Source organism: Dysidea avara, chromosome 8 (genome assembly GCF_963678975.1).
Source record: "Dysidea avara chromosome 8, odDysAvar1.4, whole genome shotgun sequence".
Taxonomy (NCBI): domain Eukaryota; kingdom Metazoa; phylum Porifera; class Demospongiae; order Dictyoceratida; family Dysideidae; genus Dysidea; species Dysidea avara.
The window spans coordinates 23,942,207-24,434,024 of record NC_089279.1 but is presented as its reverse complement, the minus strand read 5'-3'; the positions used below and the strand labels follow the sequence as shown (position 1 = coordinate 24,434,024).

General features: G+C 38.2%; 17 protein-coding genes, 10 long non-coding RNA genes and 1 pseudogene across 60 annotated transcripts; 14 read left to right on the top strand and 14 right to left on the bottom strand.

The window, feature by feature from the left end:
- The first annotated feature begins 4,974 nt into the window (after positions 1-4,974).
- On the top strand, positions 4,975-8,017 carry LOC136263248 (uncharacterized). The gene is made up of 3 exons (XR_010704517.1): positions 4,975-4,993; positions 7,283-7,332; positions 7,388-8,017. It is a non-coding gene; the product is annotated as an uncharacterized lncRNA (long non-coding RNA).
- Positions 7,321-10,864, bottom strand: LOC136263247 (uncharacterized). The gene is made up of 3 exons (XR_010704515.1): positions 10,731-10,864; positions 9,819-9,925; positions 7,321-7,599 (listed from the first exon to the last, which is right to left on the bottom strand). It is a non-coding gene; the product is annotated as an uncharacterized lncRNA (long non-coding RNA).
- Positions 10,865-10,926: 62 nt separating this feature from the next.
- LOC136263244 (uncharacterized) lies at positions 10,927-21,309 on the top strand. Its single transcript, XM_066057752.1, has 7 exons — positions 10,927-10,996; positions 12,969-13,430; positions 14,999-15,163; positions 16,565-16,967; positions 17,020-17,171; positions 18,090-18,225; positions 19,829-21,309. The coding sequence occupies exons 2-7, from the start codon at positions 12,981-12,983 to the stop codon at positions 20,992-20,994; spliced, it is 2,472 nt and encodes an 823-aa protein (XP_065913824.1). The 5' UTR covers positions 10,927-10,996; positions 12,969-12,980; the 3' UTR covers positions 20,995-21,309.
- A 2,200-nt stretch (positions 21,310-23,509) lies between these two features.
- LOC136264297 (uncharacterized) lies at positions 23,510-37,733 on the top strand. Of its 2 annotated transcripts, none has more exons than XM_066059011.1 (6): positions 23,510-23,650; positions 28,567-29,036; positions 29,210-29,380; positions 35,032-35,601; positions 35,719-35,830; positions 36,220-37,733. In XM_066059011.1, the coding sequence occupies exons 2-6, from the start codon at positions 28,569-28,571 to the stop codon at positions 37,278-37,280; spliced, it is 2,382 nt and encodes a 793-aa protein (XP_065915083.1). In that variant the 5' UTR covers positions 23,510-23,650; positions 28,567-28,568; the 3' UTR covers positions 37,281-37,733. The 2 variants fall into 2 exon arrangements, with proteins under 2 accessions (XP_065915083.1, XP_065915082.1); XM_066059010.1 differs by having other exon boundaries at positions 36,166-37,732.
- Positions 37,734-46,571: 8,838 nt separating this feature from the next.
- LOC136263273 (uncharacterized) lies at positions 46,572-51,970 on the top strand. The gene is made up of 3 exons (XM_066057782.1): positions 46,572-46,617; positions 50,832-51,289; positions 51,872-51,970. The coding sequence occupies exons 2-3, from the start codon at positions 50,840-50,842 to the stop codon at positions 51,896-51,898; spliced, it is 477 nt and encodes a 158-aa protein (XP_065913854.1). The 5' UTR covers positions 46,572-46,617; positions 50,832-50,839; the 3' UTR covers positions 51,899-51,970.
- A 551-nt stretch (positions 51,971-52,521) lies between these two features.
- LOC136262951 (uncharacterized) lies at positions 52,522-298,021 on the top strand. The gene is made up of 3 exons (XM_066057370.1): positions 52,522-53,062; positions 295,397-295,523; positions 296,686-298,021. The coding sequence occupies exons 1-3, from the start codon at positions 52,550-52,552 to the stop codon at positions 297,849-297,851; spliced, it is 1,806 nt and encodes a 601-aa protein (XP_065913442.1). The 5' UTR covers positions 52,522-52,549; the 3' UTR covers positions 297,852-298,021.
- LOC136263658 (uncharacterized protein MCAP_0864-like) lies at positions 114,799-186,517 on the top strand. The gene is made up of 3 exons (XM_066058298.1): positions 114,799-114,906; positions 155,178-155,802; positions 185,991-186,517. The coding sequence occupies exons 2-3, from the start codon at positions 155,229-155,231 to the stop codon at positions 186,515-186,517; spliced, it is 1,101 nt and encodes a 366-aa protein (XP_065914370.1). The 5' UTR covers positions 114,799-114,906; positions 155,178-155,228.
- LOC136263659 (uncharacterized) lies at positions 162,498-164,329 on the top strand (annotated as a pseudogene).
- LOC136263560 (uncharacterized) lies at positions 167,193-170,645 on the bottom strand. Of its 7 annotated transcripts, none has more exons than XR_010704697.1 (9): positions 169,223-170,589; positions 168,988-169,168; positions 168,777-168,939; positions 168,524-168,650; positions 168,206-168,473; positions 168,117-168,145; positions 167,940-168,032; positions 167,405-167,469; positions 167,193-167,345 (listed from the first exon to the last, which is right to left on the bottom strand). XR_010704697.1 is itself a non-coding variant. In XM_066058169.1 (9 exons), the coding sequence occupies exons 4-9, from the start codon at positions 168,565-168,567 to the stop codon at positions 167,270-167,272; spliced, it is 372 nt and encodes a 123-aa protein (XP_065914241.1). In that variant the 5' UTR covers positions 168,568-168,650; positions 168,777-168,939; positions 168,988-169,168; positions 169,223-170,645; the 3' UTR covers positions 167,193-167,269. The 7 variants fall into 7 exon arrangements, 6 of the variants coding, with proteins under 6 accessions (XP_065914241.1, XP_065914242.1, XP_065914245.1 ...); XM_066058169.1 differs by having other exon boundaries at positions 168,206-168,270; positions 169,223-170,645; XM_066058170.1 differs by having other exon boundaries at positions 168,206-168,270; positions 169,294-170,645.
- LOC136263332 (uncharacterized) lies at positions 190,228-193,270 on the bottom strand. Its single transcript, XR_010704567.1, has 2 exons — positions 193,027-193,270; positions 190,228-190,411 (listed from the first exon to the last, which is right to left on the bottom strand). It is a non-coding gene; the product is annotated as an uncharacterized lncRNA (long non-coding RNA).
- Positions 193,285-284,768, top strand: LOC136263330 (ubiquitin carboxyl-terminal hydrolase CYLD-like). Of its 2 annotated transcripts, none has more exons than XM_066057848.1 (6): positions 193,285-193,427; positions 248,758-249,214; positions 251,671-251,961; positions 252,547-253,263; positions 272,632-272,761; positions 283,357-284,768. In XM_066057848.1, exons 2-6 carry the CDS (start codon positions 248,768-248,770, stop codon positions 284,535-284,537), a joined length of 2,766 nt encoding a protein of 921 aa, XP_065913920.1. In that variant the 5' UTR covers positions 193,285-193,427; positions 248,758-248,767; the 3' UTR covers positions 284,538-284,768. The 2 variants fall into 2 exon arrangements, with proteins under 2 accessions (XP_065913920.1, XP_065913919.1); XM_066057847.1 differs by lacking the exon at positions 193,285-193,427 and adding an exon at positions 239,458-239,553.
- On the top strand, positions 196,083-197,472 carry LOC136263573 (uncharacterized). Of its 4 annotated transcripts, XR_010704709.1 has the most exons (7): positions 196,083-196,389; positions 196,436-196,517; positions 196,564-196,692; positions 196,749-197,097; positions 197,152-197,223; positions 197,280-197,308; positions 197,357-197,472. It is a non-coding gene; the product is annotated as an uncharacterized lncRNA (long non-coding RNA). The 4 variants fall into 4 exon arrangements; XR_010704707.1 differs by having other exon boundaries at positions 196,084-196,389; positions 197,280-197,462; XR_010704708.1 differs by having other exon boundaries at positions 196,084-196,389; positions 197,141-197,223; positions 197,280-197,462.
- On the bottom strand, positions 216,031-224,060 carry LOC136263331 (uncharacterized). The gene is made up of 11 exons (XM_066057849.1): positions 222,630-224,060; positions 222,246-222,573; positions 221,824-221,893; positions 221,699-221,776; positions 221,596-221,650; positions 221,447-221,524; positions 221,332-221,398; positions 220,145-220,309; positions 217,765-217,807; positions 217,531-217,713; positions 216,031-217,112 (listed from the first exon to the last, which is right to left on the bottom strand). Exons 1-10 carry the CDS (start codon positions 222,665-222,667, stop codon positions 217,700-217,702), a joined length of 936 nt encoding a protein of 311 aa, XP_065913921.1. The 5' UTR covers positions 222,668-224,060; the 3' UTR covers positions 216,031-217,112; positions 217,531-217,699.
- LOC136263168 (uncharacterized) lies at positions 225,973-227,433 on the bottom strand. 6 transcript variants are annotated; one of them, XR_010704480.1, is made up of 4 exons: positions 227,022-227,426; positions 226,894-226,975; positions 226,712-226,847; positions 225,975-226,592 (listed from the first exon to the last, which is right to left on the bottom strand). It is a non-coding gene; the product is annotated as an uncharacterized lncRNA (long non-coding RNA). The 6 variants fall into 6 exon arrangements; XR_010704483.1 differs by having other exon boundaries at positions 226,712-226,842; XR_010704482.1 differs by having other exon boundaries at positions 225,998-226,016; positions 226,065-226,592; positions 226,894-227,425.
- On the top strand, positions 292,373-294,381 carry LOC136263657 (uncharacterized). The gene is made up of 3 exons (XM_066058297.1): positions 292,373-292,822; positions 293,589-293,744; positions 294,221-294,381. The coding sequence occupies exons 1-3, from the start codon at positions 292,373-292,375 to the stop codon at positions 294,329-294,331; spliced, it is 717 nt and encodes a 238-aa protein (XP_065914369.1). The 3' UTR covers positions 294,332-294,381.
- Positions 298,022-302,987: 4,966 nt separating the features above from the next.
- LOC136264152 (uncharacterized) lies at positions 302,988-303,545 on the bottom strand. Its single transcript, XR_010704982.1, has 3 exons — positions 303,433-303,545; positions 303,283-303,356; positions 302,988-303,233 (listed from the first exon to the last, which is right to left on the bottom strand). It is a non-coding gene; the product is annotated as an uncharacterized lncRNA (long non-coding RNA).
- Positions 303,546-303,583: 38 nt separating this feature from the next.
- Positions 303,584-308,001, bottom strand: LOC136264871 (uncharacterized). The gene is made up of 17 exons (XM_066059633.1): positions 307,191-308,001; positions 306,963-307,124; positions 306,756-306,897; positions 306,432-306,535; positions 306,239-306,370; positions 305,769-306,141; positions 305,494-305,720; positions 305,345-305,432; positions 305,110-305,220; positions 304,886-305,047; positions 304,686-304,834; positions 304,533-304,628; positions 304,288-304,410; positions 304,109-304,234; positions 303,941-304,009; positions 303,803-303,888; positions 303,584-303,716 (listed from the first exon to the last, which is right to left on the bottom strand). The coding sequence occupies exons 1-17, from the start codon at positions 307,398-307,400 to the stop codon at positions 303,584-303,586; spliced, it is 2,493 nt and encodes an 830-aa protein (XP_065915705.1). The 5' UTR covers positions 307,401-308,001.
- Positions 308,002-318,189: 10,188 nt separating this feature from the next.
- On the bottom strand, positions 318,190-321,731 carry LOC136263994 (uncharacterized). Of its 2 annotated transcripts, XR_010704914.1 has the most exons (4): positions 321,656-321,731; positions 321,472-321,606; positions 318,468-318,589; positions 318,190-318,412 (listed from the first exon to the last, which is right to left on the bottom strand). It is a non-coding gene; the product is annotated as an uncharacterized lncRNA (long non-coding RNA). The 2 variants fall into 2 exon arrangements; XR_010704913.1 differs by having other exon boundaries at positions 321,472-321,705.
- LOC136263993 (uncharacterized) lies at positions 321,725-329,280 on the top strand. Of its 4 annotated transcripts, XR_010704912.1 has the most exons (6): positions 321,725-321,797; positions 322,471-322,669; positions 328,224-328,612; positions 328,669-328,911; positions 329,030-329,095; positions 329,148-329,280. It is a non-coding gene; the product is annotated as an uncharacterized lncRNA (long non-coding RNA). The 4 variants fall into 4 exon arrangements; XR_010704910.1 differs by having other exon boundaries at positions 329,030-329,280; XR_010704911.1 differs by having other exon boundaries at positions 328,669-329,095.
- A 2,286-nt stretch (positions 329,281-331,566) lies between these two features.
- LOC136263312 (uncharacterized) lies at positions 331,567-336,811 on the bottom strand. The gene is made up of 3 exons (XR_010704554.1): positions 336,692-336,811; positions 333,097-333,171; positions 331,567-331,698 (listed from the first exon to the last, which is right to left on the bottom strand). It is a non-coding gene; the product is annotated as an uncharacterized lncRNA (long non-coding RNA).
- A 2,707-nt stretch (positions 336,812-339,518) lies between these two features.
- On the bottom strand, positions 339,519-342,747 carry LOC136262954 (uncharacterized). Of its 3 annotated transcripts, none has more exons than XR_010704409.1 (7): positions 342,441-342,747; positions 342,135-342,270; positions 342,043-342,085; positions 341,803-341,917; positions 340,692-340,780; positions 340,437-340,644; positions 339,519-340,384 (listed from the first exon to the last, which is right to left on the bottom strand). It is a non-coding gene; the product is annotated as an uncharacterized lncRNA (long non-coding RNA). The 3 variants fall into 3 exon arrangements; XR_010704408.1 differs by having other exon boundaries at positions 342,135-342,229; positions 342,441-342,743; XR_010704410.1 differs by lacking the exon at positions 342,043-342,085 and having other exon boundaries at positions 342,135-342,229; positions 342,441-342,744.
- Positions 342,748-347,430: 4,683 nt separating this feature from the next.
- LOC136262950 (uncharacterized) lies at positions 347,431-355,589 on the bottom strand. Of its 2 annotated transcripts, none has more exons than XM_066057368.1 (8): positions 354,404-355,589; positions 350,719-350,844; positions 350,544-350,671; positions 350,271-350,501; positions 349,730-349,963; positions 349,089-349,196; positions 348,114-348,300; positions 347,431-347,969 (listed from the first exon to the last, which is right to left on the bottom strand). In XM_066057368.1, the coding sequence occupies exons 1-8, from the start codon at positions 354,778-354,780 to the stop codon at positions 347,504-347,506; spliced, it is 1,857 nt and encodes a 618-aa protein (XP_065913440.1). In that variant the 5' UTR covers positions 354,781-355,589; the 3' UTR covers positions 347,431-347,503. The 2 variants fall into 2 exon arrangements, with proteins under 2 accessions (XP_065913440.1, XP_065913441.1); XM_066057369.1 differs by having other exon boundaries at positions 350,271-350,492.
- A 3,508-nt stretch (positions 355,590-359,097) lies between these two features.
- On the bottom strand, positions 359,098-362,488 carry LOC136262952 (uncharacterized). 7 transcript variants are annotated; one of them, XM_066057372.1, is made up of 12 exons: positions 361,967-362,129; positions 361,375-361,489; positions 361,039-361,095; positions 360,807-360,892; positions 360,696-360,752; positions 360,588-360,644; positions 359,878-359,951; positions 359,720-359,822; positions 359,600-359,668; positions 359,444-359,536; positions 359,289-359,390; positions 359,098-359,221 (listed from the first exon to the last, which is right to left on the bottom strand). In XM_066057372.1, the coding sequence occupies exons 1-5, from the start codon at positions 362,051-362,053 to the stop codon at positions 360,720-360,722; spliced, it is 378 nt and encodes a 125-aa protein (XP_065913444.1). In that variant the 5' UTR covers positions 362,054-362,129; the 3' UTR covers positions 359,098-359,221; positions 359,289-359,390; positions 359,444-359,536; positions 359,600-359,668; positions 359,720-359,822; positions 359,878-359,951; positions 360,588-360,644; positions 360,696-360,719. The 7 variants fall into 7 exon arrangements, 3 of the variants coding, with proteins under 3 accessions (XP_065913444.1, XP_065913445.1, XP_065913443.1); XR_010704405.1 differs by lacking the exon at positions 361,967-362,129 and adding an exon at positions 362,136-362,488 and having other exon boundaries at positions 359,444-359,668; positions 360,807-360,990; positions 361,424-361,489; XR_010704407.1 differs by lacking the exon at positions 361,967-362,129 and adding an exon at positions 362,136-362,487 and having other exon boundaries at positions 359,444-359,668; positions 361,424-361,489.
- A 17,559-nt stretch (positions 362,489-380,047) lies between these two features.
- Positions 380,048-380,663, top strand: LOC136264870 (uncharacterized). Its single transcript, XM_066059632.1, has 4 exons — positions 380,048-380,163; positions 380,267-380,329; positions 380,379-380,423; positions 380,475-380,663. The coding sequence occupies exons 1-4, from the start codon at positions 380,122-380,124 to the stop codon at positions 380,661-380,663; spliced, it is 339 nt and encodes a 112-aa protein (XP_065915704.1). The 5' UTR covers positions 380,048-380,121.
- A 1,824-nt stretch (positions 380,664-382,487) lies between these two features.
- LOC136262652 (uncharacterized) lies at positions 382,488-386,592 on the top strand. 3 transcript variants are annotated; one of them, XM_066057011.1, is made up of 3 exons: positions 382,589-382,675; positions 382,727-382,822; positions 383,108-386,592. In XM_066057011.1, exons 2-3 carry the CDS (start codon positions 382,808-382,810, stop codon positions 386,225-386,227), a joined length of 3,135 nt encoding a protein of 1,044 aa, XP_065913083.1. In that variant the 5' UTR covers positions 382,589-382,675; positions 382,727-382,807; the 3' UTR covers positions 386,228-386,592. The 3 variants fall into 3 exon arrangements, with proteins under 3 accessions (XP_065913082.1, XP_065913083.1, XP_065913084.1); XM_066057010.1 differs by lacking the exon at positions 382,727-382,822 and having other exon boundaries at positions 382,488-382,675; XM_066057012.1 differs by lacking the exon at positions 382,589-382,675 and having other exon boundaries at positions 382,744-382,994.
- Positions 386,593-387,152: 560 nt separating this feature from the next.
- LOC136262655 (uncharacterized) lies at positions 387,153-482,834 on the top strand. Its single transcript, XM_066057015.1, has 7 exons — positions 387,153-387,243; positions 428,793-429,255; positions 431,108-431,266; positions 459,223-459,475; positions 459,536-459,702; positions 468,971-469,091; positions 481,480-482,834. Exons 2-7 carry the CDS (start codon positions 428,806-428,808, stop codon positions 482,598-482,600), a joined length of 2,271 nt encoding a protein of 756 aa, XP_065913087.1. The 5' UTR covers positions 387,153-387,243; positions 428,793-428,805; the 3' UTR covers positions 482,601-482,834.
- Positions 390,019-392,466, bottom strand: LOC136263462 (uncharacterized). 3 transcript variants are annotated; one of them, XR_010704650.1, is made up of 9 exons: positions 391,688-392,465; positions 391,359-391,478; positions 391,252-391,308; positions 391,113-391,190; positions 391,010-391,068; positions 390,648-390,699; positions 390,415-390,587; positions 390,320-390,360; positions 390,019-390,238 (listed from the first exon to the last, which is right to left on the bottom strand). XR_010704650.1 is itself a non-coding variant. In XM_066057992.1 (8 exons), exons 3-7 carry the CDS (start codon positions 391,261-391,263, stop codon positions 390,356-390,358), a joined length of 327 nt encoding a protein of 108 aa, XP_065914064.1. In that variant the 5' UTR covers positions 391,264-391,308; positions 391,359-391,478; positions 391,688-392,466; the 3' UTR covers positions 390,019-390,238; positions 390,320-390,355. The 3 variants fall into 3 exon arrangements, 2 of the variants coding, with proteins under 2 accessions (XP_065914064.1, XP_065914065.1); XM_066057992.1 differs by lacking the exon at positions 390,648-390,699 and having other exon boundaries at positions 391,688-392,466; XM_066057993.1 differs by lacking the exon at positions 390,648-390,699 and having other exon boundaries at positions 391,252-391,478; positions 391,688-392,466.
- On the bottom strand, positions 447,869-449,946 carry LOC136264631 (uncharacterized). Its single transcript, XM_066059411.1, has 3 exons — positions 449,849-449,946; positions 449,551-449,756; positions 447,869-449,505 (listed from the first exon to the last, which is right to left on the bottom strand). Exons 2-3 carry the CDS (start codon positions 449,739-449,741, stop codon positions 448,647-448,649), a joined length of 1,050 nt encoding a protein of 349 aa, XP_065915483.1. The 5' UTR covers positions 449,742-449,756; positions 449,849-449,946; the 3' UTR covers positions 447,869-448,646.
- Positions 482,835-491,818: the final 8,984 nt, after the last annotated feature.

The window sequence follows — 491,818 nt, the reverse complement described above, 5'->3', positions numbered from 1 at the left end:
GGTGATGGGATTATCTCAAACACTAACTAAAGCTATTAAATTGGTATTCTGTTGGTTTCATCTTAACATCCATGTCTCTCTATAAAAATGATGATAAGGTCTATACTTACCTTTGTCACATATCCTTTCTCAAGATATTTACCAATTATCTTCTTGTACTCTTCAGCAATTTCTGGTTCTCTATTAGTAAACAATTGTTTTTCCAGGTGGCATAGTCTCTTCTCTGCCATCTCATATAGTTGTTTGGTAAGTTAATAAATTCTTCCTTCCAAGGAATAGTAACTCTATAACAACCATTGTTGTAGGCTATAGATGTTTCCATCATATTTAAAACCATAATTATTATCTTCAGCTTTCAATATTGAAAATTCTTCTGTCACACTATATCAACTTCCCAAAACTTTTGTAACATCAAATTGACCTTTTCAGTATCTGTCTGATGTACAGAAAAGAAGGTACAAGCAAAGCTACTACTCAGTTTTGTTTGTTTATTGTCATCCATGGCACTGATACATGTCCAACCTAATGGGGTAAGACATGCCACTGGCTGGCCAGGTGCTCCACAAATATCTTTAAATGAAAAGTGGAGGTCTGCACAATCAAGGCCAATCAACATATCCACTGTTGGTCGTGGTCCTATTATTTAGGAAACTTCAAATGTCGTAAATGAGCCCATTTTGCAGCACATTATTTCCAATCAATGGCCTTCAACTCCAGAGAAACTCTGTCTGCTGTAAGGGCAGTAATTGTCACAGCAGCTCTTCCATCCAAACCTTCAATAGTACATTCCACGGGAGATGTTTTATAGGTTTAAACATGACCATTTAATATACTTACATTAACCTTTTGCAACTGTCCTTGCAGACCAAGTTCTGCTGCAACATCATCTGAGTTGATGTAAGTTTTTGTACTCTCATCATCCAATAATGCGTTCCAGTGGCTGATCTAGGATTTTTAAAAGGGGGTTTCTGAAAGTTGGTATAACTGAATAAGACATTTTAAAGCTATTTTTAGTTACCAATTACAATAAATCCATGCCTTAAACTGTAAATCCTATAGCTAACAATAGGGAAAATATGGTGACTACATTTAAGCTGTAGCTTTGATTGCTCTATTAGAGTAGTTACTTGACTGCTCTATTAGAGTATCTCCATCGTTTTTAATGCAGTGGGAGATGAAAAATGAAGTGTTGCTGAGGGTTTAAGAACTATAATGGTGTTAGTTAAGTGCAACTGCATGCATGCTACTGAAATACAGTGGTATATAGTTGTTTGCTATGACAAATTGTCAGTACAACAATGTTTATGTTTAGACTGCCACTGAGCTAAATTTAAAAGGGGATTCCTATAGTCGAAACCCCAGAAACCCATCTAGATCCGCCACTGCATTCACCTTAATCTTCCTATTACCATTTCTCAAATACACTGGAATTGTCCTCAGAGTGATGATACCTGGGTCTGTTGTAATTGTGGTGTACAATTCATTTTGACTTGGGTCACTAGTAGCTTTTGGCTCCTCTTATTTGGAGCACAAATCGTCTTCCCACTGGTAGGCTTGAGCCAATTACCGTAATTAGCTTTTTTTCGTTGTAAAATAATTTTCGCATGCTAAATTTGTGCGGAAATTTTTATAAAAGATCGAACTACTCTAATAGAGCAGTCATTGACGTAAATTATACGAAAATATTTTAACGGGAAGTTTTTTGGACGAAAATAAAGCTAATCACGGTACGCTTTGAAAATAGCCTATTATGCTTTTGAGCAGCGTTGCCAGCCTTTCAAAATCAAGCTAAGCTTAGGCTCCTATTCGGTGATTATTAGTTTCTCATCCAGCCTTTCTAATTATTATGATGCGGGCGGGAGGGCATTACCATTATGCCATTATTTTATAATATTAACACACTGATGTACAGACCTTGTCCAAATTGTCTTTCTTTCTTACTACAAACATTTCCTTCACCAGCTGATTCTAATTTTTGTGATCGCCAACTGTTTTTCGACAGTCAACTGAAAGCCTGCTTTGATGAAGTCGATAGAGCACGATTGCAACTTGCACTGCAGCAATTTGCTAAGGAAAACAACAGCTCTTCTGGTGATATATAGTGCATTGTAGCGTTCATCAACAAAATTATAGCAGTTTGATATCACGTGTTCTTCTGAGCATGCGCAGAGTAAATAATGGCTTACCATGCGGTAGCTTAAGAGGGATGCGGGCGGTGGATGAGAAACTAATAATCATCAAATAGGGGCCTTATGTTCTAGAGTTGGCTGTTTTATTAGAGTATGTCAGTCTTTTCTGACTGTTGTTAGAGTAAGTGACTGCTCTATTAGAGTATTTAAATTTTTCCCTTGAAGTTTAAATAATGAGCCAAGAAACATTACACATTTTCTTGATTTGAAATGCAGTATTAAGTAGGGCTGTACCGATACCGAATTTAATCGATATTGGTACCGATATTACGAGTATCGGTCAATTGCAAGTCTATAGTACAGATACTTCACTGGAGTAGTGTAAGTACTAGTACAAGTACTAGAAGTACTATTAAAAGTTCCCAACTTGTACAAGTCACTTTGTAGACAAGTAGTAAGATCCTGCATGGACTATACTGTGAGTTGTCCTGGGTTCAATTCTCCAAGTGGCTATGTGTTTTTTTGTTGTTTTTTTTTAGCGTGTTTTGTACCACTTTTTTGGTAATGCATTATTGTTGTATGATACTACTCTGTCATTATACTGAACAAAAACAGACAAATTTGGATGAAAACACTTTGTGAACAATGAATTTCAGTAAATTCAACACAGTCATAGTGATTATGCTATGCAATCTTATTATGCTAAGTCTCACAATAATACATATCGGTTACAAGTATTAAGTATCGGCTGAATATTTAATATCGGTTTATTAGAAAACCTGTATCAGAAATAGACAATAAATATCGGATATCGGTATCAGCTGTAAAATGTGGTATTGGTACAGCCTTAGTATTAAGGTGTAGTGTGTTCATATTTTGCTGTACTTTTGGCATGCGCATTTAATTAAAAAAATCTTGAATTGTCCTATTATGCTGGCATAATGCTTGAAACTTTTACTAGCCTATTATACTCGAAATTATGCCGGCATAATTGGCGCAAGCCTACTCACTGGCCACATCATGTTTACTCAGTAACTGTTACTGTGGTTCTTCCTTCCCGGGTACCACTCCTTTATTTTGACTACTGGAACAAGGACCTTGTTCATTGTGTAGTAGTCTATGATGAATTTCATTGCAGTTGTCAATTCCACATACTCTTGTTTGATTACAATACTGTCCCAAGTGACTAACGGAAGCACAGTTTAGCACAGTTCCACACCTGTTCTGTAAATCCATCTGTTTAAAGTCAGGACATGCCCACACTCCATGGAGTTTACTGCATGCCCTACAGACTCTTGAACTCTGTCTGTCTTCATTAGTAGTCTCAAGCCTGTTTACATTAAACTATACAGTACATCTTAAATTTCTCAACTTCATGTATACCTACCTGATTTAACAGTGGAGAATCCATGGACTACTTCCAGGGCTTTGTTTGAAACTCTACTTCCTGGATAACTCAATTTCTCAAACTTTCAACTGACTAGGTACCAGCTTATTATGCTTTTAATTTTGCCTATTATGCTATGCTGCGGTACTCAAATATTTTGCCTATTATGTGCTCAATTATTTTGACACAGTTCCAATGTTTTCAGTGTTACTTTCTATGAATAATGATAATCTTTGGCTTATGAACAACTGGTTAAATGTAACTTGAAAAGTACTTGTTGTGCATTAAGAATTTGGCTGCATTGTAAACTATAATAACAGTTGTGTGACTTGTGTATAGGGTAGATTGATAATTCATTAGATCTTGGCTCCTGTGAAACTTAAGTAATGTACCATTGTGGCAAAATAGAAAACTGTATTTGTCTTGCAAATAAACTGGGGCAAGCTGACAGGTCATAGTATGCATCATACATGCATAATTACATATAGGTTGACTAGTTTGATTTATATGTATTGACTACATGTAACAGGAAGAACTAATCTGTAGAATAGATCTGGCCCCAGTGACCTGTTCCCATAACAACTTTCCCCAAGCACGTCAGTATTTGTAACTCAAGGAATTAACTAAAATGTTCTAGTGTACATACATTCATACACATTACTCCTCACAGTAAATGGTGTGCATGGTTGCTGATTATGGCCATGTAGAATTATGTGGCTAGTGAATGTCTATTAAAGCAAGTCAAAATAGATGGGATTGGATGAGTAGAGTACGTGAATGTGCTGCACATGCCGTACATTCAGCCTTATTGATAGCTATTTAAACATACCTCTGCTATAAATTTTTAGGTACAAAAGCAGGGTGGGCCTTGACCACAGATTGTTCCTTGCATAGTGTTCATGTAATAATGTTTTGTATGGTTGTTTGCCTTTTTACAATCAGCCATTTATTGCTGATTTAGGGCAAAGGACTGTCCAGAATTAGGTTCATCTGAGGATTACCATGTGTGTATTGTATGCTAGCATCTTTTACTCTGATGTGTGTTTAGGTCAATTGTTATTATGGTACAAAATGACCTAATGGTCACACAGAAGCTAGACTAGTAATCATGCTGATACTGTATTATATATGTATATAGCTATGTGCCATCTGGAAAGGAGAATCCATGCATTGTTGGGCCATTACAGGGATTGGGGAGGAATCACAAGCTCAAATTAGATTCTACCCCTCCTATAATGATTGGATTTTGTGGTTTTGACAGAAACTTCTTTTTAAATTTATCTCAGTGGTGTATAGTCCAACTAGTTTTATTATTGCTGTATTGACAATTAATTATCCGGCATAGCAAAAAGTGTATACACTTAAGTAGTATGCATGCTACTGCACTAAGGAACATACATTATAGCTATTAAACCCTCAGCAACACTTTACTTTTTCACCTCCCACTGCATTAAAACAGTCTGCCAGGATAACAGAAGTGAGTTATGTATGCATGAGTATGTATCACATCACCACCAAGATCACCACTGTTTGCCTGGTTGTAATGTTTTATGCTACAATGCTATGAACAGAATTCTTAACATAGACATGGTGATAGTTCCTTTAGTCCAGATATATTTAACTTGCCTTGGTCAATTATAGTAGAGGGGCAGAGGCTTAGATTGTCCCATGCAGTTGCAGTGGTGTTGATGGTTTTGCAGTGTTGGTAGTTGAACTAGACCTACAGAATCCCCCTTTCCCCTTAGAATTGCCTGTGAGCATAACTACGTAGCTAATGGATAATACTATAGTACAATTTCTGAAACAATATTAACTGTAAATTTACAACAGGAAAAATTCTACAAAAGTAAAATTTGACAAATTGGTTAATTTGTCCATTAAGCACCTCAAAAGTCAGTGTTTAGACCTGTTATTTTTTGCTTTTCGTCAAATTTTATTTCGTCAAAGCTGATTAATAATATTGTGAATTCTTCAAATTTTTCTTTCGTCAGTACTTCCTGTTGTATCTGTAAAACTTTGTTAAATATCTGCATACCTAATCATCTGTGCAGCGCTGTCTGCCTTTCATTTGTGACAGTTAGCTATAGTGTGTGGGTCATGCCATTCTACAAGTGTATGTTATATATTACTCCACCATTACTGAAGCTCAAAGCAGCCACTGAAATCAATTTATTGTCATGCACAGTGCTGTATAGGTTGAGTAGCTGTATTGCTTGATCAAACACCTTAAATTAATTTTTAATATTTCATTGAATTAGTTAATACAGAAATATTGGCATTAAATTACATTTGCAATCTTTGCTGATAGTACAGTCTCGTGCAAGGTTTTGTATCCTGCCCCATGTTGTGCGTGCAGATAACCTTTGTTATTTTATACAATTAAGCACGAGCAGCTGTTACTTCATAACATAAACACAATGGACTGCTTATGTTGGGACTGGTGGGATAGAGAGAATTTGGGGATTCACCCATTCACCATAGGGACCTGCAATATATCAGTACAGACTGTCCCAATATTAAGTAAACTCAAGAGGGTTATCATTTCTGCCATTTGTTATCCAGCGTGTGCAAGTTCAACTCTTGCTCGTGATTAGATATAATTGAATCACTCCAGTCTAACAGTTAAATTTCAAGTACATTTACTGCAAAATGGTGTTACACTGCACACAATCAGTAGAGTCTGAGTTAAAAGACAAACCAAGTGAATCGCCTCAGTTGGTAGTCATCAAATCATCCTCCATAATCAGTAGCAAACAAATTAAGGTACAGCAACATGCATGTGTGTGCCTTCAAAATACCAGCTATGCTGTTACAGTGTGTAGTAAATTGAAATTGTTTACAAGAACTTTGTCCTGTACACTGTCATTGTAAGGCATACCCACAGAATGTGGACCATGTCAGCGTGTCCAAGTGTGAAGTAATTTATTTAGCTGGTCTGCACTATATTGAACAGCGACAATTCAGCACGTGCACTATTCTCTTTCCCTACATCAGGACCCTTTCCCCCTTCACTAAGGCTTGAAACATGCTATTACTATGTAAAGCTGCTCCTGTACAACTGTAACTACTGTATTTATTAGACTGAAATGTTGTTTAAAAATCCATTGCTTTCATATCATGTACAGCACAGCGTGTTTTGCACTGCTAGGGACATTAAGTACGTATAGGCTTCAGATGAAGTGATCCAATTCATGTATGGTAACCCAGGGGTTTAAATCAAAGGTAAAGTGCAGTTGTGATTCTGTGTACAGTGAATATGTATGGGGTTTGTTGGAGAGTCAACTACGGAAAGGTTGTGAATAATACTTAATGGTGAAATCGTACTTAGAACAAGTAATGTCCCCTCTGTTGGAGAAGTGACAAGTTCCTGGTGATAATAACAATCTGACTGAGTGTACAAATGATAATTATGAAGTTGTAGATAATGACACTCTTGAACTGTCTAAACTTACATGAACATTATTGTTAGTGTCTCTGTTGATTATGCATTCCCCCTCCCCCCACTGGATGCATCAATAATTACAGACTGTCCAGTATAATAAATAAAGACAATGGTTTGGTTCCAAATTCAGAAAAGAAGACCAAATGGTGTGTTTCCTAGTACATATGAAACAGTGACATTGTCAGACCACATAGGACATTTGAAATAAAAGCTTCAGGGTGTTTTAGCAGGTCAAGCATAACTACGAATAAGCCACATTCCATTCATAAATTATTAGGGCTACCATCTGAATGTAATAGAGGTAACATACATGTTCTGTTACAGAAAGAAGTTACGGTAATATTGGATCTACTATAAAGATGTGATAACAAAGGGTTAGTTATTTGTAAATAAAAAGATGTGATATTTAAACAACAATAATATGATCAGTTACAGCATGTACATAAAACTTGGAACAAAAAGTTATTGAGCGATGTACCACAGTCTAGCATCACACTATTGCAAATGCTGCAGCTCTTCAGCAAAAAAAGTCACCCTTGATGATAGAGTTCTATGTACAATATGAGGAGATACTGGCCAATTTCACCTGCTGTGCTAGTAGTCATGACTGACCCACAATTAGACGATGACATCATTGCTACCTGCATTAACAAAAACAAACAAAACAACTACTATTGTATTTCATTTTACAGAGTATGTCTAAAAAAAACTTTGCAAAATGACATTTGTATTAGGAGAACGGCAGAATTCTACATGGAAAGTCACTACTGTCATCAAAATGAAGAAGTGAACACATACATAGCTACAGAAAGAAACTCAGTCATTACTGATGTGCGTAACATGCGTATGTGGGTAAAACCCAGTGGGTTTTTCCCTGAATCATCTTGGTGCTGGATGGTTCAAAATTTTTACGTTTTGATTTCTTGTTGCTAGCCCTCACTCTCCATTGTTGTATTTAGTCTTTCATTATATTCTATTCACTTATGAATGTAAGTTTTCAGGTAGTCGTGCTCCTGGACTTACGTATGGTTATTGTCTTGTATCTATGATTACTAAGTATGTTGTAGGTTGTTTGGTAACAATGATAGATAGCCTGCTACAGTTGCTAGTGGTGCAAAACCCAGATGTTATAGATTACAATGGGCAAACAGGGTGTGGGTTATTTGGAGTATGGTGGAGGGGGTTAGACTGTGACTTCAGAATCACCTGTTTAATTGTAGTGCTAGGCTTATAAAACAAAACACTAGGGGTATCACGCATCACTTACTAAGTCAATCTCAATCTGTGATTGTGGTCAAACTCACAGTCAATAGTCAAGACTACAAAATATCACTACAGTGGGAGATGGGAAGAAGTGTTAAAACTCAGAGTTACCTATAAATAAATATTAAAACTTACGAGATAGAAAAACTTAAAATGTTTCAAAGCTCTGTAACAATTTCACTGTGATTTCAATGATGTATCTTTTACAGTTGTAGATCAGAGTGGTAAGACAAGATCACGTGCACTACAAAGCACTAACAAAAATATTTTATTAAATCATAGTCATACTACCTGTTGAAAGTAATAGATCATACAACAACGATTGTATTGTAATCATTGATGCCTACTGTTACTGTTGACATGAAAGTCATGAGACAAAGTGGCAGTAAAGAGGGATTTCTAGGGGTCTGGGCATACTCCCCAAGAATTTTGAAACATAAGTGTGCCATGATTGAACCTGGAAATGATTTTAGAGAATGAGTGAGATCTGGAAATAATTAGCAAGCTGAAGGGACAAAATAACTATGTATATAATTATGTGTATGAAAGCATTGATTTGATGAATGTGTTGATTTTCAGTTTATAGTGAACTGTAAGAAAGAAATTAAAACTAGTAAGGTAATTTTTAATCAGAGTAGTAAAATTTTTGAAAATGGCTATCTCAAGATGTATCTTTAGACTTTTAGTCAAATCCCTGTGGTAAATTATAAAAGAGTTAAGAGGTACAATACGTAAGTATACTTTCCTTTGGTAAACCTGGCTATTTTGTCTAAATTTTAGAACTAGCCCAATCACCATTTGCAACTAACCAAAAGTCATTTACAACTAGCTTTTTGGCCACAACTAGCCCCCTTTTTAGCCCTTGCCATAACAGCAGCATCTTTCCAATCATGAATCACACCATTGCAAGCAACAAACTAAATAGAGCAAAATATGTATCAAGCCCCTTCCTCTACTTTTTGTACAGGGTCTATTCAGTTCACATGAAATACTTTAAGTACTTGTGCAACATTATTACGCATTCACGTGGCCTTGTCCTACTCCCCTGGTTATATAGATAGGATGTATTAAGAAATTTTAAAGCACAGGACTGGTGTGTTTGGTAAGTGGATATAATAAACCTAAATAGCTTCAACACTTAAAGTAACAATGAAGGTGTACGGATTTATATCTAGCTGGCTCACATGGCCCAGACAGCAGCTTTCTTGGTTTACTATAGCTAGTTATACTAACTTTTAAAAATACTAAATGGCCACATTGGATGTGGCCAGGGATGAAAACCTAACAATTAAGCCTAAAACAGCAGACAAAATTTCAGGAAGATGCATTCAAGTCAGGTCAAAAGCTGTAAGCCAAAGGCTAAGGTAAATTTTGTCTTTGACGCAGATCATCCAATAGTGAGTGCTTGTGTGACACCCCAGTGAAACAAATGTACACTAGGTCCCTATTAAAAGATGGTCACCAGTAGGTTGAAATATCCCTAAAGTAAATTATCACCATGCTTGTGCTAAGAATTTTGTTCATAGCATTTTTAAAACAGTACACTCAAGGATAATGGAAGGTAACAGAGGTGATGTGATACATAATGCATACATACCTCTGTTATCCTGGCAGACCAATTAGTCGCACATCATCTTCAGTCATCACAATACTGGCTGCTGTCACCTATTGAGTTTGACGTGTCTCAGTGCTTTATCAATGTGCCTATAATGTAGTGTTGTTACATAATGGTATGTAGAGGTGCATCAAACAATGTGAAAGTAACAAAAACTGTTTCAGAAATTGTAAGATTATGTGAGTTTCAGACCCTTGGGAAAGAGGCTACAGTATTATCCATTAGCTACAGTTATGCTATTCCTCTAGTAAAGAATACTTCAACTACGAACACTGCTGCAAAACCATCAACACCACTGCAACTGCATGGGACAATCTGAGCCTCTGGTCTTACTATAATTGACCAAGGCAGGTTGAAATATATCTGGAGTGAAGGAAATTGTTACCAGGTCTGTGCTAAGAGTTCTGTTCATAGCATTAAGGCCACTCCAAATAAATTCTCTGTTTCCCGTCCACCGCCCGCATCTGGTTACTGCCAGTTCTAAATGTTCCATTATTCCATATTCTTCCATTATTCTTGCATACTGATAGGCTCAGTAAAAGCTATCTTGAAACAGTGTCAGTTCACGTGTCAGCAGTGCTATCAAGTCAACACAAACTTCACGTTTGAGTTATTTTTGCAACTTACAAAGGAAGTAACAAGCTTAAGCATGCTTTTATGCAGCCTTTTTAGCTGTGCCAGGCAAATAATGGCTTGAAAAGCTAGCCAATCTTATAATGAAATAATGGAAATGGACCGCCCGCCCGCATGCAAATATGCCTTAGTCCAGGACGGGAAACAGAAAATTTATTTGGAGTGGCCTAATAGCGGTATTGCAGCATAAAACATTACAACCAGGCATATTAAAGTGATCTTGGTGGTGATGTGATACATACTGCTGCATACATTACTTACCTCTGTTATTCTGGCAGACCCCTTAGTCACAGAACACTAGCTGGCTGCTGTTACCTCTCCCGATTAGATTCTATGTATCTGGTTTGATAAAGCGTGTCCTCGCGTGTCTCAGTCAGTGCTTAATAATTATTTTATTAAAGCGCCTCTAACGCAATGTTGTTACGTAATTTTACGTAGGGCATCAAAAGATATGAAAGTAACGAAACCCTTCCGTAAATCAGAGGGCGGTGCTGATTTTTTTTTCTCGGAACTGAAGCAGAACTAAGGTACGTATAAATCACTATGATCATCAGAGTTGTGTATGTATAAATAGTGTGCGTGTGTTTGAAAGCTAGCCTGTAGAGTCTACTGTACGTTGTCATTGGGTTTCAGCTCGGATCAAGTTCAGTCATTTCAGTCCTGCCGGTCAACATGTGCTGCATATCATCAAACTTCGATCGAGCCTACGCAAGCTTTTGCCGGGTTCTCGCGCAAGCCTTTTATTACTTATCAGTGTTACCAGTATGATGAGCATAGAAAGCAGAATCTGTAAACCTTACGATGTAGTGTTTACCACGAACAAAGGATAGATCATGGGTAGATTAGCTACAGGGGCGGATCCAGAATTTTAATTCAGAGAACTTTTGAGGGTGGTTCCACATATGGATGGTACTTGTAACTTCAGTCTACAATACCTTGCCGTAAAATTCTATAGAAAATAAGTGCTTTTTCACTGTTAAATCGTGCCTTTAGAAATGCAACTGAAGTTGCATATATATATATGACTGAAATGCTGGCAAGTGATTTTGTGATAAAATGAGTGTTTTGCATTTACAATGAGTACTTATTTGACTGAAAAACTTATTTCGGCGCACTGAATTAGAGAAAAGCTTGGCATCAGCTCATCAAGTAAAAAAAGCCTTAACAAAGTCCACGGAATCCTCTAGATCCTCCCCTGGATTACGCCGACCAGGGTATCTTGTATGCTACCTAGTTACACTGCAGAAAATAATCAATTATTGGTATCAGTAAGTGCAGCAGAGGCAGATCCAGGAGTTGAGGGGCATTCTTTATAGCTATGTATAGCCTTTTGATTGTTATCAAGGAGGCAGGCAGACAAACAGACTACAAAAATAATTGTGTTTTAGCAACTTTAAAAAAAAAAAAATTATATTTATGTGTTTCTAGTCTAAGGCTTTTCCATAATGGTGATTTTCATTGTGTATGATATTTCTAGGGTGGTTTTTAACAGCAGCTAGCAGTAGGCACCATTCATTTTAAGGGGAGAACCCTACTAAACAATATACTGTAATATACCACCGTACTGTTTGAAATACTTTATAAATACTTAAATAGTGGGGATCTCATACAGAAAAATTTGGGTCATTGGCCACTACTCATGGTGTCACATAGTATACTTTGAATCTATATAATATTTAAAACACAAATTTATAGACACTTAGGTTTAGACCGTAAACCTAGGAGCCTAAGAAGTAAATGTTTTATCGGCTGAAAAACATGACAAGCCACCCAGATTCCAATGGCATCACAAGTAGTCTTCCAGCTACATACTAGGTGTTATTGAGTTAGTTCCTACTCTATCTTCAAAGCTGTGAGTGTTGCTATCATTAACTTTAAACCTGACTAGTTTGCAAGATACAGATACAAATAATGCTGCTTCTTTAAGTTCAGAAATGCAAAAAGGTTCTAGATTTCAGTTGTTGTACTGGTTCTTTTCAATGAAAACCCCATGAATAATAAGTTTTCATTGATAACTTTCACCGGTGGTAAATACTGTATGTACAGAGTTCCTACCATAAAACCAATGATAAAGGTTTGAAAATTATCAATGAAAAACTGATGAATATTAATTAATAATTTTCATCGGATGGTAGGTATCCTGTGAATATTCAATACTGTTAATATCCAATATCAGTATATTTTAACCACCAATTAAAACTAAACTTGACTGGAATTATTGTTTCCCAAGTGCCTATAGATTTCATAGATTGCATGCTATACTATAATTATCGGATCATAGATAATAAATACTAGCCCTTATGTTAACGAAAGTAATAAGTGCCACCTGGTTTTGTGCCCCCTGTGAAATGTCCATTAATTTTTTGTTCATGTTCTTTGTGAGGGACGTGTTATTCATTGCAGTATGTCATGAACCCATTTGTTTTATGATGAAATGTTTGGGACGTTTCTTATATAGGCAAGTGATAAAATTGGTGTATATATGTATACACATACTAGGTTTGAATCAAAATGGAGGATCTACCATATGGCCTGCTATTAGAAGAAATATATGAGCATCATCAGAGACATACAGCACCACCAAGGCAGTTCAGTCAGAGCTTGGGTTACAAGGAAACTAGGCAGTTTGCTCCAAAGGGTTCTCTAGTGATTGCCATAACACACATGCCGTCTTCATCTGGGGCAAATTATAAGTCAATGTCAAAGCCCACTATTCCTTTACACTGTAAATCAGAGCAGGTGTACAAACTCACTGAACAGCAGAAGGATCTACTAGAAGGGGTAAAACATTTGCAGGATCGTATTGAAGTCCTACACAAACTGGATTGGGTGGAGAATTTGAAAGTTGGCCATCTTGTTAATGTGGTTATCCCAACCATTCCCTATCCAGTCCAAAGTGTTATTCGGTACATTGGAAAACTACCCGAAGAGGAAGGAATCAAATTTGGGGTGGAGCTAAAAGTATGTACCTATATATTTACAGTAAAGCTAGAAAAGCATTTTGAATAGTAAAAAACAGTACAGTTCAAGTTTAACAATACCTCTGATTTTCCAATCATGCAGTATGATAACTGCTATACCAGCATTCTAAAGGCATTATCAGGCATAAGCACTGTAAAGCAGTGAAAATCAAGCCCACAACATTCAGTATTCGTGCTTGTCTGAAGACCCCAGTCAATAAGTTAGGTGATCAATTTAATATCATATTATTAGCACCTTATTGGAAACATTTCAGGTCCCAGACTCCCACTGAAGGCACAAATACTGCCAAGGTGACATGTTGTGAAGGTATTATGAGACTGGTTGTGGTCGATACATACGTATATTTTGCAGGATGGTACAATCTTTCATAGGCGGATCTGAGGGGGGGGGGGGGGGGGGGGGGGGGGCAAGGGGTGCTGCACCCCCCTTGGACCTACAGTACTACATTGATACCAGAAACTGGAATCATACATTCACACTGTATTCAGAAGTACAATGGGCAAATAGAAGACAGCAGTTATAAATGTACTTTACAGTTATACTGTACACTGTAAAGAAAGCGAGGCAAATAAGTTTGAATTTTGTGCAAAGATCGAGATACTCTAATAGAGCAGTCATTACCCTAATAGAACAGTTGCAATCCTAATATTCTAATGTCATCAATTTACAAAACTAGCTGCACCCTATTTTGATTTAGTACACTTTACCATCAAACAGGTTATATTTCAGATAGGCTAACTAATCTTTATATGCATTGCAAACTGCAAAGCATACACTTCGTTAGCTAAATGCTATCAAAAATGCTCCCAAATTCAAGCCTAGGAGGTCTAATTTTAAAATGTTCGGTATTAAAAACTGCATGTCCATCATTCATCCAGCTATATGAATAGAATTCCTCTTAGTGGAATAAACACTGTTGTACACTAAAACTTCTTGCCCTCCTTGGCCCCCCTGACAGTGTCTCCTAGATCCGCCTATGCAATCTTTCATGATCCCAGTCATAAAATAAGTGCCTTTTTACTTGTACATATAAAGTTTCTTTAATTACAAAAAAGTGGCAAGGCTTAAAGGGGTTCTACAAAACTCCTCTATGATCAGTCTTTTGATATGAAGCACTTATACAGGTATTGCAACTGCTGCCATGTGTTGTGTGTCTTTCTGATTCTGCATAATATATATATATATATATATATTATAGTTAATTGAAAATTAGCTTGCTATTAAGTTCATTATTATATAATCATAGATAATCTATGATATAATATTAAAACTTCATCAAATGCGTGTGAAATCTAATGCAACTCCTCCTAGCTATTTGGCATTCAGTAAAGAGCTTTTGATTATTGGTGTTCAGGTCACTTTAGTTTAGTTTCACTGTACAGATGCTAATGAATTCGAAGTCATGTGCAGTAAATCAATAGTTCTTAACTGTGAAATGAGTGGTGACATGAACACTAAAACTTTTATTGTCACCAATAATTGTCACAGTAAAACATCACCTTTTGTTTTGCATTACTACAAATTATTATTGTTGCACACCGTAATAGGAGAGGAATGGAGAAGGTAAAAGTGATGGCAAGTATAGAGGTGTTCAACTCTTTCACTGTGATCCTTACTGTGCTGTTTTCATATCAATGGATCAGTTGACCCAAAGGTCATACGGTAATGCAGCTGAAACAACAAGTGTGACACGTGATCGACTACCCTCAGTGGTAAGTTAGATAGTATTACATATATGTGTTTCTGTTTAGGCAAATATAATATATGCCTGGTACAAAACTAGACCACAATGTACATCTGTATAGTATTCAACATAAATGTACTATTAGTGGCAGCAAAATTTAAAGATACTGTAGTATAAGCAGTTGCACAATTATCATCCCAGCATTAGCGCTTGACATTAAACCTCAAAAACTAGCCATGTTACAAGAATGCTACATGAGTAGGGAAAAACAAACTGGGTTAGACAGATAAGATACATAGCTTATTATATTTAGTTACAAGTGGCCATGATGTATGTTTATGTTACTTAAGCTGGTAAAGCCACTCTAGCATCTGTAATGAATTAGTTATTTAGAATACAATGGTAAAATATGCCTTGTGATGGTTTATAGGCTGTGATTTGAACCAGGGTGTAAATATTTATATACCACTTTCACACCTCACTTCAAAATGTGCCCTCGTGCTCATGCATATATTTCAGGCAAATCACTCGTGCCCATGTTACAACTACTACATATATCTCAGTACTCCATGGCAACATAATTATTATCTTAGTTATCACCCTTGTCCTCAATGCTTAAAGACTCATAAAACATGTTGGGTTTTGCTTAGCAAACCTTATGCAATTTATGTGCTAGGTGGTGTATGTAATGTATGTTTATTAAAATAGAGGTGAAGAACACTGTAATTTGCTGTGTTCTTTTACAAGTGTAAACCTCCTCCCACTAAAGACAATATTAGTAGACTGTAAGCTGGGAGTTGGGAAACCTGTGTTTCATGCCTGGCTTCAGTAAATAGTTAGGGAGTTAATCAAGCTGACCTCCTTGTTGATAGCTTTCACTGATTGTCTTGAATAAGTTATGTATATTTTATCAAACACAAAATCTCCTAAATCATATATTTAAAACAAAACATCAAATATCTAAACTTGCATTATTATGTTGTGACTACACAGATTAGAAAATCACCAATAGTACTAATGATTAGAGTTAAATTTTACAACATTGAAGCTACAATTGCCTTGTTTTAATACAGTATGTACACTAAACTCATGATCAACCCTGAAATGAACTCAAGTGGCAAGATATAAACAATGTTACGGAGGTGCTTTTTGATTTTGTGTTGTATCTCTAATATTGGTTAGAGTCCAAATATTGCCTCCAAATAGCACCTCAAATTGGCTCAAAATGTACAATTTCTAGGCATGCCCTTCAGATCCCCTATATACTGGCTACCTTTTGTAGCATTTGATACATCCCCTACACTCTGAGACTGCCATCTTTTACTAGACAACTTATTAATTTTATCACCCTCTCTCCAGTACTTTTAGTTTCCAGCACTTTTAGTTTCTCAATTACTACTGGATATGTACTTGTTTCACATTACTTTAGCAAGAGGATCTCTGTACCAGTGGAATATTTTCTTCAACAAGGCTGAATTCATACGTCATCATCAGTGATACAGATACTGTGCAAACAAAAGTTTATCAAGATTTATCCCTTCCTGTTGGCACAAGCGAGTACTTAAGAAAAGATGAGAAAAGCTCAACTAATACTGATACTGAAGCATTTGGCATTACTGATAAGAAAACAATAGTTAAACAACAAACTGCATTACAGAAATTTGAAAGGAGACAAAATATAACCATGAGACAAACAGGACAACATCAGCGAATACAACAATCCAAAGAAGAATTGCAGCTTGTGGACTCAGGATCTTTTGATTCATTCATGTTGGATAGTGAAAAACAGAAAAAAATATATGAAGATGCTGTTACGGAGAACAGAAAGCAAGGTACGTATTTGAGAATTTATTCTGTAATATTCAATTATTAGCTTCTATTAAGGGCCACCATTAGGATCATCTCCGCCCAATGAAAATCCTGATAACTTGGTAGTGGGATCCATGGTACAATTTTGTAATCCACCATTTTATGGGATTATAAAGTGGATAGGACAATTCCCTCCAGCTTCCTGTATGATGGCAGGAGTGGAGCTGGTGAGTTGCACATTCAGTGCTGTCTGTACTATTATGTTCAATAGTGAAGTAGGCCACTATGGAAGGTTCTTGTTAATGTGATACATCCTGTGGCTATCAAGAACAACTCCTTTTGGTCGCAGCATAGTTTGTTTAGTCCATATTGCTTTGACTGTGACAACGTTTTCAGGTAGTCCAATCCAAAACTATAGTTCCCAAATTTTCATTGAAAAGTTTGGTAACGCAGGGACAATCAGTAATATTGCATTAATTTTAGATTTGAGGTCAAGTGTAATTAAATTATTCCATGACCACAAAGGTACTACTAGTTGTGAAAGGTGATTTCATGGTGATATATAATATGGATTTTAGTAATATTAGATGCTTTTTCATTGTGATGAGTTTCGACCATCCATCATGCATTAGCATGAATCTCCTAATTTGTACTATGTATGTAGTACTAATCCAAACTCGCAAGTGGGCTACGCAACAGATGAAGACTAACTAATGACCTATTGAGCTGCAATAACCAGCAATACAAATGACATTAATTTTACAATAGTTTTCTTCTGTAGTGTAAAGTGCTCCAGAGGCTTTATTGAATATGCTGTCGCAGAAAGTTATTTTTAAAAATGCTTATAACTTCTTACCACAACAATTCATGCACTTCCAGTTTGGACCATTCAACAGAATAATTTTTGTTCTCCCTGAGTCATAAGTTTAAGTTGTAATTAAATTGAGAAGTTGCAGCTTTGTGCTGAGTAATTTTTGGAGTTGTGAAGTGATTTATGGAGTTGAGATTTATAGTACTATCGTCTCACTTCCTCTGCGATTGCCCCACTTAGCCTAAATAATATCATTCTAATAATGGGACATAACTTTTCCTTTTAACCTTGTTTATGGTTTATGTTGTATGTGGTCTTGCTACTCTGCATGCAGGAAAAGCCAGAGGAAGATTTTGCAGGGAAGTACACTGATGGCTGGCTTGGTGGCATTGAGTTATTTCAATCAAAACCTAACCGAGGGGTCTTCTTAGCATTATCTGGACTGCATCCTGATAAAAGGCAGTGCAGCTGTGAGTGGTAGTACATATACATATACTATATATTATGGGTAGTTTGTTTGGGAATGAATCATGTATATAAAGTTATTGGTTTAGTTAAACTTGTTTATCTGAATCCATGGGGACCACACCTGTGTTCAGATACGTGAAAGTTTACATCTGTGATAAATTGCCATAATTTAGTAATAAATCACATATTTACAAACACCTCCCTGTAGTATTGCCAAAAATCTTTTGAAGATGATACCCTTAAATATGAAACAGTGATACAAGTAGTGAAGTCATTGGATATTATGTGTACGTATAACTCCTGCTTTTGGCTTTGTTAATGCTATTTATACAGTAGCTTTACCGTGATCTCAATATTTTGATAATGGCATTATCTTTAGTGATATACAAAGCCACAGTATATAAGTGCTTTATCATCATCATTATTATTGCACAGCCATTCTACTAACACTTTATTCCTATCTAGTATATTAAAATTTAATTTAAAAATCCAAGTGATAAAAAATAGTGAAACAAGAGATGAATGATGGTATTAAGACATAGCTCGGTGGAAAATCCCTAGGCCTACATTGGCTTATTATAACAATTATTTGTTCAATGCAAAAGTACAGATTTCCTACCAAGCTATGCTGTAATACCATCATTGATCTCATAATGCTAGCACAGTGAAAATATGAAATAGTGACATGCCCCCCTAGCTAGTAGGTGAAAGGCTGGCTAGTGATACTTTCATACAGCAATCACCCTAATAGAGCAGTCACATGTATGTTGTAACAAAAATCAAACAAACTAGTATATTAATTTTAAAATGAAGTAGGGATCCAAGTGATAAAAAGTAGAATATAGTTAGATCAATTATAAGGGGTGTGGTCATTGTGATCGAGTAAATAGATTGTTAAGGGGTATGTCTCCATGCTCGATCGTTATTAATCAATCAAGATCATTAATAGGCAGGGTCTTGAACTTATCGTGTGGTTACAGGTATCCACCAAGGGTAAGTGCTACTACTCAAGGAAAGCGTTGAAGGAAAATTAACACCTCTATATAGTTTCATTGCATGAAAAGACAACGACCAGCTTGATTGAAGGTAAAAGAAAAGACAAGGCACAAACTCATTGGAACCCCAAAAAGGCACATGCAGTATGTTGTTGTGGCATAAAATGGTGGATGTGCACTGCTTGATTTGGCCTCCAGCCTTGCAACTGTGGTCAGGCAGGCTGGCAGACGAAAATTTGACTTTTGATGATTTAAAAAAAATTCCATGTCCAGTTGCCTGTAAATGTTTTCACGTTTTTAATGTTGTATTTGTGTCATGTAAGAGATCTCTAGTATGCGGTGGCATTATAAAAAGCTCACTGTAATAGACAGTACTAAAGTATTGTTTAATGTAACAAACGTTTACAGGTAACACTCTATAAGGAATAATTGAAATTGATAATTCTGTATAGTCAATATAGTTGTGGTATATTGCAGATATTATTTACGACAAGGTTGATGTGCATGCAGTAATTCTAAAGCTTCCTGTAATAATTAAGTACAACACATTTTCCAATTCTCATTAAGTGGTGTTTAAAATTAAATCATTTCCATTTTATGTTATTTTTAGTGCTGTCACCTGATTATGGTAACATGGCAACATCAAATTCAACTGAGTCTACCAATGCCAGCAAAATAATTCTGCAAGCCGCAGATGCTGAAATGCAGGCTAGTACCCTTGATACTAGCATGCAAACTGACCAGTTTCAAGTGTACGATGCTGTGGGTGCAGGTGTACAGACTAACCAGTACACTACTGTGGATTCTAGTGCACAGATTAACAGATACAGCACTGTGGATACTACTGACCAGTTACAAACTGACAGTTCCATGGTCGAAAAGTTGCGCTTTGATCTAGAGAACATGAAAGCACAGTTTGAAGAACAATTGAAGAATGTCAAAACAAGCTTACAAGAGCAAATTCTCCTCACTCAGCAACAGTTGGTGGGCCTACAGTCTATGATTACTCTTAGTAAGTTATGGGTTGTTCCACGTAATGAAGTTAAAATTAATGAAAAAATTGATCAAGGAGCTTGGGCTGCTGTCAACAAGGCTATGTTCCGAGGAACTGATATTGCTGTTAAACGCCTTCACCGCTCTATCATTTCAAGTAAAACTAAAGCTCTATTTCAGCGTGAGATGGAAATGGCTCTCAGTTGTCAGCACCAACACATTGTTACCTTTATAGGAGCTACTCTGGATGATAAACCTCCAATGATATTAATGGAATTGATGCACCTCAATCTTAAAAGTGCTTACGAGCAAGGGGGAGTCACAAGTACTAAAATGCTCAAGGTTGCACACGAAATTGCCATGGCACTTCATTTCTTACACACCAGACCAGATCCAGTAATCCATCGCGATGTAAGTAGTGCCAATGTGTTACTGAAGGTACTCTATAATGGTGATTGGCTGGCCAAACTGGGAGACTTGGGTACTGTTAACATACAACATCAAACAAACACTCCAGGTCCTGGGGCTTTAGCATATGGTGCCCCTGAAGTATCTAACCCTGAAGAGCATTCTCCCAAGATGGATGTGTATAGTTTTGGTGTTGTTGTCATAGAAACTCTCACTAAAACTCATCCATTTCAAATGGTGGACACCCTTAGAGACCAAGTCAAGAAACAGTATCCAAAGTATTATCATTTAGTCACTAGTTGTACCCAACAACAGCCAAGTGGCAGGCCAACAATGCATGATGTTCTTCTGCAGTTGGATGGTATTGGCACTTAGTTACTAAATAAGCCATAACAGTTGTACATGAGTGCATTCTAGCTATACACTTGTACGTAATTACAATCAGACACTTATATAAACACACATCACATTGTGACTGTTACTTTGTGTAGTTTTTCACTGTAGAATGCATATACTTGCCAGTTGTTGCACATAGGAAATGAACTGTATGTTGGTATACTTTTGCAACTATATACAAAAACAGAACACTTTGATCATTGAAATTTGAGTTGTTGAACCTGCACTTAAATACTGTGTTTTGAAGTATGCACTTTATGTACACACATACTGTACCTATACAGGTCATGACAATAAAATGAGAAGTATCAATCTCACTTAATATAATTGTGTGTCACCCTATACATGCTAACATTCAAAGGCCTCCTCTGTCTCCACTGATACTGTAAAATATTCAGAAGACAACTGTGCAAATGCAATATCTCATGCAGTAGTTATAATCACATACGAGTCTGTTGTAAAACTGAGGATTAGTTGATGACTATATATCCAACTTAAACCCCTCCTCTCTATTCTTGTATATGGCTACAATATCATCCATTCAATGAGATCTGGTTAAGAGATTTAGGGATTGTGGCAGAAAGGTTTGTGAGTTATTCTAGTTCTTCACATTCATACGAAGAGTCCAATAACAAAAAAACTGTTTGCAGTGAATGCTATACACTGCTACCTAAACACATAACTGACAACTCTGAGAACTACAATCAGTGTTTCCCTGCCCAAGGAGTCACATGGGATATGCACGCATGTACTTGTGTCAACTGTCAAATCAATAAGGATTTTAGGGTCATGTCATACTCTAAGACTAATTTTGTTGAAGCGTGGTGTGTTTGTAGTACATGTGGTGCAGTGGCACTCATAGAAATTCATGAAAAAGCATATGCACTGTTTTAAATTCTTTGAATTCGTTTGTAAGTACTGATATTATTGATAAATTGACACACTAGTGAGACCACATACACAATGAGCTAGAGATATATATGCTGTGGTATTCAGTGGAATTTTGCAGTCAAATAAGACAATTATTGCTGTATGGGAGTGTACACCTCCAATAATCACTCCCAACAAATATGTATAGGTAATCAACACCACTATAAATTGTGATATTTTCAGTTGCTGAGATTGAATGGTATGTATGCAGGGACAGGAAATATAAAATTCCTGTAACCATTCACTTGATGTGGAGGACTGACCATCACATTCTATCTCAGGACTGTAACTGTGATGGTTAAGAGATCCTACACTCCAACTTTGTAACTCCTGTCATGTGCCTGCATTCTTTGTAAAGGATAGAGTTGCTACTGGTCTATACATTTAAATTTAGGTTTGACTAAAGACTTGTCTCTCTGAAGCTATTAGCTAATAACTTCTCACATTTCCTCACTGGGATAGTACTTATAATGGAAATAACAATAGCATGTACATATAATACATTATACATCATTATTCAGATGCATGTAGGGGCAAACCAGTAGTTGCATTAGGCATAAGTATACAAGAAAGAACACCATGGTTACATTTGGATTGCTTAATTATTTGTCATGTAATCTATGCACAGCCATTAAATGGGAAAATTTGCATCTAGCTAGGTGCATGTACCGTACGTAGAGTATATGTAGAGTATAATTGGGTGCAAAATCTCTGGAGGCAAACATTGTAGCTAACTCGCTAATCTAATGGAATCAGTGTTGCGCATGTATAGTTTTAATGGAAGCAGTTCAACCTGAACATCATGCAAATAAATCTGAAGGTTTAGCTAAATATTTAATCACATAGTAATTTTTTTTTCAAAAAGCACTGTTCCTGTGGTCTATTTTTGTCAGCAGATATTTAATGAAATGGTCATGATGTTCTATAGTGCAGTGGACTGTTCAATACAATTATAGTCATGCATCCTTTTTCCTGTCTTCTCATTGCCTTTAATTACACCTGTGGCCTTTCACCTTGTAGCTAGCTATGGTTTGAGGATGTATTGATATAACATCATAAACTCTGTAATGCTATCCCACTAGGGACCTGTGAGAAGGCTTAACGCCTGTGAATACAGAAGAGAGTCAGAAACATGTAACTAAAACGTGAAGAATCCAGAAAAGATCCCAGACCAAGTGGTGACTTGATTCCGCATTCTATATAGGCATGTGCCAAAGGAGCCACAACAACTGGGAAACACACCATAAATAGCTATATATACCTCTGACATGTATAGCAAATACTCTACAATAGAGTCTACACAAAACTAGTAACACACAAAACAAGTCGAGCACAGAATAAACATATATTAAATAGAAATAATTACACAATGCAAAATAAATAAATAAAATATTATTACGTAGCTATGTAGAGTCTATACTCTATAGCAGGTAGCAATTTAGTCTCGCGCAGCCAGACCACTACCTGTATTTCTCCCCACGGCGCTTATCGATTAGAGATTATAAGCGCCTATTTCGAGCAGGCGCTTATAATCTCTAATCGATAAGCGCCGTGGGGAGAAATAGTGGTCTGGCTGCGCGAGACTAGTAGCAATTGTGGGTGCGAGTTTTTAACACAAGTTGCTGTTTACTTGCATTTTAGTTCATTCAGTTCCGTCACGAATATTCTACTTCTTGTGGAGTGCCCTGTGGATTAAAAGTTAAAGGTACACTCAGAATGTGTAGGTGCACGTTTACGATAAGTTGAAATTCTGGCGTATGTCGTAGTTTAATATGTCTTAAATAGATGCAGCTAATGTTACAGGACGTATGGATTCTTCTTTCTGGTTGAAACAATTGCAAACAGGCTTACTGTAGTAGTGTAGATCAGTAAACTGACAATACAGAATTTACATGGGCATGCAATATATGGGCGTGGCATCCAAAGCTGCTGCTCGGATTGTTAGCTAAACCGGATAAGGAACTCGTTGTGCAGAGATGCCAACCTCTGAACAATTTTAGGAGTGAGACTTCAAACACTACTGGCAATGTGGAACAGATTCAAGTGCAGCTCCAGGATTTTTGGTAGTGAAGACCAAAAAAAAAAAAAGGTCGTCACATGTTCTAAGTACAAAAATAAGCACAGGGCTAATTACGAAGTAGATCAGGCGTGAGAAATGCGTGAGAACTAAGCTGAAAGAGTGAGAAACAGAGGGTTAGGCGTGAGAGCGTGAGATTACTAGCCAAAGAGTGAGACTCACGCCTAATGCGTGAGAGTTGGCATGTCTGATTGTGTTAATTGCGCACCCTTATATATAACTTTCAAAACGATAGCTATCAGTAAGGATTATGAGATAGCTTTCTCATGCTAGTACAGCAAGTGTTCTGCTTTTAATAATACACTTTGAATCAGATTTTTGCACCAGGAGGCATTTACATTCATTACTTGGTAAAAGAATGCAGACTAGCTGTTGTGCAATAGCTATAACAGTTGTGGTGGCCAATGGTGAAAACATGGTTTGTAATGCTGCACTGTTATTACTTATTACTTTTGATTTGGTCTACAAAATTCAAATTTTATGCCTCATACAGTAGCTGGTGCTGCCTTCCAGCATGGTTATAATAAGGTAAGTGGGGTAACTTCATGACTGGGATAATCATATAATTTCATGAATTTCAATGCTGATAGGCTACAATTCAAATTGTTTACACAAATTGTGGTGATTACTTGTATACCAAAGTGGTAGTTTCTAGCTACTCCAGTTGTTATGACAACGAAGTTAGATTGAAGTAGTGTCATGCAATTTGCTTGAAAAACTTTGCTAAAGCCAAACTTTTAGTCATTTCATTCGAGTACAGCCCTGCATGACACTACTTCAATCTAACTTGGTTGTCATAACAACTGGAGTTGGGACAGTTACTTTTTATAAGTAACTAGTTACATATTACTTGCAACTGAACTATTTAGTTACAGTTACATATTACCCAAAAAGTAAAGTAACTATAACAATATTACATATTATATTATTTTGTGTTCACAGCCTTAAGCTGTCACATGTGAAACTACCACCCTATCACGTGGCATGATTGCATTGGGAAATGTGCAAATCTTGGTTATAAATAAGAAGCTGGTAAATAAACTTCATTCAGTAGGCTTCGTTGTGGCTAGGCGTTACACAGTGGATTACTAACAAGATTAGTAACTTCATTACTTGTAGTAATAATATTATGTAATATTAGACTCATTACAGTAACTATATTACTTAGGTAATGCATTACATTTGTAAGTAAAGTAACTTGAGTTATATTACCTGTTTTTAAAGCGTATTTTGTTATATTACTTAGTTACCACAAAAGTAATAATATTACATAACGCACTACTTATGTAACATGTTACTCCCAACACTGAGTACAGCTGCACCTTGCTTAGTTCATATACATAGTTAATGGCTAACAAGCACATAAATCAGTATAGCATTCCTTGAAGCCCAATCAACACTACTGAATGATTGCATGCATATTGAAATTGCCTTGAAACTGCTTGAGATAGTTAATGCAGTGCTACAAGATGTTTACAGCTGAGTTAAGGACTGATCTGTATCCCTAGCATGTTGCGTAGACCAGATTTGGTACCATATCTCAACTCAAAAGTCTCAAATCACAATTTGGCATGCACAGACTACATTAACCCTCATTGTATGTTTTTACATGATCGTTTATAATTTATTTACACCTATGTATTATATATAACTTCACAAAAATTACCTATATGCTGCTATAAGGCCTCTTCGTAATGCATAAGTGCACTTTGTACTTATACAGTACTGCTTATGAACAACATCGCATGTGGTTGCTGTGACACGCACGTGAGGCATGCGTGCTTGTACAGTATAGCTACATACTTGTTGTTTATTGTGTATATGTCTTCGTATTTTTTTCTACAGGTTTGTTTCTAATGACATCCACCTTGAATCAAAAGCCTGATCAACTTATTACTGGCGGACAATAGCTAGTTAGCTACAGTAGCTAGCTACGTATGTGTGTGCTCTTTTTGTAGCATGCAGTTCACTGGTTTCAATGAATGATTGTACAACTAGGGAATTCCTGACTTTGCATAGGATTATATACAACCACCCTTACTGATTGGGAGGAAGTATAGTATATAGGGTGTACATACGCTCATAATAACAATAACTATAGTAGTGCCAATGCTTGCAAAGTGGCAAAGAAGACAGTAAGATTCCTGTTTGAGCAAGCTGCTCACGCTGCTATCTCTTGCTCAAACAGGGTTTTTAATTCTAGAGCCTCTCTGGTCTGGGATCTATCGGTTTGCCTAAACTAAACTTTTCTAAATGCTATAGATTTAATTATTATTTTTGTGTTGTAATTTAATAGTATATTAAGTCTTGCCAGGGCTCCTTTACTGTCCACCCAGTGCATAGTACCCCTGAGTCTAGACCCCTGTACTTATGTTATATTGTATTATTGTCTTAACAAAATAAGACGTTTCTCTCATAGAGTTAAATATTGTACTTATTACTGTATAATAATCTCTTGCATAACTAAAAGTATGTAATGCTTTCCAGAAGATGTGAATTCAGTAGCTGTAGTGTGACAACCTGTTAAAGAAACACCATACATACAGCTTCAGTGTGCATCTCGTACTTTTCTGAAGTTAGTAACCAGCTGCTGCAGTGTGTTGACATGTTAAACAGAAAAAGCACATAAATTAGGCACGTAGCAGCTATACAGTACATGAAGTAAAAATTGATAGCTAGCTAGGTAGCTAGCTACAGTAACTACAGTACGTACAATGATACACAACAGACAAAAACATGATTTATCTTGGTGCTGTCTGCGAACATGCATAATACCTAGTTTAAAATGTTCATACAGAATCAGTATGCTTTCACACGTGGCTTACGCGTAGTCGTGTGACATGCATTTTACGAGCAAGGCAAGTACGTACATGCACTCATGACATTGCTCATGAGCGGTACTGTACTGTATTCCATTTTGGGCATTAAGTTTTTATAAAATTACTGTACATGTATTACTTAAACATCTCTTACATTTAAGGGGGAGAAGTGTGTAGTTTATCTTAACAACCACATTGGTTTTCCTGTGAATTGATTAGTGGTCATGATATGCAAACCATGTAATTAGTGACTAATTGTGAGTCACAAGGTGTTTTTGGTGAATAAATGAGAGACTGACTTAATTTGCTTGCTACCTTGTCAGTCAGAAACTTTTGTGAAATAGAAAACCTACAAATTAGTAACTATGGTATTATCTGGGAGTAAGGCAACTAGCCATGTGGGCATCTAGATAATATGTATGTATATAGGCAACTTGACACACATTATATTTAAAATTAATATGTTAGCCAATCGTCTGGGTCTACATTTTACATCTTATCTACCTTTAATTGCTTTATTTGTCGCTGAGATGATATGGTGCAAATTGAGAAAAACCATACTTGCAATAGCCTGGCATAATCATGAGCTCAGCATACATGCATACAGTAAACTCCTCCTGGCACCCGAAAGTTGGAACTTTGATAATCAGGATACTTGTTCTTAGTCCGATTTGTATAGCATGCACACATTAACACTTCTGATATCTAATAAGGACACTTACTGTAAGCCATGATTTGATATAGAGGGATTCCACTGTAAATGACTCTTTGCATCTCATGTACACTGATTATTCAATGCCTGTATGTAAGTATAATTTATTATAATTTGACAATTTTTATACTTGATCATGAACCACAACAGTGGGTTCATAGTAGACATCCTTCATGTATTTTTACAACAGTCCTAATAAAATTCTCACCACAAAGCCACCTTTGAAAGCATCCTTCATCTCACAATAACCCTCTGGAGGTGAGCGTAGGTTCACTAGTGAGTATCAAGTGAAAGGAAACAGTAGCTCTGTGTATTTGTAACAAAACCAAATTCATTGTTTTCTTCATGAATGTACAGCAAAACTTGTAATTTTAGAACACTAGAATAAGATAGATTCAAATGCAGTTGGCTGGCTACAGCTGTGGATATTTGGAATAGCCTTCCAGCTGACATGACTTTGCATAGGCTAGCATGCTCACTGTGCTATGAATTAAGTATTCTATTCCACCTTCCATACTGTCCCCAACATTACAAAACTGGTGATTTTACTTACACTCTTGACTGTGATGGTCATTTATAGTAGTGGAAGACACTGCATGGATGACTTGTGTATATATGTTATCAGAAGTACATGTCTAGCCAATTTGTATATTGTCATTAGTAATTCGTAAATGGATTGTTAAAAAGCATGTTAACCAGACGAAGAATTGAAAATTTTAAAAATATGGAATAGGGATTGCTGAAAAATCCATGATTGGTGATTTTACTGGAGTAAATCCACAAGGATTGTGGTTACATTGAGTAAACCACAGATCCCTTTTTAACTTACTTGTTAGCATCAAGCTTGTAGGAATTTGTGGTTCTCAATGTAACCATGATCCTTGCTGTTCTTTCTTGTTTTATTGATTTTTCAGCAATCTCTATTCCAAATTTATTATTTTATGTCTACCGTAGCTATATGTACTACTGTATTTTATGGTAATCATACTTAAAACCTTCTTTTATGGTACTAGACATGGAAGATCCGCAGTTGACACACAGTATGCTACACGGTATGCTATTGGAAGACGTAACTGAATACAAGAAAGGTGACACAAAGCAAGATAAGTATACATTTTTCTCTAGCCGCTCAAAGAACGTAGTCCACAAACAGTTAGCTTATAAAGGATCATTAGTTGTGGCTGTATCATCTAGAGACTCTCCAGTAAACTATAAGACAATATCTGGATTTAGCATCAATTTAAACTGCAAATCTTCGCAAGTATACAAACTCAATGTTCTGCAAAAGGACCTGTTAGAAGGAGTGAAGCATCTACATGATCGAACTGAGGTTCTGCACAAACTGGAATGGGTGCAAGAACTAAAAATCGGGTCTCTTGTGTTTGTGATTGTCCCAACCATACCTCTGCCAGTACAAGGAGTTATTCGCTTCATTGGGGAGCTACCTGGACAATCTGGAACAAAGTTTGGTGTGGAATTAATGGTAAATTAATGATAATAATTATTAAATGTGTGAGGAAATAAATAATATACAGCAGCATCTTGAAAACTTAACAATGTGTCTCTCTAATTCATTGTACGGTATTTTCCATATGTATGTCTGAGTCCACCACAAAGTAATTGCAATGCTAAGGTAATGTTCCCTATCATCATTAGGAAAGAAGAGGAGAAGGGACCAATGATGGTAGTTTTAAGGATGTCACGTACTTTGAGTGTGAGCCTTGCTGTGCAGTATTTGTGTCCATGGATCAGTTAACACAAAGATCATTTTCTACCAACGATGCGTCATTTTCTCAGTCAATAGAAAGCCATCCCCCCTCAAGTCCAGTAAGCATTTCAATAATTGTAACTATACTCATTAAATCATCACTCAAACATATAATATGCATGGCGGTAAATCTTTCACAGGAAAAGTTTATCAGTCTGCTTACGTATGTGCAGTTATAAAAGATTTGCATAGTCATAACTGTTTTTACTGCAAAAAAATTGTATATAATTGTAGCTATAGATAATTGTTAGCCAAGTGTGGTATAACAAGCTTGCTTCTTGGAAAATAATTGAGCTGTTTACATATTTATTGGCAAGCTTAAGGTTGTAGTATTGTTGTGTACATATCAAAACACTTGCAGAGTATATATACAAGTTTAAGTATTATTTTTAAACATAGATGAATGATTCATTGTTGATTGGTTTAATGACCAAACTCTTTTTAAAAGTAACATGTAGTTTCTTGTTGTTAAAGATATAATATTAAGAAGTAGACACCACATAGTATTGTAATTCATCCTCATTCAAGAGCATGCACTGGTTTGCCTATGGTAGCTATAAGGCATCTGGATTCATTGGAATGGAATGGTGGACTGGAATGGTGGAATGGACTGGAATGGTTGAATAAAATGGTGGACTGGAATAGAACTGTAATTAGGTAATTTCACTTAGTGCTCACCTCTTTATAAGACCACCTTCTAACAAAGACCACCTCTATAAAGACTGTTGTATTTTAATGTCTAAATCGTTGTTTTAGAGTGTATCCCCATAGGACAGTCTTATCGATGAATTGTACACCATATGTTATGCCTAGAAAGCCAGAGTGAGTGATTTACCTATGATACAACAATATCCCCGTACAACTGTGCAAAAAAGATTTGTCCACCAAACTAAGCAACTAAAGGAGCTAATATCTGGTGAGGTCAAGCAATGAATGTTATTACTGGCAACTAGCTATAATTTACAAAAATCTATATAACATTGATCCTTTATCATTGAATCATGCAGTCTGACTGCATTCCTAATTAATTCCCTTTTAACTCTAATTGGCTAGTAAATTAGTACCTTTTTCAATAGCCAGTGTAGAAGAGAAAAAATGTGGCCAAACTACTAGCCAATTAGAGTTACAGGGAATTAAGTAGAAAGTAGGAACTGCACGAAAGACTATTTTTTTGTAAATTGCAGTTAGTTGCCGGTATTAACATTCATTACTTGGCCTCACCAGATATTAGCTCCTTTAGTCGTCAGTTACTTTTAGTTTTATGGACATGTCATTTTTGTACAGCCAAGTTGTTTGCACATGGAGGTATTGCTGATATCACTCTAGGCATGTGGCACACAACTGATCAATAAGACCATCCTATGGGGATACCAATGACAGATGGAGCATTTGGGACAAATTCCCCCCCCCCCCCCATCTTGTAGAGGAGCCAACCATACACTTCTGATTAAATTACTAAGCTATGTCAGGCCAAGATCAGTTTATAAATCTCATGAAAATATGCATTTTAGTATGAATTCACCTGAAACCAAAGCAAACCGAAGTCAAACTAGCTGTGATGTTGACACCCAGCACCTTTGTGTGTAATAAGCACCTCAAAAATAATTATTGTGTTGCTGTTGTTTAAGACATTCAGAGCCTTTTAAACAGTTACAACCGTCTGCAAAGGCCAAAAATACAAAATCAACAGTGAAACACTACTAAGAGGTGATTACCGTATAGCGGGTATAATGTGCGAGGCGCAATTTCTGCGAAGAAACTACCTTTTCATCCAGCAGTAATATCTGCGATTATAATATCTGCGAACCCTTCCAATCATCAAAACACGTGGTCTCGATTAAAATCGTGGTATGCTACACGTGCAATGGCATCTGAGCTCATGTCTGAAGTAGAATCCTTTGCGATAGATTCTATGATTAGAGGATATCACATTTACAAGGATATTTGGTCCAGTTTTATAGGAGAAGTGCTGTACTGTCGCCGTGATGTACGAAACCACCACGATCCTTTTGCTGTTGTGGTATGTAAGGGGACCACTGTAGTGGGACACGTGCCTAGGAAAATTTCTGCAGTTTGTTACGTTTTTCTGGGGAAGACAGGAGCAATGATAACTGGCACAGTTACAGGTTTGAGGCAGTACTCTCATGACTTGCCACAAGGTGGCATGGAGATTCCATGGGTAATGAAATTTGCTGGTTGTAAGGTGATGGTGAATAAGGCGAAGTCTATACTACTTGATATGAAAAGGCCAGTGCTGCTTTCTATGTCCGTGCCAGTTAGAGTCTGTGGTGCTGGTACTGGTGGCAGTGATGTGAGCAGTAGCTCTGGTAGTAATCCAGAGCAACCCGAGGGTGCAAAATTTACTGTGGAAGTAAAATACATTCTACCAGACACACAAGGAGAAGACATGACCCAGGAATCTATAAGAGACATCACTGATCCCACGACAAGCATGAAAGTGTTAGAATATGAACCGCCATGTCAAGATGAGCCCCCAGACGTTGCTGACAGGAGAAATTCTACCTCAAAAGAGAGTCAGAAATATGATGCTGAGGCCTGTTTATCTATGGTTTTACTAGATCCAGTTGAAAGTACTAGTGGTAGCTAAGATTCCGTGAAGCATCAAAGTACTAGTCTTCAGTTCAACATGGGTGAAATTTGGAAGAGTGTCTCTTACTCTTTCAGACAGAGATGAAATTGCAGGTGGTTTTCAACTAAATGACAAGCACATTAACTATGCCCAAACCATACTAAAGTACCAGTTTTCGATTAAAGGTTTGCAATCCACTTTACTGCAGGCAAGTTCAACTCCCCGAGTCAATGAGCTGCAAATTGTCCATGTCAGGGGTAATCATTGGATAACTGCCAGCACAATATTGTCAAAACTTAATGCAGTAAGTAAACATCTATGATTCCCTCTACGATTCTGTAGATGAAAAAAGCCTGAAGATCATACAGCAGCTTTTTGATGTTAAGGAGGTTCATGTAATACCAGTACAGAAACAACAAGGTTTCAGTGACTGTGGACTATTTGCAATTGAATATGCAGTATATTTGGCAAAGAAACTAATCCAGAAAAAGCTTACTTTCACCAATCACAGATGAGGTCACATTTAATCAACTGCCTGAGTCAAGGAAAATTGTCACCCTTCCCATCTCACCGGGCCAAGCCTCAGAAGTGAACTACATATACAACTGATACTAGAATGTGATTTAATGTATATAACATAAAATATTGTGATTTAGCTCTACAATTTCACTAATCAAATGATTATTTTAATGCAATTAACACAATTGTTACACAAGTTCTTGACAGTTGCTACTACAGTGATCGCTGTTCCTTCAGGCCATCTGCTATTCCTGCAGCCTTGAATCCATTCTGAATGATTTCTTTGTTGACCATTAAATGTCTGTAAGCCTTTAATAGCCATTGAGCACCAAGAGGTTTCATCACTGCCATTTGTAAATCAGCTGGTGTTGGATTTTCTGCATCAAGTGTCTCGTACACTACCAAGGAATACCATTCATTAAATTCCTTCTTCATGAAATCTTTCAGAGTTTTGTTGATGCTTAAGTCCATTGGCTGAAGCTTATCGGTACAATTTGCTGGTACACTTATCGTGTACACATTGTTAGCTTCCAGCAATTGGTAAATTCTCTCGGTTGTCTGACCTTTAAACGCATCAAACAACACAACAGCCGGAAAAGTGTTAGAAAGCCCTAATTCTGCTCTTTTCTTCTCCAAGTAAGGTAAGAGTACTGAATGAATATACTCCTCAGTTTTGTATTCATTGGACCAATGGTTTGGTGTGAAGTTCAGTAGCCAATCTTTAGGAAGCTTTACTTTAGGCAAGCATGCAGACGTTTTCCCTTGGTAGATTAATTGAAATGGCAAAATCTCACCACTTAGTGCTCCACAAATGATGACAGTGATCTGCCGTTTATCATCCAAGCCAACTATTTCAACTCGCTTTTCTCCTTTCTGGTTCATCGTCCACGAAGACACAGGCACAATGTTTATAGCTGTGTGGTCCCAATTCAGTATCAAATCATCTGGGATATCCTCCATATTGGCCACAGTAACAATATCGTTGAGACATTGCTCTTTTAGCTCCTCAAAATTATGAACCATTAGCTTCTTGGTAGAGCACCCTTTTCATTTGGCAAAACCCATTCTGTATAAAAGCGATTTAGCCCAGTTAGATGTCAACTCTAAAGCAGGGCCATTCGTTTCATCAAATAAAGTCGGGTTAAACTTACGGACAATAGCCTTACCAGCTGCAATTGTTATGCCTGTTGTAATCATACTACTAGCCTCACGAACAGCTCGTATGTACGCTTGAGTTTTCCCATCCAGCTTCTCTCCAAGTAAAAATGGACGCCCTCTTTTCGCTGTTGGCAGAACTTGCACGTCTGGCTCAATATCACCAGCCTTTCTCTTGTGCTCTAATTCGAGCTTGTAATTCTTTACCCATAAACGAACAGTGCTCTCGTTCAACTTCTTGCCTAAAATTTTAGTGTACTTCCTGGTAATGACGCTATTTCCATTAATAGAAGCAAACTTGGCAACCTGTGCTTTGCATTCTGGAGTGACTTTTATGTATGGGCCCTTATTTCGCGGCTCCTTAGCTTCAACTGCTGCTTTCAAAACCTCTCTGTTTGCTTCTGCAATTGACGCTGTAGGTAAGTGATCTGACAAAGAACCTTTCGGATCAGGCAGCGAGGCTGAAATGTCCACTCTTTTGAAGTACTTAAAAAGAGACATAGGTCAACAGTTCACACTGCAACACGTGGAGATTTCACTGACTTAATAAAAACGAAAGCATAAGAGGCTGTAGAATTAAATTCTGCGAGCCTGTAGCTTCTCGCATAATTTGCACAAATTAGGACCTCGCAGATAAAACCCGCTATACGGTATTTGCTGCTTCAAAAATGCAGCAGCTAACAAGAGAATCTGACTCCCCAACCATTTACAACTTAGCCTGTTTGTGCCCCTCCCCTTGCCAGCTCCTGGATCCGCCCCTGATATCACTCTATTTAAACATTAAAGTGAAACGGTCTTTATAAAGAGGTGGTCTTTGTTAGAAGGTGATCTTATAAAGAGGTGATCTCTAAGTGAAATTACCATTCCATTCCAGTCCACTATTCCATTCCACCATTCCATTCCACCATTCTAGTCCATTCCACCATTACATTCCACTCAATCCAAATACCCTACTATGTCAAAGTGGCTTAATGTATCTATGAAAATACAAGCAAAAACATTGGTGACGGTCCAAAAGTATCCATAAAATATTGAAAAGGTAGTGATTGAGTTTTAGTAACAAGTATTCTTCATTCAAAGTCTTGGACTGTGTAATTTATGCATTTAAAGGTTAGAAATTTTAATTTGCTATCTGGTTGTCCTGAAGAAATGTCTCTGGATATCCTACGGATAGTGACATCATCACTTACTATAAAACATTGTACATTTCATTTTATTTAAGCTTGTTTTACTAGTATTTTACAATAGAAAACATTCATATGAGGAGTAATGTTAAATGTGGAAGCTATAATATCAATGAAAAGAACTATTATGATGGTCTCAAATACCATCTGTATAGTAAATTGTTATCTGGATATCCGGACAATATATTTAGTCCTAATTTCAACTATAATCCATTTTCTATATTCGTACAATCATGTTATACTTTTGTACTTTATTATATAGGATGATTTCAGTACCACTTGGAAGTCTAACAATCCAACACAATACAAGTTAGCTTCAGCAAGAAGCGAATATCGACGTACAGAATCATTAGACAGCAAGAGTTATTCCCCAAGGAAAACAGATCTAACACTGAGTTATGCTGACATTAAAAACATCAAAGCAGCTGGGATCACTGACATGGAGGCTCTAGCTAAACAACAAACTGTACTTCAACGGTATGAAAAGGAGTCAGGATTATCAGAGCATTTGCAGCAAGCTAAGGAAGAACTAGGAATAGAAGACTCATTGGGAATGGATATGTTAATGTTGGATAGGGATAAACAAAGGGAGTTGCTAGAAGCTGCTGGTCGCCAGAAGAGCGAAGAAGAAACAACTCTTGTTGTTAATTCAAAGTATGATGTTCAATCACCAAATGCTTTTAACATTCCTGCTAAAGAATTGCCAAAAAATAGGCCAGATGATTTGCAAGTGGGTTCCATGGTGCAGTTTGGTACCCCTCCTCACTATGGGGTGATCAAATGGATTGGACATACTCCCAGTAATTCTTCTGCTATGGCACGTGTAGAAATGGTAATGTTTTGCTGTAGCAGTAAATCATTCACTCCATGTTTCTTACATGTGTAGCTAAATGTTGTTTGTGGAAGTGCATAAAATAGTGTATGTATAATTCCACCAATTTTGTATTAGGAACGACCGTTCGAAGATTTTAGCCACCATGGTAAAAGCTGGCAACAAGAAAGTCATCAGGGATTACTCTTGCCACTGATGGAGCTATATCCTGACAAACGATTTAGTGATAGTGAGTGGCATGCTAGACAGCATGTGTTTGTGTTGTGTCCCATGGAAATCCAATGTAAAAATTTTATAATAATTCAAAATCATAAGCTTCTGTCCTTTTTAGCAACAACATGCACAACTGTAAAACTAGTCCTTTGAAGGCAGAGGTTACATTATATGATATGCTCCTATTACTGTAGTTGATTAGTTTGTTTCTTGTAAACAAAATTATTGTTGAATTTTTCAAAGTTTGAAATAAATTCAAAGTCATGTAAGTAGCTTTGGTAATAAAGGGTTAATTGTACTTATTGCTGAAATTATGAGATTTCTTTACATAATTGCTTGTCTTCTTAATAGCACCCCAAAGTTTTTCCAGTGAACAATTTCATTGTGATGACCTCCAAACTATAGGCAGTGATGTGAGTGCCAGCCAGCCAACATTTGATAGTGTTTTTGTGGAAAGGGTACATCAAAATTTAGATGATAAGAGTGGATCATTTGAGCAACAAATGAATAATTTTATGGTGAAAACAGAAGAAAGTATCCGGTTGCTGCAGAATAACAACAACCTTTTACAGAATCAGCTGTTAGATGTTCAGAGAAATAATAACCAGTTAAACGCACGTGTTGTTTATCTTCAGAACCAGCTAACTGTTAATCAGCAACAACTATTAGGTCTGCAGTCAATGATGAGTTCCAGTAGACTATGGGTGGTCTCACATGATCAGTTTGTGATTGGGAAAGAAATTGGTAGAGGAGCTTATGCTACTGTCCATGAGGCTACATTCCGAGGGATCACTGTTGCTGCTAAACGTCTTCATGATGCTATTGCATCCTCTGAAACAAGGGAAATGTTTCAACGTGAGATGGATATAGCCCTCAGCTGTCAGCATCAGAATATTGTAACTTTCCTTGGAGCTACTTTGAGTGGCCAACCTGTACTTTTAATGGAAATAATGGACCTCAACATGAAGGTTGCGTATGCCAAAAGCAGTATTACTTGTACTCAGGCACATAAAATTCTTCATGATATAACCATGGCACTTCATTTCTTACACACCAGACCAGATCCGGTAATCCATCGTGATGTGAGTAGTGCCAATGTGTTACTGAAGGTACTCTACAATGGTGAGTGGCTGGCCAAACTGGGAGACTTGGGTACTGCTAAGATACAACAACAAACTAAAACTCCTCTTCCTGGTACAATAGCATATGCAGCTCCTGAAGCACTTGAACCTAAAAAGCATACCACTAAGATGGATGTACACAGTTTTGGCATCCTTATCATTGAAGCCCTCACAAATACTTTTCCATACATTGAAAAAGTGGACACCCTTAAAACACGAGTCCAACAGAAATTTCCACAGTATTATCAACTGGTCACCAGTTGTACCAACCAACATTCAAGTGACAGACCAACAATGTATGATGTTCTTGTACGGTTGGATGAGATTGCTGCTGCTAGACACTAATTTTAGAAAAGTATGTAGTACACAGTGCTCTCTGTTGTGAATGTTAAAAAAAATTAATATTTTATGGCATATATAAGTTAATGTATTTTATTTTGCATTATCTTTGTACCGAATTGGTATTGGTACTAATTATACACAGCTACTTAATACTGTGCAATAATTATTGCCAGAAAAGCACGCAGCCTACGAATGCGTGCAGTCCCAATTAAAAAACAATTTTAGGTAATCAAATACAGCTATGTAGTGTACGTTGAAATAAATAGATTAATAATAATTTTGCACAGAGATTATACTTGTCTACTTAAACAGCATCAGGCCAAAGCCTATCATCCATTACTGCCAATGTGCAATGGGCCTAGACAGGGCCAAATGTGACAGTTTTGCTGCAAAACTGTCACATGTGGCCCTGTCCAGGTCCATTTGCTGCAGTATATACTGCCCCAGAAGTGACTGGTCCACCTCATTAGTAAACAATAAACATTGGTGGAATTTGTTACCAGATATTCTGAATCAAACCAATTTACTGTGTTGTTTTTGTATCGTTGTGTTGCTATTGTTATTGTACTGGTATTGTTCTGTTTATTTTTGTTTTTGCACTCTAACAAGGAGTAACAGATACAGCCGATTGTTTAATAGTGAATCAATCAATCAAAAAATGGCCACTTGAACATTATGACCTTGTAGATGAAACAGTATAATGAAGTGTAATGGGTGATAGATATAGTCTCATTGTTGGTGAATACTATGATGGGATGGAGATTGCAAGTTGATGATACAGTGCCTTGTGTAGAATATGTAGTCTGGATATCTCATGATAAGTCTAGGTTAATTGACTTAACATTGCCAAAACCAAGCTAAATCTACTGTAGTCATTATACATCCATCAAGCTGTACATACCTTTCTAGTTGTTGAATGCCTTTATTGTAGTATGGGAGTGCACATAGCTGATACATATTCCATTTTTGGTCAAACCATTGTAAGGTATGCAGCTTCCTTGACTTCTCTTGAGCAATTACTGAGGTTGTATTTTTTTAGAGTTTTGTTGCTACACACGGTGGATAAGTGTGGTGGCCAATTGCAAGATTAAGATTTGTTAATCAAAATACCTAGCACTGTTCAGATATTTCTGCTGTGTGGTCATTCAACATGTATAAATCTTATGTGATTGGTGAAGAGGTGCTTGTGCATTGAACCACAACACATGTACATTTGGCATGGACTGTCATCAAAAAAGTGCAGTGGACCAACGTTAGAAGTATTTCAGCAGTGAGTTGAAGGAACCTTTCTGTTAGTGCCACTAAATTACAAATCAAAGTTAGGCCACATAATCGAAACAGCAATGCAGACAGGTGAATTTAATTTTTACTTTTTATTAACTACTATTTATAGTCTGTTTTCCTTCACCTGAGCCCTTGTTTCTTGTCAATGAGAGCCGGCTGCCCAAAGCACTAGTGAATCCCTAAATGCAGAAAGTTTTTATCAAAGCAGTACTTTGATACAAGCAAGAACAAGCTATAATAAAATTATAGTGATTATGATGTTGTTAAACTATCCCATAGATTTAGTTTGGATGCTTCAGGCATACAGTCCTTTATAATGTATGATTCAAGCATGCAACCATGTTTATAACATGCTTGTTCCAGTACAAAATCATTTGGAGTGAGCATATGTTCACCTCTTTGATTTAACCACTGTTTTGGTAGGGGCTCAGGTGAACATGAACTGACTATGGTAAGTCATGCAGCAGCAGCTAGCTATATACAGAACAGTATACTGCATATAGCTACACATGCATGTAGCATGATGCTTCTGTATGAAAAACCTAATATTTTATGATACCTATGTAGGGACTTGACCAGCCTATTAAAGTATTAATGCTTTTTCACCTATTATGCACTGCTCAAATTTTCCCCTCTTTATTTCATCATGTTGTTGTATGTTATACAGTAACTTACTAAAAGGTGTCATTATAACAATTTTTTTTTAGTTCTAAAACCCAGTAATAGCAGTTACAGTTATACAGGTTGCACAATTTGCAAAGTTGGTTTATGCACTCAATTGAAAATTAAGTAAGTCTAGATCTGTGGAAGGTGCTTGGTTGCTTTATTAGAATGTATCAAGGGCAGATTTAGGGGTGCACCCCCCAAATTTTTACTATCTGCTAGCTATAGAGTCAGTGGAAGTTACAATACAGGTGCAATTGTATCTTAAGCATACATGAGCATGGAAGGAACAAGAGGGGAAAAGCTAATTTCTTCTAGGAATCAACAAGAGAGATAAAAGTTATATTTCAGAGATATATTATAACCACTTAGAGCTGCTAAAGTTCAAATTACTCTAATAAAACAGTCACCCATACTCTAATAGAACATTCTTCTAAACTATACAGAACAAAGACTGTTCTTCTTTACCTGTGCACCAGGCTTGTTGTAATTGTAATCGTATTTGTAATTAATTACTAATCATTAGCAATTTTCAAGTAATTGTAATTGTAATTGTAATTAGCTGTCCAGTCAATAATCATTATGTAATTAACTGTATAAGGAATCAAAGTTATATGCTATATAAAAGTACTACTCCATAACTTGACTATATAATATGTACACAATCCCATGTGTATGACAAGTGGCCCATGCAGCTGCAGTAAATTATTGAAATTATAGATGTGTATTTGTTGACCACATAGTTAAACATTTTATGTACAGTATGGGATACCCATGGGGTACATAATGTTCAATAGCAGAGGAAGAATTTAAATGTATCTAGATGACACAGAGTTTACAAAGGATGAAAGCCCTTTAAAATTTTGGAAGATAAAAGCAAATAAATACCCCATTTAAATACAATAGCAAAGAATAGCTGGGAGTTCCAGCAACATTAATTCTGTACCATTTGAGTGTGTATTCAGCCATAGTGGCAATGTTCTCAGACCAAATAGATGTAGACTATAACCAAAAAAGTTTGAACAATTTAAGATTGATGCTGGAGAATTGTAAGTTATTGTTGTACCCCAGTGTACAGTAGTAATTGAAAAGTAATTGTAGTTATTAATCATTACAAACTGAAGTAATTTTAATTGTAATCATTTCAAAAAGTAATTGTAATTGTACCGATCATTTTCAGTGGGTAATTACAATAAGCCTGCTGTGCACTGCTATGTCACCATTGCGCCAAACATCCTGCCATGCAAAAGTTAACCTTTTATGTGCCTTGAATCATATGGCATCAATTCTTCTTGAAAGGCTATTCAGCTGAAAATAACTTTTTAGTTGAATGTATAGTTTCAGTTGTAGTTAACTTACAAACTAGATACTTGGGTTGATATACTTCTTTTGCAGTTGAAACAATAACACTAGTGAAATTTAAGCATCTATAAAGCTAACAAAGCTACAGCACTGCAGTATTACTGTACTTGATCAAGCTTCACATATTTCTATTGGCGGGCTATATAGTGCTGGTAGTCATGTGCATTATAAAAACTTAGACAAAAAACCTAAGAAAGTGAAAAAAGTTGTCTCAGCTGGGACAAGAACTCAGGCACAAACTACCGTACTATTTGATACCAAAACCCACAATTGGATGAAAATTAGATAAGTACATTTTGCAAACGGTAAGTTAGAGACAATTGTGTGGTGAGTATAATGTGTCAAAGAGTTATTGATAGGGCTTTGACTGCTGATATGCTTTATCATTGGTAATCACTAGCTGAGTGTAAATAGAAATCAAAATGTAGGTGATGCTTTAACTTGAACCTATAAAGAAAACGTGAATTTCTTTTCAACAAAATGCTACCCTGGAGTGGACTAGAACACTATTAAAGTGTACCATGACACCTTTTAAGTAGTCTAGAACACCAGTATTACAACACATTTCCAGTAGAACACCCATAGGGAGTACTATGACACCCGCTGTTTAAAGATTCTTTGTATACTGCACTGTTTTACTGTAACTATACCCATGCAGTTATACTTTATACTGATAGTAAAATATCAGTATAGTACGGAACATATTATTTCACTAAGTTTAAACTTTCAGTAAAACATCAGTGAATGTGGGTTTACCAAAAAACTACTAAAAGAGTAAACTATGAACTGTTCCTTATACTGGGGATATATCATTCTATTAAACTAAGAAACTTCAAGCAGTGACCTTTCAAAGGAGTTTAATTTAAACCGCAGTTAGAACACCTCTAAAGGTGTCTGGGATACTCCCTATTTGTAACAGTGTGATAGGCTTCTTGTAGTTTATCTACAAAAGTACAAAATGTGGAAAACACTGTGATTAACACTTGATGCCTGGATTATAGATATTATAGAGACAATTGCAACATACAAATAGATACCTACACATACAAAACAAACAAGTCAATTAAACAAAGACTAATAACTAGCTAGTTTGCAAGTGGCTAGTATTTAATTACAATTTAAATGCATCGTCAATTTTTATGGTTAAAACTGTTTGTACAGTCTTTTCTAGCCTAGTCCAGGAGTGACAATACCTTTTAATACAGTGAAAAAAGGTGGATGTTGACAAACTAATACTGATTATTAAAGAGACTAAAGTTGAGGGGATAATTCCAGTAACAAAGCCATCAATGAAGTGATTAATAATAAATATACAAACTTCCGTCACATGCAACTTCATATGAGGTAAAAATCAAATCACTACGCCTGTGTCAAATATGCCAGCATAATAGGCTCTGGAGTACTATGCCAGCACAATGCTAGCATAATAGGTGGATATTTCAAACTATATGGAGCTTAATTCCATGAAAATAGATTGATACTCCCCAATAGAGCAGTCAGTGGAAACTGCAAAGTGCATAAATGCATTGTACATAGCTCTTTAGATCAATACTCTCTAATAGAACAGTTACTGTATAGTGAAATACTCTAATAGAGCATTCACTGATTAATATGTTCCAAGATAATTGTGGCAAATGTTACTAACTTAGGAGCATAATGCAAGCATAATAGGAACACTGAAAGAGCATATTGGGTGAAAATTTTTGGTAATTCCTGGAAGCATTTTTAGCAAAATTTTGAGCATATTTGACTCAGGCCAGAAAGCAGGCATGGCAAGGAAATATACAAAAATAATGCAAGTACAAAAATTAATTAATTCGATGGAAATTGCTGCTAAGCTTTATGGGCAATGAGAGAATGATTGCAATTGGTTCATAACCTTCTGTGTAGTAGTGATGCTCTTATTTAAGATAGTGCCCGAGGCAGCTGATCTTGATTGTGAGGACAAGCAAACCCAAACAGGACAGGACAAACCCAAAAAGTTACAACTACTGTATTTGCTCTGATTTAACTGCTTTGCAGTTTCACACAGCCACAAGATTGTCATGTGAATTGAATGGGCAGATTAGCTCCGATGCAATGTCTGGTCAATATGTACATACTAGAGGAGCTGGTGGAGTGGAGGGAGGAGAATTTGATGTACGCTGGCCATCCAAATCAGCAAACACTTTGAGACCATGGATGCAAGTTTGAAGTTCAGTTGTGTGAGGAATAGCAGTACAGGATAACAGCAATAGGTATATATACCTATCAGCAAGGCAACTGGGAAACCATGGTGGCAGGCACTGTAGGATGTGGTGGCTGACAAAGAGGACAAATTGCTATTTGTATGCACCAGTGATGCAAATTCAGCAGAGTTGGAAGTGTATCAAATGAAACATTCTATAAAAATGACATCTGGTCCGGGTGATATAAATTTGGGCAAGTGCTTATAACAGGGAAGCCACTCAACAGTTTCAAACAAAAGAGATTCACAAACAACATTACAAGATGACTCATCCTAAACCACTTTGCATGAGCCATCCAGATTATAATCATGAAACTTAGCCTTGTACTGTACCATCCTGGAGGTTCATCATCTGGTTCCAACCACTTGATGTAAACATATACGTATCCCAACAGGAGGGAGCTTGGCAGAGTTATAGGAATTGTTAGCTGATAACAAAAAACTGGAGCCTTTGTTTAGTTATTCTGCTAAATTTAGCAGGGGTTAAACGTAAGTCAAAATAATCATTATTGGAGACATGGTGTCACGAAAACTCTGGAATAGGGATTGTCCATTGATGTCAATTTGATGACATTTGATAACAGCAGAGAGGTGTAAATGAACAAAACAGGAAGGCAGTAGAAGGCACCTGTATTTTCTCTAGCATATAAAATATGTATTGGTGAGGAATGGATCCAAATGCATTTTGAAGGTCAATAAATGTCATCATTAGAGGTGATTTGGCTGAGATGGTTTTCTCTAGGATGTTAGAAACAGAATAAATATGTACCATACTATGCTTTTACTTATTCATTAGCTACTCAGTCAAAATTTTGACAACTACAAGTTTTTTTATGTAATGTCTTTTCAAGGGGTGAAATCTTATTAAGGCACAACATGAGAACTCATATAGCTAATGTTCAACTGTTGACAAACTGTTTTATAGTAAAGATATTAATTTGGCTCTTTTCTAATACAGCACCAGTGACCGTTACAAGACTTAGCAATGTGTGCCATCTACCGAAGAGTACAATACATTGTATATTTCAGTAGGCAGCTCGTGTTGCCATCTCCTATTCATACAGGATAATAAATGCTTGCATCATGGGATGTAGTCGATCTGTTGAACTGTTGATATAATTATTTAGTCGTACAAGTAGCTACAATTATCTTTCCAGGGCTCCAGTTAGCTATTATTACTTTTATGATAACTTGGTAACCCTGAAACTAGACTCCTGACCCCTTGTAATTATTATGTACATATAATCTAATCAAAAACAGCCAAGCTGTAAAAAAAAGGTGCGGCCCCTAAAAAGGCCATGGTGAAAAAAGATGTGAAATCCAAGGTGGCAGCCAAGAAATGGCTGTGATGGTAGGTTAATGGCAAAAATTTTAATTACGACAATTCAGGTGAATTTGCGTTGCCTCCTCCACTAGGATTTGGCACCAAATTCACCTGAATTGTCATAATTAAAATTTTTGCCATTAACCTACCATCACAGCCATTTCTTGGCCGCCACCTTGGATTTCACATGTTTTTCACCATGGCCTTTTTAGGGGCCGCACCTTTTTTTACAGCTTGGCTGTTTTTGATAAGATATCACTTCTTTTTGTATTTGTATATTGCAAAGCCGGCCTATAGCTGGCTTTGGGGCTTTCTTAACCCATCTGTTTTTTTTTTATTTACCACAGGAAGAAGAAAAGAACTTAAAGACGATTTTTAATACTTCAACTAATTTTGATTCTATTATATAGTAATTATACAAATTATATACATATATTTATTAAATGTCAATTATTCCCCACAGGATAATTTCTTTGCACCTGATCTCTCTACTGGGTGACTTGAAATGTAGCTGAACTACAGGATGGTTTCTTTGTAGCTGACCTCTCTACAAGGTGACTTGTTTCTAGTTCATCTCTCTATAAAGTGGTTTGTTTGTAACTGAACTCTCTGCAAGATAATTTGATTGTAGCCGAGCTTTCTACAGGCTTCTTTCTAGCTAATCTCTATATAGGGTAACTTGTTTGTACCATGAACTTTCTACAGAGTGGGTTCTTTGGAGCTGAACTCTCTACAAGGTGACTTGTTTTAGCTTATCTCTCTACAAGATGACTTCCTCTAGCTGATCTCTCTACAATGTGACTTGTATCTAGCTGGACTATCTACAGGATGATCTGTTTGTAACTGAAATCTCTACAGGGTGACTTGTTTCTAGCTGAACTCTCTACAGAGTGTGTTCTTTGTAGCTGAACTCTCTACAAGGTGACTTCTTCTAGCTGATCTCTCTATAGGGTGACCTGATCTCTCTGTATACAGTGACTTTTATCTAGCTGAACACTCTACAGGGTGATTTGTTTGTAGCTGAACTCTCTACAGAATGGTTTCTTTGTAGCTGAACTCCCTACAGAATAACTTGCAATGTAATATAATTCTATAATGGAATAAGTTATAAACGTAGCTGAATGCTTTATTAGGGTGACTGTTCTATTAGAGTATCTCGATCTCGCATATGCTACACGTAGTTGGCTTTGGAATCATAACTCAGCATAGGCGGCTGAAGCCCCCCTCAGAATGATCTTGGAGTGGGGCTGAAAACCGTGATAAAGATCGAGATACTCTAATAGAGCAGTCACTCTAATAAAGTAGTCAGTGTGTAGCGAGCTATGTAAGGATTTTTATGTAGTTTATCAGTTAGAAATGGTAGCTGGTGAGGTGGAAAGCTCTAGTCAGTTGGTTGTGACCTTTTTTTTTTTTTTGGTCTCACCTTACCAAACTATAGAAATAAGTGTGGGTCAGCCCAGCCCCCCTCATATCAACTACTTGCTCCGCCGCTGTAACTCAGTGGTTTGTAATCCGATTCTTCTGTACTACTGCATGGACTTTCTATGATAATTATTCCAGCCACACAACGATTTTCAGCTCACTACTCTAAGCGGTTTGCCTGGTAGGCGTGAAAACTATTAGTTTTTTTATTCATAAAAATCGATCGCGTAATTGTGACACAGGTTGGGTTTTGTGTTATATCTCGATGGCCTTTAACTGGATTCCTTTCAAACCACTCCTACGATAGTTACTCCATCTACATAGCAATTTTCAGCTCATTCCTTCAAGCAGTTTACCCTGTGGGCGTGACAGACCTTCGACCTTATTTTACGCAAATAATTGGTCATAACTCCGTGAATGTTCATCGGATTCCTAACAAACTTGGTACTGAGATTCGCCTTAATGAGCCCTTTAAGTGTGCCAAATTTCAGCCCGATTGGAGTACGAATTCGTGTTTTATTTCGGATTTTGCAAAGTGTGCGAAAAAAAGAAAAAAACGAAGAAAAAAAACCCAAACTTTGGCCGCTCGTATCTCGGAAATGGCTGGAGCGATTTTCTTCAAATTTGGAATGTGGACTCCCCTACCTAGCCGGCACTTCTGTAGCAACTTTGGTTTCAATCGGATGAGGAATCACGGAGCTACAAAGGTGTGAAAATCTCGTTTACTTTCTTCCTGTAAATATACTCACGGTGTGGCGCGCCGGCTTCTTGGGCCGCACGACACACGGTATTGCTACCTGCCTACTTTAAAGAGCTTATAATGACTCTTTTTTAAGAGCATGTCAATCCTTGTCAGTTTCAGATTACAAATTTTATGCATTAATATAAGCTTAATGCACACTGGTGGTTTCCGTATACTAGTCTAATTAAACACCAATAAACTAGCCGCTAACGGGCGCCGCCTGACAAAGGATTGTGAGTTGAGTTCTTAAATCACTCAGGGAGTCAGCATCATTTCCGTAACAACGAAAATTGTGGAGTACCGTGTGGACTGAAAGGTACAGTAGAGTTTAAATTCTACCGGTATATAATTGTAGCTACTACACTACAGTAAAACTACTGTATAGCTATGTGTGATTTGTGTCCGTCTACCAACCCGTAGTACAATGCCGGGTTATATAACGGTACAGAAATGTATTGCAGAAACCGTAAGGCATCACTGTAGAGCAGTGAAAGGTTTTCCGTTAATTTTCTGTGCTAAAGTTTACTATTTTGTGCCTATATTACCATGCGTAACAAATATGGGCGTGGCTCTTCAACTAAATCTGAGTACTTTTTAAAAGCATTAGGCGCATTACCTATTCGTGAGGTAAATAGTAGAAACCTACAAGAGTGAGAAAGTGTCATATTCACATACAGCTTTTTAAGTGCGCTCCAAGTCCAAGCCCCAAATTTCTGCCCAGCCTGTGGTAAATGGGCCACGAACTTGTATGAATGTAGCTATATCTACAGCAGAATACTGTTGTGGAGTATGTGATGGTCCATGACAAATATAGCCTTGAATTGTTTGTTCATTGCCATTGCTAGAGCCCTCAATGAAAGACATCGACTTTCACTCAAATTCTTTTACTACTGCAATGATAATTGAACCACTGCAAAACAGGAGATACAAGTGTTTAGATTTAAAAAAAAAACCAGCACATCATATTTTCACTTATTGCATGATTTGCAGTAAAAAGGTGGAATTTTAAGCGTAGGGCCAAAATTTTACAATGCTGTTTTGAAGAAATCAGTTGTCACAGTACAAGCAATATAGCCAGTGATCATTATGTTTGTAGAGCATAGCAATCCTAGATAACAACATCTAGCAAATAAAAAAAACTCAAACCATACTTTGACAATAGCTAGAAATTGAGCTAAAATTCTGCTATTATCAGTGCTGTCACGCTATCATGTACTGAATGCACCAAACAATTTCTTTACCAGTGCAGGATGTTTATCTTATCTTTGAGTCATGCACCACATAACTGGAGGTGTGATGGTTTTAGTTAGAGAAATAAACATATTAGAAATTTTGCATGGAGCATCAAAGATGTGGTGACATCAATGTGCATAGGTGCTTGCAAGGGACTAGCTTGACATTTCTTATAAGCAGAATACTACCCAGGGTTGTTGTAAGTACTCAAAATTTGTGCATAGCTAGTAATCTAAAATGGCAATGGCTAGATAACCGGCACAGACTCGATTACTTTCTTTTTTTGAAGCAGCACCATAATCTATATTTCGACTGCTTCAGCATTGACAACAAAGTGTTAATAATTCTGAAAGGGCACTAAAAGCTATTGTTTTCATGCAGATTGTAATTATCCATATAGGATTGACTGAGTAAGCATTGCTATGCTATGTGGAGGAACTATATAGCATAATGTCCTGTTGTAGGCATATACTAGAACTATTCAAAAGTATTTTCCATGATGCCACTTCATAGAAAGCAACCTCATACAAACTATCGGTCTTTATAAATTCTAGGAACCCAGTCTCCCCGGGCTTGAAGTCCCTAAAATTGCACTAAATGTCACTGACCTCTGCCAGATAGCAAACCACCAAATTAACAGAATTGACTCACAGGACAATTGGCTGTATTTCCATGCTGTGAGGAAAATGGGTGTGTGCACATCAAGGCAAAATAAAAGCGTGTTTTGTTGATCTCATTAGTTATGCTTGATGGCACAATAATGCAATTATTATTAGCTCATTTGGATTACAGTAGTAGCTACCCTAGATAACAAGCTAAATATAATTTTGGGCCACTCCTTGCAGCTTACATAACAATATTTTAATGTAAATTATGCAATAATCAAAAATACGATGTGATCAACTCTCAAACTAGAACTACATTTTGAGTTGGATAATACCAGCACAACAAGCTAAATATCTTGCAGTGGTGCGTAGACAATTTCATTGGAGACCCTACCTTTGTTGAATAGTTATATGAATATCTGGTCTACAAAATCATTTGAATTCCATGCTTCAATACCACATCTTATACAGCAACCATGTATCTTAAATGTTTGGCATGTAATTGCTGCTTTAATGTTGCACCACAATGCTGCTTGCACAAACTACAGCATTACTGTTGGTTGCAGGGAAGAGATTTCATAGTTTGTTTAACAACCACAGTGGTTTTTCTGTGAATTAGACAGGTGGTCAAATATGTAAAATATGCAATTAGCAATCCACAATGTTTTTACAACAAATTGATGAAATAAATAAACACTTAACCAACATTGCTTTATTAAATGTATGGTCACACAAAACAGAGATGTGTTCAATAATCAGATCGGCTACCAATATGGAAAATTTTGCCAGTGGTGTAAAACACTTTAAGAACCAATATTGCTACTGATGGTTTGTAAGGAAAGTATCAACACCATTATTTGTTATCAACCATTGAAATTCCTTCTTACTTACTCAACCACAGCTAACTATTATCTCATTAGGGATGAGCCTATTTTGCTTTTTTTTCCACCTATTTTTCTTTCCTGCAATTCTTTCATTTCTTACCCATTTTGCTCAATATTTTGCTCGAAATTTTTCTATTTTGCTGAGCATCAGTAAAAATTAATTGCAGTATCTCTAGCTTACATGCATGTGTGACTGCTCTATTAGAATATTTCGTACATAGTGACTGCTCTATTAGAGTATCTCGATCTTTAGTCATCATTCCTATGAGCATAATGTTGTCCTAATACTATTCCTGACTGTTCTATTAGAGTATCTCGATCTTTATCATACAAAATGTGCCAAGTTGCCATTCCTTGGTGCCCATTTTTCCAATTTTTCCACCTATTTTTCAGCATTTTGCTCTTTGCTTTTACCAACGTATTTTCCCAAAAATTTTGCCGGCAAAATCGGCGCATCCCTATATCTCATGCTATCTAAGCTTGCATGTGAGAAAACTTTAGTAATGACTTCTGAATTGATTCATAGGCATAGCCACTGGGGGAGAAGCCCCTCTATTGATTTTCTGGTTTTAGCTTGCAAAAAGATTGAAACACTCCAATAGAACAGTCAGTTGTCTTTTTATTTATTAATTTATTAAGACTTTACAACACAAATATTGAAGGTCTGTAGGACTCCTGGTCCTACAGCCTGTTTAAAGCTGTTACAAAAAGTATGTTTGAAAAGGTGGAGAAAGGAGAAAAATTCCATGACTGGACCTGGGTAGCCTTGAACCTGCAGCCGTCTTAATAGAGCTGCCATTATGTAAGATTGCCCTCATAATTGATCTTCTAAAATTTCCCATTGGGAAATTCCCCAGACTCCCCTAGAGAGATCATGCTAGTGTGCTTTGCACACTGTTGTACCTACAGTGGTGGCAGAAGGTGGGGGCTAGAGGGGCTGGAGCCCACCCCCTCCCCCCAACTTTCAGGTGAGAGGGGCAGAGCTCCTCTAAAATTACTTTGTGTGACGTCACGAGTGTATCACGTATTGTTGTGGTTTCAAACTGGCAGCTATATATCATATAGTGGAAGGAGTCATTTGTATGTATGTCATATCTAAAAGATTTTAATTGACAATACCTTTGCAAAAAGTACCACCAGATTCAATCTCGTAGCACCTATTTTTCAAAACTTTCTCAGAAAGCATGCCATCAGACCCCCTAAAAGGAGCATGCTTTGCATACTGAAAGCACACTGTTTTAAACACTGCAACTATGAACAAGCCTCCAGCTCTATACAAGTGTCACCTCAAATAATTTTCAGCCCACCCAACTTTTTCACCTTCCTCCGCCTCTGATCTAGCTTTGGAACAGAGCCCATGCACCTATCTAGAAATATCTTGCTATGCCCATGTTCATTGCCAGTTACTAGTGTTATGTAGGCACTGCCCAGCTGTCCTGGAGGCTATTGCAAACAAACTGTTGTTGCCTATCATTTTAACTGCTGTCATAACTGTAGTTTATTGAGCTTAGAAGTTTATGTCAACATGTACAATATGTGGACTGACCTTTTTACTCCTTGGCAAATTGCTTAACAGCTACAATAACATTAGTGAGAAGACAATGTATCCCTATGAACCATTTCCATAAGTGCAATTTAACTATATATGTACTCATGAGTTCACAACTCTAAGATTTTCTTTTTGCAGATGGCAAGGTACAGTACCATGTGTATTTCATAACCAGGTGCAATAATAATAATCACTTGTGAATTAAATTGTGTAGATTTTTGTTTTAAAATGCATTTTACTTTCTTTTATTGCTACTAAGGGTTTATAATGGAAGATTTGAGATTTGGTGTACTATTAGAGGATGTAGTTGAATATAAGAGTGAAGTTCGACAACAGAGAACCACGTTATTTCCAGGCCGTCAAAAGAAGCCATCAATTACTAAACAGTTGGCTCCTAAAGGTACCCTAGTGGAGGCTGTGTCATCAAGGGAAACTGAAGTGAATTATAAGACGATGCTTGGATCTAGCTTTTGTTTAAGTTGCAAATCTAGACAAGTACACAAGATCACTCTACAACAGAAGAACCTGTTAGAAGGAGTGAAGCGTTTACATGATCGAACTGAGGTTCTACAAAAACTTAACTGGGTGCAGAAGCTACAAGTTGGTTCTCTTGTGTTTGTGACTGTCCCAACAATCCCTCTGCCAGTCCAAGGAGTTGTACGATACATTGGAGAACTACCTGGAGAAACAGGAACAAACTTTGGAGTGGAATTCTTGGTAGGCAGTGTTATTATATGTAGTCATAGAGTACTTGCTATATCAAATGTAATTCAATATTAGGTGACAATGAGGCTTTACGTCTACAGAGCTACAAATGTTTCTAGCCAATCAGAACATTAGTAATCATTATTTTAAAGAACTGAAAAATATTACCGGAAAAATTTTCTACATTTTGCAACAAGAATGCAATCACAAATAATTACTTTGGCTATTTAATAAAATTGTTTTAGTTAATCTTATGCAAGTTACATCAAGTAGTCTTATGTTACAGCTGCTGAATTGCTATGAAAGTTATGCAAACTTTGTGTGTGTGTCCATGCGTGTGTGTGTGTGTGTGTGTGTGTGTGTGTGTGTGTGTGTGTGTGTGTGTGTGTGTGTGTGTGTGTGTGTGTGTGTGTGTGTGTGTGTGTGTGCATGCATGTGTGTGCTTGTGTGAGTATGCGTGTGTGTGTGTGTGCATGTGTGTGTGCGTGTGTGTGTGCATGCATGCATGTGTGTGTGTGTGTGTGTGTGTATGTGTATGTGTGTGTGTGTGTGTGTAACTGTACTACAACTGTACATGCATTGCTGTATGTGTAGGAAAAAAAGAGGAGAAGGGACAAGTGATGGTAAATTTAAGGATGTTACATACTTCGAGTCCGATCGTTGCAGTGCAGTGTTTGTGTCTATGGATCAGTTGTCATCAAAATCATATTCCAGTGTGCGTAAATCAAAGGATATACATCCATGTAGTCCAGTAAGTACCAATAACACACCCACAAGATGTTTGTATATAATGTTATGCACTTTTTAAAACATACTTTATATGACATCTTTGAAAAGGCTGTATGTCCTATAGACCTTCAGCACATGTGTTGTAAAGCCTTTATAAATACATAAATCATAAAATTGAAGGATAGGGAAGAGTGTTTAATTGTGAATGGGTGTGTTTAAACTTATTAGTGTGTATTTAATACGAAGCACTGGTTTTTCCATTAATGATTTACTCAACTATATGCTGAATTTATGCTGTTAGTGCAGGCCAATGGAACTTTTGACAGCATTCATGTTTGTATTACTCTTCATTTTGTTAATATTCCACACTGGCTGCTTAAGCCACATCATGTGGTATATCAGTGTGTTATATTTATAATCCTCACTATGTGTGCATCTACATGCACAGTATACATTATGCGTGTGTACATACAGTGATGTTTCTCACAGGATTCTAGTGCAACATTGGAGTTTAACACAAAAGTACAACACAGTAGTGCTTCCATGAAGAGTGATCAACATAGAAGGTCACCAGAGAGTAAAGCTTACTCCACAAAGCGAAAGGAACAAGCTTTAAATTATGCTGACATTGAAAGTATTAAAGCAGCTGGCATTACTGACATGGACAGCTTAGTTAAGCAGCAAACCGTACAACAGCAATTTGAAAAGGAAAAAAAGAACTCAGAGCATCACAGAAAGCGTCAGCAAGTTCAGAAAGAGTTGGGAATGGAAGACTCTCAAGCCTTAGATTCATTGATATTAGATAGTGAAGTGCAACAACAATTGATAGATGCAGCTTCATATCCCAAAAGGGAAGGGGATGTACCTGATAATAAGCATTATGACGTCCATTCTGCATATGCATCCGACTCTCCTGCCATTACATCGCCAAATGATAATTCTGACTGTTTACAAGTGGGCGCATTGGTACAATTTGGTACCCCTCCTCATTACGGAGTCATCAGATGGATAGGACGTCTTCCTACAAATTATCGTGTAATGGCAGGTGTAGAGATGGTAGGTTATGAACATGCATGATGATTCAATAAGTACTGCATTGGAAATGACATGATCAATGTATACATAAATATAATAAATCATCCTTCACTAGGCATGATCCTTTTGAATTTAATTTAGCCATTATACATGCTTACAATAGATGGTAATATTTTGTAGACAGATGTCTCCAATATCTATGCAGATTATTATTTTTTTGCTGTGGAAGTTTGTTAAACACAAATATCCCAAAAGCTATAGCTCTAGCAAAAGTTGTTTCCAAATCATACCACAGCAATTTCAAAGGTAATAAATTACCCTTTGATTACATAAGAGTTAACAAGGGTGGGAAGTACTTTACTATTATTTTGTATAGAAGGCAAAAAAAAACTGGCTACATTGGAGTTAAATTCGGTGCTAAAGATTTAAGGCTTTTATACATCAAAATTCCTACTTTAGAGGGTGAGTAATGTTTTTGGTAATATTCTTTGAAATATTCCGAATACCAGTTAGCAGCTTGCTATGTTATTATACTTGTTCAGTATTGATGTATATATTATGATTATGATATGTACGTACGTACGTACGTACATATGTAACACTCTTTTTCTTCATTATCGCAGGAACAGCCAATTGATCATGAGGACTTAGCTCATTATGCCACAGGTTGGCAACAAGGATATACACCAGAATCTAGTAGGGGATTGCTCTTACCACTAGCAGATTTGCATCTTAATGAAAGATATGACTGTAAGTGTCATAAATTATTATACTGTGTATATCTCAAGTAATTCACTTATTTGAAAATTCCACAATATTGTATACCTCAATGAATTGACAGTACTGGTTAGGTGCAATCAAGCCCTACTGCTTTCAGAGCCACCTGAAATGCTTTTGACAAGTTTCTCAAAAATAAACGTATTGAATTTTTACTGACTAACTGACTGACTGACTGATATCCTAGCTAATGCTACAGGCTTAGTTGTTTCACTGTTAGATACTACTTAGGCCTGAGATGTGCAACCATAACAGCTACAATGGACACATTATGGACTTGCTATTGTCCTTCTTTGTGTCTCACTTTCTTTCTGCTAGCAAGTAAGTGTTGGTAATGAATCAATGACTACTATCATGTCTCTGACACAATTCTTCTTTGAAGCAGCATTTTTTGGGTTTTCACCAGTTATAGATTATTAAACACAAACAAAAAGAAATTTGAATTGTCATGAGTAGTGATATAATTGTAGCTGCAGGCGTAGGCAACCTCTCTTAGTTCAGCCTCTTATTCATTATATTTTTATTCCTACAATATTATTTTGGAATTCCAAATATTCCAAATATTGGCACAATTCAGATGTTGAATAGAAATCCATAAAATGTGATTAGATATAGAGTCTTGGTACAAGGGTTTCAAGGTGCGCACAGTGGAATCTACTAATGTAGACACTTAATTGTTAATGTGAACACCAGCATAATCTGGGCACTTACAGGTATTAGTGGTCCCGATTATCTTTTAGGACATAAACTGACCTGGAAAACCAGGACACCAAGACACTTGTGCAGTTTTCATAATATATAAGCACACTTAATTACAGGTCATCGTGTGTAATTTACCAGTGCAGCCTACCTCGCATTTGAAACTTACAATAGAATTATTGTGTACATTATCTTTAAATTTTCCACAGAGATTCAGGAACCTAGAGCCCTTTAGATATACCAGTGTCTTATTATAGGGAATTTAGTATCAATGATGTTTCATGTTTATTGCTGCAGTGAAGAGAATAGCAACAAAATTTCATGCAGCTCACTTGTCAATATATAGCTATACACAAAAAATAGTTTGTTCTAATCATACTTAGTTAACCACGTCTGCAATACAATGGTTTGTAATTACATACTTACCTTCTTAGCACTTGTAGCTGGGTATGATCTTGTGACTTCTCTCAGCCCATTAGAAGTAACTAAAGACATCGCACATGTTAGTCATGACACTCTCCAGTCAACAAGGAATAATGCCAACACCAGTCAGCCAACTACTGATAGTGCTTATGTAGAAGAGGTGCATCAAAATTTGGGCAATATGGGCAATAACATTACGCCATTTGAAAAACAAATAAAGAGTTTTGTACTAGAAACAGAAAAAAGAATCCAATTGATGGAACACAGCATTGAATATCTGAAAACAAGCAACTCTTATTTACAGAAAAGGCTTTCAGATGTTGAGAGAAAAAATGAAGAGCTAAGAGTGCAACTATCTCTAAGTCAACAACAGCTGTTGGGTCTACAATCCATGATCACTTTTAGCAAGTTATGGGTCATCACACCAGATCAATTTATAATTGGAAAAGAAATTGGTAGAGGAGCTTGGGCTACTGTCCATAAAGCCACATACCGAGGAGCAACCGTTGCTGCAAAAAAACTTCACGATATCATTCATTCTATTGAAACTAAAAAAATGTTTCAACATGAGATGGATATCACCCTCAGTTGTCAACATCAAAATGTTGTTACTTTCCTTGGAGCTACTTCAGAGGATCCTTTAGTACTGTTAATGGAATTGATGGACTTCAACATGAAAGATGCTTATACTAAGCATGCCGCCATCACACATACCCAAGCACATAAAATTCTTCATGAAATTGCCATGGCACTTCATTTCTTACACACCAGACCAGATCCAGTAATCCATCGTGATGTGAGTAGTGCCAATGTGTTACTGAAGGTACTCTACAATGGTGAGTGGCTGGCCAAACTGGGAGACTTGGGTACTGCTAAGATACAGCAACAAACTAAGTCTCCACTTCCAGGTACCATAGCATATGCAGCTTCTGAAGCAAGCGAACCTAAGAAACACTCTACTAAGATGGATGTGCATAGTTTTGGCATCCTTATCATTGAAGCCCTCACCAGTTCCTTTCCATACATTGAAATAGTGGACACCCTAAAAGACCAGGTCCAGAAGAAATATCCACAGTATTATCATCTGGTTACCAGTTGTACCAAACAACAGTTAAGTGACAGACCAACAATGTATGATGTTCTTGTACAATTAGATGGGATTGGTGCTTCTAAGTAACTAATACAATTCACAATGTGTCGTATTATGTTTGCAGGACAGTTACAAATAATTTATTATTTTCAAATTATACATACATCTACAATTGAATTCAATACCTTTATGTTATGTGTTTGTGGTATGTTTAATCTAGAAATGTAAATTTGCTGAATTTGTAATTTAGATATAATACGTAGCTATATAGCTATGGTACATGACTATTAGCTTGTTCAACAAGTATTATATAGTTTATTATAGAGTAAAATTTATCAGTGAATACAGCATACATTACAAGCCTGCAGCATGTACAGTGACTATGTATTCTCAATTTTGCATACAGATAAGCTATTGTCACTGCTAAAAACTTGAAGACGGTGTTACAATTAAAGTATGGTGGTACTATAGAATTATATATAAAGTACAACTTAACTGGTGATATATAACTTTCTATCATCATCATCTTGTTAGTTATTTTATCTGCAATTAATTGTTTTTTCCTTTATTTATAAGTTCGATTTTTATACAATCCAATTAGTTAGCTTATGAAGACTTGCATGGCAGGATACAGTCAAACATAGAACAGTCATCACATGTAATAGAGAGAATGAGAATCCTTGAAGTGTGTATTCCCAGGAGGGCAAAATATTACATGTTCATGGCATGGTGCTGCATTTAAGTTACATAACTGAACATGAATACCAATTGCTACAACTCATGTTTAACAAAGATGGGTCAGAAACAATGCATAATTATTTTACATACTGTATGTTCACAAGCAAAAATAATAAGATAATTAGTATTAAACTATAACTTCAGGGGGTTATATATGCCTTCAGAGCTAGCCCTGCTCTAATAATCTAATAACTCTGGACCACATCCCCTTTTCAAATCATTTCTATTATTGGTATGTTGCAGTTGATGTAACACTTCTTTGTTCAAATTTATTATTGGAGAAAATTTCTGAAAACAAAACACACACACAAAATAAAAGCACAATGCATTTCTGAAAAGCATAATAGGCAGAAAATTGGGGCAATTCCAAAAAAGCATAGCAGGAAAATTTAGAGCACAATCAACTCAAACCTAGTCAAAATCTCAATGCCAGAAAAACCTACATAGATTAGACCATGTAGTGAAACAGTAACATACAACAGTATGTGTTTAAAGCCTTGTTAATGTGTCTTACCCACAGTATTACAGGTTTTTGCAATTGAATTCGGCGACTTTGCAATTGAATTTGTCCCGTTTGCAATTGAGTTCGTCGCTTTTGCAATTGAATTCGTCCCGTTTGCAATTGAATTCGTCCCGTTTGCAATTGATTTCGTCGGTTTTGCAATTGAATTCGTCCCGTTTGCAATTGAATTCGTCGCTTTTGCAATTGAATTCGTCGCTTTTGCAGTTAAATTCGTCCATAACAAGAATGGCAGCTGGAGCAAACATGAAAACATGATGTAGCAGCTGCTACAAGAACTTGTTCAAGTACAACAGTAGTAAACAACTCTTTATAAGGCAATAATTCTTCCTCTACAGCCTCTCCAACAACATTCCAAACTCTACTACGCCATTCGCGATGGGTGTGGTCACTCGCGAGCAAGCTAATTAACTTGTCAGACAGCTATCAACTTCGCGTACTACCAGCTTCAATTACCTTCTAGTGTCTCAAGTGTAACTCTCCAAGGCATAAATAGTTCATCTCTTAATGAACGGGTTGGTTTCTTGGAGCCGTTTTGTTTATGACGAATTGTAATGCAAACGCGACGAATTCTATTGCAAAACCGACGAATTCAACTGCAAAACCGACGAATTCAACTGCAAAACCGACGAATTCAATTGCAAAACCGACGAATTCAATTGCAAACGGGACGAATTCAATTGCAATACCGACGAATTCAATTGCAATACCGACGAATTCAATTGCAAACGGGACGAATTCAATTGCAAAGGCGACGAATTCAATTGCAAAAACCTGTAAAGGCAATAAGCCACACATGCAGTTAAAATTGGCTCTTATCTCAAAGATACAGTTTCAGTTGATAGCTATGCAAAACATTCTGCAAAAGTTATTTTGTATACACAAATATCTACAGTGAACACAAAGCTAGAATCTTGACATCAAACAATGCTGAAAACAATACAGAGATTTGATCCTACAACATGCGATCTAAGAAAATAGTCAAAACCTATATACTTGATTATGGTTTTTTGGATATTAGGGACCCATGAGAAAGCCTCACAGAAGACTAAAGCCTGGTTAACTAAAACTTCTAAAAATTCTCAAGATTTAGATTTAGTTTTAGTTTTTGAACCAAAATTCTATTGGTTAAAACACCTCATAATTTTGATTTAGTTTTAGTATACTAGAGCTAAAACTAAATTACTGACACTGTACTAAAGTTCTAGTCAAGTACCTTAGAACCAATACAGCACTACAGTATGAAGTACATAAAAATTTAGTGCATTTGTACTATGGCCTGCAAAAACAGGGCATGTGGGCACAAACTACACCCTGTCACACTAGAGGTCATATCAGTATTGGAACAGTATATGTGCATTCTGTAACTTGCATCATAAAGCCAATTAAATCCTTACTAGGTACAAAAAATTGCATAGTTATAGCACAATGGCATAAAAAGTTATGAGTGATGAAAGTTTGAAAAAGTAGGCAAAAATCATGTGCCCACATGCCCTATATTCGCAGGCCCAGTCACATATACTCGTGAACACATTTGGACGTATGCAGTTGGATTAAGCGATGATCACAACTATCCTCATTATAACTATCCATGTGCCTTTGTTCCAGGACCACATCCCCCCTCTTTTGTTGGTTAACAACTACTACTAGGGACCCGCCGATTATGCTGGCATAATAATGAGCATAATAGGTGCCTGAAAGCATTGAGCATATTATTATTATTATTATTATTACTAGGACCGGGTCACACATAACCAAGTAAATTTGTTAGCGTATTAAACAACCTGTGGCTGCTTTGTTTAACTGTGATGCATAATAAGTAATAGTTATACCATGGCTGCGAGGGATTTTGCTGATATATACACCCAAAGCACGAGGGCCGCAGGCCCGAGGGCTGCGGGTGTATATGTCAGCAAAATCCCAAGCAGCTATGGTACAAGTGATATATATCACTTGGGGCGCACTCACCTAATAGGTGAAAGAACTAACGAGAACTCATCCCATTTGTTTTATACAGTAGCATCTGAAGATCGATTGTGGTTTTAATAGCGTGGGCTAATAGCCATCAAAACGTTGTCCATACGTTAAAACGTCATTAATACGTTACTATACTTCAACACGCAATGTTAGAAAACTTGCGATTGTGGGATGGAGTTTATATTGTTATCATTTTTGTACTAAGTTAAGCCAACTAACTTCGCTATTGGGACAGTAAGTAAGTTATTATATTAGGTTAAGTACTTAGAACTGTAAGGTACTAACCTATTTCAATGTAGCAGTAGTAGCTTTGCTGTTCCGTGGTCTGTTCAAAGGCTGATACGCGGTGGGTAGAAATACGCATCCACAATCGCCCAAACAATTATTTTGTGCCTTCATTATCCTTTAGTAACAACCAACTACTCTATCTTAGCCTATGTACTAAGCTTAGCAACCTCTTCAAAACCGAGTCCCACAATACAAAGCTCTATGTCGCTCAATATAACGAGTCAAAGCGCATCGATTCTTTGAACTGGCTGGGTATCAAAGTCATTGGCAAACCGCTTTCCCATGATATTGCCCGGGCAATATGCGAGTTAAACACCGAGCGGCGCCTTTGAACTCCCACGCTAAAGTGGTATATGTACAGTAGGACCTCCATTATCCAAACACCTGTGTGCCAGTTTAAATATACACAGAGTTCTGTTCAACTACTCTAATGGAACATACACTTACTCTAATAGAACGTTCACCTAATGAAGAAATACTCTAATAGAGCAGCCACTAATAAAGAATGAATAATCAAGGTTTGGATAGTCAAGGTCCTATTGCATCAGCTGCTTGTATCACAATTGATAGTGGCCTCTCTACCTTGCCCCCATGGCCCTGATTATGCCACAAGAATGTAGATGTAGTGTCAGTTTGCAACACCATAAGAGCAAATTTTAGCTTGCAAGTAGGGCAGATTTTTTCAAGACCAAAAAATATGAAGAAAACCACCCACTTAACTAGAGTTGCACCGATAATCGGTTGAATTATCGGTAACAACCGATATTAGCTAATTTTACAAGTATCGGTATCGGCTACGAAGCGGAATAACTTGCCGGTTAACCGAAACCCACAATCAATCGTTAAGTTGACGACAATGAACAGGTGAAAGTAAAGAAGGTGGTGAATGTAGCAGTAAGTGGTTTGTTGTAACTGTTTTGTAACTATTTGAGTTTGTTTGTTTGCACAAATGTGGTTGCAAGGCTATAGTAGGCTGTGTATATTTATCGGCCGCCCACGCAATTAGTTGATCACTCTTCACAAAGAGTCTGTAGTCCCACTAAAACACTGTTTGATTAGCTGTTTTATAACTACTTGGCTTCCTTTTCCATGAAAGGAGATAGTAGCAAAACTGTGTAAAACATTGTAAAAGTCGGCCGCCCACGTAATTAATTACATTGATTACATTATCATTACAAATGCAGTTTATACGCATAAACTTTAGGTGATTTTCTGCTCCTCCTCCTCTGTTCTGAAGAAATGAAGAATATCGGTAAATATCGGCATATCGGTTACAGGAATAGGCAAATAATCGGTATCGGAAAATGTGAAAAAATGCATATCGGTGCAACTCTACACTTAACGACCTAACATTAATCGACATTAGTTTAAGTGGAATTCTGATGCTACACACTACAAATATGGTATGATAACAACATAAAAGCACGTAACAGTTGACAACATACAAAAATAATTTTTCAAGTGTTTATCTTTATCCATTAATAGCAAATTGAGACAGGTATTCAATTTATTTATCTTGCTACAAAACAAGAATACATGAAACTGCTTATTCCCACATCTGATATTCAACAAATACAGTTACATGTATAGTATAGGGAACCTCACAGGGACATATTATTCTGAATAAAAAGTCTGACTGACTGATGAAATTACTCAACTACTGTACAAGAATGAGTAGCACAACTTAAACAACACTACATCATTTTTGCCAATGGATTTTATTCTAGCTAGTGAATGGATAGAAGTACGGCTATTCAAGGGCTGTTTCACGCTACCATTTCACATAAACAAAGTAACTGTGTATTCCACATGATCATTAATCACAGGGTAATACAGTGTTATCCAATCCCTCGGGACCAAGACATGTTCAGATAATCAAACCCCATACATTTGTATACAAAGCTCAAATACTCTAATAGAACATACGTCATAAACAAAAGAGAACTCAATTCTGCTGTTTGGATAACCAAGTGTTCAGATAATCAAGGGAGCTAGCACTGTACATCATTTCACCACAGGAAGAAGACTGATATACCATTTTACCCTGTAAGAAATGTAACAGTAAACTAACGGGTGGGACACTACATATATAGCGTAGTTTACCGCGAGATTTAAACTAAGGTTTATTTGTTGGTCTAAGTTTTACATCAGAGTAACTATCAGTTATTAGTAATTGGTTTACTCTGAATTAATCACAAGCGGAGCTTATAATAAGAATTCCCTGTTCCCTGTACCATTAGAAAAAGACTACTGACACCACACAATCATCACCACTCACTACACCACATGCGCATATGCATGCAGACACACACAGAGTAGAAGAGTAGTTATTCTGATAAATATTTTTTTCAAATTCCGTAGCAACTTGTTGGAAACATGTTCGGTCAATCTGAAGGCTTGTTTGGGCTTAGTTTTACCTAACCAATACTGCCACATCATCATTTGGAAAAAGTGAGGATGGTTTTTGGATGGGCCACACCCACGCCTTTGTGGTCCCTACTACACAGTACGATAACAGTACTATCGTACTGCACAATAAGTGAGCTGACAATCACTTCTCCAGTGTACGCACCTTTTCATTACTGCTAATTCCAATGCAAGTAAAATTCAGTAGAAGAACTGATAGACTTTAGGGCCTAGCTACATAAATACTAAAGTTTGGTAATATTCGGAAGGCATACCTTAGTGTGGTTCCTAGTAGGCCATGCACCCCACCCCTATCCCTAAGAAAATTAGACCATTGCGGTTGAGTCTCAGGGTGATTTCAGCAGTTTACTGTATACAGTACTTATTTTACTGTTGTACAAGAGTGACTGCTCTATTAGGGAAACTTTACAGAAAAGCAGGAAACATACTTTTCAGAAATTTTTTAACACTAGACCCAACATGAGGCTGACTATTAGCAAGTAGCAACTACTTCTGTCTCCCTGCTGTATTAGAGTGACTGTTCTGTTCAATGTAAAAGAAACTGCACATGCTGCAATTCAGCAATCACGGAATATTTAGTTGTTAAAACAAATACTACATTTGACCAGTTATAGCTGAGGCTACTACAACTTTTCAACTTTTCTTTTCTGATTAATAGCTGATTCAGAAGATGGATCAACTTTTCTGTCACTGTAATCTGGGGTTTCTGTCAAAAGCCCGCTTCTGCACTGGTGCCAGTAGGCCTACCTATTTTTTTGTTAAGCACGTATCCACATTTACACAACTTTTTTCTTGCCAGCACTTTTTCATCACAATTTGGACATGTCCTTAAAAAGTTTGGGCCTGGGTTACTTTCAACATCACCTGCTTGTAGCAGCAGTAGCATAGTAATAAAAACATGCATAGTAATGAATACCTTAACCGATACCGTAATGAAGAACATTAATCTGTCTACATGGTACTCACCTAAAGTTGTTAACCCGTAATTAGAATTACGCCTCCACCGGAGGTGATGAGTACCTATCGCTATTCTCCATTGCGTTATGTCTATCATTGCCCTGCTTGTTTCTTCGCACTACAACAAAAAAATGTACGACAAGTAACAGGAAACAACTAAGGTAAATGCGGGTATTTCCGGACAGCGCACAATTCCGGACACTTTATGTATAGCACCCAAGAATGAATCAACTAGAACACACTTTTCGATTTTTATAATCCCTATAAGAATAGCTATTCACACCAGAAATTTCAAGGCAATCCGTTGTTTCGTTCCTGGGCTAGCTTGGTAAAGGTGCCAAAGTGTCCGGAATTGTGCACTGTCCGGAAATACCCGCATTTACCTTAGTTATTTTATTGTAAAATAACGTAAAAATAACTTCTGTAATTGTACAACAACTGTGAAACGTTTAGCCCATCCGAAGAAAGCAGTACAGTGCCTGGTAACACCAGTAACACACTTTATTCAGACTAGTACTTCGACAGAAATTTATTCCAACAATGGCATTCCATGCGGTAAACAAACTAGTTAGGACTAACCTTCAAACACCTGTAAGTGTAAGTAATGCAGTTCAAGGCAGGAAGACAACGTTATCAGTTTTAACTTAATAGACCTTATTCATTTAGAACAGTGAGCGCCCTCTGATGTCACGCAAAGCCATACAAGGGTCCACATTCACCATGACGATAGTGTTTTGGACGCCATTTTGAGTTCTAAAACTGGGCGAGCACGACCGTTGCTATCATGTTACCATAGTTATGGTACTGCAAATGGCGAATTTGGCGGAGAATTGTGATGTTACCATGGTTTAGGTACTGCAAATGGCGAACATTGGCGGACAACTCCTTCGCAACGGGTTATAAGCGCTACGAAATTGATTCAGTGAATAAGGTCTATAAACAAAAATATTTTAATGGCGCGCGTACGGCTGGTTGCTATGTATTCAGACAGGTTTTACGTGTTTGGCGACCTGTTTAACGCGCAGTGTGTACAGCTTGTTTTGCGGGTTGAACGTGGATTTTGAGTGAATTGCGCTGGAAAGTGGTTGTTAAGGAGTTCAATGTTTGTTAGAAGAAAGGCACTATTTAGAAAAGTGTCCTGCTTAACGAAGGCACCGGAGAAAAAACGCTCACTTCAATTTGACGTTCGGGTTTCGTCTAACTCAATTCCGGTGAGTGTTCTTGTGAACTACGCAGTTTCGTCTGGACATGTTAGGCGCAATCTGTGAATTTGCGCAGTTTATAAATTGCGCTGCGCATTTTGTGAATTCATAAAATGCGCAACAATTTATAAATTGTTGCGCAGTTTGTGAACTACCGTAAGAGCTGCGCATTTTATGAACTTGGTACCGCCGTTACGTTCTTGGCCGATTCAAGTACGTATCACAGGGAGGAATGACAGGCTTCTCTTTTACCCCCTTTTACTAGCTGAAGGGACATGGATAAACTGAACTGAAGACGCATTCTATACCCGACTATCTCTCCCTCCAAGGTTCCTTTGCGTACTCTGCAGCTGGCCTGGATAAGGTGCACTGTCTTTCTCTCTCAGTGTTGCGCTACGTATACTACAGCATTTGTGGTAGGCTAAGCCATTCGTTTTGATCAGCTGATATTGATTGGCACAGTCCAGCCTGCATGTTTTACTTTTCCTAGCAGTTGTCCAGCACATGCAAGCACTGCACAAGTAATGAAATGAATATCAGCACATAATGTTTGGTACATTGTAACTCAAGTCCAACATCATATATTTAATGTCCAGCCTTAAATGGTACACGTAGTTAGTTTTACTCTCACATTATCCCATGCATCCAGATGTAACACAACACGTGGTTAGCTACATAATGTCACCTCTGTGTGATACAGTTATTAGTGCAAACATATAATGTTTGGAATCAGGTATGCTGTGTTACACATATAGCTAAGTATGCTCCAATACATGAGTTACAAAGGTACAGCTCCATTTGATGAACAGCAAGACCCAGAAAAGTTGTATCCATTTTCATCTTGCCTGGCTATAACCACATGTCTTCCTAAACACCGTTCATGGTGCCCCCATGAGCAACTATTGCACCTGACCTATGGAATCCATACATTAATTTGTATGCATAACTAGACCTCACTATGTCAGTTGTATCATCATCCAAACTAATCATTCCACAAGATTGACAATAGTCATCCAATGATTCTAAATAAACAAACATTATAATTCATGTGACACATCATAACTCATCGGTACAATACAACAGACGATGAAAAGAAATTTGCTGGTTCACAAAGAAATCCAACTATTCATCAAGAAGGTTATTTAAGCTAATACAGATACATTTTACAACAACATGAACAAACACGTACAGTTTACTTAATGGTACAAATGACACAATGTGATGATGTATATCGAACTGATTGCTGAAGCAATTAATAGGTGCATAATTATAATAATTTTTGAGGGAAGCCATTACATGGTGCTAGCTACCACAAATCAACACCTTCCGCTGTCAGCAAAGATACATAAAGGAGGACTCAAGTAGGTCCAAGGTGTTCTCATTATACGTACTGCAGTATGCCAAATTAAGGTACCAAGCAACGTTGAACAGTGAAGACATCAAAGCCCGTAGCAGGGGGTCTGTTCCAGGTAGTTGTAAAGCTGAGTACCGTGTGCAAAATACACACATGGTCTTACTAGGGGGTCTGGAGGCATGCCCCTACAGATTCCTTCTGAGATCACTTACTGACTGCTCTATTAGAACAAATGACTGTTCTATTAGAATGTCGTAATCTTTTTGCAAACTAATATATCAGAAAATTGATAGGTAGGCTCCATAAATTGATAGGTCGATGGGGACCACAAAGGTTTGGTCTCTTGCAAAAATATCAGCTAAAATCCAGCCTGACTTGTCCTTCACAACTTGGCATTATTACAAACTTGGGAACCAGACTACTTGTTCAGTACAGAATATTGGTATCACCCATCTCCACAACGTATGATTAGTGGCTATAAACTTTAGTGATGCTTGAGAATATAATAGCATACATAATTCACTATACTTCCATATCTCTGCAAGTATTTTCTTGTAGTCTACATGTCCATTTTCAGTTGAATGCACAACGGCGCTCTACTATGTCATAAAATTTCTCAATTGTTGCAACTAAATGATGGTCATTCTCATTCTGTAATTACAAAATTTTGTGAAAGGCAGGCACAAAGTTTCTTACCCAACTTCAGCTCTGGGTAGTTTAACAAAACAAACTTCTTTGTTGTAGTAATGAAAGGCAGGGCTAATTAGAGCATAACTTCTTTCCACTCCATTCAAAACGGTCTGATATCAACATGATCTTCTGCACCTTCTCCTCCGTTACTGTTTTGTTTTGCTTTTTGGAGGTGTGATTGGGACCAAGATATTTTCCTCTACAGAACCTTTCGAATAGCCGGCTCTCTGTAACCCTCTTTTGACGTACCTCACAAACTCATACTGGTGAAATCCACACCTCGCATACACTGCCACGAGGAAATCTCGTGATCCAACACTTGGAATGACAGAAGGTCGGCAACCGATACAACAGGCTGTACGTGTCGCATCTCGCCTTACCATATGGCAGCGCGACACCTGCGCAATTTATAAATTGTTGCGCATTTTATGAATTCACAAAATGCGCAGCGCAATTTACAAACTGCGCAAATTCACAGATTGCGCCTAACAGACATTAATTAATTATTTAATTATTTATGACGTCACGTTAATTAGCAAAGCCCACTAGGGGCAACACGCTAATGAGCATTACAATCACGCATTATATTATATTACTTACAGCATAGGCGGCGGAAAGGGGGGGGGGCTAGGGGGCTAAAGCCCCCCTTCGGTCTGCTGAGGGGGGGCTTAGCCCCCCCCCCCCCCCCCTCAGAATGATATCACACCGAAATTATCTTTCTTGGAGTGGGGCTGAAAACCGTGATAAAGATCGAGATACTCTAATAGAGCAGTCACTCTAATAAAGTAGTCAGTGTGTAGCGAGCTATGTAAGGATTTTTATGTAGTTTATCAGCTAGAAATGGTAGCTGGTGCGGTGGAAAGCTCTTGTCAGTTGGTTGTGACTTTTTTTTTTTTTTTTTTTTTTTTGGTCTCACCTTACCAAACTATAGAAATAAGTCTGGGTCAGCCCAGCCCCCTCATATCAACTACTTCCTCCGCCGCTGACTTACAGCGTTCTTAAATGTTAATGTTAGCATAATACAACGGAATCTAGCAAAGTGTCCTGCAACAGTTAAATGCTACTGCTATAATACATTTGTTCGCCCCATTCTAGAATATGCCAGTACAGTGTGGTCCCCATACCATGAACATAACATCTATAAATTAGAAATGGTACAGAGAAGAGCAGCAAGGTTTGTGATGAATAACTATAATAGAACAGCTAGTGTGACAGAAATGTTGAACAGTTTACAATGGCACACATTGGAGAAGTGAAGAAATAATTTGAGAGCCTCACTAATGTATAAAATAATTAATGACATGGTAGATATTAATGTGCACCAACAGTTTAGACCAAGCAACACCACAACTAGAGGTCACCATCAAAGATTTCTGCAGTTGCCAACAAGGGTAGATGCTTATATGAACTCCTTCTTTCCTTTTACAATAAAATTATGGAACAAACTAGATTATCATATTATCCAAGCTCCATCTCTTGATTTATTTAACAATTATATAAATTTGTAAATAAGTAGCTAACTACATACGTACGAATATACTCATGATTGAGTTTGTACATTAACAAATATATATATATAATAGGCAGAACACTTACGCATTACCATAAATTCTTGGTTAGCAAAATACATATCACAGAAAAAGATCGATATACTCTAATAGAACAATCAGAGAATAATCAGACAGCTGACTGTTCTATTAGAGTATATCGATCTTTTCTGTGACATGCATTTTGACAAGCAAGGATTTAGAATCTGTGCTTCAGCAACTTGCTATTTACCATAAAGTGCAAATTTACTAGGAAAACATGGGAATTGAGGTATAAATGTCGAGCATAATTTGAGCATAATAGGTAAACATTGAGCATTAATTTAAGCATAATAGGCAAAATTTTGAGCAGTGCAGCATAGCATAATAGGTAAAATAATGAGCATAATCGGCGGGTCCTTAACTACTACTGTGAATCTGGAGATACTGGTACATGGAAGTCATCTCGTTACTACACAAATGATGCACTCTGGGATGGATCCAGATGCTTCAAAAGTCATTGTTGCAATAATACTGTGCAGCCATGGTTCATCCGTTCCTTTAAAAAGCCATCTTCTGATGATATAGAAGTCAGAATATGTGGTGCGTGGAAATACTCCACAGCTGCTACCATAATTGATTACTTGGAGCTCAATGTTCTTTAAATCAAGAACTAGTACGCTTTTCTTTACTCCAAGATGTGTATGTGTGTTACAGTCTTTTATTGAACATTATAAGCCTAGCTATGGTTTTCATTTTCACACATGACAGATGCTATAAAATATAGCAAGCCTGATTCTATTATTATACTAAACCACCATCATGTAAACCCAGTTGTATTTTATTTCACTCTATATTTGTTTTGAAGCATATACACTTCACAGTGAAATCTCACTCTTGCAAACAGAGTCCAAGCATATTAATAGAGTAGCTGATAATTATTGGGTACACTGTATACACACACTGAAACTCACACACACACATGAAAATCTTATTGGCATCTAAGCATGTGAACTTTTAAAGTGAGTAAAGGTGCTACTTATCTTCTGCAACCTTACCAATTTGTGTGGTCCAACCAGAAGGTTTGAGTTTTTTTGTAATGGGGATGCCATGTACGGTACATATACACATACGAATGTAAACAATTTGATAATTAGCTATACTTGTTTCTTAGATTGAGCATCCCTTTGCTTATACCTTTTATTTCTCTGCTTATCAGTTTCTAATTGTTTTGCTGCATCCTCTTTCTTTGTACAGTGGGGGATTGGTATTTGTGTCTGCCTCTCTTTGTAGAACAATGGGTGATGATTTGATTTATTATTATCCTCCTCTTGGTAATGAGCATGAGCCGTTCTTCCTTACCAGAGCTAAAACATAATGCAGCACAGACAGATACAAAAACAAAACAAAGTAATAGTTGTAACATGGGCACGAGGACTTTGCCTGATATGTATGCCCGACTGCCCGACGGTTAAGAGTAATTGTAAATTTGTTGAAAAATGTCTTAGTCAGTTGTGTCAAGGATACATGCATGGTGGTAAGGTTCCATTCATTAATCATTCTTGTAACAATGTTAACCCACCACAGGTACTAGCCTGTAACTATAATGAATAAAGTCCTGCTACAGAACCTATTCCAAAGTGTGTGTGTGTGTGTGTGTGTGTGTGTGTGTGTGTGTGTGTGTGTGTGTGTGTGTGTGTGTGTGTGTGTGTGTGTGTGTGTGTGTGTGTGTGTATGTGTGTGTGTGTGTGTGAATGAGGGTAATTTACTACTAGTTGGTGAGATTTCTTGTTACAGAAAGTTGACAGTATCTAGGCCTGAGTCAAATATGCTCAAAATTTTTCCCAAAGTGCTTTCAGAAGTTTCTCAAAATTTTCACCTATTATGCTCTTTCAGTGTTCCCATTATGCTTACATTATGCTCCTAGGTTAGCGGCATTTCTTGGAACATTTAATCTCTATTAGAGTATTTCACTACAAAGTGACTGTTCTAATAAAGAGTATCGATAGAAGGAGCTAATGTACAATGCATTTAAGTGCTCTATTGTAGTTTGCATTTTCCACTGACTGCTCTATTAGGGAGTGTCAATCTATTTCAAAGGAATTAAGCTCCACAGTTTGAAATAACCACCTAATATGCTAGCATCATGCTGGTATAATACTCTAGTTAGCCTATTATGCTTTTTATTATGCTGGTACATTTGATGCAGGCCTAATGTCAAGTATGAATTTACATGGCATCATTAGTTTCTTCTGGAAGGGAACTATAAGAGTAAAGCCTGCAATATAACATTTTTCCTAGAAAGCATCCCAGTTACAGCATTGGTGACTTGATCCTCCAGTAACATGCAGTTAGGATTATCATCTAATCAAAAACACCCAAGCTGTAAAACAAGGTGCGGCCCTTAAAAAGGCCAATGGTGAAAAAGATGTAAAATCCAAGGTGGCGGGTGGGCCAAGAAATGGCTGTGATGGTAGGTTAATGGTAAATATTTTAATAATGAGATGAGCAACTCAGCAATAGCGGCAGAGTGGTAAGGGCTTGGTTTATAGGTGTGGAGGTCACTGGTTTGAAATCTGTGGAGAACTTTTTCTGATGTTTAATAAGACTTGCAAGCTCAAGAGAAGAGTGTTTGGGTGTATTTGAACTCAATAGTGTATATTTCTACAGATCAAAGCTACATTTGTAATGCTATGAAGTACTGGTTTTACCATCAATAATGCACTCAACTACAGTATATACTTAATTTATGCTGGTAGTGCAGGCATTGGGTTTACAATGAAACGTAGTTAAATTTGACAGTATTCATGCATGTTCATTCTGGTGTAGTATTGATGCTACACCCTGTATATGTTTTATAGTAGCCATTGTTATAGAGACATGAAACACTACTGTAATTTGCTTTATTTTTGTGCAAATATTTTCATGATAAAATTTTCAGGTCAAAATATTTTCATGATTTATGTGAATGACTACTCTATTAGAGTATTTCAATCTTTTGCTAATTTTTGTATACTTCTTGTATCATGCATTTGAAGAATGAACGACTCTAATAGAACAATCACTCTAATAGAACAGTCACAATTACATTTTCTTTTAAAAACTACTTAATTTACATGTAGACTGTCTAAACCGAGCTTTCATTAAAATATAAAATTTTGGTGGACAAGCCCCTCCATGCAGAGCCCACAAATAGCATCCATGCTTCAACTCCATGCAATGTGTAAATTTCATTGTTTAAGACACTCTTTGTTCTGCTCCACTGCCCCTGGTGATCATGGTAGAGTGCTCAATCTTCCCCATTGTTATTCACTGTGACATTCCAATATATTATATTTAGACACATACATGTGCAGATGGTATAATTACAGTAGCAGTAGGGATATTTTTCCAGATATCATCCATACAGCTGGTCTTCAGCTTACCTAAAAAATCGTTATTTTCATTGACTAAAATGCCACTAAATTCAACCTTTTAGTATCTATTTTCAAAAAATTTCCTGGGGGGACATGCTCCCAGATCTCCCTAGTTTCAGCATGCTGGTGCACACACCATAATATAATCTGAAACATGTCATATAAAAAGGTCTTTTCTTCTAAAAGAACCTACCCAGATAAAAGTCTGGCTACTGCCCTGTATCATTAAGATACACATCATGAGTACATGAAGTGTGTATCACAAGTGTATCATTAAGGTACACATCATGAGTATATGAAGTATGTATCATTAAGGTACACATCATGATACATGAAGTGTGTATTATGTGTATCATTAATATACACATCATGAGTACATGAAGTATATATATGTGTATCATTATGGTACACATCATGAATACATGAAGTGTGTATCATATGTGTATCATTAAGGTACACATCATGAGTACATGAAGTATGTAATGCGTATCATTAAGGTACACATCATGAAGTGTGTATCATATGTGTATCATTAAGGTACACATCATGAGTACATGAAGTATATAATGTGTATCATTACAGTACACATCATGAATACATGAAGTGTGTATCATATGTGTATCATTAAGGTACACATCATGAGTACATGAAGTGTGTATCACATGTGTATCATTAAGGTACACATCATGAGTACATGAAGTGTGTATCACATGTGTATCATTAAGGTACACATCATGAGTACATGAAGTGTGTATCACATGTGTATCATTACGGTACACATCATGAGTACATGAAGTGTGTATCACATGTGTATCATTACGGTACACATCATGAGTACATGAAGTGTGTATCACAAGTGTATCATTAAGGTACACATCATGAGTCCATGAAGTGTGTATCACATGTGTATCATTAAGGTACACATCATGAGTACATGAAGTGTGTATCACATGTGTATCATTAAGGTACACATCATGAGTACACGAAGTATGTAATGTGTAACATTACGGTACACATCATGAGTCCATGAAGTGTGCATCATATGTGTATCATTATGGTACACATCATGGTACACATCATGAGTACATGATATGTGTATCATTAAGGTACACATCATGAGTACATGAAGTGTGTATCATATGTGTATCATTAAGCTACACATCATGAGTACATGAAGTATGTATCACATGCATCAAAAGTCCACGAAAGAAAAGAGAATGTCTACTCTGTACTGTATGACCACATTTTATCTATATTCATTAAAGAAGCCTAGTGAGTTTGACAGAAGCCCTTTACCCTTTGACTCCCTTTATAGCAAGGCTTCTTGAGATGAATATGTCACAGCGGGACTAGCTCTGTCACGCTGGACTTTACTCGTAGATAGTTCAATGAGCTTTGACTAACAAAAACTAAAACATTATTCATTGATTCAAAGTATTTATAGGTACAAAACTATACACAAAATTCTATCGTATATTACAAAACATGCATGCAAAAAAAAACAACAAAAATTCCTAACCTTACAGTACACAACAACAAAATTAAAATTCCTAAAGTAGCATTACAACACCTACAAAAATCTGCCTACTCTACAAGTTACGCAACTACAAAAACCACCATTACAAAAATCACACTAACCAACAAAACAGTTCAATCTCTTACAGAATAAAAATAAAATGTGGTCATACAAGGCTTCTTGTTGATGGACAAATGTTGTACTCTATTATGGGCTCTTGGTATCATTAAGGTGCATCTCAGGGGTACGTGAAGTGTGAATCTCATGTGCATCAGTAAGATGCACCTCATGAGTACATGAAAATATATCACATGTGTATCAATAAGGTACATCTCATGTGTCTATCACATGTGTATCATCAAGGTACACCTCATGCATGAGTACATAAAGTGTATATGTGATAAGATCTGCAAAAAGGGGTCTTATATTCCTAAGTTTGACTGATCATAACTTTTTATGTAATTGACCCCAAACCCAAATGGAACCAAATGGATATTACTAACTTCATATGTTAAGGCTTTACAGCAAAAGTGCTGAAGGTGCTGTTGATTCACGATGGTGTAATGCAGCTTCCCTCTGCTATACACAATGGCTAAAAAAACTTCTTATTTTTCGCAACTAGTTGTAACCTGAGACCGGGTAATAATTATGGGTCATAACATTAGACCCGCATTACCCATATTACCTATAATGCCTGTATTACCCATATTACAAGCATTACACATATTACCAATACCCCGCTGTATTATCCATATTACCAGTATTACCTATATTACCAGTATTACTCATATTACCTACATTACCAATATTACCTACATTACCCATATTACCAGTATTACCCATAAAATCGGCATTACCCATATTACCAGTACTACCCATATTACTAATAATACTACAGATTACTATAGGATACTAGTATGACATCATAATGATGTAATATAAGGACATCATACACATAGACAGACCCATGATACCTGTGCTACCAGTGATACCTGTGCTACCAGTGATACCAATGCTACCAGTGTTCCAGTGATATCTGTGATACCGGTGCTACCTGTGATACCAATGCTACCAGTGATACAGTGTTCCAGTGATACCTGTGATACTTGTGCTACCAGTGATACCAGTGATACCAGTGATACCTGTGCATGCTACCAGTGATACCAGTGCTACCAGGGATACCAGTATTACCAGTGATACTGGTGATACCAGTGCTACCGGTGATACCTGTGCTACCAGTGATACCAGTGCTACCAGTGATACTGGTGATACCAGTGCTACTGGTGATACCTGTGCTACCAGTGATACCGGTGCTACCTGTGATACCAGTGCTACCAGTGATACTTATGATACCAGTGATACCTGTGATACTAGTGCTACTAGTGTTACCAGTGCTACCGGTCATACCAGTGCTACCAGTGTCACCAGTGATACCAGTGCTACCAGTGATACTTATGATACCAGTGATACCTGTGATACTAGTGCTACTAGTGTTACCAGTGATACCAGTGCTACCAGTGATACTTATGATACCAGTGATACCTGTGATACTAGTGCTACTAGTGTTACCAGTGCTACCGGTCATACCAGTGCTACCAGTGTCACCAGTGATACCAGTGCTACCAGTGATACTTATGATACCAGTGATACCTGTGATACTAGTGCTACTAGTGTTACCAGTGATACCAGTGCTACCGGTGATACCAGTGTTACCAGTGATACCAGTGCTACCAGTGATACCTGTGCTACCAGTGATACCAGGGATACCAGTGATACAGTGCTACCAGTGTTACCTGTGATACCAGTGCTACCAGTGTTACCTGTGATAGCAGTGTTACCTGTGATAGCAGTGTTACCAGTGATACCTGTGATACCAGTGATACCTGTGCTACCGGTGATACCAGTGATACCAGTGCTACCAGTGATACCTGTGCTACCGGTGATACCAGTGCTACCAGTGTTACCAGTGATACCAGTGCTACCAGTGATACTCATGATACCAGTGATACCTGTGATACCAGTGATACTCAATGACATGATACCAGAGACACATGTATGCACTGTTATAACTGTAGAACAACATGTATTGTAAGGACAAGATATACATAGAACCACCCTATAAAATTCACCAGATACTTTACTTGCACATGACTTTGAGACCAGTAGCTTTTAATTCAACATTTCAAGTCCCTTGGTTTTGGCAGGTGAAAATGTATGAGTTTCAAAACTTTTGGTAGTTTAAAGTAACTACTAATGATACCTACATTTCTAAAAATCCTTTTCCATGGGCAATGAAAAGTTAATTATATGTTTCTGGTCCCCTTCCTGGTCAATTGTTGGCTGAATAAATTGCACAATCACCATACAATAATTTATAATATTTTATATCTTTTGAAAGGTTTTCATGCCTTGTAAATACTTTTTTCTTATAACGATGCACTAACTTTATACGCTGACCTTGTTTTTTCCTATAATTCCATGTACTGCTACATCAAATGTAGTGTATCACATCAAAAAGTTGTTGTAAAAAAAGAAAAAAAAAAAAGCCTGCATGGTCATTTGGTCAATTATGGGGAATTGGTAGGACTAGACACATATAATTAACTCTGCATGGCCTTGCAAAAAATCTTTACAAGGAAACAAAGGCTAAAATTAAAGTTAGAATGCATAGGATACAAAACAGATCTTTGAATTTCTAAGAAAAAGGACTTTGTTTGTTGCCAACTCCATTTGCAAAAATACTGATGCACAACAAAATTCATGGTATCTTAATCATTTTCCATGTATGGGCCCTCTCTAAATAATTTAACTGTATAATAATATTATGTACATTTACCTATAGATTAGTTATCTTAAGCTGAAAAACTATACATTAAAATGATGATGCAGCTTGGAAACTTTTAATACCTTGCACTCTCTATTGACCAATTCAGAAGCCTCATCAACCCTGAGGAGGAAGTTGCTTCCACTACGTCTTTAGTCTAAGTGCATGTAGTTGTAATATTAGTTCATAGCAAGTAATCATTACTATTTAATAATTGTTCCATAGCAATGTTCAGTGTAAAATCTTACCATTCAGGCTTTTTGAAATACAATTGAAGTCTTTAGAAGTATTCAGTGGCTTTAAGTGAGGCTTTATTAATGTCACTCTTTATTTACACATTGTCTCCCCATGGTTGTGCTCCCTCCACGAAGCTTTTAGAACCTCACACAATCTGTTGGTTGCGGTAAATATACAAAGCATTGACCACAACAGAAAGTGATTTCATTTTCAGTATACCTTAAGGTGACTATCTACTAAATTTAGTGATTTTAACGAGTTAGGTTTTTTTGCTAAATTTAGTACACATTAAACCTGCAAAAAGTTTGGTTAATTAATTACATCATTTCACAAATTCATAAAATCGCTAAATTTAGTATGCGCTAATTTCACCAATATACAAAATCACTAAGTTTAGTGTATCGCTAAATTTAGTCACCTTAAGGTAGTAAGAATGACTGTGGGATATCTGTATGACAAGGAAAACAATTGGGTCAGGGCTAGCTGTGTCCTTTTAAAAATTCAAATTAGGCAAAACCTAAAGGCAGTCATCTATTTGAGACCTTGTACATCCATCAGTAATGGAAATTTTACCAAAGCAGAAGATGCAAATAAGATTTTTAATTGAGAAAGCTGCATGCTAGTGCTTACATTACTGTACCGATAGTGGTGTTTACACCTGTAGTGGTAGCACTAGTCCACAGCAGCAGAAGCAGCACAGGTCTACAGTGGTATATACCCATGCACAGCAGTGGATGCAGTATTAATAAGATCCAGCAGTGGAAGCAGAAATGATTTACAGTGGCAGAGCAGCCCACATGAATGCAGAAGCAGAAACAAAATTCAGGAAGTTTATTTGTTATAATTTTTGTCAACAGACAAGGGTTTCACAAAAAGCATAAGCCTGTATAGGGTACTTCCCCAAAGATCACAACTACAAAAACAAATAACACATATGGTACATACAATAGAATTGTATAAATTAATTTAAAAACAAACAAAAAAAGTTTCAGTTTTTTTACTTAATAAAGTACTTAACACATCAAAAGGAATCAAGTTACAGAATTTACAGAATATTGAATACCAAAAAGCTTTAATAGAGAAGGGCAGTCAAAGAATGAGACCAGATTATTCACTTGAAAATAATCAGAAAACTTGATAGCTATAGGAGTAGGATAGCATATAGCATCACAACATAATTATGTCTCTGCTCCAAAAAAGGGCATCCTATAGATAGCTAGTTTCCAAGTTCCTTTAAATTAGCATTTATCACTGAACTTCTATAAATAGTGGTAGCTGTAGGGGGTATCAGTGGTGGATCTAGGATTTTTAAAAGGGGGTTCCTGAAAATTGGTATATATAGCTAAATAAGGAATCTGATGACAATTCTCTGGAAATTTTGAGATTTTAGAAGCTCTGAGATCAGATTTTAGGGTATTTTTAGTTAGCAATTACAATAAATTCAATGCTTTCAACTGTAAATAGTTACTAAATACTATAGCTAACTATATATACAGGGCAAATATGGTGACTACAAGCTGTAGCTTTGATTGTTCTATTCGAGTAGTTACTTAACTGCTCTATAGAGTATCTGGATCATTTTTAAGGCAGTGGGAGACGAAAAGTGAAGTGTTTCTGAGAGTTTAATAGCTATAAATGGTGTTAGTTAAGTACAACTGCATGCATGCTACTGGTATATAGTTGTTTGCTATGACAAATAATACAACAATGTTTATACATTGAGAATGATACTAAACTAAATTTAAAAGGGAGTTTCTGTCGAAACCCCAGAAACCCATCTAGATCTGCCACTGAGTATAGTGCATCGAAGTATCTGTACTTCCAAAAGATTAAGTTACCTCAGTGCTCACATGTATTTCTTATTATGTGACGTGACTTGCACTGTAAATTAAATTTTGTCATGTTGAAGTGAGTTCAAGGATATAAACAAGCGCATAGTTCTTTGCAAAGTATTCTTTCCTTAATATAATGGCAAATGCTATTTTCCTGCATAATAATTACTGGTATACCCAGGCACGTATCCAGAGGGGGTTCGAGTGGTTTGGACGAACCCCCTCCAGGATTACCAATTTAAAAAAAAAATGTTTTAAGCTGGCATATAAGACATAGGCGGCTGAAAGGTAGAGAGGGACTATAGATATGTAGGGCACTGAAGGCCGCTGGTGCTCTGAGATGTTAACTAAAGTGCATGGAGCTAAGCCCCACCTCTACACAGCTAAGATCTGGGTGAGGATGAAAATTCGCTAAAAAGATTGACATACTCTAATAGAACAGTCATTAAAATACTCTAATACAACAGTCATTCAAATGCTCTAACAAAACAGTCACTCAAATACTCTAATCATTCATGGTTAAAGCTTTCAAACAAATAAGACCAAGCTGAACCTCTTCTATAATGTGCTTATCTGAACACTGTTCTATACCTATTTTTCAGATATGTAGTCATGGCTAAAACCATCAGCTACTATTATTAGTAAAGTGTAGACAACCCAAACTATTAATTTGTGGCTCCTTAATGAGTTGTACTGATGTACAGTAGCTGAAGAGGTCTGTGTTTTATATAGCTGCTAGGTAACAAATAGTAATAAATGCTTAGTATACCTTGTGCGCATGTAATGCTCTTGATGTTCAGTTAAATGTAGTTATTGGGATAGTGCTGGCCAGCTAACTATATAGCAAGGAAGTTCACAATAAAAACTATCTGCATGAGTATATTTGCGAAGTCCTAGCTCTTTCACTGATGTGCAGGGGTGTATATGGGCGAGCAGGCATGCATGGGGTTCTGGAAACCCCCTCTCTGAAAATTCAAACTGAAATAGCTGTAATAATATTGATAAAGACTAACCATACAATAAGAAATCATGAATCAATGTAATTTTGAAGTATTTTAATGTTTAAAATGTGTCAGTGGTGGGGGCTATGCCCAAAGACCCCTACACTTATGAATCACCACCAAATATGTGAACCACCTTGGAAAAATGCTTTGTGTATTTAGCTATGTACTTGCATGTGCGCTGTAAACCTACTTAGTCTCTGTCCTAAGAAACCGCAACATTGTACAGTACAGCTAAGAAGTCACATGTGACCTAGATAGCTCATGTCAAGTGTGACACAAAGGAATAATAGCTATTGAATGAGTAGAGTAGTACTGAGCAAAACAATGATAAGTAGATAGTAAGTGGATAATTTCATGTGTCGATTATTTCAATGTATATAAGACATGTATCTATTAAAATTAACCCAAGCATGTGTAGTTGCTGCACATGCTGAAGTTGAGATCAAATTCAAATATACAGTATGTCAGATTTGAAGAGATTACTCAGAATTATACACTTACAACTGTTCTTAGGATTTATATATGTGACTGGATTTTGGAAAATCACCCTTATGGGTGCATTGTTGATTCAGAGAAAAGCATATTTTAATAATTTAAAGCTTTTTTACTCACCAGCCTTGGCAGCCACACGTTCAGCAAAGATGGAGCAATTCACAACCTTTAAGAGCAGCTAGTGGCCAAGGTAATCCCTGTAGAGTTTCCCGCCATTTTAGATAGGTTTTTTCACCAGTGTTGCTGTATCACGAGTCCTCAAAAAGGGTGGAGGATGGTGGGTGGCGGGGAGGGCAAGAGATAGACTACAAAATGGACGAGAATGGTAAATGAAGGCACCAGACCACAAAACAGCCTGTCAGAGGCAGGAAATAGACTGAAATCTCACAAAACAGACATACATCACACATTCAGTTCCCTGCTTGTCTGTCCAGAGTGCATGAACCCCCCAAAGCACTTCCCTGTTGTTCACAGACCTGTACAGACGCCTGGGGTGGTTATACAGGCCGCCAGAGAATGGTCCACCAAAAGCAGACCCGACAGGTTGAAGGCGAGTTTGATATGGAAATTTTTAGCCTGATAGTGCAGCAACTTCATGCTGGTGTTATCTCACTTTTGCCTTTTGCGCCCATATGGTTGATTTTGCAAAATCTGGTCACATATTAAGTGCATACTAGGACAGTTAGGAGAACTGAAGTCAAATATTAAAGTGTTGTCAGCGGCTGGGGGCACAGCCCCCAGACCCCCCACTGCCATAAACACCTAAACATGTCAAAGTTGAGCCCCCCTTTGACAAATCCTGGTTACAGGCCTGATACCAGTAGCTATGTATGCAGTAAATGACTAGGTTTTGTTTCTAATTACTGTCACAATAAATTCAGCTATGCACAAAGTGTTATGATTCCATATAGCTATAGCATGGTCATGTCAAGTTGAAATAATTGTTATGTAGAGACTAATAGCTAGCTAGGTTGCTTTCCAGCAACTCATTAGGCCATCCCAAGTGGTATTCCTGTTTCTGGTTCTGGCTGAGTGCAAAATTGGATGAGGGCGGGCGGGTTTGGCTATTATACCATTATTATCATACAAGTTATAAACCGGCATGGAAGCCTGAACCTTGATTTAGCACTCAAAATCTATTCACTGAACCACAGAGCCTCTGAGATTCTATACTATTATATTCATACATGTAGATATAAAACACAACATTGGCATGGTTTTACAAACATTAAACAAACCTGCACAGCTTCTAACAGCAACTTCCCGCTTACGTAATGTGCATTAAATAGAATCGTGCATCCGCAATACCAATAATGACCTGACCAATAATTGGTGCGGGCGGGGACCAGAAACAGGATTACCACTTGTAAGTATTAGAAGTAAAATTAAGTTAGAGTACAGTACATAGAAACAAGGGAGGTTGCAAGGCCTACACCCTTGTGCAATTAGCGCGAGCCCGAATGGGCACGAGACTATAAAGAAGGCGGAACCAGTTGATTGAAGGATTAAAGTCCACTCTTATGTGAGGTTTTTTCATCTGTGTGTCTTCGGTCTGAAGGTACGTCACTTGTAAGTCCTACGGTATCAAACTGTACCTGGTAGTTGTCTCAGTATAAGTTCGATCAACTGTCACAGCGGTGTGGCAAGTGAGATGTAGTCTCGCGCGCCCGACCCATAAAGGGTCTGGTAGCACTCAATAGAACGCTAGTCTCGCGTGGCCAGACCGCTTGTTTCTCTTTGTCATTGGGTAGGGAGAAAAAAAGGGTCTGGAACAGTTCGAATCCCACAATCGTCTTGACACGTCAAGAGGCTACGTCATAAGTATGCAACCCATGCGCTTAAACTCCATTGTAACAAGAATGACACAGCACAATAAACAAAGACTTAACTTACCTAAACAACTAACAATCGATTCAATCTATTATCGCCTCAAAGGCAGCTTTAGATGCTGATAGATTTATAAAGACGCACTTGCAACGAGTGATATCCGCAATGACGTTTTTTGACGTTGCGATTGCAAAATTTGATATCATAATTGACAAAATGGCCGTGTTAGTGTGGGGGCTTTAGAGACTTTCGCACACAGTATTCGAAATGAATGTTGTCTGTATATTTTTACACATGGAACCACGAGATAATAAAGGTAAGAAGTAGTACACGCACCGTGACATTGCAAAACGAGCTCCAACAAGGAAAGCAGACCGAAATTTTTAAAATCGCCCACAAATAGGCTTATTTGTATTGCCTTATATACTATAAGCCTCACCTTCGCCCTTATTCGAATTTATAAACGTTATCATAGAGAAACACCATCTCGCCCAATACCTCTGTCCATGTACAAAGTCCCCACACTACGGCGGCCATTTTGTTTTGTGACATCACAGATAATGCACGCTACGTCAAGAAACGTAATTGCGGATATCACTCATTGATTGACGCAAGTGGCTACTATTTTGAAAACGCAGCATGTTTCTTTGGTTAGCACCTCCAATTATCCGGTAAGTGCCAAGACGAGTGTGGGATTCGAACTGTTCCAGACCCTTTTTCTCCCTACCCAATGACAAAGACAAAAAAGCAGTCTGGCCACGCGAGATTAATAGAACGCCGAGTCGAGTGGAAGCCGTTTAAGATCGAGACTTCCAAAATCGTGATGCACCTATCAATGTCAAGCCCCACCTACCCCAAGTTGGGCAGAGGTGGGGATTATTGGGGATTTGCAAATGCGAGAATGCAAATTCCCCACCCCCGGGGACAACTTTGAGTTACGAATCCCCTACTAATTATCGCGGGAATCACAACAGTATGGAAAAGTACAGATATTCGTGTTGCAAATGCCCCTACCCTGGGGACGAGCTTGGGTGACAAATCCCCACCTGCTGCCCGACCTGGGGTAGGTGGGGCGTGACATTGATAGGTGCATAAGTCACCAATGGGATTCGAGCGTCATGGACTTGGTTAAACGTTGTAGTATATCGGTAAGATCGAGTAGTCGATGAGCACAGATTGTACTTGCTCAGTAGCTAAACGAAGGTCTAAACGCATAGTAATTGCTGTAGCAGTGAAGCGGACACGAAGCATCATAGTGATGCTAAAAGTGAAGTAAAGGATGGATAATTGGAATTATTGAGAGATGTTTTCTGTAATAGAGTAACATTTTTGCGGCTTGTCATGATTTCATTACTGACGTAGCCACAAGTAATTGCCTGTACAAACAGTCTTGAAAGGCTTCTAATGGACTCGGTGTTGTATTGAGTGCTACCAGACCTTTATGGGTCGGGCACGCGAGACTATAAGTGATGTACTCTATTTAGACGCGAGTTTTTAAATTTACAGGCCACAAAACTGAGTAGCAAACACTAGCTACTGATGTGTAAAGCAAAATATGGTTTCATGAAGCCATGCATTGTGGAAAGCTGCCCCAATCTAGCAGCCATATGCATGTCACGTTTTATTGCTCTTGTGTTGTTTCCCTTAACACTAGATCGGATTACTTGATGATAAACGCCTTATTGATTATTAAGACAACATATACAAGTATAAGAAAAAAATTGGAATTTTAAATTAGATTAGGGACAGTGCATACACAGTAGGGATATTCACTTCTTATTGTTTTACAGTGTTTGGACATTACGTACTACTCCGATCCAGCTTGTTTCAGTGCTTTTTATTGCAGCATTATGCACTGTCCCTAATCTAATTTAAAATTCCAAATTTTTTCTTATACTTGTTTGTGAAGTTTTTTTGCAAGCTTATGACCACTAAATATCTGCTGAGTTACTCACAGCGGTAGATTTAAGGTTGGACCTGGAAAAAATTTGAAGAAAGCTGAGTTTGGTATCATTAGAAAGCAAAGTTTTCATAGAATAACATATCCAAAATCCTCTAAAATCCACCTTGGGGAAACATTTTTATGGCCAATTTAGTTAGTATTGAGGCATATGTGACAGGATTCGGGAGAGTGGATCTTCCACACATATCCAATTTACCAACTTTGACAACTCATAACTTCAGATTGGAAAATGGTATTGACTTGAAATTTGATCAGTAGTGAGCACCAGCATCACTTATAAGTTGCAGAAAATTTCAGGTTGATATTCACCCTGTAGACTAGTTGTGGTTTCTTTATTAAATGCATTTGGTAGACCTATTTTTTGCAAATCTGGTCATTTGTGACTAACAAAAATGCATATTATCCTTAAATATTTTCTCATAAGAAATTCATTGCAATCAATATTAGCTGTATGAAATAAATAAATAAAAGGTGCCTATCATGTAAGTTCTGAACAAATATATTTGTCACGATTATTGTAAATAGTTTCCTCAGCACTTCTGCAACTCTCTCCCCTGCAACTGCCACATGCTGCAACATACTTTAAGCTACCACATGGATTTGCAGTAGAAAGCTTGCATTTATTTTGTACAAATTTAAGTTAAGACTTCTGGTGCTAGTCCCATGTCTGTTATCATCAGTTGCATACAGCCTCGATCCTTCTAGTTTCCAGCTCCATTATGGTAATGGATCAAGTTAGTCATTAAGTTCCTTCTAATGAATAACTTGTAGATGCACATACAAGTTGTGAAAGTGTGTTGCTCTTGCAATCATTTTCGTCTTGATTAGGCCAACTTTATACCCTGTTCAAATTTTGCAGATGTTGTATCACAGCCACTCCATGCAAGCGTGCGAAAAGAGAAGATGTAATTATGACGTTACAATAGGACCTATGTGCCCAATAATGTCATCAATTTTCCATTGCTCAAATGTTTCCCAACCTCTGAAAGAAAATATATACTTGCTATGTTCTGGTGCACCATGCAGGAGGACAAGAACATCAGTGCCATCAGCTACAACACACTTTACTTCCTAATATAATTGAAGTGCACATTGAACAATCAGTGTATCAGCATCCAAATTACTCTGATGTACAACCTGGACATCATCTCTCAGATATTGGACAATCAATTGATGTTTGCTCTTTTCATTTGCAAGAAAACTTCCTGACTTTTGTATGCTTCCATAGATTCACTTGACTGAATATCTACACCAGCACATACGTACCATAACATACCTGGGGATGCTGACAGCCCTACACACTGATTGCACACATGGAGATTCTGACATACTGATGGTCCAATGCGCACTTCAATTTTGTAATTGAAGGAAGTAGAGTGAATGTTGTAGCTGATGACAACAATGAAGTTCTTGTGCTACTGGTGCATGCTGGAAGCAGAACATGACAAGTACGTATCTCTTTTCATTCAGAGGTTGTAAAACATATGAAGATTTGGAAAAATGATGACGTTATTGGGCACATGTGTAGGTCCTCTTTTCACATACCTGGGGTGGTTGTGATACAACGTCCGCAACATTTGAATAGGTAAAGTCGACCTAATCAGCAATCAAATGATGTGCAAACGATTGAAAAGTTAATGATGGATTGTATAATGCAACAATTGCACATGTTGAAAAAGTTGGAGTTTGATGGGAATCAGTCTGATTCATTGAGGAGTCTCAGGTATACAAAACAAAGTACATGAAAATGGTGGCATCAGAAAGTTATTACACATGCGAGCTGTGAAAGTGTGCTAACCCTTGCAGTTGGATGGAGTTTTGAGGATCAATGGTTTTAGCTGATGCAAGAAGTTATTCATTGGAGGGAACTTAATATGGGGCTGGAAACTAGAAGGATTAAGGCTGCAATCGATGATGATAGACATGAGACCAGTTCCAGATCATACATATTAATTTTGTACAATATAAATGCCAGCTTTCCACTGCAAATCCATGTGGTAGCAATGTTATGCTCTTGTTGCAAACATGGATTATTAGTGTGTTGCAAAATGTGGAGGAGAGAGTTGCAGAAGTGCTAAGGAAACTGTTTCTTATGAAAAATGATTTAAGGATAACACATGTTTGTTGGTCAAAAATGATCAGATTTGCAAAAATGGGTTTGCAAATGCATCCGAGAAACCACAACTTAGTGTTCAAGTATCAATCTGAAATTTTCTCCACCTAATAAGTGATGCTTGCGCTTACTACTGATCAAATGTCAAGTCAATACCATTTTCCAATCTGAAGTTATGAGTTGTCAAAGTTGGAAAATTGGATATGTTTGGAAGATCCACTTTCCTGAATCCAGTCACATATGCCTCAATACCAAAGTGGCCATAAAAACTTTTCCCCAAGGTGGATTTTAGAGGATTTAGGATATGTTATTCTATGAAACAATTACTTTCTAATGATACCACAATCAGCTTTCTTTGAATTTTTTCCAGGTTCACCCCTTTTTTCAGTTATATCTACCGCATTATATTATAACTATAACAACTGATCAGTGGGCGTGGCTCTACATAAGCCTGCAGGCAATAATGGACGTGGGTTCATGCATACCTACACACTGATGAATGGACGTGGTTGCCATATGTCTACAGACTGTAATTTACGTAAGTGGGCATTGCTCACGAAAGAAGCAGAGCTACGCTATGACGGCACATTTAATTTAGCACGTGGGGTCAGACTCGAATAATCTGTAAAGCAGGACCTGGATGACCTGACTCGGTTTAACATTGTTACTAAATAAACTATATTTATTGACTTACACATTGCTATATAGTTTGCCGTGAGTTGCTCTCTCTGATTGATATCAACAGTGAGTGACGTACGTGTGTTTTTGGTGCAACCGGCGACCACGTGTATTCGAATAGTTTGATGCAATATACACTGGTATGGAAGCCGTACTGTAGTCTATTAACACTCAGCGGTAGAACCTTGACTGATGGCCATGGTAAAGAAGGATAAAAGGTAAGACAATAGCACAAGCATTGTATGCTTATCAATATACCAAAGGTTTTTTCTTAAGCAAACTAGAAACGTTTCTGCGAAAAAATTAGGGCTGTAGCTATAGCCACTTTTCTGCTACGAAGGCATCAGGCAGGCAGGCAGGCAGGCAGGCAGTAGAAAATTCTGTTGAATAATTTTTTTCTAAATTCTGTAGCAACTTGACGCAAACGTTTCGGGTCGATCTGAAGACACTTTTGGGCTTGGGTTTACCCAACCAATACTGTCATGTCATTGTGAGGAAAAATCGTGGCAGGTTTTTGGGTTATATTATATCACGGATCGCCCCCACACCTTCGATGTCCCTAATATACAGTACTATTGTACTGTATGATAGTATACAAACAGGGGCCTAGACTCAGGGTTACCATACACTGATAGCCAGAGTGATCAGGGGCAGAGGAAGCATCTACAAGTTGGGTAGGCAACTGTGAGATCATACTTCTATGACCACCACCAGCATCATAGTTGTGCAAGCATAATCAGCATTTGCAGCATGCTTAGGCTAGCCCCAGAAATTTTTTGAAAATTGCTTTCTGAGATTGCATCTGGAGACAATTTCGCATCTATGAAAACAATATTATATCTACTCTAATGAAATGAATAGTCACTGACTGCTCTATTATGGTATCGCTAACTGTTCTATAGAGTATCTCGAGTGACAATATCCAAAAGTGATCCTGGAAAACCAGAGCAACCAGACTGCTTTCTGTGGACTTGGAACATGGCTCAATAGCTGCCACTAAAAGTTGGGTAGGCATTTGCCTACCCTACCTACCCAGTTCCGCCGCCCCTGGTGATCAGTGCAGGAGCCTTGGCAAGACTTACAGTACTTAACTTACAGTACAAAATTACAACTACAAAGTAGCAAGGTTCAGGTCAAGAGGTCCAATAGATCCCACTCCTGGGAAGCTCTAGAATTGAAAATTCTGTAAGAGCAGGAGATGACAATACAAGCAGCCTGCTCAAACAGTGACCGGACAGTTTTCTGTGACACACAACAAGCAGTAGCCACTTGAGCAAGTGTTTCTGGCATAAAGTGACCCAGACATCCTATCTCGATAGAACTGAGATCAACAACTAATCCAGTGCGTTGAAGATCATACAGTAAAGAACCATATCTATCTTCCTTCCGAGATCTTGCAGCCAATAAGTGTTGCTGGGTATTAGTGGGAACGGTCAGCTCAAACAGGTAGATGGAATCCTTAGAAACCAAGACCAAGTCAGGTCTGCTAAGGGAGGTAGAAAGTTCGGTGGGGATAGTGCTAGGAGGGCTGACACTGGCAAGATAACCTGGAAGGTCAGCGTGAAGTTTAAAAATTTCTTTTGAAGCCCATGAACGAAAACCTGCAAGACTGAATCATGTCTCCAGGTATACCTACCCTACCAATTCAACTCGTTTCTGTTTGCTAGTAATGAGAATTCTATTTAATGCCATTGACCTTGGTACTGCAAGACAAAGCTCGCTTACGTTGCCAGATTGTTAAACTGTGGCCATCTATATGCCATCAAAAAATGAAAGTTTCACAATTTGGCCTGTCTAGAATGTTCATCATATGTGTATCATTGGTAATCCACTGAAACTGGAGCCATGATTGTTGTCTTCACAGAAATATCACTTAGAGTCTCGCGAGGCTCATATTTCTTAGTCCACAAGAACATCAACACAGAGCTAAACATGGATCTCTGGTATAGAACTAAAAATTAGGGTTGAAATGAATATCAAATGTTAAGAATCTAAATATTCTTTAAATTAACGAATTATTCTTTAAGAATTTTCTTTATAACTAGGTTCTTGAAATGGTAAAATCACATATTATGCTACTACAACTTTGAAATTAAAGTCCTTTTAGTATAAATAATCGAGAATTTTCTTTATAACTAGGTTCTTGAAAGGGATAAAAATTTAGAGTTGTACCAATTCCCACTTTTTAGGGAAAACCAATATCCAATATATTTCCTGTTTTACCAATATTTAACCAATACCCGATTGTAGGTCTTTACAGGTTATACTTGTGCATACTCCACTAAAAGTAGAGCTAGTAAAGCCAATATTGTGAACTTGTACACTTACCTCTGCTAGTGAGACAAGTGGGCTAGGGCCTAAACCATCACCGTTTATCTTTGTGGTTACCACAAAACATAAACAAATTACCTAAGTACATATACCAGAGCCTTTGATACCAGCCCTCCAATGGTGCTTGAATCAACTAATAATATGCTGGCCACAGCCCATTACAACTGATTTCTCATTATGGCAAAAAAATTAAAAGCTAATTATCAATTATGGTAAAAACAGCTAATTATCAGCTACTACTGATTACCGATCCAATTATTGGTACAACTCTAGATAAAATCACAGATTATACTACGAAATTTAAATTATGTAAAGTCCTTTTAGTATAAATAATCAATTATTGTCAATATTTCATCATAACTTTGTAAGTAAACAAACCTATGAGTATCCAGTCTTCGCTGTTCGATAGAGCACTCCTCACTTTCCATAGAAAAATTTTAAGCATTAATGTCAAAGAAGTGTAAAATCGCAAATTAATCAATTATCATCGTCATTAATCTATTATTGTCCACCCAATTTGTTACCGTAGATCTATTATCGACAGGCTCAGAAACATTTCCCTACAAATGCTTGGATATACTTTTGTTTGTTGCTTACCCAGATGCATTGGCTTCCCTTGACCACATGACACACTATTGTGTGTCTTGATATATTGCTGATATTTAAATTTTGTGGTCTTTGGTATAATTTTGTCCTATTAATATTAAGAATGTGAGGAATTTTAAAGGAATTTGAGTGACAGTTGGTTACGTGAACTTTGAGTTGTATACAAATTTGTTATTTTGATAATATTCATAATCTTGTACACACTATATTCAGTATCATGATAGTAAAAATTACACTATCACTCAGCCTTAGTTAACTTAGTAAGAAAAGGCTTTGCATGAGAATACTGGAAGCACTGCAGTAAGACACCAGGCCTAACCAACCAATTCTATAATGAGGGTTGGATCCAAGGATCATTTGTCCTGCTTTCAGCAGTTTATGGTATGTACTCCCTTATGGTAAGATTCTATTCAGAATTGCAACAATAAGCAATTCAAATTCTTAATTAAGAGCTAAATAAACGTATTAATTTTGTGATCTATTGATGGTATATAGCATATAGCCATAGATACCCTGTTAACAAACTAATCAACATGTTGGTATAATCTAGCAAGCTTGTTTTCAGTAAACTGTGGCAGTTCTGACAAATTTCATTTTTATTAGGCACAAATAAAGGCATGAGCCAGTGGTCATATGGTCTACTACTTAAGGATCGTAGAGGTTACAAAGAGACAAGTCTATTAAAGAATTTTACCAAATGGGCTGCTGGTAAGACACATAGTGAGAAGATGGTGCTAGCTGGAAGTTTGCTACAAGTACTCACGGATACAGAAGTAGCTACAACTGCTGATCAGTTTATTCCACCACTGAATTACAAGGTTCTTACTGATTTCACAGTAAAACTGATGTGCATACCAGCATGGGTACATCCTTTGACAGACAGACAAAAAGAGTTATTGTTGGCAGTAACCAGTTATAACATCCGTGTTGAAGTGTATCATAAAGTGGAGTGAGTTGACAAGCTTAAGAAAGGCTCACATGTATTGGTAGAAGGTTTTCACTTTTACCAACCTGTTATGTCCATCATTCACTACATTGGAATTCTATCTGGAGAAGATGGCATTTGGTTTGGTGTAGAGTTACTTGTAAGTAGTATTCTGTATAAATGATTATAATTACCTTAAGCCTACAAGATTAGATTTTAGCTATATACCGTATAAGCATAAATTTTGGCGTGGAATTAAATTTGGCGATTTGGTGAATGGTTACAAATTAAAATTTCGCCATTTGTGTTTCTGTAATAATAATAATTATAGTAGGTAAGCAATAGAATTGCACACGTGTCGAGACCTGCTGAAAATCTAAGGTGTGTCCACTTTTGCTATTGTCATTTTCTACTTGGCTGGTGGTTTGTGTGGCAAGTCTAGATTTCTTTTCAATGGCTCCGTCTGTTCGGCCTCTATGGGAGGGCCAGTCTTTACTAGCCGTTTAATTTTGTACATGTCGCGACTTTTAAATATAAGTTAGGGTATCCACTCAAAACAGGAAAGTGCTTCATTTTGTTGTTTCTGGAGATTTTCACACAAATTTACCTTTAGATAAAGCAAACAAGTGCTAATTTGTTATTGGACTGTTTGCAGCAGTTGCTATCAGCACAATTTTAATATATGTAAATATCCAAAAAGTTGTCACGTGACCAAAAATCCTTTCATATAGGATTTCCACTGTAAAATAAGATGATGCCTCAGCCTTTTCATTGTTTTTGATGGTTTTCATGCAGGCTGACCTTAAGATAAAACAAACAAGTGTTAATATATATTAAACTGTTTATTACTTTCAATATCAGTGTAGTTTTAACTGTAAATACCCAAAAAGTGATCATGTGGCCAACAATCCCATTACTGCTATAAAGGATGTGCTATAGCGCTACAAGATGTAGAAGTCTTCATTATAAGGCAAGAAAATACACTAATTGTGACTTCAGTCACCCTAAAATACAGTGATTTTTTAATAAGCTGCCCAATTTAACTATTATGATATTTTTGGTCACATGACCACTTTTTGTATGTTTTTTGTGAGTTAAACTTATGGTGATACTCAATGCTACAAGCAATCCAATAATAAATTAGCACTTGTTTTCTTTATCTTAAAGATCAGTCTGTATGAAAATCACCAGAAACAGCAAAAGAAAGCACCTTCCTATTTTGAGTTGGAAACCCTATATAAGTAATTGTAATCCAACTTGTGAAATGGAGGATGAATATTTATTCAATCCATAAGCAGTAGCCATCACTGAGAAAGGAAGCAACATGATTGGGCATAATATTCCATGCAAGATCTCTGCTGCGTGCTGGAAAGATGAGTGGCCCTCGAAATAATCGACTCCGATCTTCAGTTTTCTTTCGCCTGATTTTATACCACAGCCGGTAGCCATGTACACACTTTTTCACCACATGTAACTCCAGCTGGAATTCCATGTCGCTGAAAGGCTTGCTGACACGCACATTTACACATAATACATTTCACCAAATTAATTTTTCGCCAAATGCAATTTATTGAGGAATCGCCAAATATTCAGCTCGCCAAAATTTCTGCTTATATGGTATATCCATGCAAAAACAGCCAAGCTTTTTAAAAAGGGTGCGGCCTTCAAAAAGCCTGGGTAACAAGTTGATGTTGTGCTAATTCTAAAAACCAGGCACCTTGCAGCAAACTAACCTAACTGGAATTAATTAACAGTGTCCTGATACCAATATTTGTTTTGGGTTTTGCTTTGTTGCTACATACAATATTGAATCATCATAGTTAATCTAGTTATTTGTAATTCTGTAATTACATTGCTAAGCAGCACACTGCTAAGGAAGGCATACCTCAAACAAACCACTTTAAAGGGGCAGTGCGGCAATAGCAAAGCCGTTTAAGGTGATATAAACAAATGACATTATTGCTATAATACGTATTCTATTATCACATAATTTATTCATATTATCGTGTAATTAAATCAATGGCAGAAGTAGTCAGCCACGTTGCCAGTGTATCTGCATCAACATCTGCTCAACAGGAGGTGGGATACGTTGTTTCTAAGTGCTGCATTAATTTACCTAACTCCGTAGTGCAAAAGTCCAAGCAACAATGCACCACTCATGTCATGTGCACATAAATCGACTTGCCAATGACGAGGTAGCTTCCCTTGCAAAGTGGCTGGAGTTCACTGCTCAGCTGAGCGATGCCGGTGTGGATCACAACAAAAACCTTGCCATAACCGTGCTCTGGTAAGATTTGTGTCTTCCGTTATCATACAATCTATGGTAAAATTCTAGCCAGCACGTGCAGAATCCCAAGTGCAAAAGTCTCCACCAGTGATACCAAGTGCATCAAGCACTCGTGATTCTCGGAAGAAGGAGATACAAGTATGAATTCATACATGCAACACATAATCACATACAAATTAATCTTCTAAATAATTTAGACATCATTTATTATATTATTATAGGAATATTTACGCGACTTGGACGTGGAGACTTGTCACAAAGTTATTGTTGAGGCATACTGCAGATCTGGTGGTTTCCAGAGGCTACGACAATTAGACCAGCCGCCATCGCATCCTTTTCAGCCTCAGCCACAGGATGAGGAAGTGCCTTGGTGTGTTTGTGGTAAATGCTGCTACATGGATCAGCCAGTTGAGCAAGTGCTGTCGCAGGAGGGATTTTTGTGTTACAGACCTCGAAGCATTTGAGGTCATTGTTCTAGACTCCAGTGTCCTTTTGGTGGCTATATTGAACCAATGTAAAGTGACTGGAGACGATCCAGAATATCTGCCTGCAAGTTACCATAAAGCTGCTTACAGACAATTCACTGTCTGGCAAAATGGATATCTTGTACCAGGAAATAAATGTCCAGTTCCAGCATGTGTAGCGTGGGCTATCAGGACAGGTTTCCTGAAGCTAGCGGAGTGTATCTAGTGTTTCGTGGATATGCAATTTGGTTATTAGGGGTTACTAGGAACTTTAATTTAATTAGTGTAATTGAATACTGTTAAAATCTTGATTGTTTGTTTGATAATATTAGTAATGTTTCTATTGGTGCATCTTGCCCAATGGTTGATTGAATATTATGAGGATGGTTTAAAGCCAGTGGTAATTTACTTCTTGTTGTCATGTCACTTTCTTCCCTCATCTTCAGAATAGTGAGTACAAGCTCATTCATGTAAGGGTACTCCTTACAACAATGAACTGGAGTAACATCCCACTTCTTTGTTTGCTTTCGGTATTTTCTGTGATATATTATCTCTCCTTCTCTGTTTCTGGCAACCTCTCTCTCAACATGTGCATTGTAATTAATCACAGCAAAACGTATACAAGCAATGTAAGATTCATTCCTGAAAAAATTAACTTCATTTATATACTATGAATATTACACTTACTTGAATGCAAACTGTTTAGGTGTGTAGACAAGAACTACATTGTGAAAAGCTTCAAGAGTTCCTGTGTGCCTACAAATAAATTGCCCTGTAGAAAGATCAGCTAGAAGAAATTACCTTGTAGAGAGTTCAGCTACAAAGAAACCATCATGTAGAAAGTTCGACTACAAACAAGTCATCCTGTAGAGAGATCAGTTAGAAGAAGTTACCTTGTAGAGAATGCAGCTACAAAGAAACCATCATGTAGAGAGTTCAGCTACAAACAAGTCTCCCTGTAGAAAGATCAGCTAGAAGAAGCTACCTTGTAGAGAGTTCAGCTACAAAGAAACCATCAAGTAGAAAGTTCAGCTACAAACAAGTCACCCTGTAGAGAGATCAACTAGAAGAAGTTACTTTGTAGAGAGTTCAGCTACAAAGAAACCATCATGTAGAGAGTTCAGCTACAAACAAATCACCCTGTAGAGAGATCAGCTACAAACAAGTCACCCTGTAGAAATATCAGCTAGATACAAGTTACCCTATAGGGATCAACTACAAACAAATCACCCTGTAGAAATATGTGTTGGAAACAAATCACCATGTAGAGAGTTCAGCTAGAAACAAGTCACTCTGAAAAGAGTTCAGCTACAAACAATGGGAATTTTAGCTACAGTTCAGATATGTATAAGAAGTCGTTTTATTACCTACAGTATGATTATCTTTCATTGTTAAATATACAAATATTTTTATAATCAGACAAAAAATTGTACACAACATTTCTTCCTTTGTTCCACAATTCCTGCAGAAAAGAAAAAAAAAGTTAAAAGGAAGCCAGTTTATGGCCGGCTTTGGGGCTTGCAATACAAAAAGAAGTGATATCTAAACCAAAACAGCCAAGCTGTAAAAAGAGTGCAGCCCTCAAAAAGGCCAGGATGAAAAAAGATGTGAAATCCAAGGTGGCGGCCAAGAAATGGCTGTGATGGTAGGTTTATGGCAAAAATTTTAATTACGACAATTCAGGTGAATTTGGTGCCGAATCCTAGTGGAGGAGGCAACGCAAATTCACCTGAATTGTCGTAATTAAAATTTTTGCCATTAACCTACCATCACAGCCATTTCTTGGCCGCCACCTTGGATTTCACATCTTTTTTCATCCTGGCCTTTTTGGGGGCCGCACTCTTTTTTTACAGCTTGGCTGTTTTGGTTTAGATTATCATTGACATCACTGTATCCGTTTCATGGCTACCGCCTTTGATTTCACAACTTTTTTTTTACCCAGGCTTTTTGAAGGCCGCATCCTTTTTATACAGCTTGGTTGTTTTTGCTTGAATTTCATTTTTAAATGTATACCCAAAGCCAAATATAAACTGGATTGTTTTTACACAAATCACTGTTCTTATCTACAGCTGATGTAAGGAAATTGTATAGTGCTCTACCAATACAGAAAAGTACTTACTGATCTGATACCAAAGCCAATTTAGACTGATGTAATTCTGTGCTTGCTTGTTCATGGCTATAATATATATGTAGTGCCTATGGTTATTTGCAACAGTGTTTTATAACAAAGTAAATTCCTTCCAAGTTAGGTATATACTATTTGTTTATTAAGATTTTGCAGTGATTGAGTATCTTGATTTTTCATACAAAATGTGATAAGTTGCAGTTGCTCATTTTTACAAAACAAATCCTGCACCTTTTATACTAGAATACAATTTACAGCCTGTTGTCACAAGTTTTATTAGCATAGTATTTATTGTGATCATTATGATGATGACCATTGGCATGAGTAGATCTCAATAGTAGTATTTTGTACCAAAATGGTTATAATGTCAGTGTTGATTCAATGAACACTAGAGCAAGTTGTAATAGTATTGTATTACAGAGTTTATTGTAATACTCTAATATAGTACACATTTTTTGAAGATTTCTATGCAACACACATAGAATGTTCTAGAACAATCTAGATTTTCCATATCTATGAAATTATAAACTGTTTACTATTGAGTAGCTAGAATTTTCATTTATAAAGTAGATATTAAATGAGGTGATCAGCCGTGAAAGCAGCAGTTAAGGATTTGGGTTTTCAGTATGGAGATCCCTGGTTCAAACGCTGGTAAGTTTTTTTCCAAACATTTTCATGCACCATGTTTGCGGTGACTGTTCTATTAGAGTATTTCGACCCCACGATTTACAGTTGTTTGGTTTTACCTTGTAACTCTAAAGCTGTCAATGCGATTTCTTTTCAACCACAAAAGGTTTGAGCTATGATGGTTAATCTATACGCATACTCGATTTTTAAGTTATTCCCATTAGTGTTTTACCCTGTAGGTGTAACAAGTCGGCCTTTTTAAATGCAAATAATCGTCCATAATTCTATGAGATTTTCACCAAACTCGGTATGTGATTGTGCTGCAATACTTTCTTCAAGCGTACCAAATCTAAAGAAAATCAAGGTACACATTTGCATTTTATAATGGTTTTTATAAAAAGTGCTAAAGAAATAATCTAAGCCCTAAACAAAGAGAAAAAAACAACAACAAAGTAATTAATCCGATTTTTTGAAGGCTAATATTTCATGGTTGCAGTAGGCAGTCTTGCTCAAATTTGGTATGTGTGGTACTGAAGGTGGAGGGAATTTGCAATAAAAATTATTCCAATTCGAGAAGTGAGCACAGAGCTACGTATGCATGAAAATCGCATTTTGTTTCTTCCGGGGGTCTGCAACTCCTTTGGAATCTCATACAGCATCTTTGAAATCTTGCAGAAATCTCAAATCCTAGCTGATTTTGAAATCTGGAATCTTGAAAAATTGTTGCAAAATTCTGTTTATTTTTTGTATATACAACATTATGTGTATGCCCTACATTGGTCTACAATTTTTGTAGATTAAAATCTTTGCTCACAGAAGTTATCATACACTTCTGGATACTAAACATCTCGTGATCTAATTATTTCAGATACCACAATTTTTTTTGCTTTGAAACCTTGAGATCTTGCCATAAAATCTTTAAAATCGTGGAAAAAAATGAAGATTTTAAAATCTCGTACTGGGTTTTTACAAGCTGTGGACCCCTCAGTGTCTTCCTGTAAATATACTTACAGTGTGGCGTGCTGGCTTTCTGGCTATACTAGTATAATATGTAATAGTTGTAACACAAGCATGAGGACTTTGCCTGATATGTATGCCCGACTGCCCGAGGGCAGAGGGCATACATACGAGACAAAGCCCGAATGCCTCATGTTACAGCTAATATGTAACACTTATTAGGCTGTTAGCCTGTACAGGACGATCAACCACCCAAGTCAATACAACTGCAGCCACTGGATGTGTTATATATGCATACCTAAAATGTTCGATTATGGGTCAACATCTAGTACGTTCTGGTTACGTTCAGTTATGATAAATGGACATATCCTAGAGATATCACGGAGAATTTCCGTTACGCAAGTTTAATGTTTTAATCAATGCTATTTAATCATTTATGGAAAAACTATGCAGTTCACTAAAGGCCTAGACAAGTAAGCTTGCTTGTAGAGTGGTTACTCCATACAGAGTAGTAGCTTTGTGATGGGGGTGTGTCCATATTCGAAAACGTGCGGAAACGTTGATGAATAAGCTATAGCACTAGTTTTCACCTTAGCCCAACATTTTTCAACTCGTAGGATGGCGATGATAATAAAACGTTCTCCATCTGAGTGGTTTTCATAGCGAAATCCAAGTTGTGCATCCTAATCACGTGAGTGTTGATCAATCCCCACAATCAATTTCAGCATCAACGTCTATATAATCACTGCCCAGTTGTAGACCGGCTACATTTTGTATGTAGCCTGGCTACCTGTGCTACTGTACATACAAAATGTAGTCCGGGCAGCTCCTTTTATCTGAGGTATGAAAGTGTCACATGTAATAGTTATACCATGGGCACGAGTGTGCATATGTCAGGCAAAGCATGAGTGCTCGTGGTATAACTAATATGTACCGGTTAATCACCTACACGTATGGGATACTGCTGGCATGCTTCACGAGTGTATTTATATTGGGATATGTGAATTTTGATAGTGGGTGACAAAGTGTTGCTGTGCAGTGCCTGTGCTAAGGGTTCAAATGTATACGCAATGACATAAGCATACAAAAAGTTTGATTGTGGATTTATACAGTGAGCAAGGAGACACAAGACATTGAAACATACCTTGATAGTGGGTATTTACTATAATAATCATGAATAAATTGTATTCATGAATGAAATTACAGGCGCACATGAATACCATTTCACCTATAATAACTACATGAATATGTCGAGACCAACGTTGAAACCGGGGTCACTACTGCTGACCCGGATGACCCACTGACCCGGATAGCAATCCGGGTCAGACCCGGATTTGACCCGGATTAATTAAAGCCAAGGCGTGCGATAAGAGCTATGTTTCGGCTAGTCTCGAGCGAGCGAGACTACCTTTTTGAGCGTTCAATTCGTGTTGAGTAAACAGGGGTGGATCCAGACGCAACTTCAGCCTAGCTGTAGGTTGAAGACCAAAAAAAAAACAAAAAAAAACGTCATCACCTACTAACAATAGCTACCCCTCACCATAGATACCCTCAGTTTCGTGCTACATACTACACTTACTAATGCATGGGCGTGGCTGAATGTATGTTTGTAATGCGATAAGTGGGCGTGGCTCACGAAAGAGCTACGTGATAGCGTTTATAAGTTTCCACGTCGTCAAACGAACAATTTCCTTTCTCACGTGATCCAATCCGGGTCAGACCCGGATAATTTGTAAACCGGGTCAGACCCGGATGACCCGGAGAAAATGTGACCCGGTTGACCCGACTCGGTTTCAACGCTGGTCGAGACAGCTGTCTAGAACTCATCAAAACGGTAGTATAGAACTCACCTGTATTAAAAACAGATCCATTTCAGCAAAAAAACTCCTCAGCATGCTTTGAGAATTGGACTAAGAAACTTAAATAATGACACAAAGAGATAGCAAAGACATCAAAGAAATGTGAGGATTTCTTGGAATGGGCTAACAGGGCCGGCCTTAGCATTCTGGAGGCCCTAGGCAAAGCCAAAGCTAGAGGCCCCTCCCAACAGTCAAAGTATTTCCCATTTGTAGGGCCTTCATATACATTTATAAGCTTGTTGTGCAAAACAGCATGGACTGCACGGCTCTATATGTAATTACGCTAGCTATACATGTATGTATGGCTGCTGTTTTTGCAGCTTTATTTCTATCCTAGAAGTGTTTGTGTAACTTATTATCTAATCAAAAACAGCCAAGCTGTAAAAAAAGGTGCGGCCCCCAAAAAGGCCATGGTGAAAAAAGATGTGAAATCCAAGGTGGCGGCCAAGAAATGGCTGTGATGGTAGGTTAATGGTAAAAATTTTAATAGCGACAATTCAGGTGAATTTGATGCCAAGACCAAGTGGCACAAAATTCACCTGAATTGTCGTTATTAAAATTTTTACCATTAACCTACCATCGCAGCCATTTCTTGGCCGCCACCTTGGATTTCACATCTTTTTTCACCATGGCCTTTTTGGGGGCCGCACCTTTTTTTACAGCTTGGCTGTTTTTGATTAGATATCACTTCTTTTTGTATTTGTATACTGCAAAGCCAGCCTATGGCTGGCTTTGGGGCTTTTTTAACCCATGTGTTTTTTTATTTACCACAGGAAGAAGAAAAGAACTTATAGAAGATTTTTAATACTTCAATTATTTTTGATTTTATTAGTAATTATACAAATTATATACATATATTTATTACATGCCCATTATTCCCCACAGGATATTTTTTAGCAGCTAATCTCTCTACTGGGTGACTTAAAATATAGCTGAACTATATACAGGATAGTTTTTTTGTAGCTGAACTCTCTACAAGATAAATTCTTCTAGCTGATTTCTCTACAGGGTGATTTGTTTCTAGCTGAACTCTCTACAGGTGATTTGTTTGCAGCTAAACTTTCTACATCCATGGTGGTTTCTTTGTAGCTGAACTCTCTACATGATGGTTTCTTTGTAGCTGAACTCTCTACAAGGTGACCTCTTCTAGCTGATCTCTCTACAGGGTGATTTGTTTCTAGCTGAACTCTCTACAGGTGATTTGTTTGCAGCTAAACTCTCTACATGGTGCTTTCTTTGTAGCTGAACTCTCTACATAACAGTTTCTTTGTAGCTGAACTCTCTACAAGGTGACCTCTTCTAACTGATTTCTCTACAGGGTGATTTGTTTCTAGCTGAACTCTCTACAGGTGATTTGTTTGCAGCTAAACTCTTTACATCCATGGTGGTTTCTTTGTAGCTGAACTCTCTACATGATGGTTTCTTTGTAGCTGAACTCTCTACTAGGTGACTTCTTCTAGCTGAACTCTCTACAGGGTGATTTGTTTGTAGCTGAACTCTCCACCTGATGGTTTCTTTGTAGCTGAACTCTCTACATGGTGCTTTCTTTGTAGCTGAACTCTCTACATGATGGTTTCTTTGTAGCTGAACTCTCTACAAAGTGACCTCTTCTAGCTGATTTCTCTACAGGGTGATTTGTTTCTAGCTGAACTCTCTACAGGTTATTTGTTTGCAGCTAAACTCTCTACATCCATGGTGGTTTCTTTGTAACTGAACTCTCTACATGATGGTTTCTTTGTAGCTGAACTCTCTACAAGGTGACTTCTTCTAGCTGAACTCTCTACAGGGTGATTTCTAGGTAGCTGAACTCTCTACATGATGGTTTCTTTGTAGCTGAACTCTGTACAAGGTGACCTCTTCTAGCTGATTTCTCTACAGGGTGATTTGTTTCTAGCTGAACTCTCTACAGGTTATTTGTTTGCAGCTAAACTCTCTACATGGTGCTTTCTTTGTAGCTGAACTCTCTACATAACAGTTTCTTTGTAGCTGAACTCTCTACAAGGTGACCTCTTCTAACTGATTTCTCTACAGGGTGATTTGTTTCTAGCTGAACTCTCTACAGGTTATTTGTTTGCAGCTAAACTCTCTACATCCATGGTGGTTTCTTTGTAACTGAACTCTCTACATGATGGTTTCTTTGTAGCTGAACTCTCTACAAGGTGACTTCATCTAGCTGAACTCTCTACAGGGTGATTTCTTTGTAGCTGAACTCTCTACATGATGGTTTCTTTGTAGCTGAACTCTCTACAAGGTAACTTCTTCTAGCTGATCCCTCTACAGGGCGATTTGTTTGTTGTTGAATTCTCTACACAGTAATTTGTTTGAGGCTAAACTCTCTACATGGCGGTTTCTTTGTAGCTGAACTCTCTACAAGGTGACTTTTTCTGGCTGAACTCTATACAGAGTGATTTGTTTGCAGCTGAACTCTCTACATGATGGTTCCTTTGTAGCCGAACTCTCTACAAGGTGACTTCATCTAGCTGAACTCTCTACAGGGTGATTTCTTTGTAGCTGAACTCTCTACATGATGGTTTCTTTGTAGCTGAACTCTCTACAAGGTAACTTCTTCTAGCTGATCCCTCTACAGGGCGATTTGTTTGTTGTTGAATTCTCTACACGGTAATTTGTTTGAGGCTGAACTCTCTACATGGCGGTTTCTTTGTAGCTGAACTCTCTACAAGGTGACTTTTTCTAGCTGAGCTCTATACAGAGTGATTTGTTTGCAGCTGAACTCTATACATGATGGTTTCTTTGTAGCTGAACTCTCTACAAGGTGACTTGTTCTAGCTGAACTTTCTACAGGGTGATTTCTTTGTAGCTGAACTCTTTAGGCGGTGATTTCTTTGTAGCTGAACTCTCTCCAAGGTGACCTCTTCTAGCTGATCTCTCTACAGGGTGATTTTTTGTAGCTGATCTCTCTGCAAGTTGATTTGTTTGTAGTCGATCTCTCTACAGGGTAATCTGTTTGTAGCTGAACTGTCTATAAGGTGATTTGTTTGTAGCTGATCTCTCTGCAGGTTGATTTGTTTTAGCTGAACTCTCTACAGGGTGATTTTTTTGTAGCTGATCTCTCTGCAGGTTGATTTGTTTGTAGCTGAAGTCTCTACAGGGTGATTTGTTTCTAGCTGATCTCTCTACCGGGTGATTTTTTGTAGCTGACCTCTCTTCAGGGTGATTTGTTTCTAGCTGATCGCTCTACAGATTGATTTGTTTGTAGCTGAAATCTCAACAGGGTGTATTGCTTGTAGCTGAACTCCTTACATTGTGTCTAGTTCCTAGATGATCTCTCTACAGGGTGATTTGTTTGTAGTTGATCTCTCTGCACATTGATTTGTTTGTCGCTGAACTCTCTACAGGGTGATTTGTTTGTAGCTGATCTCTCTACAAGTTGATTTGTGTGTAGCTGATCTCTCTGCAAGTTGATTTATTTGTAGTCGATCTCTACAGGGTAATTTGTTTGTAGCTGAACTGTCTATAAGGTGATATGTTTGTAGCTGATCTCTCTGCAGGTTGATTTGTTTTAGCTGAACTCTCTACAGGGTGATTTGTTTCTAGCTGATCTCTCTACAAGTTGATCTGTGTGTAGCTGATCTTTCTGCAAGTTGATTTGTTTGTAGTCGATCTCTCTACAGGGTAATTTGTTTGTAGCTGAACTGTCTATATGGTGATATGTTTGTAGCTGAGCTCTCTGCAGGTTGAATTGTTTGTTGCTGATCACTCTAAAGATTGATTTGTTTGTAGCTGAACTCTCTGCAAAGTGTTTTGTTTGCAGCTAATCTCTCTACAGGATAATTTGTTTGTAGCTGAACTCTCTGCACAGTGATTTGTGTGTAGCTGAATTCTCTAGAGAGTGATTTAATTGTAGGTAAACTCGGTACAGGGTGCATGACTTGTTTATAGCTGAACTCTCTACAAGTTGATTTGTTTGTTGCTGATCATTCTAAAGATTGATTTGTTTGTAGCTGAATTCTCTGCAAAGTGTTTTGTTTGTAGCTGATCTCTCTACAGGATAATTTGTTTGTAGCTGAACTCTCTGCACAGTGATTTGTGTGTAGCTGAATTCTCTAGAGAGTGATTTAATTGTAGGTGAACTCTCTACAGGGTGCATGACTTGTTTATAGCTGAACTCTCTTCAGTGTGACTTGTAATGTTCTGAATCTCTACAGTGATATAATTGTAGCTTAATTCTCCACAGGGTGACTTGCTTCTTGCTGAACTGTCTATAAGATTAACTGTTTGCAGCTGAAGTCCCTACAGAATAACTTGTAATGTAATAGAATTCTATAATGGAGTAAATAAATTAGCTGAATGCTCTATTAGGGTGACTGTTCTATTAGAGTATCTCGATCTCGCATTTGCTACACAGAGTTGGCTTTCGAATCATAACTCAGTGGTTTGTAATCCAATTCTTCTATACTACTGCAAGGACTTTCTATGAAGATTATTCCAGCTATACACTGATTTTCAGCTCATTGCTCTTAGCGGTTTGCCTAGTAGGCATAAAAACTAATACTTTTTTATTACTAAAAATCGATCGCGTAATTGTGACACAGGTTGGGTTTTGTGTCATATCTCCGTGGTCTTAATCTCGATTCCTTTCAAACCACCAAAAGGCACTCCTACGATGGTTACTCAATCTACATAGCAATTTTCAGCTCATTCCATGAAGCGGTTTACCCTGTAGGCGTGACAACAAATCGATCTTGTTTTACGCGAATAATCGGTCATAACGCCTGAACCATTCATCGGATTTGCACCAAGTTTGATGCTAGGATTCGCCTTTGGACTCCCTTTCTGTGTGCCAAAGTTCAAGGCGATCGGAGCACGCGTTTGCATTTTATAGCAATTTTTGCAAGTGTGCGAAAAGACGAAGAAGAAAAAAAAAATAACGAAGAAAAAAAACACGAAACTTTGGCCGCTCATATCTCGGAAATGGCTTGCGTGATTTCCTTCACATTTGGAATGTAGACTCCCCTAGCTGGCAGGCAACTCTGCAGCAAATTTGGTTTCAATCGGATAAGCTATCACCGAGATAAAAATGTGTGAAAATGACGTTTTCTTTCTTCCTGTCGATATACTCACGGTGTGGCGCTCCGGCTTCTTGGGCCGCACGACACACTACCGTGTGTCTTGATAATATACAGATATCTTTCCAGCTCTATAGCACTGTACGGCAATCTTCCACCTCTTCAACTAGCTGATCTTGAGACCTTTGCGATCAAAGAACCAGTGCTACCCCTGAGTCTCACCCGCTCAATCACCTTTATCATGAACAATACTTTTACTGTAATCTTAGTGCCAATTTCCATCCAGTGTAGCGACTACAGAACCACTCAGTTGCACCAAATCAGAGGTGCGAAACGAAGGATGCGCCAAAGCAGCGCAGTCAAGGAGCAGCAAATGGCAAACAGCCAAACTACAACAAACCACAGCTAATACACTATACACTTTTCCTAAGTAATGTACAACTCACATGAATTGGTCGCAATACAAACAGATACTATAAGAAATTAATGTCTCTCCTATACTCCAAACCGTCACAGCACTCTCCCTCCATATTTGTTTTTAAATACTTACTATCACGTGAATCAGCTCTGCACGTGAGTAGAACAATAGAGAATGTTCCTGCGTGCTTTTGTTATGACGACGTATGTGCTTGTTCTGTAATGATAAGTTGATAGAAGCTATTCATAGCCTGGGAATACCTAGAACTGTTCACCAGTGTATGGCTGCGTAAGGGAAATGTGAATGTAATTGGCTGTATGAATAGCATTTTATTATAGATGTACATGCGATCTGTAAGCCTGAGGCCCCTTTTTTGGTGCTCGGAGGTCCCCTCAGCCCCTCAGCCCTAGGCAGGCTGCCTACCCTGCCTAAGGTTAAGGCCAGCTCTGTGGGCTAACGTGATATCTGCACACCTAACTGTGCAATAACTTAAGATGTTGCTGAACCGATTAAGGACAGCCATACAAAGATAATTGGACAGCATGTTTGTGGTAATGTGTAAACAAACGCGGAAATCCATGGACCACAGCAAAGCATCTTAGTGGACTAACAGAACAAGCTCTGTCAGACCGCCCAGCTACTGTTGTTGATAGAACTAACATTATTCACGTTTTAAGACTATTAGCTTGTCACAACTCTGATTAATTCACTGGCAAACAGCACCAGCTGCCATCGCGTGATTACTGTTATGCGGAGCGGGCCCTACTAGTTACATGGTCTCCTTTCTCGCTAAATAACTTCAAAATTATGCTCCACAGACCATTAAATTTGGTATAGGCATTGGTAATCTACAATAGTACGCTTCGAATTTTCGTGATTCGGGCTTGATAGAGTTGTTGGCCAATATTGTAGTCCATAGGTATGCGTTTTCACTACTTTCCATGTTGTTAGCAGTAAAAAGGAAAGCGTACAGTTCCACAAGGTGAGAAATGTTTGGAACCGAAGTGGCTTAGCACTAGGTTGTTAATTGGCTAGGTTATTTAAAAAATCGGCTTGAAATTTCTGAGTTATATAGGCGTATAATGAAGGTATGTTATTTCATGAAACTTTGTATGCTAAACTAAAGCATCACAGGCTATCACAACAGCTTTTTAGGCATACATTAAGTTGTACACTAGCAAAGTTTTGGGCCACCCTAAAATGGCTCATTAAGTGCGTGGGTTGAAACAAATTGTTTTGTGCAGCTGGACTTAATCGGTTCAGCACCACCTTCAGTTAATGAGATATACATACTGCTTAATGAGATATACAGACTATTTAAAGTGCATATATCTTATTAACTTCCCTGAACCAGTGCAATATCATGACCCACAGTAGTGGTTCATAATAGAGATCGCCTATTTTTTTCCAAAATCCTAATAGAACACTCAACTGAACACCACCTTAGAATACTCTTCCAACCTCAACAGAAGCCTTAGAAGTTATTTTGAAAGAAGTTTAGGTACACTAGCAAATTTTACGTCAGATACGTACTTTTTAAGAATTGAAAACTGCCATTTTGAGCCATTTTTGTCATCATGAACCACAGTAGTGCTTCATAATAGAGATAGCCCATGTTTTTTTGCCAAAATCCTAATAGAACACACACCTAAACTAAACACCAGCTTAAAAGTTCCCCCAACTACAAAAGAAGCTTTAGAAGTTAATTTGGAAGAAGTGTAGGTCCACTAGAAAATATGAAGTCAAGAGGACCCAATAAAAGTACATTTGAAATATGTCATTTTGTTCATCTTCTTATTATTTTTCTCCACAGGGCTAGAGTGGAAGGGGGGGGGGGGGGGGGGTAGGACAAGCCCACGTCAATTCATAATGGAATTACGTAAGTCCCTTAGCGCTACTAAAATATATTCAAAAGAAACGGATTCTTCTACCTCTCTATAGGGATATATCCAACACAGACGATTGTTTGTGGTTGTTTGATATGCGGAGACCGTTAGTGGTGAATTAGTGATTGCCATGTGTTGTCATTTCAGAATGCTGATTTCTTCGTAACAGTTTTGTATTGCTTCACGAAAATTACACCTTCGTAAAGTGCAAACACGGTAGAAATCAGATATCTATCGAACCTTGTTGAACCTCTTCATCGATATTTTGTACAGTAACCATTCGCTCACATGAAATATTTTCAAGATTCACTTAAGTGCATTGCGTATTGTACATCAGTACACGTGGGCTTGTCCTACCTCCTCTGGGGCTACAGCAAAGTGTGAGTACTTTTTTGGTAATAAAAACTACATATCTTTCCTTCCTATGTCTTTCTTCACATCCATGACCTAGCTAGCACATTGCAATGTTAACATTCACTTTCAAGCAAATTTGTGACCGAATCTGCGAAAACCCGACATACAGTAGTGAACAAAAAAGTTTCCGTTCCGTTGACATTCCATTTCCGTTACGTGCAATAAAAGGCTAAGAAAATGCTTACAGAACAGAATAAAAATGCTAGCATCAGTCTTACCGTTTTTGAAGCATTTGTGAAATTTGCAAACAGTTGTACAAGCCATTGCCAAGTTATTCAAGATGATGAATAATACTGTGCACCATTGGCCAGCAAAATCGTTGCTATGATGCTCCAAGAGTCTGGGATGGAAGCTAGTTGGCAGTTTAACATTCGCGTCAGCTTAAACAAGCCAATATAACACTAAGTGGAATAAATGAACTGTGATATCACCTACAGAAGGTTAGAGCAATTGTTAAACAATTAGTTTTATTCTTTTTTAATCACAGGTTTGTTGGAATGAAGCCACCATGTGCCAGAAAGCAAAACCAGCCAGGATGCTGCCATCTCAACTAATGTCTCCTTTTCTAAAAGTTATATTTTAATGTATGATATATTTCTATATACTTTAACACACTTTTGTCGACCAATTACTGTAAGTAACAAAAATTTTTTCTGTGCAGATAAATATGTAGTGAGCATTAATTAAGGAGAAAGTATGATATTGCAGGTGCTAGTATTTTAGGCAAAGTTTGCTCGAATACTTGTTGCTATACACAAATATGATTTAATACACAATAAAACAGTTGGTTACAAGTCTTCTTCGCTGTTTGTCACAGTCAGCTACTTTCCATGAGCCTCACCTCTTGTAACAGTAAGCAGTAGTGTTCTACATAGAGAAAGACATGCAGTACACATACATTAGTGTGTTAGCATTAGTTATATTCACTTACTTATTAGCAACTCTTCATTCACTCCACTTCCTCTGCAAATAAAACACGCATTCTCAGCAATAATTTAAGAATGACTCAGGGCATGCAGTGCCTGCAAGCTATTTATAATTACATGAGGAAGGTGAAGTTGAAATATCAACATGTACTTGACTAATTACAGTGAGCCATTTTGAAGTACACGTGATAAAAATAATAGTCATTATGCATCGTCATCCTGTTCAAGTATATAAATGCCACGTGTCTCCACTTTGTTGATGCTGACTCCGTGAATATATGAACCATGTAAGTATGAGGAGTGGTCACTACTACATCAGTGTGAATAAGCAGCAGCCGCAATCTACACTTGAGGAAAAAGAAACAAATACATACAAGTTATGATATATGTGCAGGGGGGCCTAGGGTGAGACATGTTGATATTTCAACTTCACCTTCCTCATGTAATTATAAATAGCTTGCAGGCACTGCATGCCTTGAGCCATTCTTAAATTACATTTCGGAAGGCTCAGTTTCCATATCAACATGTAAGTTTGAAGTGCTAGCAGATGACAGGATGGTTGACCCAAATGTTGTTTTGTCCTGTATTTCTCGGTGGTAGAATCGTTGGAAAGTGGTTTCATTGAACCAATCTGCCACATTGAGGATGTCTGCTAATGTGACACCCAACCAAGCAGCTGTTGAACATGCTGCTCCTCTAACTGAGTGAGCTTTAAAAGTATTAATATCAATGCCTGCTTCTTGGAGGCAGGTTCGTAACCACCTAGCAATGGTGCTACTAGTAACTGGTTCGTGTTTTCCAATCCATGACAAAAACAGATAGTTGGATTTTTCAGATCTGAAAGAAGCTGTACATTCCTCATATGTTTGCAGAGCCCTCACTAGGCACAATAATTTATCCATTACATAGTAAGGGAAGAAAAACTCCTTTACTGGCTTCGCTGAGCAACTCTGCTTTGCCAAGTGTACAGGTTGGAATATTGCTCCTTTAGATGTGTATGTCTGGGATTGGATATCCGATTTGGACAGATCAGCTGATCTAGAAGGGCGAGTGAGAGCCATAAGTATGGCTGTCTTAATTGACATCCACTTTAGAGACAGTGTGTTATTTTCACCCAACTGTTTACTGAAGCACAATACTGACCCAACATCCCAAAACTGAGAATACCTTGGCATATGTGGTTTTTCATTAAATGCTCCTTTCATTACCCTGCAAACCAGCGGGTGTTGTCCTATACTCTGCCCTTCCACTCTCTCATGGACTGATGATATAGCTGAACGGTATGCATTCAGAGACCTATATTGGTATCCCTGGGTTTTAAAAGCTCTGCTAGAAAATTAACTACGTCTTCTACTGGTCCAGCAATGGGATTTCTATTCCTTTGCTCACACCAACTAGCCCACTTTGCAAACTGTGAGTTGTAACTACTGTTGGTTTTGTCTCTCCATGAGGAGAGCAACAAGTCTGAAGCCTGTGTAGAAATTTCTCATGAAGCAAAGGATTCCCTGAGAAAGGCCATGCGACCAGTTTTGGCGCTCCCTGTTTCATTATGAACTCCTGGTTGGTTGGGTTCAAGATTAGATCTGGGATACTTGGAAGTTGGCAGGGAGAGTCCTCCAGCATTTCGAGAAATAGAGGAAACCATGGTTGGTATGGCCAGAGTGGTGTCACCAGAACTACTTTAGCTTGTTGTCTCTTTATCTGACTCAGACAACAAGAAATCAGGCACCATAGGGGATTGGCATAACCCCTCGCCTGAGTCCAGATTTGTGTGAAGGAATCTATCGCTTCTGCTTCCGGTTCTGGCCTCCAGCTGTAGAAGTGGGGTAGCTATTTGGTTAGCCATGACACAAATAAATCTATTTGGAGAGGACCCATTGATTGTTGAATTTGTTGGAATACAGATGGATTGATCATCCAGTTGCACCGGTCCTTCATTACTCTGGTTTCTGTATCTGCCACCTTGTTGAGAATGCCATACTCTGCTTGTAATGATATCTGTCTCTGGAGACACCATTCCCATAGTTCCAGAGCTAAGTTGCACAGTTGAACTGAGTGTGTACCTCCCTTCTGGTTGATATAACTCAATACAGAGATGTTGTCCATTTTCAGAAGGACCATGTCCGTTTAGTTTGTGGTAAAGGTTTTGAGGGCCAGAAAGGCAGCTGAAAGCTCCAGGAAGTTGATGTGCTGGGTTGCTTCCTGTATTGACCAGCTCCGCCCTGTACTGGTGTCCCCGCACCTTGCTCCCCACCCCTGGTGTGAAACATCTGATTCTATGATTATCACAGGTTGTGAGGAACAGATTGGTGCTTCCATTGTCTGTCTGTCTAGAATTGACCACCAATTCAGATCCCTGATCATCTCGCTGATCAGAGTTATCTGAGAATCGTACTTGTCTGAGTACCCCAGGGAGTTGTTCTCGGGAATCACTGAGTTGAGTGCCCTCTGTAGAGCTCTGTATTGTAGTGGAGCATGTTTGACAGCTCTGGAGGTTGCTACAGCTTTATGAACATTGCAAGTTTCCTTGCTGAGATTGGTGATGATTTCAGAAGTTTTATTGCCTCCTGTTGTACCTTTCTGCCCTTCTCTGATGGAAAGATAATTGTCAATGTGTTGGAATTGACTTGAAACCCCAGAAATTCTATTAGCTGGGTTGGGGTTAGCAGGGATTTCTGTGTGTTCACCATCAGCTCCAAGGACTCGAACAACCTGCGTAGTAGTGCTGCCATTACCTCTAGTTGGTTCTTGTTGGCATGCATGAATAACATGTCGTCCAGATATACTATCAGGCGCAAGCCCATCTGTCTTAACAGGCCTACCACTGGTTTCAAGGTTTTGGTAAACACTCACGGTGCAGATGACAGGCCAAAGGGGAAACTATGAAACTTGTAGTGTTCCCTTCCCAGACAAACTGGACGTAGCGCTAGTGGCTTGGGTGTATGGAGATTTGGAAATAGGCATCTTTTAGATCCATTTTGATCATCCAATCCCCTTGTTGTAATAGATCTGGTAGGAGGTGTAGATCCTCCATCTTGAAGTGCTCCACCTGCACAAACTGATTGAGAGCCTTCAGATTTATTACTGGACGTTGTCCCCCTCCCTTCTTTTTGACCAGAAATATTTGGGAGACAAAACTCTCTGTGCATGTGGAGGATTCCACTACTGCTCCTTTCAATAGGAGTTCTTGTACTTCCCGAGTCACCAGGGCATATTTGTCCTGAGGTAGGACTTTTGGGGGTGGCTGATATGACTGGTGTGGGCTTTGGGTAAAGTCTATTAAATACCCTTGTACTGTTTGCAGGACCCAGTTGTCCTGTGTCAAGATTGCCCAATTCTGTCTGTGGAAGAATTCCCCCCTTGAGAGAGAGTGACAGACTATATTACTCATGCTGTTCACTAACACCCCAAGGTGTTGATCAGGAAGGACCCTGAAGTGTTGACACTGGTGTAGGGGTAATTGTATTTTGCACATTTAAAAAATTGCCTACTACATGAGTTTCTAGTCATTTCTTTCCAGCTCCTGCAGCTTTTGAACCCCCAGCCTGCCAGCTTTCCTTTCTGCTGGGACCACTGCTTCCTTTGCTGCCACCCCAACGGCCCCACTAGTTCTGTTTCTGGGGGTGGCGCTTTTGAAAAGTTTGGGTTGTCTTGGTCTGGGCAGGGGCGTAGCTAGCCAGAAGGTGATGGAGGGGCAGGCATGCCCCCACGAAACACTCAAAATCATTCATGATTGCAAAAAAGGCTAATGACCCAATGGTGGGCTAGCCAACATACGGTGTTGTATTATTACAGCTGAAATAACTAGCTACGTAACTATTTCAGTACTGACTGCTTCCAATCAAGGTAGCTATATTCGTCGAGCATCATCGCACGTGCCACAACTGTACTCCAACAAATTCATCCACAGTCCCGTAGAGCTAATACTTTAGTGCAAATACAGGTTACTTTACGTTAGCCACAGCCTGTGCTGCAGTCCTAGCACACTGCTGACAGGATTACGTATTCACTCACTTCACTCGGCAAAATTCAAATGCCATGTATTGCACCAAATCCCACCTGTCTTGCTAGCAGAACTTGTAAGCTTGACTGATCCACCTGACTGACTGACTGACTGACTGACAAAGTAAAAACAGACTGCACTGCTGTACGTACAAAGGTTCAGTGTGATCGACTCGATAAAATAAACTTGGTACATTTATTTAGCTAACACTTTATCATCTCGTAGGCAGTAGGTTCGTAGCGTCATTTGGTCTCCTTTGTCACTTGTGAGTTGTGACTCCTGCCGAGGAGAAGCGGGTCACTCTTTTTAGATTCAAAAATGTTCTATCACGCGAGTAATCTAGGCTAAATATAGAAGTATGTCTCTAATATTTTCGTTCGATGGATTCACGAGCGAGTTGAATGTTGTGTGTGCGCATTCACTAGCAACCCCTGGTGATACCGCGTAGTAGTGTACATAATTTACAGTCATTTGCGTGTCAGTTTAATTTTGTCTATGTATCCTTAGTTGTGTATGTATGTTTGTTTGTTTTTTTTGTATATTATTAGTTATTGTATGTGTCTATTGTATGTTTGTTCAGGACTCCACTGAAAATCAGTTTTACTGAGTGGACTCCCTGCTTAAAAATTACAATTACATTACATTACAGTTTAATACTGGTAAACTTGTGACGAAGGTTTAAAAAAAAATCATTTAGTGATGGGGGGGCAAATGCCCCCCCTTGCCCCCCCTTAGCTACGCCTCTGGGTCTGGGTCTTCTATATCAGGGTTGAAGCTTCCAGTCGTTCTTTAGCAATCTCACCAAATTTCGGTCCAAACAGGAAGGGGGCTGTGGTAGCAGTCCTCATCTTTCACTAGCGACTTTAGTTGAGGATTGAGGTGTTGTAGCACTGCTTTCCTCCTTTGAATGGCATGATGTTGGGAAGCATTTCCCAACAATACCAAGGCAGCTCTTATTCCCTGGATGGCCTCAGCCTGGTCTATATCACCTGCATCCACTTTCTCAATAATTGCTGTCAGTGGAGCAGTTACCTCCAGCCAGAGTTTGTGAGTCTTCTGAGTGGCGGCATCAACTCTGATAACATCCTTGGGAATGGTGGAGGCGATGAAACTGTCTAGCTAAGGTACTTTCAGCCACTTACAGTCGGGAAGCCCAAGCTTCGCCTTTTTCTTAGTCCTGGTAGTGTCATCCAGTCTAGTCTTAAACGCTGCCTCAATAAAGGCATCGCCCTCTTCAGAAAGTTTGAAGGTGTCATCACTATCATCATCGCCACCAGGGTTTTCATCGTCAGACAAGTCTGACTCATACCCAGATCATTGCCTCTTACGAGAATTGCCACCTGTTTCATTACTATTCTCTGGTAGAGTGGCATAACCGGATTTGTCGGTCGGTGGGTTGTTGCCACCAATGGCCCCGCTGCTTTTCAATGCCGCCACATCGACCTGAAGTGTCTTCACGCTAGTCAGCAATTCTTTAAATAGTCCTTCAGTAATTGCATTAGTCTCAGTCATGTTGTCGATGTCGGTCAATCCGCGGAGAAATAACTTGCTGTCAAAGCCAAAGAAAAAGCCGGTCAAGTGTAGACACATGGCATTTATATACTTGAACAGGATGATGACGTATTATGACTACTATTTTGTCACGTGTACTTCAAAATGGCTGCCATATGTCACTGTAATTAGTCAATTACATGTTGGTATGGAAACTGGACCTTCCGAAATGTAATTAAAACGCTAGCAAAACGGAAGCGCCTCACCAAAAACATAAAACGCAAATGGAACGGGAACTTTTTTTTGTCCGCTACTGTAATAGCGCATTTTTCAAATTCTTTATTATTGAATATTTATAATCTACTTAGCCAAGTGCATGCTCTGGCCAAGTTTCAGCCTTGTATGCCAACAACGTTTGGAGTTACAGCCCTACAAAGTAGCAACAACAGAAAGATTGATTTGTACAGCAAGTATTGGGAAAATAAATTACAAGTGCTTACAAAAATGACTGTAACTTACAAATGCAATGCAGTCCAGAGTTGCAACTTACACCATCGTGTTCGCCATGAATAGGGGAGTCAATTACATGGTGAGTTTTTCCTCCCACCATCTTTCTTCACCACATACAGAGATGAAATCAGTGAAGAATAATCGATCACTATGAAACAAAGATTTTCGAACTCCTCTTGAGTAGACGAATAAGATGGTACCCATGTTTTTAACATTGCACCCTTTCTTCATCAAGAACAAAGCATTAAACAAAATTTACGAACTACTTTTCAATTACGCAAATATTTTATGCATTGCAATCAATAGCCTATACTGATAATTTAGGCTTGCACCATTATGCCGGGTTTTTGCAGATCCGGTCACATTTGCTTCTTGTAGGTTCACTTTGCCATTGATCTTCAGACTTAGTCTCTGCAATAGTAACCATCGTGTTAATATATGTTAACAAGTATCCAATGTATTCATGTTAACATGAAATCCTATATCATTACCTATATTTAACCACAGTATAATACCAGAGAAACAATGTTGTTGTGTACCACTGTGTACTTGACTTATTGTGAATGCACAAGTGTGCATGTGTATACCATGGAACCTCTCTATTACGGACATTTTGGGATCCAGAATTTTTGGCTACTTATAGCTGTAATATAGAGGTTTTCCTCTTTCAGAGGTAAAAAAATTAATTAACCAGACCTGCTGGGACCAAAATTTTTGTCCTTATTATGGAGGTTTTTCTATTGTGTCCTTAGTTCGAGGAGTTTGTTAAGAGAGGTTCCACTGTATGATGAATAAGAAGCTATGAGGACAGCATGCTATACATGCAGCATGCTATACACTGCCTATATAATAGTTAGATATCTAGAACCAGGGTTCTACAGGATTTAGAAAACTTGAAGGCCCTGAGCTGTAGTGCCTAAGTGCAGCGAGGGTGCTACTAAAGGCTTGAGGATTTTCTAAGTCCCATAGAACCCAGTGGTTCTTGACGTATAACTTATTTAGACTACAACTCGTTATTGTACTTTGAGTTGACTGCTGCTTGTAAACGAGAAATGTATCACAAATTACTAGAAACAAGCCCTCTACACCTCCCTACATGGTGGGACCTCAGCATGGCTGATGCTACCCGTTTAAATGCCCAGGCATTGCCAATGTTACAGACGTGTGCTATATTTCGAATTACTGGACTACAATTCATTATTGCTGTTGTTTTGCCTTGACAGTTGCTTGTAAACAAGAAATGTAGTATTAATTAGTACAAACAAGCCCATTGCACCTCCCTCTATTACAATCACTTTCTATCACCATATCGCTGTGATAATCCTTTCAGAAAGGGCATCTATTTCTTAGTAAAGTTATTCATACGAAGCCACAAAGCTGTTTGTGGTTATTTGTAGGCTTCTTGGTAGTGGTCACCTTAATTACTGACTCATTGCAATGAAACCTTACACCGATTATTCAACTAATTTTGTTAAGAGCTGAGCGAATATTCGAATACAGTAGACCAGTATTCATTTGAGCCTTATCCATTACACTTTGTTGTCAGCTATGTTCAACCCGTTACACACCGTTATGAATCAAGAACTGTTTAAAAAGCATCTCTGCAATCAAAGTAGTCACTGTGAAAAATACAAACAATTTCCATTACAAAGGGAAGCCATCACATGCTACCACCAAATCAACACTTTTCGCTGTCAGCAAAGATGAATGGGACACAAAGGAGGACACTGGTAAGTCCATGAAGAATGCATTGTACGTATATACTGCGGTATGCCAAAAGGCACATCTCAGGCCAAAGCGATGTCGAACAGTGAAAAAATCAAGCCCTTTACCTTAGCCGTTATCGAGTTACACTTGTTTGAATGAATCAGCCATTCATTCAGTTACTGGGTCAGTCAGTAGAAAATTCCATTAATTTTTTTTTTTAAATTCAGTAGCAACTTGTTGAAAGCATTTCGGGCCAATCTGAAGGCTTAGTTTTACCTAACCAATACTGCTTCATTGTCATCTTGGAAAAGTGAGGCTAGTTTTTGGGTGATGTTTTTTGTGGGCCATGCCCACACCTTTGTGGTCCCTACTATATAGTACTATGATATGCATGCATATGTATGTATCTCACAGTAATACTTTAATTGTCTACTTTGAAAATAGAATAATAGAGGTAAGGGAACAACAGATGGATATTTCAAAGGAGACCAGTATTTTTGTTGTCAGCAAGACTGTGGAATGTTTGTATCAATGGACAAGCTATTTGAAGCCAAGGAAACAAAGGTTGAGCACAAGGAAACAAGAGACAAATTGGTTGAACTGCCACTTATTAAAGGTGACATTGTTGTAACATTTGATTGCCAGGGTATTACAGTGAAAGGAAAGGTGCAGTGGGTGGGGAAGAATAAATCTGCTGTGCCTGATGGAACATACATTGTTGGAATTTACACTGTAAGTACATGCTTATATACCAAGACTCACGGTAGTGAGTCGCACGGCCAGTAAAGCAGAAATGCATGCTACAGACAATAAATGACGCGACCCCTACACGTGAGGATTTTACAGGAACAAACTTTGTCAAATTCGGCCTTCCTGTAACTCACCCGTCACATACACTATCCCTCTGAAACTCTAGAGTTGAGCTCATCGTGTCACTAGTAACTACCACACAAACAGTGAAGCAAATCCATGCCAATTGTTTTGTGATCGAGATTGCCGACATCATAGGGTATGTTTCGTTTTTTTTTTTTTGTTTTTTTTGTATGTGGTTAGACGCAACCGCAGGTGTATGCCTTGCGTTCCTTTGTGCATTCTGAACATTGATTGCCCTGCTATCGCTTCAGTACTATCTCGATCGCTTCAAGATTCACATCATCAATTTCACCATACATCATTACCCTACAGTCGTAAGTTCAGCACCAAATGAAGTTTTAGTCATCCTCAGTAGACCTAGAGGCCAAATACAAAACCCATATTGTTGTTTTCCGCAATACTCGCTTGGCATGTAGGGCAATGTGTCTTTAAACTGTTCTAAAAGTTTCGTTGAGATTGAAACATGTTTTCGAGAATGGCTAGTTTGAAATTTGAATTTAGTCACCCCCACGTAATTTGCTCTGTGTAAGAATTTAACTTGGAGTTTAAAGAATGACGCAGAGCACAACTGCAGTCACTGGTTATTGATGAACTGGCACTGTGTGTAGTTAATCAGTGTATGTAGCCACAAAGAAGTGTGCTGCTATAGGCTATAGTCTATAATCTATGGTGCTGCATACCATTGTTCGATTTGAAATTTGAATTTAGTTGCCCCCCACGTAATTTGCTCTCTAAGGGCGCGGCTTTAAGAATGACACAGAGCACAACTGCAGTTACCAGTTGTTGACACAAGCTGTGAGTAATTAGCATATGTAGCTAGCCTAAAAGGAAGTTTGCAAAACCACTTGGTAATTTACAATTGTCACCATGCATTTTATAGCACCCCCACACAAAATTACACATGTAATTACAACATACAGAGGACACGTGAATACCAAACAGTTTTCACAACAATAATGTAAGAATTATACAATAATGTAAGAATTGTACAATAATGACTGTGATATAACTGCTATGAAAATCTTCTCCAGTGGCCCGCCACGGTAGCAAGTCTCACACGACAGCATGTATATTCATCCAAACATAATGGGAGTAACGAGTACGTGCAATGACAACAAGTTGGTATGACTCCATTTGTAGAATCCAGATGAGTGGGTGTGGCTCCAGTATGTCTAAATAGTTAACAAACATTCCTGTTATAAATATCTAATTAAAAACAGCCAAGCTGTAAAAAAAGGAGTGAGGCCCTTGAAAAGGCTACGGTGAAAAAGATGTGAAATCCAAGGTGGCGGCCAAGAAATGGCTGTGATGGTAGTAAAAATTTTAATAATGACAATTCAGGTGAATTTTGGTGCCGCTTGGTCTTGGCACAAAATTCACCTGAATTGTCATTATTAAAATTTTTACCATTAACCCAGAGGAGGTACGACACGAATTAAGCGCTATTGAAAAGAATTCGCAGTGATTGCATTCTTCAAATAATTAAATCACGAAAAATCAATCCATAGACAAGATTTGATGAACTGCAAAGCTACTTAGACACTTGTGCAGTTGATTTTCACTGGTTTTCTCCTCCCAACTTGCTGCTGGGCTTTATTTCGTATGGTTAGTTATTCATCACGTGACGGTTCCTCCAATAGGCTGTGTATATCGAAACTGAACCACTGGGGTTGAATGGGGTAGACTGCACCGTTGGATTAAGCATAAGAAAAGAGTTTGATCGGCACGTATTTTTCGTTGATAACCCCACGAAATAGCTTCCCTGTACAAAACATATGCGCTCACGTGTGCGTGTCGTACCTCCTCTGCCATTAACCTACCATCACAGCCATTTCTTGGCCGCCATCTTGGATTTCACATCTTTTTTCACCGTAGCCTTTTCAAGGGCCGCACTCCTTTTTTTACAGCTTGGTTGTTTTTGATTAGATTTCACTTCTTTTTGTATTTGTATACCCCAAAGCCGGCCTATGGCCAGCTTTGGTGCTTTTTAACCTATATTTTTTTCTTTACTACGGGAAAAAGAAAAAGATGAAGCAGATTTTATAAATACTTTAACTCATTCTGATTTTATCAGTAAATGTACAAATTATGTATATAATGCATATCAAGACACACGGTAGTGTGTCGTGCGGCCCAAGAAGCCGGCGCGCCACACCGTGAGTATATTGACAGGAAGAACGAAAACGTCATTTTCACACCTTTGTATCTAGGTGATCACTTATCTGATTGGAACCAAAATTGCTACACAGTTGCCCGCCAGCCAAGGGAGTCTACATTCCATATTTGAAGGAAATCGCTCCAGCCATTTCCGAGATACGAGTTGCCAAAGTTTCGTTTTTTTTTCTTCGTTTTTTTTTTCTTCTTCTTCGTCTTTTCGCACACTTGCAAAAATTGCTATAACAAGCAAACGCGCACTCCGATCGCCTTGAAATTTGGCACACAGAAAGGGAGTCCAAAGGCGAATCCTAGCATCAAATTTGGTACAAATCCGATGAATGGTTCAGGAGTTATGACCGATTATTCGCGTAAAACAAGATCGATTTGTTGTCACGCCTACAGGGTAAACCGCTTCATGGAATGAGTTGAAAATTGCTATGTAGATGGAGTAACCATCGTAGGAGTGCCTTTTGGTGGTTTGAAAGGAATCGAGATAAAGACCACGGAGATATGACATAAAACCCAACCTGTGTCACAATTACGCAATCGATTTTTATGAATAAAAAAGTATTAGTTTTCACGCCTACTAGGCAAACCGCTTAGAGCAATGAGCTGAAAATCGGTGTATAGCTGGAATAATCTTCATAGAAAGTCCTTGCAGTAGTACAGAAGAATCGGATTACAAACCACTGAGTTATGATTCGAAAGCCAACTCCGTGTAGCAAATGCGAGATCGAGATACTCTAATAGAACAGTCACCCTAATAGAGCATTCGGCTAATTTATTTACTCCATTATAGAATTTTATTACATCACAAGTTATTCTGTAGGGAGTTCAGCTGCAAACAGTTAATCTTATAGACAGTTCAGCAAGAAGACAGTCACCATGTGGAGAGTTAAGCAAATATACCACTATAGAGATTCAGAACATTACAAGTCACACTGAAGAAAGTTCAGCTATAAACAAGTCATGCACTGTGTAGAGAATTCAGCTACAATTAAGTCACTCTCTAGAGAATTCAGTTACACAGAATTCAGCTACACACACGTCACTGTGGAGAGAGTTCAGCTACAAACAAATTACCCTTTAGAGTGATCAGCTACAAACAAAACACTTTGCAGGGTGTTCAACTGCAACAAATCAATTACCTTTAAAGCGATCAGCAATGAACAAATCAACACAAATCTACCTGTAGAGAGATCAGCTAGAAACAAATCACCCTGAAGAGAGTTCAGCTACAAAAAATCACCCTGTAGAGACATCAGCTAGAAACTAGACACAGTGTAAGGAGTTCAGCTACAAGCAATCACCCTGTAGAGAGTTCAGCTAAAACAAATCAACCTGCAGAGAGATCAGCTACAAATAAATCACCTTATAGAGGGTTCAGCTACAAACAGATTACCTGTAGAGAGATCGGCTACAAACAAATCAACCTGCAGAGAGATCAGCTATATACACACAAATCAACTTGTAGAGAGATCAGCTACAAACAAATCACCCTGTAGGGAGATCAGCTAGAAACTACACACAATGTAAGGAGTTCAGCTACAAGCAAATCACCCTGAAGAGAGGTCAGCTACAAAAAATCACCCTGTAGAGATATCAGCTAGAAACAAATCACCCTGAAGAGAGATCAGCTAAAAGAAGTTACCTTGTAGAGAGTTCAGTTGCAAAGAAACCATCGTGTAGAGAGTTCAGCTGCAAACAAATCTCCCACTAGAAAGTTCCACTATGAACATATCACCCTGTAGAGAGTTCAGTTAGAAACAAGTCATCCTGTAGAGAGATCACCTACACTGTTAAAAATAAAGAGTAACCAACACTCTGAGAGTTCCCAGTGTAGAGAGGATTTAACACTCCATGGAGAGTAACCAACACTCTGAAGAGAATAACCATTACTCTGAAGAGTAAGTGGCACCACCTTCAGAGCATGTGTTACTCCCCAGTTACTCCTTTAGAGTAATGGTTACTCTCCAGGGGTGTTAAATCCTCCCTACACTGGGAACTCCTTGAGAGTTGTGGTTACTCTTCATTTTAACAGTGTAGAAGAAGTCCCCTTGTAGAGAGTTCAGCTACAAAGAATTACATTGTAGAGAGTTCAGCTACAAAGAAACTACCATGTAGAGAGTTCAGCTGCAAACAAATCACTTTGTAGAGAGATCAGCTACAAACAAATCACCCTGTAAAGAGATCAGCTAGAAACTAGACACAATGTAAGGAGTTCAGCTACAAGCAAATCACCCTGTAGAGAGTTCAGCTAAAACAAATCAACCTGCAGAGAGATCAGCTACAAACAAATCACCTTATAGAGAGTTCAGCTACAAACAGATTACCTGTAGAGAGATCGGCTACAAACAAATCACCCTGTAGAGAGATCAGCTAGAAACTACACACAATGTAAGGTATTCAGCTACAAACAAATCACCCTGTAGAGAGATCAGCTACAAACTAGACACAAAGTAAGGAGTTCAGCTACAAGCAAATTACCCTGTAGAGAGTTCATCTACAAACAAATCAACCTGTAGAGCAATCAGCTAGAAACAAATCACCCTGAAGAGAGGTCAGCTACAAAAAATCACCCTGTAGAGAGATCAGCTAGAAACAAATCACCCTGAAGAGAGGTCAGCTACAAAAAATTACCCTGTAGAGAGATCAGCTAGAAACAAATCACCCTGAAGAGGGGTCAGCTACAAAAAAATCACACTGTAGAGAGATCGGCTACAAACAAATCAACCTGCAGAGAGATCAGCTACACACAAATCAACTTGTGGAGAGTTCAGCTACAAACAAATTACCCTGTAGAGAGATCGGCTACAAACAAATCAGCCTGTAGAGAGTTCAGCTAAAACAAATCAACCTGCAGAGAGATCAACTACAAACAAATCACCTTATAGAGAGTTCAGCTACAAACAAATTACCCTATAGAGAGATCGGCTACAAACAAATCAACCTGCAGAGAGATCCGCTACACACAAATCAACTTGTAGAGAGATCAATTACAAACAAATCACCCTGTAGAGAGATCAGCTAGAAACTACACACAATGTAAGGAGTTCAGCTACAAATAAATCACCTTATAGAGAGTTCAGCTACAAACAAATCACTCTGTAGAGAGATTAGCTAGAAACTGGACACAATGCAAGGAGTTCAGCTACAAGCAAATCACTCTTTAGTGAGTTCAGCTAAAAACAAATCAACCTGCAGTGAGATCACCTACAAAAAAGCACCTTGTACAGAGTTCAGCTACAAACAAATTACCCTGTAGAGAGATCGGCTACAAACAAATCAACCAGTAGAAAGATCAGCTACACACAAATCAACTTGTAGAGAGATCAGCTACAAACAAATTACCCTGTAGAGAGATCGGCTGCAAATTAATCAACCTGCAGAGAGATCAGCTACACACAAATCAACTTGTAGAGAGATCAGCTACAAACAAATCACCCTGTAGAGAGATCAGCTAGAAACTAGATACAATGCAAGGAGTTCAGCTACAAGCAAAATCACCCTTTAGTGAGTTCAGCTACAAACAAATCAACCTGCAGTGAGATCACCCACAAAAACGCACTTGTACAGAGTTCAGTTACAAGCAAATCACCCTGTAGAGAGATCAGGTAGAAGAATTCACCTTGTAGATAGTTCATTTACAAAGAAACCATCATATAGAGAGTTCAGCTACAAAGAAATTACCCCGTAGAGAGTTCAGCTAGAAGAAGTCACCTTGTAAAGAGTTTAGCTACAAAGAAACCATCATGTACACAGCTACAAAGAAACCACCTGTACAGAATTCAACTACAAACAAATCACCCTGTATAGAGATCAGCTAGAAGAAGTCACCTTGTAGAGTGTTCAGTTACAAAGAAACCATCATGTAGAGAGTTCAGCTGCAAACAAATCACTCTGTAGAGAGTTCAGCAACAAAGAAACCGCCATGTAGAGAGTTCAGCCTCATACAAACCACCTTGTAGAGAATTCAACTACAACAAATCACCCTGTAGAGAAGAAGTTACCTTGTAGAGAGTTCAGCTACAAAGAAACCACCATGTAGAGAGTTTAACTGCAAACAATTCACCTGTAGAGAGTTCAGCTAGAAACAAATCACCCCGTAGAGAGATCAACTGGACGAAGTCACCTTGTAGAGAGTTCAGCTACAAAGAAACCATCATGTAGAGAGTTCAGCTGCAAACAAATCACCCTGCAGAGAGTTCAGCTACAAAAAAATCAAAATGGAGAGAGTTCAGCTAGACGAAGTCACCTTATAGAGAGTTCAGCTACAAAGAAACCATCATGTAGAGAGTTCGGCTATAAAGACACCACCATGTAGAGAGTTTACCTGCAAACAAATCACCTGTTACAGAGAGTTCAGCTACAAAAAAACCATCCTGTATATAGTTCAGCTACATTTCAAGTCACCCAGTAGAGAGATCAGCTGCAAAAAAAATCCTGTGGGGAATAATGAGCATGTAATAAATATATGTATATAATTTGTATAATTACTAATAAAATCAAAAATAATTGAAGTACTAAAATTCTTCTTTAAGTTCTTTTCTTCTTCCTGTGGTAAAGAAAAAAAACACATGGGTTAAAAAAGCCCCCAAAGCCAGCCATAGGCCGGCTTTGCAGTATACAAATACAAAAAGAAGTGATATCTAATCAAAAACAGCCAAGCTGTAAAAAAAGGTGCGGCCCCCATAAAGGCCATGGTGAAAAAAGATGTGAAATCCAAGGTGGCGGCCAAGAAATGGCTGTGATGGTAGGTTAATGGTTACATTTTAATAACGGCAATTCAGGTGAATTTTGTGCCGCTTGGTCTTGGCACCAAATTCACCTGAATTGTTGTTATTAAAATGTAACCATTAACCTACCATCACAGCCATTTCTTGGCCGCCACCTTGGATTTCACATCTTTTTTCACCATGGCCTTTATGGGGGCCGCACCTTTTTTTACAGCTTGGCTGTTTTTGATTAGATATTTATTACATGTCAATTAATCCCCACAGAATAATTTGCAGCTGATCTCTCTACTGGGTGACTTGAAATGTAGCTGAACTCCCTACAGGGTGATTTGTTTGTACGTAGATGAACTCTTTACAGGATTCTCTCTACAGGATGACTTGACTCTAGCTGAACTCTCTGCAGGGTTATCTGTTTGTAGTTGAACTCTCTACAGGGTGATTTGTTTGCAGCTGAACTTTCCGCAAGGTAACTTCTTCTAACTGATCTGTCTACAGGGTGACTTGTTTCTAGCTGGTCTCTCTACAGGGCGATTTGTTTGTAGCTGATGAATTCTCTACAGGGTGATTTGTTTGCAGCTGAACTCTCTACATGGTGGTTTCTTTGTAGCTGAACTCTCTAAAAGGTGACTTCTTCTAGCTGAACTCTCTACAGGGTGATCTTTTCATAGCTGAACTCTCTACAGGATGATTTGTTTGCAGCTGAACTCTCTACATGATTATTTCTTTGTAGCTGAACTCTCTACATGGTGAATTGCTTGTAGCTGAACTCTCTATAGGGTGATCTATTCATAGCTGATCTCTCTACAGAGTGATCTGTTTGTAGCTGAACTTTCTACAAGGTACAGTATCTTCTTCGAGGTGATCTCTCTACAGTGTGAATTGTTTGTATCTGAACTCTCTACAAGGTAATCCTTCTAGCTGATCTCTCTACAGGATGACTTGTTTCTAGCTGAACTCTCTAAAGGGTGATTTATTTGCAGCTGAACTCTCTACAAGGTAACTTCTTCTAGCTGATCTCTGTACAGGATGACTTATTTCTAACTGAACTCTCTACGGGGTGATCTGTTTGTAGCTGAACTCTGTACAGGGTGATTTGTTTGCAGCTGAACTCTTTACATGATGGTTTCTTTGTAGCTGAATTCTCTACAAGGTAACTTCTTCTAGCTGGTCTCTCTACAGGATGACTTGTTTGTAGCTGATCTCTCTACAGCGTGAATTGTTTGTATCTGAACTCTCTACAAGGTGATCCTTCTAGCTGATCTCTCTACAGGATGACTTGTTTCTAGCTGAACTCTCTAAAGGGTGATTTATTTGCAGCTGAACTCTCTACATGATGGTTTCTTTGTAGCTGAACTCTCTACAAGGTAACTTCTTCTAGCTGATCTCTGTACAGGGTGACTTGTTTTTAACTGAACTCTCTACAGGGTTATCTGTTCGTAGCTGAACTCTCTACAGGGTGATATGTTTGCAGCTGAACTCTCTACATGATGGTTTCTTTGTAGCTGGACTCTCTACAAGCTAACGTCTTCTAGCTGATCTGTCTACAGGGTGATTTGTTTCTAGCTGATCTCTCTACAGGGTGATTTGTTTGTACCTGAACTCTCTACAGAATGATTTGTTTGCAACTGAACTCTCTACATGGTGGTTTCTTTGTAGCTGAACTCTCTACAAGGTGACTTCTTCTAGCTGAACTCTCTACAGGGTGATCTTTTCGTAGCTGAACTCTCCACAGGGTGATTTGTCTGCAGCTGAACTCTCTACATTTGTAGCTGAACTCTCTACAAGGTAAATTCTTTTTTCTAGCTAATCTCTCTACAGGGTGAATTGTTTGCAGCTGAACTCTCTGCTGGGTATTTCTTTGTAGCTGAACTCTCTACAAGGTGACTTCTTCTAGCTGATCTCTCTATAGGATGACTTGTTTCTAGCTGAACTCTCTAAAGGGTGATTTATTTGAGGCTGAACTCTCTACAAGGTAACTTCTTCTAGCTGATCTCTGTACAGGGTAACTTGTTTCTAACTGAACTCTCTACAGGGTTATCTGTTCGTAGCTGAACTCTCTACAGGGTGATATGTTTGCAGCTGAACTCTCTACATGATGGTTTCTTTGTAGCTGGACTCTCTGCAAGGTAACTTCTTCTAGCTGATCTGCCTACAGGGTGATTTGTTTCTAGCTGATCTCTATACAGGGTGATTTGTTTGCAGCTGAACTCTCTACATGGTGGTTTCTTTGTAGCTGAACTCTCTACAAGGTGACTTCTTCTAGCTGAACTCTCTACAGGGTGATATTTCGTAGCTGAACTCTCTACAGGGTGATTTGTCTGCAGCTGAGCTCTCTACATTTGTAGCTGAACTGTCTACAAGGTAAATTCTTTTCCTAGCTGATCTCTCTACAGGGTGAATTGTTTGCAGCTGAACTCTAGTTCTTTGTAGCTGAACTCTCTACAAGGTGACTTCTTCTAGCTGGTCTCTCTACAGGGTGACTTGTTTCTAGCTGAATTGTCTATAAAATTAACTGTTTGTAGCTGAAATTCCTACAGAATAACTTGCAATGTAATATAATTCTTTAATGGAGTAAGTTATAAATGTAGCCAAATGCTCTATTAGGGTGACTGTTCTATTAGAGTATCTCGATCTTGCATTTACTACACTTAGTTGGGTTTCGAATCATAACTCAGTGGTTTGTAATCCGATTCATCTGTACTACTGCAAGGACTTTCTATGATGATTATTCCAGCTACACACCGATTTTCAGCTCATTGCTCTTAGCGGTTTGCCTGGTAGGCGTGAAAACTAATAGTTTTTTTATTCATAAAAATCGATTGTATAATTGTGCCACAGGTTGGGTTTTGTGTCATATCTCCATGGTCTTTATCTCGATTCTTTTCAAACCACAAAAAGGCACTCCTACGATAGTTACTCCATCTACATAGCAATTTTCAGCTCATTCCTTCAAGGGGTTTACCCTGTGGGCGTGACAGACCTTCGACCTTATTTTACGCGAATAATCGATCATAATTCCGTGAATGTTCATCGGATTCCTACCACACTTGGTACTGAGATCCGCCTTAATGAGCCCTTCAAGTGTGCCAAAGTTCAGCCCGATTGGAGCACGAATTCGTGTTTTATGGCGGATTTTGCGAAGTGTGTGAAATGAAGAAGTAGAAGAAAAAAACGAAGAAATTAAAACAAAATTTTGTTCGCTCGTATCTCGGAAATGGCTAGAGCGATTTTCTTCTAATTTGGTATGTAGACTCCCCTAACTGGCCGGCACTTCTCTAGCAAATGTGGTTCCAATAGGATTAGGGATCACAGAGCTACATAGGTGTGAAAATTGCGTTTTCTTTCTTCCTGTAAATATACTCACGGTGTGGCGCGCCGACTTCTTGGGCCGCACGTTGGGCCGCACGACACACTATCGTGTGTCTTGATGTGCTAGAGTTGCATTACAATAGTATAGTATTTAAATACAACAATACATAGTCTCCATTGCATCACTATCAAACGACACTAAGTGGAGGATATTGTTACATCTCTTGTATGTACACTCCATCAGTACAACCTGTCTTAATGGCCACCAGTATAGAAAGACAACCTCTCTTGAAAAGCCAATTCCAAATTGAGAATTTATACACTGCTAACTGCTTATTGAGTGAAGGTGGCAATAAACAAGTTCCACCATGATTTATACACATGATCTGATCCTGTATATTCTGTCAGTGGATGAGATCCACTTGGCCAGGACAAAATGTGACCAATATCCTGGATGATACATACTCAACCCACTAATGACCCAGTGGCACAATGGAACTGAGTATTTATAGAGAATACAATTTTATTTCTAAGATGTGTGGACACATTACAACACATTACAACACATTACAACACATTACAACATGTGCATACAAGACATGCTACGTACCGTTTTAGCATTTCAAATCACCACATTATGCACAGACTAGTCAACAATGCTTCATAGTGCCCATCAGTAAACCTGAAGAAGATAAGTTACAAAAATAAAAATGCACATAAGTACAGCGAAACCTCATTAATAGGGCCAGCTCTGGGACCAACAAATTTGGCCTGAATAACAAGGTGGCCTTATTAGTGAGGTCATAAAGTACTGCTTAGCTATATTTGGGACCTACTAGAGGTGGACAATATAACAAGGTGGTCTTATTGAAGAGGTGGCTGCTAAGTGAGATTTCACTGTACATACGGTTAACAATGGTGAACAATATTAATGGTTAACAATATACACTGAAACCTTACTCAGGTCACTTCTTGTGGCAGATTGCTCTGTACACAAAATGACACATTCAGGGATTGTATTTAGATGGATAATAAAGTAATGCATTGTGATTTAAATACTCATGATGTGTCACTACTAGGCAGTATCTGATATGGCTACCATATACACAACACTGCCAAAGCACAACATCACACTCGCTCGCACAGACAATTTTGCTCAAGATTTTAAAAATTGATAATTAAGGGGTGTGGCAACTGTTTCACTTGCAAGACTGTATGGCAGCTGTTTCTCTTCTGTACAAGTGGCCACCAAGACAGGTCCACTGTGGATGAAAGCCAGGCATTAGATATTTGATATTTCATGTATTGAAGGCATTCCAGGGCTTCTGGTAGTCTCAAATCTCACCACAGTTTAACTCAGGCAGTGTTGTGGTCACCACTAAACCCCTGGAATGCTGTGGTATGTTCATCTTATGCTTGGCTACTGTATAGTAGAACTGAAACGGATACTCCATATCACCAAACCAACATAAATCAAGTAGAGATGGTCCAACATAGAGCTGCTCGTTTTGTCACAGGTCAACCATGGAGACGAAATAATAGAGACAGCATCACTAACATCCTTGAAAACTTGCAATGGCCTACACTACAAGAACGTCGCAAATCAGCTAGACTAGTTTTACTATATAAAGTACTACATGATTTATTAATTATACCAAACTGTTATCTCCCATTTAAATCTACTGTATTACAGACCCGACACTCACACAACTTTAAACTAGTACCTTACCAACCAAGAATTGATGTATATAAATATTCCTTCCTCCCAAGAACTGTACCAGAATGGAATAGATTAGATGCTGAGATTATTGAGACTGACTGTGTTGAAGAATTTAAGAAAAATTAGTCCCTTTTATGTATATGGTTAAGTAACTTATCGTAATTGTATATATTTTTATAGTTTATTATTGTAATTGTACATATGTATATAATTAAGTAACTTGTCGTAATTGTACATACTTATATAGTTAAGTAACTAATTGAAATTGTACACATGTAATTGCACATCAGCATTATACCCCTGGAGAGGTCCTGCTGATTAACAATAAATAATAATAAAAACTCTGAAAAATATATATCCTATGGATAATGACTTCATCACTTTCTTCATCAGGAGCTTATAAGGACCGAAAGTGAACATTGTTACACTTTGGGGCTGACAGCCAACTGTCTATGTCTGAAGCAGTGCCTTTGGTGCTCTAACAGATTGGCTTCCCCCTTGCTGCCAGCACTCGCTGTCCCATACGCTGTCACACGCTAAATCCATCTCTATAGCCAGTTAGAACAGCATGCTTCTTACCATTTTAAGGCAGCCACCTCCTTAATAAGCTAGGTCGGAAAATTTTGAATAATGACCAGTTTTCACTGTACTATTAGTGATTAGTGATCATGGAGGATTATTTGATAAGATACTAAGATATACTACAACCTCTAAATATAGTAGTAAAATTTTTACCCTGGTCCAATTTCTAATAATCGTCAGAGATTCTACTGTACAAATACATGTTTTATCATGGTATGTACTAATCACCTTTTTACAATTGAGTTTTACAACACAAATACATGTGTAGTTAAACTCACCAATTGTGTCTCGGTGGCACTAAATCCCTTCAACATGAAAAGACAAGCAATGAGATAACAGCCTCACAAAGATCATATCTGGTGCGCTTAAATATTTAGTAGTAATATAAATTTTAAAGGTGTTTATTTACAACAGGACATAATTACACGCCCCTCTATTGTCTCTGCACATACTTGCCATTTCTCTACTATTCCCATTTCATTTCACAAGAGCTCCTATTGATATGAGTAGGGGCGTGGCTTCTCCGCTTGAATTAGTCAATGCTTGAAGTAGATCGAGATACTCTAATAGAGCAGTCAATCACTCTAATAGAACAGTCCCGTTTCTACAAGTGCTGTATTTATATATTGTAAAGTCTGTAAGTAGCTAGTAATTTAAACTATCTAGGCAGAAGTTGTAACTATGTTGTAAAATTGATTGCTGTGTTACAGCTGTTTTGTGACTGCTCTACTAGAGTATCTCAGTTGATTGTTTTAATGCAGTACAAGATGAAAGGCAAAGTGTTACTAAGGGTTTACTAGTTAAAATGGGTGTTAGTTGACTACAGTTGCATGCCACTAAAATTACAGTTGTATTTTAATATTCTGTCACTGTAATCTGGGGTTTCTGTCAAAACCATGGAAACTCATCTACTGTTATCAACAGTGTATGCTTATATTCTAACAAAAAGTATTGAAATCCCATCCAAAAACAGCTTATAGCTGTAAAAAAGTGTGTCCAAGTAAAGCAGAGTTAACTGCGACAAAAGTAATGATATCATACTGCGGCCATGTGCGAGGTGTGCAAGTTGTAAAATTAATATTAGCAAATAAGATATACAATATTATTGTTAAAGTGTTAATGAGAACTATGTGATGCTGCTAGTTCTTAAGTGTGTGAGCATCTTCATAAATGCCACACAAATTTGATTCTCAATAAAGCAATGTGTTTAGATTCTCTGATAGCAATAAATAGTTTTGAGTTTGGCTGCCTTTCCTTTGTTCATAGCATTGCCGTATACAGAAAAGGCGGCCAAACTCAAACTGTTTATTGCTATCAGAGAATCTATACACATTGCTTTATTGATAATCAAATTTGTGTGGCATTTATGAAGATGCTCACACACTTAAGAACTAGCAGCATCACATAGTTCTCATTAACACTTTAACAATAGTATTGTATTATCTGATTAGCTAATATTAATTTTACAACTTGCACACCTCGCACATGGCTGCATTATGATATCATTACTTTTTGTTGCAGTTAACTCTGCTTTACTTGGACGCACACTTTGTTTACAGCTATAAGCTGTTTTTGGATGGGATATATATTTTTGTCATATCGTGTTGTAACTGTTATATTCTACATCCCAGTAGATGAAACGATTATAGATAGCAAGGTATAGTGAAACAGCACCTGTTGAGTAGACATCCTTGATGGATCAGACGTTTTAGATTCTGTAGTGGTGCCACGCCCATCTACTCGTGATTAGTGAAGGAGACAAGAGCTCATCGAAAATCCTCCTTGCTAATTCTAGGCTCTTGTCAGTATTAGAGACTTGAAATCCTTGATGGATCAGGCGTTTTAGACTCTATGGTGGTGCCACGCCCATCTACTCATGATTATTGGCGTTAGTGAAGGAGACAAGAGTTAGTGAAGGAGACAAGAGTTCATCGAAAATTGCTCAGGTGAATAATTGTTGGTTGATTTAGGCGCTTGTTATTAGAGAATTATTTACCGTTTAGATAAGGATTTCACGGAATGTGTGAAGTTACACCATATATGGTAAGCGTAGCCACAAAGTGTGGTATATCAGTTATACATACCACAGGTATATCAGTTATACATACCACAGGTATATCAGTTATATACCACAGCGTGGCGCTTTTGATCTCAACCACAGGTGTGGTATATGTAATATATAAACCATGGCTACGAGGTGTATTGCACTTATCAACAGTAAACTTCCGATGACTGAGGAGGAGGGGTGTATATAAGTGCGATACACCGAAGTGAGCCATGGTTCATAGGATATATACCATGTTTCTAAATTAATCCGCACTATATTACTTACTAACAACCCATATGCATACAAACCAACTTAAAGTATATACTTTCACTTAATTTGCCATAGTTTGGCATGGTAGACACACTGGTAGCGTTCCTCTTGCAATTCAGCACACAATGAAGAATCGAATTGATTGTGGGACTTAGTAAACATATCTCCGTATATTCCCAGGACTTGTCCGTTCATATCAACAAACGTAGGAGCAACGTTACTTGCTGCAAGCCATCATTGAAGTCGCGAGGTATGGTTATAAAATAAATCCAGTGGTTGGACTCTTACTGGCTGGGGTGATTGATCACCTAGCGTGACAAAGACTATTAGCCTGAGTCATCTGGGTGATTAGTCATGCTAGTGTGGGCGTCGTTCGTCCGCCCACGTTGGGCTATCAGCCCGTAATCATGACACAGTAATGTATCACATGACTTCCCAGGTGGGTATATATATACTTACCTGGGTGATTATATATATACTCACCTCAGGTAGGTATATATATATACTCACCTGTGGGGTTGGGGTGTAAATGTCCTATATGCAACCAGCGGCACCTTTGAAATTTCACGTGATCATGATAGTTATACCACGTGCACAAGTGCTTTGCCTGATATATACGCACAAGCACGAGGGCCGCAGGCCCGAGTGCGTATATATAGGCAAAGCATGAGTGCCCATAGGGGTGGGCGGTATACCAGTATTTAGTTGCTGTGCAATATATTTTTAAAACCGATTAACTAAATATTTAACATTTATAAATACCGCATACCGATATACCTAGAATACTGGAAATAACCGGTTCTCGAACGGTATACGTATTATTCCAGCTGGTGCTAGTTGCTTGTATGGTATGGCAGAACTTGTTAATAAAACCAGAACGAAGAGTGTAGCATGGGATTATTTCGGTTTAGAGAAAGGTGCTGATGGGAGAGTGGTTGACGATGGAAGTGCCGTTTGTCGTCTTTGTCGTAAACGCATGTTGGCTAAACATGGAAACATCTCGAATTTGTTTTCACATTTAAAGAATAATCACTCAACAGTGTACAAAGAGGCTATGGACGCAGTGAAAGCTAAGGAGGACTCCACTGAACGACGAGCAAGATGCGTTCCACCGGTTAATCAACCTACTTATCAAGAAGCGATGGTCCGCTCACAGCCATACGATCGGAAGGGAAAGAAATGGAAGGAACTAAGCAATTCTATTACTTATTTCATAGCCAAAGACTGCTTACCTATTAACACCGTCGAAGGTGCTGGCTTTAGAAAAATGGTTAAAACTTTTGATTCACGCTACGACATTCCAAGTCGCAATCATATTTCAAGAATAGCTTTACCAAGCCTCCATGCCACCGTGAAGCAGCAAGTTAAGCAAGAAATTAGCTCGATAAGCCATTTTTCATCAACGACAGATATGTGGTCAAGTGTGGGGATGGTACCTTATATCAGATACACCATACACTACATCAGTGATGAATGGCAGCTGTGTAATAAGTGCTTACAGACCCAATACTTACCTGAGGATCACACAGGAGCTAATTTGGCAGAAGCAATGAAAGCAGCATTGGAGACTTGGAACTTGGATGTTGTTAACCAAATTTGCCTTACAACAGACAATGGTAGCAACATCATTTCTGCTGCGAGGATCTTGGACTGGCTAAGGCTTCCCTGTTTTGGCCACAACTTACACCTTGCTGTCACTAAAGCTGTGCAAGATGACAGTCGATGCAGTCGGGCACTTGGTGTGTGTAGGAAAATTGTCAGTTCTTTTTCAATGAGCTGGAAGAGGAAAAGGGAACTGATAAAAGCTCAGATTAACATGGATGTCAAGCAGCATTCCTTAGTTGCAATAAGTAAGGCAAACATGTGAAGTATGTTTCAATGTTTGTACAAACATGTTTGTACAAATTAAAAATGAAATATTTCTTTTACCTGTAGGACTGCCCTACCAGGTGGGGTTCAATGTCAAAAATGGTATCAAGAATTTTGGGACAGAAGGAGCCTATCAGATTAGTGCTGAGCAGTGACCGCACTACTAGCCATCTGGTACCTACTTGGCAGGACCTTGATGTTTTGGAGTCAATTGATAGTGCAGTCGCACCACTGTCTGGCTTGACAGACATCTTATCAGGGGAGCAGTATGCTACAGTGTCAGCTGTCATCCCAATGCTGTATTTGTTGGAAACTGACTCGCTGAAGGAAGGTGCTGAAGATACAGTGTTAACTAGGGATATCAAGCATCGTATTGTTGATGACATCAAAGGCCGCTATAGCAGATTAAATGACACCGTGAATGAAAGTTTTCAAGTAGCTACATTCTTAGATCCTCGCTTCAAGGTAAAATACTTTGAACATGTGCAAGAAGTTGAGTTGATGTCCATTAAGCAGAAAGTGACTGATGATGCTTTAGAAGTTTGCCACAAACTACAAGAAGTACAGCAGAATAGTTCTAGAGCAGAATCATTTAGAACACAAGAAGTTGCACACTCTTCTCTCCAGCCATCAGCCCCAAAGAAGAAACGTAACCTTGGAACTTTGTTCAAGGACTTTGAGTCTAGGATTAGAGAACAAGAACAAGAGCACGCTTCCCCTGTCAATCAAGAGGAGCAGCATAGACAGATTGTGATGAAGGAAATAGATGGATATCTGTCAGGACACAGGCTAGAGTTTGAAGAGGATCCACTGATGTGGTGGAAAAGGCAGCAGTTTAACTTTCCAGTACTTGCAAAGCTTGCACAAAAGTATTTGTGTGTTTGTGCCACCAGTTCGGCATCAGAGAGGCTGTTTAGTACAGCAGGAAATGTTGTCTCACCGTTCAGAGCTACTATGAAGCCTGACAAGGTTGATATGCTAGTATTTTTATCAAAAAACTTGTAAGTTAATGATCTATTAAAGTATTAGCTTTTTGTTGTACAACTTTTTGATGATGAAAGACTAGCTTATCAACCTTATAGAACTCAGCAAGACAAATAATATTGTTAATTGTGATTGTATACAGTTTACAGTATGACATTATAATTGTGAATAATTAAAACTTGTTCAACTGCATTCCAAATCCTAAAAAGAAAAAGAAACACAGTTAAGCATTAATTGTGGATAATAGTCAGTATCTGGTTTGTACATATTTAGTAGGTATTTAGTAATGCCACAATATTTATAATCAAAATACCGTGGTATGATATTGATCAATACCGTCCACCCCTAAGTGCCCATGGTATAACTAATATGTTCTACTTTAGCATGTAGACCCACCTAATTGGCAAAATCTTTAGTTGCTATACCCTTCTCTTATATAGGGAACCAAGTAAGCTGTGATTGTGGGATTGAATTTTACCAAACAAACTGTGATTGTGGGATTCAATTTTAATACATCAAAGAGTAGTTTGATTTTATTTTTGCTAATATAGCAATTTTAAGAGACTAGTGTTAATTATGTTGCTTTAATTGCTACATTTACAAAAGTAAAAAACATACTGTTGATGTATTAAAATTGAATCTCACAATCACAGGTTGTTTGGCAGAATTCAATCCCACAATCACAGCTTACTTGATTCCCTATATAAGAGAAGAGGATAACAGCATAACATCAAAGAAATCTGATGATTTCTGGATATAGTGTGCACTCCTATTAGGTGTGCAATGTCTCAAGTTAACAAGATATACGCACTGGTGGCAGTGCGTATATCTCATTAACATTTTGAGTCAGTGCGATATGTAATAGTTGTATCATGTACCTGAGTGATTTGCCAGATATGTACACCCAAGCTTGAGGGCCGTTAGGCCCGAGAGTGTGGGTGTACATATCAGGCAAATCACGAGGACACGTGATACAACTAATATGTACCATGTAGGCTAATAGCCTACTGTGGTGGGCGACTAATCACCCAAGCCAATACGAGTCAACCCGCTGGATTTATTATATAGAGAGTCTTGTAAAATTCGATTATGGGTCAGCAGCAAGTAACGTTGCAGTTACGTTGTTAACATAAACAGTCAAATCCTATGAATATCACGGAAACACTCAATTTTGCGATTTAACAAGTGTTTCAAAGTTGCTACATCGTTTAACCACTGTTTACAATGTTTTCTAAACATCCAGAGGGGTAAGCTTCGCTGTAGAGTAGTTACCTCGTGATATACGAAAAGTGGGCGTGGTACGTAATCAAACACGCGGACACACAATTGTAAATTAACCATGACACTAGTTCTCATCTTAAACTTCCGTTTGTCAACTCATAGGGTGGTAAGGATGTCGAATCGCCTTCGTATGAGTGCTGTAGAATGCAAAATCGGGTTCATGGTTTTCATCACATGAGTAATAATAAACTCCCACAATCGAATACTGCCAGGATTCTTATAAAACAAACAACGTTACCTCATCAGATATCAAGGCCATGGTACATGTAAATGTACCATGGCCAGCCATGGTTTATTTTAAATGTACCATAGCCAGCCATAGTTTAACTTAAATGTACCATGGCCAGCCAGGGTTTGTAAGATATGTACCCTGGAATTTGCCTTTGAGGTTAGGTGGTTTCATGGTACATGTGATATATATACACTGGCTTTCCTTTGATCTGAGGTGTGAAAGTGGTACATATATATCTCGTTAACATTTTGAAAGTGGTACCACTTTCACACCTTAGATCAAAGGAAAACCAGTGCATATATATCACATATCACATTAACTCAAAATGTTAACGAGATATATGCACTGCTACTAGTGCGTATATCTCGTTACACACTGCCTTAATGAGATATACGTACTGCCACCAGTGCATATATCTTGTTAACTTGAGACATTGCACACCTAATAGGAGTGCACACTATATCCAGAAATCATCAGATTTCTTTTGATGTTATACTGTTATCCTCTTCTCTTATATAAGGAATCAAGCAAGCTGTGATTGTGGGATTGAATTCTGCCAAACAACCTGTGATTGTGGGATTCAATTTTAATACATCAACAGTAGTTTGTTTTTAGTTTTGTAAATGTAGCAATTAAAGTAACGTAATTAACACTAGTCTCTATATTAGCAAAAATAAAATCAAACTATTCTTTGATGTATTAAAATTGAATTCCACAATCACAGTTTGTTTGGCAAAATTCAATCCCACAATCACAGCTTACTTGGTTCCCTATATAAGAGAAGGGTATAGCAACTAAAAGTTTTGACAGTTAGGTGGGTCTACATGCTAAAGTAGAACATATTAGTTATACCACGGGCACTTGTGCTTTGCCTGTACATACGCACTCGTGCCTATGGTATAACCATTACCAAGAGTCCATAATAAGAGAGAGTGTCTTACTTCAATATGCCTTATCAAAAATGAACCCGTTAAGTATAATAGGGCGAACTGGCTTCCTTCAAAGAATTGTTGATTACTTTTCTATTATGGCCACTTGGTGTTAATCTGCAATGCGCACGCCCTAGCTAATTGATAGGGCGGTATGCGCTGTCACGTGCATCAGTTTTAACAAGTGTCAGTATAAGGCATGGCGTCGTTGGAAAGTATGAAAAGAATTACGAGAAGTAAAGCGAGAAGTAAAGGTACAGATAAGGCAAATACTTCGAGTAATAATGAGAAGTAAGTTTAGTTGCAACGAAAAATTGGTTTGCACTTAACAACTCTGTTCAACTTGATATAGCGTGGCGAACGGCGATATCGATGCAGCAGAGTCACAGTCTAGATCCATTGAATGCCTAGTAGACACTGCTACAGCAAGGAGGAAAACTCGTAAAAGGACGATAGATAAATCGAAAAATCCAAGTAACAACACTGGGTAAGTACAGTATAAATGTTTCATGATAAGCGTGTACATGAATTTTATTGCTACCTTTAGAACGGTGAAAAGTGTAGCAAAACAGACTACAGGGAAGCAGACACAGGGTCCAAGAAAAGGTGCACAAGCTGGTAATGAGCCAGCCCTTATGTCAGAAAGTTCCTTACCTCCAACAAAGAAGAGAAAATCAAAAGCGATGAACCACACAGAGAGAGAGGAGTTATTGGCATCTTTGAATTCTATAGATTTCTCTGTGTTTCAAAGCGAGATTTGTGTCAAGTTCGATGAACAATTTTTTCCTGAAAAGCTAAAAGAATTTACCAGTATACTTCGTGATACAGAGCAACCCCTTAAGGACATCATTATGAGCCACCAACTGTGTTTTGTTGGTTTATATAAAGAATGTAAAAAGGGGCCAGACCCATTCTTGCAGTTTCAGTTTCAGTGGCAAAAGTACTGCAGTGCTTTCTTACTAGGCAGCCAATATGCCATGTCAGAAATTGGGTTGAATGATTCTGCTAGTTATCAGATTGGTGAATCTCGAGCAATTTGGCTGAGATTCTGTGAAGAGAACGAAGTGCCTGTCCCAGCGAGTAATCCTGTAATGATGACAATATCATCAGCATTGTATCACTGTTTACTTGATCATGTTAACTGTTTTCAGTGTAACAGTTTTAGTACCACAAGTTCTACAACACAGGAAGCTGATGGAGATGATGTGTATTTTCGTTTCGGTGATACTGCTATATCAGACATGCTGCATCTTCATTACAAACATATCAAGACTTGCAAAGATAGTCAAAGGGAGATCTTATCCCAGGAAATATCAATTCTACACTGTATGAATTCCAAGGATAAAGTCAACATACCAAGTTACCTGAAGTATCGTGATCAAGGATACATGTATTCACCTGATCCTATTTTGATACAATTTTTGAGAGAACTGGATACTGCAGTTAAGGAGACTGTAAATCTTGATGGGCTACACCAGGAAGGGGACAATTTAGTTTGGAATTAGACGTAAATAATTGTCAATGACCATTTCCATCTAGGTAGCACATGAAAGAATACATGGACAGCCAAAATTTTTTGATACTTTTACAGAGGCATTGTCCTCCAGATCACCTAACTTGACAACTGTGTATTCCGAAGATGCATTAAGAAGTGTTTTCGACACATTTACAAGGAAGATTTGTAATACAAGAATTCAAGAATTCTTGTCAGCAACTAAACAACAACTGGCAACAAAGAAAGGCTTGGCTTCAACAGTTGATGTAAATTTGAGAGCTAAACTACTAGCACATCATATCCAATTAGAAACTAAGCTAGGAAGTAACAATTGATAGTTTTAAAACTCTATTATGCAAATAATGTAATGTAATAATGCTTTATTATGTAAACAATGTAATTAAAAAACTATACAGATTTTTTATTATATGCCTTTCTCTCCAAAAGGGTTTCTACTATAGTCAACTTTTCATCCCTGTAGCTTACACCACTATGGTGTGAAACAGCACACTGCTTGATGAGATGAGCAGCATGAGTAGTGGTATAATTTACAGAGTCCAGTTTCCCACCAGCCGTAAACTTGTACTGGCTAAATAAACTTTCCACTGCTGATCCTGACAAGCGCAAGGGAGAGACGAAATAAGTGGGGTATGTTGCTAAAAACCACCTGCAGAATGCTCGGAATCCATACACATCAATTCTTAGTAGGTCCCATGCTGTGAAAAAAAACAAAATACAAACAGTGAATAAGTGACAAACGACCTTGACACAAAATTATCTGGCTAATAAAAAGTACACAATCACTTAGGTTGACTGCTGCATTTTTTTTCTGATGCTATACAGTAAACGTACTTTTCCAAGAGAGGAATGATCGTTGGGTTGATGATGTATGGGGATATTTTGGATCTAAAAACCAACAGTTCAATATCATAATTGCAAAATACCGAATCAATACTGTACCTTCCTTCAGTACAGAAGTTAGCCACCCAGAAAAGTAGTCATACCCCTTTGTAATGTTCTGCAGTATCTTGCTGCCCAAGTTTCTGATACGATCATGGGACAGGAACCCCCGTTCAAAAATCAAGCTACATACTTCCAAGTAAGCCAAAGTCTCCTGCACTTCAGAAGCATTGTCTGGTGGAGGATACTGGTTCACATACCAAAAGAGCTCCCCCAGGACTTGCTCTTGCTGTGTATATATAAAATAAGTTACATTTGGTGTGTTTGCATGAAGCATGCATTTCATGAAATAATACATGCAGTCATAAAATATACATGAAATCTCAGATTTATAATGTTTACCTGCATGATCTTTGTTGGCAGCACATTAAGTTTGGTCCACGAGTCTCGTAAACAGTGAGCCTCTCTTAATCGTGGAACCATTCTTGCCTGATTGTTGTGGACCCGTACCAGCTCTCTCTTATACAAGTCAATAATGGCTTTCCACCCAAACTCTGTGCCTTTTTCCTGTTTAAACTGCTTTGTCCCTCCTTGTTTTGAAGAAAACAATGCATTAACCATGTGTTTCAGCTACAAAAGAAAGGATCCCACAAAATCAACCCAATCAATTAATATTTTACTGTTACCTGGTGGATGGGCAAATCAACCAAAAAATCTTGTTTGGAGGATTATATGGATTAACCATCCAAGGCTCCACTTCGTATCTGTCAACTCCTTGTTTTATTGAATATGCCCCATGATGGTCATGATTTGCTTTGATTGCAGAAATATTTGAAGATCCACCATCGCATACCAACACACTAGTTTTCAGACCATGATGCTGAAAAAGCCTAATGGTCTCAAAAGCACAAGCCACTACAAAATTTAATTTGGCTTCCACTGAGGCAGTAGACGTATAGTATGGACCCACTATGTCATAGCTGCTGGTAAGGTCCCTCCAAATAAATTGCAAGATATAAGATGTTTGGTTAGCTTCAGGATTTTTAAGAATTCGGTAGATGTCACTTAAAGATACCATATCCTTGGATGTCATTGCTAACCCCATCAGTTGGTGATTCCGGGAGTTCCACATTAACTGACAGGCCACTTTCACCTCATCGAATATCAAGGCTCCATCAGATTTAGGTTCCTGCTGTCCATTCTTTCGACACTCTTCTTTGAACAAAACATACTGAGATACTTGCTCAACAATGCAGACATTACTTGCTCTCGGAGCATGCATGAAAGCTCCAGTGTATGCTTGCATGGTGGACTTGGATGGTAATTTTAAGATTTCAAAACTTTATAGAGCTTTGTAAGCTGCAGGGCTGCGTGTATAAATTGCTAAAGCTACAGGAGAAAAGAAACATCTAAATTTACTAATACAGTGTACATTCACTTACCCATAAGGATGGTAATCATGTTCCACCGGTTCCCACGCCCTCCAACAGCTGAGAATAGACATGATAAATACAAAACATGAATTTTGTACTCACAATTCTCCTCCTGATTCAAGAAAAACTGTTTATCTTTATCTGTCATCCACAGTGTCTTCATTATACTCCCTACTCCATGCCGGTCTCCCTCTTGGTACAGCTTATCCAAATCCTCGGCTTTCACAGCTTCCATCACTTCACACATCTCGCTCTGTTCATCACTGAGTACTACTTCACTATCCTCCAGCTTACTCAGTTTCCGGATATTGCTAGATCGCTGGTACTGAGCATACCGTTTACATGCTTGCTGGCTGGCAGGTGACATGTGCTGCAGCCGTGATCTAGAAGAGGGCTGTTTCCTTTTTATCTTTTTGCTTGGGCTTTCTTCCAGGGTGCGTTTTCTTTGTAAGTTTACATCATGCACCAAGCGCTTGCAAGGTGGGCACTTCACTTCACTTGCAGCCTTTTCTGCTAAGCTTATATTTGATGCAGGCAAAAACCAAAGCTTGCAATTCACAGAATCAACTCGTGAAAATGGAAACTCAGACAGCCGAACACTTCTAATATGAAATTGAATAGCTCTGTGGTATTCATCTTCATAATGCACAGGATCAATTCCAGGACAGAATTTGTAACTCGATATTTTGCCAAACATACCACAAAGCTCCATTACATCATCAATTAATTCAATTTCTCCTTCACTCCACAGTATCATCAGAACATGAACTTTGTAGTGTTTGTATTGTATGGTAACACAAACTCGAGAAGTCAATCCATGTAGGGGGTGATTAAACACTGCTCTTTGTGATATTGTTAGCACAGGGTTACTGCTATCCAAGCCATCGCATCTCAGTGTAAATGCTAGTTCTGGAAATTTACTTGCAACATTGTCAACAGTATTTTGCAAAACTTCTTGCTGCTCCATTGGCGTAGCAACCGCACGTGAACTCACAGTAGGCGGCTCGCTGACGAAATTCGATCTTGAAGGTTGCTCAGGTATTGTAACTACCTGAAGTTTACTGTCACGCTCAGCAGCAATGATACTTGATGGAATAACTTGTTCCATTAATCCTTCCTGCTCATTGTCAGTGCCACTGATGATACTTGATGGAATCACTTCTGGCTTGATAGGTACCGAGAATAACTCCCCTTCCATTAATCCCACATTGGATTCCTGCTCATTGTCTGCTGTTGAAAAAGGTGATACATCGTCTGGGGTGTTGTAATCAGACAATTCGTCAAATAACCAACGAATTCCTCAGTTAGTTCGCTTCCCAGGTCGGGAGGTAGGGGTCGAAGTAGGATCTTGAATAATACTATCCATTCCATGCGAACGCCATGCGTTATAATTAAAAATCCCACAATCGAAACAGTGCTGTCCAGTTAAATGCACGTGACTCAATGCGGCTCTATAGAAGACTTCGAAGGGAAGGTGTTGATACGCCTGATTTAACACGTTGGTATTATGCGTGAGTACACTAGAATATACGGATCCACTAAACGTGTTCATTTTTGATAAGGCATATTGAAGTTAGACACTCTCTCTCTTATGGACTCTTGCTATTACATATATATATATATCTAATCCAAAATAGCCAAGCTGTAAAAAAGTGTGCGGCCCTCAAAAAGGCTATAGTGAAAAAAGATGTGAAATCCAAGGTGGTGGCCAAGAAATGGAAATGGGCTTAATGGTAGGTTAATAGTAAAAATTTTTAATAACAACAATTCAGGTGAATTTTGTGCCAAGACCAAGCGGCACAAAATTCACCTGAATTCTCATTATTGAAATTATTACCATTAACCTACCATCACAGCCATTTCTTGGCCACCACCTTGGATTTTACATCTTTTTTCACCATAGCCTTTTTGAGGACCACACTCTTTTTTTACAGCTTGGCTGTTTTGGATTAGATTATTTATTACATGTCAAGTATTCCTTACAGGATACTTGTTTGCAGCTGATCTCTCTATAGGGTGACTTGAAATGTAGCTGAATTCTCTACAGGGTGATTTACTTGTAGATGAACTCTCTACAGGATTCTCTCTACAGGGTGACTTGATTCAAGCTGAACTCTCTGCAAGGTTATCTGTTTGTAGTTGAACCCTCTACAGGGTGATGTGTTTGTAGATGAAGTCTCTACAGGATGGGTGATTAGTTTGTAACTAAACTCTCTACAGGGTGATTTTTTTTGTAGCTGAACTCTCTACAAGGTGATTTGTTTCTAGCTGATCTCTCTACAAGGTGACTTGTTTCTAGCCGATCTCTCTACAGGGTAACTTGTTTACACAGTGGCTGAACTCTCTACATGATGGTTTCTTTGTAGCTGAACTCTCTACAAGGTAACTTCTTCTAGCTGATCTCTCTACAGGGTGACTTGTTTCTAGCTGAACTCTCCACAGGGAGATCTGTTCGTAGCTAATCTTTCTACAGGGTGATTTGTTTGCAGCTGAACTCTCTACATGATGGTTTCTTTGTAGCTGAACTCTGTACAAGGTAACTTCTTCTAGCTGATCTCTCTACAGGGTGACTTGTTTCTAGCTGAACTCTCCACAGGGAGATCTGTTCGTAGCTAAACTTTCTACAGGGTGATTTGTTTGCAGCTGAACTCTCTACATGATGGTTTCTTTGTAGCTGAACTCTCTACAAGGTAACTTCTTCTAGCTGATCTCTCTACAGGTTGAATTGTTTGTAGCTGAACTCTCCACAGGGTGATTTTTTTATAGCTGATCTCTCTACAGGATGACTTGTTTGTAGCTGAACTATCTGCAGGGTGATATGTTTGTAGCTGACTTCTCTACAAGGCGATCCTTCTAGCTGATTTCTCTAAAGGATGCCTTGTTTCTAGCTGAACTCTCTACAGGGTGATCTGTTCATAGTTGAACTCTCTAAAGGGTGATTTATTTGCAGCTGAACTCTCTATATAATGGTTTCTTTGTAGCTGAACTCTCTACAAAATAACTTCTTCTAGCAGATTTCTCTACAAGGTGACTTGTTTCTAGCTGATCAGTGATTTGTTTTTAGCTGAACTCTCTCTCTCTACAGGGTGATTTGTTTGCAGCTGAACTCTCTACATGATGGTTTCTTTGTAGCTGAATTCTCTACAAGGTAACTTCTTCTAGCTGATCTGTCTACAGGATGACTTGTTTTTAGCTGATCTCTGCAAGGTGATTTGTTTGTAGCTGAACTCTCTACAGGATGATTTGTTTACAGCTGAACTCTATACATGGTGGTTTCTTTGTAGCTGAACTCTCTACTAGGTGACTTCTTCTAGCTGAACTCTCTACAGGGTGATCTTTTCATAGCTGAACTCTCTACAAGATGATTTGTTTGCAGTTGAACTCTATACATGGTGGTTTCTTTGTAGCTGAACTTTCTACAAGGTGATTTCTTCTAGCTGAACTCTCTACAGGGTGATTTGTTTGCAGCTGAATTCTCTTTATGATGGTTTCTTTTTAACTGAACTCTCTACAAGGTAAATTCTGTTTTCTAGCTTATCTCTCTACAGGGTGAATTTTTTTGTAGCTGATCTCTCTACAGGGTGAATTTTTTGTAGCTGAAGTCTCTACAGGGTGATCTTTTCTTAGCTGAACTCTCTACAGGGTGATTTGTTTGCTGCTGAACTCTCTACATAATGGTTTCTTTGTAGCTGAACTCTCCATAAGGTTTCTTTTTCTAGCTGATCTCTTTACAGGGTGAATTTTTTGTAGCTGAACTCTCTACAGGGTGATCTGTTCGTAGCTGAATTCTCTACAGGGTAATTTGTTTGCAGCTGAACTCTCTACAGGGTGGTTTCTTTGTAGCTGAACCCTCTACAAGGTGACTTCTTCTAGCTGATCTCTCTACAAGGTGACTTGTTTCTAGCTGAATTGTCTATAAGATTAACTGTTTGTAGCTGAACTCCCAACGAATAACTTGCAAAGTAATATAAGTCTATAATGGAGTAAATTATAAACATAGCCAAATGCTCTATTTGTGCGATTGTTCTATTAGAGTATATTGATCTCGCATTTGCTACACGTAGTTGGTTTTCGAATCATAACTCAGCGGTTTGTAATCCGATTCTTCTGTTCTACTGGAAGTACTTTCTATGACAACTTCACATCAATTTTCAGCTCATTGCTCTAAGCGGTTTACCTGGTAGGCGAGAAAACTAATAGTTTTTTTTTATTAATAAAAATCGATTGCATGATTGTGACACAGGTTGGATTTTGTGTCATATCTCCATGGTTTTTATCTCAATTCTTCTAAAACCACAAAAAGGCACTCCTACGATGGTTACTCCATCTACATAGCAATTTTCAGCTCATTCCTTCAAGGGGTTTACCCTGTGGGCGTGACAGACCTTTGACCTTATTTAACACAAATAATCAGTCATAACTCCATGAATGTTTATCAAATTCCTACCAAACTTGGTACTGAGATCCACTGTAATGAGCCCATTAAGGGTGCCAAATTACAGCACAATTAGAGTACACGTACATGGATTTTGCAAAGTGTGTGAAATGAAGAAGTAAAAGACAAAGAAATTAAAATGAAATTTTGATCGCTCGTATCTTGGAAATGTCTGGAGTAAATTTCTTCAAATGTGGTATGTAGACTCGCACTTCTGTAGCAAATTTGGTTCCAATTGGATAGGGGATCACAGAGCTACATAGGTGTGAAATTTGCGTTTTCTTTCTTGCTGTTATTATACTCACGGTGTGGTGCGCTGGCTTCTTGGGCTACACAACAGACTACCGTATGTCTTGATATGTGTGTGTGTATGTGTCTGTGTCTGTGCGTGTGCGTGCGTGTGTGTACGTGCGTGTGTGTGCGTGCGTGCGTGTGTGTGTGTGTCTGTGTGTGTGTGTGTGTGTGTGTGACTGAATTTTGGAAAATCGCCCTTATGATCACGCCTGAAACAAATAGAATTTTTGATGCTATGCAAGCTCTGTAAACAGTCAAAAGCATGGGTGAAAAAATAAAGGTGGCAGCCATGAAATGGCTGTAATGATGTTAATGATAATAAATTTTATGCATCCAGTGGAACCTCTTTTAACAAACTCCCCAAAGTAAAAGCACAACAAAAGAAAAAAACACCATAATAAGGATAAAACTTTTGGTCCTGATGGGTCGGGTTAATACATTTTTACCTTTGAAAGAGGAAAACCTCTATATTACAGCAAAAAGTGGCCAAAAAGTTTTGGACCCAAAATGTCCATAATAGAGAGTTTCCACATTTTGCAAGTTTTTCACCCAGGATTTTGAAGGCCGCACCCTTTTATTCATCTCGGCTGTTTTTTGCATAGGCTTCTTGCATTTTGAATATAACCCCAAATTCCGATCATAAACTGGGTAACCAGTTTGAGGCTTGTTGTTACACCAATCATTGTTCTTTTTATCTACAGTCAAATGTGACCTTATCTGCAAAAGGGGGCCTTCCATACACATCAAATTCTATGAACTTGGAAGGCTGTAACTTAGACTTCAAAAATGTGCAAACCTGATTTTTTTTCCATCCATTAAGTTTAATGTTATTGCTCACTACTGACTAAATTTCAATCTATTGGTATTTCTAATTTAAAGTTATGAATTGTCAAAGTTGGTAAATTGGATGCATGTGGAAGACTTCTTTTTTAAAATCCGGTCATTGTCAGTCCGTGAGTTCAGTCTGCGAGTCCAGCCCATGAAATATATTAGGCTTTTTCAAACATACTTACTATAACATCATTAAACAGACTATAAGATTATCCTACAGACCTTCAGTACTTGTGCTGTATAGCCTTAAAATAAATAAATACAACATGAGTGCACAAAAAAAATGGAATTTCAACTAGAGTAGGGACCCACATCGATAAAAATTACCGAAACAAGTTGGAGTAGTCCATGTTATTAAATCACAGTAAAACAATAAGAAGTATTATATCCCTACTGTGCTTATTGACAAGATACCATAACAGTAAGGATATAACACTTCTTAATGTTTTACTGTGATTTAATATCATGGACTACTCCAACTTGTTTCAGTACTTTTTATCGATGTACTATGGTCCCTAATTGAAAATTTCAAACTTTCGTGTATTTGTTTGTTAACTTATTTTGTAAATAAGTTTGTTATGATTGGTGAACCCACGCATACCGCATCTGAAATGGTGCCGCGTGCCCCAGCCATATCAATTATTGTCTGAAACGTGAAGTATCCATTACGCTTTGTTGTCAGCTATGTTCAACCCGTTACACAGCATTTCAAATCAAGAACTGTTCTAAAAGCACCTCTGCAATCCATGAATACTGAAAGAAAGAAATGGTGTCGTGTGCCCCAATTATATTAATTATCGTCTGAAAAGTGAAGTATCCATTGCAGCTATCTTCAACCCATTACACAGCAGTATGAAACAAGAACTGTTCGAAAAATACCTCTGCAATAATAGCCACTATAAAAAATACGGACGATTTCCGTTACAAAGCGAAGCCATCACGTGCTACCGCCAAATCGACACCTTTCGCTGTCAGAAAAGATGAATGGGACACAAAGGAAGGACACTGATAAGTCCATGAAGAATGCATTGTATGTACTGTGGTATACCAAAAGGCATCTGTCGGGCCGAAGCGATGTTGAACGGTGAAAAAATCAAGCCTGTAGCCTTAGCCCTAATCAAGTTACGCTTGTCTGAAGACATCAATCAGTACTCAGTCAGTAGAAAATTCTCTTGAATAAAAAATAATAAAATTCCTTAGCAACTTGTTGAAAGCATTTTGGGTCGATCTGAAAGCTTGTTTGGGCTTAGTTTTACCTAACCATGCGCATACACAGCATACTGAGCTATAGATGACATACTGGAGATACACATTAAAGCTGTAGTGTATGCAGCAATGTATTATTGGCAACACTGATGGTGGAAAATCATTCTATTAGCAAGCCAGATAAAGGATGAAACTGTCATGCAGCAACATGGGACTCACTGTGCCACCTAAAAACAAGACTAAACGCTTGTAAAACAAAGAGACACCTCACATATGATCTGTAGTCTGAATCAAAATCAGTGTGGTTCTTAATTATCTACTTTACAATGTAAGTGCGACATGTCTATGAAGGTCATGAAGTGAGGCTATGCACAACAAGTGTATACATTAATGCGACGTCACCACATCACTGATGTACCGGCACTTACAGTAGCTACAAGTGGCCTTTAGTCTGTGCCATATTGCCTTGATTTGGGATCATATGCTGATTGTGCTGGCCTTCGCCACCTTGTCATGCATACACTCACTTCTTGACTGAGTCACTGCACCTTCAGAGACATGTCACACCTACAATATAAACAAATCAATTAATACCACTATGGCTTAATTGTTTTGTTTTTTGTGTGTGTAAGTCACATTTTATTTGTTTTAGTATTACTAAAGACAAAAGTATAAGGTTTAGAGTAGAACAGTATTAAGTGAAATAATATCCAAACATGAAAAATGATGAGGCATTGGTGTCTGCGACTCATCATCACAAAGTAAGTTTTCTATATACGTAGCACTATCCATAGTACCTTCAGTACCTGGCAACCAGTTCAAACGTAATATGTGTTAGTTACAATGCATTGTACTTGCATATCCGGTTTGAGTGTATAGCAACCAGTTTACATATATGCCATATGCAAAGCACTAAACATGGAACTTGTCGAATTGGTTTGTAGTTAAAAGCAACCAGTTCATATGTGCTGCACATTTAACTAGGCACTAGATACTTCCAACTTTATCAAGAGAAGCCTAGCAGATTAGAATAAACAATTTGCTAGAGTACCATACACTATAGAAAGATTTAGAATTGGTGGCAAGAAAACCCAAGGCATTATGATAGTACTACCGTACTGTATGATAAACTGCTGAAATCACTGTCAGGATAGATCTCAGAAGCGTAATAGTATTAGCTCTATCACTATAACTTGATTCTTACAAAATAACTAGAGAGCACAAACTATACAACAACTCGTACAAGCCTACTACAACAACTGCTAAGTATACATCATACGTACATTATGTGGTTACATCACACCAATTACCATAGAAATCTAATGTGCGTGTACATCTCCCTCCTTAAATATGATGCATGCTACAAAATGTTTGTCATTTTTCACCCTCAACAAACTGTATATACGTATAGGAGGTCTAGAAATTCTTCCACTTCTAGTCTGAACTACAAAACGGAATTCATCTAAAATAGTAATAAACTTTCATCAGGGATTTTTATTGGTGTTGGTATTGGATTGTCAATACTTGAAGCTGTTCTTGATTGGCTGGAGGTATCAAATCTCTTCTGTTTCGTCTAAAAATTGTAAGGCGTTTGGACCATGTACGTTAGTTTTTCTGCGATTACACCTTCTGCTTCAGTATCAATTATCCAAACTGACTCTCCTTTTTGCAAGGGCATTAAATCTTTCTCACGACGTCGCTGATCGTTTTGTCTCTTTCTCATGGACTTCTCCTTTTGTCTCGGTTAGTTGACATCTGGTAACTTTGGCTTTAATTGCTTTGGGAGGACTGAAATAGTAGTATGTAGCTGTCTCCCCATCAGTAGCTCAGCTGGGCTATAACCATTCTCTAAAGGAGTAGAACGGTAAGCAAGCGTTGCAAAGTATGGGTCATCACTTTTATTTAACAGACCCTTTACTGTTCTGACAGCTCTTTCTGCTGCACCTGAGAGTACTTTGGGCTGCTTGTAACATGTGTAAAGCCGTATTGCTCAGAAAATGATGTGAACAATGCTGCTGAGTATTGTGGACTATTACCTGAAACAACAGTGCAACAATGCCGTGACAACTGACAAGCAAATATTGACTTGAGATGTTGTACTATGTTTTGTGATGTTGTGTAAGACAACTTGACAACCTCAATGTAACAAGAGTAATAATCTATGACTAGTAAATAGCCAGAATTTTTCCATTCGAAAATGTCAGTCCTTGATTTTCCCATGGTTGATTTGGAAAACAATGGCTCCACATGGTTCAACCAACATTGAAACCGGGTCACTACTGCTGACCCGGATGACCCACTGACCCAGATTGACCCGGATTAATTAAAGCCGAGATGTGTTTCGGCTAGTCTCGAGTGAGCTACATTTTGAGCGTTCGATTTGTGTTGAGTAAATATTGCAACTTCAGCCTAGCTGTAGGTTGAAGACCAAAAAAAAAAAAAAAAAAAAGAAAAAAGGTCTTCACCTACTGACTATGCTGACAATAGCTACCCCTCACCATAGATACCCTCAATTTCGTGTTACATACTACACTTATTAACAAATGAGCGTGGCTGAGCGTATGTTGGTAATGCGATAAGTGGGCGTGGCTCACGAAAGACCTACACGATAGCATTTATAAGTTCCACGTCGTCAAACGAACAATTTTGTTTCTCACGTGATCCAATTCGGGTCAGACCCGGATAAATTGTAAACCGGGTCAGACCCGGATGACCCGGAGAAAATGTGACCCGGATGACCCGGATGACCCGACCCGGTTTCAACGCTGGGTTCAACCTATGCTTAGAGCTAACAATACATTTTGAAACTTTTCTTTGATGTTCTTCTTTATGCCTGGCCACCACAATCAATATTTACAGTAGTTCACTCTTGAATTTGTAAAGCCTTGATGACCAGAATTTAATTTTTCAATGATCTCAGGATGGAGAGAGGGAAGAATAATCGGTCCATTGCCACTTAGGAGAATACAATTGAACTCATTTTTAACAGGAATGTAGTACTTCAGCATACCACTTAAGTCTTTCTTGGCTGGCTGTCCATTTTTTGACAGTATAGTTTAAGTTTGGTTTCATTCTGTTCTTGGAAACATTTGATCTCCTGTAGCTGCTTTGTAGTAGCTGGAAGATGACCAATAACAAGATTAACATAAGCATTTGCCTCTTTATGAAAGGCTTCTGCAGTGTGATCTTCAGTCAGAACTGGTGCTCTGGAAAGAGTGTCTGCTGTGCAAATATCTTTTTCAAGGACATGATAAATTAAGTAACCAAATCTCATCAGACATAGTCTAAAATGTACTCTTATTGGCATTTCATCAAGGCTCTTTGTAGATAGCAGTGGAACAAGAGGTTTATGGTCTGTTTCCAATTTGAAGTGCATATCCAACAAATGCTGTTGAAATCTTTCACAATCCCAGGTTGCAGCAAGGGCTTCTTTTTCAATTTGGGTACAGTTCTGTTCAACTGCACTTAATGCTCAAGAAATATATGCAACTGGATGAAGGCTGCAATTTTTCTGCTTCTGGTATAGGTCTAATTTTAAAAAAAAAAACTACCTGGAGGCATGCCCTCAAACCCCCTAGATAGTTTGTAGCTACACCCTGGCCCCACCAAAAGTCTTGCTACACCCTTGGCACCAGGAAGATGTCAAACACATCAAGATACTCTAATAGAACAGTCAAAAGTTACTTCCTTTGTTTATCACCACACAGTATAAAGTGAACAGTTTTGAGTGTCGTTTTCCAGTAGTGTTAAGTTGCACCAACTATAGTTCTTAGATCGATCTGTTTTGAATTTTAGCCTGCTAAGTGTGTGACCCTTCATAATGAACCACAGCAGTGGGTTCATTATATGGATTTCCCTTGTTTTTTCCTAATAGAATGCACACTTATATACTACCTTGAAAAGCATCCTTCAATTCAAAACAACCCTTTGGTGGTTCTTTGCAATAAGTATAGGTCCACTAGCATAGGTGGTGGAAATTGGGCTAGGGCGCTGAAGCCCCCCTCGGTCTGCTGTAAGCCCCCCTCAGTATATCACGCCAAAATTATCCGTCTTGGAGTGGGGCTGAAAACCATGATAAAGATTGAGATACTCTAATAGAGCAGTCACTCTAATGAAGCAGTCACAGTATTAGAGTAGTGTGTAGCGAGCTATGTAAGGATTTTTATGTAGTTTATCAGCTATAAATGTGTATTGTTAGCTGGCTGTGACCTTTTTTTTAATCTCACCTTACGAAACCAGACACAATGTGGTGCCTCAGTTCATTTTGACCCCCCTTTCCATAAGTCTGTACCCTGGTCAGCCCCCCTTCATATCAACTACTTCCTCCGCCATGCACTGTCCACTAGTGAGTATCAATTTAAAAGGAAACAGTATTTCTGATAAAACTGTAATTTTCCATCTTGTTCATCATCATCATATTGTTATTATTTTGTTTTACGTATGTACAGCAAAAGTTATTTGCACTAAAAACTATATAGCTATACTTACTGAGTCCTTCTGTGTGTCCATGACCTATTAGTAAGCCTGTATTCCATCCATAGATCACCAACAAACTTTGATAAATTTCTTTCCATTACACTATTGGCAGCATTTCCGTATACTAAAGAAACCATATATGTAATTAAAAATAACAGGATTCCGCTGTGTGAGCTTGTTGTCGCATCATACAAAGCTGAAGCAGTACTTCTTATGCATAATAATATTTTAGGTTATGCAGAGTTTGTATCCATTGGGTATACCACAGGGAAGAAGTCTATGCTCTGTACATTAGCTATGAAAGCATATGGCTTCCCACAAACAATATATGACCCGCTGAGTGAAAACTCGACTTGTTTGCATTATTCTGTTTTTGGATATATGTAGTTATGGAATGTTTCAACCAACGGTCATCTTTTTTTTTCTTGCAACAGAATTGATTTTTTAATCCAATAATGTCAGGAAATTGGCTGTCAAAAGCCTTTGTGCAGTGTTAATTTCCAAGTCAGTAAATTTATCTTCCATGACTATGCACTCAAAATCAATTGAGATAAATGATATCTAAACCAAAACAGCCCAGCTGTAAAAAAGAGTGCGGCCAGGTGAAAAAAGATGTGAAATCCAAGGTGACAGCCAAGAAATCGCTGTGATGGTAGGTTAATGGTAAAATTTTTAATAACGGCAATTCAGGTGAAATTGGTGCCAAAGAGCAAAAATTTTAATAGCAACAATTCAGGTGAAATTGGTGCCAAAGAGAAGAAGTGGCACCTATTTCACCTGAATTGTCGTTATTAACCCCTAAACCCGCAGCTGTTTTATAAAACGCAAGCACTGAAAACGCATAATCCAGTAAACTGTATCACATGCATGCCTTGTAAAACTAAACTCTATAACACCAAAACTGTTAAAGCTATCTAAAAATGACACAAATGCCATCTTACTCACCGTTAAATTTTGGTTTGAATGGTATCATACTTCGTTGTGTCCCTCCAACCCAGAGATACTTGCTTCACTTTGAAAGAGTAAAAGAACTATCCCTCTGTCTTCCTTCTTCACATAACGATGTACAAAAGGCCATAACTCGGCCGTATTTTGTCATATCGACTTTTGCTTGGTGTTATGTTACTCCTCACGTGATGGCGATTCAGATGATATATAGATATCATGTGATAACGTCACTGTTGGACGAGCACAATGACAATACAAAAGTGGAAGAACACAAAATGACTCAGCACGTTGTAGTGGGTGAGTTCCTTGTTTGTATGTTGAACATTTATATACAGGCAGATAGCTTACTCTTTGCCAATTACTAAAATCTGTTTTTCGAAGCGATCAGATGAATGCTTCATGAGATATGCTTATTTGTAACCGCCTATGTAAATTAGCAAAATTATTGTGCATTTTCAATTCGTTTTTTATCAAATCCAGTTTTCTGAATTGTGCGGGTTTTAAGGGTTACCATTATCTTACCATCACAGCCATTTCTTGGCTGCCACCTTGGATTTCACATCTTTTTTCACCTGGATGTTTTGGGGGCCACACTCTCTTTTTACAACTTAGCTGTATGATATCACTTCTTTTTGTATTTGTATACCAAAGCTTGTTTGTATCTGATCTCTCTACTGGGTGACTTGTTTCTAGCTGATCTCTCTTTAGGGTAACTTGTTTGTAGCTGAACTCTCTACAGGGTGATTTGCTTGTAGCTGAACTCTCTACATTGTGTCTAGTTTCTATCTGGTCTCTCTATAGGGTAACACGTTTGTAGCTGATCTCTGTACAAGGTGACTTGTTTGTAGCTAAACTCTCTACAGGGTGGTTTCTTTACAGCTGAACTCTCTACTGGGTGACTTGTTTCTAGCTGATCTCTCTACAGGGTTACTTTGCCTGGCTGATCTCTACCACAGGGTGATTTGTTTTTGCAGATGAACTCTCTAGGTTACTGGTTTCTGGCTGATCTCTCTACAGAGTAACTTATTTGTAGCTGAACTCTCTACAGGGTGGTTTCTTTGTAGCTGAACTCTCTACAGGGTGACTTCTTTCTAGCTGAACTCTTTCAGGGTGAGTTATTCGTGGCTGAACTATCTACAAGGTGACTTGTTTCTATCTGAACTTCCTGCAGAGTGGTTTCTTTGTAGCTGAAATCTCTACAAGGTGACTACTTCTAGATGATCTCTCTACAGGGCGACTTGTTTCTAGCTGAACTCTCTACGGGGTGATCTGTTTGTAGCTAAAATCTCTACAGGGTGATTTGTTTGTAGCTAAATTCTCTACAGGATGGTTTCTTTGTAGCTGAACTCTCTACAAGGTGACTCTTCTAGCTGATCTCTCTACAGGGTGACTTGTTTCTAGCTGATCTCTCTACAGGGTGACTTGTTTCTAGCTGAACTCTCTACAGGTTGATCTGTTCGTAACTGAACTTTCTACAAGGTGATTTGTTTGTAGCTGAACTCTCTGCAGTGTACCTTTTTGTAGCTGAACTCTCTACAGGGTGATTTGCTTGTAGCTGAACTCTCTATATTGTAGTTTCTAGCATATCTCTTGACAGGGTGACTTGATCTCTCTACAGAGCAGCTTGTTTCTATCCTAGCAGGTGATCTCTCTGCAAGGTAACTTGTTTCTAATTGAACTCTTTACAGGGTGACTTGAAATCTAGTTGATGGGTTACTTGTTTCTAGCTGATCTCTCTTCAGGATGGTTGCTCTATTAGAGTATTTTGATCTTGCACTTCATACACGGAGTTAGATGTTATGTTATAACTCGGTGGCTTTAAATCTGATTCTTCTTAACTATTGAAGGGCCTTTCTAAGGTGATTAATCCATCTGTACACCGATTTTCAAATCATTCCACTTAGCGGTTTGTGTGGTAGGCATAGCAAGTATTCATTTGTTTTTATTAGTTAATCTTGATTGCATAATTATTATATAATACTGTTGGTTTTCTTGTAGTATCTTCATGGTCTTTAACTTGATTTCTTTCAAACCAAAAAAGGTTTGAGGTTCAATAGTTAACCTATCCACGTACCGATTTTAGCTTCTTCCCTTAAGTGGTTTACCCTGTAGGTATGACAGTATATTAGTGTTATTTTTTGTAAATGATTGCTAATAACTCCTTGACTTCTTATCATATTCCAACCAAACCTGGTACCACGATGTGCCTTTATACCCCCTTTCTGTGTACCCAATTTCAAGGCAATCAGATATTGCTTTCACGTTTTATGGCAGTTTTGTAAGTGTGCAAAAACAAAGAAAAAGAAGGGAAAAAACTGAAGAAACTAAGCCAATTTTTGATATCTCATATCTGGGAATGCTTGAAGCGATTTTGCTGAAGTTTGGTTTGTGGGATACTAACATTGGTGGGCATGTCCACAACAAAATCATAGTGTTTCGTAAAGGAAGCATGGAAGTTACAAATGCGTGAAAATCACATTTTCTTTCTTCCTGTCAATATACTCACGGTGTTGCACGCCAGCTTCTTAGGCCGCACGACACACTACCATGTATCTTGTTGAAATGCATTGGGTAATATTTACGTTTTCATTGAGACTAAAAATATCTTTGTTGTACCATGAAGCAAACGTGAGTTACATGTGTTTGGTTATGTTGTGGTAAAATGTAATTTATTGTCACCATTTCTAAGTTTGAACAATGTTCTTGCTAAATAGCATGGGTGTATTTAAGCCAAAAACTATACCTTGATGAATGCCCCAGTTCATGGTGAATAGAGTGTCACAATTCCCAACTCTGTAGCCCATTGCATTCAAAACATAAGGTTGATTAAACCAGGGTTTGTAATTCTTTCCTGTATAGGCATTGTACAAATAAATTGTTTTCTCTTCTTTTGCCTATTGTTATAACTCCAAAACCACTTACCAGATAAGGCTGAAGCTTTAACAACGCATTGGGTTTTCCCTCTAGATAACAAAAAAAGTCATAAAATGAAGTTCAAGGAAAACTCAAACAAGTCAGGTTTTTGCTCAGTGGGTCACATATGTGGCACCCACAAATTAATTATTTCACACCACATCATATATAGCTAGTCTGTAGAGTAGCTAATCTTGTATGCACACATCATTCATAACAACAAAGTCAGGTAATTGTAATGTGTATTGGAAACCATGGGTTGTCAGCAGTGGGGAGCCATGTTGTTTACACGATGTGGTCAGACAATTATGGCACTCACAAATAGTTTTAAACATTTTATTAGCTATATATAACCACTGAACCACTACTACCAGTTGTCAACTTGCTTTATTTCAATGAAATTCCACCTTGAATTTATCCAATTTGGACAATCTATGGAAAGTTTTTATAGCTCAACAGTTCTAGTAAAGAGAGTTCTAGAACTTTCTTCTAAGACTAGGTGCTGTATTACACTGTATGTTCTATTAGAATGATACAAATTTAATACATATAAATAATGCCGTATATGATTTTCTTTCTTCATAGAATAATAACTTTGGTCTTCTATACAAAAAGAAGTGATATCCATGTCAGCTGTAGAAAAGGGTACAGCTCTAATAACCAACGTTTTAAAAAGTTGTGTGATATCAATGGTAGCAACAAAAAACTGGCTGCAATGTTCTTGGTCTCTTCTTTTGATATCACAACTTCTTGAACCCTGGTTATTTCAAAGGCAGCACCCTTGTTTTACAGCTTGGATGTTCTGATCTGTAATCTTGAACAGCAAATCATGAAAAGTTAGACTGTAGTAAATCGCATAACACAAGACGTAACTTGAATCATGATTGATCAAGCTGGGTAAAAATGAGGTCTTGTACAACAGCGAACAAAGAATGTGTAATATGTTGTGTTTCTAAGAGGTATCACAATTTTACAGGCTATGTACATAATAGTAGTTTGCAGGTTTAAATTACTAGTAATGATATAGTTTCTACAGAGCTAATTCATGTGAGTAAATAGGCTTTGTGATTTTGTTTTATGTAGCATAATATTCTGTTTGATATCAACGGAAGGTTTCCCAGAAGGATAGCAAACATGGATGATATGATTATGCCAGCTCATGGGCGCAGCAGGTTGTTTCTACCAATAGGATGTTTTCGTAAAGATGACAGTCAAGAAAGAAGCAGTTTTAGTCATGCATACAACACAAGACACTCAAATCCATCTTACCATCCAAGGTCAGATGCAACATCAAAGCCTCAAGATAGGAGTGTCTCAAATAAGCTTAGAGAGGAGAAAGCTACAAGTGATGAGCAAAGACATAAACAGTTGCAATTCAGAGATGAATTGCAGATTGGAGAAATGGAAGGCTTTGATGATACCATGTTGGATCCAGTTAAACAGCAAGAAATTATGGTAAAGATACAGAAAGAAAACTCTGATCTGAGAAAAAGTTACCAACCTGATCAAAAACAGATACAAGGCCCAGCACAAATACGAACTGACACATATTCATCCAAACAGTCTCATATCAACTTCCTAACACTGACACAAACAGAGCCATCTAAGCAGACACAGTATTCTGATTCTGGTCAACACACTGTGGTGGACAAAGCACAGATGAAAGCTGAAGATACTATTCTGCGGGAAACTTTTATTCATCAAACAGGTAAATAATTATTTACATGTATATAGAGTGCAGCAGAGCTTTCAAACTTTAGACATGTATGTTTTACCAACTAGAGTCCATCTGTGGGGAATACGTACACCGGCTTTCTTGGTCATGTGTAAATACACTATTTGCATCACACTGCTCTCATGTAACCTGTTTTTAAAGCTTCTTGTGGAGAAAGAAAGTTGGTGTAACAAATAATAGTCTTTGTGCCCTTAGATTAGAAATTCTAGTTAGAGCTGGGTGATAATGAAATTGTCAGAAATTATTTGCGATAAAAAATGTATTACTGTATGATAATACTTGAAAAATAGGTAGTTGCATGATACCACATTGTAAAGTACGTAGCAATGTGTATCACTTACTGCTCCTTTTCTTGTAAAGAAGTAGGTTGTGGTACAAGAATAGAAGTGGTTAGTAGTAATTTACAGATTGTTTATTAGTATCTAAATTTAAAGCATTTTGTCTTAGATGAGTTTACCACACTTCCTAAAGCCACCCTGGGTTTTCAAATCAAGCACAAGCCAATAAAATCCTAACAAAAGTTATCATATGAGTAAAAGTTGACCATACAAGACATATTATCATGTGTTGTGTAGCCAAGAAAAAACTGGTGTGGCACAAAACAGACAAGTGTGTATTATACAGGAACCTAAAATGCAATTTTCATGCATCAGTAGCTTATAGAAACATTGAATGTGGGATATCTCCCATACCAAAGTTTGGTCGCTCAAACTTTTTATTGTTGATCTATTCTAAGACGTTAACATGCTTTAATTATTCACACAATATATGCATTATTCTCCACTCTTTGTGACACTATATTACAGCGACTGCTCTATTTGAGTAATATCCAATTTTCTTACTTATCAATGAAAGTTGTACAGGTTTTTGCTATTAAATTCATCACTTTTGCAGTAGAATTTGTCGCTTTTGCAATAGAATTCATCGCCTTGGCAATTAAATTTGACATGCTTGCAGTAGAATTAGGTGTTATTGCATTAGAAATAGTTGAAAGTTTGTCACGACTGATTGTTTGTTCTACAGGTCAAGATAGAAGTGATTTCTTTCAGTAAGTTATTGTTGGCATATATCCATGTTTATATGAAGCCGTTTCTAAGGAATTACTGGATATCTAAAGTGTAAAATTTGGTACGTATCTGGTGGCATAATGTCCATCAATAGTGAACTACAGTGGTTGGAATCCTTATCAAGCATATACTGTAGATAGATTAAATAGTGAATGCAACTAGTTACTACAAGTTCTTGTAACAGCTACTCAGCAATCATTTCAGCTGTTTTGTATAGTTTTCTTGGTTAGCCAGGTGCTCAATGATAAAATTTCCTGCAAACATGACAAACTCTAATGCAATAGCGCCTAATTCTACTGTAAGTGCATCGAATTCAAATTTCCAAGGTGATAAATTCTACTGTACAAGCAACAAATTCTACTGCAAAAGTGATGAATTCAATTGAAAATGAGCACAAAGTCAATGCAAGATGACAAATTCAGTAGCAAAGACTGTATGGTCTAAAATTGTTTCAAAGTGTAAAAAAATAACTCTTAATTTTTTTTACAGTAGGATCTCGATTATCCAAATCTCGATTATCCGAACAGTATAAATGACTGCTCTATTAGAGTATTTTGTCATTAGGTGAACGTTCTATTAGAGTAAGTGTATGTTCTATTAGAGTAGTTGAACATAACTCTATATAAATGAATGGGCTTCATTTATCCGAAAAAATTCAATTATCTGAACACTTTTATGATTGAACTGGTACACAGGTGTTCGGGATAATGGAGGTCCTACTGTACCCTATAATTACACTCAAAAGTATTTGGAACATACCCAAGACCTCTAGCACACAGTGTCTTATTTTCCTTACTTACGTATTTATATAATCACTCTTAGGAAATGGTATCCATAATATTCTTTGCTCTTTTTTGGAGTATAATGAGGTCTTTAAAATCCACTAAGAGACCTGCTAGCAGGTTCTTAAAATGGTTAGAAACCTGCTAGCAGAAAGACCTCAACCATCACAAATCTCACTTTTAATCATTGATTTGCAATGCTCCCTCCAAGCATTTTCAGGCTGATAGCCTGCAGTGGGCAACCAGTCATCCAGGCCAACATGTGGTTAACCACTCTATTTTATAGGCATCCCTAAAAGAATTCAATTATGGGAGGTACAATCTAACGCTGTTCGAACATTTGTTACGATGAACGGAGAAGTCCAGAAATATCACGGAAAATTCTAATTAGTTCCCATCTGTTTCTAGAGTGTTTTAAGGCTGTTTTCATTTTATATCAAATTGTGGATGGACTTCACTAAGATCTACGGTACAGCTCAACTATAACTTCATCATGTCACGCGTGAACTTGCATGATTCCACGTCACATTAGTATGTGGCTCAGGTCTGTGTACTCACCTCACTTCTAGTGGAAGCATGCGCGTGGTCTCATGGAGTATACAGTGGAAAACCATGCAGTGAAATGTAAGATACGCATACAACATGGCTGCATTTTATCGCAGATATTTGACCAACTTCACAGCGCTGTATCTCTGGAACACAGTGTTGTACCAACTTGTAATCACCACCAACCTGTTGGAAATTTAATTATTGTTCAAATGGCACCTAGTATAAGGGCATAGGCTGTTCGGTTTACATACTGTGCGTAATATTAAAACTCACATATTTTACAAGTCAATATGACCCACCCTCATACTTAATAATCAAATAATCTTTGTAAGTATGTACATGTCAATAAACACATTGTTCTCTACAGCGATGTCAAACACTCACAAATCAGTATACATATTTGGGAACCGTGACCACCTAAATAAACCACAATCATAATGTGATAGGCAGCTTTAGACTCACAGCACTCAACAGGCCTAGGCATACAGGGTTTATACCACCCAGCATCACCTTGATAAGTGAGGTACATACGTAGCTATCTGAGATGAGTTTTTTTTTACGGACATGATGGCTTGATAACAACGTCAGCTATTACCGAAGTTACTGAATCCAGATTTACATAGCAGAATGAATGCCTGATGCTTCATGAACATGACCCTGCAACAGAACATTCAAGTAAGCACAAGAAATATAATATCTAATCCAAAACAGCCAAGCTGAAAAAAAAGAGTGAGGCCCTGAGAAAGGCTATGGTGAAAGAAGATGTGAAATCCAAGGTGGTGGCCAAGAAATGGCTGTGATGGTAGGTTAATGGTAAAAATTTTAATAACAACAATTCAGGTGAATTTTGTGCCGCTTGGTCTTGGCACAAAATTCACCTGAATTATCGTTATTAAAATTTTTACCATTAACCTACCATCACAGTCATTTCTTGGCCGCCACCTTGGATTTCACATCTTTTTTCACCATAGCCTTTCTCAGGGCCGCACTCTTTTTTTACAGCTTGGCTGTTTTGGATTAGATTTCACTTCTTTTTGTATTTGTATACCCCAAAGCCAGCCTATGGCCGGCTTTAGGGCTTTTTAACCTATCATTTTTTTCTTTACTACAGGAAGAAGAAAAGATGAAGCAGGGTGATTTCTTTGTAGCTGACCTCTCTGCAAGGTGATCCTTCTAGTTGATCTCTCTACCGGATGACTTGTTTGTAGCTGAACTCTCTACAGGGTGATTTGTTTGTAGCTGAACTCTCTACAAGGTAGCTTCTTCTAGCTGATTTTTCTACAGGGTGATTTGTTTGTAGCTGAATTCTCTACAGGGCGATTTGTTTGCAGCTAAACTGCTGAACTCTCTACAATGTAACTTCTTCTAGCTGAACTCTCTACGGGTGACTTGTTTCTAGCTGATCTCTCTACAGGATGACTTGTTTCTAACTGAACTCTCTACAGGGTGATTTCTTTGTAGCTGACCTCTCTGCAAGGTGATCCTTCTAGCTGATCTCTCTACCGGATGACTTGTTTGTAGCTGAACTCTCTACAGGGTGATTTGTTTGTAGCTGAACTCTCTACAAGGTAACTTCTTCTAGCTGATCTTTCTACAGGGTAATTTGTTTGTAGCTGAATTCTCTACAGGACGATTTGTTTGCAGCTGAACTCTCTACATGGTAGTTTCTTTGTAGCTGAACTCTCTACAATGTAACTTCTTCTAGCTGAACTCTCTATGGGTGGCTTGTTTCTAGCTGATCTCTCTACAAGGTGACTTGTTTCTAGCTGAACTCTCTACAGGTGATTTGTTTGCAGCTGAACTCTCTTACATGGTGGTTTCTTTGTAGCTGAACTCTCTACAAAGTGACTTCTTCTAGCTGATCTATCTACAGGATGACTTGTTTCTAACTGAACTCTCTACAGTGTGATCTGTTCATAGCGGAACTTTCTACTGGGTGATTTGTTTGCATCTAAACTCTTTTCATGATTGTTTCTTTGTAACTGAACTCTCTACAAGGTAACTTCTTCTAGCTGATCTCTCTACAGGGTAATTTGTTTGTAGCTGAATTCTCTACAGGGTAATTTATTTGAGCTGAACTCTCTACATGATGGCTTCTTTGTAGCTGAACTCTCTATTAGGTACCTTCTTCTAGCTGATCTGACTACAGGGTGACTTGTTTGTAGCTGAATTCCCTACAGAATAACTTGCAATGTAATATAACTGAGTAAATTATACATGCAACTGAATGCTTTATTAGGGTGACTGTTCTATTAGAGTATCTCGATCTCGCATTTGCTGCACGTAGTTGCCTTTCGAATCATAACTCAGTGATTTGTAATCCGATTCTTCTGTACTACTGCAAGAACTTTCTATGATGATTATTCCAGCTACATACTGATTTTCAGCTCGTTGCTCTAAGCGGTTTGCCTGGTAGACACGAAAACTAATAGTTTTTTTATTCATAAAAATCGATCGCGTAATTTTGACACAGGTTGGATTTTGTGTCATATCTCCATGGTCTTTATCCTGATTCATTTCAAACCACAAAAAGGCACTCCTACGATGGTTTCTCCATCTACGTATCAATTTTCAACTGGTTCCTCCAAGGGGTTTACCCTGTAGCCGTGACAGACCTTATTTTACGCAAATAATCGGTCATAACTCCGTGAATATCATGGCTACATGGCTACTCCGTGAATATCATGGCTACTCCGTGAATATCATGGCTACTCCGTGAATATCATGGCTACTCCGTGAATATCATGGCTTCTTCACGGTAACCTTCATGGCTACAGAAGCTACCTCGAACTCGGCCTTGACAGTGGATATAGCCTGTGGAACTTTGCGAGCGAAGTTGCTTACCAGAGACTTATTTTGTGGGTCTAGCCGTTGCATCGAGCTTGGCTCTCGAACCCTGACACCCTGTGAGTTTCAGCGCGAAGCGGGTAAAGCCTCTGCTAAAAACTGGAAGAATACCATCCGCTATCAAGATCAACCCCTCTCCCGAAACTTGGACTCTTTCGTGGATTGCTCGGGTAAACGTTGTTGCCGGTTTATTGGTGTGCCGTACCCTCCAAGTGTTCAATTGCAAGCTGGCGCAAACTCTCAGCCCAACTTTCCACCTTCTACTGCTAGTGCTTTAGCCGATACGACTCAAGCGTCAGTACCAGCGGACTTAAATAATGCTATTGATATCAAGTCGACTGACGTTTCTTCGCTACCTATTTCAATATCTGATAACATTGGTAGTTCTACTCAAGACCAACGCTGTTCCCTACCGGACTTTGAGCCTTCATCTATTCCTGTATTTAACTGGGGATCTGTTGACTCAGACACTTTCTGTCATTCGCTTGAAGCAAGTTATAGTGAAGTTGTTCACTGGAGAAACAACAGTTTTAAAATACCTTCTGGAAACGTTGGTAAGAAATTTGTGCTGGAGCTGGCCAGACTCTTTCGTTCAGCTGGGGAAGGATCCAGTTTGGAGTCCATTGCTTTGAAGGCTGCTTTCACATTTTGCACCTTAGTGACTCAGAAGCCAACACGTACTTCAAAATCAAAAGACCACATATCTTGTCTTGAACGACGGATGCTTTTGTGGAGTGATGGCAATCTGAATGAGCTGATTCTAGAAGGCAGAGCTATTCAAAATCGTCTTAAGACCAGCAATCGTGCTTCTAGTAATAATTCATTATCACAGTCCTTTATTAAATTGATGTTCTCAAGTAAGATTGCAGCTGCTATGCAGCTGTTAGCCTCTGAACCTGGGAGAGGAGGAGTTCTGCGTTTAGATGATACCATACCTGGATCTGGTAAAGTATATGATATTCTCAAGTCAAAACATCCTGCTGCTGCCCCATTACATTATGAAGCTTTACTACCTGACAGTGTTACTACAAATCCTGTGCATCCTGTTATCTTTGATGCATTGGATGGTCCAGCTATAAAAGCTGCTGCCCTACGAACTTCAGGTGTTGCCGGACTTTCTGGAATTGATGCTCACAGTTGGCGAAGACTGTGTTCCTCCTTCCGCTCTGCTTCGGATGAACTTTGTTCTTCCATCGCTTTATTAGCCCATCGTTTGTGTACCATGTTTGTTGATCCTGTGATGATTTCCCCCTGATGGCTTGTCGGCTGATAGCTTTAGACAAGAGACCAGGTGTCCGACCTATTGGCAATGGTGAAACAGTTAGACGTATTATTGCTAAAGCTGTTTTGTGTGTGATTGGTGAAGATGTTCAGTTTGCTGCGGGCTCTTTGCAACTGTGTGCAGGACAACCATCAGGAGGGGAAGCCGCTGTTCATGCTATGAGGGAAGCTTTTAATGATGATGATACTGAGGGTATGCTACTAATTGACGCTACTAATGCTTTCAACTCTCTTAATAGAGCCGTGGCTTTGTACAACATCCAGCGTCTCTGTCCATCATTTTCCACCATTCTAATAAATACTTACCGACACCCTGCTTGCCTCTTTGTTGATGATGATGTTCTCTACTCTGAGGAAGGGACAACTCAAGGTTACCCACTTGCAATGCCATTTTATGCTCTAGCCACTGTACCCTTAATTCAGAAACTCACTGTACCTGTCACTCAGGTGTGCTATGCAGATGATGCTGCTGCCTGTGGTAAAATTTCTGCTCTTCGTATGTGGTGGGACCAAGTTTCCTCACTGGGCCCTAGCTTTGGTTACTTACCTAATGCAAAGGAGACATGGCTTGTTACTAAGACTCAGTTTTGCTCTGTTGGTAAGGAATTGTTTCATGACACACTGTAAATGTTACATCTGATGGCAGGCCTCACCTTGGTGCCCCAGTTGGCACCTCTGAGTATGTGGAAAGATTTACTTTTGATAAGATTAGCCAGTGGGTTTCTGAAGTTAATACACTCTCCTCCATCGCTATCTCCCAACCTCATGCTGCTTATACATGTTTTACTCATGGACTATTTAGCCGTTGGCTGTATGTAACACGTACAGTCCCTGATACATCTTCTAGTTTCCAGTCACTCGAGAAAGCCTTATTGACAAAGTTTATTCCAGCCTTGACTGCCCTTGACTCTCCTGGTGCTCTTCAACGTTCACTCTTTGCCCTTCCAACTAGATTTGGTGGTCTAGGCATTGTTGCACCTGATTCTTTATCATCTATTGAGTTTTCTGCTTCAATGTATGTCACAGCACCCTTACGATCACTCACAGAATTTTGGCTATACTGCCGATACTCGTTGTAGTCTGTACTCCCGTAAGCTTGAAATTAAACAATCCAAGACTATCAATTTGTCCACTCTTTCTAAGAAACTTTTCTCTAAGCTTACTCCCACTCTTCAGAGGGCTGTTACTTTAGCACAGGAAAAGGGTGCTTCTAGCTGGCTTACTGCCCTACCTGTGCAGGAACATGGTTTCTCCCTACACAAGACTGCCTTTCAAGATGCCCTTGCTTTGAGGTATGGCTGGATGCCCTCTCGTACACCTTCCCACTGTGCGTGTGGTACCAACTTTTCTGTTGATCATGCCCTATCTTGTCCAAAGGGTGGATTCCCTTCAATACGCCACAACGAAGTGAGGGATATCACAGCTGAATTGTTATCTGAAGTGTGCCATGATGTGGAGGTTGAGCCTCATCTGCAGCCTCTAAGTGATGAAAGATTTCAACAGAAGACAGCCAACACTCAGGATGGCGCACGTTTGGACATTGCCATGAATGGATTTTGGGGTGGTCGTTATGAAAAATGTTATACGGACGTCAGAGTTTTTAACCCACTTGCACCATCCAACAGTGGAACCACCCTTCAGTCATGTTACAGGAAACACGAAATAACAAAGAAGAGAGCTTATGAGTTGCAAATCCGTGAAGTGGAACACAGTTCTTTTACCCCTCTAGTGTTCTCTGCTTCCGGGGGAATGGGCCATGAAGCCAGTGTTTTTTACAAGCGATTGGCGAGTTTATTGTCTGACAAATGGAATAACCCTTATGCCACAGTACTAGGATGGATTAGATGTAGATTGTCATTTTGTTTACTGCGTTCAGCAATCCAATGCATTAGAGGAGCACGATCTTCACAAGGTCATTACATCAATAGTGCTCCTGTGGCCTTGGTGCAATCAGAGACCCAGTTTTTGATTTAATTGTTTAACTGTTATTTGTATGTTCTAATCTTAAAAAAAATAATAAATAAAACAAACTCCGTGAATGTTCATCGGATTCCTACCAAAGTTGGTGCAGAGATCCGTCTTAATGAGCTCTTTAAGTGTGCCAAATTTCAGCCCAATCCGAGCACACATTCGTGTTTTATGGCGAATTTTGCGAAGTGTGCGAAATGAAGAAGATGAAGAAGAAAAAAAATGAAGAAATTAAAACAACATTTTGTTCGCTCGTATCTCGGAAATGGCTGGAGCGATTGTCTTCAAATTTGGTATGTAGACTCCCCTAACTGGGCGGCACGTCTCTAGCAAATTTGGTTCCAATTGGATAAGGGATCACAGAGCTACATAGGTGTGAAAAGTGCGTTTTCTTTCTTCCTGTTAATATACCCACGGTGTGGCGCGCCGACACACTACCGTGTGTCTTGATATTACACTGTATACAGCTATACATGTATAACTACAGTAGGGATAACTCACGAAATACGTAGCTAGCCACACAAATGTATCAGCTGTGGATGGTTTCTCACGAGTTGACAGCATACAATTTAATATCACTGACGTTCGCGTGGATATATTTTATGGAAATGATATTTTAATAAGTGGTTAGCTGCAGTTCCATGAGAAATCACGCGTGCTATCATGCATGGGTACCATGTGTGTGTAAAGTTATAGTTGAGCAGTACCATAAATGGGTAAATTTCTTTGTAGAAATGTTATTTTACAATACATGTAATGTGGGTGTGGTCCATATTCAAAGCCGTGCCTGTTTTCATGCTACTGTGGCACCACTCAAGATACAACTTGTGACAACTCATTCCCATCATATAAATCCACACAAGCTGCTTCTTCACCACATGTGTTCTTGACACTGCTGTGATGCCATAAGTACTGGCTACCGCTAACCCAGCTTGACATCGATCACTACCATTTCCCCAGCTGTGTCAGATCCAAGTCTGCTAACTTGAGGAAGGAAGCAGCGCGAGCTTCGATTTTTTCAGCACTTCAACAACAAAAGCACTCTGTGATTATTTTAAAATATGTGACGATTTCAGTACAACATATAACCCAATCCCACAATGACTCCACCTATATGCCCATATAAAATACATACATTTTCTAAGTCGGTTAGAGACCATGCCCTTGGATCTTCGTGGATTTTTAAAACCTCACGAAACCTACACTTATTTTGCATTGTTTCTTGTTTGTCCCACTTCAGAAAAGTCATGCATGCTCTATTTTCTAAATTTGAAGGGTATAGTGCTGCCACAATATGTGACTGGATCTGCGAAAACCCAACACAATCGCACAAGCCTAAATTTACAGTATAAAGCATTGAATACATTGGGTGAATTACTTGCATATTATTGAAAAGATTCCATAAATTTTTGAACGCCTCTTCCTTATTGAAAGGAGGGACCAACAATAAAACCCTGGATATCATCTTATTCACCGTCTCAAGTGGAGTTTGTTTCGTTACAGTAGACCCAAGGATATGCTTGCGTTGAATGGTCAGCAATGTGGCTGTTGTCTTTCGACATTTCTAAATGTAAAATACTACATATAGGCCAGTTTAATCCAAGATATTGTTATAAGATGGATGGGATAGACATTGTTAAGGTAAATGAGGAAAGGATTTGGAGGTGTTGGTTGATTGCAATCTCAAGTTTCATAGGCAGTGTTCGGCAGTGGTTAACAAAGCTAATAGACTTCTTGGCCTTATTAAACAGACCTTTTTGAATATTTCTGCAGATTCATTTACATGTCTATACAAATCATTAGTACATCCTATTTTAGAATATGGTAGCTTGGTTTGGGGACCTTACTATAAAACATACATTCAAAAATTATAAAAAATCCAGCAGAAAGCCACTAGAATGATCAAATCTATAAGAAATCTTGACTATGAGGAACGATTGAAAGTACTTAACTTGCCATCATTGATTTATCAAGACTCACGGTAGTGAGTCGCGCGGCCAAGAAACTACAAAGCGCACGCCCAATTAAAAGACGCGCGGCCACTACTGTGAGTTATTTACGTGTAGGGCCGGTTTCGCAATATTAGTCCTAAATTATGCAACATCTCTCAATAGATTTGTATTGCGTTACGTGATAAAAAATCTTTAGGAGTCGTTATAGTTTTCTTGCGACCTCGTTAAAATAAAAAAGTAACCATCGCAAAATAAAAAATAGGCGTATTTCACTTTATTTCTCTACCTTATGTTACAACTACTGTCACGTTATACCAGTCAACATAGTCGTGTTTATATAGTCCATCTAGCACTGACATTATCCAATCCTGGTTTGCCTATACGCGTATTTTCTTCAATCAATCTCTAATCCCTACAATAACTTTTAAAGACACGACGTGGACACAAACTCTAATGCCTGATAAACAAGTTGTGACAGCGTGCTGAACCGTAAGTTCCCTAGGGATGGCGTTTTAAGCAGAAATCTTTTAAATTCCATTTAGTACCACACCCCATGCGAGCGTTTATAAATCGCCAGTTGTCTTATGGTTTGAAGAACAAAATCACTAGCGAAGGTGCTTTAAGCATCTGATACTCTTCAATTCTCTATTTACATGTAATTTTTAATAGATTAACCACAAAGGCCGGTAAGGTGAATACAAAAGGTAACAAGCCTTTAGGGGTTACCACCTCTATGTAGTATGTACCATGTAGCTTGTGTTGTGGCTTTCATTAAGTATTATGCACACACAAATGGTGCAACAAAATTTTGTAATGGATTGCTCGAATGTGGTTGGTGGTGTTGTGGCTCGAATGTGGTTCGTGGTTTGCCAGTGACCATGTATGAGTTGGGGTTGGTCCACACAACTTACACAATATTCAAATTTCATGATGGCCATGATAATTTCTTGCCATATGGTAAACATACAACAATGTGTAACAACATTAATTAACATCACATCAAGACTTGACTAAAAATAGTTCCAACAATAGTGATGATTTCTTGTATGTCAGCATGACGATACTGAGACCTGTAAAAGAATAAGCAGGCACTGAAGTTAACCTTAAATTAAACACTCATGCAACTGACCTGGAACATCGGTCGCAACACCAAAAACACTTGTTTCGATATCTGATGACACAATCTAGCAGGCACTGAATTAAAAGAGAATGTACAAAAAATCAATATGCCGGGCTGTGTCAATAATAGCATGGATAATCAAAATGAACAAAAATTATATCCCAGGCTAAGTGAATGAATAACATAACTGTTGGGTAAGCATGTTAAACCAGAACATTAGGACATTAGTCAAACCAGAACATTAGGACATTAGTCAAACCAGAACATTAGGACATTAGTCAAACAAAAGTACGCTATCACAACTTGGTCATAATACAATGTTTGTACCACTGGACTTCACACTGGTTGCCCAAAAATTGTGCCATTCTGGGACAACAGCATAATATTATGAAACAAATAGTTACTACAACACAGAAGGCTTACTGTTGCACTGTCTACACTGATATACCATAATTTAAAAACATAACAGGTGGGCATTAAATACAATACACTTAATATCTGGGTACTAGGAAAAAATCACTAACATCACAACATGTAAACTGACCTGGAAATTAACACCCTTGATGCCACTACAGTCTACACTGGATACTTGTTCGAACCCATCAACACTATGCCTGATACATCTGAGTAGATTGACCTGCAAATTCACATCACTAGTATACAGTGATAATTGATAACTGCAAAAACAACAATAATACAATTCTTCTGCACGTCAACTGACCTGAAATTCATGACACTCAATACCGAGACCTGTAAAAGAATAAGCAGGCACTGAAGTCAACCTTAAATTAAACACACATACAAACTGACCTGGAACATCGGTCGCAACACCAAAGACATCTGTTTCGATATCTGACAAAACAATCCAGCAGGCACTGAATTAAAAAGAGAATGTGCAAAAAATCAATATGCCGGGCTGTACCAATAAAGGATGAATAATCAAAATGAACTAAAAATATATATCCCATATGCAGGTTAAGTGAGTAACATAACTGTTGGGTAAGCATGTAAACCAGAACATTTGGTCATTAGTCAAACAAAAGTACGCTATCACAAACTGGTCACTGATAATTGATAACTACAAAAAGAACAATTGCAATAATACAATTCCTCTGAATGTCAACTGACCTGAAATTCATGACACCTGTATCTTTGTTCCTGCATGGTCTCATCTTTGTTCCTGCATGGTCTCAACTTACATATGTACCATGATCACATTCAACTGCTAGTGGATAAACCAGTATGACCAGATGGCCTGCAAAAACCAACAAGCAGGTGTTAAATACAATACACATACCTAAAGCCTGGAATATGAAAAATATTATATAAGCATTATTCCACACTGATATAGTAATAGATTATAGGATGTTGTGGAACTTGCCTAAACGTGTAAACTTGAACATGAGGACAACCGCATAATCTGGACACTTGGAATTGTCCAATACCTGATGAACCGCAAGTAGGTACTAATGACATTCACTTCAACATTTTATCCCAGCTGGGTGAATCTCTTGTAACTGAGTAAAAAGGTGTTTATTTTCCACCTGCAACCAAAGTTCTACATTTCTGTGGTTGGGTGTACATAAACTGACCTGGAAAATCAGTATGCCATAGGGGTATGGAAATGGTTCCTTTCCTTCTGTTGTGACATTACTTACAGCTGACTGGTAAATGATCATCGATGTCCCCATGGACCCCAACAATGAGTATACCAACAACTTCACAAGTTGGAATGAATTTCCTTTCAACATCTGGTGGACAGGTCCAAAAACCCTATCGCACAAACATGGTGAATCAGTGTGTGGCGATGTGACACATTGCACAAACTTCACTCCTCGTTTCGTTAGCATTCAAGACCGGCATATATCATAGAGTCCCTCAGTATTCTTGACTCTTACTTTTTCAAGCGTTGCTCAAGCGATGTAGTTTCTCACGAGGGGCTCGAGTTTCTCAGTAAAGTCGAGCCGATTAAAGTACGCCTCACCATCCAGTTACATTCTTAAACCATTCAATTTAAAACCACTTATCATGAGTGTCCGCTTAAGGTAATTAGGGACTTTCCACGAGATTTCCCCTAAATAGATCACGTGTTAGTTGTCAATCTGGTGGATTCTGGTGGTATACATGGTTCAACAATGCGGTAAGTGTAGTATAAGCTGTCAATGAATAATTGTTTGTACACTACTAAACTAAGTTATTTTTGTGTGATAAGCATGCTTGAGGAAGGGTCTGGGGGACGAGACTAATGTTTTGACAGCAGTTGATGGACAGCAGTTGATGATGGCCAGGCAAAGAACTGCGAGAAGAACTACTATGATAGTATGATAGTAGGGAAAAATTCCCACCCCTATAGCTCTGCCTAGGGGCATTAACTAGCATTATCTACAGCTACTGTATTATGTTGCTGTCTACAGCTACTGTATTATGTTGCTGATATGTACATTCAGGCCAAGAATAAAGGTGAAAGTGGTAGTAAGGCTCAATCCTATTATTCTGCTGAACAGGCAAGGGAGTCTGGGACTCTGGGGACATGTTCCCTCAGGAAAGTATAAGTACTACAACTTTTTTGTTTTAATTGCTTCATCAAGTATAAAAATTTCAGTCAAAAGGTGATGATCGAGCTCTGGTCTTATGCACTGGTTGGAGTGGTTGTATCGATACTGCACTGTGACATCCTTGAGGGGTTAGTGCTGGCATTGTCCATGGCAATACTATTCCATCTCCCCGAGTCTTGATGATTGAGTCCTTCATTCCTTTCTCTGCTGCTCCAATCCTGAAGTTGTGACCACAGTCAAAAGGTGACGATCGAGGCTCTGGTCTTGCATCTATACTGTACTGCAACACCCTTGAGGGGTTAGTACCGGCATTGTCCATCGCAATACTGTTCCATCTCCCATATACAAGTCTTGATGGTTGAGTCCTCTATTCCTTTCTTTGCTGCTCTAATCCTGAAGTTGCGACCAAAATATTAAAAAATGGTTAAATGATTATGATGATAACAATTACAAATGTATTTATAGCTGTGTAGCAACTGTGAACTAATTAGGCACTTGCAAGTTTAATTAGGTGTCTGAAGCATTTAACATGCACAGATATGAGATATATTCATCACGTGCAGGCAGTAAAGATAAATTTACTCTAATAGAACAGTCATACTACACCGTAAATTCATACTTCCGAATTTACGGTGTTATGAAACAATCATTATTATGTATGGATTTTACTGACTCTCCAAGATAATATTCTGCATTAATGTTAATTGCTCATTTCCAAAAAAATTACCTTTTAAACCAAATATAGAGTCTATCACTGACAAAAATGAGTGATATCCACCTCAAAAACACCTTCGCTGTAAAAAAGGCGCGCCCAAGAAACTACAAGTACCTGGAACCCAATGTAAAAAACAAAAAGAAAAATCAGCTTAGCTGAAGTGAAAAGTAACTGGTAACTTAAAGAGCTGATATCTGAAGCGGCCAAGAATACAATTACTAAAGTTTAATCCATGCAAGAACACCTTGGCTATAAAACAGGTGTATACATGAAAGTAACTGGCAACTGAAATGGCTGATATCTGAAGCGGCCAAGAATGAATGGTCATATACAACTAATTCAAAAATTTAACACTGAACCTTTATAATTCAGCTGTGTTCTATATTCACTCTTGCTGCATCGTAAAGTAATTTCTTTTAACTCTAATTGGCTGGTAATTTGGCCGCCTTTTTTTGCTCTATTATACTGACTATTAAAAAAGGTGGCCAAATTACCAGCCAATTAGAGTTAAAAGAAATTACTTTACGATGCAGCAAGAGTGAATATAGAACACAGCTGAATTATAAAGGTTCAGTGTTAAATTTTTGAATTAGTTGTATATGACCATTCATTCTTGGCCGCTTCAGATATCAGCCATTTCAGTTGCCAGTTACTTTCATGTATACACCTGTTTTATAGCCAAGGTGTTCTTGCATGGATTAAACTTTAGTAATTGTATTCTTGGCCGCTTCAGATATCAGCTCTTTAAGTTACCAGTTACTTTTCACTTCAGCTAAGCTGATTTTTCTTTTTGTTTTTTACATTGGGTTCCAGGTACTTGTAGTTTCTTGGGCGCGCCTTTTTTACAGCGAAGGTGTTTTTGGGGTGGATAGACATTACAGAGGTGACATGATTGCTGTCTACAATATGCCACATGATAAATATGATATAGACTATTCTGACTTTTTTACTTTTTCACCCATTACCCATACCAGAGGTCACACATTTAAGCTATTCAAATCTGTTTCAAGAACAGATGCCAAGAATTTTTTTTTTTTACAAGAAGAGTTGTTGAACTATGGAAAAACTAACCCCACGAAGTAGTTTGTGCAGCACCAGTTGATGATTTTAAGAAATTGATTGATCACTATTCATCTAACACTACGTATTATGTGTAGTTTACTTGTACTTTTTTCCTGTTGATCAGGTGTAACAGGCTTTTTAGCCTTACAAACTTACCTGTAATAAATAATTATACAACCAAGTACTAAGAATAATACAAAATGCGGTTAAATTACGTCATAAATAAATAATAATGAATAAATAATTAATGTTTGAGAAAACTATGAGGCCTAGAGACATAAACTAACCGGGGATCGATTCGCCTGTGAACGAAGGCACAAACGTATAATCGTTGCGTCCATTCATGCTAATGACTTGACCATATGTGTGATTCTATATAATGCCCAGTACCACACCCTTGCTTAATTACAGATTGCACGAAGGAGAAGATTGGTGAATGTCCGTGGAATGACTGCAGGAGAGCCAGAGGCCACTTTACGCGTAAACAAGAAGATTACAAGTAAGTTTTTATGTTTGTAACGTCTCAAGTCTCCATGCCAGCTGCCAGTCACATATAATATGTAATTAATTAACAATACAAGAAAACATTAAAACACATGCCACGCTCTTTACAATACAGTTACATATAAAATACAAGTAAACAATCTTGTCTTGTGCGCTGGCATGGCGAACTTCCTTTGTGTTGGTGTCAGGCAATTCAATACATGCTTAATCTTTTTTGCCTTCACCTGGCTTAGCTACTAGGGCTTGGCTGTCTTCCTTTATCTGGTCTAGTTGATGTTGATACTATACTGTATATTGGCTAATAATTTTTATCCAGTGGCAGATACAGGGGGGTTGCAATGGTTTCAGCTGAAACCCCCTCTGAAAATAGCACACGTCCCAAATTTATTGACGAGTTGTCGTGTGAGTGATAAAGTCGCCACGTGTGTTATAGAAGGACTCTGGACTGGCGAAAAGCTTCATACTTTAGCCTTTGAAATCACAATTACAGCATGGAATCTGAAACCCCCTCTGAAAATTTCTAGATCCGCCACTATTATCTGTTGATGTTGCCTATAATGTATTGCTGCATACAATACTGCAATAATGTATAATTCTCTCCTGTATGTTTTGTATACATAATTACATATACTGTGTACACATCACTGTGCCATTACCACACCAATGATGTACTGGCACTTAGCTACTGGTGGCCTTTAATTGCGATGCCACTATTGTGTTGTATCTGTCACTACTGTGACATATTGAGTTGATTTGGGGATCATGCCTTCACCACCTAATAGCCTCACCAGGGGGCTGTCACGTTGGTGTATGTACTTGGTTGTATGTGACGCAGTCCTAGTTATATAATTATATAACCAAGTACTACAAATAATAAGAAGTTGCATCACGATACGTCATAAATAATTTATGACTAAACGGTAAGGTATAGAAACATACACTCACCAGTATTGAATTCAACGATAGCAAAAGGGAAAAATAAAAGAAGGAATTAACTCTACGTGCTGTACTTTAAAAAGATGGTTTCCATATAATGCCTTCCTAGTTGTACTAGCAACCCAGTTCGAGTGCTTAGTAACGACTACGAGGTGCTTGTGATGATAAATTTTAATACTCGGGAAAGTTAGACAGAGCTGCCCGCTGTTTACAATGTACACTTTTTTGTTGAGATTGTTAAGTTAGCATTCTATACACGGTTTTGTTAATCGTGTTTACTTTAGGAGGGTGTGGCCCGTCATTGAAACCGCCTAATGGAGGCCTGTGTATGTGCGAAACAGTCATTTAACTACTGAAATCAACGTAAGAGACATTGTAAGACACTAGGAATAGTGTATCTTTCATGCATCCTTTCGAGAGTAAAAAGTGGGTGTGTCCATTTGTACACAAACGAAAATTAATAGCTGCCTTGAGGCTTTGTCTAGGGAATTTTTGTAAAAAAAAACACTATAAACAAACTATGAAATAGTTAAGAAAATACTTCTGTGTGTAATTTGTGGTTTAAAGTGTTTTTTCGAGATACGCTTCCTTAGCAATGCATAGCAGCCGTCAATAACAATGTATTTGTGACTATATATTGGAAAACCGTACATTTGGGTGCATGAAAAATTTGTGGAAATGCTCAATTGAAAATTTCAGCGAATTTTTTTAAGTTAACTTTTTTTTGCATATTCTGATAAAGCAACTATTAAGCCTTCTTGCTGTGAAATTTCACACTCATAGCTTCTTTATTCTAGGAGATATACTCAATTATATCAGTCCATGTAGTAGTTTCACAATGCATGGGACAGCAATTAACTTACAAATTGGGTTTTTTGTTCATTCCCAAAATCAAACATTTTCTTGTCTTTAGACAATAATACAAGTGATTTAATTGAAAAAAAGCACAAAGAACACATGATTAAACTCTCAACGATCTCTTTTCATCCATTTTAGGTTGTAAAAATGGAGATCTTTATCAACAAAGTGATTTGTCATCAATTTGTCACACTTTATCACTATGCAGTGCTATAAACTATCTAACTCCAGCTGAGAAAGAGCCAACTGCGTATGAATAGCACTACAGGAAAATAGTACAGAAGAGACTAGTGAAAATTAAAATTAAAGTGTCAGGGGAGGATCTAGGATTTCCCAAGGGAGGTGCTAAGGCCTAGCTGTATAGCAAGACCATATAAAAGGAAAGTACCTACCTGCTCACAATAGCTGCCCTCCACCAGCTATATCCCCTTATTTATAGCTATATCCCCTTATTTATAGCTATATCCCCTTATTTATAGCTATATCCCCTTATTTATAGCTATATCCCCTTATTTACAGCTATAGGTACATAACTTGCCACAGTGTTTCTCTAAATACTGTGACTGCTCTATTAGAGTATCTGGATCATGACTACTCTATTAGAGTATTTTGATGTTTAGCAGCTTTATAGCAGTTTTACCTGCATGTTGATTCCTAGAAGAGATTAGCACTTCTGCTATCTTTTTAGCTAGCACATGTATAGTAAATTTTAGAGGGGTGCTTTAGCCCCCATGCACCCCCCTAAATCCGCCTTTGAGTGTAGCTATAGTTCTCAAAGTCCATAGCCACACCACTGATGAACTGTATTTAGCTACCGGTGACCTCTATATAGTTGATACTGATACTGTGCTGTATATTGACTACATAGCTGAATAATTTTCATCTTTGGTGATGTTGCCAATACTGTATTGCTGCATACAATACTGTAACAATGTATAGTTCTCTCCTGCAGGTTTTGTATGCATGTACTGTGTACTCATCATTGTGCCATTGCCACACCAATGATGTACGGGCACTTGGCTACTGGTGGCCTCTAGTTAAGATGCCACTATTGTGTTATATCTGTCACTATTGTGACATATTGAGATCATAATTATTTTTGATTGTGCCTTCACCACCTAGTCGCATGTACAGCCTCACTAGGGGGTTGTCGCATTGGTGCATGTACTTGGTTGTATGTGAACCGGTCCTAGTATAATTATACAACCAAGTACTAAAGATGATAAGAAATGCGGTTAAAATTATATCATAAATAAATAAATCAAAAATAATGTTTGAGAAAACTACAAGACCTAAAGACACAAACTAACCAGGGATTGATTCACCTATGAATGAAGACACAACCACATAATAATTACGCCTGTTTGTGCTGATGACTAAACATACATGTAATTCTATATAATGCCCAGTACCACACCCATGCTTTAATTTCAGATTGCGGACGGAGAAGATTAGCGAACTGCTGTGAGTGATTGCAGGAGAGCCAGAGGCCACTTTACTCGAGATTACAAGTATGTTTTAATGTTTCTAAGCTGTTTTCATGTGGCACAGTGAGTTCCAAGTCGCCATGCCAGGTGCCAGTGGACATGCTCTGTGTGATGAACAAGGTTAAGAGTATATTTTCATGTTAGCATGATTGTTGGTTTGCTTGTTGTGTATTTGTATCATTTTGTATACTTATGTTCATCCTTTACCTGGCTTCAGCTAGCTGAATTATTTCCATCTCCAGTGTTCAGTGCTAATAATACATTGTTGCATACAGTTCTACAGTATAAAGTGCATCTCCTGTATGTTGTACAGTATTGCGTTACACATCATTATGCCATTGCCACACCATCGATGTACCGGCACAGTAGTTTTGCATTGGGCCTGGCAGGGCATTGTGTGGAGAACGCCAACGCAGCTTTCAGCTGATAAGTTTGTGTGATAATGCATAGCTCTCAACCTGAAGCCTTTCAGTGCCAGGATTAGATCACTTTGAGACGGAAACTATATAAACACTACCGTAATCACATCCCTTACAACCTGATTGAGATAACAAATGCTACATACACAAAATGTACCCTTAGGCTGATAATTGCTGCTGTTTATTTACCCACATACTGTAAACTATATTATTGTGTCTATACATAGTTACAGTTTGCAATGCTACCGCACAATGGAATTGTACTTTTTCCTGGTGGCTATCTTTTATATTCTCGTATTGGATTTTTACCCTATTGAAGGTACTGCTATCTTTCACAGTGATCAGCCGCATATAGTCATTTGTTCTCCAAAATTTAATTTCACCTTGCAGTACATTCATGGCATCATGTTATCAATTTACCCAACCACGAAAGACCCTATCACATCATGATTTGTCACTGCCCCTACTACATGATTCTCACAAGTTAAGGTGCAAGTGCATGCTCTTATATCGATGGTATTGAATCTCACGCCTACAAGCAATGAAGCTTTAAAATCAAGTAAAATTCAGCATCAAGAGTAGCAGTCCCTCACGATTATTATTGCACAATTTATGTTTACTGTATGTGCTACTGTGTATGTGCATCTTTTCCATTTGTAGATTGTCACATTGGTGGTTGTACTTGGTTGTATGTGCCCCGGGCCTAGTAATAATAATAATAATAATATGGAAGTTATGAGCGTTTGTTTATGTCACGTCAAAGCAATCGTACACAATCGATTTTTCTTCACAGATTTTGCCTTTGTATGCAGTGATGAAGGATGAGTAAAGGAAAAACTTACCCAGTAATTAATTCCCCTGTCTTTCACGAACACAATGGTGAAAATTCACTTCGTTGGTAAGTTACAACCGTTTTTGTAGGCGCCTGTAATTTATTTTCCTTATATTTGCTGTACAAATCGATTTTGTTGTTGTTGCTACTTTGTAGGGCTGTAACTCCTAAAGTTATTGGCATATGAGGCTGAAATGTTGCCAGAGGGTACAGTTGGCTAAGTACACTATAAATATTTAATAAACAGGAATTTGAAAAATGTGCGATTGTGTCAGGTTTTCACAGATCCAGTCACATATATCAATACATCGATAGTATCAATATAACAAGGTGGTGATATGACATGATATACCTGCCGCTTAGTATAGTGATGTGGCCAGACATATGGTATTTGGCATTTAATTAAGATATGTTTTGATGGTTTAGTAGTGGTCACAAGCCAACCTCAAAGTAAACTGAGAGGTTTTAAGGTTTCTATGTAGTGCCAGCCACTTTTCTCAACCATGCCAACCGTAGTAAAATGTACTTTATGTAGCAGTCAAGTGGCAAACAAGCGCTATTACTGTTAGAAGCCTTGCAATGTTTAAAACCACATTATGCAATCTGTTACATAATAATAAACCCACAAGTACAATTAGCTACTACGCGGGCAATGAAAGCTACCTGTCATGAAGAAAAGCTAGAGCGAATAGACAGCCAAAGGTAAGGGGAGGTCTTACATATGCATTGAATGCAAAGCTTTGGTGATAAATTTTATTTCTGACATGGGTAGTACATCTAGAAGACAAAAACAAATGAAGAGCTATTGCAGGTCAACTCTTACAGCCAAGAGAAAAGCTACAAACAAATGGTGGAACAGCGACATGAGCCCTCAGTATGACGAATCAACAACTACTGTTGATCGTGATGGTAAGTCTTGTTAAAGTTTAGATGTATCACAGAAAATAATTCACAACTATAGATAGTAGCAGTAGTGCCACCTCCTCCAGTACTGACACGAATACTGACACTACTCGATACCACCTCCTCCAGCACTGACACCACCTCCTCCAGTACTGAAACTACTTCAATTGGTATCACCTCCTCCAGTACTGACACCACTCCAGGTAGCACCACTTCCAACATCAGCACTGGCCTTGATACCAGTACCTTAAGCAATGTTCCTCGTGCCAAGTTACATCTGAAAGGTAGCCGAGTCAGTATAGCCTCAAAGGTTTGCAGGAGGCAATTCACAAAATTACCATCACAATGTAGTATGTCAAACTCCTGTAGAGTTGATCGGAGAAGTAAATCGGGATGGCCTTAGCAGCACCTTTTAGCTAAACGTGAAAAATGTCATGAAGATTCAAATTCACTTCAAGTGATAAAATAATGGTTACAAGGAAAGATGGCACATTTAGGTCAACACATGAAAGTAACGTCGCCGCTGTGATGGGTCAAATGGTCACATGTGGTGGATTCAGCAACTTGGAACATTCTCTCAGCATTATTGGCATTCTTCCACTATCAAAGCCTGTGTTCACAGACATTGAATGATGCTTAGGTCACTTATTTGAGCAGTACCTCACTGAACAGATGTTAGAAGCTGGTAGAGAAGAAAAACAAATTGCAATTGACAATAATCATTGACAATAAACAAGACCATTAAGGCATACCTGCTATCACAGTAATCGTCGATGCTGGTTAGAGCAAGAGATCACACCAGCCTTCTTACAATGCAAATTCAGGTGTTGGCATGATTTTTGGGGCTGCTACAAACAAGCTCCTGTACATGGGAGTCAGAAATAAATACTGTGCAGTTGCTCTATTGCACATAAAAACAAGGTTGACCCATGTGCTTTAAGAACTGGACAGGATCATCAACTTCAATGGAAGCTGACATCATTGCTACTGGATTCAGAATAATGGAAATGCATGGTGTCAGATACACTGAAGTAATAGGAGATGGTGATAGTTCAGTTCTCCACAACATTCGCACCACAGTACTGTCCTACAGCAGAGATGTCGATAAAGTTGAATGTTTGAATCACGCTGTGAAAGGGTAAGGTCAAAATTAGAAAAATTAGCAAAAGACTTCCCTGCATTTTGTGGACGTGGTGGCCTTACCAAATCAGTTATTGTAAAAATAACACGTGGTGCATGCTGTGTAATCTGGAAGTACTCTGAGACAAATAATGTGATGCAGCTTCAACAGCACTTAAGGGCAGGTCCAAAACATTATTTGGGCTACCATGAGTCCTGTATATTGGGACCAAAATTTTTGTCCTTATTATGGAGGTTTTTTTTATTGTGTCCTTAATTCAGGGAATTTGTTTAGAGAGGTTCCACTGTAATCTCTCTTTGTGTCTAGCTGATCTTTCCACAGTGTGACTTATTTCTAGCTCTACAAGATGATTTGTGTCCAGCTGAACTCTTACAGGATGATGTGACTCAGTAGTTCAACACTTTGCAGGGCTAGCTGATCTCTCTACAAGATGACTTTATTGTAGTTGAGAGTTGCTTATAACTGAGTTAAATTCTCTACAGGACATAGTTATGTAATTCACGGCTGCTTTATTATAGTCCGGTAGATATAACTGAAAAAAGGGGTGTACCCAGAAAAAATTCGAAGAAAGCTGATTTTGGTATCATTAGAAAGAAAAATTTTCATAGAATAACATATCCAAAATCCTCTAAAATCCACCTTAGGGAAAAAATTTTATGGCTAATTTAGTATTGAGGCATATGTGACTGGATTCAGGAAAGTGGATCTTCCACACATATTCAATTTACCAGCTTTGACAACTCATAACTTCAGATTGGAAAATGGTATTGACTTGCAATTTGATCAGTAGTGAGCACCAACATCATTTATTAGCTGGAGAAAATTTCAGATTGATATTCAACTTGAACACTAAGTTGTGGTTTCTCAATCGGATGCATTTGCAAGCCCATTTTTGCAAATCGACCAACAAAAATGTGTTATCCTTAAGGTATTTTTCACAAGAAACAGTTTCCTTAGCACTTCTGCAACTCTCTCCCCCACATTTTGCAACACACTAATAATCCATGTTTGCAACAAGAGCATAATATTGCTACCAGATGGATTTGCAGTGGAAAGCTTGCATTTATATTGTATACAAATATATAAGATCTCTGGGACTGGTCCCATGTCTATCATCGTCGGTTGTAGCCTTAATCCTTCTAGTTCCCAGCCCCATATTAAGTTCCTTCCAATGAATAACTTCTGGCATCAGCTAAAATCATTGATCCTTGAAACTCCACCCAACTGCAAGGGTCAGCACACTTTCGCAGCTCGCATGTGTGATAACTTTCTGATGCCACCATTTCCATGTACTTTGTTTTGTATACCTGAGACTCCTCAATGAATCCCCATCAAACTCCAACTTTTCAACATGTGCAATTGTTGCATTATACAATCCATCATTAACTTTTCAATTGTTTGCACATCATTTGATTGCTGATTAGGCCAACTTTACCTATTCAAATGTTGCGGATGTTGTATCACAGCCACCCCAGGCATGTGAAAAGAAGACCTATGTATGTGCCCAATAATGTCATCATTTTCCAAATCTTCAAATGTTTACAACCTCTGAATGAAAAGAGATACGTACTTGTCATGTTCTGCTTCCAGCGTGCACCAGAACACGCAAGAACTTCACTGTTGTCATCAGCTACAACATTCACTCTACTTCCTTCATTTACAAAATTGAAGTGCGCATTGGACCATCAGTATGTCAGAATCTCCATGTGTGCAATCAGTGTGTAGGGCTGTCGGCATCCCCTGGTATGTTAAAATGGTATGTGCAGGTGCAGATATTCAGTCAAGTGAATCTATGGAAGCATACAAAAGTCAGGAAGTTTTCTTGCAAATGAAAAGAACAAACACCAATTGATTGTCCAATATCTGAGATGAAGGCCAGATTGTGCATCAGAGTAATTTGGATGCTGACACACTGATTGTTCAATGTGCACTTCAATTTGAAGGAAGTAAAGTGTGTTGTAGCTGATGACACTGATGTTTTTGTTCTCCTGCATGATGCACCAGAACATAGCAAGTATGTATTTTCTTTCAGAGGTTTGAAACATTTGAGTATTGGAAAATTGATGACATTATTGGGCACATGGGTCCTATTGTAACATCATAATTACATCTTCTCTTTCGCATGCCTGCATGGAGTGGCTGTGATACAATATCTGCAACATTTGAACAGGGTAAAGTTGGCCTAATCAAGAAGAAATTGATGTGCAAATGATTGCAAGAGCAGCACACTTTCACAACTTGCATGTGCATCTACAAGTTATTCACTAGAAGGAACTTAATGACTAACTTGATCCATTACCATATAATTATGGAGCTGGAAACTAAAAGGATCAAGGCTGTATGCAACTGATGATGACAGACATGGGACTAGCACCAGAGATCTTACTTAAATTTGTACAATATAAATGCAAGCTTTCTACTGCAAATCCATGTGGTAGCAACATTATGCTCTCATCATAATCATGGATTAAAGTATGTTGCAGCATGTAGCAGTTACAGGGGAGAGAGTTCCAGAAGTGCGAAGAAACTGTTTACAATAATTGTGACAAATATATTTGTTCAGAATTTACATGATAGGCACCTTTTTATTTCTATAACCAGTCTTATTCTTATTTCATACAGCTAATATTATTTGCAATGAATTTCTTATGAGAAAACATTTTAAGGAAAATATGCATTTTTTAGTCACAAATGACCAGATTTGCAAAAATGGGTCTACCAAATACATTTAATTAAGAAACCACAACTTAGTGTACAAGGTGAATATCAACCTGAAATTTTCTGCAACTACTGCGTGATGCTGGTGCTCACTACTGTTCAAACTGCAAGTCAATACCATTTTCCAATCTGAAGTTATGAGTTGTCAAAGTTGGTAGATTGAATATGTGTGATCCACTTTCCCAATCCAGTCACATACATGTACAGTATGCCTCAATACTAAATTGGCCATAAAACGTTTTCCCCAAGGTGGATTTTAGAGGATTTTGGATATGTTATTCTATGAAAAATTTGCTTTCTAATGATACCAAAATCAGCTTTCTTCGAATTTTTTCTGGGTCCAACCTTAATTCTACCGAACTATTAGGGTGACTGCCCTATTAGAATATTTCTATCTCGCACTTGCTACCCCGGTCCTTTCTAAGATGATTATTCCATCTGTACACCAATTTTCAATGGTTCTGCTAAACGGTTTTTCTAGTAGGCATGGCAAATGATCATGTTTTTTTTGCTAGATCTCGATTGCATAATTGTTGCGCACTGTTGGTTTTTGTTGTATCTTTGTGGTCTTTAACTCAATTACTTTCAAACCACAAAAGGTTTGAGGTTCAATAGTTATCCTATTCACGTACCGATTTTCAGCTTCTTCCCAAAAGCAGTTTACCCTGTGGGCGTGACAACATATTGGTATTTTATTTGTGAATAATTGCTAATAAATTCTTGAATGTTTGTCGTATTTCAGCCAAAGTTGGTACCAAGATGTGCCTTTATACCCCCTTCTGTGTGCCAAATTTTAAGGAAATCGGATATAGGAGTTCGCATTTATGGCAGTTTTTGTAAGTATGCAAAAAGAGGAAGAAAAATACAGTAAGAAGAAAAACCAAAGAAACTAAGCCAATTTTTGAAGTCTCATATCCCGGGAATGCTTGAAGCGATTTTGCTCAAATTTGGTATGTGGAGTACTGCCGTTGGCAGGTGTGTCCACAGCAAAATCATCTTGTTTCATAAGGTAGCACAGAGCTAGGGAGGTGCGAAAATCAAGTTTTCTTTCTTCCTGTAATATAGCTACTCACGGGTGTTGCGTACTGGCTTCTTGGCTGCACGACACACTACCGTGTGTCTTGATAGCACCTCCATTATCTGAACACCTGCATGCCAGTTCAATCATAAAAGTGTTCAGATAAGTGAATTTGTTTGGATAAATGAAGCCCATGCATTTACATACAGAACTACTCTAAAGCAGTGGACCTAGGGACCTGCAGGGATCCAACTGTGGAATTTTATACGCTTCACAACATTCTATACTTGCAATAGGCAGTCCTGCCAACCCTCACAGATTTACCATGTGTCTCACAATTTCACTATCAAGCTCAAGGTCTCACAAGTAGTAGCTCTAAACTCACGGTTTTTCAGTTAGGCCTTCTAATTCTCACAGATCATCACCGCCCAGTTAGTTAAACTAAAGTCTGCAGCAATGCAACGAACCACAAAAGTACCTCCAAAGTAGCTAGTGCTATACATGACACCCACGAACAGACATCTAACTTACACAAAGCTGCTGCCACCTTTTCTTTCCAAGGGAAACCCGGGGCTCACCCCTGGGTAAATTGATTGTGGTACAACTATAAATGTTAGGCAATAAATAGAGATGCAATCACGTGATTACATGCAGAAAAATGGCAGGAATTGAGACAAAGTAGTGAAAGTTGGCCTTGAACCTAAATGAAATGGCTATGGACATGGGTTTACAAGGTCAGAACTGAGGTCGGAACTCAAGAGGCGAGCTTGCTTCACTGAAGTTGAAAGTGCTAGAGCAACATCATGAGCACCTGCACATGTTTTAGGTATGTAGCATGTATTTGGTGATAATTTCATTTAGTTTCAGCCTCTAGGTAGAAATTAATGCTTCTCAACTCCGTGTCATCATGTGATATTGTAAGTGCCATGTGCTTTCAAGTAGAGAATCTTCCAAGTGAAGTATTATATAGTCACTGGAGTAATGACTTGTAGTTGGCGGCATTCAAGTAAGAATATAGCTATTTCAGTATCTGTAGAAGTGCGAAGACCCTGCACACACTTGCTGTAGGTCTAGAAAGCCATGCATTTGTAGCTTAGTGATACACTTGTTTTGAATTCTATATTGATGTCCATATGAAGATGGACATATGTATGTGTGTTGCTGGCCTTGTGACAGTTCCAGGCACAGCTTGGGGCTATGTCACCTGCTGTGTTTGCCTAAGCTGTACAGATACAGCATTCTATTCTAGACATCAAGACAGAGTCTCAAGGTTTTTCTATTTCCTAGGTTGGCAGGCCTGAATAGGTATACCTTTGCAAGTAGATAGTCTTGCATGGCCAATCCACTTTTTCCCCACTATCGTGTCTCGCGTGTACACATTGTTTAAGCCAATTAGAAATTATAAGCACCTCTGAAGCTGACTGCATTTATATGCCACTCTGCCTGGTGCACAATATGCATACTATAATTATATTGCCTAGCTATTAAAGTTTAGAAACATTTTGCAAACAAATATTCTGGGGGAATAGTAATTAATAGCTAAACAAGTTTTAGTCCAGCAGCTTGACGTACATCATGATGCATTTGCACAATGTTTCTAAACTTTTGTAGCTAGGCAACATAGTACACATTGTGCAGTAGGTGAGTGGCCTATCAATGCAGTGAACTTCAAATACTTTTTCAGAGGTGCTTATAATTTCTAATTGGTTTAAAATTTGTGTGCATGTGAGATACCATAAAGGGAAAAACGTGGATTGGCCATGCAAGACTACTACTTACAAAGGTAGAATATTGTGAAATGTATAAAAATTCCCAGAAGAGTTGTATCCCCATAGGTCCTTGGTCACCAGATCCACTGTTTTTACCTTCGCCTGTTGGGTGGCTTGTCACTGTGCAAAAAGTGGGATATAAGATGGTATTTCCAGTGGCTTATTGAATACAAATAAGCCTTAATATAAATCCTGTATTATACTAATTTTATACTTTAGTATAATCCATACTATACTATTGCATATATGGTTTCAGTTTATTTACCACATTACCTAAAATAGCTTATATCTAATATAATGTCCACACTATACCATCACATATATGGTTTCAGTATATTTAACACATTAACTGAAGTCTTACAAGAGATTGTTAGTATAATACAGGTTATACCAAGCTTTTTTGTATTCAATAAGCCACTGGAAATACCATCTTATATCCCTCTTTTTTCACAGTGTGTTTATTCTACTAGTAATAACTACCATTCGGTTGCTAGGCGACAGTATGTTTTTACAGCAGAGGGGAGTGACCATGGCTGCTTTGTAATGACTTCCTCCTCTGCCCATCAAACTTTATATCACTAACTGATAGCAATACCAACATCACTTGTATTTAAGTCAGTTACTTTAGTGTATTATCATTTATATCTTAGCTATGGATATTTATGAGATGCAGAAAGTACCAATCACTACAATTTATGTTTAACAAAGATAGATCAGAATTATTTTACAAAACTAATAAGATGTTTAGTATAGGTTAGGAACCCAGCCCAGGAGAAGAAACTGAGGAGAAGCTGAGGTTTCTAATTATGAAGAACCAAGGACGTTGTTCCTAACCGACTTAGAACATGGCTCAGTGTTTAATATTAACTGCAATATTTTTTTGAAACCCACAATCAAAAAGTTTTCATAACTAGTACATTTTGTTAAATACTATGCAGTGAATGTGCTTGAAGTCTGAATAAATTACCCAGCAGGTTTATAAGGAGGCTTATAATATTCCAGGAGGTTTCTTAGTGATATTAGAGGCCTCATTAAATATCAGATCAAAGCATACTATGCATGACTTGTTCTTACATCACAGCCATATTATTGTGTAAATCTAGTCACGTAGCAACTAAACTAAATGAATTATTAAACTACATTATTGCTTCTTTTATGCCTTCCTTTGAACAGATTTCTGGTACACTGCCACCATTGAAAGATTATGAAACAAACGTGATGTCAATGTTGAATGAAATGGCTGCAGTGATACTAATGTCTATCAAATTATGCAATTGTCATCAATTGTAACCAATTCTTAGCCACCAACTAAAGTTTGCATCCTGTTTAGCAACCATAGATGTACAGTGGAATCTCAATTATCCGAACCCCTTGGAACCAGGGGTGGTCCATAAGTCTGAAAAGTCCATATCTCTGAAGCTGTGTAGAAATAGCCTTAAAATAGCATAAAGAACATTTTTTTAAATATTATCAACTACCCTAATAGAACAGTCACTACTCTAATAGAGCAGTCATTTCCGTAGTTTGGTTAACCGAGAATCCGGATAAGTGGGGTCCGGATAACTGAGGTTCCACTGTAAATTTAAACCTGCTCAATAATTCTGATCAGCTGTATACGCCAGTGTGCACATGATACAATAGAAATGAACTGTTAAACCACTTTATATTTTAACAATAGGAGCAAATCAAGAGAATTCCATTTCACAGTTACGTCAAGATCTTACTGTATTAGATAAGCAAATCAAGCAATTACAAACTGGCCATAATATCAGTAGTGAACAGATAACCACCATTAACACCACTGTCAGCAAACTTTATGAGGATGTTAATGAGACAGAGAAAAAGATCACAACAGTTGAAGAAATGGCAAAATCAAATAAGGAGGCCATTCAAAGGATGGATACCAATGTATGTAGTGCATTCCAAAAAGCATTAGAGGTACAGAATCAATTATCCCATGTGCAGAAAAACAATGAGCATCTCCAGCACCAATTGTCATTCACACGAAACCAACTAACTCTCACTCAACAACAGTTGCTGGGTATGCAGTCAATGATGACCTCTAGTAGGTTATGGGTTGTCTCACATGATCAGTTCACTATTGGAAGAGAAATTGGTAGAGGAGCTTGGGCTACTGTCCGGGTAGTTATAAAAACCGGAATCGAAACGGGAAACGAAACGAAACGAAATCAGCCTACACTCTAGTATTATGCACAGTTACACTATAATATATGCACGCAGTACCTGTTTATGCATCAAGCAAGACTCCAGGTGGCAGATTTCTCTGCACGGTGCTTATCGATTAGAGATATTAAACGCCTGCTCCTATCCGAGGGTCTGGGGACTATACAATAGAAAAGTTCTGTGCTTGGGTAGGTGAGCCGTTGATTGTCCCTTAACCACTTTCATAAGAAGCGTGCCATAATAGCCACAGATGGATCCCTATGGCTTCAGACTCGTCAACCCACTGCTTTTTTTTACCGTAAACGGTTTGTAATGATCAAGTAGTTATTCCTAGTCACTCCTCTTATAAAAGTGGTCAAGGGACAATCAACGCTCACCTACCCAAGCACAGAACTTTTCTATTATAGAGTCCCAGACCCTCGGATAGGAGCAGGCGTTTACTATCTAATCGATAAGCGCCGTGCAGAGAAATCTGCCACCTGGAGTCTTGCTTGATGCATAAACAGGTAGTGCGTGCATATTATACTATAATATGCACGCACTACCTGTTTATGCATTAAGCAAGACTCCAGGTGGCACAATATTATACATAGTTACACTATAATTTATAGTGTAACTATGTATAATATTGTGATTGTCCTCCACTATAAAGTAGGCTGATTTCGTTTCGTTTCGTTTCGTTTCGTTTCCCATTTCGATTCCGGTTTTTATAACTATCCCTACTGTCCATGAGGCTACATTCCGAGGAGCCACTGTTGCTGCTAAGTGTCTTCATGATGTTATCACATCCCATGAAACAAAGGAGTTATTCCAAAGAGAGATGGAAATGGCACTCATATGTCAACATGAGAATATTGTCACTTTCTTGGGAGCTACAATGGAAGGTGCTCCAGTAATCTTGATGGAATTGATGGATGTTAACTTGAGAAAAGCTTATGAGCAAAGACGTATCCTTGATTGCCAAGTGCTGGGTATTCTCTATGATGTTGCTAAAGCACTGCATTTCTTACACACCAGACCAGATCCAGTAATCCATCGTGATGTGAGCAGTGCCAATGTGTTGCTGAAGGTACTCTACAATGGTGAGTGGCTGACCAAACTGGGAGATTTTGGTACTGCTAAGATACAACAACAAGCAGCGACTGCAGGTCCTGGAGCTATAGCTTATGGAGCCCCTGAGACTGGTAATCCTGACATGCATTCCCCTAAAATGGATGTGTACAGTTTTGGTATCCTTATCCTAGAAACTCTGACCAGAACCCATCCATTTCAAAAAGTGAATATCCTGAAAGGGCAGGTCCAACAACAATATCCACAGTATCATCAACTGGTCACCAGTTGTACCAAACAACAATTAAGTGACAGACCTACGATGTATGATGTTCTGGTACAGTTGGATGAAATTGCTGCTATTACTAAGTAAAACATAAAACATATTTTTAAATATTTTTTCACTGTTAGTGTATACATTATCACATACATTTACTGAATGTTGTACTTAAAGTTTAGGTTTAGGTTTACTGTTTTCTATAATTATGCTTTTAGTTTTCTCTATAATGCAACCTAGCATACAGCCTACTTTTGTACTATAACATGTATGATGCATATAGATGTTTGTAGTTGCATTAGTTATCAAACAATTGCAAGTTACTTAAACACTACTCTGAGATTCCTGGTCAGCATGAATGGATTACTGTGCTAGTCAAAACAAGGAGCTGGAATAATCACTGCAGGAGTCAAGTGGTCTGGGAGTTTTTCTGTATTTAATGTACTATGTTGCTGACTCTCTGCTTCACAGGCTTTAGCCTTTTTGCTATAGGGATAGCAAATAATAATAATAAAGATAGCATAATAAATATATGTACATTTGTCTTTCACATATTCATTGGCACACCCTTCTATAGTAGTTTACCTTTAAGCTTTTTGATAAAAACAACAGCATCACACTGATAGTCAGAAACATCTTGTAAACATGCTATGTACAGGAGGTTATGATCACTTTCAGTACCTAATTAAATAAAGATTACCACCAACAGCAGTGGCGGATCCAGGATGGGGCATTTGGGGCAAATGCCCCCCCCCCCCCCTTCAAGAAATTGCATACAAGATCGATATACTCTAATAGAGCAGTCAATTACTCTAATAAAGCAGTCACAATGTTCATGAGGCAGTGTAGCTTACCTATGAAGCTACAAATAGGATTTTATTTTACATAACAGACGTGATATAGTAGGTAAGGATAACTAGCTATTATTGTTGTGACCTTTTTTTTTTTTTTTTTTTTTTTTGGTCTTCAACTGGTTTTCAGCAAGTTTTTTTGGTCTTCAACTGTTTTTCAGAAAGGTGCCCCCCCTCTTTCGAAACTCTGGATCCGCCCCTGAACAGATAGTACTGGTGGGCAGATAGTGCAGCTTCTCTCTGCTAACACTTTTCCTTACAGTAAGAGATTTCAGACCATGCAGCAGTGGAAAACATTTGAATTGCAAAAAGACTTGCACAGGAGATACTAGCACTGTATACGGAATGGACGCTGTCCGCGAATCATTTCACTTGGCGGACTGTATACGGGTGTAAACCCGTGCGGTGCCCGCCTAATGGCTTCCTACACTACGCGGATACAACGCCTATACCCGCAAAGCAACTTATTCTACAACGCGGACAAGACGGAAGTAACGGGTAGATAATTATAGTAGCTACAGGCTCCCACAATAATGTATCTATAGGGCTAAAACCACAGATTCAGAATTATAGCCCATGCGCGTTATAGCTTGAGGCCTGCACTCACTACTGTCCACTTTACCAGTCAGGTACTGGAAGGTGAACATTGGAGGCAAAACCTGTACGAGGTGCTTATCACGAGCCTGGACACATAGAGGCCAATGAACGACTGATAAGAAAAATCGGGAGTATCGATGCCGGAGTTTAGGTATTAATGGTGAAACTGGCGCCTGGACACTTGAAAGCAGGCGACCACTGTGTCTCGGTGCTGGAAACACTTTGCACATGATGCATCAGCTAGCATGAGACCCCTCCTCGCCACAGATTATACCCCAGCACTCGTGTTTAGTGGCAAGTACCGCGGGTGCGGTTACCATTAGCTGCAAGAATCCAGACCTGCAGTTCTGTGGCATATTATGGCACAATATACCTACATCAACTTTTTAAGCTAGCCTCACCCCCGGAATCCCGATACACCTACTGGGGATTTGACCATCTACATCCTGGGGCTTTTGATGGTGGCGGTCAAAAATCATTTTGATAAATTAATTCCCCTCAGAAACCCCCTTTTGAGGTGGGAATATGGTGGGGTTTTAGCTTCAGTACTGGGAAATTTGACACTATACCTTGTCAAATCTGCTATATTCCCCACCCTACCTGGAGTGGGACATGAATAGTGCATTGAAGTTTGGTAGAACTCACCATAAAAGCTGTCATATTAACAAATACTTGAATTGGAGCTATGACATCATGGGAAGTGTGGCTTCATGGACCAAGTAACTAAACTAACTTCGTAACAGTATACTACATCCCCCTTCTTCAATAAGACACTCAGAACATTGTTTGTCATGCATTAATCAATTATAAATTATTATACTTCTTTCATTCGTGTTTCCCATTTATGGTATGTACTGTCCAACTTGACAGCAGCTCATGGTTATAGGCTAGCTTCAATCACATGGCAAAGTTGTTAGCCCAGTTGCATACCTTTACCACGTCCAGTATGTGCATAGACAGGTGACATATATAATTATTACGATGATAATTTCACTGTGACAGTTCATTTAACCTGCAAACAGAAACAAACAACTCAATATGTAGTAGTTTCAATAGCCGTATGTGTCCAACTCAGCAAAATCCTCGTATGTGTCCAACTCAGCAAAATCCTCGGCATATCACAAAGCACCACTGCTGGACCTGTATAAGTGTTGTATATGTACAATTCATTAATTATCGAACCTGACAAACACATAATGGACAAATCACATGCTGGAAGGAATGATGTGGCGGACACGGCTTTACAATACAATCATTGTTATACAATTGCTTTACTTTCAGCAGGTAGTACATATGAATAATAGTTAGCATATTATATAGTTACTGTGGGCTTGTCCCACCACCCTTGCATACCATCCCACAATTCAGCTCCATTTCACAGTTTTAACTATGCCCTAATACAAGCTTGGAGTTCCACATGCCAGACAAGTGGGCAGTTTAAATCTTGCGCTACACAGTCACAACATTAAAGAATACTTATAAGCATTTGATCTGATTAATGCACAGTAAAGAGGAAATTGTTCACTATCAATATCAGTGGATATATAATTAACATCTTGCAGAGGAGGCTGGTCATGCTACATCAAACATCTTATGGTCTCCAAAAATTGTTCAAACCATTCAACTGTGATGCTAAAAATTATTGAATTTAATTATATTAAAAGGACTCTGGGAACCATAGATTATGGTTCCCAGAACCCTACTCAACACTTGTTTGGCTTTCGTAACTAATAAACAAATGCTACGAACATTATGCATACCCACTTAAAAGTGTCAAAGGACTCCATATGGATGATGATATTTTCAGTGCCCCGTTTGGTTCTGCAGGCAATGTCGTAGAGCTATGACACATGGCGAACCATGACCTCCTCTGGTTTAGGGTAGTAAAGATCAATCACCCTATCTCATACACACTTATGTTAATCCAGTTTGGTAAATCAACTAAGTACTTACACACACACACACACAGACGCACATCCACACACCAGGAATATGGCAGGAAACACCAACAAAATAGTTATGAGAAATTTTGATAGCTGAGATTTCTGAAAACTTTCATGTTTTCAAAGCTGCAAACAGTGAGCTGCGTACCCACTGATTTTTCCTGTCTAAAGATGGGACATCTTGACAGGACATGCCAACAAAAGATGGGACATCTTGACAGGACATGCCAACAAAAGATGGGACATCTTGATGGCTGAAAATCATGAGTACAGAGCTATAGCTTGTACCGTTTTGCAACTGCGAACATTGTAATAACATTGATAATGATAAACAGCTACGTACCCACTGATTTTTCCTGACTAAAGATGGGACATCTTGACAGGACTTGCCAACAAAAGATGGGACATCTTGATGGCTGAAAATCATGAGTACAGAGCTATATATAGCTTGTACCGTTTTGCAACTGCGAACATTGTAATAACATTGATATTGATAAACAGCTATGTACCCACTGATTTTTCCTGCCTAAAGATGGGACATCTTGACAAGACTTGCCAACAAAAGATGGGACATCTTGATGGCTGAAAATCATGAGTACAGAGCTAAAGCTTGTACGGCTTTGAAACTGCGAACACCGTAATAACATTGATATTGATAAACAGCTACGTACCCACTGATTTTTCCTGCCTAAAGATGGGACATCTTGACAAGACTTGCCAACAAAAGATGGGACATCTTGATGGCTGAAAATCATGAGTACACAGCCAAAGCTTGTACGGATTTGAAACTGAAAACACCGTAATAACACTGATATTGATAAACAGCTACGTGCTCACTGATTTTTCCTGCCTAAAGATGGGACATCTTGACAGGACTTGCCAACAAAAGATGGGACATCTTGATGGCTGAAAATCATGAGTACAGAGCTAAAGCTTGTACGGCTTTGAAACTGCGAACACCGTAATAACACTGATATTGATAAACAGCTATGTACCCACTGATTTTTCCTGACTAAAGATGGGACATCTTGACAGGACTTGCCAACAAAAGATGGGACATCTTGATGGCTGAAAATCATGAGTACAGAGCTATAGCTTGTACCGTTTTGCAACTGCGAACATTGTAATAACATTGATATTGATAAACAGCTACGTACCCACTGATTTTTCCTGCCTAAAGATGGGACATCTTGACAGGACTTGCCAACAAAAGATGGGACATCTTGATGGCTGAAAATCATGAGTACAGAGCTAAAGCTTGTACGGCTTTTAAACTGTGAACATCGTAATGCATTGACATTGATAAACAGCTACGTACCCACTGATTTTTCCTGCCTAAAGATGGGACATCTTGACAGGACTTGCCAACAAAAAGATGGGACATCCTGATGGCTGAAAATCATGAGTACAGCGCTAAAACTTGTACGGCTTTGAAACTGCGAACACCGTAATAACACTGATATTGATAAACAGCTACGTACCCACTTATTTTTCCTGTCTAAAGATGGGACATCTTGACAGGACTTGCCAACAAAAGATGGGACATCTTGATGGCTGAAAATCATGAGTACAGAGCTAAAGCTTGCAGTTTATAAAACTGTGAACATTGTAATAACATAAAATGAGATATCTTGAAAGCTAAAAACCATGAGTACAAAGTTAATTTGTATATTGACAGCGATTATCAAACATAGAACGTCTTTGAAGTGGCCTATTTTCTTCATTGCTTTACAGATACATATATGAAATTACGATGTGGGTTAGGTTTACACCTCTTGAGTTCACCAAAGACTTAATTACAGGTCGGCTCACCATTTTTTTGTTCTAGTGAGGGTACGGAGAGTATACTATCTAACAGGATATCTCGTCGGATGTGTCAGTCACTCTGAGGATAGCTACATGTTAGCCGCTAGCTCAGTACGTCGGTAACGAAGAGACGGTTGTTTCTTCCGTTTATCGTCCAATACTTGAACACAATACAGTAGCAGAATGATAGGTACCACACGAGGTCTAAAGATTGTTCTGAAATTATTTTAACAGATGCGCACCTTTTAACTGGTGGAGGCGTGCGCACAACCATAGATTATATAGTCGTTACCCGGGATATGAAACGGAGTACTTCGCTTTTGACACTCCGTGTTGTTGAGGCGCTTAACTACAATGCACAGGTGATGGCAAACTCCTAAATGACTCGCTAAAAAAACTATTTGAAGGTGAGCTAAGATAAAAATAAGGTAGTTATTACCAAGCTACATTCTTTATCCTCGTTTTTTTTATCCAATTTATAGCACAGCTACCAGTCATAGGCGGCGGAAAGGGGGGGGGCTAGGGTGCTAAAGCCCCCCCTCGGTCTGCTGAGGGGGGGCTTAGCCCCCCCTCAGAATGATATCACACCGAAATTATCTTTCTTGGAGTGGGGCTGAAAACCGTGATAAAGATCGAGATACTCTAATAGAGCAGTCACTCTAATAAAGTAGTCAGTGTGTAGCGAGCTATGTAAGGATTTTTATGTAGTTTATCAGCTAGAAATGATAGCTGGTGAGGTGGAAAGCTCTTGTCAGTTGGTTGTGACCTATTTTTTTTTTTTTTTTTTGTCTCACCTTACCAAACTATAGAAATAAGTCTGGGTCAGCTCAGCGGAGCCCCCCCTCATATCAACTACTTCCTCCGCCGCTGCTACCAGTGGTCAAACGTTAATAGCCGCTAGACCTTACAGAAAACTAGGAGAACTGCAGTGTGTACATATTCTGGTGGCTCAGTCACCGGAACTCATGGCACTTATAAGCACCTTCCCGAGCAGATGTATAACAGCATGAGAGGAGCATGATCTGGCTACTGTAGTTGCTGTATGAAAGCATATGGCACTATCTATGCCGGCACGCATTCCGGACTAACTGGTCTTCGCACTTCAGTGACTGCTCCTGGGGCTGATGGGTTTTGTGTCGTACAAGACATAGACGACATTCGAATCTGTGACATTACAAGAACAGATCTAAGGAACAGTAAGATGATGCCTTATGCTACATGCGATGCTACACCCATATCATGTGAATGAACACCTGAAAAGTGGAAGAGGTAGTTACAGTAGTTTATACAAATGGAGTGTGCGATAATCGAGATGGTACTGTTTCATATCCCTGATAAAAGATATAGTCTGTGTCACTGTGTAATCACCATTAACTAAGACAATGCAACCAGATTTGCCTGAACAACAGGCATGAATGTAACATCTGCTAAAGAATTGGTGTAGCTGTGTGAAACCGTAGAGTGGGGGTGTTTATTATCTATGGTGAAGCATATGGTGACATCATTTGTCGCTTGCTTCATCTAGAGTGTACTGGATTGCATTCATTTCCAACCAACCTCTGCAATTAAGCCTTTTCACAAGGTACTGGTGGAAAATGTATTGTACCAGAGATGCGATTAATGACATGATCAAACGATCGATGCCGCATGGTCATGGATGCAACCTCATAAATGGAATACCTCTGAGATTCACTAGTGGTAGATAGACATGCAAAGTTTCTTGAATGAATGACTGAACTCCAAGTGGCCGATGTAAAAATAATTTGAAGGACAGTCATATTTTATTACATTTTTCTACATACAGTGTGTTATATCACAATTATTGTGCTACAATTACATATACAACATGAGTACTTCCATTTTACTGCTAGATGTGCATGTGGTCAACTGACTACTGATTTACAAGTTGTGTTTCACAGTAAACGTTGGTATATGATGTACATGCAGATTTGAACAGCATATATATATTATCACGTGGCCAGGTTGTACATGATGGCACTCTGTAGATAGCAGTGGAGACTACCATTAGCCTGACCATTAAAAAGTACAACATCACCACTGACAACATATAGTGCTATTGTATTATGATGTCAGGTAAGTGTCATCTAATGTGCCGTCTAGGGAAGTCTAATCAAAAAATTTCATCACTTGCTGAAGTCAGATATATATGATGAGATCCATTAAAACTGTTGAATAGCTCTCAAAAATGCAACTAGACAATTTAAAGTTTAGAAGACAAAGGCAACCTGGCTGCTCTATTAAAAGCAGCTGAATTGATGTTTCACATCTTTTGTAGTGCTAAATCACCTTCAGTAGTTACCGGCCAAAGCAGGCAGCTACCTCCATTGCTTCAGTGGTAGCTACACAACCTTCCTTTATTGGAATGGCAGGTTGTTTTCTACTAAATTTATCTGTATAACAAGTTAGTGTAATAAATACAACACATATAGAAGTGTAAAATACATCACACATAATGAGTGAATTCTGTGAGTCATAGAAACAATCACCAGTAACACAACACTTTATTATATGGCTCATCTCAAACTATAACAACAGTAGATAACTTTCAATGTAAAAATTATTGAATCAGTACCAGCAGTTCAGCTTGGCAGGTCCACAAAAATTTCTTGTTGCTATTAACAACTCTTACAAACAGCAGTCCACAACCAGACGTACCAGGATGAAATCAATAATATAACCAGTTATTATTAATCTTGGGTGAGTTCTTTACTGTAGAAAAGCATCGGACTGTCTAAATAGAAGCGTTATTGCAATGAATTTGGTACACAAAAATAGGCATGATCCACTTCGCCCCAATTTCTCATAAATTCCATAGAAACGTCAAAACACGGCCGAATTTACCGCTTCTTTTTAGCAGCATGGTCTTTCAGTTACTTAAACTCACTTTTAAACGAACAAACAATGGAGTAGAGTCGGTAGTTTTGCTTCACCATCAAGCAAGAACGAGGAGCGCATAGAAATAATTAACAACACGGATGCGGAATTTGGAATGTATTGTTGCTATTGGAGTGCGCGGTTACGTTTCATATCCCGGGTAACGACTATATAATCTATGGCACAACAAACCATCTTTGATCATCAAAATCACGTGCGGTTTCTTTTTGACGGAAGTGATTGGATACTGACGCTAAGCAGTCTAACGCAGCCGGATTGTTGAAGAAAACTAGGGTTAAACATGGCGCAACATTGGCGCTACTCAATACCAATGATTGCGACGATACTTTCATGGAATTTGGGGGGTTTTCGGGTGCTTGGCAGCTGAGACGTAATGGCGCTTGACTGAGCAGATCTAGATGTGAAGGATACCATCGTGTCAAACACCTCAGATTGTTTTCGCCAATCGATACGGTGAAATACGTATTGTTTTTAATAACTGTTTTATGTATTATAACAGACATTCCGGGTAGAGAGAACTACCGTCCTAGTCTGCTTTCTTCTGTTAGAACACTAAGCTGTGTGATGGTATGTACTCTTTGGTAAGTATAGTTGTGTTTTGGTTGGTAAGCCATGGCTGTTTTGTAGTGTAGTTTATTGGACCGTGCCCTTAGTGGATGATTTCAACCCAATATCTGCTATGTTGCTGGGATGCAATCGTACCATGGGCTGTTTGGCTGTCGTAAGGATTTTAGTTACCTACTATTCAAATTCATGGTAAGACTTGTTTTAGTGTAGCTTGATATAATTTAATGTGTTTCTCTGTGTACCAGTTGTCTAGCCAGCTTTCCAACAGTAGTTCAGTGCTATCAAATGATTTTACAGCATTAGCATTTCAATGGAATTTCCTTGCCACTATATACTTGCAATAAGCTGTCAAGTACTCAATAACTGAAACACCAGAGACTGTTAACAGAATCCTATGGCATTAAGCCAGTCTTTGGAAGCCAGATTGTTGCAAGCTGATCGTAGCAGTATGATGACCCCTCTGGCACGTGATGGCAGACATCAACCACAAAACAAACTCTTTACCTTACCCAGAAACTTCTAATGGATATTCCACTTTCTGCTAACGCCAAAGTCAACTTGTAAACAGTGGTAGCTGATGGACACGTGACTATGGTACGTGCTGATAGTGTAACTATTTTCTTTCCATTATGTATAGGCTTTTTCCAGGTGTTGTCGTGTTTGCAACAAAGAACTATTCACACAAGTAGTGTTCACATCTGCTACTTTGGCATGTGCTAGGTTAGTGTATAGTAATGTGCAGTTTGTGATACACTGTAATGTATGTTTTTCTTCAGGTTTGCTTTGCTTCGAACAGTTATTCAAGGTACATGTGTAGTGTGTAGCTGCATCATCTTACTTTTGTTATTGACAGAACTGGAACGTTGGAATGCATGGAGCTAAGAATGTTGTGTAAAAGAATGAACAAGACATTTTTATTTTTATTGTGGAATTTTATGTATTTTAAATTATGCTCTCACGTGACAAAAACTGAATTCATGATCGGACACAGCGGTAGGATCCTGCGTGACCCTTTAGGCTCATTGGCGGACACCGGATAGGTGCTTACGGAGAACTAGGCGGTTTATTGATGGCACCGTACGGATTTCTTCGCGGGTGAGACGCGTACATCCGCGTACAAGTGGTCCCAAACGGGGTACTAACAGTAGTCCGCGTACGCCTACGCGGATAACCGCATCTCAACCGTCTGCTCCCACTACGCGGTGTCTAATCCCCTTGGTACGTTGTCCGCAATCAAGGTGCGTTATTCCTGTGTTGGCCAAAAACAGTTTCAAGCTTTTGTTAAAGAACACTTAGCACATATTTATCGAATCACGTATTGTGGTTGGTGGTAATAAGTATTCATCGAATTACATTTAGTAGATGCTGGTAGTATCACTATTAACTATATTTTTGGCAGGTGGTCAGGTTGTTTAATCACGTGATCCCCTCTCAACGCAGGTCGGTGACAAGCACGTAGCTGCTATTGCGTTTTCGAGCTTTGTTGTAATCTGTATGGCTCGATGTAGGATTTTTGGCCCCTGCAGCTAACTCGAGCCTATCTGGACGAGAGTTCCATAGCCCGTGCTGTGGAGAAGGATCTGACCTTTCACCTTATTCCTTGTTTATTAGGAGTAAGGGAGTATGTGGTGGAATTCGTAGAACGGGGTTGGGAGTGGTGGGGCACTTTTACGCACGACGAGTTGAAGTTCGATCACACGAGCCAGCAAATGGCGCCTTCTGCATCACGTGCGTAACTGGCTGGAGGCGTGCGTGATTCTTTTTGTGCTAACCACAGTTAAGCTATTAACCTTCATTTAGCACATATTTATCGAATCACGTATTGTGGTTGGTGGTAATAAGTATTCATCGAATTACATTTAGTAGATGCTGGTAGTATCACTATTAACTATATTTTTTGGCAGGTGGTCAGGTTGTTTAATCACGTGATCAGGTGCACGTGATCCCCTCTCAACGCAGGTCGGTGACAAGCACGTAGCTGCTATTGCGTTTTCGAGCTTTGTTGTAATCTGTATGGCTCGATGTAGGATTTTTGGCCCCTGCAGCTAACTCGAGCCTATCTGGACGAGAGTTCCATAGCCCAAAGAAAGCCCATGATGGGGTAGCAGGGGGTTCTAAGTGGCTAGTTGGAGTAGTTTAAACCTTGTAAAAAATCAGTGATCATCTTGTTTGAGCTTGGTTTTCCTATCGCCCAGATGAGGTCTTGTCGCCTTTGATAGGCACTGTTAAGCGTTAGCGCCATAGGGTTAGCACGTGTGTCTGCCTATTCATGGCTACCTGGCCACCTCTATGTAAACCGTGCCAGCAGCGCAGTTTAGGAGCTGCAAGTTGCTATTGGTTGTTGATACTGGCCGGTATAGAGAGGAATATATTTCAAAACGTTAAGTGAGTGATGTTGTACCAGTGCCATGCCCTGGTCTGGTCTGGCGAGCAATCCACTGTCAGCGGACTACCCCAGCTTCATCGATACTTAGCTGCGTGACACTACAGCCTTTGTTTGATTGAAGTTTTATGGTCATAGTTATGACTTATGCTAAGACTGCTTGCTATAGGTGTGTCACCAGCGTGGTGCAAAGTTGGCAGTAGCCGTAGCTATAGCTTGTTATTAATCTATAATGTACTTGTGTATGCAAGTGCGTTTTAGTGACTGCATGGCCTGTTGGATTTTTGCACTGTAGTCATGTGATGACCTAGCTGATGTGCAGTTGCGCTCTGTCCCCAGCTCGCAGTGCAGTCATAGTGAGTAATATTGGCTCGCCTATTTGTGCACTCTTGACACAATCATAATTGACGTGTTCCCCGTATCCGGAGAATTGAGGCACAGCCCAGTCTGATGTGTCTATGTGTCACTAATCTGATACTGCTTAGGGCAATCTCACATCTCTATTTATAGTGTAGGTATGTGTGCTAACCATGCCTGGTGTGATTTCAATAAACTAGTGCATGATACCGCTGGCATGTGGTAATGATCAACTACCTTAGTACAACTTTGTCTTGTTGTCTGAAGTAGTGCTACTAGATCTAGACTCACTCGGTTGCTTTGTTCAGTGGTCACCATAGCTGTTATAGTGTGCTGCTTATCTGTCACATCCTGACTAGCTGGATATAGAATATTCTAGTCTGTTTTTTTTTGTTATGTTTTTTTCTTTTTTGATTGCTAGGAGTTCTAGTCAAGGTGTTCCCAGCAAGTGAGCTGTACTAGTCGCAGCTGGTCATCTTGATTATTGGTTATTGATTTAGCTGATATGTGTGTACTGTACATGTGCTACTGAACATCGCTGCCACATCTAGCTACAGCAAATAATATAGTCTGGTGCTAACGCTCAAGTTGATGACTGACTACACTGTGCTGGTCACTTAGCAGGTATAGTCATATGCTCTCGGTGTAGCTGAAGTGTGCTTAAACTGTGGCCACAGCTGCTGCAAGTCCTGCCATTTAGTGGTAGTGATCAGCTGATGTGTCACTGTACCATGCTACAAATGTAGCTGTCCTGTCATTCAGTTAAGTGCAGTAACTGATATGCTACTGTATAGGCAACTGAGTAGCCATTTTGTTTACTGCCATCGATGTTGTCATGTATAGCTGATACATATCTGTAGTGAACTGTGCTATACCACTGTATAACTGTCAAATATACTGCAAATGACACTGTCAGGTGCTATTGTTATAGCTGAAGCAGGAACTAGGCCTTTATGATTAGTGTGGGTGAGGAGGAGTCTTTAGAGCACATGGTTGGACATGCTAAGTATGTAAGATTTTGCAGAGACCAAAGCCCAACCTCATGTGATTGCTATGGCCACTGTACTGCATTACTGACATAGTTGTCTCACCCACTGTGACTGATACTGAGTGATAGTGATGCAGTCAGGTGAGAAAGCTCATAGCTGCCCTGTGCTGTTACTATCTGTAAGATCTGTCAATGGTGCAGGTACAAATAACGCAACTAATGTGTAGCCGCAATTGTGATGTGGTCAGGATTATCTATCCTGGCATGGCTGTTACGTCTGCAACTAATGCGTCAGGTGTTTTCAGTATGCAGTTGAAATTCCTGACACTTCTGCTGTACATTATTCGTAGCAATCTATCTGATGTGTGGATGTAGGATCATGACAAAGCCAGATGTCACATCTACTACAATTGATGTAGTCAGATGTAACAATATACCTGATATATGTGACTGCACAGTGCTACTGATGTAGCTGTCATGTCCACTGAAGCTGCAATTGATGTAGTGAGAGTGTGTGGCTACGCTGGTGATGTTTCTGCTACCTCCATTGTAATTGATATAGTCTGATGCTAACAGTATAGACTGTACAGTGCTACTGGTGTAGCTGTCCTGATCATGAAGCTGATATGTAGCTGCCCTGCTGAAGTTTCTACCACCTCCGCTGTGACATGTTCCTATGTAACAATATAGCTGATGTGTGGCTGTTGCTACAGTGCATGGTAATAATGTATAGCAGTACTATGGCTGTCCCATTTTTCATTTTTTTTACCACTGATGTAGTCAGAAGCTAGCAATATAATGACTGTACAGTGTTGTTGACGTAGCAACTACAGCTGATGCATGCAGTATAGCTGTCATGTAAATGTGTGATGACAAGAGGTCACGTTCACTGTGATTGATAGTCAGGTAGCTGATGTATGCATGATTGTACTGTGATACCAACATAGTTATCACATTAATTTTACTAGAATTGATGTTGCATCATTCATGTTTGAGAGCTACCAATGTAGCCCATGTTTGAGTACTATGGATGCAGCCCACGTTTACTGATGTAGCTCATGGTTGAGTGCTATCAACATAGCTCATGTTTGAGTGTTACTGGCGTAGCTCATGTGTGATTGCTACTGACATCACTCATGTTTGAGAGCTGCCAACTTACCTCATCTGAGTACTACTGACATAGCTCATGTATGGCTGCAACTAATGTAGTTCATGTCTGGTGCAGCTCGTGTTTGAGTGCTACCAGCTTACCTCATTTGAGTGCTACAAACTTACATAGCTCATGTCAGGGTACTGTCAATATAGCTCATGTCTGAGTGTTACCAATGTAGTTTATGTTTGAGCATCGGCGATGTAGCTCATGTAGGCATGTTTGAGTACTACCAACATGGCTCATGATCATGTCCACATAATGCTAATGATATAGCTCATGTTTGAGTGTTACTGACATAGCCCATGTTTGAGTGTTACATGGACGTAGATCATGTTTGAGTGCTACCAACACCGCTCATGTCTGAGTGCTACTGATGTAGCTCGTGTTACCAGCTTACGTCTTTGAGTGCTATGTACCAAGTAGCTCATGTATGAGTGCTACTAATATAGCTCATGTTTGAGTGCTACCAAACATAGCTCATGTCTGAAATTTAGTGCTACTGATGTTCGTAGCTCATGTTTGCATGCTACTGATGTAGCTCATGTTTGAGTACTGCTGATGTAGCTCATGTTTGAGTTTGAGTGCTACCAACATAGCTCATGTCTGAGTGTAGTAGCCCGTGTTACCGACTTGTATAATTACCTCTTTTGAGTGCTACTGACATAGCTCCTGTCTGAGTGCTATTGATATAGCTAATGTTTGAGTGCTACTGACTGCTCATGTTTATGTGCTACCGAGATAGCTCATGTCTGATACTGAGTGCTACTGATGTTTGAAACTCATGTTTGCTTGCTACTAACATAGCTCGTGTTTGAATGCTACCAGCGTACCTCTTTTGAATACTACTGATGTAGCTCATGTTTGAGTGCTACTCACTCTTGAGTGTTTGCAATGTAGCTCATGTTTTGAGTGCTACTGATGTAGTTCATGCTTGAGTGCTACCAATATGTTTATGGTGGAGTTCTACTGTTGTAACTCATGTTTGAGTGCTACCAACATAGCTCATGTGTGAAAGCTTTTAACTTACCACATTAATTATGGGTGCTACCGATGTAGCTCGTGTATGGGTGCTACCGATGTAGCTCATGTCTGGGCACTACCAATGTAGCTCATGCCTGAGTGCTACCGACGTATAGTAGTTCGTGTTTACGTGCTACCAACATAGCTCGTATTATGAGATGTAGACTCATGTTTGAGTACCAACTTACCTCATTTGGGTGCTAGCAACATAGCTCATTTCTGGGTGCTATAGCCGCTCATGTCTGGCTACTGGTGATGTAGCTCATGTCTGAGTGCAACTGACAGCTCGTTTTGGGTGTTACCAACATATTGAGTGCTACTGATGTAACTCAGATTTGGGTACTACCAATGTAGCTCATGATCATGTTTGAGAACTGCTGACATAGCTTGTTTGAGTGCTATACCGTCTTAACTCATGTTTCAGTCCTGCTGACATAGCTTATGTGTGAGTGCTACCAATGTAGCTCATGTTTGAGTGCTACCGGCGTAGCTTATGCTGTGTGAGTGCTACCGACACAGCTCATGTTGTGAGATGTAGCTCATGTTTGAGTACCAACTTGAGTGCTACCAACATAGTTCATGTCTGGCTACAGCTACTGATGTAGCTCATGTCTGGGTGCTACTGACAGCTCATGTCTGGGTGTTGCTGACATATTGGGTGCTACCGATGTCACTCAGGTTACTACCGACGTACCTCATGTTTGAGTGCTACCGATGTAGTTCATATGTGACTGCTACCAATGTATTTTTCTACAGTTGTGACTCATGTTTGAGTGCTACCGACATAGCTCATGTGTAAGTGCTTTTAACTTACCACATTTGAGTGCTACCGATGTAGCTCATGTATGGGTGCTACCGACGTAGCTTATGTCTGGGTATTACCAATGTAGCTTATGTCTGAGTGCTACTGATGTATAGTAGTTCAGTTTGAGTGCTACTGACATAGCACATGTTTAAGTGCTACTGACATAAAACATGTTTAAGTGCTACTGACATAGCTCATACTGTGAGATGTAGCTCATGTTTCAGTACCAACTTACCTCATTAGAGTGCTACCAACATAGCTCATCTCTGGGTGCTATACGTGTCTGGCTACTAATGATTTAGTTCATGTCTGGGTGTTACTGACATATTGAGTGCTGCTGATGTAACTCAGGTCTGGGTACTACCGACGTAGCTCACGTTTGACTGCTACTGACATAGCTCATGTCTGCAACATAGCTAGTGTTTGACTGAGTGCTACCAATGTAGCTCATGTTTGAGTGCTACCGTTGTAGCTCATGTGAGTGCTACCAACATGGCTCACCTTGTGAGATGTAGCTGATGTTTGAGTACCAACTTGCCTCATTTGAGCGCTACCAAGTCTGAGTGCTACTGACAGATCGTGTCTGGGTGTTATATTAATAACAAATTGAATGCTACTGACAGCTCAAGTCTAGGTGTTAATGACATATTGAGTACTACTGATGTAGCTCAGGTTTGAGTACTACTGATGTAGCTCATGTTCGAGTCCTATTGACATAGCTCATGCGTGAGTCCTACTGATGTAGCTCATGTGTGAGTGCTGCCAACGTAGCTGATGTTTGAGTGCTACTACTGATGTAGCTGATATTTGAGTGCTACTACCAATTAATGTAGCTGATGTTTGAGTGCTACCAACGTAGCTGATGTGAGTGCTACTGACGTAGCTGATGTTTGAGTGCTACCGACGTAGCTGGTGTTTGAGTGCTGCCAACGTAGCTGATGTTTGAGTGCTACTGATGTAGCTGATGTGAGTACTACTGAAGTAGCTGATGTTTGTGTGCTACCGACGTAGCTGATGTGAGTGCTACTGACGTAGCTGATGTTTGAGTGCCACTGACGTAGCTGGTGTTTGAGTGCTACCGACGTAGCTGATGTTTGAGTGCTCCGGACATAGCTGATGTTTGAGTGCCACCGACGTAGCTGGTGTTTGAGTGTTACCGACGTAGCTGATGTTTGAGTGCTACCGACGTAGCTGGTGTTTGAGTGCTACCGACGTAGCTGTGTTTGAGTGCTACCGACGTAGCTGATGTTTGAGTGCTCCTGACGTAGCTGTTTGAGTGCTCCTGACGTAGCTGATGTTTGAGTGCCACCGACGTAGCTGGTGTTTGAGTGCTACCGACGTAGCTGATGTTTGAGTGCTACCGACGTAGCTGGTGTTTGAGTGTTACCGACGTAGCTGATGTTTGAGTGCTACCGACGTAGCTGGTGTTTGAGTGCTACCGACGTAGCTGTGTTTGAGTGCTACCGACGTAGCTGATGTTTGAGTGCTCCTGACGTAGCTGTTTGAGTGCTCCTGACGTAGCTGATGTTTGAGTGCCACCGACGTAGCTGGTGTTTGAGTGCTACCGACGTAGCTGATGTTTGAGTGCTACCGACGTAGCTGGTGTTTGAGTGCTACCGACGTAGCTGGTGTTTGAGTGCTACCGACGTAGCTGGTGTTTGAGTGCTACCGACGTAGCTGATGTTTGAGTGCTACCGACGTAGCTGATGTGAGTGCTACCGACGTAGCTGATGTGAGTGCTACCGACGTAGCTGATGTGAGTGCTACCGACGTAGCTGATGTGAGTGCTACCGACGTAGCTGATGTGACTGCTACCGACGTAGCTGATGTTTGAGTGCTACTGATGTAGCTGCCAATCCACCTGTCCCCAACTGAACCAGGCCTAGCTATCATTCCCCTTTTCCCTCCCTCCTAGGGGCTATACTTTAAAATGTGGAATCCAGCCAGCTTAATTTGCGGTCAACCAATCCATAAATTCCTTTCAAAAGAAAATTCCAGCAACCTTACACTAAAAGGCCAGGTACCCTCTACGCCTACCTCCAGGATGTACTATATTTCACTCCCTTCCTGTGTAAAGGGAGGAGAATGATCGATGACTGGTTAGTGGGGACTTCCGGTGGTAGGTGATAACTGACTCGGCGAGACGATACAGGAGCATCTACCGATAGAATCAGTTGTGATCTGCGTGTGCCACCGCGGCTAGAGCACTATTGATCAAACTAGTGCCGGAAACTTTCTTGAGAATCTTCCTGGTCACATTCTGACGGTTATCACCGTGGTTCGCGGGGTAAAAGTAGAAGTTGATATCCTATTCATCACGATATCATTCCGTTTGAGGTAGAGATGAAATATCATTGCTCTCCGTCTCGCACTTTTACGCACGACGAGTTGAAGTTCGATCACACGAGCCAGCAAATGGCGCCTTCTGCATCACGTGCGTAACTGGCTGGAGGCGTGCGTGATTCTTTTTGTGCTAACCACAGTTAAGCTATTAACCTCCATCTATTGAAAGTAAGAAGGCAATAGATGATGTCATTCACCTCAACAAGTTCAAGCAGTTCAAACATATCACTAAACTAGCAGATTGGCACTATATTTGTCAAAATCTTTTTTCATCACAGAGAGAGAACAATAGAACATCTTTACCAAAGTTTGAACTATTGGTATTTGGTCATGTTGATGTATCACTGTGAAAAAAGAGGGATATAAGATGGTATTTCCGGTGGCTTATTGAATACAAAAAAGCTTGGTATAACCTTTATTATACTAACAATCTCTTGTAAGACTTCAGTTAATGTGTTAAATATACTGAAACCATATATGCGATGGTATAGTGTGGACATTATATTAGATATAAGCTATTTCAGGTAATGTGATAAGTAAACTGAAACCATATATGCAATAGTATAGTATGGATTATACTAAAGTATAAAATTAGTATAATACAGGATTTATATTAAGGCTTATTTGTATTCAATAAGCCACTGGATATACCATATTATATCCCACTTTTTGCACAGTGTATGCTAATCTCACTAGCACATGATCATTAAGTGTTTTGTGAAATTCTTCAAATAAATGAGACACTTCTGGGCTCTGGCCTTGCAACCATCCAACATTGTAGAGCATGTGTATTATTGTTTGTGAGACCAACAGCTCCATCTCTTTTGATAAGAGCTTAATAGTCTGCTTGTATACTGAGACACTCAACCAGTCTTGTAAACAACAAATTTGCCATCATTGCACTATCAGGTTGCTTGTTTGGAGGTTCAGCCAGTCTTTGAAGTCAATAGGAATCCACCAATCATATTTAATTTTGTGCGATTGAAGGAAAAGCACCACAGAGTTAAAGCATTAAGGTACATTTGCAGGATGATGTAGCTATGTATATAGAAATCACACAAAATAAAGGTCAGTATATACAGCTCTAGCTCCATAACAGATGCCCATACTGAATATGTGGGACAGGAATTTTTCCTTGAAGTCAGATCACTGTTGAAATTATAATAAGACACTGAATATGTTATACAGTAATGATCATAAGTATGACACTTTAAAATGTGCAATGCAGCAACTGTGACTTGGTAAGCTCTCCTAGTGTGAAAAAACTGATCTTCAAAGCTGCCATTTCAATGTATAAAGGCCACCAAACATTACCACTAAGCTTCAGCATACTCACATGGCAAAATCCATTGGATTTGTTTAGCTAAGGAATATATATAGTGGCTGATCAAATGTGATTAGCTACTGGTATCTGCCCATAACACAAGTGGTGAACAGCATGCTTAATAGAATGTTTAATCATTGCCAATGTGTAGCGGGTTCATGGAACTATGGATATATGGAATTAGGGCAGATAACATGGTCATGTTGTGCCTGACTGCTGGCATATATGGTATACAGTCCAAGATACATTATAATTATGAATATTATAATCACAGGTACACAGGAACCAAGAAAATGCTGTTTTCATGCATCGTGATAGTGCCTCAATGGAAATTGACCAGTTTTGCAGTTGAAACTTAGGGTATCTCCTACTATGAAACCTCTCTTATCTGGGAAGTATAATTATACTACAGTGAATTGATGGATACCTTCAACAATTGAATAGTCTCTCAATCACTAGATTGTACATGCCATGATTAATTAGTAGTAGTTAAGATACAAGTAAGTACATGTAGCTGTAAGTATAGTTTAGTTTGGTAGTTAAGTAATGTTACAGTAGTTGTAATTACCGTACATGTAATCGGGCAGTTTGCCCACAGACCTTTAATGCACTCGTCTGCATTAAAAAGCCTTTAAATAAAACACTGGCTGTATCTCAATAATGTCCACTCTCCTTGTGCTTTCATCTAAACCAAACTTCATTATGGTCAATAACCTACAAGCCACATGACTAATTTGGCATGTCCAGACTGTTGATGTGTCCGGATAATAGAGGTCTGGATAAGAGAGGTTCAATCCACATAGCCTTCACTGAGATATGCATTTGTCTTACTTTCTTCATATTATCTTCATCATTGATGTTAAGCTTCTCTTTCTTTCACACACTTTACATTGACACATTCACTGTGAAAAAAGCTCAGAATAATGTCTATAACAGTCTTATTACGTTAGTATTGGAATGAAATAGTACAGCATATACTATTAGATTAGGACTTTACTATAACAAGCCTATTGAATACATTCATATATTAGAGATTAAATCACTAGTATAGTGTGGTAATTATCAGACTATACTAAGCCTATTTCAACCATATATTGGCTACTATACTACTGTACTTTTTTACTTTCCTACAAATCTGTGGCTACCTTAATCAAATAATTTCTATAATTATATTTGTAATGAATTTAATTCTGTAAAATTAATATGTTAAAACCACAATCAATGTCTCCTTGGCCACAACAGTATCAAATCAATTTCGTCATTTATCAGTCTTTATCCAACTGCAGCAGGTAAGACAGTAAATGTTATTCACAAGTTCCATTACTAATTACCTGTATTTTCATCACCATGTTCATCACCATGTAGAACTCTGTGATAATCTGTTAGTTGTCTGGTAGAACTGTCCCACAACTCTAATACAAAGATGGTAAATATGTGACCCAGTCTGAGAAAACCGGTCTTATCGCCCATGTCAGCAGATTCGACTTTTCACCCAGGACACACAGCTACATGAATAAATTATCTAATTCCACACTTAAAATCAGCTAGACTTGAGTGGTCTGGTTTTGCTGGCTGCTTTTCCTGAGCCCAGTGGCGATCCGTACGTGTATTGTGGGACCTTAATGGAACTCTGGTCAGCCTGGGAATGACTGTATGTGGCTGTACAGCTCTGTGGTGTTGAATAAGTACCTCTGCTGTGAATTTCCTTTCATTTTAGCCAGTTTTGAGACCTCAATGGCTCAAAACTTGGCCTAATTCATCCCTTGGCCTTCCTTTTCAATTTTTGAACACCATCTTTCCCGCTTTCCAGGGCCCCCACCTCCCACCCAATTTGCAGCTCGCCTGATACAGTCAACCTTGGTTTTAAAACTATCTAAAATGGTGGGAAACCTAGTTGTTGGCTACTTGCACAGTGGATGCTCTGGAAGGTAAGGAATTGGTGTAAAACGTGTGAAAATTTGGTACACATAGCTTCAACTATTGGCGAGCTACAACACACTAAATACTTAAAGGCCAGCTCTATAGCCACCTGTATACCGGTGGCGCTTAGAGCCACGAAAGGCTATTGCCACCGGTGGACGGTGACAGTCGGGCTACTGTCACCAAAGCGATAGCCAATCGCTGGTGGCATTGTAGCCCTGCAAGCGTTGCTCGTAGTCATTAGCGCTAAGTTGCGCCAAGCCTCCGAACAATAATAGCGCGGTATGGAAAAATTACACCGCTTGCACGTTAGTACAATTGAACCATCCGTACCTTTTTATAGTAAAGTATTAACTTCGATTGTGCAATTGAGATAGATACGTTTTGATGACGATCACCATCCCAACGAGGTATCTGATTAGTACGCGCCACCGGTGTACAGGTGCGTTAGAGCTAACCTTATGATTGTGGGTTTGAATTTATTATCAGAACTCTGGTCGTGTTGATTACTGGTATTGCAGGACTTGGTTCTGTTGTTGTAGGTAGACTATTTAAGTGAGTTGAGGCATAATTTTTACATCACTGTAACAGAAATGTGGCTCCCTATGTCAAACCACTGATAGATTTAAATCTATGAACCTGGGGTTTATAATGCACCTATCAATTTTAACCCCATACCCCCTGTAACAACGTGCTAAGAATGTTCTAGAATGATTTCACAACACTCACGTGCCTTGTACAATCACGTGCTAATCTATATATTACATCTCCATCATTACAAAAAGGAGTGTGTTACAGGGTACAAGGATGAAAAACCCTTACAGTGCTCTAATCAAATAAGTGAAAGTAGTGCAGTGTGTGCGTATGTTATAGTCACGAAAACTGGTCGGCATATCGAACTGGTGCTCTTATGGTTCTTTGGGAGCGTCTCAGGGCTGGAGCTGATACAACAGAATTAGTGCCACAACTTTCCTCAACTGGTTCATTTGTGTCACTGTCATATGCTTGATCATCTAGGAACTCATCAGTGCTTGTGTTAACCTCTGTTTTACCCATCACCTTTCTTAAGTCCTTTCGGTTTCTACGATAGTATTGCCCTTGTGGTGTCACAATGTTATAGGAGCGTGGAGCTCTTTGACTAATGCTGGTTACTTTGGCTGGCTTCCACGTGCCATCCTTTGATGTCATCAACACTGAGTCACCTATTTTGAGGCTTTTCAATGGTTTTGCCTGGCGGTCGTAAAACATCTTTTGTTGTTTTCTGTGTTTTTGAAGTTCCTCCTGTACTGCAGTTGGGTTAATTGTTGCTGGCTTTAGTAAAGTATTTGCTGTAGGTATGAGAGTCTTTGTCCGCCTCCCCATAAGTCGCTGGGCTGGTGACCCAAGGGTGTCTGACCATGGTGTGTTCCGATACTCTAGCAGTGCTAGGTAGTGGTCATTTCCATCATGTGCTGCCTTCTTCATCAATCGTTTGATGGTTTGTACTGCCTTTTCAGCCATGCCGTTGGACTGTGGATGGTATGGGCTGGATGTACGGTGGTCAATCTGGTATTGCTTGATAAACTGTTGGAACTCGTGGCTGGAAAATTGGGGGCCATTGTCGGATATCAAGACATCCGGTATTCCATGACGGGAGAACTGAGATTTGCAATGCTTAATTACTTGCTTTGCTGTGGTGTGAATGAGCAGGTCTAGTTCAACAAATCCTGAGTAATAGTCCACTATCACAAGGTACTGCTTTTGCTGCAGCTCAAAAAGATCAACACCAACTTTGGACCATGGACGGTCTGGGATAGAATGTGGGATGAGAGGCTCCTTCTGTTTTTTTCTTTGGTATGTATTGCAAGTGCCACAAGCTGAAACGGTATCTTGGATTTGGGATGACATCCCTGGCCAGTACATTATATCTCGGGCTCGCCGTTTGCATTTCTCTATACCTAAATGGGAACAATGTATCAATTTCAACATCTCTGGCTGCATGGCCTTAGGAATTATGAGCTTTTCCCCTTTTAGAAGAACTCCGTCGCTGGAGGATATTTGATCTCGGAATGACCAATACGGTAAACACTCAGTTGGCACTTGTGACTTGTGATCTGGCCAACCATCCAGTGTTAGTTTCATTAATTGCTTTAGAGCTGAATCAGATTGGGTCATTGATTGAAATTGCTCTAACTTGGTTTTTGATATTGGCAGTGATGCTACTACATTCACTTCAAATTCAAATGATGTGGAGTCATCTGGCTGTTTTGTTAGATACGCTCTGGACAGAGTGTCTGCAATCACTAGCTGTTTACCAGGGCGGTAAATAAGATTGATTTGATACTTTTGTATGGACATAATCATCTTCTGGAGTCGCAGTGGTGCTTGATGTAGTGGCTTCTTGAGTATGGCTTCTAAGGGTTTATGGTCAGTCTCTACTTCAACAGACGGCATGCCAAAAATGTACTCATGAAATCTGGTGCATCCAAAAACCACAGCAAGCATTTCTTTCTCAATCTGGGCGTAGTTCTGCTGGCACATAGTGAGGGCTCTGGATGCATAGGCAATGGGGTGATTATCTTGTAGAAGTACAGCTCCCAATCCTTTAGAACTGGCATCGACGGATAGCTTGGTAGGTTTACTAGGGTTGAAATACTTGAGCACAGGGACAGTGGTGATTAATTTCTTCAAAGATAGAAAACTGTTGGCTTGTTCAGTGTGCCAATGCCATTCCACATTCTTTTCCAATAGGGTTCGTAGAGGCGAAGCTACAGTGGATAAATTTGGTATAAACTTGCCCAGATAAGTTAACATACCTAAGAATCTCTGAAGATCATCTTTGTTCTCTGGACATGGCATTTTAAGAATGGCATCGGTCTTTCTTGGATCAGGTTTGAGACCATCTTTGCTAAGTATGTGACCGATATAGGTAATGGCATCCTTTCTGATTTGGCACTTGGTTCTATTGAGCTTGAGATTTCTGTGCCGTGCTCTTTCTAAGACTTGTATTAAGCGGGTGTCGTGTTGCTCTTCATTTTCGCCCCATATGAGCAGGTTGTCCACAACAACTTCGACTCCTGGTATATCTTGAAACATCTCTGACATTATTTTCTGGAAAATGTCTTGGGAAGACGAGAGCCCGAAAGGAAGACGTTTGAACATGTAGCGTCCAAAGGGTGTGTTAAACGTGCAAAGCTTTGCACTTGGTGTGTCTAATTGGACTTGCCAGAATCCAGAACTGGCATCCAGGACAGAGAAAACCTTGGCATTTGGCATTCTTGTAACGATGTCATCAATTGTGCTCATTGGATAGTAATCACGTTTGACTGCCTTGTTTAAATCGCGTGGGTCTATGCAGATTCTGAGGTTACCATTTGGTTTAACAATTGTTACCATACTATTTACCCAGTCTGTGGGTTCATCAACTTTCTGGATTACATTGAGCTTTTCCATGCGACTGAGTTCCTGTTGAATTTTGGGTCTCAAAGTGACTGGAACTTTTCTCGGTGGGTGTACAACAGGCTGGGCATTTTTGTCAATTTTGATGTGGTACAAGGCGTCTGTGATACATCCCAATCCGTCAAAGACATCACTGTAGGCATTGAGAATATCATCAGGTTGATTGTTGATAGCGTCTAATCGTTGCACTAGATTCAGTTCCATACAAGTCGTCAAGCCTACTATGTTGGGAACATTCTGGTCAATCACTTCAAAAACCACAGGGTAACATTTTCCTTTGTGCTGGCAGTTTAGTGTGACCTTACCACATGTGTCGAGTCGTTGGCCACCAAAGGCAACTAGCCTTGCATGAGATTTTTGCAGTGGGGTTGAGCTTAGTTGGAGGTATTTCTGTCTGGAGATGACATTACATTGTGCACCTGTATCAATCTTAAAACTCATTTTCTGGCGATTTACGAGGATTGTTACTTTCCAATCGGGTGACTTTGAAGTAGCACATTGTATCATACCAATAAACATGTCGTCAGGGGAATCGGAGTCTTCATGTGTAACACTGTGCACTTTCTTTTGGTACTTTGTAGCAGTGCGACTTCGACAAACCTTTGCAAAATGGTTTCTACGACCACAATTGTAGCATTCTACGCCTTGTGCTGGACAGGGCTGGTGACGATAGTGTTGATTTCCGCATCGGTCACATCGAGGTTTGGGGTTTGCTTCTTGACTTTGACGTCGTGCTGTAACAGCAAGGACTTCCTGATAGTGTGTTTCTTTACCGGTAGTACTGGAACTAATGGTTTTCAATTGGGTAGATGTAGCTTCGTTCGTTCTACATATGTCGAGGGCCTTCTGAAGAGTTAAGTCGCTTTCTTTTAATAGACGCGCACGGGTCTTATCGCAAATAATGCCACACACAATCCGATCACGAATCAGACCATCCTTCAATTCGGCAAATTCACAAGATTGAGCTTTTGTTTTTAAATCTGTTACATACTGATCAATGGTTTCTCCTGGTTGCTGGTTTCGCGTGTTGAACTTGTGTCTTTCCCACGTAATATTTTTGCGAGGGTTGCAATACTCATCAAACTTTTCTATTATTTTATCCACCTTGTTCTTGTCGTCGGCATTTTGCCATGAGAAAGTATTATAAACTTCCAGTGCCTCCGGTCCGGCCACGTGAAGAAATGCTGCGGCTTGAATTCCCGCGTCTTTTGTAGATAGTCCACTAGCAAGGGAAAATATCCCGAAACGTTGTTTCCATCGTCTCCAGTTGTCAGCAATAGTTCCGTCTAAGTTCAATGCCTCTGGTGGCGAAAGCTGATCCATTTTCGCAAGAAACTTCTGACACCATGTAACAACGTGCTAAGAATGTTCTAGAATGATTTCACAACACTCACGTGCCTTGTACAATCACGTGCTAATCTATATATTACACCCCCAGGGTGGGAATTTGACAATTCCTTGAACCCACTATATTAGACCCCATGTTGGAATTCTACTATCATCTGTAAACTGAAATGAAACATTAGGTTCAAAATGAAAAACTTTTCAGTGGAAAACGTTTTACACCTGGGGATACTTATTCTCCTCCCCAGACCATGTTGGTCTGGTGACACACAATAGAAAAAAATTGATTATAACTGACCAAATTAGTCACCATCAGAATCAAGAATGCGTTTAATGTATTCTATATATTTCATGTGACTAAAACTCATGTTTTTATCATTTCCTGTGGACAATAGTTTTTGATGGTATTCACATTACCACTTGCAGCTTAAGCAGAAACCGCCTATCCCCAATGGAGTAGGTCATGGGCCTTGATTATGTAACATGTGATGTCATAGTAATGTTATATGGCTTTGTGTAACCCAGTCAAGTGTTTCTATTGTGTGGCAACTAGACCCTTGTCTGGGCACAAGACTAGAGGATATTTTGTGGGCAAAGATCTCCCCTACATATCCTGTACTGGGGGTTATGAATGACAGGTGCATAAATGTACGGTTAAACATGAATGCAGATAAATTGTGCTCCAGTTACCAGCAGGGGGGGTAGGACAGGACCACGTGTACTACGAAGTGCTAAACGAAAGGCTAACAAAAATATTTTACTTTAGTTTTTACGTAGTAATACCAACTGTTGAAAGTAACAAATCATACAACAACTATTGTATTATGATCATTGATGATCATGGTACTGCTTCTGTTGACGTGAAAGTCATGACCACCACTAATCACCATCACTGTGTGTCTAATTACTTTGTAACAGCTGTGTTTTTCTGACTGAATCACACCATTGCAAACAACAAGCTACTGTAAGTAGAACTGAAATATGCATCGAGCCCTGTTGAGCCCCTTGCCCTACTTTTTCAACAGAGACTATTCAGCTCACGTGAATATTTTCACTACTTACACGATTTTATTATGCGTGGATTTGGCCTTGTCCTACCCCCCCCTCCAAATTACCAGGGCTTAGACTGTGCTAATATACCTGTCAATACTACCACTTACGGGCAGTGGGGATTTGACTTTAATTCTCAATAATTTCAAGATACTTTTGAAAACAGGTTTCCTTACAGAAGGCAACCAGTTAATATTATTATTACTCAGCTTTACAGTGTCCAGCACCAAAATAAATTTGTGGTAGTCAAATGCCCTACCAGTGAGAGAAATTTTAGGTTCAAACCGGATCAAAGCACCTGCTATTACCCCACGTTTACCTGAAAAGAAGGGAGTGTGGCTGGCTCAATAATATTGATAGGTGTATTAGCTATGCTGCCTTATCTATATTGCATGAATTTTTTTGATCCCAAAGTGGACATTAATTACAGTAGGTATTTAGTTTACCTCTAACATATTTGATGTCCTTGTGGGTATCAGTTTTTAAACTCTGCATCTTAAAACATGTCTAAAATCAGTCTAGCCTGTTCTAAGGTTGTCTTGACTCTCTGGTGGGCTTGAGTGAACCTACAACCATCATTTCACTGTAATTGTTGATATTAATTAAAAGTAGCTGAAATATGCATATTTTTTAATTTTATATCAAAATGCAAACAGTCACCCCAGTGCAACTAAACTAAACGTCTTCTGGCTTACAAAAATACCATGTTTGTCTTGTGTAGTTTGCAAGTTTCCATGTACCACAACACTTCCATTCGTCAAATGATATGTGACCAACTTCCTATATCACAACAACACTACAGTGGAACCTGTTTGTTACAGTAACCTTGGGACCAAATATCAATGGCATTTATATGTATAGGTGGCTAGAGAAACCTGCACAGAACGGTCAGCAGCATTTTAGTGATTACGACCATCATAAAAAAGGTAATTAATATTAAGAGACATCCGCTAACCACAACATTCCATAGAACAGTACTTAGCGTCAGTGGTACGGTTACAAAAGAGGTCAGCTGGTTTCCAATGGCTAATAAATATGTTAAGCCTGACAGGTATGAAGTGTTCATTAAAGTATAACAATTGCGTGTAAATTAAAACAGTATACCAATGGTACATTAAGTGTTTACTGAACAAACTACCACTAGCTGATCATTATAAGGCAGTGACTGCTAAACATGGAGTCGAAGTTACATGTATGTATAGTGTATACAGAGATTCAGAGAATTTGTGACTGGCTGGTATACACATTAGACAGTTGACCGATCAATACAGACCACAACGCATGCATTTGTATGGGAAGATATTCGGGACTTTTGTCCCTTGACTGCTATATGAGGACGACCACTTAATTCAGGTGACCAGTAACACAGGCTCCACTGTACTAATAAATCGTTCAAAGTAAATATTTTGATGACCAAACATAACATTTCAATAAGCAAAGGAAATACAAGGAAGTTACTTAGTTTCTCTGCATTGCTGCTGTATTATACGTATAACTTAATCAATCACAACAGCATCACAGTGTTGCTCTAAGATAGTAGGTGGTGGCACCTCATCCTGAGTGGGAACAACGCTGTTGTAGTGGCTGTTGCTAAAAGACGGTTCAATGTGTCTACATCTTGTAGTTGTACATAGATTGTGGGGAATCTGATTCATCCAATTTTTGGGAGTAGCCTTCTTTTCCGATCGGACAATACCATAAGCATTGTATGAACAAACATATACATCCAGATTAATAAAATCACTACACGCTTGAAGTTCTACTTGAGTCCCCCAAATTCCAGGTTTTCCAATGTCTTCTACATGTTGGTCAAATAAAACAACTCCCAAGACATATCATCAATCCAGTACTTGCTGTAAATATCACTGTTACCCTTGACCACTTGCAGTAACAAACTATGTAGATAAAAAATGATTTTCTTCACTGCCACACAATTGATGAGACAAAGCACGGTACATGCAGTTGCCATCAGCAGCCACAGTGTGGACTTCATGATTTTGATTTTTCAAGAAATCTGTAATGTTTGTTAGCATTGATGATGGTGGCTTAGACTCGGAGACCAAACTAGCTAGATTACTGGATTCTGGTGCAAGTGACAACTTTGTTGTGCCTACAGGTTTCTAAACATCATTGAATACATTTGTGACCCAATTTTACAAAACCGTCAATGTACGCACACTTTAAAAATTTTATTTTATTGGTTTTATGTTATCTATAGGAACAGATGAATGGGCTTGCCAAGTTTTAGCCTCATTAGTGGAGTAGAGTGTTAATTCACTAACTAGTAAGGCGATAAATACTTGTGTAAGTTGTTTTTGTAGAACTTGTGTTTTTTTACCGATTGTTTTTAAATGCTGTTTATTACATAAGTAATGTAGTGCGTACATTGACAGTTTTGTAAAAAATTCAGTCACATTTGTTATTAATATTATTTTATCTACACACTTATTTCTAACAATTTCTTATTGTCTTTTTGAGAGATGTCTGTTAATTGGAATAAAATGAATTGGGTGGGGTAAAGTAAAAGTCAGAGAGGATGGACACTATTATAAGCACAACGATTTTTTACAGTTAATTACATATTACTAACGGGAACATAAAGATGACATAATAAGAAGTCATGGCAATAGCCATGATATTACATTTAGTTGTGAAAAACTATAGAATCCAAATAAAAACAAGTGAAAAGGCTTCTCGTTTCTGTGAAGATGTGTTGGCGGTGTCCACTTCTTTTAACCGCAGATTGTAGCATTATATATGTACCACTTTCTTCAATCATTGTTAGGCTGAACTATGGGATGCTGTACAAGGACTTTGGGAATGATTTCAATACAAATGTTTGTGCTCTCATGCACATGCCCATCCTTTCTGAGTAAAAACATAAACCTACATATGTATGTACCTGTGCCATGAACTGCAGAGGTCATGGTTTCAACTGACTGGGCTGAGCATTTTCTTATGCTACAAGCCTTCTTTTTTTGCCCTTGTCCCCCAAACTGCTTCATAACCAAACATTCAGGGCACGTTCCACAGTTTGGGTGCTTGCAACCACTGCACTTGCCACAGCGAGTTCATTTTCGATTCGCTGTCAGTACATAATAGTGTCAAGTATTTCATACAGAATGTACTTCCTTACATGTTGTCTTATTTTCTATTGGGGGGTGTCTTCCCAGGGTGTTCTGTAAAAAAAAATCAATAAGACTAATTTTACACATACCTTGCTGACATGGTGCTTAAATGATGAAAATTACCAGGTGAAGATAGTAACCACAACTGACCAATACCTATACTAAAATTTATGGAGCAAACTAATGTCCCTTATCTTTGTTGAAAGTTTGTAAACTTATTTTAAATTTTGGTCAGGGAGATTTCTTTTAAATTCCTTTTGTAAGTATCTTCTGGTCGATTTAATGCTAGATGCACTAGGATTATTCCATAGAGGTTATTTTCATTGCGGAAAACATTCTAAGGTTGGGTGGATGCCATGCCGTGGATGCCATATAGACTTAGGATATACCCTAAGCAAGCGCTTCAAACAGCTAAGAAACAAATGTGGGTTTGCTACAACCACTGTATGAAATAGTACAGTAGTACTGTTCAAGTAGGTCTTGCCCTTAAAATGGTGCATACCTGAAAAAAAAAAAGACCATGAAAAACCAGCATAGAAATACCATACGTGACGAAAATCACTCTTTTGGAATAGTCCTAGTGCATCTCACACTATATTCAAACTACAAATTATGCACAGGAGTGTTTTATAATCTGCCTATTGTGTTTCCCGATACAAATTCTTTAGAGAAATTGAGAAAGCCACAAGGCTGCCCTTCATTTCCGTTTGCATAAGTACAGGACACGCCCCCTTTCATCACAAATAAATTTGTTATTCCTTGTAGTCTACTAGGCTAGATATTCCTTTTCCGGTTGTTTTACTCCTGTACAGCTCATTGTGAAAGGCTTTCACAATGCATTCAAGAACTTGCTTCACCCATATTTTAAGCTGGCACGAACAACCCACCTAGAAGCAAATCTTGCTTACCCAGAAAGTAATTACAGGTCTTATACAGCCTTCATATCTCTTACACAGGCTGCTTTTTTGCTAACATGGGTTCTGGACAAACACCGTCCTAGATGGTTGCTAAGCAAAAACATTTAAAAACAATCATTTCAAAAGACAACCACACTTAGCAACCATTGCTATAGCCCAAAAGTACATTTATTTTGGCAACAGTTACCTAGTAAGTATCGTTAAGCAACCAGTTACTACATGTATGCCATGTGGTGTTCATCACCTATGGTAAAAGTAGTGAAAATTTTAATCCAAGTCCCGTCTGTCCAGCTGGTTGTCTGTGAGTTATGATTAAGTGAGCGCTTGTAAATTATTTCCCATATTGTTGCTGTGAAAATCAAATTTCTAGCTTTTTCATAAGTGCACTCCTAAATTATTCATCATACAAGACTGAAGAAACATTTGGATTCACTCTTTCATAATTACAATAGATAACAGGGATTCTATAACATGGAGTTTGAGGAACGTGCAAACGGGTCTGGTTTCTTTGCTCAGCTGGTTACATTTCTACAGACCAGTTTTACCATTGTTGACACAAAATAGATGCTTCCAAGCAATACTGGGTTGGTATAAACAGTGGACCCGGGGACCCGCGGGGACCCAACTTTTCGCGAAATCTTTTATACTTCACAATGTTTATACACTCTATACTTGTACCAGATACTTCTGCAAGTCTCAGCATGTAGTATTGCACTGCCAATCCACTTTTCTTCGTCACACAGAGTGCCTAACATGATAGAAATTATAAGCTCCTCTGAAAAAGAGTCTATTACGTCAAGTTTAGAAACTGTGAGCAAACAAAACAGCATCTAGCGATCACTGTAAGTCACCAGCAGCTCAATAAGCACTGAGATTTCATGTGTCATGTGATGCACAAAATCAAAGCCTTGTAAGAATTTAAAGCCCTCGATTAATACCCCAGGTGTGAAGAAGTGGTCTATGCAAGCAGTACATGACACATGAAATCTCAGTGCTTGTTGAGCTGCTATAACTTGCAGCAATCGCTTGAAGATGTTTTGCTTGCTCACAGTTTCTAAACTTGATGTAATAGACTCTTTTTCAGTGGTGCTTATAATTTCTGTCACATTAGGTACTCAGTGTGACGAAGAAAAAGTGGATTGGCTGTGCAAGACTACATGTTGAGATATGCAAAGATATCTAGTACAAATATAGAGTGTATAAACATTGTAAAGTATAAAAATTCCATGAAAACTTGGGTTCCCGCGGGTCCCCTGGTCCCAGGTACTCGGTCCCCAGGTCCACTGTTTATACCAACCCTTCACCTGACTGTTAAGTTTACTCCAGAGTTTATGGAGGGAGTACTTACTCTTGCTGCTTTTACTATTAAAACATTTGGCTAACTTGGTTGGGTGTGTACACACTTAAATACTCCCAAAATAATTACAACAACTGAGAGCACATGCTGTTAATAAATATAATTAACACTTACGTCTTCTGTGCTAGATTTCACCCTTTTTATAGGTGGGATATTTTCAGAATTTATAACTTTCCTCTTCTTACACCAAACTGTACCACTGTGTTTTGGTCTCCCGCACGTCTTAATACATGGCTTTACCTTCATCGATGTTGCCAGCATTGATAAAGACAGTCCATGTTGAAATTGAAATAATAGGAGTGTCTAAAGTATAGCATTGTGGTACTGGTTTTTAGGTTCATATGCTTATTGAGCACACATGATGCATATACTTGTGGTAGACACCTGTTTGTTAAGTGCATGTGATGAAGTAAATGTTAAGATATTTGGGAGCAGCAAAACAAACTAAAAACATCCAAGTACACGTGACACGTTGTCTACCACCTAACTCACTGCCATCACCTTTTAGTTATCAAGACAGACTATTACAATAAGTCAGCTATTCAAAAAGCTAGCAGAACAATGTGGATGCAAATACTGCTCTACTAACAGAAACTCTGGGCAAGGTAATGCATAAGAACGTGTTAAACATACAAAAAGCTCCTCTGAAAATGATAACTACACGCACCTTATGACCAGACTGGTGTCTACAATTTTCATATGGAAAAAATCCATGTGTGCATTCAGAGGAAGTTGGACGCGCATTAAGCGCTACTTAAATATATTGCTCTTAATTGCATTCTTTGCACTAGTATTTCACGTGATCCTCAATAGTCGCAATACTAAACTGAAAAACGATGGGGTTCATTAGATAATCAGATCATCCTTCAATTAGGCTTCAAGGCTATGTACTTTGTTTTCATAAAGCACTCGAGATTTTGGGTGAAATTAATAAATTGCAATATAATCCATACAATTTTCACCAGACTTGTCACGTACGTTTTTCTATAATGAAACAATGACCCTTCACTGCATTACACTGAGGTCACTGTATTACCCTGCTCATAAAAACAGATTTTGCGCAATTCTTTATATTGGCGCTTCAAACTTTGGCTTTGTTACCAGCCAAATCAGCGGGGTTCACCATGCTGTTAGATTTAGGAATACATAAACTTTCTATTGCACTATAGTTTTAATACAAATTGTCTTGAAACAAAGGTTTTCCAATGAAAATGTACAGCTCACATGAACGCGTCCAACCTCCTCTGGTGTGCATTCAATGTACACTGAGAACTGAGGGTGTGCTACACTAACTGACTTACATTAGTACTTTGGCATGTATTAGCACTGCTATGGTTGTTGCATGTAGGATGAGAGCTTAGTTCATTCCTATAAGGGTCAATTTATAATGATCAAGTTCTGTTAACATTACCATACCTAGGTCCATTAGCTGTACTAACACATTCCAGTGTAGTGATGTCACCACTAAATGCAGGACGAGAGCTTGGTTCATTCCTATAAGGGACAATTTATAATGATTAAGTTCTGTTAACATTACAATACTTAGGTCCATTAGCTATACTAACACATTCCAGTGTAGTGGTGTCACCACTAAATGCAGGACGAGAGCTTCGTTCATTCCTATAAGGGACAATTTATAATGATCAAGTTCTGTTAACATTACCATACCTAGGTCCATTAGCTGTACTAACACATTCCAGTGTAGTGATGTCACCACTAAATGCAGGACGAGAGCTTGGTTCATTCCTGTAAGGGACAATTTATAATGATCAAGTTCTGTTATATAACATTACCAGGCAGTACAGTGGCATTCCATGACCATTTACATTGTAGGTGCCATCGATGAACATGATTTCCGGGAACCTATCAAACAGTTTAGTCATGTGATTTGTCTGCAAATTTCAAGGATATTATTCTCATTCAGAGGTGGCGGAGACACCTATATTTAGGGGGGGCTGGGGGTCTAGCATGATGATGCCATTGCCTCGTTGTATATCGAAGACCAAAAAAAAGTCATTATTTTCAGCTTACTACACTGCTCCTCAAAGAATACTGTGACTGCTCTATTAGAGTATCTCGATCTTGACTGCTCTATTAGAGTATCTCGAATAATGCTATTGAATAATTTTAGGGGGGCTAAGCCCCTCCAAAATTTTTTTCACAGGGGCTGCAGCCCCCTTTGCCCCCCTTCTCCGCCACCCCTGTTCTCATTTACCACAATTCCTGCTTGGGCATCCTGGGTAGTGGTAATATTTTGGAGTGTACTGAGTAGCAGCTGTGGTTCCTCAAGACCTTTCCGGGTTTGCTCTTTTACCTTTGTCTTTAGGTTACTGATGTCTATGAGGGTCACACATTTTCCAAACTTCTTCTCAACTAATTCTTTCACTCGTTTGGTATTGGGTTTCACAGTCGGCATCTCAGAAATTGTGGCTTCTTCTGCTGCAGTCAACCTTCTATTGACTGGATAATGTGCAAATATTGCAGGACCCACTTGATGAGTATGCTCAAGGTGACAATGACGTACGCACAACTTTTTATAAAGACTGCAGTAATGATTACATAAATGACAGCATTGTGTGCGAATTAATGTAGTGCTTACCTGTCATAAGATACAGTTATCTTCGTCTTGCAGTTCATAGCAAAAGTGCGATGGTAACCATTTCGCTTTAAATCGTCCAATGCCGTATGAAACTGTTCAAGTGTCGAATTGGGTGCCAACTTCCATTACAAGTTCTCAGTACAGCTCTGAAAAGTGTCCGATTGGGCGCCAACCACCATGACACGTGCGGAGCACTGCTGAGAAGTGTCAAATTGGGCGCCATGATACGTGAAAATCGACACGTGGTGAGTCTGCGACCAGCATGGTTTAATCACGTGATCACGTGACAGGCGCAGGCCCATCAGCAGATGATTATATGAGACACCGGTGGAAATAAGATGTACGTGGCTCTAAGAATAACCGGTACACCGGTGGACATAGACACTCCGAAATGATTATTAGATCGCACCCTCGTGGTTCGGGGTTCTGAGAGCACGATAGAAGCGTTGTTTTTCCATGTAAATGGTACTGATTGAAAGCTAAGACGTTAATGCACCTATCAATGTATTGCCCCACTACCCCCCCTCGGGCATATATGGGGCTATAGTGGGGATTTGACACAGCCGAATGTCAAATGCCCCATAGTAGGGCAAACCTATCGTGTCAAATCCCCACCGTTGGCCCCAGTTGCAACGCGGGATTTACTCGGGATTTGACATAGCGAAGGAAGTTACAACAAAAAAATATTTGGGTGCTTACTGAACGATCGTCAAATGCCCCATAGTGGGGCAGCAGTTTCGTGTCAATTCCCCCTGTAAAGCCCCACTTACGCCCGAGGGGGGGGGGGGGGCAATACATTGATAGGTGCATAACATATCCATCCATGTAAGCCAAAACCTTTAGTTCCGCCGTTCTGTGGTGAAATGACAGCATGAACTGCGAAGTAAGAATTTTTGCAGTACTACAGTTCGGGGTTCACAAGCCTTTTTATAGACGTTTTCAGCTAATTTTCTGACGTATTTCCAACAATTCATACATATACAAATCAATGAGAATGCCTTTGAAAGCTATTTTCCTGTACTATTGTAGTGAAATATTCGATTCTTTGAAGCACATGCAAGTATTTCAATTTAGCTACAACTACACATGATTTTACAATGATTACTATTCCCACTCTACAAATGACAGGAGTGGTCATAGAAAGCTTAGGCTTAGCTGTAAAAGCACTTTCAGCTTAAACCCAAGGGTTTGCCAGTGTCCATCCCACTGAGAGGTGTGTCAATATACTGAAGGACGGTGTCTGCTGCTGTCGCCTATACCTATGTCTTCCTTCACTGACACTGCACCTGATATTGAGTCTTTAGAAAGGTTGCTGTGTAGAGTGAAGCGATGTACTGTGTCATCCCTTAAGGTATTATATAATGTGTATGCATATACTTTGTTTCCTACAGGGTAGATTGTGGATTGATACGATCCAAAAAAACCACTAGAGAATTTTCTATATTTATTTTTGAAGTTAAGATGATGGACCATTGAGGAACACTTTTGTGGATGTACATTATATGCAAAACAGAAATTCTGAAACACAAACTGTACTGCAGGAGTTGCTCCTGCAGAAACATTCCCTTTGTGTGAATATAGTTACTAGACTTCAATTTTTATTTGCACCAGTGTTTATATCAATGTATTGCTGTAATCACAAAGTAATATAGCATTGTGAACAATTAAATATGGATGTTTCGTATTTTCTTACATTATACATGCTATTGAACAAGTCTCTGGCTTATGTAAGCTTTTTAGTGCTGTTTTGGTTGATTTCAACCCAGAAGCTTGCAGTGAAAATCCGAGTCCATGAATTGATATGCATGGTTAGACCATTTCTTTGAGCAGTGTTTCATGTACGTTCTCTCTCACATTCTAATTTCTTACATAGATGTCTACAAACATAGCCAGCAGCATAACAAAGAGCATTGCCCTCACAATGTGGCATGACTGGCTTGGCAATTTTAAATCAAAACCTGTTTTCAGCAGCAAAACACCAGCCGTCTAGCAAACAGGCTCTGTGTCACTTCGTTTTGTTTCTATTGCCTCTGTGGACTTAATAATAAAAGCATCATCCTCAAAGTGCTTTCTGCCTTGGCACCTGTAATGAAAAGAACCAGAGACAGTATTTCATTCCGGAAGTCACTGATATCACACAAAACACTTAATGATGGTTTACAAACGAGTATTAAGCTACCTAACTGTAGTACGTATCCCTATCATTTATTTTAACAACGACAACGGACCGTCACTGTCATTCCCACGCGCCGCAGGTTGGTTTATTCATTTCTAGCGCGAGTTCTTTTCGTTCCATCTTAAATAACACGGAGTAATGTAACGGAGGTACGTTATACGAAGTTAGCTCTTTGCAATGCTGAGTGAATCTGTTGATTGGTGTTAATTGCCTGTTTCCAATCCCGGGCAAGGTATATATTATCTATGCTTTTACAAAGTCCTAAACAAAATCATCACCGTTTGTTCAATAAAACCACCTTCATATACCTATGCGCAAGTGACTGCAAGGCTAAAACTATACCTTGGCTGATCTGCCAATCCATGGTGAACACTGTAAGGCAAATCCCAACTTTGTAGAATAATCCAAACGGAAGGTACGTATGGCTGCTAATGTAAGCGCCTGTAGTTTATTTTTAGTATAGCCATCGTACAAACCAGTATATTGTGTGCTATTTTGTTCAGGGCACAGCTGAAAAGCAGTTTGGCTGATGCTGTCTCCCTTTGAAGAACTATTGTAAAAAAAAACAAAAACAGCTAATGATTCAATGGATTTAACAACTCAAGCAACTATTCAAGCAATAAGCAAATGATTCAAAGCACAGGACTAAAAATTAAACTGTAACTGCCTATGGCCTTTGCACAAGCCGCAATGCCACACCTACTTACAGGAAGCATATCTTGTTAAACTAACGTGAAACCATACCCATCATCCTTACCTGTTTAGTTTTTCATATAGCTACTCCCTTTCTTACCTACATTCACAGGAATAACGCACCTTGATTGCGGACAACGTACCAAGGGGATTAGACACCGCGTAGTGGGAGCAGACGGTTGAGATGCGGTTATCCGCGTAGGCGTACGCGGACTACTGTTAGTACCCCGTTTGGGACCACTTGTACGCGGATGTACGCGTCTCACCCGCGAAGAAATCCGTACGGTGCCATCAATAAACCGCCTAGTTCTCCGTAAGCACCTATCCGGTGTCCGCCAATGAGCCTAAAGGGTCACGCAGGATCTTACGCGCGGGCCGCTGTGTCCGATAATGAATTCAGTTTTTGTCACGTGAGAGCATAATTTAAAATGCATAAAATTCCACAATAAAAATAAAAAAATGTCTTGTTCATTCTTTTACACAACATTCTTAGCTCCATGCACTCCAACGGTCCAGTTCTGTCAATAACAAAAGTAAGATGATGCAGCTACACACTACACATGTACCTTGAATAACTGTTCGAAGCAAAGCAAGTTCAACCTGAAGAAAAACATACATTACAGTGTATCACAAACTGCACATTACTATACACTAACCTAGCACATGCCAAAGTACCAGATGTGAACACTACTTGTGTGAATAGTTCTTTGTTGCAAACACGACAACACCTGGAAAAAGCCTATACATAATGGAAAGAAAATAGTTACACACTATCAGCACGTACCATAGTCACGTGTCCATCAGCTACCACTGTTTACAAGTTGACTTTGACGTTAGTGGAATATCCATTAGAAGTTTCTGGGTAAGGTAAAGAGTTTGTTTTGTGGTTGATGTCTGCCATCACGTGCCAGAGGGGTCATCATACTGCTACGATCAGCTTGCAACAATCTGGCTTCCAAAGACTGGCTTAATGCCATAGGATTCTGTTAACAGTCTCTGGTGTTTCAGTTATTGAGTACTTGACAGCTTATTGCAAGTAGTGGCAAGGAAATTCCATTGAGATGCTAATGCTGTAAAATATCTTGTAGGAAATCCTAAAAGATAAAGGCAAAATCATTTGATAGCACTGAACTACTGTTGGAAAGCTGGCTAGACAACTGGTACACAGAGAAACACATTAAATTATATCAAGCTACACTAAAACAAGTCTTACCATGAATTTGAATAGTAGGTAACTAAAATCCTTACGACAGCCAAACAGCCCATGGTACAATTGCATCCCAGCAACATAGCAGATATTGGGTTGAAATCATCCAACTAAGGGCACGGTCCAATAAACTGCGACTACACTACAAAACAGCCATGGCTTACCAACCAAAACACAACTATACTTACCAAAGAGTACATACCATCACACAGCTTAGTGTTCTAACAGAAGAAAGCAGACTAGGACGGTAGTTCTCTCTACCCGGAATGTCTGTTATAATACATAAAACAGTTATTAAAAACAATACGTATTTCACCGTATCGATTGGCAAAAACAATCTGAGGTGTTTGACACGATGGTATCCTTCACATCTAGATCTGCTCAGTCAAGCGCCATTACGTCTCAGCTGCCAAGCACCCGAAAACCCCCCAAATTCCATGAAAGTATCGTCGCAATCATTGGTATTGAGTAGCGCCAATGTTGCGCCATGTTTAACCCTAGTTTTCTTCAACAATCCGGCTGCGTTAGACTGCTTAGCGTCAGTATCCAATCACTTCCGTCAAAAAGAAACCGCACGTGATTTTGATGATCAAAGATGATTTGTTGTGCGCACGCCTCCACCAGTTAAAAGGTGCGCATCTGTTACAATAATTCCAGAACAATCTTTAGACCTCGTGTGGTACCTATCATTCTGCTACTGTATTGTGTTCAAGTATTGGACGATAAACGGAAGAAACAACCGTCTCTTCGTTACCGACGTAATGAGCTAGCGGCTAACATGTAAGGTAGGGGCGGGCATTTCCGGACAAAGTTTGCACATGTATTAAAAATTTGTTCAATTCTCCTCGAGAGAAAAACGGATTCTAAAATGCTTAGTGCCGAATTGTAGCTAATGAACTAGGCTATCGGTGGTATAAATTGTGGATGGTAAAGTATAGGGTGCTAGGAGAAAGAGCAGTTTAAATTTGCAGTTTGAGAAAATGCCAAAAATTTATGTGGCTGGGGTTTCCGGACACCACTTAAAAAAGGCGTACCTGCCATTGTTATGGGAAATGCTGCACTCTATTGAGTGTCATGGCCCAGCAGAGACTCAAAGCATTCTATTTGTCCTGTTACTTTGTTGGTGACAGCGATTTTTAAGAAGCAGAACTGCTACCAGCCTTGCTCGGACCATGCGAGTGTCTTGCAGCGCTTTCGAAGATGCGACATTTGATCTACTGCCTGGAAATCTGTATCAGTCCTTGCCTTAACACTGAAACAGCATAGTTAAGTAGTGTGGCCCCGCGGATCCTTGCTTGGGGCTTCTCCGGGATGCTGGTTGTGCTGATTGCGCGTGCCAGTCTGAGTTAACACGTCGCAGCTTGCGTCGCAGGTAATGGGCTTGGATTCCAGTTGTACTATCTCTAAATCATATATCCGTTCACTGAGTAGTGTGACTGATCATTTGTGATGCCTATGGTGGCTTAGAATTACAAATGGTGCCCTCAATCTCCTGGTAACATGCGTAGTGAAAGTTTTTACACAAAAATATTTTACACGCGCAAGCAAATTGTGATGTATCTCGGTAATCCTTAAAGCTATCGAAACAAAACTGTAGTATTTTATAGTACACAAGTAGGGTACTTAGGTACATAAACCATAGCCTGATCGGTTTCTATTCCATCCTTCAGTAGCGGATTAAAAGTGAAGTGTCCGGAATACCCAGCTGTCCGGAAACCCCCTTACTTACCTTAGCTATCCTCAGAGTGACTGACACATCCGGCGAGATATCCTGTTAGATAGTATACTCTCCGTACCCTCACTAGAACAAAAAAATGGTGAGCCGACCTGTATTTAAGTCTTTGGTGAACTCAAGAGGTGTAAACCTAACCCACATCGTAATTCCATATATGTATCTGTAAAGCAATGAAGAAAATAGGCCACTTCAAAGACGTTCTATGTTTGATAATCGCTGTCAATATACAAATTAACTTTGTACTCATGGTTTTTAGCTTTCAAGATATCTCATTTTATGTTATTACAATGCTCACAGTTTTATAAACTGCAAGCTTTAGCTCTGTACTCATGATTTTCAGCCATCAAGATGTCCCATCTTTTGTTGACAAGTCCTGTCAAGATGTCCCATCTTTAGACAGGAAAAATAAGTGGGTACGTAGCTGTTTATCAATATCAGTGTTATTACGGTGTTCACAGTTTCAAAGCCGTACAAGCTTTAGCTCTGTACTCATGATTTTCAGCCATCAAGATGTCCCATCTTTTGTTGGCAAGTCCTGTCAAGATGTCCCATCTTTAGGCAGGAAAAATCAGTGGGTACGTAGCTGTTTATCAATATCAATGTTATTACAATGTTTGCAGTTGCAAAATGGTACAAGCTATAGCTCTGTACTCATGATTTTCAGCCATCAAGATGTCCCATCTTTAGTCAGGAAAAATCAGTGGGTACATAGCTGTTTATCAATATCAGTGTTATTACGGTGTTCGCAGTTTCAAAGCCGTACAAGCTTTAGCTCTGTACTCATGATTTTCAGCCATCAAGATGTCCCATCTTTTGTTGGCAAGTCCTGTCAAGATGTCCCATCTTTAGGCAGGAAAAATCAGTGAGCACGTAGCTGTTTATCAATATCAGTGTTATTACAGTGTTTTCAGTTTCAAAGCCGTACAAGCTTTGGCTGTGTACTCATGATTTTCAGCCATCAAGATGTCCCATCTTTTGTTGGCAAGTCTTGTCAAGATGTCCCATCTTTAGGCAGGAAAAATCAGTGGGTACGTAGCTGTTTATCAATATCAATGTTATTACAATGTTCGCAGTTGCAAAACGGTACAAGCTATCAGACATGGGGCCAAGTACATGAGTACTTATACTTAAGTACACTTAAGTACAGATTTGAAAGTACTTGTACTTTACTTAAATACTTCCTTAATTTCCCCAGTGTACTTGTACTTATACTCAAGTACTTTGCTAAGTACTTGTATGTACTTGAGTACTTAAGTACTTGTAAGTACTGCAAACATTGTACGTAGTTTGTACACAGTGGGTACTTAACAAAATTGCATGAAGGTGCATTGTACAATTCTTCTAGTGCCTTCACTAACCTTACTATGTATCACGTAGCCACGATTAATGATGTCATAAAATTCTGGCAAATAAAAACAATGTTGCTGCTAAAGTTAGTGCATTTAAATGTTTAAGAGAGTGAATAGTTGACAAAAACCTGAAAGTACCAATCCCACTAGGTATACTTACATACTACAATACACTGAATAAGTGTATATTTTGCTACAGCAAAATGTACTTGTACTTTACTTGAGTACTTCCAGCATGTACTTGTACTTTACTTAAATACTCTCTTGATTGTCGCCAGAGTACTTGTACTTATACTTGGAAAATTCAAAAGTACTTGTACTTTACTTAAGTACTTTCAAATGTACTTGGCCCCATGTCTGCAAGCTATAGCTCTGTACTCATGATTTTCAGCCATCAAGATGTCCCATCTTTTGTTGGCAAGTCCTGTCAAGATGTCCCATCTTTAGTCAGGAAAAATCAGTGGGTACGTAGCTGTTTATCAATATCAGTGTTATTACGGTGTTCGCAGTTTCAAAGCCGTACAAGCTTTAGCTCTGTACTCATGATTTTCAGCCATCAAGATGTCCCATCTTTTGTTGGCAAGTCCTGTCAAGATGTCCCATCTTTAGGCAGGAAAAATCAGTGGGTACGTAACTGTTTATTAATATCAATGTTATTACGATGTTCGCAGTTGCAAAACGGTACAAGCTTTAGCTCTGTACTCATGATTTTCAGCCATCAAGATGTCCCATCTTTTGTTGGCATGTCCTGTCAAGATGTCCCATCTTTAGACAGGAAAAATCAGTGGGTACGCAGCTCACTGTTTGCAGCTTTGAAAACATGAAAGTTTTCAGAAATCTCAGCTATCAAGATTTCTCATAACTATTTTGTTGGTGTTTCCTGCCATATTCCTGGTGTGTGGGTGTGCGTCTGTGTGTGTGTGTGTAAGTACTTAGTTGATTTACCAAACTGGATTAACATAAGTGTGTATGAGATAGGGTGATTGATCTTTACTACCCTAAACCAGAGGAGCTCATGGTTCGCCGTGTGTCATAGCTCTACGACATTGCCTGCAGAACCAAACGGGGCACTGAAAATATCATCGTCCATTATGGAGTCCTTTGACACTTTTAAGTGGGTATGCATAATGTTCGTAGCATTTGTTTATTAGTTACGAAAGCCAAACAAGTGTTGAGTAGGGTTCTGGGAACCATAATCTATGGTTCCCAAAGTCCTTTTAAAATAATTAAATTCAATAATTTTTAGCATCACAGTTGAATGGTTTGAACAATTTTGGAGACCATAAGATGTTTGATGTAGCATGACCAGCCTCCTCTGCAAGATGTTAATTATATATCCACTGATATTGATAATGAACAATTTCCTCTTTACTGTGCATTAATAAGATCAAATGCTTATAAGTATTCTTTAATGTTGTGACTGTGTAGCAAGATTTAAACTGCCCACTTGTCTGGCATGTGGAACTCCAAGCTTGTATTAGTGGCATAGTTAAAACTGTGAAATGGAGCTGAATTGTGGGATGGTATGCAGGGGTGGTGGGACAAGCCCACAGTAACTATATAATATGCTAACTATTATTCATATGTACTACCTGCTGAAAGTAAAGCAATTGTATAACAATGATTGTATTGTAAAGCCGTGTCCGCCACATCATTCCTTCCAGCATGTGATTTGTCCATTATGTGTTTGTCAGGTTCGATAATTAATGAATTGTACATATACAACACTTATACAGGTCCAGCAGTGGTGCTTTGTGATATGCCGAGGATTTTGCTGAGTTGGACACATTCGAGGATTTTGCTGAGTTGGACACATACGAGGATTTTGCTGAGTTGGACACATACAGCTATTGAAACCAGCGTTGAAACCGGGTCGGGTCAACCGGGTCACATTTTCTCCGGGTCATCCGGGTCTGACCCGGTTTACAAATTATCCGGGTCTGACCCGGATTGGATCACGTGAGATTCGAAATTGATCGTTTGGCGACGTGGAACCTATAAACGCTAGTCGCGTAGCTCTTTCATGAGCCACGCCCACTTATCGCGTTACAAACATACGCTCAGCCACGCCAATTTATTAGTAAGTGCAGTCTGTAGCATGAAACTGTGTCCGTTTCTGTCTGCAAGCTTACGTGGAGCCACGCCCACTAATCTATTACTGTATGAGTTGTATATAGTCTAGGTCTAGTCTTGCAGCAGGATATTAAGTACTTTTGTGAGCCACACCCATTTTAATATATTGGGAAATTGCAATACTAAGTATGTATGAAGCCACACCCAATTGCTGTCTGTAAACTCACAGTAGCTACGTGGAACCAAACCCACTGACTGATTTTAAATTATAAACTTACCGGCTTAGTTATCACATAACTACTCGTTTACTCAACACGAATTGAACGCTCAAAACGTAGTCTCGCTCACTCGAGAATACCCGAAGCATAGCTCTTATCGCGCGCCTCGGCTTAATTTAATCCGGGTCAAATCCGGGTCAGTGGGTCATCCGGGTCAGCAGTAGTGACCCAGTTTCAACGCTGATTGAAACTACTACATATTGAGTTGTTTGTTTCTGTTTGCAGGCTAAATGAACTGTCACAGTGAAATTATCATCGTAATAATTATATGTCACCTGTCTATGCACATACTGGACGTGGTAAAGGTATGCAACTGGGCTAACAACTTTGCCATATGATTGAAGCTAGCCTATAACCATGAGCTGCTGTCAAGTTGGACAGTACATACCATAAACGGGAAACACGAATGAAAGAAGTATAATAATTTATAATTGATTAATGCATGACAAACAATGTTCTGAGTGTCTTATTGAAGAAGGGGGGATGTAGTATACTGTTACGAAGTTAGTTTAGTTACTTGGTCCATGAAGCCACACTTCCCATGATGTCATAGCTCCAATTCAAGTATTTGTTAATATGACAGCTTTTATGGTGAGTTCTACCAAACTTCAATGCACTATTCATGTCCCACTCCAGGTAGGGTGGGGAATACAGCAGATTTGACAAGGTCTAGTGTCAAATTTCCCAGTACTGAGGCTAAAACCCCACTATATTCCCACTTCAAAAGGGGGTTTCTGAGGGGAATTAATTTACCAAAATGATTTTTGACTGCCACCATCAAAAGCCCCAGGATGTAGATGGTCAGATCCCCAGTAGGTGTATCGGGATTCCGGGGGTGGGGCTAGCTTAAAAAGTTGATGTAGGTATGTTGTGCCATAATATGCCACAAAACTGCAGGTCTGGCACTCTTGCAGCTAATGGTAACCGCACCCGCCACTAAACACGAGTGCTGGGGTATAATCTGTGGCGAGGAGGGGTCTCACGCTAGCTGATGCATCATGTGCAAAGTGTTTCCAGCACCGTGACACAGTGTTCGCCTGCTTTCAAGAGCCCAGGCGTTTCACCACTATTTTATTATTATTATTATTATAATGCTTTACAGTGTACGATACAAATAGGGATATGATTACAAAGACGGAAATTAGTTAGGAATACACTGAAGGTCTACTAGCATAGCTAGTAGCCTAAAAAGTTTAAAACTAAAAGTAGGTGTAATTACAATTAATTATATAGGGGTGTGTGCGGTGTATGCATACATTTACAGCAAGGACATGAGTAATGATATGTACAAGGGTTAGAAGAATCAAAATTTTCTAAGAAGTGATTATAAAAGATTGATTTTAGTTGACGTTTGAGAGAAGCAACTGAAGATTCAATGTTTAACGGGGGAAGAGAATTCCACAAACGAGGTAGTCTACAAAAATAAAAATGTCTGTCACGGTTGTTAAATTGTCTAACATGTTGTAATTTATTATGGGTAGAAGATCTGGTTGAACTGCAGGAGAAAATCACAAAGTCAGTAATGTTGAAATTTGCAGTAGGATTCTTGAGACTTTTAATAAAAAATAAAATATCAGCTAGTTCATATCTCATCATCAATGGAAGTACATTTAAGGTAATTAAACGAGACTTATAATCAGAATCGTAATCATTTAGAATAAACTTTGTAGCGCGTCTTTGAACCCTTTCAAAGGAAGTAATATCTTTAGTTAACTGTGGTCTCCAGAGTTGTGAACAGTAGGTTAACTGAGAGCAAACAAGCGTCAAATATAGTTGTTTCTTAGTTGTAATGGAGTGAAAGGCACCAAATGTGCGCCTCAGGAGTCCTAACATCTTGTAGGCCTTAGCGACTATAGTATTGTGATGGTGAGTCCATGAAAGGTCACTACTGATGTAAATACCTAGATCTTTCTGAGAAGTGACAATGTTTATGGATGAGCTGTTGGGGGATTCATAGGTGAATTCATGAACCAAATACGATGAGAATAATCGGAGTAAAAATGTTTTATCATAATTAATGAAAAGGTTCCAATGTGAGCTCCAGGTAATAAATGAGCAGAGGTCTTCTTGGAGGGATTTATTGTCCTGAAGAGAGTTAATAATTTTGGTAAGCTTGGCGTCGTCTGCAAATAAGAATAACTTTGAGAAAGATATATATTGAGATATGTCATTAATATAAGCAATGAAGAACAATGGTCCCAAAATGCTTCCCTGCGGTACCCCAGATGTGACAGGAAGGTAGCCAGATAAGTTGTTATTTATGGATACACATTGCTTCCTCCCAGTAAGATATTCCTCAATCCACTTCCAAATATTACCAGTAATTCCCAGACTATAAAGTTTAAAAAGCAGTTCTTTGTGTGGAACACTGTCGAACGCTTTACGGAAATCTAAATAAATGACATCAACACATGCTTTAGGAGTGGAGGTAATAAAATTGAGAAATAGCAGGAGTTGTTGAAGACAAGAACGGTTAGGAAGAAAGCCAAATTGAGCCGGAGAGATTGACGAAACAACAAAATCACTGATCTTATCATACACAAGTCGTTCTAGTACTTTGGACACACAACATAATAAGGAAATCGGTCGGTAATTTCGGATACATTGTTTGTCGCCACTCTTGTAAGTAGGTACAATTTGATGTATTTTCCATTCTTGTGGAATACTGTGATTCCCCAAACTTTTGGTGAAAAGATGATGTAGAGGGATATACAATGAGTGAGCACATTCTCTGAGAATCTTTGGACCTATTCCATCAAAGCCTTTGGCTTTAGAGGGGTTTAAACCAGTTAATGATTGCAGCACATCTGTAGGTGAGATGGTAATATCACTGATACATGTTGCTGGATGAGTTAGGTCCTCATTTGGAGGAAGAATAAAATCTGACGTTGTATAAACTGAGAAGAAATATGAATTGAAGGCTTCTGCTTTTTCAGGGTCAGTTGCAACAGACAAATCTTTATGATACATTATAGTTGGAAGAGAAGAATGATTAAGTAAACTGTTCATATACTTATAAATTTTGCCATTCTTACAGCCTGCAAATTGTTGAACTAGCTTAAATTCATACTCTTGCTTAGCTGAAAGAAGTTTTTCTCTAAGGTGAGATTCATATAGAGTAAGTTTAGATTGGTTGGCGTCAGTAGGATGGGTTTTAACCCTTCTGCGTAAGGTTCGTGTACAGTTAGAGAGGTGTCTGGTTTCAGATGTGGACCACTTAGGATATTCCTTAGAACGAAGCTTGACCCTTGGAGTAGATAAATCAATAGCAGTTGTGATTGCAGCTTTGATATAAGTCCATATGAATTCGATATCATCAGTGCTAAGGCAGGGGTAAAAGTCACAACTCCATAAATAAGACCGAGCTTGGTCAAAGTCAGTTTTAGAATAGTCAAATATATAGGATGGATAGTTATCTTTAGGTGCTTCGATGTCAATGCTAATAGCAAATGATATGAGAAAGTGATCACTAAGATCTGCCAACACGTGGTTTTCAACTGATAGGTGGTGTACAATATGAGGGGTATCAGTGAATACTAAGTCCAGGATATTACCTTTGTCGTGAGTAGGTACAGCAACAAGTTGGTCTAGATTATTGTCAAAAACAAATTCACAGAATGAAGATGATGTGCAAGTACCTAAATAACTCCAAAGCATCGATATTCCCGATTTTTCTTATCAGTCGTTCATTGGCCTTTATGTGTCCAGGCTCGTGATAAGCACTTCGTACAGGTTTTGCCTCCAATGTTCACCTTCCAGTACCTGACTGGTAAAGTGGACAGTAGTGAGTGCAGGCCTCAAGCTATAACGCGCATGGGCTATAATTCTGAATCTGTGGTTTTAGCCCTATGGATACATCATTGTGGGAGCCTGTAGCTACTATAATTATCTACCGGGCTTCCGTCTTGTCCGCGTTGTAGAATAAGTTGCTTTGCGGGTATAGGCGTTGTATCCGCGTAGTGGAGGAAGCCATTAGGCGGGCACCGCACGGTTTTACACCCGTATACAGTCCGCCAAGTGAAATGATTCGCGGACAGCGTCCATTCCGTATACAGTGCTAGTATCTCCTGTGATTGTTCCATCGACTAGAGGCTGTTCACTTTGGAGACCTGCTGCAGTTTGAGTATGGCGGGCCGACTTTGGGGCTCTTCTCCCCTCGTCAGACAACTTACTCAGAATACCTTGGGCTTGCACTCCTATTCTTATTCATCTACAATCTGTACTAGCACCAAAATGTAGGTCTTAGTGCACACCTCAGTTTAATGGGTTACATCAGAGTCAGCAAGTCATCCTGGTCAGCAAGTCATCCTGGTCAGCACTATACACAGTAGTGACCCAGTTTTCAATGCTGATTTGTGACCTGCTGAGCAAAAAAACCTAACTAGTTTACACAGTTTTGTTTTGGAATACACCATACATAGAAATAAATACTGTATAGCAGATTTTTTAGGAGGAAATTTTTCATGTATTACCATCATCCAGGTGGAAATTTTTGCTTCTTGAGGTTCTTTTATGCCAATTTCCAGGAGAAAATTTTCATGGATAGCAGCCAATCTGTGAAACAGAAAAAAAGTTCTTCCTCAAAAGAAACAAAAACAAAAGAAAAACAGCTATACGATAGGGTACAAGATGCATGCTACAAAATAATTTAATCAATTTAGTAAACAGTGAAAAGACTCTAATTGATATATCATTTTATTCACCTCTTCATGAAGTACATAGCTAGTTTGTTTCTGTGCTATGAAGCTAAATATGAATTATAGATGTTTGTATATGTTGTGGTACAATAGAACTGTAACATTGCCATTTCTAAGCCTTAACAGCCTTCTTGCTTGAAAGCATGTACCTTGGTGAATTTTCCAGTTTGTGGTAAACATAGCGAGACAAGTCCCAACTTCACAGCCCATTACACTCTTGACTTATGGTTGATTAGAATGAGTGCCTGTAAAATATACATACAGGTAGTTGCTATACAAATCAGTTGTTTTGCTCTTCCTGCTGTCTGTTGTTATAACTCTTGACAATACTGTATTCTCCACATGGGGCTTAAACTTTTAACAGCCCTAATTCCTTCTAGACAACAAAGAAGTTCAAGAAAAATGCAATGAGTTTTTTTTTTAGTAAATCACATTTTGTGATAAGCAAACTTGAATAGCTCTAGCAAGTTTCTGAGCGCATTTATGAACATGTTTACAATCAGCTCTATGGATGCTTCCTTTTGGATCACCAAAAAAGCCTTATCCATGTGCCTCTTTGCATCTTAATATGAATAGCATCCTTTTTGGGGCTTTGTCTGAGTAAAATACAGGTAACAGCATTGAAACCAGGTCAGGGTCATCTGGGTTAACTGGGTCACATTTTGTCCAGGTCAGACTCATATTGGATCACATGTGAAATGAATTAATTTGTTTTATGATGTAGAAGTGTGTTAACACATCATAGTCCATTTATGCTGCAATTAAGCTTCCTTTTTTGTGAGCTGCACCCGCTTATCAGGATTAGTGTGTGTAGGCATACATGCAGCCCGTAGCACCACCATTTATTGGCAACATTGCAGTCTGTAGGTATGCACGAATTTATGTCCGTTGCTGTCTACATGTAGGCTTATACAGTAGCCCACTAATTGATCGTTATTTTACAAGGCATAGTCTAGTCTTGTGGTAAGCCAGCTTCTTGTGAGCCATGCCCACTTCAATATTGGTAATATGTGATACGTTTGTGAGCATACATTAGCCATGCTAATTTATCAGTATGATAAGTTGAAGTTTCTTGTTGAAACTAAGTTGAAACTTATGCATGAAGCTACACCCACTTGCAGAAATTGTATTTTGTTTGTTGTCCGTAAAAACTAGTGTTGCACCGATATGAGATTTTGCCGATAACCGATGTTGGATAATATTTTCGATCCGATATAGCACAGCATGTCTATTTTATAATAATTGTTACTAGAAATCTGATTGCGAAGGACCAATTTAAATTGTTTATAGCAGCAGTATTGCTACAACAACAGTTGACAGTACACTGAAGTAGTAATAACAACATTGTAGTGCTGGAAAATGCAACTCGATGCATTTGTAACATTGTTTGGTGCACATGAGCTAGTATTTCTAAATATGTACATATATCTGTATCTGCTGTTTTTTTCATTGTGGTGCTGATCCGATACCGATATACAAAAAACACAGCCAACATATGGTTTTTCCGATAGCCGATCCGATTATCGGTGCAATACTAGTAAAAACTAGTGATGCACTGATACCACTTTTTTACTACCGATCCGATACTGATACATATGAGGCTGGAAATGGCCAATACCGATACTAGTATCGGTATCAGTGCATCACTAGTAAAACACACACACACACACACCCACACACGCACTACACACACACACACACACACACATACAATCTAATTAAGTTTCAGTCTGACCCGGATTGGTATGCAGATCAGCAGGTCAACTGGATCAGCAACAGTGACCAGTTTGCTGACAGGTGGAACCCAGAGGAGGTTGGTCACACGTCATCATTCATCTTGTGATCTCAAAGAAAGGGTTGAACTAATTCAACCTTCACACCTCCTAGTATTCTAAAAGACAGATTTTATATCCATACCAGAGCGTCCCAGCACCCTTACAAATCTTCTCAGTACAATGTGCTGCTTTCCTAGCTGCTAAACAAGTCTTAACATCTAGAACAATGTTTGGTTGCATAATTTTACATCATAGGCTTATGATGCATGACCAACTTCCTCTGGGTGGACCCGGTCTAAGCCAGTCACCTTATGCCTATAATTGTAGATATTGTACAGTGCTGGACATCATAACTTTCCAAAAACGTAACGCGCTATAATTATAATTTGGTTGACCACTATGCATGGATATAAACAAAGCACTGTAGTTTTTATAGTGTTTGTCCTATGACTACGCAATCAATGTCATTTTACTCGTGATGTAATAAGGATTAAAATAATACCTAGGGATTTACCCTACAATTATTATTTTTTATTATTATTATTATTGTGATTTTGCTGCTGAAAGACATGGATACAAACTGGGGGGTTGGTACAAAACTAAGCTAGACTATAAAATACAGCAGCTGGTGTGTTGATAAGAGCTATCAGCACCCAATTATAACTTAAGATTACAATGAAAGTATGAAGACCAAAACATGCTGTGAAAATACATTTCAGTTTATAAGCATGCAATTCCCCTACACACCTTTAGAAAATCATCCATAACTCATTGCCAGTTGATCCTATTCATCCCAAATCACCGTTGGCTGATTCGCCATTCAATGGTGAGTAAGGCCATATACAGCTCATGTGACTGAAATGTTAATTAACATGGCGGACGAAGCATGGAATGTAGCGTTGCAATAAAACCAGTCACCTCTCTTCATCGCTCTATAACAAGTAAGCCTCTGTTGTTACAGTGTGTATTTAGCCTTCCCTTAATAGCCCAATGAATAAGCTTTCTTTTGATATCTCAGTGGTATTTAGCTAATGGAGTTAGACCTCGAGTTAGACAGGCCAAGTTACTTGGCCATATACTTAAACCCGTTTGAATAAACACACATTCATCAAACATTTTTGTGTGGCTTTAAAGGTTAAGGCCAGTTCCTCTGTGTTTTGAAAGCTATAACCCCTGAACAAATTTGTTTTTAAAAAAATCTGTGTTACAGTTTTTTTTACATATGCTGCATTGTATATGTGTACCAAATTTCATGAGTAATGTTGGCTGTTTCACTGAGAAAAGTTGTCCTGTGTGTTATGCTTCAATTCACAATAGCATCAAAATAAATGAAGATATCAAAAATCTGTCTTACGAAAAGTTGGAGCTATAACTGTTCTCCTATCCCACCAAGATTTAGCTTTGAGGCTTACAGCTACAAGGAGAAAAGTTGAAATATGTAAAATGTTGAAACCACTTGGTTATTACATCATTGTGTGAACAATTCACATTGGTATGGCTTCAACTTCTGGTTGTGTAACCACAATGGTTACGTGCTCCACCTGTCCAAATATCAATGACATAGACCAAACCCACATAAAGTTATGACATCGCAAACTCAGAATACAAGTTTTGGAAACGTATGATGTCCAGCACTATATCATACAGTACGATAGTACTGTATAGTAGGGGTTGGTAAGAAATCATATGGTTTTGTGGATTTTTGTACCTTAAAAAAAAAAACGGACTTGCAATAAGTTTTACCCGAAAAAAACACCTGGAATTATAATGATGCTGTACCTTGGGTAAACGAAGCGAAAAGTCAAATGTTTCAATGTACAGTGAGTTTTAAAAATTTCAAAATTCACCTACATTTCATCTGCCAGCCTGCCTGCTGTAAGACCCGGTAGCGCTAGGTGTACGGCTCCAGAAATTTCAGATAGTCAAGGTAATGACGTTGGATTCACAAATCTGTTGTTCCGATTACGTTCAATCCACTGCACCATGCTTGTTTGCTTTAATCATTCATCCGCTTATTTGTTCTTCTTGAACGATAATTAATAATCGAGGCGCTTAATGGTTCTGGCGCGTGCCACAACCCAAACACGTGATTTTAATAATGTGAATATGTGTGCGTAAGATGAGGGTGAACTGGTGTAGTACCCAAGGAGTTATCTATAGCATTTGTTAATGCTGGATAGTCGTCTTTTTGTGAGGTAGCTAGCTTAATAATGTTTTTGAGGGTCGGATCTACGTTCGGATCCAGACTTCTAAAAGCGAGGGTTCCATTCTTATAATGGTGGACTCTCCAGCGATGTTTTACTGTAAAATCATCCAACATTTAGGCCATTAGAAATGCAACTGAAGCCTTAAACAGTTGCTGTAATAGCCTTGTAAGACAAGACGATAATTATTTTTTTAGAGGCACTTATTGCGTACAAAGGTAAAAGATAGTTGCTTCAAGTGGTATTTATACTATGTGGAAAACAAAAAGTATAATATATCTAGCTAGCTAGACAAAAAAAGTAAACAAACTAGCTATTTAAAAAATTAAAAATTTCAAATTTCAAAAAGAAATAGGGGTTCATGCAGCTAATATGCATACTACAAAAAGTAAGGAACAAGTTCAAAAATGTTACAGCTGAAACTAGAAATGATCCAGCAGTAAAAAGTAAGGAAGCAAGATTAGATGACTGCTTGCTACAATGAGACACACTTTAATTCCTACTTTTGGCTAATTAGATGCTAGCCAAAATTAGGCATTAAAATGTGTCTCATTTTAGCAAGTAAATCGTCTAATCTTGTTTCCTTACTTTTTACTGCTGGATCTTTTCTCATTTCAGCTGCAACATTTTTGAACTTGTTTCCTTACTTTTTGTAGTATGTATATTAGCTACATTAACCCCTATTTCTTTTTGGAATTTTAAATAGCTATGAATTTATCACTTGAGGGAATTTAAAATTGGCATTTTAAGACATGTGGCCTTTCTGTACAGGTAGCAAAGGCAGGTTTCACTATATGATTCAGTGGAACCTGCATTACTGGTCACCTCATAGAAAGGCCATATCTCTAAAAATGCCAATTTAAATTCCCTCAAGTGATGAATTTATACAAAATCCACCTGTATATATAAGGATGAAATATTGTGGCTTGAGATGATCAGTGTAAACAGGCTCTACTGTATAGTTGAGAAGATACGTACATGTACATAGCATTTGCAGATAAAAGCAGGTAATTTATGTTATGCTTCCTGAATAGTGAAATGAATGACAATTGATGAATTACAAAATAATTGTTAGTTACAAAATGCATAAAATTACATTAATTGATAATGTTATATATGTATTGGTACATAAGAAATTAATAGCGTTATGTGTATTATCAAGACACACGGTAGTGCGTCATGCGACCCAAGAAGCCGGCATGCAACACAATGAGTATATATTGACAGGAAGAAAGAAAACATAATTTTCACACATGTAGTTCTGATCCCTTATCCAATTGGAACCAAATTTGCTACAGAAGTGCCTGCCAGGAAGGGGAGTCTACATACCAAATTTGAAGAAACTTGCCCCAGCCATTTCTGAGATACGAGCTGCCAAAGTTTTGTTTTAATTTCTTTGTTTTTTCTTCTTTATTTAGCACACTTTGCAAAATCTGCCATAAAGCACCAATGTGTACTCCAATCAGGCTGAAATTTGGCACACTTAAGGAGCTCATTAAAGCGAATCTCAGTATCAAGCTTGGTAAGAATCCAGTGAACATTCACAGAGTTATGACCGATTATTCATATCAAAATTCTGTCACGCCCACGGGGTAAACTTCTTGGAGGAATAAGTTGAAAATTGCTATGTAGATGGAGTAGGAATGCCTTTTTGTGGTTTGCAAGAAATCAAGATATAAAGACCATGGAGATATGACACAAAACCCAACCTGTGTCACAATTATGTGATCAAGTTTTGTGAATAAAAAAAACTATTAATTTTCACACCTACCAGATAAACCTCTTAGAAGAGTGAGCTGAAAACTAGTAATCAGATGGAGTAATCTTCATAGAAAGCCCATGGAGTAGTATAGTAGAATTAGAGTAGAAGCCACTGAGTTACAATACAAAATCCAACACTGTAAAGCAAGTGTGCGATGGAGATACTCTAATAGTTGTTTTGCTCCTCCTGGTGTCTATTGTTATAACTCTTGACAATGCTATATTCATCAGATGGGGCTTAAACGTTTAACAGCCCGTCCTTCTAGACAACAAAGAAGTTCAAAAATGCAACGGGTTTTTGTTTAGCAAGTCACATTTCATGATATGCATATTTGTTGGTAATGAATAGCTCTAGCAAGTTTCTGAACACATTTATGAACGTGTTTACAATTGGCTCTATGGGTGCTTCCTTTTAGGTCACCAAAAAAGCCTTATCCATGTGCTTCTTTGCGTCTTAGTATAGGTTAGGAACCTAGACTGAGGCTCTTTGTGGCTTTAGAAATCGAGCGAAGTGAGGTTTCTAAAACACGAAGAGCCGAGGGTTCAATTCCTAACCAACTTAGAAAGTGCAAGCGTTATATATCACTATGTAGGTGGAACCATTGTGGGATTGAGTTATATGTCGTTTCAAAATGATCACAGTGTTAAAACAAGTCATGCGACCAGTAGAGAAGATTGAACGTGTTTTTGAATTAAAGCTAGCTATATTATCACTGCTTCTGTTAGCTGGTGGATCAAACAAAAAGTGATAGCTACTGTGACAATAAATTTAAAGCCAGCACTACTAAGGGTTTAAAGTAAGTGGTAACATTGTTGTCAATGGTTAATAATACTTGGTCTGGTGCTAGGCCTTCTGTGACTAAGCCAGTATCTACACGATATCACACCTACATAACTTTTTTTACAAGAAACAAATAAATATTAAGCTTACCTATTTAGTTCTTTTAATAGGGAAAGTACAGTAAAAGCATATTAAACAGGCTTGAAACACTGACGGGCATTAAATAGAACTCTGTTATATTTCTGGAATTCTTCGTTTATGATAGCAAACATACCTACAATGTTATAGTCTAGCTCCCATAATCGAATTGACGTAGGTGTGCTTATAAAAGGAATGGAGCAGGTCAAGCTCTGTTGGTCTATGGGCTATTAGCCTATATATGCTTTGCAGAGCATGCATAGCAAATCAATGATCGAAAGTGAGATTTGTAATGCTGAAGTCTATCTGCTAGCAGGTTTCTAACTAAGTTAGTTAGAGACCTGGGGTTACTGTACATTTGGGCAGGGCCGCCCATGGGGGGGACAACTGGGGCATTTTGCCCCGGGCCCCAGCCTGAAAGGGGCCCCAGGAGGTCCCATGAAGGCCTCTTGAATACCTGTTTAAAAGATCGATATACTCTAATAGAGCAGTCAGACCTAAATACTCTAATAGAGCAGTCACAGTATTCTTCAGAGAAGCAGTGTAGTAAGCTTAGATACGGTTGGTGAGGGGTAGCTATTGTCATTGTTAGCAGGTCATGACCTTTTTTTTTTTCTTTTTTTTTGGTCTTCAACTTACAGTTTGGGTAAAGTTGTGACAGAATGGAAACCTCCTTGCCTCTTGGGCCCCACTTTAACTCTTTTGCCCTGGGCCCCTTAATTTCTATGGGCGGCCCTGCATTTGGGTGACTTGTGACAACATTTCAGCACTGAGTGGTAAATATGATCCTAAAAAGTAACTGTGATAAGCCAAACGGATTAAATTAAATGTATTCTATTAACCGCTTGACATTATCTACTCTACTGTATAGCAGATACTGACATGTAGGGTATACCTAAAAATGTTTCTCTCACTCTTAGGCACACATGATTATTGTGATATAACTTTCTATAACACACACCCTGTATGAATTGGTGACTAGTCACTGGAGTCCATGATATGTAACTGTGTGTAATGGGGGCACATTACTTTTAAAACTTGTACACACTGTATGCCGTTGTGCTATGGCCATGTAATTGTCTACTTCTACAAACAGCTAAATGGCATTGTAATACAATTAACAGAATGCAGACATTTCATTCCAGTAATGAAATATAACCAGTTATGCAATGGGATCCAGCTTGTGTGTTCATATGAATAGAATACATTTAACTGAATCCATTTGGCTTATCACAGCTACTTTGTAGGACCATATTCACCACTCAGTGCTGAATTGGTGTCACAAGTTACCCAAATGTACAGTAGCCCACCCTTAAAAATGTGTAAAATCAAAAAAAAATGTCAGTCCAGTAGTATTCCAGTCCAATAGTCCAGTCCAGTGATTAGACACTACCTCACATTTTGTCTAGGTCAGATGGTTGTATATAATCATGGACTATACTAGTAGACTGCATTGGTGGACTGGAATGGTGGAGTCAAGTATTTTCCCTTTTTAAACCAAATATTTGGGCAATTAGTTTTGTAAGTATGCTAGTCTCATGTAGTTAGACCACTCCTCCACACATAAAGAAACCCACACACAAACAAAAGAAAGGTGTGATCATGTCAGACTTGTCAAAATTATCCAGCTTCAGCTATGTACAGAGGTTCTAATAGTTATTGCATATCAACAAATCTAAAACAGAAGTCACATGCGGTAATTATAGTTTAAAGTTCAAAATGAATCAATTTGATTGGTTGAAATCTTGTGCACGTGTACTTTATGCAACAACTTTAAACAAGCTGTAAGTAGGACCAGGTGTCCTACAGACCTTCAGCATTTGTGCTATAAAGTCTTAATAAATAAAAAATAAATTAAAATTTCACTTGTTATTGCCGTCGTGCAAAAACTATAGAATCTTTGTATCAGCTATGGAAGACAGTTAACTGTCACCACTTAATTTAGCTGACTACCAGGGCTGACCAGGGCTCTATAGAGCTCTAGTATTCACAGCCAAAGCCCTGGTAATTTGAGCTCAACCTGTCAGTTTAAAGTACTGTTAGCCCTAGTATTGACAGCTAAAAGCCCTGGTAATCATGAAATGCTGGCTATGCCTCTGTCCATGACTATAACTAGTAGGATACATGGTTACTGCAACACTACATACACATGTACTGCATGGTTTGTACTTCATGATAAGACAAATGGTAGAATGGTAGTCGTACAATAGAGTTATGCTAAGAGAGAGAAATGCACACAATCCTAAGATAACAGAGAGTGCCAAGTAGACAGGTTCACCTGCATATTTTACATTCACTGTAGCAATAGCTACAACCAGTTGCCCAAGTATGTGCTAAAATGAAAAACAAAAACAAAACAAACAAAAAAAAAAACTGAGTCCACTAGTCCAGTCCAGTGATTGTATACAACCTGGTCATACCCATAATTATTAGTTTTGTGATGTGGAAGTATGTTAATGCATCATATAGTCCAGTCCTGCTGCAGCCCAGCTTCTTTTGTAAGCTGCACCCGCTTATCAGGATTAGTGTGTGTATAGGCATACATGTAGCCATCCCAATTTATTGGCAGTGTTGCAGTCTGTAGGTAAGCATGAATTTATGTCTGTTGCTGTCTACAAGCTTATGTGGACCCAAGCCCACTAAATGATTGTTATTTTACAAGGTATAGTCTAGTCTTGCGGTAAGCCAGTTTTTTTTTTTGTAAGCCACGCCCACTTTAGTATCAGGAATGTGTGATATGTTTGTACATGAGCCATGTTAATTTATCAGTGCCATGAGCTGAAGTTTCTAGGTAACTTATGCATGAAGCCACACCCACTTACAGGAAACGTATTTTGTTGTCTGTAAAAAACTTATATGGAACTACACCCACTGACTGATTGTTAATTATAAACCTTACCTGGTTAGTTTTCTTGAGCACATACCTAATTAAGTTTCAATCATCTGACCCAGATTGGTATCCAGATCAGCAGATCATCTGGGTCAGCAACAGTGACCAGTTTGTTGACAGGTAACTACAGTGGAACCTAGTCACCTTATGTAGGGTCCGCAACGCGAAAAATCGATATCCTCCAATCAACTACCTAACTATTGTCATGTGTTAGGCTAAGTGTAACTTAAATAACACCAGCGTGGCAGCCAAGTTTGTCACTTTCTTCTGGTAGAAAACGATACAAATGTCTTAAAATCACGTGATTTTTCGTTGCAGTGGTTCGTAGGGTTCTTCGTATGCCACAATATTCACTCTCAACATTGTTCAAGTAGTCTATCATCAACTCAAAGTATCGGTGGTTTGATTTTATTGGTCAGTTTCTGGTGGCAGCACGATCTGTGCGGATTTTTGGCGACAAACAAAATGTTTCTTCCTCTGGAGCACAGGACAAGCAGAGCAGCAACTGCGCCGTGGGTCAGCAATGACCAGTACTAGGTAAAGTACCTGCATGCGGAGTATGGTTATAATTGAAGCTTGTTAGCCATCTGGCTGAGCCATCTATATGCTGACATTCGGCCAAAACGATGCGATTTTTGCAAACAAATACCAGAATGGTTGGTACATCAGTGAGACAGTCTCCAACAGCAAGGATACGAAGCTTATAAACACCTAACAATATGGCTATCTCGCCCAGTAAACGCATAGAGCAATCCAATGCATGAAATAGGTACTCACGTGATCAAAATTTGAATCACGGAAAATACAACCATAATCTGTTCTAATGACCTTAAAACCTCTTGAAATCAAATGACAATCAGTTTGTGTGCGTTAGGTTCAACATCTCGATTAGCCCAGCAGTCCAAGACTCTCCCTATGATGTAATCACACACCTGCACTAGCCTAGACCACGCCTGAGTGAACAATTAACACAAATCTTTACAAAAGGAGCTCACTGCATGGTTCTTGTAAAGCAATTTCATGGGCATTTCCGTGATTTGAATTTTGATCACGCGAGTGCCTATTTCATGCATTGGATTGCTCTATGCGTTTACTGGGCGAGATAGCCATATTGTTAGGTGTTTATAAGCTTCGTATCCTTGCTGTTGGAGACTGTCTCACTGATGTATCAACCATTCTGGTATTTGTTTGCAAAAATCGCATCGTTTTGGCCGAATTTCAACATATAGATGGCTCAGCCAGATGGCTAACAAGCTTCAATTATAACCATACTCCACATGCAGGTACTTTACCTAGTACTGGTCATTGCTGACCCACGGCGCAGTTGCTTCTCTGCTTGTCCTGTGCTCCAGAGGAAGAAACATTTTGTTTGTCTCCAAAAATCCGCACAGATTGTGCTGCCACCAGAAACTGACCAATAAAATCAAACCACCGATACTTTGAGTTGATGATAGACTACTTGAACAATGTTGAGAGTGAATATCGTGGCATACGAAGAACCCTACGAACCACTGCAACGAAAAATCACGTAATTTTAAGACATTTGTATCATTTTCTACCAGAAGAAAGTGACAAACTTGGCTGCCACGCTGGTGTTATTTAAGTTACATTTAGCCTAACACATGACAATAGTTAGGTAGTTGATTGGAGGATATCGATTTTCCGCGTTGCGGACCCTACCTTATGCCTACAGTTTTGGATTAGTGTATAAATTCATCACTTAGGGAATTTAAAATCGGCCTTATTAGAGAGGTGGTCTTTCTATACAGGTAGCTGCAAAGGCAAGTTTCATTCTACACGATGCAGTGAAACCTGTATTGCTGGCCACATGTATAGAAAGGCCATGCCTCTAGAAATTTCAATTTTAAATATTCTCAAGTGATGAGTTTACAACCACCTGTCTATTAAGGACAAAATATTGTGGTCCGAGGGTGATAGACTTAGACAGGTTCCATTGTAGTTGAGAAGATACTGTACGTACTTGTGCATACCATTTACAGATAAAAGCAGGTAGTTTATGTTATGCTTCGGCCTCCTGTATAGTGAAATGAATGGTGATTAAATAATTATTGGGTAGCAAAATGCATAAAATTACTTTGTTGATAAATGTTTGCGTATTGGTACAAAAGAATTTTTTTTAATCAATAGCATAATGCGTATTGTTTACATATTAAGTTGATCATTTCCCTACTTAGCAAAACATCAATTTAACACAACATCATTATTGAGAAGTAGTACAATATCAACTTGTTTCTTATACATGTAGATCATGGTTTGCTTATACAGGACAGGTTATATGTTGCTACCTTTGTTGCTTACAAAGTTGTTGTTTCTTCAGTTTGATCATTATATTTTCATTTTACATATGTAGATTCATCAAAATGACTGATTATTACATTTTACTTAAAGACAAAGATGCACACAAACGGGCCAAGAGTTGGAATCCACTAGCACATACTTACACTGATGATCATATTCTCAAAGGGTCTCTACTCGTAGCACTAACTGATAGTGAGTCCAGGGACACATATTCATATTTTCCTCACCCCTTAAACTACAAGAATTATTTAGATCATTCACTTAAATTACACTGTGAGCCAGAAGATGTCCAACAAATGACTGATAAGCAGTTCAACTTGTTGTTGGGAGTAAAACGTTCTTCAGATCGTTATCAACTATTGCGTACTCTGGACTGGGCTGAGGGACTGGAAATAGGAGGTGGAGTAGCCTTAAATATCTCTACCATTCCTACTCCTGTAAAAGGAGTCATAAAATATATCGGTCTTCTACCTGGTGAAGATGGTACCAAATTTGGTGTGGAATTAATGGTATGTATGTATGTACATATGGTAGGAATATGCAAACAAAGACAAATTTAAAATGTCAATTTAATTATACACTTACCTAGAACAAAGAACAACATTTGCATAGTAATTTTTGGTATGTACAATAATTTGTTGTGCTTCAGGTCAAAAGATCAAAGTGAAAACTTTCCATGTTGTACAGTGGAACCTCAATTATCCAGACCCCACTTATACAGATTCTCGCTTAACCAAACTATGGAAATGACTACTCTATTAGGGTTGTTATTCATACACACGCACATGATGTTTCATCTACAATCCTAAATACTGGTTCTGAATACTGACATGGGCAAAGCCTGAACAAACCCCATTTGATGTTAGCTAGTTACCTGATTCGTAGGAAGATTAAATCTCGAGAAGGCCAATTAAAGCTTATACATTTGTAAGTAAAGTACATAGTTTCAGTCATATTACTCGTTTATAGCATATTTCGTTATAACTTATTAGTTATGCCTTATGCTCACTCTTCACACGTATAAGCAGTTGCACTCTCGAACATGCAAGTTGCAAGTGTATTTTTACTTGTGAGTTTTGTCACTTATCATTATTGCATCTGTGGGTCACACACAAGAGACTACAAGTACTCTAGCAAGTGCTATGGCAACTAATTACAGTTAAATGCCACTTGTCACATCACAGCAATGCAGCCCATTTAATTGTAGGAAAGTAGGCCACCAATACCACTTGTATAGGGTGGTGAAGAACACTAGCTAGCTACTGGTTGTTTGTGCTATTGTTTCATTGACAATATTTTGGCAGTTAATAATAAATTCTTGTTTGCATAGTGTAACTAATTAACTGGTGTGGTTAACCATGAGTCTCTTAGTACTAAGAGACCTCTGTTGGAGTTTCTTTGTGAATAAAATACTTCTATTTTAATCTGGTAGATTCAACTGAATACCGTATATTGTGTTCTTGCAAAATGGTATGTGAGCAGTGCTTTAAAGTTTGACTAAATAATAATTTCTTATTCACAAAGAAATTTCAACAGAAGTGTCTTAGTACTAAGAGACTCCTGGTTAGCCATACCAGTTAACTAGTTATCACTATGCACGTAAGAATTTAATATTAACCACTGAAATATTGTCAATGAAATAATAGCACAACCAACCAGTAGCTAGCTAGTGTTCTTCGCCACCCTATACTAGTAGTGTTGGCATCCTGCTTTCCTAGAATTAAATGAGCTGCATTGCCGTGATGTGACAAGTAGCATTTTAATGTTGCTAGTTTTGTAACACCCACTTTACTACTTTTACAAGAGCAGGGCGAAGCAATCCATTAAATAATGGAGTCTCACTCGTGATAGCTGTGAGAATACTTTTTTGGACTTACTTTTGCCAATTTTGATGTATTTCCCAAACTAATGGATGCCACCAAAGTAACTAGCATATATTATCACCAGTGCTCAGTATTCAGAAGGCAGGTACATTTTTTAGTAATTTTCCTGTACAATCGTAAACTCTTCACTAACTTGGAAAAACCAAGTGGAGCAAGACATAACTACTGTACATTAAGTTGTCCTTTTAACTGCTGTGGCCTGACCATTTCCTAAAGCAGTTAGACACCAATACCAGTAACTTTGAGGCATAAATTCTTTGTAGGAGGTGTTGGAATTGTGCAATAGAAACTTGGTTTTACATTGGTTTCTATCAGTATGTTGCATTATTCTATTTTTGCCTCAAAGATGCTGGCACGGAGAAGACTTGTCAGTGTATGTCTTGTGAGTTCAAATGCACTCACAACTATTTGTGCCACAAATCCTCACAAATTCTATAAGTCTATTCACATATTTCTAAATGTTGCCTGCAATATTGTACATATGCGGCATTATGTTTTGGTACATCTACTGTATACTACAGCATTTATATATATACCCATCAGCCTGACTTTCAATCATAAAACTTCCACTGAACACTGGTTCAAGTAACAATACAAAGCAAGGATTAGCAGTTTGTACTTACTTTTCCATGGTATTCTTTGGACTTGTCCATTGATTATGACTAATGTAGAAACAACGTTTAGCCATAATTGAATCCTGTGGTTACACTAATATTGGCATGGGTGTTTGCTTACCCAGAACAGGCTATTAGCTTGAAATAGAAGTTTTACGTAGTAACTGTAAGTGTAACATGAGCACTTGGGATTTGCCTGATATGCCCACAGCCCTCTGGCTTTGGTCATATATATAGGAAAATCCCTTGTACCCGTCTATTGCCTTGACTTTTCATTCTTATACATAGTTCACTCATTACTCTGCTGAAAAATCTATTGCTTCTGGTAGTGGCTGCTAACACTGTTTTGATATATAAATTGGAAGCCTTGGTTTGTAATTTAAATTTGGTACTTAACTTTTATACCCCTAAATACTTTACATAGTTGTTTGTACTGTAGACTTAATGAAAATTTGTACACACCAATAGGAGAGGAGAGGAATGGGAACTACAGATGGCACATTCAAACACATCAAATATTTTCACTGTGATTATGATTGTGGAGTGTTTGTTAGTGCAGATAAATTGTGCTTTGATGACACTGGCTTGTCTCAGTTTAGAAGTAGTCCACAAAAACCTGCAGGGAGTGACACCCTCAAAATAGGTGATAAAGTCATATTATATGATGATGAAGATCAACCAATAAGAGGAACTGTGAGATGGATTGGTTGGAGCACACGCGTAATGCAAAGTGGTGCCAAAATTGCAGGCATTGAAACAGTAAGCTGCTTTGAACCTTCTGTATACTTACATTGTTTTATTTCATGCAAGTTTGTTTAAATTTGAATAAGAGATAAAAAGTAGTGACACAAGGGAGGTCATGTACACCTGAAGATATACTAGTGAGCACTTTATCAGTCATACTGAAGTGGGGATTTTTACTAAAAGTGGACCAATACCAATACCAGTATCGGTAATACAAGGTACAGATACCGCCAGTAGACACTTACCACTTTTATTAAACCATCTCTATCTAAGTTTCCAGTAGCTAATAACTTAGTTGAGTTAATCGGTAACTTAGTTGAGCAAACAAAGTAGCGAAACAAAGCCTTTGTTACTCTTTACCAAGTTAAAAAAAGTATTGCTGCAATTGCTCTGTGTGTATTCTAATATATTAGTTGGGAAATAGCTTTGGCAGACCTCTACAATCCCTATAATTAAGCTATTTACTTTACTTAATGATGCACTGTATTTGAGTACATGCAATACTGAATAGACAACTGTTAGATATGTGATTAGTAACTTGGATAACTTTTATTGTTAATTAAGCATTTGGTTATTATCAACTTGTTTTTGTGATATTAGAAAACCCAGCGGACTAATCCTAACAGGGTGCCTGGTGCTATGTTAGGAATGAACCATTATTTTACTGCAAGGGACCATCAAACTGTCAAGTTGTTTGTTCCAGTTAGTTGTGTTCTAAAAGAGGATGATGCTTCACCTGTAGCTAAAGAATATGTTCATCCCTATGAGACCAGATCTAAAGCTAGACCACAAAATGTTCATGATAGTAATCAACCAGGGAACTTGACTAATTATCCACTAGAATTGACGACACAAATTAATGATGATTTTATCAATTATAAAAGGAGTAATCCTTACCCATCTCAGCCTGGCTTCCAGTCATCTGAAGATTGGCATAAGTATAGCCATGGATATATCTCTCATCACCAACCTTTGTCTCAACATATGGCACATATACCCAGAGCTTCTTCAACTGATCAAGAAGTACATACTCACAGAGTTTCTTCAGATGAGCTGATACCCATACTCAGAGCTGGACAGTTTGACAACTCTCTTTACAATCCATCTTACCATGATGCCTACAATCAACAGTTATTGGAAAGACCTGCTGTAGGCTACAGTCAACCATATCCAGAGCCAGAACCTAATGGAGACTATAATCCACTTAACCTAGAAGTTGGGTCTCTGGTAGAATATGGCAATCCACCAATATCTGGTGTGATCAAATGGATTGGTCATATCCCTGGTATGAATTCATTGGTAGCTGGAATAGAAATGGTAAGGTCACCATGCAAGATTAGTGTGTGTCTATGTATAGATTATGAATCATTAAGGAAATTATTTACGTGTACCTAGAATCCGATGCTACGTACATATATGTAGCAGGTAAATAAGTTCATTAATGATTCATAAATTTGACTGGATTTGCATATACCTGTAAAATGCTTTAAAACACAATTAGCATAATGAGTTCCATGGCTACACTTTTCTACAGAGAAACCTACGTATGTGCTTTAATCAGGTTAATGTGTTCTAATAACCAAGATGTTTAGGTGAGTGTATCATACAGTACAATAGTACTGAAGGATCATGACGGTTTGGACCCGGCCAAAAAATCGCCCTAAAGGCAACTTTACAATACCTTCATGGCATCTTGACAGTATTAGTTAGGTATAATCAAGCCCAAAAGTGCTTTCAGTATGACTAGAAATATTTCTAATAAGTTGCTACAAGTTTTTAAAACTTATCAGTAGAATTTTCTATTGACTTCCTGACTGACTGATACCTTCATGCAGACAATATACATAAGGCTACAGGCTTGATTTTTTTACTCCTCGATGTTGCTTTAGCAGTTTAGCCTGACAGGTGCCTTTTGGCATACCGCAGTATGTACAATGCAGACTTACCTGTGTCCTTCTTTGTGTCCCATTTATATTTATCTTTGCTGACAATGCAAAGTGTTGATTCATGAAGTTGCCATGTGGTGGCTTCCCTACATTTGTAATGGATTGTCCACGTTTTCCATTGTGACTAGATTGATTACAGATGTGCTTCTCATGGTGTTCTTTGCTTGTAATGCGGACTGAACATAGCTGAATACAAGTTGTAATGGCCACTATGCTATTAATTGATAGTTGTGTTGTGCATTCAGACAGAATCAATTAGCCTGGTTCCGTTCTTCTAATATGGTATGCATGGGTTCACCAGTCATAATGTTACAAAAAGGAACAAACAACAACAAGTAAAAAATTTAATAAGTTTGATTAGGGTTCAAAGAAATAAAAAGTAGTGAAACAAGGGAGATCACCTATAATATACTAGTGGATGTTTAATCCCTAATTTAGTCTATAGGTTTTAGAGATCAAAGAAATAAAAAGCAAGGGGTTAAATCCCATTACAACAGCTGTAGTTACAGTTCAAAGTATATTGTACCCTGGGTATGTTCAATTCTCTGTATACAGAACAAAACTACATTCTACATTAATTGCTCTATATTGTGGTTGCCTGCTGTGCATAGCACATGAACTTTAAGGATGAGTGAGTTATGGAGCCTAAGATTCTGTTGAACAGCACTTTCCATTGCTGATATTTGTGAGTTTGGACTTGAGAACCACTTACCGTAGAACTGGTAAGCTTAGTAGTAAAACTTTCTGCAAAGATGACTCAACGATAGGCTGCAATAAACACCATGTTTAGCAAGTCAGCAAATTCTATCTGTCGCAAGTGATTCAAATGCTTGTTTCAGTGTTGTTATTTGAAATTAACATGTTTGTTCTTAGAAACAAGCACCTGTTTGCTCCATGACAAATGTATGTGGTTGTATCTGGAAAAGCTGGTCTTATCACCTATTTTCAAGTACCAATTAAAAATTGCCACTTTCAAGTTCCCGTAGAGTTAGAGCTTGCCAAAAGATGGAACTGTGTGTTCCACATTTTTACACATTTTATACCAATTCCTTACCTTCCAGATGACCCACTGTTCAACTGAAGTAGCCATGCACCGCACAGATTTAAGAAGATAGATTTCCTCCAGGTTGACTGTATTAGCCAAACTCTAGTAGGGGTAGCAGGCAGGAAGAGCAAAGAATTGTTTCCAAAATGAAAGAGAGATGAGTTTTGGCTCTTCAGAATTCCAAGAGCCCTATCAAGGCCTCAGACTGCTTGTACAGCTTGCCACTGGACTCGGAAAAAAACATAGTACCAGATTCTAAATCTTCTTAACTTTGGCAGCGGATTTTATTTAGTTTAGTAGTTGTGATAAACTAAACCTGATGTCATCAACAATAAACCGGTTTTCCCAGACTCAGTCATTCATTTTCATAAGTGATCATGCTTATGTAAACATTATTTTAATAAAAATTTTACTACATTTTCAGTGATGGCAGGTGATGGTACATGTCTACATTTATGTACAATCATAATGAGATTTTGTAAAATGTGGAATACCAAAATAGCAGAAAAACGGAATAAGCAAAACTTATCTTCTGGAGATTATGCAAACCAAGACTCACAGTAGTGAGTCGTGCTACCAGTAAAGCAGAAACGCGTGCCGCAGACAATAAATGACGTGACCACTACACGTGAGGATTTTACAGGAACGAAAGTTGTCAAATTTGGCTTGTCTATAACTCACCCGTCATTTATGCTATTGCTCTGAAACTCTAGAGTTAAACTCATCGTGTCACTAGTAACTACCACACAAGCGGTGAAGCAAATCCATGCTGATTGTTTTGAGATCGAGATTGCCGACATGAAAGGGGATGTTTCATTTTTGTGTTTTTTTCGCATGTGGTTAGACGCAACCGCAGGTGCATGCCTTCCATTCCTTTGTCCATTCCGAACATTGATTGCCCTACTGTCGCTTCAGTACTATCATGATCACCTCAAGATTCACATCATTGATTCACCATACATCATTACCCTACAGTCATGATTTCAGCACCAAACGAAGTTTCAGTCATTCTCAGTCGACCTAGAGGCCAAATACAAACCCCATATTGTTGTTTTCCGCAATACTCGCTTGGCATGTAGGGCAATGTGTCTTTAAACTGTTCTAAAAATTTCGTTGAGATTGAAACATATGTTTTTGAGAATGGCTTTGAAATTTGAATTTAGTTTCCCCCACGTAATTTGCTCTCTAAGAATTTAACTTGGAATTTAAAGAATGACGCAGAGCACAACTGCGGTCACTGGTTATTGATGAACTGGCGCTGTGTGTAGTTAATCAGTGCATGTAGCCACAAATAAGTGTTCTGCCATACATTAGTCTATAATCTATGGTGCTGCATACCATTGTTCGATTTTGAAATTAGTCGCCCCACGTAATTTGCTCTCTAAGGGTGCGGTTTAAAGAATGACACAGAGCACAACTACGGTTACCATAAGCTATGAGTAATTAGCACATGTAGCTGAAGGAAGTGTGCAAAACCACATGAAAAATTTACAAACAATTGTCACCATGCATTTTATAGCACTCCCACACAAAATTACACATGTAATTACAACATACAGAGGACACATGATTACCAAATAGTTTTCACAACAATGTAAGAATTGTACAACAATGACTGTGATATAACTACTATGAAAATCTTCTCCAGTGGCCTGCCATGGTAGCAAGTCTCACACGACGGCATGTGGATTCATCTAAACACAATGGGAGTAACGAGTAAGTGCAGTCACAAGTTGGTATGACTCCATTTGTAGAATCCAGATGAGTGGGTGTGGCTCCAGTATGTCTAAACAGTTAACAAACATTCCTGTTATAAATATGTGCTAGAGTTGCAATATAATAGTATAGTATTTAAATACAACAATACATAGTCTCCATTGTATCACTATCAAACGACACTAAGTGGAGGATATTGTTGTATCTCTAGTATGTACACTCCATCAGTACAACCTGTCTTAATGGCCACCAGTATAGAAAGACAACCTCTCTTGAAAAGCCAATTCCAAATTAAGAATTTATACACTGTTACCTGCTTATTGAGTGAAGGTGGCAATAAACAAGTTCCACCGTAATTTATGCAAGCGATCTGATCTTGTATATTCTGTCAGTGGATGAGATCCACTTGGCCAGGACAAAATGTGACCCAAATTGTCCTGGATGATCCATACTCAACCCACGTATGACCCAGTGGAGATTTGTGGACACATTACAACACATTACAACACATTACAACATGTGCATACAAGACATGCTACGTACCGTTTTAACATTTCAAGTCACCACATTATGTACGGACCATTCAACAATGCTTCATAGTGCCCATCAGTAAACCTCAAGAAGAAAAGTTACAAAAAATAAAAATGCACATAAATACAGTGAAACCTCATTTACATAGGGCCAGCTCTGGGACCAATAAAAATTAGGCCTGAATATCAAGGTGGCCTTATTAATGTGGTCATAAAGTACTGTTTATCTATATTTTGAACCTTCTATAGGTGGCCAATATAATGAGGTGGTCTTATTAAAGAGGTGGCCACTAAGTGAGGTTTCACTATACATATGGTTAACAATGGTGAACAATATTAATGGTTAACAATAATACGGTGAAACCTTACTCAGGTCACTTCTTGTGGCAGATTGCTCTGTACAAAAAAATGACACAATCAGGGATTGTATTTAGATGGATGATAAAGTAACGCATTATGACTTAAATACTCATAATGTGTCACTGCTAGGCAGTATCTGATATGGCTACCATATACACGGCACTGCCGAAGCACAACATCGCACTCGCTTGCACACACAGTTTTGTTTAAAATTTTAAAAATTGGTAATTAAGCGGTATGGCAACTGTTCGCTCGCAAGACTTGTGTGGCAGCTGTTCCCCTTCTGTACAAGTGGCCACCAAGACAGGTCCACTGTGGATGAAAGCCAGGCATTAGATATTTGGTATTTCATGTGTTGAAGGCATTCCAGGACTTCTGGTAGTCTCAAATCTCACCACAGTTTAACTCAGGCAGTGTTGTGGTCACCACTAAACTACTGGAATGCTGTGTTATGTTCATCTTATGCTTGGCTACTATATAGTAGAACTGAAGGGATACTCTGAAAAATATAATATAATATCCTATGGATAATGACTTCATTACTTTCGCTTATAAGGACCAAAAGTGAAAATTTTTACACATTGGGCTGACAGCCAACTGCCAATGTCTGAAGCAGTGTCTTTGGTGCTCTAACAGATTGGCTGCCACCTTGCTGCCGGTACTCACTGTCTTATACGCTGTTCACACTAAATCCATCTCTATAGCCAGTTAGAACAGCATGCTTCTTACCATTTTAAGGCCACAAAATGCAGCCACCTCCTTAATAAGCTAGGTCAGAAGAGTTTGTCCGTACCTGAATAATGACCAGTTTTCACTGTACTGTTAGTGATTAGTGATCGTGGAGGATTATTTATTAAGATACTAAGATATACAAATGCTACAACCTCTAAACATAGCAGTAAAAATTTTACCCTGATCCAATAGAGCAATAACTTTACGTCACAAAATTACGTTGAATTGTGTAACCACAACTTCCGCGGGGCAAAAGGTGGGGCAAATTCAATGGCGGAGCACCTTCAAGAGGCTGCAACTTGGCTTCTGGTGCTCCATTCGGCATGAAACTTACTCAGAACATAGATCAGAAGTTGGGAAACATGATGAAAAACATCACTTGAGCATCAGATTGGTTTAAAAGGTAGCTAGTAGCTTTGATAATATAAATCAATAACAAATGCTCAAACAGTGGGCACAGAGGCAAGCTCTGCCCAATCTTGTGATGAAGGAATTGTCAGGTTGGGTCAAAAGGATAAAACGGCTGCTAGTTTGGGCTCAACTCAAGAAAGCTATTGTCACTAAACAACACTTCAATAAGAAAGAATGAACAATAATGAACCATTGTATGTCAATTTGTCAAATATAAACGTTGTGGGAATCTTCTATCGCACTTTTCAGAAGTGTCATAATCCTTGTTCCCACGCAATGATCAGCCATAACTCGCCCAGCACGGATCAAACTAACCTGCACTACTTACGTATCTATTATACTACTCTCTTCCTTGTTCCTGACAACATGGTTTCATTTAGAAAGACAGTCTCAACAAACCTCAGGCAAAGTAAACTCGTGCCTCAATGGCATGCGTACAATTTCGGCCCCGGGGAAGTGATTATGTAATGACTGTGACATCAGGTGTTACCACTCTATCTCTAATAATCGTGAGAGACTCTACTGTACAAACCGAGGTAGCTACAAACACATGTTTTATCATGGTATGCGCTGATTGCCTTTTTACAATTAAGTTTTATAACACAAATACATGTATAGTTAGACTCATCAATTATGTCTCAGTAGCACTAAATCCCTTCTACACGAAAAGACAAGCAATGAGACAACAGCCTCTCAAAGACCACAGCCTATTCTGGTGCGCCTATTTAGTAGTAATATAAATTTTAATGGTGTTTATTTACAACAGGACATAATTACGCGCCCCTCTATTGTCTCTGTGCATACTTGCCATTTCTCTACTATTCTTATTTCATTTCACAAGAGCAGTGGCGTAGCCAAGGGGGGGCAAGGGGAGGCATTTGCCCCCCCGTCACTAAGTGATGTTTTTTAAATCTTCCGTCACAAGCTTTCCGGTAACTGACACGCATCCCAAATTACTGTTTGTGCGCTACTACGCGAGTGCACACAACATTTAACTCGTTTGTGAATGGTGATAATAATACGATGATTTCTTGCGCGTTACAAGCAATTAATAAAACGATGCGCTAAAAATAAGGTATTCCCGAATCACCAGGGGTTCCCCGTATAGACTTCACCAAACGAAAATATTATCATAGACACAATTCTACATTTAGCCTACACTACTCACGTGATAGTACATTTTTCGTCTAAAGACATATGACCCGCTCAAAGTGACTTCGCAAGAGTCGCAACTTAGAAGTGACAAGTGATATGCAATGATGCTACAAACTATGGGGTGCCGTTTGTACCAAAATTGTACAAAAATGCCTTATTTATAAACTATAACCATACTTTATAAATCAATGCACTACTTTATAAATCATGAACATATACTTTATAAATCATATGCATGATTTATAAACCATATACCTGATTTATAAACCATATACCTGATTTATAAATCATTGACATACTTTATAAACTATAACATTGATTTATATAAATTATACATGTGATTTGTAAACTATAACACTTATTTGTAAAGTATGAACACTGATTTATAAATTATAACATTAATTTATATATCAATGTACTACTTTATAAGTCATGTGTATAGATTATAAATCATGTGTATAGTTTATAAATCATACACATGATTTATAAATCAATAACATACTTTATGAACCATACATGCATAATTTATAAATCATCATTATGATTTATAAATTGCACATGTCAGATTAATAAATCATAAGTATATTTTACAAACCATCATCACGAGTGACTTAGTTTGGTTATTGTTGTATTTTATAAATCATTGTCGTGCTTTATAAATTTAACACATACTTTATAAATCACGTGTACAATTTACTTTTGTAAACTAATACCAAGAGTTAATAATAGTGGAGGGGAGAGTGTCTAACGCTCCATAGGGCTGTGTAAAATGAGCGCGTGTGAGCTAAAGGGCTTCAGCAATCTTAACAAGCGACGTGTTAACGCATTCAATTATGGTTACGCGGCCGTTTCAGAGCTAGCATAATGACCAGAAGTTGAAACGTTGCTTAACCTCGACCGTCGTTCGAAGACGCGATGCGATGTTACCTGGTCTGCCATGTTGGAACCAAATACCACTATCAGCACTTCCCAAATATCGATTCTAGTGTTCATGAACTTGTGCAGCATCGTTGATGTGACCTGACAAAAGTGACGATTGGTTCTAGTTGTCAAGTGTAGAGAATGCGACTAAACACGAGATTATCCGTGGTGAAGCCCTTTAGCTCCCACGCGCTCATTTTATGCAGCCGTATACAGCGTTAGACACTCTCCCCTCCACTATTATTAACTCTTGCTAATACTATGATAAATCAATAATGTAATTAAGTAGCCATATGTTGTTGTTTAGTATCGATAGTTAGAATTCATATCAATATTGCTTAGATGTGCATCAAATGGAAAGCATTTGTGGCATGTGATCCAGCACAGGATTCAGCACACTTAGTACAAGCTTTGGCAGCTGTTGTGAGCACTTGCACTAATGAGAGCAACCTGGCAAAGTGGAGTATATCACCATTACTAATGCCCCTGCCAGTGGTCCCACCGACTATGCCACTGTTGTCACTGACTGGCTTGAGCCCAAATCCTACACCGTGTAAGAGTAGCCAGCAAGAGTGGCATAATTAGTGGAATTACTGGCAGGGGAGTTACCCATGATAATGACAGGGGCATTGGTAATGGTGATACTCCACTTTGCTGGATTGCTCTCATTAGTGCAAGTGCTCACAACAGCTGCCAAAGCTTGTACTAAGTTTGCTGAATCCTGTGCTGGATCACATGCCACAAATGCTTTCCATTTGATACACATCTAAGCAATATTGATATGAATTCTAACTATCGATACTAAACAACAACATATGGCTACTAAATTACACTATTGATTTATATATGGGTCATTCCATGTCAAATCAACAAGGAATTTAGGGTAACCTCTCGGATTTTGACGAAACTTGGTGTGTTTGTAGTACCTATGGTGCTTATCACTCATGCAAATTTTTAGCTCCATACATTCCATAGTTTCTGATTTATGACCACAAATATTTTGAATATTTCATGAAAATTTGGTCCATCTCTAGTTACAAAATCAACTGCAACTTTGTACTGTGTACATATTTTTAAACACACTTTTCAGTGATGGAAGACTGTTGATTGACCTTTCCAGTGATCCCTAAATTATGGGATATCTACTTAATTATGGTCCAAAAGTACTTCATTGAAAACTTTAATCCTTTATATTTTGAAAAATGCTGCTTGAAATTTTTCGAATTCTTTTGTGAATAATGATTGGGTCATAGTCTATGTTTGATAAAATTTTTGTGGTGGGACCACAATGGGCTCAAGAGATATAATGAATTATGTTGTGGTATGCGGTGGAATTTGCAGTCTATTATTACTGTATTGGAGTGTACACCTCCAATAAACCACTTACAACAAGGCCATGCCAAGTTTGTCTTACAGAGTGAAGGTGTCTAGGTGCATTGAAACCTGTATTAATGACCACCTGTATTGAAAGACCATCATTCTATAAGCTGTAGCTAATTTATACTTTAATTGGATATTAATGTATAGCACCAAAGCATCAACCCTTTCTAACAAATCCAAAAATGGTCCTTATTAGACAGGTTGACTATAAATGAGATTATCATGCGTCCATAAACACATTAATGTTGTACCATCTCTTCAGTTATACCTTATTTATTAAGTAAAATCTCGCTGTAGTGCACTCACATACATACCCCCACTCTACACTATTCAAGTTACGCACATGGCTACATAGGTACAATAGACCTCCTCAAAAAGGATACCTGGGCACCTTAATAGCCTCATGATCTTACTTTATAATTGTACGTACATTTTGTGCCCAATACAAGTCTGTGATTTCTCAAAAATGAACACTTCATCAATGGTCCAGGGAATAGAATAGTTACACTATATACAGTAGATGCATTACTTGTACCAAGAGTTTTTATATTATTAATACTTGCTTGCACCTCAATGTGTGATTTATAGTACTGTAATTACTAAAATGGTTTTTCAAAGTATTTTGGGTTGACGCTTTGAAAATCAGTACAGGCAAAATGTTAAGTATGTGGTCAGCATGTCCTATGTGAGTATGTGCATGAGTTTATGACTTGATCTTTAAAGTGGTCATGAATGTAAAGTAATGTAGTAATTAATTTCACATATTGAGGTACAATTAATGCATGTATGGTATAACCCCTTCATTGCTATGAACATAATAAAGTGTTCATATTACAGAAGCCACAGAAGTATCTTGGTCTAAATGTATGTGCACCACTAGAGTGGGAGTACAGTGTATAAACAGGTGTCCTGGTTATCAAGATATCCAGGTATCCCTTCTGAGGAGTTCTGTTGTATGTATCTATGTAGCCACATACGCAACTTAAATATGGCTAAGTCCACTACAGTGGTATTCAACTTAATAAAGAAAGTATTTGTGAAGAGATAGTACATTTACATGATGTTCATGGACACATGGTGGTCAGATCTGTAATTTATAGTCAACCTGTCTAATAAGGACCATTTTTGGATTTGCTAGAAAGGGTTGATGCTTTGGTGCTATACATTAAAGAAGTATAACTTAAATGCAGCACATAGATGGCCTTTCAATACAGGTGGTCACTAATACAGATTGCAATGCACCTAGACACCTTCACTCTGTAAGACAAACTTGGCATGGCCTTGTTGCGAGTGGTTATTGGAGGTGTACACTCCAATACAGCAATAATAGACGGCAAATTCCACCGCATACCACAACATAATTCATTATATCTCTTGAGCCCCATTGTGGTCCCACCACAAAAATTTTATCAAACATAGACTATGACCCAATCATTATTCACAAAAGAATTCGAAAAATTTCAAGCAGCATATTTCAAAATATAAAGGATTAAAGTTTTCAATGAAGTACTTTTGAACCATAATTAAGTAGACATCCCGTAATTTAGGGATCACTGGAAAGGTCAATCAACAGTCTTCCATCACTGAAAATTGTGTTTACAAATATTTACACAGTGCAAGGTTGCAATTGATTTTGTAACAAGAGATGGACCAAATTTTCACGAAATATTCAAAATATTTGTGGTCATAAATCAGAAACTATGGAATGTATGGAGCTAAAAATTTGCATGAGTGATAAGCACCATAGGTACTACAAACACACCAAGTTTCGTCAAAATCTGAGAGGTTACCCTAAATTCCTTGTTGATTTGACACGGAATGACCCATATCATAGTATTAGTTTACAAAAGTAAATTGTACATGTGATTTGTAAAGTATGTGTTAAATTTATAAAGCACGACAATGATTTATAAAATACAACAATAACCAAACTAAGTCACTCATGATGATGGTTTGTAAAATATACCTATGATTTATTAATCTGACATGTGCAATTTATAAATCATAATAATGATTTATAAATTATGCATGTATGGTTCATAAAGTATGTTATTGATTTATAAATCATGTGTATGATTTATAAACTATACACATGATTTATAATCTATACACATGACTTATAAAGTAGTACATTGATATATAAATTAATATTATAATTTATAAATCAGTGTTTATACTTTACAAATAAGTGTTATAGTTTACAAATCACATGTATAATTTATATAAATCAATGTTATAGTTTATAAAGTATGTCAATGATTTATAAATCAGGTATATGGTTTATAAATCAGGTATATGGTTTATAAATCAGGTATATGGTTTATAAATCATGCATATGATTTATAAAGTATATGTTCATGATTTATAAAGTAGTGCATTGATTTATAAAGTATGGTTATAGTTTATAAATAAGGCATTTTTGTACAATTTTGGTACAAACGGCACCCCATAACAAACCTACGAGGTAATAAAGTGTTAAATGAACCAACTTTATTTTCCCGAGTTAATCACACTGGATCTTTGTACAGCGTATAGTGGCATGCCAGTTTAATTTTTTTCACTTTGTCAGCCAGTCAGATGATCCGTCACAAGCTTACAAATTCTGCTAACAGGAAAGGTATAGAGTTGGGATTTCATGCCAATACATGGCATTTGAATTTCGCCGGCTGAAGTGAGCCGTGAGCTCGTCATACTATGCCAGTGTGCTAGGACTGCAGCACAGACTGTGGCTGACGTAAGTAACTGTGAAACATTGTATTTGTACTAAAATATTCACGATATAGTTCTACTGGATTGTGGGCAAATTTGTTGGAGTACAGTTGTGGCACGTGCGATGATGCTCGACAAAAATATTTCCATTGATAAGTGATAACTGGTAGCAATCAGTAATGAAGTAGTTATGTAGCTAGTTACATAAGCTGTAATAATACAACACTGTATGTTGGCTAGTCCATCATTGGGTCATTAGCCTTTTGTGCAATTACGAACAATGTCGAGTGTTTTGTGGGGGGTGCCCCCCACCACCGTCTGGCTAGCTACGCCCCTGCACAAGAGTTCCTATTGATATGGGCAAGGGTGTGGTTTCTCTGCTTGAATTAGTCAATGCCTGAAATAGATCGAGTTACTCTAATAGAGCAGTCAATCACTCTAATAGAACAGTCACGTTTCTACAAGTGCTGTATTTTTATATTGTAAAGTCTGTAAGTAGCTAGTGTTAGGCAGAAGTTGTAAATATGCTGTAATATTGATTGCTGTATTATAGCTATTTTCTGACTGCTCTATTAAAGTATCTTGATGCAGTACAAGATGAAAGGCAAAGTGTTGCTAAGGGTTTACTAGTTAAAATGGGTGTTAGTTGACTGCAGTTGCATGCCACTAAAATTACAGTTGTATTTTAATAGTTGTATTTTAATATTGTATCACTGTAATCTGGAGTTTCTGTCAAAACCATGGAAACTCACCTATTGTTTCAACAGTGTATGCTTATTCTAACAAAAAGTATTGAAATCCCATCCAAAAACAGCTTGTAGCTGTAAAAAAAGTGCGTATCCAAGTAAAACAGAGTTAACTGCAACAAAAAGTAATGATATCATAATGCGGCCAAGTGGGAGGTGTGCAAGTTGTAAAATTAATATTAGCTAACGAGATAATACAATATTATTGTTACAGTGTTAATGAGAACTATGTGATGCTGCTAGTTTTTAAGTGTGTGAGCATCTTCATAAATGCCACACAAATTTGATTCTCAATAAAGCAATGTGTATAGATTCTCTGATAGCAATAAATAGTTTGAGTTTGGCCGCCTTTCCTGTGTACAGCAATGCTATAAACAAAGGAAAGGTGGCCAAACTCAAACTATTTATTGCTATCAGAGAATCTATACACATTGAGAATTTAATTTGTGTGGCATTTATGAAGATGCTCACACACTTAAAAACTAGCAGCATCACATAGTTCTCATTAACACTTTAACAATAATATTGTATTATCTTATTAGCTAATATTAATTTTACAACTTGCACACCTCACACATGGCCGCATTATGATATCATTACTTTTTGTTGCAGTTAACTCTGCTTTACTTGGATGCGCACCTTTTTTACAGCTACAAGCTGTTTTTGGATGGGATAGTTATATACAGCTGTACCTACTCTATAGTAATTATTTACCTTGTAACAGCTTTACAGCAATGGTTAAACAGCAGCTGCATGGATGGGCATTAAATAAGAAAAGCACATGACGAATCATCCTTACCTTCACTAAACTTACTTACCTACACTCCTTTTATTCAAACCTGAAACATCTTGAAATCCATTTAAGGGCAAGCACAACCACTGGACTCCACTAACGATTTCATGCCATACACTTGTGACCAGGATCAATAATTTTGATTGTTGAAATTTGCCTTGCTCGCTTGATTTCACTAAGAAAAGAGCCCTGATTCTTGATCGTCTACTGTGAAATCCTAGCAAATTCTCATGTTTGTTAAAGTTATCTTTCAAAAGTGCTTGATCGTCACTTTTGCGGACATCTTGATCACTTGATTCACTGTACAAAAGCCCCTAGATTATTTGATTTAATCTTGATCCCGTTCGTAAGTGTTTCAACAGACAGTATTGAAATGACTACCCCTTGACTTACTCGGTGGTGTGACTCTAATAAATTAATCGATTGGATGAACGTGAAGGGCTGCTAGTTTGTCTAAGGAATAGAACTAGGCCTTAGTTTTGCAGCAATATCAATTAAGGAGTGTAGGTGTGTACACTTAGCAAAAAAAATAGTAGATCATTCTGGGAGGATTGGTTGTGTGCCCATTCTTACCCAGCTGCTGTTTATCCATTGCCGTAGCGTACCATGCAGAGCTAGAGTATAATAACTATTTGCATAATCTGCAGAAGATAAGTAAGCTTAGCAAAGGTAAATTGTTCTAGGATGATTCGTTGTGTGCTTGTCCTATTTAAATACTTGCCTATCCATTGCCATGGCATGCCATGTAAAGCTGTTACAAGGTAAACAAAGTATAATAATATTACTATAGAGTATATACTGTAACTATTTGTAGGTGATAATAGGGCCACCCAATTTTTGATTCAGAAGGTCCCTATCGATTGACAATGCTGCATCTGTGAATGCAACGATTCCATCGACACAGAATTGGGCAGAGTTCACCTCTCTGCCCACAGTTTGAGCATTAAGACTTTTATTTATTTGAAATGCTGTATTGTATACTTGTTCACATGTGCATTTACATAATAGTTATAGTATAAATTAACTATTTGCATAATCTCCAGAAGGTAAGTTTTGCTTATTGTGTTATTCCGCTATTCCGTATTCCGCGTTTTACAAAATCCCTTAACCACTTTAGTTACAAATGTTTCTTACTTTGTAGAACAATGTGACAGAGTCATTTTATGTATAGGTGCAAAAAATATATATATTTGTGGCTTTGGTGCAGGATAAAATATCCTGGAAACAAAGGTCTTGAAAAATCTCTCTCTGTAGAGACATGTTTTCCCAATGCATGTACCAAATTTTGACAATCTGTGGCACAATTTTGAAGAAATTAGCTGAATAGTGATACTATTAGGCTGTCAAGGCTGTATAGCACTACATATGATATATCAGTGCACCCTGCTCACTAGTGAATATACTAAAGTTTTGACAAATTAAACTAGCCTCCTAGACATGAATTATCATTACATAACAACATTAGTAGCCCAGCAGTCTGATGGAGTTACAGTAGTTCTGTCAAGCGTTCTAATCAAGTTTGAAACATTTACATTTTTTTTGGGTTTAGACAAACATCCCATTCAATTTACTGTGTAAGGCATCACCTTAAAATCAATAGCTGCTATCATACAGTACGATAGTACTGTATAGTAGGACCACAAAGGAGTAGGCGTTGCCCACAAAATAACATCACCCAAAAACCAGCTTCAATTTTCTCAGACAATAATGAGGCAGTATTGGTTAGGTAAAACTAAGCCCAAACAAACTTTCAGATTGACCCAAAATGCTTTCAACAAATTGCTACGGAATTTTAAATTTTTTTATTCAAAGGAATTTTCTACTGACTGAGTAACTGACTGACTGATGCCTTCAGACAAGCGTAACTCGATAACGGCTAAGGCTACAGGCTTGTTTGTTTCACTGTTCGACATCACTTCGTCTCGAGAGTTGCTTTTTGGCATACTGCAGTACGTACAATACATTCTTCATGGACTTACCAGTGTCCTCCTTTGTGTTCCAGTCATTTTTGCTGACAGCAAAAGGTGTCAATTTGGCAGTAGCACGTTATGGCTTCCCTTCGTAACAGAAATCGTCCATATTTTTCATAGTGGCTATTTTGATTACAGAGGTGCTTTTTGAACAGTTCTTGATTCGTACTGCTGTGTAACAGGTTGAAGTTAGCTGACAACGAAGCATAATGGATAGTTTGTTTTTCAAACGATAATTGATATACGTAGTTGGGGCGCATGGTACCATGTCAGATGTAGTATGCGTGGATTCACCAGTCATAATAAAATTATTTACAAAAAAAGTTAACAAACAAATACACGAAAAAATTTGGAATTTTCAACTAGAGTAGGGGCCATAGCACATTGATAAAAAGTACTGAAACAAGTTGGAGTAGTCCATGATATTAAATCACAGTAAAACAATAAGAAGTGTTATATCCCTACTGTGCATTTCCGGTATGGCATCTTGAGTACAGTAGGGATATAACACTTATTGTTTTACTGTGATTTAATATCGTGGACTACTCCAACTTGTTTCAATACTATTTATCAATGTACTATGGTCCCTACTCTAGTTGAAAGTTCCAAATTTTTTCATGTACTTATACACTATTAATGACAGTAAGTCTCATATGAAACTTCCTTTAATTAAACAAAGATTGATTGGTTCAATAATGATTTTTACCACTCAATGATTGGCAGAGCTGCTGTTCCTCATTGAAGGGACACTAAACACACATACATACAAACACAGTAGAACAGGCATACAGGGAAGTACACATAACAATTACTGTACCTACAATAATATACATACAAAATCATTCAATTAAGTTTAATTAGTTACATCGTGAAAGTTAGTATAAGATATCAGGTTCTTTATTTCCTAAGGTAGATGATTGCATGTTATGGTGCTTTGTAGCATATTCCTGGGTTTGAGTTCGATTAGAATTTGCAAGTACAGTAAGGTGGAGTTCTAGTGTTGTAGGGTGTATGGTTTCCAAACTGAATAAGTGGCATAAACATGATGCATGATATTGATGGAACATTACATAAGCTAGTAGAAAGTGAATAAGTCGGGTAACTTTGAGCCATTGCAGATCTCAATAATAGTCACAGACATAATCAGTCTTGTTCACTGCACAGTTTGAAGTCATTGTTAATGCAGCAACTGACTAATTCAATGATGGATCCAAAACTATAATGCATACTGCATGTGTGACAAAGCAAAGAAACCCATGAAAAGCTAAAACAACATGTCTGTTGTGATTGATCAAATAAACGTACAGTGGTAAGCTATCTTCTGACAGGTATGAGAAATATGATCAAACCAGCCCAATGTAGCATAAAAAAAGACACAGGTATTTTCTGTTTATTAGTAGTTTGCTATTTAGTGTTGTTCACCACAGTATCAGGATAAAACTGATACTTTTACGACAGATGGCTGTAATAGCTATACAGTTGCATTAAACAATGTCTTACAATTTTTTGCATACAAAAGTTATTTACAATTAAAACACCCTCTCACTGCCACAACCGCCATACGTACATGTGGTTTTGATTTATAAATGCTCACGGCATCATATTCTCAGCACTCTGTAACTTCATTCAAGTGTTTTAGTACCCTTACACTTATCCTGTAGCGGTCATGCCCTTACAGAAAGTGAATGGGAACCAGGATAACCGATCCCTTGCACACTATTGCAGGTAGAATGATGTCATCACACAGTTTCAGAAGGTCAACAGCAACCATTGTAGATGGTTCTTTGAAGTGATAATGGCACTACTAATGCACAGAAACAAGGATTATATAGGTTGGAGTGGTACTTTCAGACCAGTGACCTCGTGCCAATATACACATGCACACTTACTTAAATGCCTGAAAACTATAGGGTGCCATTTGTGTCAAAACCCCCTTTTATTAGACATTGTGTTTTTCATGGTTGTTTACATACATATCACGGTTATTTACAAATAACTGTAAAATATGCATGGTTATTTACGAAAGCATGGTTATTTACAAAAGCATAGCTATAGTTACTAAAGCATGGTTAGTTTTTGTGCAATATTGCTGGATACTACAAACACTATTACTACACTGGAGGCTGTATATATTGATAACTTAGTCAGTAATACCCAGTGTGTATAAAACAGTCTATAATTATCCTTCCCCTGGCCGGTGGGTGCTAAATCATTCAGCCTGTAATTTTGTTAGTTTCAGCCGGACTGGTGCAAATACATACGTCAAAACTAATCATGCTTTTGTAAATAACCATGTTTTTCATAAAATAAAAAATAACCATGTTTTTCATAAATAACCATACTTTTCGTAAATAAGCATGCATATTCTACAGTTATTTGTAAATAACCGTGAAATGTGTGTAAATTAGTGTTGCACCATTTTGCTGATATTCCGATAACTGATATTGAACACTGTTTTCAAGCCGATAAATGTAGCCGATCCGATATAGCAGATCATATCTATTTTGTAGCAATTTTTACTAGAAATTCGATTGTGAAGTACCAATTTAGCTTGTTTATAGCAGCAGTATTGCTACAACAACAGCTGACAGTACACTGAAGCAGTAATAACAACATTTGTGATGTAAGAAATACAACTAAATACATTTATAAACATCATTTGGTGTGCATGATCATGTATTTCTAAACAAATATACATATCTGTATCTGCTGCTTTTTTCAGTGTGGTGCCGATCTGATACTGATATACAAAAAACAAGCCGATATATGGTTTTTCCGATAACCGATCCGATTATCGGTGCAACACTAGTATAAATAGCCATAAAAATCACATAGAAAACCAGACCTGGAGATAATCGCTTCAACTGTAAACAGGCAAGCATTGTTTATAAGGTTAAAATAAAAAGTGCTAACCTCTTAAGTAATGAAATTTTACTTTTGCTTTTGCTGAGGCAGATTACTGAACTTTAAACAACAGCTTGATAATTCCTTAGTAATTTGATATATGTTTTATGTTATAGTTAAAGCGTGTGTGTGTACGGAAAATACAGCACGAGAGGGAATGTCGAGAGGCTAATTTGGCACGAAGCAAAGCTGAGTGCTGTATTTGCCTCAAGACACCCCTGAGTGCTATATTTTATGTACACACAAGCATAGGTGGTGCTTAAGTGTTATACTGTACTTCCTGGTCATCTGGCTTGGAGCAATTTCCTCTAGTACTCAAACCGCTGCAATTTTCAGTGATCAGGATATCAGTTAGTGTTTATATAATCTATTTCTAGTCGTAGAATGAGCTAATAGGATTAGTTAGGCTAGTTTTAGCGATTTACAATGTCACGCACGCGATCAATCATGCTGTCTTAGTGAATTCGTGTTTAAATAGCTTCATGATCAGGTGATCTGTAAGTGTTTATACAATCCATTTCTAGCCATAAAACGAACTAGTAAGTTTAGTTTGGCTGGTTTTAGTGTTTTACAGTGTCACGCATGTGGAGTTGTTTTTGTAACATTCCTTAAGTAAATTCTCTGCATAACTGTACTGTATTTGCCCAATTAGCTGCAAAGCTGTTCTGTATGACTCATGCAGTACAGTTATGCAGCTAATTAGTACTGTATGGACAATGCAGTATGCGGCATCACTTTGACCCTCCCACGCATACAATATAGGATTATATGGTATGGTTCGTAAGTCAAGTTATAGCAGTGTAAAAGCAGTAGATTGGAGCCTCTACAAATTTGGCATTGAGAGGGTTTTAATTAAAACAAAGTGAATTGTGGTGTATATGATGCACCTAATATTTAAAATACAGATAAGCTGATTGATGGTCAACTGTTGGTTGTGTAGAAAAATATGTGTGTAGATGTTTAGCATGTTTGAAAGCATGTACACTACACTATCAAGTAAAAGAAATTCATATAGCTGTAGTGAGTGTTTTATAGACTCTATACATGTCATCGACTAATGTTAACCCCTCAATACTCAATAGCAATGCTGTCATAAAGTTGAAAAGGGTATGTTATGCATGTCGAGTGCATCTAACAGCAGAGAGTATCCTTGTGCAAGAGACTATGCGTTGAACCATGAAATCTTCTGTCATGCACATAGACATCCATAGTATAGCATTTTATATAATGAAGGAAATTTCATTATTCAAGAATTTAAACATCAAAAGTATGCACAACATCAAATTGTCTAATCTATTCTTCATGATAACGCATAACAGCTGTATTAATTTACTAGTATCTCAATATGTGTTCTTAACTTACTATAGGGTGATGTTGTCGCTGGTTCCTCTGATGGATCATGGCAAGGCACAAAGTACTTTAATGCTCAACCTGGAAAAGGGATATTTCAACCTGTTGCTTTGTTAAAACATCACACTGTTTCTCAATTTTCAAATGGTAAGAAATACATAGCATACAGTACAGCAGGTTTATAAGATAATAAAAGTTGGCACCATAGTACCAGAGCTCATAATACGTATTTGTATTTGTGCTGTCATGATATAGAAAAACTCTCTATCATATATCACCAAAGTTTATGTCACAATAGGAACGTATATCACAATATAGAACTATTTCAAGACAAACATATACATACACCTCATTGTAAGTTAAAACTTTAGTTGAATGTACGCCACAAGTAAAAGCTACTCAGGGTAACTAGGTATTAAGTACATTTTACTACTGCTACTTTAAAACCTCACAGTTTACTTTGAGGTTGGCTTGTGACCACTACTAATGTCTGGCCTCTCCCACATCATTGTACTAAGTGGCACACTGATTGGCTATATCATATCATATCGCCACCTTGTTATATCTATTAAACTGCCAATATAACCTTACAAATGTGCTGCTCTAAGTAGAGTATATCTCTTAGTATATTCCCTTCATTCTGTTTTATCATACAGTACAGGGGATAGGAATCATATTATCTTGATCTAGCTTCAACCATAGTTGAACAAAAGTGCAGTACAAGTGCATTAAAATAATAGAATACAAATCCATTCATCAAAGACTGAGATACTCTTTAAAAAGTCATATACTCTAATAAAACAATCAAGAGTATTATAAGTGTCTACTAGACTGTAGTAGACCTTTCTCTGTCAGCTAACCTAATACTATTATGTATTTGAACAGCCAGTGTAATAACTTGACACCATATAATTTGGCACCAACAATTTCAATATGTCTACATACAAACATATCATGTTGTAAGATTGACAAGATCATCCAACAACCTCACCAGTCAGGCACATAGAAAATTACTGAGCAACAGATTATAAGGACCATTTATGGGTAGACTACCCATGAATATCATGTAATCAATTTCTTTATGTAACTATATATAGCCTAATCGTTCTACACTAACTACTAATCACAGTGTTCTATATGTACTAGATAAAGCACTGCCGCGAGTGCTATACGGGAAATATAGCACGAAAAGAGTGGGCGAGAGACAAATATAGCATGAGGCAAAGCCGAGTGCTACATTTTGTCTCGAGACCACTCTTTGAGTGCTATATTTCCCGTATAGCACGAGCGAAAGGCAGTGCTTTATCTGGTATAGAGAACTGTCAACTTGAGGTACACACAAGACACACGAAACAATTAGAAACTCACGGAGAAGTGTTATGATCGCTAGAATAGGCATTGCGCCTGTGTTTCACCTGTGTTGCACTGTGCTGCGCCTTCATTAGTCGTTTTGTGAGACTAATCCGTCTTCTCAATACGAAAAATTTTTGATTGTGGTACTTTAATAAGGATATTTCCATGATATTCTTAGGACTCGTCCGTTCATGTGAGCAAAACTTACTAAGAACGCTCACTGCTGCTGACCACAAGCAACCATCATCGAAATCTTTAAGTGTGTCTATAAATAAATTCCAGTGGTTTTCCTCTTACCGGTTGGGTTGACTGGTCAGCCAGCACGGTCAGGCTATCAGCCTACACTGGCTTGGTTGATTGGTTGTACTGACCAAAATGAGTGATTACTCACTCAAAGTAGGCTATCAGCCTACAAAATAGACCTGGCAGTTCTATAGCTACCTGATATAGAACTGTGGTCTATTAAAGTGTTCTATAACTGCCCAGTATAGAACACTTGTGCCTTTATGGTGAATATAGAACACTTTTTTGCTTTGATACTCCCACGCAAAGTTCTTTATATATATATATCTAATCCAAAACAGCCAAGCTGTAAAAAAAGTGTGCGGCCCTCAAAAAGGCTATGGTGAAAAAAGATGTGAAATCCAAGGTGGCAGCCAAGAAATGGCTGTGATGGTAGGTTAATGGTAAAAATTTTAATAACGACAATTCAGGTGAATTTTTGTGCTGCTTGGTCTTGGCAAAAAATTCACCTAAATTGCTGTTATTAAAATTTTTACCATTAATCTACCATCACAGCCATTTCTTGGCCGCCACCTTGGATTTCACATCTTTTTCACCATAGCCTTTTTGAGGGCCGCACTGTTTTTTTACAGCTTGGCTGTTTTGGATTAGATTTCATTTCTTTTTGTGTTTCTATACCCCAAAGCCGGCCATAGCGGCTTTGGGACTTTTTTAACCTGTCTTTTTTTCTTTACCACAGGAAGAAGAAAAGATGAAGCAGATGTACCTTAAATATTTCTGATTTTATCAGTAAATGTACAAATTATATATATATAATACATATATTTATTACAGAACTGTCCATGGTGGTTTCTTTGTAACTGAACACTCTTCAAAGTAACTTCTTCTAGCTGATCTCTCTACAGGGTGATTTGTTTGTAGCTGAACTATCACCAAAGTAACTTCTTCTAGCTGTTCTCTCTACAGGGTGATTTATTTGTAGCTGAATTCTGTACAGGTGATTTTTTTGCTGCTGAGCTCTTTACAGAATGGTTTCTTTGTAGCTGAACTCTCTACAAGGTAATTTCTTCTAGCTGAACTCTCTACATGGTGGTTTCTTTGTAGCTGAACTCTCTACAAGATAACTTCTTCTAACTGATCTTTCTACAGGGCAATTTGTTTGTGGCAGAATTTTCTACAGGGTGATTTCTTTGCAGCTGAACTCTCTACATGGTGGTTTCTTTGTACTGTAGCTGAACTCTCTACAAGGTAATTTCTTCTAGCTGATCTCTCTACAGGGTGATTTGTTTGTAGCTGAATTATATACAGGTAATTTGTTTGCAGCTGAGCTCTTTACAGAATGGTTTCTTTGTAGCTGAACTCTCTACAAGGTAACTTCTTCTAATTGAACTCTCTACAGGGAGATTTGTTTGCAGCTGAACTCTCTTCATGATGGTTTCTCTGTAGCTGAACTCTCTACAAGGTAACTTCTTCTAGCTGAACTCCCTACATGGTGGTTTCTTTGTAGCTGAACTCTCTACAAGGTGACTTCTTCTAGCTGATCTTTCTACAGGGTGATTTGTTTGTACCTGATTTTTTTACAGGGTGATTTGTTTGCAGCTAAACTCTCTATATGGTGGTTTCTTTGTAGCTAAACTCTCTACAAGGTGACTTCTTCTAGCTGATCTCTCTACAGGGTGATTTGTATGTAGCTGAACTCTCTTCATGATGGTTTCTTTGTAGCTGAACTCTCTACAAGGTAACTTCTTCTAGCTGAACTCCCTACATGGTGATTTCTTTGTAGCTGAACTCTCTACAAGGTGACTTCTTCTAGCTGATCTTTCTACAGGGTGATTTGTTTGTAGCTGATTTTTTTACAGGGTGATTTGTTTGCAGCTGAACTCTCTATATGGTGGTTTCTTTGTAGCTGAACTCTCTACAGGGAGATTTGTATGTAGCTGAACTCTCTTCATGATGGTTTCTTTGTAGCTGAACTCTCTACAAGGTAACTTCTTCTAACTGAACTCTCTACAGGGAGATTTGTTTGCAGCTGAACTCTCTTCATGATGGTTTCTTTGTAGCTAAACTCTCTACAAGGTAACTTCTTCTAGCTGAACTCCCTACATGGTGGTTTCTTTGTAGCTGAACTCTCTACAGGTGATTTGTTTGCAGCTGAACTCTCCACATGATGGTTTCTTTAAATTTGTAGCTGAACTCTCTACAAGATAACTTTTTCTAGCTGATCTCTCTACAGGGTGATTTGTTTGTAGCTGAACTATCTACAAGATAACTTCTTCTAGCTGATCTCTCTACAGGGTGATTTGTTTGTAGCTGAATTCTGTAAAGGTGATTTGTTTGCAGCTGAGCTCTTTACAGAATGGTTTATTTGTAGCTGAACTCTCTACAGGATAACTTCTTCTAACTGAACTCTCTACAGGAAGATTTGTTTGCAGCTGAACTCTCTTCATGATGGTTTCTGTGTAGCTGAACTCTCTACAAGGTAACTTCTTCTAGCTTAACTCCCTACATGGTGGTTTCTTTGTAGCTGAACTCTCTACAAGGTGACTTCTTCTATCTGATCTTTCTACAGGGTGATTTGTTTGTAGCTAAATTCTGTACAGGTAATTTGTTTGCAGCTGAGCTCTTTACAGAATGGTTTCTTTGTAGCTGAATTCTCTACAAGGTAGCTTCTTCTAGCTGATGTCTCCACAAGGTCACTAGTTTGTAGCTGAACTTTCTACATGGTGGTTTCTTTATAACTGAATTCTCTACAAGGTAACTTCTAGCTGATCTCTCTACAGGGTGATTTGTTTGTAGCTGAATTCTGTACAGATGATTTGTTTGCAGCTGAGCTCTTTACAGAATGGTTTCTTTGTAGCTGAACTCTCTACAAGGTAGCTTCTTCTAGCTGATATCTCCACAAGGTCACTAGTTTGTAGCTGAACTTTCTACATGAACTTTCTACATGGTGGTTTCTTTATAACTGAACTCTCTACAAGGTAACTTCTTCTAGCTGATCTTTCTACAGGGTGATTTGTTTGTGGCTGAACTCTCTACAAGGAAACTTCTTCTAGCTGATCTCCCTACAGGGAGATTGGTTTGTAGCTGAACTCTCTACAGGTGATTTGTTTGCAGCTGAACTCTCCACATGATGGTTTCTTTGTAGCTGAACTCTCTACAAGGTAACTTCTTCTAGCTGATCTCTCTGCAGGGTGATTTGTTTGTAGCTGAACTATCAACAAGGTAACTTCTTCTAGCTGATCTTTCTATAGGTTGATTTGTTTGTAGTGGAATTCTGTACAGGTGATTTTTTTGCAGCTGAGCTCTTTACAGAATGGTTTCTTTGTAGCTGAACTCTTTACAAGGTAACTTCTTCTAGCTGATGTCTCTACAGGGTCACTAGTTTGTAAACGAATTCTCTACATGGTGGTTTCTTTGTAACTGAACTCTCTACAAGGAAACTTCTCCTAGCTGATCTCTCTACAGGGAGATTTGTTTGTAGCTGAACTCTCTACAAGGTAACTTCTTCTAGCTGATCTCTCTATAGGGCGATTTGTTTGTAGCTGAACTCTCTACATTGTGGTTTCTTTGTAGCTGAACTCTACAAGGTGATTTCTTCTAGCTGAATTATCTCTTTCTATAGTTGCATGAATTCCCTACAAGGTAACTTCTTCTAGCTGATCTCTCTACAGGGTGAATTGTTTGTGGCTGATCTCTCTACAGGGTGACTTGTTTGTAGCTGATCTCTATACAGGTTACTTGTTTCTAGCTGATCTCTTGAATTCTCTTCGGGTGACTGCTCTATTAGGATGACTGCTCTATTAGGATGACTGCTCTATTAGAGTATCTCGATCTCGCACTTGCTACACCAAGTTGGATTTCGTGTTATAACTCCATGGCTTTAAGTCTGATTCTTCTACACCATTGAAGAGCCTTTCTAAGATGATAACTCCATCTGTACAGCGATTTTCAAAGAATTACCCCAAGCAGTTTATCTGGTAGGCGTGGCAAGCAGTCGTTTTTTTATTAGCTAATCTCGATTGCGTAATTGTTACACACTGTTGGTTTTTTCGTTGTATCTTCCTGGTTTTTAGCTCGATTTCTTTCAAACCACAAAAGGTTTGAGGTTCAATAGTTAACCTATTCACCCACCGATTTTCAGCTTCTTCCCATACGCGGTTTACCCTGTAGGCGTGACAACATATTGGTGTTATTTTTCGTGAATAATCGCTCATAACTCTTTGCCTGTTTATCGTATTCCAGCCAAAGTTGGTACAGAGATGCGCCGTTATACCCCCCTTCTGTGTGCCAAATTTCAAGGCGATCGGATATGACGTTCGCGTTTTATAGCAGTTTTTGTAAGTGTGCGAAAAGAGGAAGAAAAATAAGAAGAAAAAAAAAATGAAGAAACTAAGCCAATTTTTGAAGTCGCATATCTCGGGAACGCTTGAAGCGATTTCGCTCAAATTTGGAATGTGGGGTGCTGAAGTTGGAGGGAATGTCCACAGCAAAAATCGTCTTGTTTCATCAAGGCAGCACAGAGCTACGGAGGTGCGAAAATTGCGTTTTCTTTCTTCCTGTCAATATACTCACGGGTGTTACACGCCGGCTTCTTGGGCCGCACGACACACTACCGTGTGTCTTGATATATATATATATATATAGACGACCAATGTTTATTGGGAACCGCAAAAAATCATGAAAGGGTGATTGACAACACTAGGGATGTGGTGATAGTTGTAACATATGATATATCCATAAAATCCCATGACATGGTATGTTGTGGCCCATTTATGTCTTACTAGCATTGGTACCTGCCCTACGTCTCCACATTAAACATTTTAATGCCAGGAAGAGGGACCAAGCATTAAACACCAGAATTGCTCATGTACGTAGCTATGTAGTGTGCATAGTGATGTAACATTTTTTAAAGAGCATGAGGTTTCCTTATGCCATCCTGCTGAAATTAATGATACAAAACACTAAAGTTTATTGTTTTAGGTTTTGACAGGAATGTAGTTCAATTATTCAATACGTCTTCCCTACCAGTGACTTCAACGTGCTATAAAGAACAAACAAAACCTTCATGCAGGTCAACTAATTCGACAATAATTAATATATTGGGAACCAAGCATAAATATTAGTGTCCTATACTTGCTGTGTAGTATGCATGTTGATAGTGCTTTAAAGTACATGGTCCTTATGTAGTACATATAGTGAAATAATGAGCACGCAAGGTTAATTAGCTAAAATGCATGCAAGCTAAGGCAATTGTATATGCAGTATACCTACATTACAGGTGGTGTACACATGGTACAGTTTCAGTTTCTACATGATGTTTACCTTACCAACTGTCACAAAGAGAAATGAACTTGGGCATAAAGCCAACATACAATTTGCAATTATAGTTACTGCATGGCAAGCAAAATTGTCCTATGCTATGCACTTTCAGTTCTGATGTTGCAGTGACACATACATATACCTCTTGCTATACAAAAACTCAGTTTTTATTAAGGTAATGTATGATCCTTTAGAGCGAAAGCACGTAAGCAGGATTATAGTGAAACAGTTGTGCCAGGTCAGAGGCAGTTCCTCAGTGTAAACTACAGTATCTACATGGTTCCAGTATTATAATTTTTCAGATGCACAGTAGTATGTGTCCAATCATGCAAGCTGCCTATTTACTACAGCAGTAATGAGGTAAATCTGCAGCTGAACAAACAGTTTTGCATGTCAGTGCACACGTATGTGCTTAAAACAAAGATGTAGATATTCTGGATACTGGTGAAAGATGCTTTTACCTACTCTAATACAACACACTGGACCAACCAGGGGTTAATCTAGGGGGGGGAGGGGGGGGGCACAGGCCCCCTCTGGGTTAGTTATTGCCCCCCCTAGGTTTATACCTAAAGCCTTGAGAAATGGAAAGGTTTAATTGATCCCAAAGTTGTTTAATCCAATGGTCAATATTCAATGGCATCACAGTAAAATTTCACCAAAATTGAGTATATTTACACCTAAATTTTCAAAATTTTCCTGGGGGAGCATGCCCCCAGACCCCCCTAGAATCCGAAGTGACTTACTTCGCCCCCTCTAGGTTTATATTCTGGGTTGAGCCCTGCCAACAGTAGTGTATAATCACTGGACTGGAATACTGCAATGGACTACTGGACTAACATGTTTTGGTTTTACACATTTTTAAGGGTGGGTTACTGTACATTTGGGTGACTAGTGACAATAGTTCATAACTGAGTGGTGAATTATGATACTTTAATCCTCAAATGTAGTAGTGATAAGCCAAATGGGTGGTTCAATTTAATGTATTCTAATCACTGGTTGACAGTATCCACTCTACTGTATAGCAGATACTGACATGTGTGTATACCCAAAAATGTTTCTCTCACAGTTAGGCACATGTGATTATTGTGATACAACTTTCTATAGCATATATGGTGTGTGTGAACACACAAACTAGATCCCATCACATAACTGGTTATATTTCATTACTGGAATGAAATGTCTGCATTCTGTTAATTGTATTACAATGCCATTTACCTGTTAATAGAAGTAAAAAAATTGCATGGTCATAGCACAATGGCACACAGTACGTGCAAGTTTTAAAAGTAGGTAAATTTAATGTGCCCCCATTACAGACAGTTACATATCATGGACTCCAGTGACTAATCACCAATTCACAATAATTATACGTATGTTATAGAAAGTAGTACAATAATCATGTGTGCCTAAGAGTAAGAGAAAGGTATCCCTACATGTCAGTATCTGCTATACAGTAGAGTGGATACTGTCAAGTAGTGAATAGAATACATTTAATTGAACCCATTTGGCTTATCACAGCTACTTTTTAGGATCATATTCACCACTCAGTGATGAAATGTTGTCACAAGTCACCCAAATGTACAGTAAACCCACCCTTTAAAATGTGTAAAACCAAAAAAATGTCAGTCCAGTAGTCCAGTCCAGTGATTAGACACTACCTTGGACAAACACACAGATGGACAAATATGTTGGCAATTCGCCTGCCCTATTCCAAAAGTGCAATAAGAGTCCCTATGATGTGAGGCAGTTAAGTGCTGAAAAGCTAAGCATAAGAGTTTGTAGATGAAGACTTGCATGGAACAGATAGAGCAAAAAGGTGCATCAAAAATGTCCCAAAGTGAAAAAGAAAGTTATGACCTAGGAGGGATTGAACCCAGGTTGGTTATAATAACTTGGTTAAGGGAGGTGCACAAATCGGGGCTAGCAGGGCCATTGGAAGCAGTGGAAACAGAAAGTGGAAATGGAAAACGGAAATGGTCAAATTGTTATATATGTGTGAAAGCCTCACTTAGTGGTCACCTCTTAAAGACCACCTTTTTACAAAGACCACCTCTGTACAAAGACCACTTTGTAATTAGGTTCTAAAAGATAGTTAAGGCATGCTTGATGATCTAATTGATTAAACCACTTCATGGTCACCTTTTATAAAGACCACCTCTTTGCATGGTAATGCTCAAACATGTATTTCGTGACTCACAGAAAGGTCACCCCATATTTTGGTCCACACTTCATTCAAATCATCGCTTAGTTTGTACCAGAATGTCTCATAACAAAAATAGCCATGATAGTGAAATGTAGCTAGTCAGTACAACCTACTGATAATGAAAAAAGTCTCGTAAGGAGATGATGACTTTTAGAGCCGAGCTTAATTTAGCTAACCTAGCTGTTTTGATAGTCATAAAATTGGTTTGGAACTTATTACAATGTGAAAAGGTGGTCTTTGTAAAGAGGGTGGTCTTTATAAAAGGTGACCATGAAGTGATCTTATAATAAGATCACTATGCCTTAGCCATCTTTGAGATCCTATTACGATGTGGTCTTTGTACGGAGGTGGTCTTTGTAAGAAGGTGGTCTTTAAGGGGTGGCCGCTAAATAAGAATTTTACTCTAGGATATACATGATGATTTGACCATTTCTGTTTTCCATTTCCACTTTCTGTTTCCGGTTTCCATTTCCACTGTTTCCAATTGCCCCACAAATCACCATCTGTGGTTTTGACAGGAATGTCGCTCAACTTTTCAGTGATCCTTCCGTACACCAGTGCCTTCATCGCCCTATAAAGAACAAACAAAAGCACATATTGATTTGCTACAACAACTCTTGGGTTGCCAGATGATGGGCGTTTAATTTCGCTAAAGTCCAGTGTCAATACGTGGTTTGCATGCCAAGATACAATGGGCTGAAAGTCGTGTTTTAAAAAGGTGTACACAAAAAGGTACTGAATAGAAAGGAAAAAAAATCTTCCAGCACGTGGATTCGAACCCACGACCTCTTGCACGCTAATCAGGCATTCTACCACTTGAACAGTATGTGCTGTGGTTTTCAAAGGAATGTTGCTCAAGTTTTTCTCTACACTTTGGCCTTCTACGCGCTGTAGAGAACGAACGGAAGCACACGTGAACTCGTGATAACAATCTTAGAGTAGCCGGATGATGAGTGCTTCGTTATCAGTACAGATTGTGCCGATTCTCGCTGAGCTTGGTGAGTAAACAGCATGACGGTCAGACGGACAGACAGCTTTTCAGCTTTATATATAGATATTCTAAACAGTAAACAGGGCTGCTGATCTTCATTACCATTTTAGAAATTCTTTGGAGCTGGAGGGCACCCATATAATATATAAGTTACATATCTTCCTACTCCCCTGCAGTACAGTAGTACATATTAGGATCATGAAAAAATGGGCTTTTCCAACCAAAATCATTACCCTAAAACCATCCTTAATTTCCCTTCATGACAGTTTGGCAGCATTGTTAAGCCAAAATATGTCTTCAGACCAACCCCAAACTGGACATTTAATCCAAAATTAAGTCATGGTTATAGACTGAAGTTTATAGAGATTAAATGTCCACCAGTATAATGATTATGTCAAGAGATACCTCTGATGAATTATTCTTATACTTATTGTGACGTGATTAATTCTTTTGATGTTTTAGTACTTCTGTGTTTGTTTTGTGTGTGTGTTTTGTAGTTGTTTTTATACAATGTCTTATACTGTATATTGTGTATGTATGTCTATAATATGTGTGTTGTACATGTGCTTAACCAGGGAAGAAAGGCTGGTGCCAAATTAAACTATAAATCAATTAACACTGTCTTTATTTATTTAGTGCAACCACCTGATACAAATAAGGTGGAATCAGTAAAGGCTGCTACCCTGCAAACTCCATCAACTTCTGAAAAAGAGCAGCTCACAGTCATGAATGAAAAATTAGCAAAATCTGAAACTATGTACCAAGACCTAAGCAGCAAGTACCATCAACTATATATTAGATGCCAGGAGCTTAATTCCACGTGTCAAAGGTTTGATATTGAGCAAAAGAAGTGTGAATCTGAGCGCCATCAACTCTATATTAGATGTCAGGAGCTTGATTCTAAGTGTCAAAAGGGTGAATCTGAGCGCCAGGAACTTGCAAGAAAATGTGTAGGGCTTTCAAATAAGTGCTCATATTTAGAGACTGGTGTAATTCCTGCACTCCTAGAGAGGTTGGATACTTTAGAGGCTGCCATGTATGCAGTAGAACGACTGTGGGTAATCTCTCGTAATGACATACAGCTTAGCAGTGAAATATTGGGATTTGGAGGATGGGGTGTAGTAAAGGAAGCAATTTACAAGGGTCAAAAAGTTGCTGCCAAAACCATCCATGAAGAAATAATAAGCGAGCACAACCAAGGTCTCTTTCTGAAAGAGATTCAGATGATGGCCAAGTGTCACCACAAAAATCTTGTGGAGTTTATCGGTGCTGTTCCTGATGAGCCAGCAATTATTGTAATAGAGTTAATGCAGTCCACCCTAAGAAAAGCACTCAAAAAAGGAATGATTTTAGTTCACCAAATACAGCCAGTATGTGTTGATGTTGCACAGGGACTACGTTACTTACACAACATCAGACCAAAGTCTATCATCCATCGTGATGTCAGTGCTGCCAATGTGCTACTTAAAGCTACTGAAGGAGGAGGATGGATAGCTAAACTATCAGATTTTGGCTCTGCTCAGTTTGCCCATCTTGCCCAGACCCCAGGCCCAGGTGCTGCAGTATATGCTGCCCCAGAAGTTACTGGTCCACCACGTCAGCAAACGGTGAAGATCGATGTTTACAGTTATGGGGTACTACTAGTAGAGATATTGACTAAAAAGATACCCACTGGAAGCATTGTTGGTGACTTGAGGTCTCTTGAAGCACAATGGCCCCAGTATGTGATTATAAGCAGAAGCTGTGTTAATGTTGACCCTGACCGGAGACCAGCTATGACCAAGATTCTCACTGACCTGAATGAAATTAAAATATAACAAGCTGTGCGAAACTGTTATACATGCAACTACATGTGACAGCTATATTTAGTTTCGTTTTTAGTGGTTTATTGCACTGCACACACTATCGTTTTGCATTTAGTGTTTTAAAAGGCATACTTTGTACTTTTAGCATACCAATTTTTGTACATTTTAGAGTGTTAGCTATAATAGTATGCTTACATAGTGTGAAGAAGTGAAAACTGTTTCAGAAGTTGGATTTGTTCAGGTGATGGAGTGGCTAAAACTAAAGCAAGTCTTTAGACATTAAAATATAAATGTTATTTAATTGAAGAAAAGTAGCTACCAAGAACAGTTGATTTAACTATGAGAAATCTCTTTTACAGGGTACATGTATTTTAATTGGTAGGAGCAGAATTATTTGTCAACATTTGCCACACTTAAATCATTCAATGCAATACTATTAAAGGACACATAATTTGTATCAGCACATAGGCCATATATTTAATGTTCAAAATATCAAGCTAAATTTTTAACACAAGAAAGGTAAACACTCAGCTCCTCATGTTAGCTATTAAAATTAAATTGACTAATAATAATTATAGTCAGATCCCAAAACAAAACACTGTGAGCAAATGAACTGCCTAGGTGATAGTTAGCTACATAAGGGTGGCTTCACTGGCATCATAGGTGCATGATGGGCTGCTTGTATGCAGTTTATCTATAAAAGTACAAAATGGGTGAAACAGTGATTAGGCCACTCCAAATAAATTCTCTGTTTCCCGTCCACCGCCCGCATCTAGTTACTGCCAGCTCTAAATATTCCATTATTCCGTATTCTCCCATTATTTTCCGGTTATTCTTGCATACTGACAGGCTCAGATAAAGCTATCTTGAAACAGTGACAGCTCACGTGTCAGCAGTGCTATCAAGTCGGCACAACTTCACGTTTGTGTTATTTTTGCAACTTGCGAAGGAAGGAACAAGCTTATAAGCTTGATTTTATGCAGCCTTTTTGGCTGTGCCAGGCAAATAATGGCTTGAAAAGTTAGCAATCTTATAATGAAATAATGGAAATGGACCGCCCGCCCGCATGCAAATACTCCAGAGTCCAGGACGGGAAACAGAGAATTTATTTGGAGTGGCCTTAACACTTGCAATTGATGTCTGGATTATAGATTATTAGAAACAATTGCAACATGAATTGCTAATAGATACCTGCATGCACATATAAAACAAACAAGTCAACTAAACAACGACTAATAGCTAGCTAGTTTGCAAGTGGCTAGTATAATTAATTACAATTTAAATGTATCGTCAGTTTTTATGGTACACACTGTTGTACAGTCTTTTCTAGCCTAGTCCAGGAGTGACCATCCCTTAAAACAAAGTTTAAAAAAGCGGATGCTGACAAATTAATTTCAAACCACCTGAGACTAAAATTGAGGGGACAATTTCATTAACAAAACCATCAATGAAGTGATTAATGTAAATATACAAAACTTCTGTCACATGCAACTTCATATGAGGCAAAAGTCAAAGCAGGCATGGCAAGGAAATATACAAAAAATGCAAATACAAAGACTAATTAATTTGATGGAAATTGCTGCTGCTAATATAAGCTTATGGGCATTCAGAGAATGATTGCAATTGGTTCATAACTTTCTGTATAGTAGTGGTGCTTTCCTTTAAGATAGTTCCCAAGTCAGCTGATCTCAATTGTGAAGTATTGGCAGGACAAACCAAACAGTGCAACTACTGTATTTGCTAATGATTTAACTGCTTTGCAGTATCATGCAGCCACAAGATTGTCATATGAATTAAATGGGCAGATTAGCTAATAGCTCCAATACAATGTCTGGTCAATATGAACATACTAGAGGAGCTGGTGGAGTGGAGGGAGGAGAATCTGATGTACACTTAACTTGCCATCCAAATCAGCAAACACTTTGACACCATGGATGCAAGTTTGAAGTTTAGTTGTTTGAAGAATAGCAATACAGGATAACGGCAATAGGTATATATACCCACCAGCAAGGCAACTGGGAAACCATGGTGGCAGGCACTGTAGGATGTGGTGGCTGGAAAAGAGGACAAATTGCTCAAATTTGTATGTGCCAGCGATGCAAATTCAGCAGAGTTGGAAGTTTATCAGATGAAATTTTCTATAAAAATGACATCTGGCCCGGGTGAAATAAATTTGGGCAAATGCTTATAACAGGGAAGCCACTCGACCGTTTCAAACAAAAGAGATTCGCAAGCAACATTACAAGATAACTCTGTTGACTCATCATAAACCACTTTGCATGAGCCATCCAGATTATAATCAGAAACTTTGCCTTGTATCATCCTGGAGGTTCATCACCTGGCTTGATGTAAACATATACATGGATTATACGTACCCCAACAGGAGGGAGCTTGTCAGAGTTATAGGAATTGTTAGCTGATAACAAAAAACCAGAGCTTTTGTTTAGTTATTCAGCTAAATTTAGCAGGGGTTAAATGTAAGTCAAAATAATCATTATTGGAGACATGGTGTCACAAAAACTCTGGAATAGGAATTGTCCATTGATGTAAATTTGATGGCATTTGATAACAGCAGAGAGGTGTAAATGAACAAAACAGGAAGGCAGTAGAAGGCACCTGTATTTTCTCTAGTATGTAAAATATGTATTGGTGATGGAAATAGATCCAAATGCATTTTGAAGGTCAATAAAATTAATGTCATCATTATAATTAGATGTGATTTGGCTGAGATGGTTTTCTCTAGGATGTTAGAAACAGAATAAGTACCCTACTATGCTCTTACCTATTCAATACTCAAAATTGACAAGTAAAATTTTTATGTAATGTCTTTTCAAGGGGTGAAAACTTATTAAGGCACAACATGGGAACTGGGATACAATTCATATGGCTAATGTTCACCTGTTGACAAACTGTTTAATAGTAAAGATATTAAAATTTGGCTCTTTTCTAATACAGCACCATTTCATGCCAGTGACCATTACAAGACTTAGCAATGTGTGCCATCTACCGAAGATACTTCAGCAGGCAGCTCGTGTTGCCATCTCCTGTTCATACAGGATAATAAATGCTTGCATCATTGGATGTAGTCGATCTGTTGAACTGTTGATATAATTATTTAGTCATATAAGTAGCTACATTTGTCTTGCCAGCGCTCCAGTTATTACTTTTATGGTAACTTGGTAACCCTGAAACTAGACTCCTGACCGTAGTGACCCCTTGTAATTATTATGTACATGTAATTGCTACCTGCCTGCTTTAATAGAGCTTATACTGACTCTTTTTTAAAGAGCATGTCAATCCTTGTCTGTTTCAGATCACAAATTTTATGCATTAATATAAGCTTAATGCACACTGGTGGTTTCCGTATAATAATTAAACATCAGTAAACTAGCCGCTAACGGGCGCCGCCTGACAAAGCGATTGTGGGAGTCAGCATCATTTCCGTAACAACGAAAATTGTAGAGTACCGTGTGGACTGAAAGGTACAGTAGAGTAAGTTCTACCGGTATATTATTTTCAAGTTAGCTACTGTACTACAGTAAAACTACTGTATAGCTAGTTATGTGTGATTTGTGTCCGACTATCACTGAACCCGTAATACAATGCCGGGTTATATAACGGTACAGAAATGTATTACAGAAACCGTAAGGCATCACTGTCGAGCAGTGAAAGGTTTTCCGTTAGTTTTCTGTGCTAAAGTTTACTATTTTGTGCCTATATTAGTACTTATTACCATGCGTAACAAAGATGGGCGTGGCTCTTTAACTAAATCTGAGTAATTTTTAAAGCATTAGGCACATTACCTATTTGTATGGTAAATAGTAGAAACCTACAAGAGTGAAAAGTGTCATCATACAGCTTTTTAAGTATGCTCCAAGCCTCAAATTCTGCCCAGCCTGCGGTAAGTGGGCAATGAACTTGTATGAATGTATATCTACAGCAGAATACTGTTGTGGAGTATGTGATGATCCATGACAAAATTAATATAGCCTTGAATTGTTCGTTCATTGCCACTGCTAGAGCATTCAATGAAGACATCGACTTTTACTCAATTTTTTACTACTGCAATGATAATTGAACCACTGCAAAACAGGAGATGTAAATGTTTAGATTTTTAAAAAAACTGGCACACCATATTTTCACTTATTGCATAATTTGCAGTAAAAAGGTGAAATTGTAAGTGTAGGGCCAAAATTTTGCAATGCTGTTTTGAAGAAATCAGTTGTCACAGTACAAGCAATATAGCCAGTAATCATATATGTTTGCAGAGCATAGCAATCCTAGATAACATCTAGCAAATAAAAAAAGCTCAACCATATTTTGAAAGTAGCTAGAAACTAAGCTAAAATTCTGCTATTATCAGTGCTGTCACGCTATCATGTACTGAATGCATCAAACAATTTCTTTACCAGTGCAGAGTTTTATCTTATCTTTGAGCCATGCACCACATAACTGGAGGTATGATGGTTTTAGTTAGAGAAACATATTAGATGGAGCATCAAAGATGTGGTGACATCAGTGTGCATAGATGCTTGCAAGGGACTAGCTTGACATTTCTTATAAGCAGAATACTACCTAGGGTTGTTGTAAGACTCAAAATTTGTGCACAGTAATCTAAAATAACAATAGCTAGATAACTGGCACAGACCAACGTTGAAACCGGGTCACTACTGCTGACCCGGATGACCCACTGACCCGGATAGCAATCCGGGTCAGACCCGGATGTGACCCGGATTAATAAAGCCGAGACGTGTTTCGGCTAGTCTCGAGCGAGCAAACGAGTCTACATTTTCAGCGTTCGATTCGTGTTGAGTAAATATTGCAACTTCAGCCTAGGTTGAAGACCAAAAAAAAACAAAAAAAAAAAAAAAAAAAAAAAAAAAGGTCTTCACCTACTGACAATAGCTACCCCTCACCATAGATACCTTCAATTTCGTGCTACATACTACACTTACTAACAAATGAGCGTGGCTGAGCGTATGTTGGTAATGCGATAAGTGGGCGTGGCTCACGAAAGAGCTACGCTATAGCGTTTATAAGTTTCCACGTCGTCAAACGAAGAATTTCGTTTCTCACGTGATCCAATCCGGGTCAGACCCGGATAAATTGTAAACCGGGTCAGACCCGGATAAATTGTAAACCGGGTCAGACCCGGATGACCGGAGAAAATGTGACCCGAATGACCGGGATGACCCGGATGACCCGACCCGGTTTCAACGCTGGCACAGACTCAATAGATTTCTATTTTTGAAGCAGCACCATAATCTATATTTCGACTGCTTCAGCATTGACAACAAAGTGTTAATAATTCTGAAAGGGCTATTGTTTTCATGCAGATTGCAATTATCCATATAGGATTGACTGAGTAGGCATTGCTATGCTATACAAAGGAACTATATAGCATATCTTGTTGTAGGCATATACTAGAACTATTCAAAGGTATTTTCCGTGATGCCACTTCATAGAAAGCAACCTCATGCAAATTATTGGTCTTTATATATCCTGGGAACCCAGTCCTCCCTGGGCTTGAAGTCCCTAAAATTGCACTGACCTCTGCCAGATAGCAAACCACTAAACTAACAGAATGGACTCACTGGACAATTGGTTGTATTTCCATGCTGTGAGGAAGATGGGTGTGCGCACATCAAGGAAAAATAAAAGCGTGTTTTGTTGATCTCATTAGTTATGCTTGATGGCACAATAATGCAATTATTAGCTCATTTGGATTACAGTATTTAGCTACCCTAGATAACATTCGGCTATAAATTTTGGCCACTCCTTGCAGCTTACATAACAATATTTTAAATTATACAATAATCAAAAATACGATGTAATCATGCAACTCTCAAACTAGAACTACTGCTCCTAACATTTTGTGTTGGCAAATACCAGCGCAACAAGCTAAACACCTTGCCATGGTATACATAAACAATTTCATTGGAGACCCTACGTTTTTTGTCGTTGAATAGTTATTATGTATATCTGGCCATGGTCTACAAAATCATTTGAATTCTATCTTCAATACCACATCTTATAATATTATAGCAACTGTACATCTTAAATGTTTAACATGTAATTTCTGCTGTAATGTTGTACCAAAATGCTGCTTACACAAACTACACAGCATTAGTGTCGGTTGCAGGGAAGAGATTTCATAGTTTGTTTAACAACCACAGTGGTTTTTCTGTGAATTAAACAGGTGGTCAAATATGTAAGATATGCAATTTGCAATCCACAATGTTTTTAGAACAAATTGATGAAATGAATAAACATTTAACCAACATTGCTTTAATGTATGGTCACACAAAAATAGAGATGTACTTAATAATCAGATCATTAATCGGATCAGCTACCAATATGGAAAAATTTTCTAGTGGTGTAAAACACTCCAAGAACCAATATTGCTACTGATGGTTTGCATGGATAGTATCAACACCAATATTTGTAAGTTACAGTATCAACCATCGAAATTCCTTCTTACCTACTACAACCACAGCTAACTATTATCCTATACTATCTAAGCTTGCATGTGAGGAAACTTCAGTAATGACTTCTGGATCAATTCATAGGTATAGTAACTGGGGGACAAGGGTGGCTCCAGCCCCTCTATTGATTTTCTGGTTTTAGCTTGGGTTTTAGCTTGCAAAAAGATTGAAACACTCCAATAGAACAGTCAGTTTTCTTTTATCTATTTATTTATTAAGACTTTACAGCACAAGTGCTGAAGGCCTGTAGGACTCCTGTTCCTACAGCCTGTTTAAAGCTGTTACAGAAAGTATGTTTGAAAGGTGGAGAAAGGAGAAAAATCCATAACTGGACCTGGGCAGCCTCGAACCTGCAGCCGTCTGCCATTATGTAAGATTGCCCTCATAATTGATCTTCTAAAATTTCCCATTGGGGCATGCTCCAGGCTTCCCTAGAGAGATCATGCTATACCTACAGTGGCGGTGGAAGGTGGGGGCTAGAGGGGCTGAACCCCCTCCCCCCACCCCTCAACTTTCAGATGAGAGGGGCAGAGCTCCTCAAAATTACTTTATGTGACATCATGAGTCAGTGTATCATGTATTGTTGTGGTTTCAAACTGGCAGCTCTATATCATATAGTGGAAGGAGTCATTTGTGCGTATGTCATATCTGAAAGATTTTAATTGACAATACCTTTGCAAAAAGTACCACCAGATTCTTAGCATCTATTTTTCAAAAATTTCTCAGAAAGCATGCCACCAGACCCCATGCTTTGCATACTGAAAGCACACTGTGTGTGTTTTAAACACTGCAACATGAACAAGCCTCCAGCTCTATACAAGTGTCACCTCAAATAATTTTTCAGTCTGCCCAACTTTTTCACCTTCCTCTGCCTCTGACCTAGCTTTGGAACAGAGCCCATGCACCTATCTAGAAATATCTTGCTATGCCAACGTTCATTGCTAATTACTAGTATTATGTAGGCACCGCCCAGCTATCCTGGAGGCTATTGCAAACAAACTGTTGTTCCTTACATTTTAATTGCTGTCATAACTGTATAGTTTTTTGAGCTTTGAAGTTTTTGTCAACAGGTGCAATATGTGGACTGACCTTTTGCTTCTTGGCAAATAGCTTAACAGTTGCAATAACATTAGTAAGAACACAATATATCCCCTATGTACCATTTCCATAAGTGAAATTTAACTATGTACTCATGAGTTCACAACTCTTTAAGATTTTCTTTTTGCAGATGGAAAGGTGCAGACAGTAACACGTGTATTTTATGACCAGGGGCAATAATAATAAACACTTCTGAATTAAATTGTGTAGATTTTTGTTTATAAATGCATTTTTGCTTTCTTTTATTGCTACTAAAGGTTTGTAATGGAAGATTTGAGATTTGGTGTACTACTAGAGGATGTAGTTGAATATAAGAGTGAAGTTCGACAACAGAGAACCATTTTATTTCCAGGCCGTCCAAAGAAGCCATCAATTACCAAACAGTTGGCTCCTAAAGGTACCCTAGTGGAGGCTGTATCATCAAGGGAAATTGAAGTGAATTATAAGACGATACTAGGATCTAGCTTTTATTTAAGTTGCAAACCTAGACAAGTACACAAGATCACTCTACAACAGAAGAACCTGTTAGAAGGAGTGAAGCATTTACATGATCGAACTGAGGTTCTACAAAAACTTAACTGGGTGCAGAAGCTACAAGTGGGTTCTTTTGTGTTTGTGACTGTCCCAACAATCCCTCTGCCAGTCCAAGGAGTTGTACGATACATTGGAGAGCTACCTGGAGAAACAGGAACAAACTTTGGAGTGGAATTCTTGGTAGGCATTACAGGGGGTGTATATGTAGTCATAGAGTACTTGCTATATCACATGTAAATCAATATTAAGTGACAATGAGGCTTTACGTCTGCAGAGCTACAAATGTTTCTAGCCAATCAGAACTTTAGTAATCGTTATTTTAAAGAACTGAAAAATGTTACCGGAAAAATTTTCTACATTTTGCAACAAGAATGCAATCACAAATAATTACTTTGGCTATTCAATAAAATTGTTTTAGTTAAACTTATGCAAGTTACATCAAGTAGTCTTATGTTACAGCTGCTGAATTGCTATGAAAGTTATGCAAACTTTGTGTGTGTGTCCATGCATGTGTGTGTGTGTGTGTGTGTGTGTGTGTGTGTGTGTGTGTGTGTGTGTGTGTGTGTGTGTGTGTGTGTGTGTGTGTGTGTGTGCGTGCGTGCATGTGTGTGCGTGTGTCCATGCGTTTGTGTGAGCATGCATGTGTGTGTGTGTCCATGCGTTTGTGTGAGCATGCATGTGTGTGTGTCCATGCGTTTGTGTGAGCATGCATGTGTGTGTGTGTCCATGCGTTTGTGTGAGCATGCATGTGCGTGCGTGCGTGTGTGTGTGTATGTGTGTGTGTGTGTGTGTGTGTGTGTGTGTGTGTGTGCATGCGTGCGTGTGTGTGTGTGTGTGTGCATGCATGTGTGTGCATGTGTGTGTGTGCGTGCACTGTGTGTGCGTGCGTGCGTGCGTGCGTGTGTGTGTGTAACTGTACTACAACTGTACATTGCTGTATGTGTAGGAAAAAAGAGGAGAAGGGACAAGTGGTGGTAAATTTAAGGATGTTACGTACTTCGAGTGCGATCGTTGCAGTGCAGTGTTTGTGTCTATGGATCAGTTGTCATCAAAATCATATTCCAGTGTGCGTAAATCAAAGGATATACATCCATGTAGTCCAGTAAGTACCAATAACACACCCACAAGATGTTTGTATATATAATATGTTATGCACGTTTTAAAACATACTTAATATGACATCTTTGAAAAGGCTGTATGTCCTACAGACCTTCAGCACGTGTGTTGTAAAGCCTTTATAAATACATAAATCATAAAATTGAAGGATAGGGAAGAGTGTTTAATTGTGAATGGGTGTGTTTAAACTTATTAGTGTGTATTTAATATGAATTGAAGCACTGGTTTTGCCATCAATGATTTACTCAACTATATGCTGAATTTATGTTGTTAGTGCAGGCCAATGCAACTTTTGACAGCATTCATGTTTGTATTACTCTTCATTTTGTTAATATTCCACACTGGCTGCTTTAGCCACATCATGTGGTATATCAGTGTGTTATATTTATAGTCCTCACTATGCGTGCATCTACATGCACAGTACACATTATGCGTGTGTACATATAGTGATGTTTCTCACAGGATTCTAGTGCCACATTGGAGTCTAACACAAAAGTACAACACAGTAGTGCTTCCATGAAAGGTGATCAACATAGAAGGTCACCAGAGAGTAAAGCTTACTCCACAAAATGAAAGGAACGAGCTTTAAATTATGCTGACATTGAAAGTATTAAAGCAGCTGGCATTACCGACATGGACAGCTTATAGTTAAGCAGCAAACCGTACAACAGCAATTTGAAAAGGAGAAAAAGAACTCAGAGCATCACAGAAAGCGTCAACAAGTTCAGGAAGAGTTGGGAATGGAAGACTCTCAAGCCTTAGATTCATTGATATTAGATAGTGAAGTGCAACAACAATTGATAGATGCAGCTTCATATCCCAAAGGGATGGGGATGTACCTGATAATAAGCATTATGACGTCCATTCTGCATATGCATCCAACTCTCTTGCCATTACATCACCAAATGATAATTCTGACTGTTTACAAGTGGGCACATTGGTACAATTTGGTACCCCTCCTCATTACGGAGTCATCAGATGGATAGGACGTCTTCCTACAAATTATCGTGTAATGGCAGGTGTAGAGATGATAGGTTATGAACATGCATAATGATTCAAAATTAAAGTACTGCATTGGAAATGACATGATCAATGTATACATAAATATAATAAATCATCCTTCACTAGGCATGATCCTTTTGAATTTAATTTAGCCATTATACATGCTTACAATAGATGGTAATATTTTGTAGACAGATGTCTCCAATATCTATGCATATCTTTTTTTTTTTTGCTGTGGAAGTTTGTTAAACACAAATATCCCAATAGCTATAGCTCTAGCAAAAGTTTCTTCGAAATCATACCACAGCAATTTCAAAGGTAATAAATTACCCTTTGATTACATAAGAGTTAACAAGGGTGGGAAGTACTTTACTATTACTTTTGTATAGAAGGCAAACAAAACCTGGCTACATTGGAGTTAAATTCTGTGCTAAAGATTTAAGGCTTTTATACATCAAAATTCCTACTTTAGAGGGTGAGTAATGTTTTTGGTAATATTCTTTGAAATATGCTGAATACCAGTTAGCAGCTTGCTATGTTATTATACTTGTTCAGTACTGATGTATATATTATGATTATGATATGTACGTACGTATGTACGTACGTATGTAACACTCTTTTTCTTCATTATCGCAGGAACAGCCAATTGATCACGAGGACATAGCTCATTACGCCACAGGTTGGCAACAAGGATATACACCAGAATCTAGTAGGGGATTGCTCTTACCACTAGCAGATTTGCATCTTGATGAAAGATGTGACAGTGAGTGTCATAAATTATTATACTGTCAGTGTATATCTCAAGTAATTCACTTATTTGAAAATTCCACAATATTGTATACCTCAATGAATTGACAGTATTGGTTAGGTGCAATCAAGCCCTAACTGCTTTCAGAGCCACCTGAAATGCTTTTGACAAGTTTCTCAAAAAAAATTTATTGAATTTTACTGACTAACTGACTGACTGACTGATGTCCTAGCTAATGCTACAGGCTTAGTTGTTTCACTGTTAGATACTACTTAGGCCTGAGATGTGCAACCATAACAGCTACAATGGACACATTATGGACTTGCTATTGTCCTTCTTTGTGTCTCCCTTTCTTTCTGCTAGCAAGTAATTGTTGGTATTGAATCAATGACTACTATCATGTCTCTGACACAATTCTTCTTTGAAGCAGCATTTTTGGGTTTTCACCAGTTATAGATTATTAAACACAAACAAAAAGAAATTTGAATTGTCATGAGTAGTGATATAATTGTAGCTGCAGACGTAGGCAACCTCTCTTAGTTCAGCCTCTTATTCATTACATTTTTATTCCTACAATATTATTTTGGAATTCCAAATATTCCATATATTGGCACAATTCAGATGTTGAATAGAAATCCATTAAATTTGATTAGATATAGAGTCTTGGTACAAGGGTTTCAAGGTACGCACAGTGGAATCTACTAATGTAGACACTTAATTGTTAATGTGAACACCAGCATAATCTGGGCACTTACAGGTATTAGTGGTCCCGATTATCTTTTAGGACATAAACTGACCTGGAAAACCAGGACACCAAGACACTTGTGGTTGGTCCCAAGGTGTCCATAATACACAGTTTTCATAATATATAAGCACACTTAATTACAGGTCATCGTGTGTAATTGCATTTGAAACTTACAATAGAATTATTGTGTACATTATCTTTAAATTTTCCAGAGATTCAGGAACCTAGAGCCCTTTAGATATACCAGTGTCTTATTATAGGGAATTTAGTATCAATGATGTTTCATGTTTATTGCTGCAGTGAAGAGAATAGCAACAAAATTTCATGCAGCTTACTTGTCAATAGCTATACACAAAAAGTATTTTGTTCTAATCATACTTAGTTAACCACGTCTGCAATACAATGGTTTGTAATTAAATACTTACTTCTTAGCGCTTGTAGCTGGGTATGATCTTGTGGCTTCTGTGAGCCCATTAGAAGTAACTAAAGGCATCGCACATGTTAGTCATGACACTCTCCAGTCAACAAGGAAAAATGCCAACACCAGTCAGCCAACTACTGATAGTGCTTATGTAGAAGAGGTGCATCAAAATTTGGGCAATATGGGCAATAATATTATGCCATTTGAAAAACAAATAAAGAGTTTTATGCTAGAAACAGAAAAAAGAATCCGATTGATGGAGCACAGCAATGAATATCTGAAAACAAGCAACTCTTATTTACAGAAAAGGCTTTCAGATGTCGAGAGAAAAAATGAAGAGCTAAGAGTACAACTATCTCTAAGTCAACAACAGTTGTTGGGTCTACAATCCATGATCACTTTTAGCAAGTTATGGGTCATCTCACCAAATCAATTTACAATTGGAAAAGAAATTGGTAGAGGAGCTTGGGCTACTGTCCATGAAGCCACATTCCGAGGAGCAACCGTTGCTGCAAAAAAAATTCACAATATCATTGATTCTATTAAAACTAAAAAAATGTTCCAACATGAGATGGATATCACCCTCAGTTGTCAACATCAAAATGTTGTTACTTTCCTTGGAGCTACTTCAGAGGATCCTTTAGTACTGTTAATGGAATTGATGGACTTCAACATGAAAGATGCTTATACTAAGCATGCCGCCATCACACATACCCAAGCACATAAAATTCTTCATGAAATTGCCATGGCACTTCATTTCTTACACACCAGACCAGATCCAGTAATCCATCGTGATGTGAGTAGTGCCAATGTGTTACTGAAGGTACTGTACAATGGTGAGTGGCTGGCCAAACTGGGAGACTTGGGTACTGCTAAGATACAACAACAAACTAAGTCTCCACTTCCTGGTAACATAGCATATGCAGCTTCTGAAGCAAGCGAACCTAAGAAACACTCTACTAAGATGGATGTGCATAGTTTTGGCATCCTTATCATTGAAGCCCTCACCAGTTCCTTTCCATACATTGAAATAGTGGATACCCTAAAAGACCAGGTCCAGAAAAAATATCCACAGTATTATCATCTGGTTACCAGTTGTACCAAACAACAGTTAAGTGACAGACCAACAATGTATGATGTTCTTGTACAATTAGATGGGATTGGTGCTTCTAAGTAACTAATACAATTCACAATGTGTCATATTATGTTTGCAGGACAGTTACAAAATATTCTTTTCAAATTATACATACATCTACAGTTGAATTCAATAACTTTATGTGCACGTGTTTGTGGTATGTTTAATCTAGAAATGTAAATTAATTTTGCTGAATTTGTAATTTAGATATAGTAGCTATATAGCTATGGTGCATGACTATTAGCTTGTTCAACAAGTATTATATAGTTTATTATTGAGTAAAATTTATCAGTGAATGCAGCATACATTACAAGCCTGCAGCATGTACAGTGACTGTGTATTCTCAATTTTGCATACAGATATGCTATTGTCACTGCTAAGAACTTGAAGACAGTGTTACAATTTAAGTATGGTGGTATTATAGGATTATAAATAAAGTACAACTTAACTGGTGATATATCACTTTCTATCATCATCATCTTGTTAGTTATTTTATCTGCATTTAATTGCTTGTTCCTTTATTTATAAGTTCGATTTTTATACAATCCAATTAGTTAGCTTATGAAGACTTGCATGGCAGGATACAGTCAAACATAGAACAGTCATCACATGCAATAGAGAGAATAAGAATCCTTGAAGTGTGTATTCCCAGGAGGGCAAAATATTATATGTTCATGGCATGGTGCTGCATTTAAGGTACATAACTGAACATGAATACCAATTGCTACAACTCATGTTTAACAAAGATGGGTCAGAAACAATGCATAATTATTTTACATACTGTATGTTCACAAGCAAAAATAATAAGATAATTAGTATTAAACTATAACTTCAGGGGGTTATATATGCCTTCAGAGCTAGCCCTGCTCTAATAATCTAATAACTCTGGACCACATCCCCTTTTCAAATCATTTCTATTATTGGTATGTTGCAGTTGATGTAACACTTCTTTGTTCAAATTTATTATTGGAGAAAATTTCTGAAAACAAAACACAAACACAAAATAAAAACACAATGCATTTCTGAAAAGCATAATAGGCAGAAAATTGGGGCAATTCCAAAAAAGCATAGTAGGCAAATTTAGAGCACAATCAACTCAAGCCTAGTCAAAATCTCAATGCCAGAAAAACCTACATAGATTAGACCATGTAGTGAAACAGTGACATACAGTATGTGTTTAAAGCTTTGTTTAAACAAACTTCCTTCAGTGAATTATGGCTGTATAAATTATAGCTATAGTTACCTGTTAACCCATTACATACCTGCAAGAAGACTACCATAGGCCAATTAATTCCTTTATATTTGTACAAAAACTTTCATGATAAAAAAATTTGCGTAAAAAATATATTACAGATACACAAGTGTCCATACATGCATAGCTACTTTATTATAGAGTATTTTATCTCAAACTTTATTAGCATGCACAGTATGGGGTTACTATATACACAGCAGAAACCAGATTAAGCAACGTTCTCCATGCTTAATGTGTCTTATCCACAGTATTAAAGGCAATAAGCCACACATGCAGTTAAAATTGGCTCTTATCTCAAAGATACAGTTTCAGTTGCTACACTGTAGTTATGCAAAACATTCTGCAAAAGTTATTTTGTATACAAAAATATCTACAGTGAACATAAAGCTAGAATCTTGATATCAAACAATGCGGAAAACAATATCAGAGATTTGATCCTACAACATGCGATCTAGGAAAATAGTCAAAACCTATATACTTGATTATGGTTTTTTGGATATTAGGGACCCGTAAGAAGGTCTCAGAGAAGACTAAAGCCTGGTTAACTAAAACTTCCAAAAATTCTCAAGGTTTTATTTGATTTAGTTTTAATTTTTGAACCAAAAATTGTATTGGTTAAAACACCTCATAATTTTGATTTAGTTTTAGTATACTAGAGCTAAAAATAAATCACTGACACGGTACTAAAGTTCTAGTAAAGTACCTTAGAACCAAAACAACACTATAAGGTACATAAAAATTTAGTGCATTTGTGCTATACTTGTATTTTAAATCTGTATATATGTTATTACCAAGTGTTGATACCTGTATGTTCTGAAAGGGAGAGGTAGTGGGAGCAGATCTAGCATTTCAGGTCTAACAGACGTATAGCGACAAATTTATAATGGGGGCTTAAAGTGGTAACTGGTTAATACAACTATAGTGAAGCATATACTTTACAGCTAGAGGAGGGGCTGGGGAGCATGAATTTTGTAACAATTTCCACTGAACTCAGTGCTAAAGACACTAAAACATGTACTGACTGCAGCCAGCAATATAAATGTACCAGTTTCAACAACTGTACATGTTCTCAACTAATTTCAGCAGGGAATGGCAATGTCCCCTTTGCAAGGAATTCTGCACTACCTCATTTATACTATGATTATTTTAGAACCTCATTTATATTATGGTTATTTTAGAACACCTTGCTGTTTTGGAAGTTTGAAATTTATAGGGATGGTGTATCAGGTGTTTATGTTGATAACTCCATTTGTAGCAAAGAGACCGGATATACTAAGTATATAGTCACATTTTGTTTGACTAAAGTTTACGTGTGAAACTTGTGTGTATGGAATCCCTGTCATAAAACCTTACTTACATTATGAACTCTTGTTGTTAGTTAGCATGCTGTACTTGCATAAATTTTGACAATGCTTAAAAGTTTACTTGAATTCAGACATGTTTGTTATTGCCACAACGGTTGCACTAACAAACGATTGATTTTTTTATGGTTCAGTGCACAAAATTTCAACTTTAAATAACAGTCACAATCATGAGCACAGGTCAAGAAGTAGAGCTTCAATTTCAGCTCAATTTAATTTTTAATTTAATTTACTTTACAGAATTGAGGTACAGCTACACATACAAAAAACTTGTGCTTGTAGGGGACATACAATTCTGAGTGTCTACCAGGGACCTACCCTGGTAGCCTGTATAATAAATTAACTTATCAATTAGAACACTAATTACAAACTACAGTACACTTATCTACCATATAATTATAATTGCATGGTGCAAGAGTCTTGGAGCAGCGAATATACAAGGACACAGGTAATAAAAATTTCATAAGATGAGGGTGCCAAACTGGAGGGAAATACATGATTTGATATCTAACAAGTGCTATGCAAGTGCAATTATGTGAACTCATGCACATTTGTAGTACTCTTTACCAGTAAATAATCTGTCTCAGTAATTAGATTGAACAACTACAACATAGAGCCACCAACTACATCCTGAATGACTATACCAGAAGCCCATAAACGCCGCAAGGTGCAAATAGCACTTTGTGGTACTTATGGGCTCCTCACTATACATCTGACTACAAAACACGCCTAATAAAACTTCAACTCCCTTTAATGTATGTTCTGGAAATATCTGATAATATGTTTTACATTTTTCATTACCAGCACTAAGAAGTCTACCTCAAGTTTAAATATCAACTCGCACGTCTCATTTTCTAACAGCTGCACCAGTTCTAACAGACTCCATAATCCATTTTCAATAACAAACAACGTCATCTCTACCAATTATCAGCACAGACCTATCTACAGTTATCATCTAAAATCAAATTAAATCATTTTTCTGGAAACATTTTATGGCTAATTTCATTCCAACCGACTCTCATAAACTCCGCTATCTCTGTCCATGTATAGTAGTTCCTGTATCAACCACACTTCTCCATGAACTTTGATCATATCTAGTCTTGCACAACTTATCATATTAATTTCTCTTATTTCTTAACCATTCTAATTTATTACAACCTTTTGTCTGTCATTGCATTTTACACTGTAAAGTCTTTAAATAAAAAATAGGGTTACTGTGGGCTGTGGGGCAAGCAGATCTCATAGTACCATGCGGTCCGTGTATTTTCTCGCCACTCGAAATTCAAAACGTTTGGAAATAGGATTTTTGATCTTTCTCCTGTGTAATTCGAATTTCATACATTTGGAAATAGGATTTTTGATCTTTCTCTCTGTATAATTCGAATTTCATACATTTGGAAATAGGATTTTAAAGTTGAACTTTCTCTCGTGTAATTTCGAACTATTGGAAATAGACTTCTCCCCGTGATCCAGAGATACTAGTGGAGAATCTATGACTATCGGCTACTATTTGTCTATTTACCATGCAGCCTTTCACTGAATGTAGCTACACGGCGGCGGAGTTCAGCGGGGCACGTGCGAGTCTGGTCAGCTCACTGAGTAGTGATGTGGGTCTCGTTATAACGACGTTACTGGCTCTGGGCTAGACACTACGCAGCGGTTGTGAGTGAGGCTGGCCTTCTGGTGAAGTGATATTATGGTATGATTCTTAAACTCGTGTCCTGTCACTGAGCTCAGGGCGAAGTCTCGATTCAGTGAGGCACAGTGAGCGTGCATTTGATTATGGCTGCTGCTAACTCAGTGGTGGTTGAGAACATCATGGCGACAGTACAAAACTTCTCCAATAAAACTGGACTAGATGTCCTTGTAAACATGATATCCTCTGATCATAGAGTCTAAAAGATTCCACTTTATACAAGAGCTCAGGGACCTGTCAACGCACCGATGGTCCGGGCAAAAACGGTCCGGCCGGACCATTTATGCTGTCATAAATGGTCCGGCCGGACCATTTGTGCATGCATAACTGGTCCCCCCGGACCATACATGTCTGTGCAAAAATGGTCCGGCCTGAACATAAATGGTCCGCCTCCAGTCTTTCATTAGCCGGCCATAACGGCACTCCCTACCTCAAGTATTCCGCCACTGTGCCACCAGGGATCCCTCTGCCACCGTAACTAAGCGTCCACAAACGCATGCCTGATGCCGTGGCTTTGCTACAAGAAAGCTATATCAATACCAGTACCTGGACTGAGCATAATATAGCCGACCCTATAGTAGAACGTCTCTTTGCTAGCATAAACAACTATGGTGTACTATACTGTAGTTTCTATTCCAGAACAATTCGTGATTAGAATAATTACACTGTTAATTCGAGTGGATGACTCCTGTGCCAACTTGCATGAAGATCATACAAATCATAGCTACATGTATGAGATTCATACAAGTTGCCACAGGTGTTATCTACAGTGTATGAAGTTCATATTTTCGAATTAACATGCAGTGTAGCTATATTCTGGCACAGCTAATAATAATTAACTGTAGCTATGTTAGGTATAGTTACTCATATCTTGCTACGTAGCTAATTCTGTTACAATTTTCCACAGGTGAATTTTGCTATTAAAATAAGATTATAATGCTAAAGCACTGTAGCTATAAAGATACATGGCATGGTTGCAATTATTCAAAGTCATTAATCTGGTGAATGTCCTGGGAGCATTCGTGGCATGAAAAAGTTTTTACATTCTTGGCCTCTTCAGGCTTCAGGTTGGTACAGATGATGTGTGACCATTGCTTACATTTATCACATCGTACCTGTAAAAATACATTAAAATGTGCATATATTATTGTGTATTAGTCTTACCCAATCAACATATTGTGGATGACTTATACTTTGTTCCCCTGCACCACACATTATACACCTTTCGGTCATATCAACTATAGAATGTGTATATCAAATACCATAATGCAGGCACATTCGTTTGTAGCTAGAGGTCATTATGTACTATAGTACCTGAGTATGAAAGCAATGCAACACCTATATCAATCCGTGCTTGTGTAGTATTCATTCTGCACAGGCTATTTTCTTCAATGCTTCCTGATAGAAACAGCTGCTCAGCCATCTAACAAAAAACTATAATGCTATACTTATAATGATTGTATGATTATACCCTCATGCAGTATACACCACAGTTGGAGGTATCATACTGAATCTTTCTCTTCAGCTGCTTCAACTCAAACTTAGTGATGTCTAAATGGTCCTTTCCTAATATTTCACTCCTTCTCTTGAAGTAATTCCTGTATAAACAGGTGTTCAGCAATTGAAGTCACATTTTCAAGTAACATGTATGCCAAAAAACTTATTTGCCATGTAACTAACTAACTTTACAGCAGCAAATGCACCACGGCTTGACCGTGAAGGTCCATAGGGATCAAGATAATAAAAGCTTTTCTGCTCCAAGTCCATAGCCTAAAAACATAATAGCGTAACAGATGACAATGTTACTGATGAGCAGACTTACAATGAGAATCCAATGGTTACTACCTTGGTTGTAGCATCCTCCAATGTACTTATACGTGCTCAATGATTCCTAGCAACCAAGGGAACAACTCTCATTGCAATAATTATACATAGCTTAATTACTTTGTTATTGTGTGCAAAATGTTACTAACCGTCATTGTAACTGTACCTTAGACAATAGGTGTGAATGCTTCCCAGCAGAGGTATGGCTGAGTATGCAAGATAGTGTCTGAGAAATCATGGCAAAAGTATTTCCTTGGATATTTGATAACAGTTCAAGGTATGTATGGATTATCTTTGGAATTTAATACATTTAAATAAGCACATACATGTCAGACATTAATGAACCTCATCATTTACATCTTGATTTGGTTTTAGGCTGTGGAAACTTCCGTGGTGAACTGCATTTCTACCTATCCTTCCTTTAACAACATGACATGGTTTTCCATTCCAAATCTTAGTAAGCTGTTTCTTGAGAAATAAAACACATGATAATATTTTGTGCATACATACATAACATATATTCATTATACATGTGCTCCATGTAGCATAATGTATAGCTGTATAACTACTGTATAGCATTGTTATTATACTTCTGCATTATTAGTGGATCCTGTATCCATCTCACAGTCATTCTTATGAATCTCCTTCACTGGATCACTCTTTACCTTCTTGCAAGCACTCTCATTCTGTACAATGTGCCACATGTAGCAGCACCATTATGCAGATGATTATGCCAAACTTACAGTTTTAAAAACATCTTTCAGCAATTTGCGCTTCCTCTGTGGTTTCACAAGATCAGGACAATTCTTATCAGGACTAGAAAACTGCAGTAATCTTTTACATTTAGTAACTCCTTTAGGCGAATCAAAAATTGCATCTACAATTCTATTCTCTGTAATTTGTGATGAATCAAAATAATACAGAAATTTGTTGAAACACCTACCAGGTGATTTAGGTGTAGCACTAAGCTGTGTATCTCCTTTCTTAGTCCCACAAATTGGTGAAATTCGAGTGCCACTTGGAAGTAGTTCAGGAACAAACTCTTCCATACAAAGAGGTGTGCTAGCTTGAATTATACTGTTAACTTCCTGGCTATCCTGTACAACTAAATGAAATAAGTACGATGTGCACACCTTGAAGTATAATTCAATAAATATACACATATACCATCAGAGTGCTCCTTGCTTATTCCTTGGCTTAATGAAGGAAGTGGCACAGGTGAATTAGAATTTCTTGCAGTACTGTCAGATTCCATTTGTTGATCTTGCAGTCGGTTTACTACAAACAAATAACTTATAAATTTATCTATACACATAATTTATGCAGATACACACAATTATGCATACAGTATTAGTAAGACAGGGTGTACATCCTTAACTGAATGTATTATATAAATAAATACCTTCACAATCCTTAAATTTTTGATTTTTGCTTGATGAATCGGAATATGATGTACCAGAACTGGTAGATGCATCTACTGCAGTTGGACTCTAAACATAAACAGAAGAGGTAACCAAGGTAGAAGTAATGTCAAATATTCAGTTAACTTACTTTAGGAGGTATTGGCTGTATTGGAGACATATAAGGCTTGAGACGAGTGCCATGCACTCTTTCAATGACCTTTTCAGGATTTTCAACTCCTTTTAAACTGTAGAGACCTTTTCCTAGTGATTTTACAATTTCATAAGGACCAAGCCATCTGTAATCTAGTTTTCCTCCCTTCCTTTTCTTCCTTTTATTATCTCTAATAAGCATTTTGGCTCCTACAGCATAAGCTCCTACATAAAGAAATTGAACTGGCGTATCTTTAGATATATATTACATACCTGGCTTATAGTTTCTCTTATCATACTGTTCTTTTTGTCTTTGTTGTGCTTTCAGAATGTTAGCCTTTGCAGCATTAAGTGTTGCTTGCTTAGCATGATGAAGCTCATTAAGTAGAGAAGGATCTTCTGCTTTGCAAAAATCCGTTAACAATACATCAGGATCTTTCTTTTCGGTATTAATGTCAACCGGTAGCACTGGCTTTCGTGCAAACATGAGTTCAAATGGTGAGTATTGTGTAGATTCTTGTTTGGAGGTATTATAGCTATAAACACATGTATCCAAAAAGTCTTCCCATTGCTCTTTCTTATGATCAATAAATTTCACAATCATGTTCTGTAGTGTCTGGTTAAATCGTTCAACCAAGCCATTGGCCTAAGGGAAATATATATACTTAATCGACAATCTGTATATGATATAATAACAATGTAGTTGTATAATTGCTACGGACACCAATGCAAGAAAATTATACCTGCGGATGATAAGCAGTTGTTAATCTGTGATCAATCTGGAGCAATGACATCATTCGTTTATCAAGGTGGTTGTTAAATTCTGTTCCCTGATCTGTTGTGATGACTCTAGGAATTCCCATCCTTATGAAAATCTATAATAAAACACAGATCTATAAATAGATATCATTTACATAAAGCTACGTATATAGATACCTTAAAGAGAGAATTAGCTACTTGAAATGCACTTTTGTCCGGGGTAGCTATGGCCTCTGCCCACTTTGTGAAGTAGTCAATAACTGTTAAAATATAGCGATTTCCTGCAAAAAATGTGTGCAATTTTTACAGAATAAATAATAATAATTGATGCTGATTCATGCATGCACTGTGAAAAGTAAGTGCATGGTGATACCTGTGACAAGTGAATGCCAATAGCTATATTATATTTTAGTGATGGTCACTATATTAATATAATATGTTTGCCACAGATCTCACCATTAATCTTTACAGAGCCATTGCATGCTTTTACTGTATACATACCTGCTGGAGACTGATATGCAATTGGGCCAACAAAATCTACGCCTAGATGATACCAGGGAGCCTTGACTGGTACAGGATTCAGTGCAGGGGCAATAGTTTCTAGCTTTCTGTTCACATGCTGGCAAATATCACATCGTTGCACCTATGCATTCCGTACAAGATATGGCATCACATTTGTATTACATGCTCATGCAGAGTGCATCTTACAATTTCTTTAGCATCCTTAGATACCCCTTTCCACATAAACCTCTCAGTAATTCTTGCCAGTGTCTTCCTGTATCCAAGATGGCCAGAGGTCTGATCTCCATGACAAGCTTGTACAATCCTAAGCTGTTCCTTTCTTTCTCTAATGTATCGAACTTGTTGCACCTGAACATGCAAATTAAGAAATGATATGGCTACATATACATGCATGTATGTGCACTATAGCCACACCTCATCCTTTCCTTTATGTTTTTTTCTAAACACCAATTCTCCATCAACCACACAAAAGTTTGCTGCCTTTCTTCTTACAATTCGCTTCTGATTTTGAGTAAGGCCTTCTCTATACTGCTTCCTTGTCACATAAACATAAACATCTTCTAGTGTGTCAGTTTCCAATTCGTCCTCGAAATGGTTATCCTCCTTATCAGTATTATGAGCCATCACTGGAAGCAAGCAACTTGCGCCACTTCAAGTTGCAGATTATTCACTCTAAACTTGATCTCTGAGCCTTTCGTGTTCGTTAGAGCTAGTATATAGTCCTGCTGTAGCTGCAGTATAGCCGCGGATCCTCAGTCAGTAAATTGAACGCCGGCACGCGACTGCGTCGTATCGAATCTTGCTCCTTAGCCGGATATGCTGTATAAGCTAACTACCAGACTCCCTATACCAACAAGATACGGCCGCAACAACCAGTTATACAGTCTATACACTCCAACTCTGTCTGCTATTTGAGCTAACTAAGCAGTACTGAGATATCTATTGGATTTAGTTTATGTCAGCATGCTGAGAGATTTTGCGAGATTTCTTTGAAGGCACCGCTTCAAAGAGATGATGCTAACCTATATTTGGTGTATATAGCTATTCTTGTCGACTGTACGGTGGCAAATAGTCGTTGCAGTTTAGTTTGGTAACCCGGACCATTTATGTTCGGGTAGGACCATTTATGTCGTCATAGATGGTCCGGCCGGACCATTTATGTCGAACATATTTGGTCCGGCCGGACCGTTTATGCACCTGGACCAAATATTTTGTTACAGACCATTGCACATCTAGCAAACCACGAGGGTGTAGGTAAAAGAGCTAGAAACATCTCATAGTGGTGGTGGTGCAAGAAAGTCAAACCTACAGAAGACACAGACCTACAAGGAAGTTTTTTTTTCAATTCTCCAAATGATTACAATAGTGTAAACTGTGGACATGTCATGTGCTGCCACGTAAGGCTACTCCAAAAATTGTAGTTTCCCATCTGGATGTTTTCAATTTTGGTACAGGCCGGAGGCTTTATTGATTATCAATGTTATCAGTGTGACTGCTCTATTAGAGTATCTCGATCCTGAGTGGATTTCAAGGCAAGGAAACTAGTGAGTTAACCATAGGTATCAACTACCAAAAAATATTTTAGTGTTGTGGTTTTTGGCAATGCAAAATGGGAGGCTCCATAGGTAATTTTCATGTAGCTAACTTCTGCTGGGCAGAATATGTACGCATGCTATTGGAACACAAATTTATTTTCTCAGGAGCAAGGAGCAGAGTAGTATAAGATGTAAGTAGTACAGTATATCCATGCTGGACAAGTAATGGCTAAAAGTTGCATTGACATGTGGCTGGATTTTGACACTGATAAGTGTGACAGAAGAGTCCCACAACATTTATATCATACAATCGACGTATATACAACAATACATAATTGTTTATTGAAGTGTTTGGTGACAATCACTTTCTTGAATTGAGCCCAAAACATTGTTATGTCCTTGCAACCTTGTTAAAACCAACCTGATTCCCAAATAACATTTGCCATCATCTTACCCAACTTCTGTTCTATATCCTGTGTAAATTCCAAGCAGAATACATGTAAATCCTCAGAAGCCAAGTTGTAGCCTCCTGAAAGACCCCCACCATTGAATTTGCCCCACTTCTTTCCCTGCAGAAATTACGGTTATGCATTTAAATGCAATTTTGTGACCCATATCTTGTCCTGCAGAAGTTACTGTTATGAATTTTAAATGTATTTTGTGACACAGTAATATACTCTAATAGAGCAGTCACCCTAATAAAACAGTCAACCAACAGTAATGGTAAACTGCATGTTAGAAAATATTGGGAAATATGCCCCCTAATTTAGTAAATGCCTCGAGATCAAGATGTACCCTAATAGAGAAGTCACCCTAGTACTACAGTCAAGCTGCTATTAATAGTATCAATAAACTGCTAAAATCACTCTTAGATTCAGAGAATCTGATTTTCTGGGACATGTCTTAGGGCTTTTAAAAAGGCATGGAGTAGCTATGTGTCCTACTCTGGAACATTGTTGGTGCAGTTGCAGTGTATGTAGGTACCTATTCCATAGCAAACAATTGCTTCCCAGCAATGTTTCACTGTAGAAGTATACACTACTGGAGATTTTGTCCATGAAAATCCAATGAAAAAAATGTTCACCCTGTGAAAAGAAAAAAAGTATTCATTGGGTGGCATCAATGAAATTTTATTTTCATAGCATTTTCATAGGAAAATTTAATGAAAACCCAATGAAAAAAATTCCATGAAAAGCAGTTTCAAAGTATTTTCAGTGGTAATTTTTCATTGGGTTTTCATTAAATTTTCCTATGAAAATGCTATGAAAATAAAATTTCATTGGGGCCACCCAATGAATACTTCACTTTTCACAGGGTGAACATTTTTTTCATTGGATTTTCATGGACAAAATCTCCAGTAGTGATAGTTCAAGACCTTATAAACTTCCAAAACTTCAAAATTCTAGGGAAGTTTCAAGATTTTTTCAAAATATATTAAGACTATGATGTACTCATAGGGTGTTGCATTAAAACACTTTTGGTTGCTTCAAATATGGAAAGGCTTTTAGATATTAATAAATTTATAATTGTGTGGGCAGCATTTTATAGTCTAGTTTTTGGTTTAGTACTGTTGACTTAGGAATTTTAAAATTCTGTTGCAGTGCATGAGGTGTTCTCAATTTATAACACAAAATATTTGAAAACACCAAGCCATCAAATACCACTAGCCAACAAAGAAGAGACAAATGACTGCCACACCAAACCACAGACAAATGATTTCTCTTTAACTTATACCAGAAATCATTACACCAGAACAACACTTGTGTACTCACTGATAGTCACATTTCCCACAGCTGAATCAGTAAATGGTACTTAAGTCAACTTTTGCATGCATGCATGCAATTTGAGTAGTCTTCTTTATGGGTCTAATGTTAACAGTCATTACCAAACTGCATGGTGTACATGAGCTATAGCTTGAGCCAAAATTTGTGTGTTATTAACCTAATGCCTGATGATGCGTTAACCAAAGTGCATCACAGTTGTGAATGTGTATCTTAAGCGTTGGTAGTAACTGCCACTAATTGGTCTAAGAAGACTGCTCAAATTGCACATGCATGCAAAAATTAACTTACAGTGCCTTTAACTAATTCATTTGACAAGTCTGTACATACTGAATGTCAAATATAGTTCAATTAAAATAGGAAGACCAACCACTATTATTATTTTTTCAAGCAGAAAATTAATGATTGTTTAATTAGAGTGTTTTGAGTGTGTGCTTTATTAAACTTCTTAAACTCCATTAATTCATTGTTATGGCATTCAAGTCCCCAAATAAGCATCAGATTAATCATAAAATAATTGGGTTATATTATTATTATTATCATTATTGTTTACTTGTGCAAAACATCTTACAAACAGTATGCACAGCTAATGGTACAATTAATCAACAAATTATATAATTAATAATTGTCCAGTTAGCTTTGCTTTAAATTGTTCTAAACTTGAGCAGGTGATGAAGTCATCAGGTATGTTGTTCCAGATCTTTATAGCTGATGGGAAGAATGAGTGAAGATATGAATCTATTCTAGTGTTTGGTTGTAGTAGCCTCATAATAGTACTTACGTAGTTCAGTAAACATTAACTATTATAATAGATGAAATGGTAGATAGACAACGACAGCATATAATATTATCACCACGTAGAAAATAATGATACCCTTATAAAACTATTTGTGCTGTCTGGTGACTTTTACATGATCGATCTGTACTCTTTATGTGTCATTAGCCTGACGTGATGATCACTCATTACAATGTGTATGCATGCTGACTCCTTCTTAGTTATGCATATATGCTTTGCATGTTAACATTTCCCAGTCACAGTTTGCATGCTGACTTGTCCTATAGGCTATAGCTAGCAACATTGATTTGTCCCTACTAAACTTTGCATTTTGACTTGCACTGACTTAATTGTCCTAGCTATTGCTATACAACTTTGAATGTTGACTTACTCTAGCTGCACTGACTCACAGCTTAGCTAAATATTACACATTGATCTGTCCTAGCTGACATGTTCTAGGTACACTGACTGACTTGTCCTAGCTAACTTCAAATATCTACACCAACTTGAACTTCGCATGTTAACTAGCCCTACATTGACTTGCAATTGTCCAAAGTAAACTTCAAATGTTGGCTAGTGCTATAATAGCTATAATGTTATGTTCTAGCTAAACATTCAAGGCTGACTGTGATGGCTACACTGACTTAACTTTGCATGTTAGCCTGTGATATATAGCTACTATGATTTGTCTTAGCTAAATTTTGCATGTTGATGTTGACTTGTGCTACATAGCTACAATAACTTGTCCTATGTACATGTTGACATGTTCTACACTGATATATCCCAGCTAAAGTTTTTGTGTTGACCTGTCCTATAAAACTACATTAACTGTGACTTGTCCCCACTAAACTTTTATTTTAATTGGCATGCTGATCTGTCCTATATAGCTACAGTGACTAAACTTTGCATGTTGAGTACAATGACTTGTCCTAACTAAATTTTGCATGTTGGCTATAATGACTTGTCCTAGCTAAACTTTGCATATTGATTTGCAATGACTAAACTTGCATGTTGACTAACGCTAGCTACGTCCTAGCTAACCTTTGCATGCTGACTAATGCTAGCTAGTCTAGCTATGCAATAACTTGTCCTAACTAAACTTTGCATGTTGACTTGTGCTAGCTACAATGACCTAAACTTTGCAAGTCTGGCTACAATGACTTGTCCTAGCTAAGCTTTACATGTCACTTTTCCAGTAAAAAGCTACATGCAATGTGTTTAATGAACATGTAAAGTGAAGCAAATACGCAACATCACTGAAAGGTGTAAACTGTGTGGTAAGTAATGCATGCATGTACATGCTATTGTGCAGATTACAGTTGCATGTTAACTGTTTCACTAGCCCTGTTCACTCCTTTGACTTTACTTTGATGGTATAATATTGCCCTAAACTTGATTGTATAGTTTAGGCCATGAAAATGGTACTGAAACACATTTGAAGAAAACAAAGGGCATTGTTTTAGTGTTTAATAGTACTTGTACTTACCCTAGTACAATCACCTCTCCTGGAATCAAAACATTTTCTAACATTTAATTCAAACAAGGCCAATTCAATCGGAGGTTTCTCTAATGAAATGTGAGCTCATGCCCAATACCAGTCAAAGAAGCTTAAGTACACCTCACCTGTATGATCTCCATCTAACATGGAGACTATACAGGTGAGGCATATTCAAGAATAGATCCTACCATTGTCTTACAACATGCATGCTTCTTTGACTGGTATTGGGCATGAACTTACATTTCATTGGAGAAACCTCCAATTGAATTGGCTTTGTTTGCATCGTGTTGATTCCAGGAGAAATTCCAGGAGAGGTGAAATGCAAGATTTGTATTGAATCATTTTTAAGATACTCATCAATCTCAAGAATGATAGTGCAATAGAATGGCCAACGCTTAAACAGCAAGACCTGAAGTTATTTTAAAAGCTGTGATGATGCAAGATACTGAACAACTCTGTATTTAAACTAGACACATTATCAACCAGGATAAATGGCTACCATGATTTGTTTTTCCCTTCAACTATCACTTTTATCCATAACTGTTGCAATTCTTTTTTACGTTTCTAAATTACTAGAAGTGACAGCCTTCTCTGGTAGATTGTACTGAACTAAAAGTCGGTTCAACAAACCATACTGGTTATTGACCCAACAGTAAAACTTAGACAAAACAAGGTCACTAAACGGAAAAAAAACCCCACAAAATTCAGCTGGGGCTCGAATTCTGGACTACTGCAGCTTTAGGTAAGCGTGCTAACCACTGTGCTACTGCTGCTAGCTACCCACCTCCCCTACCTTTCTATCTTATAAATGCTATATACTCACGTAGTAGTCAGTGGCGTAGCTACCATTGAGGCAGCTGCCTCGGTAAAAACAATGCTCAACAATTCAGGCTGAGCACTGAGCAGGCCTGAGTTTTGGCACCTTGAATATTCTACTCAAATGTTACTATACAGCATTACTGTACCACACACAATAGAATCTATGGCTGTAGTACTAAGCAGGCGGAGCCCATGGTGACACAGTCCTGGACCACTTTTCAGCTACTTGAATTTGTATGCGGAAAAAGATCGAGATACTCTAATAGAGCAGTCATCGTAATATACTCTAATAGAGCATTCAGTATAAATTATAGCCAGTACTCCTACACTGCTTGGTCTAAATCATTTACATTGTTAATTGTCTTTAAATTACATTTCAAAAGTGTTCCAATGAATTAACTGCATGGCATTGCATAAAGCCCATTGATCATGCATGTATATCATGAAAATAGCTTCCACATGCCATTTCAAAGCATGTATTTTCAAAAATTTCCTTGAGGGAGCATGCCTCCAGACTCCCTAGCTTGACATACTTAGCACATGTAGTTGATTATATCATGGAAGAGATATCTCTGACTTAAATATCATATATCGGATCAATAAAAGTATAGTGTGCATGACTATGACCTCTGTTGGATGGCCTGACCACTCAAAATATCTCCAGTTTTTTTGTGTTGAGTACAATTAAACTAGTCATGGTATACTGTTGCATTAACTAAACTGGAGCATGACAAGTAGAAAAGTACTCAGAGTCTTCTGAAACAATTTCTTCCATCCAACCAGAGAATCAACCTGAAAATGCTATACCACCCATGCTTGAAAGTGTTTGTGAATCAGTTGAGTCACAAGCAGACCCTCTCAATTACGTCAATGTATAACTTACTTTGCCTCAGTAAAAATTTTTTCTGGCTACGCCACTGGTAGTTTCTAATCAATATATAGTAAGAATAATGTAACATAATAATTATTATTCCTTGCTGTCACCATCAGCACCACAAACTTTATTGATCATGTGCATATGCACTACTTTAGTTGCACTAAACTCTGCACTGAATGTCTGAGTGTCATGGTAAATCCATTGGCTATGCAGAGGTGGAAAAGTAACAAAGGGGTTGCACCTCCCCCTTGGTTCATACAATAAGGAAATATATCTTGCCATTGTGTATTTTCCTGTTCCTTTTTGCATGATTCTGACTGCTCCCACCAATACAGGACACTGAGAATAATGCATAGTCCTTCCACCTTTAAGATTGTGATACTCTAATAAAGCAGTCACATGCATATAAAAGTACATGTACAGTTGACTTATAATTAATCATCAATAATTACTTTCCACCCCATCTCTGTTCTTACTGCTTTTGGGGATGGGAAACAAGCAGTGCAATAATGATGACTAATTATATAATTTTCAATTGGTAAAATTACAACAATTATTGTTCCATAAAAATGGTTGCTTTAATTGCGTCTATTAAAAGTTTTAAACTTCTGTAGCCATGGCAAATGCTCAATGATAAACCAGTCCAGCAGGTGGAATGGGTGTATATATATACTACAAAAATAACTAAAGACCACATTGCAAACTTCACCCTTCCCGTAATTATTTTGGTGGATATGGTATGAATAACTAAACTTTGCATGTTGACTTGTCTTGCCTACACATTGCATGATATAATGTCCTAGCTATGTACACTTTGCATGACTTGTCTCTTACTCTTTCCATGTTGAATTGCCCTATTGCTACACCTTTTATGTTGACTTGCCTAAAATAGATACACTGACTTGTTCTACAGCTAGCTATACTTTACATGTTAACTTGTCCTAGCTTTGTACACTGTATTGTCTTAGCAATACACCTTGTGTGATGACTCTTGTCACTTGCATGTTGAGTTTTCTTACCTATACACATTGCATTTATGATTTGCTGTATAGACTTATCCTAGTTATAGTTTATATGTTGACTTACCTAGGACAAGTCAATGTAGCTAGCACTAGTCAACACACAAACTTTAGCAGGGACAAATCACATGCAATCAGTGTAGCTACTATAGGACAGGTCAACATAATTTATATAATTTAGCTAGGATATGTCAGTGTAGCTAGATCAAGTGAGTGTAGTGTATAGGCTGAAACTTCGGTAAACACTAATATGTGCTGAGATATTAAATTTTATAAAATTTACAAAATATAGTTCTACTGGTAAACTGCCCATTCTATGTTAAATTTTATTTTGTGGCACATATATAATTAGGACTACAACAAATACTGCAAAGACTCGAGTACTTGTTTAGAATTTTGGCACTTGGGATAGTAAGATTGACATTCGAGTACTACCAGCTCACACACTGCAATGTTTGTCATCATGAAATGACACCATGAAGACTGTAGAGTTTAATATAGTTCCCATTTGCTGTAAGAACACCACTTGAAAACTACGGAAATCAGACAAAAATGAGAGAAATATAAACAAGAAATGACACATAGGGTTTGTTAGCAGAAAGAGGCTAGTGTGAAATTGATATTACAAAGCTGGTACGTTTAAATATTTACATGTAAGCGTAGCTATAGTAGTAGACCATAATTCCGAATTGTCATGTGCAGATTACTTTATATATTAATACCATACCTGTTTCACTGCCCGTACAAAAGTCTCAATAGTAGCAGTGAAATTTATCCCGTATTTCACTGGTAGCAGTGAAAAAGTTGTAATTGCAATTTCATTGGCTAGAATTTATGTTAACAGTGTAGTGCCAATTAGTGTTCACACGTGTTTAGTACATAATGACAAATTGCGTACATAGCAATGCTCATGCACAGCATGCGTATATGCAGTGAGTTTGGTATTAACTGGGAATAGCATGGGTATATATAGCAATGAAATTTGGGATAAATACCACGAGTGTTGCATTGAAAATGGGTAAAATTTCACGAGGCGAAGCCAAGTGAAATTTCCATTTTCAATGCAACAAGAGTGGTATTTATCCCAAATTTCATTGCTACCCATGCTATTACTAGTACATATAGCATGCAGTAATTGCAGGTTGCTCTAATATACAAATATGTATACACGAGTACTTATACAAAGTACTTGTATTTAACTTAAATACTTTCTGTACTGAAGTTTTTGCCAAGTACACTTGAGCAATTAAATTATTTATAAGTATTTTGCACCTTTTAGTACTTGTTAAAGCACTGCAGTGAGTGCAATACAGAAAATATAGCGTGAGGGTGTGGTCAAGAGACAAATATGGCATGAGGTGACTGAAGCCTTGGCTTGAGACCACACCCCCATGTTTTCCATAGTGCATGAGCATACATGGTTCTTTAATTAACTCAAGAAGGTAACTATAATATAATACAGTTTATCATGACATGATTTCAATGGCAGTGAGAAAACTAGTGCCTATTTGTAATTAGCAGATTCTAGATTAGGCCATGAAAAGTTAATTATATGTTTCTGGTTCCCTTCCTAGTCATTTTTTTGCAGAATGAATTGTGCAATCATCATACAATAATTTATAATATTTTATATCTGTTGAAAAGTTCACGTCTTGTAAACACTCTTTTTCTTATAAAGATGCACTAGCTTTATGTTAACCTTGTTTTCCCCTATAATTCATGTACTGCTATGTCAAATGTAGTATAACCACATCAAAAGTTGCAAAAAAAAAATTTTTTTTTAACAAAAAAAAACAAGCCTGGTCACCTGGTCAATTTCAGGGATTGGTAGGACCAGAAACATAGAATTAATTTTACACGGCCTTATTTTGTAGACTATACAATGCTGAGTTATCACATAATTTGTGATCCATCAGATCCAGAATTCACTTAGTAGTGAGACAGGAGGATGAGGAGAATGACTGAGGAAGGCTAGCTATGGTGTATGTGAGTAATGGACAGTTTGTACAGCTACCAAATCTTTCAAAAGTGTTAAATTGCCATCAATGTGACAAAGTTGAAGGTGTCAATATCAAGTGACCACTGAATAATTTGCTGGACTTACAATGATGGACAGTTTAGTGAACAATAATATTTAACACTGAATCATATGAATATTGTAGTGGAATTTTAAACATTTATCTGTAGCCATTAATTTGTTGATAGTTGCTATGGTAATGTTGTTGATAGCTTTGTTAGTGGGGGTAATTGTGGTCACTCCAGTGTCTCTGTGGGTGGTGTCACATTCACACAAAGTGTGCTTTATTACCATACAAAGGAAAGAAAAAAGTATACACTCATATGAAAAATGTAGCCTACCTACAGTATAGGCATAGCATGGAAAATCAAAGCACACCTTTTCCCCTTTAAACTTAGGTGTTATCATACATTAAATGTAAATACCATAATTAAATAAAGTTGATAAAAAACTAAAGAATTTTATGAAGTTCTATGCTACATCTGTGAAGTTTGCCACTGAGTTTTCCAATCAGGATCACATTACAATGGAACCTCTCTTATCCGGGTGGTCTGGTACATATTACCATCCGTATCTCAGAAATTTCCATAACCACTATTGCTATCAGTTAGTGCTATGCAGTTTAATGAGCAGAGGAGGAAGTCACTATAGAGCATTCATGGTCACTCCCCTTGGCTGTAAAAATGTATTATCACCTAGAAACCAAGTGGTAGTTATTATTAGTAGAATAACCACCAAACAGGTAAACAGCCTTTAGGCTCCCTCTCTGTGCTTTCATCTAAACCAAACTTCATTATGGTCAATAGACTACAAGTCACATGACCATAGTCACTGTAACATGATGATGACAATGACTATCTGCAGAATTTACTTAAGAAAATTAGTGCTAGCAAACAACATAGTTTATTTTGATCAGCATCATCTGCAGGTTCCATTGAGTCATCCTTTAACATTATGATGAAAGGTTTGAACAACTACATACCATAATGGTTCTGTGACCCACTTTTACTTGTAAAGAACACTTATATACAGCAATAGTTGAAAAGTACATACTTCTACTTACTGTCTGAACTTTACTTAAGTATTCCCTTGATTTCAACTAGAGTACTAACATGGTGTACATTTTCATATCAAATAATAGAACTAAATGTTTAAATCACATAGAGTAAATCAATGCCAGTTCCACATACCACATCCTTTATTCAATTTTGGTCGATTATAGCGTGCATCTTGGTTATTACAGTTTCCAGTTTGTTTAAATATGCTTTTACTATTTTCTTACAACTGCATTGTGGGGCACCTTATATCATCAATTCTGTAATGACCAGATGTATATACACCAATGGAAAAATTGTATATATGCAACTTACAGTGGTCCTTCCACATTGAGCACAGCATTTGTGCACAGATCTAAATCAAAACTCCCATCTTCCATAGGGAGAAATGCTGCATTGTTTGATATCCCACATAACCATACAGCAGCAGGGTCAACCTGCAGATAAACAAATTATTTACTGAACTGAGCAGGTGAAACAATGTACTATTTACTTATCAGCATTTAGTAACCCCGACTAGAGAACCCTGAAGCCTGTGAAGTAAGTAGTTGTGGTTTGCAAATCGCTTGCAATTAGTACTAATAAATCAAATGAGTCATCAAAATCCAGTTGCATGAATTACAATCACTGGGTGACATTATTGTCTATTCTGTTCAGCAAATTTTTAAATCCTGTCACTTTGCTAGGCATCATTATGTGACTATGTGTAGCTATATGAGATTGGCTGAGTGAAAACCCATACTTTTTGCAAATGTAACCAGGCCTGAAAAACAGGGCATGTGGGCACAAACTACGTCCCGTCAATCGAGTCATATCTCAGCACTAGAATAGAATATTGACATTTCGTAACCTGTATCATAAAGCCAATATAATGTGGGCTGAAAATTGTATGGCTATAGTGTGATGGTATAAAAAGTTATGAGACATGAAAGTTTGAAAAAGTAGGCAGATTTTATGTGCCCACATACCATGTTTGCAGCAGGCCCAGTTACATACTCCATTTTGCTATAAAAACGTATCGAGTAAAAATATAGGTGCCACATAAAAATTCAATTGCTTTGGTGTGTAGAGAGACGAACATGACTAAAACACGCAACAGACTGGGAAATGGACTCACAAACGGACTGGGAAAACCTTACTCCAAAACATCTATTTGTCACAGTTACCCACTCCAAAACAATATCAGATGTTACAGTGACAGTAAATAAACATTAGAATGTCATCTCAAAGCTTACTTAAGCTGCTATTAAGCATTGCGCTTAAAACTGCTCTTGAACTTCATTCTTTTTGTGCTGAATTAAAAGCGCATTCTTGGCATTACTGTAAATTGCTGTAAACAACACTTTTTGAAGAGATGCTGTTACTAATAGATTTGTGTTCAGGCTAATTGCTGTAATTAGTTTCATGGCTCCTTCTCAGTGTAACAGGTGATGGGAGGTGATGGGCAGGCTTCAAAGACTATATTATATAGTCTTCGAAGTCACACGAAAAGTCCACCATGTTGTACTTCATCAGCTGGTAAGGCTGACTGCACCAATAAATTCACACTATGTTAATTATAATTCAACCATGTTTACAGCACTGATAGTGACAATTCGCCCATAACTGCTATTACCCAGGGGTTACTATTCAGTGGACTGGACTACTGGACTGACATATTATTGGTTTTTGCACATCCTATGGTTGGATTTATGGAATCTTGCTAGTAAGCACCCTTAGGGCACCTGCAGCCCACTTCTAAACGCTGAAGACAAGCAGTGGAATATGCGAAACTACGAACTACTACCGTTCATTTGGCCACTATACAATACTTATTCCTTACCCTGGTGTATAGTAACACTGCAGGCAGTGCAGGGAATGTGACAGCAATAGTTAACCAGTGATAAACTAGCCAGTAGACAATATCCTTCGAGATATCCTTAGAGCAAGCTTGAAGAGCAAGCTAGTCTCGCTGCCAGACTTCTGTTTCAGTGCAGGGGCTAATCAATTAAAGAATACAAGCACCTGTGCTCTAATTGGTAAGCCCCTGCACTGAACTAGGTCTGGCCATGCAAGACTAGCTTGCTCCTCAAGTGATATCTCGAAGAATATTGTCCACTGGCAAGTTGATTGCTGGTTAAATATTTTGTTACATTCCCTGCACTGCCTGCAGCATTACTACACACCAAGGTAAGGAATAAGTGTTGTATAGACTACAGTAGCTATAGTGCAGCATAATAACGGTATGAAATTATTCAATACAAGACAGTTTTCGCATATTCCATTGTTCGTCTTCATCGTTTAGAAGTGGTTTAGAAGTGGGCTGCAGGTGCCCTAAGAGTGCTTGCTAGCAAGACCCCATAAATCCAACCATAGAATGTGCAAAAACCAAAATAATAATATGTCAGTCCAATGTTCCAGTCCACTGAATAGGGATGCCCTTTTTTTATTTTTAAAGGGAGACTATTTCAGTATAAAAATACTGAGTAAACAGACTATGACTGATACATGTAAACAAATAGTTTTATTGTCAAGGTCAGGGTTCCAAAGGACTTTTTACATGCCTCCCCTTCTAAAATCACTTAGTACACGTGCTACAAACCCCATAAGAAATTTGGTGCTTTTATCAAAAAGTCGAACAATGCTGCACTAACTATAACAGTTGTTTATAGCTATAACGTTTAGCAATACGCGCCATAAAACTTTTCGCGTGCAAACCCTCTATCCATAAATGACAAAGGCAAAATTCGCTTGCCCGCATGCCTCTTTCAGAGTGAACAGGACCACCAGTACACCAACTGGAGTGGCCCAAAATGGTGTGTGAAAGCAGGGGCGGAGGAAGTAGTTCATATGAGGGGGGGCTGGGCTGACCCAGACGTATCTCTGGTTTGGTAAGGTGAGACCAAAAAAAAAAAAAAAAAACCTCACAACCAACTGACAATAGCTTTCCACCTCACTAGCTACGCATTTATAGCTGATAAACTACATAAAAGTCTTTACATAGCTAGCTACACACTCACTGCTTTATTAGAGTGACTGCTCTATTAGAGTATCTCTATCTTTACTGATCACAATTTTCAGCCCCACACCAAGAAGGATAATTTCGGTGTGATATCATTCTGAGGGGGGGCTAGGCCCCCTAGCCCCCCCCCCCCCCCCCCCCCTTTCCGCCGCCTATGTGTGAAAGTACTCTGATGAGTAAAAGCTAGCTCTTCCCATACTGGCTGTAGCTATAATGGCATTTTTCATATGGGTCTCCGCTACACAATAATACAGATGTGTTATGTATGAGATGCGTTATGTTGGTCCGCGCTATGTGATAAACAATCATACAGCTTACGTGAAACAGTCTCCTGAGGCTATCTACTGTAACCTGTTCGATTTGAATGCTGTAAGAAAGTTGTCCCTTTGAAGCACGACTGTGCTACGATGGTCATCTATGTATCTTGTAGCCATTGCCACCAAGTTGTACCGGCTGCACAACAACAACAACGTCAGTGACGCCTTCGCTTGTGTCCACTCACTTGTGTCCACTCACTTGTGTCTTTGACCACATGCACGATTGACACGAAACCCTCAGTCGTTGCAACAACGGAAAAATATCACGTGAGTAAGTTATCTTTTAATTGAACTGTGATCTGATCCTGTCAAACTTTTCATGTCAAGGTAATCATTATGAATGTTTATCTGGGTTAACAGACGAGTTCATCACATGTAGCAGTTTTGTAAATGTCAAGGAAATTGGTGGAGGCAAGAGTTCCGGGGTGTCTAGAATTACTTTTGTGTAAATTATTAATTATGTGCTGATCCAGTATACAGCCCTGCATGTGAAGGGGCGGGTGCACCAGACTATGGTAGAATCCATCCCTATAGCTAATGTGCTAGCCCTGGTGGGGGATTTGCCACACACTCTTGGGGCATATGAAAAGTACAGCACCTTAAATTTGTTTACATGATTACATCTTTCATAATCATGCATGTGCCATGTCCTCACTGCATATCACAATTTAGTTTGGCAACTATATGTATGCACATTTTACCTTAGATGGTACTACTCTGTCTTCATTACTTGGTGATTGTAAGAGCATGTTTGCGTAGTTAGTATTTACTTAAGTTGTGACAGACCCTCTAGTAGTACTGCAGTGAAGTACTATTTGAAAGTTCTGCCGTTTAATTGTCTTTGATCAGCTATACTTTTGTAAATTTTACTTCACTAGTGTGTATAACGAGGAATATTCTAAGTATAAGTGATCATACTTTTATTTGATGAATTGGGTAAAGGACCATTGGCAAGTTATTGTAATCACCATGTTGTGTAGTGCATATTATAATGTTACAGGATACAGTGTACTTCTATACTGAGTGGGCAGGAGTACAGCGATGTTTTACCATCCTAAGATGGACGTGTGCAGTTTGTACTATAACTGAAGAATGAAGAAAGACTGGGGTGGATACTTCATATGAATGTGAAATGGCAGATTACTTGGTTTTGATGACAGTCCCTTACAGTGAAGTGGATAGAGGAATTGGCTGAGGAGGTATTAGCTATAGTTGTATACAATCACTGTAGTGAACTGGACTGGTAGACTCAGGTTTTTTTTTCTCCCTTTTCACCAAATATTGGTCAACTGGCTATTGTTTGTTATGTAGAATATGCTAATCTTATGTAGTTAGACCACTCCCACCACCACACATGAAAGAAAGCACTGTAGCCATTCCAAAATATGTCAGCTTTGCCCAGCTGCAGCTATACGGGATGTATTGCCTAGCAATGGATGGAATAGCAAGACGATCAGCTGATCCAGAAGACCATCAGATACATGGTTATTATGTAGCTAAACATGTTCTGTATGATTTATACTCCATGATAAAAAGAATGGCAGTCATAAATGATTTTCTGGAGATCATGCCATGAAAGAAATGTTTGACTGCAAAACAGATGAGTATATACTTACATTGATGTAGTTAACAGCTGTCTCTTTCAAGATTGATTGGCAAATGATACCTGCAAATTGTGGTAAAATGCACAGACACAATGCCCAAATATGTACTTAAAAGACGGAAGAAAGAAAAAAAAAGCTTGAGTCCAGTAGTCTAGTCCACCAGTCAAGTCCACCAGTGATTGTATACCATTAGCAATGGTGATGTTTTAAATGCTCTATTTTCAGTTGTATGCAATCACTGGTGGACTGGACTAAATATTTTTTCTTTAGCACACAATTGGGCAGCTATTGCTACTAATAACATTGAATGTAAAATATGGTAAACCCGTCTACCTATTCATCTTAAGATGTGTGCAATTTGCATAACAACTCTCTCTTGGAATAGTATGACTACTTATCGTGTTGTGGTAACCATGGGTCCTAAATACAAGTTAAATGCATGGTAAAAGTTAACTGTCTTGCTATTCCATAGCTGATACAAAGGTTCTAATAGTTTTTTGCATGACAGCAATGACAAGCAAAATCACGTGCACAAGATTTTGACCAATCAAAGTGATTCATTTTGAACTATGTGACTTCTGCTTTAGATTTGACATACAAGAACTATTAGAACCTCTGTATATAGCTGCATGCAGTTGGTCTGGCTTGATCACCACCTCTGTTTGTGTATGAGTTTCTTTCTGGGAGTGGTCTAACTACATCAGACTAGCATACTTACAACCAGTTGCCCAAGTATTTGGTTAGAAAAAGGGAAGAAAACACTAGTCAGTCCACCAGTCCAGTCCACTAGTCCAATCCATACAACCTGTATCTATTTGGTTTAGAAAGGTACTAACACTGGACTGGGTCACTGGACTACTGGACTGGTATATATATTTTTGTTTTTAATTTAATTTTTTTACATTCCAGGGTACAAATTTGTGTTTTTTTGCTGTATGTGTAAAAACTTAATACCTACGTGGTACATTCTCCACCAAAGCATCTATTGTAGACTACTTGCATATATAGCATGCCTAGTTTCAAAGTTGATTGTGTATATTGATAGCAAATGTTTTAATTCCCATGTTTGCTCCAGCAGTATATTATAGATACATACTGTACAAGTACGTAGCTGCCATGTACACTGCACTGTAGTCGTATTCAGTAAATTGCACTGTGTAAGTGTGTTGTACATACCCCTATCGTGCTTATGTACACATTAGTGTTCTTATCTGCAAATAGAATGATTTGGTGGAAAAGGAGGCATTTCTAAACAATAACATGAAGTGAAAAACTGATATATCGCTAATACCATAGCTAATGTAATAATCTTGGGACATGTTACAGTCACATTCAAGAAGTAATAACTAAAACAAGTGTGTTGAAAAAAGTATAACAGCCAATATGGCTAATAAAAGTGATGAAAAATGCAAAAGACAGTAGTCCAGTCCAGTATTTGTACCTTCCCAAAGAGCTGCTGGGTTAGCGGTAGTGTCTAATCACCAGAGGGGGTGCAACACATGTTAGAAGCTATCAAAAAGAATTCATGTTGATTGCATATTTTGACTTCTTAACTGATACTTATTAATCTAGCTTTTCATCTAAATTACGGGATTATGGAGACCTTGAATACAATTTCCAGTGCTGTTCTCTTCCATTGTTGGTGTTTGCCCTCCATTTCATGTGTATTCATTACGTGATAACAATTTCAATCGCCCAGTATATTAATATCAAGTCACTAAGGCTCAGCGAGGTTCACTGCACCATTAAATTATGCCTAAGATAAATCTTCAGTTGGCACCTAGTTTTTAATGAAACACTCCTAAAGTAGATTTTTAATTGCTTTGTACAAATTCTATGAACTCAGGTGAGTGTGTCGTACCTCCTCTGAATCTTTGTAGCTGTTGGACAAGTCTTTATGGGAGCATGCATTAAAATGTTCGTGGTGCTTAATTGTATGAGCAGTATAATAGAAGCCACACCACCATAATAGTTATATCACTTTCTGTTTCTGCATACTAAAATCGTTAGTTACAGTGTTTTGCATGTTGATTGTCGGTCAAAAACCATCAAAATGCAATATTTAAATGCACTCATGTGGTTTCTCTGAACTAAGTGCTTTATAGCATAGAGAGGCTTTCTATTTTGTAAACATATAGTGTTCACATATTACAGTAATTCATGGTAACTACTTATGTGATCAAAAAATGTGATATACCAGTATCAGCAATGATACTTTTCATATCAAGCATCAATACTTGCTTTAAATGGTATCATATTAGTGACGTTGCCAGATACTTTTAAAACACAGCACTTGACAAATTTGTCAACAAACCAAACCTGCACTTATACTGCCTATTGTTATCAACCTACATGAATGGTGGTCCATCATTGGTAGGTATTGTGGGAAGGTCAAGTTGCTGTCACATCAACATTTGCTAAATACAGTACCTGTGTCTACAGGATTGTTTGTACACATGAATCAATTCTGAAACAATTTACCAGCACACAAATTGCATGTGATGTGACACAATTGGAGCTCAAAAGGATATACAAAGATCATTTTCCAGTTATCACTTGCAATTAGAGTTACAAGGTGATCGTGTATTAAACTGCATGTGTCATCTACTATGATGGGTGGCCAGACTTTTTCAAATTCTTACAAAGAATTTGATTGGCTATTTTTCACGTGATATTGTTCTATTCCAAATGTGTATTTCGCACCATATGCATAATTATGGCATGGCAATCCATACCATACAAGTACATATATACCCAGTATAGCCTGTAATAATATGATATGATTTGCTGCATATGCATACACGGATAATAGCAGAAGGGATGGGGATTCATCTCCTGTCAGCTTACAGGGCTAATTCCATGTAGCCAGTCCAAGCTAAAGTATCTGTTCAAGATTAAAATACTCTAATAGAGTAGTCAATAACTCTAACAGAACAGTCATTTTGCGCCGAATAACTGATTATTTATGGAACCACTTTCTAACAACTTCAACTCTGCACATTTCACATTTTATGTCCATGCTTATTGATGTTCCGAAGAACCCATTCCCACAAACTTTAATCAACTTAAATGACTGTTTTTTTTTTCACTTTTGGTTGTTAGCACTAGTTGCTGGCATGCACACCAATAATTTTAATTGTAATTTTGTATGTGCATGCTGTAAAGCTATTCTTTTTTATGAGGGAAAATAGCGTCAGCCAAAGTGGCTGTTTCTCAGCTGTGCCCTGAGAGCACAATAAACATTGTAATATAAGTCATGTAGTATACACCTACACTATACTCAAATCAACACTCTAATAGTAGCAACCAGCTGAAATTAGAAGGTATAGCTAAGTGGCCTAGTACAAAAGTAACTGATACATAGTTAATAGCATATTATTGGTAATAATTGGGATGTCTCACTAGCTTAATGCTTTACACCTAGAAAGCAGGATTTAAAACAACGCACTGCATAGCATGAATGAATAACTATATAATGCTCTTTGCAGTATTCCATGCCAATTTATTTGGGAAGTGGGTAAGGAAGTGACTTTTAGTCTTCTTAAATTTGAAACTTTAAAATTCTCTCTCATAACAGCATGATTTTTATTAAAATATAAATATTTCTAATTTTAACGTGCTAGGTGCAAACTTGCTATCCCAAAGGTCCACATGCATACAGAACTATAAATGCTTCCAAGTTCAATTTCAGAGTGCACAGTTTAATTTAGTTGAGCAGCCTGGCCCAAGAAAAATTTTGTTAACTACTAAACTAATCTAAAATGCCTGTTGATGTATTAGCTGTGCTGCAGCAATTGATGCATCAGTGAGCATGCAGGCTACCTTTGTGGCATCTAAACTGACAAGAGTGAGACTTCAGACAGGGAAGATACCGTAAAATCCAGTTCTGCAAAAGGATTAGGCATATCCAAGGTAAGGTTGTCAATATCAGTCAAGTTGGTAAAACTTCAAGTAAAAATTGTTAAACAAGTTAGCATTCTGTACATCTATGCATGCACACATTAAATTAAAAAAAAACAACAACAACAAGGTGTGACTGTTATATTAGGGTATTTGACTGTTCTATAGGGTATCGTGATCTATCTAGGAAGTGTGGAATATGTAATGGACCAAGATAGCGGTTCATCCTGACCTGCAATAAACAATTGGGTGGCCATGGAGAAACACTGACACACAGCTAGTGTGGGCAACAAACTGTTTGATGCTCTGTACCAACTCGAGTCATATATGATTGCCCAGTATCATAGGATCCCAGAAGCATAAAAAAGAACCATGGTAGAAATGGCAAACTATACGTCTACTTGCAGAAAAGATATAAACACAAGCGGAAGAAATGCATATGTATACGGTACAACCGTACGCATATGGTATGATTTTTATATTATAAGCGTATGGTACATACCATATGTGTATGGTACGAAATATACATACTTTATAGAACAATATCACTAGCAAAAGGAATTGTAACCAATAACTGTCTTGCAATCTACTGTACCACTAATCACTGTAATCAGTTCAAATTATCACATCAGTATACCCATCTGTAGTACTACAAATTATTGTATGTTATCGTTAAAGCACTGCCACATGTGTGAACAGAAAATGCAGTACGAGAGGTGTGTCGAGAGGCTAATACAACATGAGGTGAAGCTGAGTGCTGTATTTGCCTCGAGACCCTCCTTCCCTTACTGAGTGCTTATTTGCCTCAAGACCCTGTCTGAGTGGGGTTGTTTTTGTAATACATTCCTTTCGTAACTGTTCTGCATAACTGTACTGTATTTGTCCAATTATCCACATAATTGTATATACTGTATGACTCATACAGTGTAGTTATATACTGTATGTAGCTATTTGGTACAATATGGAAAATCCTTATCAGTACCTCTTAGATGGTACATTTATATTCTTGATCAAATATTAAGGCACTGTTTGTATTGTCAAGAAGAAAAACAATGCAGTGTATACCAAGCTCCAGCACATTATGCTTGAATTTTAACCACATTGGTATTTGATCAATACTTTAAAGAAAGTATCGAATATCGTATAAATCAAATACTCTAGTATCACACAATATGTATTGGAAATTATGTAACAATGGCTATTTGTTATGTTTTGTGCATTACAGCTGTAAGTTGCTATCCTTTCACAGCTAATGGCAAGGGCATACAGTGGAACCTCAGTTATCTGGACCCCACTTATCCGGATTCTTGGTTAACCGAACTGCGGAAATGACTGCTCTATTACTGTTCTATTAGGGTAGTTGAAAATACTGGTATTTCTTTATGCTATTTTAATGCTATTTATACACAGTTTCAGAGATACAAACTTTTCAGACTTATGGACCACTGGGTTTGGATAACTGAAGTTCCACTGTATATAAATATGAGGGATGATAATACCATGAGTTCATAATATAAAACTTTTATATTATGGTAATACTTTATGTATTCACTGTGCTCACAACTACAGGGTGGATGACCTAATATAGGTGTTATACCTTCAGTGAAGTCATGACAATAGTTGGTCAACATTTACCAGGTGGGGTAACCACAATCAGTAGTAGTCACTTGAACAGAATCTTACTCTTGTTATAGGAGAGCTTTTAAATTGAAATATGAATGGATAACCTACCCTTGACAAATATATGTGTGTGCATGTGTGCGCACACGTATGTGAGTACATGTATGTGTGTGTATGCATGCGTGCTAAACCCAATCTCTGAACAGCATGGAACTGTTCAGTGCCACCATAGATGAAGAAGTGTAATCCACCAGTGTGGCTACAAGCCCCTCAGCTGCAGTGGAGGAATGTGTGACTCATATGAAATAGCAAGACAAGTGTGCATGTGTGCATGTGTGATGTGTTCAAATTTATTGTGTAGTGCGTAAATGTGCATGTGTAATGTGTTTATATATTCTCCTCCGTTATCCATTTCTATCATTTTCAACTCAAAAGACAGTAAGACAGAAGGTGGTTGATTTCTCAGTGTTGAAAACTACACTTTAAAAGGTGGTCGTCATTGTAAGTTACATTCTGTTTGTGTTTCTGCCTACTTACTGCAGATCACCAATAGACTTGAGAACTTATTTGGATGAAGTGACTGGAGGAATTGAAACTTTATGAGCTGTTCATGCATGGTGTTGCTATATAACTGATTGAATGATGAATATAGAGTTGCTTCTAGTCTACTTATACTTGTAAATTGCTTTTTTGAAGGGGGGGGGGGGGGGGGGGTGGGGATTGGTATTCTTAGCCAGGAGTGACATTCCTTAGTGTGTGAAGATGCCAATATATATATACACTGTAGATTAATTAATTATAGGCTTTATCTTTTTACTATGGTCTGTGCATGGCTACGCTTACCATTATATGGTATCACTTCATTGATCAAAATTAATTTTACAATGAATCATTATTAATGTACAATGATGTAATAAGGGTATTTATTTTGTCATGTGAACATGCATAGTTTCCATGGTGCTAGTATTATTGAGAGAAAACCAGCTGCTTTTGCCAAATCTACAGCAGAAACAGCCATGGACAAGGTAAGTAATATCCTCAGGCCCTTAGTATCTACAGATTTGGACCTTCAGGCTTATAAATTTCATAGACTCCCGTACAACTATTATGTATCAAATACTGTACTCAAAACAGCAGTGCAGGAGGTGGATTTTTATTATATTCTTTTACAAACTAAATAGCTGAATTAGTTAGCTAAAATGAATCAGAATGCAGTTTTCTTAGACTTCTACCAACTTTACAACTGCACTCCACACATAATGATGCCCAACAAAATGAAAGGGTAGCTATATTTATAAGTATCTGCAAAACAGACTAGGCAATGCTGAGTGTCATTGCCAACTTTCCATGGTCATAAGGCTATTATTCAAGAGAGAAAAAATGCATTGCAGGCATATGGGAACATGAATACAAGGCAACATGTATAGCACAGCAATGAATAGACTGCTACTGCTAAATAGCATAAATTATCAGATTGTCTGATTTAGCATTAGAAAAACAGAAAATTTGTGCTGTTTACACCTGGAAATTTAATTAATAAAAAATACTTTATTTCCAATACAATTTGTATGAATTGAAGCAATAATACTGCATTGCATACAAGCAAAGACATTTCAAGCTCCGAATAACATCTAATCCATTCTGTAATCACTTAAACATCAAAATGATATTTGAATTTGGCTGACTTGATTGACATAGGCTAGTAATTTTAGTTACCAGTTTTTTCAAAACCTCCCTCCCTCCCTCTCAGTCCCTACACAGGTTTCACTGTTACCGAAGTTTAATATTTTTAACTTTGATCCGGCATACGTCAGTGTAACTAGCACAGGTCAACATTCAAAGTATGTAATAAATACAAGTCAGTGTAACTAGTAGAAGTCAACCTTCAAAGTAGGCAGGGAAAGTCAGGATTTTAGCTATAGAACAGTCACAAGTCATTGTAGCTAGCACATGCAGGTCAGCATGCAAAGTTTAACTCAGACAAGTCATTGTAGGCTAGGAAACTCAGTTTATCTATATAAAGGGATGTGACTTTCACAATTCAACATTCAGTGTTTAAATCAGTGCAGCTACCACAGTTCAACATTCAAGTTATATGTATTGGACAAGTCATTCAGCTCATGTAGTGTAGGTAGCTATATCTGGAACAGATCAACATGCAGCGTGGCTAGGATTCATTATGCAAAGTATTTTTATGAAAAGTCTACATGCCAAGAGTATCAATTTAGTGTTGATGTCAAGTAGTATAAATTTGCAAGTAATTATTAATCATTGAAAGAGTATATGCATGGATTAAGTACAAGTCATCAGACAGCACATTGCACATTACAAGTGATAAGCACGTGTATAATTTTATTTGAAATTCTACTTTGTCATTGTGCAAAATTTGATGATGTTGTCATTGTCTCTCCACTGTTTTACAGTATCAATTATATATGTAGTGTATTATATCCCAATAAACAATTAAATTTTTTTTGTGATTAATCTGCTGATGCTCACTATTTTTAAATTTGAGACCTACATAAATGTATTTGCTCAACACCCAAAATGCTCTAATAATTATTATTAAACAATCATTATTAATTCTACTTAGTAGGCAAGTAACAGTGTTAGTGGATATCATTTGCCTGTAAATGTCAACAGACTCAACACATTATCACAAGTGGAAGTAGAAATAGTAGCTACACTAAATGCAATAAATTTTGTAACCAGTTACTGTAGCTAATATCAGTAGAGCATTTTTTGAAGTAAGTTAACTGGTGTAGTGCTGGCCAACATAGCTTTGATGTGTACATGGCATGCAGTGGGACCTGAGATTGTGAGCTATTTGCTCAGAAATCCTTGTGTATTACAACTTACCAAGCAATTGTTTATTATATGAACAGCCCATAAAGCTTGGTCTAGAATGATCTGATGCTTATTTGGGCACACAAAACACTCTAATTAAACAGTCATTTTCTGAGTAAAACAGTGGATATCATTTGCTTGCAAACATTTACTTTGTGGCTATGTACAATTCAATATTATAAATAAATAATGGCCCTTGTCTCACTTAAGGATATCAGGGTTGATGTGATCATGATCAAGAGTGGTGAAATTCAGTGCTGCAGTAAAGCAACCAAGAGATTTAACAGACTGAATACAATAAAATTTACCAGTGAATGTATATACCAGTAGAGTATTAAATTTTTTCGAAGTACATGTAAGTTAACAGTGTATAGTATAATAATATTATGTAGTGCTTGTCAACATAAAACTCTAATAATAATGTACCTTAATGTACATGCACACACACACATAATAATTATATATATGGAACCTGAAGTTACAAGCTTTTTGCTCAGAAATGCTTGCGTACCTCACCATTGATCTAGATTATTTTTAACTTGGTCAATAGTAGAGCAGTGATTAAATTAATCTAATGTTTATTTGGGACCAATAACAGGATTTCATTTTTGGAGGTGGGGGGGTCATCTCCCCTTGACAAACTCTTACCCCCACTCAAAATTTAAGCAATATAGTTTAAATGAAAGTGAGTCTAAGATACAAATGTTTCTTAGTAGGAATGTGGAACCTGAGATGCACTAAAATGAATCTAAAATGTAAAAACTCCCTGGAGCGGCATTTTATTCTCATGTATGAATGCCCCACAAGCTATCTTATTCTTAATATTTCCTGGGGGAATGTCATTCTCACTCATTTCTCAGGTATCTAAGAATGCACTAGAAGCAATCTAAAATTCAGAGTGACATGTCATTCTCAGATACATGGGAATGCACCAGAGGTATTCTGAGAGTCTAAGATACAGGTATGCCCCCAGACCCCCAGATGAGATGCTGGGTGCATAAAAGTAAACACATGGATCTTTAAATTATTGCCCCCCTCCCTATATTATTCTTGTAAAACTATATCCCCACCCCAAATGAAGGTCTGCAATAGTTAAATTATGCTAATTGAGCACACACACACACAAAAACACTCTAATTAAACAGTCATTGCTTCTAATCTCTGAAGGCATGCCCCCAGACCCCTAGATAGGCATGCTGAGTGTGCTTTGCATACCAGTTGTAAGATGCCTCTGTTATCACCCCTCCCTTGGATTCATCCCTGCTTACCAAATAATAGTAAGGATACCTATGTAGTTATATACACGAACAGCTTATAATGCCTGATCTTGAGAATTTTTACTTGGTCTATAGTAGAGCAGTGATTAATCTGAAGCTCATTAGTTTAATTACCCTAATTGAGCACAAACACATTGAACAATCGTTATTTTTACTGGAGGAAGTAACAGCGGATATATTATCATTTGCCAGTAAATGTCTACACACACTTCAGTATGGAGCTTTATAATATAGCATGAAGTGACCCTTGACTCGCTTTCCAAGGATGTCATGACCATGAGTGACAAGTTCAGTGGAAATAGTAGCTAAAGCAGTCCCGAGATGTGCCTTTTGGCATACCACAGTACATACAATGCAAACATCATGGACTTATATTACTTTTGTCCTCCTTTGTGTCCCATTTCTTTTAGGTGTTGATTTGCAGTAGTGTCATTAGTGTGATACATGGTTTCCCTACATTTGTAAACAGAAATCGTTTGTATTTTATGTGGTTACTGGATTGATTGCAAAGGCACTTCTATCTAATACTGTTCTTTGTTTGTAACACTGTGAAACGAACGGGCTGAGCATAACTGAAAGCAAAGCGTAATGGCCCTTCACTTTTGAGCCAGTTATTGATAGCTGGGGAGCACGTTCAGATGAAAACATTAACTCTGGTATCATCATCCTTTCTTTTGATGTGGGTTAACCAGTCATAATAATGTTCCAAAAAAGCAAACAAACAAATATAAGGAAAAGTATCGAAAACAAACAATGCTCACCCATCCTGTATTCCATTTTAAAGAGACTATGTATGTTCATTTCAATTGCTATATTTGCTAAAACAATGCTCTTGCTGTAAGAGTTGGACAGACACATAGAGGCAAATTCAAGGAGGTACAACAGGGTAGTAGGTATATGGAGTATAGGGGGTTTGGGGGGCTGTGTTCCCCCCAGATTCTAAAGCTATTTCATGTTTCAGAACTGAAAATTATGATATAGAGTGGTTTTATGCACAAATCATACTGCTACTACATTGATCAAGAGTATAGCGAGAAGCGAGTCATGAGTACTTCAATGAACTTAACGAATGGCATGCACAAGACTATGAGTACTGCATTTACTAGCAGACTAAGTGTGGGATAGTACTACTGTAGTACTATCCTATGCATAGGCACACTTTGTCTGCTGGGGCAAAGTACATTGAAAAATATTTAAGTAAAGTACAAGTACTTTTGAGATTTATAAGTACATGACTTTCAAGGCTATGTACTTAAAAACAATGCAGGTACTTTTGATAGTGTTTAAGTACAAGTACACATTTAATGAGAATTACTACTCTTATCACTTTATAGTGTTCGATTGTGCATGTACATGTAGTTTCTACAAACATCAACTGTGTAAGCCTGGCATGATAAGTGACACATTCAAAGAGTGAGCACCATTAATTTTTTTTTTGCTATGCAGTCAGTGGTATGAAAATTTGAAATCGTGATAATTTCACATTGGTTGTCCATGAAACCCAAATACATAAATCGTCACATTTATGAAAATAAACTTGTCAGACTACAATTAGCTGTGCTATTGGCTATACTTTCAAGTATGGGGTGTTCAGTTTTACACATTTTGATTTTCTTGGTCAGTCAACTAGAAACCAACTGTAAGGTAGTATCTCAGAAGTAGAGGGACTCAGGTGAGTCCTTATTGTACTTTGACTATTAATTCCAATGTCAGCTTCTGCATTTCACATGTATATGCAGCTCTATGCATGCACATATGAAAGGACTTCATTGTACTTCATTTACTTCAAAGTACTTATAGTACTTTTAAGTACTTCAAGTACCTTAAGTACATTGCTTAGGACTTAATTATAAGTACAAGTACATTACAAAGAGTATTTAAGTATAAATACAAGTACTCTAAAAGGTATACTAAAGTGTCCTTAGGTACAAGTACCAATGTACTTTGCCCCAAGCCTGGACTACTGCAGACATCAGTTTTCATACTCAAGCGTTTTGTGTGATGACTGTTCTATTAGAGTATTTGACTGACTGCTCTATTAGAGTATCTTGATCTTGTATGCTTTTTAAAAAGGAGGCATGTGCCCCCTTTGGATCCGCCACTCTTTCCTCTCTCTCTCTCTCTCTCTCTCTCTCTCACACACACACACACACGCACAAAGCTGTCTACTGTCTGCCCAGCAAAGCAGCACTGGGATGTCTGTGCATCACTCAGGTGCTTGAGCCTTGTGCAGGCAAATCCTCCTAGGGCAGGGACTGTCCAGATCTCACAGAGCCCAGAGTTCCACAATGACCCCAACACCACTAAATGAGAGGACAGTTGGATATTTGTTTCCCTAGTAAACATCGGGTACCCATTGATGTTACAGCTAGTGGGCTGCTTCCCCAGATGACATTAGGCCACTAGGTAATTTGGAGTTGTTTCCTTGAGCAAGAAACATTATTCACATTACTCCAGCTTACCCAGCTGTATATTGGGAGGCATAACCAGGCATCAAACCTGGAACCTTTTGATTACCAGGCTGATGCTCTAGCCACTTGGCTATGCTGCCCATGCACGTACGCACGCACACACAAATGCCTCCCATAGCCCTTCTGTCATGGGGACCAGAAGACCCAATAACAAAAGAAAAGATCTGAGACCACACACCATATTTCTTCGGATTGGCAGAAATCTGTTAAAAATTCATTTCACTATTGTGCATGGACACTTGAGGATACCTACATAACACATATGAAGTTTCATTTGATTTTCCACCCATTCACTTTACTTGTTGTTATTGCTATTATGACAAATGCCCTACAATGCCACAGCAATGCCCTACAATACACAGCAATGCCCTACAATACCAAAGTTGTGCGTGCTTGATGTGTCGCACGTACAACTTTGGCTAAATCCGAAGTTATACGTGCGACACATCAAGCACAAGCTGATTTTGCTGCCAGTTTGCACCAATCATTGTCTGCTGATCTACAGAGAATCATGGCACTGTCTAGTGAGAAGGGTTTGGCTTTCAGCTTTGCCTGTTGACGAGCACGGCTTTGCTTTACATAAGGGCGCTTTTCATGATACACTTTGCTTGCGTTATGGGTGGCTTCCATCTGGTTTGCCTACACAGTGCGTTTGTGGTAAGGGATTCTCTGTGGATCATACTATGAATTGTCCCACTGGTCGTTATCCCACCCTTAGGCATAATGAATTAAGGGACTTTACTGCTGATGCCCTATCAGAAGTGTGTTCTGGTGTGTGTGTGGAACCTTCATTACAGACCCTTTCAGGTGAAACATACTCAACGGCAATTGCTGAGGATGGGGCTTGTTTGGACATCTCAGCTGATGGGTTCTGGGGTGGCCAACACAAGAGGACTTTTTTTGATGTCGAGGTTTTCAACCCAACTGCTTCATCGTACAAAACTACTCCAGTGTCTTCACTGTATCGGCGATTTGAGGAGAAACGCAGAAAATATGAGCAAAGGATCAGAGAAGTTGAGATGGGCTCTTTTGTACCGTTAGTGTTTTCCACATTTGGTGGAATGAGTGGGTGTACTAATGTTGTTTACAAACGTCTGGCCTATTTGCTGTCTTTGAAAAGGGGTGTTCCTTACAGTAGTGTTATGGCCTGGTACGCTGTCACCTTAGTTTTTTAGCTGCTGCGTCCAGCAATTGCTTGTCTCAGGAGAGCACGCTCCCACAGTGGCTTCCCGGCCAGCCATAGGGCTCTTGTCCTTGCTCTGATAGAAGGTCAGGTGCCTTTCCCTTAATCCAATAATTTTTTTAGTCTTTCTTTTGGCTAGAATTTCAACATCTAGTGCTAGGGGTGGTGGAAAGGGGTGCTGGATACCCCATGAAAAAAAAACAAAAAATAAACAATGCCACAGCAAGCCTACTAAAATGTCTACGACTATTTTCCAGCTTGCACGCTCGCGCCTGCACACACACAGAGCCCGTGCATGGTTCGAACATGGCTAACTTACAGCAGGTAGCTAGCTAGCAGTTGATATTCGACCATGAAATCTGAATAGTTGAACAGCCGGCCAAATAAGTTTCACTATACATGGCCTCGTCTCAGATCAGTTAACAGGAGGGCTTTATTTAGAACCGAGGACACTTTATCAGGTAAAACTCGGCAATTTCCGGTTTAACTCTAGCAGCTGGGAGAATATGTTGGATACTGTACTGTCTATGGCTAAACACCTAGATACTAATTTTCAATCCCCCTCACCTTGGGCTATTGTATACGAAAATCATATTTTAGGTTTTTGGAATTTAGGCATCATACCGTCGTAGCTATATACTGTGACCCAATTTACCCAAATACAAACAGTAAAGTATACAGCGCTTCGCGCGCGCAGCGCGCGAAGCGCTGTATACTTTACTGTTTGTATATTATGATATTGGTTGGCGAGAAAATACACGGACCCCATGCAGTAGTAAAGTCAGCATATAGTTTAGGATGTCTAATTTATCAGATGGATGCTTGATGGTCGTGATGGATTTGAGATTTCGACGATCTTGTAAATATAATGGCAATATAGCTACCATTCTTGATTAACCTTGTTCTGTAATCTAAATGAAGGCTATAGTATAGATAGTATCAATTTTGTGGCTCTTCACTGAACTCCTTTGCATTTAGCATCTTACAGATGGCAAAACAGTATGCACATGGTTGAGTACAAACACTCTGTACCAGTCATCTCCACCTAAAACACAATGAAATTACCAGTACAACTCCTTTTTTGCATGCACATTATGTGCATGCAAAAAAGGAGTTGTACTGGTAATTTATAGCTACGTAGTTATTTAACCAGTAGCCACTAGCTACCAAAATGGTGCACCACTGAAACAGGTTAACTATATTTGTGCTACAAATTTGCTGACTTTATATAGCATATTAATATTGAAAACTATACTGTACATGGACAAAAAATGTTCATTCGGTGTAGCTAACTAACATGTCCTGGGCCATTTCTTGCCGCAAATAGAACAAAGATCAATAGCTACGTAGCTATAGCCTAGGATCAGTGTTTATTCTAGGATTTCTCCTTTGGGGGAATCAGGAATTTGGGGGGTGACTAGGTGAAGGTCTACATATATGTAGTTGTCCAAGTTCACAACTATGTAAAATAGCTAGATGTAAAACTGGTTAGTCATTTAAGGCTGTGTCATGAGTGTTGATTTTGATTTTTGTGACGCTGGATCCTATGGTTGGTTGGCTTGATGCATATAAGTGTATACATTATTATGTATGACAACCATGTACATCCCATGTACACAGTTATTCTATTAGTAGTGCACTGCGTTTGTATTGTGTGAGATCATGTATTGACTATTATGAATGATACCATAAGGCACTACTCCGCACTAGCAAATTAAAAGATCTGCATGGGTGGATGCCTTCCAAGGAACTTACTATTTTGAAACTAAACTGGCTTGATTTTTTAAACACAACATTACACCTTCTGAGAGGACATTTTTGTCAGTTAGCTAAGCATGTTATTTAGGAAACTGGGTAAACTTGGGCTCACAAATATTGAATAGCCATCACTATTACAGTACAGTATGTAATGAATTTTTGTTAAATATAGTTGTGTATGTACCCTAGGAGATTTTTAAAGACTGACACTCTAATACTGAATCTGAGCCGAGCATTAATTTTAAAGGTTGTGCTTGCGGCAATTTTTAACCTGGGAAAAGTTTCCATATTAAACACTCAGAAATTAACCTATAAGTATCCCGCCATTGACAATGTACCTTGCATTGTAGGCCGTTATGATCAGTAGAAACTTCCTCGTCACAAGTGCAGGCTTTGAGAGAAATTGAGATAGTGGGTAGTTAATAGCTAATCAGTCGGGATTATGATTATGATTACTGAAAACACAGTTACAAACTGATATGCTCAGGTAAGGAAAAACATTACAAATCACATAGATAAGAGTCAGTTATAATTTATCTAAAAATACTTGTAGAGATTGGGATTCTATTGTGTCAGTTGGTAAATTGTTCCAATCGCGGATAGACTTGGGGTAATAGCTGAATTTATAATGATCTGTTCTAGCAAACGGAATCTCAAAATGGAAGGGGTGGTGGTGGCGGGTGGGATATGTGGTGTTAGTGAAATAATTTGGGACTGTTAAGACTGATGAGGAGTAAACAATGTTGTAGAAGACTTTTAATCTAGTCACATACAGTCCTGTTGCACTGTGGCAAAGTATATGCTAAAATTATCTTAAGCTAGGTATTGGGCTCTTCAGGACAATAACGATGATGACAATCCCTCTACCCTTAGTTATAGTATTCCCCTTTATGTAGTTGAAGCTTAGTCTTTTGGAGCTAATATAATATCGGGGTAGTCTCGCGGCGCCCGACCCTAAAAAGTGGGTCTGGTACAAAAACTTTGAGCTCTGGAATGTTTATGGATGACGTTTTACGTCTTACGTACTAGTACACTGTTTACCTCACGACATCCATTCAACCAGATCCGCTTACAGCATCACCGAACTAATAGCGCTACTTTATTTATTCAACATTACAGTCAAAACGCAAGTGGCAAAAATATGCTTTATTACGCGTATTTAGTTGCAGCGCAACCTTTGCCCGCGAGAAGACAAGCGCTACTTACAGTAAAGCACCACCTTACATTAAGCACCAATTACTTCCTGTAATAGATTTTACTATGTCTTTCCAATTGCCACAACGCAAAAACACGTCATCTGGCTTTCCCACCGTAACCAGATCCAGCAGCTGCAGCGTGGTAGCAACGGGCTACAAGCGTCTGAACAGACTCGGTAAGAAATTGCAATGTGGTTTTAATTTGTAGTACAAATTTGTTTCATACTGTTAAATGTTTGACAGTCAGCTGAATAGTGTAGACAAATAAATAGGTACAATAATGGCGTAGTAAAAAATTGTGCACTCTGGCTGTAATTCACACATGCTGTCATGTTAATAATACAGTATTATTTAACACATTTCAATGAACAATATAAATTTAGTTGACTCCCTGTGTCAGGATATGGCTACTACTGAATCAGCTGGAAGCAGAAATCTGTGCTGCGTCCTATGTGGGAACAAAGACAATCAAATGACTAGTTACACCAATTGGGGAACTGCAGAAAGACAGTTTTTAAGTAAGCACCTTAGTGAATCTCCACCTGAAGAAAGTAATATTTGTAAAAAGCATTTTATAGAGGCAAAACGATACCACAATAACACTCAATATATACCAAAATGGAAAAACATTGACACCACACTGACAGCACAAACATCTCCAAATTTTTGCATAAATCCTGAGTGTACCAATAGATTCAGCGACAAGCTTATCAAACCAGCCTTTGCTAGTATTGCTGATATGAAAAGACAGCTTGGGGCACAGGCATCTACAAACACGCCATTTCTTCTGTGCCCAACCTGTTACACCAAACTGTACCGTCTCTGTACTCCTGCACAAAACTGCTCCTCTTGTGGAGCCATGCCAAAACCTGGTACTAAATTCTGCCGTCATAGTCCCAATTCCTTACTTGTATCAAAGTACATTAAGGATTCCACAGGAACTGACATAGACATAAGACCAGAAGACGGGATATGCACTTCTTGTTATAACTCACACTGTACCATCATCAAGTCTATAAAATGTGAACAAATTGGGTCAGATGAAATGCTGGCAAGATCTATTGAAGAATGGGAAGATACTAAGACAGCTCACAACACTGATAGACTAACCAGTGCTTTATTAACATCAGTACTATTTGTTGCCAAGAATTTACTTCCACACAAGGCTGTTTTGCTTCCTTGGGTATGTACTGTTTTTCTTCAAGCCTATGGCACTTCGCACAGTGGAGACATCAACTTAGCAAAAGTTGTACTAGAGATGGGAGATGGTAGTGTTCATTTGTCATCACGTTGGCTGTTGCACCAACTTATCATTTACCTAGACGTGTACATGATGCATAAGTGTATGCATATGAAATTTGGTACCATTTTGTATCGTAAAGGTGCAGATATATTAGCCACCTTGTCTTGGGCACTTAGCAATTCACAGCTAGCAAATAGTTGTTGGATCGAACCTGAAATCAAACAGAAACACTCTGATGCAGATAACACACTTAAAGAAGCAAGCCATATAGTTAACAATTTAATTCATGATGAAATTAAAAGGATGTGTCAAGCACAAAAATCATTTGATTTTACTTCACTAAACATCAATGAGCAGTTAGACAACATAAATCCACTACTGTTTGAGTTTTTAACTTCCATAACCAACTCTGCCAGAGAAAGAGAAATCACCGATAGTAATGAACACATTAAGAAAATTCGTCTGTTTTTTATTTTAAGCCAGTTAATGTTCTGTACAAATCCTAAGAAGCCAACACCCTTCCATGACCTTATTGCTGACATTACGGAAGTTTGTGGAGGGTCATGCCGGTTAATAAGGATACTTAATAGGTTGGGTTGTTCAAGTTCTACAGATACCCATGATAGGTTTGTTACCGAGCATGCAATGGCTAGACGTCAAGCTAAAGTCTGGGATGAATTACCTAGCAATGTTTTTACTATTAAGCTACATCAATCAACAAACCACTACCTCCTACACAGTGCAACTCAACACACCATCTTCAAGTGAACATAAATACATCAATCTCAACAACTTGAGAGCAGCACTGCTCAAAGACCCAGATCTGAGTAATCTTCCACAAGATGGGCTTTGTAAGATATTACAATCACTATTTATTTGCACTGGGTGCGATTATGTTTCTTATTTCAAGTCCATTGGCAAAGCAAAAGTTTTAAACAATTTCTTTCAACATGCATCATTTATAGCTGGATCTAATATGCCAGGGAGTCTACAGAACACTTCACAAAGCAACAAAGAAATCGGTTTTTTATCTTTCATACGGCTTGTGGGGACATTTTATTTCAAAAAGCACTTGAATGCTTTTGTGGCACTGAAGGGACACAAAACCCCAACACATTTGTACAATTCACTAGAGGCTTCATTACAACCAAGAGAAAAACATGAGAAGTGGTTGCAGAACATTAGAGAAGTAAGTAGTGACCGTATACTAAATGAAGAAGACAGGGTACCAACCTTTTCATCTCTCTGGCGCCATTGGCAGAGATCCTGCTGGATAAGTCAGCTGTGACAGCAATCTTGTCAACATGACATCTTTATGGCTTTGCCATCACCAGAGAGCAGTGGCTGGCTATTACAGAACAACAGTACTTACACTATCGACTGGGAGGCACATGAAGTTCAACAGAGAATAAAACGTAATATTGATTTTTTAACTAAAGGATGCAGCTGTAAAAAGGGCTGCAAAACACTTACTTGTGGTTGCAAGAAAAGATCATTAACTTGTGGGCCTGGATGCCTATGCCAGGGTTGTGTTAATGTCAATGTACAACAAATGGGACACTTACCTGAGGATGATGATGATAACAGTAGTAGCAGCAGTAGCGATAGTGAAAATGAAACTGATGAGACTGGGAGTAGTATGTCTGAAAATGACGAGCAGCTAGAAGAAATTATCACTGATGATGACTTTTATTTTAGTACCTGTGATTATGGCATTGTATGATACTTTTATCACTCCAATAATAGTTTGGAATTGTGTGTAGTGCATGATAGCCAGCTACTTATACTGTATCTCGTAGCAAAACATAGTACAAATTTGTTTCATACAAGTACATGTAGCCATACTGCTTACATGAGAAATACATACATACCTTTTCGCTTTTAAGAGATCAGATTTTGTGCATTCCTTGCCTTTGGTCCACAGCGAGGCGAAGTTTGGAGAGGTGAAATTCGTATAAAAGTTTGTTTGTAACATACTTCCAATTTGCCGGTTCCAACAAGACCTAACTTATACAGTCGTCTTCAACAACTATCTTTCGACAATTTTATCGGTGACAGTGCATCTGAATCTTACGCACTAATTTACGCTTCGACATGGAACACCAATATCGCCATTTTCTACATTACGTAATAATTGCGCTGCAACTAAATACGTCCGTTTTTTGCCGCTTACGTTTCGACTGATTAAAACGAACCCAACAGAATTGTATGGCTGTTTTCTCAATGAGTTTAAGCGGCAGAGTTACCGGATGTAATTAACCGTAAGCCGCGAATCTTTTGAAATGTACACATTACATAATCAATTTGAAATGGAGTGATCTGATTGGAGCTTCCAACATTCCGGCAGCGCCAAACTTTTTGTACACAGTTTCACCAGACCATAGATATTATAACACCTGGATTGGAAACGGTTTTCGCGGACCCAATATACCCTGTAGTTATGACGTAGGCACTCTTGAAACAATCCCTGTTATCCGCGCTAGGGGAAAATAATTACCTTTGGACGCTGAAAAGTCACTCGAGAATCTGAAAACTGATGAGTTATCGACGTGGTTAGTCATATTATAACATGTTGTACACGCTAGTCCAGTTTTTGTACGAAAAAAGTGCATATTCACGTTTTGAAAAAATGCGCCATTTCTCTTTCACTGGAGCAAGCAAAAATTCTAAAGTGTTTTATGTCACGAATTTATGCTGTATTGATGCGCTATTCAATAGTGATACTGTACTGTAAGTTTAGAGGTGTTATTGTAACAAATTCGCGACTTGTGCCAAATTTTAGCCAGTGGTATCTTTTTGCCTGTTTCACAAATGGGCGTGAAACTATCCAGACAAGCATCTTTTGATAGTTTTGAGTCGCCAAGGTGATTGTCTGTGATAAAATACATCACTTAGGCTATATTTTGAGTTGGTATCTGTAGTAGATTAAGAACAACAGACCATCCATTGGTTTCATGCCAACAATCTTTGCTTCCTTGTGTATGGACCCTAAATGTGAGTCATTCTTCTAGATACAAGTTCAGTTTTAATGGTTCCACAATATGTAAGGATGTGAGGTAAAGAGTTTTAATCGTGCTAAGTGTGTTAGTTCAAAATTTCATTGTAACCAACCTGGTGTAAGTTTGAAGGTGACAATGATTATTTGGTTAGTGTACCATCATTACTGCTGTAAATATGCACAAATAAGAAGGGTAAGGAATAGTGAAACTTGCGAATGTTGAAGTGCTGATCATTTGGTACATTTGTTTGCCATTGTTCTGAAATTCTGTGGCACTATCATGTTCACAGTAATTTACTATACTAAGGCCATACCAAATTAATCATGTATTTCATGGATTGTTTGCCCTCTAGTAGTGAGCCAGCAGGTTTTGATAGTTATATGACTGCTCTATTAGAGTATCTTGATCTTGACTGGTGCAAAAGCTGAAGTCCTTCCATAATAAAGTGATGGAGCTCCATTTCCTTCCCCTTGGCTACTACACCTGTTACTGCTTGCACAATATTCTATTTTTGAGTTTGCCAAAACAGTGACCCACCGCATCCGCATCCCTGAAACTAGATATGGCGATATAAAGGGGGATATATGTATATTTTAAGAATGGAAAAACCTGGTTTTGAAGGTTTTACATGATGAGTTGCATCGGGTGGCTCTGTCTAAAGAATGATAGTGAAGTAAGTTAAGCGCGTGAGGCAACATGGCGGTTTATTTATGTGTATATAGCCAGTGACTGCTGATATGATATTTGTGTACTCGTTGTGTAGCTATGTTGCATGCGGTGGGTTTTGGCAAATGGTTTATCATGTTCTGGTAGTAAGTCACAAAGAACGTTTCTGGAGCACTGCAAGGCTGGTTTTTGGGGTTTTGTTTTGATGGTTTTATAGAGCGGTTCAGTAAGTGGTCACAAAGAACATTACCATGGAGCACTGCAAAGCTGGTTTTTGGGTTTTTGGGGTTTTGATGGTTTTATAGAGTTCAGTAAGTCACAAAGAACAATACTGGAGCACTGCATGGCTGGTTTTTGGGGTTTTGGGGTTTTATAGAGTACAGTAAGTCACAAAGAACAATACTGGAGCACTGCAAGGCTGGTTTTTGGGGTTTTGGGGTTTTGATGGTTTTATAGAGTACAGTAAGTCACAAAGAACATTGCAGGAGCACTGCAAGGCTGGTTTTTGGGTTTTTGGGGTTTTGATGGTTTTATAGAGTTCAGTAAGTCACAAAGAACAATACTGGAGCACTGCAAGGCTGGTTTTTGGGGTTTTGGGGTTTTGATGGTTTTATAGAGTACAGTAAGTCACAAACAACAATACTGGAGCACTGCATGGCTGGTTTTTGGGGTTTTGGGGTTTTATAGAGTACAGTAAGTCACAAAGAACAATACTGGAGCACTGCAAGGCTGGTTTTTGGGTTTTTGGGGTTTTGATGGTTTTATAGAGTACAGTAAGTCACAAAGAACATTACAAGAGCACTGCAAGGCTGGTTTTTGGGTTTTTGGGGTTTTGATGGTTTTATAGAGTTCAGTAAGTCACAAAGAACAATACTGGAGCACTGCAAGGCTGGTTTTTGGGGTTTTGGGGTTTTGATGGTTTTATAGAGTACAGTAAGTCACAAACAACAATACTGGAGCACTGCAAGGCTGGTTTTTGGGGTTTTGATGGTTTTATAGAGTACAGTAAGTCACAAAGAACATTACTGGAGCACTGCAAGACTGGTTTTTGGGTTTTTGGGGTTTTGATGGTTTTATAGAGTTCAGTAAGTCACAAAGAACAATACTGGAGCACTGCAAGGCTGGTTTTTGGGTTTTTGGGGTTTTGATGGTTTTATAGAGTACAGTAAGTCACAAAGAACATTGCAGGAGCACTGCAAGGCTGGTTTTTGGGTTTTTGGGGTTTTGATGGTTTTATAGAGTTCAGTAAGTCACAAAGAACAATACTGGAGCACTGCAAGGCTGGTTTTTGGGGTTTTGATGGTTTTATAGAGTACAGTAAGTCACAAACAACAATACTGGAGCACTGCAAGGCTGGTTTTTGGGGTTTTGGGGTTTTGATGGTTTTATAGAGTACAGTAAGTCACAAAGAACATTACTGGAGCACTGCAAGGCTGGTTTTTGGGTTTTTGGGGTTTTGATGGTTTTATAGAGTTCAGTAAGTCACAAAGAACAATACTGGAGCACTGCATGCAAGGCTGGTTTTTGGGGTTTTGATGGTTTTATAGAGTTCAGTAAGTCACAAAGAACAATACTGGAGCACTGCATGCAAGGCTGGTTTTTGGGTTTTTGGGGTTTTGATGGTTTTATAGAGTACAGTAAGTCACAAAGAACATTACTGGAGCACTGCAAGGCTGGTTTTTGGGTTTTTGGGGTTTTATAGAGTTCAGTAAGTCACAAACAACAATACTGGAGCACTGCAAGGCTGATTTTTGGGTTTTTGAGGTTTTGATAGTTTTATAGAGTACAGTAAAACCATTATGTGTGCTAGATTTTTGGTAATGTCATGATTTTTATTTTGAAATTAATTTGCTGCTAAGAGTATATAGTTTCTGCTAGGCTGGTTTTGGGAGTTAATAAAGTCACAAAGGATGTTATAGCTTTGTGGAATTGTTATAATATGTGGCTGGGCCCAACGTAAATACACAGTTTAAATTTTCAAGCCAATTAACTTTTATGTAGACCAATGTGTATGTGCTCTTAGCTTAGATGCATATCCCAGAAATTAGCACCAATTAAATTAAGAAAGATTTGTATGGCAAGCACACATTTAATCAAGTATAACAATAAAGAGACCAAATAACATCACTAAAATGACTATAGCTTATGAACATTACTGTACTGATAGTTACAGCCTTTAAACTTGCACTGTAATTATGTTTATAATAAATACGGCTTTGTAATTTATTTTCAGTGACTAAACTGATCACTAAGTCTTGTACAAATTATATTCAATTAAAAGCCATGTTGGCAGAGTCATGAAAATCATTTAGTTCAATTGAATAGCCTGCTGTAAAGAATAATCAATGTTTTACTCAAAATTTAAGCCAGTATGAAGATATCTGGCCACACATTTCTAGAAATATTTAATAGTGGCAACCTAAAATAAATGTCATATATATTTGTATCTATTAACTAATAGACTAAGCAGCCTAAGCCAATTTGTGTAGATCAACTTTTAATATTGTTTAAATGGTAGAGCTCTTCATTTTTTTGTTACCTCTTCAATAAGTTACAAAATTTCTGATAGTGGGTTTGTTCTGTTATTAGACAATTGACTGTGTCAGCCAAGATGAATTACAAGTATAATTAATTTTTTATTTAAAGTATATACACTGTATTTGGTTCTAGCTGCTTATTTTTTCTGTTTTACCAATTACAATTAAGATCTTTAGCTTTCTACCAATTCTGCCATCTCACAAAACTGTTATATAGCCAGAATTTAGTTACTGATTTTAAAATCTGTATATAGTGTACTCCATGTAGAAAGCATGTAGCACATACAACTGGATAAAATATATTTGGGCTAGCTGTATTCCATAAATCCCATATCTATAATATGTACATGCATGCTTACTACATGTCTCCAATTAAGAAGCTGGGGAATATATGTAACAGTGAACTTTAGTAGCTGATGGTTTACTAGCTATTCATTGATTTGCCAGTACATAAGCTTTATCCTTAAAGTTTAGCTTGGGAGGTTATTGACTGTAATGAAAATAGCAGCATCTTTATGCTTTGTGCTCGACACTGCCTTTTAACAACAATATACGTAGCAGACAAAATATAACTGAAAAATGTACTTCATGCATGCATGATCAATCTGATGAGAATGTATGCTTCAAATATCTGTTTGGTGCACTCCTTTCAAGCAGATAATGACATTTAATCACAATGATTGAAATGTAAAGTAATTGCAATTAACAAATAATTATATAAGGTTACTACATTTAATGAAGTTTTGGCTGTACTGGGTTCTTATCATGTTGATAACAAAATGCAATGTACTTATTCCGTCGTTTAACCATTCTATGAAGATAGAAGTGATGGTGCCTCTTTCCCATAGAGCACACAATTTTCTTAAAACGAGAAATCCAGGCAAACGTCTGCTCACAGCTCATTGTATTATAGGCTTCATTGTGATCCTTGACAGATTTCGGATGGTATTTCTCATGGCACTTCCTGTCTCGATGGTTTTTGATGTGCAGTGAATCTATTATTTTATTAACATCAAGCCAAAGGCTACTCAAATTTCCGGGCAAAGGTAAGGGATTTCTTGCAACATGTAAGCAATCAATGTGACACATATTGTCGTAGGACAATGTGATCATTTTCCTTTCATCTCTGGTAAGATTCCCCAAGGCTGATACCATCCAGGATAGAATAATTAAAAATACTTGTGCAGGTCCTTCAGATCTGTATAATTATACAGGACACTTAAAATGTATCATTTATTCTAAATAGGAAGTTATACACTACAACTGTCTATAAATTCTAGGACCATTCACATTCACACAATATTATCACATTCACAAATGGTAAATCTAGTTAGTAACTTACTCATACAATGGCTGCCACATGTCTATATGCCCACCACCCCGAACAACAAAAAAATGACCACGGCTCCACTTTTGCAACTTTTTCTTGGCACCAGTGTCCTTGTTGCATTCAGGCTTAGCATCAAGTTCATTTTCTTCATCTAATTCTCTGATCAGTTCTGGATGTGATGCAAGCAATGACGCTGTTCCTATGCATAAGAAATGAATTAATAATTAACCTAGACCAATGACGCTGTTTTATATTAATTTCTTATTTCCATTAATTAACAATTAACCTAGATTTTCCCATGGCCCAAAACTATAAGTAAAAGCCAGAACAGCAGTAGCAAGTTCATGACTTATTTACCATGTCTGTACAGGGCTCGAGCCTTGTCAATCCACTCTTATAAAGGTAATTTGTAATCATGCACATTCATCAATTTGATATTGCTTGATACACACACCATGCATACCGCTAATATAAGTGTTCAAAGCTATAGAGGGTCTGGGGGTCAATATTTCTCCAAGAAGTATATATTTAATTGCTTTAAATGGCACGGAAGCTCCATTCAGAATTTTGTGCCCATCAAAGTAATCAATGCAAAATTAATGTCCCTGCAACATCATGCAAGCTAGTGATTTACGGAAGTAGCACAGAAATATACAGCGATATCAGTCATTATATTCTACTAAACGTTATATTAGAGTATTTGCAGTGCCTGCTCTATTACAGTAACGCGATCTTTTACAACTTTCAGTTACAAGTTGTTGAAAGTGGTCCAGCCAACACTGGACCGGCTGGGCTATGGGCTCCCGATGTGTACCTGTACAAATTCTCAAGAGACAAATTTCATGGTTCCTTGCAAATTTTCATCCTACAATTATCAGAATTTGTTTGCAAAATGAGTGACTCTCAAAAAGACTCAATTCTCACAGGGTGTCAAATTTCAGATAATTTGTCTTCCTCTCCAACATAAGTACACTGTATATAACTTACCTTGGCAGTCTGAAGCATTTGACACTGAACTTCTTGTAGACAAGGTTTTCTCTGCATTATCCAGCTTACTAATCTCTTCAGCATTAGGACTAGAATCATCATCTGGGTCTGTGAGGGCAAGCAAGTTATATAACACCTAGGTATTTGATATCATGATGACATAGTCACATAGCTAAAATTTAAAATTTACTGGACCACAGTATCATGACACTTAAATCACTTAATGTGTCACCCTTTCATTGCTCATACACTCAGTTGTCTAATGCAATGTTCAGAGTGAGCAAACACGCATAAATGCTGAGATATGATAGATGGGTTGTATGCACCTTATCATGTGCTTCGGCAATGCATAGATTATTTATCACACTATTTGGAATCTTAAGATGGTTATAAGGTTTGCAAAGCTAGACATTTTATATCAGTCACATGCTTTCTACTCTCAATCCCAGTCATAAGAAAACAGTTTGTGCTATATACACAGAATCAATAATGTTTGCAGTATAAAAACCAAGTATGTTAATATATTAAATTAATCGGAAGGATGTACATGTATTTTGTGCAAAAGATTTTTTTCTGTAATATACCTGTTTTGATTTACATACAGCTTACTGGATGGTAGCTACAATGAGATATAAATGTACCTTTCAAAACTCCACAATATCTTAAATATTCCCGTAGCTTTGATGGGATATTACTCTTTTCAGCTTCAGTGCAATGGATTTCACAAAAAGCATGGCCGAATTTGGGCTCATTCGGACAAGTATCAACATAACGTAGTCGACGAGAAAATCCTGTGACTTCCTTAGGTACCCGGTACATACATACAGGATATCTCAGTTTCCAGTTTCCATCAAAGGAATACAATTTCCCACAGCCTATATTAAAAGAAAATGAAAATCAGCTGGCTATATAATATTATATTGCCAGGCATGCAGGGCTATCCATGAACTTATGCAAAAGTAATTTTTAATTAGCATGATGCATTTGTTATGCAATGGTTTTTGATAATGGTACATGTGAAGGTCAGAACACCAGTAGCTTGCTACACTAAATGCCATTGTATTATGATACTAGGGAGTGTGTGTACAAATATTATGTGCACGTGTATGTATTTGTGCATTTTCTACAAATAATATTTTTTCTAAGCTCCGTACACTTGCTTGTAATGTACAAGATGCATACCTCTTTTTTTGCATTCATCAGTGCAGTTGGTATGGACATATGGATGACTAGTTCTCTCTTCATCAATGGCATCCATCAGTTCTTCTCTAGAATCTAGTGATGAAAATATATATCCAATTTTCCCTTCCTCCCTGAGCTCATTTTCAATTTCTGCATTCCAGAATGCTTCTGCCACTGATTTACGATGAAGCTCATGTGTGCAAACCTCTGATTCAGGCCCATCTAAAACTGCTGTGTCAACAAACATAGCATAATTACATTAATATTTCTTACCATTTCTAAGTGGGCAATGTGTAAAGAACTCCTTTGTATAATTCAGAAACACTGATGCAGTTAATGACTCTCTGATTCCCTCATTGTAGCTTTCAGCAGCACCTTCAAAGGAGCACCAGGTGTGATGTCTGCAAGGTCATAAGATTTATGGTGATGAACTGCATGGGCAACTTACGCAGCAGCAACCAAATGACAGTACAGATCTCTACAAAGGTACACACTACGTGATGCTTTGATATACGGCCTTGGAGAATCATAGTAGCGGTAGCCATTGAGTGCTTTCCCACCAAATTGGTCATATCTACATAACACATATAGCCAATGTGATCATAGTTGCAGTATACAACAATGTAAATTAGTGAGGAGCAGTGCCTTATTGCCACTATCTATACATAGGCTGTACATACATTTGTAATGGATCTTTGAGATCACATTAGCAATAGACAGTTCATATGTGTTGATATAAAGATGTTCTTACCACTTATAAACTCTCTGAAATAATGATGTAATAGAAAAAAACTCCATAATAAGGACTAAAAAAGCTGAGCAAGTAAGTACATATTTACCCTTGATAAAGGTAATATTGAGTATATCGTAGTATGAAATATTTTTTAGTGGGTCAGGGAGCACTACAAATGTGCCAAATTTCAAGGATATGACCAATTCCATTTCTGAGTTATTAAATGTTTTTGAGGATCCAGCTCAACGTGGACATACTATAGCTCCTTCGAAAATCATATTATGCAAAAAATGTATATATAAATTATTCTCCAGGGTGGAATTCATGAATTCCTTGCCATTGCAGAGTGGTCGAAGGAATGTTATATAGGATAACTTTCACTCAGTCTAGCTTCCTGTATACTCATGTACAGCTGATATATTTAACAAGTATAAGCAAAAATTAGTAATTTTACATCCAATTAGGGATCATAGTAATAAAAAGTAAAGAAACAAGGTGGTTGCCTATATGCCTGCAGATATACTATAGTGGACATTTAATCCGTAATTCAGTCTTCAGAACCTCTGTTGTACAGCTATAGACTGAATTAGGGATTAAATGTCCACTATAGTATATCTGCAGGCATATAGGCAACCACCTTGTTTCTTTACTTTTTATTACTATGATCCCTAATTGGATGTAAAATTACTAATTTTTGCTTATACTTGTTTGTTTACTTTTTTTGAAACAATGATAATTAGTGAATAACCTCGTTGGTGATCCCTAACTGATATACATTACTATTGTACTGTATGATATCGTTTCTGTATACTTTCTCTTTCTACATGCAGTATAGCCACACGGATCATAGTAGCATGGAAATATTGCAGAATGCTGCACATATAAGGAGGATGCTACTGGTCCCAGAAGCCTGATACAGCAAATTGTTGCAAAACATAATTATATGATTCTATAAAATTAAACTTTTCATTTAATAGTGTTAACAAGTTTAGATAAATGTATTTCAGTATTATAATCAAGTATGCATGCATATGGTTTTGCTGACTGTACAGAGAGCATTATAGCACTTGCAGTCAAGTATACCTTTAAAGAAGTGTTAAATATAGGAAATCAGTAATCAGCATTGTCATGATGAATTTCAAAGGCATGATATAACATAGGCATACAGTACAAGTGATGATATTAAGTCTCTTGTATAGCTGCCCGCAATCACAGTATGACTATTATCCATGCATAATACCTGGCTGTACATGCATGCTGGCACACTGATTACTAGCCATTTTTATTTTATGTATAGCGTGGGGCTAGACCATGCAGTCTTGCAGTTTGCAAAGTGTGTAGCTATACCATTCAAGACGTAACACAGATTATTTAATTGTTATAGAAAATGTAAATCGTTGCTGGTCATCATAGTCTCTACCCCTTTGAATCCTTCCTCACCCCCATCCTCTTCCTCTCCCCCGTCCTCTACCTCTCCCCCGTCCTCTACCTCTCCCCAGTCCTCTTCCTATCCCCTGTTCTCTTCCCTGTTGTCTTCCTCTCCCCTGCAGTCAATTACTGCATAGATATTATTAAAGCGCTTTTACGCGCCTCTAATATCTATGATTATTACGGTCAGTCAGTGTAACACTGTTTTTAGCTACCAGCGAGGCTATTGGTATGTTGAACACCTACATAACGTTTCAAGCAAAGAATACTGTAAGAAACGCCTAGATCTTGCACTGAAGCCATAACGCTTGAAAATCAAAGGATCTTTAAGGAGGACAAAGGTAGCACCATGATGCATGCATTGTAGCTGCTGCGGTTGGTGAAAAGGCACGTCTCGGGATGAAGCGACGTTGAACAGTGAAGAAATCAGGCCTGTAGCCTTAGCCGTTATCGAGTTACGCTTGTTTGAAGGCATTAGTAAGTAAGTAAGTTAGTAAGTAAGTTAGTCAGTCAGTAGAAAATTCGGTTAAATACGAAATTTTTAAAATTTCGTAGCAACTTGATGGAACGTTTTAGAGTTGATCTGAAAACATTTTTGAGCTTGGTTATGCCTAACCAATACTGCTAATCTTTCAGAAAGTTAATATTAGGCTGGTTTTGGGTGATATTTATAGGGCAAGAAACCCCAAACCTTGGTGATCCCTAATATACAGTTACTACCGTACTGTATGATAGCAAGTTTTTCTTTTTAGCCATTTAAACTCTTATTTAAAATTCACTGAGTCTTTCAGGCACTGAATGCATGATCTTCCATATTCCCTGATTCGATCTACTCTCCACATATGTAGGCATTTTTTCACAAACCATGCATGCACTCAAATGGACTCCTACCAATGACTGAGGACAAGAGCATAGCTATAAATTGTAAAGTTGAGGGGACTAAGAACAATGACTAATTATATAATGTTTGCACACATTTACATGCAAAACATACTCTGTTAAACTTGTCTAGGCATGCACAGGAAAATTTTACTGCCAGAAATTGAATCTTGTAGCAATTTCGACTAAACTTTGAATACAATTAGAAGCCTTCTTTGAATAAATGGCTGTTTGGACTGAATGTATGCTCTAACAGAGTAACTGACTGTTCTATTAGCATAACTGGTTGCTCTATAAGATACCTTGATCTTCACATGTAGAAGGGCTTATCTCCCACTAAAATATGAGTGAGGGGCTCCAGTCTCTTTGTGGTACATCTATAAGACTGAGGATGAAGTCCCAGCCTCGTGAGAGATTTCATCCTTATTCCTAGTGCAAGTTTTTAAACCTTTCTATTAGGCCACATAAAGTTAATTATTAGTTTCTCATCCCCGTCCGCACTGCTGTCTTCCTTACCGCATCTAGACTTTTTGCAGCACTACTTTTTGGCTGAGTGCAGCCATTCAGCACCTTATAAAGTTGGTTATTAGCTGGGGCAACATTAGAAAATTGAATTTTGACTCAATTTAGCTGGTTAATTCAGCTATCCGTGCAGTCAATAATAAATAATATAAAAACCTGCCTGCCCGCACTATTATTTGGTTGCTTGGAGGATGAGAAACTAAAAATTAACTTTATGTGGCCTTACATAGAATGGAAATGTGAATCCGGTTTGTAAACCAGCTGGCCAGTGTAGAAACCAGTCCGTAACATAATATGCATGCATGCATGTTATATTCATATGTTATATATAGCTATACCTTGATTTATATAAAAACAACACCCATGCACTGTACATGCATGCAGTGAGTATAATTTATATGTTGACACACCAAAAATATTGTAATATAACTAGCTGCACACATCAAGTTGTCGGGTAGGGTTATATTGCTGAATGCAACACGGATGAGTGCATGTGTCAGACACATGCATGCATATACTTTATTTTACAGTGCATGCTGCATGCATAATTTGATCAGATGTAGCAACATACCTGTAGTTTATCATGCAGCTGTCACATCTTAAAGTGATCTTAATTGCAGGAAGTGGTCCATGTAACCCAAACAAGATAACTGTTGATGGATCATTATGAATCGAAAGGCCTTTGCTGCAGACTAAACATTTAATAGTTGGAGGTCCCAAGAAAGCAGTATGAGCAACTTTTGTTGCTAAAGTCACTTCCCATAAAACTTCCACTCTAGGAGTTTGGAAATTAACCATACCAACTACATCATTAAAAATAACTCCTTCGACTTTTCGCACTAATTCAGCCACCTGTTCACAACTGTACATTGTATTCATGGAATTATTAATGACGTTGGAAATGTAGTGTATCCGACGAGACAAAAAAGATATAGGCACCAAGTTCATTGCTTGAACTGTTAAAACAGTTAACCCGCTTGAAACTATGGGAGCGATAGTTTCCACTGCCAATGATTCTTGCTCTGTATAATCATCATATCTGCTGCTCTGACTCGCCGGGGCGGGCCAATTTTTTTTTGGGCCCACTTCTGACTTAGAAAATTTTTCTCATTTGGTGAACTTACCGTTTTTGTTTGTTTTACGTAAAGTCACATTACTCAGGGGGTTGGTGAATCTCGGGGACAAAACCCTTGAATCAACCCAGCTGGCATGGGTTCCTGGGGGTTCTTCTTCTCAAGTGATGTAGCGAAGTCAAGGAGCGAATTATACAGGCAGCTAGTTTTACTAGGTGAAGATTTCCTTTGCCATCTCACAACACACGAGATGACTGAAACAGATTCGCCATGGGCTGAACTTGCTGGGAGTGGAGGAAATGAAGGCTATAAGAACATGAAATAGTGAACACCGAATATATCCGGCTATATGGTATGATAGTGTAAACTGCAATTGTTGGTTAGTTGGATTTCCTGAGACTACACGAGTAGCTATCTTCATTTGATATGCCAGTATGTCAGCCATTCAGTGTCCAGTTCAGTCGAGGGTTCAGCTTGGTGACCCCACAAAAAGCACAGCTAAGTTTGCATCATTTACTCAGGTGAACTGGCAGGGAAGCACTCATTTTTGTGGGCCCACTTCTGAGTTAGAAAATTTTTACATTTTGTGAATTTACCGTTAAATTTTGTTTGTTTTATGGAAGTCACATTGTTCAGGCATAGATTATATATTCTCCACCTAGGGAATATATAATCTATGGCTTGCCATTTTCTAATCCTTTTAGTGTGCACATGCAGTACTAGTTTCAGTAGTAGGTGTTCTAGAAGCAGTTCCGTTGGGAGCTATAACATAATTATACCATTATTCCATTGTAATCCAATACTATAGTGCTGCTGTGGTGAAGCTTTATGTTTACTAAAGGAGATTGGTCATGCATCATAGCCCTGGGCATGTCTATGCTTGTATTACTGTATGTTAGAGTGGTGCTGCTAATCACGTACGTATTTGAATAATTGTTATGTGGTTGGCATATTTGATGACACAATGTGTGTTAATATTGCTCATTGTTTCAAATTGTCACAGGGATGCACTGATATAGAGCAGATTACTCAGGAGACACTGGAACTGAAGGCAAAGACCTGCTTCAAGGTAGGCATCCTGATGACACAGCTGAAAAAGGAGCTAAGGAACGAGACAGGTATCACCAAATAGCCGAGCTTAACCTTGCAGTGTAAGGGGGTGGGGCTAGACTGATGATAGTCATGTGAGACAGAGATAGTATTTAGTGGTTTTCTACAATGTTGCAAAACAACTTGCTAATCTCAAAAACATTGTTGTTCCCAGAGCATCCTGCTACCGATAACCCTAATGTGTAAATAGTCATTAGGGGGAAAGCTGTTACTAGTTGGTGGAACATTTCTTGAGACTTGTAGTGGTGTGAAGTTGTTTTTGTTGTTGTCGTTGTACAGGGGAATGTGTCACTGAAGGAACAAGAAGAAGTAGCAAGTTAGTAAGTGAAGAAGCCAGTGAGTATAATCTGTTACTGTGACTTAACTTGGCTGGTCTCACTACAGTGTAGTGTATGGCAAACGGACATTGATTTTGGGTCAAAATTTGTGGACTTTTTAAGTGGGTGGTTACGTTGTGCAAGTCACACTTTGTTTACCACAAGGCTACACTGTATGTGAGGAGAGAGAGGTGCACAAACAACAGACAGCAGTGAAAGTGGTCATCACACAAGGGGACACAGATAAGAAGGTGTGTACTCTGTTGTCATGTGACATCACATGAACTTATATGACATCATCACAGGAGCTAGAAGACAAGATCCATCTGCTACAATAACTGGAAGAAGCTCAAAAGAAAATGGTAATTAGCATTGACGTCTTTAAACTTCGAGCTATTCTGATTGGTTGTTAGGAAGTGAGAGCTAGTCAGGTACAACAGATGATGACTTGAATTAGACAACAAAAAGAGGTGCGTGATCTTATTATTTCTGTGTGATACAGTGGAACTTCTCTTCCTTTGTGCTGGTGTAAACTATAAAGTATAATTAGTCTCACGCATATCTTGTATAGAGGGGTTCTGCTGTAGTGTTTTAGGTGTTGTGTGGCTGTAATATAATGAGTGAACCCACTATGACAATTACGGTCATGTCACTAGGCCAAGAGTTGTAAGACCACTTCAATATAGTGACCTTGTCAAGTATCTAGGTCCCAAACACAACTGAGATGTACTTCATGACCTCATTTATAACACCACCTCAATATACAGTCCGTGTCAAGTAATAGGTCCCAATTGGTGTCTAACTTGGTCCGTTGTTGGGACATGAAAACTCATGTACTGTATTGATGACCACTCTATGATATGTTTATTGTGGCAGCAGTTGGTTTGTTAGTAGTGCTATTTGGGAAGGCTATGATAAAAAGAATTTTTTTGTGGGTGTTTCAACTATACTATAAGCTAACAAAGCCATTGTCTAGCAAATCATTTTGTGCAGCATATCAATACTGTTGCAACTGCTGTGACAAATTGCATGGTACAAAATAAAGGTGATATGTGGGAACCGTTACTTGTGTATTATCTTGTGAGGTCATGTGATCTTGTCACAGGTGTTGACTGTGGTATTTCATAATGAGATGAATTGTATGGCACTATCACCATGATGACAACTTCAGAGATACTGGTATGATAAGTTGTGTGATTTTTTCACACAATCATTTGTGCCACTCCGTTGTTAGGCAAGGCTAACATTACTGTGGACACCTCAACTAGTCCAACACGAAATGTAGCTACCCTGATTTATGTGACATGTTGCCATAGTGATAGCTGTTACAACACAAGGTTTGCATGACAACAGCATACTACTGTATTACATTTCCGCCATTGTAACAGGCCTACCAAATTATCATAATTGAAGCCTTACTACAGAGCCCAGTGGGAGTGGTGGCATGGACCATAAAGGTGGGTGTGGTGATGTGTTGTTACCATCTTGGTGTGTGTTGTGAGGGCCATGTACTTCTCCAGCCTCAGAATGGCTGTGTTGTCAAGGGGATAAGTGAAGCATTTATTGACTATAACAAAGTGTCCACCCACATGATCAAAGCTGCTGCAGAACAGGTGAGCACCAACCACATTCACACAACTATTATTGTTGCCATGGTTACACAAAGGAGCATCATCACAAACTACAATTGTGATGTTACCGTCTTAAAGAGTTCTACTTCATCAGTGAAGAAAACTAATGACACCATGGTAACCAGTGGCATGTACAAGTGAGCACATGCTACAGTATGTAACCAGTCATGTCCAATTGTCCATTTAACTGTCTGTCATCACAGGACTAATCTTGACTACTGACATTCAAGAAACACACTTCACAAGTCTTAGTTATATCTTGGTTATATACATATACTATCTATGAGAACACTCACCATATAAGATCCTCAAGTGGATAGTAAGAGTATTTGTAATAATACATCATCATCAATACCTGTATAGGCATCATCAGAAAGTACTGGTTCCAGTACAAAAAGATTGCTGTTGTGTATTTTTGCTTATCTGCAAAAAGTACATCGTCTGACTTTGGGGTATGTTCTTGTAATGCAACTGTGTGGCGGTCATTTGACAATGTTCATTAAGTGTGATAACATACAACATGTATGTGGCTTTTACATATACATATCTAGTATGACATAACTGTACCTGTTCTCATGACACCTAGTTGTCACTGCTAATGTGTGCATGCCATTGCTATAGAGCAGGGTTTTGCAGGGGGGTGGGGGTTCACAAAATTTAATTTCACAGATTGGCAGTTATCCATGCAAATTTCCCCATTCAACATTTGCAGTTTACTCACAGTGGCATTCCTGTTTATGTGATGTCAACAATTGATTGAACTATCACAGTCACTTTATAATGAATCTGAAGAACAAATTGTTAGAGGAAGGACCTATATATATATATTATACTACCATATCAGATTGGTTTGTTAATCGGCTTGACAATAATGATTAATGGTGCACCCTCCTTGCTATCTAAGCCAAAATTTTCTATTTACTATCACTTGTTTCCAACAGAGAATTGAAGTTCCCAGCTATGAAATTCTGTTACAGACTGGTGGATTAATGAACTTAAGGTGACTGATATGTTTATAAGGATGATGATGGACAGATAGTGAACCTTTATGTATCTTGTACAGGACGGATTATTTAATCCCAATGATGACATGCACAAGTAAACCATGTGTTTGTGTTGCATGTTTTGTTATACTTACAAGGATGACATTTCTTACAATATAATATTATGTATTGTACACTGACTCAAATTTAAATATTGTGTTAAATAATGATCTGAGGTGTTTCTTGAATGCCAGTAGACTCAGTATAGGTTTGTCCTGTGATGGACGGAAAGACAGACAGATAAATGGACATGACTGGTTACATACTGTAGCACGTGCTCACTTGTACATGCCACTGGTTGCCATGGTGTCATTAGTTTTCTTCACTGATGAAGTAGAACTCTTTAAGACGGTAACATCACAATTGTAGTTTGTGATGATGCTCCTTTGTGTAACCATGGCAACAATAATAGTTGTGTGAATGTGGTCGGTGCTCACCTGTTCTGCAGCAGCTTTGATCATGTGGGTGGACACTTTGTTATAGTCAATAAATGCTTCACTTATCCCCTTGACAACACAGCCATTCTGAGGCTGGAGAAGTACATGGCCCTCACAACACACACCAAGATGGTAACAACACATCACCACACCCACCTTTATGGTCCGTACCACCACTCCCACTGGGCTCTGTAGTAAGGCTTCAATTATGATAATTTGGTAGGCCTGTTACAATGGCGGAAATGTGATACAGTAGTATGCTGTTGTCATGCAAACCTTGTGTTGTAACAGCTATCACTATGGCAACATGTCACATAAATCAGGGTAGCTACATTTCGTGTTGGACTAGTTGAGGTGTCCACAGTAATGTTAGCCTTGCCTAACAACGGAGTGGCACAAATGATTGTGTGAAAAAATCACACAACTTATCATACCAGTATCTTTGAAGTTGTCATCATGGTGATAGTGCCATACAATTCATCTCATTATGAAATACCACAGTCAACACCTGTGACAAGATCACATGACCTCACAAGATAATACACAAGTAACGGTTCCCACATATCACCTTTATTTTGTACCATGCGATATGTCACAGCAGTTGCAACAGTATTGATATGCTGCACAAAATGATTTGCTAGACAATGGCTTTGTTAGCTTATAGTATAGTTGAAAACAACCACAAAAAAATTCTTTTTATCATAGCCTTCCCAAATAGCACTACTAACAAACCAACTGCTGCCACAATAAACATATCATAGAGTGGTCATCAATACAGTACATGAGTTTTCATGTCCCAACAACGGACCAAGTTAGACACCAATTGGGACCTATTACTTGACACGGACTGTATATTGAGGTGGTGTTATAAATGAGGTCATGAAGTACATCTCAGTTGTGTTTGGGACCTAGATACTTGACAAGGTCACTATATTGAAGTGGTCTTACAACTCTTGGCCTAGTGACATGACCGTAATTGTCATAGTGGGTTCACTCATTATATTACAGCCACACAACACCTAAAACACTACAGCAGAACCCCTCTATACAAGATATGCGTGAGACTAATTATACTTTATAGTTTACACCAGCACAAAGGAAGAGAAGTTCCACTGTATCACACAGAAATGATAAGATCACGTACCTCTTTTTGTTGTCTAATTCAAGTCATCATCTGTTGTACCTGACTAGCTCTCACTTCCTAACAACCAATCAGAATAGCTCGAAGTTTAAAGACGTCAATGCTAATTACCATTTTCTTTTGAGCTTCTTCCAGTTATTGTAGCAGATGGATCTTGTCTTCTAGCTCCTGTGATGATGTCATATAAGCTCATGTGATGTCACATGACAACAGAGTACACACCTTCTTATCTGTGTCCCCTTGTGTGATGACCACTTTCACTGCTGTCTGTTGTTTGTGCACCTCTCCCTCCTCACATACAGTGTAGCCTTGTGGTAAACAAAGTGTGACTTGCACAACGTAACCACCCACTTAAAAAGTCCACAAATTTTGACCCAAAATCAATGTCCGTTTGCCATACACTACACTGTAGTGAGACCAGCCAAGTTAAGTCACAATAACAGATTATACTCACTGGCTTCTTCACTTACTAACTTGCTACTTCTTCTTGTTCCTTCAGTGACACATTCCCCTGTACAACGACAACAACAAAAACAACTTCACACCGCTACAAGTCTCAAGAAATGTTCCACCAACTAGTAACAGCTTTACTACTCTCCCCCTAATGACTATTTACACATTAGGGTTATCGGTAGCAGGATGCTCTGGGAACAACAATGTTTTTGAGATTAGCAAGTTGTTTTGCAACATTGTAGAAAACCACTAAATACTATCTCTGTCTCACATGACTATCATCAGTCTAGCCCCACCCCCTTACACTGCAAGGTTAAGCTCGGCTATTTGGTGATACCTGTCTCGTTCTTTAGCTCCTCTTTCAGCTGTGTCATCAGGATGCCTACCTTGAAGCAGGTCTTTGCCTTCAGTTCCAGTGTCTCCTGAGTAATCTGCTCTATATCAGTGCATCCCTGTGACAATTTGAAACAATGAGCAATATTAACACACATTGTGTCATCAAATATGCCAACCACATAACAATTATTCAAATACGTGATTAGCAGCACCACTTTAACATACAGTAATACAAGCATAGACATGCCCAGGGCTATGATGCATGACCAATCTCCTTTAGTAAACATAAAGCTTCACCACAGCAGCACTATAGTATTGGATTACAATGGAATAATGGTATAATTATGTTATAGCTCCCAACGGAACTGCTTCTAGAACACCTACTACTGAAACTAGTACTGCATGTGCACACTAAAAGGATTAGAAAATGGCAAGCCATAGATTATATATTCCCTAGGTGGAGAATATATAATCTATGCCTGAACAATGTGACTTCCATAAACAAACAAAATTTAACGGTAAATTCACAAAATGTAAAAATTTTCTAACTCAGAAGTGGGCCCACAAAAATGAGTGCTTCCCTGCCAGTTCACCTGAGTAAATGATGCAAACTTAGCTGTGCTTTTTGTGGGGTCACCAAGCTGAACCCTCGACTGAACTGGACACTGAATGGCTGACATACTGGCATATCAAATGAAGATAGCTACTCGTGTAGTCTCAGGAAATCCAACTAACCAACAATTGCAGTTTACACTATCATACCATATAGCCGGATATATTCGGTGTTCACTATTTCATGTTCTTATAGCCTTCATTTCCTCCACTCCCAGCAAGTTCAGCCCATGGCGAATCTGTTTCAGTCATCTCGTGTGTTGTGAGATGGCAAAGGAAATCTTCACCTAGTAAAACTAGCTGCCTGTATAATTCGCTCCTTGACTTCGCTACATCACTTGAGAAGAAGAACCCCCAGGAACCCATGCCAGCTGGGTTGATTCAAGGGTTTTGTCCCCGAGATTCACCAACCCCCTGAGTAATGTGACTTTACGTAAAACAAACAAAAACGGTAAGTTCACCAAATGAGAAAAATTTTCTAAGTCAGAAGTGGGCCCAAAAAAAAATTGGCCCGGGGCGGGTAAATCGTCAGTTTTCTTATCGATCAAGATTAGTGGTTCTAGAGACTTTCCCGACTGACTGGAGCCCATTCCATCTTTATATCCACTGGAAGACAATGCATCTAACGCAGCAGTTAACTTTCGCTTCTTCCCACGACGTGACGGTGTTGACATATTACAGGTGTATTAAATTATACAATCATGTACTATACATGTACACGGGCACGTGAGTATTGATCGCGCATGCGTCTTTCATACTTACCTTGGACATGCGCATTTGCATTTTCTTGAACTGTCGCCTATAGTTGCAGTGTCAAACGTTAACGCAGCGTGGAAAAATGCCTCGAACGACTGTGAGTGGAAGACTGGTGACGGTAGATGGTCAAGTGGGAGAAAACAAGAATGGAGAGTTCATTCAGTTTACAAATTATTCCTTTGAGGTAGTTAGCGCTATCTCATCTCCTCCCGGAATCTACACTCAATTAGACGGATTTTTATACAAAATTAAAGTTATCCATGGAGACGAAAGGTATGGTATTTTAACAGTGCAGGGTATAGCTATAGGTTGTCTGCTGTATAGCTAGATGTTGCATACATGGCTCTTTTGTGTATGTATGCCTGGCTTCAGAACCTATCTGTCATGATACCGCATGCATGTAATGTGATTTATATCTGTATATAGCTATACCCCACTTAAACTCAGCTAAAAAATTGATAGTGTATGTATGATAACTTGGTATGATAATATTATTAGTTTCTGACCTACCCAACACCTCTTTTGTTCACTTGCAAACAGAGAGGTGTTGATTGTATTATTAGTTTGTGGCTTGCTGACATGGAAATGCCTTAGCATAAACTATACCTTGTGATCTCCACTGCTCAAAAGAAATGAGACAAGGCCATGACAAATTAATGTTTTGATGTTCCACAGATATTGTGCGTAGGTCAGGAATTTCGAAAGCTCCGAAAAATATCTAATCATATGATCTCTTTAAAGGAGTGTCTCATGGCTGTATAGGTTTGTAAATATTGTTTAACTGGCTGGACAATTCTAGGTGAAACATATAATGAATTCATTCATATGTTAAAAATCATAGTGTGGATTGAGCTATCAGTTTATATTATTTTATATCTATTATAGCGTGGCTCTTGTTAATTGCCTTACATTTGTTGTTATCACGCATGTTATATTACAGAGAATGCTTCGTCACTAATGAGGATGCCTCTACACTTCGAAGTTTCACGAAAGCTGCTAGCAGAACTCTGAAAGGGGTACAGCATGTCAGATGCAAGGATACATTATGGAGCAGATACATTTTCCAGCGATGCAGCAGCTTTCGTGCTAGCAGTTCTTTCAAGAGCAGAACATTAGTTTCAGCGTTAGGACTACAACCCAATAGTGATGTATGGGTTTTGGGACCTGAAACACAGATTAATAGCAAGGGAGAATTACTTGACAAAGACGACCTTCCATTTTATTGGTATGAGGATTATGCAATAAAGAGAGATGCTGTGGATGATCAAAGACTTGTACCGTTGCCGATTGCTTTACCGTTGCAGACACAAGTTTGTGCCATATAATTAGAGTAATTACATGTAGTTAAGTCATAACTTTTACCAAGAGTTCACAAAGTATGATATAGACAAGGCAAGACACTATGTCCAGATTCTGAAACAATTTTGTGCAATCAGTTCTTCTTTCCTTTAGTCACACTTCTACTTGTATTAGAGAAAAGTCGGTTGAATGGTACTTTCAAGTGTTAAGGCTATGTTCTATGCATGGACAGGCTTCATGACATTAGTAACTCCATAATGTCCTTAATTTATAGGTGTATATTCTCTCCCCTGTATAACTAGAATCTGTTGTGTAATTATCTATAATTGTCAACATGCATGCACATCATGCTTTAAGTGACAAAATGCAGTTAGCTATTCTGCATGTGTAAGTGCACTATGCTGTGTACAATAAAATAGCACATTGTTACTGCAATTGTGTGATTCACATGTACATGTGTACATCATGTGTACAAAAAGTACACTAACAAGTGTAACATCTACAGTATGATTGCATTAATAAAAAGCACTGAAACAAACTGAGTGTTACATAATTTATCACAATAATTATAACAACCAATTTAAGCCCTAATTCAGACACAAAAACAATCTCAAGCTCCATATATAGTAAACTTATAAGGATTGTGAGTATAACATTGTTACAATGTTTACAATTGTGTACTTAAAGGGAATCCAAAATCTCTTGAAAGCAGCAAAAGAATGCCTTCGTGATAACTTTCAAAGCTTCTTTCAAGTTTTAAGTGGAATGTGCATGGCAATGCACTTTGAGGAACTAATTGCATTGCAGGCTGAATGTCCAATGGTGTTGGCATACAGCGAGACACCTGGAACAGGTAAGTATTCAGCTGCTGTCAACGGTATATGGAATGTAATAATAATCTTGTAGGGAAAACTACTTCTTTACGGGCAGCACTTAGCCTGTGTGGAGCTGCAGTAGTACATTTTCGGGTGGGAAAGTCTTCCCCAACGTCTTTAGTTTCACGAGCAGCAATCACTACTATTCCGATTGGTGTTGATGATATAAACTCACAAAACAGCATAGAAACATTGTCGGTACAGTTCTTCAATGGTGCTGCATTGTCAACCGCGAGTTCAGGAAATAATACTCCACGAACCTCCCTTTTGTTCACATCAAATAAGGCATTTGCTGAAAGCTCCAGGTTTGGTTTTTTAATAAATATATATGTGGCTTTACTCCTGTGATTCTTTTCCTTTAGGAATGCTGCACGATTAATACATATTCCATTTTTTAAAGGAGCAGTAGAATTGAGCCAGCGGGAAAAAGAAGATGCACTTAAAATAGCTTGTCAGCATGCATCCAGCAGCATTGGAATTCTAATAAGCATAGGGGATAAACTAAAGGCCACACACTTTCAAACACATATAAGCAAAGACTTGCTACCGTTAGTTTGCGCAGCCTTACCTGAAGTAGATTTCAGAGTTCAAAAGAGTTATGCTCTTTTATTAGGGATTGGTGAAGAAGTGAGTGCAGAAATTTAAAGAACACATATTACTATGTGTGTGTGTATACTGTAGCTGTGCAACAGCATTTCACTGCCAGAAGTGATAGCATTTCCAGAGATAACACAATTCTTCGTACAGAAATGGGCTCCAGAAGTGGCTAGCTTACTAAAGCCTACCCAGAGTTCATTGCAGTCTGTGCTTAATCAAATACTTGATGACATTGAAGATTTGGAAACATGCGAGGTAAACATCTGTTATACATATGGTGTGCTTAAAGTTTAGTTAACAGATATTAAGGTTCCTCCGTCCACAAGTTGCCAATAAGTTAAATCCAGCCAGGCTATCAGTAGCCATTCATTTGCCACTGCTCAAGTGTCACTGTACAGGCTTGGATGAGGCCAAGTTCAAAAGAAACATCAAAGAAGTTGGGGGAAACATCAAAGCCTCACCTCCCTTCCTTAGGGAGGGATGCAGTGATAGAGTGTTAAAGCCATCAGAAAATGGAAGACAGAGGAAATGTATTACAATTCCGCATAGTGCGATTGCACAGGACATCATCCAAATGCTGGTTGAAAGAGGTAAATATATAAAAAAGATGCACAGATGGATGTATATATATATATATATATAACATTCTGAGCAGATTTTGTAAGATCAAAGTTTCCACCTTTATTAATATAAGGTGGCCAACATGATGGTTAAAAATAATAACTATATGTAATAAATGCATTATGTTATTATTGAATATCTATTTAAAATTCATTGAATCAGTGCATGGTACTGTATACATGTATAAGCTCTTTCAAAAAGTGAAGTATATTTATTACAGTTTCAGAAAGCAGCATAACACCTAAAGCCGAGCACCCGAGATCATCGACACCCACGCAATATGAAGACTTAAGGCAACTTTCAGAGCTTTGTGGAGATGATAAAACACCAAGCCCTATTATGCAGGATGAACTACTGCCGCCCTTCCAGAATTCCTATGGTATACAGCATGCAATAATAATATGCTTGTTTCATTATCACTATTATAGATGATGACAATCATACTGAAATCAGCCAAGCTCACAGTAGCTTTAGCTCACTCTCTGAGCCTTTGTTTGGTGCCAGTTTGGACTTAAGAGATAAAACAATCTCACCAATTGGCAGCATTAGCTCAGTCTCTGAGCCTTTGTTTGGCAAGTCAACTGAACGATCAGTTTCACCGATCAGGTGCCTAAATACCACATACATCATCAGCAGTGAGGAAGTAGACAACACCCCACTTCATGACCCTGCTGAAACTAAACCACCACCAATGCAGGCTACACCAGTATCACCACCATCTACTAAGAAAATCCCAGGTATACAGATACTATTTCAAATTATGTTTGTGTGTATGCTACAGTTTTACATGTATAGACCAAATCACTGAAGTTGCAGACTTGACAACGTTTGTATCATTGAAACCAGATAGCAAGGCAATAATAAAGCCAATTCAAAGAATCGAAACATCCACAGGAAAGCTAGAACAGCAACACCAATCAGTGTCATTGCTTAGAACCATCGATAAGGAGGCTTCAATTGATGGTATGGTATTTGTGTATTATATGCATGTACAGTACATGGGCACACACATATATATATATTCAAGGCTATTAATACTACGTATACAGTATACACATACGTACGTATACAAATATTGAGCTAATTGTCTCCCAAGAGCTCCTTACTCGTTACAAGTGCCGGAGTTGGTTGCTAAAATTGCTATAAGTTACACATACTTATACTGTGATGTATAGGAGGACCGTTGCTACTGGTTCCCAGTTTTGAAATCACTACAATAGCCAGCTGAGACATTTTTATTAGTATTCAACCATGAGCTGTATGCCATACTAGGCAAGCCTCAAACCCCATCTAAATACAGCATTGTACTAGCTACAGTACACATGCATGTAGGGCTTACTGCACTTTTTCCTTCCCTATTGTTTTGCTTAAACTACAAAAATGCAATGTGTTGATTTGAAAAAGTACAATATACAGTTTCCATGACATAGCTGACACTATGCTATATATCATTTAACACAGCACAGACACATTGCTGTACCAGCCGGAAAATGGTAACTAAGTACATAATACCAAAATCAATTGTTAAGGAAGAATGTGTATTATGTGTGCTGGCTATGTAACCTGTGCTAATAAAATGTATTATGTGGCTCTGCGTCAGTCTCAGCTCTATTCCACCCAAGATAAAGTTTTGCTGATCAAAATCATAAGAAGGGTATGAGTAAAAGCATCCTGAAAAACTTAACAAAACCATTGAGCATGTGAATCAATAACTTTTAGCTTGCATTTTTAACAGGGTGGTTAAAGCTGCTGTTCAGTATTAGAAGCATATATACAGTTACTCCAATAGCAATGCCACACCACATTCAGCAGTTAGTGAATCAATATTATTATCTCTTGTATATGTAGTTATTTTGGAAAATTTAAGTTAACACATTTTTGTATAGTCTCTAAAATGTGCATTGTGTAAGGTGTTGAGTGGGTACATAGTGTAAGCCATCAATGAATTTGTGTATGCATATATCTCCACAGGTTGCATACTAAGAATTAAACAGAAGATGCAGATGTTACTGGAGGCCAAAATTGGCAGTTATAAAATCTTTGATAATGGTATACTGTTGTTGATTGATGATAATGGATGGGTCACAGATGAAGTATGTTTATGTCTATATCTATGTATATGAATTTTTTTGCTAATGTTAAATGACTGCTCTGTTGGACCTTTCAAAGTTTTTATAACTTGCCAAAAGATTATTCTAGGTGTAAGCAATCATTCACAATCTGAATGCCATTCTATTGCATTGGGATGCTTTTTGCAGGCTATTGTGCTGTTATAATTGGCACAAGTCTATTGATTGGTAACTTTATTAATTTTGCAGGTGATTACATCATTTATGTTAGCTGCCACTCGTAAAAGCAACAAGGTGAGCTTTTGAATCACAATATTATATTGTATTCACATAACACGGCTGTAGGAAGGAAAGGTGTATGTGATGGATGTGTCTGCTGTAAATGATATATGCAATGGAATGTATATTCACAGGCAGAAGGTGTTGAGTCGTGTAAGTTATTTAGATACATTGTATTTTGATGATTGAACAAAACTTTCCATGCAGGTGGATGTTTCCCAGTACAATGCTCTAATTGGAGCTTACTGCTTTGAAAAGAAACACTGGATCTTAGTGGTCAGCATACAGAAAGATGTGCTGCTTTCTTTATTTAATTTGGTATAGATTGTAGAACCACTTCAGAGACGGATCCTATATATCGATCCAGCCATGAACACTCCACAAAAGGTCCTGGACAGGATTAGAAAACAATGGAAGTTAGTCAGATAAAATAGACAGATAACAGGAAGAAAGGAATTAATAAACTGTTATTAAATAAATGTTGGCCTTATCTTTAATGCTTTTTGTCTGTTTTTTTTTTTCCAGTCAATATAGCATCCATCAACTCAATGGTGGCTACTGGCTACAAAAGTTTACTTGGGAGGTAACATCAATTCCCCATAGCTTCCAAGAGGATAACTCGTCATGTGGAGTTTATGTGATGAAGGTACATTTTGCTAATGCTCATGCACATAATATAATAAGTGTACCTAATTCTTGTTTAGTTTGCTCAGCAATATTTGGATGGTTCGTCATTATCATTAGATGCCAACAGTGTTTCTGATACCAGAATAGAAATGGCTAAAATAATACTAAGTAACTCTGGTATGTGTACACCATTGTATATTACATAGTTTTAGTATAGTTTTAATTATGCAGATGACATTAGTGAATATTGCCGAACTTGTTCAAGTAAGGCTAGGAAGAAATGCATTTGGGTAAGTTGATTTCTGTAGCTGCATATGTATCATTCTTATATCTATAAAAATTTCAGATTGGGTGTGACAACTGCTCATCATGGTACCACCTAGATTGTGTGAACAGAAAGATTAAGAGCAAGTTGGAGGCTGCTAATATACAGAGTGTGGATTTTGTTGGACCCTGCTGTTCCAAAGATTCGTTTTATGTAGTTAAGGAGAAGTACTGAAGTAGTAGTTATTAGCTGTATGCTGCAAGTAGTTTTAGCAATAAACTCATGTATAATCATGTAAATCTCATTTGATAGTGTATATGACCACAACAACTACATAGCTATAATATTTGTGAAGTATATTGGTACAATCAACTTCCACACAGTAAGTAATACTGTCAAAATACTGTAATATGATAGAGTATTCAGCTCTTGATAATGAACTTGGTGTCAATGTACTGTTAGTGTCCACTACCTGGGCAGCTTTAATAATAAATTAATGTAAAATAAATTTTTAAAAATTACAACATGGAGAACGGAGATTGCAGAAAAAACAACAGAAACAAGAAAGTTATTATATAGGTGCTAAGTAAGCTACTGTTCATCAGCAAGATCAAGAAGTACTAAGGCATGCGGCCTGACACTTGCAATTGTCACACATGAGTTGGCTAGCAAATAGAGATTCATGTGTGACAATTGCGGCTTTAAGATTCCTTAGTACTTCTTGATCTTGCTGATGAACAGTGTTAGCACCTATATAATAACTTTCTTGTTTCTGTTGTTTTTTCTGCAATCTCTATTCGCCATGTTGTAATTTTTTAAATTCATTTTTACACTAGTTTGTGTATCTTTTTATGTATCCATTTATTGATGACATCATTTCAATATTTTGGTGACTTAACATGCCTTAGTACTTCTAGAAGGGCTTATAACTTGCTCGCTGTTTGACTTTTAGCTTGTTACTGTTTTTAGCACTTGTAATATACTTTAACCTACTGTAATCTCTATTACAAAAATTACAACAGTTTATAATAATTTGTATATCATTTTATGGATAACTACATGTAGCTAATCTGCATTAACAGTCAGCAACAACTATACACATATATCAAATCAGTAATCATGTTTAGGCTTACCAAATTTTCTTCTAAAAGTTGTTTTGTGGCTGTGGCTGATTATTTTTTGTGTTTCGATGTGTGTTCTATTAGGATTTCATTGACTCGATGGGTAGTTAACATACAAAACTGCCTCAAAATGGATGCAAGCACATGGAATAGGTCACAGAAGTAAAGAGTGACATAATGACATAAGTTATTCTTCCAATTGATTTTCCTGTAGGTTCCTTAGAGGTTGTTTATGGGTGTGTGTGTGTTCTATTAGGATTTCACTGAATCAATGGCTGGAGAACATACAAAATTGTCTCAAAGTGGGAGGTAACATTCACATATGGATATAAAAATAGGTGACAGACATGGTCAGTAACATAGGAAGGAAGGCTATGTGGTTTTTCTTCCCATAAACTCAACAGATTTTTCTCTAGATCAGTGAAAAAATAATAATAATAAAATAAAGAATCGGCACATTTTCAAGATCATGAAAAAGGTTGTATCTTTTCCCATTTGACTTCATACTTACTAGTGGACCGATAGTCCACCCAAACTTACTTCTAAGGTTTTGTTTGTGGTTAAGGCCACACGTTATGATGGTGTTTAGGTGTGTGTTCTATTAGAGTTTTAACAATAACATGGGCAATCTCTACCACTACTGTGGTAACAAGCACAATAGATCTGTAAGGGATACATATAAGGTAAAAATGACAAACTACTATGGAGTAAAGGTGGCACATAATTAAAAATACACATAGTAACAGCAGCAGTCAGATGCAGAAGTATACATAATAATGGTGGAGAAAAGCCTCAGTCATCACCTCAACAATAGAGTGCAAGGTACTGTATAGCAACTCTATATATGTTAGCTAAGTCCACTTTCATGAGGACTACATGCATTAAACATCTTAGTGCAGGCTATACACTGCTGTTCACCGCAGCTTATCTTTCCTACTTGCATGGTATACAGCTACTCATGCACTACGTTTAATGAACACTATCGACTCTTGGCCACACATTTACACAAAATGACATTTGCTGATAACTCCCTGCTGTTGTAGTGATAGCCGGGCCTGGTTCACTTACATTGTGACAGCTAGGCACCACCCTGACTGAAAATAGCATCTTCTTACTCCTGTAGGTTCTAAGGTTTTATCACTCTTGAACGACCATCACATTCTCTAGTCTTCAAGCATTTGTCTCCATTAAGTTTCACGCCTTTAATGTTTTAAAATCTTGGTCACTAAAAAGTTCATAGATTATTTCAGGTTCATAAACCAGACAAAAAGTTTCACAAATCTATTAACTTTATTCACATTATGGCAACACTGATATTTTGGCACTTGTGCTCTGCTTGTACTTGCCTTTGGGCCGTTGCTACTATAGGGTAGAATCTCAATATCGATTGTGGTGATCTAAAAGTAACTACATTATTACGAATCTAGCATAGCCTTTGCCATGCCAAGGGCGTACCCAGGATTTTTCCATAGGGGTTTCCACTCAGATATATAGCCCTGGATTATGGTAAAATAGTCTACAGTGCAAACATGGAGGAGACAAGTGCTGCTCAGTGTGCAAAGCACACTTTGTGAAATGTGAAGCACGAACTTTGTAGAGGGGTCTGAGGGCATATCCCCAGGATTTTTTCAGACTTTTAGCTTCCAGATATTGAATCTGGTACTAATTTTGACAGTACATTAGCTAGTACAAAATTGTGTACAGATTGTTTACTGGTTACCAATATCTATTGGATAACTCAGTAATTTAAGTGCATGCATGCTGTAAACTGAGCCATCATATTATTGCTATGAGGCAGTTAGCTAAAGTCAAATAGGGCTAAGAAGATAGCTAGCTATATTTGTGCGCATTGCATCTGCGAAACATGCTCTGCCTGGGGGAGTTGGTGGCATGCCCCCTACAGGAAATTTGTGAGAAATTGGCTCTCTGAGATTATTTTTATTTATTTTATTTTAATTGCTTTACAGAATCAGGAATACAAAACAAAGTCAGTAATGTGTAGGTGAGTAAATGTGAGTCAGGGTGATTCTGAGGGTCTACCAGTGACTTGCACTGTTAGCCTATGATTACAAGAAAATAATAATAATAATAAATGTGCACAGAATTAACTTAAATACTTAGCTATGCTGGTATCAATTTTGACTAAATTTTTGCTGAAATTCAGTTGGAAGCTTTGATTGAATAAATGACTGCTCTATTATAGAGTAAATGAATGCTTTATTAGAGTAACTGACTGCTCTATTAGAATATATCGATCTTATAAAGTAGAGGTAAGAGTGAGGGATAATTTGTGAGTTTATATGAGTGTTATTTGGCATGCATGCACTAGGCCAATGAAACTTGATTAGCAGTTTCGCGTCACCGCCCGCATCCTTTCACTAGCCCCCGCATGGAATTTCATTATTGGCAATTTAGATCGAAATACTCTAATAGAGCAGTCACTTTAACTCTAATAAAGAAGTCACTTTATTATAGGCATGCCAGGAGTACTAATATTCTTTTATTCAAATGAGAAGTGTTATCCATGCAATTTTACAACACTTTAGTGACAACATGAAGGTTTCTGATCTCAGCACACCCTAGTCTGGCGTAGCCGACCCGCGCGCGGAGCGCGAGGGTCTGGTGACATCCGTATCACACACCTGTGCCAAGTGGAATGCAATCAATTTTAAAACGCGCGCGTAAACAAATTAACAACTTCCGGTTCAATCACGATGGAGATATTTCAATGGCGTTACACTTCCACGGATGTAAAGTTAATAAAACTAATTCACCAGGGAGGAGGCTGTTGTATACTGTTGCCTTTCTATGTTTCAGTTGTAAGGCATGCACGAATTAGTTGGAGATCAAATCTAAGGAAATCACGTCATAGAATGCAGTTAATTGGCCTTCGAGCGATCTGATTGGACGCACATGTTTTTCGTAAGACTGGCACAGGTACTGAATGCGGCTGTCACCAGACCCTCGCGCTCCGCGCGCGGGTCGGCTACGCCAGACTAAGCACACCCTGAGTAGGCAATAATGAATAATGAATAATAATCGCCCGCCCGCATCAAAATTTCAAAAATCTGAGCGAGAAACTAGTAATCAAGTTTTATTGGCCCTAGTTGAATATGTAGGCTCACCAACCCCATTTTCATAAGGGGCTTCCGGAACCCCCTGGCTGGGCCTAGTCTGGCGCGGCCGCCCCTTCGCATAAAGAGGAAGGGCCGAGTCTGGTCACTCTAGCATTCAAAACTTGTATCATGTTACCGAAAACAGGTAACACCAATCAAATTGCGTTACTGCAATTACTGAATTTTTGTGACATTTGTTTCCGTTTGTTAGAATTCTTCATCAGAAAGATAGTGCCACGAAGGTATAGTTTTGTCCAAGGTGTGATCCACTCTTAAAGCTGTGATATTCTCGCCACAACCAGCACAAAATATCTTCACAGTTTCCCGCGCCATTTCTCTATCCGGTCACGTATTGTGACGTGATTCATCGTAAAGCAGTTTATAATTACATTCCACTTCTACAAATGGGCTATGCTAGAGTGACCAGACCCTTCCTCTTTATGCGAAGGGCGGCCGCGCCAGACTAGTCCTGGAAACCCCTTTTGTACGCCCCCTGCATGCCATCACATGGCACCACCACAATAGAGGATATGCACAAGTTATTATTCGAATGAAAAATGATCAATTAGATTCCAGCGGCGCCAAAGTTGACGGTGAATGAGTCTCGTGAGCCCATATAAAAGTGCGGGTAGCAAATGCGGCTCGGACAAAAACTCGCCACTAGAGTTACGACATAGAGCTTCCTACCCACCAAACCTTCCTTTCCAGGTAGTAGGATACATCTGTCTGAAGGAAGCGTTCCCAACAGGTCTACTGTCTACTTATTGAAGCGACCCGTACTTTTTGCCATAGCCCACAATACGTTCATTCACCGTCGTGACGCAATAAAAAATCACGTGTTTATTAGAATATTTACGGTCAAACAAGTTGTGCATATCGTCTATTGATTGTTATAGTGAGTATTAATTAGAATTAATTGCACATTGCAAGCCATACTAAAGTTAAAATTTAAATAAAGTCTTTTTTGCTATTATGTCATTTTAAAACAAGTTGATGTTGTACTACTTCTAAAAATCAGGCGCCACTGTGTAGCTCTACCTGAACGTAATCACCATTCACCAATGCTATACTATTATATAAGGTTTTTGTTCTGTAATTTTACATACTGTAAAAGACAGTTACGCATACACTTCATTGTAATTTAGTATTTCGTAATTCATGAAATACAAGTATTTTCCGAAATATGTTTCTATGTGTTGCTAAGGAAGCATAATTGTAATAAACCGCTCTAACCGACACATTACGCACAGAAGTATCTTTTCAACTGTTTTATAGTCTATCTATAGTATTATTCTTTGAAAATTCTTGCAGCAAAGCCTCGGGGCTGCTCTTCATTTTCGTTCGCGTAAGTACGGGTCACGCCCACTTTTAGAACGGCGAGATACGCATCTACTGGAAGCCTACGAGACGTTTTTCAGTTGTAGAACACCTGAACAGCCCACTAGGAAAGCCAATCTCGAAGCCTGTGGATAGTCGCTATACACCTGTTTTAAAACTCGGAAAAGAAACCACCTTCAAGCCAAAGCTAACCAGTGCGGTAGTTAACTACAGGTTTTGCTTAGCCTTAACTTGTTGTGGATAAGCTGCTTTTACCACTTAGCTAATGGTTTGCTCACGTGGGTGCGTACAGACAAACATAGATAGGTACATAATGTCATGCAAGAGTTCATAATATATATACTGCATGAGGAGAGTATCCTACTCCCATATACCCCTGTAGAAGGGCGTATTGTAAAGTTACGATGTAATGTTTCCGAGTTCATCTGTTTCTCTCTGTAAAACTAATGATGTCATTTCCTAAACAAAATATCGATTGAACGTGTCCCTATTTATTTATTTATTATTACTGAGCAGGCAGCACCCAGTGCTGGTTAGCTCAGGAAAAAAAGGAAAAATTACAGTTACAATGATTTACATACATAAATTAGGTGTTATAAATTTGTTTGACTTCATCAGTAAATTGGTCAATGTCAACACTATCAACTGTTCTGGGGGGAAGAGCATTCCATTCACGAATTGTTCTGTAGAAGAAACTTTGTTGGAATATATTGGTGGATGAAGTGGGGAGAATGTAACGTCTTGGATGGTAATGTCTGGTGGTTCTTTCCATTTCTAAGTAATATGATGGAATAGACAGAGGGCATTCATTGTTGATGATTTTAAATAGTGTTTGTAGTCTACATATCCTACGACGTACTTGGAGAGTTGGCCAGGAAAGTTGCTGTAACATATCAGTGACTGAGCTGTATCTACTAAAGTCATTTAACACCCATCTCGCAGCCCTACGTTGCACCTTCTCTAAGTGTTGGATATCATTTTGATAATATGGGTCCCATACAGTTGCAGCATATTCCATTTTGGGAAGAACCATGATTACATTAAACCGTAGCTGCCACTTGTTTGCCCAGGTAGATAGTTGGTCCAAATCATTCTGCAGTTGGATGGCATCCTCTTCCGAGTTGATTGTTCTATACAATAGGCAGTCATCTGCGAATAATCGTAATGGTGAACTTAAACCGTCTGCAATGTCATTAATGTATAAGAGGAACATCAAGGGGCCAAGAACAGTTCCTTGGGGTACCCCAGACTGGACAATTACTGGGTCCAGGGCCGCCCACAGGGGGGGGGGGGGGGGGGGCAACTGGGGCATTTTGCCCCGGGCCCCAGCCTGAAAGGGGCCCCAGGAGGCCCCATGAAGGGCCCCCTGAATACCTGTTTAAAAGATCGATATACTCTAATAGAGCAGTCAGATCTAAATACTCTAATAGAGCAGTCACAGTATTCTTCAGAGGAGCAGTGTAGCAAGCTTATAGATAAGGAGATATGGTTGGTGATGGGTAGTTATTGTCATTGCCAGTAGGTTGTGACCTTTTTTTTTTTTTTTTTTTTTTGGTCTTTACCTTACAACTTGGGTCAAGGGCCCCACTTTAACTCTTTGCCCTGGGCCCCTTAATTTCTCTGGGCGGCCCTGACTGGGTCTGATGAGGAAACTACTTGTTGAGATCTTTCAGTAAGCCAGGTGCTAATCCAGTGACAGATGTTCCCTAACAACGTCGCTAGCAACCGAACGAAGCTATGGAGCTTTTAGCCGTTTTCACTAAAGCACAAGCATATTTCACCAGTTTAGACGACTGTATAGGCGTTACTAGCTAGTCCTTCAAGTAATATGGCTGCACTTTAGCTTCGAAGGCGTGTCACAGCGTATCGATTCTAGAATTTTTATGGCTTCGCTTACGTCACCAACCACAACACCTTGTTGTTACATCATAACTTTACAATACGCCCTTCTACAGGGGTATATGGGAGTAGGATACTCTCCTCAGTATATATATTATGAACTCTTGATAATGTACATAGGTACACACACACGTTTTTCCGGAAACAATTTCAGTAAACCAGGCCTTTGGCCGGCTGCGAGCACGCGCCTGGTTTAAATATCGAAAGATTACACTGAGCTTATATAATCAGGCTGGTAAATTGTTCCATAATTGAATGACACTAGGGTAGAAACTGACTTTATTAACATCAATTCTTGGGGATAATTGCACAAATTTCAGGTAAATTGCTAGACTCAAAGCCATTTTTATTAGGTTAGGAGAATTCTAAAGGCTGCAGCACATGTTGTTGTCAGACCTTCAGTGCTGGTCACCGTAAAGCATTAACAAAACAAAACAAAAAAGCAAAGCAAAAACACGCTGATGCCAGTGTTAGGGTCCGCAACGTGAAAATGAAATTACAAGAAACAATTCCCCGACTATATCGTAGTTTGTTACCCTTAGTGTCCCATCACTATACTACCACCCTTGGTTTGGAACCGGGCTCCCTTGTTCGAGAGACACACGGATTTTAATATCTCACGTGATTGATTATATATTTTTCCAAAATTTCCAGTGCTCCAAGGAAGACACCCATGCAGAGCTCCCAGATTTTGAGTGTGGTTTCAAGTGTTGTTGGGCTATCAGGCCATGCATAGAAGTGAGTACAACTTCGCCTATGTTTTCCATGGAGGCTAGTTTTTCTGTGAATGGGTCGAGTAAAAATTTCCTTTGCGAGGCGGCCTACCAGCCAAGATAAGAAAAGCCTATCACATGGGATGGTAATGAAGTTGGATGTACAAGTATTCTACACACCAAGTTGTTCTCAGTGCCTGTGTGCAACTGCAATGCAATTACTGCATGGGCAAATAATGAAATAATGAACCACCATGCGAACAGAAAATTTGCATGCGGGCGGGAAATGAGAGACAATGAATTTTCTTGGAGTGGCCTAAACAGGTAAAATAATTTGCAGCTGCGTAGTCTCTTTGGTCTTAATCACTTTGAGGCATATTTCTTCAATATGAAAAGGAAAACTTACCTCCGAGTTCGGCCGTGATTTGTCCAGTCTACATTGCATAGTGCATGGGAAGTATTGTTGATGGAGTAGAGTCACTGACTGAGCTCCCTATACATACTGACAAGCGAATGTCAGAATAAGGTCTGTAGCTAGCTAGCCGCAAAATTGTGAAAACCCAAAAACCTATAAAACCGGGTTTTTCAGTATTTAATTGCTACTGTTCCCCCTATATATCGCCTCATATGCCTGAAACATAAGATTAATTTGTCATGGCCTAAGCTGATCAATGGTTTTATATTTTTGTTGTATAGTTGTACTGCACAAAAGCAACTTGAGCTGTGAAAAGGGTTCCAGCCTTCGAAAGCTTGGGTAAATAAAGCTGTGCACCAAGAGAAATTAAAGTAAAGTAGTGCTGACCCAGTCTGGGTGGTAAAGGCTTTAGCTCCATTGGTTGTACAGTAAATAGTTAGTTGTTGTTAGTTTGGCTGGTTAATTTTCAACTATATTTGAGTATGCAGTAGTGTAAGGGACTGTAAGTCCACACTTTTTACATTGCCACTCGTAACTGGCATTGTGCAACGGTTTTCAAAAATTGACAATAACAAGCCAAAAAGAAACCAAACTATACAGTGCCATGATATCACATGTTTTACCCCATCAAACAGGACCTGAGGACACTAGGCACCATCTGTAAATATACGTAATTTGAAGGCCCGTATCACATACAAGTGAGAACCACATGACTTATTGTGGTGCATGACTTACATACGGTCCCTTACGCTATATGCTGATGTAGTACACTACTAATACCATACAAAGTATGTGTTGTGTTCTTGTGTATTTATTAATCAACTCATTATTGTATTTAGTGGATAATTGTGTATCACTTTTAATGCTGTATAGGATTGTGTTTGTGTCAGCAAGTATACATGGAGGAGTGTCAGCAAGGAAAGGATGTAACGTTAAGTCATCATCTTGATTGATTCTGTGGTGTGTACTTAATGGAGATGGACTAAGATATTCAGTAAAGACTTGGATAGCAACTGCAGTAGTCAGAAGAAAATGCTTCTCCATAATTAGATTGTTATGACTCCCCTTGTGGGAAGTGTGTTCATGGTTGTGTGTGTGTGTGCCTGTGTGATAAACTATATTATTGTTAATATGGGTAGTGCATCAATTGACTAGGACCGATTTTCCGAAGCAGTCATCGAGACCGTTCGTTTAGTCAGAGGTGTGATGAAGTAACTCTAATACAACACACGCTATTCTATTACAACGCACAGCTGGTGACAAAATTAGTCATTGGTTGTGTAGCGCGGCTAGTTTCCCATATATACTTGAATTGACTGGCTTCCCAATGAAATTGTGCACCTATAAAGGCTAAGTAAAGAAACCCTTCCATTTCTTCGCCAACACATAAAATAGCCGTGTATTCGGTCCTTCCTGAAGCTTGACCTCCAGTCCTCCACACTTCCGGTAACACGGAGTGTTTCAACGCGCGAACTCCGTTTCCAATCCCGGTCTTTTAAGTAATATACTATCTATATATGACCAGACCCACTTTTTAGGGTCGGGCGCCGCGAGACTAATATAGACCTTATTCATTTAGAACAGTAAGCGCCCTCTGATGTCACGCGAAGCCATACAAGGCACTCTATTTGCCATGGTGATGGTCTTTCGGACGCCATTTTGAGTTCTAAAACTGGGCGAGCACAACGGTTGCTATCATGTTACCATAGTTATGGTACTGCAAATGGCGAATTTGGCGGAGAATTGTGATGTTACTATGGTTTTGGTATTGCAAATGGCGAAAATTGGCGGACAACTCCTTCGCAACGGGTTATAAGCGCTATGAAATTAATTCAGTGAATAAGGTCTATCGGGGGAAAAAATTATATAGTAAAAATTAATTAAGCGCCCGTATAAAGCGCCTAAACTTGTCTGACCATGTTGTTCAAGCTGATTCTGCGAGGACCTCGGCGAGGGCGAGGATTTTTTTTTGGGACCAGTTCTGACTTAGAAATTTTTCTGAATATAAAATACTGAAATATCCGAGATAGTATGCGACATGTATTAGTAAAATCATAGATAATATGGTAAAATCCTTTCCCATCGAAACATTATAGCCGTTCATACGGGTGAGTGTGCCCGCTGTAAAGCGTTGCTAACAGTGATAATGAGTATCGATGAAGTGATTGATTTAGACTCGGATTTAGAGGTTAGTAAAAAAAAGCATGGGCTTAGTTTGAGTACGCGTTTAGTGAGCCTATAATTTAGCGGAGGAATTCGTGAATTCATAGTGAATTGTTTTCTTTCGGTAGGGAGAGCCACAGAGGGAAACCGATGTTTTTAATACTATACTGGGAGGAATGCTAACTGATGAAGTGAGGGATTATGTTCTGTTGATACATATTTACAGATGTATTGTTAAAGGTGATACGAAGATATTTGAATCTTATGCAGGTGGAAGCAAAGAAGGTACATTAAATGGTCAAACCTGTGGTAGCTAACATCTTACTTTTCCTGTAGAATGGAAAGGATGTAGTCATTTTTACATCATTTATGGTAGAAAAGCTACAACGGAGTGGAGCAAACTCACTGTGTAGTTGGTTTAAGAAGGTACTAGCTACCTATAGTGTATACCTCTTTGAAATACCCAAGTTGATACAAAACTCACTTACGGCATCTTGGGTTTTATTTAAGAATTTATTAATATGATAGTAACTTTCAAATTGGTATGGCCTACTTATACAGAGCATGGCATTACAACCATCTCATTATTGAGTGGGGCAAAAAAGAATGTAAAGGGATGGTTAGTTTTTGACAAGTGCCAAATCATATAGTAGTGTACACATAGTTGTATTATATAATGACTTATTGCAACGGCTGGGCAAGTACCATGGATAATATATGTGACCCGCTGAGCGAAAACCCGACTAGTTTGCATTTTGTCAAACTTCTTTTTATAACTTCTTTGTTATCCACAGGGTAAAACCAATGGGCTGTCAAAGTTTTAGCCTTATCTGGTGGATAATTGTGGAGTTATAGCGATAGACAACAGAAAGAGCAAAGCAATCAATTTGCATAGGGAAAAATTACAGGTGCTAAAATAATCAATCATAACTCATGAAGGAAACAAGCTAGGAAGATGGGACTTTGCTCATTGTATTCACGATGAATTGGGGCATTTAGCAAGGTGTAGTGTTTGGCCTCAGTGCACCCATGCATTTAACAAAGAAGGCTGTTTTAGCTTAGAAACGGCGACATTTACGTAATATTTTACCGCAACGTAAACAAATAGCCATAACCATAACTCAGGTTTGCTTCATGCCACTAAAACGAAACAAAGATATTCTTACTCACCATTAATAGGCGAATCGGTTGGTCACTTAGTTTGCTCGATTTGGGCTTTGTTTTAGTGTTAACTGAAGCAATTAAAACGTGCGTAAAATTATTTTTGTAGTACGCGTTTTTTACCCAATGCAGTTTTTCTCAAAAACAGAATTATGCAAACTAGGCGGGTTTGCGTTCAGCTGGTCACATATGTTACACGTGGATTGGAAATGACCCCATATAAATTACTCGAAACGGTGACATTTCCTGTAATAAATTTGCAGGGCAAACTTAAGTAAAGCTAGCCATTTACGCAGAGGAAGGTGACGTTTTATTCAAAACTGATTCTACTAGATATCATTCTTCTGAGAAAGGATAACAGAATATAGAGCCCTCGCTTGAGTTTATGTGAATGAGAGTCGGTAGTTTCCATTGCCAGTGGTAAAGTAGCCCGAGTGTTATGCCTCACACAATGCCGACTTACCACATAGTAGTGCTATTAACACAGAACAAATGCTACTCTTTCATATGCGTTAATTAAGCTAATCTAAGTACATGCTTCCACCACCATGATTTGTCTACACAAACATGCTTTCTCAAACAAATATGGCACATCAAATGCCATTACATCCAATATTAATCAGCAGAGGACAAATATATAGTTTCATGAAAAACCAAATAAGACTGCGTCTGTTAGAGAATACTCCTTTTCTACACTGATCTTCTCTACCAACTTCGTATAATATTGTGACATATATATCAAGGACTATATACCACTCGTAATACATTTTATGTGTGCGTTTATTATAATTATGTTGCTGTGGCAAGTACTATATATAGCTGATTATCACCTTGAAATGGACAAAGCATTCAAAATTACTAGTAACTGAAAAATTAAATGTCCATTTTATTTTTATTGCAATTTGTTGCCTACATTATGCTATCTTAATGGTCAATGTGGTCATACAGACAATTTATGTATACTAGTAGCCATACTTTAGTGGTCCCACAATTGATTTTAAAATCATGAGCTTTAACTTCATTTTCAATCATCAAGTATAGTGGTCTAGTTACATTGATTTCCTGAACTAAGGTACTTAATAAACGCCATTGCATTTAACCAAGTAAATATGGTACGTAAAATGGTTAATGACTTTTTGACTTAAATTTGTGCTTGTTTGTAAACTATGAAACTGAAAAAGATTAAATGTGAAAGCTTACATGTATGGCCAGTACCATTGATCCTCCCACGCAAAACTGCACTAACTAATACATCACCTAAGATTGTGTAACATAAAATGATATCTCTATTAAACAGGCAAATATTTGATGTACATCAGCTAACTAAGAATAAAGAAGCTATTCCATGGAATTTGTGGAAGTTTGTTGAAGCAGAGGTAATGGCTGCATTATGGATATCAGAACCTTATACTTGTAATGCAACGTAGGGAATTCCTCGCCAATCATCTGGCCATGATTGTGGAGTGTTTGTCTTAAGTTAAGCACGCTGTCTTGTGCTTGGTCAGAAAATGCTTTTTAATCAAGTAAGCTAGCATACTACTGTATTTGTGTGCGTACATGAGTGTTTGTGTGTGTGTGTGTGTTGTTGTGTGTGTGTGTTGTTGTGTGTGTGTGTGAGCACTTTTGTGGTGCACGGTGATAACACGTCTACATAGTTCATTCCAAGTTGGGTTGATTGCTGCTGTGATTTTTAGTGTAAGCAATGTATTGTGTTATACATTGGAGTTTGTGCTACTTAATGCCAAAAATTAGTTGTTCTGTAATGAGTGACATTGAATAACGTTAGCCATGTTTGTTTCACATCACAGGAGGATATCCCTGCAATACGCTTAATGATGGCTGATGAGCTACATAATCAAAGAGTGCTACCAGTAGTATGTGGAAAAGATATTCACACTAACAATGAGAACATTTTGCCATTACACAAGAAGATGGATGTAAGCCATGTTGACAATGACTCCCTACAAATACCTACCTGTATCAATGATGGTTTCCCTCAGTCACCTATCAAAAGTGGTTCCTGTGAACCACCAGTTGATGATAATTCCCTACAAACAGCATTCAGTGACAGTTTTCCACAAGTACTTGTTGATGACGTTTTCCTACGAACACCCATGGAAGATAGTTCTGTCCATATTCTCCCACATACACCTGTTGATGAATCCCCTGGTGACAACAGCTTTAGCTTTCTAAAGAAAGATAACAAAATTAATGTTAACTCTTGGGAAGAGTTACCAGAAGAACTTCAAGCAGTTCTGCCTAGTCAGTCACAGTACACCTATGTAATAGATAACTTTCAAACATTGCCATGTGAAGACTTTTCTGGAGCTCCAAAATTTTCATTTGAATTTCAAGCTCGCATCAATATTTCCTCTGGTGACCAGGCTTCACAGTGGCTTTCAGATATGTTCTTGCACTCTAAATGTACCTACCGTCACGCAGGCGGTAGGCAGAGCAAGGGACAAAAGGTATTGTATAAAGCGCACATGCACTGTCAACACAAAAAAAAACCTTTAACTCCAAAACAGATGGAAAAACCAAAGAAGAGTAAAGAAAAGCGACCCTTCTTAGAAAGTGTAAGGAACAAGAAAACTGATTGCCCTAGCTCTTTAATATTGACTGTGACTGTTCCTTCCAATAAAATGAAAAGAAAGAGTCAATTAAACTGTGTGAAAATATCACATCCGACAATTATCAAAATGTGTTTTAATCATGATCATCCTGTCGATTCAGCACATGCCTTGAGTTTTCGACCTATTGCCTCACAAACAAAGGAGTCATATTATAGATTATTCAGTTCTGGACATTCTGTTGCAACTGCCCGGCACACTTATGAAACTAGAATGATGTTAGAAGCAGATGAGGAAGAAGAGATGGTTAAATTAGGTGATAGGGCATTTAATCCTAACCCACAAGACGTTTCTCGTCTATATGATGAATGGAGAACAAAAGAGCTTGGCCCAAAAAATGGATGTGAAATGTTTAAAAAGCTTGATGAAATGATTGAGAATTATAATAAGTCATCTGGTGGGAAAATTGTCATGCAAAAGTATGCTACTGAGATGTATGATGAAAAAGCTGAAGTTTCAGAAAGTGATGTAAATGATGAAAATGAACCACCTCGTAAAAAAAGGAAGAGTGTGCCATCACCTTTGAATGTTGCTATATGTACTCCTTTAATGGCTAGAGTACACGAGAATATACCGCAGGCTGGTGAAATAGCTTTTATAGATTCAACCTCAAGCTTAGATCGTTACAATCTCTCAATGTTTGTAATTTCAACTAGCCATTCTGGCGGTGGTCTTCCCTTAGGGGTATTAATAACATCTGATGAAAAAGCACCAACTTTAGAAGCTTCACTAGCATCTTTCTGTGGAATACTACCTGATAAAGCATTTTTTGGTCAAGGTCCTTCAACTGGTCCACAAATAATAATGAGTGATGACAGTTCATCACAAAGCCTAGCAGTTACAGCGACATGGCCTAAGGCAAGACAGCTTCTGTGTGTCTTTCATGTGCTTCAAAGTTTTTGGACCTGGCTTCATGATGGAAAACATCACATTCCTGCTAATCATCGGCAGCCATTGATGTTGAAAGTTAAAGATCTTGTTTATGCCAAAACTGAGCAGCAGCTCTGTAGCAAATACACTGAACTTCTGATAGACAAAACAGTTAAACTTTATCCACAATTCATTGAGCATGTCAATACTCACTGGTCAAGGAAGGAAAAATGGTCTATATGTTATCGAGAACATCTACTGGTGCGAGGGAATCACACAAATAACTATGCAGAATCTGGCATAAAGATTATGAAAGAACTTGTTTTTTCACGTATCAAAGCATACAATTTGATTGAAATGATATCTTTTGTTGTTGATACAATGGATTTGTACTACAAACACAAACTTCTTCACCTTGCCAACAATCGCATTGAACGTTGCATTAGCCTTCGCTTTTGTGGAATGAAGTCAAGTACAATTGCAAAGGAGAATATTGCACCAACTGAAGATCCAAATGTGTTCATGGTAGATAGTCAAACATCTCGTGGAGTTGTTTACACCGTTGACATGCAGCTTAGTGTTTGCACCTGTCCTCTTGGAAGTGACGGGTCTCCTTGTTCACATCAAGCGGCAATTACGAAACACTTTCACTATACGTCATGCAATAGCATTCCATCTATGTTTCCAGAGAAAAGGCGAGAATTAGCAATGATTGCTCTAGGAGATAAAGCTGTACAAGATTTAAGCTATTATTCTTCTTTGCACCAGAAGGCTGATGAATCTTTCAAGTGTCAATCCACTGTAGATTGTGTAGAAGAGACCGCATTTGATTTTTCATCTAATTCCTGGAAGATAATTAAAGAAGGTGCATTAGATGATACACTTGATGACAGCCAACACTTGGTTATGCCAAGCAATATCGACAGTCGTAGTACTGTCAGTATACTTGATACACAACAGTGTGGTTCTACTTCTTTGCTTCAGGATATTGAATTTGTATTCAATGACCTGAAGGAACGTGTGAAATCTGACTCAGATAACCATCTAAGTACAGGAGTTAAAAAATTTTGTGAAAGGTACAAAAAAATGCTACAACAAAGCCCTAACTACAACACACTAACATCTGCATTTCACAAGTTTGGTTGGGTATTCGGTGGTACTATTACCAGACAAGTAGGAACGTTACGACATGGTAGGAGAATTTCTGTTCAAGCAATAGCTGCAGGTCGTCGTCGCAAGACTCTTTCACGTGGAAAACAAAGGACTCAGTTAGGAAGGCCAGTTAAACTTGAAAGCTCGACTCAGCGTACAAAAGGTGGAGCCGTCAGCCGTTACAATATTCCTGCAAGAAATTCAAAGCCTCCAAAAAGGCTGCATTCTTTTAGTACAAATGTACAGTTAGGCCAGCAAAATGCTGGAAAATGGTGACTTCCTGAGCAGATTGATTGTTACATTGGTATAGTGTATTTTAGTGTTATTGTAATACTTTAACAGTGAAAACACACAAAATACAACAATATAGAATTCATCAAAGTTAAATCCAATATTTCTTTGAATTAACAAGCTGGTTTCAGCAGTTAGCTAGCTACATGTCACAAGTGTGGTAAACGAACTAGCCTCAGTAAAGCTACTCCAGGAATAAAGAATCCGTTGATCTGTTGTATTGTTGGTATCTTAGAAACCCATCTGCATATATCAGTTTACACACTCCCAAGTCACACCATGGTATGTTCCCATTGCTTGACTCATTAATAAGACTTCCACACTTGCTGCAACTCAAATGTGACCACATATCTCCAGTCCCACTGTACAGAGGAATCTGTTAACCCTGATTGATGTGTTTGTACAATATCCTCTATTCATAAATAGCTGGTCAGCAAGTGTCCTACAAATTTTAAAAAAAATCATAAGTCAATTTATGTGCATGCAACTCAGTAGAACTCGTACTCGTAAAAATTTACAATGCATGCAGATAGCCACAGTTACACTGTAAAAGGTTAAAGTGTCCTTTATATAGGGTCTCACTCAAGGTCCCACTGTACAACTATAATTGATGCGCCTTCCTCTGATGTTTTAAATTATTGCGCACCTTGGTGGTGGATGTCTGGCATCACTTTGTATCCAATAACGAGAATGGCGTTTGCGAGTGTCGCTAAGACTTGCTATCCATCTGATCCATGGTCGCCACCACGGTGTTAACACGGTATCGATAGTTGCCTACGTAGGGCGGAAGTCTTGCCACAAAGGGTCCCCTGGCACAAACCACAAACGACCACTAATCAATTTCGCATACTATCTCGGATATTTCAGTATTTTATATTCAGATAAATTTCTAAGTCAGAACTGGTCCCAAAAAAAAAATTCGCGAGGCGAGGACTGCGCTAAGTGCCGAGAAATCTAGTTCTACTATCCCAGTTTGAAGAGGCGATATATTGCAGCTAAAGGTAGGCCGTATATTTGTATACTAGCTATGTTTATTTATAGCCCGGTTGAGTTGATCTGGTGAAGCGGGTCATGGCTGCCGGCGCCACTTTAACCTCACCGGCTCCTTAATGGTTCCGCAATAACCACCATTGTTAATACCATGTAGCCAACATAATTTATTTTCCTTTTACCGTTTTGTGCCTACAGTACGCTAGCCTTATAATTTGTGTTTGTCGTTTGTGTAATCATGGGTGGGGCTACTTATTCATGTTCAAGAAAAAACCGCAGTGGATATTCGTCCGGCAGCCGGACGCTATTTCTGTCTGATATCCGTCCAGCAGTGTCACCCATAACTCGAGTACCAAACACACTAGTTGTATCATAGATCCTTCAAACCCCGGGGTGTAAAGGATCTATGGTTGTATGAAGGTAAGCTTTGGGATGAGTTCGAGACGAGACACGGTTGGAGCGAGCGAAGAGAGCACCCTAGCTCGCCTCAAACTCATCCAAGAACTTACCTTCATACAGACAGTGAAAGTCATTATTATACTTAACAGACAAGCGTCACGTTAGGGTTGGGTTCAACTTTGGTTTCTTCTTCACTGGGTATACTTCTTAGTTATATAGATTTCTTCTTGAATGACGTATATAAGGTAGAAACTAAGGGAGGTGGGTAGCTGGAAGTCACGTAGAACAGTGGTGATGACCCTGGGCTCACACAGTGGAGGTACCAGATTTGATTCTAGGTCAGGAGTTTATTTTCGTTTGGGACCCTTTTTTGTCTAAGTTTTTTTTATTCACGTGACTGCCAGACGGATATCCACTGCGAAAAAAAAACTAATTATGTTTAAGCTTTTCTACTATCAATCATCTGCAATGCAAAAAATCCATATTCTCTAATCAACTGCCAGTGTTGGGAGTAATGCGTTACTTATATAACGCGTTATGTAATATTACTTTTGTGGTAACTAAGTAATATAACAAAATACACTATAAAACAGGTAATATAACTCAAGTTACTTTACTTACAAATGTAACGCGTTACCTAAATCAAGACTCACGGTAGTGAGTCGCGCGGCCAAGAAACTACAGAGCGCACGCCACAATTAAAACGTGCGGCCACTACTGTGAGTTATTTACATGTAGGGACGGTTTTGCAATATTATCCCTGAATTGTGCAACCTTTCTCAATAGGTTTATACTGCGTTTCTGTGATTTAAAAAAGCTTGGTGTCATCGTTTTCTTGTCGCAACCTCTTAACAAACGTATTTAGATATAATTCACTCAATTTCTCACCGTGTGTTTCAGCTATCGTCACATTATACCACTCAATACACTCGTGTTTCTACAGTCCATCTGGCACTAACATTATCTAATACTGGATCGCCTCTACGCATATTTTCTCCGTTCAAACCTCCAATCCCTACAATAACTTTTAAAGACACGATATGGACACAAGCCAGGCCCGTAGCCAGGGGGGGTTCGGGGGGTTCTGAAGAACCGCCCTCTTGGAAAAAAGGTCCACAATTTCAGTAAAAGGTCCACAATTTTAGTATACAAGTCCAAATTTTCAGGAGCAAAAGTCCATTAGCTACAGTTTACTAGATACCACTATAATAAGAAGCTAAAATAAGTGCTCCGAGTAACTCATTCAGTGCTTGCATTAAATGCAATGCAAGATCGAGATACTCTAATAGAGCAGTCAACCACTCTAATAGAACAATCACTCTAATAGAGCAGTCACAATTACATTTTCTTTTAAAAGCTACTTAATTTACATGTAGATTGTCTAAACCGAGCTTTCATTAAAATATAAGATTTTGGTGGACAAGCCCCTCCATGCAGAGCCCACGAATAGCATCCATGCTTCAACTCCATGCAATGTGTAAATTTCATTGTTTAAGACACCCTTTGTTCTGCTACACTGCCCCTGTTGATCATGGCAGAGTGCTCAATCTTTCCCATTCTTATTCATTGTGACATTCCAATATATTATATTTAGACACATGCATGTGCAGATGGTATAATTACAGTAGCAGTAGAGATATTTTTCCAGATATCATTCATACAGCTGGTCTTCAGCTTACCTAAAAAAATTGTTATTTTTATTGACTGAAATGCCACTAAATTCAACCGTTTAGTATCTGTTTTCAAAAAATTTTCTGGGGGGGCATGCCCCCAGACCCCCCTAGATTGGGTGTGCTTTGCACACCCAGTCTCAGTACCTTTATTAATCATCATGCAAGTAAAGGTCCACTTTTGGTCAAAAAGAACCCCCCTTTCAAAATTCCTGGCTACGGGCCTGCAAGCCCTAATGTCTGACAAATAAGTTGTGAAAGCGTGCAGAGCCATTAGTTACTTTAGGAAGGCGTTTTAAGCAGAAATTTTTTTGACTCCATTCAGTGCCACGCCTCGTGCGAGCATTTATAATCAGCAGATGTCTTATAAACAAGGTGTGAAAGCGTAGAGGACGTACAGACACTAGGGAAGGTGTAAGTCATAAGTTAAGACTCCATTTAGTGCCATGCACCATACAAGAACTACTGATTTTGCAAGTTGTGTGGAATGACCAAACTTCATGTACAGTCACAAACCACATTTCAGACAAAAAGGTGTCGCTGTACAGCACGTACATAATGAAAGCCACGTCACAAGCCCCACCTTAATTAGTGCTTTGTGGAAGAGTGAAACTACCATGGACGTGTGAAACTGCCGTGACAGCTACAAACAGAAAATGAGGCGATTCTAATTGCAGATAAGATGACTGCGAAATCCATGAATTTTTTTGCCTTACAGTAGCTAAGCATATATAACAATGGTATTACAACATGTAGCAAAAATTTAATAAACATCACATCAAATAGTTAACACCAAAAGTGGTGATGATGATGTAAGTGGCAAATGATAAGAGACCCGGTACTTGGTCGATCCATACACCTTGTCAACAATCCTGAAATTCACTTGATCTCAGTTGCTGTCTGTTCCCAAATTACACACCATGACCATATCCGATTGCTAAGATGGTCTGTAAAAACTGTTAGGCGGACATTAACATAAAATCTGGATACTATGAAAATACACAACATTTTAACTGACCTGGGAATTAGTTTGGTCCCATCATAACAGTATGCCTTATCCTGGAAATTCAGAAAACATGAGATAATACAGTATTTCTTAGTACATAGACTGACCTGGAATTTTCATGACACCCTTGATATCACTAGAGTTACATAGACTGAAGTACAGAAGAGAACACACAACTCCGCTGTTAACTGAAATTCTCAACACTCTGATCTTAGCTCCTGCCAGGTTCCAAGTTACATACCATGAACTACTAGTGGGTAAACCGCTATGACCAGATAGCCTGCAAAATTGACAAGCGGGCATTAAATACAATGCACCTAAAATCTGGGTATAGTAGAACCTCTCTTATCCAGGCAGTCTGGTACATACTACTGTCCATATCTCAGAGATATCTGTAAGTAAGAAATGCATGCTACTAGTGACTACATGCTACTAAATACAAGTAATGTGATCGCTATCAGTGGTGTAGTTTAGTGGGCAAAGGGGGAATTCACTACAGAGCACTCATGGTCACTCCCCTAGGCTGTAAATATGCATTATCACCTAGCAACCAAGTGTTAGTTATTATTAGTAGAACAAACAAGCCACCAAATAGGTAAACAAGCCACCAAATAGGTAAACAGCAACTTTTAAGCTCTCTCCTTTTGTTTCATTTAAACTTCATTCTGGATAATAGAAGTCTGGATAGGTAAGTAGACTCACCTGGGAATCCACAACGTCCTTGATGTCACTACAGTCCACGTACACTTGACAATTGAGAGCTACAAAAGGAACACTAATAAAATTTCTCTGTATGTAAACCAACCTGAATCTTTGATCTTAGTTCCCAAGTTATGTACGCACCATTACCGCATTCAACTACTATTACTGCTAGTGGGTGATCCTGGAAATTCAGAAAACACCTGAGATAATAAACAACTACATTCCTTAGTATGTAGACTGACCTGGAAATTCATAACACCCTTGATGTCACTACAGTCTATGTATTCTTGATTTTAGAACTACAAAAAGAACACACAAGATACTACAATTCCTCTTTATGTAAACTGACCTGCAATTTATGACTCAGTTTCTGCCTGGTTCCAAGTTATGTATGTACCATGACCACATCTAATCATTTTAACTGCTACTGTTAGTGGTGAACTGCATGCTATGACCAGAATCAGATTACCTGTAAAAACCAACAGGTGGGCATTTACACCTGAAATCTGTTCACTTTTTGCCCAAATGATGTTGTTGAAGATTTACAAGTTGGCTGGTTTTAACAGGTGATTACACAGAGACCTGATTAGACAGGTTTCACTATACATTAATTTAAGTTAGGCCAGTATGCAGTGTAAATGAGTACATACAAACATTACACATGTTACATTTGCCTACTTCTTCCACCTGCAGCCAAAGTTCCCAGACTTCTGACGATGTAAGTGGCAAGTGGTACGAGTTGCCTTGTCGACAATCCCGCTATGAGGATTTTGCTGCTACTTAGAACTTTTCAGTGAATTTGCACTGCACACCTCTAAAAAAACCTATCACATAAATGCGGTTACTCAGTGTGTGTGGCAATGTGACACTTTACTGACACACCAACTTTATCTTTCTTCATTCCTCATTCCATTTTCTTATCCTTCAAGTGGTGTGCGTCGCGTTACAATTAGTCTAAAGTACGCCTCACCACTGAAATACCAAAGAATTGCTTCTTATTAGTACTATGGCTTTACTCCTCTGTCTCGACTTGGACTGCCACTAAACATTCAATTTTAAACCGCGCATCACGTGTTTCCACCGGCTTGAGGTGCTACAGGGGACTTTCCAAGAGACTTCCCCTAAATAGGCCACGTGATACTTAAATTGTCACAATGCGGTACGTGTACTTTAATAATAGTATTATTATAAGCTGTCAAGAATTGTTTGTGCGCTGCCGGCTAAAATCATTGGTGTGATGGTTTGACCATATGGTTTGACAGCAGTTATTGTGGGGCAAAGAATGCGAGAGGAACTGTGATAGTCAGTCCCACCCTAGCTGTGCCTATATATAGGGGCATTAACTAGCTTTATCTTACAGCTACTGTATGTTGCTGATACATCAGGGGCACCAGAACAAAGGTAAAAGTGGTAGCTAAGGTCCCTACTGATATAGAGGCCAGGATAGTTGCATTCACAAAGATTCCAACACTGATTGCAAGCATATAGGCGGTGGAGGGGGGCCATGGTCCCCCACTTTTATGGGATACTGTTTGGAAAAAAGTTTGAAATACTCTAATAGAACAGTCAGGAATGCATACTCTAATATAGCAGTCACAGCATCCAGAGAAGCAGTGTAGCAAGCTACTTAGCTATGTATGTGTATAGTTGTAAATAAGGCGATATAATTGGCGGAGAGTAGCTATTGTCAGCAGGCCGTGACCTTTTTTTGGTCTTCAACTTAAAGTTGGCCTGGCCCCCTCACTCTTTGGCCTGCTCCACCACCCCTGTTGCAAGCTCACCTTGATGTTTATCCTTTTCTCCTCAACTCTTAAAATATGGAACAGATTACCAGTTACAGTTATTGAAGCAACAAATTTAGAAGATTTTAAGAAGAGAGTATTGAAATATTTTTGTATTAACCTAGCTGCTGTATAAATTTTGTGTAATTGTTTGTATCTGTGGATATAGATACTCCACTTTGGGAGGTTCGCACAGTATTTGATATAAATATAAACATGCAATGACAATAAGGTGGCTTATTATTCTGCTGAATGGGCAAGGGAGTCTGCATGGGGGCATGTTCCCTCAGCAAAGTATAAGTACTGCAACTTTTAGTTTTAAGTTGATTGCTACATCAAGCTAGTTTGAAAGTTTGTTTAATTTCAGTGGTGATCAAGGCTGTGGTCTCATACACTGGTTGTATATACTATACTCTGATGTCCTTTGGGTGTACAGTACTGTTTCCTTCCCCCCAGGTCTTGATGATTGATCATGAGTCCTCTAATCCTTTCTCTGCTACTCCAATCCTGAAGCTGTGACCGCAATGTTACAAATGGTTATATGAAAATCAAGACACACGATAGTGTGTCGTGCGGCCCAAGAAGCCGGCGCGCCACACCGTGAGTATATTAACAGGAAGAAAGAAAACGCAATTTTCACACCTATGTAGCTCTGTGATCCCTTATCCGATTGAAACCAAATTTGCTGGAGATGTGCCGCCCAGTTAGGGTAGTCTACATACCAAATTTGAAGAAAATCGCTCCAGCCATTTCCGAGATACGAGCGAACAAAATTTCGTTTTAATTTCTTCGTTTTTTTCTTCTTCATCTTCTTCATTTCGCACACTTCGCAAAATTCGCCATAAAACACGAATGCGTGCTCGGATTTGGCTGAAATGTGGCACACTTAAAGGGCTCATTAAGGCGGATCTCCGTACTAACTTTGGTAGGAATCCGATGAACATTCACGGAGCTATGACCGAATATTTGCGTAAAATAAGGTCGAAGGTCTGTCACGCCTACAGGGTAAACGCCTTGGAGGAATCAGTTGAAAATTGATATGTAGATGGAGCAACCATCGTAGGAGTGCCTTTTTGTGGTTTGAAAGGAATCGGGATAAAGACCATGGAGATATGACACGAACCCCAACCTGTGTCAAAATTACGCGATCGATTTTTATGAATAAAAAAACTATTAGTTTTCGTATCTACCAGGCAAACCGCTTAGAGCAATGAGCTGAAAATCAGTATGTAGCTGGAATAATCATCATAGAAAGTCCTTGCAGTAGTACAGAAGAATCGGATTACAAATCACTGAGTTATGATTCGAAAGGCAACTAGGTGCAGCAAATGCGAGATCGAGATACTCTAATAGAACAGTCACCCTAATAAAGCATTCAGCTGCATTTATAATTTACTCAGTTATATTACATTGTAAGTTATTCTGTAGGGAATTCAGCTACAAACAAGTCACCCTGTAGTCAGATCAGCTAGAAGAAGGCACCTAATAGAGACTTCAGCTACAAATAAGCCATTATGTAGAGAGTTCAGCTCAAATAAATCACCCTGTAGAGAATTCAGCTACAAACAAATTGCCCTGTAGAGAGATCAGCTAGAAGAAGTTACCTTGTAGAGAGTTCAGTTACAAAGAAACAATCATGCAAAGAGTTTAGCTACAAACAAATCACCCAGTAAAAAGTTCCGCTATGAACAGATCACACTGTAGAGAGTTCAGTTAGAAACAAGTCATCCTGTAGAGAGATCAGCTAGAAGAAGTCACCTTGTAGAGAGTTCAGTTACAAAGAAACAATCATGCAAAGACTTTAGCTGCAAACAAATCACCCAGTAGAAAGTTCCACTATTAACAGATCACACTGTAGAGAGTTCAGTTAGAAACAAGTCATCCTGTAGATAGATCAGCTAGAAGAAGTCACTTTGTAGAGAGTTTATCTACAAAGAAACCACCATGTAAAAGAGTTCAGCTGCAAACAAATCACCTGTAGAGAATTCAACTACAAACAAATCACCCTGTAGAAAGATCAGCTAGAAGAAGTTACCTTGTAGAGAGTTCAGCTACAAACAAATCACCCTGTAGAAAGTTCAGCTACAAACAAGTCACCCTGTAGAGAGATCAGCTAGAAACAAGTCATCCTGTAGAGAGTTCAGCTAGAAGAATTTACATTGTAGAGAGTTCAGCTACAAAGAAACTACCATGTAGAGAATTCAGCTACAAACAAATCACCCTGTAGAAAGGTCAGCTAGAAGAAGTTACCTTGTAGAAAGTTCAGCTACAAACAAGTCACCCTGTAGAGAGATCAGCTAGAAACAAGTCATCCTGTAGAGAGTTCAGCTAGAAGAATTTACATTGTAGAGAGTTCAGCTACAAAGAAACTACCATGTAGAGAATTCAGCTACAAACAAATCACCCTGTAGAAAGGTCAGCTAGAAGAAGTTACCTTGTAGAAAGTTCAGCTACAAACAAATCACCCTGTAGAGAGTTCAGCTAGAAACAAGTCACCCTGTAGAGAGATCAGCTAGAAACAAGTCATCCTGTAGAGAGTTCAGCTAGAAGAAGTTACCTTGTAGAGAGTTCAGCTACAAACAAATCACCCTGTAGAGAGTTCAGCTAGAAACAAGTCACCCTGTAGAGAGATCAGCTAGAAACAAGTCATCCTGTAGAGAGTTCAGCTAGAAAAAGTTACATTGTAGAGAGTTCAGCTTCAAAGAAACTACCATGTAGAGAATTCAGCTACAAACAAATCACCCTGTAGAAAGGTCAGCTAGAAGAAGTTACCTTGTAGAGAGTTCAGCTGTAAACAAATCACCCTGTAGAGAGTTCAGCTAGAAACAAGCCACCCGTAGAGAGTTCAGCTAGAAGAAGTTACATTGTAGAGAGTTCAGCTACAAAGAAGCTACCATGTAGAGAGTTCAGCTGCAAACAAATCGCCCTGTAGAGAATTCAGCTACAAACAAATCACCCTGTAGAAAGGTCAGCTAGAAGAAGTTACCTTGTAGAGAGTTCAGCTACAAACAAATCACCCTGTAGAGAGTTCAGCTACAAACAAGTCACCCTGTAGAGAGATCAGCTAGAAACAAGCCACCCGTAGAGAGTTTAGCTAGAAGAAGTTACATTGTAGAGAGTTCAGCTACAAACAAGTCACCATGTAGAGAGTTCAGCTGAAGAAGGTACCTTGTAGAGAGTTCAGCTACAAACAAATCACCCTGTAGAGAGTTCAGCTACAAACAAGTCACCCTGTAGAGAGATCAGCTAGAAACAAGTCATCCTGTAGAGAGTTCAGCTAGAAGAAGTTACCTTGTAGAGAGTTCAGCTACAAACAAATCACCCTGTAGAGAGTTCAGCTAGAAACAAGTCACCCTGTAGAGAGATCAGCTAGAAACAAGTCATCCTGTAGAGAGTTCAGCTAGAAGAAGTTACATTGTAGAGAGTTCAGCTTCAAAGAAACTACCATGTAGAGAATTCAGCTACAAACAAATCACCCTGTAGAAAGGTCAGCTAGAAGAAGTTACCTTGTAGAGAGTTCAGCTGTAAACAAATCACCCTGTAGAGAGTTCAGCTAGAAACAAGCCACCCGTAGAGAGTTCAGCTAGAAGAAGTTACATTGTAGAGAGTTCAGCTACAAAGAAGCTACCATGTAGAGAGTTCAGCTGCAAACAAATCGCCCTGTAGAGAATTCAGCTACAAACAAATCACCCTGTAGAAAGGTCAGCTAGAAGAAGTTACCTTGTAGAGAGTTCAGCTACAAACAAATCACCCTGTAGAGAGTTCAGCTACAAACAAGTCACCATGTAGAGAGTTCAGCTAGAAGAAGTTACATTGTAGAGAGTTCAGCTACAAAGAAACTACCATGTAGAGAGTTCAGCTGCAAACAAATCGCCCTGTAGAGAATTCAGCTACAAACAAATTACCCTGTAAAAAGATCAGCTAGAAGAAGTTACCTTGTAGAGAGTTCAGCTAAAAACAAATCACCCTGTAGAGAGTTCAGCTAGAAACAAGTCACCCTGTAGAGAGATCAACTAGAAACAAGCCACCCATGCATAGAGAGTTCAGCTAGAATAAGTTACACTGTAGAGAGTTCGGCTACAAAGAAACTACCATGTACAGAGTTCAGCTGCAAACAAATTGCCCTGTAGAGAATTCAGCTACAAACAAATCACCCTGTAGAAAGATCAGCTAGAAGAAGTTACCTTGTAGAGAGTTCAGCTACAAACAAATCACTAAACTGCTGAACTCTCTACAATGTAACTTCTTCTAGCTAAACTCTCTACGGGTGGCTTGTTTCTAGCTGATCTCTCTACAGGGTGACTTGTTTGTAGCTGAACTCTCTACGAGGTGATTTCTCATCGCCCTGTAGAGAATTCAGCTACAAACAAATCACCCTGTAGAAAGATCAGCTAGAAGAAGTTACCTTGTAGAGAGTTCAGCTACAAACAAATCACCCTGTAGAGAGTTCAGCTACACACAAGTCATCCGGTAGAGGGATCAGCTAGAAGGATCACCTTGCAGAGAGGTCAGCTACAAAGAAATCACCCTGCTTCATCTTTTCTTCTTCCTGTAGTAAAGAAAAAAATGACAGGTTAAAAAGCCCTAAAGCTGGCCATAGGCCGGCTTTGGGGTATACAAATGCAAAAAGAAGTGAAATCTAATCCAAAACAGCCAAGCTGTAAAAAAAGAGTGCGGCCCTGAGAAAGGCTATGGTGAAAAAAGATGTGAAATCCAAGGTGGCGGCTAAGAAATGGCTGTGATGGTAGGTTAATGGTAAAAATTTTAATAACGACAATTCAAGTGAATTTTGTGCCAAGACCAAGCGGCACCAAATTCACTGAATTGTTGTTATTAAAATTTTTACCATTAACCTACCATCACAGCCATTTCTTGGCCGCCACCTTGGATTTCACATCTTTTTTCACCATAGCCTTTCTCAGGGCCGCACTCTTTTTTTACAGCTTGGCTGTTTTGGATTAGATAATTTTATTACTTAATTATTTAAGGACTCTCTATAGTAAAAATAAATATTATTTTAGGTATCATTCAAGTTGTGTATCCATACAATCTATATTATTACATTTGTTTGTTCGATATATACATCCAAGTACTATGAGAAATGTGCATGAGGTAGCTCTATAGCTAAGTTTTATTGCTGAATTATCTGATGCCTTATTGCTTTACCTTCAGCCTGTACATCTTCTATAATGTGACCTAGAAAATCCACAAACCTTCAGTAATTGTGAATCCAGCAACACAAAATAAGAGCACCATGAACTATTTAGACACCCATGACTTGCTAATTATGCTAGCTTAATTTTGAGCATGCATAAGGTGCCTGAAGTATGATTAATTTACTACAGATGTGAGATACTGTATTGAATGTCACAATAAAGATAAATCTACTCTAATAGAACAGTCAAAAGCTAGCTGTGTAGAAAATTTGAACTGTTTGATTAGGCACTTGACAATTATACAAACATTTGAGCATAAGGTGTCTGAAGCATTTACCATACACAGACATGAGATATTGTAAATACTGTAGTAAAAGAATATCACATTCTAAAGATAGATCTACTCTATAGAAAAGTCAGTATATTCAAATTCATACTTCTGGTGTAATAAAACAGTCAATAATTATCCATGCCTTTTATAACACTGTAAAAAAAGATGAAAATAATCAACAGGTGCATCCCAAGATATTTTTTATTATACATTTTACTTGCTCATTTCCAAATATCAATTTGTACCAAGTTGCTGTTCCATCAGTGAGCCTATCACTGAAAAAATGAGGGATGTCCACCCCAAAAACACCTTTGCTGTAAAAAAAGGCGCGTCCATGAAACTACAAGTACTTGTAAAACAGCTCAGTAATTGTAGAGAAAGACCTCATGAGAGTAAAAACAACTGGCAACTCAAAGAACTGATATCTGGAGCGGCCAAGAATAAATCTTATCATACTGCCATGCATTGGCTGTAAAATAGGTGCACCCATCAAAGTGAAAGTAACTGGCAACTAAAACAGCTGATATCTGAAGCAGCCAAGAATGAATGTTGACATACAATCAATTACAATTAACAAAAATTTAACATTAAACCTTTATCATTCAGCTGTGTTCTATATTCACTGTATATAGCTACATTCTAAATTAATTTCTTTTAGCTCTAATTGGTTGGTAATTTGGCCACCTTTTTTTGCTTTGTACACTATTATAAAAGGCGGCCAAATTGCCAGCCAATTAGAGCTAAAAGAAATTAATTTAGGATGCAGCTATATACAGTGAATATAGAACACAGCTGAATGATAAAGGTTCAATGTTAAATTTTTGTTAATTGCAATTGATTGTATGTCAACATTCATTCTTGGCTGCTTCAGATATCAGCTGTTTCAGTTGCCAGTTACTTTCACTTTGATGGGTGCACCTATTTTACAGCCAATGCATGGCAGTTAGTTGTATGATAAGATTTATTCTTGGCCGCTCCAGATATCAGCTCTTTGAGTTGCCAGTTGTTTTTACTCTCATGAGGTCTTTCTCTACAATTACTGAGCTGTTTTACAAGTACTTGTAGTTTCATGGACACACCTTTTTTACAGCAAAGGTGTTTTTGGGGTGGTAATATAGTTACAGTAACGAGTCTAATAATTATTATGCAATATTATTACTACAAGTAACAAAGTTACTAATCTCGTTAGTTATCCTCTGAGTAACACCTAGCCACAACGAAGTAACGAAGCCTACTGAATGAAGCTTATTCACCAGCTTTTTACTTACAACCAAGATTTGCACATTGTCCAACATCGCAATCATGTCACGTGATGAGGTGGTAGTTTCACACATGACAGCTTAAGGCTGTGGACACAAAGTAATATAATATGTAATATTATTACAGTTACTTATTTATGGGTAATATCAAGAGTCCATAATAAGAGAGGAGAGTGTCTAACTCCAGTATGCTGCACCAAAAATGAGCCCGACTAGTGCGGTGCCTTTGTTGGCTTCTAGTAAAGAGGCGATTATTAGTGTCAACAACTGTTTGGGCGGGGCGTTATTGTACATACTCCTGTTCAATAAGGCCTCATGCAAGTGGCATGTGTGTACTTACTGGAGTGCCTTAATTGAAGATATGGCATCTCTGTCAGGTGGCGATTCACTAAGGAGAAGTCGACGGAAAGTCTCACAAAAAACTCGGAATAGCGATGCAGCGTGAGTTAGCTTTACCTTATACACGCTGTTCATGAAAATTCTTTGAAAGGTCTGCACACGATGCAAGCAATCCGGAGATTGGCAGGTCTCAGCCACCGCCAATCACAAGGAAACGATGAGGGAAAGGATCTAGATCTAATGCTGAAGAAACGCAGATTTTAGAGACTCAGTTACCACCCATTGAAAAGCCTAGAAAAACTAAAGCATTGAACAAGAAGGAAAGAGACTATTTGATAGCATCTTTAAACTCAATAGATGTATCAGTGATTAAGAGAGAAATCAATGTTAAGTTAGACAAGCAAGTTTTCCCAGACACTTCAGCAACCCTTGTCTGTAAACTACATGATTCTGATCAACCACTACTAAGTTTAATTTCAAGTCACCAGTCAAGCTTTTCAGGTCTTTACATAGAATGTAAAAAATTGACATATTCGTACTTGAATTTCCAGTACACGTGGTACCAGCACTGTAGTGCCTTTCTCCTCAGTAATCAGTATTCCTTGTCAGAGATCAATCTGAAGGATCCAGATGCCTATCAAATAAGTGAAGTTAGATCACTTTGGCTAAGATTCTGTGAGGAGAATGGTGCTCCAGTTCCTGAAAGCAACCCTGTCATGTGACCATATCATCAGCCATATATCATCTTTTAATTACTAGGCCATGCTTCCAATTTTCAAAGTGCAAGTTCTGAAATGGCCAGCCCTACAGTCCAGGAAGGTGATGATGTATATTATCGGTTTGGTGGTACAGCCATATCGGCCATGCTTCATCTCCGCTATAAAGAGATAAAAGCTTGTCGAGATGACCAGAGAGATTTGCTTTCTCAGGAAATATCAATATTGCACAGCATCAATTCCAAGAACAAGACCAACATACCTCAGTACCTAAGTTATCGGGACCGAGGGTATATGTATTTTCCAGATTCTGTGTTTCTTCCATTTATAAGGGATCTGGATACATTAGTGACAGAAATTGTCAATCTCGATGGGTTAAAGCAGGAGGGGGACAATTTGATCAAGGTTAGTTGGTATTTATGCACTACACACACAGTGCTTTAATTTACAATGCACCTACACAGGCTGCACATGACAGAGTAAAAAGTCAGGCCAAGCTTGCAGATATGTTCAGAGAAGCACTAGCTACCAAGTCACCAGATATGGAGACCACCTATAGTGATGAAGCAATAATCAATGTGTACTCTACTTTTACAAGAAAGATTTGCAATATATACGAGAATACAGGAATTTTTGTCAGCTACAAAGCAACACTTGGCATCAAAGAAAAGTCTGGCCTCCACAGTTGATGTGAATTTAAGAACCACTCTCCTTGCATATCATACCAAACTAGAGTCAACTTTAGGCAATAGCAAATAATATTATTGACATGTTATAAAAATAATTATGTTTGTTTATTGTATGTTTTCTTTTGTAAGGGAGTTTCTATGAAACTTAAGCTTTCATCCCTATAGCTTTTGCCACTATGGTGAGAGGTGGCACACTGTTTAATTAGATGGGCAGCACGAGCAGTTGTGAAGTTCACAGCATCCAATTTTCCTCCAGCACTGAATCAAGACACACGGTAGTGTGTCGTGCGGCCCAAGAAGCCGGCGCGCAACCCCGTGAGTATATTGACAGGAAGAAAGAAAACGCAATTTTCGCACCTCCGTAGCTCTGTGCTGCCTTGATCAAACAAGACGAATTTTGCTGTGTACATTCCCTCCAACTTCAGTACTCCACAATCCAAATTTGAGCGAAATCGCTTTAGGCATTCCTGAGATATACGACTTCAAAAATTGGCTTAGTTTCTTCGTTTTTTTTTTCTTCTTATTTTTTTTCCTCTTTTCGCACACTTACAAAAACTGCTATAAAACGCGAACGCGTTATCCGATTGCCTTGACATTTGGCACACAGAAGGGGGGTATAAAGGCGCATCTCGGTACCAACTTTGGCTGGAATACCATAAACAGGCAAAGAGTTATTAGCGATTATGCACGAAAAATAACACCAATATGTTGTCACGCCTACAGGGTAAACCGCGTATGGGAAGAAGCTGAAAATCGGTGGGTGAATAGGTTAACTATTGAACCTCAAACCTTTTGTGGTTTGAAAGAAATCGAGCTAAAAACCAGGAAGATACATCGAAAAAATCAACAGTGTGTAGCAATTATGCAATCGAGATTAGCTAATAAAAACGACTGCTTGCCACGCCTACCAGATAAACCGCTTGGGGTAATGCTTTGAAAATCGCTGTACAGATGGAGTTATCATCTTAGAAAGGATCTTCAATGGTGTAGAAGAATCAGACTTAAAGCCATGGAGTTATAACACGAAATCCAAGTTGGTGTAGCAAGTGCGAGATCGAGATACTCTAATAGAGCAGTCATCCTAATAGAGCAGTCACCCTGAACAGAATTCAAGAGATCAGTTAGAAATAAGTAACCTGTATAGAGATCAGCTACAAACAAATCACCCTGTAGAGAGTTCAGCTACAAACAATTCACCCTGTTCAGACATCAGTTAGAAGAAGTTTTCTTGTAGAGAGTTCAGTTACAAACAAATCACCCTGTTGAAAGATCAGCTAGAAGATGTCACCTTGTAGATAGTTCAGTTACAAAGAAACCACCATGTAGAGAATTCAGCTACAAACTAGTGACCCTGTAGATACATCAGCTAGAAGAAGTTACCTTGTAGAGAGTTCAGCTACAAATAAACCATTCTGTAAAGAGCTCAGCTGCAAACAAATCACCTATACAGAATTCAGCTACAAACAAATCACCCTGTAGAGAGATCAGCTAGAAGAAGTTACCTTGTAGATAGTTCAGCTACAAACAAATCATCCTGTAGAGAGATCAGCTAGAAGAAGTTACCTTGTAGATAGTTCAGCTACAAACAATTCACCCTGTACAGAGCTCAGTTAAAAGAGGTTTCCTTGTAGAGAGTTCAGCTACAAACAAATCACCCTGTAGAGAGATCAGTTAGAAGAAGTTACCTTGTAGATCGTTCAGCTACAAACAATCCACCCTGTAAAGAGATCAGCTAGAAGAAGTTACCTTGTAGAGAGTTCAGCTACAAAGAAACCATCATGTAGAGACTTCAGCCGCAAACAAATAACGTGTAGAGAGTTCAACTACAAACAAATCTCCCTGTAGAGAGATCAGCTAGAAGAAATCACCTTGTAGAGAGTTCAGCTTCAAAGAAACAATCATGTGAGAGTTCAGGTACAAACAAATTGTCCTGTAGAGAGATCAGCTAGAAGAAGTTACCTTGTAGAGAGTTCAGCTACAAAGAAACCATCATGTAGATAGTTCAGGTACAAACAAATCACCCTGTAGAAAGATCAGCTATAGAAGAAATCACCTTGTAGAGAGTTCAGCTACAAAGAAACTATCATGTAGAGAGTTCAACTACAAACAAATCACCCTGTAGAAAGATCAGCTATAGAAGAAATCACCTTGTAGAGAGTTCAGCTACAAAGAAACCATCATGTAGAGAGTTCAGCTACAAACAAATTGGCCTGTAGAGAGATCAGCTAGAAGAAATTACCTTGTAGAGAGTTCAGCTACAAAGAAACCATCATGTAGAGAGTTCAGCTGCAAACAAATCACCTGTAGAGAGTTAAGCTACAAACAAATCTCCCTGTAGAGAGATCAGCTAGAAGAAGTCACCTTGCAGGGAGTTCAGTTACAAAGAAATAAACCATGTAGAGAGTTCAGCTGCAAACAAATCACCTGTAGAGAGTTCAGTTAGAAACAAGTCACCTTGTAGAGAGTTCAGCTAGAAGAAGTCACATTGTAGAGAGTTCAGCTACAAAGAAACTACCATGTAGAGAGTTCAGCTGCAAACAAATCACCCTGTAGAGAACTCAGCTACAAACAAATCGCCCTGTAGAAAGGTTAGCTAGAAGAAGTTACCTTATAGGGAGTTCAGCTACGAACAGATCACCCTGTAGAGAGTTCAGCTACAAACAAATCACCCTGTAGAGAGTTCAGTTACAAAGAAACCACCATGTAGAGAGTTCAGCTGCAAAAAAATCAATCACTCTGTAGAGAGTTCAGCTAGAAGAAGTCACCTTGTAGAGAGTTCAGCTGCAAACAAATTGCCCTGTAGAGACAAACAAATCACCCTGTAGAAAGATCAGCTAGAAGAAGTTACCTTGTAGGGATTTCAGCTACAAACAAATCACCCTGTAGAGAGTTCAGCTACAAAGAAATCATCATGTAGAGAGTTCAGCTGCAAACAAATCATTCTGTAGAGAGTTCAGCTGGAAGAAGTCACCTTTTAGAGAGTTCAGCTACAAAGCAACCACCATGTAAAGAGTTCAGCTACAAAAAAATCAATCACCCTGTAGAAAGATCAGCTAGAAGAAGTTACCTTGTAGAGAGTTCAGCTACAAAGATACCACCATGTAGAGAGTTCAGCTGCAAATAAATCACCCTGTAGAGAATTCAGCTACAAATAAATCACCCTGTAGAAAGATCAGCTAGAAGAAGTTACCTTGTAGAGAGTTCAGCTACAAAGAAACCACCATGTAGAGAGTTCAGCTGCAAACAAATCACCTGTAGAGAGTTCAGCTAGAAACAAGTCACCCTGTAGAGAGATCAGCTAAAAACAAGTCACCCTGTAGAGAGTTCAGCTAGAAGAAGTCACATTGTAGAGAGTTCAGCTACAAAGAAACTACCACGTAGAGAGTTCAGCTGCAAACAAATCACCCTGTAGAGAACTCAGCTACAAACAAATCGCCCTATAGAAAGATCAGCTAGAAGAAGTTACCTTGTAGGGATTTAAGCTACAAACAAATCACCCTGTAGAGAGTTCAGCTACAAAGAAATCATCATGTAGAGAGTTCAGCTGCAAACAAATCACCTGTAGAGAGTTCAGCTAGAAACAAGTCACCCTGTAGAGAGATCAGCTACAAACAAGTCACCCTGTAGAGAGTTCAGCTAGAAGAAGTCACCTTTTAGAGAGTTCAGCTACAAAGCAACCACCATGTAAAGAGTTCAGCTGCAAAAAAATCAATGACCCTGTAGAAAGATCAGCTAGAAGAAGTTACCTTGTAGAGAGTTCAGCTACAAAGAAACCACCATGTAGAGAGCTCAGCTGAAAACAAATCACCTGTAGAGAGTTCAGCTAGAAACAAGTCACCCTGTAGAGAGTTCAGCTAGAAGAAGTCACATTGTAGAGAGTTCAGCTACAATGAAACTCCCATGTAGAGAGTTCAGCTGCAAACAAATCACCCTGTAGAGAACTCAGCTACAAACAAATATGCAGTGTAAAAAGATCAGCTAGAAGAAGTTACCTTGTAGAGAGTTCAGCTACAACGAAACCACTATGTAGAGAGTTCAGCTACAAACAAATCACCTGTAGAGAGTTCAGCTAGAAACAAGTCACCCTGTAGAGAGATCAGCTAGAAACAAGTCACCTTGTAGAGAGTTCAGCTAGAAGAAGTCACATTGTAGAGAGTTCAGCTACAAAGAAACTACCATGTAGAGAGTTCAGCTGCAAACAAATCACCCTGTAGAAAGTTCAGCTATGAACAGATCACCCTGTAGAGAGATCAGCTAGAAACAAGTCACCCTGTAGAGAGTTCAGCTAGAAGAAATTACCTTGTAGAGAGTTCAGCTACAAAGAAACCACCATTTGTGACTGAATTTGACAAAACAAGGCTTCGACGCACAAAGCTTTGTAAGGAGATATGGCAATTTTAAGGAATCATTGTGTAATAACTTCCCAGTGCCTACAGCTGTGCAAACAAAATTTGCACCAATTGTTCATCTGTTCACTAGCTATCACTGAGTGGGTGTATACATTTCTGATACCCAAAATTTGCCCTGTTTTGAGCAGCTTTTTTCGAGCGGGTAATAATATCACAGATGGTAGTAATAGGGTGAGAGGGTGGGGGTGGACGGTGGTCTTAATATACGGGTATAAAATGGAGTAAGAAGACGATTGGAATCCAGAGGTCAAGTTTGGGCTCTCCATGGCCCTCCATGGCCCTCAAATTACTCCAAATTGACTGAGAACACTATTGGCGAGCTCTCTGTGAAGTCCCAGCTCACTACACACCATTATCACAAAGCCATGGCCATTTAATGGTGCCAATCTCACACTCGTGGCTTTGACAGGGTCGGAAGAAAGCTGCTACAGAAACCAGACTTGTCAGTGCTGAAGGAAGTGCAGTGTGAAATATGATAGTGTATTAGACCAGCAATCCATTTCTGGTAAAATCGTAAGTTTGATTTTGTGTGTGTGGAAGCCTGGTTTTGTGAAATCCGGTCACATTTAGAGAGTTCAGCTGCAAACAAATCACCCAGTAGAAAGTTCAGCTATGAACAGATCACCCTGTTGAGAGTTCAGTTAGAAACAAGGAATCCTGTAGAGAGATCACCTAGAAGTATCGCCTTGTAGAGAGTTCAGCTACAAACAAATCACCTGTAGAGAGTTCAGCTACAAACAAATCACCCTGTAGAGAGATCAGCTAGAAGAAGTCACCTTGTAGAGAGTTCAGCTATAAAGAAACCACCATGTAGAGAATTCAGCTGCAAACAAACACCCTGTAGAGAACTCAGCTACAAACAAATCGCCCTGTAGAAAGATCAGCTAGAAGAAGTTACCTTGTAGGGATTTCAGCTACAAACAAATCACCCTGTAGAGAGTTCAGCTACAAAGAAACCATTCTGTAAAGAGCTCAGCTGCAAACAAATCACCTGTACAGAATTCAGCTACAAATAAATCACCCTGTAGAGAGATCAGCTAGAAGAAATTACCTTGTAGATAGTTCAGCTACAAACAAATCACCCTGTAGAAAGATCAGTTAGAAGAAGTTACCTTGGAGAGAGTTCAGCTACAAAGAAACCATTTTGTAAAGAGCTCAGCTGCAAACAAATCACCTGTACAGAATTCAGCTACGATCAAATCACCCTGTAGAGAGATCAGCTATAAGAAGTTACCTTGTAGATAGTTCAGCTACAAACAAATCTCCCCGTAGAGAAATCAGCTAGAAGAAATTACCTTGTAGAAAGTTCAGCTACAAAGAAACCACCATGTAGAGAGTTCAGCTGCAAAGAAATCACCCTGTAGAAAATTCTGCCAGAAACAAATTGCCATGTAGAAAGATCAGTTAGAAGAAGTTACCTTTTAGAGAGTTCAGCTACAAAGAAACCATTCTGTAAAGAGCTCAGCTGCAAACAAATCACCTATACAGAATTCAGCTACAAACACATCACCCTGTAGAGAGATAAGCTAGAAGAAGTTACCTTGTAGATCGTTCAGCTACAAACAATTCACCCTGTAGAGAGAGCAATTAGAAGAAGTCACCTTGTAGAGTGTTCAGTTACAAAGAAACCACCATAGAGATTTCTGTAATCAATATATGTGACTAGATTTGTGAAAAGGGGTCTTCCACACACATCCAATTCCGTAAACGTTGGAGACCATAACTCAGTGTTCAAGTAACATATTAACCTGAAAATTTCACCATGTATTCAGCTATAGTGGTGCTCACCACTGTCCAAATTTCAAGGCAATAGCTCTTTACAATCTGAAGTTATCAATTGTCAAAGTTGGCAAATTGGATGTGTGTGGAAGACCCCTTTTCGCAAATCCGGTCACATATGTATTATATATATAATTTGTACATTTACTGATAAAATATTTAAAGTACATCTACTTCATCTTTTCTTCTTCCTGTAGTAAAGAAAAAAAACATAGGTTAAAAAAGTCCCAAAGCTGGCCATAGGCCGGCTTTGGGGTATACAAATACAAAAAGAAATGAAATCTAATCCAAAACAGCCAAGCTGTAAAAAAAGGGTGCGGCCCTCAGAAAGGCTATGGTGAAAAAAGATGTGAAATCCAAGGTGGCGGCCAAGAAATGGCTGTGATGGTAGGTTAATGGTAAAAATTTTAATAATGACAATTTAGGTAAATTTTGTGAAGTGGCACGAAAATTCACCTGAATTGTCGTTATTAAAATTTTTACCATTAACCTACCATCACAGCCATTTCTTGGCCGCCACCTTGGATTTCACATCTTTTTTCACCATAGCCTTTCTGAGGGCCGCACACTTTTTTTACAGCTTGGCTGTTTTGGATTAGATTTGTATTGACTGAAAAGGCTTTCAACTGCCGATCCTGATAATCGTAAGGGAGACACAAAATATGATGGATATGTTTGCAAAACCATTTGTAAAATGCTTGGATTACATACACATCAACTCTTAGTAGATCCCAGGCTATTAAACAAAAATAGAACATGAATGCATGTTTATATTGTTTACTATTAATGCAGGTTGATCAAAAAATTGGAATGGCTTAGTTTGACAAACTTAAAAATACCTCAAACACTAGTCAGTAAGGGAATTTAATTTTGAGGGTTTTAAAATTTTCATGGCTACTAGATAACACCCACATAAATATGTATACAACACTTATTTCACACAACATTTGCTCGACCTCAAAAATCTAAACCAACAAAATTGTTTACATATAGGCAGCCATCCATGAAAATAGCACTTGCATGATCACATAAATCATTTAAAAGTAGGCCACCTGGCCAACTTTCGTAAACTCACTTTGCCATGCGAGGAAAGACCTTTGTGTAGATGATGCGTGTGGATACTTAGGACCTATTGAGTGAACGCATACCAAAGGAATCAAATGTATAATGTAAATACACACCTTTTTTAATCAAAGAGCTTAACCATTCAGTGAAGTATTCGTAACCTTTAGCAATGTTTGTCAATATCTCACAGTCCATACTTCTTATCTGGTCATGGGACAGGAGACCTTGCTCAAATATTAAATGACAAGCTTTTAAATAAGCCAACGTTTCAGCAACTTCTGCTGCATCATCTGGTGGAGGAACTTGATTCACATACCAGTGGAGCTCACCAAGAACTTGTTCTTGCTACATATATGAAGTAAAATAAAAGCATTGAGCTTGCAAAGTGTTGCACTTTTACCTGCATGATTTTTGCTGGAAGAACATTAAATTTTGTCCATGAATCACGCAGGCAGTGTGCTTCCCTTAAACGTGGTACCATTCTTGCCTGGTTATTGCTTGCTCTAACCAGCTCACGTTTATATAAATCTGTAATGGCCTTCCATCCAAATTCTATATCTTCGCCACATTTGAAATGCTTTGTCCCACCTTCCTTTGAAGAAAACAAAGCGTTCACCATGTTTTTCAACTGTCAAAAATACAAATGTGACCTCAAAATATGCACATACATATCCATACCTGATGGGAAGGCCAAAAAAGTTTATTTGGCGGATTAAATGGATTGATCATCCATGGCTCTACTTTGTATTTGTCACACTCGCCTTCCTGAATTGAATAGGCTCCACTGCAGCCATGACTTGCTTTGATAGTTGCGATGTTTGCAGATCCCCCATCACATACAAGCAAACTTGTTTTGAGATCATCGTGCTGAAATAGCTGTATTGTTTCAAACACACAAGCTAAGACAAATTTGCCCTCTACTGTTGTAGCACATGTAAAGTATGGACCAACTATATCGTAACAGCTGGTAAGCTCTCTCCAAAGAAACTGCAATGCATACGACATTTGGCTAGCTTCTGGATCTTTCAGAATTTTGTAAATGTCACTTAGTGAAGCCAAATCCTTGGAATTCATTGCCAAGCCCATAAGTTAGTTATTTCGAGAATTCCACATCAACTGACATGCCACTTTGACTTCATCAAATATCAGAACGCCGTCAGCTCTTGGTTCTTGTTTGCCAGCTTTACAGCACTGTTCTTTGAAAGCAACATACCTAGTCACTTGATCAACTATACAGGCATTACTGGCACCTGGGGAATGCATGAATGCTCCTGTGTAGGCTTGCATCGTGGACTTTGAAGGTAACTTAAGTATACCAAAGCTCTGCAAAGCTTTGTATGCAGCAAGACTGTGAGTATACACTACTAAAGCTATAAGATAGAAAATAATCATAATAATAATGTTAATAATATATCACTTTCAACCTACCCATTCGGATGGTGATCATGTTCCACCTGTTGCCATGACCCCCACTAGTATCTATATGACAACAAAACAATATATTACACGAGCAATAAACTATGTGAGCCTTATTTTGCGCTCTTGATCCTGGGAAAACTCTTTTCTCTGACGATCTTTATCAGTAAACCAGACATTCTTCATCAAACTGCCAACCCCATGTTGTTCTCCTTCCTGAAATAGCCTTTCTAATTCCTCAGCCTGCACTGCTTCTATAACTGCACTCATCTCTTTATGCTGTTCATCGTCCAACACAACTTCATTTTCTTCTAGCCTTGCCAGCTTCCGAATATTGCTTGACCTCTGATACTGGGCATAATGTTTGCATGCCTGTTGGCTAGCTGGGGACATGTACTGTAGGTGTGCCCTTGATAAAGGATTTTGTCTTCTAATCTTTTTGCCTGGGCTTTCGGCAAGTGTCCTCTTCTTTTGCAAATTTAAGTACTAATGTTTGCAAGCTGTACACTTGACTTCAGTTGCTGCTTTTTCTGCAGCACTAGCATTCAATGCAGGCAAAAACCACAACTTACAATTAACAGAATCTACCCTTGAAAAAGGAAACTGAGTGAGTCGGACACTGCTAATGTGGAATCGAATAGGCTTGTAATACTCATTGTCATAATAATCGGGATCCATTCCAGGACAAAACTTGTACTTGAACGTCTTGCCAAACATATGACAAAGCTCAACTACATCATCAACTGACTTCATCTCCCCTTCGCTCCACAGCTTCATCAAGACATGTACTGAATAGCGCTTGTACTGAATGGTGATAGTGACACAACTGGTTAAACCTAATGGAAGATGGCTGAACAGGATTCTCTGACTAATTGTTTAAACAGGGTTATTGCAGTTGGATGCATGGTATCCAGTTGCAAAAGAAAGCTCTGGAAACTGGCTGCTAACAGTACCTGCAATAACTTTCAGAAACATTTCTTTCTCAGCCGGCGTAGCAGTGAGTGGCAGTGCTTGAGGTGGTACTTCCTCTGGTGCATCTGGAAGTATTCTAAATGGTGTCATCTTGGACTCAACAAACGATTCACTCGCATTTACTGTTGATGGTTCTAACAGTGATTCACCACTTACTGATTCCACATCCTGGAAATTTCCCATGTTCAACAAAACGGCATCCATTTTCATCGCTTTGACTTCATCATCACTTCCTTGATCCAGCAATTCATCGAATAGCCAACCGTCCACCAACGAAGTAGAATTTGTCAAGACGGCGTAGTATCCATTCAATGCATCTCTTGAGCACGTCTTATCATTGCAAACCCACAATTGAACAGTTTATGATAAGTGCTGTACACGTGACACGGTGCGGCTGGCCGGCGAATCCATTGAAGCTTCTAAGAAAGGTGGCGATTTGCCGAAGTTAACACTGTAGTAGTATACGAATGGTTTACTGAGAAACCAGTCGGGCTCATTTTTGATGCAGTTTACTGGAGTTAGACACTCTCCTCTTATTATGGACTCTTGGTAATATGTAACTGTAACTAAATAGTTCAGTTGCAAGTAATATGTAATATGTAACTAGTTACTTTTAAAAGTAACTTGCCCAACACTGTGACAACTGCATAACTATTAACTGTTACATGATAGGCTTGAATAACACTAGTGTGGCAGCCAGGTTTAATTTGCCACTTTGTTCTAGTAGAAAATGAATGTCTTAGCTAAAATCACGCTGCATGCAGTGGTTTGTAGGGTTCTTCGTCACAATATTCTAACATCCTAAACATTGTTGAAGTAGAGTTGTTTTTTTTCAAATTCAGGACACCACATAACAACGGACTACATCTAACACTACCCATGCACCATAGCTGTGTTCATATTTATTCACAGTGGGAGTGGGTGGTCACAGGAGGTTACACCCAGTTTTCTAGCTGAATAATCATCATGCATGTTAAAGCAGGATATGACATAACTCATTGTAAGGATTCAGGGGCTTTACTAAAGGAAGTTTTTTTAAGCAATATCTAGAGTCAGCTTTACTTGCCATGTAAGTTATTTAGCTAAGTCTAGTACTGACTGGCTACAAGCCCGAATTCTCACTGCAATAATATTTTGTAGCTGTTAGCTACATAGTACATTTCCTCATAATAAAAAATGTGTATTTACTAAAGCTGGCTTGAAATGCCTTAAACAAGCTGATTTCTAAAGCAATGTGCTGGAATTTGTGCATTGGTGGCCTAGGTATGGTTTGTATATTGAGAGTTAGCTAATTGGCACCTTGGTGAGTGTGGAAAAAGAGGAGGGAAGAGTTTGATTACTGCTTGATAACCACAGGGGCTGACTAAGTAGCACAATGTGCATAGATTGACTTGCAGTTAGCTAATAGGATAATGCTTCTTTGCAATGTCAAAGTAATTTCTTTCATATTAATTTTATGCACCACTGCACCATTAATTGATGGTCTGGGAGGCCTCGACAAGTGCGGTTCTCAAATCCACAGTGGATTTGCTATGCTCCTACAGTTCTAAAGCAAGAACAAGTAATATAAGTACTTTAAAGTAGTGCAATTTTATTTACAGCTAGTAGCTGGGTCCTGGTGATATAACAATGTTCATGTGATGGTGTTTGTAGAATGACTATATAGTTACCATTTTCTATTATCAACTCAATTGCAAAGAATTAATGGTTTGATTTTGTTGGTCAGTTTCTACGATCTGTGCTAGTCTCATGTGGCCAGACTGCTTTTTCTCCCACAGCACTTGCCGATTGGAAATTAAAGGCACTTATATAATTTTCAATCAATAATTTCGATCAGGCACTTATGAGTTGCACCATGGGAGAAAATGCGGTTTGGTCATGCAAGCCTAAATCTGTGCAGCTTTCTGGCAACAAGCAAAATGTACAGGGTAAACAGAGCAGCATGGGTCAACAATGACCAGTGCTAGGTAAATACCTACATGTGGAGTGTGGTTAAGCATGAAGCTTGCTTGCTGAAATTCAGCCAAAATGACTGATTTTTGCAAATGAATATCAGAATGAGTGATTCACCAACAAAACAGTCTCCCGTATAGGCTTGCACCAATTATGCCAGCATAATTTCGAACATAATAGGCTAGCAAAAGCATCAAGCATTATGCCAGCATAATAGGACAATTTTCTAGAATTTTAATTAAAATGCACAATGTGCATGCCAAAAATAATGCACAACATGAACACACTGCACATTATTACTGCATTTTATATCAAAAACCTTGCAGTGTTATTATTTTTACTATTTCTTGACTGATTATTCCCACTTTATGGAAATAAGATCGAGATACTCTATTAGAACAGTCACTTACTCTAATACAGCAGTCAGAAAATGCAGATATACTGTAATAAAACAGTCAGCTTTTGAGCAAAATCTTGATTTTGAGAGCATAATTTTGAGCATAACAGGCTGGATTTTGAGCACTGCTCAAAAGCATAATACACAATTTTCAAAGCATAATTGGCTCAACCCTACTCCGATATAGCAGGGATACGGAGCTTATAAACACCTAACAACATGGCTATCTCGTCAAGTACAAACGCATAGAGCAATCAATGCATTAAATTGGCCCTCATGTGATCAAAATTCAAATCGTGGAATATACAACCATACCTACCTAAAATCATTTGAAATGAAATGACAATAACTTTGTACGTATTTAAGGCTCACTCTATGATGTCATCATAGTATAAGACTTATCTGTGCAACACCTGATTGAACAATTAACACATATACTTACAAAAGGAGGGCATTGGAAGGTTACTTTTCATAAATTAAATGTGATTTTTCATGGGTATTTGTTACAAATGAATTTGAGTGCCTAAGCATTGGATTACTCTAAGTGTTTGTTTACTGGGAAAGATAACCATATTGTTAGGTGTTTATATGCTTTGTATATATCCTTGAGACTGTTTCACTGATTCATCACTCATTCTGGTATTTTTTTACAAAACTTCATATCATTTTGGCTGGATTTCAGCATCCAGAAAGCTAACAAGCTTCAATTTTAATCAACTCTGCATGCAGGTACTTTACCTAGTACTGGTCATTGCTGACGTTTGCTCTACTCCAGAGGAAGAATATTTTACTTGTCATCAAAAAATAACTCAGGTTGTGCTGCCATCATAAACTGACCAACCAGGCCACCAATACTTTGAGTTGATAATAGAATACTTGAACAATGTTGAGGGTACACATCGCAGCATACGAAGAGCCCATAAACTACGGCAACAAAATATCTGTGATTTTAAATTATTTTATATTAGAACACAGTGACAAACTTAGCTAGCTACCATACTAGGTTATTCAATAGCCTAACACACAACAATAGTTAGGTAGTTGATTGGATGATATTGATTTTTCATGTTACAGACCCTAAATATGATTGTTGCAGACCCCATCATTTGGGATGCACAGATTTTTCCAGCAAAATTATTTGGAAAGTACATATATATATATATATAAGTAGATATAAGCAAAAAGCAAAATACTGGAAAATAGGTGGAATATTGGAAAAATGAACACCTAGGAATAGGAACTTAGCACATTTTGTATGAAATACTCTAATAAAACAGTCACTATGTACGAAATATGTGACCATGTCAGCAAAAACCTGACTTTTTCGCACAAGCATGTGTATTGAGAAAATCAAATTGTAAAATTATGCAATATACAAAGAAAAATACACAAGTTTTTTATTGACCCATTACTCAAAAACGGAAGGCTCAAATTGATTATGATTATATGCCATCTAGCTTGTTCACCTGTAAATGGAGAGTTCAAAACTCTTTGTTTTGTTTCTGTAGTCCCAACAGTGTGCATGTCACATGTGTTTGTTTACAATACGGTAAACGTAAGAAAGATTGTTGTCATTTCTTTACCTAAAATGCCTTCATACGCCTATGCGCAAGTGACTATAGTATGTTCATGTTGAGCTAAATCCTGAAAAACAGCTAAAAATTAAAAGTGGATTTTTTCTCAACAGAGTTAACATTTCAGCCAACCAGATGATAATTGGTAACAGCAAAGGTGTCAACAACAGACATGTACAGTTTGACTCCATTACAAGTTCGGGAAAGGGCTGTAATGGACACTGTACTTATATGGCTTCCCCATAGGAAATGTATTGTGAAAATTTTGATTGGCCATAAATATTATGTCAAACATTTGAACAAATAGATTTTGAAATATTTTTAGCGGGTCAAGCAGTACTACAAATGACCCAAATTTCAAGATCGTGTGTAATTGCATCCATGAGTTATTAAATGTTTTTGAGAATTCAGCTCAACATGAACATACTATATTGGGCTAACACTATACCTTGGCTGATTTTCTAATCCATGGTGACCATTTGAAGCCAAATTGCAACATTGTAGACTAATGCAAACAGAAGTCATGGCTGCGAATGTAAGCATCTGTAGTTTATTTTCAGTATAGTTGCTGTACAAATCGATTATTTTGCCCTTCCTATTGTCTAGTGATATAATTCCAAAACTACTCACCACAGAAAGCTGAAACTTTGGTGATCCATTCCTTGGACACTGCAGATAATTCTGAGAAAATAGTCAGAAAGTGTGCAAACAAGTTGGGTTTTTGCTGAGACGGACACATATTCTAAACAGATGATTGTAAGCTTGAAATAGTGCAATTTAGTTTGATTAATGGTCAGCAAAATAGAGCAAAATACCGAGCAAAATAGAAAAAAAAGAACTGCTGGAAAAAATAGGTGGAATAAAGCAAAATAGGCTCATCCCTACCCATCATATTGACAGAAAAAATCGATTTTTAAAGTAAATAAACATTCACAGCACCATGAATATTTGTGACCCACTGAGAGAAAACGGCCGTTTTCACAAAACTATTTTCCGCTATAAAACCTATTGAAATAAACAAAATATGTGTGCTACATAAAAATTTTATGCACATTTCAATCACTTTGTTATGTACTGAAACAAAGCTCAAATCAATAAAACCTAAGGTGTGGGTGCTTATTTATGTTGCGGTAGAAATAAAGTTAACCGTTGTCATTTAATTGTTGAAATGGTCTTCTTCCCAGAGACATACAGGAAAAACATTATACCTGCAAATCCAACAGACTGAGCCTAATCCCATCTTTGTAGTTTGTTTCAGTCATGAGTTATGATTAATTAAATAAGCACCTGTAATTTATTTGCCATATTGTTACTGAGTTTATTCCTGTTCCAACTGTCTATCACTATAGCTCCAAGACTATTAATCACAAAATACTGAAACTTTAACTGTCCACACCTTTGTTACTATAGATAACAAAGAAGCAGTAAAATGGAATTCAAGGAATGTACGAAAATGGCCAGTTTTTGCTCAGCGGGTCACATTTATAAGATTCATAACAAACTTTTGTATGTGAATTCACTTTTGTACGCTCTTTATCTGTGCCTAATTTCAAGGCAATCAAGGTACATGTTTGCATCTATATGTAACAATTTTTACAAAGTGTGAAAAATCTAGTAAGAAGAAAAGCCTTAAAACAGAATTAATCAAAACAACTTTGGCCGATCATATGTTGGAACAATTCAATGAAATTTGGTGTGCGGTCTACCCTACCTGGTACACATATACCGTACACAGCAAAAATGGTATTCTTTTGGAGGAGGAACCATGAAACTATGCATGCATGGCTGCATTGCAATTCCTCAAATAGGACATGCTGAACAGTTGGCACATAGGATACTTGTTCACAGCCCCACTTTTTGGTGTACATGCATTGGACATGTGAAATCAAAGATGACGGTCAAGAAATGGCTGCAATGCCAATCCTTTTTAATGTTGGCATAAAATTCATTGCAGCCATTTCTTGGCCGCCACCTTTGATTTCATCACTCTGGATTTTTGGAGGGTCGTGCCCTTTTTTCACAGCTTGACTGTTTTAAAATAGTAGCAAAAATATGGTCTTTCAATACATGTGGTCACCAATGTAGGTTGCACTGTACTTGTACACCTATATACATTGTGTGTACACCTACATTGTGTAAGACGAACTTGGCATGACCTAGTTTGATTGGAAGTTTACTATTACAAAATATTTTGTCCAGGTGCATAAATGGTCCAAATATGTTTAACATAAATGGTCTGGCTGGACCAACTATGACACCAACAAAAATAGTCCTATCCAAGCAAAAAATAATAGCCTTAAATAGCCTGACCAGACCACTACCTTTTCTATTTGTGTGTGTGTGTGTGTGTGGGGGGGGGGACTCCGCCCGTGCACAAAAGAAAAGGTAGTAGTCTAGACTAGAGCAAAAATGGTCTGGGTTATAAATTTCAATGCTAAAACTGGGTCACTCATCATAACTTGTCATGATTAGCTACTGAGTGAGAAAAAATATAATTTGCATTTTAGTTGCAATAGCTATACCATACATGGTTTCAGCTACATCTCTTTGAAGTAATATCTTCACACAAATCTATCAAAAATCTCTCAGCCCTTGAATGCCAGTTGCTCAGTTATATAAGTAGGGACCCGCCAATTATGCTGGCATAATAATGAGCATAATAGGTGCCTGAAAGCATTGAGTATAATGCTAGCATAATAGGCAGAACACTTGTGCATTACCATAAATTCTTGCTTATCAAAATACATATCACCGAAAAAGATCGATATACTCTAATAGAACAGTCAGAAAATAATAGACAGCTGACTGTTCTATTAGAGTATATCGATCTTTTCTGTGACATGGATTTTGACAAGCAGGGATTTAGAGTCTGCTTCAGCAACTTATTTTTTTCCCATAAAGTGCAAATTTACTAGAAAAACATGAGAACTGAGGTATAAATATTGAGCATAATCTGAGCATAATAGGTAAATATTGAGCATTAATTTAAGCATAATAGGCAAAATTTTGAGCAGTGCAGCATAGCATAATAGGTAAAATAATGAGCATAATCAGCGGGTCCCTAGTTATAAGTAGTTGAATTTGCAGACACACGTGCAATTGGACATGAACTGATTGGCTCTAATAGTTTGATTGGCACAATGGTCTCACACCATTTGCGTGAACATGAAACCTGCAGATGCCAATAAACTTAGTGCTGTAAATGCTTTCAGACCCTTCATCAAATCAATAATTTTGAATAATTTATGCAAACAGCATAGTTGTTACTATAACATGGCAAAGCTGGTGTGTCATATTGGGTCAGGAGGCTGATGTTTGAACAACAACAAATAGCTGCATTGATGTATGCATATATAGCTGTACTGGTATAGTGGTATACTGTTTTACATGCAGAAACTCAAATTTCATGATGAATGATGATACGGTGATGATGATCTACCTTGAAAGTACAGGGCTATAACTATAAGAATTCTAATTTTGCATTTCAGGATGGTGCAGGAAACAAGTATTTTGGGACATAAGTAACAGGCACCAGCCAATAATCTTCACTGAAATTATAACATGCTATATACAATCTAATCAAAAACAGCCAAGCTGTAAAAAAAGGTGCGGCCCCCATAAAGGCCATGGTGAAAAAAGATGTGAAATCCAAGGTGGCGGCCAAGAAATGGCTGTGATGGTAGGTTAATGGTTACATTTTAATAACAACAATTCAGGTGAATTTGGTGCCAAGACCAAGAGGCACAAAATTCACCTGAATTGCCGTTATTAAAATGTAACCATTAACCTACCATCACAGCCATTTCTTGGCCGCCACCTTGGATTTCACATCTTTTTTCACCATGGCCTTTATGGGGGCCGCACCTTTTTTTACAGCTTGGCTGTTTTTGATTAGATATCACTTCTTTTTGTATTTGTATACTGCAAAGCCGGCCTATGGCTGGCTTTGGGGCTTTTTTAACCCATGTGTTTTTTTCTTTATCACAGGAAGAAGAAAAGAACTTAAAGAAGAATTTTAGTACTTCAATTATTTTTGATTTTATTAGTAATTATACAAATTATATACATATATTTATTACATGCTCATTATTCCCCACAGGATTTTTTTTGCAGCTGATCTCTCTACTGGGTGACTTGAAATGTAGCTGAACTATATACAGGATGGTTTCTTTGTAGCTGAACTCTCTGTAACAGGTGATTTGTTTGCAGCTAAACTCTCTACATGGTGGTGTCTTTATAGCCAAACTCTTTACATGATGGTTTCTTTGTAGCTGAACTCTCTATAAGGTGACTTTGTCTAGCTGAACTCTCTACAGGGTGATTTTTTTTGTAGCTGAACTCTCTGCAGGGTGATTTGTTTGCAGCTGAACTCTCTACATGATGGTTTCTTTGTAGCTGAACTCTCTACAAGGTGACTTCGTCCAGTTGATCTCTCTACGGGGTGATTTGTTTCTAGCTGAACTCTCTACAGGTGAATTGTTTGCAGCTAAACTCTCTACATGGTGGTTTCTTTGTAGCTGAACTCTCTACAAGGTAACTTCTTCTCTACAGGGTGATTTGTTGTAGTTGAATTCTATACAAGGTGGTTTGTATGAGGCTGAACTCTCTACATGGCGGTTTCTTTGTAGCTGAACTCTCTACAGAGTGATTTGTTTGCAGCTGAACTCTCTACATGATGGTTTCTTTGTAACTGAACACTCTACAAGGTGACTTCTTCTAGCTGATCTTTCTACAGGGTGAATTGTTGTAGCTGAACTATCTACAAGGTAACTTCTTCTAGCTGATCTCTATACAGGGTGATTTGTTTGTAGTTGAATTCTGTACAGGTGGTTTCTTTGTAGCTGAACTCTGTACATGATGATTTCTTTGTAGCTAAACTCTTTACAAGGTGACTTCTTCTAGCTGAACTCTCTACGGGGTAATTTCTTTGTAGCTGAACTCTCTATATGATGGTTTCTTTGTAAATGAACTCTCTACAAGGTGAATTCTTCTACCTGATCTCTCTACAGGGTGATTTGTTTGTAACTGAACTCTGTACAAGTGCGTTTTTGTGGGTGATCTCACTGCAGGTTGATTTGTTTGTAGCTGAACTCACTAAAGGGTGATTTTGCTTGTAGCTGAACTCCTTGCATTGTATCTAGTTTCTAGCTGATCTCTCTACAGGGTGATTTGTTTGTAGCTGATCTCTCTACAAGTTGATTTGTGTGTAGCTGATCTTTCTACTGGTTGATTTGTTTGTAGCCGATCTCTCTACAGGGTAATTTGTTTGTAGCTGAACTCTGTACAAGGTGCTTTTTTGTAGGTGATCTCACTGCAGGTTGATTTGTTTGTAGCTGAACTCACTAAAGGGTGATTTGCTTGTGGCTGAACTCCTTACATTGTGTCCAGTTTCTAGCTGATCTCTCTACAGAGTGATTTGTTTGTAGCTGAACTCTCTATAAGGTGATTTATTTGTAGCTGAACTCCTTACATTGTGTGTAGTTTCTAGCTGATCTCTCTACAGGGTGATTTGTTTGTAATTGATCTCTCTACAAGTTGATTTGTGTGTAGCTGATCTCGCTGCAGGTTGATTTGTTTGTAGCCGATCTCTCTATAGGGTAATTTGTTTGTAGCTGAACTCTCTATAAGGTGATTTGTTTGTAGTTGATCTCTCTGCAGGTTGAATTGTTTTAGCTGAACTCTCTACAGGCTGATTTGTTTGTAGCCGATCTCTCTACAGGGTAATTTGTTTGTAGCAGAACTCTCTACAAGTTGATTTGTGTGTAGCTGATCTCTCTGCAGGTTGATTTGTTTGTAGCCGATCTCTCTACAGGGCAATTTGTTTGTAGCTGATCTCTCTACAGGGTGATTTTTTGTCTCTTCAGGGTGATTTGTTTCTAGCTGATCTCTCTACAGGGTGATTTTTTGTAGCTGACCTCTCTTCAGGGTGATTTGTTTCTTGCTGATTGCTCTACAGGTTGATTTGTTTGTAGATGAACTCTCTACAGGGTAATTTGCTTGTAGCTGAACTCCTTACTTTGTGTCTAGTTTGTAGCTGATCTCTCTACAGGGTGATTTGTTTGTAGCTGAACTCCTTACATTGTGTGTAGTTTCTAGCTGATCTCTCTACAGGGTGATTTGTTTGTAGCTGATCTCTCTAGAAGTTGATTTGTGTGTATATAGCTGATCTCTCTGTAGGTTGATTTGTTTGTAGCCGATCTCTCTACAGGTAATCTGTTTGTAGCTGAACTCTCTATAAGGTGATTTGTTTGTAGCTGATCTCTCTGCAGGTTGATTTGTTTTAGCTGAACTCTCTGCAGGGTGATTGCTTGTAGCTGAACTCCTTACATTGTGTCTAGTTTCTAGCTGATGTCTCTACAGGGTGATTTTTTGTAGCTGAACGCTCTTCAGGGTGATTTGTTTCTAGCTGATCTCTCTACAGGTAGATTTGTGTTGATTTGTTCATTGCTGATCGCTCTAAAGGTAATTGATTTGTTGCAGTTGAACACCCTGCAAAGTGTTTTGTTTGTAGCTGATCACTCTAAAGGGTAATTTGTTTGTAGCTGAACTCTCTCCACAGTGACTTGTGTGTAGCTGAATTCTGTGTAACTGAATTCTCTAGAGAGTGACTTAATTGTAGCTGAATTCTCTACACAGTGCATGACTTGTTTATAGCTGAACTTTCTTCAGTGTGACTTGTAATGTTCTGAATCTCTATAGTGGTATATTTGCTTAACTCTCCACATGGTGACTGTCTTCTTGCTGAACTGTCTATAAGATTAACTGTTTGCAGCTGAACTCCCTACAGAATAACTTGTGATGTAATAAAATTCTATAATGGAGTAAATAAATTAGCCGAATGCTCTATTAGGGTGACTGTTCTATTAGAGTATCTCGATCTCGCATTTGCTACACGGAGTTGGCTTTCGAATCATAACTCAGTAGTTTGTAATCCGATTCTTCTGTACTACTGCAAGGACTTTCTATGAAGATTATTCCAGCTATACACCGATTTTCAGCTCATTGCTCTAAGCGGTTTGCCTAGTAGGCGTGAAAACTAATACTTTTTTATTCATAAAAATCGATCGCCTAATTGTGACACAGGTTGGGTTTTGTGTCATATCTCCGTGGTCTTTATCTCGATTCCTTTCAAACCACCAAAAGGCACTCCTACTATGGTTACTCCATCTACATAGCAATTTTCAACTCATTCCATGAAGCGGTTTACCCTGTAGGCGTGACAACAAATCGATCTTGTTTTACGCGAATAATCGGTCATAACTCCTGAACCATTCATCGGATTTGTACCAAAGTTGATGCTAGGATTCGCCTTTGGACTCCCTTTCTGTGTGCCAAATTTCAAGGCGATCGGAGTACGCGTTTGCTTGTTATAGCAATTTTTGCAAGTGTGCGAAAAGACGAAGAAGAAGAAAAAAAAAACGAAACTTTGGCAGCTCGTATCTCGGAAATGGCTGGAGCGATTTCCTTCAAATTTGGAATGTAGACTCCCTTGGCTGGCGGGCAACTGTGTAGCAAATTTGGTTCCAATCAGATAAGTGATCACCGAGATACAAAGGTGTGAAAATGACGTTTTCGTTCTTCCTGTCAATATACTCACGGTGTGGCGCGCCGGCTTCTTGGGCCGCACGACACACTACCGTGTGTCTTGATATAATACAGGTGTGTAGGACACCTGGTCCTACAGCCTGTATATGTGACAAAACCCGGCTTCGACGTACAAAGCTTCGTTAGGAGATATGGCGATTTTAAGTAATCATTGTGTAATAACTTCCCAGTGCCTACAGCTGTGCAAACAAAATTTGCACCAAGTATGCATCTATTTACTAGCTATCACTGAGTGGGTGTATACATTTCTGATACCCAAAATTAGCCCTGTTTTGGGCAGCTTTTCTCGAGCGGATAATAATATCACAGGTGGTAGTAATAGGGTGCGAAGGTGGGGGGCGGTGGGTGGGCTTAATATAGGGGTATAAAATGAAGCAAGAAGACGATTGGAATCCAGAGGCCAAGTTTGGGCTCACCATGGCCCTCAAATCACTCCAAATTGACTGAGAACACTATTGCCGAACTCTCTGTGAAGTCCCAGCTCACTACACACCATTATCAATATAGGGGTATAAAATGAAGCAAGAAGACGATTGGAATCCAGAGGCCAAGTTTGGGCTCACCATGGCCCTCAAATCACTCCAAATTGACTGAGAACACTATTGCCGAACTCTCTGTGAAGTCCCAGCTCACTACACACCATTATCAATATAGGGGTATAAAATGAAGCAAGAAGACGATTGGAATCCAGAGGCCAAGTTTGGGCTCACCATGGCCCTCAAATCACTCCAAATTGACTGAGAACACTATTGCCGAACTCTCTGTGAAGTCCCAGCTCACTACACACCATTATCAATATAGGGGTATAAAATGAAGCAAGAAGACGATTGGAATCCAGAGGCCAAGTTTGGGCTCACCATGGCCCTCAAATCACTCCAAATTGACTGAGAACACTATTGCCGAACTCTCTGTGAAGTCCCAGCTCACTACACACCATTATCACAAAGCCATGGCAATTCAATGGTACCAATCTCCCACTCGTGGCTTTGATAGGGTCGGAAGAAAGCTGCCACAGAAACCAGACTTGCCAGTCCTGAAGGAAGTACAGTGTGTAATATGATAGTGTATTAGGCCAGCAATCCATTTCTGGTAAAAACGTAAGTTTGATTTTGTGTGTGGAAGCCTTGTTATGTGAAATCTGGTAACATATTAAGTATGTTTGAAAAGGTGCAGAAAGAAGGACTCATTCTCAATTAATCTCTAACTGCCCAATTAGAGCTATTAATTAACCATTTAATTATCTAATTTATAGGGTGTCAGTCGATTTTGATATACATGGATTTTCAGGAACTACATCGTGAGGAAGGATTTAGACAATCTTAATTATTTTACTCTGTAGCATCAGCCATAATGCTTCAGGTAGCTAGCTGACACTTATATACAAAATCATGCCAGCATAATTAGCAGGTGCATAAGCATATTAGCTGCGGCTATTCAATAAAGTATTGAGGCAGACTGTTTATGTTCAGTCCAGACCATTTATGCACTGGCATGGGTGATCTAGGGAGACCAGTTGTGTAAACATAGGTAGCTGAACTCATTGTGGTCTCACCACAATAATTTCATCGACCATAGACCATGACCCAATGATTATTCACTAAAAATTTCAAATAGTTTTAAGCAGCTTTTTTTTTAATATTAAGTATTAAAGTTGAACTTAATTAAGGTGATATCCCTTAATTTATATATCACTTGAAAGGTCAATCACCAGTCTTTAATCAGCGGTTTTTTGTAACAAAGTTACAGCTAACATGTTGGTTGCTGTGGCAAACCCCATGCAGGGGGCAATGGTGATACCACTATTTATTCAGGACTCTATATAACTATCATCTAGTTTGCCCGCCCTCAATCCTCAGTCAGCACCTAGATAAAACTATTAGGAAGTCATGAAAACCTTAAATGTAGTAGTTGTAACATGGGCACGAGTGATTTGTCTGAAATATTGCACAATATATGCATGAGCACAAGGGGCACAGCCCCAAGTGCGAGTGCGTATATTTCAGGCAGATCACAAGTGCCCATGTTATAACTAATATATTCCACTTGGGTGACTCACCTACAAGTGTGGGAAACTGCAGGAATGCTTCACAAGTGTATTTATATGGGACCATGTGAATTTCGATTATGGATAACATCGTATGAACAATGACAAGGCACTGCTGAGAGGTCGAATGTAAGTGTATCAACATGAGCATGCAGAAAGATTCGATTGTGGGTACGCAATTAACACAGGAAGCCCAAATGTGAGCTGAGCAGCTCACAATGAAGCTTAAGTTCACTGTAAAGTACTTACTATACTAGTCATGAATAAACTAAAGCGGTGAATATGTTTACAGCTCTATAATGGCCTAGTCAATTAAGCATCATGCCCAGTCACTACGCATGTATGACATTGCACCAGGTGTCAAAACAGCAATATAAAGTCAATTCAAGTGCACTAAAGTACTTACTTTACTAGCCATGAACAAACTAAAGCAATGAATATGTTTACACTAGTGGCCAAATCAATTATGCACATATCAGTGTAATGCCCGACTACCACAGATATGGGCTGAGAGTGGGAAAAGGTCAGGGATGGTGGGGAAATTGATCGCTAAATTTTCCTGACATAGTGGGGATTTGTCGTAACTAAAGAAATTCATTCAGGCAGCAAAAATGTGTGCTTTTTTTAGGAATGAGTGTCTCAGGTGCTAGCTACTACATTCATACGTACTAGAATCCACTCAAGCCAACTCACCGCTAGACCAATGCCACACGACTGTACAAATCCCCATCCTAGCCCCAGTATTCCCAGGGTTTGCAAGCTAGTCGAGACTTGGTTGGGGTTTGCATCGCCAGTACTTCCCCAGTAGGTGGGGAATTTTAATTTACAGTGATGCAAATCCCCACCTTCCCCCACCTCAGCCCATATCTGTGGTAGTCGAGGATCATATTGATAGGTGTATTAAGTGTTATGCCCAGTGTCTGGGCATTGCCACATGACTAGAATGCAATCAAAACAGCAATATAAACTAACCTATGACCTTCTTCATTCAGTAAAACAATGAACTATGTATCTTCTTCTCCAAGTCCACAACTTTCGTATCTATGCTTTGGCTCACTTTACAAAACTAAAACCCACTATTGATCCTGTGAAGTGTCACTATATTAAAGCAGATGTGATCACACAGTTTCATCAAAGAAATCGGATGATTTCTGAGAATGCTTGGAATACATTAACAAGAAATAGAGGTAGTATATCTCCTGGGAGGGATATACCTTGTATTATACTACCTCCATCCCTTGTTAAGGGTGCTCTGTACAGTCCGCTTATATGGCTTCCCATGAGATTTAATTTGTTCTATAACTTACAAATGGTTTTAACAAATGTTCTGTACTTTTTTACTGGATATAAGCTAACACTAGTACACAGTTTAGTCCAAACCCAACTGCTAAATTTGCTTTAGAACAAGAGTTACAGTTTTTCCCTTTATACTAGAACTAGTCCTACAGTTTACACACAAGAACCTTGATACTTTTATGATACACTATGCTAAACAGCACAAACCATTGTGCGTTTTTATTTTTGTCTTTTAGCTTCTCATTCATCACATATTTATCTTTCGGGTTGACACTCCCAGAAATCCTTTTCTTTACTATCATCTGAACTTGCTATTTAAAAATGGCAAACACTCTTCTTTGGCAAAATTACTGAAGTAGCTTGTGTGAAAATTTCATGTCCATTGGATTAAACATGATGGAGTAGTTCTAATTTAAGTGAGAGGGTGTAGAATAGCAAGATGCGTGAGCTTGTTGCTATGGGATACCTAATTTATGGGCACTAAAATGTGTCAACATGTCACAGACTAATTAAGTGACCATAATATTTCTTTTAGTGCAAAACAGACTATGTCTTGGGAAGCCTTGTACGAACTGTACAGAGCACCCTTAATGCATTCCTGAGCACTGATAGCAGTGCTATTATACCACTGATACACCTTCACTTCACTTTCCTTTGAAGTGAGGTATGAAAGTGGTATATATGTACATACAGCAAGACACATATGTATACACTCTAGGCACATATATCTGATCTATATCCATGACAATCGGTGGATGAGTAGGAGTTTTGGTAGAGCTAGACCATTCAATCTTCAATGGCATGTCTCCTCATGTGACCCAGAAACTTGTTAAACTAATTTACGAGTTGATGCAATAAATTACATTTGATTTTGTAATTGTTATTTAATATTCTTGGTCATAAGCCAAAAATCATGTGGTGTATGGGACTAAAATTTCTATGGGTATTGAGCACCACAGGTAGTACAAACTTTGTCAAAATTCTAGAGGTGACCCTAAATTCTTTGTTGATTTGACATGGAATAACAGACAATGACCAGATTTTACCTTTTGGGCACAAGCACAAGTTGTAGAAATACTCAATTAAAAATTTTCAGTATTTTAAAAATTATTATTTTGCACATTTGGATAAAATAACTATTAAACCTTCTTGCTGTGAAGTTTCACACCCATAGCTTCTTCTTTGCTAGGAGATATGGATGATTATATCAGATCACGTTCAGGTGATGAAAGGCTACAGTAAAACTGAAGAAAAGTACTAAGAACACTTGATTTTACTATCTCGAAATCTCTTATATATATGTTAATGGTTGGATTGAAATTATTTGTCAACAAAGTGATTTTTCACCATTTGGTCATTTAATTATTCACAGAACTCAATGCATTGGTCATAAAGTTAGTTTGTAATAACAATAAATTTGCCATATCTCTGGAATGTTTCAGATGCATGAATCCATGCCTGCTGCTGTCTGCAAGCTTACATGGAGCCATGCCCACCAATTGAGTGCAAGTTCTAGTTTAGCCTTACAGCAGGCAGCTTGTCATAACTCACACTCATTTGCATGCGTGGAACCACACTAATTTACCAGTAAGCTGTGTTCATGTAGTATCCATGAAGCCACACTTGGTTTATTGAAACCTACCTTGACAACTGCTTGGACACGAGGTATTAAAATAATATTGACAAATTTTAAATTTGGTGGTTTGGTGACGGATTGCTAATTTGCCAAATTTAGTTTACTTGAAAATTTTGTTGTTATAAGGTATATCATCCTTCCTAAAATCTATATTCACCACTTTGTTCATTGTCAGTAAGTTTTCTTCTATATGATCAGGACATACCTGTAACTTAGTACAACAAAGATGTGTTATCAAGTTTCAATATTTGGTACAACTCCACTACACAGTGACCATAAAAGTAGAGACACAACGCAACATTTCTAGTAGTAATTCACTTCTCATGATGGTGCAGTCTAAAATTAAACTACTGGGGTTCACTGCACCACTAGTTTTGGTATAAGAAAAGCTTTCGATTTGTCTCAAAGTAGCATTATCAGTGACTGTCCTGTGCACAGGACCCTTTATAAATATTGTTGCACAATAACTATTTCAACCTCTGCACTAAGCATACAATATCCTTACTTTTTACACAGGCGCTAGTGCCACCAGTACTAAATGCATTACTAAATACAAACCTCTAGTATGCCAAATTTCAGAGTATGTATTTGTGTTTTATGGCAGATTTTGCAAAATGTGTGAAATGAAACAGCAGAAAAAACTGAAACTTTGGCAGCTTGAATCTTGGAAATAGCTAGAGTAGTTTCCTTCAAATTTAATATAATATGTGGCTCCCCTGGTGGGCATCTATATATCACTGCAGCAAAATTGGTTCCAATTGCTTAAGAATCATGGAACTATGTATGTGGGAAAATTATATTTCTTTCTGTCAATATACCCACAATGTGTGGTGAGCCAGCTTCTGAGCCATACGACACACTACCAAGTGTATTGGTTAATAATTTTATTTGGCATGCTAACTGTTCAACTACTATAATTGTAATTAATTTAAAAATTTTTGATTTCACTTATGTTGATTGATTTATTAAATTTACATTTATACTGTAATTGAAGTAAATAAATAATAGAAGTGATACCTACATCAAATGAAAATCTGCCTTCCCCCCAAAAAGGCCAGGGTGTGATGCTGTCATTATTAAAAATGATTAACATTAAAACCATTTCCTGGCCACCACTTTGATTTCACAACTTTTTTTACCCTGGCTTTTTTGGGGCCACACCCTTTTTTTACAGCTTGGCTGTTTTGGCATAGATATCTATATAGATAACCAAAAGAATTGAATCTGACCATCAAACTAGTTCGAAAAGGTTGTGATATTAAATGTAAGAAAAGGCTGACGACGTATGACGTAGTGTGCATGTTTACATACATACTGGAAGGTTTATTAGTTTGAAGATAATATGATGTGCTTTTATTCTATGTAGCTGAATTTAATTCATGGAGCTTCCAGTACACGGATTACTGCTAAAAGATGTTCAAGGATTTAAGCTAGGTCCTAGTAATAAGCAGCAGCTGGAACGTACCACTGTACACAAGGGTTCTTTGGTTATTAGTGCTCAGCCTTCAGATGTTGCTACTGTGAAGAAAATTCATCTCCTCATTGTTAACTATGAGCTAGATGTACAATCCTTTTCTACAACATATTTGTTTGCTAATTCTGAAGTTGTCTTTGGTATATCAAGTTTGCAAAGGGGATTTATACTTGGAGTAAACAGCCTAGATAATCGACTGAATTTGCTGGATAAATTAAGATGGATAGAATCACTACAAATTGGTTCTGAAGTGTGTGTCACCATTCCTACAAGTTCTGCTCCTGTAAAAGGTGTTGTGAGGTATATTGGAAGTTTATCCTGTGAATATGGAACACATTTTGGAATCGAACTATTGGTATGCAGTTATTGTTAAGCACACCAAAAATGCAACCGAGTTGGAGAAAACTGGTTTTATGACATATTTAGAAGTATTGAGAAATGCCGCATTCAGTGTGTTGTAGCTCACCAATGGTAGAAGCTACGTGTACCAAATTTTCACACAATTTATACCAATTGTTACCTTCTAAAGCATCCGCAGTAGAAGTAGCCAACACTTAAGTTTCCTGCCATTTTAGATAGGTTTTAACTTGATGTTGACTCTACCAGGTAAGCTCCAAAAAAGGTAGGAGGGTGGAGGTGGGCAAGGAACTGTTTTAAAAAATTAAATTAAGGAGGAAGGCATAGGGATGAATTAGACAAAGTTATGCAGGCCTCAAAACTGGCTAAAATGAAAGGTAGCACAGGTCTTTAACACCACAGAACTGTACAGCCACACACAGCCATCCCCAGGCTGGTCAGAGCTCAACTTGACTGGGGTCCCAGACCAATCACCACTGTGAAGTCTAGCTGATTTTGATTACAAAATTTGGTAGCTTATTTATGTAGCTTTGTGTTTTTGGTGAAAAATCACATTGCTGTCATGGGTAATAAGACCAGATTTCCCACAAATATACTGGCATGGTCTGACAAAACCAGTCTTACAGCCTGTCAAAATTTTTAAAGTTTGAAGTTTAATAAAGTTTTCTCTGAACATGATAGCTAAATAATATTGTTACCATTTATGTAAACATTCCTGGAGATAGCTATTCCTGAATTTTACAGAATTGTTATAGCTTATACAGAAAAGAGATACACAATATTGATCCAACATATGTACTATATTTGTCATACTTAGTCACATTTTATTGTATTGTTGTATTAAATTATAAAGATAATTACAGCAATTCTACATAATGTACAGCAGTTAAAGGAAACCATGAGGTTTAGTCTCTAATAGCAGACACACAAAACTCAATTGTGTTAAACCGACTTAAGCAAAAAAATCATTCACCTTTTGATAAAAGCACCAAATGATTTTTTAATTGCTTGCTTTGTACCATTTTAGGGTACCATTAAAGTTACCAATAGTGCCACACAAATATGTGGAAGCCATAGAAGTACTAAATAATAGATACTGATTTTAGACAAGCAAGGGATGGTCAGATCCAAAAAAATGATCATTGGAGGTGTTAATCCAGGTCATTATGTTGTAACCTTGAAGAGTTATGCTATATGAAGCCATAGATGTATGCAGAACTGGATGTATGGCTACTATTTCTATTGGATTGTACCAGTACTTTTACACTAAAATATTGGCTTCTCTAGTATTTAATCAAAATACAGCCAATATTATAACCATTTTGCTACAGAATGGTAGGGTAGTACACTATATACTCTTGCTACTATTAAGACCTACTTATGCCAATCATCACTATCATAGTAAGTGCTGCTGCTGCTGCTGCCACTACTACTACTACACATTGAGTAGGAATCAAGGTCACCTACACCACAGCTATACTATAATAGACATTTATTTCCTACTTTAGTCTTATAGACAGCTGCAGGTGTAGGATGACTTGTTTCAATGTGTTTGTTTTTTTCTATGATTCTTACTCAAATGTAACATTTTTAATTTTTCCTTGCACTTGTATACGTATTATAAAGCCTGTCAGTAGAAAAAAGACTATTAAAGTTCATATCAATGCAGCTCTTCATGGCTGCAGCCTTTGAAATCACAATTTTAATGCTTTTCTAAAATGATTTTTGGGCTGCAACCTTTTCTGCAATTATGTACATAATTAAATATATATTTTTTGTATGTTTGCTTGTGTACCAAGTGTACTGGACATTCATATTATAATTGTTTGATTTTAACATATTGGTGATAGGAGAAAGGAGGAGAAGGTACAAGTGATGGTAGACACAAGGGTACTTTGCATTTTGAGTGTGATCATAACTGTGCTGTGTTTGTGCCCATGGATCAGTTGACCGCACATTTGTCTCTTGACTTTGCTGAAACAGTTAAGCAACAAAAACCTTCTCCTGTGGTAAGTATAGTAAGAAATTTAACAATTGTATCAAAGTGATATATTACAACAGAAATAAAACATCTATTAATTATTGACACAAGTACGTATATTCACCTGTACATGTACAAGGAAAAGGTGAAATTTATATGTGAATATGCTTAATAAAAATAAAAGCAGCAAAACAAGGGAGACCGTCTACATATAATGACTAATATTATTCTGTAAAGGTGATTTTCATCATGTACGATGTGATTTTTAAAGGCATCATTTTAGGGGGATCCCTGCACGTGATATTTAATAATTGTTGATGTAAGTCAGTCAGCTGTCCAGTATGTTAGTGCCCTCCTCTTCCTACATATTGTATGTACTGAATCTACTGATGCTGCATGCTTATTAGTCCAGCTACATAGGCAGACTGAAGGTAGCTAGAATTGCCATGTTCCAGGATCCACCCCTAATACCTATTCTGAAAACTTCCCCGAAACTTATTTTTATTTATAGGCGTAGGAGAACCTATTCATAGCTATAAACTCAGAGTGAATGAAAAGAAATCATGGACTGGATATGTGAAATCATACTACTATACAGCAATTTTGTTGTCACATTCACGCATTGCATATCATGCAGATTCACAATTTCTAGAATCTGTTTCCACTAGTGCCCATGAAAGAATATCTTAAAGCTGCTTCCATTGCCTAAACCTCTGAAAATTTCTAGATACACCACTGTACGATAGTACTGTGTAGTAGGGACCACAAAGGCGTGGGCATGGCCCATGATTAAATACCATCCAAACACCTACCTCAACTTCCCTTCATGATGACATGACAGAATTGGTTGGATAAAGTCTAGCCCAAAAGTGCCTTCAAAACATTTTCATCAAGTTGCTGCAGAAAAACAAAAAAATTATTTAATGGAATTTTTCCTGCCTGCCTGCCCTGCCCTGCCCTGCCTGCCCTGCCCTGCCTGAGACCACATTTGCATGGCTGGAAGCCAAACCAAGCAGTGCAAAGACACCATTTTACACCACAGTAACAAACTCGCCAGTGACATGTGTTGTTTGGGGTTCCAATGAGTCTGTGCTCTCTGCACCTTGTATTTTCAATCAATACTCTCAATCATCGGACAAAAATATCCATTTTTGGACGAGCAGCACTACTCGTAAAGCTTGCAGATAATTGAGTCTCTCAACTCTCGATGTAAAAGAGCAATCCTTACCCTCTTCAAATATATATTAGTATTTCGCTTAATTCTTTGTTGACTGTGAATTACAAATCTACAAAAGAAATCTGTCACCAAATCTTGATGTAGAACGCAAGTACACTCTTGTTTACATCTTAAAGTCAACCTTGTGTGAACCAAAAGCTATATTTATGAATAGTCGTCAAGAAGCTACCCCGGGCTTCGATTTCAAAGAGACTTAAACTGTTGCAATGAGCTATTAACGCATCGATGCTGGCTTCGTTTAGCTACTCTGTGACATGGTCAGTAGCCAGCTAGCTCGACCATGCACTACACATTCAGTATGTATATCGTAAATTTTCTCTGCATTTTTCCACAAGTGATTACAATCTTCTTTAGCCGTGGTGCCCGCTGAAATTAAGTGTTAGCAGCTTTACGACTGAATGCTCTGTTAGAGTAGTTTACAGAGCTGCGTGTTTTTCAGTAAATTTATTCAAATGGACAAAAAAGTTCTTAGTCTATTAAATGTATGGATGTGATTTATACAATACATACTATTTCTCTACTACTACTACACACATATTTGCATGCACGTACACACACAAAGTGTCAAAACAGTTTTCTCCATTCATATACAATTAGGACACTTCCACAGTTTTTGGCTTTGGTTAACTTGTACTTGGACACATTTGTAATGAAACCACAAATGACATTTGTCGCAGGTGATCATCTTTACATCATATTCTTCTGGCATTTTGCAAACACAGAAAATCCGTATATATCCTTTCTACTTTGCGTACTGAGTAGGCCTGCGCCTATTATGCCGGCATAATCTTGAGAATAATAAGTCACCAATTTCGTGAGAATAATTCCGGAATAATAGGATAGTTACAGGCATAATTTTAGAATAATCGGACGACCACGGGAATATTCGGTGGAATTAGGAGGCGTGTCTCTTCTTGATTACCTAGAAGAAAGAGTTAAGCTACTACAAATGATATAAAGCTGACAGGAGTGCTGGCTGAAAGGAGCTAAAACGCCTCTAAAAGATCGATATACTCTAATAGAACGCTCAAATACTCTAATAGAGCAGTCAGATCGTTAATCTGCAGCCAGCATCAGGGATTTAACTGCATGATTATCTGCAATTCTGAAACTTGTACATCTTATACTCTTCATGTCTTTGAGCATTATTTTCTACCTAACTTAGTAGCTATGCAGTAGTTACAGTATATTATTATTATTATTATTATACACTAATAATTGTTAAATACACTTGAATTATTACTGTAGATAGCTATTCTAAGTCTGCTGTAACTATTATGGATAGAAAAATGATGTGTAAGGTGGAATGCTTCATATATGGCTATTAGTAATTTGGACAAAACTACCTATAGCAGCATCTTGAAAACTAAACGACTAGCCACAGATATATACTGAATGAGAATAATTATGGAATAATAGGCTGGATACAAGAATATTAAAAAGAATAATAGGAGAATTTTTTGGGAAATTCTGGAAAGAATAATAGGTAAAATTTTGAGCATAATAGGCTCAGGCCTAGTACTGAGAAACGCACAGGCTGTGCTTTCACCTGCTGTGGAAATGATGTCATCTTTCCTTTACTACACAAAGATGTTTCCTCAATAAAAACTGTTCAAAATGCATTTTCTCTACATCATTTCCAGCACATACTTCAAATGCAAATGCAACTGAAAATACACCACAATCATGAATACCAATTTGTTGCTGCACAGCTAGTCTGTTTAATTGCAAAATTGATTTTGTGACTGGGAACACTTTAGCAATTTGTAAAACAACACTAATGTCCATTTTCGCCTCTGTGCTTAAACTGTCCTATCACCTAAACAGAAGAGGATGACTTACCTCGAAAAGTACAAATCCAATGATTAGTACCGGCAAAAAGAGCACAAAATAATAACAAGATTAATGATTCAGCTATAAGGGTATTGCACATGTATGATAATTCAACCTGACAAGCAAATTCTGTGACAACCTAGCTTTAAAATTTTGATCGGTAACTACAGAACTGAAGGAATCACTTTCATCTTCATAAGCTGATGTTTGGAGCTATTAATTTAGTGCTATATACGAACTACTGACAACATAATATTATTGATTTGTGCATTGAAAGAAAATAGCTACAGGTATCAAACGGTACGGTCGTACCGTTTAAGTAGGAATCCAGGTAAAATTTTTGCACGCCGCCAAATTTTCCATCTTTAAAAATCATCCTAGAGATATCTTACGAGACGAAAATCACCTTTACGGAATAGTACTAGTCTATATACTACATAAAACAGCATTAAATACAACAAAACGCTTACAGGTGGCCGGATATAATTTTTTTTTAAATCACCAAAACTCGAATTTTAGACTCAGTCACTGCCTCACTGCCTCACTCACTGACCACAGTTGCAAGCCTAGAGCCCAAACGAAGTAGCGCACGGCCACCATTTTACGCCACAATAACAAACTCACCAGTGGGATGTGCCTTTTGGGGGTCCGACGAGTGTGTGCCCTCTGCGCCTTGTCTTTTCTTTTAGGCCGGCTCTATAACCATCTGTATACCGGTGGCGCTTAGAGCCACGAAAGCAGTGGCCGTTGCTATATATTGCCATGCCGGTGAACTACAAAAAAAAAAACTTAGACAAAAAAGTAGCTACTGTAAAAACGAAAAAAGAAGTTGGGTTAAAATGGATCCCCGACCCCAGCGGACCCTCCGTACTTGAGTCACGGGGCCTACCACTAAGCCACCACTACCAGCTACCACCTTCTTTTGTTTTCTACATTATAAATGCAACTATTGTAGCAAACCACAAGGGTGTACTATATTATTAAAGAACAAGGAACCAAAGCTGAACCTGACCTAACCCTAACGTTAACACTACTTTCGCATCCCCTAAAGTCGAATGCTCGGGGCAACTACTAGACGCTTCCCCTAAAGTCGAATGCTCGGGGAACTACTAGACGCGTGCCCTAAAGTCGAATGCTTGGGGCATACACACCGGTGTCAATAGCTAGTGGGTGGCTCTTATTGATACCGGTATACCGGTGGATATAGACACTCCGTTTCTTTTATCTTCAATCAGGCTGCTTGTCTTCTTCTTCATCCAACGAAACCATATCGAGGTGTTAATTTTCCGTATCAACACCGGCTTTCTTTAAACAGCATAATAGATGCCACAAGATTATTTAAGACGCTTAGACTACGCTACTGTACAGAGGAATAGATTATATTCCTAACTGATATAATCAATGACGGAGGGTATTGTACGGAGGTACTGGTACTAGATAGCTTCACGGTAGGTCACAAGATCATGCCCATTCTTCATTCTACGCATTATCGATCTATCGATTGAAACCACGATGACACACCCCTTTCACTAGCTGTAGACCACACACCTTCAATTTGGAAGGCTGACTCAACATACTCTGTAATCATCGAAACCACGCCCCTTTTTTGGAAAGCGCACATCTTGCAGACTGCCTCGAGATACTCCAACACAGCAGTCAACCTAATAGAACAGTCACATGTTCATAGCTAGCTGTATGCCTTAACAAAAAACTAAACTAGTATAATTAAAAATTATAAATTTAAAAATAAAGTAGGAATTCAAATGATAAAAAGTAGTGAAACAAGAGAAGAATGATGGTAGCTATTACAGCATAGCTCGGTGGGAAATTCCTACTTTAATTGGCATTGAACACAAAATAATGGCTATATCATTCCAAAGTAGGGATTTCCCACCGAGCTATGCTGTAATAGCTACCATTGTTCTTCTCTTGTTTCATTACTTTTTATCGTTTGAATTCCTACTTTATTTTTAAATTTATAATTTTTAATATACTAGTATATGATAAGTTTAGGGCAATATATAGAGTTCAGATTTATACCATTGCATTGGCCATGCACATATGTAGTTTAGGTATATATATGGGTTTCCTTCTATTTCCTCTTCCTACCAGGGACAAACAAAAATAGCAAAGTAGTACCAATGACATTGTCTGACATCATGCAATAAAAACCCAGATGTTACACTTTTCGTGGTGTGCTTAATTGAAACAAACATATATGTTAAACTTCTCTAGTAAACATGTAATGGTACCAAGGAGCCTGTCATTGACACCTTTCTATGTTGAGAACCACAACCGTATTGCAGCATTTTATAGCAAGAAAAGAAGTTTAGCATACAGCGTCATTCGCTAAACATCAATTTGCAAGTGTGATAAAAACATTATCATGTGATTTTGGCATTAAATACTACTTCTAGCAATAACCTTCAATCGCTAATTTTAGTGACACTTACTACATGTATTTTATTTCACATGAAATATCAGACACTTTATTATAACCCACTATATAAGATATTTAAAACATACATTTTGGTACAATACAGTATACCTGCAACTATTGTTTAACTGCGTGTAAAATCTGGACAGGAAGCTTATCACTACAGGTTGGCTGGAATTTAAGATTGTGTGCCCTTATTGTACTCTGAAAACCACTGATTTCTGGAAATTGTGCACTTAATAGTGTATGAGCTGCATTAATTATTCTATCGTTAAGATCGCCCCCTTTTAGCAGTAATTCATGATTACACTTTTGCAGCTTGAGTTTCTTGATCCACCGCACATCATTTTCTCCATCAAGTGATAAATCAGAACAATCCAACAAATAAATCAGAACAATCCAACAGCTCCAATATTTTAGTGATGTCAAGTTTGATTCAACAAGATGGTCATCATATGCATATTCCTGAAGGTTGTGAATCAACTTGGTTGCTCTTTTCTGCACTTTCTCTATATAATTATTTTGCTGATCAAGGATATAGTGAGGTCCCCAGACAATTTTACCATATTCCAACACAGGCTGAATATGCACATCAAGACCAGGCCATTTCTACTAATTTAGATTTTTCAGCAGCCTATAGTTGTAGTTCTGCTAATTGCTGCCTCTGTGCCTCACAACAAGAGACTGTTGATCATCTGTTCACCAGTTGTAGCAATGTAATTGCTCCAAATTTTAAAAAAATGCTGAGAATTTTTGCAAAATGTGTCATGATGCCATTGCCAAGATTAATCATTTAGAGCTACAGTAACTAAATGGGGGTGGCTTTGAAATCAATGATAAGTGGTGCATGGAAACACCACCCGCTTCCTGTAATCCAATGAAACTCCTATGGGACTTCACATTTCAGACAGATAAACACCTGCCACGCAACCAACGTGACATAATACTAGACATATTAAAAATTTAAAATAAGAAATAGGGATTGCTAAAAAAAGCCACAAAACAAGAAGGGATCGCTGGGGTGGTAATGTAAACCACAAATCCCTATTTTGACTCACTTCAAATTGACAGAGCATGTATAACTAAAGATTTATGACAGAGAGTCAAAATAGGGATTTGTGGTTTACATTACCACCCCAGCGATCCCTTCTTGTTTTGTGGCTTTTTTTAGCGATCCCTTCTTGTTTTGTGGCTTTTTTTAGCGATCCCTATTTCTTATTTTAAATTTTCAATATGTCTAGTTTGTGTACTTTTTTCCAAATCCATTTATGGATTATATGTTAATTGGCACATTAGTGTAGTAAGCTAACAGAGACTCCTTGGTTTAAAAGGCTAACTCATTAGATATGTTAATGCAATATTAATTTTGTAATCTATGATAAAGACTGTATTTTCATCCTGATTCATTTGTACACACACAAAATATAAGGCAGGATACATTAATTCCTAGTCTATACTCAGTGTTTGAGCCATTATCGTCACACTTTGTGCCTGTGCCATCGCTGAAAACACACTGCTATATGAGCTACATGTACCTACCGGTTAGAAGAATTACTGATTGTGCACCTATCATACAGGAGACAGTGTTGATGGCAGCACAGGAGACTTGAAGAAGAACGAGATGTCTTAGGTGTGTGATGGTATTATTGAATACGCATGCGCCTAGGATGAGCTGGGCGTTATTAAGAGTTGAACACGTTGTACCGTAACAAACTTGGGGGCTTGTCCGGGAGCCGACGCGCCGAGAACCGATCTTCTAATCAACATAGACGACAAAAGAAGTCATTGCATCAGCTGTCTTTGTGTGCAGGACAGTCATTCACCTTTGCTTTAAGAGTGGACTTCACCAAGGCGTCCGCCATTATTTCTAACCAATCACTTAAAGTCCTTGGTACCGGGTTAACGGTACCCGCAAAGGTATTCCATCGTATTGTTGTCGCTCTTTGTTGTTCTTTTGTTTCTTACTGACAGGTTTTCGGTGAAGTCGAGCTATTTTATTGTATTCTAATATTTCGTACAAGATGTCGGCAGAGTTTAACTTGGACACTTTTGCTAATGAACCTTCGTTACAAGTTGTTCGAACTTTGAAGAAGGGACAGTTGCAACAAATCGCCACGCACTTTAAACTATTAACGACCACCATGACTAGAAAGGACGAACTTTGTAAGATGGTTATGGAATATCTAGTCGACGAAGAATTAGTTCCTGAAGAAACCATTGATGACGTGCTTACGAAAACTGTGGATAACAACGTACTCGAGCTTAAACGTCTAGAATTGCAGGATCGCGAGCGGGAAAGAGAAAGCCAGCTGAAACTACGCGAACTCGAGGTTAGAGAGAAGGAATTGTCTGTGCAGTTGAAGATAAAAGAATTAGAGAAAGCTGTTGTCACACCAGTTAAATCCCCTGAAGCCACAACATTTGATGTAAGTAAACATATACGGTTTGTGCCACAGTTCCAAGAAAAAGAAGTAGACAAGTACTTCCTCCATTTTGAGAAAGTGGCAACAAGTTTAGCATGGCCAAAGGAAGTGTGGATGGTGTTACTACAAAGTGTACTAACTGGCAAAGCCAGAGAAGTATATTCTGCTTTAAGTGTTGAGCAAAGTTCACAGTACGATCATGTTAAGCAGGTTGTTTTGAAGGCATATGAACTTGTACCGGAAGCTTACAGACAAAATTTCAGGAAGTGTAGAAAGGACGAGAAGCAGACATACACAGAATTTGCCCGCACAAAAGAAGCTTTATTTGATCGCTGGTGCACATCAAAGGAAGTAGCAAAAGAGTATGAGAAACTTCGTCAGATGATTTTAGTTGAAGAATTTAAAAGTTGTTTACCTGATAATGTCAAGACTTACATTGAAGAGCAGAAAGCAGACAATCTCCAACAAGCTTCTACCCTTGCTGATGACTACTCATTAACCCACCGAAGCTCTTTCGTAGCTCCTAGTAGTGTTCATGGTAGTGTACCACAAGATGACCCATCCAGCCGCAATATCCATAGTGGTACTCCCACAAAACCCAAGTCAGCTGGTAATGTAGCAGACGGTCATAGACCACGTCAGTCTAGAGGTGGCTCTGGAGGGCCCATATGTAACTACTGTAAGCGTCGCGGTCATGTGATTTCAGAGTGCTGGACTTTGGAACGGAAGAGAAATAATCCTTCTGGTGATCTTTTGGTCAGTACAGTTAACTCTCCTGTCACTCGTAATGTCCCTCCAGTCAAGAATAGTGATGAATCACTTTCCTCGACTGATTATCACCCGTTTGTATCTGAAGGTTATGTGTCCCTCTCAGAGGATGGAGAAACTGTTGCAGTCAGAATTTTACGTGATACTGGAGCCACTCAGTCCCTGTTGGTAGATAACACACTGCCACTCTCTGAGAAAACCTCTATTGGATCTGGTGTACTGATACAAGGCATAGGGCTGGATGTGATCAATGTCCCACTTCACCAGATATTCCTCCGATCAGAATTAGTGTCAGGACCTGTTATAGTAGGTATAAGGCCTACTTTGCCAGTCGAAGGTATCTCCCTGATACTTGGAAACGACCTAGCAGGTGGTAGGGTTCAACCCGATCCACAGGTTATTAGTGACGTTAGCAATGTGCTGTGTTTAACCTCTGCCGATGATGGACTTGGCAAGACATTCCCAGCGTGTGTGGTTACATGAGCAGCTGTACGTCGCGCTCAATCACAAGCTGACCGACACTTAGGTGATGAGATGTCCAGTACTGCTCCCAGTACCACAGCAGAAACTGAGCACAGTCAGCAGTTAGAGAGCAGCTCCAGACAACCGGCAAAGCATGTTTCTATCCCAGTAGAAGAAATTAGTAATGTTCCCGCCTCCCGAGGTCAACTGATAGCTGATCAGGAAAGTGATGGTGAAGTTGCTCAATTAGCGCAGTATGCAATTAGTGAAGATGAAGCCAGCAAACATGGACAGTGTTTTTACTGGAAGTCAGGAGTACTGATGCGAAAATGGCGACCACGAGATGTTCCAGCTGACGAAGAGTGGACAGTTGCTCACCAGATTGTGATGCCAAAGAAGTATAGGGGAGAGATTTTGAGTCTAGCACATGAGTCAGCAATGGCCGGCCACCTAGGTGTTAACAAAACATATGCGAAAATCCTGAATCATTTTTATTGGCCGCATCTGAGAAAAGATGTTTCTGAATATTGCAAGTCCTGCCATGTGTGCCAGATGGTTGGAAAACCTAATGAAATGATCCCTGTGGCACCTCTCAAACCGATCCCAATTTGCAGTGAACCGTTTAGTGAGATTATTATAGACTGTGTCGGCCCTCTGCCCAAGACTAAATCTGGAAATCAATACTTACTTACAATCATGTGCAGGTTTACACGTTTTCCAGAGGCTATCCCTCTTCGCAACATTAAAGCACACCGAATCGTAGAATCCCTTGTCAAGTTTTTCTCATTGGTTGGTCTTCCTACCTTGGTTCAATCAGACCAAGGCTCCAATTTTATGTCGAATGTCATGCAGCAGGCCACTTATCAGTTGGGGATTAAGCAGTGTAAATCAGCCGCATATCATCCACAATCACAAGGAGCACTTGAACGTTTTCACCAAACATTAAAAAACATGATTCGTGCTTATTGTTTTCAATATGAGAAGCAATGGGATCAAGGAATCCACTTGCTACTTTTTGCAGTACGTGAAGCAGTTCAGGAATCACTGGGCTTCAGCCCATTTGAATTAGTTTTTGGACGTACTGTTCGTGGGCCTCTTAAGGTGTTGAAGGAAAGCTGGCTGAAAGAGGAACCCCTCAATTTGTTAGACCAAGTGTCTAATCTTCGCAATAGACTAACAGTAGCCTGTGAGCTCGCTCAAGAGAACATGAAATCATCCCAGACCAAGATGAAGCTGTGGTATGATAAGAATGCCAAGCAACGTCATTTCAGTGTTGGAGACAAAGTGCTTGTATTGTTACCCCTTCAGAACCACCCTCTTCAAGCAAGGTATTTTGGTCCATATTCGGTAGCTAAGAAAGTCAATGAGGTGGACTATGTTATCAACACTCCTGACAGGCGAAAGTCACAGCGTTTATGTCATGTGAATATGATGAAGCCATATATTGAGAGATCTGAGAGTGGTGTTCGACCAGCTAACCATCCTGCTCCAGTCCTAGTCACCAAGAAAGGATTTACAGAGGTTGGTGAGAGCCCATCCATATGTGACAACATCACAAATGGCAGCATGAAGTTGAAGAATTCTGAAGTGCTAGCTAACCTTGAGAGCAAGCTACACCACCTATCCTGCTCACAACAAGAACAACTTTCTTCAATGATCATGGAGTTCACAGATGTATTTCCTGATGTACCAAAACAGACACCTATTGTATCACATGATGTGGATGTGGGGGATTCTCGCCCAATTAAGCAGCATCCATATCGTGTGAACCCAGTGAAACTTGAGGCAATGAGGAAGGAAATAGATTATATGCTGGCACATAACATCATCGAGCCGAGTCAGAGCGAATGGAGCTCCCCTTGTTTACTGGTTGCTAAGGGTAATGGAAGTTACAGGTTCTGCACAGATTTTCGTAAAGTAAACCTGGTAACTAAAGCTGACTCTTATCCTATCCCACGAGTAGAAGACTGCATTGATAAGGTTGGCAGCTCAATCTATGTTAGTAAATTTGACTTACTAAAAGGATACTGGCAGGTACCTTTGACTCCACGGGCTAGAGAGATATCAGCTTTTGTTACCCCAGCAGGTTTTTATCAATACAAGGTAATGCCTTTTGGGATGAAGAATGCGCCTGCTACTTTTCAGCGGATGATTCACCGAGTTATAGCTGATTTAGAGGGAGTTGAGGGATATATTGATGACATTATTATCTTTAGCAGTACATGGGAACAACACCTGCAACGAGTGAAGGCTTTTCTGATCCGCCTCAGGCAAGCTCAACTTACAGTGAATTTAGCCAAAAGTGAATTTGGCCAGGCGTGCGTCACTTATTTGGGACATGTTGTTGGTCAGGGGAAGATCCAACCCATTCAGGCCAAGGTGAAAGCCATTGTTAGTTTCCCTGTACCCACCAACAAGAGTCAGTTGATGAGATTTCTGGGAATGGTCGGATATTATCGCAAGTTTTGTAAAAACTTTGCAGTAGTTGCCGAGCCTTTGACACAACTCTTACAGAAGAAACAGATGTTTAACTGGAAGGAAGATCAGCAAGCAGCATTTGACAAGGTTAAAAGGTTACTCACCACTGCACCTGTACTAGCCATGCCGGACTTTGAGAAACCGTTTCTTATACATGTTGATGCTAGTGATTTGGGACTGGGAGCTGTTCTGATGCAAGATAGTGCTGAGAAACTTGAACACCCAATCGGTTACTTTTCCCAGAAATTTAACAGTTCTCAGAGAAATTACTCTACTAGTGAAAAGGAAGCTCTGGCCTTGATACTAGCACTGCAGCATTTTGAGTTTTATGTTATGCCAGCTAAGTTTCCAATAGACATTTATACTGATCATAACCCTCTGGTTTTCCTCAATCGTGTCAAGAATAATAATCAACGTTTGTTACGATGGAGCCTGATCCTACAAGAGTACAACCTTAATATTACCCACATTCCTGGAAGACAAAATGTTGTGGCGGACGCTCTGTCCAGAGGACTTTGACTCACATGGTGTACCTTTGTAAACTGCATGCTAGTGTTTTTGGTTGTATTAGGCCCATGAGTTTATGTATTATATTCTTCTTTTAATCATCACTTGTACCTAGGCCTCACATTTTTGTTGTTGTATCCCTCTCCTTTATGGGGGGGTGTGTGATGGTATTATTGAATACGCATGCGCCTAGGATGAGCTGGGCGTTATTAAGAGTTGAACACGTTGTACCGTAACAGGTGTTTATTCTAACAGAAGGACAAGAATGAAACTCTATGATACAAGTTATAAGAATGGTAACTGTTAGTGTTATAATTCCTGTAGAGTCACGTGATATAACGATGCATACATCAAGCACGTACATTATAGGTGTAGAGTTGTCTAGCATAATAGGTAGTGAAGAGATAGCTATACATTGTAGCTGTAGTGCTATTATTGTAGCGATGACGCTTTACAACACCTCTGTATAAATGCACGTATGAACAGGGCTGAATACAGCAGCAACATTGTGAGTTGGTATTAATCAAGCTAAATAGGAGATGGCTAGGCTTGGCCGAAAAGTCTTCCTATGCCAGTGTCTGCATGTACAAATCACAATGTCACACTACCAGTGGCCAGTGGTGTAGCCAGTCTTACATGATTACCAGGGATTTGGCAGTCATTACCCATACGTGCAAGAGTACTTTAAACTGGCATATTGAGTTCCAATTGCCAGGACTTAGACTGGGCTGTAGCCCTGGAAAGCCTAGGTGTTGCCTGCTAGCAACAGTGTGTCACAAAGTGGAACACCATAGGTATAGTCAGCAAAGTCTGGTTAGCATGCATGTGGTCATGGCTAAATGTTTGCAACTGTAAATGTCACTAGCTGATCGGAGAGTGTGCTAGAATATGTACACAGTAGCTAGTTACAGTGACATAAGCACAGTAGCACACAATCCTCCCATATAAGACTGTCAGGCTTCACACTCTGTAAGTTGTTTATGACATGGATACCATATGGGAGGGTTGTTGATGATATGTGGTTAGACCACAAAATATTTTTAAATGGTAGGGATGTAATAAACACCCCACCCAACCTTTTTTGCGTGTGAAAAGCAGCCATGATATCAGCGCTACCATTTATCTTCCATCTATAATGGACAAACAAAGCACTCACTGTGATGGCAAGGAAGAAGAATAAACTGGATGCCTTACATGCGTGCTTGAACGACTTCTCGTAGCGAAGACGGGCAGCCGTCACTAGAGACCCTATTATGGCGATCTTGTAAGGTAAAAGAGTGCTGCACAACTTCAATCTGCCATCTATTAACGTTATAAAGACTATAGTCGAACAATACGCATCCCTGAGCACACAAGATCCCGTAATTTTGTTCTTCTATGGCTTCTTCCGTATACGGAACAGCAGGCAATAAGCCTTATCCGAAATGACGTCACTAAATATAAATGGCCGCTCTATTTGGGGGACTCTAATGTTTTCGCAGTATAGTTTGTATGGAGTATCAGTTGTGACTGCCTTGTAACTTCGACTTGAATACGTTAATCTCTAAGGTACATCATCAGTGCATTTCAGTGTTCATCACGGAACGTAGCCATGCTAATTTTTGCCAAATTTGTCCGATTATTGCTGCTTTTTTAAATAGGATCTGCCGCCGACTATGACGTCTAGCGAACCGTCTGGACTCGCGGGAAGAGAAGAGGAGCTAGACTATGACTTAAACTTAGTAGTCGCTGAGGAAGTTTACAGAGGGAAAAAATGCCGTGATTCATCATGGAAGGGTCAGTATTGCTGTGTTCCAGACTGCCATAATGCGTGGGGGGGACAAGCAGAAAGGAAGAGCTTAGGATATGGACGAGTTTCGTTTCATTCTTTCCCTAGCCTTACCACGGATAAGGATAGAGCTTTGAAATGGATTGCAAAGATTAGGAGAGATCCTGGTCCCTATTTTGAAATCAATAGTAACACAAAGGTGTGTTCTGATCACTTTAATCCAGATGATTTTACCTTGGGGAGTGCAGATGAACATGCTTCTAGGCGTGTACTAAAGAAGACAGCAATTCCGTCATTTTTTTCATGGAGGAACACAAAATCATGTCAGCGCACAACACAAACTTCTCAGAAAGCAAGGACAGAAATACAAGTTAGTGAGCAGGTTACTCAGCAGTATTCAGTGTCAACAGATAATTTTGAAGTAAGAGAGCAAACTGTTGAAGATATTGATTGTCCTGACTTTGATTCAATGGAATCTTTACAAGCCAGAGTTGCAGCACTATCGTTGCAGGTAACCGAGCTGCAAGCTAAATATGAAAAATCATTGTTTCGGCTGGCAAATATAAAGCATGATGATGACGAAGTGAAGTTCTACACTGGTTTTCCAGACTATGATACTCTTTTCTACTTTTACAAAAACATTTTAGAGTCGGATGCAGTGGCAATGCGACAATGGAATGGAAGACAATCAAAGGAGACATATACAGAAATAAAGAGTGGCAGAAGCTGCAAGCTTCCTTTGCTTGAGCAGTTTTTTCTGACACTGGTTAGGCTACGTCAAGGACATTTCGAACGAGATTTATCCAACAGATTTAGTATATCTCAGTCATCAGTGTCTAGAATCACAGTTACATGGATCAACCTGTTATACCACAGTTTGAAAAGCTTGGAGCGATATCCTCCACTGCATATAGTTAAAAAGTATATGCCTGAATCATTCAAGGAGCAGTACCCAAATACTAGGCTAATAATTGATGCTACTGAATTTGGAATTGAGCGTCCATCTTCATTGGTGTCACAGTCCACTACTTTTTCAGCTTACAAGAACAAAAATACTGTGAAAGTTTTAATAGGTATAATGCCTAGCGGAGGAATTGTCTTTATATCTCCTACATATGAAGGGTCCGTATCAGACAAAAAATTGGTTGAACTCAGTGGACTATTGGACAAGCTTGAAGTTGGTGATGAGATCATGGCTGACAAAGGCTTTGACATCCAGGATTTGCTTGCACCACTGGGAGTGAGGTTGAACATTCCACCATTTTTAAAATCAGGCAGCCAGTTCTCTAGTGATGATGTGTTACGTACCAAGAAGATTGCAAAATTAAGAATTCATGTTGAAAGAGCAATAGGCCGTATCAAAGAATTCCGTATTTTTCACCCAGTCATTCCAGCTACCATGTGGGACTCTATCAATGAACTTGTATACGTTTGTGCCATGCTATGTAACTTTAGTCCTCCACTAGTGTGTTAATTGTTAATAAAATTGTATAATTCTATTTAATGTACACTTCAACTAAAGCAACACTATATCACAAGGTAGAGTTGAGTAATAATGATTACTACCATTGTACACGATTATCAAACATTCTTTCACTAAATTCGTACTTGCACAAAGCTCAGAAGACGTCATCGGAATGAAAACTCCACCCTTCATTTTTGGAATTGGAGGTGGCTCTTTAGGAAATTTACGCGCAAACACACTACCAACAGAGTCAGTAATCACTATTATGTTCCTTTTTAATCCAATAGCCATCAATCGCAAATCGACATCACTACCCCATTCATTTTTATTCAGCACCTGTTGTTGCTTGTCTAACCAGGCTTGTTGTGACAAATTGCCCTCCAACTGAACTGCAGGGCAGTTAAGCATTGTCAAAAGAGTTAGTCGTCTAAGATGTCTACTTACCACTTCATCACCTGTACTAAAAGTTGTTATTAATTTGGATTGGTGTGCAACCGCATGGTATAGACAACTGCCATCACCTTTAACCTGGTGTTTTCTTAGATGTAAACGTTCTAAAACAGCTTCAAGAGATACAGGTTGAGGATTAGCACATACTTTTACTAACTGTATGTCAGGGTCAAACTGCTCTTTGCATCTCGGTTCTTGTTTTCCAGTACTGTCCTGCGAGGTCAAAGGAGTGCTGGAAGCAGACTGCTCAGAACCCCGTTCCCTCTTGTTGCTGCTTGGCTTCTCTACCACCACTTCTTGCCAGTTGCCACTCCCTTTAGAGTCTACACTATGAGGATAGTGTGGTTCATCATTGGTACTCTTGAGGCCTTGCTTTTGTAAATTGACTTCTTGCTTGTTAGAAGTGGGGCTTAGGGTCAATGTAGCCATGTTTGTAGCAGTCAGATTCCTCAGAAGTTTTATCCTTTTCTTTGCAACCCATCAGTGAGTTATGCATGGGGTTCATCACGTTGATGCCATATTCAGTAGGAGATACAATCAGGTAAGGTGCAACTGCTGGTAAAAACTTTTTGAAATAAAAAACACGTGCCTTTAATAGATTGTGATCCATAAAGGTTGCATCATATGTGATTCTTTGAACAAAGGGCTCATCTATGGGAGACCAAACAACAAAATCACACCATTGAACTTTAGTAACACGCATCTGTGTCTGAACTTGGTAATAGTACAAATGTGACTTTGACAGCTGAATTTGTCCTTCTACAGTTCTCAAGCAAAACCCTTTCACCATCTTACATGCATTTTCAATGGTTTGTGTCTCACAGACATAAGGACATTTCACTTCTAGGCATCCTCTCTTGTGTATTGGTTCACTGAAATCGGATATAATAGCATCAGGGCTTGCTGCCAGCCAAGGCATTGAATGATCAACAAATAGCCCACATGATTCTACACTTACCACCTTCCCATTCATGTTTTGGTGTTTTACATAACTGCCAATTGCTACTTTTTCGTGCTTCCTTCCATAACAAATCGCCGGTGTATTAATAGACTTACACGATAGTTTTCGTTTGACAAATGCCACACAACTTGTGGTTGGCCTGTGGTGACAAACTTCTTTCATTATGGAGGCAGTTATGTGTAATTTGCGTTCATTGTGCCACTTCTCAGATTCGTGCTGCCCTCGAGTTGATGTTTCCAGCTCATTTATTCTAGTAGCACTTATGTGTATGTGATGAGTGTAAAGGTCATCTATTAACTTCTGCTGGACATTCGATTCATTGACAATTTCTTCTTGTTGATTTGGCAAGGGATCATCAGCCTTACAAATATAATCATGATCATGAAGAACAGATGATTGTAATGCAACTAAATGCTGCATTAACTGCTTCTTCTGCATGTCTGCTCGTGCAATTCTCTCCTTCCGCATCTCCTCTTTTTGGTTTTCTAATGGGACAAGCTCATCATCCAAAATTTGTACGAAGCATGATGTACCATAACTGGTTAGCATACTCTTTTTCTCAAGTGCCTGCTTCCTATCCTTGTCAACAGTAGCAGTACAGATGAAAAAGTCTGCAGCATTAATCTTGTTTTTTTTCTATGATACACAAGCTTTCCCGTAGCATTCTTGACTTGTTCGGATCAATTATCCTTCTTGTACTTGGTCGACAATCCCAGTTATTTACATGCTGGAGTTTGTTACGCTTTTCCTTACCATACACAGTCTTGTGTGGCCTTACATCATCAGTTGGGTGTGGCTCAACATTGCGCTTCTTGGGTTGATTCCATTGCTGTAGTTTCTCAGTACAGCCCAACTTTCCCTCTTCTCTTAGACCCAAGTGCACATAATCCTCGAGGCAATACAGTGTTGCCGTTGTATGATTGCAGCACCCTGACAATCCAGCTGGACAAGTGCAGTAAGCAGTAACAACACGTGCATTAGACTCTCTCATTATTATTGTGGCATTATAAACCCGATCTTTTCTCATGGAAGGCAAAACTGTAGCTTTGATACAAATGATATCTGATTGGCTTGTCCAAGGATGGTATTTGAGATCCTGGACATGACCGTCCTTAAAGAAGCGATATGCTTTGTCTAAGGTACGGGTATATTCCACAGATTCATACCATGATTCGTCACTAGTATCTTCACCATTCTGACTCTCTTCACGATTATCCACAGCATTCTCAATGTACCTCACTTTCTTAAGAAAAACCTTACGAGTGACTAGAAAATCATATATTGTGCTGAATGTGACAGTGGGTATACTGCCTAACTGCTTGGTCCACTGCACATCACCTTGAGATGGTAAATTCTGAAGGAGCCTTTGAGACTCTGATCCAGGTAGGTGCACTGATGTCAGCTTCTGCAGGCAGTTTATCCCTCCATCAGGATCAGTGAGATATTGGTCCCAGCCGTAATCAATATAGCATTTCACCCTAAAAAAACAATAAAACGTGAACAAATAATTTTAACTTGCTAACCTTTCTATCAATTGAGGTTTCTTCCCACTCATTGGTGCTCCCCGGCAAGCTAACCATCTTTTCAGCTGTACAACATTCAGCTGACCAGGCTTTTTACCGTTCAAAGACGCGCCGGGAATATTCTGCTCGCTTAACAGCTCGAAATCACTCCCTGCCTTTTCTTGCTTCACAAGTCGAGACGAAGACGCCATGGTCGGCGGCAGATCCTATTTAAAAAAGCAGCAATAACCTGATGAATTCGGCAAAAATTTGCATGGCTACGTTCCGTGATGAACACTGAAATGCACTGATGATGTACCTTAGAGATTAACGTATTCAAGTCGAAGTTACAAGGCAGTCACAAATGATTCTCCATACAAACTATACTGCGAAAACATTAGAGTCCCCCAAATAGAGCGGCCATTTATATTTAGTGACGTCATTTCGGATAAGGCTTATAGCGAAGAACTTAGAAATTCATCGAGGTGGAGGCCGGTTAGTGATCTGTGGAGTACGGGTTAATTAATGGGTCATGGACACGCGGAAGGACTTAGTGAGTAAGGCTGTGTAGTTTTTATCGCGAAAAAATGGAAGCCTTGGGCTGTACACGAGTGAAACAAAATAATAATAATAATATGAATAATACTAGATGAACTAAAAATTGGAAATTTTAAAATGGGAAAAGGGATCGCTGAAAAAAGCTACAAAACAAGAAGGGATCGTTGGGGTGGTAATGTAAACCACAAATCCCTATTTTGACTCTGTCATAAATCTTTAGTTACATGCTCTGTCATTTTGAAGTGAGTAGAGATTTGTGGTTTACATTACCACCGACAGAGAGTCAAAATAGGGATTTGTGGTTTACATTACCACCCCAACAATCCCTTCTTGTTTTGTGGCTTTTTTTCAGCGATCCCTATTACCATTTTAAAATTTCCAATTTTTAATTCATCTAGTTTGTGTACTTTTTAATTAATCCAGTATTGGATTACGAGATTTCTTTTATTGATAATAAAGACTGTTGTGAATAGTGTAATTTTGCATTCTGCATAGTAACACTGTAAACATTTCAGTACACACATGAAACTGATCAAATTGCAATGTGCATACAGACTGAGAGTCTCCTAATATGAGCTACAATTTACATTACTGGTGCCTTTAATAGCTGTCAAATTCAGTGCAAGGATTGTAGTTATACACTTGACTGCATTATTAGAATATTTAAGTGACTGCTCTATTAGAGTATTCAATCTGGATAACCAGCCCACGTATACAATAATCACGGAGCGAAAAAACCACCTTGCAACAAAGTCATCAGCCCAGATTAAGCTTCCTGGTCTATACTGAGTTTAATAAAGACGGATTCTATTAGTCACAAGTAGTGCACACCAAAAAACTAAACTCTGAGTGTGGTCTTGTATGGCTTCTCGAGCGTAATGGCGTTTTGGCAAGAAGAAACGGCCCGGTTTGGGCTGTTTCCATCCGAAAACGAAATCAAAAATAGGTCATGGACACGCACAATGATCCATTCAGCAAGCCTTGCTACTTTTAATCCCAGGATTCTCCTTGTAAACTTCGCTATGCCTGTGAAAGAATAATAATATTATGAATAATAATATTAATAATATGAACAAACTGACAAATTTCAGTGTTGTCTGAAATATACATACTGTTTCCTTTTCACTTGATACTTACTAGTGGACCTATAGTCATTGCGAAGAACCACTAGAGGGTTGTTTTGAGTTGAAGGATTCTTTCTAAGGTGGTTTTTAGGTGTGCGTTCTATTAGAGTTTTTGCAAAAAACATGGACGATCCCTATTATGAACCCACTATCGTGGTTCATGATGAACAATTCGCGTAAAATTCGCAATTTTTGAATGTTTTTAAATTTCGTCTAAATCATTTTTACTGCTATATCACCATTTGTCTGAGTTCAGTGTTTGATAATAAGCCATCTGAGTGTTGTTTTGTGCTCGAGTCTGCTTTCTAAGGCTGGTTTTAGGTGACTGCTCTATTAGGATTTTCAAAAATTCCACTGCGATCCCTATTATGAACTCACTATCGTGGTTCATGATGTATTGATTTTGCAAGAAAACATTGTTTCATGATTGATACCATTCTACATACCAGGAGATAGTTGCCTTTCCCAGAAAGATGCTGAAAACTGCCAACTCTGCTGACCTAATGATTGAGATCCAGAAAATGTGATCTATAGAAACTTTATGGCTCCTGTGATAATAGGTTCCCTCCCTGCAGGTTTATTATGCTAACCTGATCCCAAAATAGCAGAAGAGTGTCCTTCTGAGCTCCTGTCACATTTTACACAATGGCAGATCCAGGATGGGGCGCCCCCCCACCTTGTGGAGAAGCCAGCCATAACTTACTTCTGAGTCTGATTAAAGTACTATACTTTGTCAGGTCAAGAGCACTTTATAAAAACTCATGAAAATATGCACATTTTACTAGCATTTATTACAAATTCACCTGAAACCAAAGTAAACCAAAGTCAAACTAGCTGTGAAATTGTCGTCCAGCACTTTCGTGTCTACTAAGTGCCTCTAAAATTGATTATCGTATTAATGTTGGTTAAGTCATCCAAACAGCTTTTAAGACTTTGCAACCATCTACAAGGGCCAAAATGACAAAAATCAACAGTGAGACACTGCTAAGAGGTGATTATATGCTGGTTCAAAAATGCAGCAACTAACAAAAGAATCTGGCTCTCCCCAACCACCTACAACTTAGCCTGATTGTGCCCCTCCCCTTACCAGCTCCTGGATCTGCCCCTGTTACAGTGATTCATGACTGAACATTCATCACAACTTTTTGCGATACCTTAGCTCATGTCAACATGATGTTTTTTTTATAATAATGCTTACACAGATTTCAACTATATTACTGAAGGTTTGTACTTTGATAGTTACCTGATATGTGCAAGAAAATTCAATTAGTTTGCACAAGTGGTTTAGCCTGTACACTGTTAAAACTGATGTGCTATGGCAGCACCTAAAAGTGCTAAATTTTGACTGCTCCAGTAAAATAAAACACCTTCAGGTTCTATCACTGTCAGTACTTTAGTTTTAACAGTGTAGGCATGACAACAAATAGTAGTGAGGCCAACTACTCTCATGATCAGGCAGATAGAACAAGCCCATTGTGCACACATAATAATATTGCACAAGTACCGAAAATATTTCAATAGTCTCTGTAAAAAAAAGGAGAGTAAAAGGCATGATGGTGCATGATACATATTTCAATTCTGGTATAATTCACTATTGGAAAAAATGCTGCTGTTAAGGAGAAATTAGACTTATAGTAATGACAATGCTTGGCAGTCATGATTTTCATAACAATTATTTCAATACGATCGTTTTTGCATAATCTATGTACATTCGACTGGTAGTATGACTACAATTAATATTTTTTTGCTAGCTAGTGCTTCATAGTGTACATGGTCTTGTCCTACCCTCGTCTTTCTCCCCCCTAACTGCTCTATGAGCTGTATAATCACAATTACAAAAAGCAATGCCATAATTATTGGTGATAGTGGGGCTCATTTCCCATTTTGCACTACCACAATACATTTATTACCTGTTAACATTATCTAATCCAAAACAGCCAAGCTGTAAAAAAAAGTGTGCGACCCACAAAAAGGCTATGGTGAAAAAGATGTGAAATCCAAGGTGGCGGCCAAGAAATGGCTGTGATGGTAGGTTAATGGTAAAAATTTTAATAATGACAATTCAGGTGAATTTTGTGCCGCTTCACATAATTCATCAGAATTGTCATTATTAAAATTTTTACCATTAACCTACCATCACAGCCATTTCTTGGCCGCCACCTTGGATTTCACATCTTTTTTCACCATAGCCTTTTTGAGGGCCGCACACGTTTTTTACAGCTTGGCTGTTTTGAATTATATTTCATTTCTTTTTGTATTTGTATACCCCAAAGCCAGCCTATGGCCGGCTTTGGGACTTTTTAAACTAATCTTTTTTTCTTTACTACAGGAAGAAGAAAACATGAAGTAGATGTACTTTAAATATTTTATCAGTAAATGTACAAATTATATATATAATACATAATATTATATTGATTACAGAAATCTCCATGGTGGTTCTTTGTAACTGAACACTCTACAAGATGACTTCTTCTAGATGCTCTCTCTACAGGGTGAATTGTTGTAGCTGAACGATCTACAGGGTAACTTCTTCTAGCTGATCTCTCTACAGGGTGATTTGTTTTTAGCTGAATTCTGTACAGATGATTTGTTTGCAGCTGAGCTCTTCACAGAATGGTTTCTTTGTAGCTGAACTCTCTACAAGGTAGCTTCTTCTAACTGATCTTTCTATAGGACAATTTGTTTCTGGCTGAATTTTTTACAGGGTGATTTCTTTGTAGCTGAACTCTCTACAAGGTAACTTCTTCTAACTGATCTCTCTACAGGGTGATTTGTTTGTAGCTGAACAATCTACAAGGTAACTTCTTCTAGCTGATCTCTCTACAGGGTGATTTGTTTGTAGCTGAATTCTGTACAGGTGATTTGTTTGCAGCTGAGCTCTTTACAGAATAGTTTCTTTGTAGCTGAACTCTCTACAAGGTAACTTCTTCTAACTGATCTTTATATAGGGCAATTTGTTTGTAGCTGAATTTTCTACAGGGTGATTTCTTTGCAGCTGAACTCTCTACATGGTGGTTTATTTGTAGCTAAACTCTCTACAAGGTAATTTCTTCTAGCTGATCTCTCTACAGGGAGATTTGTTTGTAGCTGAATTATCTACAAGGTAACTTCTTCTAGCTGATCTCTCTACAGGGTGATTTGTTTGTAGCAGAATTCTGTATAGGTGATTTGTTTGCAGCTGAGCTCTTTACAGAATGGTTTCTTTGTAGCTGAACTCTCTACAAGGTATCTTCTTCTAGCTGATGTCTCTACAAGGTCACAAGTTTGTAGCCGAGCTCTCTACATGGTGGTTTCTTTGTAACTGAACTCTTTACAAGGTAACTTCTTCTAGCTGATCTTTCTACAGGGAGATTTGTTTGAAGCTGAACTCTCTACAAGGAAACTTCTTCTAGCTGATCTCTCTACAGGGAGATTTGTTTGTAGCTGAACTCTCTACAGGTGATTTGTTTGCTGCTGAACTCTCTACATGATGGTTTCTTTGTAGCTGAACTCTCTACAAGGTAACTTTTTCTAGATGATCTCTCTATACAGGAAGATTTGTTTGTAGCTGAACTCTCTACATGATGGTTTCTTTGTAGCTGAACTCTCTGCAAGGTAACTTCTTCTATTGATCTCTCTACAGGGAAATTTGTTTGTAGCTGAACTCTCTACATGGTGGTTTCTTTGTAACTGAACTCTCTACAAGGTGACTTCTTCTAGCTGATCTTTCTACAGGGTGATTTGTTAGAAGGTGAACTCTCTACAAGGAAACTTCTTCTAGCTGATCTCTCTACAGGGAGATTTGTTTGTAGCTGAACTCTCTACAGGTGATTTATTTGCAGCTGAACTCTCTACATGATGGTTTCTTTGTAGCTGAACTCTCCACAAGGTAACTTCTTCTAGCTGATCTCTCTACATGAGATTTGTTTGTAGCTGAACTCTCTACATGATGGTTTCTTTGTAGCTGAACTCTCTGCAAAGGTAACTTCTTCTATTGATCTCTCTATAGGGCGATTTGCTTGTAGCTGAACTCTCTAAATGGTAGTTTCTTTATAGCTGAACTCTACAAGGCGATTTCTTCTAGTTGAACTATCTCTTTCCATAGTTGCATGAACTCCCTACAAGGTAACTTCTTCTAGCTGATCTCTCTACAGGGTGAATTGTTTGTAGCTGATCTCTCTACAGGGCGACTTGTTTGTAGCTGATCTCTATACAGGGTACTTGTTTCTAGCTGATCTCTTGAATTCTTTTCAGGGTGACTGCTCTATTAGGATGACTGCTCTATTAGAGTATCTCGATCTCGCACTTGCTGCACCAACTTGGATTTCGTATAACTCCGGGGCTTTAAGTCTGATTCTTCTACACCATTGATGAGCCTTTCTAAGATGATTACTTCATCTGTACAACGATTTTCAAAGCATTACCCTTAGCAGTTTATCAGGTAGGCGTGGCAAGCAGTTGCTTTTTTTATTAGCTAATCTCGATTGCGTAATTGTTACACACTGTTGGTTTTATCGTTGTATCTTCCTGGTTTTTAGCTCGATTTCTTACAAACCACAAAAGGTTGGAGGTTCAATAGTTAACCTATTCACCCACCGATTTTCAGCTTCTTCCTATACGCGGTTTACCCTGTAGGCGTGACAACATATTGGTGTTATTTTTCGTGAATAATCGCTCATAACTCTTTGGCTGTTTACCGTATTCCAGCCAAAGTTGGCACCGCGATGCGCCTTTATACCCCCCTTCTGTGTGCCAAATTTCAAGGAAATCGGATAAGGCGTTCGCGTTTTATAGCAGTTTTTGTAAGTGTGCGACAAGAGGAAGAAAATAAGAAGAAAAAAAAAAACGAAGAAACTAAGCCAATTTTTGAAGTCGCATATCTCGGGAACGCTTGAAGCGATTTCGCTCAATTTTTTTTTTTAATAATTAATAATTTTTTTTTTCTTTTATAATACAGTTATAGAGGCGTAGCTAAGGGGGGGCATTTGCCCCCCCATCACCAGTTTTTTTTTCAAAAACCTCCATTACAAACTTACCAGTATTAAACCGACTCGCAAACGACTATAAATTATGTGCGCTACTACGCGGTATCGCCAGGGGTTGGTGTTAGTGAATGCGCACACAACATTCAACTCGTTCGTGAATCCACCGAATGAAAATATTAGAGACACACTTCTATAGATTTCTCACGTAATAGAGAATTTTTTGAACCTAAAGAGTGACCCGCTCGAAGCGACCTCGCAGGAGTCGCAACTCACAAGTGACAAAGGAGACCATGCAGATGACGCTACGAACCTACTGCCTACGAGGTGATGAAGTGTTCAATGCATCCGGCAAGATTATTTTCTCGAGTTGATCACACTGGATCTTCGTATGGCAGTGCAGTCAGTACTGCAGTGGCATGCCAGTCTAATTTTTTTTTACTTTGTCATCAGGTGGATCAGTGACAAGGTTACAAGTTCTGCTTGAGCAAGACAGGTGTTAAAAATGGGATTTCGTGCAATACGCGGCATTTGAATTTCGTCGGTTGAAGTGAGTGAACACGTAATCCTCTCCGCAGTGTGCTAGGGCTGCAGCACAGGCTGTGGCTACTTGTATTTACACTAAAAATAACAATGTAGCTATACCGGATTGTGGATGAATTTGTTGGAGTACAGTTGTGACACGTGCGATGATCGACGAATATACCTGCATTGATAAGTGATAAGCAAAATAGTTACGTAGCTATGTAAGCTGTAATAATACAACACCGTATGTTGGCTAGCCCACCAACCTTTAGTCATTAGCCTTTTTTTTACAGTTATGAATGATTTTTGAGTATCTTGTGGGGGCTTGCCTGCCCCTCCATCACCTTCTGGCTAGCTACGCCCCTGTACAGTTACAATACAAATTACTCTACAACTAAACTACAAACACAATTAATTACAACGGGGATTTGGGGAAAGGAAAATCAAATTTGGAATGTGGAGTACTGAAGTTGGTGGGAGTGTCCACAGCAAAAATCATCTTGTTTCGCCAAGGCAGCACAGAGCTACGGAGGTGCGAAAATTGCGTTTTCTTTCTTCCTGTCAATATACTTACGGGTGTTGCGCGCCGGCTTCTTGGGCCGCACGACACACTACCGTGTGTCTTGATTATCTAGCTACTGTAGCTAATAAGCTATTAAGTGATATGCAAATATGCTCATTTGTACTAGAAGTAAGCAATATGTTTCACCTGTGTCTCTGTTTGATGTCATCATAGTGCACCACCATCTATCCCAATACCTCTCTGTACAAAGTACCCCCACCATTGCCACGATTTTTGATAATTGCGGATATCTTGATTGTGTAACTCTTACTATGTTTGGTATATAAGCCTGTCTATTGTTTGTAGTACTCTAATAGAGCACACATTTTTTCTGAGCACTTCTAATACAATACACATAAAATATCCTAGAATTAGAATTTTCATGCATAGTTCTATGAAATTATATTCTGGTGTTACAGTAGTAAACTAGAACTTCCATTTATACAGTAGAAATTAGTAGTGACAAAGTGGTAAAAGGTTTAGACAAGATTCCTGGTTTCAAGTTTTTTTTACTTTTCGGTGACTGTTCTAATAGAGTATCTTGATCATTCTTGCTTCATATGTTTGGTTTTTGCTTTATGTTTCCTTGGCTAGTACTCTCAGTACCTCCTGACCACAAACCGTTTGCACTAAGATAGTTACTTCATTCATGTACCTCAAGCTATTTTATCAAGTGGATTACCCTGTAGGTATACCAACAAATCACTCTTGCATTTTTCAAAAATCTTGCATAGCTCTTTTGTTTTTAATTCAATCTGTCACTGCTTGAAGTTTCTTAGTTTACTAGAGTGGTATATCCCCAGTATATGGAACAGTTAATTGTTTGTTATTTTAGTAGTTTTCAATAAATCCGCATTCACTGATGTTTTACTGAGAGTTTAAAACTTACTAAAACAATTATGTTCCAAAGTTACTGACATTTTACTATCAGTATAACTGGGTACAACTACAGCAAAGAAGCTTAACAAATTAGTAAACTAAGAACCTTCAAGCAGTGTGTATGAAAAGAGGACCGTGATTGTGCTGCATCATGTTTGTACTGCCCTCCATATTTGCACACATGAGTATTACTAATTTTGCAAAGTGTGCAAAAAGAAAAAGAAGATTTGAAGAATACATACGTAAGAAAATTAAGAAGAAAATTACAAAGAAAATAAGACTAACTTTGAAGACACATACAAATCTCAATGATGGCTATCAACTCAAATCTGAAATATGAGGTATATACTTTATCCCGAGGGAGTTTACACTGCAAAAATGATTAATTTTTGTGTAGGCACTATCAAGCTACAGATGTGTGAAAACATGTTTTCTTTAATTAATTGGTTTCTAAAATACACACTTGTCTGTTGTGTGCCAGCATAGATGTGTGTGTTTGTGTGTGTGTGTGGTGCCAGCACTGATTGTACTTGGCTGCATGACACACTATCATATGATGTCATTACATAAAATAAGTGTGACAATAGTTGAAAATGGTTTCAGATTCAATCACAGAGTTTGGAATTTTGCCATGCTGGTTCACACAACCTAAAATTTCTGAATCACTAATATCACTTTCCAACCTGTACCTACTTTGACCTGACCACTTTAACACTGCTTTGTGTACCTAGCACAGTTCCAAAAAATTTTAGTATACCAAGATCGAGATACTCTAATAGAGTAGTCACTCTAATAAAGCAGTCACAGTATTCAAGCAGTGTGTAGCGAGCTATGTAAGGATTTTTATGTACTGTATCAGCTATAAATGCGTAGTTGGTAAGGTAGGCAGCTATTGCCAGTTGGCTGTGACCTTCTTTTTTTTTTGGTCTCACCTTACCAAACCAGACAATGTATGCCTCAGTTCATTTCGACCCCCCCTTTCCATAAGTCTGGATCCACCCATCATGCATGGTGCATGTATGCATGCACTTAAATATATACTACAGTGTTTAAATAGAGTTTGAATTCCTGTATATATATGTAGGAACTGGAGCTTTGTACTGCAGGCAACTTTACTAAATTAATGGAGAAGAACTTAAATGCTACTAGTAATCTTGAGCAAAATCATAATTACCATACACTATCTCTTCCTGTGAGTGATAAAGATTATGCTAGCCTTAAGAGTGCTAAACCTGCTGGAGTCACAAGTGCAGAAGTTCAAGCTGCTTTTGAAAAAAATAAGAAGAATAGCCCAAAGAAATTCAGAAAGATAAGCAAAAAATCACAAAAAAATCAATGTATGTTTTTTAAAAAAATATTTTACATTTATTGTACAAGTCATTTGTTACTGTTACCAGATGGTCACTCACCTCAATTGACATCTAATCCTGACACTACATATGATAATCCATACCACTTAGTAGTGGGGTCCTTAGTACAGTTTGGCACACCTCCCTGTTATGGAAAAATCAAGTGGATAGGACATCTTCCTGGTGATACTGTCATTCTAGCTGGAGTGGAATTGGTAAGATTATGATGACTAGTGTAATTAAGTAGGACTAAATGATTGTAGAAATTGTGGCAATAATTATTATACATTTTGTAAAACAATTAAAGTGCATGTGAAATCCCTAATCTATACCCCAAACTGCCAAACTGTATACAAAAGGGTGCATGCTGGATCAGTGGCATATCTAGACTTTCTCTATTGGTAGGGAACAGCTAGGGCACTGTATATACTACCCATCTAGGGGGTATAGGGGCAAGTCCCCTAAAAAGTTTTTGAAAATTAACAGCTGCAAAATGGCATCTGAGGCCATTTCAGCTACAAAAATGATTGGAATTCTTTACCCCAATCAGTGATTGACTCCAACTCTCCTAATCAATTAAGAATCTGCTGGGCATACACTATAGTAATATAATGTATGGTTTATAATGGTTATAGCTACCTAATTGTGTCTATGATTTGAATGTACAGGCTATGCCTCTATCCAAAATTTACAATTACAATTTTAATTCCAAAAAAAAACATGCTTTTAGATCTTCATTAAGTAGTTTATATTTAACCTGTTCAGACTGTACAGTATAACACTATCAACAGTAGAACAAGACAACTATACATGATGAAACGCTACGGATCTGCTATATAGATATGATGATTGTAAACTATATATAACACCAGAAAGACACGTCCTTACATAGTAGTGTTCTCCGTATGGAGAATATACTGTCTATGGTCCTTATTACTTAATCGATTATCACCAACAACAGGCAATTCAATCACATGTTAAATTGGTGGACATCAATTAGAATTGCCATTATTATTATTTGCTTCGTTACAGCTGAATACTAATAATTTGGTGAGTAGTATTAGTTTAAAATAAGCTTCACTTGTTAGATAATGCAATGACCCATGAAAAGCTGGTGATTGTGGGTTTCGTAGTCTTCAGTTTGGTAGAGCACTAGTCAAATTTAGTAGAGCCTATGCTATACCGGCAAAGTCCTGCTGTAGATACACCACTGTGCACCACCCCCTGGAAAAGGCTAGGGTGAAATAGTTGTGGAATCAAAGATGGTGGTTAATAAACGGCTGTGATGATAAGTGAATGGTAAAAATTTAATTATAGCAATTTTATTGCCTCCTCCAAGAATTCAACAGCTTAAAATATTCACCTGAATTGTTGTTATTAAAATTTTGCCATTAACCTACCATTACAGCCATTTCTTGGGCCTGACTTGTTTGATACTGAACTCTCTGCTGCATGACATGTAACAATAAACTGTCTACAGGGCGAATAGTTTGTAGCTGAACTCTGACTTGAATGTGACATAGTTGGACTATATTAATATGTGGGATGACATGTACCATAACTTAACTCTCTACAAGGGGACCAGTTTGTAGTTGAACTCTTTACAGGGTGACTTGTTTGTAGCTGAATTCTTTACAGGGTGACTTGTAATGAATCTAAACACTCTATAGAGAGATTGTTTGTAGCTGAACCCTCTAGGGATGAGCCTATTTTACTTTTTTTCTTCCACCTATTTTTCTTTCGAGTAATTCTTTATTTTCTTACCTATTTTGCTCAAAATTTCTCTATTTTGCTGACTATCAATACATATTAATTGCAGTATCTCAAGCCACAAACATGTGTGACTGCTCTAGTAACTGCTCTATTAGAGTATCTCGATCTCTAGTCACCATTCCTATAAGCATATGTTGTCCCAATACCATGTTTGACTGTTCTATTGGAGTATCTTGATCTGTTTCATACAAAATGTGCTAAGTTACCATACCTTGGCGCCAATTTTTCCAATTTTCCACCTATTTTTCCAGCATTTTGCTCTTTTTTCCCCAAAAACTTTTCTGGAAAAATCAGCACATTCCTAGAACTCTCATAGCTGAACTCTCTAAGGGTGATTGTTTGTTTGTGTCAGAACGCTCTACAGGGTGGCTTGCTCTGCAGCTGAACTCTAACTTGTTATATTGGTGAACTCTCAACAGTACAACTTGTAATGTACGTAGTCGAAATCCCTTGACTTTAATGTTTTATGTTGCTGAACTCTCTACAGGGTGCCTATGCAAAAGTAATCTGGTGACTTGTAATACAGTTAAACTTCATATTGGTTATAGCTGATGAGCTCTCTATTGGATGACTTGCAATTGTAACATAGCTAAACTCTGTACAGAGTGAATTGTTCATTCTGTAGCTGAATTCTCTACAATGTCACTTGTAAAATAGCTGAACTTTCTACAAGGTGACTTGCTTATAGCTGAACTCTGCAGGACCCCCTTTACTTTTAGACTTTACTTGATTAATATGCTGAAGATTATAATGAACTTTTGTCTTAGCATAGTTATAATGATCACTAATAGTATAAACACTAATTAAACTCACCTTATAACCATCTTTTCAAGGCATTATCACTGGATATGTGCTAAAGGTTATCCAACAATCCATCAAGAGCCTGGATTACTGGGATCAGCACATTGGAGGTGCACAAAATCAAGATACTCTAACAGAGCAGTCACCTAACTACTCTAATAGAACATTCAGCAGATACATAATAGTTGGTTTTGCTATGGAATTTATCCAGATCTGTCTGCACCTAAAGATGTGTCTATACGTACATGCAATGAAATGCATTGGTCTGTCTAAAATTCCTTAATAACTGATTCATCTACTTGTACAGTCATTATGTATGGCAATACTTAATTCAATTATACACATTCCACTGAAAATGCTCTCAGATTCAGTCTCATATCATTCAAATTTCAATTTAATTACATTATTATTCTAACATACACCTGTTGTTGTGCAATGGTGAGAGGCGTTGGTTGTCTGAGCCCACCCAAACCTTTTCATTAACAAATGCTGCAGAGCTATACTTATCTAAAGGGCAGTATAAATATAAATTATTTATAGGAAAATTATAAGCATTTGTATGTGGAAATGTCCCAAAATTTATTTTAAAATCTATTTTTCAAAACTTTTCTGGAGGGGAGGGGCATACTCCCAGACCCTCTAGTTCCAGCATGCTTTGCATGCACACCTTCGCATGAGAGAATAGTACATTAAGTTAGTCCATCCCTTGTGTAAATCCTAAGTCCACCCCTGCTCTGTACAGCATGACTTGTAATATAGCTGAACTCTTTGTTTGCATGATTTTTTAGAGCCCTCTACAAGGTGACTTGTTATGTACTGTATCTTAACTCTTTACATGGAAACTTGTTATGTTTCTGAACACTCTGCAGGGTAACTTGTAACATATGCATAGCTGAATTTGCAGGGTAACTTGTAACATAGCTGAATTCTCTACACGGTGTCTTGTTTGTGGCTGATGTCACTGAGGATGACTTTTCTTGTTGCTAAACTTCCTACAGGGTGACTTATTACATAGCTGAACTCTCTACAAGGTTACTGGTAACATACTGTAGCTGAATAGTCTACATGGTGATTTATAGCATATATTTTAAAAAATTGTTAATTTAAAAATGAAGTAGGGGTCTATGCAATAAAAAGTAGTGAAAACAAGAGATGGTATTACAGCATAGCTCAGTGGGAAAGTCCCTACTTTGACATTGAGTAAAAGTATAGCTAATGTGCCAAAGTAGGGACTTCCCCATTGAACTATGCTGTAATACATCTCTTGCTTCACTATTTTTTATTGCATAGATCCCTACTTCATTTTTAAATTAACAATTGTTTTAAATGCTATATATTTTGTTTAGTTTTTTGTTGTAGCTAGCACAGCTAGTTACAGTGTAACTTGTAAACTAATTCCTGTACAGCTTATTAAATAAAGTACATACTGTGCCAAAATTGGAAGCACATATATAGGCCTGGAGTAACGTGCATAGCTTACCTTGTAGTAGCAGTGGTACTGCTCAAATCTATGACCTGTCTCAATACAATGGTCTGCATTCTATATACCCGGGCCAGAAGTTGTTCGAACGAACAGGCCCTTTCAGTTGTCTGGAGCTTAGTCTCAACTAACAGGGTGAAGTAATACAATTTCCACTCTAGTACTATGCAATCACTTGCTTATCTCACCATCCGGCACTGAGTGGCTGAGTCAGTGTGTTCAGAGGAACAAGCTGTCGAGTATCAGTCCGTCTATTAAGTAATAAATTTCTTCGTCGATTGCAGTCCAGGTGTCGGCAAAAGTGGAAGTGACAACTCAGCAGCCTTAATGTTTCAAGTGCAACACTTGAAATTATAAGCACCCCACTCTCTCAGCAGCATAAGCGCTTTCTGAAATAATTTTGTGGAGTCTTCAGAGAAGTGTCGATGCTTGAAGAAGAAGACAACCAACCAGATCAAAGATAAAAGGAAAGACAAGGTGCACAGGGCGTACACTCATCGGAACCCCAAAAGGCACATCCCACTGTTGAGTTTGTGTTGTTGTGGCATGAAATGTTGACCATGCGCTGCTTTGTTTGGGCTCTAGGCTTGCGACTGTGGTCAGTGAGTGAGGCAGTGAGTAAGTGAGACGAAATTTTAAGTTTTGGAGATTTTAAAAAATTCTATATGCGGTCACCAGTAAGTGTTTTCTTGTTTTTAATGCTGTATTTCATGTTAGATGGACTATTATTATTCCGTAAAGGTGATTTTCGTGGCGAAAGACGTCTCTAGGATGATTTTAAAAGGTGGAATCTTGGGCGGCGCATGTCACTTTCAGGGATCCCTACTTAAACAGTACTACTGTACTATTTGATAACATAGCAGCCAAACTGTCTTCAGTTGTAGTACAATGTTTAGGATAGGCGTGAGGCTATTATTATCCAAAATTGAGCATTATGCTTTTGAGCAGTGCTCAAAAATCACCTATTATGCTTTTGAGAATCACCCATTATTCCCAAAATTATGCCACCATAATTGGCTAATAATTAGAGGTGTGCGATAATCTTGATATTACCGATTATCTAGATATTCAAATAATATCTAGATTATGATATCTTCAATTTGATTATCGATCATTATGCGCATGCGCATAACAATAATCAAAATGGCTGACAATGAACCGGAGCTGTTGCCACTACCAGGGTCAAAGAGCGTAATTTGGGTTTTTTTCGGTTTCCCAGCGAAGGATGGACTGTTTATTGAAAAGGAAAAGAAGAAGAGAAACAAAGTGGTTTGTAAGAAGTGTAAGAAGCGATTCGCGTATACCGGAAGCACCACAAATTTAATTTCTCACCTTTGTTATAACCACTCGATGAATTGTACAACATTTGCGGAGCAACAGCAGCAGCAACAAGGTAACCAGAGTGCTTCAAAACAACCGCCTATCGATCCCTCACAACCCAGTATTAAAGATTCGTTAGCAACTCACTTGCCACTTGCTCACACCACTACAAGATAGAAGAAATTGACAGAAACTGTGTGTTATTACATTGCCAGACATGCTGCCGTTGGACACTGTAAGTTGTGAGGGATTTGTATGTATGTTAAAGGAATTTGAGCCAAGATATAACCCAGTAAACCCACCAGGTAGAAAAGCTTTAATTACAAACTATATTTACCAAATCTATACCAAAGAGAATTGGACCGTGTTAAGACTTCACGCAGTGACTCAACATCATTTTCTATGACCACAGACATATGGTCTTCTCGTGTTAATGACAGTTGCATTGGTTACACATTTCATTATTTCACTGATGATGGCTGTGAATTTACATTGAAATCGCATCTCCTGGAAGTACATAGCTTCCCAGATTCCCACACTGGCAGGAATTTTGACTGCCTCCTCCACTGCTTATGGCTGAAGCAGGAAACATGAGGCCAACCAAGCAGTGTGAATGCATGAACAATATTGGAAGCATTGTCAGTTACAAAGCTTGCCACATTGGAAGGCAACAAATTCCAACGTGAAAACACTTCTTGCAATTCTGTCATTATATTTTCCCAGCGTTGAAAGCATTGGCCAGAATTAGGTGGCTGGTAACCCACTTAAATCATTCACCAAAAGCTACCTATGTATTGAAACAAAAACAACAATTATTGCAGCATACAGACCTTACTTTAATACAAGATGTCTCCTCCCGGTGGAACTCCACCTACCATATGGTTGAGAGATTCATCAAGTTACAGCAGCCCGTGTGTGCAACTTTGATAGAGTTACAAAGACAGGATCTTATGCCTCACGATAGTGAAGTGTCTACAATTGAAGTATACCAGACAGTCATGAAACCTATGGTGGATATAGCTGATAGTATTGGGGGAGAAAAATGTGTTACTCATTCAGCTGTGTGACCACTGATATACAAACTGTACAATTCTTACCTGAAGGTGAGTGCAAGTGACACCTCTGTGGGAAACATTTTCAATTTGACTGCTTTATTAGAGTAAAAAATTTAGTGACTGTTCTATTAGAGTTTCTGACTGCTCTATTAAAGTATCTTGATCCTTTTTAACAGGATTGTACAATCTGCAGATTTTCGTAACTGTTAAAGCTTTATAACCACCTCAAAATGCTAGCATAATTCCTAATTCCCACACATACCTATTACGCCCGAAATTATGCCGGCATAATTGCCACATCCCTAGTTTAGGATGACTTGTTTGTGGCTGATCTCTCTACTGGGTGACTTGTAACAAAGCTCAACTCATTACTGGGTGACTTGTAGCTTATAGTGAATTCTCTACAGGGTGAAATGTTCATAGCTGAACTCTCTACAGGATGAAGTGTTTGTAGCTGAACTCTATACAGGGTGACTTGTGTGTTTAAGTAGCTAAACTCTCTACATGGTCATCTGAATACTCTTATAGAGTAACTTTTATCAGATTAGCTGAATGTTCTAATAGAGTGACTGTATTTTTGGAGTATCTCGATTATGTACTTCCTAAATGTAGTTAGCTTTTGCATTCAACTCAGTGGATTTTAATCATCATACTATTGAAAGGCTTTACTGGGCATCTGCAACTCCCTTGACATCTCATATAACCTCTTTGAAATCTTGTTGAAATCCTAAATCTCAGTTCATTTTTAAATCTGAAATTTTGAAAGTGCTGCAAAATTCCATATATTTCATCTATACTTCAATGTAATGCAGCATCACATGTGCTATGCCCTGCATCCTTGTCAGGGTGAGTAATTTTCATACAGCTATAAAGATTATGAAACGCAATTTTTATTCCTGTGAAAGATTTTCCATGCATTTCAGGATACTAGAAATCTTGTGATCCAGCTGTTTGAATACTACCAATATTTTCCCTGAAATCTTTAAGTATTTCCCTTTGAAAACTTAAAGATTTGAAAACTCATACACAATTTTGCAGACCCCTCAGACTACTCCACTTACATACTAACTTTTCAGTTTAATGGCTTTTTCCATGAAACTTAATTGCACAATCATTGCAAATGTTTTCTTTTGCATTTCTTTATCTTGATTCTTTTCAAAGCGTGAAAAGCACATCTACAATATTGTTGATCTATCTACAAACTGATTTTTCAGCTTATCCCTTATTATATAATAAGTAGGTTACCCTGTAGGCATGAGAAAAGCTTGATTTTTTCTTCGCTAATAATCGATCGTAACTCCAAAAGTGTTTATCTGATTTGTATTAAACTAGGTACAATACTTTGAATTGCTATCTTCTTTATGTGTGCCAAATTTCAACTTGATCAGATTACAGGGCTTTTTTGTAAGCGTGCAGAAAGAAGAAGGAGGTGAAGGATAAAAAGAAAAAATGAGAAAATAACTGAAACATTGCTCACTGCTCATTTTTTGGAATGACTGGGGTGATTTAATTATTCTTCAAATTAGGTATGTGGACTTTCCTATGAGGTGGGAAACTCCACTGTAAAATTCATTCCGTTCAGATGAAGAATCATGGAGCTACAGTATGTATGCATGAAATGTGTTTTCTTTTTTCTTGTCATTATATACAGTGTGGAACGCTGGCTTCTTGGGCTATACTACACAGTAACATAGCTTCACATAAATGTTTACACAGAGGAGAAAGATATCATGCAGGTTTATAGTTACATCCTAACTACTATACAGCAACAAGTCCATAACAAGTGGCAATTACTTTTTTGCATTTAGCAGGTGTAAACTAACAAGCAGTCACAAATTCATAATTGGAAGAAGGTGGGGGTCTATGAGGTTAAAGACACCTCGGTTGGCTAAAGAGGGCTCCTCTAAGATTAAATCTAGCCAAACAAAATTGTACTTCTAGAACTGTGACAATATTGAAGTATCATACAGTACGATAGTACTGTATAGTAGGGACCACAAAGAAGTAGGCGTGGCCAATGAAATAATATCACCGATAAACTAGCCTCGATTTTCCCTGACGATGATGAGGCAGTATTGGTTAGGTAAAACTAAGTCCAAACAAGCTTTCAGATCAACCCGAAATGCTCTCAACAAGTTGCTACGGAATTTTAAAAAAATCATTTAACAGAATTTTCTGACTGATGCCTTCAGACAAGCATAACTCGATAACAGCTAATGCTACGGGCTTGGTTTTTTTACTGTTTGATATTGCTTCAGCCCGAGAGGTGCCTTTTGGCATACCGCAGTATGTACAATGCATTCTTCGTGGACTTACCAGTGTCCTCCTTTGTGTCCCATTCATCTTTGCTAACAACAAAAAGTGTCAATTTGGCGGTAGGAGATGATGGCTTCCCTTTGTAACGTAAATTGTCCATATTTTTCATAGCGGCTACTTTGATTGCAGAGGTGTTTTTCGAACAGTTCTTGATTCAAAATGCGGTGTAACGGGTTGAACATAGCTGACAACGAACCGTAATGGATAATTCACTTTTCAAAGATAATTGATATAGCTGTATGGGGCGCGAGGCACCATTTCAAATGCGATATGAGTGGGTTCACCAGTCATGATAATTATTTACAAAAGAAGTTAACAAACAAGTACACAAAAAAATTGAAATTTTCAGCTATAGTAGGGACCATAGCACATTGATAAAATGTACTGAAACAAGTTGGAGTAGCTAGTCCATGATATTAAATCACAGTAAAACAATAACAAGTGTTATATCCCTACTGTGAATTCCATTATGGTATCTTGAGCACAGTAGGGATATAACACTGCTTATTGTTTGACTGTGATTTAATATCATGGACTAGCTACTCCAACTTGTTTCAGTATTTTTTATCGATGTGCTATTGTCCCTACTCTAGCTGAAAATTCCAATTTTTTGTCTTAATAGAATCTTAAAATGCACCAATAGAGCTGTCAAAGCACTTCATAATGTTGTGTTCCTAATGTCATCAATATGTGCATATTATTATTATTGGCTTTATGATGTAATCATATATCATCTAGGATCAAGAAATATTAGGTGCTACTAATGGATACCATGGCTCTACTCGATACTTTCTTTCAGCACCTGGAAAAGGAATATTTGTTCCAATATCTATTCTTAAACCAATTGGTCGTGATAAAGGTAAAATGCACAATACAGAACTTGTATGGTACCGTTCAAATGTAACATTGTCTCACAAGAGTGCAACAAGCAATTTAAAAAACTTTCTAATTAAAGGGTGTGGTACCTGTTTTGCTTGTGAGTATCCATTTTGTTTCATTTGGTATAAACACTCTGGACCAAATGGGTGTCGTGCCCTTTAATTAGTTTTTAATCGCTTGCACTCTCATGAGATGACGTTGCATTTGAGCAGTACTGTACTTATCTTGGATTCAATTTTCAGATTTGTATAAAGTACATACCATCAAAGTACGTACCATCAACATTATGACTTGTGATGTAAAGGCTGTATTGTAGTATTATTCCACATCTTCAAGTATGCAAATGAGACAGTTTGGTATAAGTATATATATATATTTAACCACTTAAGGAAGTCAATTAGGGATGGGAGGTATTGGCAATTCTGCCATGTGATTATTGTCATGAGCCATTTTCACAATTATAACGATTATTGTTCACTTTACTGCTGTAACAAAAAACACTAAAATATTCATAAATATTCAAGATGAATGATTACTCTTTTTAAAAATTCCTCAATTATCACGATTATTACATGATAATTGCCAATTTCGATTATCACTAGTTGATGAAAATTAGACGATGTCGATTATTGCCAGCAAAATAATAATTATCATCACGATAACTGAATAATTGCCCATTCGTCTGGCAAGCCACAGCTAGCTGCTGGTGATATTTCACTAGCAGTTAGTGAGGTCAGCTTTAAGTAACTCATTGTGTTATTGTTATTGTACTTATGAATGTTATAAATGTTTAATTTTAAAAAATAAAAATAACACACATAATAATTGCCCATCCCTAAAGTCACTATTTGTAAAAGTGATAATATGTAGAAACCACTACTTTAAACTTATCATACTGTACAGTACTATTGTACTGTATAGTAGGGACCACAAGGGAGGGAGTGTGGCCCACAAAATAACATCACCCAAATACAGCCTCAATTTCCCCTGACAACAACGAGACAGTATTGATTAGGTAAAACTAAGCCCAAACAAGCTTTTAGATCAACCTGAAATGCTTTCAGCAAGTTGCTATGAAGTTTTTAAAAATATTTATTTAACGGAATTTTCTATACTGACTGACTGATACATGTACCTTCAGACAAGCGTAACTCGATAACAGCTAAGGCTAAGGGCTTGATATTTTCACTATTCGACGTTGCTTTGGCCCGATAGGTGCCTTTTAGCATACCGCAGTACGTGCAATGCATTCTTCATGGACTTACCAGTATCCTCCTTTGTGTCCCATTCATCTTTGCTGACAACAAAAAGTGTCGATTTGGCGGTAGCACATGATTGCTTCCCTTCGTAATGAAAATTGTCCGTATTTTTCATAATGGCTATTTTGATTGCAGAGGTGCTTTTCGAGCAGTTCTTGATTCATAGTCTACTGTGTAATGGGTTGAACATACATAGCCAACAACGAAGTGTATTGGATGCCTCATTTTTCAGATGATAATTGATAACTATAACTGGGGCGCACAGCACCATTTCTTTCTTTCGGTATGTGTGGATTGCAGAGGTAATTTTCGAACAGTTCTTGATTCAAAATGCTGTGTAACGGGTTAAACATAGGCATAATGGATACTTCACTTTTCAGATGGTAATTGATATAGCTTGGTTCCTTGGTGCCTTTTCAGATGCAGTATGTGTGGGTTCACTGAGTCATAATAATTATTTACAAATAAAGTTAACAAACAAGTACACACAAAATTTGGAATTTTCAACTAGAGTAGGGACCATAGCACATCGATAAAAGTACTGTAACAAGCTGGAGTAGTGCATGATATTAAATCGCAGTAAAACATTAAGAAGTGTTATATCCCTACTGTGCATTTCCATTATGGTATCTTGAGCACAGTAGGGACATAACACTTCATATTGTTTTACTGTTATTTAATATTTAGTATCATGCACTATTCCAGCTTGTTTCAGTACTTTTTATTGATGTGCTATGGTCCCTACTCTAGTTAAAATTCCAATTTTTTTGTGTACTTGTTACCATTAATGTATGCAGCTGTCTAATGGATGATTCACCTTGCAAGAGGACAATTTGGACTGGTCAGTATATAGATAAAATTTTGTCTAATTTAGTGCTGCCTGGTTGCTTAGGCTGCTACTTAAGGTGTTTATACTGTTCAAACCATTGTACCTGAATATATTCTTTCTTCCATGCACAATTATGTCATGTTTCTCAATGTGTCAACTAGCAGTGTTTCTCAACACACAATAGCAAATTGGTAGCTACTTTGTAAAATCAATTGGAAGGCTTGTGAGTGTCTTGACATATGTGGCATGATATAGGACCAAAATTTTAACTACAATAATAGTTTCTGGGTAAACAAGGTAAACATGGTTACATAAATCTGTATGATTATGATTTGTGCACTAACTTTTGTACACTACCTTTGTTTACCCCTGTAGAAGAACGTTTTGTACAACTGGGTAAACATGGTAAACAAGAATATGGGTGAGCATAAGTAAACTTGGTAAACACACGAACACTCATAGGTAAAAAGGTGTAAACAAAGGTAAACATGGGTATACACAAGTAAACACTGGTAAACATAGTAAACACCAGTAAACACAGGTAAACATGGATAAACACAGGTAAACATATATATGCAACATTTTGAAACATTAAATTCCATTTGCCAAATATCAGCCCATGATGATAATGTGTCAAGATCACTTTGGAGTATCTTATGATCTTCGGGTGGGTAGATAGGACAATAAACTAAACAATTATCTGCAAAAAGTCTCATCTGACTGTGGACGTTAGTTACAATATTGTTTATATATATCAGAAACAGCACTGGACCAAGCACTGATCCTTATGGTACACCTGATGTTACACTGCAAGGTGAAGACTGCCTACCATCAATGATTACTTTTTGTGTACGGTTTGTAAGAAACGATTGTAGCCACTGTAGCAATTCACCTCTTATACCATAGAAATTCAGCTTGTGAGCTATTCTAGCATGGGCAACTTTATCAAAAGCTTTTGCAAAGTCTAAGATAGCCACATCAACCTGAACTTTGTTATCAACTGCTCTGGCAAAATCATCTATTGTAAGAAATAACTGGGCTTCACATGATCGCTTTGATCTAAATCCATATTGTACATCAGTTAATATGTTGTTTGACTCAAAGTGTTTCATTATTTGACTAACTAAAATGTGTTCTAATTTCTTACAGACCAAAGATGTAAGAGACACTGGGCGATAGTTTCTGGGATTAGTCTTATCACCTTTTTGTATATTCGGGTTACATTAGCTTGTTTCCAAGAGTCAGGCACAGTGCCAATTCTTAATGATTGATTGAAGAGATGTGTCAGTAGAGGAGCTATTTCAGAAGCAACTTGTTTCAAAAATGCAGCATGTATGTTGTCAGGACCCAGGGATTTATTTGTATCTACCCGTGTTTACCCTTGTTTACCCATGTTTACCCGTGTTTACCCATGTTTACCTGTGTTTACCCGTGTTTACCTGTGTTTACCCATGTTTACTTGTGTTTGTTTAATGGTGTTTACCGGTGTTTACCTGTGTTTAATGGTGCCCATGTTTACCCATGCTTACCTGTGTTTACCCATGTTTACCAGTGTTTACCCATGTTTATCAGCGTCTACTCATGTTTACCCATGTTTACCTGTGTTTACTTATGTTTACCCATGTTTACCTGTGTTTACTTATGTTTACCCATGTTTACCTGTGTTTACCCATGTTTACCCCTGCTCACCTGTGTTTACCCATGTTTACCTGTGTTTACCCGTGTTTACCTGTGTTTACCCATGTTTACTTGTGTTTGTTTAATGGTGTTTACCGGTGTTTACCTGTGTTTAGACTCTATTTAGGCTGTTTTGGGTGGGTAATAAATCTCATATACTCCACCTTGTTTTCTAATATACTCCACGCCTTTAAGCACAATATGACATATGCTCAAAATCGGATTTGTCCAATCGCTATGCGTTGTTCACGTGCAGTGATTTAACGAGCGCGATTATTTAGTCACGTGAGGACGCATAGTTGCCATGGCGCTAGTATTGTCGTAAGAAAACCAGCCGCTTTTGCCGAACCTACAGCAGAAACAGCCATGGATGAGGTAAGTGATCTGAGTGTAATGTGAAATAGAGTCTAAAGCAGTTATACGGGCACAATGTGGAGTCTATGAAATTTATAAACCCTCAGGCCCTTAGTAGCGCCCTCGCTTCGCTCGTGCGCTACAGCCCGGGCCTTCGGGTTTATAAATTTCATAGACTCCACATTGTGCCCGTATAACTATTATTTAATGGTGCCCATGTTTACCCATGCTTACCTGTGTTTACCCATGTTTACCAGTGTTTACCCATGTTTATCAGCGTCTACTCATGTTTACCCGTGTTTACCTGTGTTTACTTATGTTTACCCATGTTTACCCGTGTTTACTCGTGTTTACCCGTGTTTACTCATGTTTACTCGTGTTTACCCGTGTTTACCTGTGTTTACCCATGTGTTTACCAGTGTTTACCCATGTTTACCAGTGTTTACCCATGTTTACCTGTGTTTATCCGTGTTTACCTTTGTTTACCCATGTTTACCTGTGTTTACCCGTGTTTACCCATGTTTACCTGTGTTTACCTATGTTTACCCATTTTTACCAGTGTTTACCCATGTTTACCCGTGTTCACCAGTGTTTACCTGTGTTTACCCATGTTTACCTGTGTTTACTATGTTTACCAGTGTTTACTTGTGTATACTCATTTGTTTACCCCTGTTTACCTATGAGTGTTCATGTGTTTACCTGTATTTACCCGTGTTTACCTGTGTTTACCCATGTTTACCAAGTTTACTTATGTTTATCCAAATTTACTCTTGTTTACCATGTTTACCCAGTTGTACAAAACGTTCTTCTACACCTTGTCCCATATCATGCCATATCTCAGGAACAGAACAGCAGAAACAGGAGCAACCAACGGAAAAGCCTCATAAATATCATTATGCCAATATAAAGGTTGGATATTACAGCTCATTGCTTCCTTGCAGCATTGTTTGATTCTTCCATAAAATGACTGAAACACTCTAATAGAGCAGTCACCTGCAGTAACATAATAGAGCAGTCAAGAATGTTTTGTTAACTAGCTATCCCACATCGAAAGCCTGTGAACTGGTGGAATATATAGATTAGTATATGGACTATATAGCTAAGTCACCAACATTGAAAACTATCTACTCCCTAAAAACCTGACTGACTCCACAAGTGGCATGGACATGAGTAGGTTTACAAAGCAGTCTAATAAATTGACAGTGCCTGCTTATAGAAGTGGAAAGGTGTACCTTCAACCTCAGGATAAAAGTCACATAATGAGTCATCATGGGGTATGTAACAGTTGCAGTATGTGACAAGCCAAGGCGACTTTAATAAGAAGACTATAAACAGTCATGAGAGAGGCACTTTAGCTTGACAAACAACTGCTGAATATCCCATATTATCAAAACACATGGTAGTGTGTCATGCAGCCAAGAAAGCCGGCGACCACACTGTGAGTATATTAACAGGAAGAAAGAAAACAGCTTTTTCATTCGTGCATAGCTCCATGGCCCCTTCTCCAAAGCACGCGACTTTTGCATTATAGTTGTCCCCCAGGTAGGGTACGCCACACAGCAAACCAAGATACACGATAGTGTGTCGTGCGGCCCAAGAAGCCGGCGCGCCACACCGTAAGTATATTAACAGGAAGAAAGAAAACGCAATTTTCATACCTATGTAGCTCTGTGATCCCTTATCCGATTGGAACCAAGTTTGCTACAGACGTGCCGCCCAGTTAGGGGAGTCTACATACCAAATTTGAAGAAAATTTGAAAATCGCTCCAGCCATTTCCGAGATACGAGCGAACAAAATTTCGTTTTAATTTCTTCGTTTTTTTCTTCATCTTCTTCATTTCGCACATTTCGCAAAATTCGCCATAAAACACGAATGCGTGCTCGAATTGGGCTAATATTTGGCACACTTAAAGTAGCGATTTCCAACCTACCAATTTTTCACACATATTTTTGCTACTTAAATTATACACCTTCAATAAACGTTTCACAAGCTGCCGTTCCAGTAAATGGTAGCCAATGCTTCGTACTTTGTATTGCACTTACTGGATTAAAATCCATGCGGTATTTATTGAAATACAACAAATCAAAATTTGAGAAATAAAAATCCCCATAGGAAGCCCATACAAATAATTGCGTACGTAATTCTAATTGGAAGAATGTGGCACCTGTGATGGTCGAAGTTTCCGCGTGAATCTGCTGCTGATGAGGACGAAGAAAGTGGTTCTGGGCAAACCGTATATGCTGATTTCGATTTTTCCATGTGTTTTTTGATTGGAGGACGATTGATGTTGGATTACGATGGAAATATGGCCCTTTTAAAGGTAAATCGCCATCTAACACTGCTCAGAATTCAGCATTACAATCACCCTTGGCTTCAAGGCATCCCCCTGCATCGATGCAAGTATAGTTTGAAGGTGAGCAGTTTGTTGTCTTGCGCGGAATTGCAAAATAAGGTTCAAGGTTGAGCATAATCTTTTCAAAAGTGGAGACTGGCATGTGATACCAACCTTACATGGCTTCACACTTACCTGTTGTTATATTCTTGTGTGTTTACTGCTGTTTTGATCCATTTTATAGCAGCTTCAGTGATTGTAATTTTGATCAGAAACTATTTATAATTTCTCTTTGTAGTACAGTGATGTCATTGTGTTATATAATAATTATCATCCTTAGTGCTTACAATGTGACAAATAAAGCTGAACAATGTCCAAACAAATCTATTTTAATAATAATGTTGCTCTTACATTGTGTTATCTGATTGTTATGTTTCCGAAGTACGTGTTAATTGCGACTTGTGATGCCAGTACTTGCCATTTATAAAATATTACCGATTTTTCTAGTTAGTTATCCTTGAAAATGCATTAAGTACCTGTGTATATATATTTAGTATTACATAATACACAGTTTTATTTATGCATCACTTGCTTTATTCATGTAATATTCTGAGTGGTCAGTCTACAAAGAAGTGGTCACTTTTGAGAGGTTTCACTTACTTCATATGCTGTTCTTCATAAAATAGATATGTGGTGAAAATTTCATGTCGTTATTAGTTTTCTATCTAGATTTATGACACTTTGTGTATTGTGTTTGGTGCCATGCAATATACATAAAAAGCATTGAAATGCTGTACACAAAAATCATCACACTGTAAACTTCTTTTCCTTATATCTTTTGATAGGAAACACTGATTGAGGTGGGGTTTGCACTAAAATGACCCTGACAAAATGCACAATATTGTTCATACCAATGAATGTATGGAATGTTAATTATTTAGTTTAGTTGGAAATCTCTACTTAAAGGGCTCATTAAGGCGGATCTCCGTATCAACTTTGGTAGGAATCCGATGAACATTCACGGAGTTATGACCGATTATTTGAGTAAAATAAGGTCGAAGGTCTGTCACGCCTACAGGGTAATCCCCTTTGAGGAATCAGTTGAAAATTGATATGTAGATGGAGCAACCATCGTAGGAGTGCCTTTTTGTGGTTTGAAAGGAATCGAGATAAAGACCATGGAGATATGACACAAAACCCAACCTGTGTCAAAATTACGCGATCGATTTTTACGAATAAAAAAATTATTAGTTTTCGTGTCTACCAGGCAAACCGCTTAGAGCAACGAGCTGAAAATCAGTATGTAGCTGGAATAATCATCATAGAAAGTCCTTGCAGTAGTACAGAAGAATCGGAATACAAACCACTGAGTTATGATTCGAAAGACAACTACGTGTAACAAATGCGAGATCGAGATACTCTAATAGAACAGTCACCCTAATAAAGCATTCAGCTGCATGTATAATTTACTCAGTTATATTACATTGCAAGTTATTCTGTAGGGAATTCAGTTACAAACAAGTCAACCTGTAGTCAGATCAGCTAGAAGAAGGTACCTAATAGAGAGTTCGTTCAGCTACAAAGAAACTACCATGTAGAGAGTTCAGCTGCAAACAAATCGCCCTGTAGAGAATTCAGCTACAAACAAATCACCCTGTAGAGAGTTCAGCTAGAAACAAGTCACCCTGTAGAGGGTTTCAGCTACAAACAAGTCACCCTGTAGAGAGTTCAGCTAGAAGAAGTTACATTGTAGAGAGTTCAGCTACAAAGAAACTACCATGTAGAGAGTTCAGCAGCAAACAAATTGCCCTGTAGAGAATTCAGCTACAGACAAATCACCTTGTAGAAAGATCAGCTAGAAGAAGTTACCTTGTAGAGAGTTCAGCTACAAACAAATCACCCTGTAGAGAGTTCAGCTAGAATCAAGTCACCCTGTAGAGGGTTTCAGCTACAAACAAGTCACCCTGTAGAGAGTTCAGCTAGAAGAAGTTACATTGTAGAGAGTTCAGCTACAAAGAAACTACCATGTAGAGAGTTCAGCAGCAAACAAATTGCCCTGTAGAGAATTCAGCTACAGACAAATCACCTTGTAGAAAGATCAGCTAGAAGAAGTTACCTTGTAGAGAGTTCAGCTACAAACAAATCACCCTGTAGAGAGATCAGCTAGAAACAAGTCACCCTGTAGAGAGTTCAGCTAGAAGAAGTTACATTGTAGAGAGTTCAGCTACAAAGAAACTACCATGTAGAGAGTTCAGCTGCAAACAAATTTCCCTGTAGAGAATTCAGCTACAAACAAATCACCCTGTAGAAAGATCAGCTAGAAGAAGTTACCTTGTAGAGAATTCAGCTACAAACAAATCACCCTGTAGAGAGTTCAGCTAGAAACAAGTTACACTGTAGAGAGATCACCTAGAAACAAGTCACCCTGTAGAGAGTTCAGCTAGAAGAAGTCACATTGTAGAGAGTTCAGCTACAAAGAAACTAACATGTAGGGAGTTCAGCTGCAAACAAATCGCCCTGCAGAGAATTTAGCTACAAACAAATCACCCTGTAGAAAGATCTATTCAGCTAGAAGAAGTTACCTTGTAGAGAGTTCAGCTACAAATAAGTCATCCGGTAGAGAGATCAGCTAGAAGGATCACCTTGCAGAGAGGTCAGCTACGAAGAAATCACCCTGCTTCATCTTTTCTTCTTCCTGTAGTAAAGAAAAAATGACAGGTTAAAAAGCCCTAAAGCTGGCCATAGGCCGGCTTTGGGGTATACAAATACAAAAAGAAGTGAAATCTAATCCAAAACAGCCAAGCTGTGAAAAAAGAGTGCGGCCCTGAGAAAGGCTATGGTGAAAAAAGATAAGCGGCACAAAATTCACCTGAATTGTCGTTATTAAAATTTTTACCATTAACCTACCATCACAGCCATTTCTTGGCCGCCACCTTGGATTTCACATCTTTTTTCACCATAGCCTTTCTCAGGGCCGCACTCTTTTTAAACAGCTTGGCTGTTTTGGATTAGATTTGATTAAATTCACAACAATCATCTTTGAGATATGGGCATTCAAAGTTTCATTTTAATTCCCTCATTTTTTCTTCTTATGCCTAAAAACCTGACGGACTCCACAAGTGGACATGAGTAGGTTTACAAAGCAGTCTAATAAACTGAGCAGTCTACGGCAGTCACCACAGGGTAAAATGGTGTGCAAAAAATGTCGAAAAAAAAAAAACCTGCCAGAGTTTGAATCAGGGACCTCCATACCTAACACCTGCATCCTTAACCACTGAACCACTGCTACCTTGGCTAATCACCTTGCTTAATTTCTGCTTTATAAATGAAATTTCTAGTTGAAATCTTATAATCAAATGTTTGCAATTTCATAGATCTACCAATAGACTGAAGTACTAGATTGTTCTAGAACATTCTATGTATGTTCTATTAGAAGTCCTCAAAAATGTACACTTTATTAGAGTATTACAATAACATTATCAAAATTAATATTGAATTAAATCATGCAATGAATTTATAAGTCTGTCTTCAATAATCATCATTGTATCTACAGATAAAAGAGAAATGTGAGTAAAAGCAAACCTCAAAGTCAGTCATAGGCTGGTTTTGGGGCCTTATAAAGTACAAAAAGAAGTGAAATCCACACAAAAACAGCCAAGCTGTGAAAAAATGGTGCGGCCTTTAAAATCCTGGGTGGAAAAAGTCATGGAATCAAAAGTGGTGGCCAAAAAATGGTTCCAATGATGTTAATGCTAAAAAAATTAATAATGACTGCGTGCATTGTTAGCATTAAAATCATTGCAGCCATTTCTTGGCCACCACCTTTGATTTCACGACTTTTTCACCCAGAATTTTAAAGGCCACACCATTTTTTCACAGCTTGGCTGTTTTTGTGTGGATAACCTCTTATCTGGAAGCAGTTTACAAAGCATATAATAGGCATTGTCAGTTAACTAGAAACTAGAGTACTTTGAAAACATGTTTGTTAGTTGAATCTTTAAATAAAACGTTTGTGGCTCTAGGAGAGTAGCTAACTTTCAGTGCTATAGAGCTAGTCTACATACCTAATCTATGACAGCTACAGTCCATGAATTCACAGGCTTTCAATGCAAGTACCTGGTGAGATAGTTAACGAAACATTCTTGAATGCTCTATTAGAGTGGTGAAGTGTTAATGAGTTCCAGCAGATGTCTTTGTCATGTGCTTGTGGAGAGTTTTAATCAGCATCAGTAGTGACAAGAGTTGTTTTATAGCAGGTGATTGCTCTATTAGAATAATAAACGTTTTGTGGAAGGATCCAACAATACCACAAAGAAGCATTGTGCTGTAAAATCTAAATTGAATGTTGATGTGATGACCTTTATCAGGCATTTTCAGTTGGTCAATCCCATTCCTGCTTTCTGTTCTCCCATTCTCCTAGAATTCTACTTACCCCTTTAATCATTATTGCAATATTACACATTTGTCCAGCTGAAGGTAGATGCTTCAGAAATGAGGATTCCCAATCCTATGTGGTCACACAGCATTACATTTGAATGACATTTTATAAGTGCAGTGCCATGTACTCTGTTAGTTGGTATTTGCTTTCAAGTTTTGAACTAAAAGCATTGCAGTTCAGATTCTATTATATTCTCTTATATCTTCATTTGCATGACTTGGATAGGAACCTCTCTGGTGTCATCCTTCTAAAACAATGAAATGTTGGTGTGTTCCTGGTCTACAATAATTATTATTACTGAGTAAGATTACTTTCTGTTTTACTAGACAAAATAAAACCGGCATACATTCTGTACGTATGTCTATGCATTGTAACAGCATTGAATTTGACTTAAAGTTAACCAGTACAGTTAAATGATAATCCTGGCTAAGTTTCATGCATATGGTTTTGTCATCATCATTTTAACCATATTGGTGGATAGCACTGTTTAAGTGAACCAGCAGTTCTTGTTATATAGACAATTACTAGTGTTGCGCTGATATCCAAATTATTTTGATTTAATTGGCCAATATCAGCTAGCAATAACACTGATAATTATTATTACATGACTAATACATGTGAAATAAGCATTGATGCACAGAACGTTAAGTTGTATGGTTGTATGTATGCTGCAAGTAAAAGTTACTCATGGTAGCCAGGTTTTAAGTACATTTATTACATAGGCGGATCTGAGGGGGGGCCAAGGGGTGCTGTGCCCCCCCTGGCCCTTCTCTGGCCCCCCTTAGACCTACAGTACTATATGTATACCAGAAACTAGAATCATGCATTCACACTGTATTTAGAAGTATAGAAAGCCAATAGGCAAATAGAAGACAACACTTTTAAATGTACTTAACATTTATAGTTAAACTGTACACCGTAAAGAAAGTGAGGCAAATAAATTTGAATTTTTGTGCAAAGATCGAGGTACTCTAATAGAGCAGTCACTACTCTAATAGAACAGTCGCAATTCTGATGTCATCAATTTACAAATTTTACAAATCGTAACAATGCTAGCTACTCCTTATTTTGATTTGGTATACACTTTACCATCAAACAGGTTATCTCAGATAGGCTAACCAATCTTTGTATGCATTGCAAAGCATACACTTTTAAAGCTAAGTGTTATCAAAAATGCTCTGAAATTCAAACCTGGGAAGTCTGATTTTTAAAATCTTTTCCAACTACAGTTTTACAAACCGTATGTCCATCGTTCATCCAGCTATATGCTGAATAAGGTTATGCAAATGAATATAACTTGTATTCTAGAATTTTCCCATAGCTCATAGTAGAATAAACACTGTTGTGCACTAAAACTTCTTGCCCCCCCTTGGCCCCCCCTGGCAGAGTCTCCTAGATCCGCCTATGATTTATTATATGCAGAAAAAGATTTAGCATGTATACATATTGTGTAGCCTTGCTTTCTCATTCATTGCCAGATGCTGCCATTACACAGTTGCATCAAGACCTTACAGCACTGGAAAATCAAGTCAATGAGTTGCAAACTAAGGAATCTAGCCACAAAGTAACCAGTGAACAGATAGATGCTATTAATGCCACTGTCAGTAAACTTCATCAAGATGCAAATGAGACGGAGAAAAAGATTACAACAGTTGAAGAAATGGCAAAATCAAATATGGAGGCAATTCAAAGGATGGGTAATGCCTTCCAAAAGGCACTGGATGTGCAGAAAAATTATGAACATCTCCAGCATCAGTTATCGTTCACACAAAACCAACTATCCCTCACTCAACAGCAATTGTTGGGGTTACAGTCAATGATGACCAGTAGTAGGTTATGGGTTGTCTCACATGATCAGTTTACAACTGGAAAAGAAATTGGTCGAGGAGCTTGGGCAACTGTCCATGAGGCTACATTCCGAGGTACCACTGTTGCTGCTAAGTGCCTTCATGATGTGATCACTTCCCCTGAAACAAAGAAGTTGTTCCAACGAGAGATGGATATGGCACTCATATGTCAGCATGAGAATATTGTCACTTTCTTAGGAGCTACAATGGAAGGTGCTCCAGTAATCTTGATGGAACTGATGGACGTCAACCTGAGAAAAGCTTATGAGCAAAGATGTATCCTTGATCGCCAAGTGCTGGGTATTCTCCATCATGTTGTTAAAGCACTTCATTTCTTACACACCAGACCAGATCCAGTAATCCATCGTGATGTGAGTAGTGCCAATGTGTTGCTAAAGGTACTCTACAATGGTGAGTGGTTGGCCAAACTGGGAGATTTGGGTACTGCTAAGATACAACAACAAACAGCCACTGCAGGTCCTGGAGCTATAGCTTACGGAGCCCCTGAGACTGGTAACCCTGACATGCATTCCCCTAAAATGGATGTGTACAGTTTTGGTATCCTTATTCTAGAAACTCTGACCAGAACCCATCCATTTCAAAAAGTAAATATCCTGAAAGGGCAAGTCCAACAACAATATCCACAGTATTATCAACTGGTCGCCAGTTGTACCAAACAACAGTCAAGTGACAGACCTACAATGTATGATATTCTTGTACAGTTGGATGGGATTGCTGCTACTGCTAAGTAAACACATTTTGCTGGAAACACATATTTGTTAAATGCATTTTTTCATTATTATTATTGAACACATAATCACATACATTAATTTTACAGAATGTTGTACTTAAAGTTTGGATTTAGGTTTACTGTTTTCTATATGTTTTTATTATATATTCTTGTAGTGTATCCCTATATTTTTTGTATTGTAACACGTATAATGCATGTATATGTAGTTGCATTAGTTATCAAGTTACTTAAACACTACGCTCAGATGCCTGGTCTGCATGAACTAGGATTACTGTGCTAGTCAAAGCAAGGAATTAGAATAAGCACTGCATGAGTTAAATCACTGTACTTGGTCTGAATTTTTAAATATTTTTTGCATTTTTTTTGTTTTTACTACTGTGTTGCTGACTCACAGTTTCACAGGATTTAGCCTTTTTGCAGGTCACTAGAGGAGTACCGGTAATAAAAATGATGACACCATAATATTAATATGTGTACATTTGTCTTTCACATGTTCATTGATACGCCCTTATAGTATATAGTAAATATCTTTAAGATAAATACAGAAACTTCAATACAATGTGTAAAAGTGTTTAGTAGCATTTAACAGAGGAATGTGTAAGTTTAATGGAAATTCAAATTTTGTTTCTTTAGTAAACTACAAGTATTGTTTACATTAAACTTAATGAAGGCTATGCAATATCTTATCAGGTAATTCATATCATTGGATGTGCATAATATTATAGAGATTGCAACCTTAAGCTTACAACAACTATTTAATTAATTAATAAACCAACAATTTGCAGTAGTACAGTCATCATGGCTTTTACAGCAAAATAGTTGAGAGCACACATACCATACATTTAGAATTAGAAAATATACAATCTGGCTTTCTTCCAAATAATTACTTATCCACACAAAAACAGCCAAGCTGTGAAAAAATGGTGCAGCCTTAAAAACCTGGGTGAAAACAGTTGTGAAATCAAAGGTGGTGGCCAAGAAATGGCTGCAATGATGTTAATGCTAATAAATTTTAACAATGCACACAGCCATATTCCATCAGTGTAATTGTTACATAAATATAGCTAGTTCATTTCATTGTACAACCTTTTGTCTGTCACTGCATTTTACACTATAAAGTCAAACAAATTTAAAATAGGGATGATGTGAGCTGTGGGGTAGAGTTTTGTGCCAGCAGATCTCATAGTACCAGTAGTAAAGTTGGCATATAGTTTTGGATGTCCAATTTATCAGATGAATGCTTGATGGTCATGATAGATTTGACAAAGAATAAGATGTCAGTGATCTTGTAAATATATATTAATGGCAATATAGCTAGCTACCAGTCTTGATTAACCTTGTTCTGTAATTTAAATGAAAGCTACAGTAGATAGTATAAATTTTGTGGCTCTTCACTGAACTCCTTCGCATTTAGCATCTTACAGATGGCAAAACAGTATGCACATGGTTGAGAACAAACACTCAGTACCAGTCATCTCCACCCAAACACAATGAAATTACCAGTACAACTCCTTTTTTGCATGCACATTATCATGCGAAAAAGGAGTTGTATCTACTAGTAATTTATAGCTATGTAGTTATAACATAATTTAACCAGTAGCCGCTAGCTACCAAAATGTGTGCACCACTGAAACAGGTTAGCTATATTTGTGCTACAAATTAGTTGACTTTATATAGCATATTATATTAATATTGAAAACTACATGGACAACAAATGTTCATTCGGTGTAGCTAACTAACATGTCCTGGGCCATTTTTTGCTGCAAATAGAACACAGATCAATAGCTAGCTATAGCCTAGGATCAGTGTTTGGAAATCAGGGATTTGGGAGGTGACCAGGTGAAAGTCTACATAATATTATACGTAGTTGTCCAAGTTCACAACTATATATGTATGACAACCATGTTCATCCCATGTACACAGTTATTCTATTAGTGGTGTACTGCGTTTGTTGAATAAACAATTTGTGTGAGATCATGTATTGACTATTATTGTATGATACCACAAAGCACTAGCAATTAAGGATCTGCATGGGTGGATGCCTTCCAAGGAAGTTACCATTTTGAAACTAAACTGGCTTTAATTTTGTTTACAAAATTACACCTTCTGAGAGGACATTTTTGTATGTTATTTAGGAAACTGGGTAAACTTGGGCTCACAGATATTGAATAGCTAGCCATCACTCTTACAGTACAGTATGTAAGGAATTTTTGTTAAATATTTGTATATGTACCCTAGGAGATTTTTAAAGATTGAACGCTCTGATACTGAATCTGAGAGCATTTAAAGGTTGTGCTTGCAATTTTTACCTTTCTATATTAAACACTCAGAAATTCAATCTGAGACCATTTGAAGTTTTGTGTGCCATTTTAAAAACAATAAGTATAATGTAGTAGTCACTGACAATTTTAGGTAGCGTATATTCTAAGGCTGTTAGTGTTAGCTAGCAGGGGTGGATCTAGGATTTATAAAAGGGGGGGGGGCTAACTCAAGGTACTAATCTCTTGGGTAGAGGTGTGCGAAGCATACTTCCCAGCATGCAGGAACTAGGGGTCTGTGGGGCATGCCCCCAGGAAAATTTAGAAAAATAGATGCTAAAATACTGCAATTTGGATATTTTCTGCCTGTAGATATTTTATATACTGCCTTTAGATTATAGGTATGGCTCTCTGAAGCATTTTGCTAATGGAAACGTTTGGGTAGGTACAGACAACCAAGTACATGATGCACCCCTCTCACAATTGCACAACACTGAATAGGTGCGTGTTAGAATAATAATGTTGAAAGTGGAAATTTTGAAATTTGAACAATACAAGATTGAATCTGGCAGCATTTTCAATGGAAATTGTGTACCTGAATTAAGTATTGCCATGCATATTAACTACACAAGTAGATGAATGAAGCCCTCTAAACAGACCAATGCACTTCATTGCATGTATAGGTGCAGGCAGATTTGGAAATATTCCATAACAGAACCAACTACATGTTTCCAGTGAATGTGATTTGATTGATTTGATTTGATTAATTATTTATCCTCTAGGTAATTGGCATAAGCCGTTCTTCCTTACCAGAGCAACTAAGTACATATACAACACACAGAGCAAAACACAAACAAATTATACAAAAACGAAAAAAAACGATACACATAATAATACACAACACAGGACACGTAGTTACAAATTTAACACTCATAATTACTTAGCTAAGGTTCTATTAGAGTACATAATATGTGAAGTTCAACTGGAGCATCTGTACTTGAGCCATTTTTCCAGTAGCATCTAGGAATAGAAATAGTGTGCAATTGCTAAAGATCATGTAAAATGGTTTGCCATAACTGCTGATGTTCTAGTGGAAGTGGATCGTCCCATGGTAACTTCTTCTGCCATAGCTGTTGTAGCAGTAACTTGGTTCTAGTTAGCTGACTGTTCTATTAGAGTATCTCGATCTTGTACACCTCCAATGCTGATCCAGGTCCTTGTTGCATAACCTTTAGCATAAATCTACTGATAATACCTTGGAAAGAATATAAGGTGGGTTTATGAGTATTTGTATTATTAGTGATCATATAATTATGCTAAGACAAAATTTCATTATAATACTCAGCATATTGATCAAGTAAAGCCTAAATATGAAGGGGGGAGGGGGGACTTCAGCCCCCAAAGCCCCCCCCTGGATCCGCCCCTGGCTAGGTGGGGGGAACTATAGTATGTTCACGTTGAGCTGAATCCTGAAAAACAGCTAAAAATTAAATGTGGGTTTTTTCTCAACAGAGTAAACATTTCAGCCAACCAGATGATTATTGGTAACAGCAAAGGTGTCAACAACAGACATGTATGGTTTGGCTCCATTACAAGTTCAGGAAAGGGCTGTAACGGACACCTTATTTGTATGGCTTCCCTATAGGAAATGTATTGTGAAAATTTTGATTAGCGGGTCAAGCAGTACTACAAATGAGCCAAATTTCAAGATCGTGAGTAATTGCATCCATGAGTTATTAAATGTTTTTGAGGATTCAGCTCAACGTGAACATACTATAGTAGTTAAATTGAAAAATAGCTCTTCTCATAAAACACCACACAAACATACTAGTAGCACTGAGGAAACTAACAGAACCATCGTATTCCTGGGCCGGTCATACATACTTTGGCGTATTATGGGGGTAACTTGCCTTTGTTAATAAGGGAAGATTTTACGTGGATGTTTTCTTTGTTTATAAAGGGAAGATTTTATGCCAATGTCTCCTTTGTGTACTTAATGGAAAGATTTTACGCAGAGTAAGTGACGTAAAACCCAATGCATGCAATTGTATAGTATGTACTTTCTAAAGGGAAAATTTTACGCAAACTGTCATTTAACATAATAGACACTTGTGGTAACCATGGCAACACTATGAAATGGATCCTGATGTATCAATGGTAACAACAGACCATGGTATTGCAGTATCCATGGCAACGCTACAAAACATGCCTTCAAAGTTACAAACTTAATTACAACAGATCGTGGTATTGTGGTATCTATTGAAACACTATAAAAAACACTCCTTCAGACTTACAATTGTATGATTATTTATAGTCTATCATGTACATCTTCAACGACAAACTTCTTAAGAAGCTTCTGTGCTAATATAGCAATGTGGGTTTACAAAAGGTATAGAGTAATATAAATAATATAGTAAAATCATGGAGAGTAAGTAGCTATAGTGTACTTGTTACCCACCCTTGAGGAAAAAGGATACACATACTTCTAAGCTGCATGTGTGAAGAGGAGGTTGGTCAAAAGTGTGGCATTTCTCTGTGAGTGAAAACCTCCTAATTAATAATTTAAATAAGCCAATTTGTAGTTTTCCTCTTGAAATTTGAAGAATGAGAAGAGGTTGTCAACTTGTCTAAAGTAACTAGCCCCACTACAGATTACTCACAGTCTACCTCCAAGCATATGTTAGACTGCAGTAGCACTGGCAGGTGCTGCATAGAAGAGAGTATATACAAAGAATGAAATAAATTTCTAGCAAAGATTCCAGCTGTGGAAGTATGGTATGACTCTTTGATGTACAGTACTTACTATACCTGCACCTTTGGTTATAAATATATTAATTTTGGGGTAGAAAATTTTCATAGTGTTATACTCATTGTTCATATCAAGGCTCTAATTATTTCAAAGATTTTTGTGCAGTTTACGATTGTGAATATACCCAATCCTATCCCTACCCATGACATAATATTACAAGGGGAACATGGGAAAATAGATGGTTTTGAGTTCCTTCTGCATTAAAATCGAGATACTGTAATAGTCTAAGAGTAGTCACCACTTTAAGAGTAGTATAATTATAAAACACTATACTCGATCATTCATCTACACAGAATAGGATCTAGATCATAGTAGATTTGGGAGAATCGGTATTTTGGTTGTTTAAACTGAAAAGCAGAAGCACCTGTACACCTCGCACCAGCAGTGCCTATTGCTTGTACTTTACACCTTATAGCTACTACTAATTCTGTTTTCTAGCTCAGTACTGTACATACGTATATGACTTTTCAATAAAACAACTTTAAGTTAAAGTGCCATCACATTCAATCTCAAAAACTTATTTCTTCAAAATTTCCTTTGGAGAGATAATTCCAGACCCCACTAGAAATCTTATGCTTTGCATTTGCAGAGTGAATCACATGCATTGTGTGGTTACTTCTACCAATGTGCTCTTTCTTTTGCAAAAATTCCAGATTCACCCCTACTGCCATCATATTACTAGTGTGGATTAGCCCTCCATATGTATATTATGTAAATTAACTATACTACTATTGTATATATTATTAATTGGTGGAAAGCACAATAAAAACGTGGAATTGCTGTAATCCCATGGTCTTTAGTCATACAGCTATGAAATGGGCTGTAGTACCATGCACAGGGACTAAAAAAAGGGGCTAGTTGTGGCCAAAAAGCTAGTTGTAAATGGCCTTTGGCTAGTTGTAAATGGTGAATTGGCTAGTTGTAAAGTCAAACTACTTTATTCTTTTCTGAAGTCTGACTGCACCACAGAAGAGAATAAAGTCAAAAGTTACATAGATGTGCTGTGCATGTTTACAGAGATTTGACTAAACGTACCTCAAGATTCACTGTTGAGATTGCCATTTTCATAAAATTTCCACTTGTGGTCCACTAAAATTGCATCTTATAGTTATGGTCATTTTACAGTCCACTATTGATATATAATAATTGCCTTAAAATCGTATAAAACAATAGTTTGATCTAAAGAATTGGTTTGTACGTCACTGTAAGTTTGTTTGCTATTTCCTAGTTCCAGGTCTCAGTCGCTTATCTCAAATTGCTTACAGATTCAATCTTTCCACAATAATTATGTTTAAATATGCTCCCACACTCCCCTAAAATTCCTTCAATTATTCCCTTCACTGAGATTTTGCTACACAACAATTATGACAATATAGAACACAAACTACAAGATATTTAGTTCAAACACAAAGAAAAGTTTGTTTTATCATATGTACTACTCTACCCCCCTCGGTCTCAGGTTTAGGCTAGTTGTAAATAATAGTTTTTTTAGCCTCTGACCATGCATGAGATCCAATATGGAATGATCATTTTAGTACCATGATTCATATATAACTAAGAATCATATGTAAGTTTTGAAATTGAAAGAGCATGCAATTATAACTGGACTAGATCATACCAAAGGGTTGCAGAGAAGGTAAATCATTCTCTGAAGGGTAACAAAAAGAAAGCTACAGTTGAAATGTTTGCAAAATTGCCAAACTATATAGCAAAAGAAAAGAAAGACATCCTAGACTCTTTATGCCCTTCAAGTTACTGCGACTTTTTGCTTCTATTCAGGACTTGGCAGAATTAACAGACAAACAGAATAAGTAATCGACATCTAAATGGTACGTAATGCCAAACTTGGTCCAGGGCAAAAATCGGTCTGGCCAGACCAGTTTTGGTCAAAAATCGGTCCAGCTGGGCCAATTTTGGTCAAAAATCGGTCCAGCTGGACCAGTTGTAGTCAAAACTGGTCCAGCCGGACCATTTTTGGCATCCAAAACTGGTCTGGCCCAACCAAAATCAGCCCGGGGGTTGCCAAACCAGTTTTCAGGTCTGGTGTGAGTTTTGGGATGTAGTTCACCAAACTACATGTGGTATATTATAGCTAGCTATCAGTTTTGTTCACCAAACTGGTCCAAACAAAGCAGGCTTACCCGAGAGCTTATAGTTAGCTACCACTGGATGCATACGAGCTTGGCCTGCGGGTAGGTACTTAGCCAGATTATAGCTAAGCTCTTTTGTTTTCAGATTTGGCATATATATATCCAAGGAAAGATGGGTTAATGGAATTATTCAAAATTGGCATCATTATTCCCATAAGGAAAAGTGTATTTAAGTAGAAATAAAAAAGCCCTGAGAGAATGGAGATTGCCTACACTTACACATTTAATTCCAACTCCGATCATTATACAGCCTGTCAATATAGTATAGCCACAACTGGAGTAGGAATTAAGTGTCCTTTAGTAAATGCATAGTTGAAGTTGTAAATGGTCTCCCTTTTCAATGGCTTTTATTTCTACATCCCTATACTCATAGTCAAGTTGTCATGAAGGAAGGTATGATGATGTTTTATGGCAGGAGAGTATAAATATGTGTGATACCTATTCCATACTATACAGTACTAACATACTTTAAAATAATTAGTACTGTACAGAACTACAGAGCACTCACCCTGTTTGTTTTATTGCATGATGATTGATCATGGTTTTAAAGTGTGGATTAGTAGCCCTCAGAACATTATTCATGCATCATTATGCTTTGCTATGTTAGAACATATCATTGTAGGTTTTATCGGTTGGTATATGATCACTTTAGGAAAAGGAACCGCTCAAGCCAGACAATATCTTAAGAACACGGCTTTGATACCCAACTGATTCAAAGATACGATTGCGATATACTTTTTTTACTTGTATATTTAGCAGCACACAGCAGTATTAGTGTCTTAGTCAAGCTGAGAGTAGTCACAAAATTATGACAAGTTGACTGTTTTATGATGAATGGTTACTAAATAATCGTTTGGACAATGCAATGATGCATATTTCTATGCATAACATGTTGAGCATTGTGTTATAGTGTACTAAGTACATTATCAGGAGCTTATGAGCCACCGAAGGCAGCGAAGGAGTGTGAAATTGAGTTCCATGACAATCCAAATTGTGTCATTGTGTTTGTTTTACATCACGTGTAAATGGAATTCCAGCTGCATGAAGTAGAGATGAGTCCGCCACCATCGAAGAAGAGAAAGACCTCAAGGAAGACTCAGCCAACTTTACCATCGCCATGTATCACTGGTCACATGCAATTTTGTATACAGCTTCAATTAACAAGTTTTAATTTCCTTATATAGAAACCAATTGGCGACTGATTTGGATTGTGATGGCACCTGGCAGGCAGTGTAAGTTTCATGCTCCTTCGGCTGTTCATAAGCTCCTGATATTTCTTATACAATAGCAAAGTTAGTAGCCTTAATTTAGTGCATAAAGTAAAAATGAAACTCAAACAGCAAAAATCTTCATGTGGACCAGGCTAAATCATCTACATAAGCTTTACAAATATGACCTCAAGTGATCGGGACCAAGCTCCACAAAGCACCATTGGACTTGAACAGGTAAGATTTACTTGCAAAGAATGGTGATCAAAGAACATTTTCATATGCAGCAAAGCAGTAATATAGTCTCTTTATGAATAAGACAAGTTTTTTGCTTTATAGGATATCTCTGCAGCAGATAACTAAAACCTTCCTATCACAGTTCTGTCAATCAGCAGCAGTATTTTAATAATGCTGCACTGAAAAGGAAAGCATGATGAGAAAAGTACCAAATGATAGCTAATGAGTGTTTGTTTAAGCCACTAGAATTTCTCCTCAGAAAAAAAGAAGCATGGAAAGAATAAGGGGTACAGCAAGTCAGAATTCAGAAATTGAGACCTGGTACAATGATGGTAACTGATGCAGAGAAATGATTGTCACCGTTTAACATTGTAACAGGGATGTAGGTTGCTGAATTTTGATGACAGAAGTGAAATTTCATGAAACATGTTAAGACTTGCTGTAGCTACTAAGCTAAGAAAATAAATTAGTGTAAGGCCTAGGCTGCTCCCCATGGAACTTTTGAAAACTAACATTCTGAGATTGATTTTGGCTGAAATTTGCTGAGTTCAACATTG

Bases quoted from the DNA above. Each gene is read 5' to 3' on its own strand.
- LOC136263244 (XM_066057752.1), top strand. From the start codon at position 12,981: ATGGAGGATCTACCATATGGCCTGCTATTAGAAGAAATATATGAGCAT. The intron at 15,164-16,564 runs GTAAGTTAGATA...ACATTACTTTAG, and splicing joins GTGATCGACTACCCTCAGTG to CAAGAGGATCTCTGTACCAG. The intron at 16,968-17,019 runs GTACGTATTTGA...GCTTCTATTAAG, and splicing joins TACGGAGAACAGAAAGCAAG to GGCCACCATTAGGATCATCT.
- LOC136264297 (XM_066059010.1), top strand. From the start codon at position 28,569: ATGGAAGATCCGCAGTTGACACACAGTATGCTACACGGTATGCTATTG. The intron at 29,381-35,031 runs GTAAGCATTTCA...TTTATTATATAG, and splicing joins GCCATCCCCCCTCAAGTCCA to GATGATTTCAGTACCACTTG. The intron at 35,831-36,165 runs GTGAGTGGCATG...TCTTCTTAATAG, and splicing joins TGACAAACGATTTAGTGATA to CACCCCAAAGTTTTTCCAGT.
- LOC136263273 (XM_066057782.1), top strand. From the start codon at position 50,840: ATGGAAGATTTGAGATTTGGTGTACTATTAGAGGATGTAGTTGAATAT. The intron at 51,290-51,871 runs GTAGGCAGTGTT...CTGTATGTGTAG, and splicing joins ACTTTGGAGTGGAATTCTTG to GAAAAAAAGAGGAGAAGGGA.
- LOC136262951 (XM_066057370.1), top strand. From the start codon at position 52,550: ATGAAGAGTGATCAACATAGAAGGTCACCAGAGAGTAAAGCTTACTCC. The intron at 53,063-295,396 runs GTAGGTTATGAA...TCATTATCGCAG, and splicing joins TAATGGCAGGTGTAGAGATG to GAACAGCCAATTGATCACGA. The intron at 295,524-296,685 runs GTGAGTGTCATA...CTTACTTCTTAG, and splicing joins TCTTGATGAAAGATGTGACA to CGCTTGTAGCTGGGTATGAT.
- LOC136263658 (XM_066058298.1), top strand. From the start codon at position 155,229: ATGGATGATATGATTATGCCAGCTCATGGGCGCAGCAGGTTGTTTCTA. The intron at 155,803-185,990 runs GTAAATAATTAT...TTTTAACAATAG, and splicing joins AACTTTTATTCATCAAACAG to GAGCAAATCAAGAGAATTCC.
- LOC136263560 (XM_066058169.1), bottom strand. From the start codon at position 168,567: ATGAGACCATGCAGGAACAAAGATACAGGTGTCATGAATTTCAG. The intron at 168,146-168,205 runs GTCAGTTTGTAT...ATTCTTTTACAG, and splicing joins TGTTGCGACCGATGTTCCAG to GTCTCGGTATTGAGTGTCAT. The intron at 167,470-167,939 runs GTCAGTTTACAT...CTTTTAATTCAG, and splicing joins TCAAGGGTGTTAATTTCCAG to TGCCTGCTAGATTGTGTCAT.
- LOC136263331 (XM_066057849.1), bottom strand. From the start codon at position 222,667: ATGAACTGCAAGACGAAGATAACTGTATCTTATGACAG. The intron at 221,525-221,595 runs GTTAGTATAGCT...TGTCCCTTATAG, and splicing joins ACACCACTACACTGGAATGT to GAATGAACCAAGCTCTCGTC. The intron at 221,399-221,446 runs GTATGGTAATGT...TGACCCTTATAG, and splicing joins AGTACAGCTAATGGACCTAG to GAATGAACTAAGCTCTCATC.
- LOC136263330 (XM_066057848.1), top strand. From the start codon at position 248,768: ATGACTGATTATTACATTTTACTTAAAGACAAAGATGCACACAAACGG. The intron at 249,215-251,670 runs GTATGTATGTAT...ACACACCAATAG, and splicing joins AATTTGGTGTGGAATTAATG to GAGAGGAGAGGAATGGGAAC. The intron at 253,264-272,631 runs GTAAGGTCACCA...AACTTACTATAG, and splicing joins TGGTAGCTGGAATAGAAATG to GGTGATGTTGTCGCTGGTTC.
- LOC136263657 (XM_066058297.1), top strand. From the start codon at position 292,373: ATGGAAGATTTGAGATTTGGTGTACTACTAGAGGATGTAGTTGAATAT. The intron at 292,823-293,588 runs GTAGGCATTACA...CTGTATGTGTAG, and splicing joins ACTTTGGAGTGGAATTCTTG to GAAAAAAGAGGAGAAGGGAC. The intron at 293,745-294,220 runs GTAAGTACCAAT...TGTTTCTCACAG, and splicing joins ATATACATCCATGTAGTCCA to GATTCTAGTGCCACATTGGA.
- LOC136264871 (XM_066059633.1), bottom strand. From the start codon at position 307,400: ATGGCTCATAATACTGATAAGGAGGATAACCATTTCGAGGACGAATTG. The intron at 305,433-305,493 runs GTAAGTTAACTG...GTTTATGTTTAG, and splicing joins TACAGCCAATACCTCCTAAA to AGTCCAACTGCAGTAGATGC. The intron at 305,221-305,344 runs GTATTTATTTAT...ATTTGTTTGTAG, and splicing joins AAAATTTAAGGATTGTGAAG to TAAACCGACTGCAAGATCAA.
- LOC136262950 (XM_066057368.1), bottom strand. From the start codon at position 354,780: ATGAACTTGGTGCCTATATCTTTTTTGTCTCGTCGGATACACTACATT. The intron at 349,197-349,729 runs GTACATTTATAT...TTGCCCTCACAG, and splicing joins ATATTGTGGAGTTTTGAAAG to ACCCAGATGATGATTCTAGT. The intron at 348,301-349,088 runs GTAAGTTATATA...TCTTATGCATAG, and splicing joins AAATGCTTCAGACTGCCAAG to GAACAGCGTCATTGCTTGCA.
- LOC136262952 (XM_066057371.1), bottom strand. From the start codon at position 362,053: ATGTCAGCCATTCAGTGTCCAGTTCAGTCGAGGGTTCAGCTTGGTGAC. The intron at 361,096-361,374 runs GTATCACCAAAT...GTCGTTGTACAG, and splicing joins GGAGCTAAAGAACGAGACAG to GGGAATGTGTCACTGAAGGA. The intron at 360,753-360,806 runs GTGTGTACTCTG...ACATCATCACAG, and splicing joins AAGGGGACACAGATAAGAAG to GAGCTAGAAGACAAGATCCA.
- LOC136264870 (XM_066059632.1), top strand. From the start codon at position 380,122: ATGAGTATCGATGAAGTGATTGATTTAGACTCGGATTTAGAG. The intron at 380,330-380,378 runs GTGAGGGATTAT...GTATTGTTAAAG, and splicing joins GAGGAATGCTAACTGATGAA to GTGATACGAAGATATTTGAA. The intron at 380,424-380,474 runs GTACATTAAATG...CTTTTCCTGTAG, and splicing joins TGCAGGTGGAAGCAAAGAAG to AATGGAAAGGATGTAGTCAT.
- LOC136262652 (XM_066057010.1), top strand. From the start codon at position 382,577: ATGATATCTCTATTAAACAGGCAAATATTTGATGTACATCAGCTAACT. The intron at 382,676-383,107 runs GTAATGGCTGCA...TTCACATCACAG, and splicing joins GGAAGTTTGTTGAAGCAGAG to GAGGATATCCCTGCAATACG.
- LOC136263462 (XM_066057993.1), bottom strand. The intron at 391,069-391,112 runs GTTGGTTTACAT...TTCCTTTTGTAG, and splicing joins AACTAAGATCAAAGATTCAG to CTCTCAATTGTCAAGTGTAC. The intron at 390,588-391,009 runs GTGAGTCTACTT...TCAATTTTGCAG, and splicing joins AGGACGTTGTGGATTCCCAG to GCTATCTGGTCATAGCGGTT.
- LOC136262655 (XM_066057015.1), top strand. From the start codon at position 428,806: ATGGAGCTTCCAGTACACGGATTACTGCTAAAAGATGTTCAAGGATTT. The intron at 429,256-431,107 runs GTATGCAGTTAT...TATTGGTGATAG, and splicing joins ATTTTGGAATCGAACTATTG to GAGAAAGGAGGAGAAGGTAC. The intron at 459,703-468,970 runs GTAAGATTATGA...TATATCATCTAG, and splicing joins TTCTAGCTGGAGTGGAATTG to GATCAAGAAATATTAGGTGC.
- LOC136264631 (XM_066059411.1), bottom strand. From the start codon at position 449,741: ATGGCGTCTTCGTCTCGACTTGTGAAGCAAGAAAAGGCAGGGAGTGAT. The intron at 449,506-449,550 runs GTTAGCAAGTTA...TTGTTTTTTTAG, and splicing joins AAACCTCAATTGATAGAAAG to GGTGAAATGCTATATTGATT.